Source organism: Choloepus didactylus, chromosome 8 (assembly GCF_015220235.1).
Source record: "Choloepus didactylus isolate mChoDid1 chromosome 8, mChoDid1.pri, whole genome shotgun sequence".
NCBI classification, from domain to species: Eukaryota; Metazoa; Chordata; class Mammalia; order Pilosa; family Megalonychidae; genus Choloepus; species Choloepus didactylus.
Genome location: NC_051314.1, coordinates 121,443,381 through 121,921,119, shown reverse-complemented (window position 1 = coordinate 121,921,119; position 477,739 = coordinate 121,443,381). Strand labels below are relative to the sequence as shown.

General features: G+C 40.4%; 2 protein-coding genes and 2 pseudogenes across 2 annotated transcripts; 3 read left to right on the top strand and 1 right to left on the bottom strand.

Moving 5' to 3' along the window:
• The first annotated feature begins 99,036 nt into the window (after window positions 1-99,036).
• Window positions 99,037-102,742, top strand: LOC119543096 (annotated as a pseudogene).
• A 2,290-nt stretch (window positions 102,743-105,032) lies between these two features.
• LOC119542979 (glycine cleavage system H protein, mitochondrial) lies at window positions 105,033-105,590 on the bottom strand. The gene has a single exon (XM_037847535.1). The coding sequence runs from the start codon at window positions 105,588-105,590 to the stop codon at window positions 105,069-105,071; it is 522 nt and encodes a 173-aa protein (XP_037703463.1). The 3' UTR covers window positions 105,033-105,068.
• An 8,163-nt stretch (window positions 105,591-113,753) lies between these two features.
• LOC119543451 lies at window positions 113,754-114,330 on the top strand (annotated as a pseudogene).
• A 118,975-nt stretch (window positions 114,331-233,305) lies between these two features.
• ETV6 (ETS variant transcription factor 6) lies at window positions 233,306-477,122 on the top strand. Its single transcript, XM_037846667.1, has 8 exons — window positions 233,306-233,687; window positions 322,655-322,784; window positions 420,677-420,841; window positions 433,729-433,863; window positions 455,588-456,133; window positions 468,367-468,509; window positions 469,777-469,877; window positions 473,529-477,122. The coding sequence occupies exons 1-8, from the start codon at window positions 233,655-233,657 to the stop codon at window positions 473,632-473,634; spliced, it is 1,359 nt and encodes a 452-aa protein (XP_037702595.1). The 5' UTR covers window positions 233,306-233,654; the 3' UTR covers window positions 473,635-477,122.
• The last annotated feature ends 617 nt before the right edge of the window (window positions 477,123-477,739 follow it).

Below are 477,739 nucleotides of genomic sequence, written 5' to 3'. Positions count from 1 at the left end.
TAGTGTGTCATGGTTTTTTATCCATTCTGCCAACTCTGCCTTTTGACTGGAGAGTTTAATCCATTTACATTTAAAGTCACTACTGTGAATATGGGACTTTCTTCTGCCATTTTGCTATTAAGCCTTTGTAAGTCCTATACCTTTTTTGTCCCTCACTTCTGTCAATGCCTGCTTTTATATTTATTTGCTTTTTTGTGTTGTACCATATTGACTGACTTCTTATTTATATCTGGATATATTTTACACTTTTTTCCTCATGGTTACCATGGGGTTAAAATTTAACATCCTAGATAGATAACAATCATATTTGTTTTGATACCAACTTAATTTCAGCACTATGCTCATATACTTTTCCTATATACTCTATCACCCCACCATTTTTTTGTACTTCTTACCACTTATATCTTTGAACACTGTATGTCAAAAACATAGATTTATCATTACTTTTTTTGCATTGGAATTTTAGCACCTTTAGGAGGTAAGAAGTGGAGTTACATACCAAACAATACAGTATAAAAATCCTGGCATTTATAATTACCCAGATGGTTACTGTTGATGTTGTTAATCTTAAACTGTGTTCTGTGTGTGTGAACCCATTTTTTTTTTTTTTTTGACTTTTACAATGGGGGTTTATTCACAATTTTATAGTTGTAAAGCCATAAAATGTCCCAATTAAGGCATCAAGAGGAAGATATCTTCTCTGAAGAAAGGTCGGTGCATCTGGGGTTCCTCTGTCACATGGGAAGGCACATGGCCAAAGTCTGCTGGTCCTTTCCTGGGTTTAGCATCTGGTTTCCATGACTTTCTCCAAAATGTCTCTGGGCTTCTGTCTCAGCTTCTCCCAGGGAAACTCTGGATTACATATCTTAGCTTCTCTTCAAACTGTCTCTCTCAGCTTCTCTCAGCTCTCTTTCTCTGTGAAATCTCTTTTTTTTTTTAATCTTCATTTTATTGAGATATATTCACATACCACGCAGTCATACAAAACAAATCGTACATTCGGTTGTTCACAGTACCATTACATAGTTGTACATTCATCACCTAAATCAATCCCTGACACCTTCATTAGCACACACACAAAAATAACAAGAATAATAATTAGAGTGAAAAAGAGCAATTGAAGTAAAAAAGAACACTGGGTACCTTTGTCTGTTTGTTTCCTTCCCCTATTTTTCTACTCATCCATCCATAAACTAGACAAAGTGGAGTGTGGTCCTTATGGCTTTCCCAATCCCATTGTCACCCCTCATAACCTACATTTTTATACAAGTGTCTTCCAGATTCATGGGTTCTGGGTGGTAGTTTGATAGTTTCAGGTATCCACCACCAGCTACCCCAATTCTTTAGAACCTAAAAAGGGTTGTCTAAATTGTGCGTAAGAGTGCCCACCAGAGTGACCTCTCGGCTCCTTTTGGAATCTCTCTGCCACTGAAGCTTATTTCATTTCCTTTCACATCCCCCTTTTGGTCAAGAAGATGTTCTCCGTCCCATGATGCCGGGTCTACATTCCTCCCCGGGAGTCATATTCCACGTTGCCAGGGAGATTCACTCCCCTGGGTGTTTGATCCCACATAGTGGGGAGGGCAGTGATTTCACCTTTCAAGTTGGCTTAGCCAGAGAGAGAGGGCCACATCTGAGCAACAAAGAGGCATTCGGGAGGAGGCTCTTAGGCACAACCATAGGGAGGCCTAGCCTCTCCTTTGCAGCAACCGTCTTCCCAAGGGTAAAACTTATGGTAGAGGGCTCAACCCATCAAACCACCAGTCCTCTATGTCTGTGGTCGTGTTAGCAACCATGGAGGTGGGGTAGGAGAATACCCCTGCATTCTCCACAGACTCCTCAAGGGGGCACTACATCTTTTTTTTTCCTTGTTTTTCTTTTTTTTTTTTAACTTTCCCTTCTTTTTTAAATCAACGGTATGAAAAAAAATTAAAAAGAAAACAAACATACAATAAAAGAACATTTCAAAGAGACCATAACAAGGGAGTAAGAAAAAGACAACTAACCTAAGATAACTGCTTAACTTCCAACATGTTCCTACTTTACCCCAAGAAAGTTACATAATATAGCAACATTTCTGTGAACTTGTTCCTACTATATCCATCAGAAATTAACAGACCATAGTCATTCCTGGGCATCCCCAGAACATTCAATAGCTTATCTGTTCTTCTTGGATTATTGTTCCCCCTTCCTTAATTGCTCCCTACTGCTAGTTCCCCAACATTCTACATTATAAACCATTTGTTTTACATTTTTCAAAGTTCACATTAGTGGTAGCATATAATATTTCTCTTTTTGTGCCTGGCTTATTTCGCTCAGCATTATGTCTTCAAGGTTCATCCATGTTGTCATATGTTTCACGAGATCGTTCCTTCTTATTGACGCGTAGTATTCCATCGTGTGTATATACCACATTTTATTTATCCACTCATCTGTTGAAGGACATTTGGGTTCTTTCCATCTCTTGGCAATTGTGAATTATGCTGCTATGAACATTGGCGTGCAGATATCTGTTCGTGTCACTGCTTTCCGATCTTCCGGGTATATACCGAGAAGTGCAATCGCTGGATCGAATGGTAACTCTATATCTAGTTTTCTAAGGACCTGCCAGACTGACTTCCAGAGTGGCTGAACCATTATACAGTCCCACCAACAATGAATAAGAGTTCCAATTTCTCCACATCCCCTCCAGCATTTGTACTTTCCTGTTTGCTTAATGGCAGCCATTCTAACCGGTGTTAGATGGTATCTCATTGTGGTCTTAATTTGCATCTCTCTAATAGCTAGTGAAGCTGAACATTTTTTCATGTGTTTCTTGGCCATTTGTATTTCCTCTTCAGAGAACTGTCTTTTCATATCTTTTGCCCAATTTATAATTGGGCTGTCTGTACTATTGTCATTGAGTTGTAGGATTTCTTTATATATGCAAGATATCAGTCTTTTGTCAGATACATGGTTTCCAAAAATTTTTTCCCATTGAGTTGGCTGCCTCTTTACCTTTTTGAGAAATTCCTTTGAGGTGCAGAAACTTCTAAGCTTCAGGAGTTCCCATTTATCTATTTTCTCTTTTGTTGCTTGTGCTTTGGGTGTAAAGTCTAGGAAGTGGCCGCCTAATACAAGGTCTTGAAGATGTTTTCCTACATTATCTTCCAGGAGTTTTATGGTACTTTCTTTTATATTGAGATCTTTGGTCCATTTTGAGTTAATTTTTGTGTAGGGGGTGAGGTAGGGGTCCTCTTTCATTCTTTGGATATGGATATCCAACTCTCCCAGCCCCATTTGTTGAAAAGACCATTATGACTCAGTTCAGTGACCTTGGGGGCCTTATCAAAGATCAGTCGGCCATAGATCTGAGGGTCTATCTCTGAATTCTCAATTCGATTCCATTGATCTATATGTCTATCTTTGTGCCAGTACCATGCTGTTTTGGCAACTGTGGTTTTATAATAAGCTTCAAAGTCAGGGAGTGTAAGTCCTCCCACTTCATTTTTCTTTTTTAGAGTGTCTTTAGCAATTTGAGGCATCTTCCCTTTCCAAATAAATTTGATAACTAGCTTTTCCAAGTCTGCAAAGTAGGTTGTTGGAATTTTGATTGGGATTGCATTGAATCTGCAGATGAGTTTGGGTAGAATTGACATCTTAATGACATTTAGCCTTCCTATCCATGAACATGGAATATTTTTCCATCTTTTAAGGTCCCCTTCTATTTCTTTTAGTAGAGTTATGTAGTTTTCTTTGTATAGGTCTTTTACATCTTTGGTTAAGTTTATTCCTAGGTACTTGATTTTTTTAGTTGCTATTGAAAATGGTATCTTTTTCTTGAGTGTCTCTTCAGTTTGTTCATTTCTAGCATATAGAAACATTACTGACTTATGGGCATTAATCTTGTATCCCGCTACTTTGCTAAATTTGTTTATTAGCTCTAGTAGGTGTATCGTCGATTTCTCAGGGTTTTCTAGATATAAGATCATATCATCTGCAAACAATGACAGTTTTACTTCTTCTTTTCCAATTTGGATGCCTTTTATTTCTTTGTCTTGCCAGATTGCCCTGGCTAGCACTTCCAGCACAATGTTGAATAACAGTGGTGACAGCGGGCATCCTTGTCTTGTTCCTGATCTTAGACGGAAGGCTTTCAGTCTCTCACCATTGAGTACTATGCTGGCTGTGGGTTTTTCATATATGCTCTTTATCATGTTGAGGAAGTTTCCTTAAATTCCTACCTTTTGAAGTGTTTTTATCAAAAACGGATGTTGGATTTTGTCAAATGCTTTTTCAGCATCTATTGAGATGATCAATTGATTTTTCCCTTTTGACTTGTTAATGTGTTGTAATACATTGATTGATTTTCTTATGTTGAACCATCCCTGCATGCCTGGAATGAACCCCACTTGGTCATGGTGTATGATTTTTTTAATGTGTCTTTGGATTCGATTTGCAAGTATTTTGTTGAGGATTTTTGCATCTGTATTCATTAGGGAGATTGGCCAGTAGTTTTCCTTTTTTGTAGCATCTTTGCCTGGTATTGGTATTAGATTGATGTTAGCTTCATAAAATGAGTTAGGTAGTGTTCCATTTTTTTCAATGTTTTGAAAGAGTTTGAGTAAGATTGGTGTCAGTTCTTTCTGGGAAGTTTGGTAGAATTCCCCTGTGAAGCCATCTGGCCCTGGGCATTTATTTGTGGGAAGATTTTTGATGACTGATTGGATCTCTTTGCTTGTGATGGGTTGGTTGAGGTCTTCTATTTCTTCTCTGGTCAGTCTAGGTTGTTCATATGTTTCCAGGAAATTGTCCATTTCTTCTACATTATCCAGTTTGTTGCCATACAGTTGTTCATAATATCCTCTTATAATTTTTTTAATTTCTTCAGGATCTGCAGTTATGTCACCTTTTTCATTCATTATTTTGTTTATATGGGTCTTCTCTCTTTTTGATTTTGTCAGTCTAGCTAGGGGCTTGTCAATCTTGTTGATCTTCTCAAAGAACCAACTTTTGGTGATATTTATCCTCTCTATTGTTTTTTTGTTCTCTATGTCATTTATTTCTGCTTTAATCCTTGTTATTTCTTTTCTTCTACTTGGTTTAGGATTGGTTTGATGTTCATTTTCTAGCTTCTTCAGTTGATCCATTAGTTCTTTGATTTTGGCTCTTTCTTCCTTTTTAATATATGCGTTTAGTGCTATAAATTTCCCCCTTAGCACTGCTTTTTCTGCATCCCATAGGTTTTTGGTATGTTGTGTTCTCATTTTCATTCGTCTCTATATATTTAGCAATTTCTCTTGCTATTTCTTCTTTAACCCACTGATTGTTTAGGAGTGTGTTGTTTAACCTCCAGGTATTTGTGAATTTTCAAAGTCTCTGATGGTTATTGACTTCTAATTGTATTCCATTGTGGTCAGAGAATGTGCTTTGAATAATTTCAATCTTTTTAAATTTATTGAGGCTTGTTTTATGTCCCAGCATATGATCTATTCTGGAGAAAGTTCCGTGAGCACTAGAAAAGTATGTGTATCCTGGTGATTTGGGATGTAATGTCCTGTATATGTCTGTTAAATCTAATTCATTTATCAGATTGTTTAGGTTTTCAATTTCCTTATTGGTCTTCTGTCTGGTTGATCTATCTATAGGAGAGAGTGATGTGTTGAAGTCTCCCACAATTATTGTGGAAACATCAATTGCTTCCTTTAGTTTTGCCAGTGTCTCTCTCATGTATTTTGTGGCACCTTGATTGTGTGCATAGACATTTACGATTGTTATTTCTTCTTGCTGAATTGCCCCTTTTATTAGTATGTAGTGGCCTTCTTTGTCTCTCAAAACATCCCTGCATTTGAAGTCTATTTTATCTGAGATTAATATTGCTACACCTGCTTTCTTTTGGCTGTAGCTTGCATGAAATATTTTTTTCCATCCGTTCACTTTCAGTTTCTTTGTGTCCCTGTGTCTAAGATGAGTCTCTTGTATGCAACATATTGATGGTGAACCCATTTTTAATAGCACCTTTTAGAGATATCATTTTTAGTTAAGGTGTGGCCATCCGTTCCTGTTTGCTAATGCCAATGTTTTGCAAAACACCAGAAATGGATTGGCTTTTATAAAGGGGGTTTATTTGGTTACAAATTTACAGTCTTAAGGCCATTAAGGGTCCTAGGAAAGGTTCAACAAAGGGTACCTTCACTGGAGAAAGGCCATTGGCCTCCAGAAAACCTCTGTTAGCTTGGAAGGCACATGGCTGGCGTCTGCTTGCCCCCAGGTTTCGTTTCAAAATGGCATTCTCCAAAATGTTGTTTGTGGGGCGTTTTTCCTCTCTTAGCTTCTCCAGAGCAAAAGTCTGCTTTCAACAGCCATCTTCAAACTGTGTCTCATCTGCAACTACTCTCTCAGCTCTTGTGCATTCTTCAGTGTTCCCCTTGGCTGCAGCAAGATTGCTCCTTCTGTCTGAGATTATATAGTGCTCTAGTAAACTAATCAAAGGCCCCCACTGAATGGGCAGGGCCATGCCTCCATGGAAATTATCTAATCAGAGTTATCACCTACAGCCCAGTGGGTCATATCTCCATGGACACAACCTAATCCAAAGGTTCCAACTTAATCAACATTACTACATCTGCCCCTACAGGAATGCATGGAAGAATATGGCTTTTTCTGGGGGACATAATATATACAAACTGGCACACCACCTTAACCAGGGCAAACCTTACTACATGTTACTGGATGTCTTATAAATAGATACTGTAAGTCACTGAAACTAGAAAGGAGAGGATTCTGCCAGGTGATGGGAGGCAAAGATAAAAGCCAAGGAGGGAAACTAAGATGGCGGCCAGGTGAGACAGGGCAAAAAAACACCGCCGTGAAAAATACTAGATAAAAACCAGAAAGTGACCCAGAACACCAGTTCCAGGGATGCACCAGCCAGACAAGGTCTGCTAAATCCACAGGGACCATTCATTTGGTGAAACTGGGAGTCTGCATTCTGAAATGAGTGAGTGAGCTGGCTGAAAGTCCGGCGGCCGCACTGCGGTGTGGGAAAATGGTGGGTTGGCGTTTGGAGATGGACTAGTTCTTTATTTTATTTTTTTTTTATTATTTTTTTTTAAATCTTCATTTTATTGAGGTATATTCACATACCACACAGTCATACAAAACAAATCGTACATTAGGTTGTTCACAGAACCATTACATAGTTGTACATTCATCACCTAAATCAATCCCTGACACCTTCATTAGCACACACACAAAAATAACAAGAATAATAATTAGAGTGAAAAAGAGCAATTGAAGTAAAAAAGAACACTGGGTACCTTTGTCTGTTTGTTTGTTTGTTTGTTTCCTTCCCATATTTTTCTACTCATCCATCCATAAACTAGACAAAGTGGAGTGTGGTCCTTATGGCTTTCCCAATCCCATTGTCACCCCTCATAAGCTACATTTTTATACAATTGTCTTCGAGATTCATGGGTTCTGGGTTGTAGTTTGATAGTTTCAGGTATCTACCACCAGCTACCCCAATTCTTTAGAATCTAAAAAGGGTTGCCTAAATTGTGCGTAAGAGTGCCCACCAGAGTGACCTCTCGGCTCCTTTTGGAATCTCTCTGCCACTGAAGCTTTTTTCATTTCCTTTCACATCCCCCTTTTTGGTCAAGAAAAAGACAGGGCAAAAAACACCACTGTGAAAAATACTAGATAAAAACCAGAAAGTGACCCAGAACACCAGTTCCAGGGATGCACCAGCCAGACAAGGTCTGCTAAATCCACAGGGACAGTGCATTTGGTGAAACCAGCAGTCTGCATTCTGAAATGAGTGAGTGAGCTGGCTGAAAGTCCAGCGGCTGCACTGCGGTATGGGGAAATAGTGGGTTGGTGTTTGGAGATAGACTAGTTCTTTTTAAAAAAAAAAAAAAAAAACCCGGGAGCAGCTGCGGATACAACAGGGAGAACCGCGTAGTGAAGCACGGCAGGAGCAGGCTGGGCCAACGCCTTGGTGTCTGGCGTGGAGGATAGCCCTTCCCACACCCGCTGCAGATTGTCTCAGGGCCAGGGGAGCAAAAAAGAGCCAAAAGGAGAAAGAAACCACGCCCCTTGCAGCCATCTCCCCAGCGGGCTGGGGACACTCCTGCCTGGGGCCGGACCCACAGCCCAGAGCCGTACCAAGAAACCCAGTGTGACGGGGAGTCTTTCCCGCAGCACCGCACATATGCCACAATATCAGCCGTGGACAGTGGCCTTTAGTGCACCCACAGCTAACTGTCCCAGAACTGGGAAGGCAGAGCTGTGTGAAAAGGGGGAAATTAACACATCCCATTCAGCCATCTTTACAGCAGGCTGGGAATGCTCCTGCACAGCCCAGTGGCCCAGGGCTTCCCTGGAGGGCCTGCACACACTTGTGATGTGGCACAGCCTGCCCTCAGCAGAGGTCCTGGAAGAGCACGGCTGAGAAGTGGGACCCGCTCGGAAATCCCAGGAACCCTACACCAATACCAAGGACTTATGGGTCAGCAGCAGAGAAAATTTGTAGCAAGACTGAAATGAAGGCTTAGGCTCTTGCAACAGCCTTAAATCTCCAGGAACACCTGGGAGGTTTGATTATTAAAGCTGCCCTGCCTCCCTAACCACCCAGACACATGCCGCACATTCAGGGCAGACAGCACCAACAACACACCCAAATTTATTGCACCAATTGACCTCCACAAGAACCAGATCCCCACACACCACAAAGACAAATTTGAGGAGAACTGAATTGAGGGGGAATAGGTGACTCACGGACACCATCTGCTGGTTAGTTAAAGTGTACACCACCAAGCTGTAGTTCTGACAAATTAGAGATCAAGAGGAGCAAATGCCAAGAGGCCAAACACAACAGAAAATCTTAAAGTATATGATAAAACCAGACAATGTGGAGGACCCAAGCCCAAGCACCCAAATCAGGGGATCGGAAGAGACACAGTGCTTGGTGCAATTAATCAAAGAACTAAAGACAAACAATGAGAACATAGCACAAGATGTGGGGGACGTGGGGAGGAGCATGGCACAGGATATGGAGGACATAAAGAAGACCCTGGAGGAGCATAGGGAAGAAATTGTAAGAGTAAATAAAAATTAGAAGATCTTATGGAATAAAAGAAACTGTTGGCCAAATTACAGAGACTCTGGATGCTCGAGGTGCAGGATTGGAGGAAGTTGAATGGCCAGTTGGCCTCCTTGGGGATCACAGAATGGAAGGTGGGGGAGTGGAAGAAAGAATGGGGAAGGGGGTCAAAGGGGTTGAAATGGATCTCAGGGATATGATAGATAAAATAAAATGTCCAAATTTAAGAATCATTGGTGTCCCAGAAGGGGAGGAGAAGGGTGACGGTCTAGAGAGAGTATTCAAGGAGATTGTTGTGGAAAACTTCCCAAACCTTCTACACAATATGGATACTTGGGGCATGGATGCCCAGCAAACTCCAAGTAGAATGGATCCAGATAAACCCACTCCGAGACATGTTCTGATCGGACTGTCGAATGCTGGGGAGAAGGAGCAAGTTCTGAAGGCAGCAGGAGAGAGGCAGTTCACCACGTGCAGGGGAAACAACATGGGACTGAGTGGTGACTGCTTGGCGGCCACCATGGAGGTGAGAAGGCAGTGGCATGACATATTTGAAGTTCTGAGAGGGACGGATTTCCAACCAGGGGTGCTTTGTCCAGTGGAACTCTCCTTCAGTTTTGAGGGAGAGCTTAAATTTTTCACAAATATATGCTGAGAGATTTTGCTAATAGGGGACTTGCCCTACTTCAGATAGTGGGGGGAGCCCTACTGACAGAGAAACAAAGAAAGGAGAGAGAGATACAGAGAATTTTAACAGACATATATAGAACATCATATCCCAGGTCACCGGGACACACATTCTTCTCTAGTGATCGTGGATCTTTCTCCAGAATGGACTGTATGCTGGCACATAAAACAAGCTTCAATAAAAAAAAAAAAAATTGAATTTGTTCAAAGCACATTCTCTGACCACAATGGAATACAAATGGAAGTCAATAACCATCAGAGACTTGGAGAATTCACAAACACCTGGAGAGTAAAAATGAAGGGGAGATGAAAACATTCCCAGATAATTAAAAGCTTAGGGACTTCACCACCAGTAGATCAGTCCTATAAGAAATGCTAATGGGAGTTGAGCAGGCTGAAAGGAAGGGACACTAAACAATTTACTGAAACCACATGAAGAAATAAAGATTTCCAGTAAAGATCACATAGTAAATATAAATACCAATACTACTGTATTTTTGATTTGTAACCCCACTATTTACTTCCTACGGGATGTAAAATACATAAACTGTAATGATAAATCAGTGGTTTTGGACTCAATGTAAAATATGTAATTTTTGACAAGAACTACATAAAGGTGGGGGAATGAGGGAGTATAGGAACATAGTTTATGTGTCCTATTGAAGTTAAGTTGGTATCAAAGAAAAACAAGATTGTTATAGATTTAAAATGTTAAATTTAAGCCCCACAGTAAACACAAAGTATCAGAGAATATGACCATAGAGATGAATAGTAGAGTACGGGGTACAAGAAGTCGGGGAAGGGGCAACGGGAAGTTAAGAAATTAGTGTAGGGTTTCTGTTTGGGGTGAAGGGAAATTTCTAGTAATGGATGGTGGGAAGGTGATATCATTGCAACATTCTAAATGTGATTAATCCCATTAATGGAATGCTAGGGAGGGGGTGGAATGGGAAAATTTAGGCTGTATATATGTTTCCACAATTGAAAAAAAAAAGTCCAAATAGATGACAATTAAATGCCAAGGATGATCCTGGATGGGATCTGAGGATGGAGGAGAGGAGGCTCAAAGGGACACAGATGGGACATAAAAAAAAAAAAAAAAAAAAAAAAAAAAAGGAAATATAGAATGTAAGCTTTGTATCAATGTTGAATTTCTTGAATTTCTTAGCTGTGCTTAATGGGATTGCATAAAAGAATCTTCTTGTTCATGGGAAATATATATATGTGAATTATATTGTTTGTTCAAAGATGTGTGCAGCTTGCTCTCCTAAGATCAGAGGACAGAGCATTAGATGATGGATGATAGATAGGGAGGGAAGGAGGGAGAGAGAGAGGGAAAGAAAGAAATGGTGTGACAGGATGTTAAACTTGGTGGATCAGGGTATCGGGGGAGAGGGACTGGGGTATGCTGGAATTCTGCGTATGGGGTTTGTACTGTTTTTGCAACTGTTCCTGTAAGTTTGAATTTATTTCAGAATAAAATTTAAAATCAAATAAAATTAAAAAGCCAAGGAACCCCAAGATTTGCTGGCAGCCAGCATCAGAATGCTACAGTTTTTGGAGAGAAAGTAAGCTTTTCCAATATTTTGATTTTGGACTCCTTCTAGCCTCCCAACAGAGTCTGTTTTTAAATTCTGATTGTTTAAAGCAACCCATTGTGTGATATTTGTAATATTAGCTCTCACAAACAAAAAACTTAAGGAAGGAAGAGAAAGGGGGAAAAGATTTCTAAGGCCTATATCAGTAAGGAGACATTTTATATGACAGAGCACTTTAGGAAGTTAAGAAAGAAATTTTGCTTTGAGCAAGTCATCAATACACAGGTCCCATTCTTCTGTGTTTCCATTTCTGTATATCAAGTAAAGCTTGCTTTGCCTTTAATATAATGAAAGGCTTTATTATTATACACGTAGACTTAAATGAGTCAAATTATTCTTTCTTTGAATTGAAGCCTTTTGTCCTGAGATGCAAGTGATTTATAAATGTTTCAAAGGGCTTTCAAATCTGAATCTATTATGATATCAATTCTGAGAGACTGGCAGAGCACATACTAATGTCATTCTACAGAACAGCACCCAGAGTATTGCTACCTCCATGAGAGTTAAATATGGGATACTAAATAAGGAAACAGAGACCCAAGGTGGTATGTGACTTGCTCAAGTTCACAGCTAGTTACTGCAGTGCCAAGAGGTAGAACCAAAGCCTCCGGAACCCTTTCCACATCTAACCATGCCAGGCTTAATGGACACTCGCTGTTGGACAGGCTCCATTGGCATACCCCAGGATAAGTTTCCTTCAGAAATCCTATGATGCATCCAGTTCCTCACTCCTTCTGTTTGAAACCCAAACTGCCCCATGGCTGCATTTTTTTTTCACCAGTAATTATGGGGAATAACATCAAAGTAAAATTTCCTAACTTTTTCTACACTGATAATAGTACATGAGGGAAATAAGGGGAATTTTAACTCATTTACAAGTAACTAGCATCAATACATTCTCAGATTATTCCACTTTTTTCTTCCTTGAGAAGCAGTGTGTTCACCTAATAACAGCAAATATCTGCTCATCTTCACGTTCCATTTTTAGCTTGGAAGTTCAGCTGCAAACATGTAAGCTTGCAAGTCATTTTGCTTGAGGTGAGGAAAATATTTGACTGCTTATCTCTTAAAAATATTTTTAATGAATTATATAGCAGGAATCCACTAAGTGCCTAATCATAGTGTTTCTTGGAGGACACCAAGCAAGATGGGATTTTTGCCTTCCAGGGCTTTTTTACCTGGATTAAGATGCCTCAACCAGGTGCCCGGGTGTTGGCTGTTACTTAATATCAAAGACAAAACTTTTCCATGCTTCCCCACACCCATGGCCAACCAGGAGGTCCAAGGAGTCCCCAGTGTGCCAAGGGGCTGAGTAAGATCACCACATTGTTTCCAAATCTTCTGTCCTGGAAAGCTAGTCGCTTCTCCCTCTCGCCTAAGAATTGCCCTGATCATTCCACCAGCTCTTCCCTCTCCAACTCCTTTCGGTCCTTCTATAGACAACCCCCACCACCACCGGCAACCATCTTTGAGGTTGAATCATACAGAGATTACTAACATCTTTTCTACTTTTGGTTCATTCAAGCAACAAACATTGATTGCACATCTACTGTTTCAGCCCTTTGGTCAAGTCCCAGTGTTTTGTTGTGTATGACTTCTGTGGTCATATTTTACTCTTCTGGTCTAGTCAGAGAGATGGACCTATGTGTCGTCTTTCTTTTTCCTTGAGAAGACTAAGCACCAATCCCACCTGTGTCTGCCACACACTGCGCAGGGGAGCTCCCAGACCCTGACTGACTGGAGGGGAGAGTGGGGCCAAGAAGCTCCAGCTCATCCTCAATTCTGACACTCAAAGGCTCTTCCATCCTGTTAGCTGGATCTCAGCCAGTAAGATCAATCCCTCTTTCTACATCCTCAGCCATGCTCTTCACATAGTAGGAGACAAATAAAATAAATACTCATTCATAAAGAACCAATAAATGAAGAAATTACTCTTTTCAAGTTAACTTTTTAGATATTCTCTGTTGTTAATTCGGTTGGCCATCCTTAGGCGTCCACTCCTGTGCCATCCAACAATGGACAGACCTAAACAAGGTATATCCATTTGTGACTAAAGCTGGATGATCCAGGGAGCAAGAGAAAAGAACTCAGGAACTCAGGAATGTATTCCACTTTTTCATACATGAAAATAAAGATGGGTGATAAAGATTAGGAGAAGCCTGGAATAGAACGGAATTCAAAAATCATAACTCAAGCAGTATTTTTTATGAAACCAGAAGGAATTTTAGCCTATCTACATGTTGGGGATTGAATCATGTACCACACAAAAGCCATGTTCAAGTCCTAACCTCCAGTCCTGTGGGTGTGAATTCATTTGTAAATGAATTATTATTAGTTAAGATGTGGACTCATTTGTGAATAGGATCTTTATCTTCAAAGCTTTTATTTGGAAGAGACCAAATTGAATTAGAGTGGGCCTTAATGTATATGACTGGGGTCCTTATAAGGGAGAGGAGATTCAGACTCACTGATTCAGTGAAACCCAGAAGTCAGAAGAAGCCAGAAGACAACAGAAATCAGAGTGGCAGAGACAAGGGGAGAGAGATTGCCATATGACAGGATTGCTAGAACATGCAAACTCTGGGGTAATGTAAGCCCTGCCAATACCTTGATATTGGACTTCTAGCCTCCAAGACTGTGAGACAATAAATTCCTTTTGCTTAAGACAACCCATTCTGCAATATTTGTCATAGCAGCACTGGCAAGCTAAGACATACATTTTTATTTTTTAACCAGTTAGGAAAATGTAATGGGAAATGTACTGGCATAGTTAGCCTGGGAACTCTGGCTAGTGACCAGACATCCTAGAGATTTGTTTATGGATTTGTTTAAATGGCACCTTGTCCTTTACTTAGCACAGGCACCAGCCAGAGCAGGCAAAACACCGGTCTGGGCTTCCTATGTGCAACTTGCATAGGAATCTAATGGAAAAACTAGTCCCCCCATTTTCTTAACATGGTGGGACAATGTCTATAATTCCTTGCATTTAAACAGAACTTGACAATTTGTAGAACCCTTCCCCAAGCATTATCTTAATTGAGCCTCATAACAGCCCTCTGAGGTGAGAGGAGATAAAAAGTGATTATACCAATTTTATATACATATGTGTGTGTGTGTGTGTGTGTGTGTGTGTGTATAAAATCTCAGGGGAAATACTTAACACTGGTTCTTTAGATGTGAGAGGAAATACATCCCTTTAGGGAAGAGATATTGGTGCCTTCCTACCATCTTCATGCCCTAAACAACAGAAAACAGATAGTCAGAAAGTTAAGTTCCTACTGCCCTGAGAAAAGTGGCCATTCTGGGCACCCAACTGTACTTTTCATGATCATTACATGAAACTAATACATCCTTCAATTGTCCCAGTGGGGTCCCTGTCTATAAACCTAGACTCATAGGGGTTTTTTTTGGTTGTTTTTTTGTTTGTTTGTTTGTTTGTTTGATTGACTTTTACTCATAGGGTTTTAATTGGAAATAAACTTAAGAGATCAGATGGTCTCATACCTTCATTTTAATGAGGAGAAACTGAGGTTCAGAAAGATTAGGTAAGATTGTCTGCACTCCAATTCCAACTCTGCCTCTTACCAAGTTCCTTAATGTCTCTATGCTCCATATATAATATGGGAGTGATGATACCTAGCTCACAGGGTTGCGGTGAAGATTAGGATGGTGTCTGTAAACTTAGTAGATACTCCATAAATGGCCGCTAATTCCAACATTGTCATCATCAGCCAAGCACACATAAAAGAGCTGGGACCAGAATCTGACTCTCAATTCTGTCTCTTCACCACAGGACATATCACTCTCTGTGGGAGGAGCTCATCTGCTCCTTCTGAGGAGCCAAAGACATTGAAAGTAAATTCTTGCCCTCATCAAAATGCATCCTGGGAAGTGGATTCAGAGCAAGGCCAGCATTTCTAGAGTAGAGTGAAAGTAGACTTTTGCTCTACTCTAGAAATTCCATGGTGGTTCCTGTACCCACTTTTGTTTTCACTAAGTCCCATAAGTATCATTAGTAAGGACTCGAATAAAAACAGAATGTTTCAGGTCATCTGTTTTCTATAACATCAAGCTTTCCCTGATTAGAGCCATGTCTGGAGACTACTGGGCAATCTTTGTGGGACTAGGCAGTCTGAGGGCCAACCTTCTATGGCTGTAGATCACTGCCAAAACAGATACACACACACACACACACACACACAAGTGGAAGAACAGAGAAACAGTCTCACCAAAAAGACTGAAAAAGAAAATCAAATGATGACATAATTGAATTCTGATATGTGTGTTGATTGCTCGGGCACTGTTCCTTCAAAAATGTTACCCAAGTCACATGTGGGACCTTTTAGAAATGATATACTAACCACACCCTATCCATCCCATCCTGCAGAGCTAAGTTCCAAACAAAAATAAGGGATGCAGATGACTTGATGTGAGCAAACTAAAACCTGCTCTATCAGGTGATGAGATCCATCCAGGACGGAGCTCAAAGGTCCATTGTTCTGAGTCTTTATAAAGAAAGCTCCCCAGTCTCTCCCAGCACAGAGGTGGGAGCAACCCCGGAGCTTTTTCCAAGATGCTGCTGGTGCTGCTCTCCGCGGGCTTGCTGGTCCTGAGCTCAGTTCACAATCTAGATAATGGTACAGTATGGGGAGCAGAGGTGCTGCGCCTCTGCCTGGGGCTTTAGAGATCACTCTGCAAGGAAGGAAGATCTGGAGAAGAGAGGAGATTGAGAGGAAAGCTGAAGGTGCACAGAACTTAGGAGAAAGATAAGGCCATGCCAAAGCTTTACAATTTATTCAAAGCTCAATTGGAACCCAATGAACAGTTGCAACCAGAGGAGAGACAAGATGAGATTTTCATTTCTAGAAAGTTCTGACTGTCATATGAAGAAGGCCTGGCAGATGGCAAGACTGCTACAGCCAAGTCCAATTATGAGGATATTACAGTAATCAAAATAGACAGTGGATGAAAGTGGCCTTGCTAGGGGATGCAAGATATATGAGGGAGATATTTACAGACAAGAGCTCTTTCAGAGACAGAAAACTGGATATTAAATTTATCTCTCTACATAGAAGTATAGAGATATCAGGGCCCAGTTTTCCCCTTTTTCTGTCACTCACCTTTAAGATTCAGTGTGCTGTAAGCAAAATTTGGGAGATTATATCCAAATGTTTATGCTTTTAGCCTCCTTTTTAGAAAGCATGTTAAGGTAAAGTATTTAATGAAGGAAGGAAAATGCTAAATAGTACATTGAAATACCCAGAGCACTTAACCTAATTTAGCATTAAGTTTCCAGGAACCCCAAGGAAGACAAGAGAAGGCTTTTCTACCTTTGATTAGTGGATGATACTCAGCGTAGTATCAACCCTCCCACTCGGTCATCTTCCTCACTTTCCAACAGCATTATGGGCACTGACTGACCCATTTAACGTAGGGGAAGAATCACTTTCTCTCTAGAACAGGTGAACCCTGAAAGATTCATGACTTCTCACTTCATCTTATGCTTCTTTTCCTGGATGTCATCAATGAAGGACGCGTACTGGGTATTGTTTAATTCCTTAATACTTGAATCAATAACCCTCAATCAACCTTCTTTCCCTATTTTTCTTAGGAATTTTTCAATTTTTAGTGTGTTACTATCACTTTCTCATCAGGAATAGAGTAGTGTTAGTTCCCCTAAAGATATAGCAAACCTTACCCAACTGTGATTCTGGGACCGTGGGCAGGGCGGCCAGCTTGGACAGTAGAGATGCCAGCTTGAATGACAAGCGCAGTAGGCAGCCTGGTCCCCCAGTCAGGAGTGACTGCAGACACAGGGCAGAAGGCAAGCAGTCCCCGTTCTGACTTCTCCATCCAACTGAGAGCTTATCAACTCTTTTCTTCTTCCCCAATATTCCTCTCTATAAATGCTTGACTTCCAATTGAAACGCAAAGAAATAAGGGTCTGGGGCTCTTTTCTCTGTGGTTTGTTCCCATCTCTGTCCCTGCAGAGGATTTAAAAAATGTGCCACATTTCTTCCATGAATACTGTGTGGGCCATGTCTTTGTCTTTCTCTTCTCCCTCTTAGTATTTCTCTACCTGGGTTTTGGAGCCTGAGGAAGCAGATCCAGTTTCCAGATATGGCTCAGGTGCCCAGATGTGGAATCAGAGTTGACACATTCTTTCAGAGGCCCAAAATATAACTGACAATATAACTAGAATTTATGATTTCTTTGCTTCTCTTCTGTCCATGGAGATACCTCTGGGAATTCTAAGAAAATATCCAAGAACTGTTAATTTGCCAACTTTGAGGGTACATGCTTGCCCCTTTCAAAGGTAGAAAAAAACAAGACTTTGAATATTACCAGTGTATATATATGAAGAGAAGTGTTGCCTGAGAAAGTAGTGGGCAGCAGAGAGGTTAGCGGTTGGGAAGCAAGTTCTTGGAATGAAAGGCCTGACGTATAAGGTCAGCACAGGTAAAGTAGGAGGAGAGTCTTCCATCTCTATGCTCATCTATTCTTGTGTGTACCTGTACAGATGCAGAGAAGCCAATTCAGAGTCAAGATCAGAAGCCTGAGGGACGATTTCCTGGAGGATTCCCACCTAGACCCTCTCCTAAAGATGGAAACCAAGCGAATGGTCCTCATTAGGGACCACCCCACAAGGACACCAGAACAACAATCATCCTCCTGAAAATCAACAAGGACCACCCCAATTAGGAGGCCCTAACCGAAAGGTTTGCCCACCTCCTCCCGGAAAACAGCAAAGACCACCACCTCCACCACCTGCACCACCACCTGCCCCTGGTGATGGACACCATGCCCCCAACAAGACTGAGACAGGTATGACTGAAGTTCACTCTCCATCAAATGCCCTTGCTTCTGTAGTTCTCAGACTTTAGTGCTCCTATGAATGACATGGAAACATGTCGAAATGACAGTCAGGAACCCATTCCTAAAGATTTTTATTCATATAGTCTCGGATAGGATAGCACGACCCTGTATTTTTCACAAGCTCTCCAAGATGATACTGATGCAGACCATATTCCTAGATACACTTCCCCAAATTCTCACTTTTCTCAATGATTACCTGCCTAAAACTGGGATGGTATTTAGGAAGAAGAACAGGGTTCTCTTTCGGTCCTCTGGCTTCTCACAGATCATCCCTCCAGCTTCACATCAGGCCTCTTGGGTCCAGTATCCCTGCTAAATGATATTTTAACCTCATGCTGCTAATGTTATCTAGTTTTTAAATGATTATGTTTAAATTAATACATCCTCAAGGTAAAAATTTTTTAAATCAAATAGAACAGAAGGCTATGAACCTAAATCTTAAAGGCACAGCTCATCCTAACCTCCCCCTTTTCCCACCCCAAAGGCACCACTGTAAACTCATTTTTGCACATCTCTTAGAAATATTTATGCCTATATATAAGCATGATAATCCTTTTTTCCACAAATGTTATCATACTTTCTGTGCAGATCTATATGTTGCTCTTTTCAAATAACAATATTTCTTAGAAAACTTCCACATCAGGTCATAGAGATACACAGATCCATCCCATTGTGTGGCTCTGCCATTTCTCTCACCAGCCCCCTGCCAATGGGCACTTGTCTGGTTTCAGTTTTTCACTATTATAAAAAATGTTGCAGTGATCAACTTTGTAGATATCTTTGCATGTTTTCAATAGCAACCAAAAGATAAACAACTTAAGAATAATCGTCTTGCTTATCTCATAAGCAACAATTTAGAGCAATTATCTGCTAGACATGTAAAAACAATGGATAACAAAAATTAAGGAAAGGAGAGAGGGAGGAGAGGAAGGAAGAAGGAGGGCTTTCACAGACCTCACTTCCTGTAATACCAGCAAGGGAGTAGAAACTACTTGCCATGGAATGTCTTCCCTCTAATCTTCCCTTTTGTTTCTTTCAGAAAATGAGTAGGATGGATGATGGTCCTTCAGAAAGGCTTAACTTTGGATCAATGCAATCATAACTGTCTGTAATCTACCAATAAAATAAGCAGCATCTCATTTCTGATTACTCTCTGTTTCTGGATGTTTGTGAGTCTGGAGTTTTAGGGCTGTTGGGGATTGAATCATGTCCCCCACAAAAGGCATGTTCAGGTCCTGGTCAAAACTTTCCAGTGAATTTCCATCACTTTTCTTACATCAGAACAAAATCCAAATTTGTTACTGTGGCCAAGGCCCTATGTGACTGAGCTCCTGTCTATCTCAGAACCAATGTGATGGTATGTCACTTCTGAGATAAAGCTATAAGACACTGTGGCTGCATCTTGGTCCCCCTCTTCTGTTCTCTTTCCCTCCAACCCCCTCATCTCCCCATGTCTCTCACTTACCCTTGGGGAAGACAACTGCCATGTGGAGCAGCTCTATGGAGAGGACCCTGGTTTATAAGGGATTCTCTTGGAGCTCCCCTCATTTGGCTTCAGAGGGGAAAGTACCTTGAGGGGAGAAGGAGGAAAAGACTCTGAACTCCAATCCAAACTATCCACACTGAACCTCCGATAGCAGCCTCTCTCTCCAAATTGCTCCTCACATGGACAGAGATGGGGGCAGTGATAGAGCTGGGTCTGCTTCCTCCTAGTAAGCTCTGCAGGTGCCGAAGGTGCTCTTCTGGTGACTTTGTAGACTAAGGAATTGTTTATTACCTTTTGTTTATACCTATGTGCTATAGTCACCAAAGTCAATACTACTCTATAGCTAAAACCACCTGGCAATTACACCTACATTTCCTTCCTTGCAAAACTATTTATTTTGCCAGGAGTTAATAATTATCTCTTTCTCCTCAGTTGTTCCATTTTCTTTGAATACCTCCAACCTCCAAGGAAACTGTAAAATCCCTCGCAATACAGTTTTCCTCTCCCTCAAACCTATCAAATAATTTGCTTTTATCCTGGAAATTCCCTCTTAAGTTCCATTACCTGTATCCTGAATCCAGGCCTTCTTTCTTGGGTTTTTCTTTGCTTGTCACAGCATGTACTAACATGGTTTCTTGCAAATACGTGCGTCAGAGGCAAATGTTTTGAGATTCTTCAAGTCTGAGAACAACTTTAGTCTAGCCTTATATTTCACTAATAATCTGACTATATATAGGATTCTAGGTTGAAAATTATTTTTACTCTGATTTTTAAGATACTGTTTCACTGTTTTCTGACTACCACTGCTACTGTCATTCTGATACTCAACCCTTTGTATATGACATTTTTCTCCCTGGAATCTTCAGGACTTTTTATCCCTGAAATTTAACTCAATATACTTTGATGTGGGTCTTTTCTCCATTTACGTGCTGGGCACTCCATACTTCAAGAAGGGACCCAGTCCTTGGCCCCGCACTTTGGAAGGAGCCCACACAAATATCAAAACCAAAAGCATTGGTTTTTTTTTTCTTTTCTGTCTCATTAGAAAATATTTTTAAAATTCTATAAGTAAATAAACAATGACAATTTATGAGAGAGGAGCACAGACTAAACTGGGACTCCATGCCTGAGGAGGCAGGATTGAGAGTTTGTAAAGAGAAGAAATGCACAGCTTCTATTCTGGGTCACTAGAGGGGAAAAAAAAGACTGCTGTTATTTAAAGTTAGTCACCCCAAATCAACCAAAGTGCAGGTCTAAACAGACAGATTCCCCCAAGAACTGCACTTCCTGCCACCCCTATGCTCAGTGGTATAATTTTGAGAGGTGCTTAGAACTTCCTGGGAATCCAGAGGTGGGGCTTGAGAGTACACACTCTGGAAACACATACACTAAAATATATACTAAAGCTTGCCTCTGCACACGGATGACGCACACATTCATGAAGAAGAGAGGCAGGCATGAGAGGAAAACCTGCCTAGTAGGCTCCTGTGGGAACTTGATCGGGTCAGTCTCGGGCCCCAGCCCAGCTTGCAACGTGCTATCAGTTCCCTCATAAAAATAAAAACCAAAATTCAATACAAAGAAGTTTCCCACGTCTATTCAATGGAGAAAGAATAATCTCTTCAGCAAATAGTGATGGGAAAAGTGGACATCAACATGCAAAAGAAAGTGGACCCCTCCCTCACACCATAACAAAAGTTAACTCAAAATGCATCAAAGAACTAGAACTAGAACTAAGAACTAGATAAGAGATAGAAATATAAAACTGCTAGAAGAGGACCGTGTTCTGATCAAGATGGCGTGTAAAACATTCCAAGTTTCCATCCCCACACAGAAACCTTGAACAACCAGCAAGAACTGGCAGAAACACCTATCTTAAAGCTCTGGGAAACAAAGGGTTGGAGTAACAGAGTGAGTGATGAATCAAGAAAAAGGCAACTTAAAAGCAGCAGGAATGTAATTAATAGCACTGAATTACATACTGGAATGTGGCTAATGGGATATTTTATGTCATATATATGTCACTAGAATAACAATTAAAAAAAACAAACATAAGACTGTACGACACAAGTATTGAACCCTATTGTAAACAACGGACTATAGTTAATAGTACAATTTAAAAAATGTTTCATGAATTATAACAAGTGACAAATGAACACACCAATGCAAATTGTTAATTAAAGGGAGGTGTATGGAAACTCTGTATTTTATGCACGATTTTTCTTTAAAGCTACAACTTCTCTTATTAAAAAAAATCACTTAAAGCACAGAGCAAACCCTGTAAATAACACATTGAAAGAAAATTAACATTAAAAAAAAAGTGGGAAAGCCCCTTTATGGTGCCCCAGTTGCCCCTTCCCCACCCCCTCACCAGCTTGGCCCAGAGCCAGACAATACTCCCAGGATGAGTCCCTGGTCCCAGTCCTGCAGGGAGCAGAGTCACCCTCATACAGATACGAGGTGCACGTATGTCTGTGCCAGTCTGCTAGTGGCTGTCTGAGGGACTGACTAGGACACCCCTCATGGGCTCACCATCCCAGATATTGCCCTATGCATACAGGCAGCTCACAGAGCTCTCCTACAGAACTCTGTAAAAGGACAGTCAAATCACAGCTCCCTGGGACAAAAGTTTGCTGGCTGTGGAATAGTCGGGTGCCTGGGACCATGAGGAAGTGAGTTTCCTGGGGTCATCTGGATCCATGTAAATGGGGAATTCCTAGGGCCGCACATGCATGTCCAGAACAAGACACATGCAAAGAAGATTGGGGAGTCCTTTGCTTTTCCCTCAGACTATTCTCTAAACTCAGAAAGAGAACACTCACAGAGGACAATCTGCAAAGACTGCTAAAGGTGAAAGGTGATCTCTTTTCTTTCTTTTTGTGTGTGTGTGTGGTTTTTTTGTTTTTTGTTTTTGTTGTTGTTGTCGTTTTGTTTTCTTTTCTTTTTGGTAACTCCTGTATTCAAGAGTCATAACACTAGCTGGATACAAGCTTAAGGAATAATTGCCTCAGTGTCCAACTCCAAGGATAACACATTAAAAGATCAAAATGCCCAGGATGCAACAAAAGATTACAAAACATACAAAGAAACAGGAAATAATGGCCCATGCAAAGGAAAATCATTGGAATTTATATAAACCAGCAATTAACAATCCAAAAAGGAAATCAGGAAAACAATTCCATTTACAATAGCAACTAAGAGAATTAAAATACCTAGGAGTAAATTTAACCAAGGATGTAGGACTTATATATAACCAAGGACATTTGTAGGCAGAAAACTTCAACTCATTACTGAAAGAAACTAAAGACCTAAAGAAATGGAAAGATATTACATGCTCATGGATTGGAAGACTGAAATATCATTAACACAGTAATACTATCCAAGGCACTTTCAAATTTAACACAATCAACATTCCAACAGCCTATGTCACAGAAATACAAAAGCTAATTACCAAATTCATGTGGAAGGGCAAGGGATCCCAAACAGCCAAAATCAACTTAAAAAATAACAAAGATGGAAGACTCACACTTTCAGATTATGAAATTTATTACAATACTACAGTAATTAAACAGTGTGGTTCTTTTAGTTTGCTAAAGCTGCTAAAATGCAATATACCAGAAATGCACTGGCTTTTTCACAATGGAAATTTATTAGATTACAAGCTTTTAGTTCTGAGGCCATGAAAATGTCCAAATCAAAGTGTCAAAGATACCTTCTTCCTGAAGACCAGCTGTAGCTGACCCAGATTCTTCTGTCAGATGGCAAGGCACAGGGCAGCATCTGCTGGTCTCTCCCTTCTCTTCTAGGTTTTCTTGCTTCCAGCTTCTGGCTTCAGTGGCTTCCTCCGTTTCTGTGACTTTCTCTCTGAGCTTCTCTTTCTCTGTGTTTCATCCTCTTATAAAGGAGTCCAGTGAGAGGACTAAGACTCACCTGGGACACACCTCAACAGAAATACCCTAATCAAAATGTCCCATCCATAATAGGTTTATACTTACAGGACTGGATTACCTTGTTGTTGTTTTTTTTTTAATATTCATTTTATTGAGATATATTCACATACCATGCAGTCATACAAAACAAATTGTACATTCAGTTGTTCACAGTACCATTAAATAGTTGTGCATTCATCACCTAAATCAATCCATGACACCTTGATTACCACACACACAAAAATAACAAGAATAATAATTAAAGTAAAAAAGAGCAATTAAAGTAAAAAAGAGCACTGGGTGCCTTTGTTTGTTTATTTGTTTGTTTTTTTTCTTCCCCCATTTTCTACTCATCCATCCATAAACTAGACAAAGGGGAGTGTGGTCCTTATGGCTTTCCCAATCACACTGTCACCCCTCAAAAGCTACATTTTTATACAATCGTCTTCAAGATTCATGGGTTCTGGGTTGCAGTTTGATAGTTTCAGGTATCTACCGCCAGCTACCCGAATTCACTAGAACCTAAAAAGGGTTGTCTATATTGTGTGTAAGAGTGCCCACCAGAGTGACCTCTCGGCTCCTTTTGGAATCTCTGTCACTGAAGCTTATTTCATTTCCTTTCACTTCCACCTTTTGGTGAAGAAGATGTTCTCCATCCCATGATGCCGGGTCTACATTCCTCCCCAAGAATCATATTCCACGTTGCCAGGGAGATTCACTCCCCTGGGTGTCTGATCCCACGTAGTGGGGAGGGCAGTGATTTCACCTGCCAAGTTGGCTTAGCTAGAGAAAGAGGGCCACATCTGAGCAACAAAGAGGCATTCGGGAGGAGGCTCTTAGGCACAATTATAGGGAGGCCTAGCCTCTCCATTGCAGCAATAGTCTTCACAAGGGCAAGTCCTGTGGTAGAGGGCTCAATCCATCAAACCACCAGTCCCCTATGTCTGTGAGCACATTAGCAACCATCGAGGTGGGGCAGGCCAATATCCCTGCATTCTCCACCAGCTCCTCAAGGGGGCTCTGCATATTTTTTTCCTTGTTTGTTTTTTTTAATTAACTCTTTTTTTAAAATCAACTGTATAAAAAATTTAAGAAATTTAAAAAAACATACAATAAAAGAACATTTCAAAGAGACCATAACAAGGAAGTAAGAAAAAGACAACTAACCTAAGATAACTGCTTAACTTCCAACATGTTCCTACTTTACCCCAAGAAAGTTACATAATATAGCAACATTTCAGTGAACTTGTTCCTACTACATCCATCAGAAATTAACAGACCATAGTCATTTCTGGGCATCCCCAGAACATTAAATAGCTTATCTGTTCTTCTTGGATTATTGTTCCCCCTTCCTTAATTGCTCTCTACTGCAAGTTCCCCTACATTCTACATTATAAACCATTTGTTTTACATTTTTCAAAGTTCACATTAGTGGTAGCATATAATATTTCTCTTTTTGTGCCTGGCTTATTTCGCTCAGCATTATGTCTTCAAGGTTCATCCATGTTGTCATATGTTTCACCAGATCGTTCCTTCTTACTGCCGCGTAGTATTCCATCGTGTGTATATACCACATTTTATTTATCCACTCATCTGTTGAAGGACATTTGGGTTGTTTCCATCTCTTGGCAATTGTGAATAATGCTGCTATGAACATTGGCGTGCAGATATCTGTTCGTGTCACTGCTTTCCGATCTTCCGGGTATATACCGAGAAGTGCAATCGCTGGATCGGATGGTAGCTCTATATCTAGTTTTTTAAGGAACTGCCAGACTGACTTCCAGAGTGGCTGAACCATTATACAGTCCCACCAACAATGAATAAGAGTTCCAATTTCTCCACATCCCCTCCAGCATTTGTAGTTTCCTGTTTGTTTAATGGCAGCCATTCTAACCGGTGTTAGGTGGTATCTCATTGTGGTCTTAATTTGCATCTCTCTAATAGCTAGTGAAGCTGAACATTTTTTCATGTGTTTCTTGGCCATTTGTATTTCCTCTTCAGAGAACTGTCTTTTCATATCTTTTGCCCATTTTATAATTGGGCTGTCTGTACTATTGTCATTGAGTTGTAGGATTTCTTTGTATATGCAAGATATCAGTCTTTTGTCAGATACATGGTTTCCAAAAATTTTTTCCCATTGAGTTGGCTGCCTCCTTACCTTTTTGAGAAATTCCTTTGAGGTGCAGAAACTTCTAAGCTTGAGGAGTTCCCATTTATCTGTTTTCTCTTTTGTTGCTTGTGCTTTGGGTGTAAAGTCTAGGAAGTGGCCTCCTAATACAAGGTCTTGAAGATGTTTTCCTACATTATCTTCTAGGAGTTTTATGGTACTTTCTTTTATATTGAGATCTTTGGTCCATTTTGAGTTAATTTTTGTGTACGGGGTGAGGTAGGGGTCCTCTTTCATTCTTTTGGATATGGATATCCAACTCTCCCAGCCCCATTTGTTGAAAAGACCATTATGGCTCAGTTCGGTGACTTTGGGGGCCTTATCAAAGATCAGTCGGCCATAGATCTGAGGGTCTATCTCTGAATTCTCAATTCGATTCCATTGATCTATATGTCTATCTTTGTGCCAGTACCATGCTGTTTTGGCAACTGTGGCTTTATAATAAGCTTCAAAGTCAGGGAGTGTAAGTCCTCCCACTTCGTTTTTCTTTTTTAGAGTATCTTTAGCAATTCGAGGCATCTTCCCTTTCCAAATAAATTTGATAACTAGCCTTTCCAAGTCTGCAAAGTAGGTTGTTGGAATTTTGATTGGGATTGCATTGAATCTGTAGATGAGTTTGGGTAGAATTGACATCTTAATGACATTTAGCCTTCCTATCCATGAACATGGAATATTTTTCCATCTTTTAAGGTCCCCTTCTATTTCTTTTAGTAGAGTTATGTAGTTTTCTTTGTATAGGTCTTTTACATCTTTGGTTAAGTTTATTCCTAGGTACTTGATTTTTTTAGTTGCTATTGAAAATGGTATCTTTTTCTTGAGTGTCTCTTCAGTTTGTTCATTTCTAGCATATAGAAACATTACTGACTTATGTGCATTAATCTTGTATCCCGCTACTTTGCTAAATTTGTTTATTAGCTCTAGTAGGTGTATCGTTGATTTCTCAGGGTTTTCTAGATATAAGATCATATCATCTGCAAACAATGACAGTTTTACTTCTTCTTTTCCAATTTGGATGCCTTTTATTTCTTTGTCTTGCCGGATTGCCCTGGCTAGCACTTCCAGCACAATGTTGAATAACAGTGGTGACAGCGGGCATCCTTGTCTTGTTCCTGATCTTAGAGGGAAGGCTTTCAGTCTCTCACCATTGAGTACTATGCTGGCTGTGGGTTTTTCATATATGCTCTTTATCATGTTGAGGAAGTTTCCTTCAATTCCTACCTTTTGAAGTGTTTTTATCAAAAAGGGATGTTGGATTTTGTCAAATGCTTTTTCAGCATCTATTGAGATGATCAATTGATTTTTCCCTTTTGACTTGTTAATGTGTTGTAATACATTGATTGTTTTTCTTATGTTGAACCATCCTTGCATGCCTGGAATGAACCCCACTTGGTCATGGTGTATGATTTTTTTAATGTGTCTTTGGATTCGATTTGCAAGTATTTTGTTGAGGATTTTTGCATCTATATTCATTAGAGAGATTGGCCGGTAGTTTTCCTTTTTTGTAGCATCTTTGCCTGGTTTTGGTATTAGATTGATGTTAGCTTCATAAAATGAGTTAGGTAGTGTTCCATTTTTTTCAATGTTTTGAAAGAGTTTGAGTAAGATTGGTGTCAGTTCTTTCTGGAAAGTTTGGTAGAATTCCCCTGTGAAGCCATCTGGCCCTGGGCATTTATTTGTGGGAAGATTTTTGATGACTGATTGGATCTCTTTGCTTGTGATGGGTTGGTTGAGGTCTTCTATTTCTTTTCTGGTCAGTCTAGGTTGTTCATATGTTTCCAGGAAATTGTCCATTTCTTCTACATTATCCAGTTTGTTGCCATACAGTTGTTCATAATATCCTCTTATAATTTTTTTAATTTCTTCAGGATCTGCAGTTATGTCACCTTTTTCATTCATTATTTTGTTTATATGGTTCTTCTCTCTTTTTGATTTTGTCAGTCTAGCTAGGGGCTTGTCAATCTTGTTGATCTTCTCAAAGAACCAACTTTTGGTGATATTTATCCTCTCTATTGTTTTTTTGTTCTCTATGTCATTTATTTCTGCTTTAATCCTTGTTATTTCTTTTCTTGTACTTGGTTTAGGATTGGTTTGCTGTTCATTTTCTAGCTTCTTCAGTTGATCCATTAGTTCTTTGATTTTGGCTCTTTCTTCCTTTTTAATATATGTGTTTAGTGCTAAAAATTTCCCCCTCAGTACCACTTTTCCTGCATCCCACAGGTTTTGGTATGTTGTGTTCTCATTTGCATTTGTTTCTATATATTTAGCAATTTCTCTTGCTATTTCTTCTTTCACCCACTGATTGTTTAGGAGCATGTCTTTAACCTCCAGGTATTTGTGAATTTTCTAAGTCTCTGATGGTTATTGACTTTTAATTGTATTCCATTGTGGTCAGAGAATCTGCTTTGAATAATTTCAGTTTTTTTAAATTTATGGAGGCTTGTTTTATGTCCCAGCATATGATCTATTCTGGAGAAAGTTCCATGAGCACTAGAGAAGAATGTGTATCCTGGTGATTTGGGATGTTATGTTCTATATATGTCTGTTAAATCCAATTCATTTATCAGATTGTTTAGGTTTTCAACTTCCTTATTGGTCTTCTGTCTGGTTGATCTATCTATAGAAGAGAGTGATGTGTTGAAGTCTCCCACAATTATTGTGAAAACATCAATTGCTTCCTTTAGTTTTGCCAGTGTTTCTCTCATATATTTTGTGGCACCTTGATTGGGTGCATAAACATTTATGATTGTTATTTCTTCTTGTTGAATTGTCCCTTTTATTAGTATGTAGTGGCCTTCTTTGTCTCTCAAAACATCCTTGTGGAGAACCTAAGATGGCGACTAGGAGAGACAGGGCAAAAAAACACCTCCATGAAACATACTAGATAAATACCAGAAAGTGACCCAGAACACCAGTTCCAGCATAGCACCAGCCAGACAAGGTCTACTAAATCCACAGGGACCTTGCATTTGGTGAAACCGGGAGTCTGCATTCTGAAACAAGTGAGTGAGCTGGCTGAAAGTGGCAGCTGCGTTGTGGTGTGGGGAAACGGTAGGCTGGCATTTGGAGATGGACTAGTTCTTTAAAAAAAAAAAAAAAAAGCCCGGGAGTGGCTGCAGATATGACAGGGAGAGCCGCGTAGTGAAGCACAGTGGGAGCGGGCTGGGCTAACACCTCGGTGTCTGGCGTGGAGGATACCCCTTCCCACACCCACTGCTGATTGTCTCGAGATCAGGGAAGCAGAGGGGAGCCAAAAGGAGGAAATAACCGCACCCCTTGCTGCCATCTCCCTGGCAGGCTGGAGACACTCCTGCCCGGGGCCAGACTCATAGCCCAGAGCCATGCCAAGAAACCCAGTGTGATGGGGAGTCTTTCCCACAGCACCACACACACACCACAATACCGCCATGGACAGTGGCCTTTAATGCATCCATGGCTGATTGTCCCGGAACTGGGACGGCAGAGCTGTACAAATGGGGGAAGTTAACATGTCCCATTCAACCATCTTTGAAATGGGCTGGGAATGCCCCTGCACAGCCCAGTGTCCCAGGGCTTCCCTGGCAGGCCAGCATGCACTTGTGATGTGGCACAGCCTTCCCTCAGCAGAGGTCCTGGAAGAGCACAGCTGGGAAGGGGGAACCACTTGGAAATCCCAGGGACCCTATGCGAATACCAAGGACTTGTGGGTCAGTGGCAGAGACAATCTGTGATAATACTGAAATGAAGGCTTAGACACTTGCAACAGCCTTAAATCTCCAGGAAACCTGGGAGGTTTGATTATTAAAGCTGCCCTGCCTCCCTAACCACCCAGACACACACCCCACATTCAGGGTGGACAGCACCAACAACACACCCAAACTTGTTGCACCAATTGAACCCCACAAGAATCAGACCCACACACACCACAAAGACAAAATTGGGGAGAACTGACTTGAGGGGAATAAGTGACTCACGGATGCCATCTGCTGGTTACTTAGAGAAAGTGTACGCCACCAAGCTGCAGTTCAGACAAATTAAGACATCAAGTAAAGCAAATGCCAAGAGGCCAAAAACAACAGAAAATCTTAAAGCATATGATAAAAACAGACAATATGGAGAACCCAAACCCGAACACCCAAATTGAAAGATCAGAAGACACACAGTACTTGGCACAATTAATCAAAAAACTACAGACAGGCAATGAGAGCATGGCACAGTATATAAAGGACATAAAGACCCTAGAAGAGCATAAAGAAGAAATTGCAAGAGTAAATTAAAAGAAGAAGATCTTATGGAAATAAAAGAAACTGTAGGCCAAATTAAAAAGACTCTGGATACTCATAATACAAGATTAGAGGAAGCTGAACAACAACTCAGCCTCCCTGAGGACTACAGAACAGAAAATGAAACAAAAAAAGAATGAATGGGGGAAAAATTGAATAAATTGAAATGGAACTCAGGGATATGATAGATAAAATAAAACGTCCAAATTTAAGACTCACTGGTGTCCCAGGAGGGGAAGAGAAGTGTAAAGGTCTAGAAAGAGCATTCAAAGAAATTGTTGGGGAAAACTTCCCAAACCTTATACACAATATAAATACACAAAGCATAAATGCCCAGTGAACTCCAAATAAAATAAATCCAAATAAACCCACTTCAAGACATATTCTGATCAGACAGTCAAATACTGAAGAGAAGAAGAAAGTTCTGAAAGCAGCAAGAGAAAAGCAATTCACCACATACAAAGGAAACAACATAAGAGTAAGTAGTGACTACTTAGCAGCCACCATGGAGGCGAGAAGGCAGTGGCATGACATATTTAAAATACTGAGAGAGAAAAATTTCCAACCAAGAACACTTTATCCAGAAAAACTCTCCTTCAAATTTGAGGGAGAGCTTACATTTTTCACAGACAAACAAATGCTGAGAGAGTTTGCTAATAAAAGACCTGCCCTACTTCAGACACTAAAGGGAGCCCTACCGACAGAGAAACAAAGAAAGGAGAGAGAGAGATAGAGAATTTTAACAGACATATATAGAATATTACATCCCAGGTCACTGGGACACACATTCTTCTCTAGTGATCACGGATCTTTCTCCAGAATGGACCATATGCTGGGACATAAAACAAGCCTCAATAAATTAAAAAAAAAAAAAAAAAAGAATTTGTTCAAAGCACATTCTCTGACCACAATGGTATACAAATAGAAGTCAATAACCATCAGATACTTGGAGAATTCACAAACACCTGGAGGGTAAAAATGAGGGGGAGATGAAAACATTCCCAGATAATCAAAAGCTGAGGGACTTCACCACCAGTAGATCAGTCCTATAAGAAATGCTAAAGGGAGTTGAGCAGGCTGAAAGGAAGAGACACTAAACAACTGACTGAAACTACATGAAGAAATAAAGATTTCCAGTACAGATCACATGGTAAATATAAATACCAATACTACTGTATTTTTTATTTGTAACTCCACTATTTACTTCCTACAGGATCTAAAATACATAAACTGTAATGATAAATCAGTGGTTTTGGACTCAATGTAAAATACATAATTTTTGACAAGAACTACATAAAGGTGGGGGAATGAGGGAGTATAGGAACATAGTTTATGTGTCCTATTGAAGTTAAGTTGGTATCAAAGAAAAACAAGATTGTTATAGATTTAAGATGTTAAATTTAAGCCCCATGGTAAACACAAAGAAAGTATCAGAGAATATGACCATAGAGATGCAAAGTAGAGTAGGGGTTCTGAGAAGTGGGGGAAGGGGCAATGGGTATTTAAGCAATGAGTGTAGGGTTTCTGTTTGGGGTGAAGGGAAACTTCTAGAAATGGATGGTGGGAAGGTGATAGCATTGCAACTTTCTAAATGTGATTAATCCCACTAACGGAATGCTAGGGAGGGGGTGGAATGGGAAGATTTAGGCTATATATATGTTTCCACAACTGAAAAAAAAGACAGTCTAAATTGATGACAATTAAATGCCACGGATGATCCTGGATGGGATCTGAGGATGGAGGAGAGAAGGCTCAAAGGGACACAGATGGGACATAAGAAAAAAAAAAAAGGAAATATAGAATGTAAGCTTTGTATCAATGTTGAATTTCTTGAACTTCTTAGCTGTGCTTAATGGGATTGCATAAAAGAATATTCTTGTCCATGGGAAAGGTATATATGAATTATAGTGTTTGTTCAAAGATGTGTGCAGCTTGCTCTCATATGTTCAGAGGACAGAGCAATAGGTGATGGATGATAGGGAGGGAGGGAGGGAGAGAGGGAGACAGAGAGGGAAAGAAAGAAATGGTGGTGTGACAGAATGTTAAATTTGGTGGATCAGGGTATCGGGGGAGGGGGGTCGGGGTATGCTGGAGTTCTATGTATGGGGTTTGCAACTGCTCTTGGAAGTTTGAATTTATTTCAAAATAAAATTTATATAAAAAAAAATTTCTCTGCGGTGTCCAGTCCATGCAGTTCCTGGCTTTCTACCTACTTCCCTGAAGGAGTAACTAAAAGAAGTATGGTACACTTCACCACTCCACCATCTTGCCCCACCTCTGGATTACCTTTTACACATTATCCTCTGGGGTCCATTAGCTTCAAACTACCACAGTAGTACTGGCATAAGGATAGATATATAGACCAATGGAAAAGAATCAAGAGAGCAAAAAGAAATCCCTATATCTATGGCAAATTGAATTTTTTAATAGTTTTATTCACACACCATACAATCCATCCTAAATGTGCAATCAATAGCTTTTGGTATAATCACACAGTTATGCATTCACCACCACAATCAATGAGAACATCCTCATTTCTTCCCCCACCCCAAATACCATACCCCTTGTACCCCCCTATTATTGACATTTAGCTTTGGTATAGTGCCTTTGTTACAATTAATAAAAGGATATTACAATATTACTGTTAACTAGAGACCTTAGTTTGCATTAATTATATTTTTCCCATATACCACCCTATTATTAACAACTTGTAATAGTGACATACATTTCTTCTAGCTCATGTAAGAACTGTCTTATATTTGTACAATTAACCACAGTCATCATTCACTATAGGTTTTGCTACATTATATGGTCCCAAGTTTTATCCTCTAGCTTTCCTTCTATTCGACATACTCAACCTTAGCCTTCCCCTTTCACCATAATCACACTCAGCATTATTAATTACACTTACAGCATTTTGTACCATCACATAGTATGGTGCTAAGTATTTCTGAACTTTTACAAACAACCTTGTTAAACATCCTGTACTCTTTAAGCATCATTTGCCCAATCTCTACCCTCTTTCTATCTTCTGATAACCTATGCTGTCAAATTTAACTCCCAGAATTTTCTCATTATAATCAGCTCATATTAGTGAGACCATATGGCAAACTGATTGACAAGAGTGCCAAGTCCACTTAGGGAAAGAACAGTCTGGTCAACAAAAGATGCTGGGAAGACTGGATATCCAAATGCAAAAGAATGAAAGTGGATCCCTACCTCATGCCATATACCAATACATTAACACAAAATGCATCAATGAACTAAATGTAAGTGTAAAACTGTAAGTTTCTTAAAAGAAAACACAGGGCAATATCTTCAGGACCTTGTATTAGGCAATGGATTCTTAGACTTTATACTAGAAATCATGGAAACAAATGAAAAAATATTCTGAATTTCAAAATTAAAAAACTTTTGTGCATCCAAGGATGTTATAAAAAAGTGAAAAGAAAACCTACAGAATAGGAGAAAATATTTGGAAACCGTATGCCTCAAAAGGGTTTTTTAAGTCCTGAATATATAAAGAACTCCTACATCTCAGCAATAAAAAGACAAAAATAAAAAGTGGTATAAGCGCTTTTATAGACATTTCTCCAAGATAAAACAAATGAATAAGGAACAGATGTAAAGATGTTCTACATCATTAGCCATTAGGGAATTCCAATCAAGACAATGATACAGCCTCACACCAACGAGAATGGCTGTAATCTTTTAAAGAATGGAAAATAACAACTGCTGACAAGGATCCAGAGAAACAGGAAACCCACTTGTAAATTGTCGGTGGGAAACTACAATGGTGCAGCTACTGTGGAAAATAGTTTGGTGGTTCCTCAAAGAGTTAAACATAAAACTACCTTATGACCTGCTATCCTACTTCTAGGTAAATACCCAAAAGAATCAAAAGCAGGCATTCAAACAGATTTATAAACCAGTATTCATAGAATAACTCATAATTGTCAAAAGATGGCAGCAACCCAAGTGTCCATCAACAAAGGAATGAATAAGCAAAATGTAGTATATATAATGGATTATTCATCCATAAAAGGAATGAAGTGCCTACACATCCTACTCCATGAATCTTGAAGCCATCATGGTGAATAAGTCTGACACAAAAGTACATACTTTGTATGACTTTACTTATGTGAAACAACTAGAATATGAAAATTCATAGATAGAAGGTAGATTGCAGGTTATCAGGGATGTGGGTGGAGGAGAAATGTGAGTCAACGCTTAAAGGATAGTTTCTTCTGAGGCAGTGGATAAATTTTGGTAATGGATATGGTGATGGCAATATAACATTGTGAATGTAATTAATACCACTGAGATACACACTTGAGAAAGCAGATAAAATGGGAAATTTTGCTGTGCATGTATGGCACGACAACAAAAGAAAAAAAGACCCATAGAATTGTACAACAGAGTGAAACCTAATATAATTATAATAGTACTGATTCATCAATTTTAAGAAATGCACCACACTAAGAGAAAACTCTGGGGGCAAGAGATACACATGTGGGAACTCTATGGACTTGTCTACAGAGTTTCTGCATAATTTTTCTGTAAACCTATCACTGCTTTAAAATGTTTTTGTTTTTTTTAATTCCAACTGGAAAAGAAGATTTATTGAGCTGACATGAAATTCAACATGTTTAAGAAATGTTCCTTCCCATCTTTATGTATTCAATTCCCTCCTCCCGCCCCAAAATTAATGCCATGCTGTGTTTCTCCTAGGCTGGGAACCCATCTTATGTTTCACTGGTTTCCATGGAAACCATTGTAGTACACTGGTAGGCTTTTTTGAAGCTTAGAGTCTTCTTAAAAAGTGGCAAGTAGCAGAGCTAAGAGAACATTTGCTCCACTTCCTGAAAAAAAAAGAAAAAAAGAAATGGCAGTTACCAAGAGAAGCAACAGAACATAGGGTCAAAAGATAAGCCTCAACTCTTCCACTTAACCACTGTATAAGTAACTTAAGGTGTTATTCTCTATTCTCCTTCACTCTTTGTGCCTTTTCTAGAATATTTACACACTGTCCAGATATACATTTTACTACATGAAGATATGTTGTGTTCTCATTTTCATTCATCTCTATATACTTAACAATCTCTCTTGCTATTTCTTCTTTCACCCAGATTGTTAAGGAGCGTGTCATTTAACCTCCAGGTATTTGTGAATTTTCTAAGTCTCTGATGGTTATTGACTTGTAATTGCATTCCATTGTCTTTAGAGAATGTGCTTTGAATAATTTCAATTTTTTTAAATTTATGGAGGCTTGTTTTATGTCCCAGCATATGATCTATTCTGGAGAAAGTTCCATGAGCACTAGAGAAGAATGTGTATCCTGGTGATTTGGGATGTTACATTCTATATATGTCTGTTAAATCAAATTAATTTATGAGATTGTTTAGGTTCTCAATTTCCTTTTTGGTCTTCTGTCTGGTTGATCTATCTATAGGAGAGAGTGATGTGTTGAGGTCTCCCACAATTATTGTGGAAACATCTATTGCTTCCTTTAGTTTTGCCTGTGTTTGTCTGATGTATTTTGTGGCACCTTGATTGGATGCATAAACATTTATAATTGTTATTTCTTCTTGTCGAACTGCCCCTTTTATTAGTATGTAGTGGCCTTCTTTGTCTCTCATAACATCTTTGCATTTAAAGTCTATTTCATCTGAGATTAATGTTGCTATTCCTGCTTGCTTTTGGCTGTAGCTTACATGAAATATTTTTTCCATCCTTTCACTTTCAATTTCTTTGTTTTTCTGTGTCTAAGATGAGTCTCTTGTATGCAACATATTGATGGCTCATATTTTTGATCCATTCTGTCAATCTATGTCTTTTATTTGGGGAGTTTAATCCATTTACTTTCAATGTTATTACTGTGAAGGCATTTCTTGAATCAGCCATCCTATCCTTTGGTTTATGTTTGTCAGATATATTTTTTCCCTCTCTCCCTTAATGTCCTTTAATGTACCCATACTGAAACTCTTTAGTACTGAAACTTTCTCCGTATCTCTCTCTCCTTTCTTTGTTTCTCTGTTGGTAGGGCTCCCTTTAGTATCTCAGGTAGGGCAGGTCTCTTGTTAGCAAATTCTCTCAGCATTTGTTTGTGAAAAATTTAAGCTCCCCCTCAAATTTAAGGAGAGCTTTGCTGGACAAAGAATTCTTGGTTGGCAATTTTTCTCTCTCAGAATTTTAAATATGTCATGCCACTGCCTTCTCGCCTCCATGGTGGCTGCTGAATAGTCACTCCTTAGTCCAATGCTGTTTCTGTTGTAAATGGTGAATTGCTTGTCTCTTGCTGCTTTCAGAACTTGCTCCTTCTCTTCAGTATTTGACAATCTCATCAGAATATGTCTCAGAGTGGGTTTATTTGTATTTATTCTACTATTTGGAGTTCACTGGGCATTTATGATTTGTGTATTTATGGTATTTAGAAGGTTTGGGAAGTTTTCCCCAACAATTTCTGTGAATACTCTTCCTAGACATTTACCCTTCTCTTCCCCTTCTGGAACACCAATGATTCTTATATTTGGACATTTTATTTTATCTATCATATCCCTGAGGTCCATCTTGATTTTTTTCCATTTTTCCCTATTCTTTCTTTTGTGCTTTCATTTTCCATTCTGTCATCTTCAAGGTCACTGATTTGCTGTTCAGCTTCCTCTAGTCTTATACCATGAGTATCCAGAATCTTTTCAATTTGGTCGTCAGTTTCTTTTATTTCCATAAGATCATCCATTTTTTTATTTACTCCTGCAATTTCTTCTTTATGCTCTTCTAGGGTCTTCTTCATGTCCTTTATATCCTGTGGCATGCTCTCATTGTTTGTCTTTAGTTCTTTGATTAATTGCTCCAAGTACTATGTCTCCTCTGATCTTCTGATTTGGATGTTTGGGTTTCGGTTATCCATATCATCTGGTTTCTTCATATGTTTTAAAATTTTCTGTTGTTTTTGGCCTCTTGGCATTTGCTTAACTTGATAGGGTTCTTTTAGGATATGTAGACTTATTCAAACACTTATCTCTAATTTGTCAGATCTACAGCTTGGTGGCATACACTTTAACTAACCAGCAGGTGGCGTCTGCGAGCCACCTATTCCCCTCAAGCCAGTTCTCCCCAACTTTGTCTTTATGGTGAGTGGAGGCCTGAATTTTGTGGGGGTCCAATTGGTACACCAAGTTTGCGTGTGTAGTTGGTGCTGCCCATCCTGAGTGTGGGGCGTGTGTCTGAGCAGTTACGGAGTGAGGGCGGCTTTAACAATCAAACCTCCCAGGTGCTCCTGGAGATTTAAAACTGTTGCAATAGTCTAAACCTTCAGTTCAGTCTTGCCACAGTTTGTCTCTGCCATGGACCCACAAGTCCTTGGTATTGGCATATATGGTCCCTGGGACTTCCAAGTGGGTCCCTCTTCCAAGCCATGCCCTCCTAGGGCCTCTGCTCAGGGAAGGCTGCTACATCACAAGTGAGTGCCATCCCCCAAGGGAAGTTCTGGGCTGCAGGGCCATGTAGGGGCATTCCTAGCCTGCTGAAAGGATGACTGTATGGGGCATGTTAATTTCCCCCTTTTCACACCTCTCCACCTTTCTAGCTCCAGTACAATTAGCTGCAGGTGCGTGAAAGGCTATTGTCCACACCAGATGTGGTGTGTGCACGTGTTGCTGGAAACACTTCCTGTCACCTACTCGTAGGGTTTAAATGGAAATAAACTTAAGAGATCAGATGGTTTCATACATTCATTTTAATAAGGAGGAAACAGGTTCAGAAATATTAGGTAAGATTGTCTGCATTCCAATTCCAACTCTGCCTCTTACCAAGTTCCTTAATATCTCTATGCCCCATGTAAAATATGGCAGTGATGACACTTACCTCACAGGGTTGTGGTGAGGATTAGGATAGTGTCTGTAAACTTAGTAGATACCCCATAAATGGCTGCTACTTCCAGCATTGTCATCATTAACCAAGCACACATAAAAGAGTTGGGACCAGAATCTGACTCTCAATTCTGTATTCTTTTCACCACAGGACATTATCAAACTGTCTGTGGGAGGAGCTCATCTGCTCTTTTTGAGGCCAAAGACATTGAAAAGTAAATTCTTGCTCTCATCTAAATGCATTCTGTGAACTGGATTCAGAGCAAGGCTGAGGCAACAAGTGTCTAAAAAGCATGGTATCAGGAAGACACCAGCAATAGCCCCAAAGAAAGGTACAATCAATTGATCTAGAATCTTATCAGTTACATTCACAGAGTTTCAGACATATGTGCTACAGAAGAAAATGGTAATTACAGTAAAGTCAAAAAATGTGTAAATTCTCTCTCCTTATTCACAGTGACTGGTTTCCCAATGTCCTTTATATGAAAAGTGTGAAAGAGGTAGGAAAACAAAAAAGTGTTATGTAAGAGAGTTAATGCAGACAAAAATAAAGGTCTCAGTATACACTTGCTGATTCCATCCCAAGGCTGGACTTTTCTGGAATAACAAATATAACAAGATACAGTTTTTCACTTGAAGGGAGCCACAACAGTTAGACCCATTACTAGAGAGAGTCTCATCAAGAGGAGAAACCAGTCATGGCATTCCAGATATGCTCCCCCACAAAAGCTTGTGGGCTAGAATCAGAGAATGTTAGGCTTAAACACCTAGAGAATGTCAGTCTACTCCTCTTTGGGTTCCCCAGAGCCCAGCCTTAGGCCTGGAATATAGTAGGCTATCAATGCTTCATAAAGAATGGGAAGAAATTCATTGGGACAGAACTTTCCATGAGATTAATATTGATGTGCTAACAGGACCCCATTTATCATTGTGGCATTGGGGTCCCATTTGACTAGATGGCCTAGGAAAATGAAATCAGATGCTAGAGCCTGCTGATAAAATTTCCAGGCATACCTACCTGCTGTGTGAAGCACAGTGCCTTGGCTTACATAGCGTTGGCATTATGGCCCTTTCCAGGGGGTAGAGCTACAAGAAAAATCAGGATGAAACTCTCAAATTTCCCAGCTTTCTCCTGATCTTCTCCAGAAGAGACTTAATCTGGAGCAGAGGGTCTCCAGGGCCAGAGGTTCCAGGGAACAACGGTGAGGCTGTAATCCCGTTAAAGGCCATAAAATGTCTTAAAAGAAAAATCATACTAGAAGTGGAAGAAGCATTCCAGAGGAATTTTCTTGCCAGTTTTCTTCTTTTAATGTTCTCTACTTCTCCAGACAGGCTTCTTGTCAAACTCCCAACTGTCATCAGTAATGCCTTCCAAGCTGTACTCCTCACTGGACTGAAGTTGAGCATGTCCAACCGATGGCTTCCTCTCCTCTCTGGCTTTCCCAATGGGTTGTTCTCAGGATTCTTCACTAAATGATTCAATTGAACCTTCACTGAATTCCTAAATGAAATCCTGTTACAAATTTCACTGAGTTCTTCACTGGTATCCTCCAGTCTGTGGAGGAAGTTCAGAAGAAACTAAATAAAAGGCAATACGGTAAGTGCAAGAAAGAAGTACTGAGGTTTTCACCAGTCAAAGCAATGTCTGTGATAAGTTTCTCTGCAATCATCTCTACAATGAGGGAAATGTTCTATATCCAAGGTGTCCAATACCAGAGCCCCAGGTCACATGTGGCTATTGAGCACTTGCATTTAAATGAAATTAAACTTAAATTTAAATAGTTATGTGGGTCTAGTGGCTACCTGTGGTAGATAGCACAGCTTTTACAACATTCCTTGTGTGACAGAGAGACTTAATTCTTCTAAATTATGGAACAGATGCCTTTTCCCTGCTATTTGTCTATCTACTTCCCTTGTCAGGAATGAGAATTTCCTTGGAAAAATAAAAAGTTTGGAAATAACCGAAAAGTTGGAGACTTCACTAGCACAAAAACACTCTGAATCACTCCCAGAACACTTTTATTTAAACCTGTTCTTATGGTCCTGTTCTATCTACAGACCAAACCGATTGCCGTTATCCTTATCTTTATTGATATTAAAAAAGAACACTGTGGAAATAATCATGTCTAGTACTGGCATAGAACATTTAACTTTGTGCTTTTTCCACATACTTCCACATTGCTATCTCATGAAGAGGAACTATCCTTCATTAGAAAAATAGTTCTTAAGGGCAGCTGGTGAGGCATCTGAGATATCCCAGCAAGCTAAAGAAGAGTTAATACTTGGACCCATTTTCTCTTTATTTCTTTATAATTTAAGAATTGTTAATAATTCCCACAACAGCTTTATCTTTATCTATCTAAGCTTGCTCTGGTTTTCTCAGTTCTCTTAACAGCTACCCAGGGGCTGAGGTCAGAAATCCTCAAAAGCGAAGGAGTCAGGAACTCACCAACAATCAGAATACATTTAAGAATTGGACACCACCCTTGATTTTACCATTTACTATTTCCTCAAGCTAATTTCTTCCAGGGGAAAATAAGCATAATACTTTCCCCCAAATGAACTTTTATGCTGATCCCTAGAAAAAAAGATGCAAATGTTACTTACTGTGTTTTTATTATTCTTCAGGACCCCAAACAGTTTAACTTTGCTGTATTTTAGAAAGCAAACAAAACCTCACAGCCTCCCCTCTGTGGGGGCAATTTCAGTGACAGTTTAATGCTTATATTTTCTGATTCTGTTACCCCATACTTTTCTTCTGAGATTTTTTCTCTGTAACTCACCCTACATGATTCTGGCAGGGCTTGAAATCAGAGTCTGTGTCTAATACATTATAGATACTCAAAAAAAATTTTTATACAAATTAAATAATTAATTGGGTAGGAAACAGATCAAAAAGTTTAGCCAAGCCAAGGTGAGATGAGACTCATGAAAACTTACCTCATGAATCAGGCAAGTGAGAAAGTTAGCGTCTTGTTCTCTCAGCAATCCGGAAACTGGGCTGTCCCCATAATTTCCTGTAATTCAAACAACTTTGTAATACCAAACTTTGTTGAAATGTTTAAAGGTGATAGTAAACTGGCTGAAGCAGAGGGTACAGGGAGAAGGCCGAGTTTGCAGGGTCCGGAGAGCAGCTGCTTCCCTGCTTGTACTCCCTCGGAGCAGAGGAAACGGGCATAGGAGGGTCAGGGTCGCCCCCTGCAGGCCTTCAGTGGGAAAGGCACTAGGAAACAAAGCAGGGAAGTACAGAGAAGGTCAGCTGTGCTAGGTTATGCAAAAACCTAACGCTGACTCACCACCCACACCCCACCCTTCCAGTCTTCTGAGGATAGGAAGAGAATTGGTGGATGATCTACTAAAATTCTTTGGGCCAGTCACCACAGGCTGAGCAGGTGGGAGTCACTGCTAATATGGCACCAAATCAAAGATTTCAAAGCAAGTGAAGGATAAAGAAAGGCAAAAGGAGAAAGACTATAATTTAGAAGTGACTTGGAATCTCATTAAAATCATCACTTTAAAAAAAAACTGTTGTATCCAACACCTGCTTAGAATACAACAAAGATGACCAGTGTAGTAGTAATTCAATGGAAGGAATTATAGGAAAAGGCAAGTACAGAGCATTAGAGACCAATCGAAAATCACTATGACCATGACCTCTTAATTGAAATAATCAGAATAAAAAAAGCTAAAAGAACAATATAATGTGAAAGAAAGAAAAATTCTGCATGGAAAATTTGGATGGAAGAAAATAAAATGTATTCTGAGCTGCAAAGCATACTGTGCAAACACATGAGTGCTGTAAAATCCAGTTAGCTGTTTAGGTTATGTTCTGGCCTTAAAATTTATTTTACTGGATTGAAAAAATAACTATAAAGCACAGGAAAGGGAGCAGTGAAGGTGAGAGAGAATCAGAAGGGAAGACAATGGAGGGAAAAATCAGCGATAAAGTAGGTCTCAGTGGAAAGACAAGAGGATGAAAAGAAGTAGAAAACTTTTAGAAACTCTGAAAAGAAACAAGACAAAGGACATCTTCACCAGGCCCACAGGTGACCCAGGAGGAGGAGGCTGAGACACAAGGAGATTAAGTAACTTTGTCAGTAGCAAATACAAGGGATAGTGAAATATCCATAACAGCTTTAACAAAGGGCTTCATCAAAAGCTGCTATATGGCCTATAAACCAGACCCGAGCTCTGCTCTCAAACTTTAAGTTGATTTCTGTAACTTGCACCCGAAGAGTCTTAAATATCCTTTTATGTATTATGTGTCACTGAGGGAATACTCACTGTAAGAAAGAATTAAGTTTAGCTTTCACAGAAAGGCAACGTGGAGTAGGGAAAATGGAAACTAGACAAGACTGCCTCAAACAGGCTCCATGGTTAAAGGGAGGGAGAGGGCCCCTGATGTAAGCCTAGAAGTGGCGCCAGCTCTTTATAATCAAAGGTGTGAGAAACAAGCACTCTTTCTAAAAGGAATAAACACTCACCTGATGGTGGAGAAGAAAAGAATTTATTCACAGTCTTGCAAGAACGGGCACCCAACCAAAATGGGGGGGGGGGTTGGTGTGCAGAACAATAGACCCAGCAGTACTTATTCCCTACACCTAACCACAAGTCCCTCCCCTGTTTCTCCATTGGCTGGATACTCCAGCGGTTAGATTCTATTCGACAAGCCTAACTAGCCCGCACAAATTTGAAACATGCAGCCCACCCAAATTGGAAACATTTGAAAAAAAAAGTTGCCTGTGCAAACTTGGAACATTTGAAACAAGTGTCCACCCCTCTTTCCTTTGTTCTTGAACTGCAGAGCCAGTCTGAGCTAGTTTGGTAACAACTTATGAAGCTGTTTAAGGAACATCTACCCCTCCCCCCAGTCTCCACCTTGCAAAGACAGTGGGCAGATAAACAGGATGACCGGCCACCAATTATAGCTTAGCTTCTTGACCCTCTGCCATTCCCCTGAGCTGCCCCCACCCTGTGTGAAAGCTAAACTTAATCTAATTCTCACAAAGGTGAGAACTCTCAGTGGGAAATTTAAAATGGATGAGCTTTCTCAGATAAGCTGTACAATTTAAAATCCCAAAGGCGGATTAGTTAGCTCTCTCAGATAGGCTATACATTCTGGAGTATCCAGCCAATGGAGAAACAGGGGAGGAACTTGCGTGTTAGACTTAGGGTATAAATATTGCTATGTTCTATTGTTCAGTGCACCTGCCACATTTTTGGCTGTGCGTCTGTTCTTGCAAGATCGTGAATAAATTCTTTTCTCTTCCACGATCATGTGAGCCTTATTCTCTTTTACAGCGTTCTTTCCAACATGACCTTTTAATCACATAGTACCAAATTTAAATATTTTGGAGCAATTGAATTATTTTCAGGATTCTCCAAACATGCCTCTTATCTAAATGTTGTCATTTAAATAACAGAGTAGCTTTGCCTCTATGTCCTGCAGTGTTTTTTGTTTTTGTTTTTTTATTGTTGTAACATATATACAACATAACATTTCCCATTTGAACCACGTTCAAGTACACAATCCAGTGGTGTTAGCTTCATTCTCAATGTTGTGCTAACATCACCACCATCCACTACCTGAACTTTTCCATCCCTCCAAATAGAAACTTCGTACCCATTAAGAATTAACTTCCCATCCCTGCCCCTGGTAACCTGTAAACTGCTTTCTGTCTCTATGAATTTGCATATTGTAATTATTTCATATTCTGCTCTCAACCTTCCAACAAATTTTCCTTACCTCATCCCTAACTCTTAAGGGGATCTAATGATGATCTTCAAAATGGAGGAAAAGAAAAGTACATAAACAAGCACATGGCCCTGGGGATAAGAAGCAAGGCATTTATCTTTCTCTGTTCTGTTTCTACCAATGCACGAGAATCAGGAAAGAATAAAACGGGAGGAAGTGGAAGAAATGTGAGGATTGCATGCTTGAGTCTAAAGGTCGAGAGCCAGAGGTCTTCAGGAACCTCACCTCCCTTAACCATGGCAGGCCAGGCCTGAGGCTAAATACTTGTCTTCTTAGTCACAGAAAATGAACAGTACCTACACCTGGGTGGAATTTTTAAGGGGGGGGTGGTGAGGGGATGGGAACAGGTGAAGACTCCAGAATAAGGAAATTTAGGTGTCAGGAGGGGACAAAGTGTTTCTCTGAAAAAGCGATCTTATCTAAAAATGCATGAAACCTGAAATCTAAGAGCACATTTAAATAACAGCCACCAGATATTGGGTCTGCCACACACAGCAGAATCACTTGGAATGCAGGCCCAGAGAGGACCTTAGAAAGCAGAGGAAACCAACCACCCCCTACACCCCCCCCCCCCAAAAAAGACATTATGCTATTTACAGCACAAGCCCTAAGCCTCCTAGGAAGAACTGAGACCTTATGCTAGTTTTCACTGCCCAGGTCCCACCAGATAATGCTATTCCTCCTGGACTCCACACAGAAGGGCTTAAATTCCCCAGCCAGAGTGTCCCACAAGGACTCCAGGAGAGGCTTGCAATCCTCCCCTCCAGGTTCCACATTGCTGCAGAGCCTCCGACCAGTTCTGGGTGTCCAGGTGGTCACGGTGGCCCTAGCCTCCTGTTCCAACTGCCTCACCCATCCCCTCAGTCCATTTCTCAACCTGTTCCTTCAGCTGTTCTGTCTTGAGCTGAAGCACACTCCCAGTGGAGTTCCCAAGACTCCCCTAAATGTAACCTGAGCCTGCAGGCCCAGGGCCCTGAAATGCACAAAGCCAGTGCTGGATCCGGGCTGCCCCCACAGCAGTGTAGCTCAGCTCTGGACCCTAGGTCTCAGCACTCCCCCACCCCTTTGTCTAAACCCTATACATCGGTCAAGTCACCCACAACCACTCAAACCCACAATCTGTTCTTTCTAGAGGATATACAATTATCATTAATTTGGCATTTAGCTTGTCATCGTGTTATGCTTTCTCTACACACTAAATTCATAATCTCTTTCAGGGCAGAGACACACTGTTACTCCTATTTGTATATTCAGGATCATGAAGACTGTATTGATGATGGTAGTGAAGATGAGGGGGTAGTAGGATGATGATGAAATATGCTCCATTTGATTTCTGACACCTTCCCACACCACAGACTTGAGTACATTTTATGTGTCAAGCACTGTGTGAAGTACCAAAGAGACCATGTCCCTCTCTATCCTCAGTGATCTCATGATCATATGGGCAAGACAGATATGTAATGCAATGAGGTTTTTTTAAACCCATGTTTTTTTATTTTTTAAAGATTTGTTATTACATTCACAATGTTGTGCCACCATTACCACCATCCATTACCAAAAAAATTCCCACCCAGTCCCTTAGTAACCTATATTCTAGATTCTGACTACGATTTATGCAATGAGTTTTAAGAATGAAATGTCCAAGAAGAGAAGAAAAAGATGTCAAGCAAGTACAAGCTAAGATATGAGATTCAGGCATGTCCTTAGAGGTGTTCCATTCATTATTTCAACAATTATCACCTGAGTATCATATTCCAGGTTCTGTGGTAAGTGCTTATGTCTAACAGCATAAGACAGGATCATTGCCATTAGCGAGTTTACAATCCAGGGGGAAAGAGAAGCAGGCAGAAAGCTAATGGCAAGGCCGTTTTTTTAAGGGGAGGCCTACGCAAGGAACAAGACACACACTGATCTTGGAAGGCTTCCCAGAAGACAAGAAACCCAAAGGATGATTGTTGCCCCATGAAGAAACTGGGTGTTGTAGGGAAAAGTTCCTGAAAAATGAAAAAAGAAACTCCTCTTCCCTAGTCTTGTTCCTGGTCTCATGTGTCTACCTCACTTCTGCCATATAACTCGGGTATAAAAAGGAATCTAAAAATTAGGGGATGACAGAGAAGACAGAGAGAAAAGAAATAATATCTAAAGTCTACTTTACAGTTGCATTGGAAATCCACCATCCCAATTTTAAAAACAGCATGGGACAATGAGTATAGTACAATATTAAGCAGCAAGTAGATAAATCAAAATGTAAAACTATATATAAAATTTGCCTATGACTAAATTTAAAAAAAAAAATGACATACTAGAAACATCAGAAAGACTGAGAGGAAACTATCAAATTACCTACTGTGGTTCTATCTCTATGATAAGACTATGGATTTTTCTTTTATTTTAATAATGATTGTATTGTGTGAGCATGATTCACCTTTATCAGAGGTAATTTTTTTACAGAAAATATAAATGCTGTCATTCTTTTTAAATCCTCTAACAAGTATATTAACTCATTTAACTAACATATATTGAATACCAGGTATTGTTCTAAGCACCGATAGAAAATAAATTAGGCTTAGTCCCTGCCATCATGGTGAAGAAAGAGAGCTAATCAATAAGTAAACAAGTAAATATAAATAAATTAGGTGGGATTAGTAGTATGGAAAAAAATAATCAGAGAATGGGCACAGGGAGTTCTAGTGTCGCAGGCCTAAGGGAGGGGCTGGGTATGCTATATTATAGAGGGGCTCCAGGAAGATTTTGAACAAAGTGAAGGAGACAGCCATGTGCTATCTGGAGAAAGAGTGTTCCCACAGGAACAAGCTAGTGCAAAGGCCCTGGGATAGAATGAAAATGGGCTTGGTTAATCTTCATGCACTGGTGCCTAGTCTTCTCCCACTAGATGAGTAAAATTAACAGCCATCAGAGAGCAGTTTTCATGAGGCAAGTACATATATACCAGATTTAATTTATTCAACAAGTATTTATTGAGTGCTTGTAAGACATCAAATACTCTTCTCAGAGCTAAAGGCCAAGCAGAGACCAAAACTGAAAAAAAATCCCGGTCCCTAATGAAACATAGCATCTAGTGGAAGAGTCTGACTAATAAGTTAAATAAGTAAAGAAATACCTAGTATATTAAATAGTACAAGTGCTGGGAAGGAAAGCAAGGCAGAGAGGGGGCAAGGATTGTGTGTGTTGGTGGGAGAAGAACCATAGAACCTAGATGGATTCTGAAAGGAACATGGGTGAGTCAAAAAAAGGAAAGGAAATGAAGCTTGTTTTCCTTTGTTAGAACTGGTGCTTCAATATGGCTTCATAGTGAGAAAAAGATCATAACAATTTCAAAACAGCAACCAAGTTCTTCAGTGCTATCTACTACCATGTTCCATGTTATTCTCTCCTTCTACAGAAAGCAACTTTAAGCCACCTGTCCCTCAGCTGGCCTGTGGTCAAGGAATGCCCTCTCATGGTAGTCTTAGCCTAAGTGAAGCATAATTAAGGAGTCGAATCTGCTCAAATAATGGTTAATGTTTACTGTATACTTTCTCTGTGCCAGTCACTGTTCTCAGAGCTAGATACATACATTTAGTTTATATAAAGTTTATTCTATCTGCACAGCACTTCAATGAACTACGTACCATTTTTCCCAATTTACAGACGAACACAATGAAAAGCTAAGAATTTACTTAATCACACAGCTAGCAAGTGGTTGAACTTGGGGCACAAACCCACAAACCTGGCTTCCAGGTACAAGCTTCTAACCACTACAAGATACAGTGCTGCTTCCGCTGCCAGAACTAAAGGGGAAAACTATACATAATGAATCTCATGGTGAAATGAATCTGACTTTGACTTATACAATGTTAGGACTTGAAAGGACTTGAGAAATCTTGTCACATACCCTGATCTTAGGGAAACATTAATGAATGGCCCAAAGCCAGATCTCAGGTGTTCTAATTCCTATACTAGTCCTTTTTCAATACAATATTTTTGTGTTAGCTTTTTGTTCAGCTTTGCTTAAACAGCACAGATAAACAAAATTCCTAGCAAGTTGTACCTGGTCTATTGTACTTAGGAGGCCAGATTTTTATCAGTTGCATCCTCATAGAGACCCACAAATGTTCCTGTTCTAATCTTGTGAAGAGTTCCTCAATTCTGCTGGTCCCACTGCTCCCAGTTACCTTAAATCTCATGGACGAACACCTTCTGGGCAGGAGTCCCAATCCAAATGCAGCTACTTGAGCAAAATGAAGGCAATCAGGTACCCAGAAAATCAGCCTGATGATGCCTAGCATGAAGGCTATACATTCATAGAGTACTGAGAACCACTTACCCTGGTGACATCTATCCTTTCATTCTCCCACTGGACAAGTATTCATTATGAAATGCTTTGTGCACTGCTGGGCTAGGTTCTGTGGAGATCATGAAAAAGGGTTAGATGCAACCCTTGCAGATGAAGGAAGCAGTTAAATGTTAACACAAAGGATTAAGATGCAAAAGGATGCAGAAAAAGAGGAAGCAAAGACTAATGGAGTCATTGATTCATTTATTCATTCGTATTTTTGAGCCACTAGTAGGTAAAATAAAGGAGAAAGCTAAATGAAGCTAGAAGAGAAAGCTAAGTGAGTTTCGGAAGGGTGGAAAGAAATGAAAAGTCTGAAGTGTTGCAAAAGAACCTGACAAGTGAAGCAATAGAAGGCAGAAACAAAAGTGAGAGGAAGTAAGAAGGAAGCCAAGGAAGCCATGATAAAGAAAGACAATAAAACACTCCAAGAACAAAGGTGTTATTTTAAAAGATCCTATGATCTACTCCACTTCTGGCAGGAATAATCCCTATTTGACACTGTTTAAAGTGTTAATGTACCCTGGGACACTACTAGCTTTCACTGCTAAAACATTCCTAGGTTCAAGAAGTCTTCCTTTCTATTCTACCCAAAATAGTTGTAACTAAAACATTAATACTAATAATTCCTTACAGTTTGATTCAGTAATAAGCCCCAAGTTCACACAATAATGGTCATTCATAAGGCTGGAACCCAGTAAATATAACACAAAATACTACTCATAATTTTTCCCCCAACAACTGTTTATTGAGCACTTATGTGAAAAATCGAGGGTAAAGAGTACTTTCTCCTCCACTTCCCCCTCCCATTTTTCATTTCAGAGGAAAAATGGGGAGAAGGGAAAGACATAGAGGCTGAGAACTTGATTTTACAATCTAGTTTAGAAGATCAGTACTTAATGAAGCATGACATAAGGAAGAATATGGGAGTTCAGAAGGACATGACTAAAATCAGGAACTGGGAAAACCACACATATTGGAGAAGGTAGTCTTTGTTTCAAGTTTTTAAAGTTTGTGGAATTTGAGATAGGAAAAGGTATACTAAGCCTGGGGCCATGTTTCAACAGACTATGAATGATAAATACTATGAAAAGATAAATAGTTAGCCTTTGGGTAGAAGGTGATCTACTGATGTTTTTACCCCTTTGCTAATTCCTTGGGGCTAAACTCACTGTCAGGAATTCTTTATGTAATTGTTCCATGATATAGAAAAAGGAAGCATTTTGTTCTGGTTCTTCTTTCCATATATTGAAATGAGAGTTTTTTTTTTCTTCTATCACCTCAGTCTAACTACAATTACACTCCCACAATCCTCATTCATTTATCACGTACAGAGAACTTACTAGATGCCGAGCAATATGCCAGCAATATTCATACAAAGAGAGATGGGGAAGATGGGGGCATAGAGAGGAGCAGAAGCTAAGTAGTCCCCCTGGAACAACTGAAAAAAAAAAACAGAAACAACTAGTAAATAATCCAGAATAACTGTGGGGGGCCAAACGAGACCATCCACTCATCATACACCAACGTGAATTGGGAGGAATGCCCAAGAACACAGCATAAAATCTGTAAGTAAAGCCTGCAGATCCATGTCGTGAGGCCCCTCCCCCATAGCCCGAGCTGCAAAGCCTCGTGATGCCAGAGAGAAGCTCTCTCCCAGCAAGCGAATATAGCTCAGCTGAGCTCCAACTGGGGTTTTAAGTAGCGAGTATGAACTGCTCACTACAGGTACAAATCCCCAAAAAACAGACGGAGGCTTTGGGTGACGACTGACCTTGGAGAGCCAGAGGGTCGCCTTGGACTAGGTCTGAAGGGGACTATCTGTTTCTTTTTCAGCTCAATGGAGAAAGCCCCAGCCATTACAGTTCCCAGTGCTGTGACTCAACAAAGGGTGGAGATAGCACAAGCAGAGAGAGAGAAACCATTGAAATGCTAATGACCTCCCCCTAGGGGGTCTATCTTCTCCAAGAGGAAAGGGGTGGGGCCCTTTCCATTCAGAACCAGACCCCAGAGCCTGGGGGAACATGGCCAAACCTCCTCACACCAGTCAAGAATTATAGACTAACAAGCGTCACCTGCTGGGCAGAAAAGCACAGTGACCTGATTAGGGTAACCAAGGAAATCATGCCTAGACAACAGAAAATTACAATCTACACCAAGAAAAACAAAGTTATGGGCCAAAGGAACAAACATACACTTCAACTGAGATACAGGAATTTAAACAACTAATGCTAAATCAATTCAAAAAGTTTAGAGAAGATATCACAAAAGAGATAGAGGCTATAAAGAAAACACTGGGCATACATAAGGTAGATATCAAAAGTTCAAAAAAAAAAAACAACTAGTAGAATCTATGGAAATGAAAGACACAACACAAGAGATGAAAGACACAATGGAAACATACAACAGCAGATCTCAAGAGGCAGAAGAAAACACTCAGGAACTGGAGAACAAAACACCTGAAAGCCTACACACAAAGGAGCAGATGGAGAAAAGAATGAAAAAATATGAGCAACATCTCCGGGAACTTAAAGATGAAACAAATTACAAGAATGTATGTATCATTGGTGTCCCAGAAGGAGAAGAGAAGGGAAAAGGGGCAGAAGCAATAATAGAGGAAAGAATTAATGCAAATTTCCCATCTCTTATGAAAGACATAAAATTACAGATCCAAGAAGCACAGTGTACTCCAAACAGAATAGATCTGAATAGGCCTATGCAAAGACACTTAATAATCAGATTATCAAATGTCAAAGACAAAGAGAGAATCCTGAAAGCAGCAAGAGAAAAGCAATCCATCACATACAAAGGAAGCTTAATAAGACTATGTACGGATCTCTCAGCAGAAACCATGGAGGCAAGAAGGAAGTGGTGTGATATATTTAGGATACTGCAAGAGGAAAACTATCAACCAAGAATCCTATATCCAGCAAAGCTGTCCTTCAAATATGAGGGAGAGCTCAAAATATTTTCTGACAAACAGACAATGAGAGACTTTGTGAACAAGACACCTGCCCTACAGGAAATACTAAAGGGAGCACTACAGAGTGATAGGAGAAGACAGGAGTACGTGGTTTGGAACACAATTTTGGGAGATGATAACACAGCAATGTAAGTACGCTGAACAAAGATAACAATGGATACAGTTGAGAGAGGAAGGTTGGGAGCATGTGAGACACCAGAAGAAAGGAGGAAAGATAAAGACTGGGACTGTGTAACTTGGTGAAATCTAGAGTGTTCAACAATTGTGATAAAAAGTACAAATATGTTCTTTTATGAGGGAGAACAAGCAAATGTCAACTTTGCAAGGTGTTAAAAATGGGGAGGCATTGGGGGAGGGATGCAATCAACATAAACTAGAGACTGTAACTAACAGAATCATTGTATTATGCTTCCTTTGATATAACAAAGACAATATACCAAGGTAAATGCAGATAAGAGGGGGGTATAGGGGAGCCATGTTAGACAATTGACATTGGTGGTATTGTCTGACACTTTACTCTGCTTTGATTTAAGGTTATTTTTCCTTTTGCTGCTTCCTAGCTGTCATTTTTCTTCCTCTTTCTTTTTCCTCTCTATCTTCTTTGACTCTCCCTCCTGCCTTGTGGAAGAAATGTAGATGCCCTTATACAGATAATGATGAAGGTGGTGAACACATAAATATATGACCATACAGAGAACCATTGATTATTTACTTAGGATGGAATGTACAGTGTGTGAACAAAACCATATTTAAAAAAAATGGGTTGATGACAAAACCTTGACGGCAATATACTGCATGAAATAAGCCAGACACATAAGGACAAATATTGCAGGGTCTCACTGATAGGAACTAATTATAACATGTAAACTCATAGACATGAAATATAAGGTACCAAGATATAGGATGCAAGATGTGAGAATAACTAACAGTGCCGAATGGTGTGTGAATGAGGTAGAAAGGGGAAGCTCAGAGTCATATATGTCACCAGAAGGAAAGTTGGACATCAAAAGATGGGAATGTATAAAACTGAATCCTAAGGTGGGCAATGTCCATGATTAACTGTACAAATATTAGAAATCTCTTCCATGAACCAGAACAAATGTATGACAATACAATTGGAAGTTAATAATAGAGGAGCATATAGGGAAGAAATATATACCTATTGCAAACTATATCCTACAGTTAGTAGTATTTCAACATTTTTTCATAAACAGTAACAAATGTACTATACCAACACTACGAGTCAACAATTGAGGGGGGTTGGTTAGGGATATGGGAGGATTCGAGTTTCCTTTTCTTTTTTTCTTTTTTCATCTTTTACTTTATTTCTTGTCTGGAGTAATGAAAAGCTTCTAAAAATTGAACAAAAATTAAGTGGGCTATGGATGCACTGCTGTAAGAGGGTACCAGGGGCAACTGATTGTACACTTTGGATCTTTGGATAATTATATGGTATCTGAACAATCCCAACAAAAATTAAAAAAATATCTATATTCATACATAGAGGAAAATTACCTCATTTCTCCCTATCAGGATTTCAAAAAGAGAGAGAGGCATACAAAGAAATTGTGATATATAATATAATATGAGCTAGAATGTATGTCTGAATAAAATCCACAGAGATAGTGTAAAAATTATGTTAATTATGGAGTGGAGAAAAGGAAGGTCTTGAGAAGATGAGCATGGCCTGAAAACTCTTCACAGATACTTGATTTTCTAATAAGGGATGGAGTGAATGTAGAAAAGGGATGGGGGAAAACATTTGAAACAAAATGATGAGTTTGGTGGGTCAAGGGCACAAGTTTCAGGACTGGAGACTTGCTGGGAGACTTGATTAGAGGGAGAAAATAGAACCTTGACTGTAAATATCCTGTAACTCAGTGGGCAAGTGCCCCAGAGAGTAGGACCAAGGAACTTACATTTTCAGTACTCCAGAGAGTAGGACACTAAAGTTTGAAAACAATAGCTAGACTAAAGGGAACCTTTGAAAAAATTTAAACAGGAATAATCCCGCTTTGTAAAATTTACATTGTAAAACCAAGTGACTTTGTAAAAATATTACATAGATACATATTGTGTGTGTGTGTATATCACATTTATCTGTTGCACTAGTTCAAAACTATTTTCCAAGTGTGGACATTCTCATTTTCCCCATTAAGAATGAACAAACCTCTTGAAACACAACTTGCCATAGGTTAGGAAATGGTTGGATATTTTCAAAAATTTGATTTACACAAATTCTTTCAAGGGCATATTAAGCAACAAGCATTTCTTGTGTCCCTGAACATCTGTCGCATAAACAAGTTGTACCTGTGTTAGCATTTCATTCAAAACTCAACCATAACTTGGGGGTTCATCATACTATTTGTTCTACTATTGTACATGTTTGAAATGTTTGAAATTTTTCATAATAAAAAGGTTTAAAAAAAAAAAGCCTTCAAACATAAATTTCAAAAGTCCACAAAATGAAAAGCATTAACCTTCGGCAAACCTGGAAGGACAATCTGTGAGCCATTATTGTATACTTTGGATGGATTATGTGGTGCATGAATATACCTCAATAAAATTGCATTAAAAAAGAAAAAAAAAATGGAAGGACAAGTTGAAAATATATAAATATAATATTTAAGAACCCCTAATATTAAAAGCTAAAAATCTTAATTTTGAATTGCATTTAGATAGCAAACCAGCTATCAAAATACTGAGAACATTTGAAATGATGCACCTATTTTTTTAAATTTAATTTAGTTTTTTTACTCTGTTTTTCTTCTATTGTGGTAAAAAAGATATAACATAAAATTTGACATTTTGACCACTTTAACGGTACAATTCAGTGGCATTGATTATTCACAATGTTGTGCAACCATCACCATTATTATTTCCAAAATATTTAATCATTTTCTAACTTTTTTCCTTTTTTAAAATTAGAAAAGTAGGTTTACATAAAAATCATGATGCACCCATTTTGACTCTTCCAAAATCTCACATCACTGTTGTTTATATTTAAGACTGTCAAATACGGAGGTATGACATTAAGAAAAATCATTATATCACATAAAATCAAATTGAGGTGGGTCTCCTTACTAAACTTGGATCCAAATAAAGATTAGGTCCTTGTAAATCTCCAAAGAGATTAATTATTTAATTTTAGATTTTACTTCATTTTAATCTTAACTCTATGATACTTTCTGATCTGATGCTATCAACTAGCACTATTAGAGGCATAGAAGCAAAACATATTCTCATCAAATTTTCAAATATAATGTCTCAACACTGCCCACTTTTATAATTTTCTATTTTATTTAAAGTATCAAAAAATCCATTGCAATTAATGTAAAAAAGGAAAACTAAATTCATATTTTTAAACATATCTTTTTAGTATCATATTCATCTCAAAATGTAGCTTCATAAAGGTCTATTAGACTTCCTATAATGTAATTTTATTAAAATCAGAGTTAACTCTCTAATATCAACAGTCAGTTCATAAATTTTCTAGAACATACTTTCATGTCTTTTATAAACAAAAATATTTTTAAAATCCACAATGGCATGAGGTAAAAAATAAATTATAGTAGACAAAATAAAAAATGGAATATGCCTTCTGCTATGTACCTATCAGTTCTATAGAATAATCATTACAACAGATATCCTTAGAAAACAAAGAATGAGAAAGTATAAAGGGGGGACAAGGACAGAGGCATGGAAAATATTTCCTGTTATACTCTACTGTGTGGTCCTACTGCAGTATTGTTTAAACAAAAAAGAATTCTCTTTGAGTGCAAGTCCTGCTTCAAATGTCCCCTTACTGTCCCCAACTACAGAATAATGCATTTGTGTCACATATGATTACACCATAATCATATACACATGTGAACACATATGATGTACTCAACAATACTATTCTGCTTTCTTTTAAAGAATGGAAGCACTTAAATGGGGAGAAAAGAGAAAGGCCATGCCTAACCCAATATGCATTATCAACTAATTTTTCCTCCTCATCCACAGCCAATAATGTCTCAAGGTCGTCAAGCCCCGGTGGCAGGAGGACCCATGCAAGGGAAAAGGTCATGTCTAAGGCCAGGAGGTCGTGTCAAATCAGAAATCTCCACTGGCTTCAGCAGCATTTTCAGCCTCTCACCCAACATTCCAGCATTGAAGGGCTGCTCCTTTCCTTTTATATACCCTAAATCTAACAACTCTATCTAATTAGGGCCCTCCCTGTCTTTATTCAAAGAGAGAATTGTCCACAGGCATAAAGCCAAGTTCTGCGGTAAAGCATGAAAGCCCCATCTCAGTCTGGTCTCTACTTACTTTTCCAAACTTCCTTCCTACCAGTATTACCTCTGTTATCCCCACAGAACCACTTATTATCTTGAAGGGATAACCACATGGAACCACTTATATGACGCATTCATTCTCATCTCTGTCCCTTTGCAAAGGAGGTGTTAAAAATATTTGTAGATGAATGGATGAAAGAATGAGTGAGTGAGTGAGTGAATGGTAAGAGCCAGAGAACAGGCAAGGGTAAAAGTGCAAAGAACGTGTAGCAAGCCTCACACCTCACCTTCCCAGGCTTTGCAATGTGGTCCAGAGCCATAGCACCAGGAGATGTCAGGTTCATTGTATTATGAAGTCGAGATCCCAAACAGAAAAGACTAAATTGGAATTTTTGTGACTGCTACAAAAACACCCTTCCTTCAAAAATAAATGTGAATCAAAAGACCATTTGAAAGTAGCTGTCCTAAAATGTAAATGTGGGCTCCACGACTGTCTTTAACATGGTAATGAGTATTTAAGCTCTTCAATTCCAGAGACTGCAGGAGGCATCCCCTGGATGCCCTGGGCAGAGGTGTAAGAAGCCTAAAGGAATTCTCCTTGCTGTTTCTAATTCTGAGGGAGTGAAAGCAAAACTGAGATGCACTGATCTGAAGTCAAGGAGAAGCTTTAAGAGCACAGTGGGAGAACATACTTGTAATCCCTTCTTTACTACCCAGACACCTTCAGAGGGCTCTGTGGTCCTCTTGGGCTTCAATCAGCAGCAGTTTCTTCCTTGCCCACCAGGATAGAGCTGCCGAGGCCCACCTACCACTCCAGGCTCAACAGGGAGCGTACAAAACCTCATAATCAGACTCTCCTTTAACATCCTCAGATTTTAGATCAGACTCTCCACTCTATTCTGATCACTGGTCCCTTTTCTTCATTTATCTGCGTGCCTGACATCCAGATCCCTATTTGCTTTGATCATTTATCCCTGTACATCTCACTTGGCAAATTATAATGATGTTTATCCTATGTACAAAAATGACATTTATGCATTATTTGGGTAATATTAAACCTATGCTTAAAAAAAAACACTTTAAAAATCCAATAAACTTGTGTTGAATTAAACGTTTCATTGTGAAATATAATGTAAATATAGAAAAATGGATAAAACATGTATATTTAATTTTATAATAAATTATACAGCAAATACCTATTGTTAAAATTTATTGTTAAAATAAAATGGCCACCTGCATTAGTCATTACCAAGAGTGACCCTTTTCTGGGAAATGACAGGGACTTTCCAAAAACAATTGACCACAAAGGACTTCTGAGAAAAATGGAACACACTTTACAGAATTGCAATTAAGCAATACCCAAGTGACAGCCTGTTTGGGTTCAGGAGATATAGATTATTAGAATGGACAAGCTTATCATACTAATGAACATAGATCTTCTCCCTGCTTTGCAAGACACCCTGCCCCAACAATGTAATAAAGAACTTTAATGTCAGTTAATCATTTTAACCCCCACTTAAATTCCCTAAATGCCTTTATAAGCAGCTGTGACCAGATGGCCACTGAAACTGTCACTCCAACTTCCCCAGTTTGAGATCTCCCTGTTGGAGCAGTTTTTCCTTCAACAACCCTGCAGCTTTGATTACACTAAGAGTGTTTCTTTTGACACTATGTAACGACCACCAGATCAAGAAATGGAATATTACCACCTCAGAGGTTGCCATAAAGATTAATGCTCTCCTGGTTTTGATTAAAAAATAAAACAAAAGAGAAAAATACATTTCCTTGGTAGTTTTAGCCCCTAGGTATGAAGCATTGAACAATATATCTTAATATTGACTGTTTTTTCAACTTTACATGGGCATATTCCTTGGGCTTTTTTCTTTCATTCAGTATTACGTGTTTTGAGATTCAACCATACCGTTGTGTATAGCTTCGGATCATTCAATTTCATTGCTATATGGTAATCCACTTTACAATTTTACCAAAATCAATGTATCTGTTCTAGTATTGATGGATATATGAATTGTTTCTGCTTTGGGGCTATTTTAAATAATGCCGTTAAGTTCATTCTTATACATGAGTCTTGGTAAACATAGACTAGAGTTTCCCTAAGGTATGTACCCTAAAGTAGAATTGCTGGGCCATAGGTATGCATATATTCAGTTGTAGTAAGCAATGAAAATTTGTATTACAAAACGACTGCACCAATTTAAATTCTTACCACAAGCATATGAGCGTTTGCAGTGTCTCACATCCTTACCAATATTGGGATGGCCCCATACTATAACTTTTATTAATCTGGTGAGTGTGGGATACTAACTCATTGTGATTTTAATTTGCATTGCCCATTTTACCTAGTAACCTCATGTCGGAAATAAAGCGGTACCTGTAAGGGAATAAACGCTCACTCGGTTCTGGAGGAGAAAAGAATTTATTTACAATCTTGCAAGATAGGGCGTCCAGCCAAACACATGGAAGGCTGGTACACCAGAGGAAGAGAATGGCGATCTTTAAATCTCCTACTCCTAATTCGCAAGTCCCTCCCCTTTTTCCCCATTGACTGGGTACTACAGAGGTTACAGCCTATCTGAGAACACTAACTAATTCATCTTTTGAGATTTTAATTTGTACAGCCAATCCCAGAGAGCCAACTAGCTCATTATTGAGATTTTGAACTGATCAGCCTATTCCCCCCCAATTTTTTTTTTTTGCTGTGAGTTTCCGCCTCTGATTTTACCTCATATCTCTTTACATTCCAGTAACTATGGTTACTTTTCCATATAAGGAGCAGGCAGATTCTCTCTTCTCTTTGCCTGGGGCTTGTTTAAACTGGTTTTGTCTCCATTTCCCTTATTCCATGCTGTCTGTATGTGAAAACTAAACTTATTTCTTTCTTACAGATTCCCTCCTCTTTCTTTTTTAAACACTTTTAGTTTTCACATTTTAGATTCTCAAATTTGCTGAGGGCTTTTTCACATTTTTCATCATAGGGATCTTTCTTATTTTTGATTCTAGTGGTTTTGATGGGTTTTTGAACTAGCCTTTGGGCACACAGGATTATGTAGCACCCAGCTGTTATAAACATTTTGGCTGGAATGATAAGGAAAATTAAAATAGACATTGCAATTCCTTTCCATTTCTCGAACCAATTTTCCAACCATTCTGTGAGTAGGTTGTTAATGCTAGAATTCTTTTCTAGTTTCTGAAATAAGGCTGTTAAGCCTTGTAGGGCTTTGGTGATAGTTTCATCAGGTGTGGTATTATTGGGGATGAATGTGCAACAATTTCCCTCAACTATAGCACAGACGCCTCCTTTTTCAGCTAGCATCATGTCTAGGGCCATTCTGTTTTCCCATGCCATTCGGCTAGTGGCATCTAACTGTTCTGCTATTTCTTTAATGACATCCCTGGTATAGTTGATAAATTTTAGCTGATGATTGACATTTTTATTGATGGTGACCCACCAGAATAAGGATGATTTAAATTCTGCAGCTACTTGATTTTTAGCTTTAAACTCATTAGGAACTTTCTGGGGAACCCCTATACTATCTACAAACATTTTTTTATTAAAGGAACTAGGTATATTTTGTACATTTTTCTTTTCTCCTTTGCCTTGGGTTGGTACTCTCTTATTACTTTCAAATGCCAGGGTAAATGAGATAGCCAACTGAACCAGAGCACAGGTTCCTCCCCACCTTTCAGGTAGTGTTGGCCAGAGGATGCCCTTCCCACAGTACCACCAGAGGTCTGCTCGGGGTATAGCTAGGCTGGAGAAGTTGCCAGTACTATCCTTGCTCACATTCCACACCTGTGTACACAAAGCCATGGTACCAAGATCCTGGAGCCCTTCTTCCCATCTGGAGAGACAGGCAGAGTGGTTTCCGGGACCAAGGTGAGACGCTGGTATGGCTTTGACACTTCCCTTCCGGACTGGAGGGAAAAGGGAGGACAATGTACTACAACTTTCATCAGGAGTAGCATTTTGAAAGAGAGTTATACATTTAAACTCCCTTTCATGCTTTTTCATCCCCAAGGGGAAGGGCATAATCTGAACAGTGGGTTGTTTGGTTGTACAAGCATAACGGTCACTTCTGTTTAGACTCTGGATGGTATATTTGCCCCATTCTACCCAGGCATTTGTATTTCCATAACCTGTCTCTATTTCTGTGGTTTGCTTTAAGTCTTTGGCCTTAAGTGTTCTAATGACCTTGGGGTCAATTTGAACTGGAGAGTTAAACTCCAGCCAAGTTTTCCTTAATGGTTTTTCCTCCAACCTGGGTAAGACCCATCCCTCATACTGTGTGGTCCACCAAGCAGTGTTCCAAGAATAACAGGGGTTACGTGACTCATAAGTTATACTCTTAAATGTTTGCCCCCCAACAATCTTGCTTTCTATTTGAACAGTCTGTTATATAAATGCTTGTATTCCTCCCTCAGTTGTTGCTGATGTTTTAGATTTTTACAGCTCATTACTTGACAAACATCAAATTTTACAGTTTGAGACTTTAAGCCTTTGACTACACTTATAACCAGCTTAGCAGAACCTGTTACTCCTTGAATATAGAACATCATGATCAGTACAAGCAATTTCATCATTAAGCTATACACAGAGCACAATGCAAACACAGGGTTTAATCCAGCCCTCCCTCCCTCCTAGTATGTTCTTTCAACTGTTGCCTATTTAAAGTGATCCTTAAAGGATCTGAGGTAGGAGTCACTTTCCAGGATTCAGGTTGAGTTGCTGGATACTTATCATCTGGTTCAGGCACCGGTCCCTTCACTCGTGTGTAATGAGTCCAGCCTCTTTCTGCCGTTCGGACTGCCGTCTCAGTTGTCAGCAAGACTTGATAGGGTCCCTCCCAGATCGGTTGAAGTTTGGATTCTTTCCACGACTGGATCAGAACCCAGCTGCCAGGCTGATGTCGATGGGCAGCAAATTCAAGAGGCGGGGTCTGAGCCAGCAGTCCACGGTGCCTGAGAGATGATAAAGTAGAAGACAAGGCCAGGATATAATTCTTAAGAAAAAGATCCTTTGTGTCTAGGGAGGGGAGCTCTCCAGTCCTCCTGGGGAAAGGCAAACCAAAAAGCATTTCATAAGGGGAAATTCCCAGTTCTTTTCTAGGGGCAGTCCTGATTCTTAGTAGAGCTATAGGTAAGCACTTGATCCAAGGTAACTTTGTTTCCAAAACTAATTTAGAAAGATGTTTCTTTATGGTTTGATTCATTCTTTCCACTCTCCCAGAGGATGGTGGATGCCAGGGAGTGTGGAAGTCCCAAGTGACACCCAGGTTTCTCATGACATTCTGCAACACACGGGAGGTAAAGTGACTGCCATTATCAGAGTCTATATTTTCCACTAACCCATAACAGGGAATGATTTGTTCAAGGATAACTTTAGAAGTTCCCAATGCTGTAGCTGAGGATAGAGGGTAGGCTTCCACCCATCCAGTGAGGTGGTCGACAATTACCAAAATATATTTTAAACGACCGATTGGTGGCATTTCAGTATAATCAACTTGAATGCTCTGGAATGGTCTCAGGCCCGGCTCTCTTCCCCCTTGTACCTGTTTTCTTAAAACCTTTTTATTAATTTTTTGACAAATTATGCACCACTCACAGATTTGTTTAGCAACTGTATAAAGGCCTACACATCCAAATTGTTTAAGTACTACATCACACATGGCTTGTACCCCCCAATGACTCCCCTGGTGTAGGACTGCTAATATCTCCCTCATTATTTGTTTATTTAACATTTGTCTGCCATCTGGGAGAAACCATTTCCCCTGATCATTTAAGGTTGCTCCTAACTGTTTCAACTCTTTTACTTCTTTGGCAGAGAATGTAGGGACCCCAAATTCTTTAGGGATAGAGGGTATTAGGACCATTATTTTTAAAGTGGGGCAGAGAGAGTCCTCCTTAGCCTTTTCATCAGCCAACCTATTGCCTTTTGCCTCAAAAGTAGGTCCCTTCTGATGTCCATTTATGTGCACCACTGATATTTCTCTAGGTAAGAGTAGATCGGTTAATACTTGTTTCACCAATTCCCCATGAACCAGTTCTTTTCCTTTGCTATTGATTAATCCCCTTTCTTTCCAGATCTTTCCAAAGGTGTGGACTACCCCAAAGGCATACTTTAGAGTCAGTGTATATTGTACCATCCTTTCCTTCTAATAATTTGAGGGCTTGATTTAGTGCATACAACTCACAAGTTTGAGCTGACCACTTATTGGACAATCGGCTAGCATCTTTTTCTTCGCAAGTTACCCCATCTACAACTGCATAGCCATTGTGCCTTTCTCCTTCTAGGACTTTGGAGGATCCATCTATGAACAATCTTTCCCCCGAGTGCAGGGGAAGATCCCTTAGGTCAGGTCGGACTCGAGTTTGGTATTCAATTAGGTCTAAACAGTCATGCTCAGGGGTCTCTACTTGCTCAGGCTCCTTCCAGAGGAAGGATGCTGGGTTTAGGCTATGATCTGTTGTTAAGACCAAATCATCTTTTTCCATTAGGATTGCCTCATATTCTAAGATTCGGGAATCAGTAAACCATTTCCCTGCCCTTTGAGACAGAATAGTTCTCACTTGATGAGGAGTACTAACTACTAATGCCCTTCCAAAGGTTAATTTTCTGCTTTCTTCTACTAAAAGGGCAGATGCTGCAATGGCTTGAACACACCCAGGCCACCCCCCTAGAGGCTGGATCTAAAACCTTTGAAAGGAAAGCCACCAGCTTTCTTTGGCCTCCCCAGATTTGGGTTAGGACCCCTAAAGCTGTTCCCTATCTACTGTAACAAACAGGTGAAAGGGTTTTTCAAGGGAAGGAAGTGCTAGAACAGGAGCTTGCACCAGTGCCTGCTTGAGTTCATTTAAAGTCTTTATTTTCACTTCCTCCCATTCTATCTTGTCAGGCTCTTCCTCTAGTAATTTTTGGTATAGCCCTTTAGTTCGAGATGCAAAATAATCTATCCACAATCTACAGTACCCCACCAATCCCAGGAATTTTCTTAGCTCTCTTTTTGTTTGAGGAAGAGGCAACTCTACTATGGTCTGGATTCTTTTGGGATGGATTTTTCTTTTTCCTTCACTTATGAGGTGGCCTAGGTACTTAACTTCCCTTGCTACAAATTGCAGTTTACTTTTAGATACCCTTAATCCTTGTTCCCCTAAAAAGTTCAGTAGATTTTTTGTAGCTTGAGCCACCACTTGCCTTTCTTTACCTGATATTAATAGATCATCTACATATTGCAGAAGGGTGATTTCAGGTGGGACTGGAAATTTTTCCAGTACCCTCTCTAACTCTTGCCCAAAGAGATTGGGGGATTCCGTGAAACCCTGAGGTAAGACCGTCCATCTGTATTGCTGCTTTCGCCCATTGAAGGGATCTTCCCACTCAAAGGCAAACAGGTCTCTACTTTCTGGATCAAGGGGACAGGCTCAGAAGGCGTCCTTTAAATCTACTACACTAAACCACTTATGATGGAAGGGAATTTTACTCAGGAGAGTGTAAGGATTAGGAACTACAGGGTGTCGAACCTGGACAATTTCATTAATGGCCCTTAGATCCTGCACCATTCTCCAGCTACCATCTGGTTTTTGAATGGGAGAATGGGAGTATTAAAAGAGGACATACAGTTTTCCAAGAGTCCATCTCAAAGGAGACCCTCTATGATGGGTTGGAGTCCCTGTCTTCCTTTAAGAGGAATGGGATATTGTTTCTGGCACATGACCTCCCCTTCCTTTTTTAACTTGATTTTAATTGGGGGAATTTGCAACCCTCCCCTGTTTCCTTCTTTTACCCATACCTCCTCCTTAATGTCTTTTTCATCTTCTTCAGTGAGCAGGGCCAAAACCTCAATCCGTCCATTTCTTACCTCTAAATCCAGTCCCATAGGTATTATTAGGTCTCTTCCTAATAAATTACTCCCAGCTTCTGGGATGTGCAACAAGGGAGCTATGATTTGATTATTTTCCCAACAAATGTTAGTAGGTTCAAGAATGGGAACTTTAAATCCCTCCCCTTTTACCCCTGTGTTGGTGAGGGAACTGCCAGAGAGCCTGGCCCCCTTTGGAAGATGATTTACAGAGGAGCAAGCTGCTCCAGTGTCTACCAAGAATGTAATTTCCTCTTGATATGGGCCCACCTTTAAATTTACTAAAGGCTCCCAGTGGGCTTCTGAGATGAGGAGCCTCTGACTCTCCTAGTCTTCAAAATTCATTAGTGGTATAACTCGACCCTCCTTCTGTAAGTCTGGGCATTCCCTTTTGAAATGGCCAGGTTTTTCGCAATGATAACACCCTGCAGAGTTCTGCATTTCCTTGCTCCTTTATTTAAATCAGCCCAGCCCCCTCCCCTATCTCGCCTCTGTCTGCATCCTCCATTTCCTGTTTCTAATCTTTTCTCAACCAAGTGGTCAACAGTGGCTATCATGACTTTAGCCTGCTGCTTTTGTTTTTCGTACTCCCTTCTTACAAATACTTTCTGTGCTTCCTTTAATAACTCCTCCAATGGCTTATTCATCAATCCATCTATTTTCCAGATCTTTTTCTGAATATCAGGCCAAGATCCCTTCACATAGCTGACCTTTAACATTCCCTGGGCTACAGGGTCATCAGGATCCATATCTGAATATTTCCTTACTTGTTCTCTCAATCTTTGTAGATAAGCAGAGGGAGACTCATCTTTCTCTTGATTTACCTCAAAGGCCTTATCCAAATTTTGAGATTTGGGTACTGCCAATTTTATTCCCTCTATAATGAGGTCTCTGAGATCCTTCATTTGTGCCCTATCCTCTTTATCATTATTATCCCAATCAGGGTCAGTACTTGGAAATTTTTGCTCTGCTGCCATCACCCCTTGCCCTGGCGGGTGTTGCCTTTCCCATTCTTTCATAGCAGCCCCTCTTATCATTCCTCTCTCCTCTTTTGTAAAGAGGATGTTTAATATGGACATAAGTTCAGACCACGTGTATAGGCTAGAGCCTAGGAACTGATCTATTTGCTCAGCCAGCCCCATTGGGTCCTCTAATAGCGATTTCATCTCCTTAAAATTCCTTAATTCTGCACTCGTTAATGGGGCATTTACATACCCAACTTCCTTTGGCCCCATAGGCACCTCCCTCAAGGGGTAAAGGGATTTAATGGGGTGATATTCCCTTACTCTCTTTCCTTCAAGAGTTTTTGGAAATGGAAAATTCTGTACATCCTTTTTGCACTGTGTTAATTCTTTCCTCAACCATTGATGGGTCATATCTGGTGGGGCAGTTGGTGCCGATGGGCCTCCTGATTCCCCTGGAACCTGTGTGGACTTTATTAGGTCCTCAGACTCTAACAATCTCTGCCCTGGGGGAGAAGGGGAATACTAGGGAGGAGGAAGGCTTAATAAGGGGTCCCAGGGTTTAGATTCTACCAACTCATCTTCCAAGTTTGGATTTTTATCTTTCACAGGGTAGAGGGGAGTTTTTTTGTTCTTTAGCCAGAATGTGGCATAATCAGACTCCTCCTTAGCAAAGGGTTTCTTCTCATTAACATAAATTACAAGGTTGGCACAGAGCCAGTCCTCCTCTGTCCCATACTTTGGCCAGAATACATCTGGCGGTGAAATGCTTTCTTCAGTCCAAATGGAACAACAATATTTAATCATTTTCTTTTTGTCCTTTCCCTTGGTCCAATCGCTATCGGTCCCATATTTTAACATCCTACCTAGTGGGCTATCTGGAAGGATGTCCCTGAGGGACTCTATAGGTGCCCCCTTTTCTTCTTCCCCGGCCGGCCAACTGCCTCTATTTCCCATCCTGAGTCTTGTCTGGGCTTCTTTCTCTCAGTTCCTTTCGCTTCGTCCGTCTCTGGCCCTTTCCCTCGTGGGAGAAGGGAACCGCAGATTGGGACTCCACACTCACTTCGTGAAGTATGTTGCACATCTCAGTCACACACAAGCAGCTCCAGACTCATCAGGAATTCCCGACCACCAAGGCAATATATTTCTTTCCTTACCTTGGTCCATTCACAGAGTTGCCTGGTCAAACAGAGGCAGGCCTTTCCTTTTCCCCCTTTTCTCATCCACAACCGGCAGATCCAAGCATCTGGTCTCAGGCCCTTTAGCTGCCGGAGATGGGCCCCCAATGGCGGAGTCCAAGACCGCTCAATCAGCGGGGCGCACCTTCCCTTTGTCCACCTCGGGGGTCCCCCTCCGAAGCTTTGGATCCCGGATGAGCCCCCAAGTTGTCGGAAATAAAGCGGTACCTGTAAGGGAATAAACGCTCACTCGGTTCTGGAGGAGAAAAGAATTTATTTATGATCTTGCAAGATAGGGCGTCCAGCCAAACACATGGAAGGCTGGCGTGCCAGAGGAAGAGAATGGCGATCTTTAAATCTCCTACTCCTAATTCGCAAGTCCCTACCCTGTTTCCCCATTGACTGGGTACTACAGAGGTTACAGCCTATCCGAGAACACTAACTAATTCATCTTTTGAGATTTTAATTTGTACAGCCAATCCCAGAGAGCCAACTAGCTCATTATTGAGATTTTGAACTGATCAGCCTATTCCCCCAAAATTTTTTTTTGCTGTGAGTTTCTGCCTCTGATTTTACCTCATATCTCTTTACATTCCAGTAACTATGGTTACTTTTCCATATAAGGAGCAAGCAGATTCTCTCTTCTCTTTGCCTGGGGCTTGTTTAAACTGGTTTTGCCTCCATTTCCCTTATTCCATGCTGTCTCTATGTGAAAACTAAACTTATTCCTTTCTTACACCTCACAAATCAACAGGGGCCAACTGTCACATCCATTTTTTGAGGCTCCTATGATAGTAAAAAAAAAATAATAAGAAATGCCAAAACACAAAAAATGCAATACAATATTACCGTGCTATTTACAAGATAATTAACAAGATTTTTTTTTTAAGTAACCTGTGGTATACTACAAGCAGTGTGATCCTCCAGGAGTGGAACACAAGTTTAAAGTCTTAGGAGGAACATCTAAGTCAATGTCATTAGTGTATTACTGTAACTATATGTATAAATCCTATTTGGAGATAAAATCACAAGTCTCAGATAATATCAAAAGGTCCTCTTGAAGAAAGGGCTCTACCCAAATATGGGTCCGTTGCTCCGTGTGGCTAATAGAAGTCACACCGAACCCAGCTGAAAAGGAAAAGATGGTTTATTTTACCCCAGTGGGTAGACAGGGGAAACTTTCCCAAATCTGTCTCCCCAAAGTGTTTTTCCGGTTGGGTTTTATAGCCAGGTTCAGAGACAAAGAGAGATAATCATTCAGTCAACGTGCAACAAGAGCGACAGATGAAAGGCCCATCTATCTGGGAGGTTTGGGACAGTCTCCCAGTGATTCTTTAATTGGCTAAACCCATTAGAGACAAAGTGAATCAATTTAATTATTTCCCATTTTCCTGTTTTCTTCAGGAGCCAGGTGGCATTTGTGAAAGGTGCAAACTTTACATTTACATATTATTAACAGGTTTGGAGAACTTCAGTAATTTAGCTAGTTCCCTGTTTTCTAGGTGACACCTGGGAAAGGTGCAAACTCACATTACATATGTTTGCAGACTTTACATTAACAAATTGCTTCTTTGTGAGAATAGGAGCTTCCATTAAATCCTAACTTGCCCAAAAAATGACTGCTCTAGAACCTAGAACCAGCACCCAAATGATGTATCTTAGGGACAACCCTGGACTGGAACTACCCATCCATGCTTGTTCCTCAAACTCTTCAAACCATAGAGCTAAAAGGCATCCAAGTATCTATTCCAATTCTTAGATGAGGAAGCTAGGCTCTAGAGAAGTTAACTAACTTGCCCAACTCCAAATAACTCATCACTGGTTGAGTCAGGACTCAAACATGTCCCAGGATTTGGGGGCCCTGTGTTCCTCACACAATAAAATAAAAACAGAGTCAGTCCCCAAACTCAAAGTTCCTCTTTCCTGGTACCATTATCTTTCTACAGCTGAGTCACACTTAAATGTACTTGTTAGTGGTAATGTTTATAAAGTCATAAAATATTGTTGGGTGAGGTTCTAATATGTCCAGAGCTCTTACAATGGATGTGGCACAGCATGAAGTTCTGAAGCACACAAAATACAGTTACTCCCTCTGGTCGCCCTACCAAGTAGGGTAGGCCAGTCAGTCCTCTCCTTTGTTCTTTTCAGCATAATGTGAAAATAATTTGTAGGCACACCTTAGGGTAAGCACAGCACCAAACATGCTAGGGGAAACAAGCTCATTAAGCAGCAATAGGGAAAAAAAACAATAAAAGTGGATTGTGTGGCTTTCCAGAGGCTGACTTGAAGAAAGTAATTCAATAGAGAATAGGTGCACTTTCTGATTCAGTACTTCAAATAATATAGATATAAACTATCTGAGTCAGAATTAGGTTGGTGGCCAATATATGGTATGATTTGAGTCTTCCCTAGCTCAAAACACATGCCTGCCATACTTTCAAAGTTGCCAAAATTAACCATCAGTAGAAACAGTATTTTTGAGTGTGTTAACCTATTATTTCTAGAAAATCTGGCCACCTGCTTCTATCCCTAACAAAATGACTCATCAGGCCATGCCTTAATTAATCCCTTGCATTTTTGTAAGGCACAGTAATATGCGCATGCTGGAGCAGTTTTAGAGTTTAAGCTAAATAACTGTAAGAGAATAGGTTGGTTTACAGAGGTTTAATCACAAACTTTATCTCATCTGATGTCCAAATCAGCCTTTTATAGAGATAACGTTATCTCCATTTAAGGATGCAGGAATGGAGGCTCAAGGAGGTGAAGTCACTAGCCCCAGGTCACACAGCCAGGAAGCAGCAGCTGGGATTTGAATTCATGCCTTCTGACCTTAAATGCTGCATTCTTTCCACTACATTTGTTTGGTATTTCAGCAGAAAGCCCTAAGACATATGGGGCTCACAAATCAAAAATGTACAAATACAAGATATAAGACAGTGTGATGTAAAATCACATCCACCTTTTAAATACTTTTAAAACTCCTCCTATCAACCAGCGGCCTAAATGTTACTGAGTCTCCACTAGGCCTGAGTGTTGAGCATTGCATCTAGAAAGTACAAGCCCAGGTCCTCTTCTAGAATAGATTTTTTAAAAATGATTTAAACAAATTCAGCAAATATATGCTTCCCCAAATACCAGAAAACTCCCATCGTTTCAAGGCAGATCCATCTAAAACAAAACTGAACAATTTCCTAATTAAGATGAGGTTTGAATCCAAATCTTTCTGTTGGCTTTAATACTAACTAGGTAAACTTCAACTAAAAACAAAAGCAGAAAGAAAGAAAGAAAACCAACTCCTATACCTTAAAAGTTTAAACTTTTCCATCTGCATTCATTCTTTAGAAGAGACAGTTACAGAGGCAATGCCCCAGAACACTTCTCAGACATACGGATCACCTAGCATCTTTGCTAAAAAGCAGATTCTAGGACTAGGACTAGGACTGGACCCAAGATCTGACATTTTTAACAAGCTCTACACTTTGAGCAGCAAAGCCTAGAAACTACCTGTATACCCAGGTTTACCCATATCTTCCAATGCAGACTCCTCCAAAATACCAGCAAAAGAGTCTGTTGAAAAGGCAAAGTTGAATTTATTGCTTACCCATAAGGGAGGTCACTTCCTGGTTCTTAAGTAGCATCTCAGAGCTGGAGGGTAAAATTGGGATATTTGTGAGGCTACAAAGTCTTTCAGTGTGGTGACTTGATTAGAATTCAGTAAGGATTATGATATAATAGTTTCGGATTGGTGGACAGCAAAGCTTTCAAAGAGTCTTGGGGAGTAAACAACTGATTTGATGCTATTGATTGGAAAGTTGAACTGAGTTCTAAAAATGGGTGTTCTGGGAATTTCTTGAGACAAAACAACAAAGTTATTTGCAACTTTTATCTTCCTAGGCAAGAGTTTCCTGAAATAGCAAAGATTTACTGGTGAAGACAGTGAATAGTAAAATCATATTGGTAGTCAGTAAGCTATGTGGGTGTGGATGATTTCAGTTTTCAATTCATATCTACCCATCACACATCATGAAATTCTGTGCATCCACTGTTCCCTAGAAGGATAGAGGGAAGGAGAAAAGGAAGCAAGGGTTGTCAATGTACAAGGGAGAAAGGCTTTTGTGTCAGACAGCACCATCTAGTGGACTCCGGTGGGTTAAATAATTTCTAGAAGTGCAAAGGTTGGTCTTAGAATGACTCAGCTGCCACCTATTGAGTGATTTTTGAACTTTTCAAATGTTTTGCAGAAAAATGATTCACGTTCATTGAATACATGTATAGTAAGCACCAACCATATGAGAGAAGCTGGGAATAGAAAAATAATACAAGATGGGGAGGCAGACAACAAGACAGTGAGTACACAGACGTGAAGATGGGTGAGTACACAGAGGGTGGTAGAAGCATGGATTTAAGAACAGGTTTAAAGTATACAGCCCAAAGGACAGAGTGGTCAGTGTTCTGGGGTAGTTAGGAAAGCTTTGTTGAGGCTAGAAACCCTGAAGTGTCACTTGAAATAAGACTTGGCAAGCAGGTGTGAGGAGGAGGGTTTAGGAATTCCAAGCAGCAGGAGAGGTAAGGTAGAAGCATTATGCCTGCAGAATGAATTGGTCATGACTGAACCACACATATTGGGATAGACACCAAGAGAGACAAAGCCGGAGAGGAAGGCCGGGGCTAGATCATGGAGGGCATTACAAGCCACACTGGGGAGTTTATCCTGTGGGCAACTGGGGAACCACTGATGGGTATTAAGCAGGGAGGATGCAGGATTGAAGCTCTATATACAAATATCAATTCGGATTTTTTTTTTTTTTTATGGTTGCAAATCACAGAAACCTACTCTATTCACTTAAATGAAAAGAAGGATTTATTGGGAGGATATCAGGGAGGAACCAAATTATCAAGGTGCTGGAAGACCAGGCTTGGAAATCAGCAGGAGCAGAGGTGGTTTGGAAGAGGCACAACAGCTGTCTAACCAGAGGATTCTGCCACAACAGGACATTGCTGCCACCCCCTGCTGCCCTGAATTAGTCCTCATCACCTCAGTGGGAGCACTGGGTTGTCAGCCCTAGGCCATCTGCTTTGGTTGACAGGTAACAGAGTGAAGAACAGCCACCACGGCCTCATAAGCAGAGTTTCAGTTTGGGTGTCTGTTTTCCTGCAATAACAAAGACCAGATTTAACTATGACTCAAACAAAGCTGAAGTTTATTTCTCTCTCCCTTAAAAATCTCAGCTGGTCTGGCAGCTCTCCTTTGTGTAGCCATCACTGTCCCAACCCACCTCTATATATCTGCTCTGCAAATCTCAATATGTAGCTTCCATGTCATGGTACAAAATGGCTACTCTAATGACCAACATGATTGTTGCATTCCAAGTAGCAGGAAGGAGGAAAAAACAATGAGATAGCATGTTCTTTTCTTTAAGGGCGCAACCTGGAAGTTGCATGTCTCACTTGCACTTACATGTCATTGTCCAGAACTTGGTGACATAGTCACACCTCGCTGCAAGGAAGACTGGCAAATATAATCCAGATTCTGGGTGGCCATGTATCTGTTAAACTTCTCTTATGTTCTAGTTTGCTAATGCTGCCATTAAGCAAAATACCAGAAATGGATTGGCTTTTATAAAAGGGCCTTATGTGGCTACACAGTCACAGTCTTAGGGCCATAAAATTTTCAAGCTAACTCATTGACAATCGGGTACCTTCACTGGAGGATGGCCAATGGCATCCAGAAAACCTTTGTTATCTGGGAAGGCATGTGGCTGGCATCTGCTCCAAGTTCTGGTTTCAAAATGGCTTTCTCCCAGGACATTCCTCTCTAGGCTGCAGCTCCTCTTCAAAATGTCACTCTCAGCTGCTCTTGGGGCATTTGTCCTCTTTTAGCTTCTCTGGAGCAGAAGTCTGCTTTCAATGACCATCTTTAAACTGTCTCATCTGCAGCTCCTCTCTCAGCTCCTGAGTGTTCTTCAGAGTGTCCCTCTTGGCTGCAGCAAGCTCGCTCCTTCTCTCTGAGCTTACATAGTGCTCCAGTAAACTAATCAAGCCCCATGCTGAATGGGTGTGGCCACACCTCCACAGAAATTATCCAGTGAAAGGCCTCGTCCACAGTTGAGTGACATCTCCACAGAAATATCCAATCAAAAGTCTCCAACCCAGTTGACACCAATATGTTTCCTGCCCACACAAGACTGCATCAAATGGCATTTTGGGGGACATAATACATCCAAACCAGAACATTCCATGCCTTGGACCCCAAAATGACATGATCTTTCCATATACAAAGTACATTCATCCCATCACAATATCACAAAACTTAAATCATTTCAGTAATAATAGTTAAGTACAAGATCCCATTAAATCAGTTACAGGCATGGTTTGTCCTAAGGCATAATTCCCTCTACATGTGGACCTGAGAAACTTAGAACAAGTTATGTATTGCCAATATACAAAGGAGGTACAGTCATAGGGTAAACATTCCCATGGCCATAAGGAGAAACTGAAAGGAAAACAGGGTTAACGGGACCAAAACAGTTCCTAAAACCCACAGGGCAAACTCCATTAGATTTTCAAAGTCTGAGAGTCATTAACAGAATGACGTTGCATCCTTGGGGCTTGAGAGAGCAGGAGTCGAACCATTCCTAAGGGCCTTTGCGGCAGCCCTTTTCTCTCCAAAAGCTGGGGTGAGTGTTTCAACATATCCACACACTGGGGAGACCGCCTTCTCGGCCCCACCCTCCTCAAACATCAGGGTAGCACCCAGATTCCCTTCCATCTGCGGGGCACATGCTCAACCCCTTCAGAACAGTGTGGTGACAGCCAGGCTCTCCCCAATTCCCTGGGAATGTGCTCCACCCTCTTACGGGCTTGGGGTGGCAGAACTTTTCCTTAGCATCATGGTGGAAAGCCCGCCCTCGACCTCTGGGGCAAACTCACCCTTTCCATGAGTGGGGGCCATCCCGCTTTCCCAGCCCAAGACCTCTTGACTCCAGACCTCAACCTCCGTGGCTCTGTCTTTGAAGAAATTTTTCCTTCAATTTGTTCCTTGTCTGTCTCCTCCAGTCCAGACCAGCAGCAGCTCTGTCTATAAAGATCTCGCAAAAATTCTGTTGGCTTCGCATGAAGCACATGGGTCAAAGCCGTCAGACAATAGGACTTTCCACAAATCCTTTCTGCTTAACTCCTTTTCCAATCGTGGCTTGTACTGAAATGGTTGTCGGGTTCTGTGTTTGATGAAATCTTCACGTAGGGCTGTAACTTCTTTAGTTCCACCCCCTGGAAGCCTGGAATCTTCCAAACCATCAGTTTCTGGTTTCTTTGAACCCAAGAGTTCAGTTCTAAGTTTATCTCTCTCCACTCGCATTTTACTATAAGCTGCAAGGAGAAGCCAGGCTACTTCTCCTATATTTTGCTTGGAGATCTCATCAGCTAAATATTCCAGATTGTTGCTTTCAAATTCTGCCTTGCATCCAACACCAGGACTCAATTTTGCCAAATTCACTGCCACTTTAAAACAAGGGTCACCTTCCATCCAGTTTGCAACAACACATTCATCATTTCTGCTCAAAGCCTTATCAGAAGTATCTTTAGAGTCTATATTTCTACCAACAGTCTCTTCAAAGCAGTCTAGGCCTTTTCTATAGAGCTCCTCACAGTTCTTCCAGAATCTACCCCTTATCCATTTAAAAAGCCGTTCCAACATGTTTGGTATTTGCAAACACAGCAGCACCCCACTCTTGGTATCAAAATCTGTTCTAGTTTGCTAATGCTGCCATTAGGCAAAATACCAGAAATGGATTGGCTTTTATAGAAGGTGTTTATTTGGTTACATAGTCACAGTCTTAAGGCCATAAAATGTCCAAGGTAACACATCAACAATCAGCTACCTTCACCATAGGATGACCAATGGCATCCAGAAAACCTCTTTTATCTGGGAAGGCACATGGCTGGTGTCTGCTCCAAGTTCTGGTTTCAAAATGGCTTTCTCCTAGGACATCCTCTCTATACTGCAGCTCCTCTTCAAAATGTCACTCTCAGTTGCTCTTGGGGTGTTTGTCCTCTCTTAACTTCTCCAGAGCAGGATTCTGCTTTCAATAGCCATCTTTAAACTGTCTCTCATCTGCAGCTCCTCTCTCAGCTCCTGGGTGTTCTTCAGAGTGTCCCTCTTAGCTGCAGCAAGCTCGCTCCTTCTGTCTGAGCTTATATAGTGCTTCAGTAAACTAATCAAGCCCCATGCTGAATGGGCGGGGTCACACCTCCACGGAAATTATCCAGTGAAAGATCTCACCCATAGTTGAGTGATCACATCTCCACAGAAACATCCAATCAAAAGTCTCCAATCCAATCAACACCAAAATGTTTCCTGCCCAAACAAGACTGCATCAAAGATAATGGTGTTTTGGGGGACATAATACATCCAAACCAGCAAATCTTACAATGGAAGAATGGAACTAGATGCTTGTGGACAACTAGAAGATTCCCAAAATAGAAAGTAAGGGGATAGATTCTGGAAAGGCTGAAAAATAAAAGTCAAATGTCCAGAATAGATAGGTAGACTAGGTGGAAGGATGTTTAAATCTTCTGTGTCAGAGATAACAAGAACCAGAAACAAGGCAGGGAAAATGAGGATGAAGTAAATGTTTTTAGATAATACCAAGGAGTTAGAATCTACAGGATTTGGAGCTGGATTATATATAAGGAATAAGGGAAAGACAGGAGAGACAGAGGAATCTTAATTTTCTGACTTTGGTGATTGGGTTGATCTTTATACCATCAATCAGAATAAGGAATATAACAGGAATTCTGTGTTACATTTAAAGCCTGTGTGACACTCCACTGGAGATGCCCAGTAGTTGGTCAGGTATATGGTTGTCAGTCAGAAGGAGAGACACTTAAAGAGATGTAACCCGCTCCAATACAGGTGTTAGGAATTGGCTAACACAATTATGGGAGTTGGCAAATCCCAATACCATAGGGCAAGCTGGAGACTGGAAATTCTGGTGGGAGTAATATTGAAGTCTTGAGTCCACAATCCCTAGGGGAGGCTGCAGTCTAGAAATTCAGAGAACAAAAGTAGAGCCTTGAGGGAGAATTTCTACTTCTCATGGAAACTATTGTTCTTGTTCTTATGGCCTTCAATTGATTGATGGAGTGAGGCCCACCCACATTTGAAGACTAATCAACTTTACTTAAAGTTAAATGATTGTAGATGCTAATCACATCAGCAAAATAACCTCACAGCAACATCTAGGCCAGTGTGCAACTAAACAACTAGATATGGTAGCTTAGCCAAGGTGACACAAAATTAATCATCACAAAGGCATAGCCCATTAAGTTACCAAAATCTCAGGTAGTGCATTTTCCTAATCCTTTTCTTACCTGAAAGGAAAGGAAGAGGGAGCAAGGAAGGAGAGTTGAAGGTTACAGAAAATGACTATTCTGTAAGAATTCACTGCTTTGAAATTGTGCCTCTGATTTACTACCGCTACTTCTATCAGGTACTCTTTGTAGAACCTGAAAAATATATACAATGGTCATTTCAGCAAACTAGAACAATTTTGTTTCATAAATATTTAATCAATGATGAATGGGATCCTTGTAAGTTTTAAGTTTGTTCAATATTGGTCAGACTCCTTCTGTGTGAATAAAATACACTGTTTTCATTTTTTAATCCCAAATATACAAACTGAGAGTGTTTGTCATTTTTTTCTTCCTGCTTTCCTTTCCTTACCATGTGGGTTCAGTGAAAGCTATGACCTCAGTGAAAGACTATCAGCAGAAGTGAATACTTTTTAGCCATATGATAAGTAATTAGTCATTTGACAGTAGCTTGACTGTCTCAATAAATTTCTGGGGAATACAGAACTTCTTTGATCTATGCCACTTTACTCATTATTTTCTTAAAGTCAGGTTTATTGATTTATAATTTATACATAATAAAATAGTTTTAAAGACTAAAGCTTGATGAGTTTGTTTGGGTTTTTTTGTTTTTTTTTTTTTTTTACAAAAGTGAGAAAACCTTTATGAAATAAGGGCTTAATACCAAGAATATACAAAAACTTTTACAGTGCAAGAAAAGGAAAGCAATTCAATTAAAAAATGGACAAGGTATGTGAATAGACACTTCTCGTAAGATATACAAATGCGTAACAAGCATATGAACAGTTGCTAACCATCATTAACTTTAGGGAGATGCAACTCAAAATCATAATGAGATACCCCTTTACACCCAAAAGGATGGCTATAATTTTTTTGTTGTTGTTATTGTTTAAACAGTTTTATTCACACACCGTACAGTCCCTCCTAAGTAAACAATCAACATTTCCTGGTATAATCACATGGTTATGCATTCACCACCACAATCTGCATGAGAACATTTCCATTTCTTCCGCAAAGAAAGAGGAAGAGAAAAAAGAAAAAGGAAAAAAAATGATGACTTAAAAAAAGTAAATAAAAATAAAGTAAAATATAATATAAAGGTCAGACACCACCACCAATGCCAAGAATCCCATTCCCCTCACTTATATCCCCCCCCCATAGACATTTAGCTTTGGTATACTGCCTTTCTTACAATTAATGGAAGCATTTTACAATGTTACTGTTCACTACAGACTCTAGTTTGCATTGATTGTATTCTTTCCCCAACACCATCCCATTTTTAACACATTGCAAAGTTGACATTCATTTGTTCCCCCTCACATAAAAACATTCTTATATTATTTGTACTTTTAATCACAATCACTGACCACTCTAGGTTTCACTAAGTTACATGGTCCCAATCTTTATCTTCTATTTTTCCTTCTGATGTCCTACACGCTCCTAACCTTCCTCTTTCAACCAAACTCACAGTCATCTTTTTTCAGTGCGCTTATAATATTGTGCTACCATCACACAGTATTGTGCTATCCATTTCTGGATCTATATAATCAATCCTCTCGCACATTCCATACTCCTTTAGCATCAAATGCCCAATCTCTACCCTCTTTCTATGTCCCAATATCTTCATTTCTACAGTCTTCTCCAAACCTCTCTCTCCTGTCTTTTCCTATCTGTCTGTAGCACATCCTTTAGTATTTCTTGTAGAGGAAGTCTCCTGTTCACGAACTTTCTCAGTGTCCGTTTATCTGAAAATATTTTAAACTCTCCCTCATTTTTAGAGGACAGTTTTGCCAGATAGAGGATTCTTGATTGGCAGTTTTCTCTTTCAGTATCTTGAATATATCATACTACTGCCTTCTTGCCTCCATGGTTTCTGCTGAGAGATCTGCACTTAGTCTTATTGAGCTTTCCTTGTATGTGATGGATTGCTTTTCTCTTGCTGCTTTCAGAATTCTCTCTTTGTCATTGACATTTGATAATCTGATAATCAAATGTCAATATAGATCTATGTCTATATAGATCCATGTTCTTTACAGATCTATTCTGTTTGGGGTATGCTGAGCTTCTTGGATCTGTAATTTTATGTCTCACATAAGAGATAGGAAATTTTCAGTGATTTTTTTCCTCCATTTTTGTTTCTTCCCCTTTTCCCTTATCTTCTCCTTCTGGGACACCTATGACATGTACATTCATGCACTTCATGTTGCCATTCAGTTTCCTGAGACCGTACTCATATTTTACTGTTCTTTTCCCAATCTGTTCTTTTGTGTGCAGGATTTCAGATGTCCAGTCCTCTAGTTCACTAATCCTTTCTTCTGCCTCTCCAAGTCTGCTGTTGTAAGTCTCCATTGTGTTTTTCATCTCTCCTATTGTGCCTTTCATTCCATAAGTTCTGCCATTTGTTTTTTTAAGCTTACGAACTCCTCCATATGGTCACCCAATGTCTTCTTTATATCCTTTGTTTCTTTTGTCACATTTTCTTTCAACTGTTGATTTGATTTAAAAGATTTTTTTGAACATCTTTAATTTGTTGTTTCAATTCCTGAATCTTGGTTGAGGTGTTAGTTTGTTCCTTTGACTGGGCCATATCTTTCTGTTTCCTGGTGTTGGCTCATGATTTTTTGCTGACTGGGCATCTGATATTCTTGATTATTCTTGGGGTTGTTTTCTCTCTTTTGCCTAGGATTTTCTGGTTGGTTGTCTTTGTTCTCTATCTTTTTGTTGTTTCTCTCACTGGCCAGTTGTAAGATTGGCTCTGCCCCACCCCTCCAATCCTTCCCCCAAAATCAGGTGCCCACCATGGCCTGCCACAGAGATAGGAGGTAGGCACTGGGCACCCCAGAAAGCTCACTGTGTGTGGCACTACAAATCTTCTGGCTTCCAGTGGTATTGTGTTTTCTGCCAGCCAGCAAGAACTGGGTTTGTTTGAGACCCTGATTTAACAGTTGGGTCTTCCATATTTCTCAGCCAAAGCCAGGTTTCCATACAGGGCATGTAGACAAGCTCCTGAGGTCCTAAGAAAGGGTCTGGAGCATCTTTTTAAAAGTGTTTAATTTCCTTGCACCTTCCAGACTATACAGCAGATGGAGTTGTTTGGTAATGTAATCATCTTCAGAGGCTGCTTTGCCTCTGAGCACAGGCTGCATCTACACAGTTGAGCTGAGACTGTGGGATTCCTATGCCCTCACTTTGCCGGCCAAAATTTGGCTTGATGTGGGGCTCCAGCTGTGGCAAAGTACTCCCTCAGCTGACCCAGTACTCCAGCTGTACCCAAGGCAAGGAAACAACCACTGACCGCTGCTTCCCTCAAGGGTGAAGGAAGGGCTTTCAGACCCAGGGCTGGAAATACAGTCTCTGTCCATGTTTTCTCAGTCTCTTTGTCCCTCTCTCACCTGGGCCTTGAAATGTCCTCCCTTGTCCCCCGGATCTTCAAATGGTTGGTGTATCACTGCTGTGAGAGATTTTACACTGCTGTGAGAGATTTTATAGACTGTGTCCCTGGTGGGAAGGGTCCCATCTGCTGATTCTGTGACTTTCCCACACTGATACCAAGCAACAGGGAGGGGAGAGGACTGGCTGATCTGGGACAGAAGATTCCTACCTGATATTTCTTCTCTTTCTTCAATTTGGCATTTGCAGGGTCCTTTTCCAGTCTATATCCTCCTCCAGATTTTCAAACAATTCAGAAATGTCCTTTTTTTCATTGAATCTCTGGAGGGAAGTTTTCAGTAGCTGTTTATGTCACTATGTTGATGATGTCACCCATTGATAAGTTTTGATAATTGTATACAGTTGTGTAACTACCATCACAATCAAGATATGGAAAATTTTTATCACTTTAAAGAGTTCCTTTATCTTTAAAGTTTATCCCCCTACCCCACTCCTAACTCACTTTCCATAATGTCACATAAGGGGATCATATAGTATGTAGTCTTTTGTATCTGACTTCTTTCACTTAACAAAATGATCTTGAGATTTATCCATGTTGTTTCATGTACCAGCAGTTTGTTTATTTTTATTACTGAGTAGTATGCCACTGTGTGGCTATACCACAATTTGTTTATGCTTCCACCAGTTGATGGGTATTTGTGTTGTTCCCAGTTTGGGGTTATTATGAATGAAGTCACTGTAAACATTTGTATACAGTTCTTTTGTATAGACATGTTTTCATTTCCTTGAGTGAATGACTAGGAGTGGGGTTGATGGCTCATTTGAAAAGTTTACATTTAGCTTTATAAGTAACCACAAACTTTTCCAAAGTGGCTCTACAATTTGTATTCCCACCAGAAATGCATGAGAGTTCTAATTCCTCTACCACCTCATCAGCACTTAGTATTGTAGGTCTTTTTAATTTTAGCCATTCTACTTAGTACTTAATGGTATCTGACTTTGGCTTTAACTAGCATTTCTTAATGACTAATGGTGTTGAACGTCTTTGTATGTACTTATTTACCACCCTGCCTAGGTGTCTGTTCAAACCTTTTCCCCATTTCTTTACTGGATTGTTTGTCTTATGATTTAGTTGCAAGTGTTCTTTGTGTACTCTGGCTAATACTTTTTTTCCAGATATGTGTTGTACAAATATTTTCTCCCAATCTGTTGCTTTTATTTTCATTTTCATATGAGTATCTTTCAAAGAGTAGATGTCTCTGCTGGTTTGGATGTATTATGTCCCCAAAATGCCATTATCTTTGATGTAATCTTGTGTGGGCAGACATATTGGTGTTGGTTGGGTTGGAGACTTTTGATTGGATGTTTCCTTGAAGATGTGATCACTCAACTGTGGGCAAGATCTTTCCTTGGACAATTTCCATGGAGATATGGCCCTGCCCATTCAGCATGGGCCTTGATTAGTTCACTGGAGCACTATATAAGCTCAGACAGAAGAAACAAGCTTGCTACAGCCAAGAGGGACACTTTGAAGAATGCACAGAAGCAGAGAGAGCAACTGCAGTTTACAGAGACACTTTGGAGACAGCCTTTGAAAGCAGACTTTTGCTCCAGAGAAGCTAAGAGAGGACAAATGCCCCAAGAGCAACTGAGAGTGACATTTTGGAGAGAAGCTGAAGCCTAGAGAGGAAATCCTGGGAGAAAGCCATTTTGCAACCAGAACTCCAGAGCAGATGCTAGCCACATGCCTTCCTAGCTAACAGAGGTTTTCCGGACACCATTGGCCATCCTCCAGTGAAGGTACCTGATTGTTGATGAGTTACCTTGGACATTTTATGGCCTTAAGACTGTAACTGCATAACCAAATAAACCCCCTTTTATAAAAGCTAAACCATCTCTGGTGTTTTACATTCCGGCAGCATTAGCAAACTGGAACAGATTTTGGTACCATATAAGTTGGGTGTTGCTGAGTTTGCAAATACCAAACATATTGAAATGGCTTTTTGAATGGATAAGGGGAAGATTCTAGAAGAATTGTGAGGAGATGGATTGAAAAGGCCTAATCTGCTTTGAAGAGACTGTTTGTGGAAATATGGACCCTAAGATACTTCTGATGAGGCCTTGAGAAGAAATGATGAATGTGATGTTGTGAACTGGAAGAAAGGCGATCCTTGTTTTAAAGTGGCAGAGAATTTGGCAAAATTGAGTCCTGGTGTCAGATGGAAGACAGAATTTGAAAGTGATGAGCTGGGATACTTGGCTGATGAGCTTTTGAAACTAGAAGTTGTAGATATAGCATGGCTTCTCTTTGCAGCTTATAGTAAAATGCGAGTGGAGAGAGATAAACTTAGAACTGAACTCTTGGGTTCAAAGAAACCAGAAACTGATGGTTTGGAAAATTCTGGCCTTCCACAGGGTGGAACCCCAGAAGCTACAGCCAAGAGGGACACTTTGAAGAATGCACAGGAGCTGAGAGAGGAGCTGCAGATGAAAGACAGTTTGAAGATGGCCGTTGAAAGCAGACTCTTGCTCCAGAGAAGCTAAGAGGGGACAAATACCCCAAGAGCAACTAAGAGTGACATTTTTGAGGAACTGCAGCCTAGAGAGGAACGTCCTGGGAGAAAGCCATTTTGAAACCAGAACTTGGAGCAGATGCCAGCCAAGTGCCTTCCCAGATAACCGAGGTTTTCCAGACACCATTGGCCATCCTCCAGTGAAGGTACCTGATTGCTGATGTGTTACTATGGATACTTTATGGCCTTAACACTGTAACTGTGTAACCAAACAAACCCCCTTTTACAAAAGCCAATGTGTCTCTGGTGTTTTGCATTCCAGCAGTATTAGCAAACTGGAACAATGTCTTAATCCAAGTTTGCCTAAACTCAAGGTTTTTTTCTAGAAGTTTTTGTTTAGGTCTATAATCCATTTCAAGTTAAATAATATATGAGGTAAGGGTCAAGGTTCATTTTTTTTTTTTTTTGGCTTATATATAACCAATCGCTCCATTTTTTGAACAGACAATTCCTTCCCCATTGGATTTCCTTGACACTTTTGTCAAAAATGGCCAAATATCAGTGCAGGTCTATTTGTGGAATCTCTGTACTATATGTACAGTCTATATATCCAACAAACACATATGACATGATGTTAGAATAAGACTCTTTCTACTTCATTTTTGATTGAGTTGCTAATATACTTGTGCCAGTTTGGATATATTATGTCCCCCAGAAAAAGCCATGTTCTTTAACGCAATCTTGTGGGGACAGACATATTAGTGTTGATTAGGTTGGAATATTGGATTAAGTTGTTTCCATGGAGATTGACCCACCTAACTGTAGGTGATAGCTTTGATTAGAAAATTTCCATGGAAGTATGGCCCTTCCCATTCAGGGTGGGTCTTGACTGATTTATTGGAGTACTTTAAAAAGAGCCACACAGGCCCAGATGCTTGCTGCAGCCATGAGAGACACTTTAAATAACACAAAGGAGCTGAGAAAGGAGCGTAAATGCAACCTGGGAGCAAGCAGATGCCAGCCACGTGCCTTCCCAGCTAACAGAGGTTTTCCTGATGCCAACTGCCTTTCTCCAGTGAAGGTACCTGATTGTTGACGCCTTACTTTGGACACTTAGTGGCCTTAAGACTGTAACTTTGTAACCAAATAAACCCTCTTTATAAAAGTCAATCTATTTCTGGTATTTTGCAAAATAGCAGCATTAGCAAACCAGAACAATAGTCCATACCAATGTAGGTGTGAGACAAATTAGCATGTACAGATTTCCAAAGGAATTTTCCGAGAACCATTTCCCTGATTCCTGGAAACCTCAGCTGATCAAGGATACCAAAAGATGGTAAGAATGTGAAACAGAGGGAGGAAATTGTTGAAGAAATCCCACTGGAGAGAACTTACCCCTCCTTTGGGCCCAGGATTTGGGGTCACTTCCTTCCAACCACAAGCACAGTGAGGGAAGCTGCAATGGTACCACCCAGAGAGTTTTGAAATATTATCTCTGTAGTGGGCAGATAGAGAAGACTGGCACCTTACTCAAACCTGAGACAACTGAGGCGTTCTGTAAACTGTGTCTGACACTGCCTACCCAGGACATGTAGGGAGTGAAAGAAGGACAAAATTTCATGGTGAAGCCAAGAGACTGCTAAGGCCTTGGGATTGGCTGAACTCCCAGGTTTGTTGGGGCAAGAAAGAATGCTCCTCATGGCATGTAACTGGAGGACAGCTGATTGAGTGTTATCTTGGGTCCTGTCTAATAGGGCTGAAGGATATTTCAGGAGAGACTGGAGGTATGTGCTAGAGGTCCAGGGGCTGAAGAAGGAGTAACAAGCACTACCTGGAACAGAAATGCCTCTTCCCCATTAAGGGAACTATAAATGGAGAAAGGCCCAGCAGGGAAGAGTCCTTGGAAGATTTCTATAAGATATTCAGCTATAATCATCTCTTTAATCAAGTCACCCAGTGTTCTGGTTTGCTAATGTTGCTGGAATGCAAAATACCAGAGATGGATTGGCTTTTATAAAGGGGATTTATTTGGTTAGAAATTACAGTCTTAAGGCCATAAAGTGTCCAAGGTAAGGCATCAACACCAGGTACCTTCACTGGGGGATGGCCAATGGCGTCCAAAAACCTCTTTTAGCTGGGAAGACATGTGGCTGGGATCTGCTCCAGAGTTCTGGTTTCAAAATGGCTTTCTCCCAGGATGTTACTCTCTAGGCTTCAGCTTCTCTCCAAAATGTCACTCTCAGTTGCTCTGAGGTTCTTGTCTGTGAACTTCTTTATACAACTCCAGTGATCCAATTAACACCCACCCTGAATGGGTGGGGTAACACCTCCATGGAAATTAACCAATCAAATGTTTCACTCACAGTTGATTGAGTCACATCTCCATGGAAACACTCAAAGAATTCCAATCGAATCAACACGAGTATGTCTTCACCCCCAAGATTGTATCAAAGATAATGACATTTTGTTAGAAATAATACATCCAAACTGGTACAACCAGGAATGTCATTTTTAAACCTCTGAGAGGCCCATACAACTCACCATCATTTTCACCCTCTTCTTTCCCTAGGGCACCTGAGAACTTGAAGCTGAGTTTGGAAAGGACAGGCAGAGAAATGAAGAAAAATTTCTATCTGATGGCTTCTTTCTGTCACCACAGCCTTTAGCCTAAAGCAGACAAGAGCTGAGGAAGGAGAAGATGCAACACTAAATCAAATTTAGAGATTTGATTATAAAGGAACTGAATGGAGCCAGGTTTGCAACTTCAATTAACTGGAGGACTCTCTGCTCCTTAAGAGTGGTAAGAGAAATTAGGGGCTTGCAGAAGTTCTCTGTCAGTGAGAAGAAAAGGTAAAAAGGATTTGAGAGGCAAAAATGAGTGTGTTTTTCCAACCAAGAACAAAAAAACACCCAAATTTCTAAAATCAGCAATAAAGTAGGAACATTACTACTGACATTGACAGGAAAAAAAGAGATACAAGAAAATACTGTGAACAATTGTATGCCATCACATTAGATAACCTAGATGAAATGGATAAAATTCTGGAAATGAAGTGCTAACACTGACTCAAGAAGAATTAGAAAATTTGAATAGGTCTATAACAGATAATGAAATCTTCCAACAACAAAAATATCCAGAACCAGACAGCTTTGCTGGTGAATCTATCATTAAAAAAACATCAGTCTTACTCAAACTGCTAAAAACTAAAGGGTGTGCTTCCTAACTTGTTCTGTAAGGCCCATGTTACCCTAATACCAACAACAGGACCAAAAAGGACAATACAGACTAGTGTACCTAATAAGCATACATTCAAAAGTCCTTAACAAAATGCCAGGAAATGCAATCCAACAGCATAGTAAAGGATTATTATACACCATGAGTAAGTCAGTCCAATCTGAAATATATGCCCAGGAGAATTAAGGAAAAAAAAAAAAAATGAGTGTGTTTTTAAAACTTTTTTTATTATGGAAAAATTTCAAACATACACAAAAGTGGGGAGAATAATTAGATTAAATTTACTTATCATTACATGATAAATATTTTTTCTTCAATATCCCACCTATATCCATCCACCCTGGATTATTCTGAAGTAAATCCAGACATTATATCATTTTATCTGTAAATATCCTAGTGTATATATAGAAAAGACTAAGACTTTTTAAAAAAAAGAGTTTATCACACTAAAAACCTGAATAATAATTGGTATCATCAAGTATTCACATTTCTGTGATTCTTTTAAAACATTTTTTCCATTTGTTTGCTTGGATTGTGATCTGAATAAGATCCAAACCTTATGATTAATTGATATATCTCTTAAGCCTTCTTTTAATCTATAAATTCCCCATCATCTATTTTTCCTGCTTTTTAATGTGTTTTTTTGTTTTTTAAAATAACATTTTCATGCATTTTTATTGTGAACTTTAACATATATACATAACAGTGATAACTTTCAATGTATGATTTAATAAGCAGTTAGAGAGCAAATTTCAAAGTATATCATGGATCACGGTTCCACAACTTCAGCTATTTCCATTATTGTAAAATATAACATATAAACAGAAAGATGTTAACTTTCAATGTACAGCTCAACAAGCAGTTATATAGGTCATTTCAAAAATTGTTATGGGTTACAGTTCTACAGTTTCAGTTCTTTCCTTATTATGAAATATAGGGTATAATCAGAAGGGTGAAGACTTTCAAGGCACAATTCAACTAATAGCTATAGAGCACATTTCAAAGGATATTATAGGTTATAGTTCCACCATGTTATTTACCTCCTTCCAGCTATGCCAACACCCCAGCATTTCTCTCTTTCTCACTATATATATGAAGTTTCAGTGTTCAAAGACCTTTGTTAAATCTTACCTTGTTTGTTGCTACCCCTTCCTCTCACTTAATCTCTTTCTCCATCTTCAGGGGTGTCTAGGCAGTGAGCACCCTAACTTGTTCATATTGAAAGGGGGTGTTGACAGTATGGGAAAGGAGGCTGCATCTGATTGCTGATCTTAAAGAGGCTGTTGCCTTTGGGTTTTAGGATTTGTCTGGCATAGGAACACTCTGGTGGATTTAAGTTTCTGAGAGATAAAATTTAGCAAGTGAATAGTTTATAGAATCTCAGGTAGGGACCTGGGTATTTCAGAATACTTACTTTGGTAAGGGCATGGCCATTTGGGATGTCCAGCTGGAGCTTGCATAAGAGAAACCTCCTGGATAGCTTCTCGACTCTATTTGGGACCTCTCAGCCACTGTGACCTCAGCTTGTTACCTTTTTTTTTTCCCTAACCCCCCCCCCCACCACCACCACCACCTTTTGGTCAAGTAGGCATTTTCAATCCCTCGCTGCCAGGGAAGGCTCATTCCTGGGAGTCATGTTCCACATCACCAGAGAGATTTATTCCCCTGGGAGTCATATCCCTTCTTGGGGGGAGGTTAATGAATTTATTTGCCAAGATGGGCTTAGAGAGAGAAAGGCCACAACTAAGCAACAAAAGAGGTTCCCTGGAAATTCCTCTTAGGCATAATTATAGGAGGGCTCAGCCTCCCATTTACAACCCTAAGTTTCACAAGAGCAAGCCTCAACTAAAGGGCTTGGTTTTTTAAGTACTGGGTTCCTATCACTTCATATATATTCTATCCCAAGCTAAACAGTCAATTTCTTACATTATCTTCAGTCCTCATCACTCACAATTTTAAATGATCACCATAACATAACACATCCCAGAGCTCTTATCAGCGGCTAATGATTCTTCTCTAATATGAGTGTAGCCTTGGTAAGATATTTCTATTAACGTCTTTAGCATGTAATGTGTAGTTTTTCCATATACTGCTCTGTTGTTAACCCTATGCACCAATGTCATACCTTCTAAGAGTATCATGCTAATACTTACTTAGGTTTGTGGGTAACACACAGAGTAGCACCACAAACCTCAAATAACATTTTTTTCAAACTTTTAAGATAACTGGGCAATATAGAAAAATGAAAAGCACAAGAAGCAAAGAACACAAAAGTCATCCAGAATCACAAGCAGTTTACAGTTTGACATATCCTTCTAGGTCCTTAGTTGTGTAAGTACACAACTAAGCATAGATTTTTATGTGGTTGAGGTCACACAGAATGTATCATGCTTTTTCATGAATATTTACCAATTCAAAGACCCTAAGCCATAAGTACTAAAATAACCAAGAATACATGACACCAATTCAATCAGGGGAAAAAAGTGTATTCCTGCCTTTCTTGGGAACAAAAATTTCATAAATGACAAAAATGGCAACTGGCCTCAACAAGCATTGGCAGAGTTACAAATACTGCATTCCTTTAATGCTCAATTTAAAATGAGACATAAAACAAGAGTACAGTAAGTATAATGCATCTAGGAGAATTCACTGTCAGATCTATATTGAAATAATAGCAAGGTGTGTTTTCATTGAATTATTTAATGTTTCCCTGTGGTATAGCCAAGAGATGCACACACGATGTGGTTACATCAAAATGGAAATATGACCACGTCTGCATACCTCCCTCCCCCTGCACTTTCTTCTGCCCCTCTGTGGCCAACCTAATGAACAAGTTCTGATGCATAATGTTCAGAAGTGGTTTAACAATGCCATGTCAAGGAAGCTTCTTTTCTATTAATTTAACAAAGAGATATTTATAATCATACATTGCCACCTCAAGATATCTAAAAAGCTTAGATATTAGGAAATAAAGAATGAATCTTATCCACAATAAACAGGTATTTTACCAAAAAAAATGCACATAGAACTACAGTTGTAATCTAAAACTGTCTAGCAAAGAGCCCTTCCCTTTGCCCTTCCTCTTCTTCCTCTTCCACCATGTCAATGACTAAGTACAGAAATGGTCTAGCTCCAAGAGGTGGATTAGCAAAGGTCACTCCCAGAAGACAGTCTTTCCTATAAACTAACACAAGGACATTTCTACCTCTATTTTTAATTTCTACCTATATTTTCTACCTCTGTTTTTAATATATTTTGGACATTAGAACCTGTCCTTTAATACACAGCAATAACTAAAATGCCTATATTAGAACAATGGTCAATATGAACTTATCTAACAACTCAGTCTCTTGCTTTTTAATTTTAATTGAAGAAACTGATGTTTTCCTGTGGAATTTCCATAGTCTGGATTTTGCTGAGCTGAATCCCTGCAGTACCATTTAACACATTCTTCTGTTCCTTCTATTTTACGCAAATTGGTAGTTCTATCCAGAGGCCTGAAAAGATTCAGAGTTTTTTTTGTTTTGTAAGACTATTTCCCAGCTGGTTGTGGGTTCTTCCTTCAGAAGACATTTAATGTCTGTTTTTGTTTTTGTTTTTTTCTTTTGGGGGATGTTCTCAGTCACCTGAGAAGCATTCCCTAGACCAATAGGCTCCTCTATTGGTGGGTATTGGAGATGTAGAAGTGAATAATGTAAGGTCTTAGTCCCAAAAGAGTTCACATACAGTTGGGGAGCAAACTAGGGTGGGAGACATGTAATAAATATTATGGTGCCATGTAAGTGTTAAAATGGAAGAATAAATGTAATATGAAATCACAGAGGAAAGGACTAACTAGCACTCTTCAGCTCTTGGCCACATGTCATCAAGAAAGTCTTTGACATTATCACATTATTCACAATGTTTTCATATAAATCAATACCAATGAGGCACCAAATGAGCCAACTAAACCATCCCAGCTGCATAAATATAATTTGGGTGAAATATGGCTTAGTAGCAGGGCATGAAAAAAACATTTTAGGGGAAAATAAACTTAATATTTTCAAAAATCTCAATATTTTAGGACAGTAAACTTAATGTTTACTCCCACCCCACCCTACCCCAACACCTCTCCCACCCTATGGTAGATTGAATTATGTACCCCAGAAAAAACATGATTTTAATCTCAATCCCCTTCCTGTGGGTGTGAACCCATTGTAAATAGGATCTTTTGAAAATGTTATTTTTAGTTAAGGTATGGCCAACCAGATCAGGATGGATCTTAATCCTATTACTGAGAACATGTAAGCAGAAAGTCATGGGTTAGAGCCAGAAGCCAGAAGTCAAACCAGAAGAGAAAGAAGAGGATGTGCCATGTGATGGGAAAGGAACCCCTAAGTATCACCAGCCAGCCAGCGCACTACTGACTCTGGAAACTAACCTTCTAGCCAACTCTTTAATATGGACTTCTGGCCTCTGAAACCATGAGCCAAAAAATTGTTTAAGCACACCCATTGTGGTATTTGTCACAGCAGCCTGGGAAATTAAGACACACTTCAATAGCTAATGTGAACCTGTGCTGTATCTAGAGTGTAACAGGTAAGGAGTCTGCTATATTCTTCAGTGCAGCTATTCACTGAGAACTAAAAGAGGGAAATATACAAAGAAAAATACAATTTGAGGAAGAAACAAGGATAAAGGCAGGACATAAAATAGTCAAAGCATGTAATAGAGGAATGCTGGACAGACGAGGGATGCAAAACATAGCAAAGATTTGGTGTATTATATTTATACGTATGTAAGTTTTTAAAATCAAGGCTACGAAGAGTAGAAAAGAAAAGCAAAAAAAAAATAAGAGGATGCTGGATGTTGGAAGTTCTAGGACTCACTCCTCCTCCCCTCTGGTTTCTAACTGTTGAGAGAACATAACCAAGATTCACCAGCCAAATGAAGATGGTGGCAGAGATGGCTAGTTTTTCCTAATATCCATTTGCCCTTCTTCCATGATGATGGAGTCATCAACGTTTGCCTAGACCCAGAATGGAGACTTGAAGTCCCAACCTCCCTTGCAGCAGGTGTGCCATGTGACTGCATTCTGACCAATGGGATATAAGTATAAATGCCTTCTGGCAGTTTCCCCTTTTTGTTTTTTCTCTCTCATTCTCCTGCCAGATCAAAAGGATAATAGCTACATCCCAGAGTGATAGGGCAGGGAGTCCAAAGGAGCTAGGATCCCAAGGACTTCATGGAGCAAGGCTGCCACACCAGCCTTGGGCAGCAAACTCTGGACTATTGCCTGAGAGATTAAAAAAAAACAAACAACAACAACAAAAAAACACTATTTTTAAAAGCCAATGTTATTTTAGGTTTTCCATATCATGCTCATCCAAACCTATTCCTAAATAATATAGGTCTCAAAGTGTTGATAGCCTGGAGAGGCTTTTCACCTACAAACCACAGGGCTTACATAAGCTGTACTGAAAACAACAAGGCAAAGATGTAAGGCTTTCTACTCCTTCTATCCCTACCCAGAGCTAAAAATTAATGAAACTTAGAGCTCAAAGGGACAATAAAGAATATAGAAACCAATCCTGTAGGCTTCAGGACTCATTCTGGAGAAAGCTGTGACTGCAAAATGTATTATGAGGAAACTTTTCTGGTTTTCTATAAACAAAAATTCTATTTCTAGAATAGAATAAAAAGAGAGAGGGGGTGGGAATGGGGAGAGGGGAGAAAGGGAAAGGGGGAAAAGAAGGAAGAGTGAGAAAGGCCAAAATAGAGACAGTCTGAGAGAAAATTAATATCAGACCTCTCCCAACTCCCACCTCTCTTCCTTCAACATGGGAATAAAATGTAAAGGAGGGAAGGATAAAATTTCTAACCTAACTGAAGAAAAATTAATGAACCTTAGAGCTCAAGGGGACAATAAAGAATATAGAAACCAATCCTGTCATCTTACAGAAGAAGAACATGAGGTCCAGGGAGAAGAAATTACTTTATACAGCCAATATTGGATCCTAACACAGTATTTTAATTCTATACAGTGTTCTCTTATATTATTCATGGATTGTTAAAAATGGAGAGACATTCAGAAATCATCATTTTAAAAGTGAGAAAAGTTATATTGAGAGAGGTCAAACAATTTGCCCAAAGTCAGATAGTTGGCTTTTTACTACGAACCCAGACTTCTCTTCTATAGTTTCTCCATGCATATACAACAACATGTTGGATAATTTCAAATATCAATCCAGAGTAAATGTGCTTATTCAGGGTAGCAGTGAAAATTAAGAAAACTAGCAAACATATAAACACTCATGCCTCTAAGACTCAATTTATATTGGTCCAAGAACAATTAATAGTTTTCCACATCTAACACTTTTCTTCCGGTACTAACTGGCAGCCAGAGTCATTTTGCAAAACTATTTTTCAAAGTCCCCAAGAGAGAGAGATGCATGGAAGTATGCTTAAAATTTGCAAATGTTTCACCTTCAAATTCCTTAGATGGTAACAATATTACTCTTCAACTTCAAGATGCTATTAAGTTGATTATGGTATGTTTTTACCTACCTCCTTCGCTGTCTGGGACTACACAGCACTCCTGTATTTCTATGGCTCCTACAACTATACCTTTCAAATTACAACACATTTCTCTATGTAAATGATACTGGCTTTTACCCTTGATGGAAACAGGGGGGAAAAAAATGTCAAGAAGGAAAGAAATCAAGGAGGAAATAAATTTGGATAGAATGTCATCATAATAACTTTGTTAATAAAATTCATATCAAAGTTTCAGTAACTTGTAAGAGCTCAAGAGAAGCAATATAGGAATTCTGTAGAGAGGTTACATGTAGGGGAGGTAGAAGCAACACCCTAGAAGCAGGATGAGGCGTAAGTCAGGGCAAGGATGCACAGAGTAGTCTTTGAAGTGCTGAGGACAGGGTCTCCCCGGCCCTGGGTAGAAGCCTCCAGTATTTTGCCTTGAGACTCTCATCTGTCCAAGCAAACATCAGTTGATATTCTTGAAAATGTTCCCATGTGTTTGGTTCATTCTTAATTAGGCCAAATACATTGGTCTTGTAGCTCAGCATCAAAAGGGAATGTCTGTAACTCTGGACACAAACTCACTGCACTTTGCACAGGAAGCTTGGCACTGAATGTTCCACTGTCATCCTCTAAAGGTCATCAGTTCTAAACTGAGCACTGGACACATCAAACAAGAAAGCCATAGGGTGGTTTCCCTTTACCCTGAGCAGGATCAGATACAGGGAGGGCAAGCATGAACTTTGCCCTTGGGCAAACTGCCCTATGGAAAAGAAAGCAGACTTTCCTGTTAGAATCAGTGCCTCAGGCTAAGAAGAGTAAAAGAGGTTTAAGGAACCCCTCCTGCTGCAGCCAAACTAGACTAGCCTATTCCCTGTGGTCTTTGACCTCACAGAGGCCTTTTTCTCCAGGCACAGTGGAAAGCTCCTATTTGCCCAACATTGCAGCATCCTTGCCCATTCTACTCCCCAAGCCCTATCCCCACCCCACAAATCAGTGTTAAAGAGTTTGAATGCATTTAGGGATCCTGTGATACAACCCCTCTAACTTATCCATCAAAGTCCACTTCAAATGTCACGTCCTCCATAAAAGACATAGTGGTCCCTCTGTCTCTCAATACGTTAACACACTGGCGCTCCCTTCTGGTATTTACCACATTTTGTCCTGTGTTACAGGTATTTCTGTATGTATTTTCTGCATCCCCTACAGAGCCAAGTTAAAACCTAAAAATCGTAAAACATTTTGATATCCTAGAAGTTGTGATTCAAAATTAAAACAATACTAAACCATAAAAGAAGCATAATAAATTTCAGTAACATTCATAGTTTCCACAATTACAACTTTTGTGCTTTGGGAGGAAAATGTATCATTCTTTAAAAAAATTTTTTTTTTTAATTTTGTTTCCCTGATTTTCTAGTTTCCCAAGTGCTTTCTTAGCGTGTCTGGGGGGTAATCAGCCAGTCCTGATCCCAACGACACATGAACTGTGAGCATTTTTAGGGCAAGGGCAGCCTTATTCGTCAATATGAGCCCTCTAAGATTATGCACTGAGCCCAGAACACAGTAAGAACTGAATACATACGTGATGAAATGAAAAGAGCTTGCAACCACTAGCAGTTCCTCCCTGATGAGCAGGAAGAAGCAAGTTTAAACACTCCCATTCAAGGCGTCCTGGAGCCCCATGTAGACCAAGTGCCACAAAAGAGACAGGAAACAGCAAGCCTCTTTATAAACAAGCAGTACACAATGCACAGCTTCCTGCCCCTCCTCTCCTTGCTGCTCAGCACCCTTAGTGGAGAGCCACCTGCCACCAACTTTCTTTGGGAAACTATTCACAGGGCAATGGCATTAACATTCCACAGAATATCTGGATTTGCTTGGGACCACTGCCACTGACCCTACCTGCTGCTGCCGGTAGTACCCATTTAGCAAATCTCTGGGAATGTAGTTTCTCAAAAGTCTTAGAAAGTTTTCTACTTTTAATCCCTGGAGCATCACTTTCCACATCCTCGTTTAGAAATCAGAACATACCCAGCCCTACTTCCTATTTTCATGACAGTAATAAGCAACAGAAAACAGTGCCTCTGGGGCAGCCCTGGGTGGGCAAGGAACTGCACAGAGCAGTATTTAGGAGCCTTGACCACTCTCGTAGCTCCTTCCTGCCCTGTCTACCACCTTTACAGCCTGCTAGTAGTTCATAACAGTTCTCTGCCTCTTAAAGCAGCAGAAATTAAGTGTCATTGCTTGGTATTTCAGAGGAAACACCTTAAGGGAATTTACCAGCGCAGATCTCTTAAGGTCACAGACCCTGTCTTCATGGGCAAGGTAGAACCTATGCTGATTTCAATTCATCATGCGTTCTATAACTTCAGAATTCTGGGGGTGTGGATGGTGGAGTAGGTTGCAAATATATTCCATGCTAGTCTCTGAGCTTATTATTTAGGAATATTAACATATCCAACAACCTAAACATCTCCCTACCTGGGCTCATTGTTGCTGCATTCTCTAAATCCATATCTAACCTATGCCTTACTGACACTGCTGCTAAAACATTCACCCCTGAACTTCAGAATGGCTTCCATTCTCCTATAAGCCCTCACTTAAAAGAAAAATGTCTTTCATTGGCTTACAATATTATTAAATTATTAGTAAATGCTTCTTTAAAAATGCTTTTTAAAGTGCTGTCTTCTACAATAGCCAACAGGTAGAAACAACCCAAGTGTCCATTGACAAATGTGGTATGTATATAAAATATAATGGAATGGTATTCAGCCATAAAAAGGAATGAAGTTTTGATACATGCCACAACATGGTGAGCCTTGAAAGCATTATGTTGAGTGAAATAAGCAGACATGAAAGAACACATGTATCATTTCACTTGTATGAATATCTAGAATAAGCAAATTCAGAGATAGGGAGTAGATTAGAGGTCACCAGAGGTCAAGGGGGAGGAGGAATGGGGAGATTATGCTTAACAGGTGCAGAGTTTCTGTTTAGGGTCATGAAAAAGTCTTGTAATGAATAATGGTGATGGTAGTACAGCATTATGAATGTAATTAATACCAACTGACGTGTACATTTAAAAGTGGCTAAAATGGGAAATTCTGCATTATATATGTTACCAATATTAACAGAGAAAAGAAGAAAAAAGAAGTGTTCTCTTCTGTTGAGAAGATAGGCTTGGTTTGTGAAGTGAACATGGGTGCCACCCTGAGTAATTGAGTATATCCCTAGTTACAGATAGGGTATGGGGCTTAAGTTATTGTATATGCACAGGACCATTTATTTATTAAGTCCCAATTCCCTGGTCACCTCTTGAGTGCCAGCAGCCATCAAAGGTTACTGATTCTACTTCGTGTTTTAAGTCAATAACAGCAGGACCCTATACCCAAACACGTAACTCTAAGGCATCTTTTTGGTTAACAATTTTCAAACTATGATCTCTGGCAGCCCTGGATTCCACACAGGGCGAGGGAGCAGCGGTACAAAGCAGTGAGAGAACACGGAGAGAGCAAACTTCAAACTTTCACGCATCGCAACTTTAGGCAGCGCTGACGTCACCGCCGAGCGCCGGGTGCGCTCTGTTGGCGGCGGATTTAAACGCCGGGGCAGGGTTTCGCGGCCGGAAGTAGCCTGGGAGGGACTGGGTCGTTCCGGCTGCCCTAGCGCGCGCGAGTGCGGGCGTCGTGCGGGGAGTCTCGGAAGCCGCAGCAGCGGTGCGTGAGGGAGAGGACCGCGCGCTCCACCACTGTCCCTCAGGGGACGCAGATAAAGCCGAAAGCTCCGGCAGCTTTTCTAAAGCGCGTCTTCAGGCGACAGAAACCTCCGCTTCCTCTGGAGACTAGTGGAGACTTACTGGTACATCTGAATTGTTTACTGTTTGTTCATGGATTAGCGGAAGAGTCCGGGAAAAATGCTGGTGAGAATAAATGTGAAATCATTAAAAAGGAGCATGTCCTGGCTGCAGCAAAGGTAATTCTTAAGAAGAGCAGAGGTTAGAATTCAACGAATACATTCAGGGAAACTATATGATGCATTATTTTCGGGGGTAATAGGTGTGAAAGCGCTTTTTGCTTGTATGTTAATTTTGTGGATTATTAAAATATTGGCTAGCTGAGAGATGTGTGTATTTGTATAGTTTTTACTGGTATTGAAGAACCTCCAGTAAACACTGGTATTGAAATATCTCCAGTAACCTTTGTTGAGGAATTATGTTTTATTTTATTCGTTTTAAGTGGCCCCTATCTCACTTTTGCTTTCATTTTGTTGCTATCGTGAAAGTTTTTTATGTCAAAAATGAAAGCTTCCTATATTAAGCAGCTTGAAGAAATGTACTTCTTAGAATTAAATTTATATGTAATTAAATTTAGCCACAGTTAGCTATGGAATTGATTTAATCTCTGAAGAAAAACTGCACGCAGTCAAATCTAGGTGCATTTTAAATATTTTAACTTTTTAGTGACTTCGCATAAAGAATCCAATCTACTTTCACGTTGTGCCCATAGTAATAACAAAATTTCTCAACTGGAAGATATTGAATACCACCAAGGTGTTTTCAAAACCTGTGTCTAAAAGTAACTCTTTTTTCATTCCAAAAACCAAAAGATGGGTTTATGGAGCAAGCTGACTTGTTTTCTTCAAATCACTTTGCTAGCACTTTATTGCATATCATATCAAATAGTTATTATTTTTTAACTTTTTATTTTGTATTATTTATCAATTCACATGAAGTTGCAAAGATAATACAGAGAGATCCCATGTACCCTATACCTAGTTTCCTCCAATGGTTACATCTTACATAATTATGGTACAATCTCAAAACCAAGAATTTGACATTGGTACAATGTGTATGTGTGTAGTTCTGTGCCATTTTATCACATGTGTACATTATTGTAACCACCACTACAATCAAGATACAGAACTGTTCCTTCCCCACAAAGATCTCCCTTGTGCTACTCTTTTTTGTAGTTAAACTTAGCCCCCAACATCTCCAGTTACCATCCCTAATGCCTGGCAACCAGTGATCCGTTCTCCATCTCTATAATTTTGTCATTTTGAGAATGTTATGTAAATGAAACCATACAGTATATGACTTTTGAAATTGGCATTTTCACTCAGCTTGATGTCCTTGTGATCCATCCAAGTTGTTCAGTGCATTAATATTTGTTCATTTTAATTTAATTACTGGGTATTATCCCCATGATATGGATGTGCTACAGCCTGTATAGCCATTTGCCTTTTGAGGGTCATTTTGGTAATTTCCAGTTTGGGGCTGTTGCAAATAAAGCTGCTATGAACAGTCAAAAAAACCTGAGTTTTAGTTTTATTAGATTATGTTCTGTTTCTTATTAAAATTTCCAAAAATATGAATACAAAAAATCCAACTTTAATTACCATGAATATTTTACCATACTTGTTTTTGTTTTGTTTTTAATGTAAGATTTTATTTTAAATAAGAATTCTATTTTTTAAACTGTGTACTAAATAATTCTCTTCCAATATATTTTACACTTTGCTGGCTCCAACTGTCACATCAGAAGCCTAGTCTATTAAAAGGAAGGTGTCGGGTCTGGGCACCAATTATTGAATTTATAGAAATTCTCTTTGTATTTGACCAAGATAACTCTTTTCAAGGTACTGCATTGTACAGAAGAGAGTTAACATAGCATACCTGACTGTTTCCTTTGAAAGTCTTTGACTGGTGTCTGGGAATTTGGATTTCAGGAGGTTTTCTACCTCTGTAACTGATAAGAGTGCCTTATTGTACCTACAGTGTCTGTAGAAACACTGTAATTTTTGCTGAACACCTGCTTTCCTTCCAGGAGTCTGGAATTTTGTTACATGCCAGACAGAGGGTAACTACATGATCAGCCCCATTGAAAATTCTAGGCACTGAATCTCTAATGAGCTTCCCTGAAGTTAGACAACATTCCACATGTACTGTCACAATTCATTGCTGGGGGAATTAAGTGTGTCCTGTTGATTCCACTGGCAGGGGACTCTTGGAAGCTTGCACCTGGTTTCCCCCAGACTTTGCCCCATGTGCCTTTTCCCTTTGCTGATTCTGCTTTGTATCCTTTTGCTATAAAAAAAATCATAGCCATGACTACAACTATATACTGAGTCCTGTGATTCTAGCAAGTCATCAAACCTAGGGATAATCTTGGCGACTTTTGACATATGCATTGGCTTCCCATTTATTTTATCTCATATTTAAATTTTTTTTCTCATATTTCTTATATTTAAAATCTTCCTCTTCAGAAATGTAATGCCTTTTATTCTACTTTATTATGATACTTGAAATTATCTAATACTTCCCCCAAACCACAATAGACTGTTACTTTGCCTCTCATTATGTGTGACCTTGGGAAGTCTCCTCTCTTATGGCTGACTTTCACTACTCATCAGGTGGCTGGTTTTGGCCACTGGGTTATTAGCAAGCATGATGCAAGTGCATTCTTGATAACCTTGTATGTGGAACATCTTTTCTTGGGATGCTCCTTTTGAAACCCGGCACCCATGCTGTGAGGAAGCCCAAGCAGCCACATGGAGAGGCCTATACGGAGGGGAACTGAGGCCTCTGGCTGACAGCATCCAGTAAATGCCAAGTGAGTGACCAGCACCAATATCCAGGCATGTGAGTGAGACCAATTGGATCATCCAGCCATTCCAGCACCCAGCTGACACCACATGAAGCAGAAGAACTGCTCCGTCAACCCACAGAATCTTGAGAAAAAATAGTTGTTGGTTTTATGCCACTAATTTTTTGTCTTATTTTGTTTTAGGTTTTAAAATCACTTTATTAATATGCTTTGTGGTTCATACAACATGCGTATTGTGTGAATGTAAAATGACTTCTTGAACCCCATTAAACGTAATTTATTTTAAAATTGAGAACTTCTTTTGGTAAATCATCATCTGGTAATTCTCTTACTTTTGCTATTTATATCAAAGATGCCTTTGGAATTTTCTTTCTTTTTTTAAAGCAGTTTTATTCTGACACCATACAATCTATCCAGTGTGTACAATCAGTGGTTTTCAGTATGTTCAAAGAGTTGTGTTTTCATCACCACAATCGATTTTAGTACATTTTCATTACTCCAAAAAGAAGAACCCCATACCACTTATATCCCCCTATTATTGACACTTAGCACTGGTGTGGTACCTTTGTTACAGTTGATGGAAGAATATTAAAATATTACTGTTAACTATAATCCATAGTTTGAATTAGATGTATTTTTTCCCGTATACCACCCTATTATCAAGACCTTGTAATTGTGACATATGTTTGTTCTAGTTCATGGAAGAACATTCTTGTATTTGTACTATTAACCTCTTTCATCATCCACGACATGGTTCACTATGTTTTAAAGTCCCATGTTGCATCCTATAGCTTTCCTTCTGCTGACATATACAACCCTAAACTTCCCCTTTCAACCACAATCAGACATGATTCAGCACTTGTTAATTACAATAATGTGCTGCCATCACCTCTATCCATTTCCAAACATTTACAATCAACCTTATTAAAAATTCTGCACAAATTAAGCATCAGCTCCCCATTCTCTACCCTCATTTTATCTTCTGGGAACCTGTATTCCACATATTAACTCCATGAGTTTTCTCATATTTAGTTCATATTAGTGATGTCATATAATATTTGTCTTTTTGTGTCTGGCTTATTTCACTCAACATAATATCCTCAAGGTTCATCCATGTTGTCACATGCATCAGGACTTCATTTCTTCTCACAGCTAAATAGTATTTCATCATATGTCTCTTTTGTTTACCCATTCATCAGTTGGTGGACACTTGGGTTGTTTCCATCTTTTGGCAATTGTGAGTAATGCTGCTATGAAGTGTGCAGCATACCACTAAGTTTTGAGGAGTTTTGTTATGCAACAATAGATAACTAAAACACCATATCCTTCTCTCTTCTTTGCCAGAACTTTCTCTATAGTATTTCTAGGGAACAATGGTCTCTTTCAGTTCAGTAAGCATTTATAAAGTATACAGCACATGGCTGAATGTGCTAGATACTAGGACTATGATGGCAAATATTCCTGTCCTTTGGATTGGTTACCTGGTAGGGGAGACAGACATATAAATAAATAAATGTAGTGGAGAGTGGCATATGGAATAATAAAAATGTATACAAGGAACAGAACTAGTGCAGATAAGAAGCAGTTAACTGTTGGGGAGCAGAGTCAAGAAAAGTTTCTTCAAGGCAGAAGGATTTCTAAGCATGAATTGGGGAAAGAAAGTTTCTAAATCAAGGGAGCATGATGTAGAAAAGACAACAAGGAATATGTTATAGGGAAATAAGTACCAGAAGTTCATTTCTGCTGGGGGTATGAGGGTGGTAGATGTGGACATGAGAATGGAAATGTGGGCAGGGACCAGGTCATAGTAAGTTAGGAGAGTTTCACTTTATCTCATAGACAATGAGGAGTCATCGTAAAGTTTAAAGGAGAGGAATAACATACTCATATTCATATTTTGAAAGATCACCTGCACTGCTATATCCAGGATAGAACACAGGAAGTAAAACCAGAGACGGTGGCACCTGTTAAAGGCTTGAGCACAGGCAGTGTAAGTAGAACTAGAGAGGAGAGAATGGATTTGAGCAATATTTACAAGGAAAAAAAATTATAATATACATGCAGGGTATGGGGAAAGAGAAAAATTAAAATAGAGTCCTGGCCAGTCTGTGTCTTCAGCTTCTGACGATGCTTCCCAATGGCTGCATGGGCGCCGCCGCTTTCCGCTGGCCACAGGGCTCGAGCCTCCAGCTCTCGAAAGACCGCAGGAACAAAACAGACAAGTGCCTTGAAACAAGAAGATGCTTCTAAAAGATAAGGGGAAGATTCTTGAAGAATTGTAAGGAGATTGATAGAAAAGGCCTAAACTGCTTTGAAGAGACTGTTTGTGGAAATATGGGTTCTAAAGATACTTCTGATGAGGCCTTGAGCAGAAATGATGAATGTGTTGTTGCAAACTGGAAGGAAGGTGATCCTTGTTTTAAAGTGGCAGAGAATTTGGCAAAATTGAGTCCTGGTGTTGGACGGAAGGCAGAATTTGAAGCAACGACCTGGAATATTTAGCTGATGAAATCTCCAAGCAAGATATAGAAGAAGTAGCCTGGCTTTTACTTACAGCTTATAGTAAAATGCAAGAGGACAGAGATAAGCTGAGAAATGAACTCTAGGTTTCAAAGAAACCAGAAACTTATGGCCTGAAAAACTCTGGGCTTCCACGGGGTGAAACCCCAGAAGCTACAGCCCAACAGGATGTAACCAATCATGGAACCCAGCCACCATTTCAGTACAAGCCAAGATTGGAGATGGAGTTATCCAGAAAGTATCTGTGGAAAGTCCTATTGTCTGACAGCTTTGACCCCTGTGTGCTTCATGCGAATTTTTGTGAGATCTTTATTGACGGAGCCGCTGCCAGTCTGGACTAGAGAAGACAGACAAGGAAGAAATTGAAGGAAAAATTTCTTCAAAGACAGAGCCATGGAGATTGATGTCTGGAGTCAAGTGGTCTCAGGCTGGAAGAGTGGAGTGGCCCACATTCATGGAAAGGGTGAGTTTGCCCCAGAGGTCGAGGGTGAGCCTTCTGCCTCGATGCTCAGGAAAAGTTCTGCCACCCCAGGCTCCAAAGAGGGTAGAGTACATTTCCAGGGGACTGGAGAGAGCCTGGCCACCACTGTTCTGAAGGGGTTGAGCATGTGCCCCGGAGACGGAAGAGAATCCGAGTGCTGCCCCAATGTTTGAGGAGGGTGGGGCCGAGAAGGTTGTCTTCCCAATGTGTGGCTATGTTGGAGCATTCATCCCTGCATTTGGAGAGGAAAGCGCTGCTGCAGAGGCCCTTAGGAAGGATTAGAGTTCCGCTCTCTCAAGCCCCAAGCATTCAAGATTGTTCTGTAAATGACTCTCAGACTGAAATCTAATGGAGTTTGCCCTGTGGGTTCTAGGAACTGTTTTGGTCCTGTTAACCCTGTTTTCCTTTCAGTTTCTCCTTATGGCAATGGGAATGTTTACCCTATGACTGTCCCTTCTTTGCATATTGGCAATACATAACTTGTTCTAAGTTTCACAGGTCCACAGCTAGAGGGGAATTATGCCTTAGGAGAAACCATGCCTGTAACTGATTTAATGGGATCTTATACTTAACTATTGTTACTGAAATGATTTAAGTTTTTGTGATATTGTGATGGGATGAATGTATTTTGTATATGGAAAAATCATGTCATTTTGGGGTCCAGGGGGTAGAATGTGCCAGTTTGAATGTATTATGTCCCCCAAAACGCCATTACCTTTGATGTACTCTTGTGTGGGCAGACATATCAGTGTTGATTAGATTGTAATTGTAATTCTTTGAGTGTTTCTATGGAGATGCTCCCCACCCAACTGCGGGTGATGACTCTGATTGGATAGTTTCCATGGAGATGTGGCCCTGCCCATTCAGTTTGGGCCTTCATTAGTTCACTAGAGCACTATATAAGCTCGGACAGAAGGTGCGAGCTTGCTACAGCCAAGAGGAACACTTTGAAGAATGCACAGGAGCTAAGAGAGGAACTGCAGTTTACAGAAACATTTTGGAGACAGCATTTGAAAGCAGACTTTTGCTCCAGAGGAGCTGAAGGCTAGAGAGGAATGTCCTGTGAGAAAGCCATTTTGAAACCAGAACTCTGGAGCAGATGCCTCCCCAGCTAATAGAGGTCTTCCAGACACCACTGACCATCTTCCATTGAAGGAAAGCAGAACTAGAAGCAGTTGTGAGAAGGAAGATTGAGTTTAAACGAAAAGCTCTGCATATTGTTAAACAGCTTTTGGAAGAGAGTATTACAGAAGAATTCCTAATGGAGTGTGGGAAGTTCATCACATCTGCTCACTACAGTGATGTCGTGGATGAGCGTTCGATTATCAAACTCTGTGGTTATCCTTTATGTCAGAACAAGTTGGGAATTGTACCAAAACAAAAATATGAAATTTCTACCAGAACCAATAAAGTATATGATATTACTGAAAGAAAGTCTTTTTGTAGCAATTTTTGCTATAAAGCATCTTAAGTTTTTTGAAACACAAATTCCCAGAAGTCCTGTGTGGGTTCGAGAAGAAGAAAGGCATCCTGATTTTCAGCTGCTTAAGGAAGGACAAGGGCCATTCTGTAGAAGAAGTACAGCTATGTACTAAGGCCATTAAAACATCCCATATTGACAATCCCGGCCATTCTGGAGAGCAATATGAATCTAGTTCTTCTAGCGCTCATAGTGATAGTAGCAGTGATAATAAGCAAGATTTTGTTTCCTCCATTCTACCAGGAAACAGACCAAATGCAACAGATATAAGGGCACAGCTGCACAACAAAAGCGTAATGAAAAATAAAGCTGGTCAAAAAGCTAAGTCTAAACACAAACTCAGAGAACAGACAGTAGTCAATGTCACTGAGCAGTTAAGCAACTGCAGATTAAGTAGTCAGGAAAAAGCTGCTGCTTGTGCACTTCCTTTACAGAATGTAAATACTCAGATTTCTTCAAATAGTCCTTTGCAAGAAAAATTAAAAGCTTCAGAAAATTCTGAAAATAAATATGATAGTTCAAAAATAACTCTAGTAGGCATAAGTAAGAAAAGTGCAGAACATTTTAAGAGGAAATTTGCCAAATCACACCAGGTTTCTCAGTCAGCCTCTGGTTCAGTGCAGGTGTGTCCTGAAGTTGCAAAGACAAACTTACTTAAAGTCCTGAAGGAGACTTTGATTGAATGGAAGACAGAAGAAACTGAGGTTTTTATATGGCCAGAATTATTCTGTGTGTCTCAAACCCCCTTCACCTCCTCTGGTTGAAGCAGAGGAACTTGATGAAGATAACTTAAACTGTGACCCAGATAGTCATTCCCCAGGCTTGCGGGAATCTCAGAACAGCTTGGATGACTCTGCTTTTCAGGGGTTCAAATACAGCTGTTAAACCATTGCCAAGTTATGAGAACCTGAAAAAAGAAACTGAAACATTAAATCTAAGGATCAGGGAGTTTTATAGAGGACGATATGTTTTTAATGAAGAATACACCAAACCGCAAGACTCAGAAAAGATTGCCTGGACTTTTGGGCCCTCTTCAGGTTATATTAGGAGATATTTACATTCAGCTTAAAAATCTTGTCCGAACTTTCAGATTAACAAATAGAAATATTATTCACAAACCTGCAGAGTGGACTTTAATTGCTATGGTGTTGCTGTCATTACTTACCCCGATTCTTGGCATTCAGAAGAATTCTCAGGAAAATGTGGTATTTACACAGTTTATAGCCACCTTGCTTGAAGAACTATGTTTAAAGAATGAATACCTTGAAAGTTTAACCGTCATATTTGGAACCAGCTGTTAACCAGAGTGATATAATCCACGAAGACAGAATAGAGGATGAACTGCTGCTGTTCACCATCTCTGGAATTCTGGCAATGATGATCTGATCTGGTGATGACTGATAGCTACCTTTATTCCAAGAAAAACCTTTACCTCCTTAGCTTTCAACTTCCCAATCCCTCTGTTCCTACTACAGAGGGTGACTTCCCCAGATGGAGGAGAACCATTATACTGACGAAGATAACCAAGTCCTTGCATCCCTACCTACAAGACAATATTTTCATTTATTTAAAGATGAAAGTTGAAATCTTAAATTGAACCTTGAATGACTATTCGAAAAAATACAATGATCTCATTTTTCTGAATGACTCCAGCCATCATGGTTGACTAAAAATTTGAGAAAATCCCCATTTTGCCTTCACAGTCTAAACTGTTAGGTTAATAAAGGCAATCCAAGATGGAAAAAAAAAAAAAAGAGAGAGAGTCCTGTTTCACCTTCCCTTTTTTTCAGAGTTAGAGTGACTCAAATGGTGAAGCTGGTAGCACCAGGGCTGGGAGGACAAAGCAGGCACAGCTGGAAAATTGGTTACATGCAGGAAGATTGAACAAGTAGTAAATCCATTGAGGATAGTGGAGTCAGGTTTCTCACTGTTGGAGATAAGAGTTACAAATGTGGAAAGGAGTAACTGTAGTATTGGATTGGAATCGGAGGTATTGTTTTGCTCTCACGGGATGGATGGATGGATGGATTGATAGATAGATGTAAACATACAGTGTGTATTTACAAGCTCTGTCCATTGAGAGAGCCTAGAAGTAGTAGCACCCTGGAGCCTGGAAACTTTTGTTGTGTTAGAAAGTAAGGAAGCACTTAGAAAGAATTAAAGGAGCATAACAGAAGGGCACAGGAGTCAAAGGGACCCCCACTGACCAAATCTGGGACAATTTGAACATACAAATAAATAATGATAGAAACTGATTATAATCCATTGAATAAAATAAGAATTCATGAGGCCATACTGATTAAATACATGAATAAATAAATAAGAAGAATAGAAAGTTCTACCTTATCTAAGATGTCAACTAATAAATGTAGAAGAAATAATGGAATTAGAAAATCATAATTTGGCAACCATAATAGTAATAATTAATTCAAATAGAATTATCACTAGATGCATAAACTAGTAGGTTAAAGTTTGATGAGGTTATGGACATAGTCTCAAAGTATCTTCCCCAAATACTGATTAATTAATTATTAATATGTCCAAAATACTTACTAATTAACGTTATAGTGGAGAAACCTAGCAGACACGATCTTAAACAAGTGATAGAATGTAACATTATCAGTAACAATACAATGACATAAAGTTAATCCTGTTGAACTGAAAGGAGCAAAGCATTGCTTGCATTATATTCCTGCCAAAATGCATTATCCAACTCTAATAATGAGGAAACATCAGACAAACCCAAATTGAGGGACACTCTACCAAGGAATTAGCCTGTTCCCTTAAAAATGTCAAGGTCAGGAAAACTGAGGAAATATTCTGGACTGAGGAAGGGTGAAAAAGGCATAACTAAATACAACTCTCATAAAAGAACATTATCAGGACATTTGATGAAATTAGAATGGTGTCTGTGAATTAGATGGCAGGATTACATGAGTGTTAATTTCCTGATCTTGATGGGGGTACTCTAATTATACAAGAGGGTCCTTATTTTAAGGAAGTACACACTGAAGTATTAAAAAGTAATGGTGCATCATGTTTGCAACTACTCTTTTTGTTTTGTTTTGTTTTAATGGAGAAGTTGAATGTTTTATTGTTATTAAAGGGTGTCTTGTTTTGCTCTAAGGCTGTTGCTTCATTATATGAAAATAGCACCAGCAAATGTGGTATACTGGGAAGTTACGATACTACTGTTTCTCACCTGACACTGTACAACTAACAAAAACTTAAGTCTATTCCCAGTTATTTCCAGTGAATATATCATTAAGCATTTTGACCCAAATCCAGGGACTCAAGTAAGCAAGTTACAATATTATGTAAGGCTTACGATAACAATCTTAACTGAATTACATAATTTTTACAAGTAGTTTTACTTCTGATAATTTCATGGATTCTGAAAATAATAACTAGATCCTGATCTAAATCACTGGGTGATATGAAAAAGATGCAAATTGTGTTTACCTGCTATCATTAGAAAGTTAAGGGGTATTTTCTTTCAATAGCATAGTTGGAACAAGTAGTTTCTGTTTTCCTATGATATTGCTAAAAGTTGCTATTATAAATTTTTATCCACCAGTAATTTAAAATATTGCTGGATTATACTGTTTCAGACTAGTTTATTTAGGGGTTCCATTTTCACTCTTCAATAGATTTTATATATTTCTCATATGCTTCTTCACTCATTAGTTCATCAAGTTCTGAAGGATTACTCAGTGTCATCTTGATCAGCCAACCATCTTCATAACAAGATTTGTTGACAAGTCCTGGATTCTCTGCAAGAGCTTCATTAATTTCTGTTACTTCTCCTGACAGAGGAGAATAAAGTTCACTAGCAGCTTTCACACTTTCCAGAGCACCGAACTCCTCTTGTTTGTTCAATTTTGTCCCAACCTCGGGAAGACTACAGTAAACAACATCTCCCAAAGCTTCCTGTGCAAAATTGCTGATTCCCACTGTTCCAATACCATTTTCTGTTGTTATCCATTCATGTTTGTCTGTGAATTTCCGCACCGAGAGCAGAGCGGGGCCGGTGCGCAGCGTCCGAACAGCACCAGTCCCCAGCCCCCAGGGCCGCCGCGGGCAGGACGTGGCGGGCGCCGAGGCCGCGCGCAGACTGCAGACGACGATCCGCACACTCCGTGCCGCGCGCAGTGCCATGTTCGCAGGGGTGCGGAGGGTCGCGGTGCCGCAAAGCGGACACCGGGCCGACAGGGCGGGGACCGCAACTACTCTTAAATAGCTCAGAAAGAAAATAACAATATGTGTAAATATACGTATAGAGAGAACAAGGCAAATCTAACTGGGGAATCCAGATCAAGGGTATATAGATGTTCTTTGTACTATTCTTGCAACTTTTTTATAAGTGTGGGATTGTTTCAAAAAAAATTTTTTTAAGTATTAATATTCTAGCAAATGCAACTGATCTATAGGGTCAGAAAGCAGATCAGCAATGGGTGAGGAGGGGCTGGAGGGAGAGTTTCAGAATATAAAGAGGCATAAGAAACCTTTTGGGAGTATATTCACTGCCCTGATTGTAGTGATGGCTTCCTTGTTGTGTACATATGTCAAAACTTACTGTATTGTACACCATCAAAATGTATGAATATGTAAAATAACAAATTATTATTTTTAAAACTTCCTGATATCAGCCTAGGGAATCCAGTCACCCTCTTAATCATTTGGATACTGTACTAGGATTCTCTAGGGAAACAGAAACAACAAGAGATATCTAAATATAAGACTTTATAAAAGTGTCTTATGCAACTGTTCGGATACATGAGTCCAAATTCTGTGGGGCAGGCAGCAAACTGGAAACTCCAAGAAGCTGTTGGATGAATCCTCAGGAAACACTTTGCTGGCTAGCCAAAGAAGAAGTGAAGGTCCTCTATCTGTCATGCTTAAAAGTCTTCAAGTGATTGGATTAAATCCAGCTGATTGAAGACTAATTGTGGAAGACACGCCCTTTGTTGATGTAATCAGTCACAGCTGCAGCCAATTGACTGATGATTTAATAAACCAGCATTCTGGTTTATTAACCAGCCACAAATATCCTGGCAGTAATAGTTAGGCCAGTACTTGCTTGACCAGACATCTGGACACCATCACCTGGCCAAGTTGACATATGAACCTATCCATTACAGTCCACCCCTTATCAACTTGGCAGTTATACACATCGCCTTAAACCATACTTTATCTCTAAGTAGAGAACAATAACAGACATATATTTTGCCTAACAATACTCTGCTGTCCTGCATACAATCAGAAACGCACTAAATCTGTCCAGAATAGGGTGCAAGTTTTTGGGTGACATTAACTCTTAAAATTGATTTCCTTTAACTTCAATACTGCAAAACAAACAATACAGCTTCTGTCATATAAGGGAATAAGATACAGAAGAAAACAAAGATATTTGCTTTACAGACAAATACAAACATACTCATAACAAAACGAGGAGGGAATATTCATGCCGTCCTAGTCCTTGTTTCTGTAACTGGTCACGTGGTCATAGTTCATATTTATCACTACCTTTTTCCACTACCCATTCCATGTTCCCTTTACCCTCAGCAAGCACTTCAACTGGCTGTCGTTCTTTGCCTGGTGGGGTGACCCAAACCTTCATTCCTGAAATTTTTTGGCCATTGGTAGTCCTGCCTGGATTGGATTATTGCAGTTTTCCATTGACTTTAATCACACGACATAGTAGTACTAAGGGACACCCTAAGGGATCTCCTATATTCCAGGAAAACTCTTCTTTACCTCCATTGTGTAGTTGCAGTGCTCTTTCTCCTTGATAGGATCAATCATCCCAGCCAGTACAGTAATCCCCTTCCTTGCCTGTTGAATCAGAGGCATAAGAAACCCAAAGTGGCCAGGTGGCAGTCTTAACTTCCAGTTCAATGGAATTATTGTTGTGTTTCCTGGTGGAAGCACTCCTCCTTTGGAACAAAAACTTGTAGACCAGCAGAGCTTAAGCTTGCAGGGAAAGGAAGCAAAAATTTTCCTAGTGGATCACTAGGACTGATAGTGGTGCCACTCTTGTTTCTACCCCTTGATTCCTGGATCCATGAATCTGCCTATGGGAGAAAGAGCACCATAGAATGGATGCTGATTCAGAGCATACACAGCCTTCTGGAGAACATTGCCCCAGTCCTGCAAGGTATTGCTACCTAGTTGGCACTGTAATTGAGTCTTCAACAGGCCATTCCACCTTTCTATCAACCCAGCTGCCTCTGGATGATGGGGAACATGGTAAGACCAGATAATTCTATGAGCATGTGCCCATTTTCTCACTTCATTTGCTGTGAAGTGGGTTCCTTGGTCAGAAGCAATGCTGTGTGGAATACCATGATGGTGGATAGGGCATTCCATAAGTCCATGGGTGCATTGTATGCAGGGAATGCAAACCCGTATCCAGTATATGTGTCTATTCCAGTGAAAACAAATCACTGCCCCTTGCATGATGGAAGTGGTCCAATGTAATCACCCTACCACCAGATAGCAGGCTGATCACCTCAGGGAGTGGTGCCATATCGGGGACTGAGTGTCGGTCTGTGCTGCTGGCAGATTGGACAATCAGCAGTGGCTGTGGCCAGGTCAGCCTTGGTTAGTGGAAGTCCATGTTGCTGAGCCCATGTATAACCTCCATCCCTACCGCCATGACCACTATGGTCCTGAACCCATTGGGCAATGACAGGAGTGGCTGGGGAAAGAGGCTGATTGGTATCCACCAAAAAGGTCATCTTGTCTACTTGATTATTAAAAATTTCCTCTGCTGCAGTCACTCTCTGCTGAGCATTCACATGGGACACAAATATCTTCATGTTTTTTGCCCACTCAGAAAGGCCTACCCACATATCTCTTCCCCAGACTTCTTTGTCATCAATTTTCTAATCATGTTCCTTTCAAGTCCCTGACCATCCAGCCAAATCATTAGGAACAGCCCATGAAACAGTATACAAATGCACCTCTGACCAGTTCTCCTTCCAAGCAAAGTGAACAACCAGGTGCACTGCTCAAAATTCTGCCCAGTGAGAGGATTTCCCCTCACCAGTGTCCTTCAGGGGCATCCCAGAAAGGGGCTGCAGTTCTGCAGCTATCCACTTTTGGGTGGTGCCTGCATATTGTGCAGAACCATCTGTAAACCAGGCCCGAGTTTTCTCTCCCTAGTCAACTGATTGTAAGGAACTCCCCAAGACACCATAGCTGTAGGCTAGGAAAGAGAAGGTAAGGTGGAAAGAGTGAGGGCCATGGGCATTTGGGCCACTTCCTCATGTAACTTACTTGTGCCTTCAGGACCTGCTCAAGCTCTATTTCATATATACCATCTCCATTTTATGGTGGAGTACTGCTGTGCACACCCAACTTTATGGTTTGGTGGGTCAGATAACACCCAGCTCCTGATATGTAACTCAGGTCTCATGGTAACTTGGTGACCCATGGTTAAGCATTCTATCTGTACTAAGGCCCATTAGCAGGCCAAACGCTGTTTCTCAAATGGAGAGTAGTTATCACAGAGGATGGTAAGGCTTTACTCCAAAATACTAAGGGCCTGCATTGTGATTCTCCTCTAGGAGGCTGCCAAGGCTCCAAACAGCAACTCTATTTGCCAATGACACTTCCAGCACCATTGGATCAGCTGGATCAAATGGTCCAAGTGGCTGAGCAGCTTGCACAGCAGCCTGCATCTGTCATGGAGCCTCACCTTTTTCCAGTCCCCACTCTAAACTGGAAGCTTTTCTGGTCACTCAGTAAATGGGCCAGAGTAGCACTCCCAAATGAGGAATATGTTGCCTCAAAAATGCAAAGAGGCCAACTAAGCATTCTGCCTCTTTTTTGGTTTTAAGAGGGGCCAGGTACAACAGCTTATCTTTCACCATAGAAGGGATATCTTGACATGCCCCAAACCACTGGACACCTAGAAATTTTACTGAGCTGGAAGGCCCCTGTATTTTTGTTGGATTTATCTCCCATCCTCTGCCACACAAATACCTTACCAACAAATCTAGAGTAGTTGCTACTTCTTGCTCCCTAGGTCCAATCAACATGATATCATCAATATAATGGACCAATGTGATGTCTTGTGGGAGGGAGATACAATCAAGATCCCTGTGGACAATCTTATGACATAGGGCTGGAGAGTTGCTATACCCCTGAGGGAGCAAAGTGAATGTAAACTGCTGGCTTTGCCAGCTGAATGCAAGCTGTTTCTGGTGGTCCATACTAACAGCTATTGAGAAAACAGCATTTGCCAGATCAATAGCTGCATAACAAGTACCAGGGGATGTGTTGACTTGTTCATGCAATGATACCACATCTGGAACAGCAGTTGCAATTGGAGTCACCACCTGGTTAAGTTTATGATAACCCACTGTCATCCTCCAAGACTCATCTGTTTTCTGCACAGGCCAAATAGGAGAGTTGAATGGGGATGTGGTGGGAATCACCACCCCTGCATCCTTCAAGTCCTGAAGAGTGGCATTAATCTCTGCAGTCCCTCCAGGAATCCAGTATTGCTTCTGGTTTACTATTTTGCTAGGCAGGGGCACTTCTAGTGGCTTCCACTTGGCCTTTCCCACCATAATAGCCCTCACTCCATGAGTCAGGGAACCAACATGAGAATTCTGCTGGTTGCTGAATATGTCTATTCCAATTATGCATTCTGGAACTGGAGAAATAACCACAGAATGGGTCCAGGGACCCACTGGACCCACTGTGAGATGGACCTGAGCTAAAACTCCATTGATCACCTGACCTCCATAAGCCCCAACTCTGACTGGTGGACCAGAGTGATGTTTTGGGACTCCTAGAATTAATGTCACTTCTGAACCAGTGTCTAATAATCCCTGAAATGTCAGATCATTTCCTTTTCCCCAATGCACAGATACCTGGTAAAAGGCTGTGGGTCCCCCTGGGGAAGGCTGGGAGGAAGATTAACAGTATAAATTTTTGGCAGTGTGAAAGGGTACTTCCCCAAGAGTACCTGGCTTTCCCTTCATTCAAGGGGCTCTAGATCTGTAAACCATCTCAAGTCTGGGAATTCATTCAGGGGATGTGATTCTCTGCTTTCGTAATTCAAGGTAGACTTTTGTTCACTTGACTTAGAAATCTTCTGCCTGTAGAGATCATACAAGAATTTAGTAGACTGCCCATCTATTTTACTACTAGGTACTCCATGATCTAGCCAATGCCGTAAGTCTCTGTGAGTCAGATTGTTTTGACTACTATTTTGAGCCCATTTTCCATTATGGTAGCCATGCCCACTTTGTCTTTGGCAATTAACTGCTGCCATGTGGCTTCTTCTGACTCAGGATCTGATTATCCCCATTGTGTTTAATAAGGATCCTAGCTCAGTGACAGCAGTTCCTACAGTAATATCTGACCTACAGAGATGGGTGACTACAGAGCTCTCCAGGGATGATGGAGCTAGTCTCACAAATTTAGTCCTCACAATCCTGGTAAAAGGTGTGTCCTCTGGACATTCCAGGGGTGTGTGAACAGGTCATCCATGATAAATCCACTCTAACATTCCAATCTCTCTAAGCCTTTGAATGCCCTCCTCTGCATTATACCAGGGCAGTTCTGGCATTTTGACCTCAAGTAATGTTGGCCACCTTTTGATCTATGTTTCAGCCAACCACTCAAACTGTGAACACCTTTTCTAACCCCTTGAGCTACAACGTTGAATGCAGAATCTCTGCTTAGTGGGCCCATGTCAGTAAATTCAGCCTGATCCAACTTTATATTCCTTCCACCATTATTCCACACCCTTAATATCCATTCCCACACATATTCCCCTGATTTCTGTCTGTATAAGTTGGAAAACTCATACAGTTCTTTTGGAATAGAGTGTATTTCCTCATGGGTCACCCTTTATACTTCACCCTTCAGGGCCTGTTGGAACTTTAGTCTAGTTATAGGTCTTAAAGCCAAGACTAGTGGTGGGGATGGGTCATGAAAAGAATTAGAAGTATCCCTCAAGCTGTTTACCTCAGGACATTCCCTTGCAATTTCATCTCGTGAAACAGGATTAATCCGTCCACACAGAGGAGTGAGGACTGCTTCCTCAGAGGAGGTGATCACAGGTTTAGCAGGCACTGAAGGGTTAATCTCTTTAGGTATAGGTTGGATTGCAGGCTCCTCAGGGCAGCCTGGAGGTTGGGAAGCTGTTTTCTCAAAGCAGGCTGGAGGTTGGATAGCTGTCTTCAGGGCAGAGTGGAGGTGGGAAGGGGGCTGTTTCCTCAGGACAGACCACTACAGGGATATCTAACAAAGACTCAGCAGAATCCAGGGTTCCAATGTACTCACTGCCATTATTATCAATCCATATGTCCCCATCCCAAGTATCAGGATCCCATTCTTTTCCAATCAATGCCTTTACTTTAACAGCAGACACCCTGCAAGTTTGAGATTTTAATTTATGTTGTAAATCTGCTACTGCCACAATGAGGCCCTGGGTCTTGTCTTCTGAAATCTCAAGTTTGTGGCCACAGAAAATAAGATTTTCTTTCCAGGCACACATAGAAAGACCTTTACATCTGTCATATGGCCCTTAAGTTTCTAATTTTAAGCCTTTAGTTCATCCCTTTCTCTTATAACTTTATCCATATCTAAGAGCAACCAGCTGACATCATTATATCTCTTAACTCTACAAAACTCTGTTAAGGTGTCAAAAACAGTGTCACCCAGAGCCTTGCTTCATACAAGAGTATGATAAGGAGAATCAAATGGTGATATTTTCTGTATCTCCATTGCCAGCTCATGCCAGGGACAGTCAGTGCCCTCTTGATTATTGGAAATGGAGTCATCAGTGCCTTTGAATCTTATCAGAGTAGAAAACCAATTGTAAAATCCCATCTTAAGATTTTGTTTCCCAAGAACCACCCCACTCTCACTACCAAATTGTATTAGTTAGGGTTCTCTAGGGAAACAAAATCAATAAGAGATATCTAAATATAGGATTTTATAAAAGTGTCTCACAGAACTGTGTGTATGCACAAGTTCAAATTCCATAGGGCAGGCAGCAAACTGGCAACTCCAATGAAGGTGTTCAATGAACTCCTCAGGCAGTGAATTGGCAACTTTGATGGAGGTGTTTGATGAACTCTTCAGGAAACACTCCCCCTGCTAGCTGAAGAAGAAGTGAAGATCCTCTGTCTCACTTAAAATTCTTCAACTGAATGGATTAAATCCAGCTGATTGAATTCTCACTGTGGAAGACACTCCCTTCATTGATGTAATCAGTCACAGCTGCAGCCAATTGACTGATGATTTAATAAACCAGCATTCTGGTTTATTAACCAGCCACAAATGTCCTGGCAGTAACAGGCCAGTGCTTGCTTGACCAATCACCTGGACACCATCACCTGGCCAAGTTGACACATGAACCTAACCATCACAGATACCTTTTTTTATTTTATTTTTTATTAAACTTTTTTATTTGAGTAGTTGTAGGTCATCATATGAATATTTTTTAGCAAGCTGTTCCCTATTCCTGGAATACCCTGTGTCATACATTTCTTCCATGTTATCCACTTTTTTTGTATTCAAGAGGATAATGAATTCTTCCCAAGTGCACATGGATCATTCTTTAGGACAGACCATATATGGGACACAAAACAAGTCTCAATAAATTTTAAAAATATTGAAATCATGCTGTGTATCTTTCTGACCACAATGAGATGAAGTTAGAAATCAATAACAGGAAGAGAACTGGAAAATTCACAAATAAGTGGAAATTAAACAATACCCTTTTAAACAACCAATGGGTCAAAGAAGAAATCACAAGGGAAATTAGGAACTATCTTAAGGTGATTTAAAATTAAAACACAATATACCAAACTTACGGGGTGCAGGAGAGGCAGTGCTTAGAGGGAAATTTATAGCTCTAAATGTTTATATTAAAAAGAAGAAAAATCTCAAGTCAAAGACCTAACCTCACAACTGGAGGATCTTGAAAAATAAGAGCAAACTAAACCCAAAGTCAGAAGAAGGAAAGAAGTATTAAAGATTAGAGTAAGTAAATGATATGGAGAATAGAAAAAGAATGGAAAGAATCAACAAAACCAAAAGTTGGTTCTTTGAATAGATCAATAAAATTGACAGACCTGTTAGTTAGACTGACAAATAAAAATAGAGAAAAAAGCAAAGAACTAAAATCATAAATGAAAGGGAGGGGGCATTACTACTGACCCCACAGAGATAAAAAGGATTATAAGAGGATACTATGAACAGTTTTATGCCAACAGTTTAGATAACTTAGATGAAATGGACAAATTCCTCAAAACACACAAGTTACCAAACTGACTCAAGAAGAAATAGAAGATGCTGCTGGACCTGTAAGAAGAACATAAGGAGTACCTAGTCTTCCTGCCACGAGTGGACAGCATGGTGGTCCCCAAGTTTGGGCAGATTGCAATGGACTTCCTGAGGCAAGGCTCGAACCCTAAGATCTATGAGGGCACCACCAGAAAACTCAGTGTAAGTAGAGACACCATCCAACATGGTGTGGAAGGATTAACTTACCTCCTCACTGAGAGCTCAAAGCTCATGATTTCCAAGATTCTGTTTTTGTTCTGAGATTCTCTGAAGAATTGAACAGATTGTTGCTTCATCTTTATCTGGACAACAGAAAGGAGATCTGAACTATTCTGAGTGAATTGGTACCAGACCTTCTCAGTTAACACAACCTTGAATGGAGATTAATGTACAACTTACAAGCAGAAATCTCTGACAGCAGATTAAACCAGCAGTGACTATAAAGCTCCACCTTTATCAGAATGGAGATCACAGCACCAAAGTTCTGCAGACAAACCTGCTCCATTTGGTTTAGCAACTGGAACACACATTGGAGGAGATGAAAACAAATGACTATAGGAGAGTTGTCCACAACATCAAGTAATACCAGTTTTAAGGTTTTAGTCCCTTGAATCATTTGTGAACTGATGATATGCAGCAATTACTTTTCAGAATTCTTTTCAAAATCAATGATGATAAGTGCATTTGATCAGATGAAATTTCATTTCCTATGCCAAGATATTGAGGTCATGATGAGAAGCTAAAATTAAGTTCCTTTTCTGGTGCTAAATTTGGTCAACTTCTTGACAAATTAAGATGTGTTTTGTATTTTAAATGTATAAGTAAGATTGAATCAACTGGAAATGAATCTATACTGTTCATATCTTCTGTATATATGTGTACTTCTTTTGACTGTATGATGGTAAGGTTCTTGTGTCAACTTGGCCAGGTGATGGTATCCAGGTGTCTGGTCAAGCAAGCACTGGCCTAACCATTACTGCAAGGACATTTATGGCTGCTTAATAATTCAGAAGGCTGGTTTATTAAATCATAAGTCAATTGGCTGCAGCTTGAATGATGACATCAATTAAGGACATGGCTTCCACAATGAGAGAATGCAGTCAGCTGGATTTAATCCAATCAGTTGAAGACTTTTAAATGAGACATATACAGGACCTTCACTTCTTCAGCTGACCAGCAAAGTATTTCCTGAGGACTTCATCGAACACGTTCATTGAAGTTGCTAGTTCGCTGCCTGAGGAGTTCACCAAACATTTTCATTGTAGTTGCCAGTTTGCTGCCTGCCCTATGGAATTTGGACTCGTGCATACCAACAGTTGTGAGAGACACTTTTATAAATCTTGTATTTATAGTTATCTCTCATTGATTCTGTTTCCCTAGAGAACCCTAACTAATACAATTGGTACCAGGAGTGGTTCTTGAGAAATAGAATCTTAAAATGGGCTTTTACAATTTATTTTCTACTCTGATTAGATTCAAAGACACTAATGATTCCATTTCCAGTAATCAAGAGGGCACTGACTGTCCCTAGCATGAGTTGGCAAGGGAGATAAGAAAATACCATTTGATTCTCCTAATCATACTCTTGTATGAAGAAAGGCTCTGGGTGACAGTGTTTTTGACACCTTAACAGAGTTTTGCAAAATTAAGAGGTATAATGATGTTGGCTGGTTGCTCTTAGATACATTGGATAAAGTTATAAGAGAAAGGGATGAGCTAAAAGCTTAAAATTAGAAACTTAAGGGCCATATGACAGATGTAAAGGTCTTTCTATGTGTGTCCTGAGAGAAAACCTTATTTTCTGTGGCCACAGACTTGAGATTTCTGAAAACAAGACCCAGAGTCTCATTGTGCCAGTAGCAGATTTACAACATAAACTAAAATCTCTATCTCTCAGGGTGTCTGCTGTTAAAGTAAAGGCTTTGATTGGAAAAGAATGGGATCCTGAAACTTGGGATGGAGACATACGGATTGATAATGGCAGTGAGGACATTGAAACCCTGGATTCTGCTGAGTCATTGTTAGATACACCTGTAGTGGTCTGTCCTGAGGAAACAGACCCCCACCTCCAGTCTTCCCTGAGGAGACAGCTACCCAACCTCTCACCTGCTTGGAGGAAACACCTTCCTGACCTCCAGTCTGCCCCAAGGAGCCTGCCACCCAAACTCCACCTAAAGAGATTAACCCTTCAGTGCCTGATAAACCTGTAATCACCTCCTCTGAGGAAGCAGTCCTCACTCCTCTGTGTGGACAGATTAATCCTGTTTCATGAGATGAAACTGCAATGGAATGTCCTGAGGTAAATGGCTTGAGGGATACTTTTAATACTTTTCATGACCCACCCCCACCACCAGTCTTTGCTTCAAGACTTATAACTAGATTAAAGTCCCAACAGGCCCCGAAGAGTGAGGTACATGACCCATGAGGAAGTGCACTATAATCCAAAAGAACTGTATGAGTTTTCCAACTTATACAGACAGAAATCAGGGGAATATGTGTGGGAATGCATATTAAGGGTGTGGGATAATAGTGGAAGGAATATAAAGTTGGATCAGGCTGAATTTACTGATATGGGCCCACTAAGCAGAGATTCTACATTCAACATTGTAGCTTGAGGGGTTAGAAAAGGTGTTCACAGTTTGTTTGAGTGGTTGGCTGAAACATAGATCAAAAGGTGGCCAACATTACTTGAGGTCAAAATGCCAGAACTGCCCTGGTATAATGCAGAGGAGGGCATTCAAAGGCTTAGAGAGATTGGAATGTTAGAGTGGATTTATCATGGAAGACCTGCTCACACACCCCTGGAATGTCCAGAGGCACACCTTTTACCAGGACTGTGAGGACTAAATTTGTGGGACTATCTCCATCATCCCTGGAGAGCTCTGTAGTCACCCATCTCTGTAGGTCAGATATTACTGTAGGAACTGCTGTCACTGAGCTGGAATCCTTAAACACAATGGGGATTATCGGATCCTGAGTTGGAAGAAGCCATGTGGCAGCAGTTAATTGTCAAAGACAAAGTGGGCATGGCTACTGTAATGGAAAACAGGCTCAAAGCAGCAGTCAAAATAACCTGACTCACAGAGACTTACGGCATTGGCTAGTAGATCATGGGGTACCTGGTAGTAAAATAAGTGGGCAGTCAACTAAATTCTTTTTTGAAATATATAAGCAGAAGAATTCTAGGTCAAGTGAACAAAAGTCTACCTTGCATTACAAAAGCAGAGAATCATGGCCCCTTAATCAATTCCCAGACTTGAGACAGTTTACAGATCCAGAACCCCTTGAATGAGGGGAAGGCTGGGTACCCTAGGGAAGGACCCTGTTACACCACCAAAAATTTATACTGCTAATCTTTCTCCCAGCCCTCCCAGGGGGGACCTATAGCCTTTTACCAGGGTAACTGTGCATTGGGGAAAAGGAAATTATCAGATATTTCAGGAATAATTAGACATTGGTTGAGAAGTGACATTAATTCCAGGAGTCCCAAAACATCACTCTGGTCCACAAGTCAGAGTTGGGGCTTATGGAGGTCAGGTAATCGATGGAGTTTTAGCTCAGGTCCATCTCACAGTGGGTCCAGTGGGTCCCTGGACCCATTCTGTGGTTATTTCTCCAATTCCAGAATGCATAATTGGAATAGACATACTCAGCAACCAGCAGAATTCTCATGTTGGTTCCCTGACTCATGGAGTGAGGGCTATTATGGTGGGAAAGGCCAAGTGGAAGCCACTAGAAGTGCCCCTGCCTAGCAAAATAGTAAACCAGAAGCAATACTGGATTCCTGGAGGGACTGCAGAGATTAATGCCACTCTTCAGGACTTGAAGGATGCAGGGGTGGTGATTCCCACCACATCCCCATTCAACTCTCCTATTTGGCCTGTGCAGAAAACAGATGAGTCTTGGAGGATGACAGTGGGTTATCATAAACTTAACCAGGTGGTGACTCCAATTGCAACTGCTGTTCCAGATGTGGTATCATTGCATGAACAAGTCAACACATCCCCTGGTACTTGTTATGCAGCTATTGATCTGGCAAATGCTGTTTTCTCAATAGCTGTTAGTATGGACCACCAGAAACAGCTTGCATTCAGCTGGCAAAGCCAGCAGTTTACATTCACTTTGCTCCCTCAGGGGTATAGCAACTCTCCAGCCCTATGTCATAAGATTGTCCACAGGGATCTTGATTGTATCTCCCTCCCACAAGACATCACATTGGTCCATTATATTGATGATATCATGTTGATTGGACCTAGGGAGCAAGAAGCAGCAACTACTCTAGATTTGTTGGTAAGGTATTTGTGTGGCAGAGGATGGGAGATAAATCCAACAAAAATACAGGGGCCTTCCAGCTCAGTAAAATTTCTAGGTGTCCAGTGGTTTGGGGCATGTCAAGATATCCCTTCTATGGTGAAGGATAAGCTGTTGCACCTGGCCCATCCTACAGCCAAAAAAGAGGCAGAACACTTACACTTAGTTGGCCTCTTTGGATTTTGGAGACAACATATTCCTCATTTGGGAGTGCTACTCTGGACCATTTACTGAGTTACCAGAAAAGCTTCTAGTTTTGAGTGGGGATTGGAACAAGATGAGGCTCTGTGACAGGTCCAGGCTGCTGTGCTAGCTGCTCTGCTGCTTGAACCATATGATCCAGCTGATCCAATGGTGCTGTAAGTGTCAGTGGCAAATAGAGATACTGTTTGGAGCCTTTAGCAGGCTCTATAGGAGAATCACAATGCAGGCCCTTAGGATTTTGGAGTAAAGCTTTACCATCTTCTGCAGATAACTACTCTCCATTTGATAAACAGCTTTTGGCCTGCTATTGGGCCTTAGTAGAGACAGAACACCTAACCAAGGGTCACCAAGTTACCATGAGACCTCAATTACCTATCATGAGCTGGGTGTTGTCCTATCCGCCAAGTCATAAAGCTGGGCATGCACAGCAGCACTCCATCATAAAATGGAAATGGTATACAGAAGATAGAGCTCAAGCAGGTCCTGAAGGCACAAGTTACATGATGAAGTGACCCAAATGCCCATGGCCCCCACTCCTTCCATCTTACATTCTCTTTCCCAGCCCACAGCTATGTCATCTTGGGGAGTACCTTACAATCAGTTGACTGAGAAAGAGAAAACTTGGTTCTGGTTTACAGATGGTTCTGCACAATATGAAGGCACCACCCAAAAATGGACAGCTGCAGAACTGCAGCCCCTTTCTGGGATGTCCCTGAAGGATAATGGTGAGGGGAAATCCTCCCAGTGGGCAGAACTTCAAGCAGTGCACCTGGTTGTTCACTTTGCTTGGAAGGAGAACTGGCCAGAGGTGCATTTGTATACTGATTCATGGGCTGCTGCTAACTGTTTGGCTGGATGGTCAGGGACTTGGAAGGAACATGATTGGAAAATTGATGACAAAGAAGTCTGGGGAAGAGATGTGGATAGGCCTTTCTGAGTGGTCAAAAAACATGAAGATATTTGTGTCCCATGTGAATGCTCACCAGAGGGTGACTTAAGCAGAAGATTTTAATAACCAAGTGGATAAAATGACCCATTTGGTGGATACCAATCAGCCTCTTTCCCCAGCCACTCCTGTCATTGCCCAATGGGCTCATGACTGGTAGGGATGGACATTACGCTGGGTTCGGCAACATGGACTTCCACTAACCAAGGCTGACCTGGCCACAGGCACTGCTGAATGCCCAATCTGCCAGCAGCAGAGACTTGCACTCAGACCCCGATATGGCACTACTCCCCAAGGTGATCAGCCTGCTACCTGGTGGCAGGTTGAGTACATTGGACCACTTCCATCATTGAAGAAGCAGTGATTTGTTCTTACTGGAATAGACACATACCCTGCTATGGGTTTGCCTTCCCTGCATGAAATACTTCTGCCAAAACTACCATCTGTGGACTTACAGAATGCCTTATCCACCATCATGGTATTCCACACAGCATTGCTTCTGACCAAGGAACCCACTTCACAGCAAATGAAGTGAGGGAATGGACACATGCTCATGGAATTCTCTGGTCTTACCATGTTCCCCATCATCCAGAGGCAGCTGCATTGATAGAATGGTGGAATGGCCTGTTGAAGACTCAATTATGGCACCAACTAGGTGGCAATACCTTGCAGGGCTGGGGCAGTGTTCTCCAGGAGGCTGTGTATGCTCTGAATCAGCATCCATTTTATGGTGCTCTTTCTCCCATAGGCAGGATTCATGGATCCAGGAATCAAGGGGTGGAAACAGGAGTGGCACTACTCACTATCAGTCCTAGTGATCCACTAGGAAAATTTTTGCTTCCTTTCCCTGCAAGCTTAAGCTCTGCTGGTCTACAAGTTTTTGTTCCAAAAGGAGGAGTGTTTCCACAAGGAAACATAACAATAATTCCATTGAACTGGAAGTTAAGACTGCCACCTGGCCACTTTGGGCTTCTTATGCCTCTGAATCAACAGGCAAGGAAGGGAATTACTATATTGGCTGGGGTGTTTGATCCTGAGTATCAAGGGGAAATAGCACTGCAACTACAAAATGGAGGTAAAGAAGAATTTTCCTGGAATACAGGAGATCCCCTATGGCATCTCTTAGTATACCATGCACTGTGATTAAAGTCAATGGAAAACTAAAACAACCCAATCCAGACAGGACTACCAATGGCCAAGAAATTTCAGGAATGAAGGATTGGGTCACCCCACCAGGCAAAGAACCATGGCCAGCTGAAGTGCTTGCTGAGGGTAAAGGGAATATGGAATGGGTAGTGGAAGAAGGTAGTGATAAATATGAACTACAACCACATGACCAATTACAGAAATGAGGACTATGATGGCATGAATATTTCCTCCTTGTTTTGTTATGAATATGTTTGTATCTGTCTGTAAAGCAAATATCTTTGTTTCCTTCTGTATCTTATCCCCTTATCGTATGACAGAAGCTGTATTGTTTGTTTTGCATTATTGAAGTTAAAGGAAATCAATTTTAAGAGTTAATGTCACCAAGGACTTGCACCCTATTCTGGAGAGATTTAGTGCATTTCTGGTTGTATGCTGGACAGTGGAGTATTGTTATGTGAAATATATGTCTGTTATTGTTCTCTACTTAGAGATAAAGTATGGTTTAAGGTGATGTGTATAACTGCTAAGTTGATAAGGGAGGACTCTGATGGTTAGGTTCATGTGTCAACTTGGCCAGGTGATGGTACCCAGGTATCTAGCACTGGCCTAACCATTACTGCAAGGACATTTGTAGCTGCTTAATAATCCAGAAGGCTGGTTTATTAAATCATCAGTCAATGGCTGCAGCTGTGACTGGTGACATCAAAGAAGGGCATGTCTTCCACAAGAGAATGCAGTCAGCTGGATTTAATCCAATCAGTTGAAGACGTTTACATGAGACAGAGTTGTTTCACTACTTCAGCTGACTAGCAAAGCGTTTCCTGAAGAGTTCGTCGAAGTTGCCAGTTTGTTTCCTGAGGAGTTCATCAAACACGTTCATCGAAGTTGCTAGTTTGCTGCCTGAGCAGCTCATCGAACATCTTCATTGGAGTTGCCAGTTTCCTGCTTGCCCTATGGAATTTGGACTCTTGCATACCCACAGTTGCATGAGACACTTTTATAAATCTTACATTTATAGATATCTCTTATTGATTCTGTTTCCCTAGAGAACCCTAACTAATACAGACTGCTTAGCCTTTTAAAATTATTTTCCTCCTTATTGATCAAAATTTAAAAATAAAATTCCTAATGTGATACTAAAAAAAGAAGAAATTTAAGACCTCAACAGACCAATAACAAATAAAGAGATAGAATCTGTAATCAAAAATCTCCCCACATAGCATAATGCCTGTACATGGTAGGAACTCAATGAGTAATTCATGAATACATTATTTTTAACAATTTCTAAAGAAACTGATGCAGGTATTGCATGCAGCAAATGCAGTATTGGATGCACATTGTGCACTAGAGAAACAAAAACTCCCAACAAAGAGAAGTCCAGGGTCAGAAACTTCACAGGTGAATTTTACCAAATATTCCAAGACTAATTAACACCAATCCTTCTCAAACTCTTCCAAAAAATTGAAGAGGAGGAAACCCTTTGTAACTCATTCTATGAGGCCACCATCACCCCAATACCCAACCCAGACTAATATATTGCAAGAAAAGAAAACTACAAATCAATATCACTTAAGAATATGGATGTAAAAATCCTCAACAAAATATTAGGAAGCCAAATCCAAAAACAAATTAAAAGGATTATACACCACAACAGAGTGGGATTTATAGGATGCAAAGGTGGTTCAATGTAAGAAAATCAATTAATGAAAAACAGCACATTAATAAAATCATGGGAAAACCATGTGATCATCTCAATTGATGCATAAAATACATTTGACAAATTACAGCACCACTTCTTGATAAAAATACTCAGAAAACAAGGAACAGAAGGAAACCTCCTCAACATGATAAAGAGCATCTATGAAAAACCTGCAGTTAAAATCATATTCAATGGTGAAAGATGGAAGGCCTTCCCTCTAAGATCGGGAACAAATCAGGGATGCTCACTTTCACCACTGCTATTCAACATGTACTAGAAGGAATTAAGAGAGAGAGAGAGAAATGAAAGGCATCCAAATTGGAAAGAAAGAAGTAAAAGTATCCCTTTTCACAGATGACATGATCTTATGTATAGAAAATCCTGAAGACTATATAAGAAAGCTACTGGAGCTAATAAATGAATTCAGCAAATGTAGGGCACACATAAAAATTAGTCATGATTTTACACAATAGCTCTGAAAAATCCAAAAGGGAAATCAACAAAGCAATTCCATTTACAATAGCACTAAAGGAATCAAATATCTATAAATAAATTTAACCACGGAGGTGAACTACTTGTACATGGAAAACTATGAAACATTGCTGAAAGAAATTAAAGAAGACCTAAATAAATGGAAAGACATTCCATGTTCATGGATTGGAAAAGGAAATATTGTTAAGATATTAATACTACCCAAAGCAATTTACCAATTCAACTGAATCCCAATCAAAATTCCAACAGCCTACTTCACAGAAATGTAAAAGCTATTCATAAAATTCATACAGAAGGGCAAGGGATCCCAAATAGCCAAAGTCATCTATCTTGAAAAAAGAACAATGTTGGAGGACTCACACTTCCTGATTTCAAAACTTATTTCAAAACTATAGTAATCAAAACAATGTAGTACTGGTATAAGCACAGACATATAGAACAATGGAACAAAATTGAGAGGTCAGAAATAAACCCACCCATCTATGGTCAAGCGAGTTTTGACAAGGGTGCTCGGTCTACTCAATGGAGAAAGAAGAGTCTCTTTAACAAATGATACTGGGAAAACTGGATAGCCACATTCAAAAAGATGAACGTGAACTCCCACCTCATACCATGTACAAAAATGGTATCAAAATGGATCAAAGACCTATATATAAGCACTAAAATGAAAAAACCACTAGAAGAAAATATAAGGGAAAATCTTTAGGACCTTGTATTAGATAATGGATTCTTAGACTTTATACCAAAAGCATGAGCATCAAAAGAAAAAGATGAATTGGATCTACTGAAAATTAAAAACTTTTGTGCATCAAACCATATATCTGATAAGGGTTTTATATCCAAAATATACAAAAACACTCCTGCAACTCAACAACAAAAAGACAAACAACTCTAAAAATGGGCAAAAAACTAGAATAGACATTTCTCCAAAGAAGATAGACAAATGTTCAAAAGCATGTGAAAGATGCTCAACATCATTAACTATTAGGGAAATGCAAATCAAAACCACATTGAGATACCATTCCATACCCACAAGAATGGCTACTAGTAACAAAATGGAAAATAGCAATTGGAGAGGATGTGGAGAAGTAGGAATACTTTTTATTGTTGGTGAGAATGTAGAATGGTGCAGCTATTGTGAAAAATAGTTTGGTGGTTCCTCAGAAACTTAAGTATAGAATTACTATATGACCTGGCAATCCCACTTCTAGGTATATACCCCTAAAAATTGAGAGCAGGAACTTGAAAAACCATCTGTGCACCAACGTTCATTGCAGCATTATTCACAATATTCCAAAGGGAAAGGTGGAAGCAACTCGTGTCCATCAACAGATGAATGAATAAGCAAAATGTGGTATATACATGCAATGGAGTATTATTCAGCTATTAAAAGATTGAAGTTTGAAGACATCATGATGAGTGAAATAAGACAGACATAAAAGGACAAATATTGTATTATCTCACTCAAATGAAACAACTAAAATATGCAAATTCATAGAGACAGAAAGTAGATGACAGGGTATGAGGGTGGGGATGGGGAATGGGGATTTAATGCCCAATTGGTACAGTTTCTGTTTGGGATGATGGAAAAGTTTTGGTAATGGATGTCAGTTATGATAATACAACATTGTGAGTAATTAACACCACAGAACTGTATACCTGCAAGTGGTTAAACAGGAAATGTGTTGTATTTTTGTTAACACAAAATTTAAAAAAAAAACAAATTAATAAAAAGATAATGGATTTCCATCTCCTCCACTGACTATCCCTACACTGAAATCTGCTGTATGTTTTATACATTCAGTATATGTTATTGTTGAATTGTAAAGCAGTCTAACCTTTCCAGTACATGCAATAGAAGTATATTAGTCTTTTCTATTGCCAAATTTATAATAATTTCAATTGTTCATTTGATGTTCTCTGCTGATTTTTACATTAAAGTTGAATGCCAGGGTGTCTAAGTTCCTGGAGAGTAATATATTGTTAAATAGCATTGCACAGTGCCTACCTCAGTAACAGCAGGGGAGGAAGAGAAAGTAGGAGGAACAATATAGTGAATATGGCTGAGGAAATGGACTGCAGTCAAGGGACCAGGGTCTAGGCCCAGTTCCACTATTAACTACTGTGTAACAATGATGCTTCACTTTACCTCTTCAAGTTTAGGTTTTCCCCATGTGTAAAAAGCAGTGAGTTAAATGTCATGTAATCCACCTATAAAATGTTCTTGGCTTTTAGATTATGTGAGAAATGCCCACTAGATGGAACCCGTGAACCCATGTCTCTATATTTGTGCATTACAAGGAGAGGAGGTGCTTCAGCATGAAGCAAGAAAAGCCTGAGTTGAGGGATCACCCTGTACTTGATGCAAACAAGGCTAGTAAGTAGGAAGAACTAGAAAAGTTGCCCCCCTCAGACAATTGGGTTCCTGTATTTATAACATCTGGGCTAGAAATTAGAGATCATAGGAAGTCAGACCAAAGCAAAAGTGATATATACATTTTCTGTTCTCCCCTTTACTAAATCCCAAGGCTGTTTAATAAAGAGTACAACAAAGCCTGTATGATTTTCTGTTATCTGCCGTGAAATTTATTTAGAAGTCCACATACTTGAGCCCAAAAATGCGAAAATGAATGTTGTTTGGGGAGAAAGGAGTTCCAGTCACTTACGTCAAAGAAATTCAAAGATGTTGGAGAAAATTATTTTTAGAATTTGAAAATAAAGTTTCTATGAGGCTGATCAAATGTGTGAGAGCAAAGAGCCTATCAGTCTGTAAGCTGATAGAAAAAATCTATTTGCTATTATTTTTGTATGCTAATAAATTAACTGGTAACTGAACACAGGAATATCAAATGCTATAGTTGAGAAATTACTGATTCCTCACTAAGTATTTATAAGTCACGCATATAAAGAGGAACACATTGTGAGTTCCTGAATAATCCTTTTCATTTACCACTGAACTTTCTCTCTGAATATTTCAAAACTCTTTGTAAACTGACTAGAGCATCTTTATAGGGTGTTATTTTCTTCCACTGCCAACCTTCAAAGGTCAAAAACTCTGCCTTTGAGAAGCTCAATACATTTTCTAAAACAAATCCAGATACTTAACAATGATAAATGATGATGAAACACTGGTGCCATTTAAAACTTTCAATATCATTCAGATTCAACAAACCCTTAAGAAATCAGTATTTGGCAGGGATTTTACTTCCTTTATTTAAACCTTATAGCATTGCTGTTGGTAGTTACTTTTAACACCATTTTATAAATGAAACAGAACCTTAGAGATGTACTTGCACTAGTATTAAGTGACAAAGTCAGAATTCAAACCCAGGTCTCTTGATTTCAAGCCCAGTCCTTTCCAATACACTATGGTAGAGGATATGATTGCTACCTAAGCCCCAACACAGAAGGCAGAGAGCCCTTCACGGATGAGCTATCTTGAAGCTATAGAACAGTTGCCTTAATCCTCATTAGGGCTGTTCTCTGTTTTCCTCCTTATTAGAGATTTTATTCCTTTTTCACCTAACAAAAGAGAATGTGGTAGGAAGCTACACACTAGCCTGTACAATCACTTGCCATCGATAGTGCAATACACATAATCTTGCTAAACAGCAGCAAATGAAGGAAAAAAATGGTATATAGGTGCTGACAAATAGCAACTCAAGGAAGGACAATATAAATACTAATGGATAACCTCCATTCACCCCAACCCAAACCTGAGAAAGAAAAATTGTCTGAGGGTCTTAGGCTGAAGCTCACCACAAAGCCAATGTTTTTTGTTTGTTTGTTTGGTTGGTTGGTTGGTTTTTTTAAAAGGGATGGTGAGGCGGGGCAAGATGGTGGACTGGTGAGCTGTATGTTTTAGTTTCTCCTCCAGGAAAGTAGGTAGAAAGCCAGGAACTGCGTGGACTGGACACCACAGAGCAATCTGACTTTCGGCATACTTCAGACAACACTCGTGAAAACATGGAACTGCTGAGATCAGCGAAATCTGTAAGTTTTTGTGGCCAGAGGACCCGCACCCCTCCCTGCCAGGCTCAGTCCTGTGGGAGGAGGGGCTGTCAGCTCCAAGAAGGAGAAGGGAGAACTGCAGTGGCAGCTCTTATCGGAAACTCATTCTACTGATCCAAACTCCAACCACAGATAGACTGAGACCAAATACCAGAGAATCTGAGAGCAGCCAGCCCAGCAGAGAGGAGACAGGCATAGAAAAAAACAGCACAAAAAACTCCAAAATAAAAGCGGAGGATTTTTGGTATTCTGGTGAACATAGAAAGGGGAAGGGCAGAGTTCAGGCCCTGAGGCTCACATGCAAATCCCAAAGAAAAGCTGATCTCTCTGCCCTGTGGACCTTTCCTTAATGGCCCTAATTGCTTTGTCTCTTAGCATTTCAATAACCCATTAGATCTGTGAGGAGGGCCATTTTTTTTTTAATCCTTTTTTCTTTTTCTAAAACAATTACTCTAAGAAGCCCAATACAGAAAGCTTCAAAGACTTGCAATTTGGGCAGGTCAAGACAAGAGCAGAACTAAGAGAGCTCTGAGACAAGAGGCAATAATACAGTGGCTGAGAAAATTCACTAAACACCACAACTTCCCAAGAAAAGGGGGGTGTCCACTCACAGCCATCATCCTGGTGGACAGGAAATACTCCTGCCCATCGCCAGTCGCATAGCCCAGAGCTGCCCCAGACAACCCAGTGTGACAGAAGTGCTTCAAATAACAGGCACACACCACAAAACTGGGTGTGGACATTAGCCTTCCCTGCAACCTCAGCTGATTGTCCCAGAGTAGGGAAGGTGGAGCAGTGTGAATTAACAAAGCCCCATTCAGCCATCATTTGAGCAGACTGGGAGCCTCCCTACACAGCCCAGCAGCCCAGATCCACCCTGGGGGGATGGCACTCACCTGTCACATAGCACAGTCATTCCTCAACAGAGGATCAGGGGGTGCACAGCCTGGAAGAGGGACCCACTTGCAAGTCTCGGGAGCTATACGCCAATACCAAGGACTTGTGGGTCAGTGGCAGAGACAAACTGTGGCAGGACTGAACTGAAGGATTAGACTATTGCAGCAGCTTTAAAACTCCAGGATCACCAGGGAGATTTGATTGTTAGAGCCACCCCCCCTCCCTGACTGCCCAGAAACACGCCCTATATACAGGGCGGGCAACACCAACTACACACGCAAGCTTGGTACACCAATTGGACCCCACAAGACTCACTCCCCCACTCACCACAAAGGCAAAGCAGGGGAGAACTGGCTTGTGGAGAACAGGTGGCTTGTGGATGCCACCTGCTGGTTAGTTAGAGAAAGTGTACTCCACGAAGCTGTAGATCTGATAAATTAGAGATAAGGACTTCAATTGGTCTACAAATCCTAAAAGAACCCTATCAAGTTCAGCAAATGCCAAGATGCCAAAAACAACAGAAAATTATAAAGCATATGAAAAAACCAGACGATATGGATAACCCAAGCCCAAGCACCCAAATCAAAAGCTCAGAAGAGACACAGCACCTAGAGCAGCTACTCAAAGAACTAAAGATGAACAATGAGACCATAGTACGGGATACAAAGGATATCAAGAAGACCCTAGAAGGGCATAAAGAAGACATTGCAAGACTAAATAAAAAAATAGATGATCTTATGGAAATTAAAGGAACTGTTGACAAATTGAAAAGATTCTGGACACTCATAGTACAAGACTAGAGGAAGTTGAACAATGAATCAGTGACCTGGAAGATGACAGAATGGAAAATGAAAACATCAAAGAAAGAATAGGGAAAAAAATTGAAAAAATCGAAACGGATCTCAGGGATATGATAGATAATATAAAACGTCCTAATATAAGACTGATTGGTGTTCCAGAAGGGGAAGAAAAGGGTAAAGGTCTAGGAAGAGTATTCAAAGAAATTGTTGGGGAAAACTTCCCAAATCTTCTAAACAACATAAATACACAAATCATAAATGCTCAGCGAACTCCAAATAGAATAAATCCAAATAAACCCACTCTGAGACATATTCTGATCACACTGTCAAACATGAAAGAGAAGGAGCAAGTTCTGAAAGCAGCAAGAGAAAAGCAATTCACCACATACAAAGGAAACAGCATAAGACTAAGTAGTGACTACTCAGCAGCCACATGGAGGCGAGAAGGCAGTGGCACAATATATTTAAAATTCTGAGTGAGAAAAATTTCCAACCAAGAATACTTTATCCAGCAAAGCTCTCCTTCAAATTTGAGGGAGAGCTTAAATTTTTCACAGACAAACAAATGCTGAGAGAATTTGCTAACAAGACACCTGCCCTACTGGAGATACTAAAGGGAGCCCTACAGACAGAGAAACAAAGAAAAGACAGAGAGACTTGGAGAAAGGTTCAGTACTAAAGAGATTCGGTATGGGTACAATAAAGGATATTAATAGAGACAGGGGAAAAATATATATGACAAACATAAACCAAAGGATAAGATGGCTGATTCAAGAAATGCCTTCACGGTTATAACGTTGAATGTAAATGGATTAAACTCTCCAATTAAAAGATATAGATTCGCAGAATGGATCAAAAAAAATGAAACATCAATATGCTGCATGCAAGAGACCCATCTTAGACACAGGGACACAAAGAAACTGAAAGTGAAAGGATGGAAAAAAATATTTCATGCCAGCTACAGCCAAAGGAAAGCAGGTGTAGCAATATTAATCTCAGATAAAATAGACTTTAAATGCAGGGATGTTTTGAGAGACAAAGAAGGCCAATACATACTAATAAAAGGGGCAATTCAGCAAGAAGAAATAACAATCATAAATGTCTATGCACCCAATCAAGGTGCCACAAAATACATGAGAGAAACACTGGCAAAACTAAAGGAAGCAATTGATGTTTCCACAATAATTGTGGGAGACTTCAACACATCACTCTCTCCTATAGATAGATCAACCAGACAGAAGACCAATAAGGAAATTGAAAACATAAACAATATGATAAATAATTGGATTTAACAGACATATACAGAACATTACATCCCAAATCACCAGGATACACATACTTTTCTAGTGCTCACGGAACATTCTCCAGAATAGATCATATGCTGGGACATAAAACAAGCCTCAATAAATTTAAAAAGATTGAAATTATTAAAGCACATTCTCTGACCACAATGGAATACAATTAGAAGTCAATAACCATCAGAGACTTAGAAAATTCACAAATACCTGGAGGTTAAACAACACACTCCTAAACAATCAGTGGGTTAAAGAAGAAATAGCAAGAGAAATTGCTAAATATATAGAGACGAATGAAAATGAGAACACAACATACCAAAACCTATGGGATGCAGCAAAAGCAGTGCTGAGGGGGAAATTTATAGCACTAAACGCATATATTAAAAAGGAAGAAAGAACCAAAATCAAAGAACTAATGGATCAACTGAAGAAGCTAGAAAATGAACAGCAAACCAATCCTAAACCAAGTAGAAGAAAAGAAATAACAAGGATTAAAGCAGAAATAAATGACATAGAGAACAAAAAAACAATAGAGAGGATAAATATCACCAAAAGTTGATTCTTTGAGAAGATCAACAAGATTGACAAGCCCCTAGCTAGACTGACAAAATCAAAAAGAGAGAAGACCCATATAAACAAAATAATGAATGAAAAAGGTGACATAACTGCAGATCCTGAAGAAATTAAAAAAATTATAAGAGGATACTATGAACAACTGTATGGCAACAAACTGGATAATGTAGAGGAAATGGACAATTTCCTGGAAACATATGAACAACCTAGACTGACCAGAGAAGAAATAAAAGACCTCAATCAACCCATCACAAGCAAAGAAATCCAATCAGTCATCAAAAATCTTCCCACAAATAAATGCCCAGGGCCAGATGGCTTCACAGGGGAATTCTACCAAACTTTCCAGAAAGAACTGACACCAATCTTACTCAAACTCTTTCAAAACATTGAAGAAAATGGAACACTACCTAACTCATTTTATGAAGCTAACATCAATCTAATACCAAAACCAGGCAAAGATGCTACAAAAAAGGAAAACTACCGGCCAATCTCCCTAATGAATATAGATGCAAAAATCCTCAACAAAATACTTGCAAATCGAATCCAAAGACACATTAAAAGAATCGTACACCATGACCAAGTGGGGTTCATTCCAGGCAAGCAAGGATGGTTCAACATAAGAAAATCAATCAATGTATTACAACACATTAAAAATTCGAAAGGGAAAAAATCAAATGATCATCTCAATAGATGCTGAAAAAGCATTTGACAAAATCCAACATCCCTTTTTGATAAAAACACTTCAAAAGGTAGGAATTTAAGGAAACTTCCTCAATATGATAAAGAGCATATATGAAAAACCCACAGCCAGCATAGTACTCAATGGTGAGAGACTGAAAGCCTTCCCTCTAAGATCAGGAACAAGACAAGGATGCCCGCTGTCACCACTGTTATTCAACATTGTGCTGGAAGTGCTAGCCAGGGCAATCCGGCAAGACAAAGAAATAAAAGGCATCCAAATTGGAAAAGAAGAAGTAAAACTGTCATTGTTTGCAGATGATATGATCTTATATCTGGAAAACCCTGAGAAATAGATGATACAGCTACTAGAGCTAATAAACAAATTTAGCAAAGTAGCAGGATACAAGATTAATGCACATAAATCAGTAATGTTTCTATATGCTAGAAATGAACAAACTGAAGAGACACTCAAGAAAAAGATACCATTTTCAATAGCAACTAAAAAAAATCAAGTACCTAGGAATAAACTTAACCAAAGATATAAAAGACCTATTCAAAGAAAACTACATAACTCTACTAAAAGAAATAGAAGTAGACCTTAAAAGATGGAAAAATATTCCACGTTCATGGATAGGAAGGCTAAATGTCATTAAGATGTCAATTCTACCCAAACTCATCTACAGATTCAATGCAATCCCAATCAAAATTCCAAGAACCTACTTTGCAGACTTGGAAAAGCTAGTTATCAAATTTATTTGGAAAGGAAAGATGCCTCGAATTGCTAAAGACCCTCTAAAAAAGAAAAACAAAGTGGGAGGACTTACACTCCCTGACTTTGAAGCTTATTATAAAGCCACAGTTGTCAAAACAGCATGGTACTGGCACAAAGATAGACATATAGATCAATGGAATCGAATTGAGAATTCAGAGATAGACCCTCAGATCTATGGCTGACTGATCTTTGATAAGGCCCCCAAAGTCACTGAACTGAGTCATAATGGTCTATTCAACAAATGGGGCTGGGAGAGTTGGATATCCATATCCAAAAGAATGAAAGAGGACCTCTACCTCACCCCCTACACAAAAATTAAGTCAAAATGGACAAAAGATCTCAATATAAAAGAAAGTACCATAAAACTCCTAGAAGATAATATAGGAAAACATGTTCAAGACCTTGTATTAGGCAGCTGCTTCCTAGACTTTACAGCCAAAGCACAAGCAACAAAAGAAAAAATAGATAAATGGGAACTCCTCAAGCTTAGAAGTTTCTGCACCTCAAAGGAATTTCTCAAAAAGGTAAAGAGGCAGCCAACTCAATGGGAAAAAATTTTTGGAAACCATGTATCTGACAGAAGACTGATATCTTGCATATATAAAGAAATCCTACAACTCAATGACAATAGTACAGACAGCCCAATTATAAAATGGGCAAAAGATATGAAAAGAGAGTTCTCTGAAGAGGAAATACAAGTGGCCAAGAAACACATGAAAAAATGTTCAGCTTCACTAGCTATTAGAGAGATGCAAATTAAGACCACAATGAGATACCATCTAACACCGATTAGAGTGGCTGCCATTAAACAAACAGGAAACTACAAATGCTGGAGGGGATGTGGAGAAATTGGAACTCTTATTCATTGTTGGTGGGACTGTATAATGGTTCAGCCACTCTAGAAGTCAGTCTGGCTGTTCCTTAGAAAACTAGATATAGAGTTACCATTCGATCCAGTGATTGCACTTCTCGGTATATACCCGGAAGATCGGAAAGCAGTGACACGAACAGATATCTGCACGCCAATGTTCATAGCAGCATTATTCACAATTGCCAAGAGATGGAAACAACCCAAATGTCCTTCAACAGATGAGTGGATAAAGAAAATGTGGCATATACACACGATGGAATACTACACAGCAGTAAGAAGGAACGATCTCGCGAAACATATGACAACATGGATGAACCTTGAAGACATAATGCTGAGCGAAATAAGCCAGGCACAGAAAGAGAAATATTATATGCTACCACTAATGTGAACTTTGAAAAATGTAAAAAAATGGTTTATAATGTAGAATGTAGGGGAACTAGCGATAGAGAGCAATTAAGGAAGGGGGAACAATAATCCAAGAAGAACAGATGAGCTATTTAACGTTCTGGGGATGCCCAGGAATGACTATGGTCTGTTAATTTCTGATGGATATAGTAGGAACAAGTTCACAGAAATGTTGCTGTATTAGGTAACTTTCTTGGGGTAAAGTAGGAACAGGTTGGAAGTAAAGCAGTTATCTTAGGTTAGTTGTCTTTTTCTTACTCCCTTGTTATGGTCTCTTTGAAATGTTCTTTTATTGTATGTTTGTTTTCTTTTTAACTTTTTTTTCATGCAGTTGATTTAAAAAAGAAGGGAAAGTTAAAAAAAAAAAAAAAAAAGAAAAACAAGGAAAAAAAGATGTAGTGCCCCCTTGAGGAGCCTGTGGAGAATGCAGGGGTATTTGCCTACCCCACCTCGATGGTTGCTAACATGACCACAGATATAGGGGACTGGTGGTTTGATGGGTTGAGCACTCTACCATAGGTTTTACCCTTGGGAAGATGGTTGCTGCAAAGGAGAGGCTAGGCCTCCCTATAATTGTGCCTAAGAGCCTCCTCCCGAATGCCTCTTTGTTGCTCAGATGTGGCCCTCTGTCTCTAGCTAAGCCAACTTGAAAGGTGAAATCACTGCCCTCCCCCTTATGTGGGATCAGACACCCAGGGGAGTGAATCTCCCTGGCAACGTGGAATATGACTCCCGGGGAGGAATGTAGACCTGGCATCATGGGACAGAGAACATCTTCGTGACCAAAAGGGGGATGTGAAAGGAAATGAAATAAGCTTCAGTGACAGAGAGATTCCAAAAGGAGCCGAGAGGTCACTCTGGTGGGCACTCTTATGCACACTTTAGACAAACCTTTTTAGGTTCTAAAGAATTGGGGTAGCTGGTGGTGGATACCTGAAACTATCAAACTACAACCCAGAACCCATGAATCTCAAAGAAAATTGTATAAAAATGTAGCTTATGAGGGGTGACAATGGGATTGGGAAAGCCGTAAGGACCACACTCTGCTTTGTCTAGTTTATGGATGGATGAGTAGAAAAATAGGGGAAGGAAGCAAACAAACAAACAGACAAAGGTACCCAGTGTTCTTTTTTACTTCAATTGCTCTTTTTCACTTTAATTATTATTCTTGTTATTTTTGTGTGTGTGCTAATGAAGGTGTCAGGGATTGATTTAGGTGATGAATGTACAACTATGTAGTGGTACTGTGAACAATAGAATGTACTATTTGTTTTGTATGACTGTGTGGTATGTGAATATATCTCAATAAAATGAAGACAAAAAAAAAGGGGATGGTACAGATAGTGAATTCTCTGAGCTATATGGGATGGGCATTTTCTTTAAGTGTTTTTCTTTCTAGCCACAAACTGGTGCAGGTGCAGGATGTTGATTTGTTCCAGCCAATCCTTATCAACCAGCCAGTTCTGACCACTTGGTTAGGAAGCTCTCAGTTCACTTAAGAGAACAAAGAACGGAGACATGAATGTGAAGGAAATCTAAATTATCCCCTAAGGCTCCATGAAGTTGACATATTTCTTCATTACTTCCTGCAGTTCAGGAAACAAGACTAAGGTAAAGGAATCATGAACTCTACTTGTCAGCACTATAGCTTTCATATCAAACAGAGGGTACTGTCCTTTAAATAGAAATCTCTTATTAGGAAAGCATAGGTCCCTGCCAGGTAGGAAGAAAGCTTTGTACTACTTTCCCATCTGCCCACACAGAAGAGGAAGAGAGGGCAAGATTGTTATACTCCATTTCCCTAATGGCTTCCCAGCTCCATTCAGTCTGTAGGCAGGAGAGAAGTCTGGTTCTCTTAGCCCAGGCTGCTGACAAAGTCTTGGGAAGCCCTTTTATTTTGGCAAGGCTGAATGAAAAGAGAAAGTTTTCTTGCACTATTTTACTCTTTCTCTTATAATATCTCTGGCTCAGCACAGTCTATGCAACCTGTTGCTGTCATTGAAGGAGTACTGCTTGCTCCTCTTCTCCAGGGTATTTCTGGGCTGCTGTTTTTGTGCCTGCTCAGTGGGAGGAAATTCCTTCTTGACCTTGGCATTCCATTCTGACAATTACCGCATGCCTTGGACCTGCATCCTGGCTTAAAGCATCACGTGGCAACCATTCTCACCCAGAATAGGACTGAAAGCCTTTTTTTTCTCCTTAGGATCACAATAATCTGCCTTGCCTCCATGAGGATCTGTGTGAGTTCCATGGGTTAATTATCTTCTCCATCAAAAAAAAAAAAAAAAAGTTTCCTCAATCATTTAAAGCATGTTACCTTGAAGCTGGCCTGGAGATCATCTGCCCAGGTAACCAGACTGAGTTTAATTAAAGGATTTTCATGTGTCAGCACAGAGATTAGCACTCTCACTTCTCTGACTCACCAGGAGATGGATAAAAGTGAGAAATAGCCATTCTCCCAGAGAGAAGTCCTCCTCCTGTCTCCTCTTCCAGTTGTTCTGCAGGCCTCCCTTCCCCAGCACCATGGAAGAACTGGTACAGGAAGGAAATGTTACACTGGCCCACTACTGCCAGCCTGTCTGAAGAAGGGCAGAGAGGAAAAGGTGAGATCTGGAGCATAAAAAACAATTAGATAAAGTTTAAGTGATTTATGTAAAAGCAGTGAAACTTTTAAAAAGTTTATTAGGCAGTCATACTTTTTTTCCAATTAATAGAGAATACTTTTTTTATTTCATAAGTTAACTACAGTGTTTCAATTGTTAAATTTTTGTTATTTTATGAATAGAAATGATGTGCATATGGTGCAAAGGCAAACAGTGAAGTCAGACTTCCTCCCACATCAGTCTCCCAGCCAGCCAGCTCCAATTTTGTCTATCCTTCCATAGACTGTTTATTCAGTTTTATGTGTTGGTGTGTGTTCATGTGTGTATTCATCATTTATTGAAATTCAAAGTTAATCGGTCATCCTGCATTTTACCTGGTAACCCTATGTTGGGTATCCTTGCTTCAGATCCTTTTCAGTGACAGAGGTAGGAAATGTTCAACCCCATTATGTATGTTAAAGCAGTTTCAGAATTGTTAACTCATACACCTGTGAGAAACAAATTTACCAGCTAGAGTAGTATTTATGTCTCATTTGCCTTTAGCCTTACAATTCCAAGTCAAAACACTGATTTCCAAAATTACTTAGGTTGGCTTCTTTTTCCGTACCCCATTTGGTGATTTTGTCATGCATTTGGAATACAGTTATATTCATCTGTCCTAGTGTGCCTTCTATCCTGGGATCTGCCAATATCCTGGTCATTTTTTCTGTTTACAGTAAATTTAACTCTTTTTGGTATATAGTCTTTGGGTTTTGACAGAGGCAGAGTCATGTATCCACCATCCAAGTTGCATACAGAACAGTTCCTTCACCCCAGTGCCTTTCCTTTGTAATTGGGATGATTTGAAGCTGTATGGACCCCAGAAAAACATGTTCTTAATGCTAATCCATTTCTGTGTGTGTGAACTCCTTCTAAGTAGGACCTTTTGATGAGGTTACTTTAGTTAAGGTGTGACCCAGCCCAATGAGGATAGATCTTAATCCTATTACTGGAGTCCTTTATAAACAGAATGAAATTCAGACCAAGAGAGAAAAAAGCCACAGGAAGCAAGAAGCTGAAATCAACGAAACCCTGGAAGACAAAGGAGAGACCAGCAGGTGCTGCCAAGTGCCTCGCTGGCAGCTGGTCTTCAGAAAGAAAGCATTGCCTAGAAGATGCATTTATTTGGACATTTTTCCAGCCTCAAAACTGTAAGCTAATAAATTCCCATTGTTTAAGCCAACCCATTTCATGGTATTTGCTTCAGCAGCCTAGGAAACTAAATCAGTAGTCAACCCCCTTCCCTACCCCTAACCCCTCTGGCAACCACTGTTCTGTTATCTGTTCCTATGGTTTTGCCTTTTCCAGAATGTCATATGAATGGAATCATTCAATATTTAGTCTTTTGGGTCTGGCTTCTTTCACTTAGCAAAATGTGTTTAAGATTCATCCAAGTTTATCATTCATCAATAGTTCATTACCCTTCATAGCTAAATCATTATATGGATGTACCACAGGTATTTTTTAGTCAATTCACCTGTTGAAGGACAATTCGTTTGCTTTCAGGTTTGGGCAATTATGAATAAACCTGCTGTAACCTTTTGTGTGAACATAAGCTTTCAGTTCACTTGGGTAAATATATAGGAGTGTGATAGTTGGGAAGTTGTACATTTTTGTCCTCATAGTAGTGACAGAGGTGTCAGGACAGTCTGCATATTTAACTCTGAGAGTGTAAATCCCCATTGCGGCCCACTAGAGGTAAGCAGGCTGAATGAGAACATCAGGCCCTCATTTGGTCAAGCTCCATTTAGTAGGAAGGGGCAATAGGTAACCTTTTTTGTTTGAGTCAAAAAGATAAATTTTTAGATGAGTGAATATCAGACTGTTGAAGATAATCCATAAAAAAAGGTCATTATGAATCACAGTACCACTCTAGAGGATATATAATATCTCAATTTGGTTTCAGCTATTCTGGTTCTCTCCATAAGCCCCTGTCTCCTGATTAATGGGGGTGAGGGAGCAGGATTCTGATTTATTTAGTTTGCTCTAGTAACTTAATCAATCCCTTTAGAAAATTCTCAGTCATATTGTAGGTTTGGTGGGGGGGGAGGGTTATAGAGGAGCCCCTGACATGTGTGGGCTTGCATGTGAGACAATGACCCTTGCCCACTTGGTCACTGGGTGTCCTGCAGACCTCTGACTTTGAGATCTATGGCTGGTGAGCTTGGGATCTATTCTTTTCGCTTTGCTGACTCTATCTGTATCTGATCCATGCTACATGAAAATTAAGGACAGTTCAGGGAAGCAAAACCTTAGTATCTCCCTCTGTTTGATCTTGCTGCATCTATGAATTTGCTTTGGTACAGCTGTATCTCAGTTTAGCACAAGGCAGCTTACAAGGCAGGATCCTCAAACAGGAGTAAGTCAAGATGGGTGAGAGAGAATGTAAGTGGTTAATTATGGGAGGCTAGAGACCTTTCTGTTCTTGGTGACACCACTCTAAGAGATTGCAACCTCACCTCTCTTGACCAAAGCTAGGAGAGAGGAAATCAGAACCAGAATTGCTACAAATGCACCTCTGTCCTCTCTCCCTAGTGTCCTTCTACAACTGCAACAGAGTGAGAACAAAACTGGCTTTTCCTATTCCCATTCCAACATAGACCATCCTTACGTAAAATTCAATGGTCTATTGCAGGGGTCAACAAATTATGGCCTATGGGTCCAGCCTGTTTTTGTATGGCTTGCAAACTAAGATGGTTTTTAAAATTTTTAAATGATTGAAAAAAAGTCAGAAGAAGATGATTTTGTGACACATGAAAATTATATGAAATTCAAATATGAGTGTCCAGAAAGTTTTATTAGAATATAGCCATGCTCATTCATTTATATGCTGTCTGTGACTGCTTTTGAGCTACAATGGCAGAGTGGAGTAGTTGTGACAGAGACCTTATGTGGCATTCTCATCACTTTACGCAGCTGTTTGACACATAGTAAGTCTCAGTGACACAGTTATAACCTGATAGCACTTTGAGTGCCACACATATTGCCATACTGTGACATTTAATTTTTTACATTGCCAGTGGGTACCATCATGTCAAAATAAGAAAAGAAGATAAAAATGGATTTCAAACATCATACTTTTAAGGCACAGTAGAGTGTATATTGTTTTATTATTGAGTTATATGGCAAAGCATTGTGTTAATTATTTAATGACATTATAGTTGCACTAAAAGAATATACTATGTATTGATATTACCAGACTAAGCACCCAGCACCATATTTCCAACTCACAGGAAAGCTATAGTTAGAAAACAATTAGAAAATCTAAAATAAAATATCTCATCACAGCAGAATTCATTCACAAAAATAAAACATGAAAATGAGGTTGCAATCAGAGTAAATTTCTAAGTGGGTCATTTGTTAACAAAGCAAGGAAAGCTGTTCACCAGTGGTGAGTTAATTAAATTGTGTTTGATTGCAGCAGTTAAAGAAATGTGTCCAAAGAAAATAAACTTCTTTACGACTATTAGCCTTTTAGTGACAACAGTTGCTGGAAGTTGAGAATACTGGGAACAACATCAATAGTCAATTAAAAAATAAGATAAATGATTTTGAGTAATTTTTCTTGGCTGTTGATGAGTCAACAGATGTTACTGATACTGCTCAGTTGTTTATCTGAGGAGTCGATACGGAGTTTGAAGTGACTGAAGAATTAGTCTCTATGAGTAGTCTGCGTGGAAGAACCTCACACAAAATGCTCTATAAAACTGGGCTTCTTAAACTTTAATGTGCACACAAATCACCTGGGGATCTGTTAAACTGCAAAAAGATTCTGCTTTTCTAACAAGGATATTGATGGTGGTCTTCTACTGGACTACCTTTTGATTAGCAAAGCTACAGTATACTTAGAATGTGGCAATCTTTGCAGCTTAAAGCTGTCACCTGCAGATCTGACCAAGAAACATACTAAAAAGTAGTAAAAACAAATAATTCTATCACCTGATACCTAAAAGTTATTTTGTGTACAGTTCTAACTTTAAATGGTTAGAGATTAATAATACGTCTATCTCAGTCAGATGCTGAGGTTCTAGTGGGTTGGTACTCAACATGTCTTTTCGTTGTCTGAATTCAAAACTAATTGAGAAACAAATATAAGAATGAGGCATGAGGAGATCAAAATATCACATTTAGTACTGATAAAGCTATTTAGAACAGGTACCTTAACTGTGGGCCAAACAGGCTTGCTAATGCCCTATGATTTGAATGAAATGAATTAACGTTGAAGTAACAAGTCAGACACAGAGAAACAAAGCCTGGACCACTAGCTCATGCACTGCCAAGAGCTAAGGAGAACAATAGCGGCACTACCCAAAAAGGGAGGAGGAGCCAGTGAGAGGTCAGGGAGAGACTGGAAAGTGTTACTCTAGAAAAACTTCTCTACAGAGAGTGATGAAAGTGTGTGACCCACAAAAACCTTGGATGACTTCAGAAGAGGTTTGCAGTAGATTAGGAATTATAACACTTGTTTGCAAACACAAGATGACCCCAACAGCTATGTATACTCTCAACACGAGATTTTGCTAAACGCTTCTTTCACAAAGAGATTTACTTTTAAAAAATACAAAATAAAGTAGTAGAGACGGGGGTGGGAGGAATACAGGGAAAATGTGGCAGGCCTCGGTCAGTTTTAAATTTCTTTTGTCATTGACTCATCAGCATATGGAACCCCTTCTTACAATTTGGTAATTTCTCATCAAATGAATCTTGGTCTCTAAAAGCTGGAAAGGCCAATTACTCTTTCCCAGGCCCATGGCACCTGGGATGTGGGCACATGACCTAGGCTGCACCAGTGTGAAGCAATAACCATGGGCTTTAATCTGAAGCTAGGATTGCAAAGAAACAGGAACAGTGGAGAATTCATTCTGGTTGCAAGAGCAGCCACGTCATCTCCTAGGTGCAAGAGGCAACTTCCAGTGTCCAGTGGCAGAGATGCCAGTTGCAGCATTCAGAATCCCACGATGGCAGTGACACTAGGGCATCCTGCAGCATCCAGTGCTTGTGGGTGTGACAGTGCTGTGACTTTGTTGTAATTCTGCAGCCACACCTCCCCCTTATTCTTACCCATGTGATAAGGTCAGTTCTGTGCCTTCCAGCAATTCTCTGAGCTTCCAGTTACCACTCCATTAAATTCATTTCTTCTTTTATCATTTTTTTTTTTAAATTCAACTTCACTGAAGTATAATTTACATATAGAAAAATGTACCATTTTAAGTGTACAATTTAATGAGTTTTGACAAATGTGTGCACACCTGTTAAGCCGCCACTATCAAGATACAGAACATGTCTAGCATCCCTAAAAGGGTTCTCCTTCCATGTTCCAGGGAATCCCACCTCCATCCCTAGCCTTGGGAAACTACTGTGCTGCTTTCCATCACTAAGGATTAAATTTAGTTTTTCTCAGGTCTCATATAAATGAAATCATACAGAATGTCTTCACTGTGTCTGCCTTCTCTTGCTCTGCATAGTGTTTTTGAGATTCATCCATGTTGATGCATGTACTGGTACTTCCTTCCATTTTATTGCCAAACAATATTCCATTGTATAAATATACCACAAGTTGTATATTCATTCTTGGTTGATGGACATGCTGGTTGTTTGCAGATTTTGGCTATAAGAAACTGCTGAGCTGGTTTCCAAAGTAATTGTAAAATTTTACTTTCCCCTGGCAATGTATGAGAGTTCTAGTTGCTCCTCATCCTAGCCAATACTTACTTGGTGTGTCTGATTTTTTAATTTTAGTCATTGTAGTGAAATGACATGGTTTCTCTTTGTGGTCTTAATTTGCATTTTGCCAGTTATTAATGATGTTAATCAACTTTTTTGTGAACTTATTGGCAATTTATCTTTTCTTGAGAAGTATTCTTTCAAATATTTTACCCATTCTCGGTTTTTTTCTAATTATTGAGTTGTAAGGTGTTTTTTTTTTTTTAATATTCTGAATGTGAATCTTTTGTCATGTATGTGTTGTTAATATTTTCTTCAGTCTGTGGCTTGCCTTTTCATTTTCTTAAAGATTTCTTTGAAGAAATTTTGATGAAGTCTAATATTGAACTTTTTCTTTTATATTCATGCTTTATGGAGAAAATCATAGAACTTCATTGAAAGATATTATATCTAAACAAATGCAATGATATGCTATTTTTATGGATAGAAAGACTCAGTGTTAAGGAGTTATCAATTTTCCCCAAATTTAGACTTGATGCAATTTCAATCAAAATTCCAACAGGGTTTTTTCCTTGGAAGTTGACAAAATAATGCTACAGTTTATATGCAAGAGCAAAGGATTAAGACACTCCTGAAGAAATACTGGGGTGGGAAGTGGGGGACTTGCCCTATAAGATATTAAGACAGTATAAAGTATAATAATATGTTAGTGTTATATTAGTGCAAGGATAGACAACAAAATAAATGAGACAAAATATTGGTCCTAGAAACAAACCCACTATATGGCAATTAGATATAGCATAGCTGACATTGCAGATCAGCAGGGAAATTTATAGACTGTTCAATAAAAGGTGGTAGAACAATAGGTTTTCATATAGGAAAAGTCAAATTTTATCCATACCTCTCAAAATCAATTGTGGTGGATTAAAGATTTAGATGTAAAGGGCTGGTGATCTTTGAGTTGATACTTAGGCAACACACTGATGGTAGTGACTGGAGTTATGGAGTTTGGCCTTGTGTATAGGCTGCCAATTTAATAGCTTAGTTAGGAACTTCACTGTCACTCATTCAGTGGAGTAATCCTTGGGCTGAAATTCTGTATTCAATACTGGTGTCTTTGGGTCTTATCATAATTTTGTAGGCTACATAATGGAAGTTCCTTAGAAAAACAGAACAGAGTGGGAGCAAGTATTGCAAAAGGCAAGCAGATGGTCTGAAGCTGAGCTTTAGTACAGGTTACCCATTTTATTCAAATTCATTTAAAGGGTAAAGGTGAATGGAGAAGAAATCTAAAATCCAAAATAGAAGAGGAAAAATCAAACAATGAATATATCCAGGACTGAAGTGCCTCATGCTGTCAAGGCCCCACTTGGGAATTGATTTCCCCCTGCAAACTCATTGTTAATCTGCATTCATGATTACTGTCTGATTGCCAGATGTTCCTCTATGTCTTTGGCTTTGGCAGTACAGCTTAAGACCTCTTGCCCATTTCACTTTTGAGGCCAGACCCTGGAGACTCTCCCTCTTTTTCATTTCTCTAGGTGCCTCATCTGAGAGTCTTCTCTAATTCTCTACCTGGAGAGAGCTATCTATTTATAGCCTCTTTAAATTCCCATGTACTATGTTTCCATCACCCACCTTTTCAGGGAAACTTTTAATTTTCATTATTCTAGCAGGTTTCCCGATTCTCCTTCAGCAGATTCACTTTTTTGATAGAGGAGGTGGTTTACTGTGTTTGGTAAGTTACTAATCCAATCTGAAGTTTAGTTCTCTTTATTGTATAACACGGAAGTGACAGCAAGTAGTCCTTACATGTTCTCTCCATCTCTAAATTCCTATGATTTAATGACTGTGATTCTGCAGGTACCTAAGAACAAGTAGAGAAGTCAGGTTATTGTTATAATGGTTTGAGCAGACTTACTACATTTTTTAAATGATTTTATATAACATTACACAAAATCATTTCAAAATAAAAAGTTTAAAAAAATAGCACAAAATCCCACACTCAAAATCAATAGAATTATTTCCAAATACCTAAAACTGAAAGTTCTGTGGGTGGTTTTGTTGTTTTCAACTACAAAAGAACTACAAATTACTAAATGAGACAGCAGTCAAACCTATTTAATTTGATATATAAAAGAACTTGAAGCAAGTCAGCGATAATCTTTCTTTGTTAGTTTGTACACTGAACAGCCAGTTCTGTTCTAAAACTATGCAGCTTTTTTTTTTTTTGTAGGACTAAGATGCTTAATCACAACCATTAATGTATTTACTAATGTAATTTATCTGCAATTTGCAAGCATTCTTCAATTACTAAATTTTATTTACATGTGAATAGTGTTTCCAAGAGTGTGATTTTTATAAGACATGGAGGACACGTTGTTAGAATTTAACTGGAGATTTATAGGCTAACATTGTGCTTGCTATACTTTGCAGTCCCACAAGGGTTTCCTGATATTGGCCCAATTTCATGCCTTTCTATTCCCCTTTCATTTATTTTAATTAATTAATTAGGTGGAACCCAATCAGCTGGAGAGGTTAAGTTGGTGCAGCTAAATATGTGGATTCAGAAACAGGAAGTTGAAATTGTATTGCCTGATGACACCTCTTTTCTTGGGGAAGTGAGAGCCAATGTTACATGCTGAGCTTGTCAGATCTGTGAGAAGCCTTAAAGCTCATTAGCATTCCCACCTTTTACAGATAAGGATATATGGGCCAAAGAGTTTCAGTAATTTGCTCAACATTTCTTTGAGCAACTTCATGGATAAAAGAACCAGAAAACTCAAGGTATCACTTTAGAAAAATAGTAGTTGAGTATGGAAGGAGGCAAAAATAACATGTTTCCGTAAGATGAATAAGAAGATAAAAGATTAATTGAAGGAGATGAAATTGTTTGGCTCTCATAGAAAGATGAAGAAGGAATGGTAAATGTCATCTAATTCAAAAATGTTTAACAGATGAAGAAAAAAGACCAGGTCTTGCTTTTATCCAGGGTCATACAGATAGTCAATGTCAGAGAGAGGACTTAGAATTCAGGGCTTTTCCCTCATAGTGCCTCACTTTTGTTTTCATTTCTCACCGTAAAATCACCTTAAATTAACTGCTCTTTATTTAAAAAGAAAAGAAGGGACCATTGGTAGAATGCCAGGAAGTATTTGAACATGAAGCAGATAGAAGAATGTCAGTTTCCTCTCTATGATTTTCTGCAACAAATTGAGATTATTTTGGTTAAATTATGATAACTGTACTTCTTTCACAAGCAATGAATTAAGATAGGAGTTAAGGCTGGTACCAGATGAATAAAAAAATGTTCTTGCCCTCTTATTGTTTGTTCTTTTGGGATTATACATATACATACATCTTTTACTCCATTGACTGATAATGGTGAAAAGTGCCATAGAATAAATACAAAATGTATTAAGAATTTAAGAAATCAAGAATTAAAAAATATTTGTCAGATGTTAGATCCTTGGTAAAAATCTATATTCTTTGCTTAATAAAGACTTTACCACTTATATTACCATGAATAACAGAGCTTAAAATCTACTAAGAAAGACTTACAGAGAAACCTAAAGAATAAACTGGATTAATGATAGGAGGAATATGGGCAAGGAATATAAAACTTGGTTGGAAGTCAGAGAAGTCTTTCTAAAGGAAAGGCAAAAGGATTAAATCTTGAATTATGTTCTTCATCTTGAGTGTGACTTCCAAGATTCAATGGTTTGTTTTCATTGAACATTTATTTGATAACTCCAGACACTATTTGGGTCATGAAGAAAGGTGAAAAATACATTAGATTTCATGTTCTGGTTTTGGATGATGAAGCACTTTCTCAGAACACACACCTCACTCACTATTCATTGATCTGTCTGACAAATTTTGAGTAGATAAAACTCATTAAAAACTGGTAATTAAGGAATAAACACTCATGAGTGCTGTTAAAGTGTTTAAAAATCCTTAAAAGCTCTGACCTAGATCAACATGCCCCAAGTCAAACAGGCCCATAGGCATCTTGTTTACACTATGAATTCATCTGGCAAACTTTGTTTTCATATGCAGTTCAGAGGCCTATCAGTTTCGGATCAGCCTATGTAGAAACAATTACAATGAAATGAAAGAAGCTGAATTCCTCAGGTTTTCAGTGGAAAGACACTAATATGATTGGTACCCATTTTTGGTCATATTGGATCTTACATGCTGCACATCATCCAACTATGCTATTTAGTTCATTTTTATGTTTACTCATAAATATTCCCTCAATCTTTGTTTACTCAAAACGCAGGGTTCTCCTCATATCAGGGACAGAAAGGAAGAAAATTATTCCACATAAGAGGGCCCTAATAACACAAAATATCAATAAATGGTTATCTTTGGTTTGTGGGAATATAGGTGATTTTATTCTTTTGTATATTTTTCCATTTTTTTAATGGGCTCTACATTTAACATCTTGCTTCTATAAGGAAAAATTGAAATAAAATAATAAAAGACCTTAAGACAGTGGTCTAAAATTTGAGCAGTACCTGCAAGAGCATAAATATTTAACCAGTCAACACTCTTGTAAACAGTTCAATGTGGTCCATGTTTAATTTCAACTTTTATGTATATATGTTGGCATCATATAGGCCCAGAATCAGAGTGCTGATGAGAAACATATCAGGAGACTAAAAGGCGAGAGTAAGCAGAAACCAGTGAGGTAGAGAGGGTTGTAGAGAACAAAGGGTTGGTCTAGAAACCACAAGCAAGTTAGCCAGCAGTGGGAAGGAAGGTAGAAGCAGAAGGGGCAGAAATAAAGAGAACCCAAATCATCATAATAGCAGAGCATTGTGCAGGGACAGCAGACATTTACTCTCAAGGGACAAGATAACAAGATTGGAAGAGCAGCTTTTTATCCAGAATGGCTTTTTAGTGCTGTTTCTAAGCCCTGTAGCTGATGAGATTTTTTTCTGTTCTTTTTCTAATTTTCATTTTTCTTACAATGCAAACCATCAACTGAAGTAAACCAAAGATGTATCTGTTCCTTGCAACCCAAAAGAATCTGGCTGGCATAGACAAATATTTAGGTAGAATGTAATAAATAAAAAAAAAATTAAATTAAAAAATTAAAAAAAAAACCCAAAAAGCCAAAACCTCTCTGATAAGCCTAGAAGTTCCATCTTTTGTCTATATTTTTAATTGTTTCTTTAGGACAGAGTCCTGGAATAAAAATTAAAAGCTCAAAGCATAAAGAACTTTCTAAATACTGTCATACAGCTGTTCAGAAATTGCTCTGATTACTATTGAGGTTATTATTTTATTATATTTGTATGATTTTCCTGTTTTCACTTATTATTTTGGTAATTTTCTGTTTCTGTTCTGTGTCTTTGTGGCAGACACTGTATTTTGGCTGACCCAATCTCCATTTGCAATGTGTTTCTCCCTTGCCTGACTCCACAGTAGAGCAATTAAAAGCTAAATCTTGATTTTTCATCCTCCCTGGCTGATAGGAAGAAATAAGTTTGCTGGTGCAGCCTTCCCCAGCTTCCACCTTTTTCCTGCTTGAACTGCCAGTAGGTACAGCAGTGATTTTGAAACCAGAAGGATAAAAGCCTCATATTAAGAATGATGAGCCAAAAGGTTTAAGGAGCCTGGAACATTGGTGAGGTTTGGAGACAATAAGCCCCGGATTGCTTCCCATGGGCTTATTTCATGTTGCTAAGCCACAGTAGTAGGTTTCTGTTTTACTTGTAGCCAAATGCAATTTTAACTGTTATATCCATTTTTCTTAAAGAAGTTCATCATATCTTTTATATGACCAATATCTGTTATGTTTGTTGCAGACATTAACACAGTTAGTTGTTTGTTCTTTAGTTTGTTTATGATACTTTTCGATGTACATAAGGTTTTTATGTTTATGCTATTAAATGTATCCATTTTTCTGATTTATTTAGTTTAAAAATTGAGAAATGTATTTGATTTAAAAATTATTGAAGAAGATATAAACAAAACATAGTCTATCAGAAAACAGAAAATAGCAGTGAAGTATAAAAACACAGTATAAAATGAGAAGTCTACTTTACATACAACATACTATAACAACATATATAGAGATAATAATAATGAAAATGGATTGAACTTCCCAAACTTCCCTATTAAAAGACAGTAGTTCTCAAACTGGTGAAGCAACACATGCTCATACATGTACACCCACACACATATACACACAATACTTGTTCTTTATAAGAGACACTCAAACCAAAATGACCAAAAAAAATTGAAAATAAAAAGATAGGCAAAGATATCGCAAGGAAATCAGAATAAAAAGAAAGTAGGGATTAATATCTGACAAAGTATGATTTAAAGCAAAAACCAATAAGTAAGCCCAAGTCTGCCATTTAGAATTGATAAGCCTTCACCATGATATGTCATGTGATTTTATTTATAAACACTATCTAGACATAATACAGAGCAAAACACAATAGAAAGACAAGGAGAAAATGACAGAAATACAATTGTAGAGGGACATTTTAACTCACGTTTTACTCTTTGGCAGATCACATAAGTGATGCTTAAACATATAGAGAGCTGAATAATAGGATTAACATGTTTGATTTAATAAATACTCACAAAAATGTGTATTTTCATAGAAATATTTCTGTCTGCCTGAAATATCTATAACAGTTTAATATTTTACCAGAAAATAAATTTGAGAAATTATACATTGAACAGATCACATCACATTTTCTGAACATAAAGCATAAAAAAATGGTTTTCAAATTTAAGTTTAAAAGTGCCCTAAAATATCTTTTGAGTGAAAGAGGAAATCAAAGCTGTAATGATGAACTATTTAAAAAAACTCCCATGATGTACCAAAAACTATATTCAGAAAAGCATTTATAGCCTTCAACACTATCATTACGTTTCAAAAGAAAGATGAAAATAATTTGACTATTTCCTGGGGCCTGGCTAACATAGGACGAGAAGGTCAAAAGAGTATGAGAAAAAATGAAAGACTGTGAAAGTAAGATTGCTGCCTGTCCAAGGAGGGGAAAGAGGGTCTGGGTTTGCTATCCTGGACTATGAAGTTCTGGGTTGGTGTTATTGAAAATTGTCGAAAGTATGAGTGATTCTTTTTCAGGATCAGATCTAATGTGATTCTTATTTCAGTTAATAGATTTTTCCTTTCTAGATATTCTATTTGGTTCTTTTAAAAACTGTTTGGTCATTCTTTATAGTTTTTTATTTCCCTACTTTAATCATATTAGACATAATTATTTTGGACTCTGAGGCTGGTAATTCCAATTTCTAAATTCTTCATAGGTCCATTGCTATTTCCAAGCTTTCTGATGATTCTCAGTCATGTTGACTTGTTTCCTTGTATGTTGAGTAATTTTGACTGTGAGGTACTCAATTTCCTGGGAACTTAATATGAGAGAAGTCTGGGTTCCTCCAAAAATTATTTGTATTGCCTTTTGCTAGGCTTATAGGAATACTACTAGTCCAAACTGCTGTAAGTTACATTGTGAGCATGAGATTTTTTTTGGACCACCCAAATAGAGAGGATGTGGGCTGCCAAACAACCTGTGAGTACTGGTCTGTGGTTACAGATTTTCAGGGGTGATCCCCACCCCCCAGAGTTGGAGAAAAGGTGATTTTCCTTGCAGCCCTTAGGGGAGGGAGAAGGTAGGTACATTTTGAATCTGCCTTTTCACTGAGCATGTGACCCCTTCAAGTACAGAATATATCTCCACCTTTCTTCCTGTCTGAGTCATTCTGTAAAGCCATGAAAACCAAAGTTGACTTTCACTTCCTTCCAACACTGGAGAAACAGACAATTGGACCACCCTTCTACAGGGAACAACTGGCAAAACTGAACAGAATACAACGAGTATTTGTGTGAAGGTTTTAAAAAATAATAAAGTACAGAGGATCCAAGGGAAGATGGAGGTATGGGATTTGAGAAACTAAGCAGTGCTTTTGACATCTTGGTAAGGATAAGCAACTGGAAATTTTAGGATATTTTATTTTATATATATATATATATTTTATAAATAGTACATTAAATCTTGCCTGTGCTGACATTTCTATGGTCAACCTGTCAACCACAAAGTTCTGGTTAATGTTAAATCTCTTTTAAACATAGACGGTCTATCTATTATCTGGGCTTTGGAAGCTGCCTACCACATACTAGAAGCATCTTCAAATTTATGGGTGTTGATTTATTGATAACATGCATTATTTCTGCATATTTTTCTACATTGAATATAAGCCACAAGAAATATTGTTATGATCATCAATGATCAAACTGCAATTGACATAAACCAGACTTGGGATCTGAGAGAGAGAGAGAGTGTGTGCAAGTATGTGTGTTGAGGGTATGTGAATAGGGAACTACAGTTTTTGCCTATAAGCTTTTTTGACTTTTACTGAAAACCAAAATACCCACTTAACTCTTTGATTGTATGATTCCACTAGAGAACTTACAAATCAAAATGAGCATACCTCAAAAAGCTATAATAATGTAAGCTAATACTTAAGCACTTACTATGTGCCAATGTTATTCTAAGCAACTTGCATGTAATAACTCCTTGAATCCTAGTAACTCTTTGAGATATACTTTTTATAGTTGAGGAAACTGAGGAGTTAGGTAAGTGCCCAAGGTTGCCAAGTTCACACAGTTAGTAAAGGGTGGCCTGGCAATCAAACCTAGCTGTTTGACTCCAGACCCAGCTCATACTCTTCACTTCAAACTATTCCACTCTCTATTTTAGCAAATAGACAACATTGTACTATTTACCCCCAAATTCTAATTTGGTATTGAATGTGGGAAAGAGTAAGATTTGAGGCCTCTAAAGAAATTTACACAGACCCAGGTCATATCAGAGATGCTCTGTTTCCACCCTTCTAAGATCTCAATCTGAATCCCTTAGGGATGCTTCCCCAGCTGGGTATTTGGAGAGAAATCAGATTGTAACTCTTGAAAAATACCCACAGCTCAGTTGACATACCTGATTGAGTCTCTGGGAAGCTCATAGCCATTCTTGGGAGCATTTGAGTAGATGAGGAGCTGCAGCTACATTCCAGCAAGTAAAATTTCTTGCAAACTTAAAAAAACAAGTTACTTGTAAGACTGAAATCGTATCTGCAACAGAAAGGTGAACATGCGGTACAATGACCATGCAGAAACATTGTATATCTATATTAATAAAGATTTAGAATAAACAAGAATGTGATATTGCTAAAGTCTGTTTTCAAAGTTGCTAGATACGCAGTAGCTCATGGCTAATTTCACTGAACCACATAAAAGATCTCAGAATCGACTCTCGTGCATAAGTAGGACTTGTACTACTTAATCGATGCAAAGTGTGGTAGCAAGGGCTCAGGAAAACAGTCCACTGTTGAAATAGGAAAACACAGTCTGCATATAGATAACAGACAAAAGGCAATTATTTAAAAGCATGTAATCTATCATTGTAATTTTCACCTAAATGAAAATAAACACAAATAATGGCATGTATATAAGGTAATAGAAAATTCTGTCCGTAGAAGATTTATTGAGAATCAAAGGATTTTAGAGCTGGAAAGGGCCTTAATAAGTTCAGTCTTCGAATTTTACATAAATTAAGACTAAGATTATCAGAATTTGTTCTTGGTGTGCAGGTGTTAGCTCCTGCTCTAGGTATAAGGAATCACCTCCCAGAAAGTGTGTGAAATGAGAAGAGAAGAGGATGGAATGGAGTCGCAATTTTTAAAAGATGGGCAGATAAAGAGCAGCCCGTGAAACAGTTGATAAGGAATGATGGAGAGGTAGATTTAAAGCCAAGAAGTGTTATGTCCCAGGGGCCAGGGAAGAAAGGAATTGGGGGAAAGAATAAGTGGTTAACTGTGCCGAATGGTAAAAAGATCTTAGAAGATCAAAACTGGAAAATGTTTGTTAGATTTGTTGGTTACTGATTGGTGGTGACCTTAGCAAAGGCAGTTTCAGTATCAGGGTTAAATGGAAGAGTGCCATGTTGTAGGCAATGAATGAGTGATCATAAAGCTGACTGTAAGTGCAGAGTCCATTTTCAATAAGCTTGAAGAAAAGGGAACAATGGAGCAGTGGACCAAGAAATGCTTAAGGGGAAACAGCTGATTATAAATGAGAAGACTAACTGACACAATGATTGAAATGATTTTGGGTATATATATATATTTTTTTTGATGCAATTTTATTGAGATGTATTCACACACTATACCATCTATCCAATGTATACAATCAGTGGCTCACAATATCATCACAGTTGTGCATTCATCACCACAATCAATTTTTGAACATTTTCATTACTCTAGGAAGCAAAGAAAACACCAAAAAAAAAAAACACCCAAAATATCTGTATACCTCATCCCCACCTATCATTGACCCCTAGCATTGGTGTGGCACATTTGTTACTGTTGATTAAAGAATATTAAAATATTACTTTTAACTATAGTCCATAGTTCGCAATAGGTACGTTTCCCCTTATATACCACTCTATTATTAACTCCTTGATATAATGGTGCACATTAGTTCTAGTTTAAATTTTTAAAAATTTATTTATTTATTATTCTTTTTAATGCAAATATTGAGATATAGTCACACACTGTTTTGGTTTGCTAATTCTGTTATGCAAAATACCAGAATGGATTGGCATTTATGAAAGGGGTTTATTTGGTTACAAATTTAGAGTTCTAAAGCCATTAAAATGTCCAAACTAATGCAACAACAACCTTCACTGAAGAACAGCTGATGGCGTCTGGAACACCTCTGTTAGCTGGGAAGGCACGTGGCTGGCATCTGCTGGTCCTTTGCTCCCAGGTTGCATTTCAAAATGGCATTCTACAAAATGTCTCTGGGTCTCTCTTAGCTTCTCTGGGGCAAACTCGGGGCTTCATCTCTTAGCTTAGCATCTCCATATGTCCATCTGTCTATCATCTCTAAGTGTCAGCAAGCATCTCTTAAGCTCTCATAAGTAGTCCAGTGAACTAATCAAGACCCACCCCGAATGGGCAGGGCCATACCTCCATGGAAATAATCTAATCAGAGTTGTCACCCACAGTTGGGTGAGTCATATCTCTATGGAAACAATCCAAATGTTCCACTCAACAAGATTGGGTTAAAAGATCATGACTTTCATGGGGGACATAATATATCCAAACCAGCACACGCACCATATAATCCATCCAGAGTATGCAATCAGTGGCTCATAGCATCATTGTATAGTTGTGCATTCATTGCCACAATCAATTTTCAAACATTTTCATTACTCCAAAATAAAGAAAAAAATATATTAAAAAAAGAAATAAAAAAGAACACCCCAAAACATCCCATACCCTTTATACCCCTCTATTATTTATATATTTTTGTCATTATTTTATTACTCATCTGCCCATACACTGGTTAAAGGGAGTGTCAGTCATCAGTTTTCACCATCACATGGTCACACAATAAAAGCTATATCGTTATACAATTGTCATCAAGAATCAAGTTTTCTGGAATACCATTCAACAGATTCAGGTATTTTCTTCTAGGTATTCTAATACATTAGAAACTAAAAAGGAATATCTATATAATGCATAAGAATAACCTCCAGATTGACCTTTCAACTCTATTCAAGGTTTCTCAGCCACTGAAGCTTTATTTTGCTTCATTTCTTTTTCCCCTTTTGGTCAAGACAGCGTTCTCAGTCCCATATGCCAGGAACCAGGCTTAGTCCTGGGAGTCCTGTCCATTGTTGCCAGGGAGACTTACACTCCTTGGTAGTCAAGTCCCACATAGCGGGGGAGAGTAGTGAGTTTATTTGCAGAGTTGGCTGAGATAAAGAGGCCACATCTGAACAACAAAAGGGGTTCTCTGGGGATGACTCAGGTATAATTATTAGTAGGCTTAGCTTCTTTTTTTGGAAGAGTAAGTTTCATAAGGGCAAGCCCCAAGATCAGAAGCTTGACTTATTAAATTGGGATTTCCTAATGCTTATGGGATATCAGGAATTCACCAGGTAAGAAAGTTTAATATTTCCACATTTTCCCTAGTCTCTCAGGGAAATACTTTTTTGTTTTCTGCCCAAAGTACTTTTAGGTGCATCAGGGTATCCTAATAACCTGTACAGAATAACAGGATCTCATTCCCCCTTCTAGGTTCCATGCAACCATGTTGTTTAAATGGACTGACCATACAGGTTATATTAGAAAGTGTGCTACAGAGACTATAAATTCTTTACCAAATAAACATCTCTTAAATAACAGTCAAAACTCAGGAATAGATATGACTACCATAAGAGCTTACAATCTACAAACCTTTACAACAAGCCTCTTTGAACACTCCACACTTCTGCATTGTCGACTGCCCAATCTCTATCCACATTGTATCCCCTGGTACCTATGCTGTGAAATAACTTTTTAATATTTGTACTGCTAATCACAGTCATCATCTACCAGGAGGTTCACTGTGTTAAACAGCCCCATATTTTAACCTCTGTCTTTCCTTCAGTGACATGCATGACTCTAAACTTCTCCTTCAAACACATTCACACACGTAATTCAGTGCTGTTGATTACACTTGCCGTAATGTGCTACCATCATCTTTATCCATTTCCAAATATTTAAATTCAACCCAGTTAAAAACTATGCCCATATTAAGCATCCGCTCCCCATTCTCTAGCCTTATTCTATCTCCTAGTAACCTAAATTCTAGATTATTATCTCTATGGGTTTACATATTATAATTAGTACATATTAGTGAGATCATACAATATTTGTCCTTTCGTGTCTGACTTATTTCACTCAATATAATGTCCTCAAGATTCATCCATGTTGTCACATGCATCAGGACTTCATTCCTTCTTATAGCTAAATGATGTTCCATTGTACGTACATACCGCATTTTATTTATCCATTCATCAGTTGGTGGACGCTTGGGTTGTTTCCATCTTTTGCCCATTGTGAATAATACTGCTATGGACATCGGTGTGCAAGTATCTGTTCACATCCCTGCTTTCGGTTCTTCTGGGTATATACCTAGCAGCGGGATTACCGGATCATATGACAGCTCTCTATACTTAGCTTTCTAAAGAACCGCCAAACCACCTTCCACTGTGGCTGTACCATTTAACATTCCCACTAGCAGTGAAAACGTGTCCCAATTTCTCTACATCCTCTCCAATACTTGTTGTTTTCTGTTTGTTTATTAGTGGCCATTCTAGTAGGTGTGAAATGATATCTCATTGTGGTTTTGATTTGCATTTCCCTAATAGTTAGTGAAGATGAGCAACTTTTCATGTGCTTTTAGTCATTTGTATTTCCTCTTTGGAAAAATGTCTATCCTGTCTTTTGCTTGTTTTTTTAAATTGCATTGTTTTTTTTATTTTTGAGTTGTAGGATTTCTTTATATATTCTGAATATCAAACTCTTATCAGATATGTGGTTTCCAAATATTTTCTCTCATTGAGTTGGCTGCCCTTTCACCCTTTTGACAAAGTTAGGATTATATTTTAGGAGTAAAAATGAACCAGAAGGGCTGCAAAATAAGAGTAAGAATACAACATATTCTTGTGTAATTGCCATGGCTAGAACCTCCAGTACAATGTTGAATGGAAATGACTATATTAGACATCTTGGTCTGGTTCTTATCTTAGGGGGAATGTTTTCAGTCTTTCACCACTGAGTACAATGTTAGCTATAAATGTTTTGTAGGTGTCCTTTATCAGGTTGAAGAAGTTCCCTTCTATGCCTAGTTTGTTGGGTGTCTTTATCATGAAAGGGTGTTGGATTTTGTCACATGCTTTTTCTTCATTGATTGAGATGATTTTGTGGTTTTTGTCCTTTATTTTATCAATATGGTTTATTACAATGATTGATTTTCAGCTATTGAAGCAACCTTGCATTCCTAGGATAAATCCCACTTGGTCATGGTGTATAATCCTTTTTATATGTTTCTGAATTCAGTTTGCATGTATTTTGTTGAGATTTTTGCATTTATATTCATAAGGGATATTAGTCTATAGTTTTCTTTTCTTGTGATACCTTTGTCTGGTTTGGGTATCAGGTTAATACTGACCTCACAGAATGATTTTGGAAATCTTTACTCTTCTATTTTTTCAAAGAGTTTGTGAAAGAAAGATGTCAATTCTTTCAACATTTGGTAGATTTCTCCAGTGAGGCCATCTGATCATGGACTTTTCTTTGTGAAAGTTTTTTAAATTACTATTTCAATCTCTTTTCATGCTATAGGTTTATTCAGATTTTCTATTTCTTCTTGAATCAGTTTTGGTAGCTTGTATCTTTCTAGAAATTTGTTCATTTCATCTAGGTTATTTAATTTGCTATCACACAATTATTCATAGTATTCCCTTGTAGTTTCTTATTAGGTCAGTAGTGATGTCCTCTCTTTCATTCCTGATTTTAGAGTAATTTGAATTTTTTTTTCATGATCAGTCTTGCTAAAGGTTTTTCATTTTTGTTGATCTTTTCAAAGAACAAACATTTGGTTTTGTTGATTTTCTCCATGTTTCTATTCTCTAATTTATTTCTGCTCTAATCCTTATTATTTCCTTCCTTCTGCTTACTTTGGGTTAAGTTTGCTCTTCTTTTTCTAGTATCTTACAATGGAAGGTTATGTTATCAATTTGGATCTTTGTTCTTTATTAATATTGGCATTTACAATTATGAATTTCTCTCTAAGCACTTTTTCATTGAATTCTGTAAGTTTTTGGTAAGTTGTGTTTTTGTTTTCATTCATCTTTGAATATTTGCTAATTTCCCTTGTGATTTCCCTTGAGAATTCCATATATTTGTGAATTTTTCAAATTTCCTTCTGTTATTGTTTCTTAATTTCATTCCTTTGTGGTCAGAGAACATACTTTGTATTATTTCAATCATGTTAAATTTATTTTGTTTTATTCATTCATTCATTCATTCATTCATTCATTTATGGTCTAGTATATAGTCTATCTTTGAGAATGTTCCATATGTACTTGAAAAGAATGCGTATTCTGCTGTTGTTGGGTGGAGTGTTTGATAGATGTCCGTAGGGTGCAATGTTTTATAGTCTTCACGTCTTCTATTTTCTTGTTGATCTTCTTCTAGTTATACTATCCATTATAAAAGTGGGTTAGTAAAATCTCTGGCAATTAGTGTTGAATTATCTATCTTTCCTCTCAATTTTGTCAAATTTTGCTTCATATATTTTAGAACTTTGTCATTAGACGTGTGTCTTAACACAATTAGTAACGCAAACAGGGTGCCTTAAAGCAACAGAAAATTGTTGTCTCACAGCTCTGGAGACCATAAATTCAAAATCAGGGTGTCAGCAGGGTCGTGATTCCCCTTACACACATAGGGGAGGGTCTGTTCTGTGCCTCTTCGGGCTTCTGGTCGGTTGTCGGCAATCCATGGCATTCCCTGCCTCAGTTGTCACATGGCATTCTCCTCTTATCTGACTATGTCCAAATTTCCTTTTCTTATAAGAGCACTAGTCATACTAATTAAGGGTTCTCCCAATTCCAGTGTGACCTCATTTTAACATGCCTAATTCCATCTGACCTATTTCTAAACAAGGTCACTTTCTGAGGTACTGGGGTTAGAAATTCAGGATTTCTTTTTAGGGACACAATTCAATCCATTAACAGTCCATATGTTTATAATTATTACAACTTCCTGGTGGATTGAGCCTTTTATCATTACAAGATATCCCCCTTTATCTCTAGTAACAATTTTTGTCTTAAAGTCCATTTTGTCTTATGTTAGTAAAGCCATCCCGACTCTCTTTTGGTTACCCTTTTCATGGTATATCATTTTATATCCTTTTATTTTCAACCTATTTGTGTCTTTGAATCTAAGTTGTGCCTCCTGTAGACAGCATATAATTGGTTGTTTTTTTAATCCATTCTGTCAATCTCTGACTTTTGATTGGAGGGTTTCTTCCATTTCCAATTAATGTAAATACTGATAAGGTAAGATTTATGTCTGCCATTTTGCAATTTGTTTTCTATATATCTTATGTCTTTTTTGCTCCTTTATTTCTCAATTACTGCCTCTTTTTTGTTAAATACATATTTTCTAGTGTACCATTTTAATTTTCATCATTTCTTTTAGTATATATTTTTGAGTTATTTTCCTGGTGGTTGCCCTTGGAATTACAATTAAACCTTAATTTATAACAGTCTAGTTTGGATTAATACAACTTAACTTCAATCATATGCAAAAACTTTTCTCCTACATAGCTCCATTATGGCTCCTATACATTCTCTCTCTTTGTGTCGTTATTGTTATAGAAATGACATTTTTATACATTGTGCGCCCATCAGCACAGATTTAAATTATTGCTTCATGCAGTTGTCTTTTAAATCATAATATGAGAAAAGAGGAGTTACAAACAAAACTGCATTTATACTGTCTTCTGTAATTACCTATATAATTATCTTTCCCAGTGAGTTCACACAGCTTGACATGGGCCCAAAGGTAAAACTAGTTATTGCTCTCCATTTACTTCTCTGAGTTCCCACTTTCACTTAGTTTGGAACTTCCACATTCCCTACTTTTGTACAGTTTATTGATAAATTTTTGAAAATTATATATACATACCTATACATATATATCTATTTGTGAGTATGTGTATGTTTATTTGGCATTGGTAGTTATTTTCAGTTGGGGTGTCAGTAAAGGAAGCTAGTCTCCTCATATTGCCAAAAAGCAAAATGAAACATTGATGCTTTTAAATAAGCCAGATTCAGAACTTTCAGAAGACAGATGTAGAGAGCAATCAAGGGGTTTTACTCCATTTCCTTTTATTCTCTACCCCAAGATAACATTCATTAATACTGAGATAATATCTATACTAATTTTATTCTCTGTGGGGAGATAAGTTTTCTCAGACATCTAAGCAGTTCCTAACACCCGTTTTCTTGGTCTTGGTGGCAGGCACAGAGGAATTTGCATGTAATCCTTACCTAAACTCTGTGGACACGACTGCTTCAAAAGTGGCAAGTATTCCATCCTTTTAACCCTTTTTATTATATGCACTGGGACAAAAATAATAGCCTGGATTAATGTCCAATCAGAATTCTATTCCTTTATTTAGAGTAGGATCAATGAGCAGATTCTTCCCTAATAGGTAAAAGCAACATTAAAATAGAAAATAAGGATATTTTCCAAACAGAGGGAGATTGGTTAGGCAGTATTACATGTTCCATTGTAGAGTCATCTTTAATTTATCTTTCTGGGGAAAAGGCAGAGGAATCTTGATAAAAGTCTCTATTTAGCTATAGTTTGTTGATTTCGATCCCCACTCCCACCACCACCCCCCAGAAGATGTTGCATGGTGAGTGATGATAGGAGGTCTTTTGTTTCATAAAGGGGTAAATTCATCAATGGTGTCCCAGAAGAGCTGGACACAACAGGTATTAGGATGAACATTGTCTTGCTCTTGCTCTGTTTCTTGCACCAATCCTGCTTTATTAAAAAAAAAAATATTAGAAAAGTTATAGGTTTACAGAAAATTCATGCAGAAAATGAAGAGCTCCTGTATACTCCACTTCACAAACACAGTTTCCCCTATTAATACTTTGCATTAGTGTTATACTTTTATCATAATGATAAAAGCATATTATTGCAGTTGTACTATTAACTATAGTCCATTGTTTACATTAGAGTTCATTGTTTTTGTCATATAGTCCTATGGGTTTTTTTTTTATTTTTATTATAGTAACATATATATAACCTTAAATTTCCCCTTTTAACCACATTCAACTATATAATTCAGTGGTATTAATTACATTCACAACATTGTGCTACCATCACCATTGTCCATTTACAAATTTTTCAAACATCCTAAACAGAAATTCTGTATCAATTATCGGCTTTATTTTTAAATGGTAGGTGTGGCCTTTCATCTTGGTTGTAAGATCTTGGACTCAAGCTTTTAGATAGACTTAGATAGAAGAATCTTTTGACTTCCTTTTGGTTTTAGGCCAGGAAATGTCAAATATCTCCACCATCCTCCATTTTCAAGCCCATGACAAACATTATTAATAGGCTATGAAGCTCTGCCCCACTGAGTCCTGCTTCAGTCTTCAAATCCTTGATTTGAAATAGCTACTACCAATTGAACAGACTTAACGTGTAAAATGAAACTTATTTGCCACCCTTGTTCTAAGAGCCATTCAGGTCAATCTAACTTAGATAAAGATACTCTCCCAAGGACTCAGGCTAACTCGCTATAGTTTCAACCAGTGTTGGAAGCTGAAGTCAGAGGCTTTAGAAACGTGTTTCTTGGCTTGGCTTTGCTCTCAACACGTTTACTTAGGTGAAGAAATGATTTTTCCAAGGCAGTATTTGGGTGTTAGTGGGTCTCTTGAAAAACATAATCTTACTTTTCTCCATCCTAGAGAGAAAAAGTAGATGAACATAAGGAAAGAAAGCAGAATGTACAACAAGATCAAAGGAATGAATATATTGAATAATGATTAATATGAATCCTTGAAATCTTTGGCTGGTTGCTTTAAAAGATTAAGAAATTAGATAAATTCCTGGCAAGCTGAATCATGAAATTGAGAAAATACAAATATAAAATATTAGAAATGAGGAAAAGGGTCCTAACCAAATATATGGAGATTTTAAAATTATAAACAAAATCCATGTATAAATAGATTATAAAATAATTTGAAAATCTAATTGAAGTGGACAATTTTAAAGGACAATATTAATGAACAAAATTAACTTAGGAATAACTACAAGATCAAAATGAATCAATAACACTTAAACAATCAATGATCATTAATGTTGTACCCCCAAACAAGTCCAAGACCAAACAGTTTTTAAAGTAAGTACTATTAAACATTAGGAATGCAAGGATAGTTCAAAATTTGAAAATACTCAAATACAATTGCTCATTTTCATAAATCAAAGGAGAAATTTTATATAATCATTTTTATAGGTGTTGAAAATTCATTTGCCAAAATTCAATACATATTCCTGCTAAACACTTTGCCCCAAATTTTCATTTTTAAGTTTTTCAAATCTAGAGAAAAGTTGAAAGAACAGTATAATGAACATCCGTATATTTGTCACTTAAAATCATGAATTGTTGTAACATTTTGCCACATATGCCTTCTCTCCCTATGTAAATAATCTGTGTAGATATATTGATGAAAAGTTGTATAGATATATGCATGCTTATTTGCTGAATCGTTTGAAATTAAGTTTCAGACATCATGAAATTTTACCCCAGAATACTTTAGCATGTATCTCCTAAGAATAAGCCCATAGAGAATAAGGATTTTCCTACATAGTCACAGTACTATTACCAACTAAGAAAAGCTGACAATAATTTCATAAAATTGGTTAATAATCAGCTCATATTCAAATTTCCCAAAGTCATTTTTACAGATGTTATTTTTTTATTCACCCAATTCAAGATCCATTTGGGGTTCAAGTATTATATGTAGTTATTGTTCTGGTTTGCTAATGCTGCTGTTATGCAAAATACCAGAAATGCATTGGCTTTTATAAAGGGGATTTGTTCGGGTACAAATTTATAGTTCTAAGGCCATAAAAACATCTAAACTAAAGCATCAACAAGAGGACCCCTTCACTGAAGGAAGGCCAGTGGTGCCCAAGACACCTCCGTCAGCTGGGAAGGCGTCTGCTGGTCCTTTGCTTGCAGGCTGTGTCTCAAAATGGCTTTCTCCAAAGCGTCTTTGGGCTTCTGTCTTTGCTCCTCTCTTTCAGCTCCTGTACATCCTTGCTTCTTTCTCCCAGGGCATTTCTCTCTTGCATCTGAAGGTCCTCTCTTAGCTTCTCTGGGGCAAACTCTGGGCTAGCACCTTCAAACATCCTTCTGTCTGCATCTCCAAGCATCACCTTTCAACCGCTGTCTCCAAAATGGCTCTCTCAGTTTGTCTCGGGGCATTTTGTACTCTCTGCTCTCTGTGTGAGCTCCCTTTAAGGGACTTGAAGGATCTAATTAAAACCCACACTGAATGGGTGAGGTCCACACCGCCATGGAAATAATTCAATCAGAGCTTCCACCCTAGTCAACAGACTAATCAATCTGCCCCCACAAGATTGCATTAAAGAATATGGCTTTTCTGGAGGACATAATATATCCAAACTTGCACAGTTATTTTTAGAGTGCCTTCTGATAAACACTTTCAACATAAAGTAAAAGTCTATTTTTTTAATCTGATTCAGCGATCACTATTTCACATATTTTAGAAATCCTAATTAATAAAATAGACTAAAAATACAAGCTCTAACTATTAGAAAGCAGACAAAAATTATCAATATTGCAGATAATATAATTGTTCATGTGGAAGAATCAATGAAATCAGTGGAAAAACAATGGGAACAATTCAGTCACTTCTGTAAGGAGCTCAGTTACAAAACAAATACACAAAAAGCAATAACTTTCCTAGTAGAAAACTCTCAAACTACAAATCATGGCTAATAATAGCAACAAAAATAATTGCTTGAGGAAAAAGACAAAAAGAAACTTAAGTGAACCTACTTAATATTTCTTTGGAGAAGAACTAAATCAGTAAACATGTGATTTCTCCCCAAATTAATTGATACATTTAACACAATTTCAATTATTTAAAAATGGGATTTGGGGAGGAAACTGGCAAATTATTTTCTATTGGGGGGGTGGAGAATTAATGCAAGAAATATCAATTTAAAAAAATAATAAGTGGGGTTTGCTGTTCAGACATTTAAACCAATTGAGAACCTATAATAACTAAATCAGTGGGACCTTGGTATATGAAGATCAATGGAACAAAAGTCTAGAAACAGACTCAAGAATAGATAAGTATCTCTCATCTGATTAAAGTGACATGACAAATTGGTCAGAAAAGGTAAGACTGTTTAATTTAAAATATGAGTATAATGAGAATACAATAGAATTTCACATTATAAGATGGGCTAAAGATTTAAGAATAAACAAGAAGTTCTTAAAATCCTGCAAAAACTAGGAACTGTAGGTAAATATGTTCATAAAAGCATAAAACTTTGGGGCAGTGGAACATTTTCTAACTATGGCAACAGGTAGAAAATCTAAAGAAATATATTGAAATATTTGACTATATGAAAGTAAAAATATCTATGTGACTCAAAAGGCCATAGGCAATGTTAAAACACAGATAGCCCCTCTGGATCAATTAGTTACAACCAGGGAAACAGAGTCATATAATACAACGGTGACCGATCAGACTTACTGCCTGGATAGCAGAAGCAAATCCCAGAGGGGAGGGAACCTGCAAGCTGGGCAGCTGTCCCAGGTAGTGTCCTCTGCAGACTCCATAGGAATTGTAGAGTGTGAACATCCCAGATTTTGGCAGTATCTTGGGATCATTCTTAATTTTAATATTGATAAAAGTTTTCATATTTTCTCTCATTCCTTAGTTTTGTTTTGGGTGGGTGGAGAACTGAGAGGATAGAGTTATGTGGGTATAGCCTATTTTTTAAACTACAAGGCATCGTAATTTTATTAAATTATTTTTATCAAACTTATACATACACAGCGGTACCCAGTGACACCAGTTTCTGATCCATAGTCTCCCTTTGGCACAGTGGAATTTGGTTCTGAGTTTATGGATTCCTCTACCTTCCACAAGCATAATGTCAGATTCCCTGATTTTCAAGAATCTCTAGGTGTTCCTTTACAAGAACAGTGAGGGAATTTTTGTTCTCATCATAGGTAGCAAAGTAATGACACTAAATATCAACAATAAAACTGAGTATGGAATGCCAGGCAATTTAGAGAATTCAATAAAATTAATTTTACACACTACTAAAATGTCCCACTGAACCAGTTTTTCCTTACCACTCTTTTTGTGGATTATGTTGAAATCCTATATTCAGCTGTTTGAATGAAATTATAAATCATGATACAAAGCATTTAGAGACCATGTGGATAATATAGGATTATCTCCTTAATTTAATCACATCTGCAAAGACCTTTTTCCAAATAAAGTAATAGTTACAGGTTCCGGGGTTTAGGACTTGATATCTTTGGGGGGCGTTTTCAAGCCTATAACACTGTTCTTTAAATTTTGAAAAAAAAATACTGTAATGAATATCCTTGTTTATTCTCTTGCACACTTGTTTGTTGTACCACTATTAGCTCATCAATGCCATGCCCTTTGGGCTAACTTTTCCCAACCAAATGCTTAACAAAGACAGTTCTCTTCCCTAATTAGAATTTTGTCTGCAGCTCTTAAATTAGAAACTTTTGTTTCCCTCTCTGCTACAACAGGGTGGTATTCAAAACATGGTATGAGCAATCTTAGAAGGGCACTGACCAACCAGAGATGTCTCTGGAAGTTACCTGCCCAGGTGCATGCCAGCAGAAGATCAGGCCTAGCTACAGAGATCTACAGATACACAGGCAAAATGTACTTTTTCTAAAACACAAGAATTTTAAATACTTTCCTCTTTTCTGCCTCTAAAGAGTAACGTTTGGGGGCTGATCAGCTACTAGCTAGGGGATCTTATGAGGGGAGGGAATAGTGGGTATAGTACAGAACTGAAGAAGCTTTGAGATGGAGGTGATTCTATTTATATAAAATAAGCGCTACCTGGAAAAAAAAGAAAAAAAGGATCGCAGTAGCAAAAAGAGGCAGATGAGAAAGGAGAGGAAAGCAAGTATGGGTCTGAAGTTCTTGGAGGGAGGGAACAAAGAAAGCTTTTTTGCTCATAAGATAAATGAAATTTTGGGTAAAGGAGGTTTCTAAAGAGGATTTTTAGAAATTTTGATAGGTGTTATGTGAAATAATTTTTGCATTACAGTTTCTTTTCAGAACATTTAAAGACAGACATTATTTTTCCAGGGTTATTTTGGAGTGAAGTTTGTGTTTCTTTTGGTTGTGACACTATTCTGAGGATGGCCTCAAGGAGCACCAGTTAATTGCCTACATGTCTGTCTCTCTATGCATAATATTTATAAATATAAATATAATTATTTTAAAATTATTTACATATAATATTTAAAACACAGCTATACTCTATATGCATTATTTGGGGATACATTGATAATATGTTATTTTAGATATTGTGGCAGTTTGGATATATTATGTCCCCCAGAAAAAGCCATGTTCTTTAATGCACTCTTGTAGGGGCAGAGATATTAGTATTGATTAGGTTGGAATCTGGATTAGGCTGTTTCCATGGAGATGTGACCCACCCAACTGTGGGTAATACCTTTGATTAGATTATTTCCATGGAGATACGGACACCACCCATTCAGTGTAGGTCACTGGGGTCCTATATAAAAAGCTCACAAACAGGACCTCAGAGCAGCTAAGAGAGACATTTTGGAGACGGCTGCTGAAAGCAGACTTTTGCTGACATTTTGGGGATGCTAGCCCAGTGTTTGCTCCAGAGACGCTAAGAGAGGACTAAAACAACCCCAAAGCCAAACATTTGAAGAAAGCACAGGAGCTGAGAGGGAGCTAGAACACAACCTGGGATCAGCAGATGCCAGCCACATGCCTTCCCAGCTAACAGGGGGTTTCCCGGACACCACTGGCCTTCATGTGATGAAGGTATACATGTGCTGATGCTTTAATTTGGACATTTTCATGGCCTTCAGCCTGTAAATTTTTAACTGAATAAACCCCCTTTATAAAAGCCAATTCATTTCTGGTATTTTGCATAATGGAAACATTAGCAAACTGGAACAGATATGTAATATAAATTATTTATAAAATACACTTGTTGGTGAGTGTGTTGTGTAAGGTAAGTAAAAATGCATGTGCTACTTTGTCTTCTGAGGCTGAAAGTGAATGTGAAAATTAAATATCTCTTTCTTGGAGGTAAATTGAGAAGTACAAGTAGTTCTCTACTGCTACCATTTGATGCAAAGGCTGAAGAGCAGATCTCTTCCTTAAGGGTATCAAAGCACAGCACCTTCTGAGGAGATGTGGGTACAAAAGAAGCTGGAAGGTACTAAACAATAGGAACAGCTAATGAGTTGCCAGAGCAAGAGTGAGGGCTTCAGGAGGGTGGGGCATCACTTTTGCCAGTAACTGGATACTTTCTGTTGTCTTGTGTTGCTTCTGTTTAGCCCTGTATCACCTTGGGTGCAAAGATCGACTAGTCACCAAGCATTCCTTAATTTGGGTAGCAAGCCCTCTTGCTTGCTTCTCTCTCCCTCAGTCTCCTCTCCTCATTAACGTCACTGTTCCTTCTCTGATACAAACAAATTCCTCCTTGTATGTTACGCATAGTAGTTTAGAGACCAACCCTTGGTTTGACCTGCCCCTAGGATCTCAGGCTTCAACCCAAGTAGATTTAAAAGGTTTTCTTTCAAACAAATTCTTCCATCACCTCACATATTTAATTGTGCAATGAATATATTTGGTTCTAGTGGTGGGATAATATTTTGATATTTCACTATGTGGTTTTTTTAAAATTCATTTTACTTCTGTCTTTGTTTCCACCATACAAGGTGCACTAGGGTTATTAGAGGAGAGGTATACCGAGAGAACAATTAAATGTCTTAGCTTGCAAGCCCTTAAAAATAATTTTGCAATGTCCATGGCGAGAAAAGGTCTTAAAGCCATGGCTTTCATGTAAGAGCCGGCAGTTGAGAGAGGAACACATGTGTGCTTATTTTCAGGTAATTATAATTTTTAAAATCATGGTAACTATACAACACAAAATTTCCCATTTTAACCATTCAAGCATACATTCGGTGGGATTAATTATATTCACAATGCTGTGCTACCATTCATCATCATGATGAGAAACTTGAGAAACACGTTTTTGTAAATCCTCAAATGCTAGTTTAAATACCCAAAGCCTGGAGGAACAAGAACATAATATTTCATAACCATAAACCTCAGAGGGAAGTATGAGAGCCCATTCTTGCTCAACAGGAGATAAGACTTGACCAGTGGGTGGGAAAGGGAGGATTCTGGGGAATGAGCGGAGGGTGCATCCCTCTGGTGGGCCCACTGCTGCCACTCCCTCCCCCAAGACAAGATAAATTTAAAGCCCAGATAAATTGAGGCATTCCAGATCAATGGAACCATTGCCCTGCTTTCTGGACAAGCTGAACGACTGGCTGAACGATTGAAAACCTTATCCAGGAGTCCAGAGTTCCCCTGAACAAGTAGCAGGGTGGTGGTCAGGCCTGAAGCTGGGCCTGAGGAAAGGAGCTGGAATCTCCCCGACTCTCTGCACAGATTCTGGAGAAGCAGAGTGGACTGTGGTCAGGCTCTGTGATTAGGACAAGGAAGACACAGAGTTTCACATTCAACCGGACAACTGGGGTTGTAACAAGAGTGATGGAGCATATTTGGAGGGATGGGTTGCAAAGGACAGCAAAGGCAAGAGCCAGTCATGGTCCAAACACACGTACGCCCACCCTGATGCCACAATGTCACACATGCCTCCCTCACTCTCAGAAGCCTTCCAGGAACAAAATAACAAGCATGGTAGGGTTGGAGGGTTAATTGGGATTACCTAGTAGTTACTCATAGGATTCTGAATCTTAAACTGAGATTGGCTGTGGCCAGATTAATTTAACAGGAAACAGGTGGAAATGTAGGCTCACATGTTAAACTGGATTAGTTATATAAAAAGAAAAACCATTAAAGTAAAGAAAATTGTGTTAGAGCAGTTGTAGGTTTGCACAGAAATCATCCTGAGAGTACAGAGTTCCCATATACTCACTCTCACCCCTCACACACAGTTTTTCCTATTAACATTTTGTGTTAGTGTGATACCTATGTTACAATTGATGAAATAATATTATTATAATTATATTACTAACTATAGTCCATAGTTTACATTAGGGTTCATTCTTTGTGTTGTACAGTTCTATGGATTTGTTTTGTTTGTTTTTTAAATTAAAAGCAGATAGGGGTTTACAGAAACAATCATGCAATAAAATACAGGATTCCCATATGCTGCCCCACCACCACTACCGTGCATTGTGTGAAACATTTGTTTAATTGATGATAGTACTTTTTTATAATTGTATTTTTTAACAATAGTTATCTTTGATACAATTGATAAAAGATTATTAAAATAATACTATTAACTATCATCCATAGTTTACATTAGGTATATTTTTCCCCATATACCACCCTATTATTAATAACTTGCGTTAGTGTCGTACATTTGTTATAACTCATGAAAGAACATCCTTATACTTGTACTATTAACTATAGTCCATCATCTATAATAGGGTTCACTGTGTTATGCAGCCCTATATTTTATCTTTTGCTTTTTGTTGTGGTAACAAATATGACCCAAAGTTTCCTCTTTGAACCACATTCATCTAAATAATTCAGTGCTGTTAATTACACTCACTGTATTGTGCTACTGTCACCACCATCCATTTCCAAGCCTTTACAATCAACCTAAATAGAAATTCTGTACAAATTAAGCATCAACTCCCCATTCCCTAACCCAATCTATCCCATGGTAATGTATAATCTGGATTCTAACTCTATGACTTTGCTTATTATAATTAGTTCATATCAGTGAGGTCATACAATATTTGTCCTTTCGTGGTTTATTTCACTCAGCACAATGTCATCAAGATTCATCCATGTTGTTGCATGCATCAGGACTTCATTACTTTTTATGGCTAAATAATATTCCATTGTGTGTATATACCACATATTGTTTATCTATTCATTGGATAATGGACATTTGGATTGCTTTAACCTTTTAGCAATTGTGGATAATGCCACTATGAACATCATTGTGCAAGTATCATGTTCAAGTCTCTGCTTTCAATTCTTCTGGGTATATACCTAGCAGCAGGATTGCTGGATCATATGGCAACATATTCTGTGCTTTTTGAGGAAATACCAGACTGTCTTCTGCAGCAGCTACACCATTTTACATTCCCACCAGCAATGAATGAGTGTTCCTCTTTCTCCACATCTCCAACACTTCTAGTTTTCTGTATTTTTAATAGTAGCCATTCTAGTGCATGTGAAATTATATATTCTTGTGGTTTTGGTTTGTATTTCCCTAATAGTTAATGTTGTTGAGCATCATTTGATGTGCTTTTTTTTTTTTTTTTTTTTTTATCATTTGTATATCCTCTTTGGAGAAATGTCTATTCAAGTCTTTTGCCCATTTTTCATTTCAGTTGTTTGTCTTTTTATTGTTGAGTTGTAGAATTTCTTTATATATTCTGGATATTAAGCTTTTATCAGATATGTGGTCTCCAAATGTTTTCTCCCATTGAATAATAGGTTTTCTTTTTTCTTTCATGACAAAGTCCTTTGAGTTCCAAAAGTTTCTAATTTTGAGGTGGTTCAACTTACCTATTTTTTCTTTTGTTGCTTGTGCTTTGGGTGTCAAGTCTAAGAAACCATTCCCTAACACAAGGTCCTGTAGATGCTTCCCTATATTTTCTTCCAGGAGTTTTATAGTCCTGGCTCTTCTATTTAGGGCTTTGATCCATTTTGAGTTAATTTTTGTTTAAGGTATGAGATAAGGGTCCTCTTTAATTCTTTTGCATATGATTATCCAGTTCTCCTAGCACCATTTGTTGAAGAGACTATTTTTCCCAGTTGAGTGGACTTGGCAATCTTGTCATAAATCAGTTGGCCATAGAGCCATAAATGTGAAAGTGTATTTCTGAAATCTAAATTTGATTCCATTGGTCATTATACCTGTCCTTGTGCCAGTACCATGCTGTTTTGAGCACTATAGCTTTGTATTATGTTTTTTTAAAAATGCAATTATATTGAGATATATTCACATACCATATAGTCATCCAAAGTATATAATCAATTGTTCACAGTATCAACCTATAATTGTGCATTCATCAGCACAGTCAATTTTTGAATATTTTCATTACTTCAAAATAAAATAATGAAAACAAGAATAAAAATAAAAGTAAAAAAGAACACCCAAAACAGCCCATCTTCCCATCCCACTTATTACTCATTTATATTTTGTCACCCTTTTTTCTACTCATCTGTCCATACACTGGATAAAGGAAGTGTGAGCCACAATGTTTTCACAATCACACAGTCACACCATATAAGCTATATAGTTATACGATCATCTTCAAGAATCAAGGAAAGTGGATTGCAGTTCAACAGTTTCAGGTATTTCCTTCTAGCTATTCTAATACACTAATAACTAAAAAGGGCTATCCATAAAATGCATAAGAATAACCTCCACAATGATGTCTTGACTTGGTTTGAAATCTCTCAGCCACTGAAACTTCATTTTGTTTCATTTCCCTTCCACCTTTTGCTCAAGAAGGCTTTCTCAATCCTACGATGCCAAGTCCAGGTTCATCCCTGGGAGTCACGTTCCATGTTGCCAGGGAGATTTACATGCCCAGCAGTCATGTCCCACGTAGTGGGGAGGGCAGTGAGTTTACCTGCAGTATTGGCTTAGAGAGAGAGGCTACATCTGAGCAATGAAAGAGGATCTCTGGGGGAGTGACTCTTAGGCACAATTATAAGTAGGCTTAGCCTCTCCTTTGCAGTAACAAGCTTCATAAGGGCAAGTCCCAAGATTAAGGGCTTGGCCTATTACAACGATAGTCCCCAATGTTTGTGAGAATATCAGGAATTCCCAAGATAGGGAAATTAAATATTTCCAGTTTTTCCCCAATCACTCAAGGGGGTTTTTCAAATACATTTTTATTCTCTCTGCCCAAATTACTCTGGGATGTATCAAGGCTTCATGCTAAACTGTACAAACCAACCAGGTCTCACCCCCTCTTCAAGATTCCATGTAATTATGGTGTTTGAATAAACTGACCATACAAGTTAAATTATATAGCGTGCTACAGAAAATAGATTTTCCACCAAATAAACATCAATTCCTTTGGTCTCACTTAGAAGTTAAAGTTTTAAAACACAGTCAATATCTTCCTTTTCCCTTTAGTCTGGGTTACTTTAGTCCTAATCAAGTCCATTTTGTTCATATCTCTAATTAAATTCTGATCTCTTTTTCAGCTTCTTTAACATTTGCTGTATGGGGTAATGTTGACATTCATAGCTGCGGAACTCTGGCTCTGAGTCTCAGGTGTCATGCAGATACCTGAAGCTCCAGGGACTGACCAGGTTATATACAAACAGCGCATCATCTCAGAATTTAGAAATAACCATTACAACTCATGAATAGATGTAGTTGCTGTTAAGAGCATACAATCCATGAACCTTTACCATAAGCCTTCCCCTGATAACCTATGCTCTCACATTTAATTCTCAGAGTTTGCACATTATATTAGTCTATTTTAGTGAGGCTTTTTAGTGTTTACCTTTCTGATTCTGGCTTATTTCAGTCAATATACTGTCCTCAAGGTCCATTCACCTAGTTGCATACCTCACAACTTCATTTCTTCTTGCTGCTGTTCAATATTCCATTGAATGTATACATAACAGTTCACCATTCTGTTTATCAGTTGAGGTACCATTAGGTTACCTCCATCCATTGCAAATCGTGAATACTGATGCCATAAACACCAGTGTGCAATGTCCATTCATGTCCCTGCTCTCAATTATTCCAATTATATACCCAATAATGGGGTTGCAGGACCATATGGCAACCCCATAGCTAGTTTTCTGTGGAGACACCACACTGCCCTCCAGATGGGCTGCACCAATCTACTTTCCTACCAACAGTGAATAGGTACATCTCTCTCTCCACATTTTCTCCAGCACTTGTATCTTTCTGTTTATTTTTTAAACAGTTTTATTCACACACCATACAATCCATTCTAAGTAAATAATGATTCCTAGTATAGTCACATAATTATCCATTCACCTCCACAACCTACATGAGGACATTTCCATTTCTTCCACAAAGAAAGAGGAAAAGGAGGGGAAAAAAATGAAGAATAAAAATATAAAAAATAGAAGAAAAACTAAAATAAAGTAAAATACATTGAAAAGATCAGACAACAACACCATCACCAAGAATCCAATATCACTTCTTTATAAACCCCTCTTATAGACATTTAGCTTTAATATATTGCCTTTGTTACAATTAATGGAAACATCTTACAATATTACTGTTAACTATAGACTCTAGTTTGCATTGATTGTATTTTTTCCCTTGTACCATCCAATTTTCAACACCTTGCAATGCTGACATTCATTTGTTCTTCCTCTTTTAAAAACATTCTTGTATTTGTACATTTAATCACCATCCTTGACCACTCTGGGTTTCACTAAGTTACACAATCCCAGTTTTTATCTTCTATCTTTCCTTCCAGTGTCTTATATGCCCCTATCCTTCCTCTTATAACTGTACTCACATTCATCTTTGTTCAGAGTGCTTACAATATTGTGTGTCCATCACACAGTATTATGCTATCCATTTCTGGATCTATACAATCAATCCTGTTTACTCTTATGTACTCCTTCAGCACCAAATGCCCAATTTCTAACCTCTTTCTATCTCCCGATAACCTGTGTTCTCAACTCTAACTCTCAAATTTTGCTCATCAATGTGAGTCCATATTAGTGAGTCCATAGAGTATCCATCCTTTTGTTTCTGGCTATTTTCACTTAATGTAATGTCTACCATCTACCATTTTTACTTTTGGATTTTATTTTATTTTTAATTATTTTAATTTAATTTAATTTAATTATTTTATTTATTTTCCCTCTCTCTCTCTTTCACTGTCAATGATAGTCTTCATTTCTACTCTCGTCTCCAAATCTCTCTCTTCTGTCTTTTCCTTATCTGCCTGTAGTGCTCCCTTTACTATTTCTTGTAGAGCAGGTATGTTTTTCACAAACTCTCTCAGTGTCTGTTGGTCTGAAAATATTTTAAACTCTCCCTCATTTTTGAAGGACAATTTTGCCAGATATAGAATTCTCGGTTGGTGGTTTTTCACTTTCAGTATCTTAAACATATCAAGCTACTGCCTTCTTGCCTCCATGGTTTGTACTGAGAAATCTACACATAGTCTTCTCCCTAAGTACTGCTTTTGCTGCATCCCATAGGTTTTGATATGCTGTGTTTTCATTTTCATTCATCTCTATATATTTAGCAATTTCTCTTGCTATTTCTTCTTTAACCCACTTACTGTTTAGGAGTGTGTTGTTTAACCTCCAGGTATTTGTGAATTTTCTAAGTCTCTGATGGTTATTGACTTCTAATTATATTCCATTGTGGTCAGAGAATGTGCTTTGAATAATTTCAATTTTTTGAAATTTATTGAGGCTTGTTTTATGTCCAAGCACATGATCTATTGTGGAGAAAGTTCCATGAGCACTAGAGAAGAATCTGTATCCTGGTTATTTGGGATGTAATGTTCTATATATGTCTGTTAAATCAAATTCATTTAACAGATTGTTTATGTTTTTAATTTCCTTATTGGTCTTCTGTCTGGTTGATCTATCTATAGGAGAGAGTGATGTGTTGAAGTCTCCCACAATTATTGTGGAAACATCAATTGCTTTCTTTAGTTTTGCCAGTGTTTGTCTTATGTATTTTGTGACACCATGAGTGGGTGCATAAACATTTATGACCATTATTTCTTCTTGTTGAATTGCCCCTTTTGTTAGTATGTAGTGGCCTTCTTTGTCTCTCATAACGTCCTTGCATTTAAAGTCTATTTTATCTGAGATTAATATTGCTACTCCTGCTTTCTTTTGGCTGTAGCTTGCATGAAATATTTTTTCCTATCCTTTCACTTTCAATTTCTTTGTGTTTCTTTGTCTAAGATGAGTCTCTTGTAAGCTACATATTGATGGTTCATATTTTTGATTCATTCTGCCAATCTAGATCTTTTAATTGGGGAGTTTAATCTATTTACATTCAATGTTATTACTGTGAAGGCATTTCTTGAATCAGCCATCTTATCCTTTGGTTTATGTTTGTCAGATATATTTTTTCCTCTCTCTCATTGTCCTTTAATGAACCAATACTGAATCTCTTTAGTACTAAACCTTTCTCCATATCTCTCTCTCCTTTGTTTCTCTGTTGGTAAGACTCCCTTTAGTATCTCAATTAGGGCAGTACTCTTGTTAGCAAATGCTCTCAGCATTTGCTTTTCTGTGAAAAATGTAAGCTCTCCCTCAAAAGGAGAGCTTTGCTGATAAAGAATTCTTAGTTAGCAATTTTTCTCTCTCAGAATTTTAAATATGTCATGCCACTGCCTTCTTGCCTCCATGGTGGCTGCTGAGTAGTCACTACTTAGTCTTATGCTGTTTCTTTTGTAAGTGCTGAATTGCTTCCCTCTTGCTGCTTTCAGAACTTGCTCCTTCTCTTCAGTGTTTGACAGCCTGATCAGAATATGTCTCGGAGTGGGTTTATTTGGATTTATTCTATTTGGAGTTCGCTGGGCATTTATGATTTGTGTATTTATGTTATGTAGAAGATTTGAGAAGTTTTCCCCAACAATTTATTTGAATACTCTTTCTAGACCTTTACTCTTCTCTTTCTGGAGTCCTATATTTGGACATTTTATATTATCTATCATATCCCTGAGGTCTGTTTCAATTTTTTCGATTTTTTCCCCATTCTTTCTTTTGCTCTTTCATTTTCCGTTCTGTCATCATTGAGGTCGCTGATTCATTGTTCAGCTTCCTCTAGTCTTACTATGAGTTTTCAGAATCTTTTTAATTTGGTCAACAGTTTCTTTTATTTCCATAAGATCATCTATTTTTTTATTTACTCTTGCAATTTCTTCTTTATGCTCTTCTAGGGTCTTCTTCATGTCCTTTATATCCTGTGGCATGCTCTCATTGTTTGTCTTTAGTTCTTTGATTAATTGCTCCAAGTACTGCGTCTCCTCTGATCTTTTGATTTGGGTGTTTGGGTTCGGGTTATCCATATCATCTGGTTTTTTCATATGCTTTAAAATTTTCTGTTGTTTTTGGCCTCTTGGCATTTGCTTAATTTGACAGGATTCTTTTGAGATATGTAGGCTAATTCAAAGACTTATCTCTAATTTGTCCGATCTACAGCTTGGTGGCATACACTTTCTCTAACTAACCAGCATGTGGTGCCTGTGAGCCACCTATTCCCCTCAAGCCAGTTCTCCCCAACTTTGTCTCTGTGGTGTGTGGGGGTCTGATTCTTGTGGGGGTCCAATTGGTGCACCATGTTTACATGTATAGTTGGTGCTGTCCACCCTGAATGTGGGGCATGTGTCTGAGCAGTTAAGGAGGGAGGGTGACTTTAATAATCAAACCTCCCAGGTGTTCCTGGAGATTTAAAAGCTATCACAAGCGTCTAAACCTTCAGTTCAGTCTTGCCACAGTTTGTCTCTGCCGCTCACCCATAAGTCCTTGGCATTGGCGTATGGTCCCTGGGACTTCCAAGTGGGTCCCTCTTCCAAGCCATGCCCTTCTAGGGCCTCTGCTAAGGGAGGGCTGCTACATCACAAGTGCACACCATCCCCCAAGGGAAGTTCTGGGCTGCAGGGCCATGTAGGGGCATTCCCAGCCTGCTGAAAGGATGGCTGTACAGGCGTGTTAATTTCCCCCTTTTCGCACAGCTCTGCCTTTCCAGCTCTGGGACAATTAGCCGTGGGTCCACAAAAGGCTATTGTCCATGCCCGATATTGTGGTGTGTGTGTGTGTTGCTGGAAACATTTCCCATCGCACTGGGTTATTTGGCATGGCTCTGGGCTGTGGTGCCGGCGCCAGGCAGGTGTGTTCCCAGCCCACTGGGAAGATGGCTGTAAGCGCCGTATTTTTCCTCCTTTCAGCTAACCTCTGCCTTCCTTGCTTCAAGATAATTAGCAGCAGGTGCGCAAAAGGCTATCAGCCACACCAGATATTGAGGCGTGCCCGCAGGTTGTGGAGACGCCGCTGCTGCCGCACTTCACTGTGCAGTTCTCGCTGCCATATCTGCAGCCGCTTTTGGGTTTTTAAAAAGAAACTAGTCCAACTCCAAATGCCAACCCACGTTTTCCCCACACGTCAGTGTGGCTGCCAGATGTTCAGTAGGCTTACTCACTCGTTTCAGAAAGCAGACTCCTGGTTTCGCCAAGTGCATGGTCCCTGTGGATTTAGCAGAACTTGTCCAGCTGATGCATCACTGGAAGTGGTACTCTGGGTCACTTTCTGTTTTTTATCTAGTATTTTTCATGGATGTGTTTTTTTGCCCTGTCTCTCCTAGCTGCCACCTTCTGGAAACCTCTAATTGTTTTACTTTTGAAGTCTAATTTATCTGATATTAATATAGCTACTCCCACTTTATACTGGTTGCTGTTTGCATGAAATATCTTTTTCCAACCTTTCACTTTCAGCCTATTTTTGTCCTTTTGTCTAAAGTGAGTTTCTTGTAGACAGCATATAGTTGGGTCCTGTTTTATAATCCATTCTGCCAGTCTGTGTCTTTTTATTGGGGAGTTTAATCCATTAACATTTAGTGTTCTTACTGTAAGGTCAGTACTTTCTTCTACCATTTTGTCTTTTGGATTTTATATATCATGTCTTATTTTTTCATCTCTCTCCTTTTATCCTTCCTGATGATCTTCATTTCTACACTCTTCTCCAAACCTCTCTCTCCTGTCTTTTTCTATCAGCCTGTAGCTTTCCCTTTAGTATTTCTTATAGCACTGGTCTCTTCTTCACAAACTCTCTCAGTGTCTGTTTGTCTGAAAATATTTTAATCTCTCCCTCATTTTTGAAGGACAGTTTTGCCAGATATAGAATTCTTGTTTGACAGTTCTTCTTGTTCATTATCTTAAATATATCATACCACTATTTTCTAGCCTCCATGGTTTCTGTGGAGAAATCTACATAGTCTTATTGAGCTTCCCTCATATGTGATGGATTGCTTTTCTCTTGCTGCTTTCAGAATTCTCTCTTTGTCTTTGACATTGGACAATCTGATCAGTAAGTGTCTTGGAGTAGGTCTGTTCAGATCTGTTCTGTTTGGGGTATGCTGTACTTCCTAAATCTGTAATTTTCTGTCTTCCACAAGAGTTTGGAAATTTTCAGTGAATATTTCTTCTATTATTCTTTCTGCCCACTTTCCCCTCTCTTCTCTCTCTGGGACACCCATAATATGTATATTTGTGCACTTCATGTTGTCACTCAGCTCCCTAAGACCCTGCTCATATTTTTCCATTCTTTTCGCCATCTCTCCTTTTGTGTGTTTGAACTCAACTGTCTTGTCTTCCAATTCACTCATCCTTTCTTCTGCCTGGTCAAATCTACTGTTGTATCCCTCTGTTGTCTTTTTCATCTCCTCCATTATGCCCTTCATTCCCATAAGTTCTGCCATTTGTTTTTTCCAGTTTATGAATTCTTCTTTGTGGTCATACAGTATCTTCCTTATATCCTTCATCTCTTTGGTTATATCTTCCCTCAGTTCATTGACTTGATTTTTTAATTGATTTAGGAGATTTGTTTGAACATCTTTAATTAGTTCTTCCTTCAGTTCATTGAATTGACTTAGCATTAGTTGTCTCAACTCCTGTATCTCAGTTGAACTATTTGTTTGTTCCTTTGGCTGCTTCATATTTTCATGTTTCCTAATATGGCTCACTATCTTGAGCTGTCTAGGCATCTGACTTTCTTGATTAGTTTATTCTGGAGCTCATTTTCACTCTTTTACCTAGGGTTTTCTTGTTGGTTGGCTCTGTTCTCTAAGCTTTTGTGTTCAGTTCAGCTTATCTAGGCCTCTAACTTAGGTTCTATATAGTTGATCAGAATTTCTCACCTCTTGTTTTTCTGTTTCTTGCCCTGCCTCTATGTAGCCTTTTTGTGTGAGGGTCTCCCCAGATATGGTCAACCCCAGTCAGGTTTTCCCAGTCCAGAGAAGCCCAGGTCTCAGGCGGAGGGTATGGGGTTTCCTTGAGAATGAGACCCTCCTGTGAGGCTTTAAACTCTGTGCTTTTCCTATGCTGTCCAGCAGGTGGCACTTGCCAGCCTACAGCTCCCCACTGGTATGAGGAGGTATGGAGACTTTAGTTCTCCAGGTGACCCTGACCCTGTCAGGGTTGTGGCTGACTGAAGCTGGTTCTGAGTCCCTGGGGTCTGAGTTCCCAGGAGGGCTGCCACTGGAGCTGGGCTACACCTCCCTTTTCTTGGGAAATTTACAGTCTTTAGCGAATTTTCTCCCCCACTAGACTTATTGCTTTGTCTCTCAGAGCTATCTTAGCTCTGCTCTTGCCTGGGCCCAAATTGCAAGTCTTTGAGGCTTTCTGTAATGGGCTACTTAGAATAATTATTTTTAAAAAAAGAGAAAAAGATTTAAAAGAAAAAAAAAAGGGGGGTGGGCCAGTATAGACTATTTAAAGAAAAGCCCTTTAATTCAGTCCTTGCAGTTCTGATGGGCTATTGAAATGCAAAAAGACAAGGAGTTGGAGAGCAATTAAGGAACAATCAAGAAACCAGAAAAACCAGCTTTTCGGAGAAGGGCCCTGCCCCCCTGGGTTTGCATATGTGCCTGATTGTGTTTGAGCCCAGCCATCTCTGTTTTTATTTTTGTTTTTGTTTTTTGTTTTTGTTGTTGTTGTTGTTGTTCTGCTGTTTTTGCTAGCCCTATCTTCTCTCCACTAGGCTGACTGTTCCCAGATTCTCCAGTGTCTGGTCTCAGTTTATCTGTGGTTGGAGTATTTGTTCAGCAGTCTGCGTTTGTTAATCAGTTCCACAACTTCAGTTCTCCCTCCTGCTTCCCAGCATGGATGGCCCCTCCTTCCTTGGGATTGTGCCTGGCAGGGAGGGACTGTGAGAACTTACAGATTTTGCTGATCTCAGCTGCTCCACATGCTTGTGAGTGTTGTATGATGTGTGTCCAAACTCAGATTCCTCTGCAGTGTCCATTCCACACAGTTCCTGGCTCTCTACCAGCTGTCCCAAAGGAGTAACTAAAACCCACACCTCACCACTCTGCCATCTTGCCCCTCTCCCTCATTTTTGAAGGAGAGTTTTGCTGGATAAAGAAGGTGGCAGTTTTTCTCTTTCTGTGCTTTAAATATATGATACCACTGCCTTCTTACCTCCATGGTTTCTGATGTGTAATTGGCACTTAATTATATTGCAGTTGCCTTATATGTCATGAATCGCTTTTCTCTTGCTACTTTCAGGATCCTCTCTTTATCTTTGGCATTTGACATTCTGGCTAGTATATGTCTCAGAGTAGGTCTATTAGGATTTATTCTGTTTGGAGTATGTTGCATTGCTTAGACTGTATATTTATGTCTTTCATAAGAGTTAGGAAATTTCCAGCCTTATTTCCTCAAATATTCTTTCTGCCCTTTTCCCCTTCTCTTCTCCTTTTGGACACCCTTGACCTGTATATTTCTGCCCTTCATGCTGTCATTCAATTTCCTGAAATCCTGTTCAATATTTTGCATTCTTTTCTCTATCTTTTCTTCTGAGTGTGTGATTTCAATTGTCCTATCTTCTAGTTAGCTGATTGTTTCTTCTACCTGTTCAAATCTGTTATAAGGTATATATTTTAATCTCTTCTATTGTGCCTTTCATCCCCATAATTTGTTATGTTTCTTTTTATACTTTCAAATTCTTTATGTTCAGTCAGTGTCTTCTTAGTATCCTTTATCTCTTTGGCCATGTTTTCCTTCATCTCCTTGAATTGATTTAGGAGATTTGTTTGAACTTCTTTGATTAGTTTCTCCAAATTTTGTGCTCCTCTACAGTTATAATTTTTTCCTTTGACTGGGCCATATATTCCTGTTTCTTAGTACGGTTTGTAATTTTTTGCCAATGTCTAGGCATCTGATTATCCTGATGAGTTTACTCTGAAACTCAGTTTCTCTTTCTTGCCTTGTGTTTTATTGTTGATTGGCTTTGTGTTAAGGGTCTTCTAGGATGCTTGGCTCAACCTATTCCAGTTCTTTAGAATTGCCCAAGTTCGATCAGATTTTTTCAGACCTTCTTCATCTGATTCTGACCCTGGATATGCAATACAATTTTTAAGATTGAACTATTTGTGCAATTGTTTCATCTCCAGGAGAAAGCTTCCTTTCCTCTGTTCCTTCTCAGGGAATTAGGGAATCTTGATCTGTTCTGGATTTTTTCTTTTTTGCCTGTATTTTTTTTTTGCCTGTATTATTATTATTATTATTATTATTATTATTATTATTATTATTATTATTATTATTAGCTCTTCTTTCACTGCCTCTAGCTGCTTTTACCTGGCAGGCAAAATCTGGGAGAAGGGTCACCCTGGAGAAGGCTTTCCCATGCCATTATTTCCCAGCCAAAGCAAGTCCAGGGACCCACAAAGAGGGCACAGACCAGTTCCAAAAAATCCTTTTTGATGGCTCCCCAAAGCTGCACTTTCCTGGCCTGCTCAGCAGAGAGCTCATCAGCAAACTTTTTCCCACAGCCCTAGGGAGGCTGTGCATTTTTCAACCTCCACTGCCTTCTCTCTTTTTGGGGACAGGGTTGCAACAATGGCCATGGTAGTCCCTGTTCGGGACAGGCTAAAAGAACAATTTAGAACCAGGATGCAGCAATCTAAATTTCCTGGTCAAAAGCCACATCCCCCACCCTCAGTTTTGGGGGAAGAGGGCTTCCACATCCCTCTCCATCTACAGTGGCCAGCCAGGGACCAGACCTAAGGAAGTTCACCTTGAGAATGGGGGATGGGCACCAGCAGCTACTATGGAGAATGTTACTTGTAGGTTTTTTTGCCTCAGATTCTCAATTTCTTTGTCCCACTCTTCCCTGGATGCTCTACAGTGCTCCCCTGATACCCAGAGCCCCAGAACATTTGTTTCAGATAGTTTCTGCCTGACCACTAGCTGTTTTCGTAGAAGTGATCCCTGTACCTCCCTACTCTGCCATCTTCCCTGGAAGTTCCTATTCACTCTAATACAGTATTTCCATTGCATGACTTAATTTAGAATCAAAGCATAAAATCAAGCATTGCATTTAAAAAAGCATTTTAAATACCCCACCAGTTATTCTTATCTATTTAAATACAGAATAATTGTTGATGTGATGACAAGCAGCAACAGAGATGTTCTCCATGATTTTGTAACCAACCAACACATTCCATATTTAATTACTCTTTTCTGGGCAAGGCATTAGAAATTCATGGGAAGCCTTAGCTGGAAGTAGGGCAAAATGAGGCAGGAGGCCCTGCAACTGCATCCATGGTGGATTTGGTACTATTGGGCTCATTTTTAGAGATGAAACATCCCAGAATGCATTCCACTTACTTCAAGAACTGATAATGCAAAACAAATGACCTATTTAATGCTTAATCCCTTGCACCCTGACTCCTGTTCAGCAATCTGAAGAAGCCCGAAGGACCTGAACCCAAACTGCCTGTGAGGAAGTAAGCAAATTACCCCCACCCACATCACTGCTCCCCACCCCACAGAAATGAGAGTCGGTTCAAACTTGAGAGGAAGTATTTGCTGCAAGGGCCTTTGGCCTCTTTCTGCCCGTGTTAAGCAACTCAGGCACACACCATCAGTGCCTTGGTAAGAAATTCTAAATCCCACAAGAGAGGGAAGGCCAAAGGCCAAAACCTTCTCTGAACAGAAGCTCAGTAGCAAAACTCTGTGGGAGGGACAGAAGTGAGGCAATTGCCCTGGGCATACTGGGAAGGTGACTCAGCAAACCAGCAAAAGAAGAGCTTGTAATTCTGGAGGGGTTAGAGTTAGTGCCAGCAGGGAATGGGGTGGAGAGGAAGAGGGAAAGTGTACTCATCAAAACAAAGTGCATGATCCGGCATGAAAAGATGGATATGGGAGCCTTCTTGACCTTTCTTTCTCTGTCTCTCTTTCTCTGTCTTTCCTAGGAACTTCTGGTTTCTCTGTCTGTGCCTTTAGTTAAAACTCTGTGTGTCTGTGGTAGTGGTGGTGTAGGGGGGTGGGGGAGAGGATATATATTTATGCCCAGCAGATGGCAGCACAAGATAACTGGAGCAAAACAAGACTGAAAAGCAACTTTAAAGTTCATCCAGCACACTGCTCTGTAACTTTCTTTGGTGTGATTTTATATGGCCATAGTGGATATCACATGAGAAGGAGGAGGCATCTAGGTCATCTTTGTATTTCCAGAACCTAGCACAGTGCCTGCCACATAGTGGATATATTTGTTGATTGGACAGATGGATGAATAAAGAAATTTTGAAAATTCATCTAAATTAGAAAGTAGTCATCAGTCAAAATGGTCATATTTTTCTTTTATCTCATTATTACTATTGTAATTTTAGTAATAACACTAGATTAATCCTGCTCATTCTTTTGCCAACCTACATCCTTATTCTCTGCTAAATTAAAATTTCCCATTCTTTTTCCTGTCTCTTTTGGAGACTTCAGAAAAAAAATCACAGGGCTGAAAAATAAAACCAACCTTAGAGACATAAAAGTTGAAATTGCAGGTTTAAAAGAATTCATCTATGTTTGGATGTTGGTGTTTGTAAGGGAAGCACTTATCAATAGACAGTTGTCTTTGATTTTTCTGTGTTTTTAAACCAATTACTTCTTTGTGGACTGTGCTTATGTTAAGCAAGTATTTACTTAAAATTTTTTTCTTTCATTGGCTCTCTCCAAAACATGCTACTATGCAGTGGCTTATGCTTTTCAGAATCCTTGCTTCACAATAGTAATTTGAAGTAATAAAAATAAAGATTTTGACTAATATGTACTGAAAATTCACTATGTACCAGGCATTGTGCCATATTAGGTTAGGGTGGTAACTTCCTGTAATTCTGGAGACAGAGCAAAATGACCTCACCCTTTGCTTAACCAGGTACACAAAATGACCATGCTGGGCACCCAAATAAGACCTTCCATAATTACCTATCAGAATGAGGGATAGCCAGACTCTCCCTAAATGCTGATGGTAAGAACTTTGATAATAAAATAATGGCAGTTGGCAGCACTGAGCTGGGACATAAGAGTCACTTTATGCATATATATGAATTCTTTTAGGGCAAGAATGTTGTTTTATAAATTTTCATGTCTCTGACACCTCACTCAGTGTCTGACATATTTTAAGGCCTTAATAAATATTTACTGGAAGTGTGGGTACTATAGAGACAGACTCACTGAATAATGGTACTTGAATCAGAGCCATGTTCTCAGCAGAAGTAAAGATTCCTAAGAATGCTCCCAGAACCAAAAAAGTTAGATAGCATCATCTGGAAATGGTGACACCCTTATCTCTCTCATCTTAGAAACTCCTATCCTCACCCTGTTCAACTTTGTCACACCTAATCATCTTACTATTGCCTTTACACCTTTGCTGTGTATTAAATGCAACTTTCCGGACTTTAATGAGGCCATTTGAGGAATGGGAATGGGAAGAGTTTTGAGTCATTATCCTTTCTAACTCTAGAGGAATATTGTGTCCTAAAAACAATCTTAATTGTTGAAAGTTCCCAACATTCAGCATAATTTCTATTCTCTTCTCATGCTGTATGCTCTCCCCAGGTAATCTCAACCCCACTTATGCTTTCTGTACCAGTAATTCCAGATTTTTACCTGTAATTTAGATGTCTTCTGAATTCCAGATCCATATGTATAGCCAATTGCCTACTGGACTTCTCCACCTGGGTGTTCCATAGCTATCTTAAACATTATCACATCAGAAACCAAATGCAGGTTTGAGCACATACATGTATCTTTTTTCCCAAGTCATGTTAAAATCATATAAAAAATAAAAAGGCGTGTTCCCCATACCCCCAGCAACAACAAAGAGAACAGGAGAGAAGCTATTAAAGGCTCTCAACTTGGAGACTGCAGTTTTCACAAAAGCTAAGACGAGAATTGGGGCTGAATAAAGTCAACCCCTTCTGTCTGGCTCTCCTCACCCCCACCTTGCAGACCTGCTTAGCAAGCAGGCATTTGTCCTCAGACCAAAAACAAAAGGTAATTTCTCCCTCAAAGAAATCAAATTTTCCATCTGGGAAGAACTATGGCACCTAGTGTAGTTGTTAGCACCCCAGAGATTAATATTTATATTAATAGATATATTAATATATCTATTATGTTCTTCAGTGTTCTCTAGCATAAAGTGAGCTCCCTGACTTCTCATTCTAAATCAAGATTTTCCTGTGTACAGAGTCTACTTTTGGCCTATATATTGTCCTTTCCTTAAATATTAGTGGATAGTATTAGAGGAAGTCCACAACATGAAAGAGAAAGATCAAGAGAAACAAAGAAAAACTGACCCTGGAAAGAACAGAGGTAATTCAGGGAGTAAAAAGAACTTGAAAAGGAAAAGAAAGAAGCAGAAAGCAAACAAAAAGCACTTTAGTATGTTCAGAAATATTCAGAATGATATTGTATTCCTAAAACAAGAGCTGAATGAACGATTTGATTACCAAAACTTCATGTTTCTCCACAAACCTGCTTCTCTCTCAGTGAATACCACTATCATCCACCTAGTTTCCCAAGTCAGAAAGTTGAAAGTGATCCTTTATCCTTCCCTTTTTCTTATACAAATTAATATCTCTTTTATATTTCACCTCACCTCTTCTTCCCCATAGCCACTGTCTTTTATAGACCTTTAACATATCTTTCCTGGACTTTAGTGAGAGCTTTATTTCTTTTCTTTCCACCCCTAGTTTGAAACCTCCCCAAAGCATTCTCCAGCATCAATTCCTAATCAGCACAGCATCTGGTACAGTGCCTTTCAACTAGTACAGGCTTGATAATCATCTTGATTAAGTGATACCTGCCCATCTGTCCAGCCCCCAATTTTTGCTTCTCTATATTTTGTTCTTTATGTCCCCACAGTTTGGACTTACTTTTAGTTCTTCCTAAAAACATGTATCCTTTTTAACACAGGGGCTGTTCTCCTTGCCTGAAACTCTCACTCCCTTTATTAACATGGGAATTCCTTTTAGGCTCAGTTCAAGTGTTACTTCCCCTTAGGAAATTCCCTTATTCCCTGGACTTCCTTATATGCCCCATGTCTGTCTCATTTACTCTACCCCAGTGTCTTTTATGTTGAATTGTTTTTGTATACTTCCTGTGTCCCCAGGGCAGACTATAGGCTCCTTGAGGGCAGGAACCAATCCCTTTAGCTTTGTATCCCTTGCACACTTATCAAATGAATGAATGATCATTATCATAGAATCCTAATTTTTATAGCAGAAGGAATCTTTTCAAGAATATTTCACAAGAAATCATCCATATTGGGTCAATAAAGTATTTTCATCTCTATTTTATTAGTCGAGGCAACTGAAATACAGAAATTTAGTGATTTATATAAGATAGCAAGGCTGGAGTGTACAACAGGTTCATGTGTGTGATGGGGACAGAGGTGGGGAGGGGTAATGACTAAACTGCCGGTGAGCTTTCTTATATGGCTCTCCTTCCACCACATGACAACTTTTACTAATCTAAGTCATTTACTATAGATATTCAACTTAAAAAAAGAAGAAAATAAAACAAAACAAAATCATTGCCAAAACTGACAAGGTGATTACTTTCTTTAAAATAATGAAAATCGTTAGCTGATACTTTTAAGGCCAGCATTGTTCAAGCCAGGGGGGTAATCACCCTTTACAAGTATAGAGCACTGATTCCTTAAGAACTATGTTCCACGTATAATTTTCTATTAAAACAAACAAGCAAATTATTCCACCAGCTACTACATTTAGATCTTCCCCTTATTCCCTTATTGCTACTCTGGTACATATGCCAAAGATGGCAACTGGGCCAAATATTAACAGGATGCTGGCCAGCCAATGCTGTTTTGGTCCTTTTCTCAACATTCTTAAATAGCCCACAATTACCTGACCCTATTCGTGAAAGTTTGCAAGTTTTCATCACTTCAGGGAAAGATCTTTGTCTTATATTTCTTTCACATCTCCCTTCATGCCCTATGAAAGCGCAATGATCATGAGAGGTACTCAAGATATAATTTGACTTTGTAAAGGAGAAAAGGAACCTGCAAAACATACAGTGATTTTTTTTTACACTTTCTCCATTTCCCTCTCTTGGATATTGTTATTTGATAGCTCTTTTTTTTTTTTTTTTAATCTACATTGTCATTTTATCCTTTCAGTCCCCCCATTCGAATGAGTAAATTTCTTAGATTCTGCCCTCTACTTTCATCTCTTAATACTTTCTCCCTGAGCTATCTTTATTCCATTTACCTTTCATGATAACCTATAAGCTAATGAGTCCCAAGTCAACTCTAAAACCAACCTCTCTTGATCTGTCAAGACCCCAATTTCTAAGGGCCTCCTACGAAATGCCACATGGATAGCCTGGTAATACCTTAAAAATAAGGTATTAAATAAAATTCATCATTTTACCCAACACCCATTTCTCCATATGTTAAAGGCATCACCATCCTCCCTAACATAATGGCCCAGAACATCAGCCACAACTTAACTATGTCCTCTTTACTACCCCTCCTTTGGGAAAGCTGAGATGTCTGCTCAATTCACAGAGTTCATCTGTAGCCATGCCTGTAATACCTTCTCTTACTCCCAACCATAATTTTCTAATAGGAGCTGCCCCCAAACAGTACTTTATCTGAAAGTTTCAGTGACTAGTCCCAAGTTTTGATATGTGACCTAAGCCAGTCTGTGACTATCTATGGAAAAGTTCAGACTTTTCTGAATTGGCCCCAGGAAAGCCAGGCCATCAAGTTAGAAGAATGTGGGTCCAGATCCCACTTTGTGCAGCATTTATCATGAAAGTCTAGATAATTATACCATTTTCTATTCAACTATTCTCATGGGTTCCATCTGTTAGAAAATGTCCCATTTTAAAATAAATTCTGTAAGGAAACTCCATGTTTAAATCTATCCCATTAGAAAAAATGAAATTTCATCTTTCTTTTGATCTTTATTCCTCTTTTTTCTTCCTTTCTCTCTTTCTTTCTTTTCTTCTTTTATCTTTTTTTTTTCTTTCATCCCTACTTCTTTCTTTCTAAAAGACAATCAAAATGCAGACATGGCTTGGGTGTAATTATAGATGCCAAACCGAAGTCAGCTTTTATTTACAACCCCTCTGCCAAGTCAGCAGCTCACCTCCTCCTCTGTGATGTATGCAGACTGCACCCAAACCAGTTTGAGTCATGTTATTTGAATGTGATTAAAATGGGGCATCTGATAACATCTGCCCCCTTTCTCTGCTTCAAATCATGAATGGGGCCCCTCTCCCTTCCCTTAGTCACCAGCTTTTTCATATTTACAATCTGTGATAGTACAAAGAAATGAATTTTGCACTCTGAGCAGTCTATAGTTAAAGCGGGGAAGCCACAAGAGAGGGGACCCCTAATAAAAATGAATTTCTGTGAGTGGGAGTGAGCTACAGAATAAGGGAGAGAAGAATGGGAATGAATAATTAATAACAATGATGGTTTACAAAGAAACCCAAGGAAGCTAAATGTTTGTTTATGGATTGAATGGGAAGGGAAGACATAGCACTGGGCGTTTCACATACTAGGTACTCAAAAGCCGTTTGTTTATTGATTTGGACGGTAAAGATAGGGCTTTCTTTTTTGGAATTGAGCATGAATAGGAAAAAGTATTACTTTGAGAGGGCCAAGGTAATTTTAAGGCTATATGGGATGACTTATTTAGATGGTCTGACCAGGACTCAGTTAAGTCCTTATCTGCATGCAGTTGTATATAAACTGAGTCTTAAAGAATCTCTGGTCCCAAGTATTTCCACCCTGAGTCTGTATCTATATTTTTGCAGATGAGCTGCCTTAGGAACATCCATTTTCATACTACTAATCCTGGTTTTTCAACAAGGCAGAGCCCTGCAGCCAGCCCCAGTTTTGTTAGTATGTGCAGTGAATAGGAGTGGAAACAAACCTGATCAACTGGATTCTGACTCCTGAGCCTGGTTGGGTAAGGGCATACAGATATTATTATACAAAGCCAAAGGATGCGTAGGCAACCGATCCAATACAAAACTTAAGAGTTAGGAAATTGGAGTGGAAATTGTGTCAAATTTATAGTTAGAACAATCTGAGTTTGAATCTTGGCTCTCTTTGTGAGGACTTTGATAAATAATAATTTCTCAATGATTCAGCTTCCAGTGACTTTGCACAAAACACTCTATTTCCCTCAGTTTCAGCTTCCTATGAGAAATGGGAATACAAAGTTGTTGAGAGGATTAAAAGAGTTAATATATAAGAAACCATCTTGTGGTCTGCAAAGTGTTATGAAAATGTAAAGGGTTTTGAATTTTAGATTATGTACTTGTTAACAAGTAATATGTTAATATTAGGCTTAAGGCAATGGTTTCTATTATTAGTTTCTGAGAACAGAGGAGTCATGTACAATACATGTAAACACAGAGTGAACTGTACAAATGCAAATGTTTATTCATGACCTACTATATGTCAGGAGACTTTTAGGCTCTGGAGATAGAGTAGTAAACAAAATAAATAAAAATTCCTAGAGGCTCAGGGGGTGACCTCTGGGCCCCAGTGCCTGGGCTTCCCCAGGCCATCCTGACTCGGGCCCAGCACTGCAGGGGTCCTGGCCTGGGGAACCCACAGTGAACAGAGGGGCCAGCTCCCCTTGAGAGCAGACATTGAATGAGCATCCTCCTGAGAAATGAGAGCATTTGTATGAAATGAAAAGCCCCAAAGCAATGCCATCTATTGTTCCTGGGTCCACCTGCAGTAAAAATATAAAAACGTGGACCAGCAAAAAAAAAATCCTGTCCTTGTGGAGTTTATAGGCAATAAAGAAACCTGTGAAAACCAAGGAGGGCTCCAAAAATTCACTTGTATAAAATTTGGGGTTATACTTACTGTGAAGTTAGTGTAAATGATATTTTTCCATTGATAATATCACAAAAAGCAGAAAAGATAGTGAAATGTAAACTGTAGACACACCTGGCATACACGGAATGGAGAGAATCCCAAATTATCAGGAGGCATTTCCAAACTCCTCCCCCTTCCCCCACCCCACACTCCCATTCCCATGCCCGTCCATAGGAACATCAACTGGTTAAGAACTGAGAACTGGGCAGAGGGGTTAATGTACATAATTTGTGAAGCAGTCATATATGCCTGGGGAATTTACATAGGGAAGGGAAACAAGGAGTGCCATAGTAGGTGGGGATGGAGGATGGTCAGGAAGACTCACTGAGAAGGGGTCATCAAGCAAAGTCCCGAAGGAAGCACGGGAGCAAACAGAGTAGAAGGCTCCAAGTTGGGAGCATGCCTGGTGTGTTTGGAAGACAGTCAGGGGGTCAATGAGGTGCAGTGGACTGAACAATGAGGAGCCCAGTAAAAGATAAGACCGGAGAGGTAAGTGGGCCAAATTGTGTGGGGCATGAAAGATAATGGCTTTTACTCTGCCTGAGATGGGGAGCCCTTGAAAGATGTTGAGCAGAAGAGTAACATGATCAGGATGATCTAACAGGATCACTCAGGTCACTGTACTGAGGACAGATGACAGGTGGCAAGAGCAGAAGCAGACTGTCCAGTGAAATGCTATTGAAATAATCCAGAAAAGAGATGATGGTGACTTGGACCAGGGTGGTGGCCATGGAGGTAAGAACTGATTGGACTTGTGATTGACTTTTTTTTTTAATTAGAGAAGTTGTATACTTACAGAAAAAATCATGCATAAAATATAGACTCCCACCCACTGATTAACACCTTGAATTACTGTGGTACATTTGTTATAATTGATAAAAGAACATTTTTATAATTGTACTATAACTATTGTACATGGTTTACATTAGGGTTCACTGTTTCTGTTGTATAATCCTATGCTTTTGTTTTTTTAAATTTTTATTCTAGTAACAAATATACAACCCAAAATTTCCCTTTTAGCCATATTCAAATATATGTCAGTGCTGTAAATTACATACACCACATTGTGCCACCATCATCACCATCCATTACCAATACCTTTCCATCAATGTAAATAGAAACTCTGTACAATTTAAACATTAACTCCCCATTCTCTACCCCCATCCCAGCACCTGGTAGCCTATATTCAAATTTCTGACTCTATGAATTTGCTTATTTTAATTATTTCATATCAGTAAGATCATATAGTATTTGTACTTTTCTGTCTGGTTTATTTCACTCAATGTGATGTCTTCAAGGTTCACTCATGTTGTCACATGCATCAGAACATCATTCCTTTTTAGAGCTGAAAATATTCCATTATACATATATACCATGTTTTATTTATCCATTCATCAGTTGGGGACACTTGGGCTACTTCCCTCTTTTGGCAATTGTGAATAATGCCATTATGAACATTGGTGTGCAAATATCTGTATGAGTCCCTGCTATCAGTTCTTTTGGGTATACACCTGGTAGTGAGATTTCCAGGTCATATGGTAATTCTATGCTTAGCTTTACGAGGAACCATCAAGCTGTCTTCCACAGTGGCTGCACCATTTTTTATTGCCACCAGCAATGAATGAATGTTCCTATTTCTCCACATCCTCTCCAGCACTTGTAATTTTTGTTTTCTTCTTCATACTAACCATTCTAATGGGTGTGAAATGGTATCTCATTGTGGTTTTCATTTGCACTTCCTAAATGGCTAATGATCTTGGGCATCTTTTCATGCACTTTCTGACCATTTGTATATCTTCTTTGAAGAGATGTCTATTCAAGTCTTTTGCCCATTTTCTAATTGGGATGTTTGTCTTTTTGTTGTTAAGTTGAAGGATTTCTTTATGTATTTTGGGAGTAAACTTTTATTAGATATGTGGTTTCCAAATATTTTCTCCCATTGTGTAGGTTGTCATTTTACTTTCATGATAAAGTCCTCTGAGTCACAAAAATTTTTAATTTTGATAAGGTTCCATTTATCCATTTTTTTTTTCTTTTGTTGCTTGTGCTTTGGGTGTAAAGTCTAAAAAACCACTGTCTAACACAAGGTCCTAAAGATGCTTCCCTACATTTTTTTCTAGGAGTTTCATAGTTCTGGCTCTTATATTTAGGTCTTTGATCATTTTGAGGAGATTTTTCTACATGGGTGAGATGGGGTCCACCTTCATTCTTTTTGCGGAGATCCCGTTTTCACAGGATCATTTTCTGAGGAGACTATTCTTTCCAATTGAGTAGACTTGGCACCCTTGTCAAAAATCAGTAGGCCATAAATATGAGGATTGATTTCTGAACTCTCAGTTCCATTCCATTGGCCTATAAGTCTGTCCTTGTGCCAGTACTGTGTGGTTTTCATTACTGTGGCTTTGTAATGAGTTTTAAGGTGGAAAGTATGAATCCTCCTACTTCATTCTTCTTTTTCAAGATAGCTTTAGCTATGCAGAGTCCCTTACCCTTACATATAAATTTGATGATTGTCTTTTCCATTTCTGCAATGAAAGCTGTTGGAATTTTGATTGGGATTGCATTGAATCTGTATATCAAAATTATCAGGAGGTATCACTTTGTGTAGAATTGACAAATTTAGTCTTCCAATCCATGAACATGGACTATCCTTCTCTTTATTTAGATCCTCTTTGATTTCTTTTAACAATGTTTCGTAGTTTTCTGTGTACAAGTCCTTTACAAACTGGTTAGATTTATTCCTAGATATTTGATTCTTTTAGTTTCTATTAAAAATAGAATTTTTTCTTGATTTCTTCTGATTGTTCATTAATAATGTATAGAAACACTACAGATTTGGGAGTGTTGCTCTTGTACCCCACCACTTTACTGAATTCATTTATTAGCTCCAGTAGAATTGTTGTGGGTTTGTTTTTAGGATTTTCAGTATATAGTATCATGCCATCTGTAAATAGGAAAAGTTTCACTTCTTCCTTCAAATATGGATGTCTTTTATTACTTTCTCTTGCCTAATAACTATAGCTAGGACTTCCAGTACAATGTTGAATAACACTGATAACAGTGGGCATCCTCATCTTTTAGACAGAATGATTACAGTCTTTCACCATTGAGTATAATGTTAGCTGTGAGTTTTTCATATATGCCCTTCATTATGTTGGGGAAGTTTCCTTCTTCTAATTTTCTAATTTTTTAATCAAGAATGGGTGCCACCTTTCTGTATATATGTTGTGTTTCACAATAAGGAAATAACTGGGAAAAAAAAGAATGGGTGTCAGATTTTGTCACATGCCTTTTGTGCATTGATTGAGATGATCCTGTGGTTTTTTTTTTATCCTTTGTTCTGTTCAAATACTCTATTATATTCATTTATTTTCTTATATTGAACTACTCTTTCATACCTGAAAGAAATCCCACTTTATCATAGTGTACAATTTTTTAATGTGCTGTTGGATTCAGCTTGCTAGTATTTTGCTGAGGATTTTTGCACCTATATCCATAAAAGATATTGGTTTAAATTTTTTTTTCTTTCTTCTTTCTTTTTTTTGTTATTTTTGGTGGTATCTTTATCTGGCTTTGGTATCAGTGTGATGTTAGCCTCATAAAATGAGTTAGGGAGTGTTCCCTCCTCTTCAGTTTTTTGGAAGAGTTTGAGGTCTGGCATTAATTTTCCTTAGATTGGTAAAATTCCCATGAATCAATGTGGTGTTGGTCATTTCTTTGTTGAAGATTTTTGATTACTGATTCAATCTCTTTACTTGTTGTTGGTTTGAAGAGATCTTCTAATTCTTCCTGAGTTAGTGTAGGTAGTTTGTGTGTTGCTAGGAATTTGTCCGTTTCACCCAGGTGATCTAATTTGTTAGCATACAGTGGTTCATAGTATCCTCTTTTAGTCCTTTTTATTTCTTTGAGGTCAGTAGTAATGTCCCCGTTCCATTTCTGATTTTAGTTTTGTCCTCTCTCTTTTTTCCGTTGTCAGTCTAGCTAAATGTTTGCCAATTTTATTGATCTTTTCAAAGAAACAACTTTTGGTTTTGTTGATTCTTTCTGTTGTGTTTTTATTCTCTATTTTGTTTATCTCCACTCTAATCTTTGTTATTTCCCTCCTTCTGCTTGCTTCGGGTTCAGTTTGCTCTTCTTTTTCTAGATTCTGCAGCTGTGAGGTTAGCTCTCTGAGTTGAAATCTTTTTTCTTTTTTCATGTAAACATTTAGAGCTATAAATTTCCCTCTCAGCACTGCCTTTGCTGCCTTCCGTAAGTTTTGGTATATTGTGTTTTCATTTTCATTTGTCTCTAGATATTTCCTAATTTCCATTGTGGTTTCTTCTTTGACCCATGCATTGTTTAAGAGTATATTGCTTGGTTTCCACATATTTGTGAATTTTCCATTTCTCCCTTAGTTATTGATTTCTAATTTTATTCCATTGTTGTCAGAGAATATCCCTTGTATGATTCCAATATTTATGAATTTATTGAGACTTGTGCTGTGACCTAACATATGGTCTATCATGGAGAATGATCCATATGTACCTGAGAAGAGTGTGTATTCTGCTGCTATTGGGTGAAGTGATCTATATATGTCCATTAGGTCTAACTGGTTTAGAGTATAATTCAAGTCTTTTATTTTCTTATTGATCTTCTGTCTAGATGTTCTATCCTTTTTTTAAAAAAAAGTGGTACATTGAAATCTCCTACTATTAACATTGTATCATCTATTTCTCCCATCAAATATGTCAATATTTGCTTCACACATTTTGGGGCTCTGTAGTTGGTTGCATATATATTTATAAGTGTTATGTCTTATTGTAGAGTTCACCTTATTCTCAGTATATAATGAGCTTCTTTGTCCCTCACAATATTTTTTTTACTTAAAATCTATTTTATCTGATATTATTGTAGCTATCCAAGCTCTCTTTTGGTTATTACCTTCATGGTATATTTTTTTCCATCCTTTGCTTTCAGAATACTTATGTCTTTGAATTTAAGGTGAATCTCTTATAAGGAGTATATGGTTGAGGTGTTTTTTTTTGTTTTGTTTCATTTTTTTAACTCATTCTGCCAATCTCTGCCTTTTGACTAGAGAGTTTAATCCATTTACATATAACATAACTACTGATAATGCAGGATTTTCTTCTGCCATTTTGCTATTTTGTCTTTAAGTCTTATATTTTTTTGACCCTCAATCCCTCTGTTAAGGCCTACTTTCATATTTATTTGATTTTCTGAATTGTACTATTTTGAGTCCCTTCTCATTTCTTTCTGAATATATTTTTATGTATTTCCTTTGTCATTAACATGGGTTGAAAGTTAACATCCTGAATCTGTAACAATCATACTTAATTTGATAACAAACTTATTTTAAATAGCATACACATACACTATTCCTATACCCCTCCATCCCGCCACCTTTCTTTTTGTACAAACCATAGATCTGTCATTACTTTTTATGCTTTTGCATTTTAGCACCTGTAAGAAGTAAGTGGATTTATATATCAAAAAACAGAGCACAATAGTACTTATACTATTTATATAGTGAATATATAACTACTCATATAGATACTTTTACCAGAGGTCTTTATTTGTTTATCTTTGATCCACTATCTAGTGTCATTTCCATTTAGTCTAAAGAACTCCTTTTAGCATTGTTAGTAGGGAAGGTCTGGTGGTAATTAACTCCTTCAACTTTTGTTTATCTGGCAATGTCTTAATCTCTCCCTCCTTTTTGGAAGAAAGTCTCGCCAGTTGTAAAATTCTTGGTAGGCAATTGTTTTCTTTCAGCATTTTAAATATTTCATCCCACTCCCTTCTTGCCTCCATGGTTTTTGATGAGAAATCAGCACTTAATCCTATTGGGATTCCCTTGTATACAATTTGTTGCTTTTCTCGTGTAGATTTTGGAACTCTCTCCTTGTCCTTGGCTTTGGACAATTCAATTTATTTCTGTCTAGGTGTGGTTTGTTATGTGTTTATGCTGTTTGGGGTTCATTGGGTTGCTTGAATGTGCAGATTCAGTCCTTCATTAAATTTGGGAAGTTTTCTGCCATTATTTATTTGTTTATTCCTTCTGTCCCTTTCTTTCTTCTCCTTCTGGGATTCTCATAATGTATATATTGGCACACTTAAGGTGTCCCACAGGTCTCTGAGGCTCTGTTCATTCTTTAATATTATTTCTTCTTTCTCCTCCTCAGCCTGATTCATTTCAATTGTCTTGTCTTTGGGATCACTGCTTCTTTCTTCTGCCACCTCCAAACTGCTGTTGAAACCTTGTAGGGGTTTTTCATTTCAGTTACTGTGATCTTCAACTCCAGTATTTCTGTTTGGTTCCAACTGAGAATCTCAAAGAAATTCCCATATTGTTCATTCATTGTTTTCCTCTATTATTTAGTTCTTTCTCCATGTTTTTCTTTATCTCCTTGTAATATTGAAGATCATTTTTTTTTAGAGTCTCTCTCCAATAAATACAAAGTCTGATCTTTCTGGATTTTTATGTTGTTCCTTTGAATGGGCCATTATTTCCTGTTTCTTTGTCCCATAATCTTTTGTTGCACACTATACATTTTAATATTTTATGGTGTTAATTCTGGGATATAGTTCCTGAGCTGTCTATTCCTTAAGTTTGTATCCAGGTAGTGATATGATGATATGACAGATTTTCCTGAATGCCAGGAGCTAATCAAAACAAACCAAAGCAAATTCTCCTTTCACTGACTTTGCAAACTGGCTCTGCTTTGGCTGGTGGTCTCCTTCAGAGCTTAGCCCTCCTATCAAGAAGATTGCCCCAATGTAAATGCAATATGCAGGGCCCTCTCTGTCTTATCTGATCCTGGGTGCGGCCCTGGAGTCTGCTTCTTTTCCTGGGCTTGTGCTCGCTGGAGGCCTTAGGAATTCCCTGTTTACAGGTGTTCAAGTGAATACCCCCTCTAATCCCATTGAAATAGATTTTCACTCCCCTCCTGAGTGCTCTCTTGAGTGACTTTAAAGATAGATAGTCCTTTGCCCCTGGATGCTTCAAACTAATTGTTTGTCTCGCTGTCCCAGCTGTCTGCAAACTGCTTCTCTACCCTGAGGACAAACTCTGGGAGGATGAGCCTGAGACAAGCTCCTTGGCTCAGTCTCTAAGACTTCCATCTGATAGACTGGCACTGGCATATATGCACCCAGTATGCGCATAGGGGCCATTCTGCCCTTATGGATATGGGCCAGGGACCCAGAAGGGGAGCGTAAGCTGGCTCCACCACACTGTGTTGTGAAGAGGATGTGGGAGGGGCTGGCAGGGGTGCCATGAGTTTTTCTATGGCTTATGAAACTGTCTTCTCTTGATTCAGCACTTGCCCAATTAATGCAACCCTTTAACTCTTTTCAGTAGTTTTGAGAAAGGCTACTGTCTTTCAGATTCCTCTGCCACCTTTGCCTGAGGGGATTTGGAACAATGACTGCCCTCAGATTTTGCCCTCTGTGATCTGAAAGGGTTATCAAAATCAGTGATCAGTGATCAGACCATAACCTCCTGGGGTTTTGAGAACTTGGTCTTTCTGTCCCACCCTGGCACCAACTGTATCCAGAAACTGAGCTTCAGTTCCCCCTGTTGCCCACCATGAGGCTCGGGTAAAAGGGATGGTAGCTGCTGCAGAGAGGGTGAAACTCACTGGTATTTATCACAATTTATCACCCTCTTCCTCCCACTTCTTCCTGGATGCTGCACAGTGTTCCACCAGACTCCAGAGTTTCAGAATAGTTGATTTAGACAGTTCCTACCAGTTCAGTAGTTGTTTTGTCAGAGTGACTCATTCCTGGAGCTTCCTGCTCTGCCATCTTCCCACAGTCTTCTATGGGGATATATTCTGAAGGTAAAGCCAACAGAATTTGCTGACAGATTGATGTCTGGAATAAGAGAAAGAGGGGTTTATAGAAAGGCTCCAAATTTCCCAGCCTGAAAACCAGAAAGGTCAATTGACATTTACTGAAATAGGGGTAACCATAGGTGGAGTATGATTTGAGAAGTCTATGATAACTTTTCTACAGTTCTTCTTATTGTGTTAAGTGGGGAAGTTAGGATTTCATGAGCAATGGTGGAGAAAAAGCTTAGCCAATTAGAATTTTAAGAACATTCTAAGAATGTCTGGTTGAGGCCAAAGATGCAAAATTTTAATGAGTGAGTAATGTGCCCCCCTAGTGAACTTGGAGGTGGGGGGCAGAAGGGATGGATGAGTTGAGGAGTAGGGAGAAGAAGCCAGGGAGTTGAGAGACCAGTCCTTGCTATGGTAAAATTCCAGCACTGGGGCCACAGGAGGGGGCTGGAGATAAAAATTAGGTGGTGGGTAATGCCATTTTCTTGGCAGCCAGAGGGTGTGATTGTGAAGAACTGGCAAGATTGCACAAAACTACTGAGACAGAAAGAGAACATTAAGTCTGTATTTTAGGGATGGAGTGAACTTGACTTCATATCTTAAAAAGTGCTGGCTTTAGAACGTATCATCTATGTGACAGGAAGAGCAATGTATTTTAATCCAATCTTCCCTTTTTTCTCACTTTCCCATACAATCAGTTCTGTAGGTTCTGCCTCCAAAGTATTTCTTGTGTCTGTCCACTTCTCTTGGTTTCCACTGCTAATATTCTATTCTAGGTTACCAAAGTCTCTTGTGTTTACCATTACCACAGTTACCTCAATATCTCCTCACTTCTAGTCTTTCCACCCTCTAATCCATTTCCTACATAGGTGTAAGAGAGAACTTATTAGAATGTCAATCAGATCATGACATTCTCCTTCTTAAAATCCTTCCATGGTGTTCTAGTTTGCTAATGCTGTGGAATGCAAAACACCAGAGATGGATTGGCTTTTATAAAAGGGGATTTATTTGGCTACACAGTTACAGTCTTAAGGCCATAAAGTGTCCAAGGTAACACATCAGTAATCGGGTACCTTCACTGGAGGATGGCCAATGGCGTCCGGAAAACCTCTGTTAGCTGGGAAGGCACATGACTGGCATCTGCTCCAAAGTTCTGGTGTCAAAATGGCTTTCTCCCAGAACGTTTCTCTCTAGCAAGCTTGCTCCTCTTCAAAACATCACTCACAGCTGCACTGAATTCCTTCTCTTTGAGTCAGCTCATTTACATGGCTCCACTGATCAAGTCCCACCCTGAATGGGTGGGATCATGCCTCCATGGGAATATCTCATCAGAGTCATCACCTACAGCTGGGTGCGGCACATTCCAAGCAAATCTAATCAGCACCAAAACGTCTGCCCCACAAGACTACATCAAAGATAATGGCATTTGGGGGACACAATACATTCAAACTGGCACACATGGCTTCATATTGCACTTAGAATAAATCATAATAATAACTAGTACACATGTGGCACATAACGTATGCTAGGCATCATACTAAGAGCATTACATATATTGATTTATTTAATCTTCCATTCTATGAGGCAGGTTCCGTTATTATAATTTCTATTCATTAAATGGGAAAACTGAGGCACTGGGAGGTAATTTGTTCAAGAGGCTTCTCTTAACCTGGGTTTTCCAGAAAACAGAGCCTGCAGGAAAAGCTTGTGCACTACCACTTTATTAAGGACTGCAATCACAGGAAATCAGGAGTGAGGGAAATGGAGAGTGAAACAGGGAAGAAGAAGCAGCTCAAAGTGGTTCATTACCATCATGATGGTCACCGCATGGTATCATGTACAACAGATAGTTTGATCTTGCCTGACCTTTCCTGAGAAACTATATGAATAAACATATCTCAGAACACTCCATCTGGGTGGAGGAGAGGAAGAATTTTTCCATCGATGCTTCTCTCCCATTGGTCCCATGGGGTATTATCTCCCTTGCACTTTTGCCCATATAGTTGCCAAGCAGGTCTTAGCACCAACAGGAAAGCACCTGGGCACAAGATGAGAGGTATACAGAGTGGCATAAGGTAAGGAGCTGTCAAATTGGTCCACATGAAGAATATAGCCCAGGCAAAGCTGGGTGCCACAACAGCAGCTAGATCAAAAGAAATGTCCAAAGATCCTGGAGATGGGTGAGGCCAGAGGATCTGAAGTGCAAAGGAATTGGCTGACACATATATCTAGGAAGTAATAGAGCTGGGATTCAAGCTCCAGCAGCCTGGCCTCAAAGTTGCTATGATATACTGCCTTTCAGAATAAAACTCCTACGTCTTGCCAGGTCCTCCAGTGCCTGTCATGAGCTGGCCGCTTCCATCTGTCCAACTCCATCTTGCACCATTCTCTTTTTCTCTCTTTACACTCCAGGCACATAGTTCTTCTTTCAGTTCCTAAACCACACCCCATCCTTTCCTGTCACAGGACTTTAGCATGCGTTAGTCCCTCTGCATGAAATGCTTTTTCTTCCCCTTTTACATGGCAAGCTCTTTCTTATCTTTTAATTACAGCTTAAGTGTAACCTTCTCAGAGAGGCCTTCCTGACCACCCTAACATAAAAAGAATTTTCCCCTTGTAATTTTCTTGCTCAACTCCGTGTGTGTTTTTTGCACAGCACTTATTGCAACTTGAAATAACTTTATTAATTTCTTTGGTAATTTCTTTTCTCATCTGTCTCCCCACTAGAATGTAAGCCTCTTGAGGCAAAGGTGATGTCTCTCTTCTTCACCATTTTATCTCAGCACAGAACACAGTACCTGATCCAAGAAGATGTTCAATAAATATTCGTGGAATGAATGAATAATGGGTTTATTTCTGGGAAATGGATTTTGAGGTGGCATTGTTCAGATCAGGGTTCTAAGTACAAGCTCTACCAACTTGCTGAACAGAAAAATGAGAGGTATTGGTAATTAGAAGTAGTAGACCAGAAGGAAATGAGATGGATGCTCTGGTTCTCTCAAACTTATTTCCAGCTCTGAGAGTCCTTGAAATATGGAGAATATTGTTAAGGAAATACAAAGCAAACAGGAAGGAAGCTAAAGTAGGAATTCCTTAGGAAGTTCAAAAGAAGAAATGTAAAGAATCTGATATATTTTATGACAAACAGGAAATTATTTAAAGCAGGGTTTTTAAAATATATAAATATATATTTTAAATTTTAATGTATTTTTTTATTGGAGAAGTTGTACGTTTGCAGAAATACCGTACAGAAAATACAGAATTCCCATATAACCCCCTCACACACACACAGCTTTCCCAATTATTAACTTTGCATTAATGTGGTAATTTTGTTACAACTGATGAAATAATATATTTATAATTATACTATTAACTATAGTCCATAGTTTACATTAGAGTTCACTGCTGTGTTGTTCAGTCCTGTGGTTATAAAATTTTATTCTAGTAACATATAGACAACCTAAAATTTCTCTTTCTAACTGTATTTAAATATATAATTTAGCAGAGTTAAATACATGCACGGTATTGTGCTACCATCACCACCATCCGTTTCCAAACATTTTCCATCTCCGTAAACAAAAACTCTGTACAAATTGAGAATTAACTTCCCATTCCCTATGCACATTCCTACCCCTGGTATAGATTACCCCTGGTATAGATTAATCTATATTCTAGTTTCTGACTCTATGAATTTGTAAAGCACGGTTTTGAATCTATGAATCTATAAATGGCTTCTAAAAATCCAAGAATCACATCAAATCATATGCAAAATTTGTCTGTATGTGTATATGTGCAATTTTCTAGGCAATAGATTTATGGTGGTTTGAAGCTGTCTGTACCCCAGAAAAACATGTCTTTAAATTTAATTCATTTCTGTGAGTGTGAACCCATTGTAAGTAGGCCCTTTTGATGTGGTCACTTCAGTTAAGGTATGGCCCACCTCGATCAGGTTGTGTCTTAATCCTATTACTGGAGCCCTTTATAAGTAGAATGAAATCCAGACAGAGAGAACACCACAGGGAGCAGCTGGAAGCTGAATATCAGTGGAACCTGGAAGAGAAAGAAGAGGCCAGGAGAGGCCACCATGTGCTTTGCAATATGACAGAGAAGCCAAGGACCAAAGATCACCAGCAGCCAGCCCCGAAACACCAGTCTTCAGGAAGAAAGCCTTGTCTTGATGATGCCTTGATTTGGACTTTCTTTTAGCCTCAAAACCATAAACTAATAAATTCCCATTGTTTAAGCCAACCCATTAAAAAGTGTATTAATCAAGGTTCGCTAGGGAAATAGAAACTATGGGAGATATATATTATGTAAATAGTTTGAGTGTTTTTATTTAATAGGAATTGACTTATGCAACTATGCGAATAGGCGAGTCCAAATTTTGTAGTGCAGGCTGCAAGCTGGGAACTCCGATGAAGGTTTTCAATGAATTCCCTAGGCTGGCTGGCTGAAGTGGAGATGGAAATTCTCCCTTCTGACTGCTGAAATCATTACTTCTCCTTTTAAGGCCTTCAAATGATTGGATGAGACTTCTCTCATTGTTGAAGGCAATCTCCTCAGATGACTGTGTTTGTAACCAGCCAAAGAGGCAATCAACTTACTGATGATTTAAATCCATAAAATATCCTCACAATAACAATCAGGCCAGTAATTGCTTGACCAAACAACTGGACACCATTACCTGGTCAAGTTGACACATGATCTTAACCATCACAAATGGTATTTGCTTGAGCAGCCAAGGAAGCTAAAACAAGGTTCTATCAGATTTGAAGAGGAATCCACAATCTCCAAAGGGCTGGAATGGGAAACACTAATTGATTGCAGCAATTTATAGATAATCTAGACTTATTTTCTCAGTTTTCAGATGAAGAAATCATGGTTGAAAAGATGTCATGGATGCTGCTGAAATTCGTACAATAAATTAGGTGACAAGGGGGCCCAGGACTCACATCTCTCAACTCCTAATCCAGTGTTCTTTGTTGTGCCACAATGCCTTCTTGAAACTTAGTCATTGAATATGATGAGAAGAAAAAAGAAAAATTTAATTTCTTGAAAGAAAGGAGAGAAATCCAAACAGATTGATTACAAAGGTAAAAGCAATAGAAACATAAATTTAGAAGAGCCTGAAGAGGTCCACCAATCAGAGGTGGAATCCTGGAATGTTTATTTTTCAAGATGGTTAGGAGATATGAAAGGACCAAAATAATGATTCAGCCCTTTAGCTTAGAAATAGAAATAGCTAGATTACCTTTGTGCTAGTTTGCTAATGCTGCCAGAATGCAAAACACCAGAGATGGATTGGCTTTCATAAAAGGGGGTTTATTTGATTACACAGTTACAGTGTTAAGGCCATAAAGTGTCCAAAGTAACACGTCAGCAATCAGGTACCTTCACTGGAGGATGGCCAATGGTGTCCAGAAAACCTCTGTTAGCTGGAAAGACACGTGGCTGGCGTCTGCTCCAAAGTTCTGGTTTCAAAACAGCTTTCTCCCAGGACGTTCCTCTCTAGGCTGCAGTTCCTCAGAAATGTCACTCTTAGTTGCCCTTGCGGTATTTGTCCTCTCTCAGCTTCTCTGGAGCAAGAGTCTGCTTTCAACGGCTGTCTTCAAACTGTTTCTCATCTGCAGCTCCTGTGCTTTCTTCAAAGTATCCCTCTTGGCTGTAGTTCCTCTTCAAAACGTCACTCACAGCTGCTCTGAGTTCCTTCTGTTTGTCAGCTCATTTATATGGCTCCACTGATCAAGGCCCACCTTGAATGGGTGGGGCCACACCTCTGTGGGAATATCTCATCAGAGTTATCACCTACAGTTGGGTGGGGTGCATTTCCATGCAAATCTAATCAGCACCAAAACGTCTGCCCCACAAGACTGCATGAAAGAATATGGCTTTTTCTGGGGGACATAATACATTCAAACCAGCACAACCTTTATGCATAAGTATGAATAAATACCCAAGTTGCCCACAAAATAGAATTTTAAAAAATGTATAAACTGGCGATTTATTGAAACCCAATGCTTATCTATGATGCAAAGCAAAAAAGAAACATGATGTGTTTTCTTGTAGCTACCAAGATAACAAAGCATCATGAACATTTGATAATCTTTCACAATATGGGCTCAAGGATAATGTAAGTAAATGAAATGCATGATCCTCAGTGGTCATGTTAAGCAATGAATCAAAATTTTGCTCGAGGAACTTTAGATGTTAGGGGACCTAAGTCCGAATCTTGCATCTGCCACTAATTTCATGAACTTGGGCAAGTCATCTTCTATGGTTCTCAGTTTCTTCCATCTTCACAGTGGGAAAAAAAAAAGGTGATTTTGGACAATGTTTTCTTGATTGTGACCCACAGTAAGACATATATTTTATGTTATATGTGTGCACAAACATATATGCCTGTAACTGAAACGAAAGTTTCACAAAATAATACTGACTATATGTTCAGTGCAGGCTGATATTTTCTATGCTATTAGATTATGTCCTTTCTCTCTTTCTTTCTTTCATTCTTTCCTTCTTTTTTTTAATGCAGGTTGTGACTCATTAAGTTGATTTCATGACCTACATATGGTTCACAACCTATGGTTTAAAAAACATTATGAAAAAAATTAAAATCACTTGTAGCTTTCATAGTCTACTTAATAAACTCCCAACAAAAACCACTTCAATAGTAAAATCAATTTCCTTGAATTTGAATTTTCCCCTTCCCTTTGTTGAAGGTGGTAATGGGCAGTGATACAGAATTATAGGTAGAGAAAGGAAAGATAAGAGCTTTGTTCATCTACCAAAGGAAATTTGGCCTTTAAGTAATTTAACTTTGACCATAGTGAAAAAGACAGAGGGCATCCACCACTAAATTGAAAAGTTTTCACTGAAATGCTCTTGTTAATACTGCCCATGGATGCTTCAGGTTTTAAGAGCTTCTTAAGAGAATGTTTAAGAGAAAAAATGAGTCTGACGAGTTAAGAAGGAAAGGACAGGGAGAAAAAGAAGGGAAAGAAAAAGGAGGTAAATGTTCAAGTGTTGGTGGGTGACTGACTTTTACTGGATGCAAGGCTCAGCTCAAAAGGGAAACACTTCTGAGCCAAGTCAGTGTCCTGCACTGCTCAAACACTCCTAAAACACAAATCTGATCATTACATATCTGATGTTTTAGTTTCCTAGGTTGCTTAAAGCACATACCATGAAATGCATTGGCTTAAACAATGGAAATTTATTAGCTGAGAGTTTTGATGCTGAGAAACATGTCCAAATCAAGGCATCATCAAGGTGATGCTTTCTTCCTAAAGACCAGGCTCCTCTGCCACCTGGCAAGACATATGGCAGCATCTCCTCCAGGTCTCTTCCTTGTCTTCTCTTCTGGGTTCTGTTTCAGTGTATCTTTCTCTCTCTCTCTCTCTCTATCTATCTATCTATCTATCTATCTATCTATCTATCTATCTTCATTCCATTTATAAAGGACTCTAGCAATAGAGTTAGGGCCCATCCTGAATGAGGTGGGCTACACCTTAACTAAAGTATCCTCATCAAAAGGTCCTACTTACACTGAGTTCACACCCACAGGAATGGATTAGATTTAAGAACATGTTTTTCTGGAGTACATACATCTTCAAACAACCACACTCCACTCTTTGGACATCCCAAAGACAAGTTCTTTCTATATGCAAAATGCATTCATTCTATCACAATACCCCAAAAGCCTTAAGTCATTTCGGAAACAATATTTAGTTTACAGGTGTGGTCTGTCCGAGGGCACAATTCCCCTCAGTCTGTAGACCTGTGAAAACTACTGAACAAATTATCTGCTTCTGATATAAATGGAGGAACTGGCATAAGATAAACATTTCCATTCCCATAAGGAGAAATTGGAAGGAAAACAGGGGTCATGGGTCCCAAACAATTCTGAAACCTTATGCAAGGCATAATCCATTAGATTTCGATGTCTGAGAGTCACCTATGGGACATGTTTTGTCCTCCAGTCTTGATGGAGTGGCAGCCCCAACCCTTCCAAGAGCTTGCACAGTGGTCGTGCTCTCCCCAAACACTGGGGTGAAAGTACCACCCTCTTCTAGCATCAGGGTGGTGGCCAGGCTCACCTGGAATGTTGGGGCACGGATTCCTACCTCTGAGAACACTAGGGCAGTAGCACTCGTCTTGAACAATGGGGTGGAAAGCCTGCCCTCTCCAAGCACTGGGGCAGACTCACCCTTTCCACACACGTTGGTGGGCCAGCTCTCTTGACCTGAGAAGATATCTTCGGTCCAGACCTCAGCGTCCATGGTTCTGCTTTTCAAGTCATTTTTTCCTTCAATCTGTCCCTTTTCTGTCCCTTTTAATCCAGGCTGGCAGTGGTTCCATTCATACAGATCTTGCAAAAAAAAAAAAAAAACGAACTAGCCAGTTTTGCATGTAATACACAGAGGTCCAAGCAATCAGACAGTAGGATTTTCCACAGAACCTTCCTGGATAACTGCACCGCCAATCCTGACTTGTACTGAAAAGGCTGACTTGTTCCATGTTCAGTTAAACCCTCACATGGAGCACTGTTCTCTGGTGACTCGCTTTCTGGAAGCTCAGAATTTTCCAAACCATCAATTTAAGGTTTCTTTTTTCCCAGGAGTTCAGTTCTCAGTTTATCCCTTTTCTCTCTCATTTTACTATAAGCTGCAAAGAGAAACCAGGTTGCACTTTCCACACTTAGCTTGGAAATCTCCTCAAATAAATATCCAAGCCCATCACTCTCATTCTGCCTTCCCTCCAACGTCAGAACCCAATTTTGTCAAGTTCTCTGCCACTATAAAACAAGGATCGCCTTTCCTCCAGTTTCCAATAACAAATTTGTTGTTTTCTTCTAAGTCCTCATCAGAAGTAACTTTAGCATCCATATTTCTACCAACAGTCTCTTCAAAGCAATCCAGGCCTTTTCTATCAAACACCACACAATTCCTCCAACCTCTCCACATTACCTAATTCCAAAGCCATTTTCACATTTTTGGTATTTACCATAGCAGCACCCCACTCTGCTGGTACCAAAGTCTATTTTAGTTTCCTAGGCTACTTAAAGCAGATATCACGAAATACATTGGCTTAAACAATGGGAACTTATTAGCTTATAGTTTTGAGGCTGAGAAAAATGTCCAAATCAAGGCATCATCAAGGAAATGCTTTTTCCCAAAGACTGGCTGCAGGTGATCCTTGGCTCCTCTGCCACATGGTTAAAGCACATGATGGCATCTCCTGGTCTCTCCCTTCTCTTCTGATTTTCATTGCTTTCAGCTTCTTGCTTCCATGGCATGTACTTGTGCTCTCTCTTTCCCTCTCTCCCTCGTCTCTCCCTCCTCTCTCCCTCTCCCCCTCACTTCCTCTCTCTCTATTCCTTCTGTTTATAAAGGACTCTGGTAATAGGATTAAGACCCATCCTGAATGAGGCACCGTCACACCTTGACTGAAGTAGCCTCATCAAAGGTTCTATTTAAAATGGATTCACACCCACAGGAATGGATTAGATTTAAGAACGTGTTTTTCTGGGGTACATACAGCTTCAAACCACCACACCACCCCCAACCCCAACAGACCTTGGAGTCCCCCAGACATCCCTTCTCATGCTTCTGCGACTTTGTTTCCACTCTTTATCATTCTTGAGGGCTCTCTCTTCTGCCTATCTCTTCTAGAGTTTCAGGGATCAGCACATGCACCCTTTCTCTGCCATGCCTCACTTACCCCAATCACAGTAGTTAATGTACTATATTATAACTCATTATATTTGTTCAAGTTTGTCTTCCCTGCTGGACCATGAGTTCCTTGAGAACAGTGCTGTACCGATTCTATTCATAAGAGAACAGTGCGAAGCACATAGTAGTAATTCCATAAATATTTGCTAACCACATGAGTATTGAAGGACTCTCCTATTGTACCTGTACCAGCTGCTGAGGGTTACTCATGACTCTGGACTGCAGTCACGCAACTTGGCAGTGAAGTGTGATCAGATTAAGTAGATAATCCTCTAGTCTCCCTGAAGAATTTTAGCTAAATCTTCAGATGACAAGTAAAGTGTGAATCTTCCCTGGTTAACAAAGGTGATATAAAGTAAGCAAAATGAGAATATAAGCCCTTGGCAGCCAATTAAGGGAATTTTCTTTTGAAAATGCTCCTGAAATGGCCAGTGCAAAAAAATTGGGAATAAGAAATGGAAAAACACAGAAAACAGAAAACCACAATAGAAGTATTTTGATTATACCCCCTCTATTAACGGAAACAGAGATAAATATAGCTAATGGTAAAATCATGTGTGAATGAAAGCCAAGGGTCTCTAGAACTCATAACTATATTCATATTTTGAGTATTAAATGAGTATAATTTCACTGAAATGATAAATCACTGGTGTGAGGAGCAAGTAACATGGTTTAGGATAATTCATTTTTAAAATACAGCAAGTAAAACAAGAGAGGGTCAATTAAATCTAACAGGGAAAATGATAAGAGGAACAAAGATAATGTTAGCCCCTAGGAGGGAAAGAATGAAAAAACCCATCTTGGAAAATGAGCAGAGGTGAGCCCAAAGAAAGTCCAAAAATAAGGAGGGGTTAAAATAGATCATGATTTTAGAGTGACCAAGGAGATCCTTTTGGGACTGAAATTGTTTTAGATTTGGTGTCTCAACAGGAAACACAAGAGGAAATCTAGGAAGTAAAGAACATGCTTGCATTAAACTGCTGATAAAAAGCAGATGAGAGAAAACAAAGAAATAGGGACATGGTTGAAATCTCCTTGTCTTTTGGACAAGCAGTATGTCTCAATTAAATAACAATTTCTTTTAATCTCCGAGAGAACAAAGGAACTGAATAAAGTAAATGGATTTTTGGTCATTAGGAAGAATAAAGAAGCCTGATTCCAAAAGCATTTCCCAATGAATCAAATTCTGGTCCTCAGTCAACTATTTGAAGAAAATATCTATGGAAAAAAAAAATACAACCAGTAAAATAACATGACTTTTTAAGGATAATGCAAGATACTGATGTAATTACATTTTCAGAATTTTGTCCTAAAAACTTGCTGATAGTTATCTGTTATCAGTAAAACTGTAAGTGATTTCTACATTATTTTCTTCTACTTATTTGTGTTATCAAATTTTTTACAATGAACATGTATTACCATTATAAAAAAAAATCCACCTTTCTCCCTCTAAAATTCAACTTATTACTAAGATGATCTCTAGGAAATTAGACTAGTCAGAAGATCATCAAATCCAGACTCTTAGAACTGGAAACTGGAGGACTTAGTTCCAGCACTAACAGGGAATTAATAACTCCTTCCCTCTTGGCAGAGGTGGGCTTTTTTTCTTGTTACCTGACAAGTAAGAGAATGGTTAGGAGGTTTAATTTTAATAGAGTTGGTCATTGAATATGTTACTGACAAGTTCCCTTGACTGAAAGGAACAACTGGCTGAGATTTTTAAAAAGTGGATGTATTTTTAAGAATACGGAACATTCATGAAAACACTATTCAACCCAACCTCATGGGAGCTGAGGATGGGAATTGGTAAGTTGTCAGCCTTGGTGGTCATGCTCCATAAGCCTCAGGAACCACATGGTTGGTCTCTTATCTTAGCTATTTTCTGAATATCTGCCTCATTCTTATCTCTGCAAAGCAGATCTTTTTGCTTATTCAAAAATCCTGCTCTCCTATGATTTTGGACTGCATGTGGCCTTGTCTAGGCCATAAAACTGACTCCAGGCATGATCCTACATGACATATAGGCTCTCCACAGCTAACACAAATTCTCACAGAGCCATTTCCACATTGCATCCAAGAGAAGATGCTGATTGGGTCAGCTTGGGTGAGGCATACACCCCTGAACCATTCTACCATGGTAGAGAGACCCGGATAACATTGTATCAACCTGGTCACTCAGGCTCACCCCGTCAACAGAGGCTTTTGTGGAGACAATTTACAGAAAAAGGGACTTTGTGCCAACAGGTATCCAAAATATATTTACTACATTTTGCTAAGGAACTTATAATGAGCCATTATTTTTAGTAACTAGAGAAGAAAATGTTATTGTATAGCTCATCTTTGTCACACCCCATTCTCTTACCAAGTGCCCTGTTATTTCTTGCTTTGGCTCCCAGCTCCAAAAGCATCTGAGCTCCTCCCCATCCACAGTCTCATTCCCACAGCAGCCTGCCAACGAAGGAAAAGGGAAGTATGGAGAAGGTACCAGGTCTTCTAAAGCCTGGCCCAAAAGTGACATACTCAACTTCCGATCATATTCCATTGGTGAAAACTAGTTTCAAAGCCATACCTAGATGCAAGGATGACTAGAAAATTTCATCTCCGGTGGAGCAGTTAGTTCTCAGTAAATTTAGTTTATACATTCTTTTTAGTTTTTACATTTTAACATGTCTTCAATAGGAATGGATTACTTTAACAATGACAAGTTTCTTATTTAATGTAAACTCTAATTTAGTTGGCAGAGTTTGTTCTTTCTTAATAGGACATAAAATTACGTGTCTTACAATCAATAGAATCTTGGATAAATAAAATTCAGTGTTTAATATGGAAGAGGGAGCACAAATTTTGACTCTTCCTTAGTCTGCAGTTATGTTCATCAAATATCCATGCAAACCCATTTTCCCTCACTCCAAGGAAACATACTAAAGTGACAGCCAGTTAAAGCATACAGCTCAAAATCCAGCATCTCTGGGTGCTGGGAAATCTTCTCCACAAGCCCTTTGCAGTATGGCGATATACAACCACATGGAGAAGTTATCTGTACCATTCATTATGTAATGATAAAACAGAACAAGAAAACTAAAGTAAAAATTCCTATTCAGAAAGGGGAGATTTAGGAATACATAGCAGGCACTAGCCTATTGTAGTAATGGGTTCTGCCTTTTCAATTAACCTAGACATCATTTTAAAAATGCTTTCCCAATAATGTTCAGAGATAGACTGTGGTGATGAACGCATAACTATGTTATCATACTGTGGACAGTGGATTGTATATCGTGGATGATTGTATGGTGTGTGAATGTATTTCAATAAAACTGAATTTAATAAAAAAAAAATGCTTTCCCAATACATAACGTAAGTCTCCATCTTTTCAGGATTTAACATTTTTTCCTATTAAAGAACATTTGATCTTTTGCCACCTTTTACCCAGATGTTCAATCAATAACGTTTACTTTAGGTTTTTCTTATTACAGCACTTTCTTTGAGATACAAATTTCTGTATTAATTAGGGTAATGTTAGGGGCTGTAAATAATAGACCCCAAAATATACCACTTAAGTAAAATAGAGGTTTATTTCTTACTCATCTAACCATCCAAGGAAGGTGTTCCCAGTTGGTGGGACGCTCTCCTCCATGTTGTGAATCAAGGATCCAGTCTTCTTCCATCTTGTGGTTTTAAATGAATCCAGCCAGTGGAAAGAGAAAAATAATGGAGAAAGCACACCTGAATCTTAAAAGCCTTGGCTTGAAAATGCCACATATCACTTCTGCTTACATTCCACTGTTGAGAACCAGAAGGAAGGTCACACCAGATGCATGAGGAATGGGAAAATCAAGTCTTTGTTAGAGCAGCTGCTCCCAGTGACTATTCTCTTCAGGGGAAGCACAAATTGTGATGGACAGCTAGCTGTGTCTGATACAAGAAGGAAAAAATTGCATCTTGAATGATAGAAGTTTTGTGGCAGGGGAGAAATGAAAACAATATTGTGAAGAACTCGGTTTTAGTTTCCTAGGCTGCTCAAACACATACCGTAAAATGGGCCAGTTAAACAATGGGAATTTATTTACTCACAGTTTTAAGACTAAAAGAACGTCCAAATCAAGGCATCATCAAAGTGATGCTTTCTTCTTAAAGACTGGTGTTCCGGGGCTGGCTGCTGGAGATCCTTGGTCCTTGGATCCTCTGTCACATGGCAATGCACATGGCGGTGTCTCCTGATCTCCCCCTTCTTGTCTGGATTCTGTTGAATTTCAGCTTCTTACTTCCTGTGGCCTTCTCTCTGTGTGTCTGAATTTCACTCTGTTTATAAAGGACTCCAGAAATAGGATTAAGACCCATCCTGATTGAGGTGGGCCACACCTTAAGTGAAGTAACTTCATCATAACCCATCCTACTTACAATGGGTTCACACCCACAGAAATGGATTAAGTTTAAGAACATGCTTTTCTGGGGCTTGTGCAACTTCAAAACACCACTGAATCCCTCATAGGGTGCCTTTATATCATAACATGTCTGTAACCACCAACTCTGCCACCTCATAAGTCTGTGTATTATTTTGAAATAGTGAAATACATGGGACTAAAATAGAATTGCAAGCAAAAATAGGTGACTGTGTTGAACACTTCTCAAGCATTATTTCAATTAAGCCTCACTAATATTATTCCAATTTTATGGATGCAGAAGTTTAGGGAGGTTTCATAACCTGCTGGATTAAATAATATCTAGAAGTGTCTCATCCCAGGGCCTGGGTTCTTTTTTTTTTTTTTTTTTAATTCAGTTTTATTGAAATATATTCACATACCCTAAATCATCCATGGTATACAATTAACTGTTCACAGTACAACCATATAGTTATGCATTCATCATCACAATCTATTTCTGAACATTTTCCTTACATCAGAAAGAATCAGAATAAGATTAAAAAATAGAAGTAAAAAAAGAACACCAAACCATCCCCTCATCCACCCTATTTGTCATTTAGTTTTTAACCCCATTTTTCTATTCATCCATCCATACACTAGATAAAGGGAGTGTGATCCACAAGGTTTTCACAATCACACTGTCACCCCTTGTAATCTACATTATTATACAGTCGTCTTCAGGAGTCCTGACTGCTGGATTGGAGTTTGGCAGTTTCAGGTATTTACTTCTAGCTATTCCAATACGTTAAAACCTAAGAGGTGCTATCTATATTGTACACAAGAATGTCCACCAGAGTGACCTCTCAACTCCATTTGAAATCTCTCAGCCACTGAAACTATTTCGTCTCATTTTGCATCACCCTTTTGGTCAAGAAGATATTCTCAATCCCACGATGCCAGGTCCAGAATCATCCCCGGGAGTCATATCCTGCGTTGCCAGGGAGATTTACACCCCTGGGAGTCGGGTCCCACGTAGTGGGGAGGACAGTGAGTTCACCTGCCGAGGTGGCTCAGTTAGAGAGAGAGAGGGCCACATCTGAGCAACAAAGAGGGACTCAGGGGGAGACTCTCAGGAGCCTGGGTTCTTAACCACACACCGTTTATTTCTCAAACTTAAGAAATCACGGAACACTGAGATTTCATGTAGTAATACTTAAGAAGTACTGAATTAAAAGTTAACGATGATGGTTCAGATGATTACTTGGTAAAATACAATCATAAGCCCGACTACAAATGAGTTACCTGAGTCTGCATGTCAGTCCTTGGTTAAATGGTAATGAAATGATTCAGAACATGTTTCTTTTTATTTAAGGACATATTTTATAAAAAAATTGAACGGATTTGATTAAATTTAATCAAAATAAGAAATGAAAGATTCTTGTAGAGAACTTGCAGTTTGAGAAATATCTCCCAATGTTTAATGTGTGGGTCCCTAACTTTACTAGCAATTGTTTCTGCTGCTACCTCACAAAAACTCTAGCTTGCTAGGAGAGTGGGGTGTTTTTTTCCCCTTTGTTAATATTATTGGCTTGTGAGCCTTATTTTCTTTCTAATCTTAAGGGACATTTAGAGCATTTTTGTTAGTTTTGCTGTTTATAATGAAGAACCAAAGGTGAAGATTTTTGAGGTCCAGTTAGAGGGAGGAAACGATGGGTCCTACTGGCTAGCCATTGAGAGAGATCGAGCGAGAATGCTAGCCAGCCAGAGTTCAACCAGAATAAATTTGACTGTTCTTGGAGGGAAGTCAGAGAAGAACCCAGAGAGATGGGTGTTGCTCCAGGGAAGGCTAGCTTCCAGAAAATGGCCAAAGAGGACCCCTTTGGAAGAAATATCTAATGAGAGATATTATGAAATGGGATAAAGCAGGAAATTCATGACAACCTGTGGGCCCTCTTTATCCTAAGGCACTTCCTTCATTTTTTATTGTTTGGTTGTTGAACTTCCTCCTACTTAGACTACTTTGTAAATTAACATTTACACACATTTATTTATATAGGATATATAGAGGGACTAAGGACAGAGGAACCAGTTCTATACTACAAAAAGACTGCCTAGCCCAGGTCCTATCTGTGCACCACAGAAGCTGCACCATAGGAGAACATGTGTGCTCTGTGGACAGTGACGATAAGGAGTCTGAACATTACTGAAGGAAAACATTTTGTTACTTTATGGAAGAGACAGGGAGGAAGAAGTTGTACCTTCTTAGCATAACAAACTCTAGAGTGTTCACTTAGGAGACTGATGGCCAAATAGACCAACACAAACAACAAGGAAGCAATTTAGAGAGTGTACCACTGGACAGCTAGCTAGTTTTAAAACATACTGCTGAAGAGTCATGAAATTTTAGAATCACAAGGAACTTAAAGACCCCATTTCATCTAGAGGTCACATACTGGCAGCCTAGGGCCAAATCTGGCTCACAGATGTGTCTTGTTTGGTCCACAATTTGAATTTGGTCAACATTTCAAATAGGAGATTTCACATTCTTACAAATCCAGATTCCTGATCACTCTTGAAAATCCAGAAGATCTGGCAACCCTGGGTGGCCAGCATTTCCCCATGGCAGTAAAGAGAGCTGAGCAGGAACTGTGCCCTTCGGACATTGCACATGCTCCCCAGTTTCCCACAGCCCCTGCCTGGCTTGCCTCCATTCATTTACATAACCTGCCCGGACCCTGTTGCCACGCTTTAGAGTTTGTAACCCTTGCTAGAAACCAGTTCGTTTTTTTATAGATAAGGAAATAAGGCCTGGGAAAGTCAAGAGACTTGTTCACCACCCCACACTAATACAACATATACAAATCTGTGTTCTTTCTATTCACTGCTCTCTCCATCTCACACTTTTTCCCTAAAAGTGTGGGCTTTATTTAGCAAAGGAAAAGAGATCTGGAAAGCAAGCATAAAGTCCAAGGAAATTATGTTTAAAGCAGGAAGAGACAAAGGTGATGTTAACAACAGGATAATTTAGTAGCTCACTAACTGGAACTCAAGAGACTTCAATAGGAAATTATTAATGGGAGGAAGTGGAAGGAAGAGAGAGATTACACGTGTAATAAGAACAAATGAGACAAGCACATGTGAAGAGCTAAGGTAGGGTGAAAAGAAAGAGCAAGGAAGGCACCAAATTAATCTGCTTCTATAGAGTGGTTAACATTGGAAGGAGACAGTTGACAGAAAGAAGACATCAGCTGCCAAAAGTAGACTCCAAAATCAAAACTGAACCTGAAAATATAATCATAAATTGTAAGAGAGTTCTTCTGCAGATTTATTTATTTGAAAATAAAAGATGTGAGAATAAAAGCAGAGGAGGCTTTCAGGTTGCCTGAGAAATTATTAACAGAAGGAGATAAAAATCAATTATCTAAAAGAAAGTATAAAGTGCTTTAAGAAAGGAAAGAAAAGAATATTCCTGAATTGGAGTAGCTAGCAGTAAATACCTGAAACTATCAAACTACAACCCAGAACCCATGAATCTTGAAGACGATTGTATAAAAATGTAGCTTATTAGGGGTGACAATGTGATTGGGAAAGTCATAGGGTCCACACTCCCCTTTGTCTAGTTCATGGATGGATGAGTAGAAAAATGGGGGAAGGAAAAACAAACAAACAAACAAACAAAAGAATATTCCTGAAACCAAAATACAAACCAGGGGATTTTACCAAGAATTTGCTGTTTAAAGGTTCAGGAGAAGTTTTTCCAGAAAGAAAAATCAACAAAGACTGTGGTACAAGGGCTCCTTTTCTTAAGGACAGGGGGAACCTCGGGACTGGTACTGCTATAAGACTACAGAACTCATACAAAAAAAAAAAAAAAAAAAAAATAGTATGTGAATTCTTTGTGAAGATGAATAGCAAGAAATAGCAGAAACAATATTTGAGATCCTGATCTGTGCTAAAATAAAAGTGGTGGGGAGCAATGTACACAGTTGACAGACATAAAAGAAACAGTGGGATATGTGTATAATCAGTGTGCAAATGTCAGAAGATCTGAGTGCTGTCTTGATGCTGCCACTAGCTGGCTGGGTTATTTTGGGCCAAACACTCCAATTCTCTAAGGCTGAGTTTCCTCAACTGTGAAGTAAGGGGCTTGGGTTGATTCTCAAAGTGTGATCCCCAGACCAGTGAAATCAGATCACCAGGGAAATCGTTAGAAATGCAGATTTTTAGGCACCATCCCAGACCTCCTAAGTCAGAAACTCCGGGGGTGAGGCCCAGCAATCTGTATTTTAACAAGCCCTCCTTGTGAGAAACCCAGAGAAGTCTGAGAATCACTGAGCAAGCCGCTGGACTAGACAATCTCTATGTCCTATATGGCTATAAACACTATGATTCTAAGTTAAAGAGGAAAGTTAATTGGGTTATCCTAGTGAACTAGCATTTAAAAAAAAAACTTAACAAGTCAGGACATGATTTTTTTTGAATAGTGCAAGTGTTTGGTTAGCCATCCAATTTTATGAGCTGTGAGAATGTCATGCACACATTAGGGAGTAGTCCAACAGTGAAATGAGGTTCACAGCAACAAAGTTAAAGATCACAGATGGTGTGGTAGATTGAATTTTGGACCCCAAGAAAGGACTTGTTCTTAATCTTAATCTGCCATTTCTATAGGTGTGAACCATTTGTAAGTAGTATCTTTGAATGTGTTGAGGTAAATGAGGGTGTAGACTCATTTATGAATCAGGCTGGGCCTTAATCCCTATTTCTGGAGGCCTTGTAAAGAGAAACCACTGGGAAGAGCAAGAGGATGGAAGTCAGCAGAAATTGGAAGAACAGATATGAGAGAGGGATCACCATGTAACAGGAGGCAGGGATGCAAGCCAAGGAACCCCCAAGGGTTGCAGTAAGCCAGCACTGGAATGTAACAGAATTTGGGGAGAAAGCATGGCCAGGCTGATGCCTTGATTTTGGACTTCTAGGCTCCAAAACCATGAGCTAATAAATACTTGTTTAAGCCAACCCATCTTATGGTATTTGTCATAGCAGTCCGGGAAACCAAGACAGGTGATAAGATAAAGAAATTTACGCCTGCATTGACAGCCATCTCCATGTAAGGGGACGTACACATTAGGACTGGCTCAGTGTGCAGACAACAAAGGGAAGAAGGGTCTCTCCCTTTTGGTTTTTAAAGTATATGCTAAAAGCTCAGTTAATGAACTACCTTATTATGAGCTACTTTATATTAATGTTGTTTATGTTTAAAAAATAAAATCTTCAAGGCTTCAAGGCTCTTTGGAAGTTTTAGCAGCATCATAGGCTCAAAGGTTGAGAGCTACAATACAAAAAAAAAAAAAAAAAAAAAAAAAACAAAAGCAAACAAGCAAAATAATCAAGAAAATCTTCATAAGCAACGTCTCTCTGCCCAGGCATAGGTGAAGGTAAATAAGGCTGCAAAACTGGGGAATTTGAGTTTGATTTCTCCAACTCCCCTTTCTGGCCTTCCTCTTTCACTTTCAGGTACCTGCTCTTTATGCTTTTCCTTGTCATTCATTTGTTTCTTAATTCATGGACTGTTAACACCCGAGTATGACTAAACTTCACAATGTGCTATTTCAACTAGGCATTTTAATTTTGTTTTTCATACTGAATTCTAGAATGAAAGGTTCTGTCATATGTAAAAGAGCTTCCCTAATAAGGAGGGAAATTTTTGAAAGGAGCAGAAAGGCCTCTGGGGTCAGTCAGTAAGGAGAGGACTGAATGTGGATCTGATTTAGAGATTTTCTCAGCGTAATTGGGAGTAGTGGTTGAGTGGGGGAGGCAGAAGGTAAAGAAGTCTGGAAAATGTGTGGTGAAATTAATAGAGACTACACTGGTTTTTCGTTTGTTTGTTTGTTGCCTAAAGAATCTTCTTCTATAGGAACAACAATCTGCAGTTTGGCGAGGCAAGACTGTATCAGTTGTCACAAAATCGGTATGGAATCTCTTCCAGTACCGAAGTCTACCTGCCCTACAGGCCAGCTCTCTCCCATCCTCCCTGGTTCTCTGCCACATCTTTTCATGCGTAAGTACAGGTCGGCTCCTCTCTCATTTCCCTAATTATAATCCATCTTCTGCCCCAGTAACCAGGGCTGCTGAATGAGCCCAAAAGGGCCTGCTAAGGTGGTGCCCTGCAGAGGGGGTGAATGCAGGCTGAAATCCAGCCCAGGCTTCTCTCACCAAACCCTCTGCCTTTCCCTAATGAACACAAAGCTGCCCTGTGAGCTAGCCATAACCCTGCCAGTAACCCCTGTGTTGTATTTTTGGGTACATCTGGCACTAGAGGAGTCCTCTTAAAAAAACTCCTGTTACTGTACTCTCTAGATTGACCCATGTCTCTCACTGCCTCTGGCAAGCATTCTGACAAAAGCCCCCATGGCCCTTGGCAGGCTGCCCTGTAGGATGTCCTGGGCACACCCACTCCCTCCAGTTATGCTCTATGCATATTAAAGATCCCTGTTTGTTCCCAGACTGGTTTCTGCCAGTTGTGCTTGTTATTTTAATTATCCAAATTAATTAGATATTGAATAAACTGATGACAGTGTAAAAAGAAAGAGGGCTGTGGTTTCTTTGAAAACTAAGTTCAACACCTTGCAAAGATAGGAAAAAGGCAAGTATTAGAAATAGTTGTTGATTTAGTTGTGGGGAGGCATCTATAAAAGTCTGACAAAAGAAAAATGCAATGTCTAGGTTTTTGTACTCATATGGCTTACTATGTGTATGTAAGTCCTCAATTCATATTGGAGAAACTGAAGCTAGAAATCATAGACCATGAATTATGGATGTCATTTATGAAAGAAAGATGTGGCACTATAATATGCAGACCCTTGCTGAAAATAAAAAATTAAATTAAAATTTAAAAAAGCATTGGCCCTATATCAAGAAACATACATTTACATGTCTTAAGGTAAAACACAAAGCCTAAGATACATGTGTGTGCTGTTTGAATCAATTTTTCCTATTAACCATTAACCAATACCCGGTCTACATTATGTCATAAAGATTTCTGTAGTATTTTATTTAGTATCCAATCAAATTTGTGTATAGTAATCCCTCAGCCTTTGTGATGTTTTTTTCTGCAACTTTAAGTAGCCTATATTATCTCTGCCTTCGGTAATAATATTTTTTACAACAAAGCAATAATGTATCATATGAGAAAAATCATCTTCAATAACAGCCATACAACATATCTATACAAATTCAAAATATAAGAAGTGTTCTTTAAATCCAATTTCATTTTGTTAAGTACACTTCACTACAGATTAGAACAGGAAACAATCTAGCTGGCAACTGCCAAATCAATATTTGGCACCTCTACTGGGGATTTTATAAAAACTACCTTTTAAGTTCAAATTGATTAAATAGCAGGTAATGCATTCACACACACACACACACACAAATGCAGATATAATTTAGAACTTTTCTCAGGAAGAATGGTTTAATGTGAGAAAAATTACTCATTAGGGGAGAAAGGAAGACTGGGGAAGTTTTGTTTCATCTTTTCCCAACCATTTGAAATTTAAAAAAATCATGCAATTTGGGGGTTGGGGAGTGACTCACAGATCAGAAAGTTGCACCTTTCTCCCATAGCAGAAATTTCTTTGTCCGCTCTGATGGTCACCCTCTCTGCTTTACTACCACCAAAAATGGGATGCTCCCTAGTCTTGGCAGGAGTGTGTATCATTATTGAAAAGTTCAATTTAGAAAATTCTTTCTTACTATGAACTTTAATATGTCACTTTAAACCCTCCACTTTGGGGCATTCATTCTGAAATATGAAGCACATATAGCATTTAAACATTCTATCCTCGTATATTTTACAGGAACTGGGTATATTTAAGACAGAGAAAAGATATGTTGTGTGTGTCCGAGATGGATTGGGGGTAAGCAAAATATGCTGCTCAATATAAGGGAAAATTACAAAACTATTAGTTTAGAAATTAAATGATATAGAGGCTTGCCTTAAAAACAGTGAGCTCCTTACCATAGAAGTTTGAGTGTTCCAGAAGACAGCAAGGATTACCCACTGGGAGATTTTATGATGGGATTCTTATATTAGATATAAGTTTGGGCCAAAGGGTTTCCAAAGTTCCATTTAAAGTTTAAAAATTTTATAATATACTTGACATTTCCCATGACTTTTATTCCATAACATACTTGGTTTCTTCAAATATCCTTCATATACTGTAGCTTACAGATTTTTTTACCATCTTAGTTGACTTGCTATGAAATTATGTTAATTTAATAAATGTCTTTAAAATTTTGTTTCCAAAATTAAAACTTATAATCATTAAACATGATGCTGAAATGAGGTCATCCAGAAATGGCTACTATTCGGTGATCTTGATTTTACTAGTAAAAGCCATGTGAAATGAATTGTTGCTGAAGAGCTGAAGAGCCTTGGAAAGTACCTATTTCAACTAAAGTGACCAGAGTTCACCATTAGGACCAGAATGTAGCTAACAAATCAGGAAGTTAATTATTTTGTAGTCAGTTTAAAGACATACAGGTCAAGAATCCTTTATCTTTAATCAAAAAAATTATGAAAATCAAAAGATTTTTCATAACCATTTTGGTGGCAGAACCTGATATGGACCTCTGGACGCTATTTATTATCTGAATTATCCTACTTATTTCAAACATTCACACATTTTGCTGCTGAATTATTTAAGTGTTTGAATATGAGGTACTCTGTATCACTTTCCTAAATCTAACAAGTCTGAATTCAGAAACATGTCTGGCTCAAAGAACTTTAGTTAAGGAACTGTAGGCATTTTGTATGTTAACAGAAGACTGGTGGTGAACATCTGTGTGTCTACAAGACAAAAGAGAGGGTTCCATTTCAGTAATATGGTGCCTCAGACTCTGAAGGACTTTCCAATACAAATAAAAACAACTAGATCCTGAATGAAACATACTTTTAATGCCAGACTGGGCTCCCAAGCAGTAATGGAAATCTCCAAGCTTCCCTCACCCCTGACTACTCCACAAACTGGGAGGTGGAAAGGCTAGTCACATAGAAAGTCAGGGTCACTTTGAGAGAAAATGTCACATCAACACTGTAATTGCATATAAAGACATAAGGAATCGGGTCTGTAGCAAAATTGGGAGCTAAACCAGAGACTTTTGCATTCATCTAAGACCTTTGAAGGAGGTTAAAGTAATCTTAGGTTGGTAGTACAGTCTGACTCCTTGCAAATGCAGATGAAATTCCTCTCTGAAAGAAAGCATTCCCAAATGCTCCACAGTATTCTCGAGGATAAAGTTCCAGCAAACATGAATACACAATCAAAGACCCTAAACTCATGAAGAAGAAAGCTTGCATGAACAAGGGTTAGCAAACAACAAACACAAGATTTAGAGTTCCCAGAACTTCAGATAATGACATTGTCAATACAAAATATATACTAGTTATGAATAAAATGTTTACAGAAATAAAGGATGGATTCACAAAGATGATCAAGTTGTAAGAAACTATCATAAATGAGGAAGAACCAAATAAAACTTTTAAATGTAAAAAGTATATGACTTTATAAAAATAAAACCCTCATGGAAGGTTTAAATAGATTTAATGCAGTTGAAGAAAGATAGAGACAAGGATGATATAGCTAAAGAAATTATCCAGAATATAATATTAAGATATTAAGTAAAAATATATACCTGATACATATATTATATATATATATATAAGAAATATATCACTCTGAGAGATACCTATTATCATGGTTAGGTTCATGTGTCAACTCGGCCAGGTGATGACATCCAGTTGTTTGGTTAAGCTAACACTGGACTGATTGTTACTGTGAGGCATTTCATGGACTTAAATTATCAGTAAGTTGGTTGCATCTATGGCTGATTACATCTATAGTCATCTGAGGAGATTGCCTTTAACAATGAGAGAAGTCTCATCCAATCAGTTGAAGGCTTTAAATGGAGAAGTGATGATTTCAGGAGTCAGAAGAGAGAATTTCCATCACTACCTCAGTGAGCCAGCTTCTCCTGGGGAATCTATTGAAAACTTTTATCAGAGTTCTCAGCTTGCAGCCTGCCCTATGGAATTTGGACTTCTGCATCCCCACAGTCAGGTGAGACAATTTTTATAAAAGTCTCATAATATTTCAGATATGTCCTGTTGATTCTGTTTCTCTGGAGAACCCTGACTAATACATCTATCTATCTATCTATCTATCTATCTATCTATCTATCTATCTATCTATCTATCTGTCTATGATACATAACTATATAACTATAACTACAATGATCTGTATCTATACCTATCTATCATCTATCTATTCAAAATAGAGATAAATGGAGAATAGGATGAAATGGATCAACATATATAAAATCAGAATCCTGGAAGGAGAAATAAAGAAAGCGGAAGAAAGAAGAACTAACAACTCAGAATAATCTACAACTGGTGAAATACATGACTCCACAGCTTTGGGAAGCATAGCACAAGGTATCAAAAGCAGGTGAATGAAAAGTAACTTACACTTAGACACAATGTAATGCAAAGAAAGAACACTAAAGACAAAGATAAGATTCTAAAAGCAGCCATAGAAAAAACAGATTAACTATTAAAAACAAACCAAATACCAAAAACCAAAACACAACATTTCGGTGGACAGTGGAGTAGAATATCTTTAAAATGCTGAGAGAAAACATCACCATGTCAAACTATTTTTCAAGAATGAGAATGAAATAAGGTCAATTTCAAATAAACACAAATGAAGAAATCCTTACTAAAGGAATTTCTAAAGAATGAAGAAAAATGATCCTAGAAATAAATTTGAGATACAAGAAGGAATGATCAGCAAATATAATGGGAAATATATAAATGTAAACAAATAACATTTGTATAGAATAAAATAATTTATTATTGTTTAATGTGAGATTTTTAAAAAGATAACATTAAATATTGGACTGTAATAAAAATATAAATTGAGAGGAGGGTTAAAAGTTTTAAAGGTCTTAATATTCTTTATATAGATCCAGTGGGAATTTAAAGTATTATTTAAGTTTCAGCTGTAAATTAAACAAGAACAGTAAACTTTCTCTGCTGATCACTAAATAGATAGAAATAGACCAAATACATTCCAAGCCAATGAAAAAACAAAGGAAAAAGGGAAATAGGAATGTAAAAATGTAATCAATAAAAGGAATATATTCGCCACAATAGGATACTTTATGCTGTGATGATAAATTAATTCCAATATCTCACTGATGTAACACAAACAAAATTTAGTACATTTTTGCTTCTTATCAATGCAAATTAGTAGGGAATTCTGCTCTGCATAGTCATTGAATGACTTGACTGATGAAGGCTCTAACCTTTGGAATGTTGTAGGTTGTTGCAGAAGAATAAAAGAACACATGGAGAACTCAAACCCACTCTTTCTAGTTTTTCACCAGAATTGACACATGACACTTCCATTCCTATTGCCCAAGATTTTTTGTGTTGTCTCACCTAAATGCAAGAGTTCATGAAGAACAGCACAAGGAATCTTTGCTGATCATTACCATCTCTGCCATAAAAGTACAAAAGAGAAACAGAAAACATGGGACAAATTGAAATTTAAAAGTGAAATAGTATAAACAAATCCAGATAAATCTATAATCACAACATACAAGTCAACAAAAAGAAGGTAACATCAGATTGGATATTTAAAATCTAGTTATATGTTGTTGACAAGAAACATAACTAAAATATTAGAACAAATAAAGATTGAAAATAAAAAGACAAAAAGGATATGGCAGGCAAATATTAACCAAAAGAAAGCCGATGTGGCTTTATTATTATTAGAAATAATATATGTTGAGTCTACAATATTATTAGGTATAAAGAGGGACACTCAAAAAATTTTAAAAACTCAGTTCATCAAGACGATAAAAATTCTAAGCTCATATGTACCTGATAAAATAGCATCAAAGCATATAAATTAAAATTTGTTAAGATGAAGACAGAATATAGCTCACAAAGCAATGTATTTAGTATGTGGCTCCTTCCAGTTTGTTGACCCTATACTTGGCTATGGGGCTAATTTCAGCAAATTTCAAAATATCAGTGATAACAGCAATTTTTGAACCACAATGTAATTAAATAAGATGTCAATTAATGAAACAATCCCATATACTTGAAAATTTAAAGAAAACCACACCCTTAAATAACACATTGATGAAAGGAGAAATAGCAATGGGAATGAAAAAATATATGTAGTTATTGATAACACAACTATTATATATTAGAACTTCAGAGATGGCCAAAGATGGACAATTTGAATATCATTAAGGAGACTAATCACAATGGACTGAAATACATCAAATATGTTTAAATCCATGAGTTTCGATATTTGGAAATAAAACTAATTGATCATCTTGGGAAAATGATAGGGAATCATTCATTAGTTTGAGAACTGGTAAATAAAGAGAAAAAAATCAAGCATTTATCCTGCCTTTCTTTTATGAACTGTACTACTAAGAAATCGAACAGAAGATTGAAAGGAGTCTATCTTTATAGAACTTCTATCATCCAGAATTTAGTCAGGGAAACAGGGCCTCCAAGGGTACTATGGGAATAAGGGACATAGGAATTAGACCTTTCCAAATGTGGAAGAAGCTGGGGAAGTGAAGTTGTGGGAAAGAGAAAATAACCATTCAACCGGAGACACTGGCACAGGTGGACAAGTTGAAACCTGCCGGGGAAACTCAAGAGGATAAGCATAGCCAGGTGCCTAAGTGAAACCACAAAAAGAAGCTTGGAGAGGTCAATAGGAAGCTGCTACTTCTGTGGGCTGGACATGAGATTAAAGGAGAGCGAGGGCAAGTTTGGATCTGCCTGGGATTTCTGTATTTATACATCATCATATCTGACTGCAAAGAACCTTCTGAAAGAAATGACCACTACTTCACTTCTGCTTTCCAAATTTCATGCAGGTTCCTGTTTGGCCAACTCTAATTCAGCACCAGAAGGGAAAGGAAATTCTGGAAAACAGTAGTACCATTCAGTATAGTCCACCCTTTCTCAACTTGGCTACTCTTCACACCTCTTTTAGCCACTTCCAAATAAAGATAACAAAACCATGCTTCCACTTAACATGATGTAACTTTCCTCATAAAACTGAAAAGACTTTGCTCCTCTTCCAGAAATAATACACAAAGAGGATCTATCTTTTGGTAATGTCTATTTGTCTTTTAACTGAGTCTCACTCTCCCTTTGTTATCCTGTAATTTAAATATTAAGGTGTAGAGTTAATATTTTATGTTAGTAGAGAAATGGGAGAGAGAAAAAAGAAAATTTGGTATACACATATATGAATATATTCATATCAAAATAAAAAAATACACTCGTAACTATGCAGTCCTTGTTTCTGAAATTGGGCACATGGTCAGCTGTCAAACTTTCTTTTCCCATTATCCATTTGGTATTCTCTGCTGTCAGCAAGCACCTGACTGTGGTTCCTTCCTGCAGTGTGACCCAAACCTTCACTCCTGAAGGATCTGTACCATTCATAGTCTTGCTATATTGGGCTATTGTAGTTTTCCTTCAACTTTTTCATAGGATGTGCAAGTACTAAGGCATCTGTCTCCCCAGAGGATATGCTGAATTCCAGCAAAACTCCTTCCTGTCCCCATTGTGTAGCAGCAATCCAATTTCTCTTTGATGGTCAGGATCAATCACACCAGCTAATATAGTGATCCACTTTTTTTGCCTGTTGGTGCAGTGGCATAAGAAGTTCAGAGTGGCCATGTAGCAGTTTCATCTTCCAGTTTGATGGAACAATTGTGGCGTCTATTGGTAAAAATATTCTTCCTTTGAGAATGCAGACTTCTAAGCCAGCAGAGCACAAAGTTGAGACAACATGTGGCAAAATTTTTGCCAGTGGGCCATTAAAGGTAGCAATAAAAGGAGCAAATCTCATTTCTACTTCTTAATTTCTGGACCTGTGAGTTTTGGATATGCAAGAAACATCACAATATGGCGATTGCCCATTCAGTGCATATATTGCATCCTGGAAGATTCTATTCCAACCCTGAAAAGTATTGACATACAGCTGGCACTGCAACTGGGTCTTCAAAGAGCCATTACACTATTCTGTCAAGCCAACTGCTTAAAAATGATGGAAAAAATGATAAGCCCAGTAAATTCCATGAGCAGGAGTTCATTGCTGTGCTATATTTGGTATAAAATAAGTTTCCTGGTCAAAAGCATCACTGTGAGGATTACTATGGGGGTGAATAAGATGTTTTGTAACTCCACAAATGATGGCTTTGCTAGAAGCACTGCAGACAAAAAAGGCAAATCCATATTCATTTCTACCTACTGGAAGGATTCTCTTTACTGACATTTAGGTCGACTCCTGAGTGGTGCTACAGAGCTGTAGCTGTTCACTTTCAGGTGGTAATAGTATCTCCTGAAAATCTATCTGTAATCAGGCCTGAATTTTTATTTCCTTAGTCAAGTTTACATAGAAAACTTCCTGTGAGGCCATAGGTGTAGTTTGAGAGAGAGGAAGCAATTTAATAGGAGAGCCACAGGAATCTGAGCTATTTGGTCTTGCAACTGTGTCTGCAGGTCTGCTTTAGCCCAACCTTGTATATATTATTTCCACTTCATGATTGAGGGCTGTGCATGGCCAATGTTATGGCTCAATGGATCAAGCAACACCCAGTTCATAATGGGCAGTTGAGGTCACACGGTATCTTGATGGTCCAAAGTCAAGCATTCAGTCTCGTCTTGGGCCCTGTAGCAAACCAGAAGCTATTTATTAAAAGGATAATAATGATTGTGGGAATGGCAGAGTAGGAAGCTCCAGGAATCTGTCCCTCCACTAGAATAAATATTAAATAGGCAGGAACTGTCTGAATAAATTATTTTGAAACTCTGGAGTCTAATAGACTATTGTGCAGCACCCAGGGAAAGGTGAGAGGAAGAGCCTGGAAAATTGTGGTAAATACTGTTATCCATCCCCGAACCTTGCAGCAGGCAGCAGTAAGGTCCTCAACCCTGCCCCTCCCTCACTCCCCATGAAGCTTGCTGGTGCCAGGGAAGGAAATAAAGACCTAGTTCCCTAAGATCAAAGAGTGTGTGGTCAGATTGTTGATCACTGCTTTTGATTAGCTACTTCAGATCGCTGGGGGCCCAGTTCTGAGGGCAGCCATTGTTCCAGCCTGCCTTGGGCAAAAGCAGCAGAGGAGACTAAAAGACAGTACCCTTCTTCAATACTACAGAGAAGAGTTAAAGGTGCAGTTATTGGGAAGTGCTGAATCAAGACAATGCACCTTCAAAGAGCCATAGGAAAAGGTCCTGGTACCCTCTCTCCCATCCCTTCCCCAGGGCAGTGTGGGGCTGGCCAGTGCTCCCATGGGTCCCTGGCCTTGTTCCAACTAGAATAGACTGAACTAGAAAACTCTCTGCTTGCCTTCCAGGCAAAAGTAGTGTGAGACAGCAAAAGAAGTATAAGAAACAATTGAGTTGGTGATCTGGGGCAAAGGCTTACCTGCTTTAAGTACTGTGGTGGAACACCCTGGAGAGGGAGAGGTCTACTTCTTGGGGAGTAGAGGTGGCACACGGGAGAACTCCTAAGGCCACTAGCAAGCACAAGGCCAGACAAAACTTGGGCCTAGAAAAGTCAGGGAGGATCCTGTACTTTGCATTCACCTTGAGCTGATCTTCTAGATAGGAAGGCTGAACGCTGAAGGAGAACACCAGCCAATGCAAAGCCTATTTGCAAAGACTGTGAAAGATGTGGTTTTGTTTTGTTTTGTTTTGCATTTGTTTGGTTTTGTTAGCTTCTGGCATGCAAGAAAATCTGTCATATCACTGGCTGGATACAAATCCAAGAAACAGCACAGGGACTAAATCCCAAACATTTAAAAATATTAAAATGTACAGTGTGCAACAAAAGATTACAAGACAAACAAAAAGACAGGAAATTATGGCCCATCCAAAGAAAAAGGATAATCCAGAAAACCACCTGATTTTTAAAATGGGCAAAAGAATTGACTAGACATTTCTCCAAGAAGATATACAAATGGTCAAAAAGCACATGAAAATATGCTCAACATCATTAGCCATTTAGGAAATGGAAATCAAAATCACAATTGGATACCATTTCACACCCACTAGAATGGTTAATATTAAGAAAATGAAAATTACAAGTGTTGGAGAGGATGTGGAGAAATAGGAACACTCATTCATTTATGGTGGCAATATAAAATGGCACAGCCACTGTGGAAGACAATTTAGCAGTTCTTCAGAAAGTTGAATACAGAATTACCATATGACCCGGCAGTCTCACTTCTAAGTATATATTCAACAGAATTGAAAACATGGACTAGAACAGATATTTTCAACTGTGTTATAGCAGCATTATTCACAATTGCCAAAAGATGGAAACAACCCATCAACAAATGGATGGATAAACAAAATGTGGTATATATATTTTGTTGGTATACATACAATGGAATATTATCCAGCCATTGAAAGGAATTAAGTTCTTATACATGCAGCAACTGGATGAACCTTGAAGACATCACGTTGAGTCAAATAAGTCAGACAGAAAAGGACACATATCATATGATCTCATTGATATGAAACAATTAGAATAAGCATATTCATAGAGTCAGAAACTTGAATATAGTTTACTAAGTGCTGGGGTGAGGGTAGGAATGGGGAATTAATGCTTACATTGTACAATGTTTCTATTTGCATTGATGGAAATGTTTTGGCAATGGATGGTATTGATGGTAGCACAATATTGTGAATGTAACTATTAACATTGAATTATATATTTGAATGTAGTTAAAAGGGGGAAATTTTATGTTGTATATATGTTAGTAAGAATAAAATTTTTTTAAAATATTCATAGGACTGTATAACACAAATAGTGAATCCTATTGTAAATGATAGGCTATAGTTAATAGTACAATTATAAAAATGTTCTTTCATCAGTTGTAACAAATGTCTCACACTAATGCAAGGTGTTAGCAATAGGGTATTATATGAAACTCTGTATTTTATACATGGTAATTGTTCAAACTGGAGAGGTGCCATCTTGGGAAAGATGACTAGAAAGATTAAGGAAAGTCTGTGAATGAAACGGAAAGATTTTGGAACAGTCATGAAGGAGAGCAGCATATCAAAAATTATTTTGAGGTTTCGTAGTTTGGGAGGCTGATAATACAGTGGAATTGCTCATAAAAATGGGGAAGCCATAGGGAGAAGGCATATGGAAGATAGCAGTTTGAAAATTAGGTAGAAAATGATGTGAAAGAAATGCTGAAAAATTATAAAAATATAACTGCCAAAGAGGGGGCTGAGGGTGGAAAGATGATTAGTAAATACAGTAACTTTGTACTATGACAACTTGGCTAGGTTAAAGTACAATTCCAGAATCCCATTCTCTGTGTTTCTGATGAGAATGGGCCACAAGAGCACTTCTTGGTTGATTTGGAGGGTGTAACCGAAGCCCCTCCTACCCAAAGAATGAAACACATCTATTGGGCTTCTTTGGATTTTGGAGGCAGTATATACTTCATTTTCAGCATGATTCTCTGACCCATTTACTGATTAATCTCAAACACAGTCAGTTTTGAATAGGATCCAGTATAAGAAAAGGCTTTGCCATAGGTCCAAGCTGCATGCAAGCTCTCCTGCCACTTGAGCCCTTGACCCAGAAGATCCAATGGTGCTTGGCATGTCTATGACAGATAGGGGTACTGTATGGGGTCCTTGGCAGAACCCTATAGGTGAACTTCAGTGCAAACTGTTATGATTTTGGAGCAGAGCTGTACCATCTTCTAAAGACGACTGAAAAATCTCCAGAAAGGATAAATATCTAGAATATTAAAAGGAGACACGTATATTAGTTCCTTCATTATATACATATCTTTAAAAAATTTTTAAATATGAAAAATACAATGAATGGTGGGGTTTATAACATATGTAGAAGTAAAATATAAGAGAACAGTATCACAAAGAATGGGAGAGGGATAAATGGAATTATGCAGCTGTAATTTTCTTACATTGTTCATGAAAGTGTAATATTATTTGAAGGTAAACCGATAATATGCATTTTGTATTTTCTAGAGCAACCACTAAACTTGATGTAAGGCAATCTTGTAGTTTAAATGAAATATGAAAAAATACCCAATTTACCAAAAGAAGACAGGAAACAAGGATTAGAGAAATTGATAAATGAGATAAATATAAAATAATACCAAGATGGGGGGCTTAAACCCAACCATATCAATAAATAAATGCAAATAGACTAAGCACTCCAATTAAAAGGCAGCCATTATCAGACTGGATAAAATGGCAAGATCCAAAAAATGCTATTTACAAGAAATACACTTTTACAAAGACAGAGGATGAAAGCTAAAAAAAAGGCAGGGGGGAGACAAAACATGCAAACACATAGTATAAGAAAGCTGGTGTGGCTATTTATATATTAAAAAAAGGAGACCTTAAGACAGAGTATTATAAAGAACTAAGGAGGGATATTTCATAATGATAGAAGGATCACTCCATTAAGAAGACACAAAAATACTGTGTATACAGCCAATGTAACACCACTCTTTCAATAATTAAGAGAATAAGCAGACAAATTAGTAAAAATAAAGAAAACTTGAGAACATTATCCACTGTCATGTCCTAAGTGGTATTTACAGAATGTTTCACTCAACACTGTAGAATTTATAATCTTTTCAAGTGCTCCTGGAACATTCAGCAAGAATGACAATTGGTGGACCAAAATACAAGGCAAGATATTACCAAATATTTGAAAATTAAGCAATGTTCTTTGATCCATGGGTCAAAGAAGAAATCCAAAAGGAAGTGAAAAATAATTTCAACTGAATGATAAAGAAAACACAACACATCAGAATTTGTGGGTTGCAGCTAAGGCACTGCTTAGGGGCTATTTATAGCTTTAATGCTTAGAGAACTAGAAAGGTCCAAAATCAGTGATACAATCTTGCACCCTGAGAAGTTAAAAAAAAGGAAGAGGAAATTAAATTAAGATAAAAAGATGGAAAGGAAGATCAAGATGAGAGCTGAAAGCAATACAATAGAAAACAGAAAAATGATAGAAATAACAATACAAAATTTTCTTTAATAAGATTAATAAAATTGAAAATTCCCTAAGAAGACTGACTAGAGAAAAAAGAGAGAAAAAAATACAAATGATGAATATCAGGAGGGGACACCAGTACAGATCACACAGACATTAAATAAATAATAGGGGGTTATGAACAACTTTATAATAGTATATTTGACTAGTTCAATAAAATGAACAAATTTCTTTAAAATACACAAATTATCAAAACATGCACAAAAATAGAAAATCTAAATTGCTCCATAAAATATTTTTGGATTTGAGGAGTAATCTTAATATCATGTATATGGATGACAGAAATTTAGAGGTTATATTAAAGAAAGCCTGAATGGAAGGAGTGATTCTAAAGTCAGTTCAAAACTAGAGGAGAAAAGTGGATGCAAATGTAACACTTTTAAGGCACAGGAAGTGTGGAGTATTTTATTCTCAGATGAGATAGCATTGACACTATAGCTGAGTTAAAAGAATGCTGTGTATGTTAACATCAGCAGACTAATGACTCATCACAATATTCCCAACTCACAGCCAAAGCAGCTGTCAGAAAAATAAAAATACATAAAAAAAGAAGCTACAAAAGAATTCTTAAAAAAATAAAAAATGAAAATGAGGCTGCAACCAAAGTAAGTTTCCAAATGGCTCTTTGGTAACCAAGAAAGGAAAGCCGTTTATTGATGGTGAATTAATTAAATTATGTTTGATTGTTGCTGTAGTCTTAAGAAATGTGTCTAGAGAAAATAAAACTTGTAACTTACTAGAGTTTTGTCAAGAACAGTTGCTTGAATAGTTGAGGGCTCTGGGAGCAATGTAGCAGTGCAATTAAGAAACAAAGCAAATAATTTTGAGAGGTTTTTCCTTGGCTTTTGATGAGTAAACAGATGTTACCCAATAGTGCTCAGTTGTTTATTTGAGGAATCTGTGCAAAGTTTGAAGTGGCTGAAGAATTAATCTCTAGGAATTATCTACTTGGAACAATTACAGAATTACAAAGAAGCTGAGAAAATAATTCAATAGAAACTGAAGTGGAATGTGCTAAGAAGTGTTACAACTGATGATGCTAAAAAATAGGTGTGGAACAGAAAAAGGCTTAGTTGAACAAATAACAAAGCTTGTGAAAATGTCAGGTGCTTAAAGCCTATGGTTATTCACTGTATTATTCACCAGCAGGGTCTCTGACAACAATATTTAAGTCTATCATGTATTATTGAACTAGTAGTATCAATGGTCAACTTCATCCACTCTTGTGGACTTAACCATCATCAATTCCATGAATTTTCTTTCTTTCTTTTTTTTAAAATCAGAAATAGAATATCATGATTTGCCCTATTGATGCAATTGATGGCTTAGCATTGGTAAAGTTTTATTGCAATTTTTTGAGCTCAGGGCCAAGAGTGAAATTTTTCTGGACCAAAAGAATCAAAAGAACTGACCTCAAGCACTGTTACTGAGCACTGAATAGCTTTGGAAATTAGTTTTTGCTGTTGCCTTGATAATGTTTCTTTATGAATTCAACATAAAATTACAAGGCAAAATAGAGTGTAGATGTGAAACTTGTACTGCAATAATCATTTTGATGCAACTGATGTTGTTTGAATGACAAGTAATGTTAAATTGCTTTATACACTTTCCATGCTGTCAAACGTTAATACAAGAAGCAAGATCCCATTACCACACAAATTTTCCATTGTTATGCTGTATTTTTCTTTGCACACACTACAGTTCCAACAGATCTTGTTGTCAAGTGCAAAGGATGTTTCTATATTTAAAATCCACTTAACTGTGCAACTGAGAAGCTTCCACATGATCTTCAATTGGAAGTAATCAACTGTAATGCAATGACATGCTAAAAGGGAAATATCAAAAGAAGACCTAGTAGAATTCCAGAAATGCCTTCCAAGCAATGAACATGGTAGAATTAAACACATATGCTTGCTTATGGATTGCTATCAGTATTTGGCAGTACCTATCTGTGTGAAAAGACATTTTCAAAAATGAAATACATAAAGTCTCATTAAAGATCAGCATTAATAGATAAACAACTGCAATTGATTTTGATAGGGAACGCTAATTTTTGAATCCCATCTAACTGAAATGTTATCTATCCAAAAAAAAAAAATTTATTCCTATCATTACTAGACCTGTATTACAACAAGTTGTACTAAATTGTTATTATATTTTGAATTTCATCAATAAAAATGTGATCCTTATTTTCCCTCTTTTTATATAAGTATCTACATCATATTCCCAATTTTGCCTCTTCACACAAAGCCTAAAATATTTGCTATCTGGCCCTTTACAGAAGGAGACTGCCAACCCCTGGTCCAAATGCAACTTCTGCCACAACTACTACTGTGTATTTTGCTTTGGAACTACATAACTTTCAGCTCCAAAATGCTATTTCTATGAGCCATTTCAAGAAGGTAAGAAGGAGTTAGGAATAGTAGTTCAGAGTTGATTCAGTCCTGGGGTGAAATTATAAGTGTATCTAACATTAATTGAGCACATATGTGGCAAGCACTCTGTATATATTTTCTCATTTAATACAACAATCTTATGAGATAGGTATTATTTAAGCCCCATTTTATAGACACTTAGAGTTGCCAAAAATCATATTTTATAAATAAGAGCTACAGAGGCTTACGGATTTAACCTAGCAATGGGACATTAGAACCAATGCCTGCAACAGCAGCTGAGAGGGGGGTATCCAAGGCAGGGGTTGGTGTGGACAAGACTGAACTCTCTTGGGGAGGATAGGACTATCAAGTGACAAAACATGCTGAGGTTCCAGGAAGCTCAGAAAAAGAGCCACTCCATTCTTCTGAGCAACAGGACTCTTTCCGTCCCTAACCCCCTTAAATAAATTCTGATTAGGAGTATTCTTCTGAAGAATGTGCGCACAAAAGTATTGTTGGTATAAATCTGAACACATTTTATTAAAGAGGTGAAGCAAAGTGTGTAGGAACATAGGGTGGGGAGGAATGGGAAAATCTGTCCTGGTCAGATGAGGGAACATATGTATGTGTGTTCATATGTACGCGAATGCACACAGATAATATGTATATATATATATATATATACACATATGTATTTTTATGTTTACAAATCCACATTAATCCCTACGTCTGTATTAGTAGGGTTTAGAATTTAAACGTAATTATAATATTCCTAGTCTTCTGCGATAGACACTTCAGGGCATTTTAAGAGACTATTAATAACAATAAAAATAATAAGTCAGACTGCATGTGCTCAAGGCGAAAACCCTCAGCCCCAAGGCTTTAACTCCCCCTCAACTGTTTCCCAATCAAACCTTCCAACCCCACGCAGGACCCCAGGGCGGGCGGATGGGCCAATGACGGTTTCAGAGAAGAGGTCCTGGGGAGGGGTGTTATCTTCAGGAACGCGTCCTGTCAACTTTGTAGTCGAGTCACCTCTTTCGGTTGGTAGCGGCCGCTATTTCTTTAAATGGACAGCGGATTTCGAAACGGGGCGGGGGGGGGGGGGCGCGTTCAGGAAAAAGATCTCAACTGCCTTTGATAACCGCCCGGTAGCCGTCCCTTCCCCTGAACGCGTGCTCCGCTGCTGGAGCGCCCGTCCCGGCCGCATCCCCGAGCTGACGCGCGCCGAGGCTCCTGTTTTCGGGGCTCCCACCTTCCCGGAATCCCCCCACCCGGCCGTTCCCCTGCGTCTGCGGCGCGGCCGCCCCGGCTTTGTCTCCGGCGTCGCGCTCCGGCGCTCGCTCTCCCCACGTTTCCCCGGGTGCAGCCTGTAACCCGATCTCCCATTTCCTGGTGGATTCTCTTAAAGAGGCAGCGGTCGAGAAGCAGAACAAAGGCTATTGTTTTATTTCCTCCTTTGGATTCCGCGTCCTTACCGGAATGTCCCTCCTGTATAATTCTTTTCATTGCATCTCCGTTTAGGGAGGAAAAAAAAAAAGCACCCTCGTGCGTTTCAATTTTGTCTCTAAGAGAGGGAGCCAGGGGAGGTGAGAGGCGTTTAATAAAACGCGTTTTGTCGTTTCTGGGGCCACCACGTAACGTTTTTTAAACGTGTCTCCCTAGAGTGAGGCAGTTGTTTGGGTGAGCTTAAAAAACCCGCTCAGGGGCTGGGGGCGGAGGGTCTCCCGGCATGGGGGCGCCCGCCTCATGCCGTGGGCTGCTCCGCCGGCGGCCGCGCCCCCTCCCCGTGGGCAGCTGCGGCCTCGCGTGGCCCCGCTCCCCCGGGCCCCTCCGCCCGCGCCCCCGCCGCAGCCCCTCCCCCGCCCGGCTTTTATTTCCCCGATGCCGGGCTGTAACCCGAGCTTTTATTTCCTGGTGGCTCCTTTAAGAGGCAGAGCTCAGTGCTGGGAATTCACGTCAGTTTCTGCACTGAAACTCTCAAGATCAATGAGCAAAGAGCTTTCTCAGTTCTGCCTTTCAGTTTCTCTCTTCCAGGAAGGAAAACATTCGAGAGAGCGAGGGAGAGCGGCGGGAGGGCGGGGGGCGGGGGCGCCGGCCGCGGGTGGGAGGAGAGACCGGGAGGCCGGGCTGTGCCCCGGGTCGCCGCGCCGCGACCTGCAGACCCCGCAGCCGCGGTCCGGCCCGGGTCCCACGCCCCCGCCGCCCCGCGCACCCAACTCCACGGGCCGCCCTGCCCGTCCCGTGCGCTTGCAGACCCCGGGGCGGCTGCCGGGAGGATGCTGGAAGAAACTTCTTAAATGACCGCGTCCGGCTGGCCGTGGAGCATTTCTGGGTTGGGGAGAGGAAAGGAAAGTGGAAAAAAACTGAGAACTTCCTGATCTCTCTTGCTGTGAGACATGTCTGAGACTCCTGCTCAGTGTAGCATTAAGGTAAAGATCTTCTCCCCCTCCCTCTGCGTGGTCGAAAACCTTGAGCTGCACCGGTCAGGGCAGTGGTGCCGGGCTCTTCAGAGTGGGCTGTTGCAGTTGTTCTGTTCCCAGTAAATTATTTGGGGCGCGAGGGCAGGAGATGCAGCTCCCGGCGGCTGCTGTACCCTTTCGTGTAACCTTGCTTCTCTCCCCGCCGAACCCCCAGTCGGCTCCTCGGCCCCCACCCCACCCCCCTTTCTTTTTGACAATGAAATGCCCGTCACAGTTGGTCAGGAGGAACCCAGAACTGTAAAACACCCCCGTAATTAGCGTGCATTTTAAAAACCTGTTCCCGTGTGACTGAAATGTAACTTTTGTCCCGGAGGGGTGGTCTTCCTAGAAGAAAAAGTTCTCCAGCCCCCATAGGGGATGAAATCATTTCTTGTTTTAAGGACTCTCCGGGGTCATCACACAGGAACCCGTCCCCCTCACCCCCATTGTAATTACAAGCGCTGGTCGGAGAGACAGCCCTGGTGTCAGCTTTTCCTGGGCATTGCACAATGAATTTCTTTCTTTTTTGTTTTTGTTTTAACTAAGGTGAATAAAGTTGTTGAATGGTTATTTTATCCACTGCATATGAAAGTCGAGCAGTCCCAACGTAGAAAACTCCTGATGCTTGGAGAGAAAGAACTATTTAAATGACCAGGCAAAATGACCTTCTCTGTTTGACAGTGTAGAGGGGATATTTAAGAGGAGGAATTTCCCAGCTTTCTGGCCGTGTTTTACAGCGTTGTAAATGCAGGATGATGGAGGTTTGCAAACACAGTACTTAGCTTCCAAGTAGTTTGTGTGCGTATATATAATCTATCTATGAAGGTTGGTGGTGCTGTGGTGTGTTGCTTCTACAAAGTTGTAAAGTTTGCCACCGTGGGGCAGCAGGATGACTTGTCCTCCCCCAATTATTTTTCCCATCGCTGCATTTATTGTGCACTTTATTCCTTTCACTACTCCCTGAATAAGGAGGTGGAAGAACGTTTTGCTTTTGTGAGAAGCTTTTTCTGCTTCTGAAGCTGCTGAAGTTTGTTTGTGACTTGACCTATTTAATATGTGTCCATTCAGTGAACACTGCAGAAACAATGGACAAATAACCCGTTTTCTTTATCTGCAGGGAATTAGAGAAACCTTTTCTGTTTTAACCCTACTTTTCAATTAGGATCTGTTTTGTGAGAAAGACAGTATTTTATCATAATTTTTATGATTATACTCGGATTTTAGTGTTTCTTATCAGGAAAGATTTTCATGGGTTTAAGGAAGGGCTACTGTGAACTGAAAAGGTTGGCTGTTCTTTGTTTTTGCCTCACAAAAATGCCCAGTGGAACTTTTGGGCTTCGGTGTTTGGTGTTTCAGTGTATGGGGGGGGTGGGGGGGTGGGTAGCAGTATGTCTGTGGGTGTGGAGGAGTTGCCAGAGTAGAGCACTTAGGATACTTTGATAAGTTCAAAACCAGTTTCTTTTGCTGTATAAATTAGATTATGCCTCGAGTTTGGTAAAATCCTGTGGTATGGGTAATCTAATTTATTTGATAGTTCATAAAACAAACGAAGGTAAGTAAATAATAGGGTATTAAATCAGCAAATTGTATTTAGCACGATGGCAATAAATCTGATAACACGTATACCTGGACCAACAATGGGGGAGTGATTTTAGGGTGAAAACTCCAAAGAGCAATCCTTTCTGGAACTTTTCTTGATACCTCTTATCAAGAGACTGCATATCCCTACTATTCTAATGGGCTGATGTTTGTGTGTTGGAGGCAGCTGAACTGAGTAGCTTGTTTCGTTGTACACGTACTGTGTTGGAAAAAGAAGACTTAGCAACCCTTTTCCTTACACATGCATAGAGAATCAATCCCAACCCCCAACAAAACACTTTCTTAAGTGTGACGTAAAAATTGTATCCTTAGTTTGCATATTATTTTTTCCTTATTGCTTACTCTTTCAGTTCTCTTTAGGTGCCTCTTCATTATTGTGTACCTCTATGTAATTAAAATATATTTAATGTTCTTCATCAATGAAAGGTATCACTTTTTTTTTTGAATTGGTCCTTATGGATACAGCATATGAATATTTGCTTAGACCGTGTATATATATTTAGGTGCATGTATGTGAGGCTTATCTTTCCATAGAGTTTGTTTAATTCACAATGTTCCAATAAGAAGTGCTGGAGATCAAGGACTGGGATTATTCCAGATCATCTGAAAATGTTCTGGTGATGTGTGCAGTGTTTCATTTAGTCCTTGGGATGTGGTACAGTGACTGCATAATAAACTATGTTTGTTGGTAACCCACAAGCAAGGACTGGGGTTGCTTTGAGAGTCCAGTGAACAATAAACTTTTTTACGGAATGGAGAATGAATGTCAGCTCTCAAGGGTGAGCTGATGAACCTGATGTTCTGGACGTGGAGAGATTTCTGTCGTCCCAACTCTCCTTTCCTGAAACCTTCCTCACTTGCTCTCATTCCCTACAAGCAGCTGGTCAGCAGGCAGTAAATTCCTCAGCAGCTGGTGTGATGGAGCCGGGAGGAGTCTGACCAGAGGCAGCCACAGAGGGAAGTACTTTGTTTACTTCTGAGCAATATCTGTTCTTTTAGCAAAGAGTAGTGAATGATTTAGGTGGAGTTTCCAAGGTGAAAGTTTCTGAATCGGTCAGTCAGTGACACCTTTGTAATGATTTCTTGTGTGGGGGTGGTTGGCAATGGATGCCTGATAAGAGCTGTTATATTTCTTTTGCACTTTATAAGCGTCTTCCCATCAGCCCAGGAAGTTAGTATCAGGCACACACTTGTTCAGTAGGATAAAGAGGGAGGTTAAGTGACTCACTCAAGGTCACCAAAAGAACACTGAGGCAGGATGGGCACTTAGAGCCCCAGATTCCCACTGTCTCTCTGCTTTGGGCTACCCCCTCATGTGTTGTGGGTCTCTCACCGTGAGAGTTTAAATGCTTCCGACTCCTGCTCATTTGGGGTCGTTTAAATGTGAGGCTAGGGTCACCAATCTAAATAAAAAGTCAAACCATGTTTTCAGAGGATAGCCTGGCTGACTGCTGGTCACGAGAGGAAGAGCCTGCCTTTTCCAGCATCAGTCTTCACCTTCAGGTCACCTGTTCAGTTTTAAGTTCAGCCAAGTTGCAGCGGAAAGTGGTTAGGGCCCAGCAGACACAGTCCTTCGCAAGGCTTGGCAAAGCGCTTTAGTCAGTGAGGGCTATGCAAAATACAAAAACTAGTCTCATAATTTCCCTTGTGCCCTTTTCCCTGCCCTCCTCTTAAAGGTTGGCTTTCTTAGCAGGAGGAAATCTTTTTTTTTTTTTTTTTTTTTTTTTTTAATATTGCCTACTCACTGGAGGTCTCTCTAGGTCTTCTTTACTGAACCGTGAGCTCCTTGGGTTTAACGATGATTATCTTTGTGTTCCGGCACCTAGCCCAGTGCCTGTTGCAGAATCGTTTCTCAGTAATATTTGCTGATTTGAAGTGAGGCATGGGAGGAAGGCAGTGTGCTTCTTCTCTCTCTGTCTCTGTGTATCTCAGGATGATTTAACACCTTCATCTACTGGCTGGCATGAAGTATTTAATAAGACCATACTGCTCTCTCAGAGAAGGCCAGAGGACTCTCTGAGTGTCCCCAAATTCTTCTTAATAGAATTTTTGTATCATGACAGTGTTTTATTATTTTGATAATATTTTCAAAACTTGCTTTTGTGTCTAAGCAAAGAAAAAAAGGAATTGAGTAAAAAGATACAATAAAGGGGGTTTCAGAAATCACTTTGAAAGTTTCAGATTACCAGGATTCTAAGTTTTCCCCAGTTTCTCTGGCAGTAGAACCAGAGAACATACAGACTCTTAGTGTTGAAAGACTTCAACTCATCAGGGCCACCCTCCTGTTTTCACAGAGAGGAGGTCCAAAGAGCTAAGTGGATTGCTTTGGCTGATTGGTGACTGAGCCAGGTTTCAAGCAACCGAAGCCCACTGCTTCTCAGGCCACTGCACTGCTCGCTCTGGGTTCATGGTGCCTTTCTATAAAAGGCCAAGGAAATTTGATATACTAGGCTTCACCCTCTCTGGCACTTCCTAGCTTGGTCCATTTTAATCACGAGCCAGCTGGTAGAAAGGCACCAAGGTATGTGCCAAGGAAGACGGTGTGTGGGGGGAGCGCTGGGCAGAAAGGGGATACTCAGGTGTGAGAGGAGGAAGTCGTGGGAGGTAGGAGATTGAGGAAAGAGGGGCCCGATGGACTTACATTTGCACCACTATTTGCAGCAGTATTTTTACAGCGTGGAAGGGGTTGGCACTTCATTGGGCTGAGGTAGCTGCTGTCAGGCTCCCTGTGAGGAATACTTAAGTGGGCTGTTTTATCCAGGGGCAGCCAAACCCACGCCTTGATTTACGTATAGTAAGCTTCCTGCTTAAAACATGGCAGCTGGTCCTAGAGAAGTAGCTATGGAAAGTATCTTGCTTAAGGTAGGTCAAGAGAGAAAAATCCCAAATGTGGGCATCAAAGACAGGTGGAACTATGACAGGTTCTATAAATCTGAGCTGAGCTGCGTTTACGTACACCAAGGAGGGGTGGGGGCAAGGGGTCTCTGGGCATAACTTGAGGAGCGATTTCATCTTAGTACGAAGTTTTACTAGCTGAGTGACTCAGTGTCAAATGAAGCCTCCTGGCGTGTGAGGTGTACAAATGAAATGTTTTTCTCTGTGAATGCTACTTTAGAAACAGCATGGGAGCTTGTTTTCAGGCTGAGTCCAACACTGCTACATTTGTTGTTAGATGTGGATAAGAAACTAATCTCTGGGAGTATTTATTGAGCAGAATAAGCATGTTTTCTCAGGGTTCCCAGGCCATAATGGACCCAGCTTAAAGACGTGTGTTCACTGCCAAACCTAATATTTGGGTAGACGAAGACGAGACTAAATTAATGAGAAGTTAGAATTATAGCTTATTAAACACATTTTTATTTTTCTGAATGTACAGGAACTAGAGTAATAAAGTGGCACTTACTGGGGCATCTCAGGATGAGCCTCAGTGAATAGGCAGAAATGACTTGTGTTCCACGTCATCTGTTGTTTAGAAATTAGTGCTACCAAGTGTTTGAAAATGGTTCCTTAAGTGTTGAAATATTACCACAAATATTTTATTTGCTCTGTTAATTTGCTTGATAACCCTTTCTTCCTAGATAATGAAAATCTACATTTCAGCCTGGCCTTTGTCTAAATGATCTGGAATTCTCAAAGAGTGTGGATGGGGGTGCTGACAGAAGGAGGGCATTACGTGTGTTGGAGTGTGGACTCCCAGGGAGCATAGCTGCTCACTCACTCAGTTCTAGTGACTAAGCTTATGGAAAACTGTGGAACACTTGCATTTGGGGAGCTTTATAAATGCTATGTAATTAAAGAGTTTGTCTGCTGTTTTAGCAGTAATAGCTCCTACAACAACCTGTACCACCTTACAACCTTATAGTGATTTACTATTTATAAGGCACTTTCTTCTTCCTTTCTGTTCTCTTCCTCATCCTCTCCTGGATCATGACAACCACCATTTACCAAAACACTGTTTATTGAGTGCTGCTGTATGCTGTTGTGCTAAGTGTTTGATCTACATTATCTCATTTAATCTTTACAAGTTTTGCAGGGATGCAGTTTTTCTCCTCATTTTACAGATGAGGAGACCAAAGAGAGGTGATGCATTGGCCTGAGTGGCAAAGCTACATCATCTGACCACGATTCCAGAGCATTCTCCATGGCACTGATCTGCAGTGCAGCCATCTTTGTGAGGAAAATTAGGAAATCAAGTGTGATGGGGGTGGGGGAGACATAGAGGGTGACATAAGCTGAGATGAGAGGCTGGAATGAGGCCAGTGGAGATGCTCACTCACATGCCCTTGCTCTCTGATCTCTTCTGAAGCTGGGCTGCAGCGTCCTCCTGGTTATGGGGCTGCAGCATGGCCACACTGAGCCACCCGCCTTGCACTGAGTGTCCATGTCTTCCTCTTTCAGAACAATCCCTGACATGCGCTGCTGATACTTTCTTCCTATGGTTTTCTTGTTGGGCCCTTCATATTTCTTTTCTCAGAAAATTTTATTTTCCCCTCCTCTTTTCTCTTATTTCCCCAGTGCCCAATTACTCCTTCATTAAGGGTCTGCAAGTCTGTGAGGTTGTGTCCTCTCGCCCTGTCCAGCCTCGGGGCTAGATGTCTGTCACCCTTGTCTTGACCAGCATCACCCACTGGTCAGTCTCTTCTCCTCCCACACCTTTCCCCCACTTTAAAGTTTCATATACAGATCCATAAATCACATTTTGTTATTATTTTTGAAACTGACCATCATGTATATCTTTAATACTGTGTGAGTTCTAGGAGTTTCTTTGAAATCTTTTCAGGTATCCCTCCTTCCCCCCACCACCAAAGGAAAAATCTTTTTCCCTCTTCCATTCTTATGACAGCCTGATCAGCCTGGCCTTTTGCCTAACATGTGCTCTTGACTTTAACATAGGGTTCTCTTCTAATTGACTTGAGTGAATAGAGTATTTGGGTCATCTGAATTTGCATGGCTTTAAAGAAGAGTGTCTTCAGAGCACATTTGGGCAGAAAGCAGAGAGAGAGAGGTGGTGTGGAGGTAATGTGAGGGTGGGAGGGAAGGATTTAGAAAGCATAATCCAACTTTCTCCTGAAATAGACAAGGAAACTGAGTCCTATGGAATTTAAATAGCTAGCCTGCAGTCACTCATTGTAGCCAAGCTGGAGTGAGAGTCAGGTGTTCTGTTCTCTGTCCACATTCCTGTTACACTGGCAGAGGAAAAATGCTGAAATGCAGAGAAGCATTCAGAAAGCACATAGCTTTCGTATGTAGAATTAAACCCCTTTGTATGGCCCAACACAGTGATTGATGATAATTATTTCAAAATTATGACTTTCAAGTTATAGACAAAGTTTAAATTATGGGATTTAAGAAGGGAGGAAAGATTGTAATACACTTTTGAAAGATATACAACAAATGGTTGGCATAAAAATAATGTTAAGTTTTAAAAAGGCTCAGCTTCAGTTATCTGGATGAAAGACTTAAGAGAGAACACGTCACTCTCCAGTGAAGACATGAAAGAGCTGTTGCAGTACACGTGCACGTCATGAGACGTTGTGTGCTCCTTGGGGATATTTTCTCTTTGTGTGTGTGGGAGCCAGACATACAGAAAACGATCTCATTTCCTGAATGACCTGTAAAAGATCCCTTACCCGGCTTGGGTGAGTGCGCCCAAAGATATCAGTGTGGCCATAATGTAGTTCCAGTTGCCAGCTCTCCAGATTTTGCTACTGAGCATTATTCTGTTTTATGTTGTTCTTTAGTTTGTATTCGTAACCCGGTTTCCCTAAGGGGGTTCTGAGTTGCCGAGAAGAGGGGTCTGCACAGTCCATTTTGTGGACTGCTGCTTCCAGAGGAGCCCAGACCCTGAAGCAGCCAGATCTGGCTGTGAATTGTGGCTCTTGAGCTAAACTTGTTCGAATTTCTTAATGTTGAAGTGATAATAAGAATTCCTGTTTTTTGGGCTTGTGTAAATTACCGGAACATGTGAAATTGACTAATGCGTTATCCTGTTTTTTGAAAAGAAAAATAGTTTCCCCCTTAATGAATCATCTACCACATAAGAATCTTAAAGGGGCTGGAGGTTTTCTAGTCCTGCTCGGTCATTGTACAGACCAGAGATAGTCAGCATCTTGCTTACCCTCGCGTGGCAATCCATAACTTTTCCTGAATTAAAATTAAAATCTAGGACTTCCCCCAAGTCTGCTGACTCTCAGCACAGTACTCTTGTCGTTAACCCATCAAGTTTCTCTTAGCGTTGGGGCCATTCAGCGCCCAGAAAGCTCTTGTTTTCATTTTAATGGACTACAAGCCTTTAGCACAGGACAGATGAGCCAACTGTATTACATGAGAACAGCAAATGCCTTTCTGCATCCTACGGCAAAGTTTTGTGGGTATAACTAGAATGGCTCGGAATAAGTTTCCAGAGATGAAAGGAAAGAAAAAGACCTAAGTCTGGAAGTCCTGCACCATGATTCTAACTAACCTTAATACTCAGCACTCAAGTATTTGAAACCTGTTCAGGGATCTGCTTGTTCATACAGATGCTTTTTATTTGGGACTGGGGTGAGACTTGAAAGAGAGCATCAGTTCTTTCGTCTGCTTTTGTTTAACAGGCAATTCTATGTCTGTCCGACCACAGAACAGTCCCTGTTTGCTGTGGGGTGGTGAATTTCCAGTTTGAAGGGTTGAAGTAGATGGCTCTTAGTGGAAGTTTAATTATACAGAAGAGTTTGAAAAAGCCAAAATTTGTTACTTTGGGGCATGAAGGAAACTTCATTTTTAGTGGTAGTTAAGGGATTGAAGTATCTCTTCAACAGCAGTACTCTTTTTGCTGGGGACTTGTAATGTGTTCCCGAGTTTTCCTTTGCATACACATGTTAAATGAGAAGATTTCGATTGGGAAATGAAACCCCAAGTCATGAAACAGGTTCCTTTGGCACCTTCAGACTGTTCAGGTAAGAGCCGTAGGTTTGGAGAGAAACTGATTTCTCTGCACTCCTTGAAAACCCGAGTGAAAGTTTGTGATTTTCTTAACTGCCTTAGACCCTCTATAGTCAGTTATGATGGGCTGTGTTACTTTATCTTTCTTAAGACTTATCTGTATGAGATCAGTAATCCCTGCCTCACTCACATCCCCTCTGTGCGAGGAAGCAGTAACCAAAGGTGAGATGCTGACTCTAAAAGTGTTTCCTGGAAAAATGAGCTACAGATATAAATCAGCCTGGTTAAAAAAAAAAAATCAAACCCCAAAGAACTGCCTGTTTGTTTCTGAAGTTACTCATCCCCCCCGACACTTCCCCTTCTTCCTTAGTGAAAGTGTGAGAGTCTAGGTGTGGTAGCTGAAATTCTGGCCCTGCAGAGAGATGAGAAAAAGAGAGGAACAGCCTGGGTCTGCTCTTCCTGTGGGTGTGGCAGGAAGAGTCCAGGGTCTCTAATGAAGAATCGAGGTCAAGAGACTGTTTAGAATTACTATTGTCCAAAGTGTAAAAATTAACCCTCAGGCAAGTAGATCGGCGCTGGGGTGAGCAAGAGGATATGTACTAGAGACTTCATAATAAGGTGGAAAGCTGCTCTTTCTTTAACTGTTTCAGGAGCTTAGACTAGGGAAGGAAACTTCTCTCATCACTAGTTCCTTCATTCTTTCATTGTTTCTGGACCATTTATTTGTCTTTCCCAGACTATCCTTGACTGTCAAATCGCACCATACCCAATGCAAACCACATTGTAGCATCTCCTGACTCACCTGCAGGTTCCAGCTAATTCGTTTGATAATTGACTTGTGATCCCAGGCTGGAGACCCAAAGGGACAGAAGTGAAATTCTCTTTTCCTTGGTCCTCTTTGTTTACTCATGCCCACGTCCCCATTGCAGAGTTGGCATGCCTGGTTTGGGGAAATGGAAAATCTGAAGAATTGGATCCCTGGTGCATTTTGTAGCCACTGTGTCCTCCTTTTGACACGAAATCTAGGAGACTGAAAGAAATCTGTGTCATGAGTTCACTTGACTGGTGCATTTTACTGCTGTGACCATGGCCCTCTTGACTAATGGCTCTTGGGTGACATAATGGCTTGTGATGGAAGGGGACAGGAAGTCAGGAGTCACTGTCACTTTGTGCCTTTTGGTCTATGTATGAAGTGAGGTGAATCTGGTGGCAAAGTTGTCATTTTTGTGATGACGTCTGAGCAGCATAGATTCCCAGTGTGGCTAAGTCTCCCCAACTTTGAGACCTGAATGACCTGGCTTGTTTGGCTGACTCTACCTCCAATCCCCTGGAAACCTGCCAGCTCCTTATTTGACTTTGTACCATTTAGTCCTTGCCTTAGTCTGCTGACTCGAATACTTCAGGGTGAGGTGGAAGGAGAGCTCATACCAATGAGAATGTAAGAGCCTCCTCTCAGGGAGCCAGAGAAGCCAAGGCTCACTTTCTAAATTTTAGAATTCTGCATTTCATAGCTCTGAGGCTCTGTGCTTTTGGAAGGACCATGAGTTAGGTGGTGATAGTGCACTTCTGTGCAGGCAGAAGTCAGCTGTAGGTCAGACCCAGCTTTTGGACATGATGGAATCCAGGGGAATGTTGGCGAGCCCAGGGAGGCTGGCGTGACGATCCTCTAATCTTTTTCAGCATACTGTAAGGGTATTTTAACTTTCACCCACACAGGCAGGGAATTGGATAAAGGCACCTAGGTTTTGGGTTACATCTTTAGTAGGGCACCTATTAGTATATCTGCTTATATCTTCCCACTCTTTCTGGGATCTTGGCTTTTCTAAGGTACCTACCTTTAGAATATGAACAAGGAGTCACTGATATCTAACAACACATTTATTTATCACCTGGATGCACGACATTGCACCCCACATGGAGACATGTGCAGCAAGGCCTCAGAGGGCAGAGGACCTTAAAAATGCAAGAAGGAAGGCAGGTAGAGAGCCATGCAGACCCTCACTGAGAGGCCTTCTTCCAACAGAGGAGGAGCAGGTGGGCCCAGTGGCACAAGTCGCTGTTAATGGCAGCTGGCTCTTCTGAGAATTTGTCTGTCTTGAAAAACTTGGTAAAATGGCCATATAGAGCGTCTCCAAAGTAGGGGGAATGCCTGTGTGCGCTTTTGTGGTTAGCCATTGTGTCTGATTTAAGGGAAAGATGGTTTTGTGTACATTTCCATTTCAGCTGTGATATTTAAAGGTTTACCGTGGGGCAGGTGTGGGTGGATGAGAATATGGTCCTCTTTTATCTCTTGGTTGGCTTATAGCTAGGTTAAAGGTGAACACGAGTTCACAGCACATCCTATTTCTCGTGTGGGTGCGTTTTAGGATGACCTGCAGAGCTTGGTTTGGGCGATTCCAGTTGGCCCACCTTGCTGCACACGTGTGTGGCCTGCCAGGTTGAGTGCCACCTGAATCGTCAGACGCAATTCGCTTTGGAGCTCAGGCCCCAAACTGGTGTCTGTGATTCTTTTGGAGGTCTCATATTATGTGGGTTCTGTCCTATTAATCCTGTTGGACTCTTACTGGGGCCTGGGTTGACGAGATTATGCTTCTTGGGGGAATTTCTGGCTGCATAGTGTTAGTCCAGCTGGCTGCCAGTAGGGCAGTGGATCATACTTAGCACTTCTGGGGTTTCTGTGAAACCTTTCACCAGAAGGGAAGTCTCTCAGCTGGCCCTGGGTTCCCCAGGGCAAAATGTTAGACTTTGGTGTGTGGGGGTGGCTGGGGTGGGTGGGGGATTCACAGTCTCATCTACACTCTTGGTCTGCATTTGTATGTATTAAAGGCCTGAGAATTGAAGTGCATTGAAAGATTTCTCCACACTCCAAAGCCTAGAAAGTAGCGTCTTTGGATGGGGAAAACATGCCTTATTAAAATTATTGAAGCCCCGAGCTTGAGAACGGACACTGAGGTTAGGATTAGCACGTTCCAGGGAGAGCTGTGAGAGGGCAGCTGACACAGTGCCTTTCTGTGCTATTTTTAGCTCTCGTCCGACTATATGGTAGGGCTCCTGCTCTCTTAGGCATCATTTTGCTTTTATTCCGAGAGTTTGTTCTTAGAACTGTGTTTGCATACACGTACCGCATGCTGGTGGATTGTAAGTCCTGGAAATTATGGTATACTCTCTTTTCTATCTTACAGAATAAAAGATTGCACAAAACCCAGCCTCATTGTGGCAACAAGACCTTACATATAAATGCAAAATATATCTCCTAGGAGGGTTGGCTTTTTGATGGGCTATAAACGGATTGTTAAACAGCAATGCGAGGGGCCATTAACAAGCTGTTTCTAAGAGCATCTCCCTGGTCTGGTCTGAAAAGGTAATGTGTACATATTGCAGTTCTAAAATAATTTGCCTGTAGTGTTTATATGTTTCTGGGTTTTGTGTGTGTGTGTGTGTGTGTGTGTGTGTGTGTCTTTAGTGGTGAACTGACTAAAAAGATACTTTAAAATGTTATTGGCTCCTATATTAGAGGCCGCATTCTCAACTGGGCTATGTTCCTGTTTGATTTTTAAGCTGACTTAAATGAAGAGGTATTTGGTCAGCCACAAGGTATGAATCAACCAAACTTCAAAAAGCTTCAGTATGTTTATGTTAATACTCTTAAGTATATAACAGCTGCTTTAACGCTTCATGCCTTAGAATACTCGGATGAATAGATTAATCACCTCCTTGTATGCAAACTAACATCCAGGCTCCCAAGTTCAGCAAAGCAGGTCTAATCATATTTGAATCTCTTTTCTCATTCAGGTGATATAGCTGGAAATTGGTCTACGCCAGTTTCTGCTACTTTTGGGCTTTAATGGAAGAGATCTTTCTTGTCATTAGGCTGCCATGCTTCTACTGTGTTAGCAGCTGCTGTATTAAAAAACAGGTGTCTCTTATAATCCCCTGACTTGCTCAGTTTGCTAGCTTGGCAAAGGCTTATTACTGTTGTTTTTAGTTTGTATGTATGTTTTTTTTTTTTTGTCCCACACAGGTCAGATACTGCCAAGAGAGGTTGGTAAGAGGGATTAATGTGAGAGGAGATGGCAGCTTTTCTTGGTGGAGGTTTCTGTTAAAAGAATCCATCTAAGAGTCTTTAATGAAAAAGAGCTAAATGAAACCATTCTAGATACCATCCACAGGGGAGAACAGCCCAAAGAAGGGTAGTAAGTGAGTAGTTGTGCCAAGTCACTTCTCTTTTGTTCTTCAAAGGCCCACCTAAGCTAACACTGCCACAAAAGCTGTCCGGGACTGGGGAGTGTGTGGTGACCCTTCTCTGGCCCACTACACACTAGAAGACTCGTTCGCATGTTGCTTCTTCAGGCTACTGGAGCAGAAGCTTCTGGAGGGCAGAAGTGCTGTCTCCTCTGACCTGCAAGGCAGTCTCGGGCCCCACACCTCACCTACCTCACTCTGTCCTCTCTTTCTTCCCTGACTTTCACTGTCTTCCTTGTGGCCTTAGACTCTTCCGTGTCTCCCCTCCAATCCCACCTAGAATGATCCTTCACAAATAAAAATTTGGTCATGTCATAGTCTCCCCTTAAAGTGAAGTTCAGGATGAAACCCAACTTCTCATCATGTTCAAAGCCTTTTACAGTCTAGCTTTGTCGTTTCGTCTCCAGCCACCACCTCGACCCTTTGTTCCAACAAATCCCTGGTCTTCTCCCAGACCACATTCTGAACTTGTATGCATGGAATTTTCACCTGACCCTTTTTCTGCCTGGCAACTGATTTGTCATTCGAAGCCTACTTCTCAAGCCTCCCCTGTTGCATTGCCACAATTCACTGAACATGCCTCTGTGTGATCCAGTTTAATTGTTTATCATCCTCACTAAAGTAAAAGCCCACTGAGGGCAGGAGTCATTTTTAAATTTCCACTGTCCAGTACACCTGGCACAAGGGAGGCCCAACGTTTGTTAGTTGAATAGAATTTTTAAAAATCAGTAAGTATTTATTAAGCTTCTATTACGTCTTAGTGGATGCTCGGCTCTGTGATGGGTAAGAGAGGTATGAGGTAAAGACCTCATGCAGTTGAAATCCTGAGCAAATATCCCTTAAGGGTAGAATAAGGAAGGAAGTAGAGAACTATTTTTTTAAATTAAATTCAGTTTTATTGAAATATATTCACATACCGTACGGTCATCTATGGTGTATGATCAACTGTTCACAGTACCATCATATAGTTGTGCATTCATCACTCCAATCTATTTTTGAACATTTTCCTTACATCAGGAAGAATCAGAATCAGAATAAAAAATAAAAGTAAAAAAGAACACCCAAATCAACCCCCCCATCCCACCCTATTTTTCGTTCAGTTTTTGTCCCCACTTTTCTACTCATCCATCCATATGCTAGATAAAGGGAGTGTGATTCACAAGGTTTTCGCAATCCCACTGTCACCCCTTATAAGCTACGTTGTTATACAATCATCTGCAAGAGTCCAGAGTACTGGGTTGGAGTTTGGTAGTTTCAGGTATTTACTTCTAGCTATTCCAATACATTAAAACCTGAGAGGTGTTATCTATATAGTGCGCAAGAATGTCCACCAGAATGACCTCTCAGCTCCATTTGAAATCTCTCAGCCACTGAAACTTTATTTCATTTCATTTTGCATCCCCCTTTTGGTCAAGAAGATGGAGAACTATTTTTTGAAGCAAGTGTCAGGACCATACGGCAGGCTAACTAAACTTTTGTCACCCCAATCTTAAGGCACTCCCGTGAGACTAAATCCTGAACGAATGCATGCACACAAAGCACCCACTCATTCTTTCCTTCTCACTTGCTTACCTCCCAGAGATGAACCTAGACAGCTGGAGAGAAAGCTGGAGAATCTTTAAGTTGACTGTGCGGGAAGCAGCATGGGCAGCCCAAAAGGAACAAATTTATTCACCTATCCCTCCCCTTTCTAGGCCTGGCTCATGATGCCTCCTGGGTCCAGGAGAGAAAGTTGATGGCTGTTTGTTGTCACCATGTGCAGTCTTGACGTCGCTGGCTGTGGTACTCTGGGAAACAGCAGCCTGTTACCAATGCGTGGGGCTGTGGGTTGTCCCCCCACCTCATTCCCCTGCTAGCTGGTCAATAGAGATAACCAGAAAGAGAGCCCTGCTTTCTGAGTTTTCTGCAAAGTCTGTAATTGCCTTTCCAAGTAAGGGAGGATTCTGACCCTTTACTTGGGTTGATTTCTTTTCTGCCCAACTTTCTCTAGATCCTATGTTCTATTCTACACCTATGTGAGATGAGGATCTCTTTGGATCTCTTATTTTATTCCGTGTGTGTGTGTGTGCGCGTGCGTGTGTGTGTGTGTGTGTGTGTTGTCCCTGGGGACTAAACCAGTGAGAATGAGTGTGCACCCATCCACAGAACTAGAAAAACAAATCAAAGTCATCTCATATGTATGGTAGGGCAGCTTCATCGTTTCTGTTTTGCAGTGGACAAGTCAATGTTATTTGTTTAAAAAGAAGACTGTTAGGAGAGTGTTTTAGGGTTATGAACAGTGAAATGTGTGAAATGCATCAGTCAGGAACAATCAGGTATTTTCAGATACAAGCACACACACCTGAATCTTCCACACAAGCCCAGATGGCCCAGTTCCTCCTTACTCTTGTTGCTAGTGACATACACCTGGGATTCGGGGCACTGGGATATGTGAAAGTTTCAACTTCCTGAACCCAACCCGACCCTGGCAAGGGACCTTTTAGAGTTCTCTCCAAACTGTCACGAGTTTTCCTGATCACCTGCCAGTGGCTCTCTTTTCCAGACCCACCAGTAGCTGCCTGCCAACCCTCCTGGCCTTTACCTCCTCTTGGCTGCAGTGGGTCTGTCCCCAGCTGCTTCTCTAGGCCTCCCTGTCTTCGCAGCCAGTCTAAGTGAGGTCTCCCTCGCTTCCCTCCTGGAGGCTCCAAGAAGGCTTCTGTGGCAGGTTGGGATTGTTAGAGTAGTGCTGAAGTAGGCTGTCTTGTCGTCACCAAACCATGGGCCCATGTGCACCAAGTGAAAAACACATTTATGAAGCTGCTAAGGTAGGGGGTGTCCACTCAGGGTGTGCCGTCTTAGAGCATTCAACATAGAACGTTCATCCTTGAACAACTGCTGCTGCCAGGTTTCCTCCCACAATTACTACTGAGACCTCTTGCCGAACAATCCCTGCTGCCAAGAGGCCATTTCCTTCCCCTTCCACATCCTCTCTTTTCCTTCCAGCCTCACCAGACCCAGTGGTAACGCTTTTACTGCTTAGGGAACATGGGGGGCTCATGAGACTTAGGGTTTGGTGATTAATATATTACATCCCAATCTTAAGACTGTCCCCCGTCTATTTTGGTGGGCAGTCACGGTTTCATTCCAGCAACCTGCTTAAGAGCAGGCGTTGGGAATGCAACTACTTTATTAGGGCTCTTGGTAATTGTTTTCACTTGAAGTTGCTTCAGCTTGACCTGTCTAGGAGAAAATTTCAGGACCCTTTTCTTAATGAACCATTGAAATGTAAATAGGAGTGGAATAACAAGTGCCCCAGGAGAGCTCTGTGGGCGGGTGCTCCCCTCCCCTGGAAAAAGTTACCAGATTTTCCAAACTCTGAATTGAGATGTACTCAATAAAGGACTTGTCACTGATTCTGTTTATGTAGCAAGCCTTACAAAAGGGCACACTGTCCAATTTTAACAAATTACTTTTATTGAAAATAATAAAATCACGGGAGATCAGGGCTTTTGGGCTTCCTTCCAGCCAGCCTTCCAGGGTGGCAAAGGCCAGTTCATATACCTATCACCCAGTTACCCAAGACACAGTGCCATGGGTCTTTTCTGAACTTCCTCCATTTTTATGATTCCTGACTGGTATTGAGAAGGACTGGGAGTATGTTTGTCTTTCTTCTTGGATAAAAGTTGCAAGGACACTTAAGCCTTATTCCTCAGGGCAGAATCTGATCACAAGCTGAGATCAGGAAGAAATTTTCCCCCTGTGGTATCATATTGCACAATTGCCCGGCCAGGTGTGCTACCTGTTAAACAAACACACACACAAGCCTACACCCACTTACTGGCCATCTTCAGAGCGGGATGTTGGCTCTCGTGGGCCAGCAGTCTAATTCATTCGGCAAGTGCCTGCCCTCTAAGATGGAAGGCAGCTGTCCCATTTGCTCCTGAACTTGGCTTTCCTCCAGGTGTGCGCCACTGAGCTCAAGGCCATGTCTTCAAATCTCTACAACTCTTTGCGACACTCACTTTGTGGGAGATTTTAAATTGGGTCTAAGTATATATACGCCCACACACACATGCACACATATCTTTAAAAAAGTTTTCCGTAAACTTGCTCCCCCTTTCCTGGGCTTTAGTTTAGTTCCTCCACCACATCAAACCCAAATTCATTCCCAGAACATCAAAATAATCATCACAAGTAATAGTAGAACTCTTTAACCATAAGGCCTGCAGTTGCTAATCTCAAACTTGTGCTTTAAGTGACTTCTTCGGAGTCTGATCTAAGAGAATGGGGGTGGCGAGAAAGAACCGTTTTTTTGTTTTTTGTTTTTTCCCAAGGCCCTGGCTGTGCTGCCTCTTGTGCAATAGGATAATTACCAGCGATTCCCAGGCTTGCCTGCCTGCTTTTCTTCCTTTGCATTTCTATCTCCTGTGGTGCAGTACTTCCTTCTGTCTCTATTATTAGCTTACTTAGTTTTCCCACTCAGTTCCCTACCTCTCTGGTTGCCTCCTCATCTTCCTGTATCCCTTCTCTCCCCTCCACGGCTGTAAAGTTATCTAGGGGAGCACCTCATGTTCTATTCAGGTGTGAGCCTTCTTTTTCTTTATTAAAATAAAACCAATTTGCTCCTCCTTCATTTCTTCATGCATTCGTTCATATTCTCAAAATAGAAACCATGGCCCTCCAGCACTTAATGCCTGACACATAAACCTTTGAAGCAGGATGTGTCCAAGTGAGTTCTCCAAAAACAAGTTTGCTGTATCAACAGGACTGTGGACTCTTCTACTCCCAGGACCATGTTCTTACCCTTTTCTCTGCTGTTTGGTGATTCTACCCCAATCTCGTTCCTTCCAAAAATTAATGTTTTAATACTTGTTCGCCTTGGTTTGTTTATTTGGCAGTTTGTCTCCCTTTTCCCTCTTAAGTTTTTCTTGTTACTTGGGGGATATCCTGATGTTTCTGCTAATTGGAGATCATACCAGTTTTCATTACCTAAATTTGCAAAGTGGACATAAGAGTATCTGGTCAGCACACCTTTCAGAAATAGGGGGAGAAAAGTAGATTTTTGACAACTTTGGTCAACAGTCATTCCAGATTTTTAATAAGTGAGAAATACTTTGTGATTCTTACAGAGTAAAAACTTCTCTTTTCTTTGCAATTTATGTGGTTTTGTTCAGTTTGGGTAACAAACCTAGTTTAAATGCATTAATCTTTCAAATAGTGTCCATATAAACTAATCATTGCTTTAATTTCAACAGCCAATAGTTAATGTCTGTATGTTAAGAGTTTTGCTGTCAATGATACATTACTGTGCAGTGTTGATCTATTGGGAATTCTGATTCTCTCACTTTATAGCAGAGTTCATAATGTGAGCTGTGCTGTAGTAAAGTAGTGAAACTGCATTTCTTTACATAGGCTTTCTTTCAGACTTGTACTGAGGTAGCCGTATTCTTTGACACTTCATTGCTGCGCCTTTGCAAGGTTTTTCATACACAGATAGTTTCATTGTGTTTGCAACACGCCCTGTTCTGGGTATAGATGGAAGGGGTTGAGGGAATGCTGTTTGACTCATTCCCTGCCATACGACAGTGTCATTTTAGGAATGAAAACAGCGAGGTTTATGCTCTTCTAAAAATAATGGGGAGAATATTTAAGGAGGCAACTTATTCTGTCAGTTTTAAGACCAGGCCAGCCATACATACTCAATCCCTCTTTTTAATGAGAAGTAGCCTTTAAAGCTTTAATATCGGTAGCCAAGTGGGAGAAATTGCACTTTGGAACTTTCCTTGTAAAATTTTTAAAATGTTCTTTTCTAGGTTCTGATCACTTACAATAAAACACAAGGCTGCTAGCATTTTATTAAAACCGCATATATTTTTTGGAAAAGGGGGTAGATGAGTAAGCAGGAATTATGGGTCGTTCTTGCTTTCCTTATCTATCCTGCTCCTAGGAAATAATGGGTAATAACTCAAACTTTAAAGGTTATTGTATCTTTCTCCTTCACAGTACAGGGTCCCCCACTCCAATAGTTACTGAAAAGGGAGGTGGGTAGAGGACCCTTGATTTGTTAGAACTTGGTTTAGCCTCCACAGTAGTTCAAGAACAATGAGGATCACCAATTCAGGATCACCAATTCAGACTTGGGAAGTCCAGTGGGGTTTTATTTATTGGGGTTGAAAGTTGCGGTTCTAGCTCAAGACCACTGCTAAGAGTAGCTAGGTCTGGGAGCCTTTTAAGAGAGGCTGAATTGGCAGTTCCTTCTTTCTTTCACTGCTTTCATTAAATCTAGGATTTGCTGTCCAGTGCTTTGGGTCACCGGTCACAATAATAAAGGATCCCATAATGAGCAGCATCATGACATCTGTCCAAGCAGTACTGTCTGCTGAGCCCTTGTAATTTGGAAGATGGTTATTAGATTAAAAGAATTTGGAAATTTAGAGCTACAGTTTTGAGGAATTTCAGACCAAGGCCCAAAAAGTTTGGTTAAGTTACACCCATGGCCCCATGTCTTTCATTGTCACTTTAGAACTGACTCCCAGCCAACTTATTGCCTCTTTTGACTCAGCAGTTAGTTTTACTTTAGGCAATATCTTCAAAATGATGGGATGAGTTCAAGTCAAATCATTTTAGTTAGTTAAAACAACAACAACAACAACAACAACAAAAACAACTGGGTGAATTGAGTGAATGCATCTACTTTTCAATTGGGTAGTTTTGGTCATGCAAAGAAAATCACAAACTCAATCCTAAATGCTTCATGTTTGGGTTTAAAAACTCAAAATGCATTACAGATGGTGGAATAGGAAATAGATTGTATATGTAACATAACATTCATTCCCCTGCCTTATAACTGGTACTCCCATTGGGTGTTTCAGGGCTCATTATAAGTTCGTTCTGGTCATGACCCATGGACTGCTCTGTTTCTTCTGCTGAAAAATCTTATCACGAGTTTTTATTTTACAGTGTACTCTGACTATGGGAAGGAACCAATTCCCAGCCCAAACCGAATAGCCTCTGAGATCCTATTAAACAGCAAATGCCCTGAACACTGGTATATGAAAATGCTTTCCTAGGATGAGCTCAAAGCATTTCATCCTCCAAATGAAATCTGTCTGCTCGCACTTAGATTGTTCAAAGGCAGATGGTAGGCAATTGAAACAGAGAGGCAAGCTGGCAAAAGGAAAAATAAAACCACAAATATCTGTACATGAAGGTGATCTACGTTCTTGCCAAACCCCCTCCTAACTTCGTTAACACAGCAGTGTGGCAATTAAGTAACATGGGAAATCAGACTCATATGGCTAATACAATTGTCTTCCGTTAATGGGGTGAAACAAAGCTTGCCTATAATATACAGTGCCATTCACCAAAATGTAGAGTTAGAGGAGAGTTTTAGTGGTAAATCAGCAGTGTAGCCCATAAACCTTGTGCTACCAACAATCTCACTGACCCCACCACCATATGTTAACTATGAAGTCACCAGTATGAAATGCTTGCTATTTGAGTGTTGCCTTGTCTTAAGAAAAGGGATCACTCAGCAATATTGAATTTCAATTTGAAAGTAAAATGTCCTCAGGGTAAGGGAAGGAAGGTGGTGAACAAAATAGCTCAGGCCACTGGAAGAGTCCATAGCAGTTGCTTTGTGGGAAACCCTGCATTAGACAGAAGTGAAAGTTATTGCCATCTTACTGCTGTGGGAAGGCAGTGTGATGAAGAAAGCCTCTGCCTTCCCTCGGCTTCTTCATTGATTGGAGGGCTTCCAGACTTTAAAACCTGGCACTTCTCGCTAACCTTGAACTTGAATGTGCAGTGACAGAAGGGAAAGAAAGAGTGCTTTAGTTGCTGGATCTGGGTGTTTGTGTAGCTGCTTCACAACAGGCCATTTGTGGCTCTGATGGTGCCAAGCTGTAGTGTTCTGAGGGTGTACATATGAGAGGGTGTTGATCCAGACTGCGGAAGGGCCAGCTTTCGGAACAGGTGGGAGTGCATGAGGAGATGGTTTGTTGGGGGCAGGATGTGAGGTGAGTTTACTCTGCTGAGAAATAATCTGGGGATGTCTGTGATAAAAAAAACTCTAGATAGCTGTTGAGAGTGGGCTGATGGATGAGGGAGTAGCTCATACTGCAAATCAAAATAGATGAAAAGATACCTTAGTATCAAAAGAAAATCAGTGTTAGGATATTGGACTTTCTGCTGCTGCCTAAGTAACTAAGGCAAGACCATGGGTGAGTTCTATATGTGAAAAGGCCATAAAATCAGGTCTAAAACCTCAAACTGTTCTGTCATACAAAGTGCAAATGTGAGGTGTCTGAGGAGTAGTAATTAGAGGAGAAGCATGTTGGTTATATGAATGCATTCCTTCATAAATCAATATTTTTTTTCCTCCCAAACCCTCCAGATTTTGTAGTTGTCCCGGTGAGAGTGCTCACCTCATTTTATACTGTGTTCTATTTTCAATTGTTTTCTTGCCTAATGGACCTGTATTTGATCCTGGCCAGGTATTGCCAGCGACTATTGTTAGAATGATTCCTTTCTTTTCCTTTCCCCCAACCCAGTCAGACTATGTCTCTTGGCCTCTAAACTGAGATTTGGCAGTGATTCACCACTGTTGTGAGTGTGCATTCACTAATAAAACTCAGGAACGAAATGGCCATCTTACGGAATTTGGTTGAAGCAGGTGTAGTTTTTATTCCTTTGCTGCCAATGCAAATCTATCCCATAGACTTCGTTACTCAGAAAGAATGGCTTCCATTCCACCTTCCTTGGTAAAAGTTAATGGTCATTCCCATTTGACACCTTAGTCGGCTTTTACCTTGGGGACCAGCAGACCTCCCAGCAAGTACAATGCTCGGAATCCAGGAAATGATAAAGGGCAGTGGGTTTGGCCAGACCTTTAACTTCCTTCCCTTTTCAACTTGATTTTTGGGAAGTCCTTGCTTGTTAGTTCCTTAGGCCCTGGGACATAGCAATATAAAATGCCAGAGGATATTCAGATGGATGTCTGGAGGAAGAGGAAAAGCAGAAATTCTGGGTCAGAGAGCAGAATGGCCAGCTGGTGACCTAGGACGGGAAACTCAGACATTTAGTTTAAAAAAAAAAATAGTAATATTTTCTTCTATGTGTGGTTTTCATTCAATAGTACCATGGATCTAGGTTGGACAATTCCAAAAATGGTTATAGAGTGCCTGCCCTCAAGGGTTTACAATCCAAAGAGGAGAGAGTGTTCTTAGTTTAATGAAGATATACAGAAACCAGCCAGAGAAAATGGAAACACCCTGTATTCGGCACCTTCTATGGCCGTGATAAAATATGCCTTGTGACTCAGGGCCTAGGGGAATTTTCAAGGTTTGTTTTTGGTGTTTTCCCCACCGTGACCCCGTTATGCAGCCTTCCATTTGGAAGCCAGTTTCTTCTTGCGCCTCTTTTGCAAGGAGAAGAGGGGCGTCCATCTCCCAGAGTGATGACTGGGAGTGTAGGGTGGGGTAGGGGCTGCTGCGGCCTCCACTCTCGCTGCCCCCATGTCCTCCAGGAGTGGAGGCTTTCAGCTGTGTCAGGCTCAGCCAATTCCCTGCTTCCCGTAAGGATGTGCAAGTAATCTGGTGATAATCTGGTGGGGGTCACAGCCCTTCTTAATGTTGGAGGAAAGCTGGGCCCCCCCAGTCAACATTTATTGAAGGTATCTGATGCATTATGGTCTGTGCAGGTATAGCTAAGCCCTCCAGTAGCTCCTTGGGATTGGCCTTGTCTTTTTCCTTGCTCCTGTTTATTAAGAGTTAAAGTCCTAGCAATGGCCACAGTGGTGAGCCTAGTTCTCGAACCCTTGAAAATTTTATTGCTACAGGGAGCAAGAACACCAAGGGAGGAGAGCATTGGCAGAATTCACGTAGGCTTTCTAAGTATTATTGTGCAGCCGCAATGCCCTAGCTCCCAGGTATTTTGACACTGATCTCAGAATTACCCAGAAAGCATTCGAGAGGCCCTGTAGAGAGCACCATTTGTAGTTCTCCTACGAAGGGCAAAAATAAAGCATGCAAACAAACAAAAACAACACTCCACCCAACAGTGATTTTTTTAGTTATAGTAATAAATATATTTGAAGAGTATTATATATCACTGAGCAGGGGCAGCGGTACAGAGTAGGAGATCCATAAATATTTGTTGAATTCAGGAATGTGTTGAAAACTGAATATGGTCTTTAATTAATTCTGTGTTTGGTTCAGCATCTGATACTCTGCCGATCCTTCTTATCAGTCCCTAAGACTCTGCAGGAGTATTAGCTGAGGATAATGGATATCTGCAGTATTTTGAGTCGGATTGTTGTAAGGGAAGTTTGCCTATGAAGAGAACCACATTGGGGTTTTTGGTTTTTTTTGTTTGTTTGTTTGTTTTAGTTTTGAATTCAGAATCACTGCAGCATGAACTGCAATGGTTTAGTTTCTAAATTGAGTTTCTGCTTATTGCTAAATCCAAAGCAAATCAACTAAAGGAGGGTCTCCCTGATCACTTGCTCCTACCTACAATGACTCTGTGGCTCTCTGGATGTTCCTTTAAGACAGGAAAAGCAATTGCAGATCAATTCTAGTTGCTGCCTCTGAAAAACGAGAGGAAGATAGATGGGCCTGGGTATGTGAGGAACCTTGTCTGTCTCTTCCTCTGCCCTCCCTCTGTCTCTGCCAGTAATTACCAAGCTGGACAGAACTGCTACCAAGGATCCAAATTCTTTCCTGGCTCTGAATATGAGCACATAGATGGCATATGAATCTTGACTCTATGGATGCAGACAGACACGCATAAATGCATGAATACATACGCGCACACGTGCACATACCTACTCACGTATGTATACCCTCATGCTCCACCTTTGGCTCTGCACGAAGACCTGTTTCTTGTCTCTTAAAAAGATGGACAGCTATGTTTATGTTTAGCTGGATCTTCTGGGGTAGGCTCACTGGAATGTAGCTAAAAGAACACGGTATATGGAATCTGATGACTTGGATTAATTCAACAAACACTTACTGAGCACCCATGATGTACTATGGAGTTACCAAGGTGAAAAAGACAAGCAGTTGATTCAGGGAGGTTGCTGTGTAGCAGGGCCAACCTACCCTGTGACTTCGGAGTATGTATCATTTAACCTCTCCAGACTTCCCACTTAACTGTAAAATGAGGATAGTAACACCTGCCTAGGGTTGCTATGAGGATAGTAACACCTACTTTATAAGGTTGCTAAGGGCATCTGTTACAATAATGTTTGTAAAATTCTACCTGACAAGCACCTGTTCATCCTTGATGTCTCTCGGTGAAAAGTCACCTCCATGTTTTCTGAACTCCTCAGCACCCTGCAGCCCCTTGTGCATCTCCACGGGGCCCTTCCCTCCGTGCTGTGAGCATCATTTGCTTTGCGATCTGCACCTGTGCGAGACTTCCTCTGACTCAAGAGCCACTGTGCCCACCTCTGTAATCCCAGTGCACAGCACGGTGTCCAGGAGGCAGCACTTGATAGGTGTTTGTTGCTGAATAAATTAAAGAACAAGGTTTTTAATTGGGAAGGTCCTATACACATGACATTATTATCAGAAGAAGTTTGGATGAGAAAACAGAACAAAAAAGGAGTTTGCTTTGAGATCCTAGAGATTGAAGGAGATCCTGGCACACCAAAGTCCCATTTTAAGGTTGTAAATGGATGTTGCTTTTTACCATGGCTGCTGGTAGACTACCCAAGCTCATTTCATGAGACCTCAAGGTAAGGAAACCTCTTGAGGTTAGGGAAGGAAGTCTACCTCATGCTTAATCTAGAGGTCAGTATATGATTTTATTAGCTGACAAAAGTAGCAGATCCAGGTGGTTGGCAATGCATTTTGATCGTTTCATTCCATGTTCTCTCTGATTCACTGCTGCAACTTTTCCCTCTGGTTTCCTTGCCCATGGCAGAAAGAAATGTGTTTCTCTTCTTCTTGGAATCACTTCCATATACTGCTCTGACTTTACCTTTTTTTTCCTGTTGTCCATATAAATTGGAGAATTAATATGAACTAATGATAACATTTGCATTGACAGGAGACTGTTCTTGTCGATAGTGTATGTGTGTATAGAAATAAACTTCATTGTAGTTTGAATATGTGGGAAATAAGAGGTAAGCACTTTTGTGGAAAAGATCATGTCTTGAAGCACAGTTTTTTTTCTATTTACCCACCTCTTTGACTCCTGGCATCAAAGTAAGGCCAGATAGTTTTTGGGAAAGAAACAGTGGTTTGTGTGCAGTGTTCTAGTTACAGTAAATTTATGGTATTTGATGACTCAGTGAATAAATGAATGATTGTATGTTTGAGGAAGAACATTCCTCCTTGGGTAAACTTGGGTATTACTTATCTTCTTCCCACGAATCCTTTCATCCCTTCCCTACTTTCTGCAGACCTGGCAATAGAGTGATCTCTTCCTCCCTCCTTGCTGGGCTTGCCACAGTGTTCACTTATTGCATATTAAATGTTCTTGATGCTCTCCAATCTATAAAATAATTTTTAAAATGGGGCCATCATAGGATCTGATTGTGTTTATTCTTGTCACTCTGTTGTTCTCTCCTTCCACAGGGAAATGGCATGTTTAGGGCGAGTTCCCGTCATTTGTAGTAATATTGGATGATTTGTGTCTTTTACAGACTCCCTCTCTCTTTCCTGGTCTCAGAGCTAGAGAAAGGGACAGTTCCTTACTTGCAGACATGTCTTGTTGTGGGGTCTGTGGATGGTCTGAGAGAGTCACCACACTTCCATTGGTATCCATCTTTATGACATGCCCCTGTTTCATAGATCTTCGCGTCATATTGCTCTTCTCAAGTTTACAAATCTGCTGTCATTGATGACATTTTAGTTAGGCATGATGGTGTAGTGGGAACAGCACTTGGTGGGGAGGTAGGACTAGCTGTGCCCTTGATAAGACTTATCCTTCCCAGTTAGCAGTTTTTCTCCTCTGTAAAAGTTGAGGCATCCAGCTCAACGTTTTGACCTCTGAATGTTGAAAGGATACAGATGGGGTTTCAAAATCTTTCATAGCATGCTTTCCTGGAGCACTTTGGTCAGCTGTCTGCATGATGATTCAAACAATCCTATGCTCCCATGAGAACCTAAGGCAACTGCTCTGATCCCTTCAGATGGAAGCTGCCAGCAATAACAAAATCTACGGTTGTTGGGGGTAAGCGATTTATTTCAAATCTTCTGACGATAAGCTAGAAATCAAATTTGAGTTGACCTGTGTATAAATTGTCATCACTGTTTAGATTTTTCTTATTTCTAAACTATTTCTGATGGTTGCAGCAGCTTTTGTTTTTGTTTTTATTTTTTTAATTACATGGTGCTTTGATAGATACTTTACAACTGGCCTAAATAAAAAGACTTGGATTTCAGTCCAAATCCCCCTGTAAGTAAGTGTAAAGCAGTGCCATTTTTAAAATCCAAACTCTTTGAAATCAGTTACTGAGATTCACTTAAGGAGCTTGAAGGCAGAATTAAAAGGGGCAAGCCCCTCACCCCCTTGTGACGCTACTGCAGCCAACACCATTTGAAAAGGTCCACGTTACATGCCCAGCTAGGACAGGGAACGGATCAGGGCAGGCATCTCTCGTATAATTTGACTCAGCCCTAACACTTTGATTTTCTTATAGCCGGGGATTAACTCCTCCACCGAAAGAGCACGTGAAAGGAAGAACAGATAGCAAAGTGTTTGTTAAAATGATGGACTGTCCCTATTTCTCCTTCCGGCAGCAAAGTGATCTGCTTGGAAACTAATTAGAGCATTTCCCCAATGGTGTTGATGATCTACTTCTCCTCCAGGCTGTAAATTGAAAGCTCCCATGGTCTCTTAGACAGTTGCACCACGTTTCAGGAACTGGCCGTAAAGCAACTGCCCATCTCTCCATCTGCCCAGCTCGTCTTCCTCTAATAGGAGAGCTCTGCAGGTGGCTCTAGAGGTCTTCAAACAACTCTCAGAATTTTAATTTCAGGCTAGTTATTTCAGGTTTTTGACTCCTCTGTGGTACTCTTTGCTTTCTGTTCTTTTAAATCTTTGCTTTTGAAACCAGGGTTGACAAGGAAAATGTGCATCAACTTTAATACCATACATAGTTGGTAAGTAAATGCCACAAGACTTTCACTTGGCACAAGAATGATGTTTTCTAGGGAACCCTGCCAGGCCAGCCTCTCTCCTGCATCCCACTGAATCTACACTTGCTTTCTTTCTGATGCAGCTGGCATACTTGCCACATGGATAGAAGGTGAGGCTGTCCTTTGACACACTGAGGCATCTGAATGGAACCCCTGCATCTGCGTTCCATAGGTGCTGGAGCATCATTGAGTCCATTGGGTTTCTTTGTTTTTCAGAGTAATTTTTGTTTAATCATATATAGGGTGACAAACACAGCCCTGCCTTTTCTTTCTCTTAAAATGTGCTAAAGATTTGGATTCTGTGGCCTTAGATAGTCATTTATGCTATTGTACTATTTATAGTTCTTAGTTGATTTTATGCCCTCTCTCTGGTGAGCCCCTGGCATTTGTTGTTTTCATAAATCATGAACTGCAAAGAGGTCTAGTGATCTGCATGGGATGATACAGAAGATCAGAGTAAGACTGAAGTTAGGAGTGAAAGTTCCTGACTCTGAGATGATGCACAATTTTGTCACTGGTAAAGGGCTTCAGACCAAAATTCAATGAGTAAATCTATAAAGCCTATTTTTGTTTATACTTCCATTGTCAAGGCAATTGTTTTAATTTAAAGATTCTGCCTTAATTAGATTCAGTATTCCGTATTGGACATAAACATGTGACATTTTGTTTGAATGTCTACATATAGACTTAGCCACACTTTTCATACTGATGCCTCCATTATAGATAAGATATGTAAACTGCAATGCGACTAAAGTAACATAAAAAATGTACAAAGAACCAATAGGATGGATTTACTCGTTCTTTCTTGAAGGATCCTAACTTACATCAGATTTTAGCCATGATGAATATGACACTAGACTGCACTACTTTCTAATTTATACATGTATTCAGAGTACTAAGAATGAAAAGAGGAAAGAGGTATTAGTTTTCTCTTAAGATTTCCTTTTTAAGTTTGGCTCTTACTTTTTTGTAATTCCCATGTGTCAAGGAACTGAGAGCACACTTTAAGCCTGAGTTTAAAGTTGTTTTTCAGAAATGTCATCAGAATGTAAACTCAGAAACAAATTGCCTAAAGAAAAATTCCCTAAACAGTTATTACTTTTTTTCTTACATTATCTTCTATCTTGAAGGATTTCATATAATATGTACTTCATAAAGTTGCCTCCCAAACTTTCCTGCTGAGTTCCTTTTTTGAAAAAGATATTTCTTTAATTACTGTATCAAAATGTGCATAAAGACAAAATCCTGACCTTTCTAAACACTGTTATAAAGTTAGTTAATAATTAATTCAGCAGCTGTCTATTGCCACTTGGATCGAGGATAAGGATGATCGTTTGTCATAGACATTGACAGCTGAGTCAAAAGTGATTCAAGGGAGTTGGCCCTGCATGTAAGAAGTTTTAGGAACACCACAACCGATTAATTTCACTTGTTTTCCTTTTATTGTATGCCCAAGATGAAAGTAAAAATCATGTGTACCTCTAGAAGTTCTTCCAATAAGTAAAAATAATTGTAAATGATAAAGGGTTGGCTTTTTTCTTATGAAATAAATCAGTGCCTCTTATAATCGATGGCTTATCTATGGCATTTTTGAAAAAATGTTGCTAGTTTGACAGACTAAATGAGCATCTAGTTTTAATTAGCTTATTTTTTCTTTTTTGTGATTGTTTTTCTTTGCTGTTTTGCTTAGGAAGACTTTCTCTACCTTAAACTCAAATAAATATTTAGTTGAGTATATGAAATATTGCCTGTTTCATTTTTCCATTTGCGTTTTAAGATTTTTATTAGATATCTACACATTCAAAAATAGGGAACAATATAATGAACTATATATACTCATCACTTCAACAATTATCCTTATAGGACTACTCTTGTTTTATTTATATCCTACTGTTTTTCTCACCCTCCCCCACTCTTATTTTGAAGTGTAAATCCCTCACATAATTTCATCTCTAAATGCTTTAGTAGTTGTCTCTTACAGACTTTTAAAAATAAGAAACACGTCATCACACCTAACAGAACTCACAGTAATTCCTTCATATTATCTAATTAATGCCTCGTATTCAAATACAATGCCTAGTGTTTTAGGCACTGAGGATATAGCCTATAAAGATAAGGCCTTTAAGGTTTCAATTACCGTGAGCCTATACTCTAGTGTGAGAAGATTAAAAAAAAATAGGTAAAATAAAAACAAGATAATTTCTGCTAACGATGAATGTTCTGAAGGCAATATAGTGGGTCTTATGGAAGAGAGTGGCCCAGGATGAGGCTGGGGCTGTTCCAGCCAGTGTGGTCAGAGAAGTATGGAGGAGGTGACAGGGGAGCTGAGACCCGATGGGCCTCCCCTAGGAACCTGGGACACAAGTTTCCTGGGTGGAGGGCACAGAAGAGATTTGCAGGGCACAAGGAGTTTGGTGGGTCTGCAGAGTGTGTTCATCTAACCAAGCAAACTGGCTAATGGAAGTTCACTCTTGGTTCTGACTTTAGTTATAATTATTTGTAATGTGTAACTTTGAAGTGTCTAATGTGTCTTAAGGGGTAAATAGAAAGAACCAGCTAAAATACACCATTATGGAACTTTCTGAACATTTGGTTTCTTTGTTTCATCAGTTATGCTTAATTGCCCCTAGGCATTTCAGAAAAAACAACAACAACTGAAATTTTGAGCTACTTAAAGATCCTTCAACATACACAAACTCCTAAGGGCATAGATCCTTATTGCCATGTAATAATAAAGTTCTAATTTCTGCAGGGCAGGTTCCCTCTTGAGATTTTGGGTATTTCCTGATTCTTTCTGGGTGAAATAAAAGTGACAACTTTTTTTTTTTTTCTTGTGATTTTAAATACTTCTTCTCTGGGTAAAAATGAGGAAGTGGGAAACAAATGTATAGAACCAACAGGGCACACACACGTAACATACACATGCATATTTTCATGTACATATGAATATGACTGGGTAAGAGGGAGGAGAGAAAGAGAAGATAGTTTCTTTCACATTTGATTTAAATGTAATAACTTAAGAGTACAATCATTTTTAATCTGAATCTTTTCTGTAATAAAGAAAAGATGGAGTATCATGTTCATATGATTGAACAAAAGTGGGTAATTCTAGCCTTTTTCTCTTCAACCATTAAAAGAATTTGAAGCAAACAGTCTTTACATATACATACAGAAGATTTGTCAGCTTTTCTTCAAACAAAGCCAGCCACAGTCAGACTAAACATTAGAGGCCATTTTATTCAGTCCACAGTGGAGATATTGTTGAGTCACATATTTTCTTTTTACAAGAATATCTTCAAGGTTAGTAGTCACCACTGAAGGTAACCCAGAGTAAAATTCTATTGTGTTATAAAACAGCCCAAGGTGTTATCTTTAATTTAATCTGGAAAATTCTGTCACCATCAGTCTCGTAGAAGGTTCTGGTATTTTAGGCTTAACCATCAGCTACCTTAAAGGCTGTGGTTAGTTTTGCAATTTATGAAATTATTGCTTCTCCTCATTTGTCTTCTTGTTCTGCCAAACATCAGTGTCCTTGTGTTCACCAGGGACTTATCACATTTTTCTTCCTAGTAGGTGGGATAGAGAGTTTATGGTAGATTCAGTATGTCTTTATTTACTCAGTGCTTCTTCCAGGGCCTGGAGCTATCAGAGGCAAACTAGGAAATCATTGTTTACATCTGTCAGGAATTCACGGTTCCCTCCTTTACGAGCTTTCATGCCCTTCGGAGACAGTTCTGCACACCTCGATTGTCAGAAGAGGCCTGGGGTATTATTTGGAGTGGTACAGAGACTGCATATCAACAACTTAGTTTGCCATACCTCTCAAGGCTCTTTAGTAGCTGTTTTATTAAAATTTGCTTGCTTGGCAATAACTTTTTTTTTTTTTTTTGTGAAAAAGGAAATGGGTAGACGCATCCCTGGGACTTCACCACTCATTTACTGAAGATCGCTGCATATGAGAAATCGATAAACTAAATGAGAGAATACATGTGAAGAGCTTAATGCAGTTCTGGCCAAAGTAGAGCTCACTAACTATTGTTGCATTGCTGTTATTAAATGGCATTAGTTGTGTTCCTATATTTTAAGACAGTTTCAAGCATTTTAGGTAAAGAATAGCACATAAGCTGTGGTCTTTGCCTTTAAGGAACTTGTAGTCTAGTTGAGATCACACATGCATGTAAGAAGGTAATAGCACAAAGCAATATATGATCAGTGCCAAATGCATACAAAAGGACTCAGAAGAGGGAGAGTTCATTGTGAACTAGATTAATGATAACAGTGGTGACAGCCGCCAACATTTATTGTTTGTTCTAGAATTGATGTTCAGTACTGTTCAGGTATTTTAAGGCATTTGCTCATTCAATCTTCATGTCTGCCGTATGAGGTAGGATTTCTGTTATTATTTCTGTTCACAGGTGAGGAACAGAGTGAGGTTAAGTAATTTGCCCAGGGTCTCACACCAGGGCAGTGGTAGAGCCCGCATTAGATTCAGAGCTGCCTGAACGCAGAGCCAGGTTCTGATCCACACCAGGAAGACTCAGTAAAAGGGAGGACACATTTGGGCGGAGGAAGCTGGTATATACAGGGAAAGAGTGGTTTCAAGGATGCATTTAAAAGGCCAGTAGTGTGCAGTAAAGGCGTTTGGATTTGATCCTGAAAGCAGCTGGAGAGCCAGTGAATGAATTTCCCAAGAAAATACCATGATCACGCAACATCCTAGGATGGATCTCACAGACAAACCCTGGATATGTTGCAGGGCAGCCTCTATGATTCAGGTTTGGGCTGTTGAACCATTTCTACTTCAGTTTGGGGTGGCCCGGCAGTGCATTTGATTTTCCGTTAACCCTTTCTCTCTTGGTCTTGGGGGATCAATAATTGTAAAACCTCAGTCATGAGACACAGGCGATCAGCTCGGGTTCCTAACAACTCGTGTGAGGCCTGAGTCCTGGTGTGTAAGCTGCTTTCTTAGATACCTAGAAGGTAAAGTCAGGTGGTAGCAACCCTGCCAGGGGAATCCCTTTGTTCTTAGTTGTGGGCACAAAAAAATGCATAATCACATTTCTCAGGCAACTCTGGAAGTCCAAGAGGAGAGTGGTGGTGCTTGGGGAGCCTTCCAGAATATATGCAGCCCGGCTGACCCTCGAGGCTTGGCTCTGGGTCTCCAAGGGCTGATTAGATGGGTCCTTTGTGATCACCTGGTGAAGACCACTTGTATTTAGAGAGCAAGGTCAGGATAAGTAACCATAATGACTTACTCCATGATGATTAATCTAGGACTTAAATACATGCTCCAAAATAAAGTGTAAGTGGTGGTAGCTCAAAGAAGCAAACGAAGTTTAACATAAAATGACATGGTGCTCCTGAAAATGTGGGATGGACTGGGAACAAAGGTTACTTACTACATCTCTAACTCTTTTTAGACAAAGAAAATATGTGATTAAGAAATGTTTTGGCAAGATCTCACAAAGATTGTTTACTGGGAAAGGAGGCCCCAGACTCAGCCAGGCAGGGAAGTTATAGTGTGTTTGTACCCTTGGATTGCTTGGATTGTGGATGATCATTTTTAAGGATGGAAGCAGAGTGAACTCTTGTGATGGGGATTCTATAACACAGTTATATGCTGTTAAAGGATCCTGCTGAAAAAAATTGCTTGAAATTTTGAAATTAGAAACTGGACTGGGCTTGTGGGGGAGCGGGGGTGGTGGTGGCTAATACACTAACTTTGCTCATGCTTTGAATATTTAAAAACTCAGCACAGTACATTTGCTATTTAATTTTGTTTTTAATTGTGGCTAGCTCTTCTCCTATCCCTTCCATGAAGAAAATGTTACTGGCATAAACACATCCACCGTTAGGTGAATAGGCAAGCTTAGGTGAGCAGAGAAAATTTGCCTTTCTGGTTCCAACGTTTGACTACTTAGCTTTATATTAAAAGAACAAATAAGCTGCCATCAACTGAAGTTTCACTTTAGGGTCGTGGTTTGAGGAGAAGTGGGAGCATTTCCCACTTGGAAATGGATGCATTTCCGTGTCCTGGCTAACCACGTCTCCCACTGGGGCACATTCTCTCCAGAATCGTTTGTGTCCCTCTGGGAGTCTCTTCTCTCCCTCCCCTTCGTCTGTTTCTGACGTCTGCTTCACGCTTTCTCCAGGCTATGAGGTCCAAACCATCCGGAGACTTCGTATACCTCCTGGAAGAAGAGGGAGCTGATTGATTTTCATTAGCAAATACTGGTTTACAGTAATATTCTTGACAGAAGCTTCATATACTCAGTGTCACAAGCATGAATTAATGATGCAATTTGAAAAGAGTCAGAATATTCGAAGTTGAGGTTATTGCTGGTCCATGAGAGCCTTGTGGTGCTGAGGTAACAGGTGTATCTGGTGTGCTCCAAAACTCGGGTTCCTCTAGCACATGCCAACGGAAGGAGGTGGCCCTGTGGACTGAGAACGGGTGTGTGAATGTGCCTTTCTGGCTTCTTTTCAGTCAGTGATCAAGACACACTCTGGCCAATGTGGAGCAAGTAGTGGTGGTGTGAGCTGTCCCAGCCCCCCCACCCCCAACCCCTTCCAGGACACCTGTCCACTTTACATAGATGCAGGCACCATATTATAATATTCCTAACTCCGTTTCCTGTTTTTGTTTTGTTATTGGACTTTACATGCATAGAATTGGATTAATCATAACGCTTACTTCATGACACTTTCTCTTTGTATTTTTGGTTAGCTTTTCTGTTAGTTATTTTTTAATAATGTAATAAACAACTATAAACCCAGTCCCCCAGACAAAAAGCTAGGGTCTTGAAGATAACCTGCCTCTAACCAGATGGCATGCCAAACATTTCATCCCCCTTTCTTTTCCTAACCCAGGTAACTATCATCTGAATCCTGTGTGCATCATTCTTTTGCTCTCTTTTTTATACTCTTTCTTTCTTCTTTATGTGGTTCCAAAAATGGACTACATAAAAATATAAATACATAAAACCAGAGACATAAAATATATGTATAGACACAGATATATTAATTTTAGCTGTATGTAATCTTTTGGGACTTCTTTTATTTTACTTAATATTTTCTTCTAACACTCATCTATCTTGTTATGTCACTGTAGTTCATTTGCTTTGTTTCTGCTAGGTAATGTTCCATTGTGTGATGATACTCTATTTATTCAGTCTTCCACTGATGGACATTCAGGTTGTTGCTAGATTTTTGGCTATTGCAGACAGATTTGCTATACATATTCTTATACATACAATCAGTTATCCGTGTGCAAAAGATACGTTTGTGTATATACCTCAGAGTAGAGTTGCTCAACTTCATTTTTTGAAATCAGCAGTATGACGACAAACATACTGGAGAACATTTGTCAGGAAACACAATGAAGATTCATTCTCAGTTAGGGTGTGAAGAGGTAGCGTGTAAAGTTTGTATGAGACCTTTTTTTTTTATTACTCTTAAGTTTTATTAATTTCCTCAGTTTGTTCATTATTTAAAACAAGACATGTTTTAAAAAAGCATTCTTATATGTAAATAGACCAAGGAATAATTAGGTAATTGATCCCTAAAACATGCAAATTAATTTTATTCGGGTGTGTATAATAAAGGGAAATAAGCTTTAAGCCTTTTTCTTTGGATTAATATCCAAATGTCTTATTAGGACAAATGTAATTTTCCGATAGTTTCAAAATGCTGATGCAATTAAAAGGCATTTATGTTGATAAAGAGGACTGGAAAAATGTTTGTGCTATGCATGATCAACTGGAAAAGAGGGGGCATGAGATATATTTAAAATAAATGAATCAGGTAGCGTGAATCAGGAAGTTTAGATGGAAGAACAGGACACCATATTCTTTTTACTTTGTTCCTCCCACCATCTTCCCGGTCTTTCCCGCTGCTTCCAACAATTCTGGGCACACAGCGAGCCGTGTGTAAGCATAGCTTCAGTGCAGTCAGTGCTTGCCAACTATGTCTTATTTTAAACTCTTTGAAGGTAAAATCATGTTCCCTGTGAGACCAGTCTTTTTTACTCTTCCATGGGTCTAATCAGGTTGATTCAGCAATAATTTACTTAGCACCTACTATATACCAGGCCGACAAAGTCTTAAAAGGCATGATTCTTGCCCTTAAAGAACTTCCTATCTAACGGGAAGAGGATGTGTGCAAATGGAGAATTATAACGCAGTATGATAAGGGCTATAATACCCAGGCCACCAAGAAAGGATGCTTATCCCTTCCTGGGAGAGAAGTCTTTTGGAGGCTGGAGAGGGAGACTGTGTTGGATTTGGTATTTGGGTAATGAGTTAGAGTTCGTCAGATATATAAGGGAGGCAGATGGAGCAGACAGTTTCAGGAAAGTTAGAGGTGTGGGGGAACATGGCACCCCCAGGGCTTGGCGAGTGGCTGACTTTGACTGGGACAGTGTGGAGTTAAGTGGAGTCACTTGAGGTAAATCAAATGCCATGCTTGTGTTTTTGTGCATCTTTTAATTTGAAGGGTTGTAGGTAGTGCAAAATCACTTTCATTTACTCCTACCCTCTATCCCCCAACTAGTCATCTGAGTCTATGAACTTAGTGATACCCCCTCATCCTTTCCCTTCTTAGCATATCCAGTTGGCTAAAAGGGTGGGTCTGATCATGTGCCCAAAGAAGGGGGAAGATCCCAGTTGCTTTTGGTCCTCGTCAGCGTATTTCTTGGACAGCAGAATTCACCCAGTTAGGATTCAGGAACAATCTGGGGTCATGGAGTAGTGTTTTCCTCTCTAGGGACTAGACCAAGATAACTGTTAATCCATCTTGGGGGTAGCAGAAGTACTTGCTGGCAGGGGAAATCCTGCCTCCTACTTTGGGCATCGTTTAGCCCCAGGATTCTTCCTCTACCCCATTTCTACCCCCAGCTGCCTTCATCCATTTGCTTTCTAGTGAAGAAGCACCAGGAAGCTCAGGGACGGCTGCTTCACCCACATCCACCCCTGAACATCTGCTCTCAGAGTCTCTAAGGCTAGCAGAGGGAGTGATGATTTCAGGGAAGCACACCGGAGAGGGCTGGTGGACAGCAGGAGTCTCTCTTCTCAGAGAAAACAGTTAGTCCTCTGTGGCCAATTCTCCCTGCTAACTAGAGAAATTATAGAGCCATTGCACACGCAAGTGCACACACTTGGGAAGAGAGGGTAGAGTTGTGACAAATAAAAATTTTATTGGAATGGATGGAATTAGAGAAACTGATCATAGTATGCCATGGCCCAATGCATTATATTTTGGATAACTTTGGGAAGTCTTTATTGTAGGTTCACTTTATTAGAGATCTAATTTCTTTGTATTCTTGTACCCCTCCAGCACACTGGTTAAGAACGCAATCTTTGAAATTAGATAGGTATGTGTTTGAACTCATACTTTGCTCCTTCTTAGCTCTGTGACCTTTGACATATGTTTAACCTCTGAGGCTCAACTTGCTCAGCTGAAAAATGGGCTGCTAATATTTAGCTCCCACACTGGATTATTATGAGGGGTATATGAGATGTAATGCATGTACAATATTTTATGATTTTTTTATGGAGTCATTTGAAATTTGATCCCATATATTGCTTTATAAAAAGGTTAAGTTCAGGCCTTAAGTTGTGTCAGTCATACAGCCACCTTGAAGCCAAATAGACTGAATTCCATGACATTCATTATCATTTAGTCCAGAGGTTAAGTGGGAGGATGATTGTGCAGAGGCAGAATGGGCATCTCTCTCTCACTTTCAAAACAGCACTTTAGAAATCTCCTTTCTATGGAAGTTTCCAAATGAAAACTCTTTTTCCACCTGGTTATTGTCTCTGCGCTTGTTACAGCCTCCCTGCTTTCATAAATTTAGCTCTGCAAACTCGTAATCATTTATCCACATGCACTTTTGTGTGTGTTTGTCCCATCTCTCTCTTTAGAAGACAAATTCCTGCTGGTGCATGGAATAAGATGTTTTTTTCCCTCCCCGTGGAAATGCTATTTTCCCTTTCCTTAAGGAGCCGGGAGACAATGTGGCTCAACATTCATTATGCATCAGTTTATCACTGTGCTTTTCTTCCCATAGAGTAAAAAACGTAAAATGTGGAACTGATCGTGTGAAGATGGTAGTCGGCCCTCAATGTACATCGTCTCTGTAATTTTGGTATACTGAATTTCATTGAAATCTGTCAGTGGAAGACAGACTTATTTGAAACATTTAATTTTCTGGCATTTTTATATATGCTAGACTGATCTGTAGGGAACAGATGGTAGACTGTCCTTCCTTTAATGATGCATCAACCCTAGCTCAAATTTAAAGGACTCTGTAGGAAATTTTGTGATATGAACAGGTTCTCATTGAATTGAAATAGAAAATTTCACATCGTGATTAGCATTTCGAGAATTAAATAATAGAGTGAGGGTGGGGATGGGAGGAGGGATGTGGACAGGGAAAGAGAGAGTAGGCAGATTAAGTTGGAGACAGGAATCCTGAGGAGAAGAGAACAGTGACAAAGGCATTGCTTTGAAAGAACTGGAATTCTTTCACCAAACATTGGATTTTTCCTGCCAGGAGCTGGAGTTTGCCCTAGGTTTTCTGTGTTACTAAAATCACACTTTCTCAGGGTTCCAGGCACCCTGGTTGAAGTAAGATGTGTTGCAGTCCTGCTCAGTTTTGCACACGGGGGTGAAATGAACATGAATGGTGCAACCTAGAGGGAAAAGGGCTGCTTTAGTTAATGTTACTCAAGACCTTGCAAGGCTGCATTTTCCTGACTCAACTGTGTCACATCTGATAGGTTCCGTTAATTGTGGAGTCAGACTTTGAGAAGTTCCCAGCTCTTGACTTCATGCTATCCTTATCTAGTGGCCAGGGAGACGGTTTTTGTGGTTATGTGTGTGTGCTTAGCGGCACCTTCTCATCACCAATCTTTCTGCACTGCTGGAGACCCAAGGCCATCCTGAAGGATTTCCAGGAACTCTCTGCTCCCTGCTCCCTCTGACCTAGCCATTGGGTCTGAGCTTTTGACTCTCAGGAGTTCAGCAGCCCCTGGCATTTTCAGTTGGCCTTTTCCATGTTCCCAGTGGTATCTTTCTTCTTCTGACACAGACTCATGGTACATTAGAACTAGAAAGGGCCTTGCAGTTCCTAAAGTCTGCCCCTTTCATTTTAGAGGTGAGCGCCCTGTCTTTAGTTGCCAGGGCTGCTGAAACAAAGTACCGCAGACTGGTTGGGCTTAAACCATAGGGATTTATTTCTCACAGTTTTGAAGGCTAGAAATCTAAAATCAGGGTGTTGGCAAGGCCATGCTTTCTTTCAAGGCTGTAGCATTCTGGCAGTGGCTTGCTGACAGTCCATAATCCAAGCTCTGCCTCCGTCACGTGCCATCTGTCTCCCTATCCGTCTCCTGTCCCCTATTCCTGTGTCCTAATTTCCTCTGCTTATCAGAATCCAGTCTTATTGGACCAAGGCCCACCCTGATTCACTTTAGCCTCACCTTAACTAATAACATCTTCAGTGATCCTGTTTACAAATGGGTTTGCATCCACAGGACTGGGGTTAGGATTTGTGCTTGTTCTTGTGGGAGAACACAATCCAACCCCTAAGGCGTGGACTCGTGGTGAAGTGACAGACCTCCAGAAATACATTTTGGTTAGAGGCAGAGCCTGAGTTTCTGGAATCCTATTCCAGGGCTATTTCCATTACATCATGCCTTTTCTCTCTTCTACTTTACATTGTTTGACTTAGAGAACTCGAACATTTTTAGCCGATAAACCTCAAGTCTCTTTGGGAATAGAAGTTTCTATGAAAACCTAATTTTAAACCTTTTTTTTTTTTAAATAAGAATGCATTTTTTTATTTAAACAATGAGAATTTATTAGCTTACAGTTTTTTTTTTAATTTTTAATGGAGTTTTATTGAGGTATATTCACATACCATACAAACCATCCTAAGTATACAATCACTGGCTCACAGTATCATCATACAATCAATTTTAGAACATTTTCATTACTCCGGAAAAGAAACAAAGATAAAAAAAGAAAACCCAAATCCTCCCATACTCCTTATCTGCCCCTATTATTGACCATAGTATTGTTGTAGTACGTTTGTTACTGTGATAAAAGAATATTAAAATATTACTGATAACTATAGTCCATAGTTCACAATAGGTACATTTCTCCCCCATAAACCTCTCTATTATTAATTCCTTGTAATAGTGTCATACATCTGTTGTAGTTCATGAAAGAACTTTTTAATATGTGTACAGTTAATCACGGGCATTGTCCACCACAACATTCACGTGTTATACATTCCCGTGTTTTAACCTCCAGCTTTCCTTCTGGTGACATACATGACTCTAAACTTCCTTTTTCTACCACATTCACACCCCATTCAGCGCTGTTAATTAGAATGCATTAATAAAGCTCTAATAAAGAAATTGCTAGAAGGAAAGGCAAAGCTTCCCCCATTGCGCTCATCTTGCACTGCACTGCTGTGGAGAGGCAGTGGTGTGGTTAGAACACAGGCGTGGAGCCAGGCTGCAGGAGCAAACCCTCACTCTTGCCCTCACAAACTGTCTCAGGTCTCTGCTCCAGGGACACTATCGGCGAAGCCTCCCCTGACCACCCTTCCACCCAGCCCCCTCCAACACAACACTTTCTTCACTGCTTTGTTTTTCTCTATAGTACTTGTCATTCTCTGGCACTAATTCTAGTTGCTTTTTTTCCCCTTAAATTATTTGTCTCCATCCATTAGTATGTAAACTCTATGAGAGCAGGAATTTTTTTTTTGTCTCTTGTTCACTAATGTCTCCGCAGCACCTAGAGCAGTGCCAAGAGTGCAGTAAGCAAATATTTGTTGAAACAGTGATTGACTTTGGGCAAGTCACTTAACCTTTCTGTGCCTCAATTTTCTCGTGAGTAAAATAGTGCCTCCCTTGTCAAGTTGCGATTAGACCTAAAGGAATTAATTCATCTAAAGCATTTAGCACCAGCCTGATATATAATACATGGTCAATAAAGGTTCCCTATTATTGCAATAATTATTAAATATTTGACTTCCTCACTTCTTTGAGGGCAGAGACCATTTCTTACATCATCTTTTTATTTCTAGTACCAACGTGGCTGACTCATGACAGATATCCAGTGTTTATTGTTTAGATAGATGAATAAATTATGATAGCAAACTCATAGGCAATACCTCTGTAGATATTTGTTAAATTTAAATGAATAAGCTTCCTTCCTGTCTTTTCCCCAAGCTCTGATCGGTGCATCTGCATGGAATAATATGATTATGTTGTGCCTTAGCACTTAGTCAGTGGGGCCGATAATTTATTTTCCTTTTCACCACTTGGCTGAAGTTCCTTAGGGATTGACGACAATGTCAGAAAATTGGTAGGTCATGAATGTCGTCCCATCAAGAGGGAATCACTTGAAAACTCTTCCACTCATACTTGGTACTTCACAGAAATGCTTTCCCGGCAAAGGGGTTACTTAGCAGAGGCTGCGGGCATCTGAACAGACTGACGCAGGGAAAGATGGAAGGGAAGTTTAAGGCAGAGGCACACTCCTCATCTCCCTTCTCAAGAAACAGCTTAAAGACTGTAAAAAGGTTCTGCTTTAAAACTTGAGCAGTTGTTTGACTTCCACGGGCCTCACTGTTTCGCCTGTAAAATTAGAGAATGGGACTAGATGTTCTCCAAGGAACTGTCTTCCTTTCTAAATTTCCTGACTCTGTGGAAAATGTTTAAGAAGGCCCCAGATGATTAAGAATTTAAGGATAGAAGTTTAAGCAGAGATACTGGTAAAATGGAAAGGAATATTATTGTAGGAGTTTGGGCAAGCGGCTAAATAACACATAGTGTCTGTTGGTGAGAGGAGCTGGAAAATTACAGTATTTAAATAGCAAATGAGTGCATAACCCTCATCTTAACAAAAGGTGTTTCTGATCTCCTGGTTTGGGCCTAGTGTATTTGAGGTGAACTAAGTTGCATGTTGGCTGTGCAGTCTGGGTATCCGATTTGTGAACCTTTCCCATAACTAAGTCCCAAGAGATTTCCAATAATGCCCATAGGTAATGCAGTTTGGCAAGAGGATTTGGAACTTGACAAGAATCCTCTTGCCCAATTTGGTTTCCAGAAAGGCTAACTTGCTTAATTTGAAAATAAATTGAAAACAGAAAACTAAAACCAAAATCGTTTATTGTAACTTGTTTAATGAGATGCCACAGATTACTATAATCTTTTTTCCTACAATCCATTACTATTGAGATTTTTACCAATGGCTCCTAAATATATCTCTGTCCTTGGTTTGCTGTCTTTCCCTTCCACAGTGTTCCAATAAGGCTAATTAACTATAGCCATGGCACTAAATAACAGGAATCTCTGTGTGCATCTGTGTCTGTCTACATTCCCAACTTCTACATAAGTATCAGTTTTCTATGACTGCATGACAAATTACTACAAACTTAGTGGTATAAAACAGTATACATTTATTATCTCACTGTTTCTGTGGATTAGGAGTCTGGGCACAGCTTCTCTGGGTCATCCACTGAGGGTCTCACAAGGCTGCAGTCAAGGCATCAGCCAGGGCTGTGGTCTCATCTGAGGCTTGTTTGGGGAAGAATCCACTCTTGTTGGCAGAATTCAGTTCCCTGAAGTTGTAGGACAGAAGGTTTCAGTTTCTTGCTGGCTGTTGGCTGGAGGATGCCCTCAGATCCTTACCACATGGGCCTCCTAACATAAGCAGCCCACAGCTTGGCAGCTTGCTTCTCCGAAACCAGTAAGGGAGTTTACCCTGATGCTCTCCTCTAGCTCTGATCTCTTTATAGCTGTGACCTCCTCAGTTATTCCCCTATTAGCCTTGTAAGGTAAGATAGAAGTAGGGGGAAGCAAGATCCAAAAAATGTAAATGAAATGTCCAAGGTTTCAAAACAGCCAGTAATTGCATTGGAATAAGAATATGAGATGATTGATAATAAAAACTAACATTTACTAAATATTTACTATTTGCCAGGCACTGTGCTAATGGCTTTAGGTTGGTACATTCTTGTTTAATCCTCAGCACAGTCTGAGGTAGGCATTATTATTACATTATTGGGAAGAAAGGGAAATTGAGGATTAAAAAGATTTTATAACCTGCCCAAGGTTCACAGACAGAAAGCGCACAGCCCAGATTTGAGCACAAGCAGGTGGACTCTAATGGTCCCCACCGCTGCACTCTTGAGGATCTTTCCACTACAGTATAATGCTACTCATGTTCAGATTCTTCCTTTCTTGCTGGATATTTGCACTGCCGTGTTGCAAAGGGATAATCATAATGGGTTGCTCCTTTACAAGTGCATTAATAGAATGGAGGGACACCATACTTTATCTTCTACTAAGTCATTGAGCCAGGCTCTCTCATTTTTCTGAAGACATATGGGGTAAACTGAAAGAAACCAGAATTAAGTGGGATTGCATGTATTAATAACACTTCTAGCATACACATCTAAAGAATCAAACTTAGAGTCTCCTCAAAGTTGTCAGAATGCAGCTTGTTCTTAGAAGGCTCATTTTAATTAAGCATTGTACATTTTGTTATTCTGAAAAACACCAATAATCCAGAAAAGGCCTTGTAAAAGCACTTATAGACGTGGATCTAATTGAGAGATGCGCAAGATTTGGTTTGAGTATTAGAAACTGCAGTTTTAGAGAAAAAAATCCATTTGGGTGTGTGTGCAAGGTTCTTTTGTATTTCTGGAAACTCAGATAGCTATCCTGCAGGATACTCTAAAATCTATAAATACAGGGAGAAATAAAATATGGGGAAGGTGTGTTGGTTGTTGAGCTCTTTCATGAATAGCAGCCTGGAGCAGCTGCAGAATAGATATTGAGAGGAAAGAAAAATGCCTTGCTGGACCAGATCAAGCCAGATGTCCAAAACTGCTGTGGCCATCCTCCATGATATTCAAAATGTAGAATGGCAGAGTCCTCCAGCCAGAAGGACTTTGAGAATCCTGAGTCTCCCCTCTTCATTTGCAAATTGGATACAAAGGTCCAGGCAGGCCAAGGCCATATATCTGACTTCTTCATTACCTGACTATGAATTTACCTTCCATGAACTCATGTTGGAAAACCTTCTTGAACTTATTGCTGGCCTTTCCCCTATATTGCATTTGTATTTATTTTTGTAAAATGGAATACAAATCAGTCCAGTGCCACTTTTCTGTATGTCTCATTCTCCCTATTATGCCCTTGTCTATTTTTAATCAACTTTGATCCCCTTTCAGTGCCCCAGCACTGTGACACTGTAGGTGCTTGGTATGTATTGGTGAATTGAATGAAAGGCATTTGAATATTTTTCACAAACTTGTTTCCTACTGTGGAAGGCAGGGCTTCCATTCATTAGTTTTGAAACTTCTATTTTAAGGCTTTGCGGAGAATTCCTTCATTCCAGGAATTTGGTTGGGAATTCAAATTCACCGTATCACTGCCCTTTCTGTTCCTATGCTTTTTTTTTTTTTTTTTTTTTTTTTGCATTTTTATTTTAAATATTTTTGGCTCTTAGCCATTGTCTTTTTTTTAAAAATTCAGTTTTATTGAGATACATTCACTTACCATACAGTCACCCATGGCGTACAGTCACCTGTTCACAGTCAATCACATAGTTACGCATTCATCACCACAATCTATTTCTGAGCATTTTCCGTACATCAGAAAGAATCAGAATAAGAATAAAAATAAAAGTAAAATAGAGCACCCAAATCATTCCCCCCCTCCCACCCTATTTTTCATTTAGTTTTTGTCCCCATTTTTCTACTCATCCATATATACACTGGATAAAGGGAGTGTGATCCACAAGGTTTTCACAATCACACTGTCACTCCTTGTAATCTACGTTGTTATACAATCGTCTTCAAGAGTCAAGGCTGCTGGGGTGGAGTTGGATAGTTTCAGGTATTTACTTCTAGCTATTCCAATACATTAAAGCATAACAAGTGTTATCTATGTAGTGCATAAGAAGGTCCACCAGAGTGACCGCTCGACTCCATTTGAAATCCCTAAGCCACTGAAGCTTTATTTTGTTTCATTTCGCATCCCCCTTTTGGTCAAGAAGATGTTCTTAATCCCATGATGCCGGGTTCAGATTCATCATCCTGTGTTGCCAGGGAGATTTACACCCCTGGGAATTGGGTCCCACATAGGGGGGAGGGCAGTGAGATCACCTGCGAAGGTGTCAGCCATTGTCTTTTTTTTTTTTTTAGATACCATACGGTTACCCAAAGATCTAAAGTGTACAATCAGTTGCCCCTGGTACCCTCATACAGCTGTGCATCCATCACCACACTTAATTTTTGTTCAATTTTTAGAATCTTTTCATTACTCCAGACAAGAAATAAAGTGAAAGATGAAAGAAGAAAAAAAAGAAAAGGAAACGCGAATCCTCCCATATCCCTAACCAACCCCCCTCAGTTGTTGACTTGTATTGTTGGTATAGTACATTTGTTACTGTTTATGAAAGAACGTTGAAATACTACTAACTGTAGTATGTAGTTTGCAATAGGTATCTATTTCTTCCCTATATGCCCCTCTATTATTAACTTCTAATTGTATTGTCATTTATTTGTTCTGGTTCATGGAAGGGATTTCTAATATTTGTACAGTTAATCATGGACATTGCCCACCATAGGATTCAGTTTTATACATTCCCATCTTTTGACCTCCAGCTTTCCTTCTGGTGACATATATGACTCTGAGCTTCCCCTTTTCACCTCATTCATGCACCTTTCAGCACTGTTAGTTATTCTCACATCTTGCTACCGACACCTCTGCTCATTTCCAAACATTTAAGTTCATCCTGGTTGAACATTCTGCTCATACTAAGCAACCGCTCCCCGTTCTTAAGCCTCGTCCTATATCTTGGTACCTTATGTTACATGTCTACGAGTTTACATATTATAATTCGTTCCTATCAGTGAGACCCTGCAATATTTGTCCTTATGTGTCTGGCTTATTTCACTCAGTATATTGCCCTCGAGGTTTTGTCATCAACCCAATTTTTTTTTTTTTTTAAGATGGTTTTGTTCACTCACCATACATTCCATCCTAAGTAAACAATCGATGGTTCTCTGTATGGTCACATATTTATGTGTTCACCACCTTCACTACTATATATATAAGGGCATCTACATTTCTTCCAGAAGGCAGGAGGGAGGGTCAAAGAAGGTAGAGAGGCAAAAGAAAGAGGAAAAAAAAAAAGATAGCTAGGAAGCAGCAACAGGAAAAATAAACTTAAATCAAAGTAGAGTAAAGAGTCAGACAACACCACCAGTGTCAAGTGTCTAACACGCCTCCCCATCCCCCCCTCTAATCTGCATTCACCTTGGTATATCACCTTTGTTATATTAAAGGAAGCATAATACAATGATTCTGTTAGTTACAGTCTCTAGTTTACATTGATTGCATCCCTCCCCCAATGCCTCCCCATGTTTAACACCTTGCAAAGTTGACATTTGTTTGTTCTCCCTCGTAAAAGAACATATTTGTACATTTTATCACAATTGTTGAACACTTTAGATTTCACCAAGTTATACAGTCCCAGTCTTTATCTTTCCTCCTTTCTTGTGGTGTCTCACATGCTCCCCACCTTCCTCTCTCAACTGTATTCACAGTTATCTTTGTTCAGTGTACTTACACTGCCGTGCTACCATCTCCCAAAATTGTGTACCAAATCACGCACTCCTGTCTTCTATTACTCTATAGTGCTCCCTTTAGTATTTCCTGTAGGGTGGGTGTCTTGTTCACAAAGTCTCTCATTGTTGGAAAATATTTTGAGTTTTCCCTCATATTTGAAGGACAACTTTGCTGGATATAGGATTCTTGGTTGGCAGTTTTTCTCTTTCAATATCTTAAATATATCACACCACTTCATTCTTGCCTCCATGGTTTCTGCTGCCATTGTCTTTTACGACTCAAGAGTTGTCGTGTTTTTAGTCTCTGTAGCCAGAAGTAGATGTTTCTTCCAGACTTTGTCCTTGGTCTTTTTTTGGAATGAAACTTCCAAGGGGATGCCTTCTCTTCCTGAGTGGTATTCTTTGGTGGAGTTGAGTAGCCAAACGGAGGCAATGTCCATGCAACAAGTGAGCACCTCCTGTGTGTCAGGAACTCTGCCAGTGCCCAGCGAGTCATCAGTCTCTCATGGAGGAGGCACCCATATAGGTGCTGAAGGAGAACCAGAAGGACTGTTCAATCTGCTGAGGACTGTGAAGGAGATTTAGGAAAGATTCAAAGAACAGGCCTTGAAGGATGAATGTGGAGAAAGAAGGGACAGCATTCCATAAATATCTGAGCTAAGGTCAGTGAAAACACTTAGGTTGTTGGAAGAAAAGCAGCTGCAGCTCCATGGATGTTGGAATCATGGTGAGTGTTGGGGAATGGTGAGAGGCTGGGAGGTCCTTGAGTGGCGTGCAGAGGAGCTTGGAGGCCTCATGCAGTTAGGCTGGCCTGATTAGATCTGCATTGACAGTGGGGTGGATGGAATGGAGTGGAGTGAAGGAAGTTGGAGACCACTGTGGAGGGGAGGTGGGCAGGGAGGCAATGTGGTTGCAATGGTTGTAGCATTTTAGACAAGAGATGATGAGGATCTGAACCAAGGCAGCCATAGACAAGAGTTTCCATAGACAAGCATTTCCATAGACAAAATCATCTGGGTTGTTGACAGCAGAGGCTATTGGACCACCTCCACCTAGCCTCCCATTTTATGTTCTGAAACTTATAATTTTGATTCCGGTTTAGTGTTATGTGTTCTTTCTTTTTTCTTTTTTTTTAAATTTCTATCAGCTCTTTCCTTATTGTAACCATAGTGAGAAGAATGAATAGACAAACTGCACAAGTTCCTACCTTAAAGCCTTCCACTCATTAATGCGCTTTTTAGAATAGTTTTAAATAGCCTTCCATGTGTTAAGTGATGTGGAGTCTAACAGAGAGATATAATTGCTAAGATTATATTTGAGAAGGAATAGATGGAATATAACTGTAATTAGAATGGATCAGCCAAGCTATCTTAGAAGTGCCCCCTCCTGGTCCTTTGATCACTTGGCAACAGAACAATTCAAACAAAACTTTCATAAAAGTGCATAAACTTAAACTTTGAAGAGGAAAGCTGGGTTGGTCTCAAAACTGAAAAATCATCGGTATGGCCGTCAGAGACTCTCTAATAGCTTATAAAGAAATTGGCTCTTCATGAAGTGCTTTAGTAGTTTACTTTGCAGGAAAAGACATAGTCCCTGCCCATATGCAGTTTATATTCTAAGTTGTAAAATATCAGAAGTTACTCTGGAAATTAGAAAAAATGAATTCAATCAGTGCTTATAAAAGGGATATATAAGGAGGGCTCCAAAAACACAAATACAGAAAGGGAAAGTACTCCTTGGTGCAAGTATTGAAAGAAAATATCCAGGAGTCATGAATTGACTAAAAACTGATCGAGGAAAAAGTGCCGAAATACACTAAAAACAATATGAGTTTCAAAGAAACCAATCTGTTTGCTAACTTTTGCAATTGTTTATTTATTAGAGTATTATTAGAGTATTTTTTTTCCTGTTTTAGTTACTACTTTAAAGGAATGTGTAAATATGGCAGATCAATACAGAAGTGTAATAAAAATAATTTAAGATTTTGGAAACATGGGTTTTAAAAGAAAAGGTTAGAGAAATCAGAGGTCTAAAATGATTGATTTTATTATTTTCAATATCAGAAAAATCAAAAGAATATTTATGGGCCAATGTGAATGAGACCAAGAAGTTTAATGCACACACCCTGCCTTTATGGGAGATATTTTGAATGATCAACAGCGCCTAGGAGAGTGCCACATAATTACCCCCCGTTGGGAGATGAGGAGTTTTCTTCCTGGAGTCTGATGGGGCTGAGCTGGTGGGGATCATGGGTGGGAGTTTGGACAGAATGACCTGAATTATGCAAGTTGAGATTTGAGGGAAACTTTAGGAAGAGATAGGTAACTGTTCTATGAGTCAACGTCTAAAATAAATGTCTATTTCTAAGGTTTTTGAATATTTTAAAAAAAAGAAAAGCTAACTTGTCCTTCCGAGGTATTTTTCAGGTCCCCCCTCTATAGTTTAATTTTTTTTATCTCACATTCTTGTTTGTTTCTTTCATAGCAGTTATTAAAATTTGCAGAGATTTTGTTTGTCTTTTTACTCATTTTGTCTGTCTCATCGTGACAAAGTAAGCTTCATGAGAACAGGGACTCTTTATATTTAGTTCTTTACTGTAATTCTAGCATCAAGCACAGTATTAACCCAGAGTGCTCACAGAATATTGGCTGAATGAATGAATGAATGAATGAGGTGGGTCAAGGGAAGAAGAGTGCAACAAAGACAAGTCAGTGGATGGAGACCACTTAGAAGAGATGATGGCCTGGGTGTTAAAGAGAGGAGGAAAAGAGAGTGATGGAGGAAGAAGAGGGAAGAGAGTGAATTTAGAAGGCCTTTTTTGTTGTTGGTAGTGCTGTTACATTAGGTAAGAATGTGAGAGAGTGGAAAAATTTCATAAAAAATGGAGACAAAATGGGCTAGTCTATGGATGGATTGTATGGTGTGTGAATAAAAATGAAATGTTTTTAAAAAAAACAAAAAACTTATAAGCTCCCATCAAGAGTGGGCTGGATTCATAAAGGGAGGTATAGTCCTACAATAAAATATTATACAGTGAAAAAAAATAAGGGCTAGTGCCCAGAGCACACGAGTTCAGAGAAACAGTTCATGAAGACTTGCCACTGGATGGTTTGTTAATTATTTCTAAAATAGCCAAAGGCTCTCTGAAAACCAAGTTTTCCTGGTTTGTAAATCAACTGGAGGTTTTACTGATGTGTGTGTGTGTGTGTGTTTCGAGCATCTGACTCCTTTATTTATATTCTCTGCCCTGGCCTTCAGATGTTTTTTGAGCAGCCTTAGATTAGATTATCTGCAAGGGGATAATGGAACAATTTTGTGGCAGACTGCCTTTGTGCTTTGGACTGTTCAACTCTTCTCGGCCTGAGTATCCAAAAAATATCTTGATTTAGCCTGGTCTGTTCTAGTCTGACTTAAGGACATGAAGTCCCAGCCCGCAGGACACTTAACTTAAAACATTAACTTATTAACAAAAGGGCAAAACAAAATAAAGCAAAAAAAGAAGAAAAGCACTCTTCCCAAAACAAATAAACAGTCTTCCCCAAACCCAAATAATTCCACCTTCCAGACTGTCCCAGGCTGATGGAATTCTTCGGGGACATGTTTGACTTGAACCCAGTGTTCCCTCATAATTAGGAAACTATTCCAAGGGGAAGATTAGGGGGCAAGCAAGACAACTCAAACCACCCGTCTACCCATCCAGACTTGCCACCTCTTTGTCTGCTCTTTACCATGAGTCAGTTCAGCTGCCCGGGTTTTAGTGCTTTTAATGTCCACGGAAGCACAGAGGAAGGAAAGCGAGGGTCTTGGACTTATGGGCTTTTCTAGAATAGTTTTGTGAGACTTGTAGCTGCGGTGTCCCATCTCTGGGAGCCACCACCCTGAGCTTCCATGGTTGTAGGAATCTTGGGTGTGCTTTGGACTTAAATGATTCAGAGGTTTCCTGCCCAGACCACTTCACAGCAGGGATAAGAAGCAAACTTTTCTGCTGCTGCTCTGCACCAGTAGTGTATCGTAGCTCCTGATGTCCTCCAGCCCCACTGGCATGTAGGTGAAAGGAATGAAAATGACAATGCCTTTCATTTGTAAAGCAGGTTTTAAAATATTTGCTTTTGTTATCTCATTCCATCCTGATAATAACCCTATGGAAGAACGGGATAGCATTTGTGCTTGTCTACAGGCCGGGAAAGCAGTGCACAAAGAGGTTCAGCTGTCCCGTTTTGTAAATGACAGAACAAAAAGTAGAATTCATGTCTTCTTGCTGTGAAAGCCTGACCATACCAGATTGCAAGATGGTCTCTCATGAACCAGTCCTGAATAAAAATTTAAAAAAAAAAAAAAAAAAAAAAAAAAAAGAGTTGAGCCCTGATGTGACTTTCACTTTTAGAGGCTTATATTCGTTCTACTTCAGTAAAACATTCGTTTAACCTCACCATGCGCTTGGCCTCTGTGGTGGGCAGTCCTCCCTACTTTCTAGGTCACCCAGGCCTCATCTGGATGGACACTAAGTTTGTTTTTCTAATGACCTCAGCTTAATGGTTAAAGAAGCAGTGGGGCCAACCATACTGTCTTTTGTGAGCAGGACAGATCTGAGAGTAAGTCTTCCGTGAACCGAGTATGGAGGAGTTTTTAAATTGACGGGTAGGGAGGGTGGGAGAGCCCCTGTAAGGTTTGCTTCTTGCCACTCGACTGCCCTTTGAGTTCCAGACTGTTAAAACAGGACTGTTGCTTTCATGGCCATATCCATTTGCTTTCTGATGGGACATTTAATTTACCTTTTGAGTTCTATAAATGGAATCAGGAGTAAAATCTTGACTTCTCTAGACATCTGACCTGCAGGTTGGTTTTTCTCGGTTGGGAAGCCCTCTGTCTGACAGTAAACGGTTTGTGCAGTAGGGTAATCCTCTCCTCCGAAGGACCAACTTCTGTGTATTTGAAAAGGAAGACAAACCTGTCTTTTTGTAGAAAGAACCTATTGTTCTCAGGGAGTGGTTGTGGCCAAGTTCTTGGACGCCTCAGGATGACTGAAGAGGGGACTGAAGTCAGAGTGCCAGTTGCTGACTTGCACAGACATCAATAATCAAACTTCAGGCAACTAAGAAGGTAAACAAAAGTTCTCAAGTTCAAATCCTAGAAGAAAAGCAGTACTGTTATAGAGGCTGGAGATGAAAAAAATGTGTTGGTAGAGGCAAAAAACACATTCATTCCCAGTTTCTCAAATGGGGAGGCCAAAATGTAGTACAGGAATCATGAGTTGTGGGCTCATTTTCCCATGCCCACAATTGGCCCAGCCAGTAGCTTCACTTGCAGAGGTGGGCTCGAGGCTCCGAGCTGCAGCCTGCCTGGGGGAAATCACGCCCCATCTGCACTGGAAGATTTCTCTACCTGAGTTGGACAAGACCTTTTTATTCTAGCTGTGCTCTGCATTTCCCAACGACACATTCACGGGCTCTCACTTGTTCACTCTACACACAGCTCACTGGTGTTGAGAACTCTGTCATCACAAAGGAGAGTTTTGTTCTAAATGTGAGAAATTTTGGAATTGTTTACCAGTGTAGGATCCAGTGTTGGCTCCATGGGATGTTCTCAGTTTGGCTTCTTCCCTGATGATTTTTTTCCTCTTAGGGTAAGGAGGGAATTCTTTTCTCCTCAGCTACTGCCTTCCAACCTCCTTCATATAGTCCAACCTCCTTCATATAGTCCAACCTCCTTCATATAGATTTGTGTATTCTAATCTAGGCCCTTTCTCTGATTCAGTGCTGGTGACACAAGCTCCAGGCCCTGCACGTAGCAAGTGGTCAAAATCTTTCTGTCCTGGGGTGCGTCCCAGCAGAAGGAGCTTTGACTGTGGAGGGGGGAGACCCAGACCTGGCTCTGGTTATACCCATCACTGAGAGGTCATATCACCTCATGGGACTGCAGCCCTCTGTAGGTGAGGCTGGACTAGATCATGGCTGAGGTAATCCTAACTAGCCTTCTGTTCTTCTATATTATAGCATATAAAGTGAGCTTTTAATGGGGTCGATTTATAAACCATTTGAAGTCTATCCCTTCCTCTCTCAGCAGTTGTATTTCAGTTTCTCCCAGCCTGATCCTAAGTTTGGAAAGTAAAGAAATTATTCCCTCTCCAGTTTTGTAGTCCTGATCTCTGTGGTAAGCATATATCAAAAGCTCTGCTTCCCCCCCCCCCCCACATTAACCTTTATTTCTAAATAGCGGAGAGCTCTCACCACCACAGACAGCCTTAATATCCTTTAACCAAAAGGGGAATATGTCAGAGCTGGGGTTCTTGTAACAATCGGGAGCATCTCAAAGTTAGAGGTGGGGAGCCCTGATGAGACAAATTGATGGGGTGTCCACCAGGGGTATGAAGACAGATAAAGATTAAGTATCTCATGATTGGCTCTGCTGGGGAGTCCTGCTGTCCTAGCTATTGTCAGGACTGGGCAGGAAGGCTGCTGATAAATTGGAAATTTGCTTGGGAACTTAGCTGGTAGTGCCATGGTGCCATTCCTGTGTCTTCTCAGGGAGACTTGGGGCTGAGGTACCACGTCCCTGAAACGCTGGCTGCCTGCATTCTGGGCATCACACATGGGCCAGGGTCTCACTTTCTTTGTGGGCTTTCCCTTCTGCAAGACTCACTGTGTTCACACAGGCACCCTTTGTCACAAACACCGGCAAGCATGGTGGGCATTATTTCATTCTAGGCACGTTCAAAATTGTATGTGACTCCATCTGGCTTCTGATCTCTCAGGCCACCTTTTGGAGTTAATGCCTCCTGAAGAGGCTCTGGAACCCAGTGCTGTTGAAGCAACTCTGCTTTCCTGCTGGTTTATTGTTGTCGTTGCCCCAACCCACTTTGTTTTTCAGCCACCGAAGTGTTTACTGAGTCCCTCAGAAACCCAGCCAGACTCTGCCGGGGAATAAAAAGATGCCTAAGAAACTGAAGGGGACTTAGAGTCCAGCTGAGAAGGCAAGGCCTAAGCAAAGGAAAAGTCAGCCACCAGCCCATGAATGGAATAGACAATATGATCAGAGAAGGGGAGATTTCTGAGCAGGAGTGGGGCTGCTGCATCCAGCAGATGGTTAACTCTTTCTCTGGTCTGGTAAGAAATGAAATGGTACCACCTGACTCAGTTTCCCAAGCTGCTTCTCTCAAGCAATAAGCTCCATCTTTTCATGGAGACGAATTCAGTTTTTCAGTAAGCTTGTACATCATGGGACCGTCACACACCGAGAATTTAAGAATTTCTCTGTGTGAGGTTAGTTTTCTCTATCCAGACGGTGAAGGAGCAGAAATTTTTCATGTATGTGTTGAAACCATTTAAAATACCTCCCTTCTTTTTCCTTCTTCTATCTGGGTTCCCTTTCTCCTGAACTCTCAGGTAGACACTGGTATCTAGAAACTTTGTTTCTGATCCCAAATTCCTTTTTGGAAGGAAAGAGAATGTGTGTACCATTGTTTTCCATGGAAGATGCAGGCTGTTCCCTCTGCTTTCCAAACATTTCTCCTTAAAACGGCTTCAAAATGTCAGTCTGACAAGAGAACAGTGGTATCTGGGCCCTTCTAGGGGCATATCCTTAATTACTCATAAATGAATAAAATGTGGAGGAATACTCAGCTGAAGTCGGGATTTTACGTCATTTCCTTCCTTTCTTCAACACATTATTTTGAACCAGAAAATATTTTGATCAACATTTTTGAGGAAGAATTGTATGGTATTTCCCAATCTTTCCTCCGTGGGTGGAATTGCATCACTGAATCACTTTTCTCTATTTTCTTTCCGCTTTCTGTCTCCTGTTTTGTTAAGGCTTCAGTGAGCTCAAGCCCTTTTTCCTTGTTTTTTAGACCTGAAATGTTAACCTGGCATCTGCTATTGTGTCAATTTCCCATCATTATTTTGTAGCCTATCAAGGAAGCATTTAAAAAATAAAGCGTTTATGTTTATTCCTCAGGTGAAGGTTTGAAACCTGGTAAACGTGGACCCTCCTGTCTCAGTTTTTCGTTAATACCAGTTTTTAATTGCTCTGAAAGATGGTGATCTCATTGATTTTAGGCAAAGTGAGGTGCGTGCTTCTCATCTGCCTCCTTCCCTGTTTCATTCACCCAATACATTTTAAGAGATAAAAGTGCTGTTAAAAACATTCCACACATGGTCAGATTTTTAGCATTTTATCCTGTTCTGAGACTCAAGGTGAAATGCCAGCGCTAATAGATCCAATGTGGAGGAGAGTGAAGGACCTGGGTTCTAGTGTCAGTCCCGTCTCTTCCTAGATATGTGACATTGGGAAACCTCTCGGAGGCCCATCACCTCATCATCAGTGGAGATGAGAGGACTGGTTGTGCTGGGCTCACTGGGCTTTTATGAGCACCAGGTGTGAATAGTAAGTTGCTGAAGGCATGTCGAGGAGGAGGAGGGAATGGTTCTTCAGCACTTGTCTCTCTGCCTCTTTACCTCCTGAACTTTTCTTTTCCTCTTCCCTCATTTTTACCCTTTTCTTTCCAACCTTCTCACGTCTGCCCTTCCTCTCCCCACCCGCTCCGCCTGAGACGGGAGACAGTGTGAAGTGAGAAGAAGGGAGAACAGCCGGGTGGTTGATTAATTTATTGTGCAGAGGACAGATTTTGGAGCAAAACTGACTGGGTTAATCTTGCTCTTCTGTGACCATGGACAAGTGAATATTCTCTCTGAGCCTCTTGTCATTTATCTCTAAAACAAGGGAGACAATGTTTATCTGATACAAGTCTTGTGATGATTACATGACCTGACATATACAGGTGCACTTACCTTACTTCCAAGTGTTTTGTAATTGCCCATCTCAGGATATTTTTTAGATTTAAAACATTACTCATTTTGAATGCCTTCAGGCCTGTGTGCCTAGAGTTCCCATTAAGATTAGATTACCTTTTTTTACTCTGATTTTAAACCATTGTTTCTATAGTCTTCTAATGAATGTGCTTGTATGTTGGTCTCCTTTGCAATTTCTCAAACATGCAAAGCACACTCCTGCCTCAGGGCCTTGGCATGGGCGGGTTCCTCTACGTGGAGCTCTTCTCTTAGCTATCTGCATGGTTTTTTCCTGTGGACTGGTGGCATTGGCATCAGTTGGAGCTTGTTAGAAATGCAGAATCTCAAGCCCCAGCCCAGTCCTACTGGCTATGATTCTGCTATTAGGCAAGATCCCCAGATGATTTTATTATGTTAAAGTTTGAGATGCACTGTACTAGAATGTAAGCTAAAGGCTTTGTTTTGCGTGTTGCTGTATTCTTTAGTGCTAGACGAGTGCCTAGTGCATAGTAAGCACTCAATAAATATTGAATGAATGAATGAATTTAAATTTGGAGATAAGAGGAAGGAGGTGACAAGGGAGAGAGGACAGAGAGATGGGTGGGAGAAGACAGAGAAGGAAAACAGCTTCACGCTGCCCATGGTCCCTGCGCACAGGTGTAACCTGTGCTGTCTCCCAATCAAAACTTAACTAGCCGCGTGTCCAGTACTTCACGGGCTTGGCTTCTGCTCGTGCATTTCAAGGTGATAGCTGACTAATCAAAGATGTTGTGATAACAAATTGCCTTATTATCCAGCCCTGTGTTTTCTTCTCTTCAAGCATATATTTGATTAGAGGTGTCCTGAAACCAATTAACCAATTAAGTGAACAATTCAGCAAGACTTTGGGGCAGCCTATTAATGCATGGCTTAACAGCAAAGATGGAAAAGACACAGCTTACAGTTCAGCCATAGGAAGAGTCATATAAATAATTACAACATAAGGCAAAAAAAAGAGAAAGTTTACATGTAGACATGTGGACAGACTGCTGGGGAAGGGCAGGAGTGAATGATTTCAGCGGGGATCAGAGTAGACTTCTGGTGGGGAGAGCACGTGGGGAGGTGGAAATGTGAGTGGCTAAAACACAGGGCAGGTGAGGGCCCACGGCAGGAGGCAGGCTCACGAGTTTGGGCTGTAGCAGAGCAATCAGAAGGCAGCAAAAGTGTCGGAGTGCGATCCTTTCTGAGTTTTGGGAAGGTGACTGCTGACTGTGGAAGGTGAATTGGAGAAAGGAGAACATGGGCACGTCAGGGTAAGTTGGGAATGATTACAGATAATATCCAGTGAGTTGACAAGGCACTGATCTTGGGCAGTGGCAGAAGGATGTAAAATGAGGAAACAGTTTCCAGAGGCTTTTCAAATGTAGAAGAGTGTCTGTCTTTGCTATTTAGCTCAGAGGGGCAGGGTTTCTGGGGGTGACTTAAAATTTGATAATTTTATGAGCATATGCTTTGAAAACTCAACAATGTTTTATAAGTCATTTGTCTTCCGTTGGCCATCAGATAGACTGGAATAGTGGTGAGCTGAGGATTCTCCTTCTCTTAGCTTAGAGTCAAGCTAGACTCTAGTGATTATTTATTTTGAAGATGAAAAGACTGAGACCAAGATATAGAATGATCATAAGAGCTAGGACTGGAACTCATGCTATTACTGGATATTTATTGTATGCTAGGTATGTTATGTATGCATTGTCTCATTTAATCCTCACAGCAAGTAAGGGATATTTTCATTTTAAAGATGAGAAAACCATGACTCAGAGAGGTTAAGTGACTTACCCAAGGTCACCCAGCCCCAAAGTGGCATATCTAGGATTTGAACCCCATTGTGTCCCATCTAAGCTGTGCTCTTTCCTGCTGTGCCCTGTTGCCTCCCGAAATCAGCATTCCCTCCCACTATAGTCATTGAGTCAATTTTATTAAGGAAGGTCAGACGTTATTTGCCTTATTTGGGGGCAAAATTTGGTTTTCTCTGATCATCACTTGGAGATTTATGACCGCTGATTTCTCTTTGTAGCCTTGGTCACAATTTTACAATGTGACCTTTGAAGTAAAGCCTTTGAGTTCTTTAAAATACCTCAGTTGTGAGAGGGGATAGAGGAAAACTAACCCAGATCAGAGAGTTTCTACCAGATTTCTTTATCAGGTTTCTTACAGTAATCAACAAGTATTCAGCAATTCTTTCTTCAGATAAATAGGAGATACTGGGGAAGAACAGCATCTTTGACCTAACTGTATCAAGCCTGCAATCTTGGTGAAAGGAAATGGGCTAGAACTGATACTGAAAGCTCAAGAAAGCACTGTCTTGCTTATGACCCTTGCATTTCAGACCACTTGGAACCAAACTAAGTGGAGAGCAGGGCTGTGATCCGGAGAACTGGGACTGATTCATGCCATCCAGTTGTGATGACCTGAATGAGAGGGATCCATCCAGCTGGCTTCAGTTTCTGCATTGGCATTAGTATTTGGTGGAAGTTGTCCACCTTTGGCTGACATTGGTGGACGTCGGCAGGGTAGAACTGGTTTCTCTCTTTCATCCTCTGTTCTAGGAATGCTTTGAGAACACACTAGAAGACTATTCAGACATACAGCTGGACTACTGAAGATATCCCTATTTCATTATCTGGGAAATAGGGACGCAGGCAAGAGGATTACTCTATTCCCTTTCAACTCTAAAATTCCATGATTTTTTTTTTTTTCATGCAATGAGTGAAATTGCCATCAGAGCTGCTGTATTATGTTTTGCTTATTTCTTCCCAGATCTGTCTGATTCAACTCCAGGTTCATGTAGTTCAGTTCCAAGAATACTTCAGGGCCTTAAAGCCTGCTCAGGCCAAAAACTGCTCAGGCACTTATCCCAGTCTCATGAGTGGGAGCACATTCCTTATCTCTTGGCTCTAAAATAATTAGGTGCGTTGATTCCAAGGGTCACATCTCAAGCAGCTATTTCAGAGGGTGATGCAAGGTGCCTCTGTCCTTTGGTGCACATAGATAGGCACTTCCCCTGGGTCTCAGGAAAGCCTTTCCGGATTTTCTCCCATGTCATTGCTCTTCCTGCACTGTGCATGTTAACGTTGCTCTCCTACTCCAAATACAGCAGCGTCTGCTCAGCAAAATTTTCTTTTACCAAGAAGCAGACAGCCACCTCAGTCTTCCCAAGAATGGGCAGACCTGCCACATTTTCAGGTTTGATGGTGTTTGCTTCCTCTCCCTTATTTCATCACCAATTCAGATGTTCAGGCAGTGCTCAGTGACACACAGCCCATAAACATCCCTACTTCCTGCTGATTTCATGGTTCTACTGAAGAGGCTGTGCACAGGGATTAAGACAGACTGAAGTAACAAGCAGGAGGCGCTCTGGAATATTTATTTACATGAAGGAACCGTCTTTTTGAAGGGAGCAGTGCTGCTCCCACCATTACGTAGTACTGTAATGCTGCAGTGCGCATGTGTGCCCGTGTGTGCGCGCTCATGCTGAGTGAGGAGCGTCCATCCATTTCTAGCTGTCATGTCTGAGAATATTAATAAAAGATTCAACTCTATGTGCCTGCTGGTGATCACAAGACACTTGTTGAGGCATTTGAAGAGATAATATCTTTGTCTTCTGGCTCCTTTTGGAAAAATAGGGAAAGCCGTACCAAGGCCCTTCTTAGAGAATATACTTTGAGACAGTTCTTCTCCTACAGATTGTTATTGATGATCGTGGAGATGTTCACACCCAAACAGACTCTAGACTGTGAGGGGCTGTAGTATATCCCACTTACCTTCCTCATCTGCGGTGTCTGACCTCATTTAGGCAGAGAGCCAACAGCCTGCAAGCGGCGTTATCTCAATCTCGGCAGCCTTTATCTCATGCAGATTTCTTCCAAGCTGAAAAGAAAAGAACAAATAGAATGCTAGCTATAAAACAGGGAAAAGTCAGACTGTATAAATCAGAAAGGCAGGGAGAGCATGAGGTCCATAACTGAAGATTTGAGATAGACTTGGGGAGTGTCCAAAAATTAGCACTCCAACTTGAACAATACTTGATGTGTCTATTTGAGAGCTCTTCCTGGTGTCCTGATCAGCCATGGGGGCATCGGCCTGCCCCATGCACCCTGTGCTGCTTCCTTTGACTTTACGGAGTTAGTGTGCTCGACGGTACTAGCTCAGGGTGCTCGGGGCCCAGGGAAAAAGGAAAATGCAGGGCCCCTTGTGCAAAAATTATTAAGAATTTTAACACGGCAACAGAAGCGCATTGAACCAAACATGGCGCCCTCTGGAGAGTGGGTTCCTCCGGGGCCAGGAGCCCTGTATGACTGCACAGGTGTCATGCTCACAGGGCTGGCCTGGTGCTCAGCTTTGTATCTTGGAATAAGCAAGAGTTGTTTTTAGGGCCACACGGCTCTCCAACCCAGTCACCATGAGGGCCTTTGGCAGATCCCTGACTTGTGACTCACAGAGAGTCACTTGGACAGGAATTGCCCAGGGTCTGGCTTTCTCTCTCTTTCCCGAAGTTGTTGAGGCTATGCAGAATGTATTTGTTTAGTGTTTCATCCACTCTGTTAGGGCAATCAGTGTGGTTTCTCTGGCATCTCCAGAACTGGAAGCAGACCAGATTTAATCAAGGATGCTGATGCTACCCAAGGAGTGGCCAAGCTGCCATCCTATCAGCAAGCTCACTGGGCTGGGAGAGAGGGACGCTGACGCCTGGGCCCTGTGGAACCCCTTCCGAAAGGCTGGAATTCATTTGCTGTAGGCAGGAGGCCTGCCTCTCCAGTTAGGAGCCACTGCCTGGGTGTCTAACATCATATTTTAGTTCTTCGGTGAAGAAAATAGGATCCTTGTCCCCAAATTCTCTTAATCTCTTTGGGTAGTGTACTGCACGTTAAAAAGACCAACAAATTTTAGACCCATGAGAGACACTGATCTTTTAGGTCTAGGCTGTGACAGAGACAGTAAGTGCTATGGATAAGGAAGTGAAGAGATTTTCTTTCTTGAGGGACAGGCTTCTGTAGTGTTTTTCCTGCACCGAGATTAAATCACACCTGCCTGTCTTTCACTAACCAGGGAGGGTGAGGAAGGACTGGTTGATAAGTGAAGTGAGCCTGTTTGTAATTTTGCAGGGCTTGGAATAAAGATGACTTTATCTCTGGCCAGCGCCAAGAGGCCTGTGTTTCTCACAGTGCAAAGCTCGACGTGCTGTGGTTTCTTTGGGAGTGCTGGGGCAGAGTCACAGGAGCAACCTGGCGAGGGAGGCTTGGGGACGAGAAGGGCGAGTCCGGGCACTAAAATCCAACAAGGGGATGGGGGAGTGGAATACAGGGATTAGGACTGATAACAGCGTCTCTTTCCCCTTCCTTCTCTCTGCCCTCACCCGGACCACGCAGCCATTTCCCCACTGAAATAGGAAGTGGGCGTGCAGTGACGCGGGGGCACTCTGGCTCACTTGCTGGCTCTGAGTCATGCGGGAAGCGAAGGCGAATCTCACTGCCACCTCTGCCGCCGTGGCCCCAGGCCTCCGCCATGCAGGAAATGCCTGTTCTCCCACTGATCAGAAGCTGTGAGCGGGATGAGTGGCAATTTGTATGGATTTGGCAAAGCAATGAAGGTGGTGGTTATTTGTATTAGTGGTGATAGAAGGGAAAGAGTAGATACCTGAAGGAGGTTCTGCGCATGTTAGTAGCATATTCAGGTATTGCCTTAATCTTTAAAAGTCACAACAAGCTGTCAACACAGTCATCCCCCCAAATGACCCTTCAGAGCACCCTCAGGGAGAACTCTGAGTATAAGTAATGCTGACTTGGTCAGTGGAAAGGGCGTAGGTTTTGGAATAAGGCAGATCTGTGTTCAAATCCTAGCTCTGGCTCTTGGTAACTATGAGACGTCTCTCAGCCTCGGTTTCCCTGTCTGTAAAATCAGGATAAAAAGTTCTTGCCCAATTGTAGAATTAAGCAAGATTAACTTGTGTAAGACTTCCAGCAGAGGATCTGATACCTTAGCATGCAGTCGGTTTCTAATTAATGTTAGGTTTCTTGTTTTGCTTATGAGAGTAAAGATGAATGTATTTAGTTACGTATTAGAATAGAATGTTGGCAACAGGCAACTGTTAAAATAGTATCCATAGAGAGGTGCTCACTTTTCTGGGCCTTCACTTGTGATCAAAAGTCCTGTGACCCTGGCATTTTTAAGAGTGGTTAATTTAAGGTAAGAAGATAGCATAGGCTACTTCTGTGGAAATCTAGAATTTGAACATTTTGCTTTTGTTCACTTATAGTCTGGGCTGCCTTGACTGTATCTGATAATTAGGGGCATGGAGAACATGGAAAATTGAAGCCTGTAGATGATCCCAGGGTCTCATTTTAGCCAATAAAATTCTTCTCCCATCGAGCCTTTACCAGAACTGCTAACAAGGAGCAAAATTGACTGGTTTGCGTTTCCTCACCTTTTTTGCTCCCCCACTTATCCTCAGTAGAGGTGCTAATGAACAGTGAAATGGCCAAAAGGTGAGCTGCTCCAGGGAGAAGCAAAAGGCTTAGATAATCCATAAATTGGATAATCGGTTTGAATAATTGAGTCAACTTGGGTAGGAACAAACACATTCACCTGCTATGCATTGTCGGAGGGCACATTAACACATTAGAAGCAAAGCTTTCCTTTTTAAGTTTCCTTTTAAATCTAGTGGTAGGTATTTTGGGACACTGCCCCCTCTTAAGTCTGCTTATGATGTTGGGATGCTGTGAAGGAATTAAACTGTTTTAAGAATATCCAGGGACTTTCAACCCCCACCACCACCCCACCCCACCCCCACTGGCCTCTTTACATCAGAATTTAGTTAGAGGAACCAAATTGACTTCTCTGGAAATAAAGACTAAATAAATGGGTTGCTCTCCCAACCCCAGGCCACTCTCTGACTTGAAAGAAATAGATGACCCAAGTATTTCAATGTTTTCCCATTGCTAGGTCACGTACAGTGACAGAGAGGTGTTGTATTATCTGCCTTAACTTAGCTCTATATGGAGGGCAGTATAATGTAACGCAGAGGGGCCCCATCTTTAACTTACATCAGAATCACTTCGAGGGCTTTCAGAAACAGTTTGCTGGGCCCTTGCCCCAGACTTTCTGATTCAGTAGGCCTGGGGTGGGGACCGAGAACTTGCAATTCTAAGCACTTTCCAGGTTCCAGGGACCACACTTTGGGTACCACTGGCATAATAGATAAGAAGACAAATTCTGAAATCAGACTGCCTGGATTTGAATCCCAGACCTCCTATTTGGTAGTTGTGTGACTGGGTAGCTTGTAGTCTAGATTATATCTTTGCACCCAAGTTTTCTCATTTCTAAAATGGTAGCACTTATATCTCATTGCTCTGTGAGCAGTGACTGAATTAATACAATTAATACATAAGACCTTAGAATGTTACCTGCTGTATCATAGGTGTTCAACGTAGACTAGCATGACACAAAATAAGGCTTATTTTATTTATAAATGCCCACTCCCTCTTCTCTAGGCTCCCTATTACTGGCATACACCTTTTAACGAGGCCAGGGTGACATCCTTCTGGTGGTGGTAATAATAATGAATATAATGGCTAATATTTATTGAGCATTTACTGTGTGCCAGAGACTGACTAATCACTTTACAGGGATTATCTTGTAACACCTGCAACAATCCTCTCTTCCTCCTTTCTTGCTTCTTACCTTCCTTCTTCCTTTCTCTTTCTCTCTATTCTTCTCTCCCTCCCTCCCTTTCTCTTTTCTCATCCTTTCTGGCTGTTCATAAACTGCACTGTACCAATATTAATAGCATTCCAAATTTAAAAGTGCATTTGTTGTCAAGTGTGGCCTTCAAGGTTATGATATCTTTGAGGACTATATCTACTTCTGCTTTGTCTCTATATTTCCAGCATACCCAGGCACGTAGTATGAGTTTAGTGAACATTTATCACTTGAATCTTGTTATCCCCACAAACCAGACTGGATTTATCCATCAGGGCTCTGTTCTAGCTCTTTGTTCCATTCTGGCTTTTCCTTGATTAACTCATTGCTAAGTTTCGCCTCTGTTCTTTGCTCCCCCAGCTACTGTCATACACATGCCAAGATAAGATGGCATCACCAACCATCTATAAAGCTTTTATTTCACTGGCTGCTCCCCAGACCACCAGGCCAAATCTTTAAATTGCGTATTCCTTGGGACAAGATCCTGTCTCCTTGAGAGCTTCCAGGAGGAATGTGGGATCCCAGTTGTGGAGGCTGGAAACCCCACTCCTGAGGGTTTCTAGAGTGAAAGCAAGCCATTTCGAGCCCCACCATGTTCCTTGACCCAGCAGAATTAGCGCTGGTCTGCGACAGCCCCCTCTGTCTTCACCCCCAATATAAGGCATGCTTACGTGCCAGCTCGCCTAACTCTTGGTCTTGTTGGGAAGTTGGTGGTCAGGTCTTGCCCAGTTACAGTTGGTTTAAACTCACAACTAAACTGTGACTGCCTCCAGATCGCAAGCAGATCAGCTGCCTGAGTCTCTGATTACTCTGGCAGATCAGGTTTCCCTCTGACAGGTCCTGTTAGGGGCCACAATTGATGTGACCAGGGCTTACAATAAGGTTTAAACTTTCTATGTACAGCCTTCTTAGTAGGCAGCTTCTAGAGAAGGAGTCTGTTGTGAGGGTTTGGAAGGAAGCTGCAAAGCGAGTTCATGAATCTTTAATATTTAGGGCCAGTCATGTGGAATGGGTCTGTGCCAATTAAGACTAGGAGAAATCTTTAAAGTTGTGACATTTCAACAGTCCATTTCCTCATTGTTTCTCTTTGCTTGACGTATGACTGGGTGTCACTCATTAAACAAACATCGATCGAGGTTCTGCTGTGTGCCAGTCACTCTGGTAGGTACTAGTGGAGGTGGGGTGGGCATGCGTTACAAAGATGAGTAAGTCCTGGCCTTCGGGAAGCCTTTGTTTCTGCTCTGTCAGTGGAGGATTGAGTAGGTGGCAAGAATAAAGAGTGGGGGTGGGGGTGGGGGGACTAAAAATTAACAATAAACATTAGAGAAGTAGGAATAAAGTATTAACTTGGAAAATTGTTTTGACCATTCATTAAGGTATTTGTAGTAGTTGTGCATCTAGGTATGTGATCCATGCACGGAGCTCTTGCAGGCTTCCCAGACCTCTTTTGATTGGGTGCTCTGTATTAGCATGAAACTGTAGAGGAGATCTTCCTTATTATATTATACCAAGGTTTGGGTAGAGGCTACTCCAGTATCCACAAAGATAGGTCTCATCTTCTTGCTCTTGGGTTCTCTGACATCCCATTTGGGAAGACTGAAGTTCTATGACTGCATATTTCTTCTGTCATGAACTGGTCACCACCCTCCTCCTCTGCCCATATACTCTGTCAGGTTCACCTTGGGTCAGAGCACATCTTTTCTCCAGGATCCGATCCCTGCCAAGAATCGGCAGGGAGCTGTCAAAACTTGTATTTCCTTTTTTTTTCTACCCCCCCCCACACACACACACACTTAGCTCCTACTAGTCTGCTACTAAGTACTCATGAGTCATGTTGTGAATATATCTGTGAAGGGATTGGTCAGAATTCCAAACTTTTAGTTGCAAAAGATTCTTTTGTTCTGCACTGTATGTGGTTTGAAATAAGAAAAGGTACTAACACAGACTTGGCAATCATGAGATTTTCTTTGGATTGATATTTGCTTTAATAAGTTTTGACCTATTTTGTAACAGACCAGGATGGGGCTTCCCTTTTACTTACTATTTCAACAAAGTTAAGTGTTTTGATGTCTTTTTCAAAGGCAATATAGGTTTTAACAATTTCAGAGTAGTATTCTCAGGCTGGGTTAGGACTTCCCCTTCATCGCATAGTACTCGCATATACTCTTAGCATCTCCTGCACTATTTTACTTTGAGTGTTTGTTTCCTTCCCGTCTCACCCAGCAGTTGCCTAGAGGGTAGGTAAGAATCTTGTCTTACCCATCTCTGTATCCAAGTATATATCCACAGTGCCTCTCCTATTTGGTACATAGTGTGTACTCAAGGAACGTTTAAGAGACCTGGCTTATGAGTTTTAAGGACATTCCAAATGGTTGAAGATTACATTTGGAAGAAGCGTCATGAGAAGCTGAGTAGGGACAGAAGGGAGATCAACTGTATCCAGAACCCACAGTGGTTTCCTCAGGAAATGTTACCAAATATTGGATATGGGGAAATGATCCACTTGTTCAATATCCCAGACCACAGTTTTGTTTTGGTTATCCACTGTGTACACAGCTCATACAGTGGATGGTAAAAATGACAAGGCATGACTCCTTCATAATCTTGGTGGGAGATAATATATAAACGCACAATAATTAAACAGTACAGATTAGCTCAGGATTAAGCATATGGGTACTTGAATTAAGAGAGAGGAAGAGAAACGCCTCATGTATGCCAGACGCTGTGGAAGGAGTGTTTGATGCACACATATGACTTCATTTAATCCACGCAGCTTTCAAGATAGACATCTTTGTCTCTAGCTTACAGACAAGGAAACTGAGGCCCAGGAGCCAAGTCACTTGCACTGGGTCACTCAGCTAGTAAATGTCAGAACCAAGATTTGAACCTGAGTCTAGCATTTCAGAGAAAGGGAATGGACAGTGGCTTTTGTAGTCAGGGAAGACAGTATGTGGAAGGTAGGCAGAAGGAGAAGGACACCAATATGCAGAGGTTCTGCCTTTTAGCCCCAAGGAGGTAGCCTGCTCTTGCACATGGGTAAACACCAGCCTGGAGGGCAAGCTGTTGAATGTGGAGTTTGTCTGACTCTTCCGACAGGGAGAGCATTACAGAAAAAAAAACATTATGTACAAGATGTGCCCCTAGGCTACGAAGGCTATTTGTACTCACATATAGGCCAATTGCACCTCTCACAGAACCGGCTTTTGTGACATGGGCGCTGCATAAAAACCATCCTCTAGCCTCCCTGCTCTGTCGTGGCTGTATGTTCGGGACCTTCCTGTTCTATTCGTGGTAACTGTTCCCTTCGATTGTTTTACATTGCTTTGTTTGTCATCACCCTCATCAGTGTCACACGTGAAGTCACTTGAGAAGAATAATATCCTGTACAAAGACTCAGAGAATAAGAAATAAGACGAGATGAGAAAATAGAGCCCTGAGCATACTTGGAGGTGGTTTTCCAGTTAAAAGGCTTGATTAACAGTGTGAAGGGAATGAATCTATGATTTACAACGTTCTGGAAAGTGAAGGAAGCACTACCCCTGTGTTCTTTATGGGCCGTATCATACGTGGGGGGAAGAAGCCCTAGGTGTGGTGGTCCACTGGTGTGTGCGGGGTGCTGCGGCCCCGAGGAGTGGGGTGTGGGTCTCCCTAATTAGAAGAGCTGATGATCCGTGCTTCAGGCAGTGGGGCTTCCGTAAAGGCTTCTGCTACCCGTCCCCTCCTGCAAGCTGGGACGTTAAGACTCGTGACATTAGTTTTAGTGTCAAATCAGATCGTAGACTTTTAGAATAAAAGGAAACCATTTAAGCTTCTTGTTTATTAAATGTTTAAACCACTTCAAAAGTTTTTTTTTTTTTCTTTTTTTTTTTGAGTCTTTTTACATAGTAACCAGGGTATCTGTCCCTGACTTCTTCAGGTCTTTCACTGTGGGCCCACATAGTTCTGACATCTTTGTTGTCAACGTTTATTTACAATATTATGCTCTATTCTCAGCATAATTTAACATCACAATAATCTCTAAAATCGTATGTAGCGCTATATAGTTTGCAAAACACTTTGCCATACGTTGTCTCTGTTATTTTTGATGGCCGTGTGGCCTTCCACTGAATTGATATACAACAATTTAAGGTTCCATTTCTAAACTGGGTTCTTCTCAGGTGTGAGAAACCATGGCTGTCAACATAAACTAGCTTTAGCCTTATCACTTTTCTTGCTTAGGCAGGTGAGATCTGCTAAAGTAAGGAACAGTTGCCAAATGGCCAGGTGTGTGGTTCATGGATTAGCAGGAGCAGCTGTCAGTTGAACTTTGCCTATGTTTTCAAGGTTTTATCTGACCTTCTGGGTATACTCCAGAGTGTGCTCCTGTGGGTGGGAGACCTTTTAAAGGGAGACCTTTTAAAAGACTTGGTAACTTTAACTGAAAACCCTTTTTGAAGATCCTTGGAGTGGTGAGGCAGCCATCTTGGAGCAGTGGGAAGTTGGGTTGCTGGGTGTAAGTGTGTGTTCACACCTAATAAGCTGACTCTCCCACGATCTGTGACAGTTGCTCCTTGGATCACCTACTTACTGTGAATGGAAGAGGAGTTGTGACCTGAGTAGCCAGTTTTCCAGTCCTGTTTGGTGTGATTGCTGGCAGTTTGATACACCCTTTAACCTTGAAGCAATCTCAGTAGGACTGACTCATACTATGGGAAAGATAGTGGCCTTTGAACTCTTGGTTCAGTACATTCTTGACCTTGGTTAGATGCCAGCCTCACCTCTGGGAAGAACTGTGCTCCGTGATACTGTTTGACTGATTCTTCCCTGCAAAATTACTGGTGTCTTAAAAAAAAAAAATTTTTTTTTAACCTTACACTTCTGAAGTAGGTCATCACTTTTGTGGTGAAAAAAAAAAAAAAGTCATTTTCCCTGTGGTGTGTTGGATGCATGGGTTAAAGCAGTGAGACTAGCTGTCCTGGGCTCTAGACCTAGGTTTTTTTGCTGATTCACAAAGACATTTAACTTCTCTCTACCATATTTTCTTGATCTGCAAAATAGAGAGGGGACTTCATGACCATTTGTGTGCTAGTAGAGGATTTTTCTGTGCAAGTGAAAATTACTATTGATGCAAACACAAGACTTGCTGACATCTTTAAGGGGGGCATTTTACTCCTTCTGGAAAGAAGCCAGCAGTGATGACAGAAACACAAAGCATTTGATGTTGACCTCGCTTTTGACAGCTCTTCCTTACAGTCCTTAAAAACACACCCCATCATGTAGAGAGAGCAGTAGCAGGCCTTCAGTGAAGGCACTGTGCGTGCCTTTGTAGGTCTTTGGGATTGCGGTGAGAAAACTCTATCCCTCACTTGCCTCCTTATATCTTGGCATTTTAGAGGTGCCTGGAAAGGAAAGTGGCAGAAAAGCAACATAACCTGCTTGACAAGTCTTGTATAAACAGAGGATTGCCAAGCACAGAGAAGCCACTTGTAGTGTGCACAAAGGCACAAGTCTTCAACGCCCTGGAGCGTGCCCAGGAGGCTAAGGCAGAAGCCAGGGTTCTAAGGAGGACCGTCCATTGCACCCCAAGGCGAGCCGAGTTCAGGGACTGTGGACTCTGGTGAGGGGCCTTGCTACTTGTCCTGGCCATGCTGCTGAGTGGGTATCTGGCAGTTTTCCTGCTTTGCTGTCCTGCGACCCTCTCATTTCAACCCTCTGGACTTCCTCCTGCAGGTGCAGATAATGGTGGCGCCAGCTCCCTCCACTGTAGAACACGGGTGGATTCTTGAGCTTGATTTGAGTTTCCCCTTTTGCTTCCAGGAGAAGTAGCAGAGAACGGCTTTCCCATGGCCCTCTTGTTTCCTCACTGGGCTGCCATCTGCCCTTCCCCAGGGAATTACTTTGTATCATTCAAGTCACAGTTCCAGGAGACCAGAGAAGGTGGGCAAATAAATGCCTTTTCCAAATATGTAGCAAAGGCAGCATTTAGCTGTTGCTGTGAGTAAGGGAGCCCAGAGGCGTACTCCCCAGCATGGCCCCCTCCTTGGCTTCATGTCCCCTCCACGCATTCTAGGCCAAGTACCTCCAGTGCATTTGGTGACCCAGAAAAGGTAAAAGTGAGACTTCTTTTTGTGGCCCTGCTCTTTGTGATGGGGAAGTGCTGTCTAGGAGAAATTATTTACGTGTGAGGTTTTACTTTAGGAGCAGCTCTCTTTCTCCACTTCAGAAAGAAGACTCAGGAGTAAGTCCAAAAGTCAGTCTTGGATCCCTAGGATACTGGGATGTATAAAATAAAAGCATATTCTCCTTATATAGTGTTGCATTCTCAGCACCTAGCAAAGCCTTTAACACACAAAAAAAGCTTGATGGAATATATGACTGGATGGCTGAATGAGGAGTGAGTGCTATCTAAGTGCAAGTATAGAACTTTTCTAACTGGGTGGTTTTCTATCTACCCAAAATTACATGCAGCAGGCATTTAGGAACTTAGGAGGCTTGTGGGGAAAAATGAATGTTGTTTGCTTCTTCATAATATTTCTATTTGGAGGCAAGTGCTTGCTAAACTTTAAAGCCTTTGGACTTTTTGAAATTCCCCAGTTATTCTTAAGAAAAGAAGAGAGAACTTTTTTTTTATTTTAAACCTTCTTGACCGATAGGGAAAAGCAAATTTCAGAAAAACATAGGACAGAACAGGAAGTGTTTAGAGGTTTAGTCATACTTGTTAGGTATGAAAAAGCCCCATGTGTTCTCATATTGTTTCTTTTATGGTCTTAACACTTCCTACTTTGAGAATACCTTCCTCCCCAAGGGCTCAGAGCCCTTTATAGTCATTAATCTTCATCCTGCTTCTTTTCTTTAAAAATTGAAATGTTAACATGCTTTTAGCTGGTATGACACAATAGTTATCTGTCTGGGTCCATTAGCTCAGCTGAAAATGTGGCCCTACAACTGAAGGCAGTGGGGTGACCAACTTGTCCTGATTTCCCGGGGACTTTCCTGGTTTTGGCACTGGAAGTCCTACATCCCAGGAACTGCCTCAGTACCAGGCAAACCAGGATGGTTGTCACCCAAGAAGGAGACCCAGTTCAGGTAGCCCTGCATAAAAAGAAAAAATTCTATCCCACAATCCTTACCTTAAACCTGGGCAGCTACCTTAGAAATGGGCTAGACAATAGTGTGTGGATGGATCAGTGCAAATCTTTAATGCTGCTTGGTAGAGAAAGACTATTGAGCTATTGAGAAAGAAAAATGAGATAAGAAGGGATATCTTTATATGTCTATCAAGTAAAATGTCTGGTTTCTTTTTTTTTTTTTTTTTTTTTTTTTTTGACTACTTTTTCTCTCTTTCCTACAGTTTATGGTGAAAAAACAAAAAACGAGAACTTATAATAACCTGATTTCTGAAACAAGAAGTGTGATCTCAAGAAACTCTCTTGGTCTCAGATTTTTCATCTGAAAAATGAGGATGCTGGTCTTGATTTCTAAGGCCCTTTCCTGTTCAAACTTGCTATGAGGAAAGAAGCAGGAAGTAGGAAGCTGTAGAGGTCAAAAAGAAAATGGACTCCATTTCCTTTAATAAGCTCTACCCAGGAGGAGGACATTTTCCTCCAAGTACAAACCTTTCGACATATTTATGACATTTCCACCCATCATATTCCACCCTGTCTTTTTCTCCCATCTTCTACTGTGGTCAGTGCCCGGGGCTGCCGTGGAGCTCCAGCCTGGCCTTCATCTGACATGCAGATTTCCCTTCCTTGTTCTGCCTCTGAGAACCCTAGCTCAGCCCCTGCTCATGGGACAATCCTGTCACTGGGACTCTATACATTACCAGGGGTGTCAAAATACACTCTCTTCTATTTAAATTGCTCAACTCCAGGTTTGCTGTCATGTTGTGAAATGCTAAAACTTAAACAAACAGACAAACAAACTTTCTAATACATTTGCTTCTACTTTCCATGAGTCCAGGATACCACTTCCATTTTGCCAAAAAATCCTTAACTCCTCTTTTATTGGGAGAAAATGTAGAAAGATCATGGCTTTGAAATCAGACATCCCTTGATTCAAATTCTAGCACGACTTGTGTGACATTGGAAAGTCAGTTCTTTAACCTCATTGAGACTCAGTTTCTTCATTTATAAAATGGAAAGGTATAAAATCTTGAGTGTCTGGCACATAGGAGGGGCAATATGTATATATCATTTACCTCTTCTTTTCTCTGTAGCCCTTCTCCACACACTTTGCTCCTTGACATATCCTGTTGTTTCCATTCTTCCCCCTGTTTAATTTCAGAGGTTAAAGAAAAGGTTTAAGTTACAGCTAAAGGAGAGTAAGTGCACAGCAAGTGGGTACTGATTGAATAATTACACCAAATACTCCTCTTTAACAACTCACAGTAGGCCAGGCTGCCCCCGAATGTTTATGGAACCAACTGAGAAAGAGGTGCCATGAGCAAAGAACCAGGAACCTTGATGCAAGAAATGAAATGCTTTGATGTTTATTAATAGGGCCATGCAGTCACCTTCCACCCACCGTACACACACACAGACACCCACTGGAAGAACTGATGCCCAAGTCCAGGTGACACTGACCCTGACAGATGCATGCTGTAATGATTGTTGTAGACAATAGCAGGAAAACCTCTGCCCAGCAGACCTCTTGATGTTTCTACGGCAGCCACTACCACATTAATCAGAAGAACCAAATGCATGTTTTCCCTTTGGGCAGACCATGGGTAGTAGTGTTACAAAAATGACCTTGAAATATTCCTCCTCAGGTATCTGCCCAATCTAGATAGACCAATTCTCTGATCACACCAAGACGTGCGGACCTGGCAGTGGCATCTTTACAGGAATTGGGTCATTTGATTTCCATTTTTCCTTTTTGTTTTTCCTGCTAAAAAACGGATAGTTTAGTGTCACATGAGCATTGTGTCTTTTATCACAGAGTCTGCTATGTAATTATGTGATATATTGAGCCCACCACAGATGGAACCACTAAGCTAGCTCAGAAACAACCGTGTCTGTATGCTCATACTTCCCGTGTCCCTAAGGCTTACCACAGAGCTGGCACATATGCTTACCCTTAGGTTTATTAAGCTCTCCATGTGCCAGGGCCTACATGAAGTTCTAAGGCATTAACTCCTTTAATCCTCAGGACGACCCCATGAGGTACAGTCAGTGTTGTTATTGCCCCCATTTTGTAGATGAAGAAACTGAGGCCCTGAGAGGTTAAGTAAAGTTATAACTTGTGAACTTCTACAGTTAAGTAACAAAGTTATGCCAGTAATCCTGGCAGGAGTCAGGGTTCCAAAGAAACCTGGGTGCTTCCAAGCCTTAGCTTTTAACCCTACTGTGTACTGCTCAAAAATATTTGTAGAACTGAATAAAGAAATCTTAGGAAAAAGAAAATGTGGCTCCCAGATTCTGATGGTCTTTCGTAATTGCGGTATGTAATCTTTCATCTCTCTTTAAAATGTCATTGCAGTGGAACTTGAAAGGCTCTGTTCTTCATCCTCAGCTTGGTAAGAATGGGCAGAGTCTGGCTGTTTACAAGTTGGCCCCTGTCAGTGGCATTAATTCTTGCTTCCAAGCTGCCGCCTTCCTTCCAGTGCCACATGTACCAGGGTTTCTCTGCTGCTTGATCCACCCACCCTCGATAGGTGTTTGTGGGTTCACCAACATTCCCATGGCAGCCTGTACCTTCCCCTCCACACCAGAGCGGGGTGAAGGTCACGGACCTCGGGTGAGGCCTCTGGCTCCTTGAGGCCGGGGTGAGTCAGGGCTATGGGAGCTGGTCTCGGGGATACGTCTTAACTTTGAGTGTTGAGATCAGAGTTGGTGTGTCACCTAAAGCAGTTTCTGTCGTGTGAGGTAAGGCTAGAAAAGGGCATGGCTGCGTGCTGAATTCCCACACCAGTACTCAAATATCAGAGTATTGTCTCCTTCAGTCTCAAAAGTAGTCACCTTAAAGCCAGGCTTGTCATTTATTAATATTATGCAACTTACGTCAACTTTCCAAATCCCTATTTTTTAGTCTTTAAAATGGGGATTAAAATGCCATGCCTCTTTAGTTGCTAGGAAGTTTAAATGAAATAATATATTTGTCTGTCACATAAGGATTGATAGTAAAAGAGAGTTTTTCTTTTCCTTTCTTCTTAAGTCCCTTCTCACCTCCCCCACCACCACCACCAAGACTTTCAGTTCCTTAAAGAAGATAGAGACTTTTTTGTACTCATCTCCATATTCTCAGCATGTAGCAGTGCCAGGCAAGTATTTGTTGAACCAAAGAAAGAATGTTTTACGAAAGTCCTTAGGTTATTCATTCATTCACCAAACAATTAATAATCTAGCATCCGCAGTGTACCAAGCAGTGTGCTTGGCATAGTACAATCAACAATAGATACAGTCTGTGTGTCCCCAGCAGAGAGAGAGACATAGCATAGGTCATGAACAACTTTGATCCTTGAGGTGGGATTTATATTTTGAAAATAGCGGAAGTCATTTGGAGACAAGTTAGATGAGTGACATCTTCAAGTAATAGTTGATACTGATTTTGGTCAGATACAAGAAATGTCAATTACACTGTTATCTGTAACTGGTTCTGAAAATTCTAAAAAGCGTTTTTTAGTGTTTTGAGGAATGATGCCTTCTTGTAATAATTAGAAACACATCACAAAGTATTTTGAGGGGCAACAGACTTGATGGGATGGGATAATAGTGGGCAGTGTCCCAGGAACTTGGAATGGCCTGGAATAAAGCTTAAAAACAAGTGAAATAACTGGATGATAGGGCAGTGGACATGTGTCCAGAGAAGTAAGAGGAGAAGAGGGTAGTGCTGGTAGCTTCTAGCAAGATTTTTATTTTGTAGATAGTTGAACTTAAAACTTTGTCAGTAAATGACTGGATGGCCCTAGAGAGGGAAGTAAGGGGAGAACTTAGGGCGAAAGGTTTTTTTTTGTTGTTGTTGTTGTTGACATTAAGAAATGCTTTGAGTGAGATTGTCTAATGAGGCTCATTCATTCGGTAAACATTTACTGAGTGCTTTCTGTGAGCCAGCAGGTACAGTTCTAGCTGTAAAGAGGAGGGGTGGAGGACGAGACAGAAGGTCCCTGCTCATGTGGAGCTTTCTTCTAATGACACTCTTCCCTCCTAGGTGAGTGGGAGATGCAGGGGCTGCAGTGTGGTTTGAGGCTCTGGAAGGCACATCTAGGTGGGTCATCTCCAAGTGTGGATGTGGTGGGCACAGAAGAATCAAAGTGCAAGCTCACTAGATGTGATACACTCAAGGCAAGTCTTTTAGAATTAGAATTGATTTATTTTTCTAGTCCAAACTGAGGAAAATACCACCCATTCTTCTGTCCCTGAACAATCTGATGTTCATAAAATGGTGTAGAGCAGTTGTTGTGACATTGCTCTTGATGAAAAAGTGGACAAGGGAAGCAGTGTTAGTCCCTGAACCTAGGTTTGCAAGAAATGGAAGCCGTTGCATAAGAATAATATGTCAGGCTTTGCATAGCATTTCTCACATAACTCATTTGATTCATTCAAAATCTCATCAGTTAGGCAGCAGAGTTGACATTGTCTCTATTTCATAGCAGATGAAACTGTGTCTCAGATCTGCCCCTCCATTTTTAATTTTTTTTTTTGTACTTTTAGTGGGAATGATCAGTTTGGAGGCTATATTGAGTGTGTTTTTTCCAGCTTTTTGTTTTGTTGCTTGTTAGGCTTACAGGTAGGGGAAGGAAAGCAGCTAAGGATGGCTGGAATTGGTAAAAGAATAAACGCGAGTAGCACTAAGACTGTAAGGTAGTAAAAGGTTGATTAAAGAGGGATGTATATTATCAAGGGAATATAGCATTCTTCCTTTAAGAAGGGTTCTTCATGTGGAGCGTCAGTTACAGCCTAGGATCCCTGTGTTACTTTTCAACAACTGCTTTACCTATAGCTTCGGAGTCTGGCAGGGCAGATCAGAACATGCCAGACTCAAACTTTTTCGCAAGAACTTTGAGTCATGTGTTTTAATTTCATGTAGAACTTTTCTTAAACTTTTAATACTGTTTTCTCCTAATTAAGCAGTTTTTTTTTTCCTCTGATGAGTGAAAATTAAGTTTTGGAGAAGTCTGAACCTTTATGTTATGGTTCACAATTCTAGATGGTAGAAACAATTAGCTGTAAAGAGAGTGCCCAGAGCTTTAGGGGATGCAGCAGGGTTGTATTTCAAGGTAGCTGTTAAGCATTGGCCAAGTTAAAGAAGGAACAAATGAGAAGGTTGCAATGCTCAGTGATAATTGGTGTTTAGAGAGGAGAGCTAAAACTTTGCAAAGTGGCATCCTGAACCAACTTGCTTTTCAGCTCCTAGGGAAGTTTGGTAGGTACTAAAAGAAGAAGAACAAAAAGAAGAATATGAAAGACTTTACTTGATGGAGCTAAATTCTGTGATCTTTCTGCTGAGTGCTAGGAAACTCATGGTCTCTGAGCACTGAGGGCAGTGGGGTGTTTCCAGTTTGGAGGACCCTAATGACTGAGTATTAGGATTGGTAAAATGAAAGAAGAGGAACACGGTCATCTGCAACCATTCCTATACCGTATTTATGATGTTCTTGAAAAGCTGTGGGATCGTATGGCACCTGCGGCCCCCATACCCCTGTAGGGTGCCAGTGCCCCAGTATATAACCTGCCCTGTTGAACATCATAGCCACCAGCCACAGGTAGCCAAAAAGCACTTGAAATGTAGTTAGTGCAAAATAGAAACTGAATTTTTAATTCATTTAAGTTTAATTAATTTAAAATTTTTAAACATATTCAATTCAGTTATTGAAAAGCTTTTAAGTATGTTTGGAATACCTTGGTATGTGAGTTTACCTATTCAACTGTAAACGTTATGAAATCTAAATACTAATCCAGCATTTCCAATGAAAATTTAGTATCCAAATTGAAGTGTGCTGTAGTGTAACTCAGCACCAGATTTCCGAGGTTTAGAATGAAAAAAAGTAAGATATCTCAGTTATCTTATGTATTGGTTATATGTTGAAAGATTACTTTGAATATATTAGGCCAAATGTAATATATTGCTTAAATTAATTTCACCTTTTTCTTTTTCTTTTTAATGTGGCTACTAGAAAATTTTAAGTTGCATTTGTAGCTTATATTACTTTTCTGTTGGACAATGTTGGTCTAGATAAACCTTGTGGGATCCATTTGTATTAGGATTTTCTAGGGAAAGTTGCTAGATTTCAAAAGTAAGAGATACCTTTTTCTCATTGTGTTAACATGCTGTTTTATATGGATCAGTTTATGACAACTGAGAGTTGGAAAATAGATTTTAATAAGAGTTAGTTAATTGAGAAGATAGCTTTGCTTGTGTTAATTAAAATGATTTTCAAATGCATTTTCACGCACTCAGAAACCACTGATTCTCAAGGGAACAAAGAACCACATTAGTGCTTTGTCATTTATGTCTCCTGGGTCCTTTTACCTTTTCTCCAGGCAGAAATCTTGGCGATTGTCACAAGGATTTGATTTTCTTGAGGTCAGGAGTATCAAGTAATACAACTAAAGGGGAATCTTACAGCATTAAAGGAAATGTTAACCTTTTTCTAGCTCCTGTTTCAATTCTTCAAGCTCCAAGGGATTTTCAGAGTCCATCCTTCAACTTTTTTGTTAAACTTTCCAGGTCTTCCTGTTTATAGATTTTAGTTGCTGGCCAGATACATGTTAGAACTGTTGTTGAAGCCACTGGTAAGGCTTGACTGGCGATGCTGTAGAGTGCTTTCACCGCTTGGTTTGCAAATTGCTTTCTAAAGATGCAAAGAGAATTACTACCTACTCTAGTAGTTTTAACACCCAAATGACTTTCAGATGATAAAGTCACATTCATGCCCCAATTCTGTCACTGTTATATAGTTGTATTCTGCTTCAAGGAAAAGAGATAAATACTGATAACATCAAGAGGCTTGGAAACTGTTGAAAATAGGTTTTACAGGAAGAATTTAAGTTCTCAGTGGCTTTTTTAAAATTCAGTTTTATTGAGATATATTCATATACCATACAGTCATCCATGGTGTACAATCAGCTGTTCACAGTACCATCATATAGTTGTGCATTCATCACCCCAATCTATTTTTGAACATTTCCCTTACACCAGAAAGAATAAAAATAAGAATAAAAAGTAAAAGTAAAAAAGAACCCCCTAATCGTCCCCCTCCATCCCACCCTATTTTTCATTTAGTTTTTGTCCCCATTTTTCTACTCATCCATCCATACACTGGATAAAGGTAGCGCAATCCACAAGCTTTTCACAATCACACTGTCACCTCTTGTAAGCTACACTATTATACAGTCGTCTTCAAGAGTCAAGGCTACTAGGTTTCAGTTTGATAGTTTCAGGTGTTTCCTTCTAGCTATTCCAATACACTAAAACCTAAAAAGGGTTATCGGTATAGTGCATAAAAATGCCCACCAGAGTGACCTCTCGACTCCATTTGAAATCTCTCAGCCACTGAAACTTTATTTCATTTCACTTCCCCCTTTTGGTCAAGATGTTCTTGATTCCAGGATGCCAGGTCCAAGTTCATCCCCAGGAGTTGTATCCTGAGTTGCCAGGGAGATTTACACCCCTAGGAGTCAGGTATCACGTAGCAGGAGAGGGCAGTGAGTTCACCTGCTGAGTTGGCTTAGCTAGAAAGAGAAGGCCACATCTGAGCAACAAAGAGGTACTCAAGGGGGAGACTCGTAGGCACAATTATGTGCAGGTTTAGCCTCTCCTTTGCAGTAACTAGCTTCATAAGGGCATGTCCCATGATAGAGGGCTTGGCACATCAAACCGCCAGTCCTCAATGTTTGTGAGAACATCAGCAACAGTCCAGGTGAGGAAGTCCAACACTTCCGCATTCCCCGCCCCCAGCTCCCTGGGGGGCCCTGCATATATATTTTTATTCTCTGCCCAAATTACTTTGCGATGTGTTGCTATTTCTGTCTAACCTATACAGACTTACCATATCTCACTTCCTATTCAAAGTTCCATGTAATTGTGGTGTTTGAACTAACTGACTGCACAAGTTAAATCGTAGTGTACTACAGAAAATATAGATCCTGCACCAAATAAGCATCTCTTCCCTTGGTCTCACACAGAAGTTGAAGTTTTAAAACACAGTAAGTATCGTCCTTTACCCTTGGCCCAGTTTGCCCTGGTCCTAATCAGATCTGCTTCATTCATATCTCTAATTGAAGCCTAGGCTCTTTTTCAGCTTTTTTTTAACAGTTGCTGTATGTGCTAATACTGACATTCATATCTGCCAAGCTCTAGTTCTGAGTTTCAGATGTCACACAGATACCCAAAGTTCTAGAGACCGATCAGGTTATACACAAAGGGATCAGCATCGCCGAGTTTGGAGACAGCCCTTACAATTCAGGAATAGATGTGACTGCCATAAGAGCTCACAGTCTAGGGACCATTACAATAAGCGTTCCCCTGATAAGCTGTACTCTAAGATTCAGTTCTGAGTTTACACATTGTAGTTAGTCCATATTGGTGAGGCATTATAATGTTTGCCCAGTGGCTTTTTTTGAGAATGTATCTATCAAGAAATGAGTAGATAAATCAGCTAGCACTTGAGGTAACTGCCCTGACCCTCCAGGGCCGCTTCATATACTTTCTCATGGTGGCCAGGGGTTTTAAAAACTCGATAGCGAAAAAAGATAGCATTGGATTTCAGACTGCCAGCTCCATCCAGAGTGTCTGTGTGACTCATTCAAGAATCTTGTTAGCCCTTCAACCTCATTTTCTCTGTCAAGTAGGTTTTGTGTTAACTCTGGTGACATAACTCCTTGGGGTGCTAGCAGGATACAGCAGCATGTAATTGAAGGGCTTTAAACTATCTTGGTAAAGAGCCTTAGCAAGCTCAAGGTTTCTACTAGTTTTTGTGTTCTAAGATTTTATTAAGAAGGCAACTGCTGGCAGTTCAAGGCATCTCTAGATTATAATCAGTTGGTAGCTCAGTGCACAAAATCAAGACCTAAGCGCTAGTAGCAATGTTTCTCTGGAACAAATGTGTCCCACTAGCCACTTTAAAATGTCAGAAACACATCTCTGTAGCAGCCCTAATAGCCTTCCCGGACTTCCTTTCCCTGATCCCGAGAACAATGGCTTCCCAAGCTCGAAGGGGCTTCCTGTGGATGGGCTCTTGAATGGGAAAAGGGGCCAGGGGCCTTAGCCCATGAAGATGGACCCATGGGGTGGGAGAGCAGAAAGGGAGGGCAGGTGAGGAGTGGTGGTGACATCTCAAGCAGAAGTGGAGTGGGGTTTTCATTCCCTCTTGCTTCTCCTTTTAGTAACCTCGTCCCGTTCCTGCTACACACATAATGTCAGCCAGTGCTGAGGACACAGCTTCTTGTGGAGGTACAGATAGGGGCCTGAGCAGCTCTCCCCGGTGCGTGGGTGCCAGGAACTCCAGAGACAGTTGGGAGAGAAGAGGAACCAGTGCAGACACACCTGCCCCGGGCGGTTGTTCGTATGTGGGTCAGGTAGTTGTCATTCAGGAACTTCCTGTATTACACCGATAATCTCTATTTTATGGTTAAAGGCAGAACAATGGTAATTTACTCAGGAGGGAAGGATAGTCAGCAAATTGATTAATAAGATTTCTAAAACCCTATTGTGAAGATAATCATTTAAGATGTGTCTTGATTTATTCTGTTTATTGATGCTGTGATTTAAGATTCTCAACCTTATCTCTGCACGTTGAAACCACCCAGGAAGCTTTAAAAAGATTGATGTGTGGGTCCCACCCCTATGGATCCTGATTTAATTGGATACCAGGATTTTTAAAAAATCCTCCAGTAATTCTGATGTTCAGCCAAGATTCAGAATCACTGATTTAAAATGTGTGTGTCCTAAGCTGTTAGCTGATCCTGAGTCCTGGAAGTATATGGAAATTCAAACCTATTTTTCATTTATTATTGAGCACTAATAGTTTTCATGAAGGCATGGAAGCTTATGTAAAATAAACTATTAATTAGTCTTAACGGGGCTACAGAAAACTCTGCTCATGAGTTTCCTTATTTCAAGCTGCTTAATATTCTGTTAATCATTATTATTGTATGTGCACTCGCACACTCTTATATTTCATTCTTATTCATGTTGTTTTGTTTTTAGAACGGTTTTAATGCCAGTGGCATTTCTTATACTAATAGTCACCTCCTCAGCAGAACTTGTTTTTCATAATTTGTTGTCAAAACAAAACTCCCAGATCTCTATCCAGGGCCACAATGAAGATGCCTTTTCTTAGTTCCTATAAGGGGTCATGTGTTTAGGAATCAGGGATTTTCTGTGATTTTGGTAAGTATTGGTATAAATGACTTGCCAAGACATTATTACTTCTGGAAAAGTTTTCCTGAAAGAGGAAATACCATTGTGGGACACTCCTAAACAGCACACAGGGTTTATATGTTGCTTTTTAGAGGTTTCGAGACTGGAGAAAAAAAAAAAAAAGATGAATTCCGCCCAATTCCTCAGTAAGTCATATAGCGAGGTTACTGTCAATCTTCAGTCACGTTTTCAATTCAGTTGATTTTCCACTTTATAACATAAAGACAGGTTTAATTCTTAAAGCATATGAATAGTGGTGCTTTATTTGGGACTCTCCAAATTCTTCATCAAAATGCATTTATAGAAAGCCTTTGTTTCCAGAAATGCAAAATATAAGCTTCATCTCATTTATCTTTATAGTAACCCTCTGTGGCAGTAAAGGGGAGGGGGGTGGGTATTGTTATGCCAATTTCTCAGACGGTAACACTGAGGAGGTATCGACATTTCTTTTACAGTGCTGTTTAAGTACAGGATTATATGATTTTATTGGAAAACATTTCAGTAATAAATATTTTCCAGAGATAGAAATCTTTCCAGATTATAGATCTAATGTGTACCTGCCACTCTAGGTGTAGCTTATCGGACTTTTCCTATTTATATTTATTTCTCAGTCCGAGGCAGACTAGGAATTATAGGATATATGTTGAGCAAGGGAATTTGTTCAGTTTGACCTGGGTAGTGATTGTAACCCAGCCTTCTTCCTTACTGCCGGGAGTTGGGGGTTGTCTCCTGGTTCATTTGAAGTGGCCTGGATCCAGTTAGTCCTCTTAAGCTTCACACAAACAGCTTCTTTGGGACTGCCCAGAGATGGGGCCGATGATATAGTAGTAGTGAACGACAGAAGGTTATTCAGCATTTCTCTGAATTACCCTTATTTCAATTAGAATGTCATCTCCCCTTGCTCTGGTGTCATCTTTAAAACCCAGTTTCTTATTTAGGCATGTGGTTCATTTAAGCTGTGGACATTTTGTAAAGATAAATCACAGGGCCTAAAAATCTTTTTAGTTTGAAAGGAGATCTGCGTTGCTCTCCCCACACCTTATCCCGTCACCCCCACTCCCAAATCCAGCTGGGTTATGGGTTTGAGCCCTAGCTTCTCTCTCTCTCTTTTCCTTTTACAAGACTTCCAGGATATAGCCATTAAAGAAATGAATGAAAAAAAGAGCAAAGCCCTGAGTGATGCTGTAATAGACAGAAGAAAGGTACTTAAGAGGAGGTGAAGGGTTTATGAGGCTAGAGAAGGCAGGTGGGGAGGGAGGGGGGCGTTGACGGCCGGTGCACAGCTTCCCAAGCAACGCCTTGGGCTTGACTGCCTCTGCCGCCTGCAGGCTCCAGGGCTCAGGCAAGGCTGCACCTTAGGCCCCCTGCCCTTTCTCCTACCCAGGTGTTGCACCCCACGTGTCCCCGGGATTGCTCCCTCCCCTTGGACACTGGGGGTGACGTCTAGTCATGTGGCGCAGAGAGGACAAGCCTGGGAGGGATCTCTCATTTCAGGGGAGAAATTGAGAAGCGCTCTCTAATGATGCCCTTGAAACAACTAAACAGCAACTCTCTCAGTTCATTACTTGTTAGCCCCAGGCAGGGACAAGGCAGATTGGCTAATTGTAATAGCCAGACCATTCGAGGGAATAGCATTAATGGAGGAGAAAGCAGCTAATAAAGAGCTGAACTTGGCCACTTTGTTGTGCCCAGGATATAAGCTGCTGTTAATTTAAGTGCCTGTTTTTTTCTGCTATTAGAAATAGCTGGAAAGAAAGGATTTAGTGACCCTCTTTCAAAAGGTTGATCAAAAGCTTAGGGGCATTTCTGGATAAATTCAAATGCAAGAGTATTTCTCCCAGAGGTAACACCTGCTGCTTCTGTATAAATAAAGTCACACCACCTTTCCTAAACTGAAGCGATTCTGTTGACACACCTTCACTTAGGATATGCACTTCTGTGGTGTTTCCAGGAGTGCTGATGTGTGTTGCTGAGATCATCTCATCTCTGCTTTGAGCAAAAGTAATCGTCTATATCATGGCAGGGATTAGGGATGTAGTCTGGGGTCAGGGCATGGAGTAAATTTCATTCTCCTGTCCAGGTCTAAACCCCGCAACATTGCCTGCATTAGCACTGGGTTCCAGCCAAATGAGCTAACCATCTGTGCATCCTTAAAGCTGGGCTGTCTTCATAGACCTCCCTGGAAACCACAACCTGGCATTGAAAGGAACCGCAGCTTTAGATTCTGCTTACTATTCATGTCAGAAATATTTAAGAAATTTAGAAAAAATTTCATAGCATCTCAGAGGTGGAAAGATCTTAAAATATTTTTTTATTTGGAACCCAATAGGCTTTTTTTTTTTTAATTAAAAAGTTTTATTTTATTTTATTTTTTTGCTTTGGTGCTTTTTTTAATCTCTAAAGGGTTTGCTCCCAGTTCTAGAAACTATTGCTTTTTCAAATTGTATTAAGTAGAACTCTGGGATCCCATGAGGAGACTAATTGATAGAGAAGGGATCATGATATTCATGTTTTATTTGGGTCTAGTGTACCCATACTGCAATAGATTTTGACTTCCCAGGGGATATAGGATCATATAGAAGCAGCATCCTGGAGTAATAAGAACTTTCCGGTCTTCTTCCTTGAGCTCTTTCTCAGTGCAGGAACCCCTTTTACAGTAACCTTCCAGCCTCAGCTTAAATACTTTCAACTTTAGAGGGAGCAATAAATCACACACACATTTGTAGGCTTCAGCTATTAGAAAGTACACGGATGTGTGTTGCCACCTCTGTCCTTTTCCTTACACAAGCCCTTCCAATACTTGAAGACATCTACCAGGATCCTTTAAATCTTTTTTCCCCATAGGCCATATATTCTCTATGACTTCATACATTCCTAATTTGAGAGAGTGGGATTTTGCATCTTCAGATCATTGGAGAAGCCTTGTTTGGACTGTGGCCCATGGCCACTGTGACTCCCGGAAGCAGACTTGGCTTCTTGGTATAGAGATCTGTCCGCTTTAGGTACCAAGTAAATGTTGACAGAGGCCTTTCCTCCTCACTGTTCCTGTTTGTCTTTCCTGTACCGTTAGATTTGCTAATCTCGAATGAATGGAAGAGAATTGAGTAAGGGAGATGTTTTTTATTATTAAAGAAAATGTTAGCGATAAAAGTAATATATTTTACTCAGAAAAAACCCAAGATGAGATTTCTATACAGGGTAAACTCATATGTCCAAGCAATCCGTACATGCCCTAGTGGCCCTGCCGAGTGTGGCCATAGCTAATACATACCCTGGGAGGAATTCTGACAGCTACCCATGCTTAGAGGCCATGCCGGAGAGACTCTCTCGTGCATCATATTTAGTCCCCTTCAGTGAAATGCATGTACTCCCTAAATCTGTGCTCGCTATAGGCTAGGCATCAGGCTTAAGAAAGGAGCCCTGGCTTAGGCGGCTCTGCAGGGTGACCCTTAGGAATCCTGCTGGAATGCTGTGAGGAGGGAGGAAATGCACAGCAAGGAAAGATGCCAGGGCTGCTTATCTCTATGGATTCCTGAGTATCCATTGTTGATGGGCCAGTGCTATTTAAATGTAATTTCATATTTCTCTTCCATATCAGAAGCAGTTCAGAGAACTAGAGTCAGACTAGCCTGGGCCCAAATACCAGCTGTAGCATCCACTTGAACAGGTAGCTTAACTGCCATGATCTTCAGATCACTTTCCTCATCGTGGCATGGAGATGACATGACGATGCTTTCCTTGCAGTGTTATTGTGAAGCTTAAATAAAATAAAGGGCATGGCACTGTATTTTCCAACTAAAATTGGGATATGTGTTCTGAGAGGAATCTTTTTTTTTTTTTTTTTTTTTGGTATATTTATGGTAAAATGAGACAAAATTTTTAATATTGGGGCCATCCTGGAAATTCTAGGACTCAGGTTGCAGAAATCGTAATGCCTAGTGCAGGCCGCACTCACTATGGACACTTGGATGCTGAATTATTTCATAACAACCACAGGGAGAAAAAATCCTCAGTGACCTTTTACAATGTTGCTTGATTACAGGGCCTGTTGCTAATGCTTCTTTTTTTCACCTCATTGTGCACAGATATAGTTCTGGGTAAAAGGTAGACCTAAGATGTTTTGACTTAATTGTACTGCTTTGATAGCTACAATATACTGTGTTCTGACTGAGGATGCAGCCGGCCATGAAGGTAAAGAAAGGGACTGTCTCTTTCTAGTTCTAAACCGGAGGCAGCATATTTCAGGTCCCAAACCTATCATCTTAAACTTGCAAAGAAAGAGCCCTTCTTTAAACTGGTGAAGCCAGACCAGGTAGGAAGGTCTCCACGTCTGAGTCGAATGTGGTTCTGCACCGCTCCCCAGTGGCCCCCCAGGACTGAATTGGCCGTCTCTGTCACCCAGGGAGGAAGCCCCTGAAACCAGGAGTATTAGTTACCTCCCATCCTCATTTTCATAGGATGCACCCAAGTTTTGTTTGTTTTTTTTTTTCCGTTTTGGAAGTACTGACGTGTCCTACAAGCATGTTTAAAAGCCAGACACTGTCGGGGTTGTAAAAATCTAATGACTCAGCTTCTAGAGGGACATGTCTCTCAGGGGAGAGGCCGGACAACAAGGGGAAAGCCAACTCAGACTCCTGGTTCAGTCAGCATCCAGGGCCAGTCTGCACTGGAAAGAAATCAACTGCAGTATCTTCACTTCTGCGATTTGCTGGATCTGTTTTCTACTTTTGTACTGAATACCTGTGGCATTCTTTTCTAACCCCAGATCCTAGAGTATACTGTTTATTTCTGGGGAGATGCCAAAAATGTGGTTGTCTCTGTCTGTGTGTACGAAAAGATCTTAAGTATCTTTTCTCAAGTTCTTTACGTTTGTATCACTGAATTTTGGGGTGAACAAAATATTCAGTGTATTTTTTTCAACGGAAAGAAATTGACTTTCAAGAGTGTATTAGTTTAGGTTCTGGAGTGTGTTTATTTACATGAATGATGCCCAAACCCTAGAAAACTGCAACTCAAATTTCAAACTTGTTCAGTTTTTGGGGGGGTGGTAACAATAAGCTTGTTAGTAAAAGCTTATTTAATGAAAGTTGAATGAACTCCAGCCCCACCACCTTGGAATATTTTGTTGACAGAAAAGTGTACTTGAATAATTGTGTATTCAGACTTTAGTAAATCTCAACAAATAGTTTCCCATGGAAGAGATTTCTTCTGTTCAACATAGTAGGTGGCTGTAGTGTAAGCCTAACCTTTCCTAAGAACCTGCAGGGTAGAAGGACAGCCTCCCCTCAGAATGTTGAATGCTACCAGTGGGTCCCCTGTGTCTCTGGTGCCTGTTCTTCTCCCTCTTCTCGGGATTGCAGGTTATCATGGTGACGATGGAACACCACAGTGCAGCCAGATGGAGAGGGTGCCTGCAGCATTTTTACCCCAACTCCCGGGAAATCAGTGGTCACCACTCTGTTTATGCCACATACCTCCTGTCCAGGAGTTTCAGCGCAGGCTTCAGAAACCTTGGAGCAATACTGGCATTTAAAATGGGAATGGGGGCCATTTCTAGAAAAAGTTCATAAACCAAAGACAGTTGTGCAGTAGAGGAATCTTTGAAATTACTTGCAAACCATCTTTTTGCAAATACAGCCAAACTTTATTTCTGTTTTTTTAGATCCCAGAATTGCTTAATCCTTATTTCCAGAAGGTTAGTATTTAATTAGCAATTGGCTGTTAAGTTTCCCAACCCCTCAGCCTTTTCAGAGTTAATGGTCCATAAACAAATGCTTAAATGCACTAGGGGGATCCCCATGATTTATAGAAGCTTTATATTGAATAATTTTGAGAAGGAAAGACTTTTTTGGTAATAAGAATGTGTTTTTTTTGTTTTGTTTTGTTTTTATTCTTCTATAATATGCAGTTGGTGCGGGGGGAGGGGGTGGGAGAGGGGAGAAATACCGTTTTCCTACCAAGGACATTTATACATGTATTTTGTGTTCACCAGCATAAAATGTGTAAGCCTATTTTACGTGGCAGTCACAGGTTCCTGAGCATTCCGTTTTTAAAAATGAGCAGAATTAGATGGATATCCTTCATTAGCCCTTCATGGTTAGCAGGAAGAATGAGGAGAGGGGCCGTAACTCATTTTGGTTTCTGTCTTTGTGCTTGTAGGAGACAACCCTTTACCATACTTCATTTAAAAAAAAAAAAGCTTTCTCTAATGGTTAGTAAAATTTGCGATTTGACGCTTGCCAAAAAAATAAACTTAACCTTATTTTCTCCTTTCAGAGCTTTACGTTGCTCCTTCTTCCTCTCCTTGACACCCTTCTCACAGGTTCTACAGTTGGCCTCAGAAATTGCAGTGCTTCTCTTTTGTTCAGTCAGCTGGTTTGATAGGTTTTGTCTGCAAATTTGAGAGCAGCGCAATTTTATTTTTCCAGCATCTAAACAATAATGTAACCATCTCACGGCATTTTGGTCACACCATTGACCTCCATTGGCAGTTTATCCTCTTACAACACTTGAATGCATTAATATCACTGTCTGTAGCATTTTAATTTAATTAGAGCAGTGGTTATAATCCTCTTGGGAAAACCATTACACCCCCCGCCCCCCACCCCCATGTTGAAATAAAGCATCTCTGGTTTCATCTGACAGTTTGCTTCAGAGGTAAATGAGCTATAAGCTGGTCCCAACCCCCCCCCCCCACACACACACACTTTGTTGGAGTTGGACCAAAGAAGTGGTTGTGAGAATAAAGGGGTTTCCTTTATTTAGGAAATAGGATGTGAGTCTTTTTGAGCCCGTCTACATGCATCCATCTGAGATAGCTGCACTTGTATAACTTTTCTAATTGCTGATAGTCAGCTGATTGTGTGACTATATACATTATGTGCATGGTTATAGTAATAGAAAAAAAAATAAGAACCATGTGGGTCACCCTGAAGAGTAACAAAAGAGAGACAAAAGGAGTTAAGTCTGGAGTGTGGTTTCTCAGAAGTGTTCTGTTGGCCACACAGCCCAGGGTTACAGTGGGTGTGTGTTGGCTGCTGGCAAACTGCCCCAGGCCTTAGAAGCACCATTTTGCTTCTCCCTCTTGGTGAAGGTAGCTTCTCTTTTGTTACTGACAATTCCCTTCATTGAACCTTTTAAAAAGAGCTTTCCCAATCTGAGCATGTGGCGCCTCAATATTGACCTTTGGCTGAGTTGGCAACCATCATCAGGAACGAGAGGAACTCAGGATCCGCGATCACTCAGTCTCTAGCCTTCCTTTCATAGGGTTCATGAAATAGCATAGTTGTCTGCAGCTATGGATGGCATACGATCCCCAGGCAAGCACTGAAGCATGGCTTTCCAGCGTAGCAGCAATGATAGAGAACCACATATAAGGGCAAACACACAGAGGCTTCCAAAGAAATGAAGACACAATGCAGTGACCATGTAGCAAGTCAGAATATAGACATTTTAAAGGTGATTCCTCACTTGTCTCTTCCATCAGGAGGCTGGGGATGGTTATCAGGAAATAAGTAAAATTCGCCTTAAGAGCTGGGTTCTCCCAGCTTGCCCTGATGGCGTCCCTGAGGCTGGAATGAAGTGGTTCTCACTCTGAAAGGTCTACTTAAAGGAACTTGTGGACCTTCTTGCTTTAAGAGAAGGTCATCATATTACCAAATACCATCATCTTTTCTTCCTTGCACTCAGACCATGCCATTTGAAGACCCTTTGTCTGTATGGTGTCTTCTTCACCAACTTTCGCTTCTGCAAAAAACAAAACAAAACAAACAAACAAACAAACAAAAAAACACCTAACAAAACACAGAGCTATTTCTGGGAATAAATTTAACGGTTGATATTGAAGAGTATGGAGAATTTTTGTGAAACTAGAAAAATAGACTACATATGAAATGCCTGAATGCCTATCTCACCTTGAAACCCCCTAACAGATTTTATGTTTCCCATGTGTGTTAATATGTCTTTGTCTCTTTCACCCAAAACAGCCCCAAACTGAGCATCAAAAAGTATAACTCATCCTGTTGTTAGTGTTGCGCAAAATATGTGTCATGTTTAGCCAAGTTTAGGAAAAGTGACGTTGAAGATTTTACCCCTGCATGGCCTTTCATAGGACATCTTGAGCCATACGGAAATGAGCCCCACAGATAATGTGTCTGTCTTTAATTAAGAAATCCACCAGGAAGCTTTAGGATGTATGTTTAAACAGAAATATTCCAAGTACCCTAGTCACTGGTATCGGATGCCTCAGGGAAAGTATAGTGATTCTACTCGGAAATTACGAAAATATGTACGTATTCATTTAAAATCAAAACTTCCTACCACAACCACCAAACTTTCCAAGCTGTGAGCAGAAGACAAGCTTTAATTTGGTTATAGGGCTGGGGTACTCCCCTGTTTTCCTTTGCGCATTTGATGAGATGTAAAATGTTAGAGAACTATCTTTCCTAAACATAAACACCCCCTTTATTTTAATCTATGATTTATTTATTTATTTTGCTCCTGATTTTATTTTTGTGGTGGCATCTGACTGATCTACTCCCCCTAACTAGTTTCCAGACTTTGTCCCAGTTTACTTTGCCTAGTTAAACCACAGGAGTTATGTTTATGTGTGGGCTGCAAGTCGAGCTAGTTGGTCTATAGATCTAAGATGCAAATTGCACTGCTATTCTAGCAAAACATAAGAATTGGCTTCTTGCCATTATTTGCATTGTTTCAACTTAAAACGACTAATAATCTTTCCAGGTTGTTTTAACTGATGTAGCATACACTGCTTGTTTGAATTTAAATAGCGGATCTGCTGAAGCGCCCCCTCCCCTTGTCAGTTGAGGAAGTATTTTCAGTTAATGCTGTACAAATATGCAGAAAATTCTTTGAAAAGTGCTCTGAAATATCTCAGAAGGAAAGGAAAATTTTGATTCTGAGATGGAGACTGAAGGAACAAGGAGATAGATACCCATTAGTGTTAGTATGAAAGAAATCCTTAAAGGTTGGAATTTGGAGGTGGTGGTTGTGTAGTGAGGTAGGTAGATGATAGTTCTACTAACTAAATCTAAAACGTATTTTTTAAGCCACCATTTAGCCTGCTTAAGCTCACTCTCATTAGATCTGAGTATAGAATCATACTTCGATTAGAACCTGGAGATACTTCCAAAGAGGAAACCTGCTTTTAATGTATTGCTGACAGTTATGTGACTTAGGAAAGGGATTTTTTTTTTGAGGGAGTGGTCTTTAAGCCATTCTTTTGGACATGTTTTTTCATCCCCTCATCCTTGTCCATTCTCTTTACTCAAACACACCACAGGGATGCATACTGATTGACCCGTGTCCAGAGGAAATGCGCTATTTTAAAAACTTTCCAGAAGGACATTCTAAATCCCAAAGACGGGGGTCTGAAAGACTGTTGTAGGAACCCTGGGGGCTGGGGGTGGGGGATGAAAAGTCCTGTGTCCCTTTTGCTCCCCACCCCCTTGATTTCACACCCAATCCAAAATTTCATCGTCTCTCTCCCCCACTTCTTGTCCTTGTTTTTAACAGCAGGAACGAATTTCATACACCCCTCCGGAGAGCCCGGTGCCTAGTTACGCGTCCTCGACTCCGCTTCATGTTCCAGTGCCTCGCGCGCTCAGGATGGAGGAAGACTCGATCCGCCTGCCAGCGCACCTGCGTGAGTGTTTGCGCTCCTCCCTCCGGGGAAGGGCTGGGACAGACAGGCGGAGGGTTATGTGGGGTGCGCTGCAAGCCCCAGGAGGGCGAACTGTGAGATTTGTTTTTTATTACTATTAAATTCAGTTTTATTCACATACCATGCATTCATCCATGGTGTACAATCAGCTGTTCACAGTACCATCATATAGTTGTGCATTCATCACCCCAATCTATTTTTGAACATTTTCCTTACACCAGAAAGAATCAGAATAAGATAAGAAATAAAAGTAAAAAAGAACACCCAGATCATCCTCATCATCCCACCCTATTTTTCATTTAGTGCTTGTCCGCATTCTTCTACTCATCCATTCATGCACTAGATAAAGGGAGTGTGATCCACAGGTTTTTACAACCACACGGTCACCCCTTGTAAGCTACATTGTTACAAAATTGTCTTCAAGAGTCGAGGCTTCTGGGTTGGAGTTTGATAGTTTCAGGTATTTACTTCTAGCTATTCCAATACTTTAAAACCTAAAAAATGTTATCTGTATAGTGTGTAAGAATGTCTACCAGAGTGACCTCTCAACTCCACTTGAAATATCTCAACCACTGGAGCTTTATTTTGTTTCATTTCACATCCCCCTTTTCGTCAAGAAGATGTTCTCAATCCTGCAATGCTGGGTCCAGATTCATCCCCCCGGGAGTCATATCCTGCATTGCCAGGGAGATTTCCACCCCTGGGAGTCAGGTCCCATGTAGGGGGGAGGGCAGTGAGATCACCTGCCACGGTGGCTTAGTTAGAGAGAGAGAGAGGGCCATATCTGGAACTCGGAGATTTTAACACAACTTTGCAAATTTGCTTTGTAATCTTTTGCCCCAAGATGGCTTTGAAAAGCTTGAGATCCTTGTCCTTTGCTTCTCAATGTATTCATTTCATCTCCAGCTATGAGGGAGATGAGCAATATACGTCAGAATCAACTAAATCTCCCAATAGCCAGGGTGATGTTTTTTTGGAAAGCTTGTCTTTCTAAAGTCACACATACTCCCCATTAGTATTTTCCTGGCCCGATTTTGCCCAGTTTCAGAGTCAGGCTTACTCCCTGCTTTGTCTTTAGGCTGACTGGCTCCCCCCACCCTCCTTTCCTAGGGCTTCTTGCATCTCTCTGTTTCCATGCTGGTGACTTTTCAATTGGCTTCATTTTCTAGGCCCAGATATGACCTTTCTCTTGCCTCCTCTTTTCTTCTACTCCTTCCCTCTTGCTTCTCTTGCACTTGCTTTGCCTAAACAGCTTCAAGTCAGTTGTAGTCTTCCCACTGTCCTCTCCAAATATCCCTTCTCCTTGCCAAACACCTCCCTGGTTTGAGGCCTTAGCTGCCACTTGGCAGGGCACCAGTGCCAGCCCACCTGTGCTACCGGTGCGTGTCTCCAGAGCAGCCGACACCTGTTATTTTCTTTTTGTCTTCCTTTCCTGTGCTGTCCCCCAGCCCAGGTGATAAAATGTGATTGGGGCAGCTGGGGAGATGAATTGCCTGATTCCCACCCAGATCACGGTGTCCAAGAAAAGGCCAGGTTGTTTGGCCTGAATGTTTCCTTGATGCACACGTCTGGGCTGTGGAGGATGCTGGGGTCACCTTGGCCCTCTGTAGTTGATTCCTAATGACTTAGATTGTGTCATGGTCATGCTTGCCATCTCTTCCTGGCATAATGCTGCTCCCCAGGTTGTTCTTGTCTTGTTCCATCCCTCAGAAGCCAGGGGCTGCTTGCTGAAAGCAGCAAACAATAGTAGACACTGGGCCCAGGCTCCTCCTTTCTCTCTAGCAGTTCAGGGCTGGCAGGTACTGGGGGAGCACTGCTGGCTTCTCCCTTCTGTCCCACAGTGAGGATAGTTGCTAGGAGGTTTGCAAGGAGTTGGGGCCCATGAGACTCCTTCCCCTCCTCCAGCTTGCTGAGTCTATTAATAGTTATAAACTCTCTGCATGCTATGGTTCACGCATTCCTGCTTCACTTGGGCAGGGAGGTAAAAGACGTGGTTCCACTCTACCACCTTCTCCTGCACAAAGCAATTTTGAAGAAGAGATTGGGGCTGAAAATGTTGTCCCTGTCTCCTTGGTAATCTGGAGTGTTAAGGCACAAATGGAGCAGACATGACTTGGAAAAAAACAGCAGCTAAGTGTTAGCAAATTTTCCCCCAGAAGCACTCTTTAAAACCAGTACATTCACTTAGGGATGGGACCTACTCATGCTGTGCAGGCAAACTGCTCCTACCACCTAATTTCCTTCATTCATTCATTCCACAAAGAGTTACCAATTGTCTTCAGTGTGCTAAGCACTCTTCCAGGTACTGGAATCCGGAAATAAGCAAAGTAGACGAAATTCCCTGCTCTTGTAAAACTTAAATTCTAGCAAAGGGAGAAGAAAACTAGGAACACTTATCTCAATCGACTTTTTAATTGCTGTATTTTTGAGACATCCCCCAAAGGGGCCCTAACTCCTGGTTCACTTCTGGTTGCCTTTACAATTTTAAGCTCTTTTATCATAGAGCTGCATCTCCATTAGAAGTTATCATGGCAACAAACAAACAAATAAAAAATCCCGAACCTTCAAAAGACCTTAATTTTTAACTAGTTCTGCTGTCAAATTAGCTGTTTGACTAGAAGCCAGTCATTAAATGCTGTTTTGCCACTATACAATGTTGTGGTTAGACAAGAAAATGTTTAACAGCCCTCCTAACTTAAAAATATTATGATTCTCTTCTAAGGCATCTTTCTCCGTGGTTGGAACTGTCCTTTCCTTACCAACACTTTTATTTTGTCTTGGGTAGACAGTTTTCCTCATTGAACCATACCTGTCTGTTTACCAGTATTTTACCAGCCCATACTATGTGCCTAGCACGCAGTAATGACAGCTAACATTTATTATAGAATCACCTTGTCCCAGGCACATTAATTATTTATATATTAATAATTTTATATAAATTATTTTATTCAGTTCTCACAGCAATACCTATAAGGTAGATATTCTTTTTTATTCCCATGTCACACAGAAGGAATTCAGGGCTTAATGACTTGAGTAACCTGCCAATGTCACACACCTAGTGAAAGGTAGAAGCAACATTCAAACACAGATCTGTCCAACTCCAGACCCTCAGTTCCTATCCATTATACTACTATACAAGTATGTGTTTTGTAAATATTTTTTTGGATGAATGGATGAATCCAGGGTTGACAGCCATTATTCAACTTGTGTGACCATAGCAGTGGTTTATGGCTGGAATCTGTTCTAACTGGTCATTCAGTTGTTGAATATTTTACAAATCCCCCTTGAATGGATGGACGGATGGATGGATGGATCCTAATATAGATACTTACTAGTTACAGGGCTGTAGCACATTACTGCTGACCTTGGACTATATTCAATTGTTGGATTATGGATTCAGATCAGGGTGATGATTTTGCCTAAATGCCCACTCTATGGCAGCCTAATTTTAGAGACCTCTCCTCGGTAATCTGCATGAGCTGTGTGTGACACCATTGGTTCTGACGCCTGGCATGAATCCCCTGAACGCGGAGGTTCCCAGGGTCTTGTGTTTGCCCTCAGCTGGGGCTTTCCGAATGAGGCTGAGCTGCCCGCTTCTCTCTCCTGTTCCGGCTCAGCTGCTTGTGCTGCTGGAGAAGCATCTCATGCAGCCCCTCTGATGGGTGAGGCTGTGCCGCACACTTGAAGAAGCATCCCAGCTGGGTTTCCAAACCTAAAAGAAAATAAATATTCTAACAAGGGAATTGGGTTATTGCTGTTTTAATCTGGGATTCCAGACAATTCCCAATGGAATGCTCATGGAAAGTACGGGGAAGAATCTGAAAGCCAAGACAGCAGCAGGACATTTATGGTATTAGTGAGGTTGAAAACATTTTTAGCCGCTTGTTTTAAAGAGACACTCACCAAACTGGTATGCATCAAAGTGGCTTTTTTCCACCATTTATCCTCATTAATCTCCAGATTTTTTCCTTTTAACTTTATTTTTTCTTTTTTTTTTAATTTTCTCTTCTCTCTCTTCTTTTCTTTCTCTCCTTTTCTTTTTCTTTCCTCATCCCCCCCCCCCCCGCCCTTTTCCTCCTTCCATTTCTTATTAAAATATATCTTTTCCAGGGATGGGGGTAGGGAGACCATAATATTTTAAGGTTCCCATATGAGTTACTTACCATTCTGTTCTGCAGACACAATGCTACACCTAAACTGAAGACACAGTGTGACAAATTAGCAAGCTATTGAGAAGTAGAAAGTGATAGTTTTCATTTTATATGCCTGTGATAAAAGCAGAGTGATAAATGGAGCAGAGTGTTAAGTGGTGATTATGGAGCATTTGAAAAAGACTGGCGGGTGTTCTGGGCCTAGGAAAGGAGGAGAGCTAAGGGGAGAAGGGCTCCATGCTGGTGTGACTCACCCACCACCCAAATTTGCAGAATAGTATCCTTCAACAATCCTACAGTAGTTCCCTGTAATTCTGGTTTCACAGGGAGACAGAGGTATGTTTGAGAGGCTGCTTCCCCCCCCCCCACCTTGAGCTTGTAGAGAGGCCCAAGTACAACAGTTTTAACAGGTAGGTGAAAAACAATGTTCCACTCGTTAAAGAGAACATAAGTCTTTCATTGTACCTGGAAAACACAGGGCCAGGGATCGCCAAGGGTGCCTGGACAAAATCACACTGACTCTCTGAGCAGTTAAGGGCTGTTGCGTGTGGCAAGGGATACCTTTTCCTGACTGACTAGGAGGCAAGCTAAGGTGTGAGGGAAGGACTTTTTCTAATTTGCCCAAAGGCCAGCTTTTTCTAAATTCATGGGGGTGTGTGTGCTGATGGGGGTGGGCAGTACATCTAATTTGCCCAGAGCTGCCTCCTGAGGTGGTACCAGCCTGCTTGTTTGCAGAGGGTTACACTGCATTCTCAGCAGCCGTTAGTGAACACTCTGCCTCAGTGATGCTCAGGCCTGCCCTTAGGATAGTATGAGTGTATTTCAGATTTATTAGGCAGAATTTAAGTAATTAAGTATCATTTATTTTAAATTTCTTTTTACATCATCATTTCACATTTAGTTGATTGAATCACATCTAGATTTAATATCAGGCCGACACATGCCATTTGCCCAAAGACTGCATTTTGCAGCTCCAGTTTGGTCTCCTAAAATCCCTGTAAATTGATATTTAAAAATCAGAACCTAGGACTCATTCATCATTTTTGATAGGGTGATGGTTTACGATGTTGCAGGTTAATAAATAGCCATAATAGCCGCTTGGAGTTTTCTAGAGACAGGACATGAGAAATAGTCCCTTGGTTCTATTTCCTTTCCTTGTGAATATTTCAAATTTCTGACATTACCACTCCTGCTTGTGTGTGTTTAATAATTTAATTTAATGCTTTCCTTTGGAAATGTTACCTTTCTGCCCACCCGCTTGGCTCTTCTGCATTCTCAGCAGAGTAACTCAGTTTAACACAGTCACGTGACCAGCAAAGCTTTATTAGAACCTGCATCGTGAGAAGGGATGCCTTGTCTTGTGTCTCTTTCCTAATTGGCTGGAGCAAATTTTACAAATCTTCAAGTTATTTTTGTTCCCAAAGCAAGAGGCAAAAACGGGAGCTCAATATAATCATAGTATTTTATACTGTTACAGTTAACAAAATGTATTCATATAGTATCTCATTTAATCATGTTACTCTTCTTGGAGTAGGTGTTATTGACTCTTTTATACTGATGAGGTGACTGTGGCTGAGATGGTGTTAACTGAATTTTCCATGTTCACACAGCATGTGAAGGGTCTGATGCTTATCCCACTTCATGCATCACTCTTTGGCTTTCCTAGGAGACGTAATGGCAGAGCCTCCTGTAGGACTTGAAAACGGGCCTTGCTGACCATTGGGTCTGGGCAGCCAGGGGAGCTGGGGGTAGATGCAGCTCTAGTGATGCCACTTGACCATTAATTTGTGCTGAGCCTCCGGTGGGCTGGCTTCTCCTTCTGAGTAGGATGACAGGGAAGGTGTCAGGAGGGAGAGCCTGCTACTATGGTAGTTCATTCTTTTTTGCTCACTCATTTCTCCCTCTGCTCTTTAATCTCTTGTGAGCTCAAGTTGAGGTTTAATTTATCTCTGCAACCAAAAAGTCAGGGCTGGTTGTGAAGGCCTGAGTGGGCCAGCTTTGAGAGTGGGGCTCACTGTAGCACCCACATTCCCTATTATTTCACCAAGGATGACCTTCTGGGAGCAGGGTCCCCCTGCTTTTTGGAGTTTCCATATGAAAAAGCATGGTGATAGAAAGGACATGGAGTCAGGTGGACCTGGTGGGTTGGAATTTAAGGCCTGCTTTTCTGTTAGAGGATTTAACCTCTCTAAGACTCAGATTTCTGATAATTCCCACAGAAGAGGGTTTCTTATAAGGATCAGAGGTAATTGATGTGTAACACCTGGCACGGTGCATGGTCCAGGGCACCGGGGAACTCACTGGGTTCCATTTCAGTTTTTGAGGCTCATGAATTGTCTGTTTAGGGGATGGCTTCTCCATTTTCAAAGCACTTTGACAAAGGAAGCCACGTACTTTAGTCCATTGCATTACAGAAAGGGCCTGGAGTTCTGTCTACATAGAATTGAGACTGATTTCCCTAAGTCACCATGGAAATCAGCTTTATTTTCTAACTACACCCTATGATGTCTGAGAGCTCACTTCTGCTACAGGGACTCCATTGCAGGGCCTTTTCCTACCCCTAGCACATCTGTCTCTCAGTCTGGAGCTTTTTCTTCAAAGTCTTGCCTGAATCTGTACTTCTCCTTCCTCAGCCTTCCCCTCCCTTCTGTGACCTATCAAATCCTCCCATCCTTTGCCATTATCCGTGTTCCAAAAATGGCCTCGTCTCACACAGCTGCCTGTGACGTGCAGTGACATCACCAGCAGAGTTGAGGCAAGGATACGGGAAGGCCGCGTCCTGACAGAGCAGTAATTACTTCTAATGTGGTTGGCCGGCTGTTAGCATTTTATATTCCCTCCCCCCACTTCAGGCCTTCTTTTGGGTGCCTTCAGTTTTTACATTCAGCTGTTTGAAGGATTTCTACTTTACCAGCAGTAGATACGACTATACGTGGGCCCTGGTTAGCTGCTGCGAACAGCTTGGAGAGAAAAAACAGCCCACGACAGATCAGCCAGGATACTCTGGAAGGGAAATTTCCTTTTTGGGTTTGCTGTCTGAAAGAATTTCCGATGCAGGCAGACGTTAATTCCTAGCTCCATGCTTCCTGATAAGGAAGCAGCTTCAGTAAATGCAGCTATTTATAGATAGATGTCTTTAAAAAAAAAATATATATATATATATATATATATATATATATGTATATATATAGCCAGGGGTTTATTGACCTTTTCTTTCACTTCACATTTCATGCAGGGAGCTCTGTGTACATTTAAGGCAGTTCCTCCAGCAGAGGCTCTGGTCCTGTGGGGGAGGGGAAGGGACGTGAGGAAGCAGCACACACGGCGCCTCTTCAGTTTCACGGGCTCTCAATTTCCTTAGAATTCTGAAGTGGACGTTTGGAAGCTATTGGCAATTGGCTGTCCCTAACTGGTGCGGAGTTATTTATGTGAGCCCAGAGATGTCCAACATTGAAAGTTATTGATGGACTAAAAGAGGGAGCCATTAAAAAATAAAAACCAGTAACTGGTCAGTTCTAAGAGTAAAGCCTTGAACAGTAGGAAATAAGAAATGCTATTGCCTTTTCTTCTGTCTTTCTTCTCCCTACTACCTCTCCTTGGATTTTCCTAACTATCAATGCCTCCGTGGGCTTTCTCTTGGCATATTAGGGTTCTGCAGACTGAGGGATCTCTGACCCTAAGTTCTATGATTAGCTGCACATTTTCTACCTGATACTCGCTAGCAGGGATGATAAAAGATTCAATATGATGTTGGCTTGAACTGTGCTTTTCTTAGTTACGCCCCACCTCCTCTCTGTTATCACATGGCACTGACTGAGCTGAGTGTATAAAAATATGACAAAGTTTACATTCTCAAATAACAGATATTTTCTCCCATTGGGCTTCATGCCTGAATTAGTTAAACCTCATCGGTAATTCTGACACTAAGAGGTCCTGACAGCTTCATCCTTGTGCTTTTCTAGAGGTAAATCTTAGCAGGGACCTTCAGATGTTACTGATTCTACTGTTCCCATAGGTGGATTCTGATTCTCAGTTGCCTATGCCATAAATGAGTGTTTGGGGCTTCTTTTCTCTGGTCTCTTCTGAGAACAGAGGCAGAGGGGGATTTGAGAGATTTAAACTGTCCTTATCTCTGACCCCGGGCTAACTGTGAATTCCCAAGTATAGTGAGTCACCCTTCCCCGATATTTACTGCTTCCATCTTAGGTGGGTGGGCTAAACCCCATTCTTCTGAAATTAGCTTTTATTCCTGTGTAGATCAGATGATACTACTAGCACACACATGGGTTCTAAGATTCCAGTAATAGAAAGGCAGATTGCAGATACAGAAAATGGATAAAGAGCAGTGGCTGTGTGGTGTGGTAAGTGCAGATTCGGTGCCTGTAAGGAAAAGTCTACCCTTGCACAACTGTGCAGGGAATACTTTATTTGACCAGTTCAGCTGGGGTTGAAGTCTCCACTCTTGGGGGTGGGGCACTAACTAAGGTGGTTCAGCAAGGAGAATGAAGGTTTGAAGGAGAGCTATAATCATCAAAATAAAAAAGTTACCTAGAGAGATTGTTGAAGGGTGTTGAATAGCTCTATCTTAAAGAAAAATGTCATGGGTATCAGGGCCTTCATTCAGTTCCACTTCAGAAGTAGCAGGGCTGGGATTTAATCCCCCAGTTGTTTTTCAGGAGAGGCTTACCTTTGCCAGTAGGTTTCTTTCTTTTGGTCCTATCCCCAATAAAGCTATCCTGGGACAAGACTAGCTTACAGGAGCTGGGCCTCTCTTTAGGGGCTGTTCTGAGACCAGTTGTATTTAAGATCACAGTGCCACTCCAGAGAATCTGTAACAGTGATATGTGTGGAATAGGTAATAATGATCACCTCTATGTATGGAACATTTTCTCTGTGCCAGGAACTTTATATATATTATTCTGAATAATCACAAACATTAGCAAGGATAGATAATATATCTGTTTACAGAAGAGGAAGCTGAGGCTCAGAAGGGGTAAACAGCTTGCCAAATACTGCATAAAGAGAAGGCACAGGAGCCATGATTTGAATCTAGATCTAATTCCAAAGCCCAAGCTATTTTGCACATCACCATGTTGCCTCCTGAAAGTCCTAAGAACTGATGGAGCCCCATTTCCTTCTAGCTATTGTTTAGAAGGAGGAGAACCAAGCCAAGAGCTTGGGGTGTGTGTGTGTGTGTGTGTGTGTGTGTGTGTGTGTGTGTGTGTGTGTGTGTGTGTGTGTGTGTATACTTTAAACAAAATTTATATAAACAGCTGACAAGAAGGCCCAAAGGGATAAAATCAGAAACATGGAGTAAACTATCTTTTGAACTTAGAGGAAGATAAACTTTCAAATCCAGTCCTGAATGCAGATTGTTATCTGCAGTATATTTTCAGGTATCTGTATAAATTCTAGAGTGTTAGAAACAGAATTCAGTCACAAAAGATTCCCTTTGTCTACTATTTTCCATCTTTTTAAAAGAGGTGATGTACCTCCCAGATTATTTGTTAAGCAGTAAGAAAGATGATGTGCTCGAATGGAGTTTGTATTATTGGGTTCACCAATTTAAGCACTTACCTGCCTTGGATTACCCAGATGGCGTATGTGCTAGAAACCTCTACATCAGGAAGACAGAGCAGAGACCATGCCTGTCTGGTGGTCAGTCCTCGGAGCGCTGGCCTGATGTGGCTACTAATGACGTCACTTAAACAATCCATTCCTTCTCCCAGGGCTGTAGTTTCCTTGTCTGTAAAGTGAAGTAGTCTGAGTATATGATTCCCGATGACCTTCCCAGCTCAGACATTGTACTGTTCTTCTAACTCCAGGAGAGAAATACAAGGGGTATTTGCAGTGGAGGGTTGTCTATAAATGCTAAGTATCATGATCATTTACTTGATTTCTAGTGCTCAGCGTTAAATTTTAGTGCAGTTGGTGGTATTTCCATGATGCAGGAAATGATACCGTACTTTCCCGTGATTGTTTTGTGAGGATGCTCTCCTGCAAGGAAATATGGGAAGTCAGTGCCTAACTTTGTTGGATGCTCCCCTCTGCTGCCCATGGTAGAGATCAGGTTAATGCTCCTGTGGGATGGGAGCTGCAGCCAGCTCCTAAGCCTTGCAGGTCTTCTGAAGGTGATCTTAGCCGCCCTCACATTACGTGTTCTTGGGACCTTAGGCTAAATCACGGGTCTGCACCCCTATTTCCGTAGCCCCCCCCCTTCTGGCCTGAGAATTGTTTGTGAGGTGGCTCTTTGTCCAGTAGATTGTAACAGGTATAACTTCTCATAAATACCTGCTTGACCCCAAACTGTGTGATTTGTGGGAATCCCCTCTATGACCTGGTGTAAGATTGCCACTCTAGTAACCTGTAAAAAAAAAAAATACAATCTGCATTTCTCTCCCTCTCTAAATGGTATCCACTGGATTTCAGCTTTATAGAGTTGCTGATCTGCACGACTAGGCTGCACTGTCCTCTTCCAGCAGCCCCATAGCACATGCACAATTAATACTGCATTAATTAATTATGGGGGAAAAAAGCACAGTTGGCAAGAGAATGAAGGCTTTCAGCTTCTAAAGTGAGGGCTTTGATGCTGAGCTTTAAAGTATATTTCCATCTGCCCCAGCCAGCAAAAAGAATCTATGACACTTATAGCATTCCCTGGGCATGAAAACTCACACCCAAGAAACTATTTCTAAATGGAGGCCCTGAAATAGTTACTAGAATCATCTACTCGTCGCCACCGGCTATGAAAGGATAGGTGTAGGTTTAGGGAGAAAAGAATTGCCTCAAGTAGCAGTGATTCGTGAACAAAGCTGATGAGAGGGTTTTTATTTTGTCTTCTTACGGAGCGCTGGGATCACCAACATCAGGAGCTCTTTGGAGAGAAACAAATATGAGCAAATGATTTGGTGTCAGCCCTCTTGAGGAAATAAAATTCCTCTTTCTCCTTCCTCCTGGTGTGCTTTACTTCAGGAAGTAGCCCTAAGGCAGTGCAAGTTCAGAAACCTGTTATTCTGATGAGTTGGAAGTGAAACTATCTTGGGCATGGTTTTTTTCCTTTTAGATGTGAACAAAGTGGGGGAGAAAATGCTTTCCTTTCTTTTTCATTCTGATTCCTTCCACCCGGTTTTTTTGCAGTACTGAACTCCCACACTGAATCTTTTCACTTCTCATGTGAGGTGGTAATGAAGCCGCCTCAAAAAATCCCCTCCCTGGACAAACAGTTCTTGTTCCCCTATTTACAACTCTGTCAAGCATTTTGTGTGGGGGCTTTCGATTCACCCAGATATTTGGGGTTTTATTTAAAGGTCTTTTAGGAACTTAAAAGTAGAAATCCCCCAAGAGAGACTTCATTCAGTTGAGAATCGTGGATTATAAACGTCCTTTTAAACTACTTTAATTTCCTCATCATGTGCTGACAGGAACTTGAGACCCATCTAAACAAATGTAAACTTTGTTTTTATGAAATCTGTTTTGGACTTTGTGAAAGAAAATTTTTTCCTTTGATTTCCTCAGCAGAGAAAAATTTTACTTCAGATGAATCAAAGTGTGTGTGTGTGTGTGTGTGTGTGAGAGAGAGAGACAGAGACAGAGACAGAGACAAAGAGAGTGTGAGTGAGTTGTTCAGATTATATCTCAGCTATCACTCCAAATATCTACTTCACAAAGCTGCTGTGATGATTCTTGCTATCCAAAGTGATCCAGGGAAAGAACTTGAAGAAATACAGCTGGGTGTTGTAGCACTGGCATTGTACATCAGCTGTGTAGCAATCTTGTGTCTGGTACTTGTTTGTTTGCTGAGTGGCTGCCTTCTAAACTTTTATTGTCCAGATAGAAACACTTTGAACCTCAGGACAGAGGACTTAGAATTGTCTGTGAACAGGGCCAGTGTTGTGCTTAGGCACAGGTTATGTGGGCACCCCGTTGCAGTGATTTAAAGAGTGCTCTGAGCTTCACTGCCTCCCACAATAAACTACTATGGTGCCTGAAATTCCACTATTAAGATGCATTCTTTTTGGATCAAGCTTTGTTTCTACCATGCTCCACTTTTGAAAGTTAATAGCCGTGATAGCACATAATACCTTGGAGAGGGATAATTAACACCTCAAGTCTTTGATACCTTAAAGAAACTTAATTTACCAAATCTTTTGCAATGGAAAGACTTTGGCAAGCATGGAGTGTCAGGGGAAGAGGTAGAGCTAGAAATAAATTCCATAAATTTGCTTGGGACTGGCCTTCTCCATGGAGAAGAGAAACATTAGACTAGATGGTAAGTCCAGGTCCCTTGATGTAGAAAAAAACATTATGAACCTGACCCTGTGAGGCCAGGATGAGCCATCTGCAACTTACTGTGCATGACTATTGGTCTTGAGACATGGCCAGTGTCAGCCTTGGCTGGACAAAGTTGAACTTTGTTGTTCATACCGTCAACTTGAGAAGATGCACATCATCTGTGTTTCCTTGAGAGGAGTAGTGAATTTTGGAATGTAAATCTGAATCCTTAAGCCTTTCAGTTATTCTTAACAAAATGTGTTCAATGTCTTGAGTAACTAAATACCACGACCATGCAGATGTATAAAGGGATCCATTCACCCAAGGCTTGAAGTGAAGTGATCAGGCAAATCTGGACCCTTGGAGAACTTCAAGGAGTAAACTAGAGCTGAGTAGCTTATGTGTGTATGTTGAAGAGTGAGTGTGTGGAATTTATGAGCTCTCCATTTACTGAGTGCTTATGGTAAGCACTTTTCACATATCATTTAATCCTCACAATAGCCTTATGAACTGAGTATTATTATCCTCACTTGACTGGCGAAAAGTCAGGCGTAAAGAGGTTAAGAAACAGCCAATGTCACAGAGCTGGTAAGTGGTAAAGCATCCATCAAACTCTTCACTCTACAAGTTTCTCCCAATATACACCAAAGACCCTTTCCCTAGACCATTCTCTTTAAGAACATGAAAAATAGCATTAAATCCCCTTTGAGATCTAACTGTGGTTAAAACCCCATAAATTTTAGAAAAATAAAAGAACCCATGAAAGTAAAATTTTAAAGCAACCTCTCAGAAAACATCTACCACATCCAAAACCTCAGGGTTAATATATTCCAGTTTCAGTGAGCTGTATGATTCTCTCTAGTCCCTCAAACATTGTTCTGTTTCTTGGTAAATAATATCCATTTCCAAGCCCAAGTGCATGAATAGTGTAGTAAGATTAGATCCTATCATCTGCCATTCTAGTGCAATCTAATTGCAGGGTGAAAATCCTGGGCCCTCTTAGTTCCTCATCTATCTATGTCTTTCTCTTTGTCCTACTGTTTGATACACAGTTTGAAGTTCAGTACCCTCTTTTATGCTTTAGGTCTCTGTGTTGTTTCCTTTTCACAATTTCTTTTTTTAATGAAGTGATTTGAAATGGAACGTTAAAAACTTAACAGTGAGTCTGGCAGTTTCCCACTAATGCCCCCTTGCTAAGGGAGTTTCATGAAATACTATATATTACTATTCACTTCAGCACAGCTGCTCTGAGCTCTCACCCACTTAGTCATTCACAATATGTCTGAGAGATTAATTTTTATAAGCCTGTGGTTTGAGATATTTCCCCCCTCCATCTCTTGCTTAAAATCCTCTCTGGGAAAGTTTGTGTGGAAAAAACCCACCACCCTTAGTAAGCGGTAATTTGGCATTATCGGTGCTTTAGGAACCATAACATGCTATTTTATTTTCTTGCACCCTCTTCATTTGAAACACCGCCGTCTTTCTGCCAGAAGGCTCAAGTTTGTGTGTGAGTCTAAAGGGGGAGCAAGAGTAGATAATCTGGGTTGGAGTGCCGTGTATGACACGATGGCTACGGGGTGCGTGCTTTGGGTGTGGGTCTGTGTGTGTACGAGGTATGTATGTATACAGAGATGCATATTTTTTTGACAAAAGCTGCAGATACCAAGTCCCTTTTGGAGAGTTGAGACTCTTGGTGTTACGCAGTACTTGAGGGAGGGCAAGGGCACAGGAGAAAGAAGTGAGGGAGGGAGAGGTGGACCGGGGCCAATTCGGTGGGGTCCCACCCCCGGAGTGAAAGCCGAACTGTTTATCCCAGCATCGCAGCAGCAGCAGCAAGCCAGGGGTGTTTTCAGGACTCAGCTGCCAAAGTTTCTTGAAACAGCTCTGCTCAAAGGCATATGCTGGGCTCAGTTCTAAGGGAAATTTCCTTTTTGGGGAAGTTGAAGCAAAGGAATTTCCTGTGTGGGCAGACAGAGCTTCCTGACTTGAAGGCTTCTTGGAAGGGAAACAGTTTCATAATGAAATGACAAATTAAAGACATACCAGCCGGGTTCACTTCAAAACAGCTATTGAGAGTGTAGGCAATGCCCTATTATACTCCCTCACAGAACAAAAATAAATCCCATCCTGACAGGTTTCTGTATGCTGGATTATATCCATCCCCCCCGCACCTTCCTTAACTGCCTTCTTCATTCTCCCTTCCTCCCACTCTTGCCATTAGCTGCCACCGTCTCTATCTCTAACAGCTCTTAGGAGCAGCCACTCAGCAGGCTCGGCGCTTTTTCCTTGAGTCTGCCCCGGTGGCTTTGCCCATCCCCGACCTACATGGAGGCCTCATAGGTTGTGTGACAGCCCCATGCTGCCAAGACTCACAGAAATGACCTCTTTCCTTCCCCCTTTGACACAAAGCAATGATTGAAGATGTCTACAGCAATGGGGAAAAAATGCAGCCATTTCCCCAGACTGGCCTTTAAAATCTTGCAGGCAGTAAACGCAAGAGCTATTCTTGTCTTGGACACTGGGTCTGAAGTCTTTGCTTTGTGGAAAGAAATAGGGCTCCATGCTGGACAGATGGTGCTCTTGTACCTGAATGTATCCTTTTCTCCAGTTCACTCAGCCTGCATGATTTTGAACATTGACATGAAGATGCCTTGTGAATTAAATTTCTTTTTTGAATGGCACAGACTGGAGAAAGAACGATGGCAGTATCATTTGGGGCAGTATTTGAGACCAACCAGTATTAATGTGTAATAATCATCTGTTATCATCTAGGCTAAAGAATTAGAAAAGGCACAGGTTTTGGAATCAGATGTGCACAGTCAAGGGCTAATTCCAGCAATATGTAACTAGCAATATAATCTTGAGCAAATTACTGAACTGCACCCTCAGTTTCTTTGTCTCTAAAATGAGTACAAAAATACCTTCTTCACCTTCTTATGAGGGAATTAGAGTATGATTTCAGAAGTGCTTTGTAAACTACTCTGTATTCTTTGTGAAACAGCACTTGTTATTTAGCCACTTCTTTGGCCAATTATTTGGAGTTGAAATGTAATATTAGGCAAAGTTGTAGAACTGGCAGATCGATCTGGCAAATATATGTTGAAGGTTTTCTTTGTGTGCAACGTGGTTGAGCTTCATGGAGACTTAGAGGGGTCACATAAAATAGCAGAAGGAATCTTGGATTTGGGGTCAGGAGACCAGGGTTCGGTCCTGGCTATCACTCAGTAGCTCTGTGGCTTGAGGCCAGCTTTCTAACCTTTATGATCCTCAGTTGCTCATCTGTACAATCAAATTCTATGACATTATTAAATGTTCTACCCAACTCTAGCATTGTATTATCAATTTTAAGAGGTCCCTGCCTTTTGCAGTTGTTTATAGGATTTATTCTAAAGAGTGACGGAGAAATATTCGCTCTGTAACAGGCTGTCTGTTAAAGAAGCTTGCATCAAACAGCTAGACATTTTTTATTAGTATATTTGATGTAAACAGGAAAAATTGATGCTTGCCAGATATGTCAACTGTAACAATTTGTTTTTTAAGGTTTCTAAGTGAACGCTGCCTTGAAAATAACTAGAACCATGGGCCGAACAAGGCAGTTCCCTCAAGAGAAGTTGTCACAGGCTTTGATTTACCTTCTCCCAGCTGCTCGAGGAGACGCTTGGGATATTTCCAAACGGTCGTTCATTTAAGCCGTTCCCATCATGGGTGTTCTTGTCCAAATAGGCTTCCAGGGTAGAGGCCACGATGCTCGCTGGTCCTGTTGATTAGGCTTAATTATATGCAGATATGTAATTTTAGGACTGCTACCCAATTCTTCCTCAAATTTCAGTTTGTGTTAGTGAAAAACTATTACTAATTTTGCCACAAGACAGTGTTCTAAAAGCACCCGTTTATGAGTTGAGAAAACTGAGGTGTGGGAAGAATTAGAAGCCATGTCTGAGGTCACAGTGTGAGGTAGTGACAACACGAGTATGGTGTTGTAAAAATAGCTGACATTTATTGGTGTGTGCTATGGGTTACTAGTGCTTTAATAAATCGTCTCATTAGTTTTATTCTCCTAACAAGTCTGGGAGGTAGGTGATAGTATCTTGACTTTGCAGATGCGGGAACTAGGGCTTAGAGATGTCATGTAACGTCTCAAGGGCACAAAACTGGTTGATGGGTAGAGCCAGAACTTGAACCCAGGTTTGTCTGCTCAGGAACCTCCCATCTGTGTTGTTGATGGTTATTAAACTGATTTTAATGCTTAGAAGTGAAATCAAACCTATAACAGGCTGCTGAAAAGAAGCAAAACTACCCTCATCGGCAGCATACTCGTATAATGCCAGAAAAGCATACAACCCATTGTAGGAAACAACATACATAGCTGATAAACTGGGCACACATAACCGTGCTCCTCACCTCTGGAAGAGAGCCTGTTGTTCTGGGTCATCCCAGAGCCAGCTCAGTCTCGACCCACTGGCCGGCTCTGGCCACACCTGTGTATTAGGACACATTAGGAATCTGCTGGCCGTATTCAGGATAGGCAAGGAAAGTAACAGGTGCCTGATCACATCCCTTTCCTTGTGCAGTTCCTTGGAAGTATCACTCTGGCTGCCTAGACTTGTTCCAAAAAAAATTCAAATCTTGTCCTACTCAACAAGTTTTGATTAAAGAATCAGTGTGCTTAGTGCTAGAAGTACGAAGAACAAAGTAGGAACTCAACCTAAGAAAGTACAAATTTGGATAATCACTAAACAAAACAAGTATTTTTGAGCATTTACTGTGCCCAGGAGAATGGTAATTATAGGAAATAAATATCCAAAATGCAGACAAACATGTTATAACTCTCCATAGAAAGTCCATTTGTTCTTGATTCTGTCTGATTTTATTAGCTTTCTTTTGTGTAAGTGAGCTTTTAGGGTATGTCCTCTTAAGTCCAAAGATTTATTATTTTCCACTTATTTGTAGCATAAATAATTCTAGTATTAATGTTTTCTTCCTCATTCTCATTGTTATTCTCGTCTTTCTTTCCCAAAGAATATAGACTTCCAATGCTATTTTTCAATGAAGGCCATAATATTATTTTACTTCACTTATATTTAAAGCACAGATAACATCCAGGAGAAAATCTGACAGGAAATATGATTTTGATTGTAACTAACCGTAAAAGACTTAGCACTAAGGCTTTCCTTGGCATGTGTCGCGAAACAGATGTAGGTGTCATTTTGAGTTTATAGTAAGGTGGAGAAGTGGTGTCATTTCTCCTGTAGAGAAATTTAATCTCTCCCTTTAATCTTTCGTTGGCCTGTAGAAGCCAGTGGGATGTTTCACAGAATTCCTTTTCTTCATTACTCTGTATTCCCCATTTGGGGCTTAAGGTGGAAGAAAAGAAACTACTGTTGAAATGCTATGACCAAATGTACATTTTAATGTGCTCCTTTGTGCCTGTGAGGGAATGGGGGGGCAAGCAGAAGAGACTGATTGATTATTTTTGAAGAGCTGTTCTAAGAACTGTTGTGCACTCCCCCTGCACCCCAGTCCCGTGACTCCTTGGGTCTCCTTCCCCTGGTGCTCTTAGGCAGCGTCATAGGGGTGAGTGATTGGGAGGAGGATCATATTAACAGAGGAGAGTTGCAGAGGCTGAAGAGAGGTGTTAAAGCAAACAGAATGATTGACGTGGATGAAATGCAATATCCGTTCTTTTCATGTTAAAAAAATAGTTGCTAATTACTAAGTTTGAGTTATATCTGCTTTTTAATATTCCGCTCTTTAGACAGAGTCACTGATGATCAGCAAAATAACCAAAAAATGTAAGCAAGCAGCTCGAGGAAAATGAACAAATCCCACTGGGTCTAGAGACCTCTGAATGGACCAGTGGGCCTTGGGCATTGGGAGATGACAGTGTCTTCCCCATGCATGAGACAGTTCCCATGCACCGATGCCCAAGTGGCTGAGGCAGTGGCCCAGGTTTAATGCTGGGCATTCAGAGAAAGGAAACCCTACCTCTATTGTCTGCCTCACGCTTGTGGGTTCCTGGGTTGCCCCTGCCCATCTTAAAGAAAACCAGAGAACTTTATGACTCTTTGTGGAACAGTCCCATCCTGCAGCCTTCTGAGGGGTTGAACATAAACATGGTGGTTCTAGCCTTCCTTCCATGACTCCTGGGAATTCCTGGCAGCGAGGGTCATTTCTAGCCACTGTCAACTTGATGACAGACTTGCGTTGTAAGACCAAGACCTCCCCTCTCCATCCCCACCAACCTGTCCTCCATTAACTTAAGATTGGGGGAAATTAAAGGAAACCATCTTCTAGAAGGGTATCAAGGACTCATGCACAAATGTAGCCTTTTCTGATGCTAGAGAAAGACAACGCTTTTGACTTATGCAGATGGGGTAAGTAATGGCAGTGTTGTGCCTCATGGATGATCCAGTGGACTTGCAACAAACCCAGAGGGTTTCTGACATCCTTCCACTGATGACCAACATCAAGTCTATTTGTCTCTCCATTAGAGACTGGGACAGCATTGCCATTGACTTGGCACATGTAGACTTTGTAGGCTCTAATACTGAGCAGTGCCTTAACATGTCACAGCTCGCAGTAATGCGCTGGATACTATGTAAGCAGTGTGTTGTGGACAGTCAGTAAGCACTAAGATAATTCCAGTGGTGTCTCTCTCTTCCATATTTTACTTCTGGTTCTTTGTCAATTTATATGGTAACTGAGTCCATCAGCCTAACCTAGAGAGAAACTGCTGTATGCAAACTTCGTTGTTTTAAGATCTTGAGATACCTCTTTCTTACCTTCCTATTTGTTTCATACTTTTAATGACATTTAAAAGTCAAACTCCAAACAGTCTAGAGCTAAGTCCTAGCAGAGATGAACTTTAAACTGGATGGGAGTAGGAGGTAGAGCAATCCTTCTGGGACTCAGAATAAGATACTTGTGTGTCTGGACTGGTGGCAGGTTTGTATGCTGCCAGAGTGATCTCCATGGTAACGGATCAACATGGCGCCAGTGGACAGCACTACACTCAGAACTTTAGGTTCCCATGAGAAAGTGGATTCTCACAGCAAATCGAGGGGAAGAAATTGGGAAATACGGATACATGCTCCCCTTCCTTGTAGAGTTCTAGCCATGAGGTTTCAGTTCGTATAACCACCAGCATGTCCTATTAACCACTTGGCTTCCTCTGAGTAAACCAAGGCTCTTCAGAGAATGCTGTATTCTCTCGAGTTTCAACTAAACCCGTACAACACTTAAACAGGCTTTCACAGCAAAGAATTATATTGTGGTGGAAAGAGAACGTAACTAGGAGTAGGAGGCCTGGCCTCCAGACCCAACTCTGACACTGTGATGATGAGGAAGTCACTGTGTAGGTCTTTATTTTCCAGATTCTCAGATTCCCACCAGTTCTACCAGTCAGCCATCCAATTCTATTGTAAGCCCTTAGTTTGATGCATTGGCTATGAAAAGTATGGTTCGTTGAATTTAATACATACCTTCCCCACCACTGTGACAGGTGTGATAATGTTGTGTGTGGAACTTTCAAACACTTGAAAAGTAGAAGGTGAGATTTCACCTCTGTTGTAGGTTGATCTCTGACTGTAATAACCAGAATCTGGAGCCTGGGCAGCTGACAGAGGGGTTAATTTTTCTGAAGGCTTGGTCACAAAATGTTGTTAGTCTGCAGAAAGAATTAGCAATCACTGATTTATCATAAACCACAAGAGAACATTTGTGAATTCGGAAGAACAATTATGTAATTTGGTAATTTCATGAGCGTCTTCCCTGGGGAATCTTATGACTCAGTGATCAAGGGTGTCAGAGTAGTAAAGATGGTTTTCAGTGGTGAGGTCTGTGCCCACGGCCAGGCCTGGGTACACTCTGAAATGGAATTGCGTACACTCAGAGTGATTGGGTGATGGATGATTAGGTGATGTTTTCTGTTGTGTACATTTAAAAGAGGACTAATTTTCCTCCCAAAGGGAAATTTCTTCTCTAAGGAATTTAATCCTAGGGGGAGTGGGGAAGTTAATTCTGCTGTGAGTCAAGGAAGCAACTGATTGCATATTTCCTATAAAAAATGAATTTTTACTTGCTGTTGATGAAAACAAAACAAAAAGGCTGCTCCTTTCTGCAACTTGTTGGCTAGAAAGGTCAGAACCCCTAAAGAACAGCTAAGGATGGTAGTACTTAGTTTAAACTTCTCTTAAGATTCTTTCTGGTCTGTCTTTAACCAGCAAAAGCCTAAAATTTTTATTTTAGAATCAGAATATTGGAAAATCTTTAGATTGTGCATACCATAATGCTACTTCTAAGATTGGTCTCCAAAAGGTCCAAGTTTGGGATTTAAGTATGAAAAATCTTGAGCTCATTTTAGTATTTCCATTGTCACCTCTTTGTCCTAAATAAGTGCATGTTGACATAAAAAGAATTCTTGTTTAACTTAAGTCAGCAGTAGTATATTAAAAGATCTTTCTACATAGGTCTTTGCTGTGCTGAGACTGTTTTGGTTGAAAATGGGAAAGTTCTTGAACTGATGTCAGAATGAACAAGATGGAGAGTTAGAATTTTAGAACATGGTTTCCTTATGAAATTCTAGTTCCAGAACATTAGCATTATATATGTTCCAGTGTAAATAGACATTATTAAAATTGTTTGCCCTCCTTGTAACGAAGAGATAATGGCTAGTTGTGAGCCCTTTTATAAGAGACTTTATACGTGGATCAGCCCAGCTAAGCCAGTGTTCAAAGCACTTTTCTTATCCTTTGGCTGTCAGGGCTTTCAGATTTAAGCAGGGTACTAGCAGAAAAAAAGAGGGCAGTTAGACAAAACGGTGCACATATTTATAAGGGGAACATACTTCTTTACTTTCAAAACACAAACACTCCAGAAAATCAGATTCTCAATCCCAGGTCTGGGTTGGAAATCAGTGGCTTGCCTGGAGCACCCTCGTCCATGGCTTTCATTGGAACCACCGCTACTTCCGTCTTTGACGTGAAAGTGGACGCAGCCTGTGCTGTGCTGGCATCTGTCCTCCGTCTCGTAGGTGCTGTCACAGAGAAGTGTGAGATGGTGGCGAGAACAGGGGCTGAGGCTCTCACACACAGGAGTGCGGGTCCTGGAGCCAGAACGGCCACAGGGAAAGGCTGCTGGGAGCAGGACCCACCTGAAAGGCTGAGGGAAGAGGAAGTTGGCAGATCTCAGAAGGGGGAGGAAGAGGAAAGATGGGTTTTTTGTTCTGTTTTTGTTTTTATTCACTCACCACACGATCATCCAAAGTGTACAACAGTTGTTCACAGCACATCACATGGTTGTGCACCCACCACCAATCAATTTTTGAACATTTTTATTACTTCAAAAAATAAAAATAAGAATAAAAATAAAAGTAACAAAGAACACCCATACCCCTCCTCCCCCCCTTACCGTTCATCTATTCCCTGTCCCCATTTTTCTACTCATCCTTCCATACACTGGCTAAAGGCAGTGTGAGCCACAAGGTTTTCACAATCATATTGTCACCCCGTGTAAGCTATACAGTCACACAGTCATCTTCAAGAATCAAGGATACTGGATTGCAGTTCAATAGTTTCAGCTGTTTCCTTCTAGCTATTCTAATAAACTAAAAACTAAAAGGAATATCTATATAATGCATAAGAGTTACCCCCAGAATGAACTTTGACTCCATTTGAAATCTCTCAGCCACTGAAACTTTATTTTGTTTCAATTCTCTTCCCTTTTTTGTCCAGAAGTCTTTCTCAATCCTACAAAACTGGGTCCAGGCTCGTCCCCAGGACAAGTTCCACGTTGCCAGGGAGATTTACACACCTGGGAGTCATGGTCCCTGTAGGGGGGAGGGTAGCGAGTTTACCTACAGAGTTGGCTTAGAGAGAGAGGCCACATCTGAGAAACAGAAGAGGTTCTCTGGGGGTGACTCTTAGGCACAATTATGAGTAGGCTTAGCCTCTCCTTTGCAGTAACAGCTTCATAAGGGCAAGCCCCAAGATCGAGGGCTCAGCCTACTGAAGTGGTAGTCCCCCATACTTGCAAGAATGTTAGGAATTCCCCAGCTGGGGAAATTTGATATTTCCGTATTTTTTCCCCAGTCCCTCAAGGGAGTTTTGCAAATACTTTTTATTTTCTGCCCAAATTACTCTGGGATTCACACTAACCTGTACAAACCAACCAGATTTCACTCTCTATTTAAGGTTCCATGTAATTATGCTGTTTGAGTAAACTGTGTTTTTGTTTTTAATGAAAGAGGGAGCGTTATGAGAAAACAGGGTGAGTTGGGAAGGTCCTGGACAGTTCCAGATCCAGGGGTGAGTGATGTTCTTCTTGTCAGCAAACTGCTGGATTTCATTTTGAAGAGGGCCTTGCAATCCAGGGAACTACATACACAGCCCTGCATTTTAAACCCCGGTTGGAAGATGGGGGCTTGTGCAGACAGAAGGTCTCAGAAAGACATGGGCTGGATTTGAATGAAGAGACTGTGGACTCTGTGCTTTCATATTGTCAATTCAGGAATCTTGCAGATCTCCTTGTCCTCGTTCCTGTAGGCATGGAAAATAACAAGAACCATTTTTGCCTTAAAGCGTGTGCTCCCAAACTTTGTCAGCACCTGGAGCACCCCTCACCCCTTGAGATCACGATGTAAATAAATGGTGTTCAGATTTCCATTTAGCTCACAGAAAGCTACGTAACTCATAATAAGTCTTTAAAATAGTGCTGATAGACCTGTCTCAACTAACCACTTTTTCTAGCTTAATTTATCTGGCAAAATACCTGCCCAGATTCCACTCTGGGAGCTGAGGAGTGTATCATAACCACCTCCCTGCCCCTTGAAGTTACTTGGGGAACTGTTATCAACTGCACACTTGTTAATTAGCCTCTGAACAGGGGAGGGTGCTACTTTAGAGAGCCCCTAGGGATTCCGAATTATGCAATAAAGCACCATGGCCCACGAGGCAGGGCATGGAATGAGACCTCTCTCTTTTTAAGTGTGGGTCACTATTAAGTTGGATATTTCTAATCAGGAATTCCCTGCCTACATACATGATCTCTGCAGGGAAGGCTTCTCTCCAGATGTGGGCTTGGCTGGATGCTGTCCCTCGATGTTGTATCTATAATCCTCTACCCATGTATGGTCTATGCCATGGGTGACCCCTAGCACCAGAGGCCAAGGTGTTAATGATGGAGTGTGGAGAAAAATGTTGGTATATGGAAGGGTAAAGCCTGTGTACCCAGAGCCATGAGCTAAGGAAGACGAGGGGATGATGACAGCAGAACTGAGGGCCGAGTCAGGGTAGGCTAATACTGGCAGCAGTCTCCACCGCACATTCCAGGCCCAGAAAGGGGGCAGTAGGGGGAGACTTAGCCCTTCACAGCCAACTGTTACCAAACTGAATTTTGTGGCAGGCTCTGCGACGAGTGCTGGGGTAATACTGTGGATAAAATACAGACACTGCCCTCTTTGTGCTTTATTAAAATGTCTTTATATGAGTCTGCGTCCACGTACTTCTCCAGCTGGTGTGTACTGAGCACCTGTCGTGTGCTGGGTAGATGGTATAGGCATCATGGATGCCGTGGGAACGAGAACAGACGTTCGTCCCTGCTTTTGCATAATTCGCAGTCTAGAGGGAGGGTTGTCCCTGCCCTGCTAGATGCACACAGATGCCGCCCTGCTTGAGTCCTGGGCTCAGGCCACTCCCCATGCTTAGTCCTTCCATGCTTATAAATATTCTTGTGTGAGCCACTGAAGGGCCAGGGCTTCCAGATAAACCACACAAGGATCACATCCAGGCAGTGGTTTCTGAGCAGTCATTGAGGCAGCAGGAGTTCCCTGCATGGAGCAATATGCTCTTCTTGTTACGGACCCGTACATATGTTATTGATTGCTTTGTTGTGCTGATCTGGTTTTGTTTATGTCGTTCTCTAAGTCTGTCTGAGTTAGGATTATCTGTCTTAGCTTAACATTTCTAGAGTTCTAGGGAACAGGTCTGTTTAACCCTTTCCGCCATGTCTGTCACAGTGCCAGGCACCAAGCCTGCTAAATTGTGCTTGAAGGTGATGTTGAAAAGGCTGATTGCTTACCATTGCTGGGTTTGCAAATCAAGTCATCTGCAGTGGAATTTTGAAGGCTCGGCCTGGGAGCTCATAGTCATATGGGAGAAGGATCTCAGAGCTGAGCCCAGGAAACTTACGGGGTGATGGAGATTTGATTTCTTCTATTAAATTAATCCCCAGCGAGGTGAAGTCGAGTCTACCAGGACAATACCCTAGCATCATAGTAGCATTAAAAATGTCCCAATGTGGGGGTCCCACTTCTGCCTTAGACTGAGCATGAAAGTTAGATTACTCACTGAAGAATAAATACCAGTATATACTAGAAATGAAAAGTATTAGAATATGAAACACCAATTTTTGTTTTTTAAACTGGCAGAGTTTTTTTTGTGTTTTTTTTTTTAATGTTGATTTTCAATACAGGTGAGGTTGTGGGGAGATGGGCCCATTTATTTATACCCAACATGGATGAACACCTCAGACTTGCAGCAGCGAAGACAAGAAACATACGTATATAAGGAAAATGAAAAAAAGCACCAGCAGTGACCTAAGAACCAAAATACAATCAGAACTGGAAGCACTTTGGCAACATGCCAGGATAAAGCACCTGAAAACATCTTAACTCACTGCTTCAGTAACTCGTTTTCTATTAATCCATCACTAGGAAATAGTCCCAGATACTAACAAAGATTCTTACACATGGATGTGTAGTGTAGCAAAGGCCAACGGTAACAAATTGGTTAAATAAATTATGGCGTGTCATTATAGTAGAGTATTACACAGTAATTAAAAATCATGCTTTTGACATGCTCATCTAATATAAGTGAAAAGGCAGGATATGAATCGCTCTCCTCAAATAATCCCAATTGTATATTAGCCCATAAAAACAGACCTGAGGGAAATGCAGGAAAATGGTTACTGTAATTATCTCTAGGTGAAAGGATTGTGGATTTAAAAAAAAAATTTTTTTTTCTTTACTGTATTCCTTTGTAGCATTGTCCATCATTTTTGTCCACAGGGGCCTGTGAAATGGCCAAACATTTTGAATTCATATGTATTGTGTTAAAATGCAAATCTGGACATGTGTCTTCCCTTTGGCACTTTCTCAGGGCTGTCCCATGGTACATAGGATAAATATAACAGCATGCTCCCATACGCTCTGTCCCACTCACCTCTGAAGCTTTATTTTGTATGTCACCTCTTTGCTCTCTGTTTTCCGGCCATACCGGACCATTTTTATTTTCCCTGTACTGATCACGTTCCTGCTCATCTTACGGCTGCAACACTCTCCCCTATACAGAGCCCTCCCTCCCCCACTTCCCCACACCCCTTTCCCTCTGGCTTAGCAAGATAAATTCAGTGTAATTCCAGTTCCTTCTTTAGGCCTCCTTTTAAGCCACTTACTCATGCAGGGCTTTACAGAGGGCCCACCATCCCCCCAATACACTTCTAGCGTGTTCTCAACTTCCGTTCTTGCCATGCGGGTTCTTTGTCGGTCTTCGCCACTGAACTGCAAGCCTCATAAGAGCTGGGACTGTGCCTGATTGATGATTGCATTCCCAGAGCACAGCACCCCAGGCTGGCTCACCAAAGGTAGTCCTTACGTGTTTGATCAGTTGGTGGCTTTCATCTAAGCTGGACTGGAGCTTCTGTTCTCAGAGCAAGCCATGCAGACTAGTGGCAAATGCATTGGCTTTGGAGCTCTACAGAACTGCCTGTCTCAGAGACTCATTTTCCTCCTCCCTAGAATTGGGATCATAATGCCACGATATGAGTTCCTGCTTACAATGTGCCTACCACAGTGTGAACAGGCACACAGCCAGGCTGGCACACGCCTGATTTTTTTTTTAAGCAGTTTATTCACAGACCATACAGTCCATCCAAAGCGTACAATCATTGGCTCTCAGTATAATCACAGAGTTGTGCCTTCATCACCACAATCAATTTGAGAACATTTTCATTGCTCTAAAAAGAGAAAACTCATATCCCTATTCCCCCATATTATTGACACTTAGCATTGGTGTGGTACCTTTGTTACAATTGATGAAAGAGTATTAAAATATTACCATTAACCATAGTCCTTAGTTTGCATTAGTTCTATTTTTTCCCATACCCCATCCTGTTATTAGCATCTTGTCATAGTGACGTACGTCTGTTCCGGTTCATGGAAGAACATTCTTATATTTGTGCTATTAACCATCTTCATTATCCTTAACAGGGTTCACTATGTTACACAATCCCATGTTTCATCCTCTAGCTTTCCTTCTAGTGACATACATGACCCCAACTTCTCCTTTCGATCACAATCACATATACAATTCAGCACTGTTACACTCACAATAAAGTACTACCATCACCTCTCTCCATTTCCAAATGTTTATAATCAACCTTAATAAAATTTCTGTACAAATTAAGCATCAGCTCCCCATTCTCTACCTCATTCTATCTCTTGGTAAACTATATTCTGGATATTAACTCTATGAGTTTGCTCATTATAATTAGTTCATATTAATGAGATCATATAATATTTGTCCTTTTGTGTCTGGCTTGTGTCCTCAAGGTTCATCTATGTTGTTGCATGCATCAGGACTTATTTCTTCTTACAGTTGAGTAGTATTCCATTGTCTATTTGTACCGTATTTTGTTTATCCATTCATCAGTTAATGAACACCTGGGTTGCTTTCATCTTTTGGCAATTGTGGATAATGCCACCATGAACATCAGTGTGCAAATGACTGTTCATGTCCCTGCTTTCACTCTTCTGAATATATACCTAGTAGCGGGATTGCCAGATCATATGGCAATTCTATACTTAGCTTCCTGAGGAACCGCCAAAATGTCTTCCACAACAGCTGCACCATTTTACATTTCCACCAGTAGTAAATAAGCGTTCCTATTTCTCCGCATCTTCTCCAGCACTTGTAGTTTTCTGCTTTTTAATAGTTGCCATTGTGGTAGGAGAAAGGATATCTCATTGTAGTTTTGATTCACTTCCCTAATAGCTAGTGATGTTGAGCATCTTTCCATGTGTTTTTTAGCCATTTGTATTTCTTCTTTGGAAAAATGTGTATTCAAGTCTTTTGCCCACTTTTTTAATTATTTTTTTTTATTATTATTATTGAGTTGTAGGATTTCTTTATATATTCTGGAAATTAAGCCCTTATTGGATATGTGGTTTCCAAATATTCTCTTCCATTGAGTAGGCTGCCTTTTTGCCTTCTTGACAAAGTCCTTTGAAGCACAAAAGTATCAGTTTGAAGCGGTCTCATTTATCTGTTTTTTCTTGTGTTGCTAGTGCTTCAGGTGTAAAGTCTAAGAAACCATTGCCAACCACAAGATCTTGAAGATGCTTCCCTACATTTTCTTCTAGGAGTTGTATGGTACTGGCTCTTCTAATTAGGGCTTTGATCCATTTTTAATTAATTTTTGTATAAGGTGTGATATAGGGGCCCTCTTTCATTCTTTTGCATGTGGAGATCCACTTCTCCCAGCACCATTTGTTGAAGAGACTGTTCTGTCCCAATTGAGTGGTTTTGTGTACACCTAATTTTAAAAAGTGCCCGCCACCCCCACCCCACCCAAATGTGGTCTGGATATGCTCAATGTGAGCTCCTCAAGGCAGGGTCTTACCTTAACCATCTTAAATTCCTGGGGCCAGCACAGTGTCTGACCCTCAATTGACATGTGCTCTATGGGCCAGACCAGACTTGGGCTCACCCTTGGGTTTCATCCTGCTGTTTTCTCCATGTTGACATCAAGCCATCCCCAACTCTGCCTGAAACCACTGGATGCCTTATTGGAAGAAGAGAAAGATAACTGCCCCACTGAGCCAAAGAGCTCTTATTTCTCCTCTCTAAAAATCACATTAAACAACGTTAAACTAGCCCAGTTCTGTCCACTGGACTGGTATTGCACAGTAGAAAAGCCGCATTCTTTCTTTAAGGTTTGAGCCATCTATGTGGATGATTTCAGGATAAAAGGCCTTAGGGGCTCAGATACATCATTCTATAAAACCATCTCTTCCAGTGACACAGTCCAAGAGTTGTCCCCTTATTGTAGCTCCTTGAACATTGTTAAGGTGTCAGGCTTGGGCTGATGGTTATTTTCTCTCTCAAACAGCCAAACCCGGATTTACGTTGTAAGGAGCTATTAGAGTGGCTTTTGTCCTTGCTATATCTGGGCTTCAAGAAGTTCAGAACTAGATTAAATACTTGGCTCTGTATTTCATAAATTTGGGCTTCAACCAAACGTGAAACATGGGCTGATTGCCCTCTGTATGTATGCACAAGTGCACCTCTGTGTGTGTGTGCTTTGCCAAAGTATTTCCTCCTTTAGAACTCAACCTTTCATGATTTCCAAAATGATTTGCCATTTTACAGCTTGTACATTTTATGGTTCTTAGAGGACCACTGCGGCAAATGTGTTTGGCAGAAAGTTAACACACGAGACCTTCCCCTGAACTCAGTGCTAAATCTGCTGAATTCCCAACTTGAAACTTGAAATTCCTTTGATTTTTCCTGTGATGTGCTCATTTCTGATCTGTAACTGTAGTTGAAAGCTAGGCTTGGTGATTGTTCACATCAAGAAAGAATGAATTTCTTAAAAAAGAAGTCTGGAGCTAAAAATAGTCCGCACACCAAGGCCCACTTACTTTCCTGCCTGGGGAATCAAGACAAACATTTCCAAGATTGAAATGACATAGTTCAAGTGATGTAACAATTTGGCCGCCTGCTATTTTTCTCCTGTCTGTGAGAAAGAAAATATGTAATATAGAAAAGTTTCCCCAGAATTGTTAAAATAATCACTGGAATAACCTTTGGTCCTTAGTATGATACTTTGGAAAACTTGTATCTCTGGGTGGTTTATTTCAGAGGTTTTCCAGATAGCCAACTTTTTGCTCAAAAATTGATTAGTAGAGATAGTTCTCACAGTTACAGTTCGGTGCATTGTAAGAATCCTTCTTCATGGAGGTTTCTAAAAAGTGTAAAGAGAATGGCTGAGAAGTGACCAATCATATCTTCCACATTTGCCTTGGGCGCTGTATGATTAAATGAGTGGATGAAGGCTGTTGAGAAACAAAGTATTCTGCAATATCTAATGAATGGTGGGACTTTAAAAAAGGTTTTGCCCACAATATTTTTTCCCGTGTCTGTAACATTACAAATATTCTATCTTTAGCCTTTCCTGCTTTTAGTTATGGCTGCCAAACAAAAATGGTTAATTAGGAATTGTTCCTTTCTCCCTTCCTGGCACAGAGGCGGTTTTGAATAAATATGTGATGAGTAAATGAACCAGTCTGTGGATCATAATTTATCACACTGTTGATTAATGGAAATATAATTGTTATCTACTCATCAGTAGATGTTGCTGATTTTTTTTTTTTTTTTTTTTGAAGTTGAGATTATCTCTATTATTGGGATGTCAGTCTTTTAGAAGAACAAACATCTTGGGTGTTTATATTAGAAGTTGTTTTTTAGGTTCAATGGCCAGTATCCTTTTTCACTGCACTGGCACAAAAACAAATATACACCCAAACCCATTCGGTGATACAACACTTTCAGATTGGTACCACTTCTCTGTTGCAAATGACAAAAAACTGTTATGAATAACTTAATCAAAAAAGGCTTTTATTGGAAAGATATCAGGTAGCTTGCTGGTTTAAAAACAACAACAGAAACCAAGAGCTCAGCCAAGATCTTTAGGAGGCCACTTCCGCATGGCTGCCAGTAGACACGTGAATTTGTGGGGACAGTACCACTATCCTGAATAAGATGTCACCTGCCCTGTGCATTTGGCCACACCCTTAAGATTCAGGAAGGGGCCAGGTGCATCTGATTGGCAGGTTATTTTCCAGGGAGCAGATGAAAAAGCCCAGCTAATCTTGGGATTCCCCCACATAGAAGGGGTATATGGATGCCAAGCAGACAAAAAGTACAAAAGTCTGATATAAGATTGGAAATTCTTGTTTAGCAGTGTGTTTCATCTTGTTTTGCTTTGTCTTGATTGTTTTTTTTTTGTTTGTTTTTCTTTTTGCTTTTGTTTTGGTCCTGTGGAAGCCTTATTCATGGCAAGATTAAGTAGTTTCAAATTTGTACTCCCCCAGGTCAGAGGGCCAAAGAATGGATTCCCTTCTTTCCCCCTCTTTCAGTTATATATGTGGGTTGTTAGCAAATTATTTTATTTTTGTTTCTAAATTCTGTTGACATGTTAAGAAGCTTGCCTACACCATGAAACAATGACAAAGCCTAACTTCACATCATGTAGTGTTCAACTCTTTGGAAGTGCTATTTACTTTATAAAAAATTGCTCTTAGTAACTTCTGTTAAGAATCATTGAGTCTAAGAGTTTTAAAGGACCTCAGAGATTAAAAATTTCAACTTGTTACTCAGGTCATACAAGTCTCTACAGCATCCAGATATAGCAGGCCATTCAGCTTCTGCTTGAATGTATACCATGAGGAGTGCTCACTGCCCCTTTTCCATTTCATTCTTGGATAGCTCTAGATGTGAAAAGGCTTTTTTTAAACTGAGTTGAAAGTCCTCACACTGTCACTTTGCTCTTTGGTTCTGGTTTTGCCGTCTGAACCACATAGGGTGCGTGACTTCTATATTAATTCTAGGGACAGAAAGAATTTGGGAATCAAATATGGATTCAGTTCCCGGCTTTGTCATTTACTAGTTGGGTAGACTTTAGGCACGTTATATGAATTTCTGTTTCCTCCTTGGTAAAATAGGGAAGGTAATATCTACTTTGCAGGGATTGAAATATAATGTATAGAAATTTCTTTGCACTGTGCTTAGCTCATAATAAATCCATAATAAATGCTAACTATCATTATTATTAATAGTGATACATTTGAAGATGATTATCTTGTCCCCCTTAGTCTTCTGTTTTCCATCTTAAAACTCATTATCTTAACCCCTTCTCACTTTAGATGAATCCTCTTGAGTAATTTCCCTTCTGGTCTCCCTCCTAAGCTTCCTGATAGCACTGTTCTCCTCATTTTATTAATGTTTATGTGAAAATGCAGTCTGTACACTGACTATGCTAAAGGGAATGGGACTGTTATTTCCTGTATCTGCTCTTTCTCCTAATAGTTACAAAGGTAATTGTTGAGTGAATAAATAGGCAATTATTTTATTAATGTGACATAGATTGTATCAGCATTTTAGTATCTGTGTTATATTCAAATTGATCGTTTTTGCTTGGGCTATAGCCAAAGTCAGAGTTCTCCTCCCTTGTGCTTTTGCAGGGCTTTTTTTTTTTTTAAAACTTAAATGTAGGACTTATCATTTAATACTGTTAAATTTCATTGAATTGGTTTTAGCCTAGCATTTAAATTGGCTAATGTAATTCTGATATTATGTTTGTCATCTCTTTCTAGGATCTCTTCTTTCCTACTTCATGTCATCCAGATTAGATTAGTATACCCTCTATACTTTTATGTGCACTGTTCGGAAGGAAAAGAATTGAATGAGATAGGGTCAGTGAAAGAGCCCTGTGGCGTATCACTAGAGACTGCCTTCCTGGTAGGCATAATATAATTGGCAAGCATGTTATGGTTATTTAGTGTTTTATGACATATAAATTTCTTTCACACACAATATCACTTTGCAAAAATGCACAATGATATAACATTTCAGTTTAATCCATGAGAAAATGTCAGGATACCCTGCCAGATTCTTCGCTGAAATCAAGATGTACTGCTAGGCTCTCCTGAAAATTTTTACCAAGGACTCTCTTTTGTAGGAATTCCCACTCCATTTCCTCCATTTCATTCATTCATTCAGTCAGTCAGTCATTCATTTTCTAAGAAATCAGAGATGGGGGAGGTGGCAGTGAAGGAAATGGGAGAGTGACTGATTAAGCCAGAGAAGAATTGCTTGGCAAGTTGGAGCCCTCCATTGCCTCCCAGTGGGAGACAGGAGTTTGTGTTGGCACGAGTCAGCTCTCTGTGTGGCTTTCCCCGGGCTGCTTAAACATAGCGTAGGAGGGGAGAAAGGAGATGGTGAGGCTCACTCTTTCGGTAAATGTTGAGTGCCTTCTATGTGCCAGGTGTGATCTATACCACTGAGATATAGCAATTAACACAACTGAAGACAAGATAAATGAGGAAGAGATCCATGTGGCTACCTGGGTTAGAAGTATCCCAAGCACAGGGAGCAATAAAGCTTTGAGACAGGAACATGAGGAAGTGGGTGTATCTGAGATGATTGTGTGGCTGGCGGGGGAAGAGTTGGGCGGGGAAGGAGAATTTGGAGGTACTTGTAGGCCATTTCAAGGACTTTGGCTTTTAATTTGCCAGTGAGTTGTTAAGCATGGAGTTAATTTGAGCAGGAGACTAACACAGTCTGAGTTGAAAGGATCATCCTAGCTGCTGTGTGGGTAGCAGACTATGGGTGGGGATGGGAGGAAGGGATGGGGAGTTGGACAGCAGAGAGGCCTCTTAGGAGATTGCTAACAATTAGCCAGGCAAGACTTGATGGTGAATTGGACCAAGCATGTTCCTACCTCAGGGCCTTTGCACTTACTTTTCTCTGGCTGAGATGATCTTCTCCCAGATATACATATGTCCGCTCCCTGCCCTCCTTCAGATGTCTGCTCAAATAGCACCTGTCACCCTTTCACTGTCATACCCATTTTATACCATTTTTTTTCCCTCCATAACACTCAGCACCATTTGACAGTATACTTTTTATTTGTTTATTTACTGTCTGTTTTTCCTGACTAGAATGTAAGTTCCATAAGAACAGAAATTTTTCTCAGTTTTGTTCATTGTTGTATCCCTGATGCTTTGAACAATATCTCCATAGAGGAGATGCTCAGTATTTATTGACTCAATTAGGGAATGAAGCTCTTCCATTGCACTATTGCCAATACTACCTCCACCATTATAATTAGTAATAATAGCAGTGCTAACATTTTTTCTTTACTGTATGCCCCCTTTTGGAAAGACTTGAGAAACCACGTTCCGTATATCTGACTCTGCAGAGTAGAAGTATGTCACTAAGCCTTGGAGTTGGCTTCCTGCTCCTGGTATAGCAAGCAGCTTTGCATTTGGTTTGCATCAGCCCTTGCATCTTTCTTTAGTCCTGCTGCTCACACTCTTCACAGTCCTCTGGCCTAAACTCTTTGAGTAACTCTGGACATTGGCGTTAGCTGGGAACTTGAGAACCAAATGAAGGATACTGCCAAGAGCATGCCTAATGGAGTTGGCTCCTAATTGTAGCCCTTGTTTTAGCAGGTTCGATTTCATAATTCAGCCATTGGTTGCAAAAAGGGTCCATGTATCCTGGGGAGAAAGAAGGATTTGTAGTCAGAGATAGAAGCTGTTCTAGGGATTCTGGGGATAGACGGCGGTTTCAGTTTTTTGTTGTCGTTGTTTTAAAATATACCTGTATTTCCAGTACTCTAGGAATTATCCTAGGTCTTATCCATCAACCGTCATTGAATGTTACTTCGTTTAGGGAGGATGGAGTGATGCTGTCATTTCTGGTCTCTTCATACCAGTTCTCTGTGTTTATTATAGTTTTCATGCCTAGCTCTCACATTTTGCAATATTTTATCTCCCACACAATCTGTATCAATTAAGTACAGTTTAATTTGTTTTCCCACTTTTCCCAAATTCTATAAACTGCTCTTCAGAACTTCTAAGTATGAAATAACTGCAAATAACACATGCAATTCACAGAATTCCAAAATAAAATCAAAGAATTTAAAGTATTAGTCCTCACAGCCTCATTGTGGGGTCAGTATAGGATTTCTGATATTTTTTTATGTACAAATGTAATGCCTTTTGTGACCCCTTAGTTCATTACTGGAGAAGAGACTTAATGGTGGTTTGGTTTTGTTTTTTAATTTTATTGTGATAAAGTATATATAACACAAAATTGGTCATTTTAAGCATTTTTTTGAGTGTACACTTCAGTGACATTAATTACATACATGCTATACAACCATCCTGTTTTGTTTTTAATGTGTGGAATGTAAGTTATAAGTGAAAGGAGCACTGCACAGTCAGGACAGTAGTTTGAGCCCTAAAGAATTGCATGATCTTGGGGAGTCAACTGGGGAAGAGGCATGCGTAAGAGATTTGGACCAGATGGCTTCTAAAGACTTTTCCAGCAGTAATTCCAATAATTCTTTGCATACAGCCGTGCCTTTTGCTGCTTTTCACAGCATTCAGGGTTTGTGAACGCTGTCAGGGCCACTAGGACCTCAGAGGGAAATATCAAGCGAGCAGATGCCACTCCCCTCTAGTGTCCTCCTTGGGCAGAAGACCCACTCCCTGTTTAAAACCCTGAATTTTTACTTTGCTGCTAAGTGTCTGCATTATTGATGTTGTTGCCAGTGATCAAACAATGAAATTACTGCATGATGGAGCTAGAAGAGACCCTAAGGAATTATCCAGTCCAATTATACCCCCCAGACCTAGTCTAAGAGTCTGAAAAAAGTAATAGGGGAGAGTCTGTCGGCCACCTTTAGAATTCTACATGTCCCATGTTCGTTCTGTATTTGAGTACAGTATTGTTAGGTTCAGCAAGCTATGCAAGTATTAAGTTGCTTTGCTTCTGGCTGGCCTTATAAATGTGAAATTAAGTCAATTTTTTTTTAGTGCTGCTATTGGGTAGGCAAAAATCTTTCAAAAACGTGGTATCTCTAGCTCCATCATCTGATACGGTAGCCACTGCCACATGTGGGCATGGAGCTCATGAATGGTGCCTAATCCTTACTAAGGTATGCTGTGAGTGTAAAATACACTCCGGATTTCAAACACTTTGTCCAAAACTTGTGAAATGTCTCAATAATTTTTTGTATTGATTACATGTTTAAATGAAAATATTTTAAATAAAACATTTTATTAAAAGTAATGCCACCTTTTTCTTTTTACTTCTTTTTACTGTGAGGACTAGAACAATTGAAATGACATATGAGCCTCACATTACATTTCTGTTGGAAGCACCAGTCTATAGTGAGAGATTTGGGGGGCAGCGAAAAGGCTGGAACATGCTAATTAATCCAGCTCTTCATTTTGCATCTGAGCAAAGTGAGATCAGAGAGGTTAGGCTGCTTGTTCAAGATCACACCGCGAGTTGCTAGCTGTGCCTGAATTAGGCCAGTGTGCTTTCCATCACCAGAAATGGCTGAGGGGATCGTAACGATTTGTTTTACCTGGTATCTGTAAAAAATTGCTGCTTTGGGTCAAAGCCAAGGCTCTTGTGTAGAACATTAGCAGTTCTCTCCAAGAACGAGCCCCAAGTTGTTATCAATCCAGCATTAAATCCAACCAAAAATATATTAAAGTGAAAAGAAGGAAGGGAAAGAAAGAGAGAAGGCCTTGTAAATGACCCAGTGAGAAATCCCATTTGTACATTCTTCAGCAGATTTCTTTCACCCCAACACCCTGCCGTGGATCATTAATTGCTGGAGAAACCCACAATAAGAAAACATTTACAAAGAATCCAGCCCTCATTCATCATGCTTTTCCCTTCAACACAGCAAGAATCTCTCCAACAAATTCCCCTTAAGAGATTAAGGCTGACTGAGAATAAATTGTTTCTGATTCCCCAGGCAGTTAATTTGACATTATTTTCACAGGATTAGGGACCCCAGCAATATGTGTTTGGCTTGAGGCTGTATTAATAATGCGAACTATTCTAAAAAGTTTAAAAATAATTTTGTTTAAAAATCTTGAACCAAAAAGACTTTTAACGTGGCTAGTAATCATCATAATATTTTGCACATAAGTGGGGTCTTTTTTTTCCTCCACAGTGTGTAAACAAACCCAACAACTCTGCCTTTTTTTTTTTTTTAATAACTAAAAAGCAGTCTGTAACAGCATCACAAGCACTTGAGGACTTGTGCTGTGATTGAATGGAAAGGAAACACAGGATATAGTGCACTTGGTTCTCCATCCTTTTTCCTCTGAACCATCATTTCTCCTCTGATAACTTAATTTTATTTGGTTTATATATTTATCAATATTGTTATGTATGTAGTTTAAAGAATTGAAAAGTTCTAGGTTAGTTACAAAAACCATCAGTGCCCCCCCACTCCCTGCCCCAACTTTTTTTAATACAGTTTTATTGAGATAGATTCACATACTCTATAGTCATCCACAGTGTACAATCATCTATTCACAGTACCGTCATATGGTTGTGCATTCATCCCCAGAATCAACTTCTTAACATCTTCCTTGCTCCAAAAAAAGAGTAAAAATAAAAGTAAAAACAAACACCCAAAACATTCCACCATCACCCCATCCCACCCTGTTTTTTCATTTAGTTTTTGTCCCCATTTTTCTACTCATCTGTCCATACACTGGATAAAGGGAGTGTGATCCACAAGTTTTTCACAATCACACAGTCACACCGTGTAAGCTGCGTAGTTATGCAGTCTTCTTCAAGAATGAAGGCTATTGGGTTCCCTGTCCCAACTCTTGATTTCCTTTTGATATCCTGCTCGACAGAGGCAACCACTTCCAAATCTTTTAACTTATTCCTTTGGCATTTACCTCCAATTATTAAATCACATGTTCTTGTTACTACTTCTTTATTTTTCATCTCTAGACATTATCTATCATTATCTCACTGTGGAAATGACAGTTTGTTTATCCCTTTACCCCTTCCCTTCCCCCCTACCAGAGAATCATCCTGGTAATCATCATTTTAGATAGATCAATATTTAGTGCCTACAGATTATGATTATGTAAATGCTGTTTGCAGCTGTTCTCTAAGATTGCTTTTCCTTTCTTGCAACTTCTAGTTTTCCCTGGAGTTGATAACTATGGTGTTTCTACAGTGTACTTATAGTTTTAACGTATTTACCACTCAGCTGTCTATGTACTTGACGACTTTTTCATCCTCAAACTCTTTGCCAAACCCACCTCTTGGTACTCTAGAAGTAGTGATGTTGTGAATCTTGAAGCAAACCTGCTGCAGTCTGCCCTCCAGCTTGGTGCCCAGATGCCACCTGGGACCTTTCTTTACGTTATCTCTCCTCTGAGTTTGATTTCTGATTTCTGTGCCTTCCTCTTTCTCTCCCTGGTTTTAAGGAGGACCATATACAAAAGCTTCCTGAGAAAGGATACCAGGGAAGTAAATTTTTTGAGAACTGCATATCAGAATATACCTTTATTCTTCCTCCATAATTGATAGTTTTTGATAGTTTGACTGAATATATAATTCTTAGTAGGAAATAACTTTCCCCAGAATTTCAGACATTGCTCCATTGTTGTAGCCTGTCTTTTAGAGCTCCTGGTAAGAACACACCATTCTGATCCTCAGTCGTTTGAGTGAAGCTTTTTTTTTTTTTTTACTTCTCATTTGCTTTTTTGTCCTCTGGAAGCATTTTTATTCTCAGAATTCTGAAGTGTCACAGCAATGCCCTTGGTATGGTCTGTTTTATCCACTGATGCTCTTTCAATCTGGACATTCATTTCCTTCAGTTCTGAGAAATTTCCTCCTCTGTTTTCTCAGTTATTTCTCTGGACCTCCCCCATTGTAAGGATGTTGGTCCTACAATTTTCTTACCTTTTCCCTTTTATTTTCCACCTACTTGTATTTTGAGCTCCTCTTTGGGAAATTCTTTAACTTTATTTTCCTGAGTCTTTATTGCTGATTTCATAGCTTTACCATACTACTGCTCTTTTGTTTCTGAGGGGCTTCTCCTTATCACATCTAGTTCTTGCTCCATCGGTGCACTTTCTTTTCTTTCGCTGAAGATAATAATAATTGTATTTACATTTTTCCTTTCCCCATATTGTCTCTGTTTTCTCCAAGTTGCCCTTTTTTGTTGTTGATTTGCTTACTCGCTCTCTGCCTTTTATACTCAGATGTCTGGTGATCTCTGCTTGCCTGCTCGTATTTAAGAGTTGATTGAGCACTAAAGCACTGATTGGAAGTTCTGCATGGATGGACTTGCCCTCAAGGGTGACCCGCTCCGGCATTTTCCTGGGATACTCTTGGTGTGAGTATCTCATAGTCTTTTCTCTTTGACCACTCAGATCCCCCAGGGATGGATGACTCTTCAGTAGTCACCTGGGAGGGTATAAAACTAGGTGTCAGTCTCCTGGGAGCTCAATGGGAGAAGGAGAGATCTTAATGGTCGACATATATATGTTCTTTTAATTCTCTATGTGTAAACTTTCAGTTAATTCTACTTAGTCGTTTGGTACCAACTCTTTCTGATGTCACTGTATTTTACTCTCTCCAGAGCATAAACTTCTAATCTTCTGCCATGGTAGGGAAGGAACCAGTGGTTTGACTGTCCTTCTTTTCCTGTGTAACTAGTGTCACCAATTCCTGAGCCTTTTAGGTGCTCTGCAGTGTAAGTCTAATTATTTCATGGCTTTCCTAACTATGAGTTTATAATTATGCTTTCTCAGGTCTGCTAAGTAAATTACAACTGGTTCATCTGCTTTCAAGTTTCTGGTTTGTTTTCCTTTTTTTTTTTTTTTCCTTTCTTATTCTTTTTTCCCCCTGTTATCTCCTTTCCTGGTATCTTTGCCCCTGTGGGTTTGTGCTTTTTAAAAAATCTTTTTACTGTTATTTTAGAGGAGTTGGGGGAAAGAGAGTAGAACTAAAATTAACATCCTTCCCTGCCATAGAGAAATTGTCCAAAATATATGTGATCTTATATATGTCAAAATACAGCTTCTCAGGAGGACAACTCTTTGTCAATTAAAATTACTGATTTTTTTTTTTAACCCTTAGACAAGCACAATGTGTATAGCGTGTGTGGCTTGTGTAGAATTCTTGTAAGGTGCTGCTAAAGATACAACAAGTAGTTATATCTTTGAATTCCTTTGTCTATCAATGGAAACAAATTGTTACATCTTCTTTGTTACAAGAAATCAATGGAAAAATCTGGGTAAAACCCAGTTAGTTAGGGTCTTGTCTTGTTTTCACATCAACCTTCTTTACAAATCTTTATTCTCCATATGCCCAAAGTATTGCATAGAAAATACTTATACTAAAAAATTATTCATTATTTATCTGAAATTCAAATTTAACTAGGCATCCTGTAGTTTTATTTGCTAAATCTGGCAACCCTGATTACATTCTGATTCTTTGTTGTTGTTGTTTTTTGGTTTGTTTCTCTCCCACTATACCCTGAGCCCCTCCAAGGTAGGGTCTATATTATTTTGTTTGTTTTAATTGTCTTACTGGCTCAGAGTAAGGCTGTGAATACATCTCAAGCAGGGATGCATTAATGTCAAATTAAGCTGCTTCATCCTTGTCCCCCAGTACAACTTAATACCCTCAAATGAAATGCACATATATGATTTACTCAGACCCTGTTCATCTCCAGAGAGTAAATTCAGTGAGAGCAAGGACTTGGCTATCTTTTTCACTTCTGTTATTTCCAGGCCTAAAACAGTGCCTGGCAAATAATGGATGCTCAACAAAAGTCCATGGCATGAATGTGTGTGCGCCAGGCAGGCTAATGCCCCTCTTGCTCAGGCCATGTACCAGGCTGACCCTGCTCAGGGCAGGAAGGGGAGCGGGTATTGGGACCCGGGGCCCAGGCCCAGTTCTGGGAACTTTGGGTTGGGTAAGTCAAGGAGGCAGGGGGCACAGACCTGGGACCAAATCCAGACCTTAGATTTATCTAAAGGTCAAAAGATGAGTGATGCTTGCAGTGGGTTGGCTAGAATGGAAAGATAGGAACTGAGAGTCTAGAGAAAATGGTAACACCCTTCTACCCATCCCATGCTTAGAAAGCCTTGGTTATGTCTTCCCAGATGGGCAGAATGTCTGAGGGCAATCTCGGGCAACACCACCCTTCTCCCCTCATACCTTCTGCCCCGTGCAGCTCCAGCAAGAGTGTATAGCACCTGTAGAAGGCCTCTTACAGGAACACCTTGACTGAGTGGCTATCTGGTGAAAAAGATGGCCATCACAAAAGTTTTAATTTTCTTTCGGCCACTTATATCTCTAATACAGTTCAGTTGACTGCTGTGCACACTTGTTTTAAAATGCTTATTTTTATGTCTTGAGGTGATATTGATCACTTTTTGATAGGATATATGCTTTGAGTTTTTTGTTTTGTTTTGTTTCGTTTCTTTTTGGAGGCGTAATGACATTACATGGAATCATCCATTTTCTCTTGCCTGATCCCAAGGTCCTGGTGTTAGGTGGTCTTTAACTTTTCTGAGGAGAGGGGAGCACAAGGGTATCATAGCGCTCATGGAACTTAGCATGTGTTGGTAGTTAAGAAGCAGCAAGGTGAGAAAAGATGCCAGCTCTGAGAGCTTAGACTGTGTGTGTGTGTGTGTGTGTGTGTGTGTAATGTGGAAACAAAGGCAGTGTGCCTAACTCTCCTTCTGTAGAGAACATGTAGGGGGCATGTTGCTCCCTTCCTTTATGGTGTTTGGTCCCTTCGTTTATATTGGATTTCACCTGCATTGAAGAGTTAGCAGAAGGGGCTAACATGGGATGTGCATCTAGCCCTGCTTTCCCAGTGACAGACGTTTTTAAAATGTTGGCCAGAGTCAGCAAAGCATTTACTTTAGACCAGATCCGCACTCCTGAATGGGATTCACATGATTCTGAAATGTTTACCTTTAAATTCTTGTTCAGATTCAGGTCTCATCTGCCGGGGGGTGGGGTGAGGGGTGGGGGTGGTGGGGGGTATGTGGGGGTAGTGGTGGTTAATTTCATTCAACCACTGTGAACCCAAACAACCCTTATTTGCAGCCAAACTAAGGGGAAGAGAGGAGTGGCTATAAGTGCATTTAATTTTATTTCCATGTAAGTAATTCAGAAGGCTCTAAATGGTTATCCTATTTGAGAAAATAGTAACCTTGTTTAACCAAAACAGCCAGTGTTGGAAGAATGATTTGACAGAAATCATAGTTCAAGTACGGGGGAAGAAGTGGGAGATGCAATAGTGCAGAATGACCAAATTCACATCCACTAATATTTAAATTTTAAAATGCTATTGCTTGATTCTAGGGAATATACCTTTTTAATTTGTAAAAATCTTATCTTCAAATGCTCTCTGTACTCCAGTGTGGAACAAGGGAGAATAACATCAGTGCTCTCGGGAGGGATAACAAGCACGGCTAGCATTGACTGGGTGTCTGCTCCATCTAGGCACCGTTTGCTAACTCATTTAATCCTCACCGTCATTATCCCCAGCGTACGAGGAGGAGACAGGCAAGACAGGCTAATGTGCTTGTGAGCACTGAGGCTCCTGTGTGGGCTGAACCGCTTTGCTGTGCAGTGTTTGTTGCTCTCTGCAGGTACCTGGCCCAGAGGACCTTATGTTCTGGCTAGGCTGGGCAGGCCTGTCGAAGGTTTTGTGGACATCAGCCAACGGAAACCAACTCCTGCCTACTAAGTGTTCTGTTCCTTCTTCTTACTATCTCACTTAAAACCAACAGTAACACTCTGAGGGACCAGTTAAGAAAGAGGAGGCTCAGAGAACTCCAGTAAATGACTCAAGGTCACATGGATGCCTGGTGGCAGCTATGATTCAATCCAGGTGGGATTCCAAAGCCAGTGGAATGCCTCCCTCCTAATTTTAGAATTAACTCTTGCTCTAATTTGCCTCTCAGAAAGTGGGAAAAAAAATAAGGGGTGAATAGACACCTCAACTCACAATTGTGAGTAGATTTGCAGTACCCTCATGCCAGTTTCCAGGTGTAAACCTAGCTGCATGGCAAATGAAGCATGGGGAGGACTCCTCCTTTTAAGCCTGGAAGAAATAACACTTTTTTTGCACTGGTAGTTGAGCATTGAGCCCACAAACTCTTTTTCCTTCCTCCTTTTCCTTTTTTTCTTCATCAAAAAAAAATATATATATATATGTGTGTGTGTGTGTATATTTATGCTGAGATCACCCTAGAGAATCTAGAATAAATACCATGAGAAAATGGTCCCTCAAGAAGGCATCTTGTTCTCCTGCTGTTTGTAATTGTGAAAAGCTCAGCAACGGGGCAGCTGGATGAGTATAAATATAGCCCGCAGCACTGACGCCCGCTGAATGGTGCTTTCTTTGAAGCACAATGGGAACCCACAGAAGTCAGGGAAAGAGCATAAAGCCCAGTCGATTTCTTGCTCTCTCCCTTGCTCCCTCTCTTCCTCCCTCCCTCCCTTCCTCTCTCCCTCTCTCCCTCCTGGGCCTCAGTATGGGTGTGATGATAGAAGCAGCTCTAAGATTGCACCTAAAATAGCTCTTGGAACTGGACTCTGGCTAAGCTCAAAGACAGGGAAGATGCCACCTTTAAGACTGGCTCCTGCCCGACCCTTATTTAGACCTGGGGCTGTGTTGACCATTCTGGTCCGGGATCTCAGGAGCGCATTCCTCCTTAGCTCATCTTCTTGGGCACACGCAGACTTTCTGGTGTGAGCTCCAGCCTTTTGGCGCCTCTGTGCTGTCTCTGTACTCAGATACCTTATTCTGACTAGACTCAGCTGTCTAGAGCCTGGGGATTAAAAATAGCCTCCTGAGTGCTAGCCGTGGAGTTGAGGGCGAGATACTCAGTGAGCAGAGAGGTTAACTTTCCTCAGGGGACCTGACTTCCCTACCGGTGGGTTATGCTGCTCCTGAGCATTTAGTCTCTTGAGGCTATTTTAGCTTCATGCTTTGCTATTGGCTGATTTTTTATGGCCATGCAAGATAAAAGAGACACCTTAGATTTGTGGGTCTCAGCATCATTAGGAGTCTGGATTTTGGCAGAAGAAGGCAGTTATTTTACTTAGCGGTTCCCAGAAATAAATTGCGTCTGGTTATCTTTTCTTGCAGACATCCTTGGTGTTTGCTATTGAGGCATACATGTATTTGTTTTCTCTTTCCCATTTGATGGTAAATACTTTAAAGAAAAGAACCATGGCCTCGATTTTCATTTTAACTGCCCACCAATCTTAATAAATTACACTAATTAATGTGCTTTGCAAATGATAATCTGACTGTAACAACCTTTGTTCAATGTCTGGAGCATTCCTCTAGCAAATGGTGTAAATAGTACGGTATTTGCCTAATATTCCATTGTTTAAGTTTCTGTGTTCACCGATAGTCCAAGAATACTTGGTGTCTGTGTATGTGTGTTTTTAATGGTCTCACTGGATATGAGCTGCATCTATGCGTTTTTAAAAACTTTTCTAAGATTGTTTCCTTAAAATTGAACCTCTGAGTATAATATTTATAAAAATCAGGAACAGTTAAAACAGAAGATACTTAAAATATTAAATTTAGACATGGATAAATTAGGGAAGGCCCTGAAGTTGAAGAGCCTGGGGCTTTATGATTCTGCTCGTGGCCAGGGGCCCCAGAACAGGACCTTGCTCATGAGACATCCTGCTTCTCATTGCCTGTCCTTGGAACTGGAGCCCTGTTAGCAGAAGCCTGGGGGAAGCCTAGGGGAAGGGGTGCTCTGCAGGGTTATCAGGCCACCGCGGGAGGGACTTCACAGGGCCAATATCTGAGTTACAGTCGGGAACCATCACAGATGGTTCCACATGTTAATGATTGATTTCCTGAAATTGTTCACTTAGCTCTGAGACTCAGCCCAAGACTTATTGTGCTGCCCTCCAGGGCTTCCATCCACATTAATTTCGCCACTGCGTCTCTAAGCCGTGGACGGCATGGGCCAGACCTACCCTTGTTCCACAGGACAAGTTGCGGTTTCCATGGTAAATGAAAAGGCAACATTGTGCAGTGATTGAAAGCATTTGAATTTCAGCCTCTGCCATTTCCCACTTCCAAATCACGTGGAAGGTTACTTAGCCTCTCTAAAGACCTGCAAAATGGGGTTAATAACAGCACCCACCTTGTAGGGTGGTTCTAGGGAATAAATAAGAGCATCAATGTAAAACATTTAGTACAGTGCCTGGCACCTAGTAAGGACTCAATAAATGTTAGCTAAGATGGGAAGAGGCTGTCACCCACATTTGTTAGCTCAACTTCAACAAGCCTAGCAAAATAACATGGTGAATCTGATCTGAATGTCCACAGCAAGTCCAGTTGATGGCACCCAAATGACCTCTGTCACATTCTTGAGATTTTTCCCTTTGCCCCTAAGGGAAGCATCCACTGTACACAGACAAAATGCAAACACCTCAGCTTCCCATTCAGCCACTGTCAGGTAAAACAGGGAAGTATATTGTGAGTGATACTCAAGAGGAAAGGATTTATTATGATGCTTTCAAGACAAGATGGTAGATTGAGTTTCAAGCTTTTATTATGCACTCACCACAAAGGAAAGGAGGAAAGCCTGTCACACCAAGTCATCTTCTGGTCCTTGGTCAAATTCTTATTCGCCTGTTACGTACCGTATTCCTGTTCACCTATTATGTGCTAAGCCTATCACATACATTACTTCATTTAGCCCTCACAACAGCCTGTAAGCTGTGGTGTTATCCACAGTCTACTGACGAAGGAGCAAGGCTTGGTGAGCTGAAATAACTTATCCAGAGTCATCAAGCTAGTACATGGCAGAGTGAGGATTTGAGCCCAGATCTTCTGATTCAACAGGGATAGGAATAAAACAGTGGAAACACACCTGTCCAACCTTCCCAAAATGTTCACTGGCATTGAAGGTACCGACGGTCTTAAAGGTGGTGCTTACTCTTGTATGTCATTTATCACTGAAACCAGAGCTTTCCCACTGTGTGTTGCCCATGCATGAAACCCATCAAGGACATTAAGGCTGTGCACTGACAGCTTTTCTCTATATAAATTTTCTTTTTCTTTCTTTTAAGATACTGAATAGCACTAAAGGGTAATTTCTTGAGTTGAGGCTTTACCTCCTCCTTCTTGAGAGGCATTTGGATATCCTTTCTCTAATGAAAGCTCCTTTCTCTTTTGTAGAGAACATAGGAAAAATTTGTAGGTTCTTTTCTGTAATGTTTCTAGCAAGTCCAAATCATGCCACCAGTGAAACTCAGTTTTTGAGAGACTATTTGTTCTTTAAACACCTTTTTTAAAATTATTTTTTAATTCAGTTTTATTGCGATATATTCACATACCATACAGTCATCCATGGTGTACAATCAGCTGTTCACAGTACCATCATATAGTTGTGCATTCATCACCCCAATCTATTTTTGAACATTTTCCTTACACCAGAAGGAATCAGAATAAGAATAAAAAATAAAAGTAAAATAGAACACCCAAATCATCTCCCCCATCTCACCCTATTTTTCATTTAGTTTTTGTCCCCATTTTTCTACTCATCCATCCATACACTGGATAAAGGGAGTCAGATACCATTATTTTTTATTCATACAATGTGCCTAGCACTAGAGTAGGCACTGGGAACACAGAAATGAAAAGATAGTCTCTTCAAGAAATTCATGGTTCCAAAACCTCAGCCATACCCACAGCATCAGGGCAATTAAGGAAGTTTCAGTGTCAGATAAGGGGAGGAAGGCCAGGGTTGCCCGTTGTTGGTGAGTGTGGTGAGGAAGCAGGCTGTTGGCAGTTGGAAGGTAGGGACTTGCATTCACCCTGGAAACAGGAGCTCCAGGGACAGATAGCAGAAACCCAGCCACAGAAACTGGGATTCAGACATACAACTTCTGTTACTGAGGACTGGAAGATGGGGCTGGGTGGGAAACCAAGATAGGGACCTGGTTACAACAAAGGATTGTTTCCAGGGAACAGGGCAAGGGCAAAGCAAAGGCAGTAATATGGGCAACTCAATACTGACGCCCTAAACAACTGGCCCCAAGCTTCCTCTTGATAAAGTCTGGGGTGGAGCTGAACTTACAGAGGGGAGGTTAAGTACACCCAGCTGGAAAGTTTGTAGGGCCACAGGGGCAGACAACAAGCATCACATTCCAACTAAAACCCAAGTAAAATAAATAGGGCCAATATTATGCACAAATCTCTCATACAGAGAAAATGGACATTCCAAGTCTGTGTACTTTGAAGGAAAGAATTTCAGTTCTGTGAGTCTTCTGGGCTAAGCTATTAGATTGCTAGAATGCTTCTGTTACAAGATATTTTTTGTGTGATCTGAGGTTTTGGATGTGACTGTAGAAATACCAACAATTCCTTTAGCTTTTATTACCATACAGGGATAAAGTTTCAAGAAAATTATCTTTCTCGTCAGTATTTGTCAACTATCTATATTATGTGTAGGCACAGTCCTTTTGTGCTGGGATTCCAAAGACAAATAAGATAGTACTTGCCCTCAGGGAACTTGCCATCTCTTAGGAACACAGATAACTAACCAATAAATTAGAATCGAGGATGATTGGAAGTATATTTGAGAAAGTGTTTAAGCCAGGTTGTGAAGGAAAGTAAAAGTAAAGAAGGGTCTGAGGAAGGCAAACAGAAGTGAAGGTGCATGCTTGGCTCTAGAAGCTGTAAGAAGCCCATGGCTTGAGCAAAGGGGAGTGATGGAAAATAAAGTTGGAAAGATAAGCCTGAAGGGCTGAAGGGATTGCTATGCTAAGCTGAAGAATTCAATTTCACTTCCACATCGGTGAGGAGCCAGGTAGGATTTTAGGCAGGGGAGTGATGTGATCCTATTTGTGTTTAGAAAAATACTCTGAGAACTACGTGGAGATGTCTCCTCTTCAGGAAAGGGTACGCTGGCCCTTAGAAGTGGCAGATAATGAGATGACTCGTAATGAAGAAATGTTATATGAGGGCACATTTGTAAGAAAATTGCAGAAAGGTTAAAAATCTAAAGCATTTTGTAGGCATGATCTTTGCAAAAATCCAAAATTTTACAAGAGTATGTCCAAATGCTTCAAAGTTGCCTCCCCCCCCCCCAAAAAAAAAGCCCACATGCCTTCACTTTGAGATACAAATAAAACTCAAACATTGCGTGGCTGTGTGAGTGGTTTTTACAGTCTCACACATTTCAGATCTCTTGGGTCCATTCTACTAGTATTTGTTTTCTTTTGAGATAGAAGTTAATTCAGTCACGCTTTCTTCCCCTAACAATAACTGCGTTTTTTTTTTTTACCCTGAGGTAGCTTTTCCCTCCAACCGTTTCTTGTTGTTCTTACCCAAGACCCAGTATCTGCCAAAACAAATGTATGTGAGTGATAAACGCTGAGAGGAATGTCTGTTGGACCACAGGAAATTTCCTGTTCAGGAAGAGATCTTGGGAACTTCCTGTGGAGAGGTGCATTGTGGGACTTCTGGCTGCAGGCCCTTGACCACAGCTGCAATTAACCAAAGGCACGGGGAGGGGAGGAGAGAGGAAGAAGAGGAGACAGCTACCCACAGACATTTATATCCATGTAGCCCGAGGAGAGAATGGGCTAATCAGGTTCACAATATTCCAAGGGCACTAAATGTCTAGTGCATAACCAGGTCACTGGTGTGCTTTTTCCTTGATTGCCCCCCTTCTTCCAGGGCATCCCAGATGAGTCCTTAGGGTTCCAAAAAGCAAACACTGTCACATTATCCCATGTGTACCTCCTATCCCTCCAGTCCCTGGGAGGCCTGCACTAAGTGTCCAGTCTCCCCTTGAGCCCTACAAACTGGCCGGAATCCCCTGATTAGCTTCTGGACCACTCGTGGCTACTGGTGTCCAGGCTTAGGAGTTGGTGATCTTTTTTCCATCCCAGATGTATGTGGAAGAGAGAAAAGAAGACTCCACTCTCTGGCATAGTTTCATTTGGCTTAAATGACATTAAGGAAATGTAGAATTACAATGAAAAGGCTTGATTAATAAATCCAGTTTATAAGTACAGTCAAAACCAACAAGAAAACACTGTATTCCTGTTCTATAATGCCACTCAGGAATGCAGTCCTGCTTGCATACCTGTCATCCCCAAACTTCTCAGCCCTTGCCCATTCTTTCCTGAGTGGATTGCATGGCGGAGTTGAATCCCACCCCACAGGGCAGTTTCTCGGGGCACTGTGGTACAGAGTTAAGATGGTGGGACATAAGTCTTTCAATGCTGGGACTGATGACAGGGCTCCTACTAGCTGTGTCACTTCATATCAGTGTGTTTGTCAGGACTGCTGTGAAGAAGTGAGGTTTAAATCGGATACATCTACAAACATGCCTAACCCAAAGTAGACACTGAGGGTTTTAGATTTATTTTCCCTGGAGTCTGCCATCATTACAGATAGGAAATTACTTAGGTGTGGTTCTAGCTAGAGTCGGAGAAAAGGCTTTGAGGGGCTTTCACCCTCTGCTTTTGTGATTTGTATTTGAGGAGGTTTTTTTTCTCTAGAGCCTTTACTTTCAAGTCCAAGTGCCTATTCTTTCCTTACGACCTTCACTGCTTTCATGGAGTCCCTGTCTGAAGAGCAAGGCTATGTCTGCGGTTCAGAATCAAAGTCTCAGCTTGGTGCCAGGCTAAGGTTGACTATGTATATGACCTCTGGGAGCTCCAGCAGGGTTGGGGAAGGGGACTGAAAAACAGCCCGTGCCATTTTCTAGGTCATGTAGAAGTATCCTAGCCTGCTCATCCTGCCCTGTAGGCATCCTCCATCCCACCTCCCATCCCTCTTACTCTAATACATGCATCCCCTGTTCACATCTGGGGCTGATCATCAGACTTCACGTGAACTTATTGTTATATTGTAGTTATTTTGGGGCCTATATCACCTGCTAGAGAGTGATTCTTGGGGAACAGGGCTTCTGTCTGGCACATGGTATGTACTTAATAAATGCTTGTGAAATTGAATCAGATTCTTTTAGGGGGAAGGGTTCAGGGAGGCCTTTAACGTGGGACTCAAGTAAAAAAAAAAAGACACTCACGGTATTATGTTGTATAACACTGTATCAACCAGGCCGAATGTTCTATTTTTTTAAAAAATTTATGTTGGTGTGCTCTGCCACCTACATGTTTATATTCTCTTCCTTTGTCTTTTGGCCTGTGTTGCATCATCACATTTTGGGTTTCCATTTTTTCAGAAATTGTGTTTTCTTTTTCTTCTCTTTTTTTTGGTTCTCCTCTTTTCTACTCCAGAAGCTTGCAATGCAGGCTGGTTTTTATAACAGTTTTGTAAACAAAAGGCGATGGTATTGACCCTTGATACAGTGAGCCCCCCAAATTATGTTGCAAAATGGGGTTCAAATTTTAAAATGCTCCCCAAGAGGACAGGACCCAGATATTCACTGAAAAGAATAAAGGAGCGAGAGTTCTTTGCAGTTATCATTGTCCAAGTGTTTTCTAGATATTAGCTTTAGACTACCCAACAAAGTAGTATAACTACATCCTGGCTTTAAAAATAAAAATACAGGTAAAACAAGAAGTGGGCTGTATTTGTTGAAAATTTGTCTTCATTCATCCCATATGATTCCATCTTCTGTTTTTCTGGGGACACTCGCAACATCAGAATGATAAATGTGCAATCAGTGAAACATAAATTAACTGGAAAAGAACAAAATAAACCTCTCAACTGACTCTTTTTGTAACCCTGACCTTAACCTTGAGAAGAAAAAGGCAAATTTCAAAAATCAAAGAGTTATCTGATTTAGTTCAAGGGTCTCTGGCTGAATGCAGGGATGCTGGGCTTCCCCACCTTGATGGTTGCTGATGTGCTCACAGACATAGGGGACTGGTGGTTCGATGGGTTGAGCCCTCTACCACGGGACTTGCCCTTGGCAAGACTGTTGCTGCAAAGGAGAGACTAGGCCTCCCTGTAATTGTGCCTAAGAGCTTCCTCCCAAATGCCTCTTTGTTGCTCAGATGTGGCCTTCTCTCTCTAGCTAAGCCAACTTGGCAGGTAAAATCATGGCCTTCCCCCCTACATGGGATCTGACACTCAGGAGAGTGAATCTCCCTGGCAACATGGAATATGAATCCCGGGGAGGAATCTAGACCTGGCATCATGCGATGGAGAACATCTTCTTGACCAAAATGGGGATGTGAAAGGAAATGAAATAAGCTTCAGTGGCAGAGAGATTCCGAAAGGAGCCGAGAGGTCACTCTGGTGGGCACTCTTACGCACAATATAGACAACCCTTTTTAGGTTTTAATGAATTGGAATAGCTAGCAGTAAATACCTGAAACTATCAAACTACAACCCAGAACCCATGAATCTTGAAGATGATTGTATAAAAATATAGCTTATGAGGGGTGACAATGTGATTGGGAAAGCCATATGGACTACACTCCCCTTTGTCTAGTTTATGGATGGATGAGTAGAAAAATGGGGGAAGGAAAGCAAAACAAAACAAGGCACCCAGTGTTTTTATTTTTACTTTAGTTGCTCTTTTTCACTTTAATTTTTATTCTTATTACTTTTGTCTGGGTGGTAATGAAAATGTCAAAAATTAATTTTGGTGATGAATGCACAACTATATAATGGTACTGTAAACAATTGAATGCACGCTTTGTTTTGTGTGACTGCATGGTATGTGAATATATCTCAATAAAATGAATTTTTAAAAAAAAGGAAAAAAAAAGAGTCTCTGGCTTGCCTTAGGGCAATTAGCCCTGTTTCCTACATTTTGAAAATGTTTCCTATAGTTGGAAAAAATAAAAGCTAGTTTAATTCATCTTGATGTAACCAAAAAAATTCAGCTAATTAGAACGCTTTATTTTCATAGCATTCTGATTAGCTGAAGTACAGCTTGTGCTCTGTTCAATTCACATTGCCTTGACTAAGACTGGGAAATAGAATTGTTCTCCCAGGGATGGACTTCTAATTATTCATCCTATCAGCCATGTATTATTCTAGTTAATCTAGTACAATCTCATATTTACATAATACCTTACAGTTTACTAATATTAATCTCTTGTATTAAACTATTTCATTTAATCTTCCCCAATGCCTCATTGGTGTACAGACCCAGAAAAGCTAAAGTTGATGATCAACCAGCAGAACTGGCGCTCACACTAGGTCTTCTCTCCCCAAGGTCAGTCTGGCCTAGGGTGGGAGGACTGACCAGGAGGTAAAAGCCAACGTCTGCCAGTTAGTAAGCAATTTTCTGACAACTCCAAGGCCAAGGGAAGTAAAATAACTTCATTGTTCTCTTCCATTTCTTTCCATGCAGTCCACCCCTAAACCCGCTGCCACCCTCCATCCCTGTTCCCACCCACCCCCTTCTACCCACACTGCCTTGGCTTTCTTTGCAGTTTCTGTGGTGGGCTCAGGAACTCTTTATTCATGCAGTAAGGGCTTCCTCACAGGAAATTTCCTGTGATGGAAACTCTGGGGAAACTTCCTGTTGGTTAGGATGCTGCAGGGGGCTGATAACATGAACCATTAGCCTCCAAGCCCCAGCTGCAGGAGGAGATGGGGTGGTCCTCCCTGCTTCCTCAAAGTCTGGGAGGGCAAGAAAGTGCAAGTGTGCAGAAGCCTGGAGAGTCTCACTAGAGTGACATTTTTCAGAAGCTTAAAGCTCCGGCCCTGATCAGCAAGTTCTTGCAGAAGATCAGCCCTTGTGGTTAAATGGGCTGCTCAGGCTTCTAATGAGAGTGGTATCTGCAGGGACATGCTGTCTGGTAGTGGAAAGAGGTCTCTGGAAACTCAGGGTTCTGGTCTGATTCTCGCTACATAATTTAAACCGTATTCTCCTTACTCTTCAATGTTATGGGTTTATGAGTACTACAAACATTTTTTTCTCCCCAGTTATCACTTATTGTGTGTCAGGCATGAACTGAGAATTTTAATTACTCCTTGTCATTGGCAGACACGGTTGACTCTGTATGTAACGGGGTTCACGGAACACCAAGTGTAAATCGCCTGGGGTGGATATTGCAGGACAACCAGTCTTGAACCTCAGCACACAGTTCTCAGTAGGCTTTAGAATCATTTGGCCTGCTCTGGAACTCTGGTGGATTATTTTTTTGTTTGCCAGGATTAGAGCAAAGTTAATTATTCCTAAGTCATCCCTTGGGGTTGAACTCAGCTTTGAATGTCTCCAACGTTGGGGATTCTGTAGGTTCCCGTGGCAGCTTTTATAGCCCAGCTCATTGTTAAAAAGTCTGTTCTCCTAATTAACCTGAATTTTCCCTGGTGAACTTGAAGCCCATTGCTACTTGCCACACCCTTGTTGTATAATGGAAACGGTCAACCCCCTGTCCTCTTTAGGTCCTTTTCTATGTGGGTAGACAGTTATCTGAATGACATCTCTTAATCACTTGCTTTGCCCCAACCCAAGTCCATCCTCCACAGATCTCTCAAAAGGTGTTGTTTTCTTGGTTTGGGAGTCAATGTCTTTCTTTCTAAAATGTACTAGATTTAATGAAAGCTTCTGTCAGTCCCACTACCCCAAACTCTTACTATAGCCTGCTTTTCTTGCTTGCTTTGTCCTTAGGAAATGATCTTCTCAGCATCAGAATAAAGCAGTGAACTAGGGATATTTTTTGGTGGAGTTTTGTGGTTGTTCTGGTCCACATTGCAAATTAGGGAAGCATGAAAGAAATTATAATTAATCAGGAAGAAATTTGTTGACTGGTAAAAAATCTGCCATTAGACCATGAGCTTCTAGAGGACAGAGACTTATTCGTCTCTATCCATAATATTTTATAAATGTTGGCACAGAGTAGATTCTCAATAAATGTTAAATCCTAGAAGTTAAAAAGGAGAAGGTTATTAGACTTAGGTTGTTTCTAGAATGTGTAAAAATTATACATTTTTTCAGCTTCTTTGTCAGAATATACTGTCCTTATGAATTGAGTACTGATCTTCAAAATGGTGACTCATCACTGATGAATGGTGCTACATGTAATATATTTATAAAGGCTCAGAAAAATATCTTTGTAAAAATGCCTTGGGATAAGCTTTAAATGTGGAAATGCAAAACAATGGTTTAGTTTGGGGCACTCTGAAAAAGGATAAGAACAGGGCCTGTTTAAATGTTTTGCAATGTGATTTACTTTTGGTTTTGCATTTGATTTTATATTATAGAATAGAATTAACTGGAATGTGTTATAGAGACTCTCATTGTAAACACTGATTAGCATCGTTTGTTACATAAGAATAATTGCCATTTTTGATGCATAAATGTTCCAAAAGAGATCAGTGACATCATAATTAATAGGCTTAGCCTATTATTATTATTATTAATTGTTATCTATTATATCATGATCTTCATTGAAGTTGTATTCAAGCACGAGGGGACTCTACTGGGCAACCTTATCTTTTTGGAAGGCTACTTAGTGTAGTAGAAGGACCTTTGGACCTGATTTTTACTTCCAGTTTTTATGTTATATGTATTCTTTAAACAGATATTTCTTGGGTGACTACTATATATCGTTATGTGCTAGTAATATATTAGTGAACAAGACCAGTGTGGTCTCTGCCTTCATGTTGCTTATGGTGTGGTAGGGGATTTGTGTTTACCGAGTAATTACACCAACTCTATAGTTCATTTTCCATACGGCAGCCAGAGTGATCTATTGTAAAATATAAATTAGATCATGTCAAAATTAGCTCATTTCTCTGCTCCAAAACCTCCAGTGGCTCCCAATTACACTTAGAAACCGTCTGAGTTCTCAGTATGAACCGTCCAGCTCTATGTGATCTGGACCCTGTAAACCTCTCCAACCTCATTTTTTTTCCCCTTTTGTGCTGCTCATTCCTCTGCAGCCATATTTGTCGTCTTCTTATTTGTGGAATACTCCAACCATGTTCCCACCACTGTGCACTTGTTGTCCTTCTGCCACAGAGCTGTTCCTCCAGATATTTCCGTGCCGCCGTCCCTCACTTCATTCAGGTCTCTACTCGGATATCACCTCCTCAGAGGAGCTTCCCTGACAGCTCTGTCCGTGATAGCACCCTCCTTCGCTCTCTGGTCCCTAATTCGGCTTTATTTTCCTTTGCAGCTTTTTTTTTTTCTTTTTTTTTTGTCCATGCATATCAAACTTTCGTTTAGTTATTTATGATAATTTAACATGTCCAAAACCAAAGCTAGTACCTTGGATACAAGCAACCATAAGTTCCCCATCCCATCCTCTGCCTTCCCCCAGGGCTACATTTTGACTTTCATAGGTCTTAGGCCCCTTTGTCTTCATGGGCCCCTTCTATAAACACACATTCAAAATAGGAAAAAGTATGCTTTATGACTGCATTGGTATAAAGATGAATATACCAACATCGTACATTAAAATATTTTCTTTGACCTAAAAGTTAATTTTTCTCCCTTTAAAGTATAGTGGGCCCAAGGCATGGTATACTGTGCCTAATGGATAAGTTGCTTTGCAGCATTTTTAATGCCTGATTTGTAAGTTTTTTTTATTTGATGGGGACACTCAGGTATCTACTCAAAGAGGCAACTGGCAGTTTTGTGTGCACAGAGGGTAATGCCTGGTGGGTGACTGAAAGGTCCTTGAGTGGGGGCCTGGCTCTCTCATGGAGGATGCCCCAAAAGCCTTTTCCTCTGGCTGGTGAGTTTGCTCAGAAAGGAATCCTGTGGTCTCCTGCTTACAGAGCCAAGCTGGGGAGGGGCTGGAGCTTTAACCTTTCATTATGCAGATTTTCGCTGAATTCCCTCGTGTTCAAGGGCTCTTCACCCCTGCTGTTTTCCTGGCCCTGGTACTCTCTGACTCATCCTGATTCTACCTTGAACCAGGAGGGGCTCTTGTGTAGCTGCCACAGCTACAGTTCCTTTTGTTTTTAGCCTCCCCTGCCCCCCTCCTGCCTTTGGAGAGACTTGGAACGTCCAGTTTCTGAGGTTTTTGAAGTTCTGTCAGGAAAACCTGCTTGTTTCTTGTTGGTGTCTCCCCCTGCAGGCAGTTAGGGCTCAGCTTTTCTCTGCGTTCAGATACCAATTGTCTACGTGCTTTCCATCCACCAAAGTGTTGTATACCTCTCTCAACTGCCATTCCCTCCTCTCCCATTCTGTTTACTCTTACGGGTTTGTACCTTTTTCATTCCCCTGTGTGGTTTAGTGGGACCTGGGACAGGGGCAGGAATAACCACTTTTATGGCTTTATTTAGTTATACTTGTGTTGAGTGCCTACTACAGAATGCTCTGAAAGCATAAAATGCTGGCGCCTCGCCTAGTCCACTGCACAAGTTTAAGAGGAGGTTTAAGAGTTCAGTAGGGGTTAATCAGGAGAAGGGGAGATAGGATTATTCCTGGGAAGAGAAATAGGGTGGAGGAGACCCTGAAACTGGAAGATTTGGTATACAAGGAACAGAAAGGCCAGCCTGACTGGTATTTGGCCTATTTGCCATGAAAAACCAGAGTGACACATTCTGGAATTGCAAGAGGTAAGAACTGCGAGGCAGAGGGAGACAGGGTGACACTATGGATTCTGGTCTTTGCATTAAGAGCTGGGAGCAGCCACTGGCTGTGTCCCCTGTATAAGCGTGGACCTCTCAAAATCTTGGTTCCTCTTTTATGAACCATGCTCAGTAACATCTGCCTCACAGAGTTGTGAGCATTAAATGGGGTCATGTATGTACTACATCTGCTTTCAACTGTCAGTTGGTTTACTGATTGAATCAGACAAAATAAAATTTTATAAAACTTTGTTAGTGAAGTTTGTAATCTTGAATTCAGTCTTTTCAGAAAATCAAAGTCCCTTTAGCCCCTCAGGAGGAGAACAATTTTATCAAGATGTCAAGTTGAGGAATACTCTTTGAGATCAACTAAGTGAATGGGTTTAAAGAAAGAAACATTGAGAGACATTGTCTGGGACTCAAAAGTCTAGTGACAGAGGACGTTTCCATTGTCCATACCCCAGTAGACTTGCAAGATGGTATAAAAGCTAGAGGAAAAGAATTTGATAATCTAATTATACTGCGAAAGGAATACCGCATTAAGGTTAATTAAGAAGTTTATTAATTGGTAGTTGGGAGCTAATGAGGAAGCAGGCCCTAAGGAGAGATGGTTCGCTCTCTGGATCTTTGTCCTGATAATTTAAGTTGATAATGAAGCAGTCATTTTAGGTTTGCATGTAAAAAGTTTCTTAACAGTGTGCCTAGCAATGTGCTAAACACTGTAGATAATATACAATAAAATATTAAAGAGTATTGCTCTTGTCCTCAAGGAACGTTTAAGCTTTAATATGTTTTGATTTGAATCATAATGCATTTTTTACTTTAAAGAATTGGCCAGAGAGCTGCTCCTTCAGTGTAGAGGTAAATTGGCAAGTGTCGGGTAGTACCCTTTGAGCCTGAGAATCAACCTTAACTCATGACCTGACGTTTCTGAACATGTTGAGCATTTCTTTAAAAAAAGCAATAATCTTTAATAGGTCTCACTGATGGCTTCCCATCAGTTAAGACAGTCAAACAGAATTGTGACACTAGGGAATTGTCTTGGATTTCTAGAATTCATTCTGGGTTTTAAAGATGCAGGCAAATTCTGAGGCCTACATTTCCAGATTGCCAAGTAAGTGAAGGCTGTAAAGTTACCCATGAAGAGTTAGCATGGTTCAAATGAGATTGATGTAATTGGGTGTAATTGCATTTTTTTTCTCCAGCTTAGTACTTAACACTTGTAAATTTTAGGAGACACAGGCATTTACTTAATTTTGATCTTAAAGAATTTCAGAGAATAAATGTATGCTAGAGAATAGATGGATTTTATAGCCTATATCAACATTACTTTTTTTTTTTTTAACACATGGAAATGTGTAGTAGTAGAAAAAATTGATAGAGTGAAGAAAAGTGTATACAGATCTGCATGGGCTTTAAATTAACATGTACGTGGTTAGACTTCTAGTTAGGAAACTATGGATCTGGGCAGGGATTTTTAAATTTTCAGGGTTTATCAGACAGTGGGCAGGTGGGGCTCAAGGCTTGGAGGTTGATTTGCTGTGAGAACCTAGAAAAGAAAGTTATTTCATTTCTGAGCCTGTTGAAAGCTGGCCGAGAAGCAGGTACCAAAGGAAAAGGACTGTCTTTTAATAAAATAATATGTAAAGACTAACCAAATAACCCACCCTAGGGTTTACTCACTGGCAAGCAAGAATACATCCTATTTAAAGAGGGGAGGCTTTACCTAAATGTGTTTATGTAAACTAATTACCTTCTCAAAGTAGCAGGCTGCACCTGTCTAGATATGTCTTTGTCACTAGAGCAATGGATATTTGATTGGACTGACAGGTTTTATTTCCTTTTTGGAGAAAAAAAAATGTGTAAATAGTATCAAATCACCTTTTCTCTTACACCAAGAAGTTTCACAAAATTAGGAATTATTTCTTAAACTTGAGAAACAAGTTACTTAACCTACATTTTTTGTACCCTAGCACAGTCTTCTGAAGTAATAGGAGCATGTATTTTTCTCTTTCATGCCCTCCAGCCCTGTTCTCCGATGATCATTAGCAATATACTCACCCATAAATCAATGATGGGATCATGAAAAAGAAGCATACAATTCACTTGGGAAAACAAAAACAAAAACAAAAACCACCCGTGAAGCAGTTCTAGAATTTTTGACATAAGTCAGTCTTTGTCAATAAAGTTAATTATTCTCAAGTATTTGATAGTAAGGGTGGCACTTAGTTAATTCCCAAATCTCTACTGTGTAACAGGTGCAAGGGGAATGGCATTGGATCCCACAAGCTCTTGTTGCCTTATGAGTAACTCCAGCTTTAACCTGAATTTTATATATTTTTCCACAATTTCAGCCACCACCACTTCACCCACCTTCCCCACCCACTTCCCCAATAGACTACAATAAGAAAATAAAAGTACCTCACAAGGTATAATAAAAAGGAAAATAAGGCTACACTGTGGAAACTAATAGCACCAGTTAAAGTAATAGGAGAAAATAATAGAGAGAGTGGGGTAGCTAAGAAAAGGTAAAGGAGTATTTGGGAGAGAAAGGATGAGAAGAGAAGTGTGATTTCAGGGAATTCATCAATAGCTGGATGACCTGTTTTGAAACAGTGGGAAATGGGTGAAAGGGAGGTGATAGATGAAGGGATGATGGGATATCTAATGGTGAGCAAAGGGGGGAGGGGAGTACAATAAAACAAGAGAAGGCACAAAATTAATATAGGAGAGAAAATGAAGGGACATGAAGGAAAAAGGAAGATAGAGATGTAAGGGGTGGGGAATGAAAATGAATAAGCAAAACAGGAATTAAGTTTCAGATTTGTTCAGCCACAATTATAAAAGGATACACACACACACACACACCTGTTGATTTTCTGTTCTAATGAAGAGTAAAATGTTATGGATAATCCAAAATAATAAATCATTTCCAAACCATTAAAACATTTTTACTTGAAGTACATTTTCATAATTCCATTGAACTATATATTTATGCTTTTTGTGTGTGGCTTTAAAAATTTTTTTTTCTTTTTTTGGTTTTGCTTTTTTTTTTTCAGTCAGGGAAGTTGTGGGTTTACAGAACAAATTGTGCATAAAATACAGGATTCTCATATACCACCTTATTAACACCTTGCATTGGTGGGGTACATTTATTGCAACTGATGATACCACATTTTTATAAATGTACTATTAACTATAGTCCATGGTTTAACTTAGGTTTCACTGTATTGTGCAGGTCCATGGATACACACACACACACACATATACATATATATATACGTATATATATATAAATTTTGTTCTAGTACCATATATCAACTTAACATTTCCCCCTTTAACCACATTCAAATATATAGTTCACTGCTGTTACTTACATTTACAATGTTGTACTACCATCACTACCATCCATTACCAAAACTTTTCCATTGTTCTAAACAGAAACTCTACATTTTAAGCCTTAACTCCCTATTCCCTGCTCCCACCCTGTCTCCTGGTAACCTATCTTCTAGATTCTGACTCTATTTGTTTATTCTAAATATTTCATATCAGTGAGATCATACATTATTTGTCCTTTTTTGTCTGGCTTATTTCACTCAACCTGCTGTCTTCAAGGTTCATCCATGTTGTTGTATGTATCAGTACTACTTCCTTTTTATGGCTGAATAATATTCCATCTATGTATATACATTTTCTTTGTACATTTTTCAGTTGGATGCAGAATTGACTCAGTAGACCCTGGAAAACTATCCAGCTCCTTTTCCCAAATTCAGTTCTGTCCTTCATCCTTCCTTTCGGCTCTGTGTGATCAATACCAGAAGATATCCTTAGTCGATAACTAAGCCATGTGCCCACCCTCCCTCCCAGTCTTCCGCATTCCCCTCCACTATAACTTCTTAATCTTGGCAATTGCTTAGAAGCTAGGGAGGAAATAGAGCATTTTACTTAAAGGTTTCTGTGAGCTGGCTCTGGGCATGGATGGTGAATCCCAGCCCTCTTTCCCCCTGACTCCTTCTGGATCGCCCTATTGCAGAGTGAGCATAAACAGAGGGTTAAAAATGATACAACACCTTGTCTCAAAGCCATCCAGAAAGCCCTTGAATAATAACCCATTTCTACAGAAAGTGCACAGAAGACCAATAATTGAAGTGCATTCACAAAGACCTTGCAAGAGCTGGGATGGCTTAGGTGTGGGTGCCCATGTGAGTATCAGTGTCTAGATCAGAGCTGTACAGCTTGGAACCAACACCCGTGCGTCACATCCATGGTTTCTAAATGTGATGGAGGGGAAAAAAGTGTAAGTGTGAATTAGTGTTAGGGAAACCACAACAAAGCAAAAATACCTGTGGTATCTCGAGACCCCAGCTGGTAAGATCCCAACTAAAACAGGTCCAGGTATCCCAAATCCACTCGTCAGATTTTCCTCCCTGTTTCTGACTAGAATTCACCTGGATAGATGGAGTGGATCCAGTCTTAATAATACTTTCTACTTCCTGGAAGATTTTAGATTATTATTTTCTTTTTTCTTTGCTGCTGCTTTCATGGATTCATAGCAAGACTCCTGGAGTTAGACATAACCATTCAGGTCAGCTGGGCCAGCCTCCTGCAAGTGCCAGCCTTCCGTCTTGGCATCTCTCAGAGTTGTCCATCCACCTTCTGCTTGGATGCTTTATAAGGATGGGGAGCTCTCTCTCTCACAGGCAGCCCCTTGCCAGTTTTTTAAACAATAACAATTTTTAGAAAGTTCTTTAAACTCTTAGATATATGACGTTTATCAAAACAAAACTTCATGCCACCTCCATGTCGGTCGTACTGCAAACGATTGGTCTTTTTTGTGGTTTTTCCCCTCTGTATTTTTTATTCTCCAACTCTGATCATTGTCTGGATACTGTTTATAACAGAAGCTCAGCCTCAACTGTTTCTGCTTTTACCTCTTGCATTGGTGGTGTCTAGATTATGGGACTCATTCAGAATCTAACTAAAACTGATAAACCATCTGTTTACATAAATATAAGCCTTGGCAATCAATTGGAAAAGGAAAGGTTGTTTAGCAAAGGGCGGTGTAATTCCAAGAAGCAGTGTCTTGTGGAACATTCTATGGTGACCCTGCCACTGGAGTTATCTGCTTATCTGTCTGGTGTCAGAGTTTCCAGAAAAGACTTGCTGCCTTCAAAATAGTTCCCAGCCCTTCCTTTGGTGTCTGGATTTCTACCATTAACAGTTTACTCCTCCTTGATCATGGATTTTTGTGAAAATGCACACAGACCAAGAAAAAGGATCATTAAGCTCACAGTGGCCATTTCACTTAAGGATTATTTATTTTTAGATCATTTCCTGTAAGCATAATTCAATGGGTGGGGGGATATTCAAGGAGGAGGAAAGTGTAAGTCACTAGGGCACAAATTTCTAGCAGGGGCTATGTGGGGAAATGGTTAGTGAGGAAAGAAGAAAAGAAAGAACGTTTATCAGTACCTGTGGAGGACCCAACACTTTCACACGTATAGTTTTCACAATCTCTGTGCGTTGGGATCTACTTTTTACGATGAAGAAATGGAGCAGGAGATGAAGTGACTGACCCGGTCAACGAGTAGTCAAGGACAGGGCTGGGAATAACCCAGGGCTGCCTCATCCAAAGCCTGTGCTGTTTTTGTTTTCCTCCAATACCTTGTGCCATCATCAGAAGGAAAAGGGCAGAGAACCAGAAAACTGAGATGGAATTTGCCTTCTTCACAGTTTCTCTCATAAGACTACCCCTGTTTAAAAGGATCATTTTGAAATCATACTCATGTGGCAATAAAAATGTCCCAATGATAATTAATTTTAACTTTGGGGTTTATTTCACCTAAATAAGATGTTTACATGCGATCAGGCATTTGTTTATAAGGAGTCTCTCTGCTTGTTCTGGATACCTATTATTCATTTCCTTAGTCGTTACCATAGATACCCCCCCTTTTGGGAAAAATGGACTATGTTTACTCTTTTCATGTGAGTCGTGCACAAATCTTGTGCTATTACCCCAAAGTTAGTATCGGCTCTCTCTTTCACATACTCTAACATGGTTGTGTTTGTGCTTGCCTGGGATCATTTCCTGCCTCTCCCATACTATTCGGAGATCACTGAGGGGAGCAGGCTGTGTTGTTCCCAGGTAAATTTCCCTGTTTTCCTGACACAGGCTGCCATCAGGCTTCAGAAGATCTTGTCAGAGGCAGGTCTGTTCTGCTCTTGGTATTCTTTCACAGCAACCACAAAACCACGCTTTCTTTGTTAAGTACACATTCCTAGGACTCTGACAAAAGACCTCTGTGAGCAGGGGAAGGTGGGGTGTGAAGGACTGAAGATTTAAAGGGTTTCATTTCTTTGGCGCTGGAGACTGTATTATGCTTCAGTGCAGTTTGGAATCTGCTTCTCCTCCACAAGGGGAGACAGAAATCTGCCCTAAAGTTGCACAAGGACCCCAACTGGACTTTATCCTCATAGCTTAGTGATTTCCTGCCCCTGCCCCCAGCAGTGGGGCTTCCTGACATTAAGGAGGCCCCAGGAAACTCGGCTGCAGCTGCCTGAAACCCAGAGTAGGGGAAACCCTCAGGGATCTGCTCCGAGTCCTTGCCCTCCATTCCTGGGCACAGCCACCTTCACTCCGCGGAGCTGCCGCTCAGCCAGCCTATTCTCTGCAGCTGGAGCCCAAGGCCCCAGCTGACCTGCCCTTCTGAGATGGGAGCTCTCGTGGTTTTAGAAGAGGTAAAGAAGGGCAACACTTTCTATTCTTAATAAGTAAGAAGGATTGGATTCTGCGAAGATTGAAAGGAAAATCCCTCCAGGCCCCTCACCAGCCTACCCCTGAGGGCACACCAAGCTTCTCCCCTCCAGGAGGGAAATCTGCTTCCCTGCCTGAAAGTTTCAGGAACCCGGAAGCATGGGGTTGGCTGTGCTGCAGAGCTCTTGCTTTTTCGGTAGCAGAGTTAATGCGGCCATGACTCAGAATTATGGGACCCCAGATGCTAAGGAAGTGAACTAACTTCTCAGCTCACAGCGGACTCACAGGCAACAGAATCGGTTTCGTGTTCTAATGAAACGGCATAGAAATTCCATCCTTGGTGGCTAAGTGGTGTGTGGTCTGTGTTTCTCTCTTTCTTTCCCTCCCTTCCCTGCTGCTCACCCTCTCTCCTGCACCCCATCCCTCCCCATATATCACCTCTACTTCTTGCTTGCCTTTTCTTTAAGTCAGGACTGAGCTGATTAAATTCCTTTAAGCAAAGGGTCCTCCCAAACACGACCTTGAAAAGATTTCTTCTTGCATTATGACCATCCAGAGTTGCGTGTTGTTCCTTGGACTTAGGAAAGGCCAGAGAAACCTTCCACTCCATTTTAGGAGAGCTTGTGTGGTTAGGGGTAGAGGCTTGAGCACAGCAACAATAATAAAAAGAAACGCACAAGCAAAGTGAAAATTTAATAATGAAGAACAATTTAGTTATATAGCACCTTGCTTCCAGGGAATACTGAGCACTTCCTTATAAATTCTGCCCCATTTTCACAGAGCATGAATCACTTCATAGAAGTGATTTAGGCTCTTTTGAAAAATGCATCAATTCTTTTAACCATCATGGTCCCACTTACAGTAAAACCTCTATTATCTGATTTTCTATGAGTTATAAAGCTGTATTAACTGGCACATTATATATTTTACCAGTACATTGACAGCTGATGTTTATAATGGTGACCCCAAAGTTCTGTAAGATCCTGAATTGCCCACTCAGGAATCAAAGGAAGATTAAGTTGTATTCGGTAGAGTTTTGTCATGTTAAGTGTCTCTTTTATTATATTCGAATATTTTATAGGAGAGCCCAAGTGTCTGGCCACCATGATTTTTGGGACAGTACCAGTGGTCCTGTGAAACAATCTTTGTTGGACTTATAAACCAAGACTTGTAGGAAAAAATTTGAGTATTTTGGGTCCAACTGTGGACAATTAAATTTCAAATCTGGCAAGGAAACAACATTTATTTTTCAGAGTAGGTGTTACAGATACGGAATAGCTTCAATATGATTACCAAAGTGAGGGACAGACCACCTCAGACACTCTCCGCTGTTACCTTTTGAGATCTTATCCCAACTGCAAGTGTTCTGGGTCAGGCCAGGGTTTGACACTAACTTCCAGAGGTTGACAGTGGTTTACTATCCATATCACAAATGGCTCGATGGTTGGCTCTGTGACTCTGTCTTCAGGCTTTGTGGAATGTGGTTTGGATCATTGTCCTTAAAGAAAACCTGATACAGAAAAATAAATGGAGTATATAAGGAGGAGACTTTAACCAAGAAATCGGAATTTTACTGGTATCTACGAATAGGGTTGAGACGAAATGCACCACCGGGAAAGAAATGTGTGCGGAATGCCCGTCTCCCCGGCTGCCTCTGCCTCGCGTCTGCCCCTTCCCTGAGAAGGTGGACACAGTGCAGGGCGGGGGCCTGTGTGCTGTTCTGCAGTCCAGGCTCAGGAGGGCTGGAGCTTGAGCCCACCAAGGACCTAAAGGTGAAAGAAGCAAAGGACGTAAAACAACAGAAAAGAATGTACCCTGTACCCTGCTTTCCTGTAGTTCATCAGTTGACACACTTGGCTGGAGAGGGCAATTCATGCCACAAAATAGAAGTATCTACTCTTCCTTTAACAATGCTGTGTATAATAATGTCAGACAACCTTCGTATCCCTTGCCTCATTTGATCTCACAACAACCCCGCAAGGTGGGCAGAATAGAAATAGTTACTCCCACTTTACAGATGAGAAGACCTGAGTGGCTTGGCCAAGTCCTGTCCTGTTTAGCAGGTGACAAAGCCAGGGCTAAAGGGCATGGATTCTAATTCCTTACCCAGTGCTCGTTCCATGATCCCTTGGTGCCCACAGTACCCTGCAGGAATAGGGTCGCTCTTTAAGGTCTTGTTCTGAGTCCCTGGTTTTTAAACAGGATGGATGCATATGGAGAGTGCCCTTGGAGGACACTGACCCACGGTGTCGCCTCTACTGGGGAATTCATTGTATTAAAGGAGCCCTGGACTCAGAGCCAGAAGATCTCAATTCTAATCCTATCCTGGCCTTGTATCAGTTGGGAAACTTTGAGCAAGCCAATTAGCCCCCTTCCGCATGGGTTGCTCAGCTGGAAATAAGAACAATTTCTGCACAACTGAACCAACTGGATATTATGAAGGCCAAAAAGAAATAATGGATTTGAAAATACTTTGCAAACTATGAAATTTTGTCAGATACAAGGTTGTGTTGCCGTTTCTCATAATTTGGCTCAGATGGCGAAGGACATCTGGCTGAAGGACTTGATATGTGTGATGACTTAGGTTTGGAGATATTTGTGAACAGGACCCAAAAAATAAATTCTCTTGACTGGGGCAGAGAACAGTATGTTGGGTAAAATAGAAATTACTGGGTCCTGCAGTTGGCAAAGGGTTTTAAAGTAAAAAAATTATACAAATGGTAATTCTGTTACAGTTTCCGCTTTTCCTGCTGTCCAGCCACCTTTGGGGATGGTGTGTCTAATCTTGCAGGGGTGGATTATCAGAAAAGACTTCACAGAGAAGGTGACCTTGAGGAATATTAGTATATTTTTGAAGTGCAGGTAGAGAACAGAAGCATCCCATCCTAGGCAGAGGGGGCGGCATGTGGAAAGGCCAGAGAATGCAGTGCCTCTGGGAACTGCAAGCATGTCCCTGTGGCTGGAGCCAGGTTAGGCATAAGTTTGGGAGGCCCTGGGAAACTTCTGAAATTAAGTAAAGGAGTAACACAGTCAGCTTCATGTTTCAGAATGGTCACTGTCTCATACTCAGTTCTCAGCTCCCTGACCGTTTTAGTTTTTCTTGATTAGAGGAGAGATCTCAAGGTCCAAAGGGAGTGATGAGCAGGGAAGCAGACGTCTTCCTGCTCTTTCCCATGCTCACTCCCTCCATTTGCCTGTCGACAGCCAAAGGATGGTGAGATGCCACAGCAGTGGGCTGAGTTAGAAAGGGTGGGAGGGAGTCTGCAAAGAGTCCAAATTGCCGTTGACAAATTGGTAGTGTTACAATCACTCAGATTAAACAATATCTACTTTTCATTTGATATTTCCCTGTATCAAACGGAAACTTTAAACAGACACGAATTTTTTTTCCATCCTTCCACTGGACCCACAGACCTCTTAGAATTAGGTAGTTCCAAGTCCCAAGCCAGGGATAACATATGCCATTACCATTCTCACGGTGGGTGGGGGGCAGAATAATCTCCAGCCCATGTGGAGCAAGCTGCTATGTGGTGTGTCCTGGGAGCACAGGCTCAGGCACAACAGAAACTTACAGCAAATGACCCCTTTGTTACACAGCACAAAGTGTCTAAAAGAGCAGAGAAAGAGTTCCCATTGTGGCCTGTCTCCTGGGGAGGCCAGTTGCTCTGGTCATGGTTGGTGGATGGCAGCTGGGCACACCCAACCTGATGTCAGAGAGGAGAGACCCTGTGCTGTTTGAGTGTTGTTATTTATACACCCCAGGGGAAGGTGGCCCTGCCACTGAGAGTTCCTGCCCTGATAAGCATCTGGACCTCCTTGTTCCTGGTTTCTGGGTTTAAGGTATGTTCAGGCCTTTCCATTAGCCCTAACATCTCCCCTGGACTGTGAAATGGAAACACACTGAAGCATCTGCACACAATAGGAAAGTGGTGGGGGGTGGGGGGTAGGGAGAGGTGAAGGCTGGGACATGGCCACCTAGTGTGGGTCTGTGACTTACCCAGCAGGAGAGGGAAATAATCTCCCGTCCTTAGAAGCATCTGGCTGTGCTGTGCCGTGGGAGATGGCGCCTGAGCATTGGAGCCAGACTGGTTGGGCTTCAAGTCCCAGTTCCAACACTCATTGGACTCAGAATCTTCACAACTCATGTGTGCCAGTTTGAATGTATTATGTCCCCCAGAAAAAACCATATTCTTTGGTGCAATCTTGTGGGGCAGACGTTTTCATGCTGATTAGATTTGCATGGAAATGTGCCCCACCCAACTTTAGGTGATAACTGATTAGATATTTCCATGGAGGTGTGGCCCCACCCATTCAGGGTGGGCCTTGATCAGTGGAGCCATATAAATGAGCTGACAGGCAGAGGGAACTCAGTGCATCTGTGAGTGACGTTTTGAAGAGGAGCTACAGCCAAGAGGGACCCTTTAAAGAAAGCACAGGAGCTGCAGATGAGAGACATTTTGAAGATGGCTGTTGAAAGCAGACACTTGCTCCAGAGAAGCTGAGAGAAGACAAATACCCCAAGTGCAACTAAGAGTGACATTTCTGAGGAACTGCAACCTAGAGAGGAACATCCTGGGAGAAAGCCATTTTGAAACCAGAACTTTGGAGCAGACACCAGCCATGTGCCTTCCCAGCTAACAGAGGTTTTCTGGACACCATTGGCCAGTGAAGGTACCCGATTGCTGATGTGTTACCTTGGACACTTTATGGCCTTAAGACTGTAACTGTGTAACCAAATAAACCCCCTTTTATAAAAGCCAATCCATCTCTAGTGTTTTGCATTCTGGCAGCATTAGCAAACTAGAACATCATGTAACGTCTCTGACCGTGCTTGTGTTTTCATCTGGAGAATGGAACAGTGATATCTACCTTGCAGAGTTGTTGTGAAGATTAAATAAATAGTGTCTCCAAAGCACCAGATGTATAGTAGACTCTCAATTTGTGTTTTTGCTTTTAAATGCCAAAAGTCAATATTCTTTCAGTTATCATTTTCATAGAAGTAGGAGAGATCTTTGTGATATTCTTACAATGTTTGCTGACTTGTATCAACATTTGCTGTCTGTATTATTGTGGAAGCTCAAGAAATAAAAGTTGATGATGAAGCACATCAGAAAGGGAAATGTCTCTGAGATGCCAAACAGGGAAAGCTTAGGAAGGAAGAAGAGCCAATAAATAAATCAGCTGATTAGGGGTCACAAAGGCCCTGTGTACTGCCCTTATGTCATAACTCCAAGGATATTTTCTACTGATGATCTCATTGCCCACCCAAAAACAATATACTTTTTTAGCCAGAAATACAACCCTTGTGGGGTACAGTCAGTATTAATACTGAATCATTGTTACGTGTCAAAAAAGCCTTCTTGCTCTTGGCCCCATACAGCATACCTCGGCCACCTGGCAGCTCAGCTGCATTAACACCAGGATGGGTTTCCTGGGGAGCAAAGTCAAACATGAATAGGCTTGTATTCAGAGCTTATTGTCTAGAGGGAGGAACAAAAAAAAAAAAAAGATGGGCGCTGATAACTCAGCTTTAAAATAGAGTTCTGGAAATTCTATGACAGCTTCAGAGTGCTGTGGAATCAAAAGAGACAGGAGGAAAGACAGTTTTAGAAGAAGCCTTCGTGGAAGAAGTGGCTTTGGTTCCATGACTTGGAGGACAGTGAATGGAGCGGGCACAGATGGAGAAAAGGAGTTTTCCAGCTAGATGAAGGATGGGGTCAAAGGCTCGGTGGGGAGAGCCTGGGCCGGGACAGGGCTGGGTGATTGTGTCAGGGAAAAGAACTGGAGCAACACCTTGGGGCCAGGTTAGAGTGTTAAATGCCTCTTTAAGGAGTATGATTTTATTTTGTATGTCTTTGGTGGTGAGCCTTGAAGGTTTTTAATCAAAGGAGCAATAGGAAGGGCTCTTAAGAGAGATTTCTCTGGGAGCACTGTATTGTCACTGAATATTTGTTGTTTTGTTGTTTTATACCAGTTACAATATGGAGCTTGGTATTTGGACCCTGAAGTCTTCGTTTCCAGAGGAGAGTGGAAATACCTGCTTTTACTTTGTTCAGTATGCTTTCCTCACCTGGGCCCTGGACACTGCTCGTCAAGCCTTCAGGTGGCCCTAGTGTACTCTCTCCTATTCCCTGCAGCTGTTGTAGCAAATGAGTACCATGTTTTGTAACCTCCTCCCACCACCACCACCCCCTTCGTAGGAGTCCTCCAGCACCCCACGTTCCTTCCCTCCCCACCACTTATCTGTGTCGTGCCTGGAAGAGGGCTTCCTTCCCTGTCCCCTAAAGGGACCCTCTCCACTGAGCTCTGGCTCCTATACCCCAATCACTTATTCCTTCTCTCTTCCCTACATTTAGCTTCCTTCACATATGCATTTAGTTCCCTTCCATCTTAAAAGGAGTCTGCCCAGATTCTAGATCACTCTTCAGTACCACTCCCTCTCTTCTTTTCATTTACAGCCAAGTTTTTGAAAGAGTCGTTCACACCTACTCTTTTTACAGTCTCACCTCCCATTAATTCCTCAGTTCTTTCTGGCTGGGTTTCCACTCCCATTACACCTCTGCTCTGGTTTAGAACCAATTGCTAACTCCGTTGGACATGCCTTGGTCCTCCTTAACTTTACTCTCTATGCAATATATCTCACCACTGCTGTTCTTGAAATTCACCTCTGTCTCGATTTGCAAGATACCACTCTCTCTGATTTGTCTCCTGCCATCCCATACTTCAGAGGTACAATTTTTTTTTTAAATGCTTGCTCCTTAAATGTTTTTTTTTCTGGAAATCTCATCTACTCTGATAGCTTCAACAATTATCAGTATGATGGTGACTTCCAAATATTTTTTACCTTTAGCCTAGATGTTTCTCTTAATAGCTGGATGCATGTGTACAATTGCTTCTTCACCTGATATTAAACAAAATGGAATATACTTTATCTCCTCTCCATCCCCATCAGTCCTCTCATAGTTAAGTGCAGCCTAGCTATCCATCATTGCCGGAATCAGAAGCCTGGGTTTCATGGTTGACTGCTTCTTCACACTGAGTTAATCACCAAGTCCTATCAGTTCTATGGAGCTCCATAATAACTTGACCCATCTCCTTCATTCCTTCTGCTTTAATTCAGGCTAACAACACCTGTCATCTCCATTCCTGCAGTAGCCTTCCAATTGGTCTCCTTGTACCAAGCTTGCCTTGTTGGAATTCATCCTCCATCCTACAGCTGGGGTGATCCTGTGAAACAATATCTGATTATATTACTCCCTTTTTAAAAAATCCTTCAATGACTCCATGTATCCTCAGGATAAAGTTTAAACTTCTTAGTATAGTAGAAGGCCCTTCCTGACAATAGCTGACATCTATCATGTATTTAATTTATCCCTGGTACTGTTCTAAGTGCTTTACAGATGTCTTAACATATTTAAAACTCACAACTCTCTGGTGTGGGTTCTTTTTTGATCCCAGTTTTACAGTTTAAGAAACAGAGGCACAGAAAGGCAAATAACTTGCCCAAGGTCACACAGCTAGGAAGTTGGGGAGCCAAGATTCTTACCCAGGAAACTGATGCCAGGGCCACACTCCTAACCACAGTAATATCTGACCTGCAGAGAAGGGCGGCTGCAGAGCTCTTCAGGGATGATGGAGCTAGTCTCACAAATTTATTCCTCACCGTCCTGGTAAAAGGTGTGTCCTCTGGACATTCCAGGGCTGTGTGAGCAGGTCTTCCATGATAAATCCATTCCAATCTCTCTAAGCCTTTGAATCCCCTCCTCTACATTATACCAGGGCAGCTCTGACATTTCAACCTCCGGTAATGTCGGCCACCTTTTGATCCATGTTTCAGCCAGCCACCCAAACAAACTGTTAAGGCCCTTTCTAACCCCTCGAGCTACAACATTGAATGCAGAGTCTCTGCTTGGTGGGCCCGTATCAGTAAATTCAGCCTGATCCAACCTTATATTCCTTCCACCATTATCCCACACCCTTAATATCCATTCCCACACATATTCCCCTGATTTCTGTCTGTATAAATTGAAAAACTCATACAGTTCTTTTGGAGTATAGTGTACTTCCTCATGGGTCACACTTTATACCTCACCGTTTGGGGCCTGATGGGACTTTAGTTATAGGTCTTGAAGCCAAGACTGGTGGTGGGGGTGGGTCATGAAAAGAGTTAGAATTATCCCTCAAGCCATTTACCTCAGGACATTCCATTGCAGTTTCATCTGGTAAAACAACATTAATCTCTCCAGACAGAGGAGTGAGGGCTGCCTCCTCAGGGAAGGTGTTTACAGGTTTAGCAGGCACGGAAGGGTTAATCTCTTTAGGTGGAGATTGGATGGCAGGCTCCTTGGGGCAGACTGGAGGTGGGGAAGCTGTTTCCTCAAAGCAAGCTAGAGGTTGGGTAACTCTCCTCAGGGCAGACTGGAGGGGGTGGGGGGTGGGGGGGTGGGGGTCGGGGTGCTGTTTCCTCAGAACAGAGCACTACAGGTATATCTAACAAAGACTTAGCAGAATCCAGCTTCCAGTGTCCTCACTGCCATTATTATCAATCCATATGTCCCCATCCCAAGTTTCAGGATCCCATTCTTTTTCAGTCAATGCCTTACTTTAACAGCAGATACCCTGTGAAGCTGAGATTTTAGTTTACATTGTAAATCTGCTACTCGCACAATGAGACTCTGGGTCTGGTTTTCAGAAATCTCAAGTTGGTGGCCACAGGAAATAAGATTTTCTTTCAGGGCACACATAGAAACCTTTGCATCTGTCATACGGCGCTTAAGTTTTAAATTTGAAGCCTTTAGCTCATCCCTTTCTCTTATAACTTTATCCAGTGTATCTAAGAGCAACCAACCAACATCATTATACCTCTTAACTCTACAAAACTCTGTGTAAGGTGTCAAAAACACTGTCACCTAGAGCCTTGCTTCGTACAAGAGTATGATTAGGAGAATCAAATGGTGATATTTTGCATATCTCCATTGCCAGCTCCTGCCATGGACTGTCGGTGCCGTCTTGATTATTGGAAATGGAGTCATTAGTGCCTTTGAATCTAATCAGAGTAGAAAACCAATTGTAAAAGCCCATTTTAAGATTCTGTTTCTCAAGAACCACCCCACTCTCAGTACCAAGTTTTGTTATGGTTCTCTAGGGGAAAAGAATCAACAAGAGATATTTACAAATATAAGATTTTATAAAAGTGTTTTATGCAACCGTGGGTATGCACAAGTCCAAATTCCATAGGGCAGGCAGCAAACTGGCAACTCTAATGAAGATGTTTGATGAACTCCTCAGGAATGAACTGACAACTTTGATGAACTCCTCAGGAAATGCTTCTCTGGTTAGCCGAATAAGTAGTGAAGGTCCTCTATCTGTCTCGCTTAAAAGCCTTCAAATGATTGGATTAAATCCAACTGATTGCATTCTCTCATTGTGGAAGACATGCCCTTCTAGGATGTAATCAGTCACAGCTGCAGCCAATTGATGACTTAATAAACCAGCCTTCTGGTTTATTAACCAGCCACACATGTCCTTGCAGTAAGGTTAGGCCAGTGCTTGCTTGACCCAGATACCTGGACACCATCACCTGGCCAAGTTGACACATGAACCTAACTGTCACAAGCAGTAATCAAGACAAAGATCTGTTTACATTCTAGTGAGGAAAATGAATCATAATCAAGATAAGTAGTAAAATACCAACATTAATTAGCGATAAATGCTAAGGAAAAAAATAAAGCCAGAAAGAGGGTAAGAAGAAGTCAGAGAACAGAGATTTGTGATTTTTAGATGGAATGTCCAGGAAAGACTTGAAGGAAGTGAGGATATCTGGGAGAATACTCCAACTGAGGGAACAATACAAAGGCCTGAGGTAGGAGTGTGCCTGGCATGTTTAAGGACTGCAAGGAGGTCAGGGTAGCTGGAGCAGAAGGAAGGAGGAGTAGAATAGTAGGAAATGAGGTCAGCAGGGAGTCAGATTGTGCAGGGACCAATCGGTCATTGTAAGGGCTTTGACATTTACTCCAGAGGAGATAGGGAGCCATTGCAGGATTTTGAGAAGAGGAGTGACATTAAAAGGATCACTCTGGCTGGTATGTTGAGAATAGACTGTAGCAGAACAAGGGTGGAAGCTGGGAGAACAATTGGATGGTTAGGGGCCAGTAACAGTAATCCAGGTGAGAGTCGAAGATGGCTTGGGGCAACAGAGGTGGCGAAAGTGGTCAGATTCTGGATGTATTTTGACAGCAGAGCCAGTAGCATTTGCTGGTAGATTGGAAGGAGGTATGGAAGAAAGAGTAGATGAGGATGACTGTAGGGTTCGGGCCTTAAGCAACTGAAGGAATGGAGTTGACATTCCCCAAGGGAGGGAGGACTGGAAATAGCAGCTATGTGCAAGTAGTATCAGGAGGTCAGTTTGGGCCATAGAAGCCTAAAATGCCTGTTAAACTTCAAAATGGAGATGATTCATCACTCTGTCCTCCCATTTAAACACATGTTCACATACCACTCACGTATCCCAGTCCTACTAAACTCCTCCAAGTTTCCCACACTGCTTGTGCTCGTTCGTGTGGCCAGGTGTTTCCCTCTGCTTTTCACCCTGCCTAGAGAGCCATTACCCGCATTCTTTATTCATCCTTCGGCTCATAAGATCTTCCCTGATCCTCCACTAATGTCCTGATTTCTAAATCTCTATTTACATTTCTTTCTTCCCTACCAAACTGTAACATCCGTGTATCATTCACCTTTTCACCTCGATGTGCCCTGCACCTAGTACTGGGTGCCTAACAAGTGTTAGCTGGATGGGGGTCGGGGGAGTAGTGGATAAATGGATGGAGAGATGGACAAATGACAAATGAGCACTCAGCACAGTTATACCAGACTGTTCTGATAGTAATGATGGGAATTCCCCTGAAACATCGCCAGGTGAGGTGATCACCCCAGACTGAAACGAAAGAAACAGCAGGTGTCAGGAAGTTTTTGTGTAACTCCTGATGTGGAGTTAGAACACTCTAGCACAGGTCCCCTTTCCTGCAGACTCTCCCCCCCTTTCTACTACAGTTCTGGTTCCTGGTGTTGTTTCTCTAGCCTCAGTAAATATATACCCTTTACGTCACACATGCAGGTCTGTAGGGGAAATTTTGGGTATAAAACTAGAAGTGTGTTTAACCTAATGACATGCCGCAGACTTGCTTTCCACAGGCCTCCGGGTTTGCCAAGATGATCAGGCCTCATTGTGTAGGAAGCTGCCTCAGCCAGGCATTACTAATTTGGGCATTACTAATTCAGATGCCTATTCAGGCAAATGAGCAATGAATGCAAAGTGCCTTTGTCAGTGAATCTCAAGTGAGGGGAAGAGGGAGGAGTGAAGTAAGGGGAAGGTGGTAGAATGTTTGAGTTTTGCTTCATTTCCAGAAAGGACAGTCATTGCTTCCTGGAAGCTGTACTTGGCAACAGGCATGGGGAATGGGAAAGATTTATTTCCCTTTGCCAAAGCTCAATAATTCAACTTGAGTATTTCAAATCGATACATTTCTTGCAAAGATTCCAAGGGCTGCATTAGAAAAGCCATTTTTAAAAATTATCATTACACGATGGCATCCTTTGATGAGAATGGCATGCCAGGGATGAGTAGGGTCTCCCAAACAGATAAAACTCTAACGAGGGAGGCTGTTAAAAGCAGGAACACAGAGCTAGAACTGACAGCAAGACCAGTGCACCTGCCGTGCCCCTGGCATGCCACACCTCGTTGGTTTTGGGGGGCTCTCTCTGAGATGAGCAGCTGATGCTCCTCCTCGGGCTCACATGGGCTGACGTTTCCTTAGAGCTGCAGTTTGTCACTGGTCATGGGAAAAGCTGACTCAGGAAGGTCCTTGCCACTATCTAGGCTTAAGCTGAGTCACTCACATTTTTTGTGAATGTAGTCTTGACTCTTGGATGGGAGGTATAGAAAGACAACAGAAAGTTGTGTGTCTTTGTTGTGCTAATCTCCATAGAAACTCCTTCCATTTGGAAGTTTTGTCTTCACTGAAATTGTTCCTTAGTTCTTTAAATGACAAGATGCCACATATCCCTTCTTTGATGTCCAGTTTCCATTGAGCTCAAAGCCATTTTGTCATGTGTATGCCTTCTGGGGGCCATCTCTTTGCTTCCTGAGCATAGTGGCTCCCTTTTTTGTGGCCAGAGACCCCTCAGTTAACTGTTAACGCTTCTTCGCTTACTACCACAAAACCAGCAGCAGTTCACCAAGAGACCCAAGAAAATTGGAGCTTTTTTTTTTTTTTTTTTTTAATATAAGACACTAGAGGGATGCTGTCCTGTCAAATATGAAATCATCTGGGGTGGAGTCTATGAAGAAGGCATGGGCAGAAACATACTTTCTAATCTCTCAGAACCCCACATAAAAGCAAAACCAAAAAACTGATGGACAATATTTACAACAAAACTGGGTGATGAGATATCCCCAAGATGCAGTGGTGCCTTCAGTGGACCTGAGAACAGGAAACTCCCCCAAATAGCCAACAAGTATTCACTGTGAAGCACGGAGGATCAGTTTGAAAAGGGTGGCTGGAAGGGGAGTTGCAAGTGAGAGCAACTGGTTTGTGGTGAGGTCTGAAGGGGCTGGAGCACTGGAACTAACCAGATAGGTCCTTCCAGAAAGGCCCTACCTGGGGAGAAGCTGCTAGAAGTGAATAAAATTGAACAGGATAGAAACAGCAGAGACTTAGGAAGAAGGTTCCAACAGAAATGGGAGTTGGGAGCAGAGCAGGTAATTTCAGAAAGCAAGCTGCCAGATATTTGAACACTGCATGAAAACAACAGAAGAGGGAGCTTGGTGCAGATAGGACCACGCTGTTTCCTAAAAGTTAAGGAGAACTAATTTCACATGAAAATGAATAATAGAAAAGTAGTTAGGTCAAATCCCATCCGTGTGTTTATAACAAAAAAGAAAATAAGGATCAGAATAACATCCCTAAAGAAAGCACAACATTAAGAAAATTTTATAAAACATGAAAAAAACCCAACATGTATCAAAATTAGAAAAATTTATAAATGAGATGACAGAACTCGAAAAGGAATTAGAAGTTAAGGAACATTTTAAAAATGAAAAACTAGAAAGAATACAAGATGAATATATACAAAAGAAAATAAAAAGGAAGGTAAAAAAAAAATTTAGAATAAAAAAGTGAAGATAAAAACAACTCAGGAAAAAGTGACAAATATTGAAGAAATTTAAAATTGGTGAAAAAAGGAGTCAGTGAAGAAAACCAAAGCAAGAAAACTATTTTAATAAATATAAAAAATTGTAATTCAAGACAACTCCTAAAACTACACATTGAAACAGCACACAGTGTCCCTGGAAATATCAGCCCTAAACTACCAACAAGAAGATATTTTCTGGTAAAATTACTGGACTTGAAAGAAAAAGGAAAGATCCTATGGGCATCTAGGCAAAAACAGCAAGTGACTTAAAGCAAAGGAAATTAGATCATCAGCCTGTTGTACGCAAGCCGAAGTGAATGGAGTAACATATTTAAGTTACTCGAGGAAAAAAAAAGTGAGTCGGGTTTTACATCCAGCATAACTGACTTTTAAATATAAAGTGCACAGGCAAATTGTTATCAGATCACAGTAACTCAGAGAATATTATTCTTATGAGCTGTTTCTGAGGAATCTACTAGAGAATGAGCTTCAGAGAACTAAAATGACTAAAGAGACATTGACATAAGAACAGGGGTGAACATTAAAATATATAATATATAGTTGTAGATCTAAGACTGAATGAAAGATTAAAGCGAGAGTATAGTATGTAATGTCTACATGCTCAGATGGTATATATGTGTATGTCCATATGTAAAAGACATATTAAAACATATGTACTTACATATATACATATATATTACATATGTATATCTGTTTTGCATATATACTCAATGTTTATGTTCAGAGGTCAACTAGAAAAAAATGGAAAGAGCATATGCAAAACAAATTTTACTCTTAGTAATAATATTTGGTAGTAGTCTTAGTATTGTTATTCTGAGACTGTCATATGTCTAATGAGTAATAAAGTAAATGAGTAATGATGGGATATTATGGGACCTTCTGATTCTGTTATCCACTGTATCCTTGAGAATCAGGATTCTTGGTATGGAAGAAAGGAGATACAAGTGAAATATAAGAGAGGTTGAGTGTAAAACCTGAGTTCCTAAGTGGTATTTTATCTTCAAAAAGAAATCTGTCTGTGTATTTATAGGTAGTCATACATTCAAAAACCTGTGTGTGAGTGTGTTTGGGTGTACACACAGACACACATACATCCATATAAATTTTCTAGCTCTGTCCACTGAAGAAGCCTACAAGAGAAATGAACATTCCTAGCGTCCCAATTGTGGGGACCCACTAGGACTGGAACAAGAAATATAGAAAATGAACCTGGGACATCTTGTCAGAGCGATAGGAGGGACGTTGTTAGCAACTTGAAGAGGCTCCTACTGGCCGAAGATAGGACAATTTGCACTTCACAAAGATAGTATACCACTTCATACCCACTGGGATGATTAATATTTAAAAGTAATAAAATAACAATGGTGGTGAAGATGTGAAGTAATTGGAAACTTCATGCATTGCTGTTGGGAACAAGAAATAGTGCAGCCGCCCTGGAAACAGTTCGGTGGTTCTTCAGATGGAAACATAGAATTACCGTATGACTTGGAAATTCTACTTCTAAGTAAATACCCAGAAGAACTGAAAGCAGGGACTCAACATACACTGTACACGAATGTTCACAACAGCATTATTCACAGTTGCCAAAAGGTGGAAGCAACCCAAGTGTCCATCCACAGCTGAGGGATAAACAAAATGTGGTAAATGCACACAATAGAGTATTACTCAGCCATAAAAAGAAGGAAAGTTCTGATACATGCTACAACATGGATGAACCTCAAAAACATTATGCTGAGTGAAATAAACTAGAGACTAAAGGGCAAGTGTTGTATGATTTAATTTATATGAAATATCTAGAAAAAGCAAATTCACAGAGCCAGAAAGTAGATGCAGGCTACTAGGGACTGGAGGGAGGGGAGCAAGGAGTTATTGCTTAAGGGGTACCAAGTTTCTGTTTTGGGTAATGAAAAAGTTTTGTTAGTGGTGTCAGTGGTGCACAACATTGTAAATGTGATTAATGCCACTAAATTGTATACTTAAAATGACTAAAATGGCAAATTTTATGTTATATGTAGGTAACCACAACTTTAAAAAGGAGAATAATTGCAAGAGATTGAAACTCATCAAAGAGGCTTAACTCTGTTTGTTCATAATAGTAATAAGAAAAAAAGGAGTTGTTCATCTTCAGATGTTGATAGGGAACCAAGTCATTATCTTGAAAACTGGCAAATCAAGGGGAACGGCTGAGTAATTATCCTGCCTTTCCTATACGAATGGCCAATCAAATAGCAGGTGAGGAGAAGCATCTCTTTATAAAATAATTTGAACTGATGAATGAAAATGGAACGATAGAATGTGATCATTTTGCCACCCTCAGTTAACTGTGAATTTAATGGGTCTAGTCATGGAGAATTAGTAGCTGCTAGTAGCATCACAGAGACAACCAGACGTTAGGTGCCTCCTAGTGAAAGAGCACAGCACCACATAGAGTTTTGCCAAGTGAAAAATATGAGTCTGATCAAGCGTCTGCATCCAGCTGCCAATTTACAGGAAGTACAGAGGGCAGAGGAACATGTTGAGCTGCACCTAAAGTATGCAGTCAGCAAACCCAGGCTGTGAGAAACTCTACAGGTCAGGTGCGTGGGGTTCTGAAACCAGTGAATTGTAAGGAAGAGAAAGGGACGGAGGGATATAAAGACACTTTCAACTCTCTTTAAAAGACGTAACAGATTTTTTTTTTTTTTAACTAGGCAGCATTAAACTGGGGTGTCTTAGAATGCACACACTTGGGTGGTGAAACTATACAGTAACACAAAGAAGTGATTACTGTGAAAGTTGAGATAGTGGTCACTTTGTGGGTAGAAAGGGGGGTCGAGATGGACGAGTGCGTGGAGGGGCTCCTCGGGCCCCTGGCAGAATTCTCTGTCTTAATCTGGGCAGTGGTTTAAAGGACATTTACTATGTAACTCATTAACTACGTATTTTGTGGGATATTGAGCACTTTCTGTGTGTGAGGTATTGTACAATCTTTGATATATTTTTCTTTTATTCCTATGGCAGCCCTGTTCTTAGCCCCATTTTACTGATGGGGAAACAAGTTCAGAGTGAAATTGCCTAAGGTTGCTCTTTTAGTTTCTTGTCACAAACTTGGTTGTAAAACAACGGAAGTGTACTCTCTCCCAGTCCTGGAGACCAGAAGTCCAAAATCAAGGTATCGGCAGGGCCACACTCCCTCAGGCTCTAGGGGAGAATCCTTCCTTGCCTTTTCCAGCTTCTGGTGGCTACAGGCTTTCCTTGGATTGTGGCCATGTGACTCCCATCTTTACCTGCTTCACATGGCCTTCTCCCTTCTGTCTCTGTCTCTCCTCTGTGTATTTCTTATAGGGATTCTTGTCATTGAATTTAGGGCTTACCAGGGTAATCCAACATGATCTCATCTGAGAAACTAAGCTTAATTACTTAAAAGACCCTTTTTCCAAAAAAGGTCACATTCACGCATTCTAGGGCTGAGGACGTGAGCATACTCTTTTTTTTTTTTAAGTCTTGATTTTGTTTTTTAATTAGAGAAGTTGTAGGTTTACAGAAAAATAATGCAGAAAAAAGCAAGTTCTCATATACCACCCTTAACACACAGTTTTCCCTATCATTAACATTTTGCATTAGTGTGGTACTTTTGTCAACAATTGATGAAATATTATTATAATCATACTATTAACTATAGGCCATAGTTTACATTAGGGTTCACTGATTGAGTTGTATAGTGCTATGGTTTTATTCTCAAGTTTTATTCTGGTAACATATAAACAACCTAAAATTTCCTCTTTTAACCACATTCAAATATATAATTCAGTGGTGTCAGTTACATTCACAGTGTTTTGCTACCATCAATACTATTTATTACCAACAGGTTTCCATCACCCCAAACAGAAATTCTCTACCCAGTTAAGCATTAATTACCCCATTCTCTACCCCCATCATGGCTCCTGGTAACCTGTACTATAGTTTCTGAATCTATGAATTTACTTATTCTTATTATTTCATATCAGTGTGATCATACAATATTTGTCTTTTTGCATCTGGTTTATTTTACTCAGCAGGATGTCTTCAGGGTTCACTCATGTTGTCACATAGCAGACCTTCATTTTTACAGTTGAATCATATTCCGTTGTATGTATATATCATGTTTTGTTCATTCATCTGTTAATGAATGCTTGGGTTGCTTCCATCTTTTGACCATTGTTAATAAATCCCCTGGAACATCAGTGTGTAAATATCATTCGAGTCCATGCTTTCAATTCCTTAGGGTATATAACTGGTAGTGGGATTGCTGGGTCATATGGTAATTCTATACTTAACTTTTGAGGAGCCACCAGACTGTTTTCCACAATAGCTGTACTATTTTACATTCCCACTTACAATTAATGAGTGTTCCTATTTTTCCACCTCCTCTCCAACACTTGCTTTTCAATAGTAGCCATTCTTCTGGGTGAGCAATGGTAGCTCATTGTGGTTTTGATTTGCATTTCCCTAACGGCTAATGATGTTGACATGTGCTTATTGGCCTTTTGTGTATCTTCTTTGTAGAAATGTCTGTTCACATCACTTGCCCATTGTTTCATTGGGTTGTTTGTCTCTTTGTTGTTGAGTTATAAGATTTCTTTATATATTCTGGATATAAAGCTGTTTCGATATATGGTTTCCAAATATTTTCTCCCATTCTGTAAGTTCTTTGACTTTCATGATAAAGTACTTTGCACAAAAGTTTTTAATTGTGCTGAAGTTCCATTTATCCATTTAGATATTTTGCTTTGGTTGCTTGTGCTTTTGGCTTAGTCTAAGAAACCATTGTGTAACACCAGTTCCTGAAGAAGTTTCCCTATGTTTTCTCCTAGGAGTTTTATACTTTTGGTTCTTATATTTAGGTCTGTGATGCATTTAGAGTTAATTTTTGTATATGGTATGAGGTTGGGGTCTACCTTCACTCTTTTGCATGTGGATATCTAGTTTTCCCATCTCTGTTTGTTGAAGAGACTATTCTTTACCCTATTGAGTGTACTTGGCCCCCTTGTCAAAAAGCAATTAGCCATAGATGTAAGGATATATTTCTGAAATCTCAGTTTGATTCCATTGATCTATGTGTCTGTCCTTGTGTCAGTACCATGCTATTTTGATTACTGTAGCTTTGAATTATGTTTTAAAATGGGGCGTGTGAGTCCTTCAACTTCATTCTTGTTTTTCAAGATGTTTTTGGCTATTCTGGGGTTTTTAACCTTTCATATAAATTCGATGATTGGCTGTTTCATTTCTGCAATTAAAGCTGTTGGAATTTTGATTGGAATTGCGTTGAATCTATACATCATTTTAGGTAGAACTGGCATCTGAGCAATATTTAATCTTCCAATCCATGAGCATGGAATGTCCTCCCTTTGATTTAGGTCTTCTTTGATTTCTTTTAGCAATATTTTGTAGCTTTTTGCATAAAGGTCCTTACATCCTGGGTTAAATTTATTACTAGATGTTTGATCCTTTTAGTTGCTTTTGTAAGGGAAATTTTTTCTTGATTTCCTGTTCAGATTGTTCATTATAGCATGTAGAAACACTACTGATTTATGTGTGTTGATGTTGTACCTCTCTACTAAGCTGAATTCATTCTTTAGCTCTAGTAGCTTTGTTGTGGATTTTTCAGGATTTTCTATGCATAGGATCATGTCCTGTGTGAATCGAGATAGTTTTACTTCTTCCTTTCCAATTTGGATGCCATTTATTTCTTTTTCTTGCCTAATTACTCTAGCTAGAACTCTCAATACAGTGTTGTACAGTGGTGATAACAGCAGGCATCCTTATCTTGTTCCTGATCTTAGAGGGAAGGCTTTCAGTCTTTCACCATTATGTATGATGTTAGCTGTGGGTTGTTCATATTTGTCCTTTAACACATGGAGGAAGTTTCCTTCTGTTACTAGTTTTCTAAGTATTTTTCTCAAGAAGGGGTGCTAGACTTTTTAGTGTGCGCTAGAGAAGAATGTGTATTCTGCTGTCATTGGGCTAAGTGTTCTATATATGTCTCTTAGGTCTAGTTGGTTAATAGTATCATTCAAGACTATTTTTTTCCATCCTTTCCCTTTCACCTTACTTATATTTTTGAATTTAAGGTGAGTCTCAACATCATATAGTTGGGTCATGCTTTTTAATCCATTCTGACAATCTCTGCCTTTTGATTAGAGAGTTTAATCTGTTTATATATAAAGCAACTATTGATAATGCAGGACTTTCTTCTGTCATTTTGCTATTTAGTCTTTGTAAGTCTTATACTTTTTTTGTCTCTCAATTCTTCTGTTAATGCCTACTTTCATATTTATTTGATTTTGGTAGTGTACTATTTTGAGTCCTTATTTCCTTTTGTAAATATTTTTCAGATATTTTCTTTATGGTTATATGGGGCTTAAATTTAATATCACTTTAGGTAGAATTGGCAACATAGCAGTAAGTTCATTCTGTTTGGAGTTAGTTGGTCTTCTTGAATGTATATATTGATGTCTTTCATTAAATTTGCAAAGGTTTTTGCTATTACTTCTTTGAAAATTCCTTCTTTCCCTTTCTCTTTTTCTTCTCCTTCTGTCACTCCCATGATGCATAGATTGGTATGTTTGATGGTGGCCAACAAGTCTCTTGCTCTGTTCACTTTATTTCATTCTTTTTTCTTTCTCCTCCTCAGCCTGGTTCATTTCATTTGTCTTGTCTTTGAGTTCACAGATGCTTTTGCCAACTCCAATCTTCTGCTGAAACTGTCTAGGGAATTTTTCATGTCAATTATTGTGATCTTCAACTCCAGTATTTCTGTTTGGTTCCTTTTGAAAATTTCTGTCTCTTTATTGAGAATCTCATATTGTTCACGCGTCATTTTCCTGATATGCTTCAAGTCTTTTCTTTCCTTTATCTCCTTGAGCATATTAAGCATCATTTTCTAAAAAAACCTTTGTCCAGTATGTCTAATATCTGGTTTTCTTCCTTGATGGTCTCTCAGTTTTTATCTTGTTCTTTTGGATGGGCTATCATTTCATGTTCCTTTGTTTGTCTTGGTATCTTTTGTTGCACACTGTATATTTTAATATTTTAATGCGCTAACACTGAGATTTAGTCCCTGAGCGCTCTGTTCCTTAAGTTTGCATCCAGTTAGTTTTATGTCAGAAATTTCCTGGAATGCCAGAAGCTAGCAAAAACAAACAAATCATTCAAAATTCCCCTTTCTTAGTCTTTGCAAATTGGCTCTGCATTGGCAGATGCTCTCCTTCAGAGTTTAGCCCTCCTATGGAGAAGATCAGCCCCAGGCAAATGTGAGGTACAGGGTCCTCTTCCTCTTCTCTGAGCCTGCTTTTTGTCCTGAACTTGTGTTTGCTCATAGCTTTAGGAATTCCCCCTTTACAGGAATTCAAAAGCCCCTTCTAATCCCTATTCAGTAGTCTTTGCCCCATTCCCAGATGCTCTAGATCAGGTAATCCTTTGCTCTAGGTGCTTGCATTTAATTGTTTCTTGCACTGCTTTAGCTGTCCATAAGCTACTTCTGCCTGTAGGACAATTTCTGGGAGGCTGAGCTAGAGATGTGTTCCCTGGTTCAGTCTTTCAGGTTGCCACCTGATCAGTTGGCAGTGACACACAGGCATTCCAGTATGCACATGGGGGTGACTCTGCTCCCTCTAGAACAAGGCAGGAACCCACAGTAGGGGCACAGGCAGCTCCATACAGCACCTGGGAGGAAGTGGGGGAGGGGCCAGCATGGGCACCATGAGCATCTCCTATTGTTTTTAAAGCTGTGTTTTGCTGTGTTTTCTTGATTCAGCTCCAGCCCTTTAACTGCAACCCTTTAACTGTTTCCAGAGTTCTGAGGAAGATTATTCTGCTAGTTTTTGCTTGTTATTCAGAGATTCTATGGGGAAGTGGCACCCTGGAGCATCTTAGGCCACTGTCTTTGTCAACTGGAGGACCTGGACATTTCTTTTTGGGGGTCTCCATTCAACCCACTACAGTCACTGAGCAGTATCTGAGGTAGCAGAGGGCAGAAACAGGATTTAAATTTTATTTTACAGTAAAATGGTTTTAAAATTTCCCAGTAAGTTAGCAGTTCTTGCCAAGAAACAAATGTAATCAGCATGGTTTTATAAGCATTGGACAGTAGGAGTCAGCTTACAGACTACCTAGCTACCACCCTCTGGCTGATACTTTGCCAGCCTCAGGGAAGTGTTTTTGTACTTGGTGAGCATTATTTACACCATCAATGATGAGTCATTCTTCTCTTTGCCTATTTTTTCATACTTCCATGTAAATATTAAAAACTAGGCATAGGCCCTTCTCCAGAACTCATAATACACCCATATTGTAATGTTTACACCTTTTCTAGTGTAGAAATGAATGCACCTTTGAGGAGTCTTAAGCCACAAAGAACTACAGGCAAAAGTGAGCAAATTTTTCTTCCTTTTGATGCCCTCTACCATTCTGTTTTCTGGCTGTTCAGGACCCCCACCACATGTTTTGGAGTATGTCCGTAAAACGTGAGGGTTCTCTGGCTCATTGCTTCTGACTCATTCACCCAACTGCCTGACAGAGCTGAGGAGTGAATGACTTATACTGATTTAGTGTATTCCTTTTACCAGCTTCCTCTTACAGTGCCTTAATCCAAAGGAGTGAATAGTGTAGAATTTCAGGCAGGATGACAGAGCCAATGAGGAAGATGTTCTGTGGCAAGGGACGGTCTTCCTGTGCCCTTTTTGGCCACCAAGCTGGCCCAGCCAGCTGTCTCCGCGGCATCTGTGTCTCAGAGCAGCCTAGGGCCAGTGGTAAAGCACAAGACCTGCGGGTCTGTCTCTGGTTATGTATCTGCTGCTCTGGAAGGGGGGAAGGAGTGTATTTGTTTTTGTTTTTGTTTTAATTTTCCTGACTTTAATGACCGTCTTAAAGCTGAGAAGTATAACTGATCCCTGAAAATATAACTAGCGAGGGAAAAATATTACAGCTCTTTATATGGATAAATCTCTGAAAGCCATTTCCTTTCCCAGTAAGAAGGAACAAAAGGATGAGGCACAGAGAGAAGCTGTGACACACACACACATGCACGCACACGTACACACGCACACATGCATATACACACACATGCAGATGCACACCCAATTATCTTTAAATAGAAGTTGCATCTCCAAGTTTGATTTTTTTCGTTTCATGAGGCGTCAGCAACGCTATTAAGATGATTTCATCCTGCTTGGGTTGCCACAGTCAGCCAGCCCCTGGCAATGCTGAGTCAGCATCCATAATCAGCCAGCCCCTGGCAATGCTGAGTCAGCATCTTCTCAGACAACCTCTCAAAGCAACAGTGGATTCCATATCGAAAGGCAACCAGCAGGGCCTTTGAAGATACTTAGAATCATCTCCAAAGAATCAAAGAAGAGAAGTAAGAAGGGGGAGGAGAGTCTCCTTAGAAGAGGACATTTTTCAAGAAAAGCATTATTTTTTTTGTTTAGCAGTGTTTTAGATTGCTTTGTACCCCTGGTCAAATCTGCCTTTTTTTTTAAACCCCTATGTGTATTTTCCAAGGTCTATGGCGTTAATGTTGTAAAAGTTAAACACTTCTTTCAGTCTCCTTTTTCCTGGTTCCTTTTCCATTTCCCAACCACTCCCCAAGCCTCCTGTTCACCTCATGGGATTCAGTGATCCTGCGGACTCTCTCCATCCTCAGAAAAGGCAGCTTGCTTTTAAATTTCATAGGAATAAAAAGGGAAGGGAACGGGCTTAACTGAACTGCACGAAGAAAAGCCTCTCCCATGCTGGTGACCGGGAAGATCAGGTCCCCATCCAGAATGCGAATGAGTTTTACTCTTGTTACACTTTGCAAAGGAATGTTCTGTGGACTGTGGCAAGCACAAGGGATGATCGTGTGCAGTTTAAAAGAGCAAGAGGGGAAAGAAAGGACATTCATTCTTCTCTGTTCAGAAACCCATAGTTGATCATGTGTGTCTTGTGGATCATGCAAATCCGAAAGGAGCCTTCTGGTCTCTGTACTCCATTTCCACTGAGGAGTAAAAAACATTCTTGTACAAGCTTCCCACTGGCAGTTTAAATTTGCTCATTAAATCTGTTTGAGGAACATTTCAACTCTTGATATCTATTTTCCTATATGTTTTTTCTTCTTAAAGCCAAGCTTCTTTGTGGATATAAATATCAGTAAATTTGATAATACAAATTTACTGCCCCACAATATGGGAAATTCTGCCCCATGGCTTCTCTGCTTTAGAAACTCCCCTTTCAATAGTAATTCTCTTTGCGTTAAAGTTGCCTTGTGTTCATAAATTAATTTACCAGGATTAACCTTCACTACTCTGTATAAAAACTTACAGCATATTAGCAGTGATTTCTAAAATAGCCAAGGAAGAGACAGTCCGTATTTAAGGCCAGGTGTTTATATTTCCTAATTTGATAATTTCATTCACTCCCTCCTCATTTCTGAGTGAGGGAAGGTACCAGTGTCCCTCTTTTCTCTCTTCCTTCCCAAAATATCAGGAGGGATGTGTGTTTCCCTTCTCAAACGTAGCTGTTTTTCCATTATATCACAGGTACATATTATCAGACTCATTTGCATACATGGGGGCTAAAAATACTACACTGATTCTCCAGAGGTCCATAGATAAACTCGATGTAGTTCATAAACTTTGAAACTGTAGGCAAATATTTGTGTGTGTGTACCTATGTGCAGTTTTCCAAAAGAGGGTTGAGATAGCTGTCACTGAATTCTTAAAGGCATCCTTCATCACCATAATTTAAGAAGTACTACTCTAATTTGTCCCCCTTCCCTCATTATCATGCCGCAACCCCATCATCTTTCTTTTCTGTTTGACTTTACATAAAATATTGATAGACTTCTCACCATGATTTTTTTTACACTAATTCTGGTTTTTAAAATATTGTGTTAAAATATCACTGTTTATCTCGATTGCTGGGTTTTCTGGCACCCCCTTAAATTTTGCACACGAGGCAAGTGCCTCATTTGCCTTACCCTAGACCCAGATCTGAGCAGGCTCATAACCTAGCCTTTTGCCTCCAGCCCCTCTCCTGCCCCAGTCCTTTCTCCACATCTCATGTCAGCTGTTTTCCCAGCCTACACACTGATGAAGCCAGTCCCCTCTTTAAAGCCCTGTACTGGCCTCGTAGCTCCTACCAGAGCTTTTACACGGCTTACAAGAGCCCCTGTTACAGCTTCAGAGGCTCCATTGAGCAGGTGTACAAAATCTGTTACCCAGTCCTTGTCCTATACAACCCCCGGAAATGTATGAAGCACTTCTTGTGTCCCAGGACTGTGCAAAACCTTCATGTGGATGACCTCACTGCATACTGAAAAGTGCCCCCAGGAGATAAGTACTGTTCTTAGCCCCATTTTACTGTTGGAAAAACTGAGATGTAACTTATCCAAAGTCACTGGGATGATGAGGCCAGTTTTTGTTTTGTTTTGTTTTTCCTTGCAATATTATTGAGATATAGTCACATACCATCCGGTCATCCAAAGAGTATAATCAGTTGTTCACAGTATCATCATATAGTTGTACATGCATCACCACAGTCAATTTTTGAACATTTTCATTATTCCAAAATAAAATAATAAAAATAAAAGTAAAAAAGAACACCCAAAACAACCCATGCCCCTCTATTATTCATTTGCTTTTTTCCCCCATTATTCTACTTATCTGTCCATATATTGGATAAAGGGAGTGTGAGCCACAAGATTTTCATAATCACACGGTCACACTGTATAAGCTATAGAGTTATACACTCATCTTCAAGAATCAAGGCTACTGGGTTGCAGTTCAGCAGTTTCAGGTATTTTCTTCTAGTTATGCTAATACACTAAAAACTAAAAAGGGATATTTATATAATGCATAAGGATAATCTCCAGAATGACCTCTCGACTCCATTTGAAATCTCTCCACCACTGAAACTTTATTTTTTTTCCATTTCTCTTCCCCCTTTTGGTCCAAGAAGGTTTTCTCAGTCCTGTGATGCCAGGTCCATACTCATCCCCAGGAGTCATGTCCCACGTGGCCAGGGAGATTTACACCCCTGGGAGTCATGTCCCAGGTAGCAGGGAGGGCAGTGAGATCACCTGCCATGTTGGCCTTGAGAGAGAGACCACAGATGAGCAACAGTAAGGTTCTCTGGGGATGACTCTTAGGCACAATTGTAAGTAGCTTAGCCTCTCCTTTGCAGTAATAGGCTTCATAAGGGCAAGCCCCAGGATGGAGGGCTGGGCTTACTAAATTTGTGGTCCTCAACGTATGTGAGAATATAAGAAATTCCTCAGGTGGGTAAATTTAACATTTCCCCATTTCCCCCCATTCCCTCAAGGGGGCTTTTCAAATATGTCTTTATCCTCTGCAGAGCCATCTGACACCAAAACTCTGTTTTTTTTGGTCTAAAATGTTATATGCCTCTTACTACATTGTGCCATACTGCCCAGAAGCAGAAATGAGAAGAAATCTCATAAGCCATGTTTGTGAGGGTGACAGGCAGACCCTCGACCAGTTTTGCTGTCAACAGGTTTTCTGATTAAAAAAAAACCCTTTGTGGCTAAAATTAGGTAAAAAAAAAAAAAAAAAAAAACAGAAAAATCCACAAAATGAAGTTTATAAAAAGAATAATTTGAAGGAATCAAATATGATTTTGAATCTAAACATGAACACACAGGATTCCAACTTGGGGTTTGGGCCAAAAGACATGAATATAACCTTCCAACCTCTACTTGGAAACCGCGTGCTCAGATACAGAGAATAACCTTGAGGACAGAAATAGGAAATGTTTTAGAACTTCTAATTCCCTAGTGACAGAATTTGTATGCAGAAAGCAGTTTTGATAAATGGTACATCCAAGGTTAGAGGCAGATGCAGAGGAACGAGAGTGTGGAGGTTGTCAGAAATCTGTGCAGGGGGTGGGGGCTGGGGGTGTGAGCCTGGGGGAGGGGTGGGCAGTACTGAATGGAGGGAGGGGCCAGGCATGGCCTCAGAAAAGGCTCTTGCAAAAGTACCTCTGAGAAGCAGCTTGAAGAGCTATGACTGTACTATATCTGTTTTAAATTGGAGAGTAGAGCACACAGGAAGCAATTTGAAGGTAAGCCTGCCTGCTGCAACCCCTCGGCAGAGGTCAAAAGGTGCTCTCCGGGCACTGCTCAGGCTCAGGATCTACAGCAAAGCCAGGCTTGCCACAAGAAGTGGAGTTTGTGATTATTATGACTAGTTCCCTTGCATTTTTACAGTGCATTTTAGAGTGGAAGGGGCTTTTATAGCCATTGCTTCCTTTGGCCCAGAGGAAGTTCATGGCCTGGAGTCCTGGTCCTCGGCCCATTTGACCTTGGGAAAGTCCCTCCACCTCTCTGAGCTGGCACAGCTGTGTTTGCAGAAGAGACTGAAGCTCAGTCTCTCACAGAATGGTTGGTGGGATGACATGGACGTGGAGGCATCTGGCAGTCGTAAAGAACCACACAGGTCTGAAGTGTTCTGACTATCAAAGCCAGAGCTGGAATAAGTGAGCAGAACAGCATCGGGGATTGGGGAGGTGTGTTCCTGCCTTAGAGTACAGAGCTGGCCAGGGGAGAAGCACCTGGTGATGGACATCAACTGTACAGGTAGCCTGTCTTACAGGCACTGCCTGGGGACTGTTGTACGCCAGGCACGATGTGAAAGTCACTGAGAAGCCTCTTTCCACTCCATGCATGCACATTTTAAACTCTCAACAGAAGGATTGGTGATTTAATCTCCCAGAGGGCAGAGGCACTGGGGGGCACTGCTAGTTTAGACTCAAGTCTCACAAATAAGGAAGAATTGGTTGGCGGAGTAGAAATGATGGTAACTTTTACTGAGAATGAAATCATCATCTTAGAATTGGGGAAGGGAAATGAAAGACATGATCAAATAGATGTGTTCTCTTGACTTGAAGGAGGCAGATTTCAAAAAATGTAGGGGGAAAAGTACCTATGATCCCATGAGCTGAAATTCTAGAACACAATGCAGGAGAGTCAGGGTACTCTTGAAAATGAAATGATGACATAACAACTGCATGTGACTCTCACTGGGGTGAGAAGGAGGGAGACAACTGAAGAATCTGATGAGGCTGCATTGAGGGCATTTTCTGATGAGCTCAATGTTTAAATAGATTTTTTTTCCTGTATATAACAGTAGCACGTGCTTAATATAGAGCACTGGAAATAAAGATCAGAAAGGAGACAGTAATAAACATCACCTGCAATTCGATTGAGGGACAATTGCTACTAATATTTTTCTGTTTCATAATAATTCTTTCTGTTCATCATCCGAGATTATTATGTATATATATATAATCACACACTTAAAATTTGTGGTTTTCTGTATAAATAACCTTTATATATATTATTTTATTGGCTGCATAATTTGTTGTTATAGATGTCCATGTTTTGCTTAACTATTCCCTTACTGAGGTCCCCAGCTTTTCACTATAATAGATTTCATTGCAGTGAACATCTTTGTGCAAGAAACAGTTTTCTGTATCCTAAATTATTTAATTTAGATTATCAGAGTTTAACATTATAGGGTTCTTAAAATACTGCCAAACTGTTTGTCAGTAAAGTCAAGCCAATTTATCTTATCATTCTCTGTGAGTACCAGTCTCATGAGCTCAAATTTTAGAAAAATATATATAATAGATAAAGGAATTGCTCATCAGCAAAATATAAAAGAGAGTTTCTTCAGTTAGAATGTTAACACTAACTGAACTAAAGTCTGTGAAATATGCTTATGGTAAGTACACAGTAAGTTCATTTAGGGAAAAGGAGTAAGAAAAAAGATAGTATCAGCATGCTGCTTGGGTTGGATGGAGTAATATTAATAAATGGTAAAGAGAAAACAAAACTGTTCACTTCTCTCCTCTCTCTACCATCAAGGAGAATGATTCTCAGACTAAAACAGATAGTACAAAAATCGACATAATGGAATTGAAGCCCAGGATGGGTGAATTGATTGTAAAAGTGAATCTAAGTTATTTTCAATAAATTCAAGGCTCCTGGCCGAGGCAGATGGCATCCCAGTATAGAAAACTTTCAAGGGTGAAAGATAAGCCCCCGACAGCAGCCCTAAGGGCTGTGGCAAATGGAAGACTTACTAACAAAGAAAACGAGGCATTGCTTACTTGATATTCAGAATAGAGATGGGGGGGGGGGGACATCCAGAGACTGAAGCAGCTATCCTGAAACAACTTCCAGGGGAAATTCAGGACAGATTTTCAAACAGATACGTTATGAGCACTTGGAGAAAAGTTATCCCTTAGGAGCCAACCACCTGCTCCTTCCCTTCCTCTTCTTCCTCTGCAATAAGATTGCTGCAAAATTTTTGGTTTTTATGTTTCTGGACCTCAGGAAGGCATTCCTTTGAGTTTCTGGTTGTGGTTTTATGTGAGAGCTTAGAAAATACAGTCCAAATACTAGAATATTTAGATTGATTGATTGTTGAACAGTTTTATCCAAAAGGAGCCAATGAGTTACTCAGCACCCATCTGGAAGGAAATAGCTATTTTATCACCAAAGCACCCCCACCTCACCCCTCACACGAGTAACACTTTGTCAATAACCTGTTGCGGTGATAGATGCTTATCCAAGCTGTGTGTGACATAAAGCTACAAAGTACAGATGATGCTACAAGTAGGTGCAAATCCAGAGAGCATGCAGCAGACAGGAATGATGGTTAAAAATAAGATGAAATCTAATATTGATTAACATATATTCTTACAGTTAGGTTTCAAACACCAGCTGCATATATGCAAGGTAGAGAGAGATTAATAAAATTAATAATGGTAATATTAACAGTAGTAAAAATAGTATCTAATATGCATTAAAGGCTTGCTCTATGCCAGATACTGTCCTATGTGTTTTATATCATCATTTTTAAATTTTTACTCTATCCTGGCTTTATGTCACCTGTCACCTGCAAATTTGATAGTGATTTTTTATTCAATAATACTTACTTCACAGGGTTGAAAGCTATTCCTAACAACCCTGTAAGGTCAGTACTGTTTTATCCCGATTTTTTCAGTTGAGGCAAGTGAGACACAGAGAGGTTAAGTAACTTACCTAAGGTCTCACAGCTAGGAAATAGAAGTTCCTTGCTGATGCTCAGAGCCTGCATGTTCTTAACCATTATTAAAGTTCACACAATTACTAATTTTTATCTCTTTTTTAAAATCATGAGCTTAATTTGATGACTCTGCCAAAACACCAGATAAGCTTAGAAAAGAAGCAGGTAATTAATAACATGGTCTTTGGGCCAGACCACTTGGGTGCACATCTTGGCTCTTCCATTTCCTGACTGTATGACTTTAGACAGATCATTTAACTTCCATGTGCCTCTGTTTCCTCCTCTGTGAATGGAGACAGTGGTCGATCCTACCTTACAGAATTGTTGTGGGGATCAAATGAGTAATGTATAAAGATTTAGAGCGGTGCCTGACACACAGTAAGCTCTTGTGTTTGCTGTTTTTATCAGGCTGTTTGAGAAGCAATTTGGTGAGATGTTAACAATTGGGACTCTGGAGCCAGACCACCTGGGTTTCAATCCTAGTTCCACTGCTTCCATTTATGGATGCTGCAGCTTTCTTGTCTGTAAAATGAGAACGGTAATCATTGTGAACATCCAGTGTACGTGCTCAATAATTGTTAGCTGTGAATCAATAGAAGCATTATGTCAGAGGAAGGAAAGTGCTAGTCCTACTCCTGGTGCTGTGTTAGGATCGAACACCAAACAAGATCTCTGAAGGAGGTGGTCAGGGTGGTGGGGATCTCAAACACTAATGTATGAGTTACGGTTGGACCAAAGAAGGACGTTTAATCTGGAGGCAAGATGACTAAGCAAGGATGTGATAACTGTCCTCACTTATGTGAAGCGTTGTGGAATTGTTCTGTGTCATCAAATCAAGTTATGAGACAACATGGGATGTTGGAAAGAGTCAGCAGATCTGAGGCAGGTTTTCCATTTCTTGGCTGGGGATTGTTGTCCACACTCTTAGCTTTTTTGGCTTTCAGTTTCCTAATCAGTAAGATGAGGTAGGGGTTGGACTAGGTCTTCTCTGAGCTATCTTCCATCTTTCTTATTTTGTGATTCTGTCCTCCAAGCCACGAGTCTAGAGCAAATCCATATTTATACAGAAAGTTTAGGATAAAGGGTATTTTTGTTGAATGGATCCTGTAACAAAGAGCTTGAACTGAATATTGCACAAACCAGTGAAATCATCTAATGACTTCTGAGCACCCTGTTTCCCTGATTATTAACTTGGAATGAGAATACAACAGATTTCATGGTACTTTTATGAGAATTACATAAGGTAGTACATGCAAAAGCACCTTATAAACTCCCAAGTCCTATACAGATGCAAATTGTTATGTTTATTATTGCCAGAGCTGGATTTTAACTTTTCAAAGAGTTAGAAAATTATAAAACACTCTTAAACACTAAACCTGGTGTAAGGTAATTTAATCTGTCTTCCATGATTCATATGATCCTTCAGGAAGTTACAAAATCTCAGGATCATTGTTGTGAGTATGGAATAGTTCTGTAAGGGGAAAAAAGATCCTGGCTATTTATATTCCTTGGTTTTTAGGATTCAAATTAAATAGGAGCATACTGACTATATTAAACCCAGAAGGAATGGAGATCACATACTCTAAACCCCTCATTTTGCAGATGAAGTCACCGAGCCAGAGAGAAAAGGAGTGGCCTGCTGAGAATCGCATGTTAATTAATGGCAGATCTGGGAATAAAATCCAGGCTTTTCATCATTAGTTTAAGCATCGCTCAGAAAGTCTGAAATAAGGGTGAGAATGTGCTGGTTAATTTTGCTGCCATTATGAACGTGGAATTAAACAAATATTAGAATAAAGTTTAAGGGCTTGGGTGTATCCTTGAAGGGTATGGCACAACGAACTTAACTTGACCCACCTGGGGGGAAAAGTGCAGTGGAATTCTTAGTAATTTTCTTAATCGTAGCAGTTCATTTCTTCTGTACAAAATTCTTCTTAAATAATCTCTGAAATTAATTGGCACTTAGAACACTGGTCTTGATACAGCTCCCGCAGGCTTGGTATGTGCACAAGGATTAGCACGGCGTAGGTGCAGAGTGATGGTGTCTCTCTCTCTCTTTTTTTCTTTTCACTTTTTCCCAGCAATCATATAACATCTATATTCTTTGGCTTTGTAAAGTCAAAAGTTGCAGGAGATAACTGTAAACCAAGTTACATACAAGCAGTGCCTGTAATCCCATTCCCGTACAGCTTCTGTAACTTTCTCTCCCTGTGAGCCCCGCAAAGTCACAAGTGCGAGCAATGAGCCTATGAGCAGTGAGCACCTCTGAGCAGGTAGCTAGTGAAGGCAACACTTTATTACTGGGTACCTTAAAAGCAGAGTACTTCCTTCACCTCTTCCCATTTATAAATCTGTTTCTCCAGGGATCTACAGACTTTTTGCTACACTTTTAGTCTGTCGCTAACTGGGGAAGTTCCCAAGGATCTATCTAGTCTTGGATGGGGGGGGGGGGATTCCTTTCACCAAGTCTTTATTGAATCCCTATTAGATGGTGAAGGAAAATCATAGTTTTGAAGCTGGATGGGAAGAGCATCATTGTTTAGTTTACTTGGCTGCTCAAGCAAATAACATGAAATAGGTCAGGTTAAACAATGGGAATTTATTCATTTACAGCTTTGAGATTAGGAAACAGTCCAAATCAAGGCATCATCAAGGTGATGCCTTCTCTCCAAAGACTGTGGTGTCCTGGGGCTGACTGCTGGTGATCCTTGGTCCTTAGTTTGTCACATCACAAAGTATGTGGCGGCATCTCCTGGTCTCTCCTTTCTCTTACGGGTCCCGTTGATGTTCAGCTTCTCGCTGTTCCCCATGGTGTTCTCTCTTTGTCTGAATTTCATTCCACTTATAAAGGACTCCAGTAATAAGATTAAGACCCATTCTGATTGAGGTGCGCTATACTTTATAAATGAAGTAACCTCATCAAAAGATCCTGCTTACAGTGGATTCACACCCACAGAAATGGATTAACTTTAAGAGCATGTTTATCTAGGGTGCGTACAGCTCTAAACCACCACAATTGTGTAAGCATAGAGTATTGGGTAAGAACCCAGACTCTGAAACCAGACTGCCTGGGGTTGAATCTCGGCTCTTCTTTTTACTGTGGCTGCGTGACCTTGGGCAAGTCCCTTGAACTCTCTGAGCCTTGGTTTCCTCACTGAAACCCTATCTCATAGGGTTTTTGTGGGCACACAACTAAATGAACTGATATTTATAAAGTGTTTAGAATACTGCTAGATGCACAGAAATACTTAATAAATGAATATTCGATAAATTCAGTGGTCCTGATGAGACAGAGTTGCCCCTAGGTACAAAGCTCTATCCCATTTAGACCCCATAACACCCTGTGTCTTAGGGTCCTTCGGTTTTGGGGGAAGGTTTATTTTCCTTCAAGTAGAATTGGAAAACACACCCTATACCCCAACTTTTTTATCCTGTTGAATTAAAATGGCAAGGTCCGTGGGACTTGAATTTGAACACCAAATTTATCAAGCCCCATTCCAGCTCAGTGAACGAGTCCACCTTCTGTCTTTATTGAGTTGCCTTGAGTGGGTAGCTTGCTCTGTAGACTCTTGGATTGCAGCCGTATTCCCTCAACTGACTGTAACTCACTGGGTCCTTCTTGCAAACAAACCCAGAGCACTGGGGTTGGTTCCTGGTGAGGGGATTTCCATGCAGTGGCCCCGGTCGCTTTGGTGGCTGGGCTGTGGGAGAGATTAATGGGAAGTGAAAAGAGAAACTGTTGTTCTTAACCAGCAGGGCTGTTTGGAGTGTGTGACTCTTCTTGTATTTAGGGAAAAGATTACTCATGAGTATTTTCTTCCATAGAATATAAAGAACCTCAAATTACTACTTGCATCCCCCACCCCCTTCTCACCCACCTCCCTCCTTTTCAGTGTATCCTCCGCAGAAACTTCAGCATTTTACTCTCATTTCCCCTCCCAAGCAGGATTCGGTTCTGTATTTGCTTTGGCACCCACACTGCCAATAAGCTACCCCATACCTTTTCCCATTTCTAACCCAGCATCTTCTGTTCTGTGGCCCTCTCACCACCAAGCAGTTTCCTAGTCCGTGCCTGACAGGCACCTCATTGGCTGTCTGAAATCACACTCCTCATTTGAAGGGGTTGAAGGTTGAAGTCCGTAGTAGCAAGTCACCATGCTGTTCTTGTTCAAAGATGACACCATTGACAGTAGAAAGTAAACTTTAAGGTTTTTTTCCAGTTCATAAGTTGAGATTTTGCTGAGCCATCCTCGTGCCCACTCCCACCTCACTGTGATTCAGACTTGCATTTTCGAGGGGATTGCAAAGAGTTGGGGCACCTCCTATGTCCATGGATCATTTTTAATAGGCAGTGTAGCCGGGCAAGGGTCACAAAACCTTGAATCCTTTAGAGACCATGTTTTCCTCTAAAGAACAGGGAGCAGTAACATTCTTCAAATTATTATAACACCATTCTTTTTCTTTCCATTAGAAAAAAAATGGTCGTAAAATTTAAAAACGAAGAAACAACTCTTAACTGCCCATCTCCAAATATTCCAGGGCCTCGTATTTCTTTACTGAACCAGTTTCAAAAGAAATACCTTGGAGTTAGAGGAAGCCAGCCAGGTATCATTCTTAAAACTCCAGCACCTTGCAAAAGAACCACTTGGGAGACAGAATCAACAATCACACCCAGTAGCCCTGTACACTGTCTACGGGGAGCTGAGCCATTCATTCCTCATTCCAGCCTATCCCATAGACCAGACATGGTTCTCTGTGATGCCTGGTTTAAGGGTGAAGGGTGATTCTTTCCAGGATAGAACTGAAGGACACTTTTATAGCACATTCACGGAGTCTCCTTAGCAAGTTTAAGTCACTTATATTTAGAGACTGAAGCACCACTTAGCAAACACTGATTTCCACTGTACTTTATGTGAACTCTTGAGTCACACGACATGATTTTAGAGGATAAAATTCTATTGAGCGTCTAACTTCTTCTAACCCAGCAGTCTCAAACTTTGATCTCAGAACCCCTTTATGTTCTTCAAAAATATCGAAGACTCCAAAGAGCTTTGCTTATTTATGTGGTTTATGTGGTCTATCTATATTTACCATATTGGAAATTGAAACAGAATTTCTAAAATATTTATTGAAAAATAATACAATATGTGCATATGTTTTCCAAAACAACAACAAAAAATTAGTGAGAAGAGTGGCATTGTTTTACATTTTTGCAAACCCCTGTAATGTCTAACTTAATAGAAGATGGCTAGATTCTCATATCTGCTTCTGTATTCAGTCTGTTGTGGTATCACATGTCAGGCAACCTCTGGAAAATTCCACTATATACTTGTTAAAGAAAGAGAATGAAAAAGGCAAATAATATCATAATATTACTATGAAAATAGTTTTGACTTCATAGACGCCTTGAAAAGGTCTTGGGGAACCCCAAGGAGTCCCCAGACCACACTTCGAGAATACTGTTCTAACCACTTGAATGATATATCAAAGATTTCCCACAGCAGCAAAATAAAATAAATCTATAGATTAACCGTCAGGCTTCCAGTGATCCAGTCTGGGCCACCCTCTTAGCCTTGGCTCCAGCCCTCCCTCTGACCCACCCTGGTCCTACTCACAGTGCAAGTACCGCTCCTACCAGGGAGTTCTAACATCAGCAAGGAGAATAAAGAAGCAAAAGACCTCTTATCCTCACCTTGCCCTCCCATTCCCAGAGGCTCGCCTGATGGTTTCCCAGAGGCTGAGCAAATTGCCCTTCCTGGAAGAAGTTTCAGGGAACTCTTCATTATTTGGCAGCACTGGATGGTCAAGCCCAGCTCTGGAACATTCTTAGTTCAAAAGGACTCTGAGTGAGACTTAGATCTCTTAGGTCCCCTCCAGGGCACGTTGAGATAATGTCATGGCACTGAGTCCCCTTGGCTGCTTCAGGCCACCTTGGAGCTGCACCCTTAGGGCAGCTGTGGAATCAGGACAGCCCCTGGGGCTGGGCAAGGAAGGGCAGGGCTCCAAGACCTGACACCCATGAGAGATATAAAAAAGATTGGCTCTCATTTTCCTCTAAATGAAAAGTTAACTCTGACAAAGTCGCACGTTGGTGCCTTTGAAGCTAGAGTTTTAACCTGGGATACAGAGGTGAACAAAAGAGCTCTTCAGACATGGAGATTCAGTTTTGTTAACTATTCAGAAATAGTTTCCCTTAATCCCAACTATCTAACTGACAAGACCTTTTTTTCTCTTTCTCTCTTTCTTTCTGCCTTACTCTCTCTCCACCAGGCTTGCAGCCAATTTACTGGAGCAGGGATGACGTAGCCCAGTGGCTCAAGTGGGCTGAAAATGAGTTTTCTTTAAGGCCAATTGACAGCAACACATTTGAAATGAATGGCAAAGCTCTCCTGCTGCTGACCAAAGAGGACTTTCGCTATCGATCTCCTCATTCAGGTGAGAGTCTGGACTCTTGACATGTGCTCAGCTGGGAAAATCTGTTAGTCTTTGCCACCACACTCCTCACGCCCAGGTAATCTCCATGGTAGTTCACCATGAGCACAAGGACAAGTAACAGCTTTGTAGGTGGAAGATCTGCCATTTTAAGGGGAAAGAAGAGCTTCCAGATCAAGAGGCAACTTAGAAGAGTAGGAAAAGTAACTCGGTTACTACAGACATTGGAACTTAAGGGATCTCATTGTGCCACCAAATAAAGAAGAAAATGCCACTCCTCTCTCCCACTGTATCTTGCCCATGATTCTGAGGGCAAACAGGGATCCCTAAGAGTGAGTGTCACTGCTGAACTGCTCAGTTAAAAACAGAGGCAGGAGAGAGGGGAGTGAGCATTGCTATGGCAGGTAGAGGAGAAAGGAGAGAAGAAACAAGGGAGCTGAGGTAAGGATTGGGAAATGTGGAGATCTTAGTAGCCAAGGTGAGTTCAGAAATAAACTAAGAAAGCTTCAGGTACTTCCTTTGGAAGTATTGAATTTTTTTAGATAACACATCTCGTAGCTTGTAGAAATCCTAAAAACACACATGGAAATTTCCTCAGGCACGTCAGATGAGGGTGATTTGTCAGAACAAGGGCTCTTAAGGTAATTGGAATATTTACAAACATTTTTACCTGTAAAGTGTATTGCTGATGCGGTTAAGACTCCAAATCAAATAGCCGTCTCCATTTCGTTTCTTAGAGCTTAGAGGCGTTTTGAAGATAGGTACCTGGGAACTCCATAGGTCAAAGGGGAACTTTGGGCTTAGGTTTGTGCCTCTTGAGGGGTTAGTTATTGAAGTACCAAAACTTCTCACGAGTCTCATTGCAGACCCTGATTGTGATATAACTTGTCTGGCAGAGCCCCTTTTTTCCTTAACAAAGGCAAAGATCCTGCCCAGGGTCTAGGCACAGGCCCCAACTTTGTTCAACTTTTCTTTCCTCCTGGAGGCCTGCCAGAAGTTAATAAACTAACCATCAGAAGGAAACGTTCTCAGTCGCAGGAGACGAGATGAGGATACAGAACTGTATTTCCCCTGCTTTTCCCAGTCGCAGCAAACCATTTTATATGAGTACACGCTGAAAGCGAAGTTTCCCCAAAAGTATGGCTGTGACTGAAACTTGAGAGTTTATGGCTCTGAAACCAGATCATCTTTTTAAGGTTTAGTAAGGGAGACAAACATACCTGAAACATTTTGTCCCCAAATCATTGGTTTTCAGAATAGTCCCAGAATAAGAAAGCTGTGCAACAACAAAAATGAATAAATAACACTGCCTTAAATAGTTCCTTTTAATTTATTGCAAAATACTTCCCTTTTCTGTTACAGTGGAAACTAAAAGATATACTCAAACAAGCAAAGTTACATATCTGGAGGGGAAAAAAAATCTCTTTAGTGTTCCAATGAAACCATTTGTGTAAAGCATACAGTGGAAAACATAATGATGTGTTTTGACTTGATTTGACTGAGGTGCTGAGCAAGCTTTTGGGAGATTGTAAATTCCACCCCCTGGTCATATCTCAGGTGCTTCTCTTATTGCTAGTTTCTTCTTCTCCTCAGTGACCTCTCAACTTTGCTTATGAAACTTGGTTCTTTCTGCTCAAAACTGGAAGCAAAGAAACGTGAAAGCCTGTCAGTAGGTCCTTGCCATTCTGTTGAGTTTTTGCTGAGGTGGGCCATGGAAGATGATCCTGCTCTCCAGGAAGTTATTGTGCAGTTAGAGAGGCAGGACTGCATTGGCCCTAAAGGTCCAAGAAAGCTGGAGGAGGGAGAAAGCAGAGTGAGGTGGGTCTCCTGAGAGGGGGAGTGGGTTGCTTTTGAACATGAAGTAATGGGTGGAATTTGTCAGCAAAGGAGAGAAGGGGAACATTCCCGGTGATTGTAACAGCCTAGTATATTTGGGTGACTGTGAGAAAACTCACCCGATGGATGAAAGAGGCAGGAGGCAGTTAAGGCTGATGCACTGGTGCAGGCATGTGATGTTGTAGAGCACACTGAGGTGGTGGCAGTAGAAATCCATTCCATGAGTATTCTCTGAGCGCCTCTGTGCCAGAGGTAAGAGGGATGTGCTAAGGGAGTTCAGGGATGAGAGAAGCAGCTTCTAGCTGGATTGTCAAGGGGGGGCTCAAGGATAATGGTAATGGAGCCAGACTTTGAAAGCTTTGAAAGGTAAGCAGGGGAGAGAGGAGGAAGAAGTTTAGGGAGGAAGAGTAGGCCCGTTTGTGTGGGAGAGGAGATCAGAGATAGGGCTGCAAATGCTGGACCTTCTGTTCGATACACTGTGTTCCTTACCCCATCATCCCTCCCCCTCACTTGTCTAATGGCCTTCTCATATTTCACGCTCTGCTGACTTTCTCCAGGAAAGCCTTCCATGACTCCCATCCCTATTCCCTATTGCCAACCCTCCTTCCTTTCCCCCACCTCTCTCCACCTCTGTCTGGGTTAGATGCTGTTCTTCTAGTATCCCAGACAATTCTCCACTTCTTCCATCGTGGCCCCAACACACACATACACATGCAACATGCACACACAGGCACACACTGTATTGTAGGTGATTGTTTTCTATTCTGAAATTTCCCCTGCAGTGGAAGTTCAGTGAGGGCAGGGATTGTGTCCTATTAAGCTGTCATGTCTCCAGCATCTAGCACTGAGTCTGGCATCCAGATGGCCCTCAGAAAAATTGGTTGAATTATGACTCAGATTAAAGTCCAGGTTTAAGAAGTCTGGATTGTATTTTCCAGGTAACGGGGAACTACTGCGAGATTTTGCTCAGAATGATGCGATTGGAGCTCTCCCTTTGGAACAGTCATTTGGCAGCAGTACACAGGGTGAATTCATTGGCTCACCCAGTGCAGGGAAGCTGCTTAGAGAGCTATTGCTAAGTCCTAATGAGAGATTATTAAGTCCTGAACTGGATCAGTGAGATCAAAGTAGTGGTACTTCAGACACGAAGTGTTTAGCTAAGATGGGGAGCCTACTTGGAAGTAGCAGGAAGAGTTCCTTGTGGGGCAGGCAATGCCAGGACATTCACAAACTCTGAAACAAGTTGGCATTTATATTTATATTAACTTATTTAGAGTTATTCATTGCATGACATTTAGGGCAAATAGATATGAGCATCATCCCTATCAAGCTGAAATTTATGAGCTGGGAATAAAGATAGATTTATATTGTAGTTAATTTAATTGAGGCATCAACCAGAAAGCCATGGACAGAGTTTCACGGTGATACCTGCCAGTAGGGGCTACAAGAATATTCATCACAAAAGAGAGAAAAATAGTGTCAGGGTTTGGAGGACAGAACTAGGAAGGAGTTGAGATGACCCTTCTCCTGAGGTTGCCACCCAGTAGGATGATAAAGGCAGTGATGGGGCTACTGGCCTTCTCCTTAGAGACAAGGTATAGATAGAAAATCTTATTTCTCCAATGCGTTGTTTTGCCTCTGCTTCTTCTGACATGGGCTTCTGCTTTAGCAGTGTGGTGGAATACAAGTCCTGGTCCAGGTTCTTGACGTGGCTCTTTCACAGACCTTATTACTTCATTTGGCCTTTTTTTCTCTTGTCCATAAAATGGGATTTTTCACTGGGTTGATCTTTAGCTCCCTTCAACCCAATTTCAACCACCAAAGCAGTTTTAAGCTTCTAGTAGTGAACTTCGAGCCTCCTACTTTGCAGGCACTGAACAATTCCTTTGATCTCCTTCAACCTATATACATTGTGAAACTTGCACTTCAGCTAATTTTTCCCTGTTGTCTTCCCTTGAATCTTTTTTGCTGCCTAAGGAGAATCAGCAGCAGCTTCTCACTGTCAAGAATCCACCCAGCCTCCTTCCCTGCCTGGCCACACCCAGAGTTATGTTCTCTGTCTGTGACAGTATCATTGCTTGACACGACTCAAGTCAAACGTAGAGAAGAGAGAACTGGACTCAATGAGCTATAATTACCTGAAATATTAATATACCTCAGGTCCAAATATAGTAGCGTCTCTGAATTCCACATTCTTTAACCAGGTTAACATGCTACACTTAATCTCTTTGCTTCCAGGACAAAGTTCTTCCATTTTCACCCTCTAGAATAAAACAGGGAATATTCGGAATGTCCTTTAAATAACCATCTGGTCTCCAAACAGAGGATTTCAAGGTTGAAGATAAATGGATTATTTTCTTTGGAACATTCTCCCAGTTAGAGGAATACAACAAGGTGACAAATTCACAACAAATGTAAAGGGGATCCAAATTTTATAAAACTTCACATGGACAGGATAATTTCACCTAGTCCTTAAGCTCATAGATACTAACCATATTAAATAGTCCTGGGGTCATTGGAATTCAGAGGTATATTTGATTACTTGACTACTTTGAGACTCTGAGAAAACTCATTAATAAGAAAGAACAGACAAGTTGGCATTTATATTTATATTAACTTATTTAGAGTTATTCATTGCATGACATTTAGGGCAAATGGATTTATATACCCACTATTTATGTGAACAAAGAAGACACAAGCTATTCATTTAATTCACATTAGACTCTCCCTCTCAATGCTAACAGAGAGAAAGAAACACATTTTCAAAGTTTCTGCAATTCAATTCAGCAAAAATAGATTGAAATTTTACTAAGTAAATCAGTCTTTTAGCACACTGGGGTGTGATTTTGAAAATTATTTCTTCCTCTTCCAATCCACCAAAACTTTTGTCTTTGGAAATATGCTTTGCTTGTGCCCTTCAAATACAGTAAAATCCCCTTTCAAGGTTAAGTTGAAAATACTGGTCTCTATGCACAGTTACTGGGACCAACTTGCTTGTTAATTTCCATTAGGCAGGGGTAGCTGGTTTGCTAAATTGAGTGGAGGGTCAGCTGGCTGTTTGGAATTAATTGCAGAGTCCAGGGGTCTGGTTCAAAGAAGGGGATTCGTAGCCCTGAAGTGTGAGGGTTGCAGTAAGCGTGCCCCTTACTGAAAAGATATCCAGAGTTGTCCCTTTTTTCTCTCACTGTGTCTTTGAACATGGCAAAATGTGCATTACAGGCCAGAGAAATGATTAGGTTAAGTCAATTATGGAAAAGTAATTTCTTAGCACTTCATTTGTCCCATTTGTGAAATAGTAGTAATAACTGATCCCTCTGTCCTATAAAGTAATGTTGTAATAACACATGTAAAACAGATAGCACTTCCTTTAATAAAGCACATGCTTGTCATTTCACAATGTTTTTATTTCCTCAAGAGCTTATTGTTTTGTTTATCTTACCTTATATTCTGTATCCAGGTAAAGGCAATTGCCTTACTCTTTCTAATTTCTAATTCATTTATTCTTGTCCTAAATAAAATATTCAGATTTTCTCATATCCTGCCCCGTTTTTCAGGGTTTGTGTGTCCACAACATAGATATGAAGCTGAATTTCAAATAGTTATTCCTAGCTAAAAGTTTAGTTTATGAGCACATATCAAAAGTGTCTGTCATTCAGTCAGCCTATAAAAATGGATTGAATGGACCACTTGGAAAATAGGATCGAGCAGAGTTAGAAATTCAAGCAGTCCCATCACAGAAGTGGGCCTGTGTGGCCAACTGGGATTCTCCCAACCCCTGAACTGCTCCAGTGTTTTCACCGTTGAGTTTATGATGAAACAGAAGCATCTGAAACCTGGGGCTTCATCTTCAATCTATCACAGGCAGAAAGGACCCAACAGAGAGAATTTTCTGACAAGCATATCAGGCACTTTTTTTTTTTTAAGTGAAAGGTCAGAAAGAAACTAGAATCTCTGAATACAAATAAAAGAGAAAGAAAGAAGAGAACTGTGTGCAGATTTAAGAATGTGTCACCTCGGATAATCTACCTATGACAATGTGTACATAGTAAATCATTGCCTGAAAAACTGCAAATTTTAACAGTGTTAAGGTTCTACTTGAAATTTACCAAACTCAAAAAGTTAAGAGCTGTGACACCCCATTGGAGAGGCTGTAGGGAGCACTGCAGATGACACTATACATTGCTTCAAGCCTTCTAGACAAGCAGTGTATATTAATGTTAAAACTAATCATACCCTTTTCACTGATAATTCCATTTCACAAAGATATCCTAGGGAAACAATCCAGTGTGTGTGTGTGTGTGTGTGTGTGTGTGTGTAGTGGGCGGATGGGGCAGATACCCTTAGGAATTCTATTTATAATAGTAAAAACATGGAAATGCCCCAACCACCCCCAGTGTGGAACTGGCTAAACAAACTCAGGGAATGTAAATATAAACAAATACATGTAGCTTTACAGCCGTTCATTCAGTCACTAGTTTATTATTTATTCAACAGATTATGTGTGGCCTTGCAGATCATGTTCAGGATTTTAAATATTATTTAAGGAAGCTCTTCAAGGTTTTTAAGTAGAGGATTGGCATGACAAGGTGCAGAGGTGAGCTGTGGATGTGTACAGGCGGTTTGGCTGGAGTCAAGGAGCAGTGGTGGTGGGGCCAGCAGAGAGAAGGGGGTGATTCAAGGAATATTTAGAAGGCAGAGTCTATAGGTCTTGGTGACCAATTAGATGTTGAATGAGAAGGAAAGGAGAGTTAAGGGCTACTCCCGCATTTCCAGCCCAATCGACCTGGCCTTTACTATAATAGGAAACACTATCAGGTTCATAAAGACTTGTTTCAGACACATTAAATGTGTCATGTCTGTATGACGTTCAGGTGGAAGGGTCCAGGGATAAGTGAATATAGTTGTGGAGTTCAGTGGAAATGCCTGGCTGCAGTAGATTTGGCACAGATATGCTGGTTGAGGCCCTGCGAAAAGATGAGATTGCCCAGGAGGAGAGAATAGTGAGAGCCCTGGGGGGCCTAAATATTGAAGGGTTGAGTAAAGATGAAGAGCCAGAGAGAGGAGAAGAAAATCAGAAGTGGGAATCTCTGAAGCTGCAGAGTGCTCCAAGAGGAGGGAAGCGGTGATTGATTTCTGAATGTTGCTGAGAGTTAAGCAACTTTGCCCTTTGGATTTGACAGCAGGGAGGCGACTTCAGCAAGAGAAGCTTGGAGATGTTGGGAGTGGAAGCCAGAATCAGGGACCTGAGGAGTGGAGGGTGAGAAGTCCAGTTGGCCGGCTCCTCTGGGAGCCCTGGCTATGATGGGGAGGAGAAAAGCATAGCCCTGGCTATGGTGGGAAAGGGAAGATGAGGACAAGGGGTGTGTGTGTGTGAAGACAGGAAAAACTTGAAATTGCTTAACTGCTAAAGGGAGAAACTCATAAGAGAGGTAGAAGACACTGTACAGTAGAGAGACAAGCCTGTGAACTAGAAATGTCTGAATGAAATGATGTCAGATGGGGAGTGGGAATTCCATACGTATGAATGCAGTTTTGTGAAACTTATGCATGTGCTTAAATGCATAAGTATACAGGCAAAGTAAATAGTTTTGTTGTTTTTTTTTACCCGATTTTTGGGTCAGGTCTGTTGTAAGCATCATGAGCACAGGAGGTGCCCACTGGTGGCACATGTTAGAGCAGACACGGGGCTGTTGCTTTGTACACATCATCTCATTTAATCCTCATTACAGCCCTGCCAAGTCTGTGGCATTTGTTCTAATTTTACAGAAAAGAACACTGAACTAAGCATTAATGAAAGGGAAAAATGGTTTGTCTAAGCATGCAGATGATAAATAAAGGAACATGCAGGTGAAAAACTTGGACTGCCTTGCTCCAGAGCCCAAAAGCCTCCAGGGCCTCTAAAAGTAAAGAAACTTAGATAAATTTAAACTCCAAAAAGCCTCTATTGTGTTCGTGGTCTTCACACATTAGTAAGATTGATAAGGCAACTTCCAGCAGCTTTGCTCACTCTATGTGTACTATCTGAAACAAATTGCTTATAAAATAACATAATTTAGGATCCTCAAAGTGGGTACCTGATTTTTCATGTCAAAAGCATAAATACCAATTGTGTGTTTTCTGTGCACACGTGTGTGTGCATGTACATGTGCAGGGGCCACGTGGGTCATGTGTATACCTGCACCCAACGGGTATATGTAGGTTGTGTGGGGCCTGTAGCTTATGGTTTGGGGGTATCATTTTAAGAAAAGAATACATATGAAGACAGATGTTGCTAGCACCCCTCCCAGGGGCCTATGCAAGTGAGGGCCTGAAGCACACTAGCTTCACGGCAAATCTGTGCATCCACGTGTGGATGGGACATATGGAGGAACTGACATGAAGTTACTGTCCCTTTACTGGTAGGCCTTGGTTCTGTGGCTTAGTAATAGTTATTTCTTATCTGGGGAGACAGAGATTTATCAAGAATCTAATGAGTCAAAATTTTTTGGAAAGTGCTTTTTGAATGCAAGCCAGTAGTGGTCATTAGCTAAGTCAGATATCCAGTGCTGTGGCTCATGCTCTTTATTTTCAGTGGGCAAATAAAAACAATTTTTAAAAAATACTTTATTTTGAAATAATTTCAAACTTACAGGACAGTTGCAAAAATAATTCAAAACCCTTGTGGTGAACTCGGCACACCCCCTACCCTGATACCCAGATCCACCAACTTTTAACATTTTGCCACATTTGCCATATCATTCTATCTATCTGTTGATCAATTGATCTAATCTATCTGGCTGTCTGTTGATCTGTTATGCAACCTACATTTGAAAGTAGGTTGCATAAAACATAACTTAGTTTTAAATAGTTTTTAGTCCTAAGATCTTTTTGTTAGTATTACTTTTTAAATGTGATCTCCTGCATATATGAAGCTTTTAAGAATGTGTCAAGAGGAGACCAGGCTGGTGCTGAAGGACCTAGGAGAGGGTAGAGATGGAGGAGGTGGAAAGGCCACCTTCATTTATTTAGAAAACTGTGGTAGACAAGACACAGGTTCTGTGTTACTCCAGAGGCCAAGACTAAGAGCCAAGAGGCCCAGGGTTGCAGGGGTAGCCAGAATTCCAACTCAACAGAAGAACTTCCCTTCAACTACAGCTGTTCAAAAATGGTTTGCTTATGCTGTGCCAAGCCACCCACTACTGGAAGTGCTCAGCTTCTTGGCAGGGAAGACAGTTTGGGTGGGTGGGTGGGGTGAGCAAGGGACTTGTACTGAGCAGAAGTTTGAACTGATCTAAGAAACCTCCAGGATCTCTCCAGTCCCCACGAGGTCTAAGATTCCAAGCTGTTATTGCCAGTCTACACACACCGAGGGCACGCACAGTGAGTTGGAGTTCCCCCCCATGGTAGTGATGTGTGAGTGCTGAGCCAGCCACTTCCCCATCTGAGCTGGTTGCTGAGGAAACAGGTCTGTGAGTGAAATGATCGAGCTATAGCTACAGTCTAGGGTCTTAGAATTACATTTCCCCCTGGCCACGAACCTGTGACCTTGGGTCTGTGTCCCCACCCCTTAGCCAGCATCGGAGGCGGCTCTTATGCCCGTTAGCTCCCCAGTCCTCATGATAGGCTTCTGGTTTAGGTAAGGACCTGGCAAAGTCGGCTTGACTCGCCTCTTCCCCATTTTCCCTAGCACATCCGGAGAGGAACCTTCTCTGCCTGGCTCTCTTTGCCAGCTTTGGGAGGAGAGGTTGGGGAGTCAGGACAGAAGTCCTGGGAAAGTACAGGGCAGAGCTTGTGCCTCCCTGAGTGGGTTTTGCCCGTTGGGTGAAGTGTCCAGAAAGCCCAAGAGTGGGAAATAGGTTAACTTTCTTTGCCCTTTCTGGAGGGGGAGCATTACGCTGACCGTGACCCAGATACTCCCCCTTTGTTATCCATGTGACACCTCCTTAAGGGCTACAGGTCTGTCCTAAACCACTTTAATGATATCAATGATAATAAAAACAGTGGTAATGGCTGTGGTGGCGGTGGTAACAGGAGCAGCTAATGTTGACTAAGCCCTTACTGTTTGTCTGATGACATGCTGAGTTAATTACACGGGTTACCTCATTGGATCTCACAGTTCTAGGAGATAGATGCTGTTAACCTTGCCAAATTATGGATGAGGAAACTGAGGCCTAGAAAAGTTAAGGACATGCCTGAGGAGGCTCCAGCCTGACTCCAGAGCATAGACTCGTAACCTTTCTTCTTTCTTCCCTCCTTTCTGTATGTAGGTAGAAAAACAGAAACCTGGAAAAGAAAGTGCCCTGCCCGGTCTGTAGCCCATGAAGCTTTTCCAGCGGCCTCCGGGTGGGGGTGGGGTTGGGAGTGGGTGGGTGCAGGGGCACAGCATATGCACCAAACCCTGCCCCACATGCTCCACACCATTTCTCCCCTTGTCTAATCCTCTGCAGCAAACTGATAAGGTAGAGGTTAGTATTTGCATTTGCAGAGAAGTTCAGGGACTTGCTGAAGGTCACCCAGAGCCATGGAGCTGGGATCCAACCCCAGGCAGTCTGCCTCTGCAGAGCACCCACCCCCCCAATCTACTTGTCTTTCGGAATAAGCAAAACTAAACATCCTCACAAGACACTAAATTTATATTTCCTGGCCTCCCCTTCTAAAATGGATACACTAATTACTGACCCTTTTTTTTTTTTTTTTAGTAATAGTAATCATCAGCAACACATTTTTAAATGTTTCATTTTTCTTCTGCAGACTACCAAAATAAAGCATTGATCAAACCCCACAAGATAAAACCCAGCAAGTGCGGAGGCCATGTGAATTAGGAAAAGTTCAGAAAGACATTGCATTAAACCCAAAGAAACAGAGTCTTGATTAGGGACTTATTTTTGTAAAAGATTAAAATATGTGTCATTAAAATAGGACCGTATTTCAGGCTCCATATCCTTGTTTCATCAGAAGCAACATCACCATGACGACTAGGTTCGGATTAGCTGTATCCCGAAGCCCCTCCCAGCGCTAAGACGTTATCGCTTGCGCAGGGTTCTACCTCATACCTTACATTATTCAAAATCCGACTTGGAACACCACTGTATCTTCCTGCTCGTCTGCTTTTAATGAAATGCCCAAGTGCTATTGTGTTTTTATGTTTTTAAAGTCTTTTGCTTTAATTAATCATAGTAAATAGTGGCAGTAAGTTATACTAATAGCAATCAGAATTCAAAGGTGGAGCAAAGAACTTGTGCAAAAGCACAAGATTCCCTTGGAATAGGATATCTGTGGAACTTTATTTGCTATCTGGGCTTAAAAGGTAGAGGAGCCATGGTTTGCAGAAAGAAAGAAACATGGAGAATTTCTCAGGTTCAAACTGAGTTTAGAAGAAAAAAATAGAGCAATATCTACAGCCAAAAATAATCAGTTAAATTGTTAATTAAAGTATCTGTTTTTTAAAAAGAGCTAAAATTAGAGGCAAAGGCCTATTGTTTGGTACAATTGTTGACTGCATATCTGTCTGGGAGAAAGGGCGTGGGGGGCAGTCAGAAGCCTGTGGTATTTTAAAGATTAATCACCCACCCCCAGTGGGTTTTGAGGCTGTCCACCTGCATTTTGAACTTGGTTCTGAGCCAAAGGGGTGGGAACAGACCATGACAGTTTTTTGCTAATTAACCACTTGGTGGACACTTCAAATACCAAATACATTAGAACAAAGGGCCCTCTGCTCAAACAGGCCCCCACCATCCTCAGCAAGGGGCTGGCATCTAAGATGATTTTCTCGAGATTGTAAAACCTTGGAGAAATGCCTATATGTATTTTTAAAGGTGGGAAGTATCCCAGAATATGCCGGTTTGTTATAGGGCAACTTCAATAGTAAACTCCTCTGAAGGGGCTGGTGACTTTTTCTTCATATTTATTCACTTCCATGCCTGGGATTGGGGTAGGTTAAAAAGACTTGTTTTTCTCCATAGGGAAGATTTCTATGAAGAATCTGTGAGTTATCTTTGGAACATTTAGAATGCTGTACTTAATGACTTGATGATTCTTGGAGTAATTCAAAGGCAAACCAAGATATACGTGAAAAGGATATTTTTCACAAAAATGATAGCATAAAATTGGGATAGTTTAAATTTCCAATAAAGTTGGTACATCCCTGCAATGGACTATTATCATGCAGCTGCTGAAGCAGTTCAGTAATGTTGGAAAATCTTCGAAACCTAATGTATAAATGCCTATGGCTAAGTGAAAGAAGCAGGTCTGAAAAGGCTACATACTGGGTGATTCCAGCTCCATGACATTCTGGAACAGGCAAAACTGTAGAGACGGTCAAAAGATCTGTGGCTGCCTGGGGTTCGGGAGGAAGGGGGCATGGATGACTAGGTGGGGCCCAGGGCAGTTTAAGGCTGTGAAACTACTCTGTACGATCCTTAATGGTGGATACAGGACTTGGTACATTTGTCAAAGCCCAAAGAACTGTACAACACAGAGTGAACCCAATGTAAACTATGGACTTCAGTTAATAATGTATCAAATTGTTTCATCAATTATAACAACTGTATCACTGCAATACAAAACATTAATAGGGGCAACTGTGTAATTTTTCTGTAAACCCAAAACTGCTCTTAAAAATAAAAATCTAAAAAAAATTTTAATATGGAAGGAAAAAGAGAGCACTAAACTATTAAAGGCCCATGTCTAATTATATAACTAAAGAGTATTGACAGGGTTTCTCTCTCTTATGATGGAATTTTTAGAGAATTTTTGTATTCTTTTTGGTTTTCTGCATTTTCCAAATATTGTACAATTCATTTATATAATTCTCATAATCAAAAAAAGTTTGATGAAAAATTAGATGGCTCTGACCTTTGGAGTTTTCAAGTGCTACATCCTGACTCCCATACGCTCTGTGAGGACAGAACCCTGGATGAGAGCCAGGATGTGGATAAGGGCAGGGAGTGAGAGCAGGGAGCCCACCATCGCATCTTTAGCACCTGGCAGGGGCCGGGCACAGAGCAGATTCTCAGGAATTAGTGGTAGAATGGAGTGTTCCAATTTCTCTACTTCCCTTTCCCTTTTCTTTCCAGGCGATGTGCTCTATGAACTCCTGCAGCATATTCTGAAGCAGAGGAAACCTCGGATTCTTTTTTCACCATTCTTCCACCCCGGAAACTCTATCCACACACAGCCAGAGGTCATACTGCACCAGAACCACGAGGAAGGTACCACAGGGCCCCCGTTTCCTTATCTGAGGTTTAGACAAATCCAGGAGGTTTAATTCCTAGCTTCATAAGTTGTCTTTATTCATGTGTTTCATTTTTCATTCAACAGACATTTACTGCGTTTTTACTGTGTATAAGGCACTGGGGCTAGGGCCAAGGTGAATAAGATATACTCCCAGGTCTCTGAGGCTCACAATTGAGATGAAGAAACAAGTTAGACATGTAAATATAAAAGGACAACTACAGTAGGCACCATATAGATGTGGTGGAAGGAGAGATTACATCCATCTATAAAAAAGTAGGGTCGGCTTCATGAAGGCTCTGGAAGGTTCCTTGAAGGTAAAACAGGATTCTGATAAGCAGCTAATAAGTGGAGAAAATTCCAGGCAGAGAAAATGACTTAAAGGTGGGGTAAGTTCTTGGAATAGAGTGTAAGATGACTTGGGTTATAGAGCATATCATTTTCCCCCCAACCTTTTCTTATGAAAAATTTCAAACATACACCAAATAGAGATAACAAAACAAATAGACTCCTGTGAGCTTTCACCCAGTTCAACAAAATCAACATTTTGCCATTGCAGAACTGATGCAAGGGGGAGAGATTGGAACTAGGATGCGGAGGGCTTTGATTTCCAGGCTCCAGAGGAAAGTCATGGGACATCATGGAAGGTTTTTGAGCAGGGAGTAATAAGGGGTGGGGGTCAGGAAAGGAAAACCCGAACCCTGTGAACTCTGTGGTGGGTTGGGAGGTTCTCTTCTTGTTCTTCTAGTCGTCATAACAGAATTGGTAGGAAACAGAGCAAAAGACTAGAATTGTATCGTGGCCCTGGGCAAAGCTCCAAAGCAGGTGTTTAGGCACAGAAACAGGGTATAAACTCTTAACTTGGACAGCCAGGTTGTTGAACAGCGGCGTACGTGGTGGCACTCGGTGGTGGAGCGTGTCTCGAGCAGCGTCACCTCTGCTGCTTCCCGGCCGGCTCGGTCAGAGAACAGACATGGGCACACGTGGCACTTCAGGACCTTTTCACCTGTACTTTTCCTTAGGACCAGGTCATTTAAGGGGCCTAAAACCTTGGTTTCTTGGGGCATTTCCTTAAATTGATCAATCATCCCCAAGAGCAGTGCTAATATTTTTGTTTTGTTGTGGGCAAATTTAAAAATGGGAAGTGTTTTGTTTTCTTAATTAACACTTCACAAAGAAGAGCCCGACTCCAGGCCTCGGCATCTCTTCTTTGTGCCACGTGTTTCACAGCAGGTCCCCTCTCTCCCTGGTGTTCCTTGCATGCACCCTGCCTCTCTCTCATCCTTTCTTCTCCTAGCTTTACCCTTGATAAATTTAGCACCCCCCACCACCCCCAGCTCGGTTTCTTCATTCTTTTTCTATTCCTACCAAGTACATTTCCGGCTTGTGTAATAGCCAGCAGCCACTCCGCAGGGGTGGAGGTGGGCTTATCGAAGCTTGACATTAAGACAAGAATTAGATTCTCCAGCCTGCCTCTTCAGAGTCAAAGGGTGTGTGATAGGGTTGTCCCCCCCTCTTTTTCTCATTATTTGAAAAAAAAAAAAAAAAAATCTGATTTGGAATTTCTATTCCCCTTTTTATTCCCAAACATGATTGGAGGCTTCTGGTGTCACCTCATCACCAAACCTCCCTCCCTTCCCTTTGGCCTGATTTGACTCATAAGTAGGTGTGTTTGTTGTTCTCGTATGCAGGAGCTCATCAATAGAGAAAGCTGGCTTACTCTCAGAGCTACTCTCAAACCCAGTAAACACAGACGTGCCACCACATATGCTGTAATGAGCTGTGCTCTCAAGTGTTAGATGTCGGTGGTGAGCTCAGTAGGTAAGAGGATGGAGCTAAGGAGGCCAAGGTCAAGGGCGTCATTGCCCTGTGGACCAGTTAGAGCTCCAGCCCCAGCTCTTAAAGGTAGTGCCTTCTCAGAGACCGTTCCTTAAAGCTGATGGCCAGGAGGCGAGATCTGAGAGCACATGCCCTCCTGCCTCGTCTGCTTGGACGCCGTGCACGCTCTCAGTGGGCAGGTGAACACAGCAACAAGGGCGGTGGACGTCTCCATCAGGCGCTGTCAGAAGAGAAGAGCTGGGAAAGGCACAGAGGTGACAGGAAGAGGCTGTCTGCCCCCTGCCTTTCCCAGACTTCCAGATTTATAGTTGCCGCTGGTGACAAGACCAAGTAGAGGGATGCATGGATCAGTACAAGTTCCCCACCTCCAACAATCTCCCCCTTTTACCCTTTCTCTCCTCTGAAAAGGGGTGGTGTGGGGGGATCCTGTGCAGCCTGAACTGTGCATACAGTCAATCTCGTTATATTTACTTATAAATAGTAACACGTTAATATATGTATATGCCAATAAACAAAAAGATCCGATCCTGAAAAAAATCTGCAAAGTAAAATTATATCAAATATTATTTCCCCAGTGGTTCGTCTTATATAATTAGGGATACAGTACCATGTAAAGTCTGTTGGCCCAAAACTACTACCATTTGCTATGAGCTTGGCGCAGAGATGTGTATAGGGCAGGATGGAGGGGAAACGGGTGTTCCCGAGGGCCCGACTCAGCTCCAGAGCAGCCTGGCACAGTGAGCACAGAGCGAGCGGCAGACTCAGGCTTCATTCAGCCCCCACGACATCACCTCATCCCTGCCGCCACCCCAGCTTAACACATTCAGACCTTCATAACTACACAAGTGAGAACTGATGTCATCATACACGTGTCTTCTTCAATCTAGCTACTGTTCCCCACAAATATCCCGTATGAGCCCATACATTGAAATCTCACCTTCTTTAAAAAGAAGTGCCCACAGTTAGGGAGTTGATATTAGCTCAAAGGTTCCCCTCCACTCTTTTGCCCACTCTGAGATTATCTTAATGGCATAGATGCCCCACTCCACCACTCTGACACGAGAGGAGGGCGAGCACACTAATTCAAACCCACGATCTCTGTAATGTGCACTATTCCAAAATCACGTCATGCCTTAGGCAAAGCCATCCACCAATCCTCAGATTAACACTTCCATATAGGAGAACCTGCATTTCCACTCTCTTCCCTCACTTACTAGTTCTGTGTAGGGATTATGATATTGTATAATGAGGGAATCCTTAAAATTTTCCATTCAAACCAGGACACTATGACAGCGAAATAAGGCTACTAAGCCAGGACAGCAGGCGTTTATAAACCAGGACCACCAGATAAACTGGGGACATATGGTCACCTTGGACATAATTTTTAAGAGAACAAGATCTGGAAGTCAGGAAACCAGGTTCTCATCCTCCCCTCTGCCAGAACAAATCATGATGGCTAAATTAGCTCATTTCTCTGACCTCAGGGTCCCCAATTGTTAGGTGGGGAATGAGACTAGATGGCCTTTAAAATGTCTTACAGCTCTGAAATCCTAATATTATAGCCAAGGTTTTTGGGTCCCTCTGGGTGATATAAAGGTGAATGAGGCACATTTTCCACCCTCAGGATCTTGGGCAAGTAAAATCAGAACTCATAACAGTGTCCTGCCTGGTGTTGCTCAGAAACTGTAGAAAATCTCTTCTATTCTCATTTGTCTCACCTTATCAAGAACTTCTGACCACACTGCCCCTTTCAGTAGGCAAACCAAGAGTAGCAGCATTCACTTGTCTCATGATGAAAATCTCAGTCTAAGCAGATTCCTTTTCTTTGCCTGTTGTGACCCATTTTATCTGCATAATATGAATAAGGTGGTAGATAGGCAGTTATGTACGAAGGAGACAAAGTAAATAATGATACTTCGGTCCCAAGAAACAGAAGGCAAAAAACATCTATAGAAATTTCGAACCAGCAAATGACTATAAAATGAATGTATTTTGTTGCACATAGTTGTAAAGTCGATTTCTTTTGATACCTTCAGTTCCTAAATCAGTTACTTTTTTTTTTAATTTAATTTTATTGAGATTGTTCACATACTGTACAATCATCCAAAGATCCAAGGTGCACAATCAGTTGCCCGTGGTACCATCATACAGCTGTGCATCCATCACCACAATTAATTTTTTTTTCAATTTTTAGAACATTTCATTACTTCAGAAAAGAAATAAAGACCAAAAAAAGGAAACTCAAATCCTCTCATACCCCTAACCAACTCCCTCTCTTATTGACTTATAGTATTGGTATAGTACATTTGTTACTGTTGGTGAAAGAATGTTCAAATACTGCTAACTGTAGAATATAGTTTGCAATAGGTATATTTTTCCCTATATACCCCTCTATTATTAACTTCTAGTTATAGTGTCATACATTTGTTGTAGTTCATGAAAGAGATTTCTAATATTTGTACAGTTAAACACGGACACTGTCCACCACAAGATTCACTGTTTTATACATTCCCATCTTTTAACCTCCAACTTTTCTTCTGGTGACATACGTGACTCTAAGCTTCCCCTTTCCACCACATTCACACACCATTCAGCACTGTCAGTCATTCTCACAATAACATGCTACCATCACTCGCTGTCCATTTCCAAACATTTAAGTTCACCCTAGTTGAACATTCTGTACCTAATAAGCAACTGCTCCCCATTCTTTAGCCTCTTTGTATATCCTGGTTACTTATATTTCATGTCTATGAGTTTACATGTTATAATTAGTTCATATCAGTGAGACCCTGCAATATTTGTCCTTATGTGTCTGTCTTATTTCACTTAATATAGTGCCCTCAAGGTTTCATCATCAACCCATTTTTTTTAAAGACGGTTTTTTGACCCACCATGCATTCCATCCTAAGTAAACAATCGATGGGTTGCTGTATAATCTTGTACTTATGCTTTCACCACCATCACCACTATCTATATAAGGACATCTCCATTTCTTCCACAAAGGAGGAGGAAGAGTCAAAGAAGATAGAGAAAGAAAAAGAAAAAAGAAAGAAAAAAAATGACAGCTAAAAAGCAACAAAAGGAAAGATAGAATTAACCTAAAGTAGAATAAAAGAGTCAGACAATATCACCAATGCCAAGAGGCCCATACCCCTCCCTTATGTCCCCCTCTTATTGGCATTTAGCTTTAGTATATTGCCTTTGTTACATTACAGGAAGGATAATACAATGTTTCTGTTAACTATAGTCTCTAGTTTGCATTGATTGTATTTTTTCCCCAATACCACCTTATTTTTAAAACCTTGCAAGGTTGACATTCATTTGTTCTCCCTCATGTAAAAACATATTTGTACATTTTATCACAATTGTTGAGTACCTTAGGTTTCACTGAGTTATACAGTGCCAGGCTTTCCTTCTGGTGTCCCACATGCTCCCAACCTTACTCTTTCAACCATACTCAAAGTCATCATGGTTCAGTGTACTTACATTGCTGTGCTACCATTACCCAAAATTGTGTTCCAAACCTCTCACTTCTGTCTTTTTCTATCTGTCTGTAGTGCTCCCTTTAGTATTTCCTGTAGAGCAGGTATCTTGTTCACAAACTCTGTCATTGTCTGTTTGTCAGAGAATATTTTAAACTCTCCCTCATATTTGAAGGACAGTTTTGCCGGATATAGGATTCTTGGTGGGTGATTTTTCTCTTTCAGTATCTTAGATATATCATACCACTTCCTTCTTGCCTCCATGGTTTCTGCTGAGAAATTCACACATAGTCTTATCAAGCTTCCTTTGTATGTGATGGATCACTTTTCTCTTGCTGCTTTCAGGATTCTCTCTTTCTCTGTGACGTTTGATAATCTGATTATTAAGTGTCTTGAAGTGGATCTATTCAGATCTATTCTGTTTGGGGCACACTGCGCTTCTTGGATCTGTAATTTTATGTGTTTCATAAGAGATGGGAAATTTTCATTGATTATTTCCTTTATTGTTGCTTCTGCCCCTTTTTCCTTCTCTTCCCCTTCTGGGACACCCATAACACGTACATACATGCATTTCATGCTGTCACTCAGTTCCCTGAAACGTTGCTCATATTTTCCCATTCTTTTCCCTATCTGTTCTTTTGTGTGTAGGATTTCAGGTGTCTTGTTGTCCAGTTCCTGAGTGTTTTCTTCTGCCTCTTGAGATCTGCTGTTGTATTTCTCCATTGCTTTTTTCACCTCTTGTGTTGTGCCTTTCATTTCTATAGATTCTGCTAGTTGTTTTTTCAAACTTTCGATTTCTACCTTATGTTCGCCCAGTGTTTTCTTTATATCCTTCATCTCTTTTGCCATATCTCCCCTGAACTCATTGATTTGGTTTTTTATTTGATTTAGCATATTTCTTTGAAAATCTTTAATTGATTGATTCATTAAAGTGAAACAGTATCTCAGCTGTATCTTGATTGAGGTATAACTTTGTTCCTTTGACTGCGCCATATCTCTGCTCTTCCCAGTGTAGCTTGTAGTCCTCTGTTGCCTAGGCATCTGGCTTCCCAATTACCCCAATCAGGTTTTCCCAGACCAGAATGGGTTCAGGTCTCAGAATGGCGTTATATTCAGTTTCAAGTCTCCCTGAGGGTGTGTCTTAGAGATTGACAGACTTTCCTGTGAGTTCTCTAGCTGCTGTGCTTTTCCTAACCTGCCCAGCAGGTGGCACTTGTCAGCCTGTCGCTCCCAGCTGGTGTAAGGAGGTGTGGCCCCTTTAGTTTCTGTTTTGGCTGTTTTCCCCCAGGCTCTGGGGTCTGAGTTCTGAAAGGTAGATCGGCAGTAGAGCTGGGCCCTACCTCCTTCCTCTTAGGGAAGATATACCTCCTACAGAGTTATCCTTTGCATTTGAATTGCTCCTTTGTCTCTCTGACTCTGTTATCTCCACCCCTGTCTGGGTCAGAGTGCTGGGAACTGAAAATGGCTGAGGCTCTCTCCACTGTGCCACTCAGGTTGAGAGAGGAAAAAAAGGGAAAGAAAACCCCCTTTCAGAGCCAGTCAAAGGCCCCGCAGTTTCGTCTGTTGGTCAGAGATAGCACCTTGTCTCCTGGCCTCCCTTTCCTGGGACACAGGAGTTTTCTGGCTCTTTAAGGTCAGTCATCACTAAAAGCCTCTGTCTACTTGTTAGGGGTTTGTCTATGTTTGTAGCTTGTATTCAGCAGTCCACATTTGTTAATTAAAACCCCAGTTGGAGCTGGGCTGAGCTATATTTGCTTGCTCCGGGAATGCTGCTTTTTCCCACAGCGAGGTTTTGCAGCTCAGCCTGCCATGGGGGAAGTGGGATCCTGGCACAGCTCCACGTTTTTACTTACACATTTTATGCTGCAGTCTCAGCCATTCCACCCAGTCCAGATTGGTGTACAATGTATGGACAGTCATGGTTGTCCCCCAGCAGTTATTCCAGATTATTTACTAGTTGTTTCTAGTTGTTTATTAGTTGTTCCAGGGGACTGACTAAATTCTCCTCCTCTCTATGCCACCATCTTGCCCCTCCCCCTAAATCAGTTACTTTTAATACCTGTAGAATATTTGAAAGGAAGGCTTTGTCCTGAAGTGTAGTCAACTGCTACCAGCTCTTAGTGTTGGAACTACTTGAATAGTGACTCCCTAAAAGCCCACTTGGCAGTATAAAATATGCTTCAGCTCCAGGTTAAAGTCTATGAATGGGGCCAGCTCTGCAGAGTTGCCCATGTAGGACTGGGCAGTGTGCCCCACAAACTGTAGGGAGAAGGAACAAGATCCATGTTTCTCAAATGTTGTCATACCAAGGTCCCCTTGACGGGCCCTCCTATAATGTCAACGCCAACCCGCTCCCATGCCCTATCCAAGAAACTGTGGGAGATGGTTTTTAATAACTTTAATTTGAAAACATTCACCCAATGCAGTGATTATTTCTGCAGTGGTAGATGCAGTTTTAAGGTGGCAATTCTGTTCTGGTCTAGCTCTTTGTCACAAGGTGGACATGGAAATTGGGAGTAGTGGTGAGAAATTTCAGGTGTCAAAATACTATTGATTTCAGTTCTCCTTGCAACTAGCACATGGTAATGACACTGGGAGTAAAGAGAAAACATTTCTTTGTGGGGGACAGTAGGAGAAGGTTGGGGTGGTAGATACACTTTGCCCCACAGAAGTTTAATTTATATGATCATTTCATGTGAGAGGAATATTATACCTCCCACCACACCAACCCAAGTGCCCAAAGGCTGCTTTGGAGGAGGAAATCCTTTTAAAATTTAATGAGATAATTAAACATGAGTTATATGAATCTGCTTTGTAATAAAATAAAAGCTACCATTTATTGGGTCCTCGTTATGTGCCAGGTCCTGTTCCAAGCACTGTAATGTGGGAATCATCTAATCTTCACAACCGTCCTATGAAGAAGATAATACTATTATCCCCACTTTCTAGATGAAGAAACTGAGGCTCAGAGCAGTCAAGTAACAAGTCCCCAAACTCCAGTAGCTACTAAATAGAGAGCTAAGATTTAAACCCAGGTCTAGTTGACTCCATTATAGCACAAATGAGTTGACCAAAGTAACATTTTTATTAATGCTTTTGTGCAGGCACTCTGAAAATAGGGAGAATTGTTGAAAGAAGGATAGAAAAGTAGTGGAGATAGAGATGCAAAAGCAATTTTTAGGTTGCCTGATGAGGTACCTGTGGCAGGTCCCAGAACTCCACAGTACTTGGAACTACCAAATTTAAAAAAAAAAAAGATCCAGGATGACTTTTGAGACCCCCAAAGTATGTCTTCAGTTCATGATGTTAAAAATGCATGCTAAATCGTTTTGTAGATCACTGACTCCCGTGGGATGCTTCCTATGGTGAAGATTTCCCAGTCTGTAGAAATGCGGGCCCTGAGTAAGGCACCGGCTTCTGAGAACAGCATCACTGGCCGTCATCCTCCTGGGGAACAGCCCCTCCGTGCAGGTTGCTATCTGAAAGCCAGCCCCTCATTACGGCTGCTGAGGAGGCACCAGCGTAGATGGAGTTTTTTGCTCTTCAGCCCTTTACTGCTTTTTGCAAAACCCCCCCAGATTTTCTAGTCTTGCTAGAGACCTGTCGATGCCTGAAGTACCAAGCGGGCCCTCTGCAGGGGTTGACAGCTGTTACACATGTCAACCATAAATCCTTGGCAGAGCCAGAGTGTGCGCTCTGGATTCAGGCTATCTGGGTTCAAATCCCAGCCCCCCAGTTTACCAGCTGTGTGACTTCAGGTAAGTTATCTAACTTCCCTGTGCCTCAGTTTCCACCTGTAAAAGAAGGGGCATAACATTGCCTATTGCATAGGGCTGATGTAAGAAAGAGGTGAGGTGATGTGGGAAATGCCCTTGGAACGGCTCCCACCACATAGCAAGCACTCAGCAAGTGTTACTCATTATCATTATTGCATGTTAGTTACCAGCATTTGGTTAGGTTTTTGTTTTGATCTATTTACCTCCGATTTTCTTAACCATTCACATTATCGTAACTGCATTCACTTTGTGCAAACAGCAGATTTGCGCATTTCATACATAGGAAAGGCTGTAACCAGGCACCACCTCCAACGTTATTTCTATGAGAAAATACATTTAAAGTGTCGATCTTAATTAGTTTCAGAACCCAGCCTGGTTTTTAAACGAGCACTGCTTGTATATTGTTACCTCTCACAGTAGAAGTAGATCCTCCTTTGATGTTTGTTGAAGTAGTGACCCCCTTGGAACCTTTCTCTTAATCTTTTGACTGTCCCTTCTCACATTTAAGAACTGTAAGGTTAACCTTTTGCACCTCTTTCAATTCTGTGATTCTGAAATCTGGCAGGAGAAGTCCCCCTGGAGGAAGAGCAAGCTCTGATCTTGACATCTTGACTTCCTGTTCTCCGTGGTAACAGAGCCCGGGACACCATTTAATACCTTTCTCCCTGACCAGGCCTCCTTCTGCTCTTCTCCCAGCCCTCCTTTTCTTTCCAGGACCTCTTCTTCCTGCTTTACCTCCTAGTGCATGCAGGGTCTTCTAGTACATGCAGCCTTACCTTTTACCCTCTGGTGCAGCTTTTGATTGTGATGGAAAGTGCAAGGGTCCTGGATTGTGGATGGTGCCAGAGCCTCTTTTCCTTCTCACCTGGGTAATCCTTTTCCTTTAAGGAGGACCTGCTCACCCTCTCTGCTTCCTCCAGCTTCCTCCAGGGCCTCCAGGCTGCTCTTAGCCCTAGGGCCAACTCACTCTCTTAAGCCAGGAAGTTTTAGAAGAAAGAGAGCCCTAAAGTGCATCAGTAACTCTCCCTAGATAGCCAGGAGGTCTTCAAGAAGCTTCCTGCTTCTCCCTGTAGGGGAACGCCATTTGATCTGTTTGAGATAAGGGAAGGGCAGATTGATTTTTTTTCCTTCCATGGAGGATACCCTTAGCCTACTTTTATCTTGCTCTTTCACCACTCCCAGGCTCCCTTGCCTTATCTTTGTGCCAGCCTTATCTCAAGCCCTGTAGATGGTTCACCAGGTTTGCTTCTACAGGTCTAGTTGGCCCCTTTGAAGTCTGATCCCTTGCTTCCCCAATTTACTTCTTGTGTGTTCCTTCACCAAGACAGGAGAAAGTGGCTATCCTTCCAGGTGAATGGGAGGGAGACTCTTCTGTCAGGCATGCTAAGAGCAAGACAGCCCCCAGCCCAAGTGGGAAACCTCCTCTGCCTCCTGCAGATTTGCATGTCCTCTGTGTATTGAGCCACTGGTAAAGACAGCCTGTTGGGAGGCGGTGCGGCCCTCACCCTCGGTAATGAAGACGAAGTTTCAGCCCTGCCAGAGACCTAATTTGTATCTTTCAGCCCCTTTCACCAAATGCTTATAAAATTCTAAGAACTTACTAAAGGTTTATTGTTTATGACCTTAAATATGCGTGAATTACAGATTCCAATCTAGTGGCACTGGCAAGTTGTTGAGGTGAGTAGGCTGAAATGGTTTGACAGAGGATCAGTGGGAAGTCACAGAACCAAAAAGAAAGTACACCTCTGAGAAAGGCCGTGAGAGGGGTGAGAACCAGTGGGTGTGTGTGAAATATATTTTGAATTCCACCTCAAGACTTAGGGCCTTTAACTCTCTATACAGCTCTTCATGTTGTTCATGGTTCCTGCTAAACTTTTGCAAAACTGTGCTGGGAAATGGTCTCTTCTGGAAATATGGGGAACACCACAGACTGAGGCTCATGAGTGAGAGTTACTTGCTGGGCCTGTTGATTTGTATCTCCCTGACTGCCTTTTTCTCTTGTCATCATCTATGGCCTTAGGGAAAACACGACGGAGGAAATGTGATTTGGGCGTGTGAATATAAACTTGATCTTAGCCTTTGCTCTACCCTGACTTTCCATGACTTTCACCAAAGCCTTTTTTTTTTTTTTTTTTAGGTTTACTGTTTATTCACTATTTATAACATGTTAAATTGGGTCGACTTTTGATGAATTTTGAGTAAGGAAACCAGTAAGTAAAAGAAAGAGGACAAGAAAAAAAAAATCAGACCTGTTTGTAATCATTGATTTATTTGGGGCCGTTTTGTAGTGAGAAGTGATTGTGACTAAGAGAGGTCTGTCTACAGAGAGAGTTTCGGGATCAGAAAACACTTTCAACCAGAACGACAGTTCCCGACCAGTCCTTCATCTTTCCTCCCTGTTCCTTGCATGCCCACAAGGACTAATTATGTGTGGCTTTCCCTCCCTCTTCCTTCTGTATTTCCCTCTCATATCGAGACCTTCACAATGAGGGCAACATGGACAATTTCCCAGTTTTCCAGCTGGGCAACTCACCAAGAACAAACCCAGACATCAAGGCCAGACCAAAAAAACTTTCTTGTTTTAGACAGAAGACTCCTACATCTGGGGGATTTAATGCACCCACTGTCCGCTCAGTGCATTTCCTGTGTCCGGAGCTCCTCTGCCTGCAGGCTCTGGTTTTGTAACTTTCCATACCCTGCTGCCAACTTACAATAACAGAGGCAGCAGGGTCAGAGCGTCATAGCCCGGTCCGTACGTGGGCTGGGCGCATGCCTTGCAACCCGAAACAAAGCTTGGAATGTCTCAGTGCATGCCTTTCAGCCTTGACAGAGGTTGTGCCCAGACCACCAGGAATCTGGGATTAAATAATCCTGAGATCCAGTTTTCTACCATTAATGCTATCAGCTTCATCAAGTACTTCCTCTTTGGTGTCTGCAGAGAAAGAGATAAATCAAGCTCCACCAAGTCCTGTTCCTGCCCAGATGCTGAGTGAAAAGTAAAATCTGAGTTCGATTATCCAGGACGCTGTCTCCCTCCTTCGTTGTTCCCAAAGATCTGGGCAGGATCAGAGAGTGAAATCTCTCCAGGACATTACATCAGTTCCTCTTCTACCTTGGCATGCAAGTTCTTCCTCTCATAGTCCACCCAGACTTCCTAAAGCTTGCCCTGAGTGCACCCCTCACGCTGGGCCCTGAAGCCCGGGACATCGAAGACAGCCTGTAGGTAACCAGATTACTGACGAACGCCTGTGTCCGTTTTGAAATTTGTAAGACAGGAAATGGATTCAGGAAATGGGATAGTTCAATACATGATCTTCATCATCCTTAAGAATTTTTAAACTCTAATAAGCTTTTCAGTATAGAGAGACATTCTGCAAATGGCATTAAAAGAAAATACATGAAAGTTTAGCAGGCAACTGTCTTAAATAGTTATTTACAATGATCTCGTTTCATATTCTATGAAAAAAGGAAGAGGGAACCATGGACAAAGAGAAATTTTGGCAGCAGAATTGAGGACCATATTAGCTATGGAAAGAAAACTTGCCTTGGCCCCAAAAGACTTCACATTTCTATCACACAAATAATCTCAGCTGTTAAAGGTAAACAAGTGCATGGACCCAATGAGCACCCTCTAAGCATTTATCTGCATTTGGTTTGAAATGAGAGGATTAGGACTTGTCATCCCAACCTGTATCCTACAAAGTTAATTGAGCACTCAAAAAATAAGAATGGAAAATTTCAAACTTATACAAAAGTAGAAGGAGTCATATAATGAACCACCACATACCTATCCCCAGCCTGGATTATCAACTCACGGTCATTCTTGTTTCTTCCATGTTCCCAACTACTCTATCCTCTACCATCCTGGATTAATTTAAAGCAAATCCCAGATAGCATATATTTATAGATATTTCATCTGGAAATGTATCAGTGTATGACTAAAAAGATAAGGACTCTTAAACAAAACCTTCACATCACCTAAAAAATGAATAGCCCTGAATATCAAATATCCTATTAGTGTTCACATTTTTCCATTCATCTCATAAATGTTTTTAACAGTTTGTTTGAATCAAGGTTTGTTGAATTACCCAAGGGTCTATACATTGCAGTTGGTTGGTGTGTCTCAATTTTCCTTCAATCTATAGGTCTCCCTCCATTCATATCTTTTTTCTCTCATCCTTTCTCCCTCAATCCCCCTTCTCCACCCCTTCTTCCACTCCTTCCTCCCTCCTTCCCTCTTTTAAGTTAGCTTTTGAAAAAATCAGGTTGGTTGTCCCATGGACTTTCTCACAGTCTGGATTTTGTTGATTGCATCCCTGTGGTATCATTTCACGTGTTCCTCTGTCCCCTGTATTTCCTATAAATTGGTAGTTAGATGTAAAGGTTTGATCAGATTCAGTTCTTAGTTTTGGCAAGAACACTTCATAGGTAATGAGGTATACTTCCACAAGGAGGTACGTTATTCCTGGTTGTCTCTTTTCTGATGTTAGCAGTCATTGATGATCATTATTCAGACTTACTGTTTCATCAGGAGTTACAAAATAATGATATTCCAATTCTGTCATTTCTTCATTTACTATCTGAAATATATTTAGAAAGAGCAACTTCACTTCATTAACTGGTTACCCTCCCTTTCATATGGGAAAGCAGGAAAAAATGCTTGGTTCTTTCTCTTTATATACTAGTCTTCAAAATAATGAGTTTGCTTCACAGTAGCCAATGAGATTTTTTTTAAGTGTGATTATGAACTCATGGATTTAAACGTATTTGATGTATTTTTTATTGTGCCTATTTCATTTACACTTCAGTCCATATCTGGCCAGTAAGAATCACTTCAAATGGGCTCTGGAGTCCTTTTCATATGGCCCCAGTAGTCTTTGAGAGTTTCCTTGCTTCCTGTTGTGACAGGATGGTCCAAGATCACCTTCCATATTTCTTATCCTGTATCTGAAGTCACCTACTTCTCTAAGGCCCTTTAGTTCCTTTAGTGGGAAATAGTTTTTAGAGATCACAGTCTGGATATTAGGGGTGTTCGTTGCTATATATGATATATAATTTCTATAAATACTTTTCATTATTTGTAGGGTCTTTCAGTATACAGAGAAAAATTTTAAGAGAAAATACACCATGAATTCATACTCATACTTCCAGTTTAGGTTCAAGACCATGGGCTTTTTAGTCTTTTGATCTTAAGTATGCATCTCCTTCCTTCCACACTGAAATGTCCAGTTCCCAGTTGTTCCAGTTTGCTAATGCTGCCTTATGCAAAATACCAGAAATGGATTAGCTTTTATAAAGGGGGTTTATTTGGTTACACAGTTACAGTCTTACAGCCATAAAGTGTCGAAGGTAATGCATCAATAATCAGGTACCTTCACTGGAGAAAGGCCATTGGCATCCAGAAAACCTCTGTTAGCTGAGAAGGCACATGGCTGGTGCCTCTTTGCTCCCAGGTTGTGTTTCAAAATGGCGTTCTCCAAAATGTTGCTCTTGGGACAATTTGCCCTCTCTTAGCTGCAGCTGCTCTTCAAGTATCACTCTTAGTTGCTCTCTAAAATGTCACTCACAGCTGCACTGAGTTCCTTCTGTTTGTCAGCTCATTTATATGACTCCAGTGATTTAATTCAGACCCACCCTCAATGGGTGAGGTAACACTGCCATGGAAATTATCCAATCAAAGTCTTGCCCACAGTTGACTGAGTCACATCTCCTTGGAAACACTCAATACATTCCAACCTAATCAACTCTAACATGTCTGCTCCCACAAGATTGCATCAAAGATAATGGCATTCAGAGGGACAAAATACATCCAAACTGGCACATTCCACCCCCTGGACCCCAAAGTGACATGATCTTTCCATATACAAAATACATTCATCCCATCACAATATCACAAAAACTTAAATCATTTCATTAAGAATAGTTAAGGTCAAGATCCCATCAAAATCAGTTATAGGCATGGTCTGTCCTAAGGCATAATTCCCCTCTGGCTATGGACCTGTGAAACTTAGAACAAGTTATCTGCTTTCAATATACAAAGGAGGGACATTCATAGGATAAACATTCCCATTGCCATAAGGAGAAATAATAAGGAAAAAGGGTTTAAGGGACCAAAATAGTTCCTAAAACCTGCAGAGCAAACTTCATTAGATTTCAAAGTCTGAAAGTCATTTATGGAACAATGTTTTATCCTTGGGGCTTGAGAGAGCTGGAATCCAACCCTTTCCAAGGACCTTCATGGCAGCCCTTGTTTCTCCAAAAGCTGGAGTGAATGCTCCAACATACTCACAAATTGGGGAGACCACCTTCTTCTTGGCCTCACCCTCCTCAAACATCGGGTTGCCACCCGGACTCTGCCTCTCCAGCGCAAAGGCTCTCCCCTCTCTGAATAGTGGGGTGGCAGCCAGGTTCTCCCCCAAATCCCTGGGGAATGTGCTCCACCCTCTCTGGGGCCTGGGGTGGCAAAACTCTTCCTGAGCATAGAGGCAGAAGGCCCACTCTCGACCTCCGGGGCAAACTCATCCTTTCCATGTGCCTGGGTTGCTCTGCTCTTTTTGCCTGAGATTTCTTGACTCCAGACCTCAATTTCCATGATTCTGTCCTTGAAGAAATTTTTCCTTTGATTTGTTCCTTTTCCATTCCCTCCATTCCAGACCGGCAGTGGCTCCGTCTATACAGATGTTGCAAAAATCTCATTGGCTTGGCATGAAGCACACAGGGGTCGAAACCATCAGACATAGGACTTTCCACAAATCCTTTCTGGGTAACTCCATCTCCAATCCTGGCTTGTACTGGAATGGCGGTAGGGTTCCATGTTTGGTTAAATCCTCACTTGGGGCTGTAGCCTCTGGGGTATCACTTTCTGGAAGCCCAGAATTTTCCAAATTAATCAGTTTCTGGTTTCTTTGTACCCAAGAATTCAGTTCTTAGCTTATCTCTCTCCACTCGCATTCTACAAGGAGAAGCCAGGCCACACTCTCGATATTTAATGTTGAAATCTTTTCAGCTAAGTATCCCAGGTCATCTTTTTCAAATTCTGCCTTCCATCTAACACCAGGACACAATTTTGCCAAATTCTCTGCTACTTTAAAACAGGGATCATCTTCCTTCCAGTTTGCAATAACATATTTATCATTTCTTGTCAAGGCCTCATGAGAGCTATTTTTAGAGTCCATATTTCTACCAACAGTCTCTTCCAAACCATCTAGGCCTTTTCTATCAAGCTCCTCACAATTCCTCCAGAATCTTCTCCTTATCCATTTAAAAAGCCATTCCAACATGTTTGGTATTTGCAAACGCAGCAACACCCCACTTCTCTGGTACCAAAATCTGTTCCAGTTTGCTAATGCTGCTGTTATGCAAAATACCAGAAATGGATTGGCTTTTATAAAAGGGGGTTTATTTGGTTACACAGTTACAGTCTTATGGCTCTAAAGTGTCCAAGGTAACGCATCAACAATCGGGTACCTTCACTGGAGGATGGCCAATAGTGTCCGGGAAACCTCTGTTAGCTGTGAAGGCACGTGGCTGGCGTCTGCTCTGGAGTTCTGTTTTCAAAATGGCTTTCTCCCAGGACATTCCTCTCTAGGGTGCAGCTCTAGTGAGTTCCTTCTGTTTGTGAGCTTTTTTATAGGGCTCCAGCAATTTAATCAAGACCCAAGATGAATGGGTGGGGTCATACCTTCATGGGAACAATCCCATCAACAGGTCACACCCTAATTGAAGGTGTTACTCGTCATAGCTCCATGGAAACAATCAAAAGGTTCCAACCTAATCAACACTAACATGTCTGCCCCCATGAGATTGCATCAAAGATAATGGCGTTTGGGGGGACACAATACATCCAAACTGGCACACCACTGATGTCAGATAATCATGTATTTGCTTTAGCCCATAACACACACCAATCTCAGTAAAATAATACAAACACTACCACCACCAATACTATTACTAGAAACAGTCTAAACTTATTTTACCATTATGTTTATCCCACTAGGGATTGACAGTTAACTGACCTGTGTTTTAAAGTTATTTGAAAGTTTCTCTCTGTGTGGTTGTACCACCACTCAGTTCATGCTTATGTTCATTTGCTTTATTTTGCTTTCAAATCCCAAGGATTGCTTTTTAAATTTAATTTTATTTCAAAATTGCATAAATTATTTATGTTTCCAAAGTTAAGTCTTTATAACAAAGTGTGTTCAGAGAAGTCTAGCTGCTCTCCTTCTTCCTACCCTCATTCTTAGGTAAACAACTTCAGTTTTTTTTTATCCCTTTATATACACATGCAACTCTAAATGTATATATTAGTATTCCCCTCCCCATTCAAGTTTATTGGAATACAGTTGTTCATAAGTAGCCCATTTAATGTCTGTAGGACCTGTAGTGATGTTCTTTCTTTCATCCCTGATATTGGTAATTTGTATTCTCTGTTTTATCAACTAGTCTTGCTAGGGTTTTACCAATTTCATTAATCTTTTCAAAAACCAGTTTTTGCTTAAGTTAATTTTCTCTGTTGTGTACTTTTCCTATTTCGCTGATATCTGCTCTTATTTTCTTCCATCTACTCACTTTGGGCTTAATTTTCTCTTGTTTTTTCCTAAAAGCTTTTTAAGGTGAAAATTTAAATCAATGATTTTTAAACCTTTCTTCATTTCTAATTAAAACATTTAAAGCTAGAAATTTTTCTCTATGGCACTGCTTTAGCACTTCCTACAAATTTTGATGATTTGTATTCATTATAATTCAGCTCCAAATATTTTCTAATTTCTCTGGTGATTCCTTTTTTGATCTGTGGGTTTATTTTCTATCTTCTGTTCAGTTTCTAAATATTTGAGTCTTGCTGTGATCGATTTCTAATTTAATTTTGTAATGGTAAGAGAATATATCTGAATTTTCAGTTTGCATTCGATATATAAACCTTTTGTTATAGCCCAGCATATAGTCTTAATTTAGTAAACATTTCATATGCCCTTGGAAAGAATGTGTATCCTGCAGTTGTTGGATGTAGTGTCTTTGGATGTCAGTTAGCTCAAAGTGGGTGATAGTTTTATTCAAATCTTCTATGTCTTTACTTATTTTTTTCTCTACTTGTTACTGATAGAGGTATTAAAATCTCCTAGAGTTTTTGCATATTTCTGCCTGTAGTTATGTCAGTTTTAAGTGCAAACACATTTAGGATTGTTATATCTTCCTAATGATTCTTTTTCCATTATGTAATACCCCTCTTTATCTCCAGTAATACTTTTGTCTTGAAGTCTACTTTGATATTAATATGGCCGTACCAGCTCTCTATGTCTTTTTCTACCTTTTTTTCCCAACCTGTATATATATTTATATTTAAAGTGCATTTCTGTAGAGTTGGTCTTAGATATAGAATTCTGGATTTATTCTGGATTTATGGTGGGTTTTTTTTTTCTTTCTTTTAGGACTTTAAAGATATTATTTCGTTGTCTTCTGACCTCCAGATTTTTTTTAAAAAGAAGTTAGTCATCATTCCTATCATTATTCCCCAGTATGTGGGGTCTGTGTGTGTTCCCCCCACTGCTTTTCCTGGTTGCTTTCAAGACTTTTCTCTTTATCCGCGGCTTTCAGTAGTTTGACTATCATGTGCCTGAATGTGGTTTCATTATATTTGTCCTGCTTGGGGCTTGCGGAGCTTCTTAGATCTTTAAATTGTTTTATGTTTACCAAATTTGAGGGTAATTTGGCTATTTTTTCCTCCATCTTTTGTTTTGCCCCGTTGTCTCTCCACTCTTCTTTGACATTAATTACATATATATATTAGACACTTGATTTCCACAAGTCACTGAGCTTCTATTCATTTTTTAGATCATTATATATTTTTAAATTTCTATTAATCTGTCTTTAAATTTATTAACCCTTTCTTCTGGCATTTCCAATCTGCTGTTAAGTCCATTCAGTGAATTTTTCATTTTAGGTGTTATTCGTTTCAGTCCTAGAATTTTCATTTTGTTCCTTTATAGTTTCCATTCCTTTTCTGAAATTCTGCAGCTTTTATGGCTCATTACAACCATCTTTTCCTTTAAGCACTTGAACCTGTTTATAATAACTGCTTTAAAGTTCTTCTCAGCTAATTCTAATACCTGGTTACCACAGAGTCTGTTTCTAACTGCCTTTCCTCTAGATTATGGTTCACATTGTTCTATTTCTTCATGTCTAAAAATAATTACTGTTTAATGAACATTATTGATACCATATTGTAAAGACTCTGGGTCATGTTATATTCCTCCAAAGTGTTGGCTTTTGTTCTAGCAGGCAGTTAAATTACCAATCACTTTAGAATTTTGGAGACTTGGTGTTCTATTTTGTTAGGACAAATATGTTTCAATATTGTCTTTAGTTCTCAGGCAAATCCCTTATTCCTGGAGCATAGCCCTTATGCCTAAGATATGGCAATTCTTGGGTAATTGAAAGCCCAAGCTGTTGATAGGACACTTCCAACTTGTTGAGACTCAGACTCCAAACTTGATCTCCACTACAGTGGCCAGAAACTGAGATTTTTGCTCATCTCTTTCAACCACACAATGGTTGCTTTCCACTGAGCTCCTGAGAGTCTCCCCTGAACTTGTGCTCTTTTGGAGTCAGATAAGAATTTGAGGGAACTTTCTATGCTGATTTAGTGACTATACCCTCTGAAGCTCTGTCCTTCGTGAGATTTGTCCCTAAATTTCCTGCCATCCTGGAAGCTCCATACTCTATCCTCTGACATCTTAAGCAACTTCCTATTTTCTAGCTTCTCCATGCTGCATTGATTCAAAAGTGCCCTCAGGAGAAAAGCTATATAAATTTGGATCTCAGTGCAATTCCCTTCTTTCAAGAGTTAAATCTTCAGTTTTTGCCTTCTTTTGGTCACCTTCCAGTATCTTCAAGTAGTTTTTTAACAAGTATTTTTTCCAGACTCTGTAATTGCTATTTGTGGAAGGGTTAGCCTGATACAAGCCATTCTGCCATTACTGAAACTAGAACCTTCCTCCCCCACCCTTTCTCAGATAGATGGTAGCATAACAAAAACACTTTTCTTCCATCATTCTTTTCTTATCTAATAAAAGAGCCTAGAGATAATTCCTTAGAAGAAAATTAAAATACTCATTCCATGTTATAGCTGCATGATACTCCAATGTTTAGATGTACTATGATTTATTAAATCAGTCTCCTATTGGTAGCTATTCCAGTGATGAAGCACTGGCAACAGATTATACAGCAGTCACAAAATGAGCCCTTTGCTTTCAGGGAGATAATCTTTTAATGATTGTGAACAGTGTTTCTTTTGTTCGCTGTTTCATGTGATAGGCAAGATTTAGTGGAGCCTTAAAAAAGTTCCTGTTGTCCTGTTAACCCTGTTAAAACTTTAAGAAACTACCACTTCTGTCTCCACTCACTGACCCTACCAGATTCCCAGATCCCCTTTTAATGTTCTTCATGTAAATATTGTCTTAATGGACAAAAGTGATATCTTTGACTTGCTTTATTAAGAATCATCAATGAATCTTTGACTAGAACAGGAACCAGCAAGCATGTGCATTCTTTGGTGAGATGGCTCTGGGAAAAGATACAGCTAGAGAGACCTCACTGAGATGGGTGGGGGACCCTGTAGAAAGTTCCATTTTCATGGGCAGATTTCTGTCTGTCTCTCAGAGCCTTAGCAGGGACTCCTAGAGCTGCACTGTGCTGCTCTGTCCCTCAGCCCAGCCCCCAGAGCTATTTCTGTTGCTTCCCTTGCAGAGCTGTGTACCCTTCTGATGTTGAACTCGTGAGCTTGAAAGTTCAAGTGGGAAGGGTGGAGGTATTGTTGGGGGTGTCCGTCCATCCTTCTTCTCACCCCTACCTGCCTCTCAGCATTTGTAGGGTCTGGGCACACAAGAACAAGGTGCTCCTAAAAGTTCCTTCAAGCACAATGAAACTGTCATTCTGAAAACTAGGGCCACTGTTTATACTTACAGTGCAGCTTTGGTCCCTGGGTCTACATAGCAAAAGAGCAGTGTACTATAGTCTGGCTGGAGTCTGGGTTCTAATCGCCTGGCTGTGGAACCCTGGGTAAGTTACGTATGTTCATTGTGCCTCCGTTTGATACCTGTGAAATAGAAGTGGTCATGGTATCTCCCGCTTAGGCATGTTGTAAGCTCTAAACAATTTAATCCAGTGCCTAGGATATAGTAATTCTTAATCATCATCACCTTCACTTTTATCATGAACACCAACAACAGCTTTTGAAATTTGGTTATGAAAATGTAAGTCAGTAAAAGTGTCTAGAGAGAAACCCCAAAGACCCTTCCAACTCTGAAAGCCACATAGAAGTATTAAGTGAGAAAAAAATAAAGAATGAAAGTTTGGCTTCATTGTGTTTATAAGCCACTAGTAGGTGATTAATGGAATGTTTGTGGACATTCTTAGCTTGTCTAGTGGTAGGAAAAGAATTCCAAGCATGTGCAATTTTGATGATTGTTTTTACCACTGAGAAAGATACTCCGCATCCTGGGATGAAAGTTGCTACATTGCACAGGTTCCTACTTCATAGTCTGAGCCACCACGAGGTCCCTTTCCTGACAATTCATAGGGGTCTGTGGTTGTTTTTCCCTCTCCTCCAGATAACTGTGTCCAGAGGACCCCACGGCCATCAGTGGAGAACCTGCACCACAACCCTCCCACCATTGAACTGTTGCATCGCGCTAGATCACCCGTCACAACCAACCACCGACCTTCTCCGGACCCAGAGCAGCGGCCCCTCCGGTCCCCCCTGGACAACATGATCCGCCGCCTCTCCCCAGTGGAGAGAGCCCAGGGGCCGAGGCTCCACCAAGAGAACAACCACCAGGAGCCCTACCCTCTGTCAGTGTCTCCCATGGAGAATAACCACTGCCCACCGTCCTCTGAGTCCCACCAGAAGCCTTCCAGCCCCCGGCAGGAGAGCACGCGGGTGATCCAGCTGATGCCCAGCCCCATCATGCACCCTCTTATCCTGAACCCCCGGCACTCTGTGGATTTCAAGCAGTCCAGGCTCTCCGAGGACGGGCTGCACAGGGAAGGGAAGCCCATCAACCTCTCTCATCGGGAAGACCTGGCTTACATGAACCACATCATGGTCTCTGTCTCGCCACCCGAGGAGCATGCCATGCCCATTGGGAGAATAGCAGGTAAGTCCTTTGAGCCTTGTCACTAGCCTCACACCTTCCCCAGTTAGTGCCCTCAGAGACCCTGCCAGGGCAGGTGGAGGCTTCTGCCTGCAGAAGGCAGAATCCCTGATGGGACAGTTAATGAGCCACTGGGATGGAGTAGTTAACGAGCAAATGTCCAACTCCCAGGTGAAAAGGAGAGTGATATCAGAGGCATGGCTAAGTGAAAACATTTAAAATAAAAGGTTTATGAGAATATTAATAGTCCTATACTGAAGTTTCCAGCAGCTAATTAATGGCCAGCCCCAGCATAAAGAACCTTTGTCTCGGATCCAGGCCTGTAATTCCATCCTGTGGGCGGGAACTCAACACAGCCTGCACCTCGGGAGGGGCTAGGAGAAAAGAAACAGGATCATAGTGTTCCAGGCAGGTGCTGCTGGGTCATTTGGACGGAGGAAACCGCTCCCACATTCTTTTTCTTTTGTGATGACAAGCCCAAATTTGCTTACCTAAGGCGAGAAATGAAACTGGTGAACAAATCTACACATTGTATTTGTGCTCCTCCGCCCATAATTTGCATGAAGTCATCCTTCCAGAAAGCCTAATCCTCCACCCATTTGGCAAGGTTAGCTCTTTTCCTAGAGTGTCTCTTGTTCAGGAAACACGTGTTGAGCACCTACTGTGTACAGATTAGCACATCAGGAAGTGGGGGTACAGAGCAGATTTAACACACAGTCTCTTTCCTCAAGGAATTTGAAATTTGGTGAGAGAGACAGATATGAAAACCACTAAGATATAAGGCACAGTGAAGTAACTCCTATGTCCCATTCACTCAGTGCACAGCCATTCATTGAGTACCCGCTGGTGCCCAGATAATGATGTGCTGCAGGAGCAAAGCAGAAGGGAGGGCTCATTTTAACTGGAGGAACCAAGGAAGGTTTTTCAGGGGATGTAGCTGGATGCCGAAGGTGATTATGCTTTCACTAGAGGGATGGAGGCAGAGAGGACGTATCTGTTCAGGGTAAGGTGGGAATCGCCCCTTCTTCCATGAGCTGAATGCCAGGACTGAACTCCAGCCGGCTGCTGGGGTGCTATTCCTAGAGACCTCCATTAACTACCCCTGCCTTGACTCACTGTCCCTTTTTGTATTTAAATATTTTGTTTCTATATTTTTCTCTGGTTCCAAATGCACCTCTGACATTGCCTCAGTTTTATTATAATTTACATCAGAAATGCAAAATCAAGAAAAGAAAATGGCAAAGAAATGTGATTTATGTTTTTAAAAGACCATGAAGAATTAAATGATATGCATCTAGGATTCACTTCAAAATGATCTCACAAGGGTAGGAAGCAGGGAATGAATGAGTGGGGTATACATAAAATAAGCTGGATGATGGATGTGTGGGCTTCTTACTGTTCTCTCTACTTTTACATATATATTAGTAATTTTTTAATAAAAAAGAATCCGTAAAAAGAATGAACTGGGGATGAAGAAGCAAAGAGCTTAGATGCAAAGAACTCAGGTAAAGCTTGTGAATTTCTCCAGGTAATTAGAGAAAGAGGATGGGGTCAGTGTTCTGCTGTGAACAAGAAAAATGACTTGACTTCTGATTTCCAGGCAAGAAATATATAGCAAGTTTTGTTTTTCACATGGTCTGTACAACAGTACTTAGATTTTACAGATTCTTTTTACCAGTTTTTAATTCTCAGGAGAGCTTTTTGAAGTCACTTCATTTTAAGTGGAAGGGGAAATTAACCCCTGGAAGGTAAAGGTCAATTGGGGTCGGGTTGGGGGGCTGCAGGAGAGCCCCTCTCTGCACCTTCACCTGCTGGCTGCTGTCCCTGTGCTGCCTTTGTGAGCCTGGCTCCCCTGTGACTCTGCCTTCACCCTAGAACTTCTTGGCAAACTAAGATAAGCCCATAAATCAAGAAAGTTAAACCATTTAGACTCATGGAGTTATTTTTTCCCTTGTTTCATAGGCTTATAAGTTTCAAAATATTAGTCTCTTAAAATTACACTACCCTATTTTTTAAGTCTTGAACATCGGAATTGTTCAACGATGAATGTAGTCTCATCAGTAAGAAGCTACTTGGAATATCTTAGCAACCGATGATGGTCTTTGGTACATCTGGATGCCTTCTCTCTAGAGAATGCACAGAAAGGGGAATCCATGCTTTTCTTTATGGCTGTAGGAAGTAAAAATTTTCATGCATAAGAACCCTGGGCACCTAAATCCTTTGGGGAAATGTAACTCTTTGTATTTGACAGAGTTCCCCCACAGCTGTTAATTATTAGTGCTTTAATGGGGTCTTGGTTGGCTAGGCTGCTATGGCGCATACCACACAATGGATTGGCTTAACAGCAGGAATTTATTGGCTGAGAGTTTCAGAGTCTGGAATCCAAATCAGGACAACGGCACGGCCTTGCTTTCTCCCTGAAGGGTATATGTTCTTGTGCTGGCTCACCGCTGCAATCCTTGGGGTCCCGTGGCTTGCATCTTTTGCCTCCTATCATAGGTCATGCACTCTCTTTCCTTGCCTCTGCTCTCCTGGTTTCCGCTGATATCCAGACTCGGGTTCCTCTCTGGCTTTCTCTACCTGACTGCATCCAAAATTCCTCTGCTTATAAAGGACTCCATAATGTGGATTATAGCCCACTCTGGTTCTGTTGGGCCACCCCTTAACTACAAATAACATCTCCAAAAGGTCCTGTTTACAGAGGGTTCACACCCACAGGAATGCAGATTAAGATTAAGAACTTGTCTTTTTGGAGTATATAATTCAACCTACCACAAATGGTGTATTAAAAAGCTTTAAACTCCCCAAATGTATGCAATTACTAATTTAACTAAATCCAGGATTAAGGTATTGCTTTTCTCAAGGGTGAACTGAGGGGGTTGAACTGGATGCTCTCTGACATTCCTTCCAGCTCAGCAATTCTGCGATGTGACACTTAGTCTTGAGTTTTCTTCGGAGGGTTACAAAATCATTACATTTCCAGATGCCTTTGTTTTATTTTGATACCCCTGCCCCTCCACTCCAACCCTTCTGCTGGGGTTTTGGACCACTCTGTTTCTTGTAAAATTGGTTCTGTTTATTGGAAGTCCAATGCATTATGTGATCTCTACCTATGAACAGCCATAAAAATCCTTTACATCTCTATAAAACAGCAGTTAGATAAGAAAACTTCATTCCTTACAGTTTTTTGAGTACAGCACAAAAAGAAATGAAGGTGCTGTAGGCTGTCACACTGATGAACACCATATTTGGAGGGTATAGATGGAAAACACTACTAAAAATGTGGATCAGAAAACAAAACCAAATTTTTACACATTCAGATATAACTCGCTCTGGTACCCCAGGATTTTAAAGCACTGTTCTGCATTCTCGTGGGGGGAAGTGTTGTCACGGAGGTGTAAGATGCAGTCTGTCACCTAGGAGCAAGAAAACATAAGCACAGTTACCTATAAAAGGGCAGTACGTGACAGGTGTCTTCTACGACATACCTTAGGAAGTCAGGGAAGGCTGCATGGAGGGGCTGGCTTTTAGCTGGGCTTTGATGAATGCTTAGAGTATGGACAAAGGAAAATTAGTGAAAAAGAGGTCATTCCAGATGGAGATGGGCAAAGCAAGACAAAGCCAAGTCACTTTCTATTTCAGGTAGAAATGTAAATCCAAGTTAATCTAGGTCAATTAAAAGTCCATCATAATCTATCTTTTTTTTCACTTTTTAATATCTCTTGAAATTAGGATGCATCAAACAATTAAGGAATTACTTGCATATTTATAACAGTTTGCTTAGTTATGCCATGCAGAAAAACGAAAATCAATAAAGGAAATTCAGTAGGTGGTAGACAGTTTAAATACAAACCACAAATTAGATCTGTTTAAATATAGCATGTGACTTATTTTTAAAGGTGTCACTTCCTTTTCAAAGAATAAGAAGAGCTGTTATTAGGAGTTTAACAAGCTGAAATGGCTAACATTTATGGGACGGAGTTTAACATAGGAAAGTGAAACAAGAACCCGCGGTTCTGTTTTTTATTTAATAGCCAGTGTAGTATATAACAATGAGCAGTTTACTTCTTTTGGTGCTTATTTTCTATTCTCCTCAGAAAAGGGTTGCTTGAGGTGGTGGTGGAGAGTTGGGAGGAATATCTGTTGACCTTCTAGCATTTTCTCAGTCTATAAAAGTTTTACTAGCCTGTGTCCCAACATGTTTCAAAGCCAAAAAGTATATTGGCAGCAAGCACCTGTGGGCTGATGAAGCGTCATGCTAGTGACGCCGTGCATCAGGTTTTTAATGCATACAAGTTCCCTCTTAGAATTACATGTTTTCAAAGCTGAAGGGCCTTTTACAGATGAAATGACATCCAGACATATCCAGCATCCGTGAGCCTCAAACCTCTGTCCAGCGTCCTTCCCATCACACTTGCTTCCTTCTGGTCTAGCCTCTACTGCAGGGATGGGAGGCTACAGCCCCTGGGCCAAATCCAGCCACCGCTGCCTGTTTTTGTAAAGCAAGTTTTATTGGAACACAGTACACTCACTTGTCACCTACTGTCTGTGGCTGCTTTCCCTCTGCTGTATGCAGAATTGCATAGTGTTGCAACAGAGACCGTATGGTCCACAAAATATAAATTCATGCTATTTAGCTCTATACCAAAAAACTTTGCTGTCTCCTGCGCCTAGAGCAGAGTTTATTAGTGTGGTCAGACACCATCTAGAATGAGGGAGTAGAAGACATGGTCATTTTGGGTGATGAGTTAGGTCAAAGACCCGGGAGGAATGATAACAAGTGATGTAAGAGAGTAGACGAGTCCTGGACTGCAAACTATGTTTGTAGACCTATCTAGAATAGTCACAATAACATAATTAATAACATAAATAAAATACAGCAAAGAAAATTATCATTGCACACCCAAATTATGAACTTTTCATTCATTGATTCAAAAAATATCATGCATCTACTGTGTGTCACATTGTTCTAGGTGATGGGGGCACAGCATCTCTAAATGCCAAATTTTGTGTCTGCCAACCTAAGGCAATATCCATCTTAATTGATGCCATCAAACAAATTAAGCTCCTACTTTGGTTTTAATTAGACAGTCAGGGCTTAAAAGAAAAAATTTGTAAAAAGTTCTTCATTCAGTTAAGACCTGTCTGCTTGTCCCTTCCTTAGCCTTAATCCAAAAATCCGCTAAGGAAGCAAGATTCATTGGTAAACTGAGAGTTGTTTTATAATCCCCATTTGAAACACAGAAGTGGGGACTTCAGACATGCATACAGATTTAGTTGTTCCGAGTCCACAACTCACCCAAACAGAGAATGTTTCCTTTCTTGTGTTTTCTCCCAACTGTTATGTCTCGATTTTCTCTGCAAACATGAACTTCTTTGTTGGTTAGCTGATTGACCCCTCCCAGCTTTGCAGTCTTTTCATTCCTGCTTCCTCTTGTAGCATTTCATTACAACCTTTTGGATCCTTAAACGCAGCCTTTGGGGACTTTAAAAAATATATATGTTTATTATATATCAAGGTTCATCTTTAATAGAAACAAAAATATTCTAATCAGAGAAACATCAAGTTCCCGTATTGCTTATTGTAACCTGACTAGAAGAACATTGTATTTTCTTGATTTGGTTTTATTGACTGGATGAGTTATATCTACATAGAACTGAAACAGTCTGTCCTGGAAGCCTCCAATCTTAAATCAGATCAAGAAAAAGAAATATGAAACTCCAGGGAAAGCTGTTTGAGACTTGTCCTCAGGGGCTTTGGGGATCAGAGGAAGTAATGCTGGATTCTTACCTCTTGCTTCCCCATATCTGCTTCCTCCCCAGCAGTATTTAGTGCTGGTGAAATTTGGTTCAAATGAGGCTCAAGGATGATTTTTTTTTTTTCTTTTTTTTTTCTTTTTCTTTTTTAATGAGCTTCAGAGACAGCCTGAAGGGAAAAGGATGTCGTAAAAGAGAAGTCTAAAGGGATTGGAGTGAAAGTGGAAGGGCCAGTCTTGTCCCTGTTCCCTTGCCTGTGTGTGTAATAGCTGTATTTGGAGGAAAGAAAAGACAGTGTTTGGGGGTATCTCCGTAAGCCCAAAGGTCTCAGGCTTTTTAGTACCAGCCAAAAGAGCCACCCCCTCCCCCCGTGTCTCAGACCCCTACAGAGCTCCTGACCAGGGTCCTCAGGGGCAGACCCTAGGGAGTGTCCTGGGGAAGCAGGAGTGCGGGGGAAAGTCACGGACTCGGGACTTGGCAGGCTTGGAATCCAGTTGTGCTTGCCCCAAACTGAGGTGCTCAGTGTCCCTGAGGTCTAGTTTTCTCATCTGTAATAATGAAAATCATACCCATTTCTGGGCATAATGAGACAGCATGAATAGGTTAATTACTAAATGTCAGTGTCCCTCCTCTGCTCCATTTCTCTTTCCTTTACTCCAGGGCTGTCGTCCTCTCATCTGAGAAAGAGGGAAGAGCCCCACCCAGAGCTGCTCTGGGACACTGACAGGGAACATCCCAGCCTGGCCATTTGTTTCTAGACATCCTGGTTGGCACAGTGTGCCCTTTCAAGGCCAAATTAGTTTCCTTACTTCCTTGGAGATTAACTTCCGCATCCCCTCCCTCAGCCTCCTCCAGAGCTTTGCCTGAGGCCCGTGTTCAGAAGAGATAGATAAGATGGTGCCTAGGGTCCGATTAGCCTTGAGGAGGGGCGGGGTCCTTCACACTAGCAGGAATATTCAAGAGGCTCTGACTTCTGTCCTGGCTGAGTCACTCTACTTTCTTTTCACTCCGAACCACTGAGGACTTTAAAAGAGAAGGAAATTTCAGGACAGTGTTTTTAAAAGATAAAACAGCAACAGCACTGTGGCTGGGTGGAAAATAATGGAAGGGGAATGAGGAGGCTGGAAATTCCAACTTAAGGGTGCACATTTCTGCAGTTCAAAATCCTTACCTCTTTGCAGTCCCTGGACATGAATTCCCAGGCTGCACCCAAACCTGAGCAAAGCAGAGGCTGGGGAGTTGCAAGATTCCAGCTGTGGGCTTCATCCTGCCATATGGTGTGAGTTTCAGATACCAGTGTTCCCAGCCTTGCTCCACACCTTATGTAACCAGAGGTGAAGAGGTCCAGCCCTGTGTGAGCTGCAGTTTCTCTGCCCTGATGCAGCCAGGAAGTGTAGATTTGTATTCTTTGCCTCAGCGTCTCCATGCCCCAGCTTGCCACTGAGCACATATGGTTTCTGTTTTCCTAAGCCAAAGCAAAGCACAAGCAGTTGTCCTCTGCATATCAACACAGGGTTGGCTGCACTGAATTTATCAACTTTTGGCTTCTATGGAATGGCCCATTTAGAAGGGGGGGTGGGTAACAGGGAGCCTGAGCTGCAGATGGCCCCCTAAATGTTGTGAACCCAGCGATCCCACAAGCAGGGTTACTCAACCTCGGCACAATCAATGTTCGAGGCTGGATAATTCTTTGTTGTGGGGACTGTGCATTGTAGGATGTTCAACAGCATCCCTGGCCTCTACCCACTAGATGCCAGTAGAACCCTCCTCAAATCGTGACAACCCAAAATGTCTGCAGACGTTGGCTAATGTGCCCTGGGCAACACTAGTTTAGAACCACTGCTATAAAGTATGGTAGCAACATTTGTTTTGCATGTTACCCGCTCTGTTATAAATTTATTAGGTAATTTAAAAAAATTCAGCAAGTACAGTCTCTCCCTGTTGCTTATACCCGTGAAACTCTGTTTATAGGCTTACATTTAAATTTTCATTTAGACAATTAAAACATAAAATTACTTTCTTAGAAACATTCCTGAAATTTAAATTAACCATCATTGAACATCCCCTTTGTCAATAACTTGACTCACCTACTCAAATTTTTTAAAAATCATTTTGTCTAGCATTTTTTTTTTCTTCTTTAAAAACCATGTTGGTTATGTGTGAATTGCCCATTTTTACCAGTCTCTGCTCAATGAGTTTATACAGTGAGTCTCTGGTAGGAGACAGATGTGGGAGTGAAAATATTTCTTCTTAACCACAGGAAGGAATTTTTTACAATGCCTTTTAGCTGTGGATACCCAGGGTGCCTCACCCAGCAGGACAGAGAGAGAGCTCTTTCTGCAGTTGGAAAATGGCACCTCACTCCAGCGAAACCCTTTCATAAACTTCCTCTCATGGAAGAGACTGTCAAAATAATGGACATTTGTATAAAGTAGCCACATGCCTTCATATAGAAGAAAGTCCTTGAAGATAAAGGCACTTAAAATTAATGAATGTCTTGTGAGTTAAAATTTTTTTCACATGCATGTTTTAAGTATTTGTTGTGGAATAACCTTGTGTTTATACAGTTTGTGAGTTTTATTACATACTATTAAGCATCTTCATTGATGATTGAGGAACGTTGTATCTGTACAAACCTTAAAAATTCCAGGTGGGTTATGGTAGCAGCCTCCAGAGGATCTAGGAACTAAAGAGGACCTGCCGTTAAAAAAAATATATAAAACCCATATGGGTTGAACTTCAATTATAGAAAACTGTCATGTGGTCAGGTAGTTATTTGTATCATCTGGTCATAATTTCTAACTAAAGAAACAAAACAATCAATAGGGTTATAAAAGCCACTTATACTCTGAGCCTGAAACAACTTCTTTATGCCACATACTTCCTGTTGCTACCTCTTTTAATGACTGGGTAATTTAGTATGCCTTGAATGTCAACATATTTTTGTTAGTCAGCTAAAGTTAGCTTTGCTGGATTAAACGTCACTTAAAATGATCAATTGACAACTTGGTTGAGTTTTCTTTCCCACTTAGGAAAGGGAAACGTTTGCAAGATGCAAATGTTCTGGAAGCTCATAGGTAAAGTCTCCTCTCTATAAACCCTACCCTGCATTTGCCATCCACCTACCATCTAGATGATCCCTTTAGGCCTCTAGATTTTCTTTGTTAAATGGTTTACATAAAGGTCCCTGCTTGATGTCTCTGAAAAACCAACACGGTGCATCCCAGTGCTGGTTAAGCCCTTACTTGGACAAACAATCCGGGTTGCACTTCACTGTTTATGAGAAATAGCCATATACCATGAGCATAAAAGATGAGCAACAGAAAGAATGCAATGAAAATCCTTGGGTGAAGGGAAGGCTCTGGAGTCAGCCTGAGTGGCATGCCTTCCAGCTGGAGCCCAGAGGGCAGCCAGTTGGAGCAAAACGTCACTATACCAAACTGTGAAAGACAACCGTGTCGAGTCTTTATTATTAAGTTTCATTAAAATGAACATACTATAGAATCACATTCTGATCCAGAGAAAACAAAGGTGTCCCAAGCCTGTTAATGGTGAACATTATTGTAACCCTGTAGGAAAACATGGGAAGAGTTATACACAAGCCACCTTCGTTCCCCTAATTTATTGGCATTTTATGTGATAATATTTGGTTTTGTCAGGTGTTTTCCTGTTGGTAGATTGTGGGAAATTAAAATGTATCTGGCATTTGATGGCAGGGCAGAAATGGACAATTAAACTACTTTACCTACTTCTCTGATTTGCCTAGAAACTAGACTTGTTTTCTATCAAGTGCCTTAAAAGTGAGCTAGATTAGTCTCAGTATGCAATGGTGTGGAACACTGGCTTCACAAGATACTTTATTTCTGTAAGGTCAATAGTAATGCCCCCGCTTTCATTTCTGATTTTTGTTATTGGCGTCTTCTTTTTTTTCCTTTGTCAGTTGGCAAATGTTTGTTGATTTTGTTGATTCTCTCTGTTGTTTTTTTCTATTCTGTTTCATTTTTCTCCATTCTAATCTTATTATTTCCTTCTTTCTGCTCACTTTGGGTTTAGTTTTGTTCTTCTTTCTCTAATTCTTTCAGGTGTGAGGATAAATTACTGATTTGAGATCTTTTTCAGTGTTAACATTTAGAATCATGCATTTCCTCCCCAGCTTGGTCTTTGCTGCATCCCGTAAGTTTTGGTATGTTGTGTTCTTGTTTTCATGTGTCTCCTAATGTTTTCTAATTTCCTGATTTCCTCTTTGACCCATTGGTTACTTAAGAATGTGTTGTTTAAATTTCCATATTTGTGTGTTTTCTAGTTCTCCCTCTGTTATTGATTTCTAGCTTCATTCCATTGTAGTTGGATAGGATACTTGGTGTGAGTTCAATCTTTTAAAATTTATTGAGACTGACTTTATGACCAATGCAAGGTGCTTTTTGATGACAGGATGGGTCCCCCTGCTCCGTCCATGCATTGCACCTCACCCTCTGGTAATCAGGAGCTTGGCCAGCAGGTAGGGGTAGAGATAGAAGTGACTGGTCAGCATCTGCTGTTAGAAAGGGGTTCAGATGCCAAGATTACGGTGTCAGTATTTTAAGACCACCACCACATTGTGCTTCTCTAAACTGCAACAAATCATGCATCACATTACTTCTTAGACACAGGTAATAGGGGAGAAAAGGATACAGTAAGGGATCCTAAATTCTCGGGGTCTTTTAGGTTTAATAGTAGTCCCTAGAAAGATTATAATCTTCCTGGAAAATACCAAGTTTATGACAATTTCATCTGCCATCCAGACAGAAAGTTGGATTTTACAAAGGATACATGAAACAGGGTTCAACCGTTGCTCTGGAAAGTCCTACAATTTTACAAATATAAACCCATTAATCAGTTTTTCTGAAATCCCACCATGAAGGGTAATAGCACAAGGAGTCACATAGAGCCTAGAACCTTCCATGCATCACCTACAAGCTATGCACTTCAGTGAGTAAATTACTAAACCCACTAAGCCCTGGCTTCCTCATCTGTAAAATAGGAATAGCAACAGCCCCTGCCTTATTCATGAAGTGATGGTAAGGGTCAAGTGTAACTGAGCTGCAGGAGTTACACTTAAACAGCACAGTGCCTACAAAGTATCCAGTAAATAGCATTGTTGTTATTTTTATTACTTTCTCTTCACATGCATTATCACTAACACAATAATCTTGTAAAGTTGTTCCAATTCATAAACGAGGAAACAGATCCGCAGGGGGATTACACAACTTGCCCAAAGTTATAGACTCCAAAGAGGGGTATGTTTCTTTCTCTGGGATACGAATGTGTTGACTCTACAATATTCCAAGGTGTGTGAGGCCTAGGCCTCACCGCACAGACAGTACCTTGTACTACAGGAGCTCCAGAGTTCAAATCCCAGGGAACTCAGGCAAATTATTTAATCTCTACAAGGTTTAGAAACTGTGTGTGTAAAGTACCTAGCACATACCTTGCAATCAATAATGATCTATTTATTACCAACATTCTGTACTGCCTCCAAGCTCCCAGAATCAACAGCAAACACCTGGAAATTGATTCCTCTTACTCTCATTTGGAGGCTGGTACACCCCAAATCCCCCCTACTTGTTAAGGCTCAGCTGAAGGGCAAACCATGTCTTAACGGCACAAAGCCAGAAAGCCCTGGGACAAGGGAAAGGCTAACCTGCCAATCCACAGCCGAGAACCTAGGCCTAGCACAGTGCCTGAAAAATCGCTTAATAAATATTCGTTGCTGGACCAAATGATCAGACTTCAGTTCTGCAAACGGAGAAGGTGATTTTTTGGCCCTGGTTTCCTTTTCTGTCACGATTCCATTAAAACAAAACAATTTTAAAGACCTCCAATATATGCTATAATGTGAATATATCTGAATGTTTTAAAAACTATGCTAGCCACAGTTCTCACAAAGTCACCAAGCCATATAGTTTTTCTTTTCCCACCGTTGTTCATTCATCACTCTGCATTTTCTATTTTTTGTTTTTTTTTTTTTTTTTAGCCTACTCTAGTCGTCTCACCTTTATCCATTCAGTATCACCCACCAACACCAAAATAACCTTCTAGCACCACCATTTGCTCTCCGTGGACCATGGAGACTCTCCCCCTGCTCCCCCTTTTACCTTCCAACATGTTTTTAACTCACATGCAGAGCTGCTGCTCTGCACTTGAGCCCGTGCCCCATCTTTCACACAGGCACTGAGTTCAAGGTGTTGATTTGTGACCGTGGACGTGCTGCTTCCTCACCTTGGCCTTGGTGATCTCAGGTGTCTTCAGCTCAAAGACCGTGCTTCTCTAACGCCACCTTGCTTGGCCTCTCTGGACCTTAGTTTCCTTACTGGAAACTGAGGCAGTTAGACAGTCAATCCAAAGCCTACTAAAGCAAGTGCTAGGTTATTTTCTGATTCTTGTTAGTGCCACAACAAGAACCAATTTCAACAGTGTTTTCTTGCCCTTTCCCTCTCTAGACTGTAGACTGCTTTGGGATTACGTCTATCAGCTGCTTTCTGACAGCCGGTACGAAAACTTCATCCGATGGGAGGACAAAGAATCCAAAATATTCCGGATAGTGGATCCCAATGGACTGGCTCGACTGTGGGGAAACCATAAGGTAAAGGGCACCAGATATTTCCTCTATAAAGTCTTTATCACTGGATTGGAGGATAATTGTCTTCTGCTTCCTAAGTCTTCCTGTAATTATCTAGTTTATTCCTCACTGGGCAAACAATTAGACAGTTGCAAAGGGAAGGAAATAAATTAAAGGTGCCTTTCCACTCGTTACCTATGCCAGGTGCCCTTCTCAGCATATCCTGGTTTGATGGGGCTGCATTCTGAGTAACCCTCTCTCCCCCGCCCCTTAACCTTTCCTCTCACCTCATCGGGCAGGGGAAGAGGGAGGCGCTGCGGGACTCTGTGACTCTCACAGGGGAACTTTGGAAAGTGTCACTTCTGGTCTGCTTAGTTAGAAACTCCCATGTTCACAAAAGCCCACTTTTACCTGGAAAAGACTCATAGTCTGACTTGGAAACATCCCCTTTAAAAGCAAACAGTGCAAAAGAAGTGCGATTGCCCCCACAATTTTCAAAATTGGGAAGAAGGAATGGCGTTTAAAAGATAAAGTCTTTGAGACTCAAGAAATCACGACCCGAACCAGACCTCAGACAGGTAGGTGTGGGGCACGGCCTACAAGGCAGTGAGGTGGCACAAGGCCAGATCAGGACAGGCCAGGGAAGCACGGCCCAGTGCTGTCCAGTTCCGCAGCCTTCCAGGAAGGCAGCCCTTGACAGATACCTGCATGTGTGAGTCACTGAGAAAAACCCCTCTGCGGCTCCCACATTGTCCCAGAGCCCCGGGGCTGGGAACCACTGTATTCTGCATCCACCACAGGAGGTTAAGCAGGAAAAAAAAAAAAAAAAAAAAAAAATTCCCTTCCCTAAAACGACAAACCAGAAATGCCAGTTCAGGAAAGGTTATTGCAACAAAAAAGAAATTGTGAGTGGATCAGAGGTGAGGGCTGACCCCAAGACCAGGGGAACCTGCAGGAAATTCCTCAGGCAAAGCAGAGAGCATCTTGGGAAAAGGAAATAAGGGAGGTTGCTGAGACTTAATTAGCAAGAGCTCCAAATTTCTAACACACGGTGATTCACCCTAGAAGAAAACCTTGATGGCCGTGCATATAAAAGCAGAGGGTGGGAATGAATGGGCCTGGAAGGCAGCAGATTAGCCAGTAGCTTTCCCAAACCAGCGGGGACCAGGAGACCACGTGGAGCAGCTGAAGCGCTTTTATTTTAATAGCTCCCCCAGTGCCTTTGCTGAGGTTCATTTCATTGTGTCGTTGTGCTTTTTTTTTCCCCTCTCTTCCTCCTCTGAACAAACAGAACAGAACAAACATGACCTATGAGAAAATGTCCAGAGCTCTGCGCCACTACTACAAACTAAACATTATCAGGAAGGAGCCAGGACAAAGGCTTTTGTTCAGGTAGCACTTCCTGTTTCTCCTTTCCTTCTTTGGGGAGGATTTTGTTTTCTTTAAATAAGGGGGAGGGGGAAGGCTGTTAAGATCTCTACTTGCCTATTTGATACCCAGAGCCATCATTGTTACGAATTGGATTCCATGTGCTGGTTTGTTAGAATACAAGAAAATATATATATTTTTAATTTATGCCTGCCCTGAAGTAAAGCCAAAACTAAATAAACACAGTCTGACTCACCTTTAAAATAATGTAGTGATCAAATAATATTATCTGGCATTAAAGTCACATGTAGTTGGAGCAACCAGAGTCAAGTTGTGTGTGGCAAAGCAAGGAAATAAACCTAGACTTCGGGTTAGCAACCCTGCAAGCTATTCTCTAAGCCAGTACTTTCCAAATTACTGGTCATGACCCATTAGTGAGACATGAATAGGTTCAATGGGTCAGTAACAACTTTTTTTAATGATACTGGATAGGACTGAATAGAGGAGAATATAAAATATCTGACTAGTAAAACACGAAGTAAGGGTGACTGTGGTTCATGAAAATACTGTTTCAGGGTGTGTGTGTGTGATGGATCATGATATAAAATTTCTTACAATACTTCATAGTCAGTCTGAAAGCCACTGCACTAGACATTCCTCTTTCCATAATTCCTCACAGAAATGAATTCCCACCATTTAGCCTACCACATAGGTTGTGATTCATTGTATGTATAAAAGAGGAGAAAAATTATAAGAGGAAGAAGAAGGGATCTGAAGGACCAAGCAAGAAAGGTAGCAGGATACCACTAACAATTTACATGGTAGAAACAATCATGGATTGGGAGAAGGAAATCTCACCAAACATGACCTTAGATTACAAGTTTTGGCAGGTGGAACAAGAAAAAGTGACAGATGGGGCTACAGAGGTGGATTTGGAAATATCTATATACAGATGGAAATTAACACCATGTAAGAGAAGAGAAGTTCACCAAAATGATAAGTATTTATTGGAAAGAGCAGAGAACCTGAGGTTTAGCATTGGGAAGGAATGGTAACTTAGGAGTAGTGAAACTAACTGAAATCTTCAAAAGAAACAGAAAAGATTTTCAAGAAATGAAATGAAATTAAAAGACAACCCTTCTTCTGGATCTACTGATGCCATCTCTTCCTTCACCATAAACTTAGTCCTTGGCTCCCTGTTCTTCCCATTCCTATACTTTTTTTCCTGAGTGAATTGGTTAGACTCTTAAATCACTATCTCCAGCACTAAAATCTCCCTGAAATTCTAAGTTTGCATATCTAAGAGCTTTTTGTAGGACCTGTCCACTTGAATAAGACATTAATATCTCAAACAGCATGTTCAAAATGGACTTTGTTCACATAAAAGAAATGCCACCTAGACTTTGTGTTACTCACCATTGGCATCGCCAGTATTTTAGGCAACCAATCTGGAAATGGAAGTTATCTTAGACTTTTCGTATATCCAAGTCAGTCATTTTGCTGAATTGCTCATTGGCTATGCAGCACCGTTCCCACTCTGTTCTAAAGCCTGGGAACTATATCTCCCAGGATTTCTTGCTGGCAGGTTCCAGGTCAGAGTTAACCAACGAGAAGCACTGTCATAAGATTTGGAAGCTGGAAAAAAGGCAAAAGCATAATTATTGCTTCTCTTGCAGTGGAGGCTCGGGTGTGGACTTCATGATTCAGTCCTTAGTTAATTCAACAATCTCTTCCTACCTCTGGTCTAGTCCCCTGCCTCCCAGATTCCTAATACATACTGTACATGCTGCCAGGTGCCCAAGAATACTAGCAGGATTCCCTGCACCAGAAATGTGTGTCCCCTTTAACTTTGCCTTTCTAATCCTATGTGCCTTCGAGGCCCACCTGGAGTCCACTGCCCTTCCCGAGGTCTCCTTCAGCTGCTCTAACACCCAGATACCATCTTCCATCATCTCTTGAGATCCCTTGTCCCTTAACCACTTTGTGTTTTACATTTTTAATAGTTAGATGTGTGAAGTTAAGCCCCAGAAGGTAGATGATGATATTCTATATGCTGTTTTATACCTTACAAAGGCTTTCAGTAAATGTTTGACAAGCTTGGTGAGAAATACCAGAAGCTCAACATAGAAAAGTAGTCAGAAGAAAGGGGTGATTTGGAGGGCCAAGTACAGAATTATCTATGGACTTGGCCTAGAGGAGTCATTAGTGACTTTGGATGTTGACAAGCTTTCTCTGGGGAATGAAAATAGAAGACAGACTGCAGATGCCACAAATCATCCAGCTTGAGACATTCAGTAGTAATGGACACAAAAGAAGAGCAGTTGTAACTGGAAGGTGTATAGGCTTCCAATTAGAGATTTTTCAATAGGATAAGAGGAAAGAATAATACTATTAGTGAAGGAAAGATTGTCATTTCCAAAGAAACAGGTGTTGGAAGCCAGATTCACCACACAATGAAGGCTCCTTGGTATAAGAACTAGCATGTACTCAAGTGAAATGCTAAATTGTGGGTACTCTACAAGAGTGGTAGGCTTTGAGGGAAGGATGATTTCAGTATGGATGATGCCGTGAAGTAACTCTTTAGTGATGATGCCAAACTGAAAGAATGAGTAGGACTTGGATAGGCAGGGAAGGGAAAAGAATGTTCCAGATAAAAGCAGAGCTAAAGGTTTGGAAGGAGACATGGACCATGTTTTATATGAGGTAAAAGACTATCTGGACTGGAGTGGAGGGTCTGTGCTAGTGAGTAGGGGAAAACAACAGTTTCCTGGGTAGGACAGCCCCCAAGAGTATAACCTTGACTCGGTAAGTGGTGGTTATAGACTTTTGAACATGGAGAGATGAGAAACAGAATGTGTGTTTTAAGACAGTTCATCTGGTGCGAGTCAGAATATATGGGAAAGAAAAGGTGTGTATGCACAAAGCCCAATTTGGAGGCTGTGACTAGCCTTCCCACAGTAAGCACAGAATATGCAATCAGGCCACCTTCTTAACCACGTAAATGATAGTTGAGACATGTCACTAGTGTCATTTCCAAATGAACCCCTCGGACAAGAAGATAAGGCTTGCTGTACACACCCAGCTGCAAAGGAAGATAGACTAAAAGAGATTGATTGCTAATGTTTTGGGAGGATCAGTGATAACGCTGAAAAAGATTCTCCTTCTTTTTGCCTTTGTAATTTCCCAAAAGCACCACGCACTTGCCCTATTATCAAAAATTTCCATTCAGAGTTTAACGGTATCCTTTGAGTTAAATTCAAGTTTTGAATACCATTCCCTGGGCTCACAGTCTAGGATGGAAATGGATATACAGCTCTCACGGGTCTTTGTATAATCTCTCTAAAAATAAGAAATTCAGATAAGTGAGCAACGCCCGAGTTCCCTCACGTGGGTGTGCGAGTAATGCGCCACACCGCCCCAGTGTGCACTCTCGACCTCCGTCTGGTTAAGGACAAAAATTGTCCTTTTTTCAGTTCTCCCGCCAGTTTTCAGCAGTTGGAAGAAAGGGCACCTTCCCCTGATTTGCCCCAAGTTAGTGCACATGGCCAGGTTCGGTGGTAGCTCTCCAGCTATATGAGAGGAGATGACAGGGCCTTTCTTTATAGGTCAGATTTCAGGGTGAAGACAACTTCAGGCAAATGTAATCTCTTTACTCCTCCCCTTCCTTTTCCAAAGGTTTATGAAGACCCCAGATGAAATCATGAGTGGCCGGACAGACCGCCTGGAGCACCTTGAGTCGCAGGAGCTGGATGAACAGATCTACCAAGAAGACGAATGCTGAAGGAGCTAACACCCCACCTCAGCAGGCCGGCAGCGGAGGACACCCCGCCCCCCGGGAGTGCTGGAGGAGCCACGGGGCGGGCGGGCTGGGGAGAGGTGGGAAGGAGGAGGCCCGGAAAGGGGAGCAACACTTCTCTTGCATACCAGGAGGGACCCCAGAGCACCTTAGACAAACCACCCAGCGACGGCGGGGCTGGAACTCTGGCAGCGGGCACGGGCCTGGGACTCGCGTTTCACGTTTCCTTCTCATCTGCAATCTGTCCATCTGTAATTCCTCACCCTCACCCTTCCACTTATTGTTAGTTTCATGGCATTTCTGGTTTTGTTTTTGTTTTTAAGAACATGCAGTTTAACTTTTCATCATTCATATAAAGGAAGACATCTGATGTTGTTTTCCTATGGAAATATGTCTATTATATATATATATTTTTTTTGCAAATCTCACCAAGTGCGGCAAGCCCAGCTGGTCAGGAAAGGGAATCCTTGCAAAAGTCTTCAGGTTCCTCTTTTTCCTGCCATGGGGATCAGGTTTGTTCCAGTTGGGTCTTGGCTGAAGGTTAAAAAAAAAAAGAAGATAAAGTGAAAAAGGGAGCTTTTTTCCCCCTCTCTTGCTTGCTTTCCTTCCCTCTTTTCTCGTCTCCATCCTGCCTGCCTGCCATTGAGTGTCAGACACCTTTCAGCAGAGCGCAGTCTCTTGGAGGGTCTTGGGAATTGTTGGCACCTGAACACTTCGTGGCTGGCACCCCAATATCAGATCCAGATTCCAGCATTTGGTCACCCATCCGAGAGAGGCAAAAAAACATCCCAGATGCTGCTGTACTCCAGAAAGATCAGGGCTGGTCTACTAGGCCACCCCTAAAATGTCGTGAGAGCCACGTGGCTCAGTGGTTCTACTGAGCATGAGATAAGGAGGAAAGGCAGTCGAACTTATGTGGAAGGCTCCCACGTCCTGGGATTAGCTTGCAAGTGCTGCAAAGTAGAAAATCTCTAAATGCCATGTGGGCCTGGCAGTTCTCAAACTGGGTGAAAATATTCTGCCATGGGGACTTATTTTTCCAAAGCAGGTTGTTGAGGCTAGCTGAGAGGAAAAAGCTCTTCTCAGCACCATTCCAGAGGCCATCTTGTGGTCATACCCTCACCTGATTTTTTTTTTTTTTTAAATTCTTAGCCTTTTTGAGTGTTTCCTGGTCCCATCTGGGACCACTTAAGAGGGAGGGCTCCCCACGTACAGCCTCAGTTGCAATCCCTGCTGCCCACCCTGGTCAGACAGAAGTTTCCTTCCTCATTGTGCTGGAGAAAGGACCCATTTGTGGCTCTTTCCCATCTCAAGGTAAGGTTGGTAGCATCTTGTGAAATGAGGCAAATGCCCATCCTTAGTACTTTTGATGATAACATTTTTAGAGAACTGTTTTAGGTTGTTTGTTTTTTTTCCTTTTCTAGCCTTCTAATCGACTCTTTCACTGTAGGTTCAGCCATCCAATACAAGGATGTCTTTTACCCAAAAGACTTACAAAGCCGCCCTCCCCCCACCCCCCACCTTCATTTCTTTCTGTTTCCTCTACTCAGTTGGGTGAGAGTCTCATGGCTACTCCAGTGAAAACCCTGCCCTCTCAGCAGCAACTCCTGCTGAAGCAGCCAGACCCCTGGGCTCCCCATGAGCCATTTCTGAGTTGACTCCGGCATGCAGAGCTTGGGGCACACGAGCCAGAAGAATTCCTCACTGGCCTTACTGACAAGGACACCAGCAGGGGGGGCAGGGGGGTGAGCAAGTAGATGGAGTACGGCTTAAGGACATTGGAATTGAGGAGGTGATTAGGGCTCTTTGGTCTTGCTTGTTCCTGCCTCTTATGGACACACAAGATGGCCAGCTCCCCTGTCCCCTCATCACACACTCCCCCCACTCTCACTTCCAAGAATTCTTGGCTTGAGGTCAGGGACTGTCTGTGAGAGGTTAGAGGGTCCCCATGATGAAGGAAATGATGAAGAAAGTCCCAGCATGACTTTCAAGACTGTTCAGCTCACTGTGATATGTGTTCCAGCCTCTAAGGTGACTGATGATGTAGCTCAGATGCATAGAATGAGCCCAATACCAGCTGTGCTGTGGGCGCCACTGAGTCTTTACTGAAGGGCAGTGTAAGGGCTGGAGAAAAAGGCTGAAATCAGAGACCAGGGCATGAGGTTCCTCTTCCCTAAGATTAGGACATCTCATTCTGGCCACTTTTACCCAGGAGAAGTCCTCAGTGTCTTACTCTTCAAAGAATCTTATGGTTCAATTATGGAGGAAAATTCCTTTTGCCCCAAGAAAATCTGTACTTAAAGCAATATCCTATGAGGATATATTAGACTTAGGATGACACCTTCAGCCACCTGAGGAAATAGCAGAAGGTCCCCTTTCCCGAGGATCTTCTTTCCCATTCAGATATTACCAATTGTGATCTGCTGCTGATCCCTTAATACAAAAGTCCTTTTCGTGTGTTCTTTGAGGGAAGACCTAGGTAGTGCTGACACCAGGATACAGTGTTTGCAACACTACAGGCCCCAAAGATTTCACATTCAATTTAGCAATTCTTTATGAAGCCCCCACTAGCCTGTGTGAATCAGAATGACTCAGGCACAGTATCTCTACCCGGTTGGAAGCTTACACTCTACTTGCAGAATCCATCTAGCATGAAATGTCTCTTTTTAACACTAAGTGCTAGGGATGAAAAATTTCACCTGGGACCAAATTAAATGCTCATCTAGGCTCTGAATGGTTGGACCTTCCCCCTTTGTCGTCAGGGGACTATTCTTGGCTCACAAAATCAGAAATCAGGAAGGAAAAGGCAGAGCTGTACAGGGAGAGAAGCGCTTCCTCCAACTATGTCAGGGAAGAGGCCTCTCACTTTTATCTTGCAGTTGTCTAGCAACCTGGGGTTGGCCAGCTTTGCTCCTCTCCATCAGAAGAAAGCAGTAACAAGTGGCTGAACTGGTGATGTCGAAGGTGACGTTATCCCTAATATCTTTTTGACCCAAATCTACCCAGTCCAGACTAAGGCAGCATCACCAATGTTCCAAAGCCCTTTGAGGGCTCCTTACAGGAAAAAAGGAATGAAAGACTGATGGATGTCTCCTTTTTTGGTATGTTTGGAACCCTTTGGTCCATTGTCTTTTTACACTGCTAGCTCACCCAAATGGGAATGTAACTTTAGCTGAAATTTAAATGGCCATGACTGAATTTACCTAAATGACTAAGGAATCACCATTTCCACCTTTTGCTGCCTCAGATCCAACCTTCAATACATTTTTGAAACATTAACTCCCTTTTGCAGAAGGGAAACCTGAGTATCAGAGAGGGAAGGTAACTTGTCCTGGGGCACACAGCATGTCCAGCAAAGAACTAGCATTGAGATCCAGCCCAGCCTTGCCCGCCCCCCCCCACACACACACAACCCCACTACCCCCTATTTGACCCATTCCCACTTAGGAAGCTGAATATAAAAGGTTTTTTTTAAAAAAATACACAGAGAACAAAGGGCATTTTCTTTGCCCAAGCTTTTGGTGCTAGTCAGAAGCTTTTCACTCACTCAGGCTGCTTCTCTTCTGAGCAGAAACCTGGAATAAAGGGCATGCTATAAGGAAGCCAATGGGGTTGGGGGTGGGGGAAACCCAGTAATTCCTGCCTGTCTAAAAACCACAGAAGACTAACCTGGTACTCCTTGGGCCCCCTCTGCATCAACACTAAACAACTGCAAACTCCCTGACTCTTTGACACATGCCAAGTGAACATTCTTGAAGATTTCTCTTTGTGACTGCAACCACCTGCAAGCCAGAACGAATCTAGAATTTCTTTTTCATTTTCCTTTTTTTTTTTTTTTGTTTAGTTTCTAATCTCATTGTTTTTGAGGTGTGGGGTTTATAAGGGACTGAATCAAATGAATGTAACAAAAAAGAAAAACAAAACAAAAAAAATGCCTTTTCTCAGGGCCAGTGAGTTGCAAATAATTTTTAAAGAAAAGCCTATAATTACTTCATCTCAATAAATTTTTTTTTATAAAAAAAAAAAAGAGGTCCCAAGTCTCTGTTTATAATAATGTGAAATGGAGTCAGACAGACAAGGTCCTCTGATG

Coding starts and splice junctions, on each gene's coding strand:
- LOC119542979 (XM_037847535.1), bottom strand. CDS start 105,590: ATGGCACTGCGCGCGGCACGGAGTGTGCGGATCGTCGTCTGCAGTCTG.
- ETV6 (XM_037846667.1), top strand. CDS start 233,655: ATGTCTGAGACTCCTGCTCAGTGTAGCATTAAG. Junction 322,785..420,676: donor CCGCCTGCCAGCGCACCTGC/GTGAGTGTTTGC, acceptor TCTCTCCACCAG/GCTTGCAGCCAATTTACTGG. Junction 469,878..473,528: donor GGACAAAGGCTTTTGTTCAG/GTAGCACTTCCT, acceptor CCTTTTCCAAAG/GTTTATGAAGACCCCAGATG.